We start from the raw sequence: 531,022 nt of genomic DNA on the forward strand, positions 1-531,022 counted from the left end.
CCTCTACTATCACCTCTGGCAGAGCATTCCATGCATCCATCACTCTCTTACCTCTGACATTCCCTCTATACCTTCCTATAATTATGCCCCCTTATATTAGCCATTTCTGCTCTGAGTAAAAATAACTGTCCACTCTATCTATTTCTCCTTTCATCTTGCATACCTCTCCTCTCATCCTCCTTCACTACAAAGAGGAAAGCCCTGGCTCACACAACCTCTCCTCCAAAGACCTGCCCCGTCATCCAAGCAGCATCCTGGTGAGTCTCCTCTGCATCCTCTCGAAAGCGCCCGCATCCTGTCAGCACATCACTCAAGGAAAAGTTTAGAAAGAGGTCAGAGAAGGCGGTAAGTGGCCGTCTCCTATATTAACTGCATTGTCACATAATAACCTGGCTTGTTACGGCTATGTTCAGGGGGCCATCCCTCTATGCTGTAACAGAAGAGATATACTTCATGTGTTTTTATTTTTAATTAGAGATACAGGATGGTAACTGACTCTTTCGGCCCAACAAACACATGCCACTCAGTTACACCCATGTGACAAATAAACCTACCAACCGGTACGTCTTTGAAACGTGAGAGGAAACCAGGGCACCCAGAGGAAACCCACAGGGAGAACCAATCCTACGTAAACCCAGGTCGCTGGCACTGCAGTAGTGTTACGCTAACCGCTCTGCTACCATGCTACTGGTTTACCTGAAATACCAGTGGATTCAAGGCTCTGGGCCAAGATCTGGAAAATAAGATTGACATAGGATCGGCTCTTGATACTCAGCAAAGACGTGATGGGCAAAAGAGTCAGAACAGATCTCTCTGGTCACTTAATATTCTGGCTTATTGTATATTCAGGGAATCATCCCTCTATACCAGGGGTTCCAACCATTTTTTACGTCATGGACACCTACCATTAACTGAGAGGCCCATGGACCCCAGGCTGGGAACTCAACACTAACTGAAGAGATATATTTTAGGTGTCTGGAGTTTGTGCTCTGTAGCTTTCGCAACCACCAATATTGAGTATTCAAAGAGGTTTGGCTATTTAGAATACGAGGCATGTAATTCCCCTACACTCCACAGAATAAGAAGCCAGTGAGGCCAACAGCTCCTTATAATTCAGGCCTTCTAGTCCAGACAGTATTTGTCCTTCCCAGGAGGACATGGGTCTCTTCCGGGTGCTCTGGTTTCCTTCCACAGTCCAAAGGCATACCAGTTGTAGGTTGATTGGTCACTGTAAATTGTTCTGCATTTAGACTAGGATTAAACCAGGGCATTACTGGGTGGCATGGCTCAAATGGCCTATTCCGCACTGTCTATCTTTCAATAAATAAAATAGTTACCCGTCTATAATCAAAATGTTAAAATTAAACAAAGATTAAAGAAAGAGCATCTTTATTTGTCACATGTATGTCAAAACTTTGAAACATACAGTGAAATGTGTCATTTGTGTCAAATCAAACTAGCGAGGATTGTACAGCCTACAAGAGTTGGCATGCCCACAAACTCCTCCTCCTAACCCCTACGTCTCTGGACTGTGGGAGGAAATTGGACATCTGGAGGAAGCACACGTGGTCACAGGGATAACATACAAACTCCTTGCAGATAGCAGCAGGATCAAACCATGACTGGGGATCGCTGACACAGGAAAGTGATCGTGCTAACCTCCATGCTACGGTGCTGTGTTAAGTCAGTGATTACAGCTTTTGAAACTGCAGTTAATCTGCTGTTGTCATCTTTGCATTAAATATTGTGCCAGCTGAGGTGAACTGGATTCTCTCCAGAAGATCTGCTGTTTTGAATAAAGACTGCAATATCTCTGAGTTACAGCTTCTGGATGGCTCAGTTCGACCTGTCACAATGGCAACCATCTTTCTAAGTGTGCAATGCATGGAAATCTCAGGCCTGTGGATACACCAGTGATCAGCCACAGTTTAAACAGGAGACTTCTAGCAATCGCGGTGACGCAGTGTTCGTGGGGAGCACTCCTCGTGATTGAGGTGACCTGCTCTGACTTGCACTTAACATCCATTTTAATCTTTTTATTTATTTAGAGATACAGCACGGTGACAGGCCCTTCCGGCCCAACAAACACGCACCGTCCAGTTACACCCATGTGACCAATTAACCTACTAAGCCATACGTCTTTGGAATGTGGGAGGAAACCGGAGCACACGGGAGGAAACTCACACGGTTCCGGGAAAAATGTACAAACTTCATACAGACAGCGGCAGGAATTGAACCCATGACGCTGGTGTATAATAGAGTTACACTAACCACTATGCTACCATGTTGCCCACAAATTGGGCTCATCCAGGATACTTTAAAATAATATTCAATATACTATATATACACATTTCTTTTTAAGTTATGAAGAATATAGTTGAAAAGAATATTAATTTCACTAGGAACCTACTTCACTCTAAATAATTCCTTCCACTGACTATAAATCTACTCTGTTTTAATGCATTTAAGGAGACAGAGCATGTAAATAGACCACTGTGTCCAAACCGAGCATCAACCCACCCTGTGGAGCCATGTATCTGTTCTCTATCTGCTCCATATTCAATGTTGTGCATTTATTATACTTATTATGGCAACTAGTCACATGGGTGGGGTAAAAACAAAGGGATTAATTTACATATCCTTGCTGATTCGTGGCAGTTTGTAGCTTGGGACCAGCAGAGGTCATATCTTTGCTGACCGCTGAGATAATACTTAATTGGATGCTGGCTAATTGCTAATAAGGGATTGAATAGAGGGTTCGACTTTTGGAGCAATCGTTGGAGCTGTGGGTGTGTCATGCAAGTATAACAGTCGGTATGGCCATAGCAAAGCAGTAATTGTTTTGTTTTGATTTTGGCTTAGTTTTGCCACTACACACCCATTTATAACAACCCTAACCTAACCCATTTAACGTTCCTTCCAAGTCCCAGCAGCTCCCCCCAGATTCTACCACTCCCTGCAGACTAGGGACAATTTATGGCAGTCAATTAACCTGAAACTTGCACATCTTAGGGATTTGGAGCAGCCAGAGGAAATCCAGACCGTTGCAGACTCCACACAGGGAATACCGGAAGTCAGGAATGAACCCAAGTGGCAGGGTCTGGGAGGCAACATCTCTACTAACACAAGAGATTCTGCAGATGCTGGAAATCCTGAGCGACACAAGCAAAATGCCGGAGGAACTCAGCAGGTTGGGCAGCAACTATGGAAAGGAAAGAACAGTTCAAGCTAAGGCTCTTGATCAGGACTACTATGTCTAGCTGTGCCACTGTGCTGTCCCAATTATTGAATGTTAATATCAGATATACTTCCCATTCAGCAGCCTCCCCAGCTGTATGATCCTTTATAAAACACTAAAGTCACCCGTAATGCTCCATCTCCTGTTCTCCATGTTTGAAGTCTAACAACATGAGATGGACATCTGGAGTCTAGGCCTCTGCTCCAAGCTCGATGGCCAGCCACATGGACAGGTAACCATAAGACCATAATGATTATGAGGAGAATTAGGCCATTCATCCCATCAAACCTCTGCCATTCCTTCATGGCTGATTTATTATCCCTCTCAGCCCCATTCTCCTGCCTTCTTCCTGTAACCTTTGACACCTGACTAAGAACCTATCAACGTCTGCTTTAAGTATACTCAATTACTTGGCCTCCACAGCCATCCGTGGTGATGAATTCCACAGATTCACCAACCTCTGGCTAAAGTAGATGGTGGATCTTGGGCAGCCCCAGTCGTGGATGTCGGGCTGTCCCAGGCTGGTGGGTCCCGGGATTGGATTCACCGTGTGAGTGAGGGCTGGTCTGTCAGTGAGGTTTTCCATGATTAGCTACTCGGGGTTATTAATACCAAAGATCAAAGCCCAAAGGTTGATAAGAAGTCTGGAAGTTGAAACTCAATGATCAATGCCTGGAGACAGGAGACTGGGAGGCCTGTCCTGGAGTTGGGTAGGAGGGAGGAATGGGGCTTGTTTTGTTGTTGTTGTTTTGTTCCTTGTTGTGTTCTGTGATGTTCTGCCAAGCATTGTGGGTATGCTGCGTTGGTACCAGAATCTGTGACTACACTTGCGGGCTGCCATAAAGACGTTATTAGGTGCAGTGACGATCCTACAAATGATGTATTTCACTGTATGCTTCCATGTACATGTTCAGATTTTGAATATATTATCGAAGGGTGTATAAGTCACAATATACTACCTTGAGCTTGATTTTCTTGCAGACATTTGCAGGAAAATAAGAAAATACAATAGAATTTATGAAAAACTATACATAAAGCAGCCAGTGAGTGAGTGGGCCAGTGAAGGAGTGCAGATTTGAGGCTTTGACTCGAGAGGCTTCGACGAGAAGAGGCAGAGGACGAGTTTGTTCCCAGTTAGTCTTTACAATGACTCCTGAGATGGTGATTTGCCTCTCCTGTGAGATGTGGCAGTCTTGGGGGAACTCCCCTGTCCTGCAGAGTCACATCTGCCAGAAGAGCATGCGGCTGGGCGATCTGGAAGACCGTGAGAGGGATCTGGAGCAGCAGCTGAATGACCTTCGACTCATATGGGAGAATGAGGCAGTCATAGATGAGAGCTACAGAGAGGTAGTCACACCTAGGCTGCCGCAAGCAGGTCGTTGGGTGACAGTCAGAGGGGGGAAAGCGAAGGAGAGTAGACAGGTAGCGCAGAGCACCCCTGTAGCCATTCCCCTGAATAATAAGTTTACCGTCCTGGATACTGTTGGTGAGGACGACTGACCAGGTGTGAGCCACGGTGGCAGGGCCTCTGGCACTGAGTCTGACCCTGTGGTGTAGAAGGATGGGATGGAGAAGAGGAGAGCTGTCGTCATTGGAGACTCTATAGTCGGGGAGCAGACAGGAGATTTTGTGGACGTGAGAAGGAAATGTACTATGGACATGTGGTCGATGTTTAAGGATCTCTTGCAGGATGTTAGGGATAAATTTGATCCAGTGAGGAAGATAAAGAATGGTAGGGTGAAGGAACCATGGGTGACAAGTGAAGTGGAAAATCTAGTCAGGTGGAAGAAGACAGCATACATGAGGTTTAGGAAGCAAGGATCAGATGGGTCTATTGAGGAATATAGGGTAGCAAGAAAGGAGCTTAAGAAGGGGCTGAGAAGAGCAAGAAGGGGTCATGAGAAGGTCTTGGTGAGTAGGGTAAAGGAAAACTCCAAGGCACTCTTCAATTATGTGAAGGACAAAAGGTTGACAGGAGTAAAGGTAGGACCGATTAGAGATAAAAGTAGGAAGATGTGCCTGAAGGCTGTGGAAGTGAGCGAGGTCCTCAATGAATACTTCTCTTCGGTATTCACCACTGAGAGGGAACTTGATGACGGTGAGGACAATATGAGTGAGGTTGATGTTCTGGAGCATGTTGATATTAAGGGAGAGGAGGTGTTGGAGTTGTTAAAATACATTAGGACGGATAAGTCCCTGGGGCCTGATGGAATATTCCCCAGGCTGCTCCACGAGGCAAGGGAAGAGATTGCTGAACCTCTGGCTAGGATCTTTATGTCCTCGTTGTCCACGGAAATGGTACCGGAGGATTGGAGGGAGGCGAATGTTGTCCCCTTGTTCAAAAAAAGTAGTAGGGATAGTCCAGGTAATTATAGACCAGTGAGCCTTGCGTCTGTGGTGGGAAAGCTGTTGGAAAAGATTCTTAGAGATAGGATCTATGGGCATTTAGGGAATCATGGTCTGATCAGGGACAGTCAGCATGGTTTTGTGAAGGGCAGATCGTGCCTAACAAGCCTGATAGAGTTCTTTGAGGAGGTGACCAGGCATATAGATAAGGGTAGTGCAGTGGATGTGATCTACATAGAATTTAGTAAGGCATTTGACAAGGTTCCACACGGTTGGCTTATTCAGAAAGTCAGAAGGCATGGGATCCAGGGAAGTTTGGCCAGGTGGATTCAGAATTGGCTTGCCTGCAGAAGGCAGAGGGTCATTTTGGAGGGAGTACATTCAGATTGCAGGGTTGTGACTAGTGGTGTCCCACAAGGATCTGTTCTGCGACCTCTACTTTTTGTGATTTTTATTAACAACCTGGATGTGGGGTTAGAAGGGTGGGTTGGCAAGTTTGCAGATGACACAAAGGTTGGTGGTGTTGTAGATAGTGTTGAGGATTGTCGAAGATTGCCGAGAGACATTGATAGGATGCAGAAGTGGGCTGAGAAGTGGCAGATGGAGTTCAACCCGGAGAAGTGTGAGCTGGTACACTTTGGATGGACAAACTCCAAGGCAGAGTATAAAGTAAATGGCAGGATACTTGGTAGTGTGGAGGAGCAGAGGGATCTGGGGGTACACGTCCACAGATCCCTGAAAGTTGCCTCACAGGTAGATAGGGTAGTTAAGAAAGCTTATGGGGTGTTAGCTTTCATAAGTTGAGGGATAGAGTTTAAGAGACGCGATGTAATGATGCAGCTCTATAAAACTCTAGTTAGGCCACATTTGGAGTACTGTGTCCAGTTCTGGTCGCCTCACTATAGGAAGGATGAGGAAGCATTGGAAAGGGTACAGAGGAGATTTACCAGGATGCTGCATGATTTAGAGAGTATGGATTATGATCAGAGATTAAGGGAGCTAGGGCTTTACTCTTTGGAGAGAAGGAGGATGAGAGGAGACTTGATAGAGGTGTACAAGATATTAAGAGGAATAGACAGAGTGGACAGCCAGCGCCTCTTCCCCAGGGCACCACTGCTCAGTACAAGAGGACATGGCTTTAAGGTAAGGGGAGGGAAGTTCAAGGGGGATATTAGAGGAAGGTTTTTCACTCAGAGAGTGGTTGGTGCGTGGAATGCACTGCCTGAGTCAGTGGTGGAGGCAGATACACTAGTGAAGTTTAAGAGACTACTAGACAGGTATATGGAGGAATTTAAGGTAGGGGGTTATATGGGAGGCAGGGTTTGAGGGTCGGCACAACATTGTGGGCTGAAGGGCCTGTACTGTGCTGTACTGTTCTATGTTCTATGTTCTGTGTTCTAAAGAGAGACTGACAAACCTCCAATGTACAACAAGAGGACAAATCTTGCAAATAGTAAAAAAGAAAGAAATAACCCTGGTTAAGTGTGATAAATAAATCTAAACCTCAACTCTGTTATAAACTCACACAAGGTTGTTCCCAACTTGTCATACTCACAGAACCTGAAAAAAGATTGAAGATTTTTAAAATATTATTACAAGTGTAAAGATAAACAAAACAATTGTTAGTTTGGAGCCAATGCAGCACAGAAAGGAAAAAAGTAAGTTAAATAAAACAATCATAATTAAAAACACCATAAATACAAATACTTAAGCTAGCTTATATACATAGATTGTATGTCCATAAATTGGCGCAAGGCACAGGGACATCTGTATGTAAGGTGACTCTGACAAGAAATGGTGGTGGTGGGGGTTGTGAGGGGGTGGGTTCATGGGTGGAGGTGTTGATCAGCCTTACTAATTGGGGAAAGTAACCATTTTTCAGTCTGGTGGTCCTGTCATGGATGCTATACAGCCTCCCGCTGATGGGAGTGGGGAAAACAGTCCATGAGCAGGGTGGGTGGGATCCGCCATGATACTACTGACCTTTTTGTATATACTGGTAGGCTGATGCCAGTGAAGCATGGGACAGTTTAGACCACACGTTGCAGAGTCTTCCTGTCCACACCAGTGCAGTTTATGCACCGTGCAGTAATGCATCTTGTTAGGGTGCTCTCCACTGCACATCTGTAGAAGGGCATGAGTATAGGTAATGTCCAAAGAGACAATTTCATTACAGTAGCCTGATCCAAGAAGAACAGAACCATTGCCAGTCGCCCTCTGTTATCCCAGGCAGTGTATAGATACAAGGGTTCTGCGTAAATAATACCCAGAGTGAAATAACATCCAATGAAGATAGCATGTTAAGAATGGATGCAGAAGGTGTCAGTTGAATGCAGTTCACAGAGAACCTTGGTCCTGCAACAGACAGATAGTGATGTCAGAAGCCGACTACACTCAGTGGCCACTTTATTAGGAACTTCTCAATAAAATTGCCACTGAGCATATGGTTGTGGTCTTCTGCTTCTGTAGCCCATCCACTTCAAGGTTCGATGTGCTGTGCATTCAGAGATGCTCTTCTGCACATCACTGTTGTTACATGTGTTTATTTGAGTTACTGTCGCCTTCCTGTCAGCTTGAACCAGTCTGGCCGTTCTCCTCTGATCTCCCTCATTAATAAGGCATTTTCACCCACAGAACTGCTCTTTACTTTTCACACCATTCTCTTTAGAGACAGTCGTGCGTGAAAATCCCAGGAGATCAGCAGTTTCTGAGATACTCAAACCACCCCATCTGGCACCAACAATCATTCCATGGTCAATGTCACCTAGCTTACATTTATTAAATGCTGATATTCATTTGAAAAATAAGTGAAACTCTTGACCAGGTCAGCGTGCATTGGCCCTTAGCATTGTTACACAGATCATTGACAATCTCTTGGACCCCTACCGTTGGACAGGAGGTTCCACAACATTAGGACAAGGTCTGTTAGGATGGAAAACAGCTTCTTCCCACACTGCCACCCAGGTCTCATCATACATGAAGCACCAGTCGCATTATGCTGTCTACTTTGTAACTTGTGTCATAAACGCCGCTTATTATTTGAGGGACGGGGGGGGTGGTGTGTGTGTGTGAGAGAGAGTGTGAGTGAGTGAGTGAGCGATATGTACCTCATTGTGCATCTTGTTTCATTTGGCAGTATACACGAAAACAGTTGAATGATAATAAACTTGAATTTGAACCTGATTGAGTTGCTGCCACATGATTGGCTGATAAGATATTTCCATTAACGAGCAGTAGAGGTGTACCTAATAAAATGGCCACCAAGAACATTAAAAAAGCAAGGATCCTGTAGCCACCCTGTGTAATAACATGGTAACTATAACATTGATTAATGTAACTTGAGCTACTACACTTTTCATTCCTGAAAGACAATAAAGATTTGTGCAGAAACACCCTGTGTAACGAGACTCCTTGAGTGCTAGCAGGTTCACAAAACTTGGTCTGGTTTTACTTGACTTTATGTACCGAAACCTAGAGGAACATTGCACCAGCAATAAATCTGCCATATCAAACCGTTATTACTGAGATATAAATCACAGGCTATGCTGCTCCCAGTGTCAGCTTGAAGATGAAGGCATTTTATTGCTGAAAATTCCAATGGCGACTCTTTCAGCCCATTAACCAGCAACTGGCCAGGTGGACTACAAATTTTCTCACTTAACACCACCCTTTTGATTGACCCTGTTTTCTGTAACTATAAGCTGAACCCCTTTTGCTTTCAACAGTAAAGAATCACTTACGAATTGCAGTCAGCCTACATGAGTCAAGTGCTTCAGACAAGCTAGTGGAATGATAATAAATGGCCATGTGTACAATCAAATCACTTGACTTTCAAGCACACTTCTTTATAACCTCAAATTCTACACTCAGCGACCACTTTATTAGTTACAGGAGTGGAATCCCATGTTGTCGTCTGCTGCTGTAGCCCATCCACTTGAAGGTTCAATGTGTGGTACGTTCAGAGATGTCCTTCTGCACACCACTGTTGTAACGCACGTTTTTTTTGAATTCTTGTCACCTTCCTGGCAGCTCTAACCAGGTCTGGCCATTCTCCTCTCTCCTCTCTCATTAACAAGGCGTTTTCACCCACAGAACTGCCGCTTACTGGATGTTCTTTTTATTTGTTTTTCACGCCATTCTCTGTAAACTCTAGAGACTGGTGTGCATGAAAATCCCAGGAGATCAGCAGGTTCTGAGATACTCAAACCACGCCATTCCACACTCAAAGTCCATTAGACAATATTTCTTCCCTATTCTTACGTTTGGTCTGAACACAATTGAACCTCATGACCATGTCTGCATGCTTTTATGCATTGAGTTGCTGCCACATTATTAGCCGATTAGTTATTTGCATTAATGAGGAGGTGCACCTAATAAAGTGGCACTGTGTATATGAACCATTGATAGCATAGCCTTAAAATGCCTTAAACAATATGGCGTAATGGTTTACACAAAATAATCAACATTTAAGTAATGCAAGCATGCAATGATATCATTGCCAAGAAAGCTCACCAATACTAATACTTCAAAGTTCAAATTAAATTTATCATCAAAGTATATATAGGTCATCATATACAACTCTGAGATTCATTTTCTTGCATAAGACCTTAGGACATACGAACAGAATTAGGCCATTCAGCCCATCGAGTCTGCTCCGCCATTCCATCATAGCTAATCAATGGATCCCACCCAACACGATACACCTACCTTCTTGCCATATCTTTGGAAGCCCTGGCTGATCAGGAAACTTCCACCTTAAATATACCCACACTCAGAGCATTCCACAGACATACTCAATAAAGCCTTTTGATTGCACTGCTATGGAGAGGGGGGAGCCTGTCACTGTGCCCAAAGAGTGTTGCTTAGGTTTTCTGTGCTTTGGATGTGGACTTGGACTATACACTTTTTTCCAGTCTTATAGTTCTTTTATATTATGTGTTTTCCGCCTGATCTTTCTCATTTTTTTGTGTGGGGAAATGGGATTTGGGGGTTGATGATCGTTTCTTTTCTTTCTCGGTTTCATGGCTACCTGGAGAAAAAGAATTTCGGAGTTGTATGCTTTGATAATAAATTAATGAACCTGAAGTCCATAACAAGTTAATAACCAGAATCAAATCAATGAAAGACTGCACCAACTTGGGCATTCAACCAATGCGGAAATACAAAAAGAATGACATAAGAATAATAAGTAAAACAATAAATATAGAGAACATGAGATGAAAGCAAATTCATAGGTTGTGGGAACATTTCACTGATGGGGCAAATGAAGCTGTGTGAAGTATCCCCATTGGTCAGGAGCCTGATGGTTGTGGGGTAATAACTGTTCCTGAACCTGGTGATGTGAGTCCTGAGCCTCCCGTTCCTTCTTCCTGATGGCAGCAAGGAGAAGAGAGCGTGACCTGCGTGGTGGGGGTCCCAGATGATGGCTGCTGCTTTCCTGTGACGGTGTTTCATGTGGATGTGCTCGCTGGTGGGGAAGGCTTTACTCGCGATAAACTGGGCCACATGCACTACGTTCTGTGAGATTTTCCATAGAAGGGCATTGGTGTTTCCACACCGGGCTGTGATGCAGCCAGTCAATATACTCTCCGCTACATATCTTTAGAAGTTTGTTAAAGTTTTGAAGTAGATGTGCTGCCATGCTTTCTTCATAATTGCACTCACACGCTGGGCCTAGGACGGGACTTCTGAGATGAAAACACCGGTTGCTGACCCTCTCCACCTCTGATCCTCCAATGAGGACTGACTCATGGACCTCTGCTTTCCTTCTCCTGAAGTCAATAATCAGCTCCTTGGTCTTGCTGACAGTGAGAAAGAGGCTGGCACCTCGCAGCCAGATTTTCAATCCCCCTCATTGATGCACCATCAATAACTCTCGGAGACGTGAGGCGAGATATCGGCTTTTATTGGCTGGAAGAAAGAACAAGCAGCAAGTGACCACCACACTACATCCTGGAGAATGAGGGCCGGGGCTGTGTCTCCAATCGCCTTTATACCGGGGTCTGTGGGAGGAGCCATGGTCAGTGGGAGGAGCCGCAGGAGCAGTCAGCGGGGGGGGGGGGCGTGTCCAGACAGGTATATGTAGTTCACCACACTCCTATACACTGATATGTCACCAGCTTTGATCTGGCTTACGACAGGGGTTCCTCAGCAAATTTGAATATGGCATTGGAGCCACACAGTCATAAATGCAAAGCAAGTAGAACAGTGGGCCAATCACACAGCTGTGCACTTCAGAATCACAATCAGGTTTATTATCACTTGCATGTGATGTGTTAACTTAGTTAACTAAATTTGTTAACTTAGCAGCAGCAGTTCAATGCAATACATAATATAGAAGAGGAAAAATAATAAATAAACAAATAAATCAATTATGTATATTGAATAGATTAAAAAAGCGTGCAAAAACAGAAATACTGTGTATTAAAAAAAAGTGAGGTCGTGCCCAAAGCTTCAATGTCCATTTAGGAATCAGATGGCAGAGGGGAAGAAGCTGTTCCTGAATCGCTGAGTGTGTGCCTTCAGGCTTCTGTACCTCCTACCTGATGGTAACAGTGAGAAAAGGGCATGCCCTGAGTGCTGATGGTGTTAATAATGGACGCTGCCTTTCTGAGACACCACTCCCTAAATATGTCCTGGATACTTTGTAGGCTAGTGCCCAAGATGGAGCTGACTAGATTTACAACCCTCTGCAGCTTCTTTCGGTCCTATGCAGTAGCCCCCACCCCCCCAATATCAGACAGTGATGCAGCCTGTTAGAATGCTCTCCACAGTACAACTATAGAAGTTTCTGAGTGTATTTGTTGGCATGCCAAATCTCTTCAAACTCCTAATAAAGTATAGCCACTATCTTGCCTTCTTTATAACTACATCGATGTGTTGGGACCAGGTTAGATCCACAGAGATCTTGACACCTAGGAACTTGAAGCTGCTCACTCTCTCCACTCCTGATCCCTCTATGAGGATAGGTATGTGTTCCTTCCTCTTACCCTTCCTGAAGTCCACAATCAGCTCTTCCGTCTTACTAACGTTGAGTGCCAGGTTGTTGCTAAGCGGTACGAGTGGCATAAATCTAATACTGTGCGTCAGCCGGTGACACCATCCCTACTGTAAAGTATGGTGGTAGTGGCATCATGCTAATGGGTTGCTTTTCAGAATCCAGTCAGGATTGATGGGAAGATGAATGCTGCTAAATAATAGGAGACCCTGGAAAAAGTGCTGCTAACCTCTGGCAGAAAGTTTAAACCGGGCAGGAAGTTCGTCTTCAGTAGGACAACGACCCAAAGCACACTGACAGAGCGACCATGGATCGGCTTCTAATGAAGAAAGTTGATGTTCTTGAGTGGTGTAGTCAGAGTGCTGACCTTAACCCCATCAAATATCTCTGGCAAGACCTCAAGATATCTGTCCATCTGTCCACCACCATTCCCCAGCCTACCAGGAACAGCTTGAACAATTTTGTAAGGAGGAATGGGCAAATCTTACTCCAACACGTTGTGCAATCCTCATCCAAAAAGATTATTGTCTATCATAGCTGTGAGATATGGTTCAACTAAGTACTGAGCAAAGGGAGATGAATACTTTTGAACTGCTGACATTTTAATTTTTGAATTTTTAGGTTTTCATGCTTTACAATTTACAGTTTTCATTCTTCCTGTGGGATAAAAAGGAGCATGTTATTCACAAGTAAGAATTTTCAGTTAAATTGATCAAAATCCATGGTTGTAAAACACGTTTACATGAATAAAGGGTCATGGGCTGAGTACTTTTTCAAGGCACTGGGTGGCCAGGTAGAGATACATTTCTACCAAAGGTGCTCCTTCCCTTCGCTAGCCTGCAGGTCACCCTTGGGCAAGGTGTAGCACCTGCTTAGCCCCCCAGTCAGGCTCACGTGAAGCCATGGGAGAAGGTGGTGGATGGTTGTACGAGCAGCTGGTGCATATCCCAAGTCCTGGTTATGTGACAACGGACACCAGGCAGACAATCTCTGAAGAGCATTGATAATGGCTGGGGTCACCCATCTTGTAAAGACACTGCCCAGAAGAAAGCAAAGGCAAACCACTTTGGTAGAAAAATTTGTCAAGAACAATCATGGTCAAGGAAAGGCTATGATCGCCCACGTCATATGACATGGCACATAATGAAACATATATATATATGCTAATCTGAAAATCCAAATCTAAGCTGCAATAATTCATCTTCCAAACCCTCTTCCTTCTAATACTCATCTTCTTCTCTGAATCTGAATAATTTTAGCAAATAAGAGGTGTTTAACGTAATGGGATCAAAACAGGAAACGAAAAGCACCTTTCCAAGGGGACCCCATAGCCAGCTGGTGGTGCAGAGCCATAAGCACTGGACTTCGAGGTGAATGCAATCCAGCCGGCCTCTCACACGCTTCCCATCCCTGCTGGGTTGAGCGTTGAACTAGCAACTCAGCCTCGAAAAAAACAGACAACTGTTAAGGAGACGGCAAAGGAAAATGCTGCCCGATGTGCCACGGGGCGTGAAAAGGCACAACAACAACAAGGGGACCCAATGCCCGAGCTGCAAAGGGTGTGGGCAGCAACACAAGCAGTTAATAAGGTGCCCTGAGATTCCCTGAAGGTCTGTTATCATTCAGGAATCTTCATCATTTAAATTTGCATTAAGATTAACATATGCATACAGATTTGAGACCAAACTTCATTATGTGCAACTTATTGTACATAAATAACGTGAGGCACATTCAGCAAGATGGTGAGTGATGTATTTCCCAATGTGGCATACCATGGGTCTCCTGTTCCATTCTTTGTCTGGGTCAGGCTGTTTGATCTCAGGATGGAGTGTTTTTTTTAATATATTTTTTATTAAATTTTTAAGAGAATTGCATACAATGAATAAAATAATAGAGTAATGAAAATTAATGTTAGCCCTCCTCCCTCCCCTTAACCCTTCCCCCTTACATCCCTGTCTAAAAGAAAAGAAAAAAGAAAAAAAAAGAAAGAAAGAAAGAAAGAAGGAAGAAAGAAGGATTGCCTGGATATCCGAAGATCCCCACATGCTCCATGGAGTTCAAAATAACTTTAAGATGGAGTGTTAAAAACTCCAATTAGTTTTATTACTGCTGAGTTGGAGAGAGCGAGAATATTAAACTCACGCTGTTTTGTCAAATCACATTCACTGTCCTACGAATTGCTTGCAAATGTCAGGTCTCTTCTTCATCTTCAAGTGACCTGGCAACTCTCAACAGGCAAGTGGTTTGCCAACATTTACTGCCCGTGGGTGACGGGGTGGAGATATATCTCTACCAAAGGAGGTGTAACGTGCTCCTTCCCTCTGCTAGCATGCAGGTCACCCTTGGGCACCTGTTTAGCCCCCCAATCAGGGTCACGTGAAGCCTAATAGATAACACAAGTCCTGATTATGATACCACTGACGCCAGGCAGACAATCCCTGAAAATATTGATAATGGCTGGGGGCACCTATCTTGTAAAGGCACTGCCCAGAAGAAGGCAATGGCAAACCACTTCCATAGAAAATTTTGCCAAAAACAATCATGGTCTTGAGACCGTGATCAGCCATGTCATACAACACAATACATGATGATGATAGTGATGTGTTGCCCAGTAAGAAGTTGATACCTTCAGGGAAGATAAAGTTAAAAAAAAAGGTTAGATTTCCTTGGTTACCTAGATGGAGTGAATTCTCTCCAGAACTGGGGTACCAAGAATCAGAGGGCATAGGTTGAAGATGAGGGGCAACCTTTTACACAAGGGATATTATCCATGTAGATCAGCTGCTGCAGTAAGTGGTTGAAGCAAGTACCATAACAACGTTTGAAAGGTAGTTAGACGGGTATATGCATTGGAAAGGTTTAGAATAGGGGTTCCCTGCACTTTTTGTGATATGGACCCCTACTATTAACCGAGGGGTCCGTGGACCCCAGCTTGGGGACCCCTGGTTTAGAGGGATATGTACAAAATGCTGTCAGATAGGATTATCTTGGGTGGGGAACCTTGGTCGGCATGACCAGTTGGATCAAGCTGCCTGTTTCAGTGCAGGATGATTGTTAGACAATGTGGCGCTATGTTTTTATGATCAATTAAAAGCAAAATATTGCAAATAACAGAAATGCTGGAGACACTGGGCAGATCTGGTAGCAGCTGTGAAGAAAGAGAGAATTGATATTTCGGGTAGTTGATCTTCCAACAGAAAGGTTTCGGGTCATTAAGTTGCTCTATGATTTTGGAGACACAAGAGACAACAGATGCTGGAACCTGGAGCAAACACAATCTGTTGGAGGAACTCAGCGGCTTGAGCAACATCTGGCAGAGGAAAGTAATTGCTGAGACTGAACACGAGTCCTGATACAGGGTTTCAACCTGAAACGTTGACAGTTCCTTTTCCTCCCACAAAGGCTGCTCGAACCGCTGAGTTTCCTGCAGCAGACTGCTTGTTGCTCCGGGTGATCTAGTGTCCCACCTCCATCTTCGAAATTCCTTGCCTTGTTGCCATGTCTCTCTCCATCTGCCAATTAAAATCATACATCAGCCTTTGTAGTACAGCAGTGAGGGATTACTTCAATGGCAGAACAGCTATTCGAGATATTTTGGCCAATTTATACTTAGTCCACAAAGTCAGGTCAGTTTCATCAGATACTCTTCTTGCATCATATGGCTGGTAAAAAAAAATGGGATCTCCAACACTCTCGGTGGCAGCAATAATGTGAAAATTGTTCATTTGTTCATTATGTGCCACGTGGTAAGACAGAGGCAATCAAGGTCTGTCCATGATCAAGATTGTTCTTGGCAAATTTTTCTACACAAGTGGTTTTCCATTACCTTCTTCTGGCAGTGTCTTTACAAGACGGGTGACCCCAGCCATTATCAATACTCTTCAGAGATTGCCTGCCTGGTGTCAGTGGTCGCATAACCAGGACTTGTGATATGCACCGGCTGCTCATACGACCGTCCACCACCTGCTCCCATGGCTTCATGTGACCCTGATCATGGAGCTAAGCAGGTGCTACACCTTGCCCAAGGGTGACCTGCAGGCTAGTGGAGGGAAGGAGCACCTCACACCTCCTTTGGTAGAGATGCATCTTCACCCCAGCACCCCAAGTGAAAATCATATCTTTCAAATTGAGATCTAATCACCTTCTCCCTTTGGTTCAAGTGGAACACTGAAGACCTCATTTCATTAACTCTGAATTGGCAATGTTCTGAACATTTCTACTTCAACCAACAAGTGACATATGAATAGCTTTTGATGTGTCTAAACCTATACTCACTAGAATTCAGAAAAGTGAGGGGAGACCTAATTGAAACCTACCGAATGGGGAAAGGCCTTGATAGAGTGGATGTGGAGAGGATGCTTCCTATGGTGGGAGAGTCTAGGACCAGAGGACACAGCCTCAGATTAGAGAGGCATCCTTTTAGAACGGAGATGAGGAGGAATTTCTGTAGCCAGAGGGTGGTGAATCTGTGGAATTCATTGCTACAGGCAGCTGTGGAGGCCAAATCTTTATTTATGTTTGAAGCTGAGATTAAAAGATTCTTGATTAGTCAGGGCATGAAGGGATACAGGAAAAGGCAAAAGATAGGGGCGAGATGGATAATGAATCAGCCATGATGAATAGTGGAGGAGACTCAATGGGCCAAATGGCCGAATTCTGCTCCTATAAGTTACGGTCTTACAGTGATAGGTTATCTCATTCATATTTCTCAGCTCTGGTTTTGTACTGTTTTGAAGATGACCACCAAAGTGACAAGGGCAGGTTAAGTCCACGAGCAAAGATCTGGAAAAGCAGCATTATGTAGGAATTGTGTGTTTTGTCGCGGGGGACAGAAAGAGAGGTTGCAAAGATGCAGAGGGAGCTGAATGCCCAGGTGAGCGACCGGCAGAATCTTATTGTTTATTGCAGAAGGAGAAGTATCCAAGAGTAAATATTACACTCCAGTTTTACCAAGCACTGATGAGACCATACACTCAGTGGCCACTTTATAAGGTACACCTGTACACCTGCTTGTTAATTCAGCTATCAACTCAATGCATTAAAGCATGTGGACGTGGTCAAGGAGTTCAGTTGTTGTTCAGACCAAACATCAGAATGGGGAAGAAATGTGATGCTAGTGACTTTGACTGTGGAATGATGGTTGGTGCCAGACAGGTTAATTTGAGTATCTCAGAAACTGATGATCTGCTGGGATTTTCATACACAATCTCTGGAATTTACAGAGAATGGTGTGAAAAAGAAAAAAAAATACATAAAATGGGGGGCATTTCAGTGGGTGAAAATACCTTATTAATGAGAGAAGTTAGTGGAGAATGGTCAAACTGGTTCAAACTGGAAGGTGACAGTAACTCAAATAACCGCGTTACAACAGTGGTGTGCAGAAGAGCATCTCTGAATGTACAATATGTCAAACCTTGAAGTGGATCGGATACAACAACAGAAGACTACGTCCACACTCTCAGTTGCCACTTTATTAGGTACAGGGGAAACCAAATAAAGTGGCCACTGCACCTAGATGGAGAGTTCTGTTCAATACAAGAATATTTGGCGAGGGAAGATTTGAATGCATGGGAAGCAGTTGAACAGAGGCTTACTGGGCTGATAATTGGAATGGATGGCTTGTCTTGTAGGAAAAGGTAAGCAGATAAAGATTCCTAATTTTAAAGAAAAGGAACAGTGACAATTAAAAGACTAAAAGATATAAGATCCTTGGAGGTCCTGATGGGATGAACGTGATGTTTCCTCTCAGAGCAGGCATTCCCAACCTTTTTTATGCCATTGACCAATACCATTAAACAAGGGTTCCCCAGATTAGAGCATTACAGCTTAGAAACAAGCCCTTCAGCCCATCTAGTCAATGCTGGATGGGATGTTCTTGTGGGAGAATCTAGAACTAGGAGTTACTATTTAAAATTAAAGAGTCACCCATTATATGCAGACATTAGGTAATTTTTTTTATTAAGGTCATGTATCTTTGTCACTTCGCCTCTGCATGGGACAGAAGCATTTTTACTATTTTTATTTAGAGACACGGCACAGTAACAGGCCCTTCTGGGGCAAGCCCGTACTACCCAGTTACACCCATGTGACCAATTAACCTACTAACCCGCTCGTCTTTGGGATGCGGGACAAACCAGTGCACCCAGAGGAGACCCACGCGGTCACATCGAGAATGGAGGTGGGAATTGAACCGGGGGTCACCAGCGCTGTGCATTTCCACGCTGCCCGAGATATTTTTACGAGGGAGGAAAATAGATTCTTGGGAAGCAAGTGTCGGGTGTGTGTGGCGGGGCGGGGGGGAGTGGAATTTAAAGATTACTGAAATGCAGAACTGATTTTGTACTCAGATTGACCATGATCTTATTGAATACCGGAGCAGGCTTGAGGGGCCGAGGGTAACATCTGCTCCTAATTCGCACGCTCAAATTAACATGGCTGCAGATTTTGCCCAACAAAACAAAAGCTCACACCCAGAACCAGAAATGTACATTCTTTCTAGTCAACAGATCCTCTTTGGAGCCTTATTTCTCCTGTCCATTCTCTTGTGAAATCTATAGCAACAAATTAGGAAGGCTTAAGAAAGTTGTAAAGGCGTGCACAAAGACTATTTTCATAGCGTAAGGGCACTGAGAAAAGGTGCAAATAGAGCAAGGGATGGCAACTGATTTAATGCATTTATTAATGAAAAGAGGGTCAGGCATAATAAATATCCTGCTTTGAGAGAGTTAATAAAGTCGATTAAGTAACCACGTTTACCTCAACTGCAAATTAGGTGACAGATGTCGCAGTCCCATTGCACTGTGCGAGTGCAAGCATCTGTCACCTTTATTAATTACTAGTGTAATCGTACACGTGCTCCCTAAGCTGAGAATACTGCCCTACAACTGGGGAACACTGAATCCTCACCTCCCCCCTTGCTGTTTGATTTAACCCTTTTCTGATTGTTTCTTCATCTTCACCCCAACCCCTCCTGTGTTCTTTTTCTTTCAAACTGCCCATTTCCCTCTATTTAAGCACGAGACAGTGATTCCTTTTCCATTTTCCACGCCTTGGGTAGCAACCTTGGCGTTTCCTTAGCATTTGCCCGTTTTACAAGGCCGAGCACAGATGGAAAGCGTGCAAAGAGCTGACCGGATTTGAACCCGGGACCACTCACCTCAAAGTTCTGTGCCACTACATCACTGGCTGGCAAAGAGGGATTGCAATTGAAATCAGGAATTCCTCATCCTTTACCCAGGGGGCTTGGGGCCAATCATAGTACCACTGTTATGGTATCAACTAGATTCAGCACAAACCAACCTGTCCTTCTCTAAATGAGATGATTTAACCATTTAGATACAGAGAAGCTATACAACAAAATGATAGGCATAAGTCAGTAGAAAGATAGTAAACACCCTCCCCTACCCATAAATGAATATCTTTCTATTTAACAGTAAACAGTAGAACTTTACAATTTTAATATTTAATATAATGCTAATGCTTTATAAGGAACTTTAACAGTACTTGGAGTACTGTGAGCAGTTTTGGGCCCCTTATCTAAAAGATGATGCGCTGGCATTGGAAAGGCTGCAGGGGAGGTTCATGGGAATGATTCTGAGAATGAAAGGGTTAATGTATGAGGAGCATTTGATGACTCTGGAACTTTACTCGCTGGAGTTTAGAAGAATGAAGGGGAGGGGAGGAGGAATCTCATTGAAACCTATTGAATATTGAAATGCCTAGATAGAGTGGATGTGGAGAGGATGTTTCCAATAGTGGGGGATTCTAGGACCAGAGTGGATAGCCTGAGAACAGAGGGATGTCCCCTTAGAACAGAGATGAAGAAGAAATTCTTTAACCAGAGGGTGGCAAATCTGTGGAATTCATTGCTACAGGCAGCTGTGGAGGCTAAGTCTTTGGCTATATTTAAAGCGAATGTTGATTAATTTCTTGATTAGTCAGGGTTACAAGGAGAAGGTTTGTGAGGGATCAGTCATGATGGAATGGTGGAGCAGACTTGATGGGCTGAATGGCCTAATTCTACTTCTATATCTTATGATAGAAATCCTTGCATGAAGGGTCCTCTATACAAATGAAATTGGTGGAAACATACATAATTCACAACCACCAACATTGAGTTCAGGTTCACTTTAAGAGGCCAGTCTGACGTGATGACGTAGGTATGTGAAGTTCTGTTATCTCACTTTTTGTGCTCAGTGGGAGTACAATAAATGAGTTGTTATAGTTTTTCTTAAACATAAAATGCCTTACATTATTTTGTTTGCAAGAGCCTACATCATCAACGAAATCAGTCACAAGCCAGCTGGCCCCTCAATCCTGCCCTACTGGTCAATAAAATCATGGCCAATTGGCCCGAGGCCTCAAACTCCCTTTTGTCAGTTTCCCAGAGCCTTCAGTTCTCCGAGTTTTCAAACAGTGATAAAACAAAAAACCAGGATTATTATTTGGTCTTTAGATCATTAGCTGCATGGGTCCTAGTGCCCTTCCCTTGGACAACATCGGTGGCGTGGAGAGGGGAAGGCCTGCAGCTTGGGCAACTGCTGGTCTCCCATACAACCCTGTCCAGGCCTGCACCCTGGAAACTCCAAGTGCAGATCCATGGTCTCTCAAGACCGACGGATGCCACCACCAGATCATTAGAGAGCTTTAAGAAATGAGTTAGGATATGAGACAAATCAACACAAAGAGGCAATTAGTGAACAGGCAAACGATTCAGGAATCGGTTTTGGATTTACGTACATGAAGAAAATCTTCAGAAGAACATGTGTCACTGAACCATCAAAGTAACAACAGGCAGGTAATGTTGCAAAAGAATTCAGCCTCTTAAACTATTTCTTCTAAGCAAACAGAAATCAGGAACTGGAAATCCATGTTTGACAATAACTTATTTACACCTGTTGACGATTTTGAAACACCCCTTTCGAGGGTCAGTTGAGAGCTTCATGTGCTTAGCCCAGTGTTGAATCATCCAAACTACATCAGCTTGGGCGAGAGGTGGCATTTAAAATTGTTACCTTACTTGTGACCAATTAAGAGCAAGACTGCAACACAACAGCACATAAATGGAAACTGAGCACTGTTGTAAATAAATCCTCACACGCCCATTCATAGTTCCAGGCGCAAAAGAAAAAGTTGTGTACAGAATGCCTTGGTAATTGCTCCCCAATTAATCCTGGGTTATTATCCAGCAAGATCGTCACAATGGGAGTAAAAAGTCTCATGTGAACGTCAGAAGGCACATCTCGGAGGCTAGAATTATCTTGACAATTATAGGAAACAGTAGCTCTTAATTTTCTAATTCATTGACACAGGTGACATAAAAATAGGGATCCAAGAAGCTCTCATTGCATTTCCTATTGAATAGAAACAATGAAAACTGTACGGGATAGACCTTTCAAATTAACTATTTTAATAAAATATATTTAACAACTGCTGCACAGTTGCTCAATGCAAATATTTGTTTAAAAAAGCTATATGAAACTGGGTTTAAAAACAAGCTAGTCTGTGGAATAAAAATGCATATAATCTCGGTGTGATGAGCTTGGGTAGCTTTAATCCTGGTGGGCATTGGGTTACAGAATGAAACTGGTCCTAAATTGTCAGACAGAAAAGCCATTAGATTGATAGTCCAAGGAACTGAAATATGTTTCAGTCGTAGCTGAGTATTCCCAAGTTCAACAGATTGCTTTATTTATTGACTTATTAGTACACAGTTTCTTTCACTGTGAACCAACCAGAAACATTCACCACGTTGTGATCTGCAGTTGTTTGGGAAGCTGACAATGATATTCAGCTCAGAGTGTGGTGGGGGGTGGGGGGGGGGGGTCCCTCGGTGAGTCATTATTTTCGAGGGTTTGCAAATACAGCCGCGGGCAAGTTACTGGAACAGAGACGAGTGAGTCGAGGCGGCAAACCCTTCAGCCCACTGAGTCCATACCGACAATCAAGACCTGTCTGGCTCCTCTCAAATTCCCATCAGCTCCCTCCACCCCCACCACCCCCGAAAGTGCCACATACCTACACGCGGGGCAATTTACAGTGGCTAAATAATCAACAAGCACCATGTCTTTGAGATGCAGGAGGAAACTGGAGCACCTGGTGTTCCTGGAAGGAAGTGAAAACATAACATCATGGGTCACTTGAACCGGGAGACTTGTTCTGCATTTACATAACTCCTTTTAGACGTCCCCAGATAACTTATGGTCAATTTTAAGCACAGTCACTATTGTAATTTAAAAATCACATCAGCTATTTGGTGTACAAAAAGCTCCCCTAATGTGATAACAATATTTATACAGCATATACACTCAGTGGCCACTTTACACCCGCCCGTTAATGCAGGTATCTAATCGGCAAATCATGTGGCAACAACTCAATGCAGTAAAGCATGCAGACATGGTCAAGAGGTTCAGTTGTTGGTCAGAGCAAACATCAGAATGGGGAAGAAATGTGATCTAAGTGACTTTGACCGTGGAATGTTTGCTGGTGCCAGACGGGGTGGTTTGAGTATCTCAGAAACTGCTGATCTCCTGGAATTTTCACAGACAGCAGTCTATGGAGGATGATGTGAGAAACGAAATATCTAGGAAGTGGCAGTTCTGTGGGGAAAAAAAAACATCTTGTAAATGAGAGAGATCAGAGGAGAATTGATGGGTTCAAGCTGACAAGAAGGCGACAGTAATTTAAATAAACACATGTTGCAACAGTGGTGTGCAGAAGAGCATCTTGAACCTTGAAGTGGATGGGCTACAGCAGCAGAAGACCATGAGCATACACTCAGTGTCCACTCTATTAGGTACATACCTAACAAAGTGGTCACTGTGTATGTATATATAGGACTGAAGACAGCCAATTTTCCTCTAAAAATAATAACATAGAAGATGCTTTTTCCTCCACCCTATCTTTGTGGTGTTAGTGTTGAAGAGAATTTGAATAGATTTAATCAATGCAATGCCAGCAAAAGTTTTGAAAGTAAATCAAGTCCAGTTAGACTGTTTAAGTAGTCTCAGTACTGACACTCAGTCTCTACAGCAATGGTTGTTTGCATTCATTTAAGGAGCTGAACCCCTGTTTTAAGTTGTCACTCTCAGTATATTCGCCATTTCTCACTTCAGTGACAATCGACTACGTGTAGAATGTAAATCAATGTTTCAAGGGGTTTTTTTGGGGAACCAAACTGTGTCAGCAAAGCAAGGCTGATCAGTTACAATGAGCCATTTCCTTTGCATTGCACAATACAAGAAATTAAAGTGATCAACTAGAATTTCCGTTGCTTTCGAAAGAAAACTTGAACTAAGTTCTGTGGAATTAGCTCTGGTCTTTGGGTTGAATAACATGATTTTTAAACCACTCCCATTTAGGTAATTATTACAGACACATGGTAAATCTTTCTGACACCAGTTACCTTGGGAGAATTGAGAAGATATGATATACGCTGAAAGGAATTTCTTAAAGCTTAACAGATGCACACTGTCCACTCTTACATTGGAAGACCCACTCTGGAACATACTAGAACAAACTGCGCATTCTGTAGACAGCTAGCCAGCTACATTCTCTATGCTTCGAAAACTGTGAAGATCCCCAATCAATCTAATTTAGTTGATTATTAAGAGGGCAGTAAGTAGGACAGTACAACAGGCGGTGTTTCCCCTGTGAAGGGAAGCCGCTCAGAGCTACAACACTTGCATCATCTATCGACCTCTGTTAGAAAGTTCCACGAAAGGCCATCGCACGACTGCAAAATTTGCCTTTGATACCCTTCACGGACTGATGCTCAATGATATTTAGAATCTTGCCAAAGAGTGGGCGACTCGCCAACGTAGGGGAGGGCAGCTCCATCAAGCAGCTTCAGGAGAAAGCCAACAAAAACTATCAACACATTTCTTCTCTCCAAACATGGCAAAGTGAAATGCTACTGCAGTGCCACACTTCCCATCTAAAAACCCTATAAGCAACTCAAATTTTATTTTTCAATATCAGAACCAATGTAGTTATGTCAGTCTTTAGAAGTAACATGCTTCTTCTGACATCACTCTTAGAACACAGAACAGTACAGCACAGGAACAGGCCATTCGGCCCACAATGTTGTGCTGACCAGCTAAAAAGCAAATCAGAAATTCCCAAACAATAATCCCTCCTACCTATACAATGTCCATATCCCTCCATCTTCCTCACATTCATGTGCCTATCTAAATGTCTGTTAAAAGCCTCTAACATATTTGCCTCCACCACCATACCAGGGAGTGCATTCCAGGCATCCTCCACTCTCTCAGTAAAAAGTTTACCCCCCACATCTCCTTTGAACCTACCCTCTTTCACTTTCAATGCATGGCAATTGATAAAAGATATTTCAACCCTGGGAAACAGATACTCACTGTCCACTCTATCTATGCCTCTCATAATCTTATAAACCTCTATCAGATCTCCCCTCAGTCATTGACACTCCAGAAAAAACAACCCAAGTGTATCCAGCCTCTTGTGATAGCACATGCCCTCTAAACCAGGCAGCATCTTGGTAAACCTCTTCTGCACCCTCTCCAGAGCCTCAATATCCTTCCTATAGTGATGTGAGCAGAAATGTATGCAATACTCCAAAGCATTCAGGAGTCAAGCACTGTTCTAGAGGCTCGAAAACAGAAATCGGGCACAGTCCGATGAAGGAGCACAGCACCATGGATGGTTTGCTTAATGTAATGTTAAATTAAGGTTCTCATAAGGACTGGGCTGCATTTCAAAAGCAAGGTCAAGATCTGGCCCTCATGTTCTATCCAGGAGCTACGTCCTTTTACATTACAAATAATAGATTATTTTGTTAATATCGTGCTGAAATGTAGTGTGCAGTTCATGATATCCAGAAGTTTAAGAGGCTCTAAAAATGCTCCTTAATTGATTTCAATAAGTAGGATCCCTGGAACCCTCAAAATGCACATGCAGGGGAGGCGTAAATAATGCCAGGTGTCATATTGCTAATAACATGGCAAATGCTAGCTGAAGCAGGGTTGGGACATTTATAATATCATTCATTGTCAGTATGACCTTATCAATGCCACTTTAAACCTTAGTATTCTGGTAATGGCTGTTCTTAACTCTTCTCCAGTGGCAAGTACATCTTGAAAATAGCACTGCTCAAAACTATTTCCATCCCAACTACCATTAACCTTACTTTCTTACTGCCCATTACTCCACTGGTGTTGAGGGCAGCAATGAAGATCCTCCGTCTCTGGTGGTGTTCAGGGCTTCCTTCATCGTGTCTTGGTTTTCATTAGTCAGTCATGCAAGTTCCGGACGGAGACTCAGGAATATCGTCACACTCAATGTAGAAGGATTCTTCATTGCTGTTTTCATAACAATGTTGTTTTACCAGTCGAGGTTGTTAGCCCTGAGCTAAACCCCCGAGCCTGGAGGACCGGAGGACCTCTGTTAGTCTGGCCTCTGTTCTTTTGTTATGTTTTGTAACTTCAAACTATTAAACTAATTCAAAGAAGGAGACACGAGTCCAAAATGCAGGTCTAACTTCGAGTTTACTTTAAGCACATAGCATATGGTAGTGTGATGACATGCTATTCATGTATTTATATATGTAACTCATAATAAATTATTTCAACAAACAAGAATGCTTATTCTAAATGTGTGTGTGTGTGATTGCGTGTGTGTGTGAGAGAGAAATGGTTGTAGTGACGCAGTGTGTGGCAGCGTAGTGGGTGGTGCTTGTCGCTCTCACTTTCAGCTTCTACCACTGGCTAGCAGTCTCGTGAAAAGGAGAGTTGAATGCGCAAGTCTCTCCCTGCCATTATAAGCCTCTCCAACAGCAAGCCTCTTCACTGGCGGCACACGGAAACTGAACTCCGTTTGGACTCAGGCTAAACTAGAGGACGGGGAGGAGGTCTGGCCCCTGCACACGTAGCACGCAGGCCCACCGGTGTGTGGACACGCCCTGGTGCTCATGAACCAGATCCCCAGCTACAGGTAAGTAACCCCACTGCCTTGTGGACGGCCGCAGGAGAGAGGAAGGCTACGGAAATAAACCCAGACAGCAAATCTGGAGCGGAGCCCCTAAGGCGGCTGGACTTCACTGAACATCCTTCTGGCAACTCTGCAGCCAAGCAGGAGCCAAACATATTGCTTCGCTTTCCTGAGGCTGAGAGGTGGACCTTGATGCCCAGGCATCCTCGGATCTCCACATCTTCCACCTGGCTTGTGCCCTGGAGAGGCCACTCCAGTGCTGCTATCACTCCATGTCCTTTGAGACAGACGGATACCATGATCATATACAAAATTGCTTAGGTATTACTGGAATATTAAATACACAACACCTTTGACCTGTCCGGCATGGGCGACCCTACCCAGAGCTAAAGTATAAAAGCCCTAGCACCAGCCAACATTGCTCTCCAGGTCATTGAGGCACGTCAAACTCCAATCCATGACAAGGTTGTGTTCCACTTGGAGGCACCATTAACCGGTGCTACTTAAAATGAACAGATTCAGAGTAATGTACTTATCACATGTACATTGAAGCATACAATGAGATGTGTCATTTGCGTTAACAACCAACACCCTAATGCGCGCTGGGGACAGTTCACAAGTGTCATCACAATGCTCAGCAGAACAACACAGAATGCAACAAAACAACTGTTATATAAATGACCTCCCTCCCCCCCCTTACACACCACACACATTGACAGTCCTCCAACTCGGTTTAAATGCAGGCCCCGTTGGACTGAAAAGGCAGAGGGCCAGGACCGGGCCGATTCTGCTTGCTCTTCCGTGACGTTTACTCCTCTCTCTGCAGCACTAATGCTGTGAGACTGCTCCCGCTGTCCCAGGCTTTGTATCTGCGAACATCACAGCGATTTACCCCGCTGTGTGAAGAACTGAGGCTGTGTGCCTGCTCTGGGTTTCATGTCCACAGACTCAGTTTTGTTCTGAATGCTGCTGCTTGCTTTTACCGTTTGCGTGATTTGATACGTTTTTCTCTCTCTCTGCGCATTTGGGTGTTGGTCTTTTTATTTTAAATTAGGTTCTTTCGGGCTTCTTGTTTTGTGGCTCCCTGTAAGCAGATGAATCTCAAGGTTGTATAATTTATCATACCTTGATAATAAATGTACTTTGAATTCCTGTATAGGCCTCCAGCATCCAGGCTTCAGCCATTGTGCTTCAGCTTCCAGACTTGCGACTGGGTTTTGATCTTCAGCATCAAATCCAGGACTAGCTAATGAAGAGACCCCCAAACTCCAGGCTCTGATGCCTACCACTCATATGGACATCCAATTCTGGTGCTTAGAGATCAGCTGTTGACTGCCACCAAAATCTAACAAAGACTTTGATCTTTAAGCATTTCAAAAAGCTTGTTGGCAATCAATTAGCAAGTGCTCTGTTGCCTTCACAGTTTGAGATAAACCAGTTGCTTACGAACATGTAGTTTAGTGGACGCCCTCTTTCCCGTTCAACATGTCTGGGTCGGTGGGTGGAGCAGTGAAAGCTGAAGGACGGAGAGCAGGAGGAAATTGGGGAAATGGGAAGACGTGTAGTGCGCTGTAAGGTTTCACTGCTAATGTAATGGCCTCTCTGTAAGGTTTCACTGCTAATGGTTTCTCCGAACCAGCAATGTTTGGGTTATAACTGGAGAATACAGGGCTTGGAATGTCAGGGTCCTATCATGAGAGACATGTTGTTGTTTCTTGTGTGTCTGGAAGAGAGATTTTTGCAGTCTTTGGTCGGCAAGGGAAGAAGAATGCGTGTTTAGAGAGCTGGTAGACCACTGGATGGAATGGACCGGGGGCAAGGGTCAATGGTTGATGAATGGCTGTATTTGTGAGCTCCAACATGCATTTTTGACTTTTCTCTTAAAATGGGCCCTTTTTCTTTATATTTTCTTTACTAACCCTATGTTCAGATTAAGATTTATAAAGTTCAATCAGTTAATTGCATATGGTGTACTGTCGGATATTTTGCGGTGCAGATTTGTAACCGGGCAACACATCGTGCAGCAGCCACACAAACGAGATTTCTCAGTTTGGCGGGGCCAGAAGTTCTCTTCCCCTAGACGAACACTTGCTGGCCAAGCCCGAGGGTTACACATGGCCACTAAGGTTACTCAGGAAACAATTCTCCAAACTGAAGCTCGGCAAGAAGCAATGGGCAAGAAATCCGTTCATGCAGACATGGGATGTTCCTTTGGTGCACTGTACTCAAAAGGTAATTCAGCCTCTATATCAAAAATGCTGTTGTACTCTGCAACCATGAATCAGAATCAGGTTTAATATCACTGGCATATGTCATGCAATTTCTTGTTTTGAGACATCAGTACATTGCAATATATAATAATAAAGTGTAAATTACAAAAAGTATACAATATAAAGAAGAAAGTTAAATTAAATAAGTAGAGCAAAAATAGAAATAAAAATGTATGATGTAGTGTTCATGGGTTCATTGTCCATTCAGAAATAAGATGGCGGAGGGGAAGCAGCTATTCCTGAAACATTGAGTGTGCGTCTTCAGGCTCCTTTACCTCTTTCTTGATGGTAACAATGAGAAGCGGGCATGTCCTGGGCGATGTGGGTCCTTGGTAATGGATGCCACCTTTTAGCGGCATCGTCTTCTGAAGATGTTCGTGATACTGTGCAGGCTCGTGCCCATGATGGATCTGGCTGAGTTTACAGCTTTCTGCAACTTTTTCTGATCCTGTGCAGTGGCCCCTCCATACCAGACAGCGATGCAACTAGTTAGAATACTCTCCACAGTACATTTGTAGAAATTTAGGAGTGTCTTTGGTGACATATCTTTTCAAACTCCTAATGAAATATAGCAGCTGCCATGCCTCCTTTGTAATTGCATCGATGCATTGGGCCCAGGATAGATCCTCAGAGATGTTGACACCCAGGAACTTAAAACCGCTCACCCTTTCCACTTCTGATCCCTTGATGGGGGCTGATGTGTGTTCCTTCGATTTACCCTTCCTGAAGCCGGCAATCAATTCTTTAGTCCTACTGACCTTGAGTGCAAAGTTGTTGCTGCAACACCTCTCAACCAGCTGGCCCATCTCATTCCTGTACGCCTCCTCATCGTCATCTGAAATTCTGCCAACAGCAGTTATGTCATCGACAAATTTATGGATGCCGGTTGAGCTGGCCTAGCCACACAGTTGTGGTTGTAGAAGGAGTAGAGCAGTGGGCTAAGCGTGGCATCTTTGAGGCGTGCCTCAATCTGTCAGTGAGGAGATGCTCTTTCCAATCTGCACAGCCTGTGGTCTCCCTCTCAGAGGGAGTTACTGTTTCCCAGGTTGTGGAGTTTTTTGATTAGAACTGAGAGCATGATTGTGTTAAACGCTGAGTTATAGTCAATAAACAACAGCCTGACGTAAGCATCACTATTGTCCAGATGATCCAAGACCGAATGGAGAGCCAGTGAGGTTGCATCCACTTATTGTAGCAACAGGCAAATCGCAGCACGTCCAGGACCTTGCCCAGGCAGGACCAACCTCTCAAAGTACATCATCTCAATGGATGCCTGTGGTTCTGGGCAACATTCATTGAGACTGCTCAGCCTGTTCTTCTTGGGCACTGGTATGATTGTCGCCCTTTTGAAGCAGGTGGGAACCTCTGACTGAGGCAATGAGAGATTGAAGATGTCTTTGGACACCCAGCCTGTTGGTTGACACAGGTTTCCAGAGACCTAACAGGTACACCATCAGGGCCTGACACCTTGCAAGAGTCAACTATCTTGGAAGATATTATGACATCGGTCTGCAAGACAGAGATCATGGGGTCACCAAACGCTGCAGATTTTCACGTAGTTGTAGTTTTATTCTCCCTTTCAAAGCATGCTTAAAAGGCATTGAGCTCATCTGGGAGTGAAGTCTCACTACCATTCATGTTGTTAGGTTTTGCTTTGTATGAGGTAATGGCCTGCAAACCCTGCCAGAAGTGACATGCATCAATTCCGTCTCTAACCTCAATCAGAATTGCTTTTTAGCTCTAAAGATAGCACACAATCATCCACACAAGTTTTGATTAGGTCAGTGACAACTGTGACGTATTCATTCAGACTTGAAGATAAATCTCTGAATATTGCCCAGTCTACTGACTCGAGCAGTCCTGTAGGCACACTTCCAGTTCCCTTAACCTTACCTTCTCGGTCCTCATCAATGTGCTGCGGTCTTTAGTCTGTCTATGCACTGGGAGAAGTACAGCCAGGTGATCAGACTTTCCAAAGTGTGGGCAAGCGATGACACGGATAGCATTTTTGATGGTGGTACAACAGTGATCAAGTGTGTTGGCTCCTCTGGCTCCACAGGTGATATGTTAGTGGTAGTTATTCAGACTTCTTCAAGCTGGCCTAGTTGAAATCTCCTACAATGATAGGAAAAGCATCAGGGTGCACAGTTTCGTGCCTACTGATTTTGTTGCTCAACTTCTCCAGAGCCTGCTTGAAATGTCCTTTGCTACCAGGATGATGACGGAAAACTCCCTCGGCAGATAAAATGGACGGTGTTTGACTGCTAGATGTGCAGAACTATGTTTGTGCACAACGATGGATTAATCATAAAGTATATTCCACTCCCTCTGCCTTTAAAAGACTGAGTTGTCCTGTCTTTGCAGAGAATGGTGAAGCCATCAAGCTGCAGCAGTTTCCGAAATAGTGAGGGAAAGCCATGTTCCGATGAAGCAAAGTACACGGCAGTCCCTGGTACGGCAATCTTGATCGGAGGTTTTCAATTTTATTTGCCAGATACTATACAATCACACCTGTAAGAACAGCATGTCGTCCCTGCTTGCTTTCTTAAAGGTGAAACGCACTCATGACCTGAGTCTACCATCTGTCAATTTTAGGTATCAATAGATTTTTTTGATGTCTTACAACATCTGACTGACTGACAACTGCTGACTGAAGTACACATGGCTGTGACCGAGAGTCGTCACTTAATGTTGCCATCTTACCGGAAGATAAAAAGGGTCACTGCCATGTATTCAGTTGGAATGAGTCATTTATTCACAGATAGTTAATGGTGTCTTTCATGTTTCAGTTACCGTACAGCATATTACACAAGAGGTATGCTCACCTTCCTTGGTTCCTTAAACAGCCCATGCTCCAGCTAGTACAGATGAGTCCTAATATGAGGCCCGTCACAAGAGAAAAAGATGATTGGTGTAGAATGCCATCAGGGTGCTCAAAATAGGAGTCTAGTTCCTGCACAGTTCAGCGGATACCCTGCAGTAATCCCCACAGAGAACTGGAAGCATTATAATGGTCTGCTGTACATGTCACAACCTAGAGTTAAATAAAGGCTCTACCGTTGCCTGAAGGAGAAGCACATCAGCAGACAGTGACAAAGGGAGCCTCCCCTGTGATGCACTGCCAGGACAGGGCCCATAGATTCTCCTGAGGTTCCAATCCTTTGGCTCAGGGAGGCAATTACATGCATGCCTTTGGCATTCTGTGACCACAGAACATGGCACATAGACTGCCTCATGGAGAATATCCATTTCAAGCACATTAACAATCTACATTTGTTTTCTTGGGCCTTGACGAATGTCTATGGCAGATGTGGAGGCAGCTTCCAGGAGCTTGGCCATAACAGAAAAACTGTACCGCTCAATTGTTCTTGCAAAGATGGAACAAATCCCTCCATAGCACGTGGTGTATTGATATCCATCATCAGAGACCATGCTCTTTTCTCGTTGCTGCCATCAAGTAGAAGGTACAATAGCCTCAGGACTCGAACCACCAGGTTCAAGAGCAGTTACTACTCCTCGACCATCAGGCTCTTGAGCAATGGGGAAAGCAGTCACTTGCCCATCCATTGATAATGCTCCCACTACCAGTGACCTCACTCTAAGGACTCTTCAGCTCATTATGCCATGTTCTTGTTATTTATTGCTATTTATTTATATTTTCATTTGTATAGTTTGTTGTCTTCTGCACTCTGGTTGATCGCCCATTGATCTGGTTATAGTTACTAATCTAAGGATTACTGAATATCCCCTCATAAAAATGAATCTCTGGGTTGTATATGGTGACATATGCTGTATATACTTTGATAAGAACATTTACTTTCAACTTTGGTCTATTCTTTCCGTTCACCTTCTCATGCAGCCCGAGGAGTTCATCACCTCTATTTTAACCTCCTCTTTTACCACCATCCAAGCACTCCTGTGTAAAGAAGTGAACCACTTGCATTACTTCCAGTTCAGTAATTTAAGTGCTCATAGCCTTTTCTCCAACAAGTTTGTGTAACTGCTTCATAGATTCCCAGCATTCACATGTACCAAGGATAACTTTCAGCTTCCAGTGACCCATCACTACCTCAACACAGACTTGACACTTTATTTATTTACCTGCACTGCACTCTTTCTACAGCGGTAATTTTTTCTATAGCCTGCATTTTTTCCCTATTATACCACTCCAGTGTACTTACATAAGGAATAATCTGCCTGGATAACATGGAAACTAAAGCTTTTCACTATTTATCAGTCGTCGTCATCATTGTGTGTTGTGTCATGACATTGGTGATCATGGTCTCCATGTTCCAAGATTGTTCTTGGCAATTTTTTCTGCAGAAGTGGTTTGCCTTTGCCTTCTTCTGGGCAGTGTCTTTACAAGATGGGTGACCCCCAATCACTATCAATACTCTTTAAAAAATTGTCTGCCTGGCGTCAGCGGTCACATAACCAGGACTTGTGATATGCACCAGCTGCTCATACGACCACCCACCACCTGCTCCCATGGCTTCATGTGACCCTGATCGGAGGCTAAGCTGGTGCTACACCTTGCCCTAGGGTGACCTGCAGGCTAGCGGAGGGAAGGAGCACCTTAGACCTCCTTTGGTAGAGACATAACTCCACCCCACACCCACTTCCCAATACTTCTGACAGTAATAAAACAATTACCAAACTGACCTCTGTATTTAGACTCCAGTATAGATCCATAAACGCACAAATGGAAAATTTGTGGAACAGTTCCATCTCCTTTTTCTGGCATCTCTGTAATCCAGATGTAGTAACATAGTCAACTTTTCATAGCCCTCCAGAATACTCCTAGAACAGTCTTCTGAAGGTATTTCTCTTTTAAAAGGTGCAAGGATAGCATTAATAGGATTGAATGATCTTTTGTTGAATCCTGTGACAAAGCAATGAACAGACGGTATGAAGCTGAGGTGTTCTTGCATTCCTGTCAACGAGTGCGAGCAAGTCACTCGTCTTTCATAGCTATCAGATTATTGGGGCTGTTGAAAAAGGCAGGAAGCAGAACCACGGCTGAGGAATGAGCATTCACTGGCCCTTTCCAAAGCACTTGTTTGATCTTTGGTCCAGGGAACCTTACTGTCAAGCAAGTTCCCCAAGTGACTTATATTCAGAAGAATGTTCCACTTGTAAGAGCCAATGGTGAAGTTGGGTGGAGGATCACATCAACCTGAAACAATCCTTTTATTGTAGCATCTGGATATATTGAGCACATTTCTAAAGTTCGCCAGTACTGTTGTGTGGTCTTCTATGAGGGAGAAGGAACAGGAAACCTGCTGTCAATGATTTCCATTCTTGAGTCATTAAGAGGTCACAAAATGTGGTTTTATTTTCCAAGTTAAAGCTCAGCTGCATTCATCTTTGAAGCATCAGCATCTTGTAGCTCTGTAATGCCATTCTTCTAGTGTACTAATTATAGCACTGGTACGTGAACATTGAGTGAAAACAAGATCTAAGGCGACACATACCTGAGCTTTCAAATGTCTGCAAGTCTTGGAATGCATTTTGTGACACAATATGGCTGGGAGAGACAAAGGCAGTTCAGCAAAACTATTAACAGAAGAGATTTTGGAAATCCAGAGTAACAAAATGCTGGGGGAGCTCAGCAGGTCAGACAGCATCTATGGAGAGGGATAAATATTCGATGATTTGGGCTGAGACCCTTCCATAAATATTGACTGTTTATTCCTCTCCATAGATCTTTAAATTCAATTGTTATCCTATCCTGGGCCCACCATGTATGTGCAATTATGAAGAAAGCACAGCAGTGCCTGTACTTCCTTAGGAGTTTGTGAAGATTCGGCATGACATCTAAAACTTTGACAAACTTCTATCTATAGATGAGTGATGAAGAGTATATTGACAGGCTGCATGACAGTCAGGTTTGGAAAGCCCAATCCGCTTGAATGAATCACACTACAAATGCTGTGGATATGGCTCAATCCATCACTGGCAAAACGCTCCCCGACACTGAGCACATCTACACGAAGTACTGTCGCAGGAAAGCAGCATCCATCTTCAGGGACCCCCACCACCCAGGTCATGCTCTCTTCTCTCTGCTGCCGTCAGGAAGTAGTTACAGGAACCTTAGGATCCTCACCACCAGGTTCCAGAAGGGTTATTACCACTCAACCATCAAGCTCTTGAACAAGGGGGTAACTCCGCTCAACTTATCCCATCATTGAACTGTTCCCACACCAATGGACTCACTTTCAAGGCCTCTTCATCTCATGTTCTCGATATTTATTGCTTATTTACTTATTATTATTTATTTTTGTATTTCCAGTTTGCCGTCTTTCATTGATTCTATTATGGTTATTATCCTATTATGGGTTTCTTGAGTATGCTTGCAAAAAACATGAATCTCAGAGTTGTATATGGTGACATATACAATGAATTCACTTTTAACTTTGTTTATCCCTCTCCAGCCTCTTGTGTTTCTCAAGAAGAACTATTACTCAGATTATTAAACCACTAGACCAGCAGGCCATACCACATGGTGATTAATTTGTATTCTAACATCTGAAATGTTTAAAACATGAAATAACTTTGTAATTCACCTAGCCTGGCCCAAACTTGAAAGCTGCTGCAAATACTTCAAAGACCAAACAATACGCTGATGCTGGAAATTTGAAATAACAGAAAATCCTAGATATAGTATTTCAGGCAGTATCTGTGGAGAAATGATTAGTGACAATTTATTACACTATAAACAAGGCAGAACGTTCTAACTGGAAATGGAAATACAGGTGTCTCCCGCTTTATGCCACTTCGCTTTTACAAAAGACCTACATTAGTAACCTGTTTTCACATTACAAAGAGGATTTTCGCTTTTATGAACATTTTTCCCATGTAAATGAATGGTTTTCGCTTTACGCCATTTCAGCTTAAGAAAGGTTTCATAGGAACGCTCTACCTTTGTAAGGGGGGGGGGGGGAGGAGACACCTGTAGTATTACAGTACTTACACTGGACTACAAAGATCTTCCTGAATACTTTTGAGTGTATCTTATGGATTTTGGGCTAGTTTTCATGAAAATCGCCATGAAATTTCATATCACACACCAATTTTTTGATATCACCAAAATTTGTTGGTTCAATTAATAATTCAAGCAGAATCACTGATACCAAGATGAAGGAAGGTATTTTTGTTGGTCCACAAATCAAATAGGTCATCAATGACAGACAATTTGAAGAACTTCTAGTGGGATCAGAGAAAATCACATGGAAGGTATTCAAGGATGTTGTTGATTTTCTTGGCAACTACAGAGCATCAAACTACGTGCAGCTGGTTGACAACATGCTTCAAGCACACAAACCACTAAGTGCGACATGTGCGACTAAAGATTAATTTTCTGCATTCCCATTTAGACTTCTTCCCTCCAGATCTTGGTGTTGCCAATGACAAGCATGGTGAAAGGTTTCACCAGGACATTGCAGTCATGGAGAAACAGTATCAAAGAAACTGGAATCCATCAGAGCTGGCTGATTACTGTTGGACAATTAAGTGAGAAGCCTCAGACACTAAGTACAAATGGAAATAATCGACAAAACACTTTTAGCTTAGCTGAACTATTGCAAAGCGTCAGTGCTGTTATGCAATTAAACACATTATATTCAATTAAAGTTCATTTCTTGTTTCTCCAAATTCCAACAAGACACAAGTAGTCTAAAATTATACTTGAGTTCAGCTTCAAGCAGCCTATCATAAACAAAAACAATTCTGAGGAAGCAACAAGCAACACTTTTGAAGAAATGTGCTGACCAGTGAATGGTAGTACACAATGCTTTGGAAGCACTGACAATGTTGTGTCTTGGCGCCAAGATCTGGCTCACAACGAAAATATTCTTGATGGTGAAACTCTTACTTAACTCAAATCTATCCCAAGTATAAAGGAAAAGCAAGTGCGTTGCACTATTCTGCTTGATCTTGCTTCTCATAGGTGCAGTGACCTGAAACTGCTGTAAAGGGCTTCAGTTCATATTTCAAGCTGCTTCAGGAGTATCCACAGTGTTGCTCCAGTCCGCACAGGAGTTCTCGTACATCCTGCTGTAACACACCATCCTTTTTATCCTCTGCATTGGTGATCTGCCCTGCCATCCAGCAAACGTTGCTTATACAAAGTCTCCCAATGCTAATGCATTTCTCCACACCTTCCTTATGAAACTGGGTGATGAGCTTGCATCTTTTCTGAACTTCCAGGCTCACAGACAAGTAGAATCCATGGACCATGAGCACATGCACCGCTGTCTTGAAGACCCTGCATTGACAGTTGAAGTATTGACTGTCCAATAAGTGCACTTCTGTTCAATGCCTTTTTATAGGTCATTCAGTGTAGAGGAAATTGGTGGAAGATCACCCACCTGAGACATCATCTGGTTTCTCTCTCCACAGGTACCACCTGGCTAACTACATAATTCAAGCATTTTTCTTAAATGATAATCATGTTTAACCCACCAAAATAAACTTATTAACATAAAAACTGCCTCAGCAAAAATATGCCCCGTTTGCTAAAATAACTGCACTCTGTGCTTTCAAGTGTTTTACTGGAGGAACATTTATGCCGTGGGCTTAAAGGGCGACTGCTGCATCTGTGTGGCAATAAAATCAGAAATTTCAATACAAGTTCATATTTACCCTTGCTCTGAACAGTAGGAGTCCCAGATTTATCTTAAAACTTTCCCCAGGAAACAAGAAATAAAATTGACACTACTTGGATACCCAAGTCAGGTTCAGAATCAGAATATTACACCCTGTGCACTTTGATACTATTGTAATACCAAATACCCAACAAAGTTCTTTTGTTTTTGGAGTTTATGTAAACCAATATTTAACGTATGGCCTGGTATAATGCTGCCATCTTGTGGTAGCAGTTAAAAGTACAGGCATGGTGTGGATGAGAAATACAATTGCATTCACCTGATCTTTCAGTCAAGACACAAGTAGTAACTAATAAATTTAATAATAATTTCTATAATAAATAATACTAATGATAATATTAGCAATAATAAATCCAGTGTAGTTATCAAGACAAGTTGTTACAAGGAATAATGAAAATATACTGGAGAACTAGATAACTATCTGAGAATTAGCAATCAGATACATTGAAGGGTTTACACAGGAATATATGGAGGTTACTTTCAAGGATTCTACATCTTGTGTATTATTATTTGTATTTTTTGCATTTGCAGTTTGTCCTATTTTGCACATTGGTTGTTTGTCAGTTTTTGTTTGAGTGTGTAGTTTTTCATTAACTCTATTATATTTCTTTGTTTTGCTGCAATTGCCTGCAAGAAAATGAATCTCAGAGTAGTATGAAATATGTACATAGTGACATATGCATACTTCAATGACAAATTTACTTTGAACTTTGAACTGGTGGAAGCTTGAGGAGCCTGTTGGGCTGAGTAGCAGTTTCTGTACTGTAGATAGTTCCTTTGTAATTATCATTATCTCGGAGGCATACAAGAGTAATGAGACCACAATCAGTTTTTGATGGTGCGTGCTGAGATTAGAATAATTGCATTCTTCTATGAAAACTACTTTTTAAAAACACTCACCTCAAATTACTCAGTTACAAAGGAATTAGATGAAGAAATGTGCACTCTCTCTCAGCACATTAGGTGCTTGTCAGTCTTTTTGTTTTTAAAAACTGGGTTATTTTGGGTTTCTTGTTCTGTAAGGAGACCTACTTTGAACTTCGAGATTTTGTGTTCAAATTTCAGTGTGGAGATTGAACCTGAAACTCTCTGCCCCAACTCAAGTTTTACCAACCAAGAGAATCTTGTGTTTTTTTTTCTTGTTTCACTGGTCTTGTTAGTCCAATCTTTCCACCTCCAATTATGGATCAGCACCCTGTGAAATACTCAAATTATCTTGTGGGGCCGAAAGAGACTCCTCTGTTTCATGCCACATGAATGATAATGGAGTTACAAATTTGGACCAGCTCAAGAGAGGACCCGAAATCATCCAAGCACCACAGATCTGCAGAACAGATTTGATATGTGTGCAAAAAGCTCATCTCCTCCACACATTAATCAGAAAACTTTAGTGCTATTTCAATACTGTTGTGTAGTAGAACATTGAGGTCAGTAAATTCATCTTTTATGCCTATTTATTTGAATTATCTCAACAACTAATTTTTCTTCAAATGAAAATAAGAGTAAGCAAAAGTGGTTCACATAAAAATACAAATAATATTTTTATCAGCTTCTACAACAAAAGATGCATCTCAAAATTGGTGTACAATAGAGCCAAACAAATAAAATCTTCAAATTTCAATACATAGGTGTCCACCTACCAGTGTTATAATTCAGCAACTTTTATATTTTTTAAATTGGCAAAGAATATGTAAAGAGCTCTTCTAAATATCCTAAGCGGACTTATCACTTCCAGTTGTCTCATTTGGATACATCTTTTTTTAAATTATCATCAGGATATTCCTGTTACACATAATTGTCTCACTATTTCAATTTCTTAAAGAGCCAAAGAATTGCATTTGGATCAAAATAAGTTGGATAATAACATTAGATGGTTAATTCAAATTAACAACTCCCCAAAGGCCTTCATACCCAAAATCAAGGCTTTTCCTTCGGCTATAGAGAACATAGCATATCTGATTTAATTTCTGCTCCTTGTCATTAGCTGATCTCAGTTATTTTAGAGACGCCACTATTAAAGATGACCTCGGTCATAACAAGAGCCAATAGAAAAAAGGACCATGCCCACGGTTTAAAATTCCACTTTAAGTTTGAACAAGTAACGAATTTGTATTTCATTTTTCAACTTAACCTGCCACCACATAAGTTAGCTTCACACATTAAGCAACCAATGGGAAAACTAACGTACATGATCCAGACATGCTTCAAGCACGTAACTCCCATTTATCGCACTGTTCGTGAAGAACTCCAAAAATTTAATTTACATGTTTTAATTTGCCAGCACAATCATAGAATTACATTGCTTAGGCAACTTTAAGATTATTACTTTCCTGCTGGTTAATTGATTTTCACATGGGATGTGGCCAAGTGAAACTGTATTCAGTTGTGGAAGAGCAGTTTAAGGTAACCTGCACCTTCGTGCACAGTTCAGATTTCACCCCTTAAATAGTCACTGTATTTCACACACATATGGTTATTCATACTTCGTAGAAACAGCAATACTGGCTTTAGACATGACATATATATATATATATATCATATATATAAAACTATATTGCTGGGCATTTTTCAAGTATATATGGACACAATATAAACATTTCACATATTTATCATAATGGCCTAGTAAAAGAACTATTTTGTTCAGGTAAACTAAAATAGCTGCACTGTTCTTTAAAATAACTTTAGTCCAATATAATGCTCTTCGGGTGCGGTTCTTCCAACTTAAATACTTTCTCTCTGTTACAGGACAGTGACCTTCGATAGAGTATCCTTATACTTGCCTGAGATGCAGTTTTGCTCGCAACATCTTCTGCACTCGGTAATTTACTTTCTGATTCAATGAGCCCCAATGATCTTCTGCTCAATCGAGCAGTCGCATTTCTTTCCTGCAAGTGTCCAGGACTTTTTACATCTATCCAGGTCAGTCCTTCTTTATTCATGCAGCCAGAAAGTCGGGCACTACGCCTCACCTTCTTCTTTACAGGTTTTGCATTTTGAAGAAAACCATCAGAACATTTTATGCCGGTTTCAAACTGTTTGGCTGCTTCAAAAATATTAGACTTTTTCTGCTCCAAACAAAGGTCAAAACTGAAAAACAGAGGTTCACAATTGGTTGTTTTGTGGGATTCACCTACTCCATCAGTGAACATTTGTTGATTGGGGTAAGCAGATTCAGGAATCATGTTACAAGAATCTCCCTCTACTCTTCCAGAGAGGTTCTGGTCTTTGTCTTCATATTCATCTCCTGCATCAATGACACAATGTCCTTTACCCTCTAGGGCCTGTTCTGATTCCGTCATACATGGCAGATCTGCTGCACTGAATAACTTGCTTCGCCTGTGGCTGGGTCTACTTAGAAATACCTCTTGAGCATCTGGAAGGAAAATACAGAGGTCCTTTTCCTCAAGAACAGTTATACCATTTGCCACTGGTTCACTTATGGTTACTTGAGACTTTTCAGGTGCAGTAGATGTACTGACAGGAGTCAATTCCTGTGTTTCACTTGGGTCAGTTAGCTGGTGAACATTGAAATCTTCAAGAATGTTTGATCCAGATTCCAGTAAAGAACCTACTCCATTGTAATCATCAGCATGAACTTGCTCAGAATATTCTTCAAGTCCAGCTTCCGTTACACCCCGTCCTGCAGATAGATTTTGCGCGCATGCCATTCCCTGCCGACTAGTCTCCGGAGAAGGTTCTTTGGAGAAATATTTGTTTTTAATCTTTATTGAAGATTTCCTTCTTGCATTTGTGGGTTTCCTATCTTTGGTGACATTATCAACCCTTGAAATTTTCAGTTCTTTTACTTCAAACGCAATGTCTTTTTTACCTTCGCACAGAGAGGGTGATGGACCACTGCCACTTTTGAGACTGTAATTAGACTGGTTTGATTTCTTGGGCACAAACTGACAAACTCCAGTGTTCCCTTTCGGAGTTTTACTTTCAGAATCTGACTGATTATTCTGTTCCTCCTCGATGCAGTGCACTGGTCTCTTTCTTGGTCTTCCGCGTCCCCGTGCTCTTTGCCCAACTAACTCGGTAAGAGAAGCAGGAGCACATCTATCAGTAATACACTCAGGTGTGGACATGCACTGACTACCTTTTCTTCCGACATCAATACCTGTTTAGTATGAAACAAAACAGTTAGGAAATGTCTTGGAATCGTCGAATGGTGACAGAAAAAAGTAAAGCTCAATTATTTAGCATTTTTCCAGCTTTTGGCCTCAGCTGATTGAATAGGTGATGCACTAAAAACAGAAAAAAAAAATTCAGGTATTTGAAGTCAGAATCAGAATAAGCTTTGATATCACCAGCATATGCCATGAAATTTGTTTTTTTTCTGCACCAACATAATACAATAAATAATAATTTTAATAACTCTGAATATAGTAACAGGCATCCGTTAGTCTTGTGAGACCATGGATTTGCGCCTTGGAAGGTTTTTCCAGGGCGCAGGCCTGGGCAGGGTTGTATGGGACTGCAAGCTTTTCCCTCTCTACACCACCAATGTTGTCCAAGGGAAGGGCACTAGGACCCATGCAGCTTGGCACCGGTGTTGTCGCAGAGCAATGTGTTGTTAAGTGCCTTACTCAAGGACACAGACACGCTGCCTCAGCTGAGGCTCGAACCAGTGACCTTCAGGTTACTAGTCTGATGCCTGATCCACCAGGCCACGCGCCAACAACTCTGAATAACAGTAAGTATATACTTATATACATATATGTCAGGCAGCATCAGCCTAAAATGTCAACTATTTGTTCTGTTCTACAGATGCTGCCTGACCTGCTGACTTCCTCCAACTTTTGGGGTATATATTAATTAGTTAAATTAAGTAAGTAGTACAAAAAAAGAAGTGAGGTATTGTTCATGGGTTCAATGTCCATTCATATATCGGATAGCAGAGGTGAAGAAGGCACTCCTGAATCACTAAGTGCATGCCTTCAGGCTCCTGTACCTTCTTCCTGGATGGTAGCAATGAGAATAGGAGATAGTGGGACATAGAGATGAACAGGGACAAAGGTACTAGTGTTAGACTATAGTAGAATGCATCTCATTGCCAAAAAATATTGAAAACGGCCAATGGATATATTGATATAATTATTGCAACAAAAAAAAGCTCAATTATAAAGGGTGACACTATCACACAACTCTGCTTTATGCATTCATTTTGGTTTAAGATTATCCATATTTGCAACATTAAGGGTCTCGTTTGTGGTGCTGAGGGTGGAAAGTTGTAAGGAGAGCCAGAGGACAAGGCTATTTTGATTATCAGCTTTTCTAGCTTGTTATTGAGTGACAATGGTTGAAATGGTATTGACTTCAAATTATATCTGACTGAAATAAGACTTCAAGAAATTTAGCATAAACAGTGATAGTTTCTAATACCCATGTATATTTATTTTTCCTACACTGCTTATAGATCATTAAGTCAGCAAGAAATTACATTCAGAGTGCTTTTAATGTTCTAAAGCAACATACTACACTTAAGCCAATAGAGATAAGGCTAAAACAAATTCTGGAATCCTGTTCAAAATCATTAATATTTTCTGAAGTGATATATTTACCACATAACACTTCCTACAAACTTTACTGAAGTGTAGTCATTATCTGAATATACAACCAAACCAATGAACTGCACTTCGGAATGGAATTCCTCTCTTCACCTTGTGGTGCATTGAGTGACAATTTTGCCATTTCTTTAGCATTTTGTCTGGTTTTTTTTTTACGAGGCTGAGTTGCTAGCTGAACGCTCAACCCAGCACAGATGGTAAGTGTGCAAGGAGCCGGCCAGATTCAAACCCAGCACCACTCACCACAGAGTCCAGCCGACCTGAACTTCACGTCAGCACCTCACATATCAACCCAACTGAAATCAACTAGCTCAGTAAATTGAGTATCAAGACATTATGTTGATAGCTTTACAGGCTATACCAACTAAGCAAGTGTAAAAATTTATGTCAGGTAGTATCCTGCATTTTGAGGGACATCCTGTACCATTTAATTAGCAAAGTGTATTCATGCAATGTTAATAAAATATAGATTGCATCATCACATTCTCCTAAACAATTCAAAGCTGTGGGCTGCAAATAGAGAGGAAAAGAAAATATTATGACACTAATTTGCTACTTCCAGCAAAAACACTGAGCTCAAAGTTGGCCAAAATAGCAGACATGCACAAAAGCCACAGGAGAGATGGCAAGTAACAAATGGACTTCAGGTCATGCAATTGTAATTTGACAATAGTTAAGTTCTTCAAGCAGCCAAATTATAAGAGAATTTTTTCTGGCTTATAACAGCATGATGACAATGACAAATTACCTGAAGGTTTTTTTTTCCCCCACCAACCATATTATATTAAAGTGGTAAAGGCAAATAGCTTGAAATAAGGACTTTCAGCCTTATTTCAGGATTTCAAATACAGAAATTGCACCCATTAAAAACAACAGGGATTTAAATAGAAAGTAGTATGGAGTGCTGTTCTGAATTGTCCAGGAATCTATATAGCAATTAACGGTACAAATTTATCACCAGTTGAAAGAGTAGAGAAAATTTATAAGGATTTCGCCGGGTCTGGAGGTTGTGAGTTATAAGGAAAGGTTGAATAGGTTAAGACTTTATTCCTTAGAATGTAGAAGATTGAGAGAAGATTTGATAGAGGTATATGAAATTATGAGTATAGATAGGGTAAATGTAAGCAGGTTTTTTCCACTGAGGTTGGGTGGGACTACAACCAGAGGTCATGGGTCAAGGGTGAAAGGTGCACAGTTTAAGGGGAAACTTCTTCACTCAGAGGGTTGTGACAGCGTGCAACGAGCTGCTAGCACAAGTTATGCATGCGAGCTCGATTTCAAAGTTTAAGAGAAGTTTGGATAGGTCCATGGATGCAGAGTATGGATGGCTATGGTCCCGCTGCAGTTTGATGGGAGTAGTCAGTTTAAATGGGTCAACACAGACTAGATTGGCCAAGTGGCTTATTTCTGTGCTGTACTTTTCTATGACTCTAGAAAGGCCACATAAAAATAAAAAGGTACATTTAATGTCAGAGAAATGTATTCGATATACAAGCTGAATTTCTTTTTCTTCACAAACATCCACGAAAACAGGACTGCCCCAAAGAATGAATGACAGTTAAACATTAGAATCCCAAAGCCCCCCCACAACTCTCCTCTCACCCACCAGCAAAAAAGCATTGGCGCCCAAAAACTGAAATGCAGGGGTCCCATGCCTCTCCCTACTATCCTCTTGGCTAATGTACAGTGTCTGGAAAACAATTTAGATTACAGTACCGTTAGGGACTGTTGTGTACTTTGTTTCATAAAGGCATGGCCCACCCCAGTACTACAGACACATGGCTGGCACATGACTGGACAGCAGCATCGAGTAAAGGCAGAGGTGGCGATTTTTGCTTTAGGATTAACTTATTGTGGAGCAGAGGCCTAGTGCTTCTGTCCCAGTCTTGCTTCCTTGACCTTGAGTATCTGGCGGTCAAGTGTTGTCCATTATATCCGCCAAGGAATTCTCTATCATCCTGATTGCAGTTTACATTCCACCATTAGTAAACATCAAGCTGGCACTGGAGGAGCTGAGCACTGTGATCAACAATCACAAGACAGCTTACCCTGATACCTACCTGATTACTGCTGGGGTCTTCAATCAGACCTGCCTGAAGTCGTCTCTAACAAACTACCACCACCATGTCATGAGTAGAGCCAGAGGAGCTAACACATTTGACCACTGTTACACTACCCTCATGAATGCTTACCATGCCATCCCAGGCCCACACTTCTACTCCCATCGTACAGGCAGAGACTGAGGACCGCAGCACCAGAAGTGAGGACCACAAAGGAACGGTCAAGGGAGGCAGAAGAGTATGTACAGGATTGTCATGAATCAGTGGACTGGACCACATTCAAGGACTCAGCTTTGGATCTGAATGACAGTTGTCACTGATTTCATCAAGACCTACATGGATAAATGTGCATCTCCAAGAACAGACCCAAACCAGAAGCACTAGATGAATCAGGAGATTCACAGTTCTGTGATATTCAAGAATTAGTGATCCAGAACCCTACAAAATGTTGAGGTATGACCTACAGAAGGCCATCGTGAGAGCAAAAAGGCAATTCCATAAGAAGTTAGAGATACAATCAAATGCACGACAGCTGTGGCAGGGTTTGCAAGCCATTACTTCCTATAATTTGAAATCTAACAGTATAAATGGCTGTGATGATTCACTCCCCAGTGAGCTCAATGCCTTTTATGCATGCTTTGAAAGGGAGAATGAAAGTACACCTATGTGAATCCTCGCAGCATCTGGTGACCCTGTGATTACTGCTTCAGAGGCCGATGTCAGAACATCTATCAAGAGGGTGAATCTTCGCAAGGCATCAGGTCCCAATGGTGTAACTAGCAAGGTACTGAAAACCTGTGCCAACCAACTGGCTGGAGTGTTCAAGGACATATTTAGTTTGTCACTGCGGCTGTCAAATGTTCTCACCTGCTTCAAAAGGGCATCAATCATACCAATGCCCAGGAAGAGTATGGTAGGCTTCTTTAGTGACTATCACCTAACAACACTCACATCTATTGTGGTGAAGTCTTTGAGAGATCGGTTATGGCCGGAGTTAACTTCTGCCTGAGTTACAGCATGACCGACAGTTACTTGGCTACTGCCACAACAGGTCTACAGCGGACACTATCTCACTGGCTCTCCACTTGGCCTTGGAGTATCTGGATATCAGCAATACATACATCCAGGCTGCTCTCTATCGATTGCAGCTTGGCGTTCAACACCATCACCCCCTCAGTGCTAATCAACAAGCTTCAAAACCAGGGACACTGTGCCTCCCTCTGCAACTGGATCCCTTGACTTCCTCGTCAGGAGTCAGTGAAGATCAGTAATGATATCTCCTCTTTGCTGACAATCAATAAACACATGTTTAGCCCACAGCTCCATTCCCTCGACATTTATACCCGCACAGCTAAGCCCAACTCAAATGACGTCAATAAATTCACTGATGACATTCACTATTGTTGGCAGAATCCTAGATGGTGAGGACAAAGTGTACAGGAGCAAGAAAGATTAACGATTGAGTGGTGTCACAATCACAGTTCCCTCAATGTCAGTGAGCCCAAGGAACTGATTGTGGAGTTCAGGAAAGGAAAGTTGGGAGATGAAAGTCCTCATTGATGAAAGGGTGAGCAGCTTCAAGCTTCTGGCATCAACGTCTCAGAGGACCTATCCTTGGTCCAAACACATTCATGCAATCACGAAGAAGTCATGGAGTGGCTATACTGCATTAAGAGTTTAAGGAGATTTGACATGTCACCAAAGTCTCTTGCAAATTTCTGCAAATGTACAATGGGGAGCATTCTGCCTGGTTGAATCATGCCCTATAAAGGCTCCAATGCGTAGAGGGTTGTAGACTCAGCCAGCTTGATCACAGGCACAACTCACCCACCATCAAGAACATCTTCAAGTGGCAGTCCCTCAAGAAAACGGCACCCATTATTAAGGATCTTCACCATCTAGAATGTTCCCTCTTCTCATTACTGCCAGTAGGGAGGTAAAGGAACCTGAAGGCTCATATTCAATAGTTTAATTACAGCTTCTTCCCATCTGTCATCAGATTTCTGAATGGTCAATGAATCCATGAGCAATACTTGATTATTCATCTACAGTACTATTTATCTGTAACTTAGTGTTTTTATGTCTTACACTGTACTGCTGCCACAAAACAACAAATTGTATGACATATGCCAGTGATAATAAACCTGATTCTGATGCTGGCCTTTCTGGCAAACACTTTAATAAGTGACCCTTGATTAATTCAGTCGAAAGATAAATCCAATTGGAAATATGGAGAGTCACCACACCAGAGCAAAGAACTTTTAGAAATTATGTATGAGAATAATACTCTAACATATACAACCTCCTACCATTGCACCTTCTCTTTTGACCAATTCTCTTACTTTAGTTTGCTTCTTCTCTTGCAAGTGAGAAAAACCTACATCAGCTTCATAAAATTAGTTTATACCCAGATATAAAAGGTTACTTACCTTCAAGATAAAGCAGACTATTTCTCCTTGAAGGTTCACATGTTGACATTTCATCACTATCAGATAGATCTGCTGATTCGGACCAGATATCCAAAATCTCTGCAATTGGGCTCAGTAAAGGTTTCTTCGAAGCATATTCACGTTTTCCGTATAGGTCCTTCTTGAACTTCTGTCTATATTTCTCTTTAGTCGCCTATAAAACATTTTAGCTGTTATCATTTGTTCCCTTATTTATTGTTTAATACACAATATGATTTAGCATTGTACCAAGTTTTTTTTTTATTAACATTACTAGATTTATTTATATTAACAATGATGCAAGAAAGGGAAAATTACATCTTAACCAATAATGCTTAATGTTAAGCTTGACTCAGAGTACAACCTAGGACCACTTAGCTGCGTGACGGTATGTCTTTTGGATTGCATGTAATAGCACTGAATGAGCAGAACATTAATAGAGGGATCGCTACAGCCTGAAAGGTTTAACTTAGGCTCTTGCCCTTTGCCCAGACCCCTTGCTTAATGGTATTGGCTCATGGCATAAAAGAAAAGGTTGGGATCCCCTGCTCTAGTCCATCCCTCAACCACACCATCATCACTGGCCTCTCTTTTACTTGGCTTTGATAGCTCTGATCACACCCTTTCATTCTTCATTCCCATTTTGGATACTCCAGCAGAAAGTAACAGCCATCTACCCAAACTGGATGAGGACAGTATTGGCTCTGGAGTATACTACTGATTAGCATAGGTTGTGCTGAATTTATTCCTTAAAGCTAATAAGGAAATTAAGCAGTCACTTAGGAGGTAATATTTTGACATAGCTAGAAGGCTAGATAACAGGACACTGTAGATATAAATAGGTGTTTTCTGGTTAGCAAGATCCAACAAATGGTATACCATAGGGATCAGTACTGCAGTCACAACTTTTTACAATTACATAAATGATTTAGATGAAAGCACCAAAGGTACGGTTGTTAAATTTGCTGATAAAACAAAGACAAGTAGAAAAGTAGATTGTGAAGGCAGGTAATTAGGTCATAAGGGATATAGATATAAAGTGTGCAGGCAAAGATCAGCAAACATAATATAAAAGAGGTATTGGAAAATTGCTCCTTTCAGATTCCCAAGATGCAGAGGGATCTGGGTGTCCTACTGCATGATTCACAAAAGGCTAGTGTGACATTATTGCAAGTAATTAGGAAAGGTAAAATAATGTTTATTGTTTATTGCTTGGGAAATGTAAATTCAAAAATGGGGTAAGTTACGCCTCAGTTATATAGGGCAGTGGTGAGTTCACTTACACAGTACCGTGTTCAGTATTGGACTTTTTATTCTGGAAAGATATTAATGCGCTGGAATCAGTTGAGGAGAGGTTTTCGAGGCTAATACTTAGAATATGAGGAAAGTTTGGACAAGTTAGGCTTGTATCTGCTAGGATTTAGAAAAGTAAGAAGGGATCTTTGAACTATACAAGATGTTTCGTCTTGTGGGAGAATCTTGATTTAAAAATAAGAAGTTGCACATTATGGACAAATAAGGTGAAAATATTCTCAGACTCATGAAGCTTTGGAGCTCTTCTTGAAATGAGCAGAAGCGGAGTCTATGAATATTTTTAAGGCAGAGGTAAATACCAAATAAGCAATGAAGTGAAAGGTTACTGCAAGTAGATTGGAATGCAGGTTATAATCAGAGCACCCATTATCTTATTAAACAATAGAGAAGGCTTGAGGGGCCAAGGGACCTACTTTCCAAGAGGAAGCAGACTCAGAATTTATGGGGGGGGGGGGGGGGTTTGGTATCCTAGACAGATCTTGATAACCCAAGTACACTTTGACAGATTTTTGGATACTAGGAGATTCAAGGGATATGGGATTAGTACAGGAAAATGGGGAGAAGTAGAAAATCAGGCATGAGTCAGAATAGGAACAGGTATACTCTTGCTTTAACCTTCATGCTCTTTTTGTTCTTCATTTTCTATTGCTTCTCAAAGGTCAAATGGCTGTAGAGAAGCAGGATGTGGTCTTGAAGTTATGGCCATCATGATGAGAAATCTCAAAATCACACCCTGGAATAGTCTTTTATATTAAAATGGCTTCGAAATCAGTGTTAAGAATTTTTTTTTTTTTTTACTGCTTTTCAGAATTTACACCAATTATAGAGGATACCGTTTTACATTAGATGAATAAAATCCAATTTATCTCCAAGCCAAAACAACATCTAATATCAATGAAACTAAAATTATTTTAAATACAGTGCAATTGATTAAAATATTCCAAGTACAAGTTTTCTTACTCTGGTTGAGCCCTTTGAAATATTATTTGCATTGTTCTTGATCCTAGTAGATCTGCGGGGTTCTTCTTTCTTGGATTCTTGTTCTACTTTTTTAGTTTTTACCTTTTCCTTTGGCTTTATGGTTGGGTTAGAGCTTACATCAGCATCAAGTGCTTCACTGCATACTTTTTTGTCTTCATTTTCAGCTCCCTGTTCAGAAAGACTGAGTATTTTGGGGCATGTCTCTGCTATAGAATTGGTTTGTACATCATTAATGGAGAGATCAGTGTTGTTTTGATCAAGGAATCCATCGCCTAATTTTGATACTTCACTGGGTATATGGTCCATGTCAGATTCAATTTCTGATTCTCTTTCTATTTCAGAAATTTTCAGCTTATTCACTGTTGTAATTTTTTTATCAGGCTCTGGTTTTATTTTCAACAATTTCTTTCTAATACAATCATCTTTCTTTTTGGTAAGATTTCTGCCCTTCGCAGCATTACTCCCTTCCTCAGGGCACCCAGAAGGACTGATTGCAAGTGGCACAATTCCATTCATTTCTTGAATTTTCATTTCCAAAACCTCACAAAGATATTCATCGCTTTTATCACAGCTCTTCAGATTATCTGGTCCAACGTTACATTCTGATCGTGGAGATTCGATTTCAAAATCGATGGCTATTGGGCGGCATCTGTCTTCATCATCATTCTGTGTTCCAGTAGCACTAATTTCTATGTCATCTATTTCAAAAAGTAAAGTAAAATTTTAATTGACATATTTATACATGTTTCCTCTCCTTTAATGTTTTTGCCTTCTTCTTGATGCTTTTTTGGATATTCTTGAAAAAAATTCCCACAACAACTAGTAGAATTTCCAGAAGAACTCAAGTAACCATTGCTAATTCATGAATATAGGTAAGTGTGCTTGTAACCATTTTCAACTTGTGACACATCATAGACCAGCTTTACAATCTCCCCTTAATTCTCTTTATAACAGAGATCACTAGCACAAAGAATTACAAACTCAAATTTGTAGGCAACTCAATGACTGGCCTGGCTGAGAGTCCCAACCTACAATAGCAAAATGGTTTAATCCACCATGCCAACTGATCAACAGAGGAACCAAAGAGTTAATTATTTAAATGCTAAACTGATTACAAATGAATCATAGTATGGTACAATTTCAGTTTCTAACATATTTTCCTTAATGCAGAGTGCTAGAAAATTAAAATTTTACAATTTACTAACCATCCTATGAGATTCTTCTTATAATCACCTCTACTAAAATGGCCTGAATTGATCTACTTAACGTCCCCAGGATTTCTTCAGCACCTTCAACCACCCCATGAAAATTTAATTTTCCTCAGCCAGTCTGGTTTGTACACTGACTACAGAAAGATGCGCAGTATCAGTCTGGACACAATTTTTGATTTTGTCCCACCAACTATGAGAAGTCTCAATATTTAAAATCTGTGTTCAATTGCTCACAGAAATTATTCTTAAAGATTTAGACATGAAAGGCCTAAATAATGGAATAAAAAAAATCAAAGCACAGAAACATCAATTTGGCTAACTGAATCCAAGATATTATTAGCTCCAGATAACCTCATTTTGCTCATCTTGTATACTCATTCATAAAGAAATTTTTTCCTATAGTTACAAACTGAATAAAACAAACACTGCGGATTCCGGTTAATTGGGATACATTGGGACCAGTACATTTTGGCCCAATTAAGCAGCTGCCCCATTTAACCAAAGTTTCATGGAAATAGCTTAAAAAATATAAAATAAATCAAGCTACCGTTTAACTGAGTAACCATTTATGTACTTAAATGAAATATAGAATAAATTAGAACACTGACAATGCATTTGCAGTGCTATAAAACTGTGTATTAGTTCCTGCTAGTTATTGACAGAGGAATTCATCTGGTGTATACTGTCATCTTCCTTTGATTAACTGTAAATGAACAAGATCAGCACAGACACCTAGTACAGATAATGGACAGCCTTCATAAAATGCTTTCAACAATTGTATCCTCCAAATCTTCAGTTTCATTGTAACATTCAAGTTGATTGTCAATACCTTCAAATTCTTTGTAGTTCCTAACTTGCTGAAATAGTTTCATTTTCACTCCCGGTCGTTTCCAGCATCTCCAAGTCTGAATGCTTGAAATCATGATGAGCAAAACAGTTCTGAATTGTCTTACTGTTTATTTTTCACCAACTATCAGTGACAAAAATCACTGCTATTTGAAAATGTACGCACAACTGATCCTATGTAAAAACTGTTTGCTCCAAGTATAGTGTGTCTAACAGCCACACAAATGCACATGATTGACGCTGGTTAGAAACTGTTCGGCAACAACTTCCTGTCCCAGTTAAGTAGCATAGTGCCCCAAATAAACAAAGAGAATCCCAGTTATTTTCTCAATTAGCTTTTGTTCTTTAAGAGTTGTCCCCAATAATTGGCTGTCCTGATTCACCAATGACCCAATTAACTGGAATCCACTGTATACTGGTTTAACAGGAATCACCATCTCCTTACAAATGTTCGCTTAAATGGATAATGCATCAGGCACTATATATCAGATCTATGAAACAGACTTGCTGTAACTTCTCTAAAGTAGCTTTGAGATGCTACTATTATTCTTATGCACAAGGCCTCTGGCAGGTTGTAAAATGAAAACAAAATAGCTCTGGCATTGTCAAAATGCACATAATCTAGTTATGTGCCTGAGCTCCCAACAGAACAATTAGCCATAAAAAAAAGACTTAAAACAATTTTACTCACCTTCCAATTTTGTTTGCAGTTTAATTGATATGCTATCACCATGGTCATTCACAGGGCTGCATCCATTGCAAGCCACATCAGTGGAAGCGCTCTAAATAAAAAAGGTTACATCGACATTTCTTTTTACTGATTCAATATATTGAGAAACATTTCTAGACATTTAGCATTATATAAACTAGAATGTAGAGTAATTTAAAAGTTTCCAAGTCTTTACAACACGCAAGAGTACAACAATACAGAAATATTTGAAAGTGGCACACCCGAAATTACTGTTAAATTAGCTCTATTGCAAATAATATCCTGAACTAAGGTCTTCTATATTTTTACAATGCATTACTTTTGCTCAGTGTGCAGGGGCAACTCTGAGCATTCGTTTGTCTGTCACTTTATTGTCGCATCCCACGCTGACCTGTATGTGGCCTTCTACACTACTCCAATGAAGTCCAGCATTAAGAGGATCAGCCATTCCATCAGGGTAATATCAAATTCGACAATTTCAGGTAACTCTCTCTTTGCATTTGTATCAGAACTATCCAGCTCTGGCAAAAAGATACCTATCTGTAATATTAACTGAGTTTTTCCATTTCACGACTCTGTTTGGTCTGCTGAGCATTCCCCTTTTGCACTCACCTGTATTTTGCAGCGTTTGCATATCCCTTTGCTACCTCTTCTTTTAACTGCCCTCATTAATCAACCAGACATCTCCATAAACAGTTGAATCACCTCCACAACCCCGGCCTCACTCTACCACATTCCCATTGTCTCATCCCTCTGCCTAAAAATGAACTTATTGGTAACCTTGGTTCTGATGAAGGTAGTTAAAATAAAATATTAACTATTTTTCTTTCCACAGCAGCTAACTGTCCTACTGCTTCTGACATTTCACTATTTCTATTTCAGATTTTGTCACAAACAGTCACCATTTGGCTGAGGCGGTGTGGGTTTTTTTTAAAAAAATAGCTCAAGGCCTATCGGGACTTTTTGGCAGGCAGCAATCATAATCTGCAAATAAAAAGAAGCGAGATGCAAGCGGAGCGGCCAGTGTTGGAGTGGACAGTGTTAGAGCAGCCTGGCTTGGGCCAGAACAGGCAGAGGTTCTAAGAATTTTTTATGTTAAGGCTCTTTTCTCTCTTCCTTTGTCTATTAGTACATAACTAGTGTGGTGAGGATAGGTTCAGGGTTAGTGTTATGTTCTTTGTGAGAGATGTGGGAAATCTAGGTGACCTCCAGTCTTCCTGATAACTACATGCATGAATTTATTGAGGTGCTACTCCTTAAAAACAGTGTTAAGGAACAGGAGCTGCAGTGTGAGTATTGTTGGCACATATGGAGAACGAGGAGGTGATAGATAGGAGCTACAGGGAGGTAGACACCCTTAGTTGCAGGAGGCAGGTAGTTGGTGATTGTCAAGAAAGGGAAAGGTAATGGGCAGCCAGTGCAGAGTAGTTCTGTGGCCATTTCCCTTCAATAATTAGTATTCCACTTTGTATACTGTGGGGAAGGGGATTTACCGGGGGGAGCTGCAGTGACTGGGTCTCTGGCCCTGAGTCTGGCCTTGTGGCTCAGAAGGGAAGGGGGAAGAGGAGGAGTGCAGTATTGATAGGATTCCATAGATGGAAGTTCAGATCAGGTCCACAGCACTCTAAAGGGGGAGATTGAGTAGCCTGAAGTTATGGTACACATTGGTAATAATAAAATAGGTAGGAAAAGAGAAGAGGTCCAGAAGAAAGAATATAGGAAGTTGGGTAGAAAACTGAAAAGCAGGACCTCCAAGGTAGTAATCTCTAGACTGTTGCCCGTGTCACAAGCCAGTGAGTGTACTGAGGAATTGATGCAGGGTTTTAGATCTCTGAACCACTGGGATCTCTTCTGGGGAAGGTATGACCTGTACAAAAAAGGACAGGTTACACCTGAAGCTAAGGGGGCAGAGCAATATCCTCACAGACCGGTTTGCCGGAGCTGCTGAGGTGGATTTAAACTACCGTAGATTCCGGATTATAAGCCGCTACTTTTTTCCCACATTTTGAACAGCTTTGAACTCTGCGGCCTTTAATCCAGAGCGGCTAATACATGGTTTTTTTTCATGCCGCCTCGTAAACATTTTGCCTCGTAACAGTAGACCAATAAAATTGATGAGTAGTTCACAGAGGTCCAATGAAATTGTACGATAAATCAAGCGCACTTTCACAATTAAATTATTGTAAATCAGTCATTTGTACTCACCCTCATCAACATGGAAAATACTCGAAGAAAAGCAAGACCCGAGCGCGTCAGACCCGATTAGACCCGATCGCGTTACGCAAGCGCGTCAGACCCGATTAGACCCGATCGCTTTACGCAAGCGCGTCAGACCCGAGCGAAAACGCTGCTTTTAAGTTAAAGTCGATCAATAACTTTTCCTGGTAGGCTGCAGTATATATATTTTTTACCAGTCGTTAGGAGATATTGGAATGTTGTTCGTGCTGTTCAGTAAAAAAGTATATGCAACGTAATTTGTGTTACCGATACGTATGTATATTTAAAAGTAGCGGTGCGGCCTAAAATCCGGTGCGGCCTTTACAATTAAAAAATTGATTTTATTTCTAAAATTAGAGCCAGCGGCTTTTAATCAGGTGCGCTCTGTAGTCCGGAATCTACGGTAATTTGGCAAAGGAACAGGAATCAGAGTGGTAGGACTGAGGACAGTTGATACCCAAGTACATAGATAATGTATGTAGTGAGACTGTGAGGAAGGAGAGGCAAAATTGCAGTGAGTGGGATGAGTTGGGGGCATGGGGGCAAAAATCGATAAAGGGTGATGAATAAAAATCTTAAGGTGTATTCTGAATGCACACAGTATACAGATAAAGGTAGATGATCTTGTAATGCAGTTAGACATTGGCTGGTATGACGTTGTGGGCATCTCTGGGTTGTGGCTAAAAGAAGATCATAATTGGGAGCTTAACATCCAAGAATAGACAGGCAGGCGGGCAAAGGGTAGGGGGAAGCTCTGCTGGTAAGAAAAGAAATCAGATCCTCAGAGAGAGGTGACATAGGATCAGAAGATTTAGAATCCTTGTGGGTAGTTAAGAAACTGCAAGGGAAAAAGACCTGTTGGGAATTATATACAGGCCTCTGAACAGTGGTCAGGATATGGGATACAAATTACAATGCAAGATAGAAAATTTTCTGAAATGCAACAAGGGCGATGTTATGATCATCACGGGGGATTTCAATATGCAGAGATTGGGAAAATCAGGTTCGTGCTGGATCCCAAGGGAGGAAATTTGTGGAATGCCTACGAGATGCCTTTTTGAGCAGCTTGTGGTTGAGCCTACTAGGGCAAAGGCATTTCTGGATGAGGTGTTGTGTCATGAACCAGATTTGATTAGAGCTTAAGGTAAATGAACCCTTTAAAGGTAGTGATCAAAATATGATAGAATTCACCCTTCAGTTTAAGAAGGCGAAGCTAAAATCAGGTATATCAGTATTACAGTAGAGTAAAGGTAATTACAGAGGCATGAGAGAGGAGCTGCTCAAAGTTGACTGGAAGAGGACATTAGCAGGGATGATGGCAGACAGCAGTGGCTGTAAGTTCTGTGTGCAATTCAGAACTTACAACTCAAAGATGATGAAAAATTCCAAAGGGAGGATGGCACAACTGAAGATGACAAGGGGCATCAAAGACAGCATAAAAGCAAAAGAGAGGGCATATAATATAGCAAAAATTAGTGGGAAGTTAGAGGATTTGAAAGCTTTTTAAAAAAAAACAATAGAAGGCAACTAAAAAAAACCATAAGGAGAGAAAAGGTTGAATATAAAGATAAGCTAGCCAAAAACATCAAAGAGGATACCAAAAGTTTTTCCAGATATACAGAGTAAAAGAGAAGCAAGAGTGGATACCAGACCGCTGGAAAATGATGCTGGAGAGATGGGGCACAATGAAGTGGCAGAGGAACTTCAGTATCTTGTGTCAGTCTTCATTATGGAAGACACTAGCAGTATGCCAGAAATTAGAGAGTGTCAGGGGTTAGAAGTGCTATTACTAAGGAGAAGATGAAAGGTCTAAATGTAGGCAAGTCACCCGGATAAAATGGACTATACCCCAGGGTTCTGAAGGTGTTGGTTGGAGAGACTGTGGAGGTATTAATGATCTTTCAAAAATCACTAGATTCTGGAATGGTTGAGGAGGATTGGAAAATTGCAATGTCAGGCTGCTCTTTTAGAAGGGAGGGAAGCAGAAGAAAGGAAATTATAGATTAGTTATCTTGACTTCAGTGGTTGGGAAGATGTTGGAGTCCACTATTAAGGATAAAGTTTCAGGGTACTTGGAGGCACATCGTGAAATAGTAGGACAAGGTCAGCATAGTTTCCTTCAGGGGAAATTTTCCCTGTTGGAATTATCTGAGGAAATAACAAGCAGGATAGACAAAGAAGAGTCAGTGGATGTTGTGTACTTGGAATTTCAGAAGGTCTTTGATAAGGTGCTCATGAGGCTGCTTAGCAAGGTAACAGGTACCTTTCCAGTGTGGATTGAAGTGTAGCTGACCTGCAAGAGGCAAAGAGCGAGAACAAAGGAGGCCTTTTCTGATCGGCTGCCAGTAAGTACTGACGTTCCGCAGGGGTCAGTGTTGGGACCACTTCTTTCCATGTCATATATCAATGACTTGGATGACTGAATTGTTGGCTTTGTAGCCAAGTTGCGGATGATACAGTTAGATGGAGGGGCAGGTAGTATTGAGAAAGCAGGAAGTCTACAAGTAGAGACAGACAGATTGGGCGAATGGGCAAATAGATAGATAGATAGATAGATACTTTATTCATCCCCATGGGGAAATTCAACTTTTTTCCAATGTCCCATACACTTGTTGTAGCAAAACTAATTACATACAATACTTAACTCAGTAAAAAAATATGATATGCATCTAAATCACTATCTCAAAAAGCATTAATAATAGCTTTTAAAAAGGTCTTAAGTCCTGGCGGTAGAATTGTAAAGCCTAATGGCATTGGGGAGTATTGACCTCTTCATCCTGTCTGAGGAGCATTGCATCGATAGTAACCTGTCGCTGAAACTGCTTCTCTGTCTCTGGATGGTGCTATGTAGAGGATGTTCAGAGTTTTCCATAATTGACCGTAGATGGATTGTGTAGGGAAGTGTATGGTCATGCACTTGGCAGAAGGTATAAAAGTATAGACTATTTTCTAAACAAAGATATTTTTGAAAATCAGAGGTGCAAAGGGACTTGGGTATCGTCAAGCAGGATTCCCTAAAGGTTAACTTGAAGGTGGTAAGGAAGGCAAATGCAATGTTAGCATTCATTTCGAGAGGACTAGAATATAACAGCAAGGATGTAGTGCTGAGGCTTTATAAGGCTTTGGTCAGACAACACTTGGACTATTGTGAGCAGTTTTGGTTCCGTTATCTAAGATGTGCTGGCATTGGAGAGGATCCAGAGGAGGTTCACAAAGACGATTTAGAGAATGAATTAACTAACTTGAACACTTTAAAGGGGGACATTAAATCCACTGAGAGACACAAATACGGTTTGAAAGGACAAATTGTAAGAAGTGGGAACTTGGAAAATTATCACTGTGTTTTAGACAGAATACCGTGGCATTAGATTTTTATTTACACTCAGATTTCTGGGCCACTGACTTACAATGAAGGCAAAATGCTTCTATTACTTAAAGATTTTAAAGGTTAAAGATTACCTTTATTTGTCACATGTACACTAAAACATTGAAACAGACAGTGAAATGTGCTGCTTGTGTCAAAATATATCAGCGAGGTTTGGGGTAGCCCTCAAGGGTCACCAACATACTGCCCACAACTCACCAACCCTAGCTTTGCAGTGTGGGAGGAAACCAGAGCACTCAACAAGAAAATGCACATGATCACAGGGAGAACATACAAACTCCTTACAGATGGCAGCAAGGATCAAACCCCAAATGCTGGCTCTGTAAAGTGATTACACTAACCACTACACTATTGTGCCACTCTACTTCTGACGTCGAACTTTAGTTTGAAGGTACCAAACTGCTAGACGGGCTTTTGACCACCCAGGACTTAACCAAACTATGCAATGAATCAATTGGAATAGGTAATGCTTGTTTCAAAAAGACATATAAAGGTTGACCTAGTTATATTGTTACCAATAATTCGGTCTTGTGTGTGGATAATAATGATGGTTATACATAAATAGCTTTGGGTCCAGCTATATAATGATTGTTACATCTCCAGAGTATAGGACTGTAGGATGACTAACGAGAATGAATAAATGGCTTTAATTGATTAGCTCACTTAGAAATATTCAGTAAACAGTACAAATAGATAAAAGTACAGCACAAAAATATGGTCCTGACCAATGCGTGAAAGATTGCGTTGACTGCTGTAAAACTATGAAATATCAAATAAAAGTGGATCGATCACCATTTTGTGCGAGTGATGTGAAATGACTGAAGTAAGCAGTGTTTGACAGCATTGCATTGGACACCACACCTAAGCAGCAACACAGTCAGCAAAGCAAACAGAATGTTGAAACATGTTGTAAACAAATCAAAAACATATCATAATCTGATGTGTTTTGGACATACCATGGTCCAAATATCATAAGTGAAAAATCAAAAACTGCAAATGCAGGAAATTGAAATTTTAAAAAAACACAGAAAATGGTGGGAAGATTCATCAGTTTAGATGAGGGGTCTTCAGTAGCTGTTTGTCTGTCCACAGTTGCTGCCCGAGTTGTGAATGCTTCTGGCAATTTTTGTTTTTATTTCAAGCACTGTATTTAATCTTGCTTACTTAACTGTAAGGCAATATGAAATTGTGGTGGCAGTTCAGATAAAAATCATGAGATTCACATCAGAGTGGGACTATGTTGCAAACTGAACTAACTTCAACTCATTAAATTGACAGGGTTTAAATTTACCAGACTGGCACGTGGCACAGTAGCACAACGCTTTACAGTAGACGACCAGGGTTCAATGCCTGTAATGAGTTTGTACATTCTCCCCGTGACCACGTGGGTTTTCTCCAGGTGCTCCGGTTTCCTCCCACAGTCCAAAGATGTACCAGTTGATAAGTTACTCGATCATTGTAAATTGTCCCGTGATTAGGCTAGGTTAAATCAAGGCATTGCAGGACAATGTAGCTTAAAGGGCCAGAATGGCCTGTTCCGTGAGATAGATAGATAGATAAATAAAATAAATAAGTTGACCTTGCTGGACTTTATTATAAGTACTCGATCCAGTGAGCAGGAAATGCATCAAAGTACTTTAAATTAATCTAAAGCAGTACAACAGAGGGTAAATTGACAAGTAAAATACAGCAGATTTCTGGGTAAAATGGTGGAAGTAAAAACTCTGGAATGAAGTTGGATGCGGTCAGAGACTATCTCTCAACTAGGGCCATCGAGCATTAAAAAAATGAAATTCAAGTTAATCAAAGTTTTCATGACGCTGCTTAAACAATAGCAGATCTATATTAATAATGATACAATGAAAAATGCTTTATCTTCTAAATTTGAATGGCCCAATGGGAAAAAAACATTTGCATCTATAACTCAAATGCATTTATAATTCTAATATTCTACTTTAAAATTTTCTTCATATTTATGGTTATGCAATTAGAAGAAATTAGCTGCTGGGAAATTTTGTCCTTCAAGGAGACAGCTGAAATTCTGGGTACATTCTTCATGACTTTTTTTTTGACTATTCTTTTTTAGGTTTAGAAGATAATGGGCGGCATTTGTCAAAATGTCTTATGTGCTCTCCCAGCAGACAAGAGATCTAATGATGTTCTCTTGCATTAAAAGGAGTACTGTATGTTGTAACCAAGACTACAAGCAACTGGTTTTCAGTTATATTCATACATTAGTGATATGTAGGCCAAGGCTAAAGAGACTCAGGCTCGTCTTCAGAAAATCGACTCACCCAATGCACTCAGTCCTAGAGATTTATTAGACAAAAGTGCTATAGTTGAGATATTTACTCACTTTTAAATTACATACTACTTGTTGTATGATTATTGCAAGATTGTTATATGATGGAAGCAAGATTAGACAAAGGGGCACTGAAAAATGAGCCTTCCTTATTTTAAGTCTTTGATCATAATCACCTCTACAATGGAATCTCAAAAACGTAGCCCACAAATTTTGTGTGTACTGGGCATTATTAGCTTATCATGTTTAGAGCTCAGATTTTGCTGATGTGAAAACAGACATTCAGCATCTTTCAAACCAGGCTCTTTCCAGCATCTGACTAGATCCAGCTCCTGTTTCCTTAGGCCAGTAAGTAAATCAGACAGGTCCTGGTTGTCATTAGAGGCGAAACAGGAGTGTGCTCAGTGACAGACAGATTGATGACATGGAAGGAAGAACTTATCTTCACCTCTGTGGTATATTGCCACCACCAATTCTCCCTCTGCCCTCCTGCTTAACTACAAAGAGGAGCAGTGTGAAGCAGGAAACAAAGTGCATTGCTCAGAAACCTTATGCAACTGAATAGTAGGTCAGGGCTCACAACATGGGGGAACATACAGTACTGTGCAAAAGGCTTAGGCTGCCACAATAAAAAAAACATTACATTTGTGAGTGATGATAAACCTGATTCTGAGATGGGGCTCTATTGTGGACTGAGAGTGGGAAAGATGCAAGGAGAGGGGAATCATGGGTGAGAACAGAGAGAGCAAGAAGCACATAACAGACATTCTGTAATGATCAATAAACCAATTGTTTGGAATCAAATGACCTTGCTTGGTGTCTCAGGGCTGGGTATGTTTGCACCCGTGCCACCCCCTGCCACTAGCACTCCTTCTCTGTCACCTATCCCACACCCCTCCCACGGTGCTCCACCCTCACCGTTCCCAACATCTTTTGCCCCTGCCACATTTATAAACTCACCCTCCGCTCCACAAAGACAAATGCAGTACTGTGCATTCATTTGATTGATTTTGATATTTTTAAATCCTTAATATGTATATTCACATGCTATTAAGAAATCACTGATTTTAATTCATGCAGAACAATAACCCCAGTTAAAATTTTGTCATAACACTTCAGTTATGATGTCAAAGCTGTGTATTGAAGTAGATATAAAATCATAGAACTTCTGCAGGCTGGTCTTAGGGTTACAAAGCAAAAAAAAACTGCACACAACATTTTGACAATGGCTTAACCAATGAACAGAATGTTGCTGAATACCTTTGAGCTTTATATTAAACCAAGTAGGATCCCACTTGCTAAACCAATTGGAACTCCACAACACATTTCAATTTACATGTGATAAGTAAATGAATCTGAACATAAATGACCAGGAAATATAAAAAATAAAATAAATTTTAAAAAGCAGGTAAGTTTACCTTTTCCTCTTCAAAAACAATTTGGGCTTTTGACCTTTGTTTCAGAACAGATGGAGGGCTAGCGCCAAAAGTTAACCTCTGGTGTGCTGGTGATTCCCCTTTACGTAAAGGGGTATTGGATGGTAACCTTTCATCAAACAGCTCAGGACTCAACGCTTCACCAAAGGTCACTTTTTTCTTCTGTTGTGGTTTACTGCAGCTCGTAGACAGAATAGACTTTTGCTCCTTTGAACCTAAAATTACAAAAATTACCTCAACTATTTCTTTCCTTAAACAGACCATACTACTGTAAATAATGATATCAAAAGCACGCAAGACTTGATAAGAAAGAACAATTATTGAACAGATAGCGGAAATTCTGCCATTTGTAGGAATTAAGGTATGAGCATACAGTTAGACTTTTGAGATATTATAAGATCATTTGCTTGTAGGTACATAAGTTGGACACTTGTAACCCAGGAACGGCCTGTAATTTTACATTCTGTCATTTGATTTGGTTTTCAGCATTTTGAGTCACTGGTGATGTAATGCAGCATACACCTAAAAGCAGTGGCATCAGAAAGTGGATAAAATCAAAATTAAAAAGTACAGGTGACCCCCATGTTACTGGAGGTGCGGGAGATATGCATTCTGGAAAACTATCTGTACTGCGATCTTTCCCAAGGCAAAACTGCTTTATCTGCACGTGCACCAAAAAATACAAAAAAAAAATGATTTATATACTCCCCCTGCCCAATTCCGTAAGAGTGAATTTTATTCTGTATCAAAATTTTTACTTCTGATTTGAGTATTCCGTAAATGCAGATGTCTATAATCTGAACATCCCTAATATAGGTCTGGGTGTGAAATATCTGTCATCTTATATTTGCAAAATGGGATTTCAGCATCTGGGTGATTATCTGATACTTAGTCAAAGGATGGAGTTAGGAAGATGTTGGACTGGTGGTGGGAGTAGTGGTGAAGACAGCAAACTTCATTTTTTTTTCCTAAACTAGACCAAGAAAAGCATGCACAGAAGATCATTAACTACATAATCTCTTTTCTCCTGATAGCTCAGGCTGTGGATGCCTTTAGCAATACCAATTTGAATTCAGCACAAATTGGGGATTTAACCCCATAGCAATAAACTGAGAACTTAAGTGATGCAGTGAATGGTACATTTACTAAATAAGTCAACAGTGGTTATCAGAAGGCATTTACTAACCACAGAATATTGGGACACAAATGCCTTTATTTGCATATTAACAATATCTACCCATGAATAGGTACACCTTTTACCTACTTGTTTGGGATAAACCTGGGAGATCTGGGAGCTCTGCTGTTGAAGATTTGTTCGCATCCTGCTCTGCAGCTTGAAATGTGTCCATGAATGCTGTAATCTTACTCTTCAGCACTGAAACTCTCTGAGATTCCTAATAAAAAGGCAATCAATCAATTGGTATCATCTTCTTCCCCCCTCAAGTAAAAAGTCAACTTAAATAGAGGGTTGCGCAGTGCAGATTAATCACTGATTTTTTTATTCCACATTCATCAAGACAACATTGGCAACATTAAAAAATTAAGCATTTACTCGTAATGTTTGTTACTCAGATATACCTGCATCTTTTGTTTGGCAATATAGCAAATAAGACTGTTGGTCTCTGGGGATCCTCGGGCTCCAACAGAAGATGCTCTTCGTGAGAATCTTTTTCTCCCCGCAGAGAACTTTCCTGGAACACATGTTAAGGAAAATATCAAATGCATCATCCATCTTGGACAGCCAAGTGAAGCTGGAATTTCACTTTGATGTATTATTTTGTACACTAAAACACCAAATATAGACTTTCAAATCTAAAGGTAAAAGGCATTGCAGGAGGAGATATTGCCTTCCAACTCACTGATAGTCAGTAATGTGGGTGTGAGTTAAGGAGACAGCCCTTAGCAAGACACTTCAGAGGTTAGAAAAGATCTCCAAATGATAATGCAAAATGCAGGTAGTTTTCCCAGAAGTACTGATAGAAGCAGAGATCAAATAATCACCATTCCCAATTTGTAATCCTCTTAGTTTTTATAATCCTTAAATTTAATAATGGAAATTTGGTGGTGCTGTGGTTGTTGACAACAAACTAAGGGCAATTATCTCTGAGGTATAGTCTGTTATGCCTTACCTCCAAAGAACATTCTGCAGTGGAGGGCTTGCTGATTAAAAACATTTTCACCTGCATTTTCATCTTGATGGATATACAAGTGCATTATTTACAGTTTATATTCTCTTTAAATAATTATGGATTTCCTCCATATCATTTAGGAAAATACAACAATGTTACTAATATGACATTACTTGGATAGTAGGGTGGAGATATGACTCTACCAAAGGAGGTGTAAGGCGCTACTTCCCTCCACTAACCTGCAGGTCACCCTTGGGCAAGATGTAGCACCTTCTTTGCTCCCCACCTTCCTGCTGGGTCAGGTGGTGGATGGTCACATGAGCAGTTGGTGCACATCACAAATCCTAGTTTTGCCACCACTGACGTCGGGCACTCAATTTCTGAAGAGTACTGATAATGGCTGATCACTCGTCTTGTAAAGATACTGCCTAGAAGGTGACAATGGTAAACCATTTCTATAGAAAAATTTGCCAAGATCAATCACGGTCAAGACCATGATCAGCCATGTTATATAACACAGTACATAATGTATGAATGATTAGTGTGAAGATGACAACTTTAGACGACTGCCGGTATTTTAATTTATTAATACCTAGAAACACCATTCTTGGATTCACCTTAGAAGTTATCTAATGTACTCAGACTTCATGGATGGGTGACTGCCTTCTGAAACAAAATGCTCCTGCTGGCATTAAAACCAGCTAAAAAACAACATTAAAATAAAAGAATTTCTCCTTTTGGTGTTTACACAGCTGTCAAACAATAATTGTAAATATTAAGAGTAGAGAACCTTTAGATACAAGTGACTTTAGTAAAGACTATCAAAACTATTTTCCAGTTTTTGTGAGGGCATCAAATTTACTCCTATAGTCACATCATATGACACTGATGGTTTTAACAATTTGATAATTAGCAATAAGATTTCACACTTAATTGTAGAAACACGAACTGTCTGTGTAATCATAGTTTATTTATTTATTTACCTAGAGGTACAGCGCGGTAACAGGCCCTTACAGCCTAACGAGTGTCCGCCACCTAGTTAGACCCAAATGACCAATTAACCTACTAACCCATAGGTCTTTGGACTGTGGGAGGAAACCAGAGCACCCATAGGAAACCCATGCAGTCATGGGGAGAACATGCAAACTCTTGACAGACAATTAACTGCCTTGAAATGTTAGTTAATGAATAGGTAGGTAACCTTCTCCCAATCATAATTATTTATACCTAATTCTTCTTTTATATTTCATGTTTAATTTTAAGAACTCGATTTATCAGTTTCAAGAGTTTGACAAGAAGGGGTTCATTCATCCAGTTACACATGGGCATATAATTAAGGATCTCATGTTCTGACCAGATAGACTCCAACCTAATGGCATAAACATTGATTTCTCTTCCCAGTTTTTGTATTTCCCCTCCTCCTTCCTTCTTCATCTATTCCCCACACTGACTTTCTGCCTCTACTTCTCATCTGCCTCTCACCTCCCTCTAGTGTCCTTCCTTCTTCCATGGTCTACTCTCCTCTCCTATCAGATTCCTTCTTCTCCAGCCCTTTATTTTTCCCACCAACCTGGCTTCACATATCATCTTCCACTTAGTACTCCTTCCACTCCCGCTACCCATTATTTTGGAGTCTTCTTTTCTTTCCAGTTGAAGGGTCTCATCCTGGAACATTGACTGTTTATTCATTTCCATAGACACTGCCCAACCTGCTGAGTTCCTGCAACATTTTGTGCATGAAACTCAGAATTAATCTTTGACTGGATGATATATGACAGTACAGTGGATATGTTACTTATGGACCACAGATGGCTGATAAACTTCAACTACTCTTAAACAAGGAGCATTAGAGATAGGATGCAAGGAACGTTCAAGATTTTTTTATCCTCATTGTTTATCTGTCTGAATAAATAGTCCTGAAGTGATGATATAGTGTACAATGTTCTGTATGGTTGAATAAAAATGCTTCAGGTATGGAATTCATTGACACAGGTGGCTGTAAGGGCCAAATTATTAGGTATATTTAAAGCAGATAGGTTTGATTGGTCAGGGTATCAAAGGGAGAAGGCAGGAAAATGGGATTGCAAGGGATAATAAATCAGCAATGATTTTATAGCAGAGCAGATTCAATGGGCTGAATGGCCTAATTATGCTGTCTTATGGTCTTTGTAAAGTTTACTTCTTAGCACTAACTTATCTCATGTCCCAATCCAGGTGAAATGCAGAACAGGGAACCTTGCACTAGAGACAACCTTACTCCCATCCCAAACCAGCACAGCACATATTCTGTCTCTAGAGGCATGTTCATTTTGTACAAACATCATTTCCTGTTCGTAAGCTTTTTTTTTCCTGTTCGGATTAACTTGGATTTCGACTTGGAGTAAACACGAGAGAAAGACATCCATCTCTGTCCACTCTTTGTTTATCCTTGAAACAGCAATGTCTTTGTTAATACTGGTAAATATTTACTAGATACACTTTCAAGAAAGGATTATGTTTACCTTTCATCACTATTATCATTGCCCCATGAGTAAACTCAAGTCCGCAACATAACCATAGAAAGTTGCATGTATGTATAACCTTGTTTAATGCTGATCGTGAAAATAATTGATAACATTAGTACAGTCGGCCCACCTTATCCACGAGGGATTGGTTCCGGACCCCTCACAGATACCAAAAAACGCAGATGGTCAAGTCCCTTGTTTAACCTGTTTCAGTGCAGTAGACTTTAGGATCCAGCAGAACCCCTGACCTTATTTAACCTGTCTCAGAGCTGTGGTTTTTAGGACCCGGCGGAGCTCTGAATTGCAGTGTTTCTGTTCACAAAAACAATCACGATCACGATTGAAAATAAAGTGGAAATAATAAAGCGATCAGAAAGAGGTGAAACGCCATCAGTCATTGGAAAAGCGTTAGGCTACAGTCGGTCAATAATCCGAACAATTTTAAAGGATAAAGTGAGAAAGGCCCTGCCCCGATGAAAGCTACAATTATTACTAAGCAAAGCAATGGTTTAATTATTGAAATACATATGTTTCTTAAGTGTTTTATATGCATAGAAAGGTAAAATATATACTATTTTCTAAGAAACATTTGACTGACACTAAATAATACTGGATGTAGCTGTTCTGACTTACTTAGTAAGAGAATTTCTGATTTTTTTAATCCCGATCCACGATAACCTATGCACATCCTCCCGTATACTTTAAATCATCTCTACATTACTTATAATACCTAATAGAATGTAAATACTTGTAAATAAATGTTATACTGAATTGTTTAGGGAATAATGCCAAGAAAAAAGTCTGTACATACTCGAACAACGAGTGCTGGAAGAGCACTTCCGGGTTTTCTTGATTCGCGGTTGGTTGAATCCGTGCACGTGGAACTCGCGGATAAGGAGGGCCAACTGTATATTGAGGAATGTAACAATTCTCTATTGAATTTAATGTGTTTTACTTAACTTTCTGCAGTTTCACTGTTTTCTCATTAAAACCCCTGAAGAAAGCTTCCAGCTGGGGTGATATTTGAGGAGCTTAACTCCCTGCCTAGGTTTGTATGCAATGCAATGCAAGGGCAATGGAGCTCACAATGCAAGGACAAGATCTGGTATTTTTCGCACTTTAGTACTATGTTACATTACCTGCTGAATTCAAGTTAAACATTTCTTCTGTCATTTCCCAGTTGCCTCCAGTATTTATTAAGGTATCCAGTGAAGGGGAAGGTGTTTTTGTCACACGGGAGTTGGATTGTTCTTCGTCCATATTCATCAAGTAATCCCAATACCTGTTTGCACAATTTTCTGAATCACTCCTGCTGGTGGTAGCACAACCACTAGGTGTTGTTGGAAAGGAAGGAACAATCGTAGATCCTACAGAAGAAAACAAAATAGTCAGTCATGGAGAATAAAGCGGTGCAGTACACGGACAACTTAAAAACTCTTGCCTGGGTAAAAGCAATCTAACATATTATGAAAGTTATAAAACAAAAGTTGGGGATGATTTTCAAAGGTTTAGTAACAGTTACAATCAAACTACATATGTGCATAATAAAAACTAACTAGGGAGAGAAAAATCCTATTCAGATGTTATGCTGCTAAACACTAGTCTAATTTCTGCAAAAAGTGCATTTTTAGCAAAATTTGGTTTTAAGAGAATAGAAATTTCATCTGTAACAAAATAACCTATTCAATTCCATGCTAGGCATTTTAGCAGTGGCTACTTGGGTAAAGTATAAGACTGATGCCCATGGAAGTGAATTAGCAAGTTGAAGATGTTAGGAAAATTATATAGATAATGCTTGCAGAATTTTCATCACTGTTTAACAACCACCATCTGTCCCACCAGCCTATTGTGGAAATATATCTACAACCCTGAAGTCTTCATGAATTTATTACTTTTGTAAAATGTAATGTGACAAAATGGAACCTGTGAGATCCTAGAGTACTTTGCTGGCTTGGATGGAGGCTTACATGAAGTAAGAGTGTGAGTGAGTGAGTGTGCACGGGCACTTTATAGCAAGGGGTGTGTTTATAAAAGGAAATGTTTTAATTACAGAGAAAAACAGGACACAGCTGTCATGGGGGGGAGGGGCAAGAAGCTTCAAAAGACAAATGGACTGATTAATGAAGACAAGGAAGGAATGCCATTATGGAATGGAATGATTCAAAGACATCAAGTTGATAAATTACTGGACGTTGTAAATGTATAAAAATGGTTTGTTTTGAGTTTAAGATTGAAGCTACCTTCCAACAATTTAACATATGGAGGTAGCCCTTCCCTTGCAAGAATTAAACATACTTATAATTTGATCCGCTCTGAATTTGTTGTGGTTTGTTACTGTATATTAGAAGACCTAGCTGAACAGTACCACACTATCCACCTTTCATGAGGGCATTTTATATTTCAGCTGTCCACTTACAGCTCTTCATCATATTGTCAGGATACATGCAAAATGCACTGAGGCTTATACATTACCTTCACTTTCCCAAGTAACAGGCTTACAAGGAAGTTGATCATTTAACGTTAGGTCTTTAGAGTGCAAGCCCAATTCTAAAGGTGCGGGAATTGGCACATCCACATCTGTTGCTTTAAATGATGCTTCTTGACAAATGGACTCTTGCTGTGATCCAGGCCGAGGGTTAGCTAGATTGTTGAGTTTCAACATTTTCCTTTCATCCAGCGTTTGCACAGTACTGTAACTATTATTTGCAAGTAACAGCTGTCTAGAAGAAAGCTTGTCAGTTGTTTGATCTAGATTTTCAACTGATGGTAATTTTATTTCACATAAAGTTCCAGCTCTTGGTTTCCTTTTCCCTGCCAATCAAAAGGAAAATTGTTTCTAACAAATACAAATAAAAATTAATTGAATAGTTAGTTCAACAACCCTAATGACCTGACAGTGACTAAACCTTAAAGAAATTCTTTGCAAGGCATTGTATAAATACAAGCTTTTATTAATATGTTAAGAATGTTAACAAGTTGGATTTTCTTCACACAACAAGAAAGACTTGCTGAAATAGTACATAGCTTTGTCAAGATGACATTTGGAGAACTACCTGCAGTTCTGGACTTTATCTAGAAAAGGATGTGCTGGTACCCACAGTTCTAACACTCATGGTCCCAGTGAGAAAACATTGAGGTAACTAAAGCCCCACACTCCTCAAGTACCTGCACTTAAAAAGAGATTGTGAACTAAGTGGTACTGTTCTGGGGACCTGGTGCGAACTTTTGCCCTCCACTGTAAACAGCATCACAATAGCATTATCAGCATCACACAGCCTGGCACAGGAGAAAAATCTGAGGAAACTTCCAGTGTTGGTCTGCACAGTTGTTGTGATTGTTCAGCACTGAATACACTCAGCCCCCCCGCCCCTCTCCCTAGCCAGTATATTTCTCTCTGGTAATGAGTACTTCAGATGGTTATAAACATGAGAAGATCTGCAGATGCTGGATATCTCAAGCGATACACACAAAATGTAGAAGGAACTCGACAGGCCAAGCAGCATCTATGGAAATGAATAAGCAGTTGACATTTTGGGCTGAGACCCTTCTTCAGGACTGGAAAGGAAGGCGCAAGACACCAGATGGCCACTGTAGATAGATATCTGGGCTGGGAAGAAATGTATAATTAAATGAAGAGGGTGTTAACCAACTTCCATCACTTCATCAGAAGCTGATGAGAGAAAACATAGAATTTGGTCTTTCCATCAGTGCATGAGGCAGCTACTGTTGTCTCGGCCTGTTAAATTCCAGACCTTGCAGGGAGCTTCTGCAGGAGCCTTCCATGGAATGCTATGGGAGTAACTATCACTGGAATCATGTCATTGCAACGGGAGATTAGAAGGGCCAAGGCTTCAAAAAAAAAAAAGCACCAGCACAGTGTTGTATGGCACCAGAGAGGCAGGGGTTTGCACCAAACTATCAGCACTAGAGTGCTGTCAGAGCTCATTTCTATGATCACTTTGTGCTGATTTCATTAGCTCCATTGTTTCTGAGAACTAAGGGAGAGAGTCTAAGGTTTGAGCCAATTAGGACTAATGAGAAATTTGTTTAGAGGACAAAATATCTTTGGAATTCTATTCCTTAAGGGGGCATTGGATGCCCTTCGATGAATATATTCAATTAACTATAAGAACATTATTTATCAGACATTAATGAAAGAGGATATAGGGACACTGTGGACTTCGGATGCATAATAACCAGGACATTGAAAGACAGTAAGTGCTGAATGGCTTACTCCTAACATAGATTCTTATATCCTTACCTGGTACATTTCTCTTGGCTCTTATTTCCTTCAAATGGAGAGAATCTTGCCGTTCAAAATTCTTCAAAAGTAAAAATAGCAACACGCTTAGAAGTATACTCCAAAACAACCAGCTTCTACAACCTAATAGCTCACGAGGATACAAATATCATCACCATTGCATTTAGCAATAAGCTCATGTTCTCACATGTTTACAAGCATGCAAGAAATAATTCAAAGTGAAGAAACTGAACGTTTAGTGAATATTCACCTACTTATTACAGTGCAGGAGGCCCATTCTAAACAGAAATAAGGTAATTAATACATGCTAGCATTTGCTCTCATATACACTACTAAAAAGATCTGGTATGTAGCACAAAATATTGTACAAGTGTGGCCCTCAGAAATGATTTGTATGATTATCTGGCTTGCAAAGTAAACCCAAACTTGCTCTAATTCAAGCCATTGACGCCTATGTTATTGCAAAAAAAACCTAAGTGTTTAAAAATACAGAAGTGAATAGTGATAGATAGCCGATTTACTGCCCTGATACTCTACAAATCAGAACATCCTGTTTACTGACTGTGCAGAAAGTTTCCGACTCAGCATATATCCAGGGTAAAACTACACACCTTATGACCTGCACCATGGCAGTGATGCTGTTATCCACAGGCTCATTCTTTTTGTAACAGCTCAGCCATCAAAATTCAATTTATTCTTTTAAAAATAAAGAAAAATAACATACCTGTTCCACTACCAATTTGGCAGATCCCAAAGGTAGGTTTTCCAAATTTTCGTCCTCAAACCTACACGAAAAGTTATACTTGTAAAATTAAAATAAAAAACTAGCCTTAAATCTAACACAGAACTTCCAATATTTCTGTTGATCTTGATAATTTTTCACTTCTTCAGGTAGAACCAACAGATTGGTTGTCCTAAATCCTCAGATATCCCAGAAAATTTTCTGATTATTAGCAGCTTCATTGAAAATAACATGGACCAGATAAATACTTTGTGGAGATTTTGAGATATATATGATTATATGATATATATGTACAATGTCTGAAATACATCTTATGGAAATGTTTGTTTGATGAACTTCAATAAAAAAAATAAATTACAAAAAAAAAGAAAATAACATGGGCCTTGACTTTGCATGAAGAAGCAGAATAAAAAACTACTTAATCTACAGGTAATTTGTTTTTAATTATCAAGATCCATAATATATGGATTCGGGTATGTTATGTGGTAACCACTTGTGCTAGGGTATATTCCATGACTGTCGACGTGATATTGCTACGTGGATTACTGGACATTTCTAGTTTGCCATCTTAAGACTTTAAGAACTGTTCCTAAGCTTGACAGTTTGGGAGCCACACACACAAAACAGTTAACTTCTGCCTATTTCATTTAATTTTCTATATTTTTGAGTAGATACTAATAAATAGTGGTTTTAACATTAAAACCTGACTCATTTGTGATCTATTGCTGCTGGTACGTTACAGCAGTATCACTTATACAAAACTTTAACTAGTTATGTGCTTCATTAAACACAATCAAGAACCAAATTCTATTTATAAAAAGAAAAAAAACGCATCTCTACCTGTCAGATTCATTAAACACTCCAACATATCTTTTCATCATGTTAACATCACAAGCAGAATTTTCATTCAATGAAGATATAGCATTTTTTAGATTTTTTGTAATTATCTGGAAAAAAAAATTAAAATATTGTTTGTGAAATAATGAATTCAACATCAATTTCATTATTATTTAACAAACCAATCATTAATTTTTCATAGGCAACACGAGTGAACCTGCAGATGCTGGAAATAGATTAAAACACAAAATGCTGGCAGAACTCAGCAGGCTAGACATACAGCATCTATGGGAGGAGGTAGTGACGACGTTTCGGGCCAAAACGTCATCACTACCTCCTCCCATAGATGCTGTCTGGCCTGCTGAGTTCTGCCAGCATTTTGTGTTTTTATTCATTTTTCATACTGTTGTTTTGCCCAGTGTACCTAAGAAATCAAAGAAAATATTATGCAATAGTACCAGTTTAATTTGTCTGTGCACTCTCGCTCTCTCTCTCTCTCCATACCCCAAAATGGCTCACGTCTAGAAATCTACATGACCATCTTCTTAAAAACATGCAGTGAGTTAGCGTCCATGACCTTCTGTTGTAACAAATTTCACAGGTTCACCATCCTCTCAGTGAGGTCAATCTGGTAATTAAACTGCAGTCTACACCCACTAAAGAATGCATGTTAAATTAAAGTTAACCGGGAGGACTTTACACTGTTTAAATTGTATATGATTACTGAACTCTGCCCACCAGGCACTTCAACATATGTATTACTTGTCTAATTAACCATTTTAAACTTGATTATTTGAATATGTATTTGAATATCATAAAATGATTTGATGAACAAGTTTAACAGAGTTAACTGACTTGTGACATACATCACTCCAAATACAGTGACGGCCAAAAGAACTGCCTATCATTTTATCACAAGACATTGATAGCGCAAAGGCCACAAATACCATTTTCCTATTTTATCATTCAAACTTCAAACAAGGCCAAACCAAACTCACTCTGTCCCATCCCCAAATTTACCATTGCTCCAATACTTAACAGTATTCTCCGTGGATTGTCACCTTGTCGTGGTGGAGAAGCTTGTGTGGTCCTGAGATCCCGGGAGTGATGCCGTCTGGAGCTATGCTCCTGTTAGGGTCACCCATGGCGGTAAGGTCGAGGGTGAGGTCCCTGACAAAGAGCAATCCAACCAAGACCTCAACAGTGGAACAGGTGGACTAAGTTACTTCGAACTCAACGGCTGTGAAGGCGGATGAAGGCTGCAACAAATTCATCAGCTCCAATTGTTGCGGTTTCCATGCCATTGGAATCAGTTGGTTGATTTGTGAAGTATCGTGTGCTTCTTGGAGTGTAACATGAAGTGCACGTTAAACAAATACACGCACAGGCGTCTTTGCTCTGCGGTCACATCTTCAAGTCTTTCGGCGATCGGGGAAGGGCGACAGGAGCAGGCAATGTGCTGGCTGGAAGCTCCTAGTCAAGAACTGGCACGGAAGCGGTGAATACTTGATTCAGTCGCTCAGCTTTTGGATGGAAGCAGTAAAGTTGTTCGGTAGCAGTATTCAGGTCTGAGCAGCCCTATTTAGGATCCACTCTGCTCACCCTCAACTGGGAGGGGGCTAGAAAAGGTGCCCTAAAAATAGTCTGCTTCACCCCATCCTGTCTGGAAAGCCGCACCCAGAGGGATCACCATCACGCGGTCGAAAAACATCGATAAGTGAAACTATGAAATTTGGAACCTGCAATATATGAACTCTGATGGATATTTTGTTAAACTGCCTTTGTTGCCCGGGAACTCCAAAAATTCAACTTTGACATTGTAGCTCTGAGTGAGGCCCGCAGAGCTGGAAAAGGGCAACTAAAGGAAGAGCAAGGTCAATACACGTTTTTCTGGAAAGGACTTGATCCTGAACAACCGTGGATCCACGGAGTAAGTTTTGCCATCCGAAACAGCCTAATTCAGAAGCTGACAGAGCAGCCACTGGGAATCAATGAACATCTCATGACTCTGCGAATCCAGCTCGTCAAGAACCAACACACCACCATCATCAGCGCCTATGCTCCAACTCTGGACACTGAAGATGAAGTAAAGATAAACTTCTATGCCCAACTTGACCATGTCCTTTCCTCTGTTCTCAACAACAACAAGATCATTCTCTTGGGAGACTTCAATGGCAGAGTCAGGAAAGATCATAGGCTCTGGACTGGAATAATAAACAAGGAAAGAGTTGGCAAGATCAATGCCAATGGAAGACTCCTCCTCACCAAATGTGCTGAATACAACCTGGTGATTACAAACACCCTATTTCACCAGAAAAACAGGCACAAAGTCTCCTGGCAGCACCCACGCTCCAAACATTGGCACCTCATCGACTACATCATCGTACGATCTCGGGACCAACAAGATGTACTGATAACAAGAGCTGTTACTGGTGCCAACGAGTGCTGGACAGACCATTGACTCATCTCGTCCACCATGAGAATGAAGATTCAGTCCAAACGGAGACACCAAAATCAGAACACTATTAAGAAATTCAATGTTGACATCCTTCAAGACATCAACCATGTACAGAAGTTCCAGCAAAATCTTCAAGAACAACTGCCTCAACAAATCCCACCATCTGTAGAAGAACACTGGAATCAATTGAAGAACGCTATCATCACCTCCTGCAAAGAAACAATTGGGTTCAGGACAAAAAAACATCAGGATTGGCTCGATAATAATGACAAACTACTCCAACAACTGATCGACGAAAAGAGAAAAGCTTTCATCACCTTACAAAATTACCAACAATCGGCTACCAAAAGGAAACGCTATCAGGAATGCAAGGCTGCAGTCCAGAAGAGCACTTGAAACCTGAAAAACCAATGGTGGAGGAAGAAAACTCAGGAACTCCAACAACTAGCAGACGTCAACGACACTCGAGGCTTTTTCAATGCAGCTGAAGCTATTTTTGGTCCACCCACTCAGTCAAGCCCCTCTCAAAAGCAAAGATGGTTCAACCATCCTGAAGAGCAATGCTGACATGAATTCTAGATGGAGGGAGCACTTTGAAGATCTTCTAAATCAAACCGTCTCATTTGACAGGAATGTGATTAACAACATTCCAAAACAGCCCATTTTCGACTCCCTAAGCAAAATACCAACACTTGAAGTCAAGGAAGCCATCAAAACCTTGAAAAACAACAAGGCCGCTGGACTCAATGGAATACCAGCCGAGGTCTCCAAAATTGGAGGTAACCCGCTTCATTACCAACTGCATCAACTTCTCATCAAGATCTGGATAAACGAAGACATACCAGCAGACTTTAGAGACTCAGCAATCGTTACCATTTACAAAAGGAAAGGTGATCGATCCGAATGTCATGGAAACTATCGTGCAATTTCCCTGTTAGCAATAGCAGGAAAGATCCTCACCTGCATCATGAACAACCTGCTCAAGCTGAGAAGATTCTTCCGGAGACACAAGCCAGTCTTAGACCATCACGTGGAGCAATCCACATGATCTTCACAATGTGACAACTACAAGAAAAATGTTGTGAACAATTTCAACCTTTGTACATGGCATCATCGACTTCACCAAAGGGAAATCCTATGGGATGTCCTATCCACCTATGGATACCCTGGAAAGTACATTCAAATCCTGAGACTCCTCCACGATGGCATGCTTGCCACAGTCATGGTCAGCAATAGTAACTGTGAGCCTTTTCAAGTCAGATCAGGAGTAAAACAGGGATGCGTGATTGCCCCAACTTTGTTCACCATCTTCATTGCGACAATTATCCACATCACCAAGGACGACCTATCCCCAGGAATCAAAATTGTCTACAGAACAGATGGCAGACTTTTCAATCTTGCCTGTCTGAAGTCCAAAAACAAGACATCCACAAGTTCCCTCATCAAGTTCCAATACGCAGATGACAACAGTGTTGCAGCTCTCTCAGAAAACCACCTACAACAGATTCTGACTGCCTTCAACCGTGCATACATGAAACTGGGACTTATTATCAATTCCAAGAAGACTCAGATCATCTACCAACAGTCAATAACTGCGACAAATTGGATAGAAACAACAATTCAACTTGGCGAAACAACCCTGGAAAACTTGGACCACTTTGGTCACCTCTCCTCCAATGTCGACCTTAAGGACAAGAACCAACATTGTCTTAAATGCGCTGGAACAGCTTTTGGATGTCTCCGAACAAGAGTCTTTCATGATCGTGACATCCGAACAGACACCAAAATGTTAGTGTACAAAGCAGTGGTGATCCCAATGTTCCTGTAGGCATCAGAAACCTGGGCAACATACCGTCGACATCTGAAAGCACTTGAAAAGTTCCATCAATGCTGTCTTCGAAACATCTTAAATATCAGCTGGTAAGATAGAAGAACCAACGTCAGCATGCTAAATGAAGCAAAGACAACAAGCATTGAAGCCTACGTCATCATGAACCAACTAAGATGGAGCAGTCATGTTACTCGGATGAAAGTCGAACATCTGCCGAAACTAATCTACTCCCAGCTTAAAGAAGGCAAACATAAAAGAGGCGGACAACAGAATAGATTCAAAGCCAACATGAAGAAATGTAACATCGACATCAACAATTGGGAAACCAATGCCAAGGACAGGAAACTCTGGCAAATCATCATCCAAGATGGAACAGCAACCAAAGCCCAATCTGCCATCTGGAACTACCTGGCCTGAATGCAGAAGAACTTTCAAAGTCAAGATTGGATTCATAAGCCACTTGAGAGCCCATAAATAGATCAACGGAACGAAGACCATCGTCATCAACCTCTTTGCAAATTAACATCAAGATAAACAACAGATTTGCTTATATCTAACTTTCCAATGCAATTGCTGGAAATCAGGTTCAAACAAAGTCCTTTCAATATTGTTTTAGTTGAAAAATGTTATATTGAACGATGATCGTTTGTATTGATTATGTAAATGAATAAGTAGATTTGTAAACATTATGTAAAAGCAGTAGATTGTGAACTGAACCAGTATACTATATAGTGAAACTATATAAGAATCAGCACCAGGGTGATACAAGCATTCTTCCGTTCAATTTAGCATCAATTATCTTATAATCCTTAGTACAAATGTCCCAGTCATTGCAGCAACAACACTTACTTCATTGTTCTTGTACATTTCTAATAGACAATATTCTCTTGCCAGGCCAAGGTCCTTGGAAAATAAATCATATTTTGAGTTCCTAAAAGTTTAAAAAAAAAAGACAGTGAGAATATGCAGTGCAGCATGCAATTCATCAAATGTGCAGAATCAAGGGATCGAGGCCCAGAGGTCAAATTGGAAGCACGGAAGTTGTGACCCATTGGCCAGAACCCCGGATCTGCGAATCTCTGCAAGTTCACTGGGGTAGTCAAAGGCCCACTGCCTGCATGTCTTAGTCCGAATCAGAGGCAACTGGAGGCCAAAGACAACCTGGCGTGTGTTTAGAGGACTGTGTACGTGCATGAGTGGGAGGGAGGAACAGGGCTTGTTTTGTTGAATGTTGTGTCTTGTGTTGTTCTGCTAATGTCGTGAGCATGCTACATTGGTGCCACAATGTATGGCGATGCTTGTGCGCTGCACCCACCACATCCTCAGCTGTGTTGGTTGCTAATGCAAATCATGCATCTTACTGTATTTTTCAATGTACACCTGATAAGATTTCAATTCTGAATCTTCACTAACTTTAATTGATAATTGCAGTGATCAGTGCTGAAACACTGTCTCCCATGGGAGGAAACTAAAAATCAAATGTGGCTGAAGAACAAACCTCTGAAGCGTCAATATAAATGCATTCCTGTACTTTGTTTGCTCAAACACAACAGGTATCAATAACATTGTGTGTTTCCAAACTTAGTCTCCATATATTGCAACGGTGAAACTCTTCCAGATACATTCTGAATCAGAATCGGCTTAATATCACTGGCATATGGCATGAAATTTGTTCCTTTCCAGCAGCAGTATGTTGCAATAATGATAAACAATAAACTGCAATAATAAATATACGTATATACATTAAATTAAGTAAGAAGTGTAAAAAGAGAGCAAAAAAAATTGAGGTGGTATACATAGGTTCATTGTCATTCAGAAATCTGATGACAGAGGGGAAGAAGTGCTTCCAAAGATGTTGAGTGTGTCTTCTGTATCTCCTCCTTGAAGGTAGAAATGAGAAGAGGGCATGTCCTGGGTGATGGGGGGGTCCTTAATGATGATTAAGGCAACGCCTTTTGAAGGTGCCCTGAATGCTGGAGAGACTAGTGCCAATGATGGAGCTGGTTGAATTTATAACTTGCTGCAGCTTATTTTGATCCTGTGCAGTGGCCAGAGTGTGATGTAACCAGTTAGAATGCCTTCCAGGATACGTCTGTAGAAATTTGCAAGCGTCTTAGGTGACAGACTGTTTTCTCAAGCTCCTAATGAAGCACAGTTGCTGTCATGCCTTCTTTGTAAATACATCAATATCTTGGTCCAGGATAGATCTTCAGAGATGTTGACACCTAAGAATATAAAACTTCTCACCTTTTCCACTTCTGAACCATTGATGAGGACCGTTGTCTGCTCTCTCGACTTCCACTTCCTTAAATCTACAATCTATCCTTGGTCTTAGGATGTTGACTGTAAGATTGTTGTTGCAACACCAAAATCAGCAGATCTAACTCACGCTTGAACGCTACCTCGTCACCATCTGAAACTCTGCCAACAATAGTTGTATCATTGGCAAATTCATAGATGGTGTTCGAGTTGTGCCTAGTGAGTGTAGACAGAGTAAACAGTGGGTTAAGCACACATCCTTGAGGTCAATGAGATGTTAGCTTCAATCTTCACTGAATGTGGTCTCCCAATGAGAAAGTCAAGTTTCCAGTTGTAGGGGGAGAAACAGAGGCCCAAGTGTTTGAGTTTGTTGATTTGTACTGAGGTATGACTGCATCTCCTGTAGGTCTATTGTGGTGATAGGCAAATTACAGTGGGCCCAGCACCTTGCTTAGTGGGAATTGATTCTGCCATGACCAACCTTTCAAAGCACTTCATCACAGTAGATGCGAGTACAACTGAGTAACAAGTCATTGAGACAGTTCATCCAGTTGATTCCTCGATGGGTTCTCAGTCAGTTTCCTTAGTAACTCATTCCTTGTGTTGTTCCCTCTCTTTCAATGTATTTAATAACTGGTAGGCTTCTTTAAGTTCCTGCTCTGAAGCATTAACTTGTTCTTGCAAAAAATAACTGTAGGAAGCTCAGCTTTCTCTTAGTTCAGCTGGTAATAGTTCCAGCATTTCCTAAAGGTAGGTGGGGTGTATGTGCGTGCGTGCGTGTGCCCTTAACTCCTGGTGGAGTCATTGGGCATCGTCATCGTACAGCGTGTCTTAGGCATCTGAAACCTGGCAGAGCCCATCCCTCCCCAGGTTTTTTTTACAAGGTCAAGTTGCTAGCTCGACACTCAACCCAGCCGGCATAGTGGCACCAGCTCAGTACCCAATCTTTATAAACTGCCTGATTTAGTTGATTGGAGTGCAAGCATTTCTTAGTTTTCATAGACTTAATATATCAACCTTTCATCCTGTCATTCCTAAAAATGGCTTTCACTTACTTAAATCAAATTCTCAGTCCCAATATTTCCATGTTTTGATTCAGTTTCAGTTCTTTAAACCAAATCTGACTTCCTTCCCACTTTCAACAACATACCACTTCGAGTAGAACACAGCTCCTTCTCTTAGGCAACTCAACCATCAAGCTTTTTAACCAGAGGTGATAACTTCACTCACCCCAACTACAAACTGTTCCCACAACCTATAGACATGATATCAAGGACTCATCATCTTATGTTCTCAATGTTTTGCTTATTTATTTATTCTTTCTGTATTTGCAGTTTGTTGTCTTTCGCACTTTGGTTGGTTCTCCCTCTTTTTATGTAGTTTTCCATTGATTTATTTGTGTTTCAAGACTCGAGATTAATGTCATTTCCTATACGCAAGAGTATGGAGGACAAAATAATTGTTACTGCGGATCCATTGCAGCACAAAAAAATGAACACAAAGAACTCAATAATCAATAATAAACACACAATAAATATTAATACATATTGTGGGGTGTGGGATCTTTCCTGCTGTTACTGGCCCTTTTCCTGCACCTTTCTGTATACATGTTCTTGACGGTGGGTAAGCTGGTGCCAGCGATGCATCGGGCAGTTTTGAATACCCATTGCAGCCTATACGCCATAGTGCAGTTTTCATACTATGCAGTGATGTGGCTTGTTATTTACATAAGTATAGATGTGCCAAGTCCAGCCCTCTTCAGCCTTCTAAGAAAGCAGAAGGCATTGCTGACCTTTCTTGACTGTGTAGGATGTGTTCTGTGGCTAGCTTTCTTCGCATTTACTGTTTCTTTGTATTTACTGTGAATGCCCACAAAAAAATGCTCTCCGATGTCTGCTTGCTGAGGGAATCGGGCCTGCAGTCCTCGGAGTTGCCTGACGCTGGTGGCTGGAGGTGGGGACGTCGTAAGCGGCGTGCGAGGAAGCCGAAGTGAGGCGAGCGGGCAGGAGTCCGTGCCAGGAAGAAAAAGCAAGCCCTAGCTAGCCGGTCGGCTATCCTGTCCATTCTGCTCTCCAATGGACATTAAATTGGACTACATCTGTGGCAACGAAATACTCGGTAGGAGTACAGAAACTGATGGAATCCCAGACACCGCCATTCAGCTGTTTATTTATGTAACAGATTTTCTCCCAAACCATCAGATAGATAGATAGATACTTTATTCATCCCCATGGGGAAATTCAACTTTTTTTCCCAATGTCCCATACACTTGTTGTAGCAAAACTAATTACATACAATACTTAACTCAGTAAAAAATATGATATGCATCTAAATCACTATCTCAAAAAGCATTAATAATAGCTTTTAAAAAGGTCTTAAGTCCTGGCGGTAGAATTGTAAAGCCTAATGGCATTGGGGAGTATTGACCTCTTCATCCTGTCTGAGGAGCATTGCATCGATAGTAACCTGTCGCTGAAACTGCTTCTCTGTCTCTGGATGGTGCTATGTAGAGGATGTTCAGAGTTATCCATAATTGACCGTAGCCTACTCAGCGCCCTTCGCTCAGCTACCGATGTTAAACTCTCCAGTACTTTGCCCACGACAGAGCCCGCCTTCCTTACCAGCTTATTAAGACTATTAAGATTACCAATCTTGTTTATCATTTATTGTAATGCCTGCACTGTTCTGTGTACTTTATGCAGTCCTGGGTAGGTCCGTAGTCTAGTGTAGTTTTTGTGTTGGTTTATGTAGTTCAGTGTAGTTTTTGTATTGTTCATGTAGCACCATGGTCCTGGAAAAACATTGTCTCATTTTTACTGTGTACCGTACCAGCAGTTATGGTCGAAATGACAATAAAATGTGACTTGACTTGAAAATGAATTTCAGGGTAAGTATGTGAGGCAGCACAGTATTGTAGTGGTTAGCACAATGCTTTACAGTACCAGCGACACAGGTTCAATTCCCACCACTGTGTATAAGGAGTTTGTACGTTCTCCCAGTGATGCATGGGTTTCCTCTGGGTTCTCTGGTTTCCACCCAAAGTCCAGAGATGTACCAGATGGTAGGTTAATTGATCATTGTAAATTGACCCATGATAGGCTAGGGTTAAAGAGGGGGATTGCTAGGTGACATCAGGTTATTTATAATAAATCAATAAGGTGACAAATGTACCTCCACAATAAATGTACTTTGAACTTTGCACCAGACTGCAATTGAGCTAACAGTTAAGAACGCTGCCTTTACAAAAGCTACTTTTACATCTCCCATTATGCTTCTAAACTCTTTCAAGAACAGTCTCAGAATCAGCACAAAATCCTCATACGTTAAACTTCTGGCTTGTGGGATTAGTCTTGTGAACCTCCTCTGGACCCTATGGTCCGCACATCTTTCCCGACATACGGTCCCAAAATTGCTGACTATATTCTAAATTCAGGCCGACCAATACCTTATAAACCCTCAGCAGTACATCCTTGCCCTCACACATGTGGCTCATGTCCCTCTGAAGGAGCAGTTCCCAACCTTTTTTACACCGTAGAGCCTTATAGAGGGGTGCATGAATCGCAGGCTGGGAAACCCTGCTCTAAAGCCAAAGTCAAAAGTCGAGTTTATTGTCAAATGCCATCTATAAATTTGCAGATGATACAACCATTATTGGTAGAATCTCAGATGGAGACACAGGGGTGTACAGAAGAAGATATGCCAACTATTGGAGTGGTTTCGCACCAACACCCTTGCACTCAGAAAGAGCTGATGGTGGCCTTCAGAAAGGGCAAGACCAAGGAACAAATACCAATACTCATAGAGGGATAATAAGTGGAGAGAGTGAGCAGTTTTAAGTTCCTGGGCGTCAAGGTCTCTGAGGACCTAACCTGGTCGCAACATATGATGTAGCTATGAAGAAGGCAAGACAGCGACTATACTTCACTAGGAGTTTGAAGAAAATTGGTCTTTCAACAAAAACACTCAAAAGCTTCTAGACTTGCCGTGGAGAGCATTCTGACAGGCTGCATCTCTGTTTGGTATTGGGGCGGAGCGGGGCTACCGCACAGAACCGAAAGAAGATGCAGAGGGTCATAAATTCAGTCAGCTCCATCTTGGATACTAGCCTACAAAATACTGTACCCAGGACATCTTCAAGGAGCGGTGTCTCAGAAAGGCAGCGTCCATTATTAAGGACCCACACCACCCCCCACCCCCAGAGTATTTCCGTTTCTCACTCACCATCAGATAAGTGATACAGAAGCCTGAAGGCACACATTCAGCGATTCAGGAACAGCTTCTTTCCCTCTGCCATCCGATTTCTAAATGGACATTGAACCCGTTAACACTACCTCACTTTTAAAATATATATTATTTCCGTTTTGTACGATTTTTAATCTATTCAATATACGTATAGTGTAATTATTACTTTTTTTCTTCTTCTCTATTATGCATTGCATTGAACTGGCGTTGCATAATTTAAAAAAAATTCAGGCACATGCCAGTAATAATAAACCCTATTCTGATTCTGAAAGACAGATGCAATGAAAAACTTAAAATGAACACAAATTATGCACCATTTTACAAAAGTAGAACACGAAAGTAACAACAAAATTTGAGTGACAAGCATCAAAGTGTAATGATTACGGTGTGCAGGTTTAAAGTAAATGTATCATCAAAGGACAGTACGTAAATGTCACCATACCACCTTGAAATTTGGATTTTTTTTTCCTTGCAGGCATTTACAAGAAAATAAAGATACCATTTACGAATACCCACTAATAGGCATAAAGCAAAGTAAGAACTAAAAACAATGACTGACAAACAACCAATGTGCAAAAGAAAACTAATAATAACAATAAACGAATAATACTGAGTCGTAGAGTCCTTTAGGTGGTGGAATCAGTTCAATGTTGAGGAACGTGGAATTATCCACGCTGGTTCAAGCGCCTTGTGGTTCAAGAACCGGATGTCCCTGAACCTTTCCTAATCGTGTACCTCTATATATGTTGAGTGAATTTTTAGGCGCTCTATATTTTCTATAATAACTCAGTCAAATCGAGCAGCCTTCAGAACAGAAGTCCAAGTTTAGCCTGGGGTCAAGGCAACCATTTGCCGTTGCTTACCTATTAACACCCACCGGCCTGTCATCCATCCATCCTTCACCGCATGCCTTCCTCGATGCAAAATAATAATTTAAAGAAGTAACAAAACACCCCGGAAAGCTGCTGATTACTGTAATGCTATGGGGTTTTTTTAAATTTAGGCAAGAGCCCGCGGCTGGGACAACCATCCAATCATTACGGGGCGTGAAGATCATGTGGGGTAGCCCCGTCCAATCGGAGCAGAGGCGTGGGATGTGACGGTTGGTAGTCGGGGCACGTGATTGAGTTTGAAAGAGGCGGTGCGCCGGCGTAGCTGCCCGGCTCCAGACTCAGTACGCAGGCGCACCGCTGCCGTCATCTGTCCTGCAGAGCCGGTGCGCAAGCGTTGAACTCAGTACGCAGGCGCACTGCTGCCGTCGTTTGTCTCACAGAGCCGGTCAGCTCCGGGTGAGAGGTGCCCAACAGAGGAAGAAGCCGTTCAACCCGACCCAGCAGAGCAATCCCATTACATTAAATCCTGCAACAGGAAATGTTGGAAACAGCATCCTTAGGAGTCTGCGGAGATTCGGCATGACATAAAACTTGAACAAACTTCTACAGATGTGTAGTGTTGAGTATATCGACTGGCTGCATCAGTACGGAGATTGGAGATGGCAGAGGACCAATACAGTATAAAGAGCAGAGATGGAAATTGCAGCCAGCCGCAAATCCATCCCTCCGTCTCCCATACCTGCTTCTATCTGCCGTAATCCTTCACCCCTCCTCAGCGCATCTTATCTGGACTCATTGCTTCCCTTTTTATACTGTCCCTTTTCCCTCTCCACTCTCAGAACCGATGCAAAATTTATGGCCAGAAACATCAACAGTTCCTCAAAGCTCAAAATAAATGTATTTATCATCAGAGTATGTATATATACACACTACCCCAAGATTTTTCTTCCTGGTATTCACAGTAGTTACAAAAATACAATTGGCAAAAGTAATTCATAATTGGATCTATATTTGGTACTTAGTGGCTCAGGTAGCATTTGTGAAGGGAGATAAGCAGTCACTCACAGCAATCACTTGCCTAATGATTCCTTCATTCTACCCCCACCCACCTTTCCCCTTCACCAGCTACTCTACCCATGTAACCATAGGAACTGCTACACCTGCCCTCCACCACCATCCAGGGTCCTCAACAACCCTACCATTTGAATCCCTCAGTGTCATTTACCTCTCCACAAATGCTGAGTTCCACCAGCAGCTTGTTTGTTGCTCCAAGTCCCCGTGGAATCTCTTCCTTCTTTACTAAACATTAAGGTATGATCGAACTGTACATACCTTTGATCAATACCACTAGTTAACAGAAAACCAACAATCCTACATTTTAAATTTTGAAATTTGCCCCTTATCAATTGTCATTTGTTGAAGAGTTTCATATTTCTACTGATCTAACACCTCTGACAGGACTGGTTCTAAGACTCTTCCCTCAGCCTCAAAATTTCTAACCAACAATAATATGCACAGGAAAAAAAATGATGCCCCACACTGACAAAGATCAATCATTTTCATGGGAAAGTTACAAAGTAGGGTCTTTCTACAGATCTTACTAAATACAAGCATTTCACACCACACTTGTAGGTAAAGATGCTACAGGAAGGACCAATAAGCTCATCTTCCCTTCCACCTTTTTGTAAGAAGTATGCAGTCTTTTCCCAGGATTGGTGTAACAAGAGCTAGAGGGCATATATTTAAGGTGAGTGGGAGAGTTTTAACAGGGACACTATTTCAACCAGAAGGTGGTCCATAATTTTTTAAAATGTATTTAAAGACACACATGGTAACAAGCACATAATGCCCAATTACACCCATATGACTAATCTACTAACCCTACATTTTTGGAATATGGGAGGAAACCCACCCTGTCACCGGAAGAACGTACAAACGCCTTACAGACAGCAGCAGGAATTGTACCAGGGTCGCTGTAAACCATTACACTAACTGCTACGCTACCATTCCATGCCTATACAGAATGAGCTGCCAGGGAAAGTGGTTCAAGGCAGGCACATCAACAACATTTAAAAGGCACTTGGGCAGGTACATGGATAGAAAAGCTTTAAAGGGATATGGGTCAAATGCAGGTTATTAAGACTAGCTTAGGTGGGCATCTTGATCAGCATGGATGGTTTGGCAGAAGGACCCTGCCTTTGCAGAATAACTGTGTACTGTAGCAGGACAGACAATATGAACATTTATTGGGGAGGCATCAGTCCCATCTTTGTAAGCTATAAACCATTTCATTTGCTTGGTGGGTTGGATCACAAAGATGTTTCTTTATTGCAGCTGGTCTGCTGACTTAGTTTCAGACTTCTACCAGATCCCACTGAAGCTTGATGCTGACAATACCTAATTCTGGAAATCTCAACCATCTCACTACCCCTGCCCCTCAAAAGGAAAAAGTGGACAGAGGAATTGTTTTGATTAAAGTAGGGAAGGTAAATTTGTCTGTTTCAAACCTGGGAGAATAATGTGCAAAGGGGTCAAATTTCCTCACACATTCTGTTAACAGAACATTTGAAATGTGGAAGAAACCCCACATACATGCAACTCTTTCCTAATTTTTGAGAATAAACCTGTCCAAGCACTATTCCTTTTAATTCTGAAGTTATTTGCTTTGAAGACCCTATTAGAGTTAATAACTTACCCAGGAACTTAACACCAATTTTAAACAGTAGATTAAAAAGGTAAAGGAAGAGAATATATTCATACAGAACACAAAATTCCAAAATGCACTCCGCATCTGAGCTACTTAATCATTTTAATTCCCATCAATGGTGACTTTTGTGCTCACAGTCTTCTGATTTTAGAATCACATCCTGAAAGACCTCAAATTTAACTCTTTATTGTCCACTGGACAATAGAAGCTGCCATATGTCACATCTGAAATGCAGGTGTTTGCATCTAGAATTTTACAAAGTTGAAGTCAGCCAGTTGTTCCCTGTGTATAGAGGCTTTCACTACACCCCTGGTTAAAAAGGGAATGATTTCAGAAGGGGGAATAAAGAATGGAACATGAACAGGCATATGGGATTGATAAAATTCTTAACATGAATCTTGAGCAGCAGAATAATGCGGATGAATAAAGGTCCTCCAAGTTCCACACAGTCTATGACGGCTGCTGGGAAAGTCAGAAGCAACAGGTGGTATGACTGAATCGTCAGACCCTGCTTAGCCTCCCATCTGTTGAGTTCCAGTGTCATTTACCTCCAAGGATGAGCATTCAATGAATACAGCCTGTTCCACATGAATAAATACAGAGCTTTGCCTTCTTAAGATTATTACATAGGAACAGAAAAAGGGCATTCTGCCCCTTGAAATTCTCCTGTCCCTTTATAACATGTTTGAGGGACTGAATAACGTTGACAGTCATTCTGCACCATTACAATACCAATATTTTACTCTGGTGAAATTGATCTGTTATCTTGGAATGGCAAGTTCGTAGATCAAAATCCTGGGGTTTTTTTTCAGAACTGAGGTTGCATGGACATTGTGACTACTTTAGCACGATGAGCTACTTATATTAAAAGTTCTATGTGTATGTTTCAGATAGAATATTGGAACCTTTTGAAGTTATTTTGATATAAAAATGTAAGTGTGTGCACGAGTGTGAGAGTGCATGTGCACATCAGAGAGTATGCATGAGAAATAAGAGAGAGAAATTGATTCTATGATGGTAACAAATAGTGGAGACCAGTGTGATGGGGAGGCTTTAGTTTAATGAGTAGCTTGTGGCCTGAATGAGATTGGACTTTCTCATCTCCTGTAGGCTTCCAGGTTTCCAAGCCTTTGGTTTGCAGCTTAATAACTAAACCAGCAAGATCGAGTTTGGACATGCCGCATATAGGGAATTAAATGAATAATGCACAACACTGCTGCATCAATAGAAAGTATTTCTTAAAGGTGTAAATTAAGGCTAAACAACATAAGAATTCAATACATCTTTGAAGTATCCTCTCCTGTATAAATGGAGAAATGTTTCAGATAGTGCCATTGTCCTGATGTCAAGCACAGAAATGCAGCTCAATACTTTCAGACTCCAAGAGGCAGGCAAGGACCTCGTACTGATGGTAAGGCACAAACATAAAACTGACTGATTTGCATACAGTCAAATCCTCTCTTTCACGGTTCTGCAGGCTTCTCTTTAGTTTTCCTCTTTTTCCTCCTTGTCAATGTAAAGTTCTTTAGTGGATTCTGTTTTTTGTAAACCTGTGAAGAAAAACATTCAGTTTAATAAATCCACCAGTACATCTTCTCTCCGTGCACTCTATAGTTGTTTCACAGTTCAAAGTAAATTCATTACCAAAGTACATATATGCCACCATATACAATCCTGAGATTCCGTTACTTTGAACTTTGAAGCCATTATAGAGGGCACAGGCATACTCAATAAATCCATAACTGACTATTAACTATAATAGTATCAATGAAAAATCACAGCAACTAGCGTGCCTAACACAAGAAACTGTGCAAATAGAAAAAGAAAGGAATAATAATAATAGGCAATAAATACCGAGAACATGTGACGAAGAGTCCATGAAAGGGAGACCATAGATTGTGGGAACATTTCAATGATGAGGCAAGTATAGTTGGGTGAAGTAATTAGGTTTGTGAACCAAAGTGGAGCTTAAACTCTTAACATCACACTTAACTGTAGCCTGCACTGTTCATCAGCAATTGCTTCTAAATGATGTGGACGGCGATGCCAAAAATTATTACCCACTCCATTTTCCTTAAGAATTCAAATTTCAAAGTAAATTTGTTATCAAAGTACGTATTTGTTACCATATTTTATCATGAGATTCATTTTCTCACAGGCATTCACAGTAAAAACAGAGAAACACAGTAAGATCAATGAATAACTACACATAAAGACCGACAATTACTGTACAAAAGACAAACTGCAAAAATAAAAAACTAAAGTAAACAAATAATACTGAGAATATGAGTGGGAGAGTCCATGAAAATAAGCCCATGGGCTGTGGAATCAGTTAAGTGTTGAGGTGAGTGAAGTTATCGACACAGGTTCAGGAGCCTGATGGTTGTACGGCAATAATTATTCTTGAACCTGGTGGTGTAGGACCGAAGGCTCCTGTACCTCCTACCGGACGGCAGCATGATCTAGATGATGGAGGTATTTGATGATAAATGCTGCTTTTTTGTGGCAGCGCTCCCTGTAGATGTGCCCAGTGGTGGGAAGGATATTGCTTGGGATGGACTGGGCTGCGTCCACCAGTAGTGAACCACTTTTTTGAACAGTCGCATGCTTTCTGTTTAAGGTATTCCAGGAACGTCATTGAAGGAGAGTTAATGGATTCAGCTCTTGAAACAAATGATAAGTTTCCAAGTCTGAGCAATGGGTGTTGTTTTGGAGTGAAACAAGTGGCCATGTCCCCATACATCTGCTGCCTTGTCCCAAGTACCTGGAGATTTAGAAGATGCTGTTTCAGGTAGCCCTGCTGAGTTGCTGCAGTATATTTTGAAACTGCTACCTACTGCAGACAGATGCACATCAGTGTTGGGTGTGAATATTGTCAATTAATGTTGAAGGAATTCAGCAGGTCAGGCAGCATCTACGGAGAGGAATAGATAGTCGACATTTTGGGCTGAGACCCTTCATCAGGACTGTGATATATATAAGGAGGAGGGTTGGACATGAGGCTAGCAACCCATCCCATAAAAACCCAGAGCAACAGAAACACCAACAGACCTCATTCCTGGGGGAGGAAGGATCTTCAGCTAGAAGACATATGAAGTCGTGTGGTAAAAGTAGAAACCACAGGACCAAGCAACTTTCTATCAGTCCAGGAGTGAGGACTCTGGCTCTCTATTCCTCTCCATTGATGCCGTCAGCAGCCTATGTCCCAGTAGGGGTGATGGGCTTAAGGAAGCAAGTATAATCACTCGAGTTGAGTATGCTGTTCTCCTAAGGGTTGTCTATTGGTGGGTCCTCAGATGGCTGTGGAGGCTGATGTGGGATCCATATATTCTGATGCAGCGTAGGCAAGAGTAATTGGTGGTTGTGGTTAATGGTTGAGTATTTTGGTTTTTCAGTCCTGCCTTTTGCATCTGCTCCTTATTCTCTGCAGCACAGCAGCAAAAGAGTTAATGTAGATGTTCTGTAATGATATTTATGAATGTCAAATAAGGTTCAAAGGGCCATACTTCCCCCTTGACCTTACCACCATGGGTGACCCTATCAGGAGCTAAGTTCCAGAAGGCATTGCCCTCAGGAGCTCACAATCCTCCCCCATCGCAAGGTGATGATCCTCAGAGAAGCCACGCATTTGTAACATTCTCCAGACAGAAATACGATCCGTGGACAATACTCTGGCATAAGTTCAAACCAAGTTAACCATACCCATTCCCAGCTGAACTACATTCATACCCAGCACACTTCTACATCAAATGGATTATAGTTAGAAAAAAGAATGAGAGGATTGTCAAAAGCTGTTGCTGCAGTGGCAAGTAATAGGAGAGGTCTTTACCTAGCAAGTACAATCCTTGTCGATAAGATTTGTTAACTATTCATTTGGGGGGGGGCTGATTTGAGGGTAAACAACAGAACAAGTTTCTGAGTAATATATCACCATACATGTCTCAAAGATTTGACTGGATCTTCTCACCTTTATTTTTTTCTGCTGGTTATTTTTTGAGAATTTGCTTCTCCATCTCTTCCTCTTACTGATGAAAGGATTAGCGATTCCTCGGAGTGTTTTTGGAACTAGCAGTATGAAAATACAATCATCAATGAAAAGACAATCAATTTCAACATTATAACAAGGTACCAGCAGCTAGAAAGAGTAACCAAATAATGATAGATATTATGACACCCATTACATTCTTCACAAGACAGAAAATCCAGCCTTAATTTTCCAGCGATTGAAAAATGCAATCAAAGCCACTTCAAAGCATTAATGAGGGAGTCCTACATCATGACTGCCTTTCAGATAAGGCATAACACATCAACTGCCCTCTCAGGTGGACATAAAAGATTAACGTTATCAATCTGTTAGGATATTATGCCAGAAGAATGTGGTTAGGAGGGATAATAAATCAGCCATCAATGACTCTATGAGATAATGGACAGGAAAGGAATGGAGGGTTATGGGCTGAGTGCAGGTAGGTGGGACTAAGTGAGAGTAAGGGTTCGGCACGGACTAGAAGGGCCGAGATGGCCTGTTTCTGTGCTGTAATTGTTATATGGTTACGAATGGCCTAACTCTGCTCCTGTGTCTTATGGTCTAACTACAGAGGAATTTCGTGTCCAAGCCAACCTTATTCCTTGAATCGTGAAACACACAAGTTAGGAGTAGACACCTCAGTCCCTCAAATCTACCTGTAAGGAGTTATTTACGTTCTCCCTGCACCCGTGTGATTCCTCCTGGTGCTCTGGTTTCCTCACAAAGTCCAAAGATGTTGCCAGTTGGTAAGTTAATTGATCATTGTAAATTAAGCTAGGATTAAAATCAGGGGACTGTTGGGCAGGATGGCTTAAAAACCAGAAGGGCCTACTCAGCGCTGTGCCTCAATTTAAAAAATCTCCTCTACTGTTTAGTAGCATGGCTGACTTAACTCCATATTCCCCTCCACCCAAGATAGAAATTCATCCCCTTATCATCTGTCAGGTTCTGCTTTAAATGGATCCTACTTCCATAATCATTTGAAGAAGTTCAACTGGAAAACAAGGTGTAACCTAATTAGCTACATTGTCAGCTGCCCTGAGCACAATGGGTTGAACGATCTCCTGTGTCCTAAATCTCCATGACTCTTTCATAGCTGTAATTTGGACAATCATGTTCATGCTGGTCAAATCAGTGTTATCCAGCCTAATCTGACCCGCTAGCAGCAGGCTCATAGTATTGCTAGTATTGTAAAATATATAGAGGGTCACTACCTCTGCTATACCTTTAGGCAGTAAATCCCATTTTTCTTTCCTCACCATTTTCTTTCATCATCTCCCTCTAACTTTTTCACAAATTATTTCACCCTCTTGTGCAATGCCTTCCAAGTCAAATAGTTAATTCTCCATTTTTATTCCCATTACTTGCCTTGAACCACTTATTTCAGAGTAGGCATGCCTCCTTTGTTGTACCGACACAGTGACTGCATGTAATTACAGAATACCACATGAATTCTCTAAATTAACACGCACAAAATGCTGGTGGAATTCAGCAGATCAGGCATCTACGGACAGGAATAAACTGTCAACATTTTGGACCACTAGTTCATCAGGACGTTAATTCCCTAAATAAATGGGATTAGGTGTGGTGCATATAGTGTGCAGCATAGCTAAAATACTCAGGGAAACAAAGGCAGCATACATTCAGTGGCCTCTTTATTAGGTACCTCCTGTACCTAATAAAGTAGCCATTCAGTGCATGCTCATGGTCTTCTGATGCTGTAGCCCATCCACTTCAAGATTCGACATGTTGTGTATTCAGAGATGCTCTTCTGCACATAAGTGTTGTAATGAGTGGTTATTTGAGGTCCTGTCACCTTCCTGTCAGCTTAAACCAGTCCGGCCATTCCCCTCTGACTTCTCTCATTAACAAGGCATTTTCATCCATACAACTGCCACTCACTGGATGTTTATTGATCTTTGCACCATTCTGTTAACTCTAGAGACTTGTGCGTGAAAATCTCAGGAGATCAGAAGTTTCTGAGGTACTCAAAACCACACCAATCTGGCACCAACAATCATTCCATGGTCAAAGTCACTTAGATCACATTTCTTCCCAATTCTGACATTTAGTCTGAACAACAAATGAACCTCTCGACCATGTCTGCTTGCTTTTATGCACTGAGTTATTGCCACATGATTGGCTGATTAGATATATACAAGGTGTACAGGTGTACCTAATAAAGTGACAACGGAATACATGTTCAAAATAAAAAGAGCTGAAACGTTAATTTTGCGTCTCCTTCCACACATACTAACAAATCTGCTGAATATTTTCAGGATTTTCAGTTCTTTCCCCTGAATTCCAACATGTAGATTTTCTAAAAATTTTCAATTACAATTACAGACTCAACATTATATCTTTCAAATAAAATATTCAGCCTGTTTTCCCGATAGCTTTAAGTTGATCTTTCTTTCAAAGCAATTTGGTTCCTTTAAAGAGCTGTGTTACTGGTTAGGAGACTCACTCAGGTAATCTGGTACGTTCTTCAAATGTGGCTTTACAATTGCCGGGTGGAGAGGTCTATCATGTCGCAACAGCTGGAAGTCTCTAGGATTATCTTCAAAGTAGGTCTATAAAAAAATATAGGGTCACTGAAAAGGTATGACTAAGTCATAGTTTAACTTAAAATATTGTACTTTCCTCTGTACTCTACATTGCCCATGGTCATCTTATAAAATCTGATGCCACTTCACTAATGCAAGAGGATGGGGGTCCTTAACTACTGGTTCACTATCACTCTAACAAAAGATTGAGTCTGATAGCTACTATTTCACTATCACTCTAACAGAACATGGGGATCCCATAATTATTGGTTCACTAACACTAACAGAGGATGGGGTCCCGTAATTACTGGTTCACTAACACTAACAGAGGATGGGGTCCCATACTTACTGGTTCACTAACACTAACAGAGGATGGGGTCCCATAATTACTGGTTCACTAACACTAACAGAGGATGGGATCCCATAATTACTGGTTCACTAACACTAACAGAGGATGGGATCCCATAATTACTGGTTCACTAACACTAACAGAGGATGGGGTCCCATAATTACTGGTTCACTAACACTAACAGAGGATGGGATCCCATAATTACTGGTTCACTAACACTCCTACAGAGTATGGGGGGGGGGGGTCCCATAACTATTGGTACACTAACACTCAAAAAGAGAATGGAGAATCTCCTCTGCCTCACCTTCAATTTCTCAGAGTTGAGTAGCTCCTGTTTGATTTCTTTGAGCCGAGCTTCCTTAATTGACTGTTTTGTAACTGAACGCATGGCATCCTGAAAAAAGATAGAAATATTTAAATGTGAAAACTTGCACCTTTGGTCTTTTGCCATTTCAGGGCAGTCAAAGCATTTTCGGGTACGGAAACCTGTGAGGTGTGACCTTGTAGTGCAGCCAAGTACAGTTTACCCTCAACAATTAGCATCGTCTGAATATCTGTGGAATTTGTTCCCGCGTTTGGCTGCGGACACAAAGTCATTGGGTATACTTAATTATTAAAGGAGTCAAATGTTATAAAGAGGCAGGAGTACGGCCATGAAGTATTGATGACAGTTTTTGTGCTTAGGACTCTGGAGTGGGACTTAAGCCTTCTGATTTACAGAGAAAAGTGTTGGCCACAACTTTCAGCCAAACTTCAGGACCCCTGTCAATGGAACTGAACAAATTGAATGGAAATGGTGTTCCACCAACACTACAATGATCTCTGAAGATGCTTTCTGATCATTGATCATCAGGAACACATCCATTTCTCAGAGGCTCAGTACTTTAGTGAACGCCGTACTTTAGGACAGCTTTGTCTTCACAATTTTAAAATATATTTGCATTGAACATGAAAATATTACACAAAGACAGACCCAAGAAAAACAGGTGCAACAGAAACAGGCAGGTTACACTCTGATCATCATACCTTACACCGGTAGCGGAAACCCTCAATCTCCTCGATGTGAAACCGGTAGGGTTTCAAAGCACAGTCCATGTTCTCTGTTGATATAAAAGAATCAGTATTAAATCTATTACTGAACGTTGCATTCTGCTTCTGAGATCTTCTTCCTCAAGAGGACCATAGATGTTTAGGGTAATGGGCAGCAACAGAGACCACCGTTAAAATACTTGAGTTGCAATTTTCTACATCAGGATGTCTTGGGTTTTTGTTGCCATCTAAGTACAGATTTAATCCACTGATAAATAGCAAGAAAATCAAGCCATCAATTAACTTCCAGGCATATCCATTGTACAGCACAGACAAAGTACTTGGGAAACAAACAGTTTATTCAGTTTAATAGTAGGACCTCCCTTAGATCAGAGATGAGGAGGAATTCCTTTAATCAAAGGGTGGTGAAAATGTGGAATTCAATGCCAGATGTCTGTGGAGGCCAAGTCATTGGGTGAATTTCAAGTTGATACATTCTTGATTAGTAAGGGCGCCAGAAGTTACAGGGAGGTGAATGGGTTAAATCAGTCACAATGGAATGGCAGAGCAGACTCGATGGGCTGAGTGGCCTAGTTCTACTCCTACGTCTTACAGCTTTATGTCTTACTTCACATTTACTTTCAAAACCACGTTTTAGTGTTGGGAACAACCAACTGGAATGTGTGCTCAGCTACCATTTAGCATAAATTGGAGAAAAGGGGAAAGCACTTTCAGTTAAGAAATTGGGTACAAATTCTAAACGAGAAAATCTGTAGATGCTGGAAATCCGAGCAACACACACAAAGTGCTAGAGGAACTCAGCAAGCCACGAAGCATCTAGGAAAAGAGTACAGACAACATTTCAGATAGAAACCCTTCGGCAGGATGCCCAAAACATCAACTGGACTCTTTTCCTAACGCTGCCTGGCCTGCTGAGTTCCTCCAGTGTTTTGTGTGTGCTGCAAGGGTATGAATTATAGTTATTTACTTTAATGCATGAATTGACTCACAATGGAAATGTAAACGGGGTTTCAAGCTAAGATGCTAGGAGTTGTTTGATTGCTGTCAGTGCATCTTTCAAGGGAGACAGGTTTCTAATCAAACCTTCCACCCTAATGTCAGAGAATTAAACCTCTGATTTGCCCCAACTACGGGAAAGACCAAACAGGTTAGGACATTTTTCCCTGAAGCACAGGGGTGTACAAAATTATGAGGGGTACAGATAAGGTAAATACAAGCAGGTGTTTTCAGCTAAGGTCACGTGAGACTAGAACTAGACAGAGATCAGAGGTTAAGCATGCAAGGTGAAATACTTAAGGGGAACTTCTTCACTCAGAAGGTGGGGCATGTGTAACCAGCTGCCAGAACAAGTGAGGGATGAGGGTTCCATTGCAACATTTAAGTGTACAAGTACACAGATGGGAAGGGGTATGGAAAGCTATGATCCAGGTGTGGTTGATGGTACTAGGCAGAATAATAGTTCAGCCTAGATAAGGCTGAACTTTCTGTACTGTAGTGCTCTATGACTCTCGACCCAACAGCCAGGTCTAACCTCCAGTTAGTGCTTCTTCCACTTGTTGTAACAGCGGCAATTCCTTGTGCGACACAAAGGTCAGTGCTGTACCCTGGTTATCCACGCGAGCTGTTCTGTGGGAATAAGTGGAATTCAAATCCATTATCAACCTCAGTACGCATTAAAAAAAACTTCTTTAATGTTCAGAAGCATTGGGCAGTTCATTTCAGTGACTGACAACTTGTTTTACTTAAAGGCTAGCAGACAGTCAGAGGTCATTGAGGTATACTGTGTGGAAAAGAGGCCCTTTGGTCCATATCTCCATATGAAACAAATTGGCTAACCAAGCTAGTCCCATTTGCCTGCTTTTGGCCAAAATATCTCTAATCCTTTCCTACCCATATTCCTGTCCAAATATCTTTTAAATGCCGTAATGATACCCTACTCGTTCCTTTTACACATTAGCCTGTATGAACAAGTTGCCCCAGATTCCCTTTAAATCTTTCCCCTCTCACTTTGAACCCATGCCCTCTAGAATTGGACTCCCCATCCATAGAGAAAAGACTATTCACCATATCTATTGCCCCTCACGCTTTTCTAAACTCTAAGCTTGTTAGGGCATATTCTGGAATTAAGGTATATAACAAATATGAAACTCAACAGCAGCCACTCTTCAGATTTGAACATGGATTGCAAGTTGAATTTAAAATGCAGCTCAGAATAATGGGTTTCCTGGAACTGCAGGTTGGGGTCACTCACAAATAAAGAAACACTCCACTTGGACCTGACGCCCACATTTGCATAAATGCAGCCCAGAGCCAGTGGGGATTAACATTCATTTTGGGTGTCTGGGGTGTGGGTGCAAAGGAGGTGTTCAAAAACTACATGTAATTCAAAGGAAGCATTGTAGATACATTATAATTATAGAATTGTCCTGCCGTTACCTTTGATCTTTAGCATTTTAATAATGTCATGTAATGTTGGGCTGAGCAGGTCTCTTCTTCCAAGTGTATTGAATTAGGATGTGTGCTGCTTATTTTTGCTATAAAAACACTTCTATATTCACTAGCTCTCCGGTGACTTTGTTCCCACCCCAAAAAAGGCCACCCTCAGCCTCTATGCTCCAAGAAAAAATGTCCCAGCCTATCCAGTTTCTCCTTATAAACCAAATCGTCTAGTTGCAGTAACAATCTCATACTTTCTGCACGTTTTCCAGCTCAGTGACAGCCAGTCAAACAGGAAGTACATACAACACACACAAAGTGCTGGAGGAACTCAGCAGGTCAGGCAACATCTATGGAAATCAAGAAAGTCGAAGTTTCGGGCTGAGACTCTTCATCAGGACCGGAAAGGGAGAGGGAAGATGCCAGAATAAAAAGATGGGGGGAAGGGAAGGAGGATAGCTAGAAGGTGATAGGTGAAGCCAGGTAAGTAGGAAAGGTAAAGAGCTGGAGAGCAAGGGATCTGATAGGAGAGGAGAGGACCATAGGATAAAGAAAAGCAGGAAGGGACCCGGGGGAGGTGATAGGCAGGTGAGAAGAGGTAAAAGGACAGAGTGGGGAATAGAAGAGGAGGGGAGGGGAAGGGAGGGGAGAGGAGTTTTTTAATGGAAGGACAATTCGATCTTCATGCACCCTCCACCCTGATGTTGGCCTCATCATGGCACAAGAGGCAGCCATGGACTGACATATCATAAGGGGAATCAGAATTAAAATGTTTGGCCACCGGGAAGTTCCATTTTTGGCAGATGGAGCAGAAGTGCTTGATGAAGCAGTCACCCAATTTATGACAGGTCTCACCAATGTACACAGTTCTCCAAATGTGGCCTTAACAAAAAGAACACGAGGAAATCTGCAGATGCTGGAAATTCAAGCAACACACACAAAATGCTGGTGGAACACAGCAGGCCAGGCCCAAAACGTCGAGAGTGCTTCTCCTTATAGATGCTGCCTGGCCTGCTGAGTTCCACCAGCATTTTGTGTGTGTTAACTTAACAAACTGACATTGCCACTCTTATACTCAATGCGTTGACTGACGAAGGCTAGTATGCCAAATGTCTTCCTCATCAACCTGTCCACCATCAGGAAACTACGTACTTGTCAGTCTGTGCTACAACATTTCCCAGGACCCCTCCCCTGATATGCCTTACCAAATTTCAACACTTTGCATTTACCTGAATTAAACTCCATCTGCTATTCCCTGGCCCACTAACCTAGTTGATTTAAATTCCCTATGTAATTTTAGATAACTACAGGCCACAGTTGGGAAGAAAATGAGAAGGGATTTAGGCCTTTCAACATTCAAAAGGTTTCAATGAGATCTCCCTTCATCGTTCTAAATTCCAGCGCCTACAGACCCAGAGCTATCAAACGTTCCTCGTATGATAACCCTTTCATTCCCGGAGGATCACAAGGATGATTCCAGGAATGAAAGGGTTATCATATGAGGAACATTTGATAGCTCTGAGTCTGTACGCACTGGAATTTAGAAGGATGAGGGGGTATTACATTGAAAGCTTTCAAATGCTGAAAGGCCTAGACAGTTGATGTGGAAAGGATGTTTCCCATGGTGAGGGAGTCTAGGACAAGAGGGCACAGCCTCAGGATAGAGCAGCATCATTTAAAACAGAGATGTAGAGAAATTTCTTTAGCCAGAGGGTAGTGAATTTGTGGAATTTATTACCACAGGCAGCTGTAGAGGCCAGGTCGTTGGGTGTTTTTAAGGTAGAGCTTGATAGGTTCGTGATTGGACACGGCAGCAAAAGTTACGGGGAGAAGGCCGGAAAGTGGGGCTGTGCAGGGGGAAAAAGGATCAGACATGATTAAATGGTGGAGCAGACTAGATGGGCCAAATGCCCTAATTCTATCCTATGTCTTATAGTCTAGATGCAATGTACATTATGACTTACCTTCCAACACGATGGATATACGACTCTACTGTGAGTGGGACATCAAAATTGATTACATTTGACAGATTCTGAAAGTCTATCCCTCGGGAGACCCCATATTCATTATCCTTCCCTCTGAAATAGGAAGAAAAATTATCTGTTAATTATGAACACAAGAAAATGTTTTAACCAAAAAAATATATTAAATCAATCACCACCTCAAGTCAGACCAAGTGTACCTTGATACTTGATGGTTGTGGATCATACAATCCAATCCCAATATCCTACTGCTTTTAAGTTCTATATAGAACATCTTGGCATTGTTGCCGGTTAGAGACACACACTGGCCACTTTCTCAGGTACAGAAATGGAACCCGGTGTGTTCTTCTACTGCTGTAGTTCATCCACTTCAAGGTTCAACATGTTCTGCATTCAGATAGGCTCTTCTGCACACCACTGTTGTGGCACGTGGTTATTTGAGTTACTGTCTCCTCAGACCTCTCTCATTAATGAGGCATTTTCACCAACAGAACTGCCGCTCACTGGGTATTTTTTGTTTTACTAACCATTCCCTATAAACTCTAGAGACTGTTGTGTGTGAAAATCCCAGGAGATCAGCAGTTTCTGAGATACTCAATCCATCCCGTCTGGCACCAAAAATTATTCCATGGTCAAAGTCACAGTTCTTCTCATTCAGATGTTTGGTCAGAACAACAACTGAACCTCTTGACTATGCCTGCATGCTTTTATGCATTGAGTTGCTGCCAAATGATTGGTTGATTAGATATTTACATTAACATACAGGTCTACCTAATAAAGTGGTCACTGAGTGTAGAAACAGATAATATACAGAAAACATCATTAATCAAAAGCCCATGCACTTGCTGCACTTATCTGAAGGATTATGTGTTCAATAACATGCAACCCCAGGTGCACAATAACTTTGAGGCTTGAAGGACAAAAAAATCTAGTGACCAACATATTGATTTGGGCCAACAAGAAAATAAAGAAATCTACGGTTTATAAAATCAATTCCAATCACAATGCTGATAAAACAAAAGGGACGCAAGGCAATTACTGTTCCTGTTGTACCCACTCTGAATGGAAAAAAAAGGTATTTAAGCTATTCCAACTTTTAGCCCATCAGATTAGCAGAGATCAAATGTTCATTCCGGACTTTTTAAATGCATCAAGGTTTTCTGCCTCCCCACCCCTTCGTGTTACCATGACCCTTTGGGCAAAAAAGTTTCTCCAACAACATATGGAGGTTAAAAAAAAAAGTTGATTGATCTTTGTTGTTATAATTATCAGGGTCTGTGCTTAGAATTACACACACTCAAAATACACAACACAGGAGAACCCCAGAAGATCAGCAGGCTTGACCTTGAAGAAAAGTCATACATCCATCGGAATAATAATTCATTATTTTAAGCAGAACGATACAAGGGTGTTCGGAATACTGCCCAAAGTAACTGGAATTGGATTCTGCGGACCAACTTTCAGATACTAATTCCCCAGCAGCTCACATGCGCCTTCCAATTTGGTAAGCAGGCCTGTACACAGTACTCACATTGTGGCCTAGTTATTATTTCATATATGATTAGCTGGACCTCCCAATTATCAGTAATGTCAATGAATAAATCTAAGCATCTGGAATGTTCTATAACTTAATTACTGAAGTAACATGCCCTACTCAGAAGTCTGAGAACAAGTATCCTTAATTCTCCTGTACTTTCTATCATACCCACACTATATGCAATTATCTGAGGACATTCACCGTCCTTATCAAATGTCATTTTTTTGTGTCTAAATTGTAAAGTTCAGAGTAATTGTTATTATCAAAGTGCATATACGTCACCATATACAACCATGAGATTTATTTTCCTGTGGGCATACTCAATAAATCTATGGAATAATAACAGGATCAATGAAAGACCGCCCAACTAGGGCATTTAACCAAAGTGCTGAAGACAACAAACTGTGCAAATACACAATGAAAGAAATAATATTAAATAAATATCAAGGACATGAGATGAAGAGTCCTCAAAAGTGAATCTATTGCTTGTGGGAACATTTCAATGAAGGGGCAAGTGAAGTTATCCCCTTCAGTTCAAGAGCCTGATGGGTGACGGGTAGTAACTGCTCCTGATCCTAGTGGTACGAGGTCCCACATTTCCACTCACTCAATCCACGCACTACTTCCACCAGATTCAACCTTCTCAGAATTGCATCACATCTCTAACTATTACACAAACTTGATTTAGTTTAGAATTAGTGTAAATGAGTTGCTTGATGGGCACGATAAACAAACCAGGCCTACGCTGTATGACTTTGACTCCACTGAAAATAATACTTACTTTGCTCTTTTGCCGTGGCTTTTCTTTTTCTTCATCTCATCTGTACTGGAAGCATTAGTCAGGTCATGCTCGTCTGTTGCAATAATATAATCGTAAAAACCCCGACTGAACTGATTGATGATGTGACACCTGATAGAACACAGTGAAAGGTAAAGCACCTCAGCAATGCAGCTATTACCTTCATAACCCTCCCATCTCACACCACAGCCTGTCACCTGTTCTCAACAGTTGTCTTGTAAATCAAAGCGCTTACAGCAGCCTCTCTCAATCAGAATCAGGTTTATATGTCACTGAATTTGTTGTTTTGCAACAGCAGTACAGTGCAGTACATAAAATACAATATATATTACTATAAGAAATATATTTAAAATAAATTAGGGCAAAAAGAGAGCAAAAATAGTGAGGTAGTGTTCATAGGAGGGTTGTGCAATGGAGATACATCTCTACGTAAGGCGGTGTAAGGCACTCTCCCTCTGCTAACCTGCAGGTTACCCTTGGGCAAGGTGGAGCACCTCTTTAGCCCCAGTGATCAGGGTCACGTGAAGCATGGGAGCAGGTGATGAGTGGTCACATGAGTAGCTGGTGCACAAGTCCTGGTTATACGACCACTGACGCCAAGTAGACAATCTCTGAAGAATATTGATAATGGCTAGGGTCACCTATCTTGTAAAGACACTGCATGTGGCAATGGCAAGCCATTTCTGTGGAAAAAATTGCCAATCATGGTCATAGACCATCATTGCCTACATCACAGTATACGGTACATAACGATGATGAGAGATCAAGGGTTTACTGTCCATTCAGAAATCTGATGATGATCAGTGTCTCTCTTCAGTCTCCTGTACCTCCTCTATAATCTTTGAACTGATCTTGGTTCAGACTGAGGTCAGTAAAAGGTAAAATATTCCAATAGAGAAGATCCAAGTCCTGAAATAAAGGTCATCCATTTTGGACTGCAACAAGGAGAGACTTCTTCCCTCAGAAAATGGTGAATCTTTGGAATTCTCTGTAGGGCTATGGAGGTTCATTAATAGTTTTAAAAATAGATCAATATATTTCCTGGTAGTAGAAAAATCCAATGTCATGGTGATAGGTTGGAAAAATGGTGGCAATGGCTGTGAGAATACCCTGACAGGATCGAGAAACCATATGGCCATGATTCTTTACAAGCGTCAGCCCCTGCTCTAACCACAGCACACTGGGAAGGGTCTTGGATTCTCTGATTATTGGATAAAAATCAAATGTGCTGGAGATTCCCAGCAGGTCATGCAGCACCTGGGGAGAATAAAACAGAAATATTTCTGGTCCATGATCAGTCATCAGCAGCACTTGCATTTTTATTTTGGATTTCCAGCATCTGCAGGTTTCTATTGCTTTTCATGCCCTTTTGGGAAGGGAGACTGAAGGGCCAGTCACCACGCCCTCTGGTAGAGGGAAGATAGTGGGGTCAGATGCCCCATGTTCTGCTGATAGGAGATTGTAGAGTCAGAGATTCAACTTTCGAGACTGAAACTGACAGATTCCTAGATATTGGAGCAATCATAAGACTATAAGACGCAGGAGCAGAATTGGGCCAATCAACTCATCAAGTCTGCTCCGCCATTCCGTTATGGCTGATTTATTATCACTCTCAACCTTATTCTCCTGCCTTCTCCCTGTAACCTTTGACAATAAAGGATCTGTTAACCTCTGCTTTAAATATACACGATGACTTGGCATCCACATCCATCGGTGGCAATGGATTCCACAGATTCACCACTCTCTAAAGAAATTTCTCCTCTGTTCTAAAGGGACATCCTTGTGATCTGAGGCAATCAAGGTATACAAGGTTAGGACAAGGAAGCATGTTGAGTTAAATAATCAGTTATGATCTACAGAGTGGCAGAACAACCTTAAGGGGCTGAATGGCTGCTAGTTCTGCATGTTATACTCTTCCCCACATCAAACCATGACACACTGTATCTGACAGTGATGCAACTCAGAACCTAATATGACAGAACAGTGCACGATCTAAGACTTTCAAAGCTAATTTAATTTTTACTCTTCTGTGTACACAAATGACAGCACTCCCTTTCCCCCATCAAAACGTAATCTGGATGCTCTAGTTGGAATCAGGAAAGCAAAGTCAGAAGGGAACAAAAAAGAAATGCGTTGTGAAAAGAATACAAGTGAAGTTGTACCTGGAGTGGATTGGTAGCTCTGAGTTTAGGACACAAGAGGCGATGCTGAACTGCTCCAGGAATAACTTCAGCCGGTAACATTTGTCAATAGAGTTCACAAAGATAATAGTCTTGCCTCGGATAAGGGAAAGTTTGAGTAACGTGTAGATCAACAGGAATTTCTCCTCCTCCTCACAATTTATGCGGTACTGAGTCAGTTGGGAGCTGTCTGGAAGTTGAGACTCCTGAAGCTTCAGAACCACCTAAAGGATATAAGATGACATTACAGCAACACATCACAGCCACAGTCTACCTTTGTCACTTTACAAATGTGATGAATTTAACCAAGAGTAGACAGAGTCAAACTAGTCAAAATAAATTTACTATCGAAGTAAAAATACGCTACTATATACTACTTTGAGATTAATTTTCTTGCAAGCATTTACAGGAAAAGAAATGTAATCTATGGAAAACTATGCAAGACAAAGATTGACAACCAACTAATGTGCAAAAGATAAACTGCAAATAAAATAATACTGAGAACATGAGTTATAAAGAGTTTGTAGGTTATAGAATCAGCTCACTGAAGTTATTCACATCAATTAAGAAGCCTGATAGCCAAAACACCAATGGAGAGAATATAACTTGTTTGCTTATTCATGAATAAATGACTGATTCCTATTGCACAATCTATGTCCAAGAGGAATCATTTACAGGTAGTCCCTGAGTTACGAGCGCCCAACTTACGGACAACTCATACTTACAAACCGAGGAAGGAGAACGCCATCCGCCATTTTAAGTCGGATCGCAACGCCGTCCGCCATTTTAAGTCATTGCCGTTGACATTGTGCTGAGCGTTCAACTTTGTATTTGGTTTAAATTTTTCTTAGTAAGATTCACCCTGACCCCGACCACCCCTCCCCCCCCCCCCATTCCAGTCGGCTGGTGGCGCAGTGAGATCAGCGCTGGGCTGGAGAACGGAGTTTCCCGAGTTCGATCCAGTGACAGACTGTTCCCGTGCCGGGTTGATGTCAATCCAGTGACTCCCGTACCATCCGTGCTCGGTTGATGTCGAGCTCGCAACTCGACCTCGTAAAAAAAAACATTGCCACCTCCAGTTTAAATTCCCACGCGGAATATCGTTGATGATCAAATACCCAAACCCAGCACAGCCCCCACTTGTCCCATTTAGCCTGCCTCAATGCAGTAGTCCTTAGGACCCAGCGGACCTCGGGAGCTGGCAAAGCTCGGAAGCCGCCACCCGCAGTGTTTCTTTTCCATTGACGGGAAGCCATCACGATTGAAAATAAAGTGGAAATAATAAAACGTTTGGAAAAAGGTGAAACGCCATCGCTCATTGGAAAAGTGTTAGGCTACAGTCAGTCAAAAATCGGAACAATTTTAAAGGATAATGGATAAAGTGAGAATAATGGAGCATGTGAAAGGTGCTGCCCCAATGAAAGCTACAATTACTACTAAGCAATGCAGTGGTTTAATTATTGGAATACATACGTTTCTTAAGTGTTTTATATGCACAGAAAGGTAAAATATATACTACATACTAAGACAAACGTTTGACTAACTGACGCTAAATAATACCAGATGTACTTGTTCCGACTTCGGTACAAATCCGGCCTAAAGAGAGACTCAGGAACGGAACTCGTACGTAACCTGGAGACTGCTTGTATATTTGTAAGCATTGTTTAAATTCTCAGGACACCTCACAAAGACTTTCTAACATGTAAAACTCCAAAAATAGGTAGAGATGGTTGCTAAATGGTTCAACATCAAACTGCCTTAAGGCCAAGTGAAACTGTCCTAACTAACACCCAGCCCTTCCCCTTCGTAAGAGACCAATGGGATCTCTACCATTCATCCAAAAAAGCAGACAGCATACACCAGATCTGAGTGTGGAAGTGAACCTCACGTATCTGAAATTCTGGGTCATCCATATTACCACCACTGAAACAAGGCCAACAAGATGGTCAAATAGTTTACAGAATTCTTACCGGGTTATGAAGCACCAGCTCCTTCAGTGCCTGAACGTCTTCATTAAATGTGGCTGACATCAAGAACGCCTGATAAATCTTCGGAAGATGTCTACAAGAAGTGAGAATAAACCAGACAGGTATAAATTCCACAGTTCACACTGCCTGAGGGTTAAATGTCACATCTTCTCTAACAGTAACGACTTGCTGAAAACGTATCAAAGGTCCATGTTGTAGGAGAAAGAATAAAGAGGGCTGATAACTAGTAAATAGGGATGTGGATTATGCTAATACGGTTAGTGGGGAAACAAAGACAAGCCTAGAAATAGAGCCATGGAATGCAGCAGTGACAATACGCAAGTTTCTGGCACGTCATAAATTTTGTTAGTGTTCAAAATAAATTTATTACATCACCATATACAACCCTGAGATACATTTTCTTGTGCGCATACTCCAAAAATCCATAACAGAATAATAACCATTAATAGAATCGATGAAAGACAGCACAAACTGGATGTTCAACTAGTGTGCAAAAGACAACAAACTGTGCAACTACAAATAGAAAGAAATAATAAGTAATTTAGCAATGAATATTGAGAATATGAGATGGAAGTGAGTCCATAGGTCATGCACCTATTGTTGAGGTAGAAATCTGGATATACTGTTAAACCCGAGGATAATAATTTTATTCTGTAATCAGGACCTAGTTTGTTACTTAATTAAGTCTTCCTATAGTCGTCATTCTGTTATCAAAATGCAGTCTTATTGGTAAGCTCATCAACTGAGAATGTAAAAGCCGTACCAAATTCATGTTCAGCTAAATCAGCTTTGACTGGTCGCCTGATGTGCACACCAGTTTTTTATTAATAAATCACTTGTTATTTTGAACACCAAGTCTATGTGATCTTTCAGTTTGCTCCTTCAATCCAGTACCCAGCCAAACACAGCTCATGCACTAACCCTCTCATTCCCAGGATCAATCTCGAACATAAACCTGCCGGTTTATGCAGGTTTAGCATAGTAAACCTGCTATGGACCAACTCCAATGCCAGCATGTCCTTTCTTAGATTATGGGACTCAAATGCCCCGAGACCTTATAAAGCCTCAGCATGGCATCTTTGCTTTTATATTCTAGCCCTCTCGAAATGAATGCTAACATTGTGTTTGCCTTCCTTACTGCGAACTCCAACTGCAAGTTAACCTTTAGGGAATCCTACATGAGGACTCCCAAGTCCTTTGCACCTCCAATTTCTGAATTTTCTCCCCTTTTAGAAAATTATCTGCACCTTTATACCTTCCAAAAAAGTGCATCACCGTGCATTCCCTACACTGTATTCAACCTGCAATGTCTTTGCCCATTCTCCTATTCTGCACGTCCTTCTGCAGGCCCTCTGTTTCCTCAACATTACCTGCCTCTCCATCTATTTTTGTATCATCCACAAACATGGGCACAAAACCATCCATTCCATCATCCAGATCATTAACCTTTATCATGAAAGGAGCAGATCCAACACCAACCCCTGCAGAAACACACTAGTCACCAGCAGCCAAACTGAAAAGGTCCCCACATTCTTTGCCTTCTGCCAGTCAGCCAATCTTCTATCCATGCTGCCACCTTTCCTGAGCTACTATCTTACTTAACAGCCTCATGCACGGCACCTTGTCAAAGATCTTCTGAAAATCCAAGTAAGCAACATTCACTGACACTCCTTTGTCAATCTTGCCTATTATTTCCTCAAAGAATTCCAACAGATTTGTCAGGAAAGGTATTCCTTTCAGAAAACTATGCTGACAAGGAGCACAAAAATTCAGACTTCTACCTCAGGAGGGTGGAACTGATGAGGGCATGGGCTTAGGGAGAAGTTAAGAGAGGCAGTGTTCAGTCAGTCAGTTGGTCATAAAGAATTTGATGACACAGTCCTGAAGTGCACCAGTAGATGGAGCCAGACATCCTTGCAAACATTTATTCTATAGTCATTATTAAAATGAAAGCTTACTTGGTCATTATCACATTACTATTTTGAGAGATGTTTACAAACACCATTGCTCTATTCCCAACACAGGTGACCGCACTCAAAACAAAATGCACAACAGTTGTGAAGTACTTTCAGACATCCTGAAAAGCACATTAAAGGCATTATATTCAAGATTCAAGTTTATTTTTCGAGTTCAAGTTTAATTATCATTCAACCATACATGAAAACCTATGAATACAGCCAAATGCAACAGTGTTCCTCCAGGGCCAAAGTGCAAAACGCAGTACCAACAGTCACACACAGGAAAAACCACATATAGCGCATGTGATAGCAAGCACATATAAGATACCAATAAAATACAGTCACACAAAAAAAAATGGCCCAAGACCCGAGTCCATGGATGTTGCAGAAGTCGGCAGTTGAACACAAATCAACTTGTTTTCTGCTGAGCGAACACTAGGGGGCAGCTTGGGTGCTGTGCCACACCACCTCCGGTGAGGTGTGACTCCGATCCTCTCCCCCCGGGCGGTTGTAAACTGTCAACACCGCCGCTTGAGGCCTAGTCCTCACTACAACTGAGGCCACGCAGCTCCCCTGCCAATCGCCAATAAACCAGTGAGGTAGACTTGCTGAATTCCACACTAATAATGTCCAACAGGGTCTTGTGATCACAAGGAAAGCGACAGATGATCATTGCTGTCAAACTGCACATCTCCTTCGTGCATTGACTCCTCTAACGTTTCTCTGATGCAGGCAGCAGCATGATCTGGACCAAGTCCAACTCCTTCAGTTTCTCTGCCAAAAGCAGTTCTCGCTGATGGACTGCTGTACTTTTAATGTCCAGCAGGGTCTTGTAATCGTAAAAAATCATGTTTGAAAAGGACAGTAACACCTTTGGTCGACCCCGTAGAAGCCGCTGCGTTTGAGCACACTGCCATCTTATTGGAAAATCTTATATGTGCACATCACAGTGACCGTGAAATGCGTCCTTTGTGTTACAACCCCAACACACCTGAGGGTGTGCTGCATGTCACCACACACTCTGGCGTCAACACAGCATGCCCACAATGCTCGGCCAAACCACACACACCAGAACAAAGCAGAACACAAGCTTCGAAATGTCAAAACCAGCCCATTCCTCCCCCCGACCCATGCAGATACACAGTCCTCTAAACCCAAGACGGTCCATCTTCTTCAGCCTCCAGCGGACTCAGAATGCAGACACTAGGCCTTCGACTGCCCCAGCGGGCTCGCAGATCCAGGCTCCAGTCAATGGGCCACGATTTCTGGACTTCAAGTCAAGTTCAGCTCAGGTTTATTGTCATCCAACCATATACATGTATAGTGCCGAACGACACAAGATTCCTCTGGCTGAGGTGCACAACACGGTACATATAATTCACACACAACACAATGTAATATTACCACAAATAATAAAATATATTCCAGAAGATTGACAGTTAAGCACAAGACGCATTTAAGACACAAGTTAAAAAGTAAACAGCATAATGCGGCTGCCATTTCGTAAGTGATGAGATCTGGGTGGTGTCAGGGAGTTCAGATGTCTCACAGCCTGGGGGGAAGAAGCCGTTTCCCATCCTAGCAGTCCTTGTTCTAATGCCATGGTGCCTCCTGCCTGTTTGTAGCGGGTCAAAGAGATTGTGGTAAGGATGGAAGGGATCTTTGACAATACTTAGGTCCCTGCATATGGAGTGATCCCCTCAGGATTCCTTGCAATCCTTTGTAGGGTCTTTTGGTCAGAAGTCCTCCATCTCCTGTACCAGACAGTGATGCAACTGGACAGGACACTCTCAACGGTGCTCCTGTAAAAACTGATTGGAATAGTGGGGGGGGGGGGGGGGGGGGGTGTCATCCCTTGCCTCAATCTCCACAGGCAGTGGAGACACTGCTTGTGCTTTCTTGACTAAAAAGATGCTGTTGAGGCATCCATTATGTGCACTCCCAGGAAGTTGGTGCTCCTAAACTCTCTTTGTAGACAAGCCACTTATGTGCAGTGAGGAGTGGTCAGCCTGCACCCTCCTAAAGTCTAGGATCACCTCTGTAGGCTTGTCTATGTAGAGACACTTGTCGTGCTCGCACCATTCTACAAGTAGCTCTACCACCACTCTGTCCACTGTCTCATTATTGCTGTTGATGAGGCCAACCACTGTTCTGTCGTCAGCGAACTTGATGATTTGACCCGATATGTAAGAGACAGTTGTCATTTATAACTTGTGGACTGCTCCGAAATTATTATGCTAATCGTTCTATCTGTATCAGACCTTTAACCAGAAGATCTTGTGTTACCTTGGTATGTTCTTTCCAAATAGTCCATGTATAGAGCCAGTCATACTGCACAACTGGTCTGGGCTGATCAAGAACCCACTTACACTAATCCTATATAAAATCCCATTCTAAATCAGCTGAATGTTATAAATTTGCTACTGAATATTCCAGGTGGAGGCCATCTGTGGGTGAAACTTTCCCCTACCAGGCTCCACATCGCCTGCCCACAATGTTCAGCAGAGCAACATATACAGCAATAATAACAGAATTAAATAAGTCACTAACAGTAAAATAAGACTACCCCTACTCTCTCACTCTCACAGACAGTGCTCTAACCCCAGGACAGGCTGCCTCCTGGACTCCAGTCTTTGGCCCTGGGCTCTCAAGACTCACAGACTCGACCTTTGGGTCTCCATCTCCATTCATACTGACTTTCTGGCTTTCAACCCCCAGACTTGCTGAACTCTGGACTTCGACTTTCGCCTTTGCCCTCCAGACTTCGCTGATCTCTGGGTCTCGGCCCCAGTACTCGGTCTATTTTGGATTGTGACCTTCGGGCGTTGACCGACATGACCTCCAGGGTGGCTGACTTTGGGCCTTGACTTACAGATTCACACGCAGAATGTATGGTGGCACGTGCAGGCTGTCCCCAGCACATCCTCGGGTGTTTGTTGTTAATGCAAATGATACACTTCACTTTGTGCTTCGATGTACACGTGGGAAGTAAATCTTAATCCAGGACAGCTTCTATTCTCATAAGATAAACTCTTGTTCTTGCAAACTACCTCGCCAAGGCCCCTTGCAGTTTACTTATTCACTTGAAATTTATTTCTTTACCTGCAGCTTCTCCGCAGCTACAACTACAATATATTCTGTATTCCCTTTTCATCTTTATTACTTCAATATACTTATGTACAGCATGATCTTACCGATTTGTGGTGGGGTGGAGATGTGTCTCTACCAAAGGAGGTGTAAGGCATTCCTTCCCTCTGGTCACCCTTGGGCAAGTATAGCACCTGCTTGCCCCCCCCCCCCCCAAAAAATCAGGGTCACGTGAAGCCATGGGAGCACGTAATGGATGGTCGTATGAGCAGTCGGTGCCTATCACCAGGACTTGAAGAGTCGTGATCACCAGGCAGACGATCACTGAAGAGTAAAGCGCGAGTCCTGATGAAGGGTCTCGGGGTGAAACATCAACTGTTTACTCTTTTCCACAGATGCTGCCTGGCCTGCTGAGTTCTTCCAGCATTTTGTGCGTGTTGCTTCAATCTCTGAAGGGTATGGGTGGGGTCACGCATCTTTGTAAAGGCACTGTGCAGAAGAAGGCAATTACACTTCTGTAGAAATATTTGCCAAGAACAATCATGGTCATGGATGGACGATGATCATCTACATCACACTTCCACAACCTGGATCAACACATTGATGTCGTGTGGAGGCTTGCGTGCTTCAAGGATTTCATCAGGCAATAGCAACTCAGGGCCACCCATGTTGGAACAGCTGTGGACTAGATGCCCGATGAAGACTGATCCAACCCTGGCTCCCAAAAGGACAGACTTGTGTCTGCCCCTCTGGGCCACACTTCCTCATTTGACAAAAACCAATTGGATGTGTGCTGAGAAAAACACCTGCCATTCAAAACAACAACAATCTACATCATACGACAAGGCACATAATGAAGATGATGATCTTACTTAATGGCACAGAAACACACATTCATTGTAGGTCAATAGATGTAACAATAATTCGCAGAAGGTGATCTGTAAGGGCAAACTGAAAGATAAATCTATTTTCAGACAAATTATACCAACATAAGTAGAAATACAATCAAGAAAAAAAATCTCAAAGTTAGTTTCTTACCCCAGAAGGTTCTTCAGGTCATTTTCAAACCCAAATGAGAAGAGTAGATCTGCCTCATCGATCACAAGCATTTCCAGGGAGGTACAAAGACTCAGAGTGTGCTGTTCCACGTGCAGCAGAACACGGGAGGGAGTGCCAATGACTATATCAGGCTTCTCCATTAATATGGGCCTGAAAGAGAGAACCGGTATTGAAAAGGGCCACGCGACATGGTTCAAACAGGACGAAAAGCTCACAAACACTCATTTTTCTTCTACCTCTGTGCTGATATATCCGCCTGCCCCGAGACGTCAGCCACTCGAACGTCCCACGTGCAATAGGCTGTCAGTTGCCGGATCATTTGCTGCACTTGCTGACCCAGCTCCTTCGTGGGAACCAACACAAGGGCTCGCACTGCCTGCTCGCAAGTGGACTGAGGAGAGACACAGGGTTTAAGAAAGTCCAGCTCTGTCACAAACATTGCTGATATTCCAGTCAAGTACAAATGGGCTCCAGTCTGACATGTTGACCCATGACCTCCACATGCCAAAATGAGGCCTATTTCAGGACAGAAGAGTAACATCTTATCTTCTACATTCAATACCTCATAATCTATTTTTTGATTCCTGACGGTATGAATATAGAGTTCTCCTTCCAGTAAGCCAACTACACCCCATCTATTACCCACTCTGACCTTTTAACACTTCTCACCTGCCTATTACTTCCCCCAGGTACCCTCCTCCTTTCCTTTCTCTGATGGTCCACTCTTCCTTCCTCTCAGATTCCTTCATCTCCAGCCCTTGACCTTTCCCACCCACTTGGCTTTACCTATCACCTTCCAGCTAGCCTCTAGACCCTCCCCCCACTTTTTAATTCTAGCATTTCCCCCCCCCCCCCCCACTTCCTTCTCAGTCCTGAAGAAGGGTATCAGCCTGAAATGTCAACTGTTTATTTTTTCCACAGATCCTGCCAGCCTTGCTGAGTTCCTCCAGCATTCTGTGTGTGTTGCTTTGGATTTCCAGCATCTGCTGACTTTGTGTTTATATCCTGTCCATCCACACTGTTATTAATCAGCTTCTCTATGGCAGCAAGTGGATTCAGCAGTGCCTCACCAGCAAGCATATTACACAGAGTGAGGAATTCATACATTGTGGTCATGCACAAAATTCAGAATAATCTTAAGTAGTGTTTATTTCTGACATGTACATTAAAACATACAGTGAAATGCATCATTTGTAACAAATCAAATCAGCAAAATTTGTGTTGGGCAGCCCACAAGTGTTACAAACTTCCGGTGCCAACATGGCATGCGCACAACTCACTAGCCTAACCGTCCACCTTTCGAACATGGGAGGAAACTGGAGCAGCCGGAGGTAATGAACATGATCACGTGGAGAATAAGCAGACTCCTTACAGGCAGCGATGGGAATCGAACCCTGATCTTACGGCTGGCTGATGTAAAGCACTGCGCTGCTACGCTACAGAGCCGCAAGCCAAACTTGACATTGAGGAGGATTCGTGCTACTCTGCTCCCCACACAGTTGCTGCGTTAATGCCCAGCAACCTCCAGAATGGGGGAATGCAAATAATAAAACAGCGCAGTGTTGTTTCACTCCCTTTTCTATCCAAAGACAACTTATTGCCTGTCTACTTGTCTGGAATTTGACCCAATGCTTCAAAGGAGCAAGTCTAGGAAGCACACATTAAATTCATCATATTGGGCTGTATTAGGGTGAGTGGGAAAAGAGATTCCCCTTCCTTTTGCTCTAGTGACCTAGGCCAACGAGTGGCTCTATGGCATCTTTCCGTCTCTTTCGCCTTGCCTTCCATGAGCGAGAGAGAGCTGCTATGGCCGGCACGCCCATCCCAGCTCTCTCACGTTCTGTTGTCATGGTGCCGCGCCATTCCCCCCGTTGAGCAGCGTCTGCTGAGTCAGGCTTGCACCCTCACCACTCCGTTGAGGTTGTTGCTTGTGTTGCTCTGATGGCCTTGCTGTGTTGCCACTAGAATATATGGTGACACTTCTAGGCTGATCCCAGCACATCCTTAGGTGTGCTGGTTTTTAAAGGAAACAGCACACTTCTCAGTATGTTTCATTGTACATGCTACTGGTAAATCAAAATCTGAACGCAGACAAATTTGGACCCTTCAACTTGAAAGACAAAGACTATTTAAGAGCAAAAGGGACAGATGTGGGGAGGGTTACCTTTTTAGTGTTGAGAAGATGTTCGATGATGGGAATGGCATAGGCTGCAGTTTTACCAGACCCAGTGCGTGCCCTAGCCAGTAGATCTTTTCCCTCCAGTGCCAGAGGAATGGCCTTTTCCTGAATAAGAGTAGGCTGTGCCCAGTTCAGTTTGGCAATGGCCTAAGTTTTTGTTTTGAGGGTGGGGAAAACAGAAGGTTGCACAACATTTGGTCATAAGTACAATGCTTTCAACTCTCCCCTGCGTTTCCTTGCCTCTTCTCAACACCGCTCCCTTTGCCACCAGCATCATCTCCCTTGATCTTATCACTCCTCTCCAACAACCCCATCTCTGGATATTGCGCCCATAAACGTCCCACCATTAATATATCCCTCCTCTTTCAAACAATTTCTACCTTTTGCTACCATTCTCTCAACAAGCTCCCACCTCCTCAGCCTCTTTCTCCAAACACACTCCCCACCTCTTCCCTTTGCGCCCCTCCAAAGATTCCTTACTGCCCCCCTCCACCAGCCTGACCCCAGGTCTAGCATTCTCCCTGGCCACTGCCCCTGCAGACGAATTGTGTGTGTCCCCAGCACCTATGCTGTGACAGGCAGGGCTGAAAAAAAAACAAAATAGGACAAAAAAAAAGCAATAAATCTCCCAAAAATAAAACCTCTCCCTTGGCCTGTGCTGTCATCCGAATGTAAACTTCGTTTTTCTCCTCCCTTTCTCCCTCTTTCTTCTCCCTTCTCTTCCCTCCCTCCTCTTCTTCCCCCTTCCCTTCTCCTTAAGCCTTCCCTCCTCTCCGTCCCCCCCGACCTGATCCGGTTACCTCGATCAATCTCTCATCGAGTCCCATCTCGTGGAACTCCAGCTTCTCCGCCGCCATCTTCACGATGGATGACGTCACGTGCCCCTTCACCTCTCACCTTCACTCTCACTCTGCATTGCGCACTGCCCCACAGTGGTGGGAAAGTGTAACTGCAGCCTACACCTGACTGCCCTCAGCAACTCCAGGTTAAAGTAATTGTTTAAAGACCACTCGATTTGGTTCTTTCCTCAAGAAAGCATTTAAATTACAGCCTCGGCATCCAAAAATAAAAGTATTTATCAGTAGAGTACTTGTCTGCATGGGGTGCCACAGTGGCGTAGCACTGTGTTCAATCAGAGTTCAATTCCTGCCATTGTCTGCAAGGGGTTTGTGACTATGTGGTTTTCCTCCAGATGCTCTGGTTTCCTCCCACATTCCAGAAGGTGTACTGACTGGGGTTAGAAGGTTGCAGCATGTTATATTGGTGCTGGAAGCCTGGCAACACTTGTGCGCTGCACCCAACACACTGTCTGACTGTGTTGATCGTTGGTATAAAAGAAGAATTTATTGTATGTTTCATTTACATGTGATCATTAAAACTAATTTATTTAAATCTTTACATTCTATCAAAGATTATTGTGGTATCAGTCAATTTAATATTCATTAATTCATTATGTAACATACCATATGACGTGTGAACATGGTCTTTCCATAACCATGATTGTTCTTGGCAAGGTTTTCTACATAAGTGGTTTGCTATTGCCTTCTTCTAGGGAGTGCCTTTACAAGACAGGTGACCCCAGCCATTATCAGTACTCCTCAGAGATAGTCTGCCTGGCGTCAGTGGTCGCATAACCAGGACTTGTGATATGCACCAGCTGCACATACGACCATCTCCCATGGCTTCTCATGACGCTGTCTGGAGGGGTGTGGTGGGAGTGGAGGCTAAGCAGGTGCTACACCTTGCCCAAGAGTGATGTACAAACTAGCGGATGTAAGGAGTGCCTTACACCTCCTTTGGTAGAAACATATCTCCACCCCCCCCCCCACCCCCACTCCAATTTATGGTTGGGAGCTACATAAATGCAGGCAGCATTCTTCTGTTCAAACAAAATTCATCATAAAATATACAGCAATGATGGCCTGGCCTCAGAGTCCTCCAAGATCATCTTCTGATCTTGAGTCTGGTCTTGGGCACAGGGTGAGTTACTCACATTTTTTCTAGAGGGAGAGAGCTCTGTGATCCACATCTTGCAGTAGAGGACAGCTCAGTCACATCCTCACAAATGTGCATATGGAATAATCTTCCATGCCAGTCTGTACAAATCTCGTAGGAATAAGTTTAAGAAGTAATAACATGATTAGCCAATTTGGCCAATTAAATCTGTTCTGCTATTCAATCATGGCTGATTTATTTTTGCTCTTAAACCCATTCTTCTGCCTTCTCCCCATACCTTTGACACCCTTACCAATCAAAAACCTATCAGCCCCTGCTTTAAGTGACTTGCCCTCCGCAACCATTTGTGGCAATGCTTTTCACGGGCTTTAGTCAACAGCAAGCAGGTAAGTCTCGTTGAGCCATTGGCCGCAGAGGAGCTGACAAACTCCCTCTGTGCTTTGAGATGAGTAAGTACCCCAAAAGTGTCAGCCTACACACTGAGCTAGACTGGATGGACCCAGAATTGCTGGAAGTGCAGAATGTTTTCAGCTGATAGAATAATCCAAAGCAGAATCAAGTTTAATATTACTGGCATATGTCATGAAATTTGTTGTCACGTGGCGTAAGTACATTGCAATACATAATAATAAAATCTCTGAATTACAGTACAAAGTGTGTGTGTTTCTGTGTGCATATATGTGTGTGTGTTGTTAAATTAATTAAGTAGTGCAAAAAAGTAGTGAGGTAGTGTTCACGGGTTCATTATCGATTCAGAAATTGGATGGCAGAGGGGAAGAAGCTAGTCCTGAATCACTGAGAGTGTGCTTTCAGGCTCCCGTATCTCCTCCAAGATGGTAGCAATGAGAAGAGAGCACGTCCTGGGTGATGGGGGTCCTTAATGATTGATACCACCTTTCTGAGTCGTCACTCCTTGAAGATGTCCTGGATACTATGGAGGCTAGTGCCCATGATAGAGTTGATTAAGTCTGCAACTCTCTGCAGCTTATTTAAATCCTCTGCAGTGCGCCCCCCCCCCCCCCCCACCGCCCATACCAGATAGTCGTGTTGTCAGTTTGAAAGCTCTCCATGGTATATCTGTAGAAATTCGCAAGTGTTTTTGATGACATACCAAATCTCTTCAAACTCCTAATGAAATATAGTTGCTGTCATGCCTTCTTTGTAACTACATCAACATGTTGGTCCCTTAGGTTTTATTGACATTGAGTGGAAGGTTGTTGCTGTGACACCACTCAACTAGCTGATATATTTAGCTCCCATACGCCCTCTTGTCACTATCTGAATTTATTCCAACAATAAATCTGTCATCAACAAATGTTTAAATTCCATTTGAGCCGAGCCACACAATCGTGGGTGTAGAGGGAGAGGAGCAGTAGGCAAAGCACACACCCCTGAGGTGCGCCAGTGTTGATCATCAGTGAGATAGAGATGTTATTTCCAATCTGCACAGACCGTGGTCTTCTAGTCGTGAAGTCGAGGGTCCAGTTGCAGCGAGAGGTACAGAGGTCCAGGTTTTGGAGTTTTCAAACCTGCAGGAATGAATGTATAGCATGGCCCTCGTCTATGAGCAGATGTAGAGAATCAGAAATCGGTGTCCCACCTCATCATCTACTACTACTACTACATTGACTCAGGCCTCATCATCAGCCAAGGATTACAAGATTCTGTATAAGGCTTTTGCCAATTGATTCAACTTTGCATGGGGTCAGGTAATCGACCTGGGCTGAACCTGGGTAGGAAGACAACTGAGATTCCTGACAGCCTTCAGCTGCTCTGGCATGCCATCCTTTACATGTGGGACAGGGTGGTGGACTCTTCCTTGGTCAACTTGAACCAGGAGAAGGATTTTGACAGAATATGACACCCCTACATGATGGACATGTTCTCTAACATAGACCTTGGAGAGGAAATCTGGAAATTAATTCAACTGCCCCACATTGACATCACTAGTCCAGTCCAAGTTAACCAGTGGGTAACAGGAATCTTCCCTGTCAAATATGCTGTCAGGCAAGGCTGTCTTCTCTTTTCTGTCTTATTTGTATTGAACCATTTACTAAATTTATCTGGATAGAGAGCTGGGGTTTTGTTCAAGCACCTCTGTACACGTCACTGTCTTCTGCTGGTCTACAGAATGATCAGCCTCTGTGAGTAATTCGAACTAGCCCTCAGTCAAGAGTAAGTGCAACAAGAACAAGGCCATGACAACTTGTCAATCCAATCCTCCACTCTTTACAAGATCAGATCTGGTTCCTGTCTGTTGTCGGGGAAAAAACAGTGAGGGCTAATAACTTGTAACTAGGGATATGGATTGTGCTAATGTGGTAACAGGGAACCACAGATAAAGCCTAAAGGTAGAGACGTGCAATGCAGCAGGGATTTGGATTCAGCTTCATTGATCTATCACATGTACATCAAAAAATACAGTGAAGGTGGAGTCAGGATCATAGCAGAGTCAAGACAGACTCATGGCATCCCTGAGAGTGAGGAAAGTCCCGATGTCTTATCGATTTAAGCGCCAAGCCAAATAGGAAAGGTTAAGCATGGGCCAAATCGTGGCGGTGGGGTTCAGGCCCCCAGCGGTCCGAGGAACGGCCCAATCTTTGGATAACTTAACGCTGGGCCTGATTGGAAATGACGGGGTATCGGGACCAGGGGCAAGGTGAGGGCCAGTTCTGCCTGATCTTGCTTGCTGCTTCGTGACTTGTGCCCAGCTCCACGGTGAACTGAAGCTGTGGCCCCCACTCGGGCTGCAGTGATGCCTGGCTTCACATCTGTGGCCTTGCAGCATTTGCTTGGTTTTGTGCTGAACTGAGGCTGCGGCCTGCTCCAGCTGCAACGACACCTGGCTTTGTGTCTTTCATAAAGCTTCAGTTCTGAATGTTTAGTTCAGAGCTTCACTCCTGATGAAGGGTTTCGGCCCGAAACGTCGTCACTACCTCCTCCCATAGATGCTGTCTGGCCTGCTGAGTTCTGCCAGCATTTTGTCCTTTTAGTTCTGAATGTTATTTGCTCACTTTTATTGTTTTCATGATTTGTTTTTTTTTATCTCTTTCTCTGCACATTGGGGTTTGACAGTCTTCGTTTTTTCTGGAAGGTTCTTTTGAGGTTTCTTTGTTTTGTGGCTGCCTGAAGGGAGACGAATCTCAAGGTTCTATAATGTATACATGCTTGGATAATAAATGTATTTTGAACTTTGAACCGAGAAATGCATCAGTTGCATTAAGAAGTAACGCAACCGAAGCATGTGCTGGGGTAGCCGCCAAGTGTCGCCACACATTCCAGCGCCGGAAAGCAAATCCAGCATGCTATGCAGAACAACATCAACACGAAAACAGGAAACCTTTTCCCATCCTCACACTGACCTACCCACTCTCTCTCTCACTCTCTCTCTCACACACACACACACACACACACACACACACACACACACACACACACACACACACACACACACACACACACACACACACACACACACACACACACACACACACACACACACACACACACACACACACACACCTCTAGCCCCAGGACAGGCTGCCTTTAGGCCTCTGACCTCTAGTCCTTGGCCCCGGGTGTGCAGATTCACAGACACCTGGCCTGCAACCTCCAGTCCTTAACCCTGATTGGACTCTCAGACCCCAGAACACGCTGACCCCGGGGGTTTTGAACTTTGGGATCTGGAGCAACACCAAAAATCACACCCAAGTTTCAGGCGCTTCCTTAGTTATAATGTTCAGTCATTGTTTTAATCAAAAACCGGATTTACTGTCAAGTTAAATGGACTTGTGGATAATAATTTTATTACCAAATCTGTTATTTAATTATGTCTTTCTGTAACCAGCATTCTGCTATCAAAGCCTAGTTTTATTTTTAATTAAGGTTCTGTGTAATCTTGTCAGCTGAAGATACTAAAAACCATGCCTGGTGTTCAGGCAGATCGTCTTTGACTGGTCTCCTGGTACACGTCAATTTTTATAAATCGCCCGTTATTTCAAACACCACCTCTACATGGACTTTCAGTTTGCTTCTAGACTGTGGATGCTGGGAATGTGGTTTGGAGAAGCCAAGGTAAGTAGTGTTGGCCATGAAGGAATTAAAGTACGGAAGGAAACATCGAACTCGAATGGGTCAAGGACAGTGGAAGTAGACAAACCATGTCTTTGTTTTGCCATGTGCATGAAGGAATGGAGGCTGCCATTTTGTAAAGTTGCCCTATAACCTCCATCTTATGAACTGTTTGATGAACTGTTTCTTGCTCTAGGATAACAATCAAAACATTTGAACATGAACAAAAGGAATTTCTGCTTTTGATCTGCAAAACCTGATATCATTCTCATCTAAGCTGTGTATTGTGTATAATGGCAGATTTGCAGAAGTGATATCGTTATCTTGGCCCAGTGTCTGAGAACCTTTGATTTAAACCAGAGTTAAATAGAACAGAAGAAGTCACCTAAGACACAAAGTTATGTAGCCCTTGGAGTACCTCCAGTAGATATCTGACACAATTCAAGATTGAGGTGCAACATTTGAACAGATGAGGAAAGACTTATAAGTATGAGGGCTTCAAATGTAAAGTGGTGAGATCTCTGGAGACTATCACAAGGAAGAACCTCATAACAGGGGCTGGTAGAAGGAGGATTCATCATCTGGCCAATGGGAGAATCCGATTTGGTGTTATAAATTGGTGAAGTGGTCTGATTAATTATAGATACAGAGGGAACAGTAGAATTCATGTTCAAAGTTGTTGGCCTGGGGTCAACATAGTTATATCATTGCTTGTGCGGAGACAATAAAGTGTGAGCTTTGATTAATTAAGAGTTGAGTAGTGAATTGCCCAACCTAGACTTGTTGATGAATAATCAACAAGTAGCAAGATGAAGAGCAATGGAGAAACAGTGTTGGGGAATGTAAGAGTATTGATCTTTGATGACAGGCAGGTGAACATGGTCACCAGGTGAAATATACCCTTAGTTGCTCGAAGTGGTGCATAGTGGTCCATGTCCCACTCGAGCACCGTGTCTGTCACCCAAGCCATATTATCAGGCGATCCAAAATGGATCACAGCATTAGGCCATAAAGCTCAAAGTTCAAAACGCAAAGTAAAATTTATTATAAAGGTATATATATGTTAATTCCATCATGGACAGTCCCAAGCCTGGCTATAAAAAGAGAAGGGTTGGGGCTAGCAACACCATCTTGGGAAAACCCAGAGCTACAGAAACACCATCAAAAGCTGCAAAAACCTCATCCCTGGGAGAGAAAGCATCTTCAGTGGGCTACACTCTATCTAAAAGTAGAGCATTCCATGAAACCTTTCGTAAGCTGAAATGGCGTAAAGCGAAGAAGCAATTACCATTAATTTATATGGGAAAATATCTTGAGTGTCCCCAGACCCCAAAAATAACCTGCCAAATAACACATAAAACCTCAAATAACACTAACATATATTAAAAGCAGGAATGATATGATAAATACACAGCCTGTATAAAGTAGAAATGATGTATCTACAGTGTAGATCACGCATTTTTCTATCATACAGTTCGTGGTAAGCACTCAAAAACATCCTGCAACCCTGCCCTAAACCTACGTGCCTTTTCAAAATTAAAGGCATACTTCTCTGTAATCATTGCAGCACTGTCAATCGTAGTGAAAATCTCACGCAGTTCAAAGCTACGGCGGCTTGATGCTGAGTGTTTGTTTTGCTGAGAACAAAACAAACGCTGAACGCTATTTTCGCTTTTCGCCTTTTTTCGTAAAAGCGAAAATCCACTTCTGATTTCTTTCGGTTAACGAAAAACAGATACTAATGTAGGTCTTTTGTAAAAGCGAACTTTCGGAAATCGGGGGACACCTGCATTTCGGAAGTCTGAAAGACTGACCCAGGACATAGGACTCTGACAAGCTGCTGTCGGAGCTGACAGGCAGTAGGAATGATAAGCTTAAGAAGAAGAAGAATGTATATGTTACTATATACTACTTTGAGATGCATTTTCTTGCAGGTATTTACAGGAAAGTAAACAAAAAAGCACCAGCGTTGGTTCATTGCTGTTAACGAGTGTAGTTAATCGTTTAGAATTCCTTGTGTTTTTCTAAGCGGCTCGCTGTTTGCGGTCACTTGGTGCTTTCCATTTAAGCTTGTTCAGTTTATTTCGAAAGGCTCTGAGATTACATGGTTGTCTGTAAGGAGACGGATCTCAAAGTTCAAGTCAAGTTAAGTCACTTTTTATTGTCGTTTCGACCATAACTGCTGGTACGGTACACAGTAAAAATGAGACGTTTTTCAGGACCATGGTGCTACATGAAACAGTACAAAAACTAGACTGAACTACGTAAAAACAACACAGAAAAAAACTACACTAGACTACAGACCTACCCAGGACTGCATAAAGTACACAAAAACAGTACAGGCATTACAATAAATAATAAACAATAGGCACAGTAGAGGGCAGTAAGTTGGTGTCAGTCCAGGCTCTGGGTATTGAGGAGTCTGATGGCTTGGGGGAAGAAACTGTTACATAGTCTGGTCGTGAGAGCCCGAATGCTTCGGTGCAGGAGGGAGAAGAGTTTGAATGAGGGGTGCGTGGGGTCCTTCATAATGCTGTTTGCTTTGCGGATGCAGTGTGTAGTGTAAGTTGAATAACTAATACACACTTTCACCACGAATGTAATGACTAAACACACAGAGAATGAAAACACACTTTACTCTTTACTGCTCTTTACTGTGGCTCTTAAAAGAGCCTTTGCTGGGTTGAGAGGGAGAGAATTTCAAGCACACTGCCTGGAGTTGCAACAGGTTAGCTGCATGTCTTCAGGGCGCTGGCAAATTCGGAATGGCCGAAGCAAAGGTTCAGTATCCTCAAGAGCCCCACCAGCCTCCTGCGGGTCTACAATGACAGAGCTCTGGGAGTGGTGCTGTCCTGAAGACAGTTTGTGGATGTCACTGGTACCAGATCTCCCCAGAGCCACAGTGCCAGGTCGGCACCGCATCCATGGCTGGCGTCGCTCTAGTCACCGGTTGCTTCTCAGCTTAGTGATAAGGAGATAGAGCAGCAGTGTTATAATAGATATGAACAATGAATTTTGCGTGGGTGTGGACCGATTTCTACTTTTGTTCTCACAAGTAGTAGTCATACCGAGTTCTATTCAGCCTGAAGTCCAGATCCTTAAAGATACCGAGATCCCAGCACGCACGCACATCATACCGATTGGTAATAAATGAATACAGGGAGACGAAGAGAACAACAGGACCGTCAGGTAGAATAAATAGGGAAGCGTCTCTTTACAGCGGTTCTTTGTCGGGCCGAGAGTGAGGGAGAGTTCCCTGTCGACCTGCCTTGAATTCCCGAGCGATGTCAGGACGACCAGCGGAGGAACAGCTCAATGGGTTTTTAGTAACGCCGGGCCCAGGTCCTCCTGTTCACGTTAGTCACCGGCTGTTTGAGGGACGGGAGAAACATACCCCCAGGCCCCTGGGCCATTCGCGCCATCTGTCTCAGGCGTCCCCGCCGAACCCGTTGAGGAGCCGGTTCGTGGGGCAGTGGCCAATCGGGGTTCTCTATCCCAGCGAGGGCCCCGCCTTCCCTCACGCCGATTGGCCCGCGCTCCTGCCAATCCGAATCTAATGAGGGAGCCGTCCCTTAGGAAAAGCCCGCCAATTTCAGAGCAAGAACGAGATGGTGACCCCCCTACCCCAACCTCAACCTCAACCCCGACCCCCACACCAACCCCAACCCCAACCTCAACCTCGACCCCCACACCAACCCCAACCCCAACCTCAACCTCAACCTCGACCCCCACACCAACCCCAACCTCAACCTCAACCCCGACCCCCGACCCCCACACCAACCCCAACCCCGACCCCAACCTCAACCTCGATCCCAACCCCAACCTCAACCCCGACCCCCACACCAACCCCAACCTCAACCCCGACCCCCACACCAACCCCAACCTCAACCTCGATCCCAACCCCAACCTCGACCCCAACCCCAACCCCGACCCCAACCCCAACCCCAACCTCAACCCCGACCCCCACACCAACCCCAACCTCAACCCCGACCCCCGACCCCCACACCAACCCCAACCCCGACCCCAACCTCAACCTCAATCCCAACCCCCTCGACCCCAACCCCAACCTCAACCCCGACCCCCACACCAACCTCAACCTCGACCCCGACCCCCACATCAACCCCAACCCCACTCCCAACCTCAACCTCAACCTCAACCCCGACCCCAACCCCAACCTCGACCCCAACCCCAACCTCAACCCCGACCCCCACACCAACCCCAACCTCAACCTCAACCCCGACCCCTGACCCCCACACCAACCCCAACCCCGACCCCAACCTCAACCTCAATCCCAACCCCCTCGACCCCAACCCCAACCTCAACCCCGACCCCCACACCAACCTCAACCTCGACCCCGACCCCCACACCAACCCCAACCCCACTCCCAACCTCAACCTCAACCTCAACCCCGACCCCAACCCCAACCTCAACCCCCACTCCAAACCCAACATCCGCTCCATCCACCATAAGTGGAACACCCCAGAGGCTAAATATTGTAATTCCAATTCCCATTCTCATTCCGGCATTTCCTGAGGGTGGAGGAGCAACACCTTATATTCTGTCTGGGTAGCTTCTAACCTGATAGCATGAACATTGATTTCTTCTTCCTGGAAAAAAGAATTCCTCCCCTTCTCCTCTTTTTCTATTCCGCATTCTGGCCTCGTACCTCTTCGCAGCTGCTTCTCACCTACCTTCTCTTTCCCTTTTTCTGAGGTATGTAGGTGTTTCCATCGAATGGACAGTCGCAAGGCCGCGGGACTGGACGGCATCCCAGGGCGAGTACTCGGGAATGTGCACGGCACAACTGGCAGGTGTGTTTACAGACATTTTCAATCTCTCCCTCTCCCCGTGTAGAGTGCCCTCCTGCTTCGAATTATCCACCATTGTCCCTTCACCAATAAAAGACAAAGGTAACCTGTCTGAACGACTGGCGTCCTGTCGCACGCACCTCAATCATAAGCAAATTCTTTGAGAGGCTGGTCAAGGACTACATCTGCAGCATGATGCCACCCACACTGAACCCCTACAATTCGCTTATTGGCACAACCAATCGACAGACGACGCAATAGCCGCGGCTCTACACACCCTCCATACACATCTGGAGAAGAAGGATGCTTAAGTGAGAATGCTGCTCTTGGACGACAGTTCGGCATTCATCATCATAATTCCACCCAGACTCGACAAGAAGCGCAGAGACCTCGGCCTTGACCCTGCCTTTTGCAGCTGGATCCTGGACCTCCTGTCAGATCACTGGCAGATGATAAGAGTGGGCTCCTTTACCTCCAACCCTCTGACCCTCAATCCAGGTGCCCCTCAGGGCTGCGTACTGAGTCCCCTCCTTTACTCCCTGTATACCCGTAACTGTGTCGCCACCCACAGCTCTAATCTGCTAATTAAACCCAGGGGATTCGAACTTTGGGTCTCTACCTCCGGACTCACCAAATTTGGTCTTCAACCATCAGGCTTCTCCCTCCAGACTCATCGAGCTTTGGACTTCGACCATCACCTTTGGAGTGTCTACACTGACCACCAAGCGTCCATTGACATCAATAGTAACTCTTTTACTCCCTGTATACCCGTAACTGTGTCGCCACCCACAGCTCTAATCTGCTAATTAATTCTGCCAATGACACTACATTGATTGGCCTAATCTCAAACAATAACGAGGTGGCCTACAGGGAAGAAGTCATTTCTCTGACACAGTGGTTTCAAGAAAACAACTTCTCCCTCAATGTCGCAAAAACAACGGAGCTGGTTGTGGATTACAGGAGGAAATGGAGATGGCCTAACCCCTATTGACATCAATGGGTCTGGGGTTGAGAGGGTAAACAGTTTCAAGTTCCTCGGCATCCACATTAACGAAGACCTCACATGGTCTGTACACACAAGTTGTGTGGTGAAAAAGGCACAACAATGGGCCCCCAAATCCTAAGAACTTTCTACAGGGGCACAATTAAGAGCATCCTGACTGGCTGCGTCACTACCTGGTATACCTCTCTTAATCGCAGGATTCTGCAGAGGGTAGTGCGGACAGCCCAGCGCATTTGTAGTTGTGAACTTCCCATGATTCAGGACATTTACAAACTCAGGTGTGAGAAAAGGGCCCGAAGGATCACTGGGGACCTGAGTCACCCCAACCACAATCTATTCCAGCTTCTACCATCCGGGAAATGGTACTGCAGCATAAAAGCCAAGACAGCTTCTTTCAACAGGCCATCAGATTGATTAACTCATGCTGATTTGAGTGTATTCTATGTTACATTGACTGTTCTATTAATTATAAATTACTATGATTGCATGTTGCACATTTAGAGACATAACATAAAGATTTTTACTCCTCATGTATGTGAAGGATGAAAGAAATAAGTCAATTCAATTCAATTCCTGTGGTCCACTCTCCTCTTCTATCAGATTCCTTCCTCTACAGCCATTTACTTTTCCTTCCCACCTGGCTTTACCTGTCACCTTCTAGCCATCTTCCTCTCCTTCCCAATTTTTTTATTCTGGCGTCTTCCCCCTTTCTTTCCAGTCCTGAAGGAGAGTCTCTGCCCTAAACATCACCTATTTATTCCTTTCCATTGATGCTGCCTGACTTGATGAGTTCCTCCAGCATTTCATGTGTGTTGTTTAAGAAACAGAACTGCCAAGATGTTATTTTGCACATGTTAAAGGGTTTGCTGCTGAAAATAATACTGGCTTCTCTCAAGGCATGAAGTTGGTCATCAGGAGTGAGCTATATGTGACAGTCCTGAGACGACACCATGACAGTCACCTTCCCGATGATACGAAGAGAGGGTGGCAATCGCCCACCTCTTTGCAGTGTGAGTATGTGCAAGGAAGTCAGGAGAAGAATCCAAGCGCTTCTTGTGGTTGATCCTGAACGGCAACGTGGCATGCTCTCGGTACTAAGATTGAGCAGGAGGTACAGAAGCCTGAAGCACCACACCACCAGTTTCAAGAACATCCACTTTCCAGCAAACATTTGGTTCTTAAACCAGCTGGCACAACGCTTCAGGTTCAAACTTATTGTCACATGTACACAAGTAAACGAAACAACTTTCCTCAGAGACCAGCAAAACACAGTGGATCACCAATCACTAGACTTTAGCAACACTATGACCATTACACTGACATGGACTCTGATTTCTTGTTGTTCTAATTGTGTTCTTTCCTGTAAAGATTATGCATAATTTATATTTTATTTATGTTTTGTTGTGGATGGTATGTGCCTGTGATGTAGCTGCAACTAAGTTTTTCATTGCACCTGTGCATACATCTTCTTGTGTGTATGACAATAAACAATAAAATAAGTTTAAAAAATATAAAAATAGTAAGAAATATAAGGAAGAAAGTGCAAAAGAAATCATTAACATTTATGGTTGCTACACTCAGTAGTATAAACATTTTAAAAAACAACTAATGACATTGCCACACACTCAGCTTCCCCTTTCATTGTTTGAGGGGTCTCCTTACCCAACTGTGGTCAAAGGTGTTGACTTGGAAGGACTTTTCTACAGAGGACCAGTAGTGCACCAGCATCAAGCTGACTAGGGTGCTGTACAGTCGAAGGGTCAGGTTTAACCTTCCCCACACCAGGGAAAGGTAGAACCTTGGGACATAGTGACACCTGATGCACACAGACTTTTGTTCCACATACCACCTGATACAGCCACATATGAAGGTGGTAATCAGGATGAGGGCAATGTTGGCTCCCATTCTGTGGGGACTTGTGCAATATGACCCAATGGACTTACTCCATCTCGGATAAACTGGAAGACGTCCTGAGTGATTCCTGAGGCAGAGAGGTCGGGGAAACATGCACCAGATAAAGCAGCCTTGGGAGCATATCACACCTGATAGGCAAATTCTTCCCAGATATTGACAAAGATTTCAATTTCCACAGACCCAGTTTTTGCTTAAATCCCAATCTGCTCCAGCCAATTCTTATTACACACCTTAGCCCCCCTCCCTGTCACAACCACGGACTCCACTGCAGGGCCACACAACAGGTTCGGCAATTGTGCTCATGAGTTTGCATGTTTCAGCTAATTACTGTCTCATTACAGTGATATTTAACTCCCTTCCTTTTATTCTAGTCTTGTCAAGACTTGACCAAAGCCACAGCAATGTTTATGGTCCCTGCTTACCCTCATCCCTGTTTGGGAAAGAGGACTACCGTTTCAACTGATGCTGTAAAGGAACGGCATTCATTTAGTATTTAGTTATTTATTGCTTCCGGCCACAGTATTGGAATTAAACTTTCAGTCTGAGTGTTTTAGCTTAAGACCATGCTGGTCTAGTGTTTATTGTTTTTCTACAACAGTTCTCATTGAAGTCAGTGAACTGTTGATCTGCTTCAGTGTCTCTCTGCACTTGGGCTATATCCGAATGTTTTGACAAAAGGGAGAGCAGAGAATGAGCTTTTACTTGAAAATATCTGACAGGAACTCTGGGAGCTGAATGCCCTCTTTCGGAGTGAGTTCAATGATGTAGCAATGTGGACAGAAACTTCTAAAAGATTCTCATTCAGTTTTTCACTTGCTTTTTGCAACAAGAATCAATCTCACTCCCAAGTGATGTAGATGATTAATCTGTAAAACAGAATAGGAGAATTAAGATTGTTCCTTCTGTACAATGTCCTGTGTATGTTACTAAAAAGGGCTTCTTTGGTTTGTTACGAGTAGGAATGCTTCTTTGTCTGTTAAAAGTTTCTCTCGCCGTTGTTTCGCTTTAGAATGGCTGATATGGTAATTGTATTCATTTGTTAATCAATGGGGAATGTTATTGTGTTTTGTGAGGCTGGGAACTTGGGGGAGGGGTTGCGCGGGCTTGGGGGTGTGAGGGGAGTCCGGAGGGAGACGCCGAGGAAGGAGGACGTGCGCTCGGACGACCACCGGGGAGTCCGAAGTGGGAGTTTCGGGAGGACGACCACCGAGGAGTCGAATGTTTCGCTGGATGAGCTCCACTGAGTGCACTAAACTGACTGAACTTTGATAAGTTGGCGCCTTTTGTTTTTTTCTTGTATATATATATATATATATATATATATATATATATATAGTATTGCCTAATACTCTTTTAATCTTAGTAAACTCTTTAAAGTGTATTTCATACCAGTATTTGTTGTGGGTTTGATACTGTTGGCGGGCACGAGGCATAAACTCGATTCTCACAGCACCTGCGTGTACGGGAGGTGGGTTGGTGTGTGGCTGGATCTCCTTTTCCCCTAGACATATAACAGCCTGTTGGGTAAGTGTTACATTTGTGGGGGCTCATCCGGGATTGGATTGTCAGGGGGCTGTGGAATCGCGCAGGTAGTGAGCGGAAATGGAGAGAGATAAAATTGTTCGCTGGTGCAGATTTGAAGGTGTACTGGTACAGTACGCATGCGTAGTGAGCGGAGTGGATTTTCGAGTTTCGGGAGACGCGGTAGTGCGGGGGTTAAGTTTGGTGAAGGGTATGGGGCAGGTAGAATTGGTAGCTAGACGGTGTGGTAAAGAGATGGAGTTTAGCTGGGTGTTGGTTAGTACGAGTGCTGACGTCAGGACGTTGGAACTTCCGGCGATGGTCAGTGTACCGGGGGAGGAGGGGCTGTGGGGGCTCCACACTCTCTCCGAGGATGAGGCTGAGGAGACATCAGAGGAGGAGCTAGAGCTAGAGGAAAACCCCGGAGAGGTGGCAGGCACTAGCAAAGGAAGGAGGGAGGAGGGAGTCGTGACTAGGCCCCGCTCCCCAGGTAGGGTGGAAGCCTCCGAGCTGGCAGCCGCACTTAACTCCCTGGTGGGAGTGGCCGAGAGGCCACGGCTGAAGCTGGGGGTGTTCTCCGGAGCCAAGCCTACTCCGGACGGGGAGATGGACTATGAGACATGGATTGAGCATACGGCCTTGATGTTAGAGGAGTGGCCAGGCTCGGAGGAGGAGAAGCGGCAGCGATTGGTGGGAAGTTTGAGGGGTTTAGCAGCCAAAACAGTTCGGGAGTGGAAAGCTGAAAAGTCTGGGGCCTCAGTGGAGGAATGTATAGAAGTTTGGAGGGAGCGTTTGGGTTGTCAGGGGAACCCTGGTTGCTTTTAGCAGAGTTCCAACGCCTGGAACAATGGAGAGGGGAAAAGCTCTCCGAGTACATATTTAGGATGGAGGGGATGCTCTCGGGGCTGCGGCGCCGGGGGGTAGTGAAGGCGCCTGACGTGGCTAGCGTGAGGATGAGTCAGTTATTCAGTGACTCACTGGAGGAGGACAAGGTGGCGTGGACTATTCGGCAGGCTTATAGGAAAGGCCCCCCTCCATCGTTCGGGCAACTGATTAGAGAGGTGCGGGAGTAAGAGAGAGCGTTGGGGCGGAAAAGGGGCGCGGGCCTACGGGAGCGATCCTCAGCGATACAGGAAGTGGTGGCTGGGTGGAGGAATGACAACCCACCAAGGGGTAGAGAATCCCCTCTGGAGGGGAGGGACAGGGGAGGTCCCCACTCTCAGGGGCGACCAGTGCCGTGGGTTGGGAGTGGGAGTCGTCCTGGGAGAGGAGGGGCAGCAGGCAGCGTGTGCTTTAACTGTGGGAAAGAGAGGCATTTCAGGCGGGACTGTGGGCGGCCGAGGGTGTGCTATAGCTGTGGAGAGGAGGGACACTTTAGGTGGGATTGTGAGAGACAAGGAGTTCCGCGGAGGACAAGCCCCCCTGCGACTAAGAAGGGGGAGGTGTCGGGAAACTTAGGAGAGGCTCAGTGAGGGAACGGACTGGAGCCTCTGGAGGAACACGTTCCCAGAGATCAGCCAGGGGACCACTGGGTGCCCACGCCTCTATTCCAGATGGGCTGGTAGGACCCCGTGCCAGTGTGGGTTTACGGATAGAGGGAGTTTACGCAAAAGCCGTTCTGGATACGGGATCGCAGGTGACCTTATTGTACCGGTCTTTCTACAACCAATATCTAAAGCATTTGCCCGTAACCCCATTTGACGCCCTGCAGATTTGGGGTGTGAGCGAGGGTGACTACCCGTACGATGGGTACCGATCGGTGAGATTGGAGTTCTCGGAGGGCGATGTGGGAGTGTCCGAAGCTATTGAGACGTTGGTGTTGGTGTGTCCTGACCCGGTGGAAACTGGTGGTGCTGCCCTCCTGGTGGGGATTAATTCCCCCATTGTGCGACGGCTCCTGGGAGCTTGTAAGGAGAAAGCGGGGGAAGACTTTCTGGAGACCCTCTCGGTGCATCCAGTGTTTCGAGCAGTGTTCGAAGAACGGGTTGCCTCACTTGGACTGGACCCGGAGTGTAAACGCGGGACGGTATGGTGTACGCAGGCGAGGCCCAAGGTGATCCGACCCGGGGAGGTAGCACTAGTGATGGGGACCCCCAGATTCCCAGGAGTGCCGACGGGCGAAGCCCTGTTAGTAGACGCCCCGGACGATCTTGAAGGGGGAGACACGATTTCCGGCGGGGGCGCTGGTGAGGCCCGAAGTGCAGAGACCAGGGGTGGTACATGCGAGGCGTATAGCTATAAGTGTCAGGAACACCACGGCAAGAGAAATCACCTTTAAGAGGGGAATGCCGCTGGCACATCCGTTCCCGGTGACGGTAATGTCTAGCGCACCAGTGAGGACCCCTAACGGGGAGGGATTGGAGCATCGAAGGGAGCTGACCGCTGAAGTCTTTAACTTCGGGGATTCCCCTGTGTCGCTGGAGTGGAAACACAGGCTAGTGGAGAAGATGCTGAAGATGGAAGCTGTTTTTTCTCGGGGCGAGTTTGATGTTGGCTGCTCCAAAAGCACTCGCCACACCATCCGGGTGACGGAGGACACCCCATTCTGAGAGAGATCCCGGTGGCTGGCTCCGGCAGATGTTGAGGACGTGCGACAGCACTTGTGCAAGTTGAAGGAGGCCGGAATCATAGCTGAGTCCCGAAGTCCTTATGCGTCCCCAATAGTGGTGGCACGGAAGAAGAATGGGCGAGTGCGCATGTGTGTTGACTACAGGACATTGAATCGGCGAACTGTCCCTGATCAATATACTGTCCCAAGAGTCAAGGATGCGCTGGCCTGCCTGAGCGGTGTGAAGTGGTTCAGTGTGCTGGATTTAAGAAGTGGGTATTACCAGATCCCGATGAGTGCGGGCGATAAAGAGAAGACCTCTTTTATCTGCCCGCTGGGGTTCTTTCAGTTCGAACGAATGCCCCAAGGCATATCGGGAGCCCCAGCCACCTTCCAGAGGCTCATGGAGAGAACTGTGGGGGATATGAATCTGTTAGAGGTGCTGGTGTACCTGGACGATTTGATAGTGTTTGGATCGACTTTGGAGGAACATGAGAAGAGGCTGTTGAAGGTGTTGGGCCGGCTTAATGAAGAAGGGTTGAAGCTTTCCCTGGACAAATGCCAGTTCTGCAAGTCGTCAGTTAGCTACGTTGGCCATATCATTTCGCGAGAGGGAGTGGCTACTGATCCAACCAAGATAGAGGCCGTGACCACCTGGCCGAGACCCCAGAAAGTGGGCGCTCTGCGCTCATTTTTGGGGTTCTGTGGGTATTACCGGCGATTTGTGAAAGGATACGCCAAAGTGTGTCACCCGTTGACTCAGCTGTTGTGTGGCTATCCCCCGGTGGGAAAGAAAAGGACGGGGGACCAGAGGCAGGACGCTGGAGGATACTGGAACCCGGCGGAACCTTTTGGCTCGAGATGGGATGATCAATGTGAAGAGGCATTCCGATCTTTGAAAAGGGCACTGACCCAGGCCCCGGTTTTGGCTTTTGCCGATCCCCAGAAGCCATATGTGCTGCACACGGATGCCAGTCGAGAGGGTCTTGGGGCTGTTCTGTACCAGGAGCATGGCAAAGCATTGAGGCCGGTAGCCTTTGTCAGCCGAAGCTTGTCGCCATCGGAGAGAAACTATCCCACTCACAAGTTGGAGTTCCTGGCGCTGAAGTGGGCGGTGGTGGACAAGTTGGGCGATTACCTGTACGGAGCCAGAGTGGGAGGTTACGCCCAGTACAAGGACTCTGCGAGGGCGCAGAGAAAGGGAAGAGACCGCTGCTGAAGAGCGGGGACGGGTCCCTTGCCCGGAAATGGCTACTGATTCGGAAGAGGACAACTCAGATGAGTGGCCCCTGTTCCCATTCGCTGGTGCTCCAGTACCCGGAGAGGAGGCTCCTGGCCCTTCCCATACTGAATTGGATGAGAGGAGGGAAGGTCTTGAGGGTCAGATGGAGAGGCAGCCAACAGTGGTGGGAGAGAGGGTGGAGCCCAAGCGTGAGCCGGAGAGATCTCAGGTGAGGGAGGACCCCCGTGAGGAAGGGGGTGAGGGTCTGTCAGGAAGACCTGGGGTGTCCGAGACAGTGGGTTCGCAGGTGGAGAGGGAGCCCAGTGGGGCAGAAGGGGTATGGAGATCTCAGAGGATTAGGCGCCCCCCCAGAGCGGTTGACATATGTGGTACCAGGAGAACCGAGTGTGATTTCTACTGCTCTGGGTAGTTATGTCACTGCTTTCTGCACCTGGGTTGGGTTTTGGGTGTTGCAAGAAGCTTTGGGGAACTCTAGTAATGCCATGAGGGCATGACATTTGCTGGTGGGGAGAGAATGTACAATGTCCTGTGTATGTTACTAAAAAGGGCTTCTTTGGTTTGTTACAAGTAGGAATGCTTCTTTGTCTGTTAAAAGTTTCTCTCGCCATTGTTTCGCTTTAGAATGGCTGATATGGTAATTGTATTCATTTGTTAATCAATGGGGAATGTTATTGTGTTTTGTGAGGCTGGGAACTTGGGGGAGGGGTTGCGCGGGCTTGGGGGGTGTGAGGAAAGTCCGGAGGGAGACGCCGAGGAAGGAGGACGTGCGCTCGGACGACCACCGGGGAGTCCGAAGTGGGAGTTTCGGAAGGACGACCACCGAGGAGTCGAACGGTTCGCTGGATGAGCTCCACTGAGTGCACTAAACTGACTGAACTTTGATAAGTTGGCGCCTTTTGTTTTTTTCTTGTATATATATATATATATATATATATATTGTATTGCCTAATACTCTTTTAATCTTAGTAAACTCTTTAAAGTGTATTTCATACCAGTATTTGTTGTGGGTTTGATACTGTTGGCGGGCGCGAGGCATAAACGCGATTCTCACAGCACCTGCGTGTACGGGAGGTGGGGTTGGTGTGTGGCTGGATCTCCTTTTCCCCTAGACATATACCAGCCTGTTGGGTAAGTGTTACACCTCTTTGCCTGCACAATAATTTGGAAAGGTAAGATTGCTCCAACATTATGACCACAATCAGATGGGAAAACACTGTGTCAATGTTACAATAGTGTAGTTACAGCTATACATTAGACTTGGCCTTGTGCACTGAAATCTTATCTTAATACAGCTTTAGCCCTTGGGCAAAAGCATCCCATGTGTTCACAAGTTGCATGGCTATCCAATTCAAAACAACAGCATGAAATAGCACAAGCTACAAACTATCTGATAGATAAACACTATTTCGTCCTGCCAGGCCTAGGGAGTTAGTATTCCTGCAAGGAGCAGTTAATATTGAAAGATGTTTTTGGTTTTAGGAGTTTTCAAATGCAGCTTCTTGTAAGATTATTGAAATTTCAGAGGAGTGAAAGGCAAACAGAAGTGCTCAGCAAATTCCATGAGCATCAGGAAATCAATCACCTTCGGGACAGGTAGTGTTGAGGAAGCAGGGAGTGTGCAGTCTTGGGTTAGGAGAATGGACAAAGAATTGGCAGATGGAATACAGTCAGTCACTAACACGAGAAATCCAAAGCAACACACACAAAATGCTGGAGGAAGTCAGCAGGTTGGGCAGCATCTATGGAAGAGAGTAAACAGGACTCACCATTCCTGATGGAGGGGTTTGGCGTGAAATGTCGACTGTTTATTCATTTCCAAAGATGCTGCCTGACCTACTGAGTTCCTCCAGCATCTTGTGTGTGTTGCTGCAGTTTGAATGCAGTGCAGGGAAGGGTATGGTCGTGCACTTTAACAGAAGGAGTAAAGTTGTAGATTACATCCTTTTGTTGGGCTGAATGGCCTAAAATCTGAATCTGCCTTCCAACTCACTGATCAGGATAAAACAATAGAACAAAACTAAAGGTAAATAACAGTTATCAAATGATTGCACAGATGTCCAGAGAAATGAGGCTCCCGCCCACCACCAACAGGCATTTCCCAGTCATTAATGAAATATTGTTCAGCGGCAGATTCATATTGAAGATACTGAGTCCTCAGGTAGGAAGGGCATAATGGACAGGAAGGTAACACTTTCATAGTTCTTAATTATGGGATATTATTTCCTAAATAATTACTTTAGAAAGAGCTTAACAAGTAGTAATGATGATGAGAAACAGCAAAGTGCTGGAAACACTCTGCTGGTCAGACAACATCTGTGGAGAGAGAAACGGAGTTAATGCTTCAAGTTTGAGACTTTTCGTCAGAACTCAGAGCCACAAGCAAATTATAAACTGCTGGACTAACCCACCGGATCAGGCAGCATCTACGAAGGGAAATGGATGCCTTTCCAGGGTCAACCTTTTAGATCAAGGCTCTACGTCTGGGCTGGAAAAGTCCGGATGAAAGGTCCTGATCCAAAATGCTGACAGCGTTTCCTTTCACAGATACTGTCTGACCCACTATGTTCCTACAGCAATTGCTTTTATTTTCCACTCCAGATTCCAGCATCTGTAGTGGCAAGTCTCTTTGACGTTAATAGCAAATTTTAAATGTAAACTTTATTCATAAATATATACAGTAATTACAAGACAAACATATCCTACTTTAGAGACACAAGGAACGCAGATAGTGGAAACTAGAGCAACAGGCAATTGACTGGAGGAACTCTGTATCAGTTTAGCATCACCAGCAAATGTCGTGAAATTTGTGCCTTCAGGCTCTTGTACCTCCTTCCTGATGGCAGCAATGAGAAGAGGGCATGTCCTGGGTTGATGGGGGTCCATAATGATGGATGCTGCCTTTTTGAGGCATCGCTCCTTGAAGATGCCTCGGATGCTGGGAGGCTAGTGCCCATGATGGAGCTGACTGAGTTTACAGCTCTCTGCAGCTTATTTTGATCCTGTCCAGTAGCACCCACCCCCCCCCCCCCCCAACACACACACAGGATAGTGATGCAGCCAGTTAGAATGCTCTCCACTGTAGAAATCTATCAGTGTATTTGGTAATATACCAACGCTGCAGCTGTGGGAAGAAATACAGGGTTTTGACAATTCCTATCCTGCCACAGATGCTGCCTAACCCATTGAATTTCTATTTCATCGTCCAGGTCATCGACCGTCCATTTTCTTCCATAGGTGCACACATAAAATGCTGGAGGAACTCAGCAACTCGGGAAGCATCTGTGGAAATGAATACACAGTTGGAGTTTTGGGCCGGGACCCGTCTTCAGGTCAGGACCATTCTTCCCTCCGTAGATGCTGTCGGATCTTCTGAGTTGCTCCAGCATTTGGCATGTCGCTCTAGATCCCAGCATCTGCAGTCATTGGTGTCCGCTCTAGCAGATTATCAGAATCAGATTTAATATCACCAGCATATGTTGTGAAATGTGTTGTCTTTGCAGCAACACTCAATGCAATACATAATAGAGAAAAACGTGAATTACAGTATATATATATATATATATATATATATATATATATATATATATATATATATATATATATATATATTTGATTAAATAAGTCGTGCTAAAAATTTAAAATAATAACAAGTAGTGAGGTAGTGTTTATGGGTTCAATGTCCATTCAGAAAACGGATGGCAGAGGGAAGAAGTTGTAAATGAATCGTTGAGTGCGTGCCTTTAGGGTCCTGTACCTCCTTCCTGATGCTAGCAATGAGAAGAGGGCATGTCCTGGTTGATGGGGGTCCTTAATGATCGTGCCATCTTTTTGAGGCATCGCTCCTTGAAAATATTCTGGACGTTGAGGAGGCAAGTGCCCAGGACGGAGCTAAGTTTACAAGTCCTTGCAGCTTATTTTGATCCCGTTCAGTAGCCTCCCCACCCCCCGCGCCCCACAATACCAAACGGGGATGCAGCCATTTACAAAGCGCTCCACGGTACATCTATAGAAATTTGCGAGTGTTTTCGGCGACATAGCAAATCTCGTCTTATTTGACATAGTATCCGCAAAGCGCCATTCGCGTGGCCGCTTTTGAACCGCACACCACATCGTTGTTGAGAGCCCGCTACACTGAATCCAGTCCCTTGACGTGGAAAGCGGCGGCGGGAAAGGTTCGATCCCAGCCTCCGCTCGGGCAGGGATCGCATGGATGCAGTGTGCAAACTTGCCATTGGTTCAGTAACGCTTTGCAATGACTTCACCAATCAGAGGGACACGACACGAATTATGTCACCACAGTCCAATCGGAATCATGACATATACTAATCCTTCATTAGCATAGGACGGAGGACGCTACCTATATAAGTGGGGGAACGGCGACGTCGGGCGCTGTGTTTCAGACTGTCTGCAATTAAAATGCCTGAAGAGAAGAAAGTGGTTTCGAAGAAGGGCGCTAAAAAAGCACTCAATAAGGCGCCTGCCAAGGGCACCAAGAAGCGGAGGAAATTGAGGAAGGAGAGTTACTCCATTTACATCTACAAAGTGATGAAGCAGGTCCACCCCGACACCGGCATCTCCTCCAAGGCCATGAGCATCATGAACTCGTTTGTGAACGATATTTTCGAGCGCATCGCCGGCGAGGCTTCGCGTCTGGCCCATTACAACAAGAGGCTGACCATTAGTTCCCGGGAGATCCAGACCGCCGTGCGCCTGCTGCTGCCTGGGGAACTGGCCAAGCACGCCGTGTCGGAGGGGACAAAGGCGGTGACCAAGTACACCAGCTCCAAGTAAAGCTCTACAACGTACTGCAAAAAAAAAGACCTTAACAAACAAAGGCTCTTCTAAGAGCCACCCACGTCTCAAACAGCTATGCCAGCGTTGCTGTACGTATACGTTTTGTATCAAATTAAGGTTCTTGCTGAAACAAATCAGCTCTCAAATGATTCCCGTTTCGCCCTCATGGACGCCACTTTTCCGAAAAGGTGGTTTTATTGATCTGTAGTATTGTCGTGTTGCTATTAGTACCCAATAAAGCAGACCTTGTCTCTAATCACTGCTCACAGTACCAATTAATTATGCGTAAAATATTTTTTAGTTAAGAAGCATGGAAACGTTCGCGCCGACTACCAAGCACCCATTACGCGAATCCTCTTTATTCTCCATTGCTTCTCCCATCGGCTTAACCTCCTCTTTCCCCCTCCCCATTCTCCTACCCACCTACGTTCAGGGGCAACTTACAACAGCTAATGGATGAACCTACCAAGCAGATTATATTTGGGACGTGGAAGGAAACCCCGCGGGTTGAACATGCGAACTCCGCACTTAGCGTTCGATTATTAGCCGAGATGTAGACATCTCGGGCAATGGCAGCCTTGACCGCCCGTCCTAAAGAACCCTTCTCAGGATACCACCGTACCTTCGCAGGGGCGATAGAAGAACCCTTTGTGTTTACCCTGCAGGGGTTGATTTGGAACGTCCCATCGTGTATTATGTTGCCACGTTCTTGGGACAATTCAGCCCGATCTTGCCACGTTAACAAAGAGTGTACACATCGTCCCAACTCTTTATCCAGCCGTCAGGCTTCGCATCGTATGACATGTTCATTATTTGAAAGCTGTGAGAGTATTGCCTCACATCAGTGATAACTGCAACCAGGGGGTTCCCAACCTTTTTTATACCATGGATCCCAGGTTGGGAAGCGCTGGCGGCAACATCCTGATGCGCAGCGAGGACACGGACCCTTTGACCCAATTCACGTGTGCTGACCAAGTTGCCTGAAGTAGCTAGTGCCATCCGTCTCCATCTGGTACATAACCATCATCCAATTCTCCAAATGCCTTTTCATATACGGTAACTATACCCGGCTCTACCACTTCCTCTGGCAGCTCATCACATATGACGCCCTTTTTAAATCCTTCCCCTCCCACTTCAAACCCATGCCTCTAGCTTCGGACTCACCTGTGGGAGAGTGTGGGGGACCAGGGGGCATAGCCTCAGAATTGAAGGAGGTCACTCTAGAACAGAAATGAGGAATAATTTCCCCCTCCACTTTAAACACATTTGCACCCTATTTAAACAGTTCATGATTTAATAAACCTATACGTGGCCACCCCTCAGCCACCAGTGTTCCAGGGCAAAGGGCCGTGGTCTGTCCAGTCTCTCCTTGTAACCCAAGCCCTCCAGTCCTGGAAACATCTTCCGATCTTTTTTAGCACCCTGTCTAGTTGAATGACATCGATCTTGCATCTTCCAGCTTTAACCATCCTCCGAATAAATTCACATATGACGTAGATCACGGTCATACTGCACAGAAACTGGCCTTTGACCCACCATGTCCTTCCTATCATGAGACATAGGCTATTCAGCCCATCAAGTCTGCTCCACCAGCCACTCCATCATGGCTGATTTATTTTCCTTCTCAACCCCATGCTCTGCTTTCTCCCTGTAACCTTCAGAATTAAGTAACTATCAACCTCTGCTTTAAATATACCCAAACGGTTTGCCCCCCCCACAGCTGTCTGTGGCAATACATTCCACAGATTCACCGCCCTCTGGCTGAAGAAATTCTTCCTCATTTCTGTTCTAAAGAGACCTACTTCCATTCAGAGGCTGTGCCCCCTACTTCCACCAGTGGAAACATCTCAATAATCTAACTTGCTTGCACTTGATCCATATTCTTTGCCTTGGTGATTCACATACGCATCCAGACCTCTCAATGGGTCCAAGATGAAAGGAAACAGAATGAAATAACAGGAGGTTTTCTCAGATCTCTTTATTACTTTCAGTGACAGCAACGATCTGGAGTGCAGGCAATACAAAGGGCAAAAATAGTACTGAAGCGAGATAGTTGTATAGCATATAATGTTTCTGGCAAAAAAAAACACTTCATGTAGAATATAATCTTGTAGATTTGATTTTCTTGCTCTGGAATCAGTGGATGTTTTCCTGCTAATTGGTTCCAGAGGTTCCTGATACGTCACACTCCTGATCAGATTTGTAGTTAGTTTGGGCTTAGTCTGAGGCAGTCCTCATTGTCCTGGATTGCCATGGACCCAGTTCTTGCAGTCCTGGAGAACCAAAGCAGAAAAACAAAATAGGGCAAAGCTGCAACAGAGACTCAGGCTGCACCCTTCACCTGAACCACTAATTCTGGTTTCTCCCACTACAGATGATCCCTTCCCTTAGAACAGGGTCCAAGATGAACCCCCTCGGTTAATGGTAGGGGTCCATGGCATTAAAAACAAAAGTTGAGAACACCTGCCTTAGAATGTTCCCAGCACTTTCTGGTTTTGTTTCAGCTTAGAAAGGGTGTAGAGGAGATTTAGATCATAAGAACATAAGACATACCAGCAGAATTAGGCCATTTGGCCCATTGAGTCTGCTCTACCATTCCATCATGGCTGATTTATTATCCCTCTCTATCCTATTCTCCTGCCTTCTCTCCATACCCTTCAACATCCTTTCTAAGGCTTTTACGTTTAGAGCAAAGGAGGATGAGAAATGACATGGTAGAGGTCTACAAGATGAGAGGATAGATCAAGTGGACACCCAGAGATTTTTTCCCATGGCAGAAATGGCTAATACAAGAGGACAAAAATTGAAGATGACTGTTGAAAGTATTGGGGGATGTCAATGGTAAGATTTTACACAGAGAGTGGTGGGTGCGTGGAACACGCAGCCGAGTATGGTGGTAGAGGTAGATACGTTAGAGACATTTAAAAGTCTCTTAGCTAAGCAGATGATTGATAGAAAAATGGAAGGCTATGTAGGAGGGAAGGGTTAGATTGATCTGAGAGAAGATTAAAAGGTTGGCACAACATAATGGGCCTGAACTGTGCTGTAATGTTTTCTGTTCTATTACCAACATCTAAAGTTGTTTTGATTTCCATTCATTTGACTAAGGGTTTCCACTAACGAGGAGAGGTCAGCTAGGCTAGGTGTGGTTTCCCTGAAGTGGGGGAGATTGGGGTGGGATCTAATACGGGTTTACAAAATTGCAGAGTTTTTTGCAATTACAAAGGTTCTAAAAATAGACTGCATATGTTTAGAGGGATCCAAGCAAGGGGACGGTTTGGAGAGGTTGGGGTCAGGTTTAGGTTTAAGACCTTAAGATATAGGAGAATTAGGCCATTTGGCCCATCGAGTCTGCTCCGCCATTTCATCATGGCTGATTCATTTTCCCTCTCAGCCCCAATCTCTTGCCTTCTCTCCATATCCCTTCTTGCCCCAATTAATCAAGAATCTATCAACCTCTGCCTGAAATATGCCAAATGCCTTAGCCTCCACAGCCAACTGAGGCAACGAATTCCAGAGATTCGCCATTCTCTGGCTAAAGAAATTCCTCCTCATCTTCATTCTAAAAGGATGCCCCTTCATTCTGAGGCTCTGGTCTTAGTCCCCCACCATAGAAAACATCCTCTCCACATCCACTCTATCAATGCCTTTCATATAACCATATAACAATTACAGCACAGAAACAGGCCATCTCAGCCCTTCTAGTCCATGCCGAATGCTTATTCTCACCTAGTCCCACCGACCTGCACTCAGTCCATAACCCTCCATTCCTTTCCCGTCCATATACTTATCCAATTTTACTTTAAATGACAGTATCAAACCTGCCTCTACCACTTCTACTGGAAGCTCGTTCCACACAGCTACCACTCTCTGAGTAAATAAGTTCCCCCTCGTGTTACCCCTAAACTTTTGTCCCCTAACTCTCAACTCATGTCCTCTTGTTTGAATCTCCCCTACTCTCAATGGAAAAAGCCTATCCACATCAACTCTATCTATCCCCCTCATAATTTTAAATACCTCTATCAAGTCCCCCCTCAACCTTCTATGCTCCAAAGAATAAAGATTTCGATGAGGTCATCCCTCATTCTTCTGAATTCCAGTGAGTATAAGCCCAGAGCCATTAAATGCTCTTCATATGACAAGTCTTTAATCTTGGAATCATTTTTGTGAACCTCCTTTGAAACCTCTCCAATGTCAGCACATCCTTTCTTGGATAATGGGCTTAAAACTGCTCACAATATTCTAAGTGAGTTCTCACCAGTACTTTATAAAGCCCCAGCATTACATCCTTGCTTTTATATTCTAGTCCTCTCAAAATGAATGCTAACATTGCATTTGCCTTCCTCACCACAGACTCAATCTGCAAATTAACCTTTGGGGAATCCTGCACAAGAACTCCCAAGTCCCCTTGCACCTTAGAATTTTGAATTTTCTCTCCATTTTGAAAATAATCTGCTCTTTCATTTCTTCTACCAAAATGCATGACCATACACTTCCTGACACTGTATTCCATCTGCCACTTCTTTGCCCATTCTCTTAATTTGTCTATCCTTCAGCAACCTGTTAACTTCCTCAAAACTACCTTCCTATCTCCTAAACTTGGCCACAAAGCCATTGATTCTGTCATCCAATTGACATATAACATATAAAGCAGTGGTCCTAACACAGAACCATGAGTCACCAGCAGCCAACCACCCTTCGCCTACTGCCAATCAGCCATGGCTTTATCCATGCTAGTATCTTTCCTGCAATACCATGGGCTCTTAACTTGTTAAGCAGGCCTTCTGAAAATCCAAGAACATAACATCCACAAATTCTCCTTTGTCTAACCTACTTGCTATTCCTTCAAAGAATTCCAACTGCTTTAGACCACAAGACTGTAAGGTATAGGAGCAGAAGTAGGCCATTCAGCCTATTGAGTCTGCTCCACCATTCAGTCATGGGCTGATCCAATTCTTCCAGTCATCCCTACTTCCCTGCCTTCCCCCCATACCCCTTGATGCCCTGGTTAATCAAGAACCTATCTATCTCTGCCTTAAATGCACCCCAATGACTTGGCCTCCACAGACGCTTGTGGCAACAAATTCCACAGATTTAACACCCTCTGACAAAAGTAATTTCTCCGCATCTCTGTTCTAAATGAATGTCCTTCAATCCTGAAGTCGTGCCTTCTTGTCCTAGAATCCCCTACAATGGAAAATAACTCTGCCATAGCTAATCTGTTCAGGCCTTTTAACATGCAGAATGTTTCTATGAGATCCCTCCTCATTCTCCTGAACTCTGGGGAATACAGCCCAAGAGCTCCCAGATGTTCCTCATATGGTAACGCTGGAATCATTCTTGTGAATCTTCTCTGAACCCTCACCAATGTCACTATATCCTTTCTAAAATAAGGAGCCCACAACTCACACAATACTTTAAGTGTGGTCTCACGAGTGTCTCCACATCACATCCCTGCTCTTATAATCGGTACTGTACCTCTAGAAATGAATGCCAACATTGCATTTGCCTTCTTCACCACCTTCTTCACTTTGTCAGGAAAGATTTCCCCTTAACAAAACCACAATGACTACAGCCTATTTTATCATGTGCCTCTTGAAAGATCATTACTAATACCTCCACAATCTTTTCAGCCACCTCTTTCAAAACCCTAGGGTGTATACCATTTGGTCCAGGTGATTTATCTTGAAACCTTTCAGTTTTCCAAGAACCTTCTCCAACTTCACACATTTCTGTCCCGACACTCTCAAACTTCCAGCATACTGCTAGTGTCTCCCATAGTGAAGACTGATGCAAAATACTTATTCAGTTCATCTACCATTTCTTTGTCCCCCATTATTACCTTTCCAGCATTGTTTTCCAGCAGTCTGATATCCACTCTCACCTCTCTTTTACATTTTGTGTATCAGAAGAAACTTCTGGCATCCTCTTTAATATTATTGGCTAGTTTACCTGTGTGTTCCATCGTTTCCTTCTTAATGACTTTTGCTAGTTGGTTTTTAAAGGTTTTCCAATCCTCTAACTTCACACTAATTTTTTCTCTTTTGCTTTTATGTTGGCTTTGACTTCTCTTGTTTGCCATGGTCGTGTCATCTTGACTTTAGAATACTCCTTCCTCCTGTGCTTTCCGAATTACTTCCAGAAATTCCAGCCCATGCAGCTCTGCTATCATTTTTGCTAATGTTCTTTTCCATTCAATTTTGGCCAGCTCGTCTCACGTGCTTTTGTAATTCCCTTTACTTCACTATAATACTGATACATCTGACTTTAGCTTCTCCTTCTCAAATTTCACGGGGAATTTGATCATATTATGATCACTTTCCCCTAAGGGTTCCTTTACCTTAAACTCTTTAATCTATTCTGGTTCTTTGCACAACACCCAATCCAGAATAGCTGATCCTCTAGTGGGCTCTACTATGAGCTGCTTTAAAAAGCAATCCTGAGGACATTCTACATAATCCCCCTCTTTAAATCCAGCAACAACCTGATTTTCACAATCTACCTGCATATTGAAATGCCCCGTGACTATTGTAACATTGCCCTTTTGGCACACATTTGCTATCTTCTGCTGTAATTGGTAGACTACATCCTTACTACTGTTTGGGGGGTCTGTATATATCTCCCATCAGGGTCTTTTGACCCTTGCAGTTTCTTAACTATACCTCCAACGGTTCTACGCTTTCTGATCCTATGTCCCCTCATTCTAACGTTTTGATTTTATTTCTTACCAACATGCGACCCCTTCTGCCTACCTGCCTGTCCTTTCAAAACAATGTGTATCCTTGGACATTAAGGTTCCAGCTATAATCTTCTTTCAGTATCAATTCAGTGATGCCCACAACATCATTCATGTCAACCTGTAACTGTGCTACAAGTTAATCTATCTTATTCGGTATACTGCATGTATTCAGATATAACACCTTCAGTCCTGTATTCACCTTTTTGCAATTTTGTCTGCTTTTACATTGCAACTCATTCTGTTAACTGCAATTTTGCCCTATCATCAGGCTCTCCTAGTTTGGAGTCTCAATACACATTGCCTCTGTTTGTAAACCAACTACTTCATCCTCAGCACTATCACTCTAGTTCCCATCGCCCTGCCAAATTAGTTAAAATGCTCCCAAACAACTCGCAAGGTTATTTGTCCACCACAGGTTCAGTTGTAAGTCCCTTTTGTACAGGTCATATACCTTCCCCAGAAGAGATCCCAATGATCCATAAATCTGAACCCTTGCCGCCTGCACCAGTTCCTCAGCCAGGCATTCACCTGCCAAATAATCCCATTCTTACCCTCACTGGTGCATGGCATGGGCAGCAACCCGGAAATTACTATTCTGGAGGTTCTGTTTTTTCCTTTTCCTGCCTAGCTCACTATATCAGGACCTCCTCACCTTTTTTGCCTCTGTCAACGATGCTAGCATGTACCAAGACTTCTGGCTACTCCCCCTCCCTCTTCAAAATGCAGTAGACCTGATCTGAGACATCCCTGACCCTGGCACCTGGGAGGCAACATCCCATCCGGTTATCTCTGTCGCGCCCACAGAATTTTGTCTCTGATCCTCTGACTCTGGAATCTCCTATCATCACCTCTCTTCACCTCTCTTCTCTTCTGAGCCACAGCACCAGACTCAGGTCACTGTGGCTTCCCCTGGAAAGTCTTCACCCTCAACAGTATCTACTGAATAGTTGTGTACTTATTATTGAAGAGAATGGCCACAGGGGTACTCTGCACTGACTGTGCATTTCTCTTCCTTCTCTTGACAGTTATCCAATTATCTGTCTCCTGCAACCTAGGGATGACTACCTCCCTGTAGCTTGTATTTTATCACTTCCCCATTCTCCCATATGAGCTGAAGGTTATTGAGCTGCAGCTCCAGTTCCTTAACACATTCTCTGAGCAGCTGCAGCTCGGTGCATCTGGAGCTGATGTGTTTATCTGGGAGACTGGAGGAATCCCAGAAGTCCCACAACTCACACACAGTACAAAACAAAGCCACTGGAGCCACTCTCACTGCACTATTATGCCCTAACAGAAGTCAGAGTTTGGCAGGGCAGGTTAAGAAAGTAATACTATTGAAGCATACTAAAATTCCTTTGATTTGGGAGAGGTTTACAAAGCCACTTTGGAAAGAAGTATGAAAAATTATTTAAATGGAGTTAGATTGCAAAATGTTGCTGTACATAGGGTCTGAGTACATGAAATACAATAACGTGTAGGCCTCTATTGCAAGAAGTATAGAGTATAAAAGTTCAAAGTGCATTTACTATCGATGTATACAGTATACTTCCTCCCTCACCTCTGTTCAGGGCCCCAAACGGTCCTTCCAGGTGAGGCACCACTTCACGTGCAAATCTGCTGGGGTTATCTATTGTGTCTAGTGCTCCCGACATGGCCTCCTCTAAGCTGGCGAGACGTGTCATAAACTTCACCGAGCACCTCTGCACTGTCCGTCACAAGTGGGTCTTCCCGGAGGACAAACGTTTTAATTCGTATTCCCATTCCTGTTCAGACGAATCGATCCAGGGCCTCCTCTTGTGCAAGCTGAGGCCACTCACAGGGTGGAGGAGCAACACCGTATATTTCATCTGGGTACCCTCCTACCCCATGGCATGAATATCAATTTCACCCTCCGGTGAATAAATTCCCCCCTTCCTCTATTCCCCACTCTGTCCTTTCAGTTCTTTTCACCTGCCTATTATTTTCCCCTCCTCCTTCCCTATATGCTACTGTCCACTCTTCTCTCCTATCAAATTCTTTCCTCTCCAGTCCTTGATCTTTCCCACACACCTGGCTTCACCTATCACCTTCCAACTATCCTCATCCTCCCCCTCACCCCCACACCTTTTTATCCTGGCATTTTCCCCCTTTCTTCTCAGCCCTGACGAAGGGCTTAGGCCTGGAACGTCGGCTGTTTATATTCCATAGATGCTGCCCACCTGCTGAGTTCGTGTGTGTGTGTGAGTGTGAGTGTGAGTGTGAGTGTGAGTGTGAGAGTGAGAGTGAGAGTGAGAGTGAGAGTGAGAGTGAGAGAGAGAGAGAGAGAGAGAGAGAGAGAGAGAGAGAGAGAGAGAGAGAGAGAGAGAGAGAGAGAGAGAGAGAGAGAGCCTTGAGATTCGTCTTTTTGCAGGCAGCCACAACAAAGAAACACCATATAACTTGTTTCAAGCCCCACACAACATAACCATCAAACGAAGCGCGGAACAACAAATCGCACTAATAGCAAAAAGCGAACAAATCACACAGAACGCTAAATATCGAACCGCTGTCCCCAAAAATGAGTCCACAGCCACGAGCTGCCGAGGCGTCTCGATCAAATGGCTCAAATAGGAAAGCGCGTTCAGCGCTGCGGACATTAAACATCAACCCACAGCCTAAACTGTCCGCCACCATGCGCCGGGGAGGTAATCGGACCTCACAACGTGGGACGAGACTCCTGCATCTTCCGCCGTCGGGCAACTTCGCTGCAACGTTTTATGACCCTGGTAAATATACAGTTGCTCTAAGTGTACTGGAACAGCTTGAGCTAAAACATCGCTAGTTCAGGAACACCGGCCTTCAGTGCGGGAGATGGGAAGTTGTCTAGTCCCGTCGTCTTTGCTGCGGGGTTGCAGTGACACAACAGTTAGTGCTACTGCCACAAAGTTTCAGAGAACTGGGTACAATTCTGTCCTATAGTTCTATGTGGAGTTTGTACCCGGAGGAAACCCACGCGGTCTTGGAGCGAATGTGCAACACAAAGACTTCCCTCAAGAATGTGGTCACTTACACTGAGATGTTAAGCACTTTTCTGCCGTTGCCTTGGGAGGTGGTGTTCGGGTGGAATCACCAACACCTCATTTGATAACTGAACTATTAGATGCCTGCTGTTTATATATTTTAAAAAACAGTAAATACTAATAAAACTCTTAATTGGTGCTCTAACAGAGCAACTTGCAAGTTCAACTCCAACCCTGCTTCCTTCTCAGTAGCCTGGCAAATGTAACCTCTCTGTTTGATCTAGTTCCCTTGAGAAGGCTACCATGGAATCTGCCTCTTTCACGTCTGCACACTGTGCATTCCAGATTCCAACCACACTTTTCTAGAAAAGATTTCCCTCATGTCACTTATAATCCTCTTCCCGTTTTCTTTTAAGTATCCATCTGACTTCCAATCCTTGACCGTTGCGCCAACAGGAACAGCTCCCCAATATTCTTGCGCAAGGCTGGTCTCCTCCATGTCTTGTACAGTTGTAACATGATATCCCAGCTTTTGTTCTCAGAGCCTTCACCAACAAGGCAAGTTTCTGAACAGGCTTCTCTGTCACCTGTTCACCCACGTCACCACTTTTAAGGAAAAATTAATTAGTACCCCCTTGGTTTCTCTGTTCACAACATACTCTCCAAGGCCCCCTACACTTTAGTGTAGTTTTGCTACAACAAGTGTATGGGACATTGGAAAAAAAGTTGAATTTCCCCATGGGGATGAATAAAGTATCTATCTATCTATCTAGTGTGCAAATCCTACTCCAGATTAATTTACCAAAATACACTTTGAAATTGTCTGAGTTACCTCATCAATATATTCTATTAAAATGGCCAAACACAAATTCTCCTTTGCAAATCTAGATAGATAGATAGATACTTTATTCATCCCCATGGGGAAATTCAACATTTTTTCCAATGTCCCATACACTTGTTGTAGCAAAAACTCCTTACATACAATACTTAACTCAGTAATAATATGATATGCATCTAAATCACTAACTCAAAAAGCATTAATAATAGCTTTAAAAAAAAAAAAAAGTTCTTAAGTCCTGGCAGTTGAATTGTAAAGCCTAATGGCATTGGGGAGTATTGACCTCTTCATCCTGTCTGAGGAGCATTGCATCGACAGTAACCTGTGGCTGAAACTGCTTCTCTGTCTCTGGATGGTGCTATGTAGAGGATGTTCAGGGTTTTCCATAATTGACCGTAGCCTACTCAGCGCCCTTCGCTCAGCTACCGATGTTAAACTCTCCAGTACTTTGCCCACGACAGAGCCCGCCTTCCTTATCAGCTTATTAAGACGTGAGGCGTCCTTCTTCTTAATGCTTCCTCCTCTATGCTGTTTTGCCTCAATTAATCCAATTTCTTCTGTCATCTGTTAATCCTCTCCCAGATCAATGTTTCTGAAAGCTCTTCCATCACTGAGGTTAAACCAACTGGCCTATATTTGCCGGGCTTATCTTACTGTTTTTTTTTCTTGAATATAAGGTATACCATTCACCCCTCTGCAGTCCTCACACATGACTTCAGTATCCAAAGAACACTGTAAGATTATGCTCACAATTCTGTGGCGTCCTGCTGTATTCCCCTCAAAATCCTATAAAGCATCCAATCCAGTCCTGCACGACTTCAAGTGCATCCAAGTTATTTAAGAACTCCATACTGTTCGATCTCTAAACTGAAATCTTGGAATTAAGACTGAAAGACAGTCTTAATTCCAAGATTTCAGTTTATTTTAGAGTACAAACATACAAAACTTGAGCTGGGAAACAATGTGACAGTTGAATGGATGCAGAGACAAAGGGATACAGGTGCCTCTGAAAAATCCACCACTTGTATAGATAAGATAAATTCCTTACATAGAGAATAAACTAATTAATAGGAAACATAATTAAAACAATTACATCATGTGGATAATGTACTAATACTTAGCCAATGAAAAATGAGAAACGTGATAAACCGTAGTGTAACTGCTATATCGCTGTCAGTGTGAAAAATACATGAGTTTGTTTAAAAGTACAAATCTTATAAACAGCATTATTTTAAAACATGGTTTTCAAAATCACCATCAATTTTCAAACATACTTAATGTCTCAATCATCTCCTTCACTATTATGTTGAAAGCACCTACTTTTCTGATGAAAACAAATTAAAGGTAATTAAGTTCCTTTTTGTTGTTTATACTCCCTGCTACTGTTTTATTATTTATATGCTGATAGAAGAATTCTGGATTCCCATTTATTTTCTCAGGCTTTGTTTCTCTTCTTTCAGTTTTCATTTCCTCTCCAATTCATTTTTGTAACCAGCCTAGTTCTCGGTGTTTATAAACAACCCAACATTTGTCATGATTTTTTCTCTTTTGGAAGGAAGGAAGCTCTGCATTTTCTGACATTCTTTTGACTCAACTGCTTCCTGAAACATATTCTCCTCAAAGTTGGTCCATTAATAGAGTCTTGATGAGTCAGGGCATGAAGGGTTATGGGGAGAAGGCAGGAGATTGGGGCTGAGAGGGAGATGGATCAGCCAATGATGCATTGGCAGAACGGAACGTTGAAGAAATGAAGCGCATCTGGCCCATGGGCAAAATGAGAGCATATTTTTTAAAGCAGTAGTGTGCAACATTTTGTTTTCAAATAAACCTCTGTGAGATTTATAAATTAAAAGAATGTGTCATGTTTGTAACAATCACTCATGTTTAAGGTGATTGACAACCTTAATAAACTTTCTATACTAATATTTGAAATAAAAAAGTGAATAAATAGAACAAGCCTCTAACCACTTTGTATTGCAACAGGAACCAATTTTACAAATATAGACAAATAATCAACAGTACTGATATTCCATTATTTCTTAATAGCATGACTAACTTCATTACAGTACATATGAAACGCTGTTGCAGGAAAGCAGCATCCATCATCAGGGACCCCCACCACCCAGGCCACGCTCTCTTCTCACTCCTGCCATCAAGAAGAATGTACAGGAGCCTCAGGGCTCACAGCACCTGATTCAGCCATCAATCTCTTGAACCAAAGTGGATAACTTCACGCACCTTCACTTGTTCCCTCAATGAAATGTTGTGGGAAAAATGGACTCACTTTCAAGAACTCTTCATCTCATGTTCTCAATATTTATTGCTTATTTATTATTTATTTTGTAGTTATACAGTTTGTTGTCTTTTGCACACTGGTTGAATGTCCAAGTTGGTGCAGTCTTAAATTGTTTCTGTTATGGCTATTATTCTATAGATTTATTGAGCATGCCTGCAAGAAAATAAATCACAGGGTTGTATATGGTGACATATATATACTTTGATAATAAATTTATTTTGAACTTTAATAGTACAATCAATTATTTTAAAGTTGCATGGCAAACTCTTTTCCCAGGAAAATATTTCCAACTTTGCCAAAACAAAACTATCTTCCGTTTGCTGGTACAGCTTCAGTCTAGGTCAGGGCAGGTGGGGCAGGATGAAAATCTTTTATTTAGTAAGCCAAAAAACTAGGCACAGATTTCCTATAAAGCATGATACTGGAATGCTTTTGCATGCAAATATATTTTAGATTTGATGCATTACCATGCATGAGAATTCAGTGAAGAACAAATCTCAGTCTTGCTCAAATAACTAATATGGCATGATATGAAATCAAGAGACTGCAAAAACTACTTATCAAGTCAAAATTAATTGAATGAAATAACAGTATTAGATTTCTACCTCAATCTCTCTAATAGGTGCCAGAAGGTTACAGAAATTAGACATGCTGGATTACTATGGTACACTTATTGAGTTGGCGAGCTGATGGATTATCCACAAAATGGATACAACAAATAGAAGAGCCTATAATTTCTTAATGTTTTTGTTCACTTCCACTTTCTGTCCAAAAAGGGTTAAACAACCTCCCCCCCCCCCCCACCCCCACCACCCCCCGTCCCAATTTATGACTGTATATGTGGTTTTGGTCAAATGACCCACCTTCTGTTCCACTATTTACAAGCTTCACGTATTGAATGTGATGGGCTGCCTGGACGAGTGCAGCTACAACAGCGGTCAAATTTCAGTCCGGCAGCTTGCCTGGCACTGCACGCATCATATCGAAGATCATTCATTCCTAGCAACATTAGTTCAACATGGCTGCAGTGTACACCATTTGCAAGATGGGCCACAGCAACTCACCAAGGCTTTTAAACACCTCTGACCAAACCCATGACCTCTACCACAACCTACAAAATCAGAATCAGACAATTCATGACAGAGAAGGTTATTCCATCAACTTTGTCTGCGCCAGTTGAAAAGGCTACCTAACTAAATTCCACCTCCAATCGTCGGTCCACAGTTCTACAGGTTCCTGCTCTTTTCACTATACAACCAAAACACCTTTGAAATGCAGTGAGCTTCTCAGTAACTACTACTCTTTCAGGCTCTGAGTACCAGATCCATGTTACCCTTTGGATGAAAAAATACCTCAGTGGGCAATGAGGCACCTCCTGTACCTAATGAAGTGACCACTAAGTGTATGTTGTGATCTTCTGCTTCTGTAGCCCATCCACCTCACAGTTTGATGTGTTGTGCGTTCAGAGAAGCTCTTCTGCACACCACAGGTTATTTCTGTCAACTTCAACCAGTCTGGCCATTCTCCTCTGACCTCACTCAGTAACAGGGTGCTTTCTTCCAAATAACTGTTGCTCACTGTACGATTTTCTTTTGTTTCTCGCGCCACTCTTTGACTGTTGTGCGTGAAAACCCCTGGAGCTCAGCAGTTTCCAAGATACACAAACCACCCCGACTGGCACCAACAATCATTCCACAGTCAAAGTCACTTAGATCACATTTCTTCCCCCTTCTGATGTTTAGTCTGAAGAACAACTTGACTATTTCTGCGTCCTTTTATGCATTGAGTTGTGGTCGCATGGTTGGGCTGATTAGATACTTGCATTAACAAGGTGTACAGGTGCACCTAATAAAGTGGACACTAAGTGAATATTTGTTCTAGTTTATAACAGCATTGATAAACAAATATATCTTATTCCCAGGGTCAAAATATCTAATACTATAGGGCACACATTTGGGGGGAGAGTGGCTAAGATCACAGGAGGTATGCAGGGCAAGTTTTGTTTTTGAAACACAGAGTGGTGGATGGTAGGAATGCACAGCCAGGGTGGTCTTGGAAGCAAACATGATAAAGGCATTTTAGAGGCTTTTAGGTAGGCACATGAATATGCAGAAAATGGTGGGATGCAGATGTAATTTACTTACTAGTTTAGTACACCATTGTGGGCCAAGGGCATTATTCCAGTGCTCTGCTGTACTGTTTTATTTTCTCTAACCCCTTAGTTTTATCTGCCTCATCTGAGTCTCTATTCACATTGAACTCTAGTTCACAGAAACAAAGCTAGCTTATTAATCTTGCTTTATTGAACTGGATTTCTTCTTTCCTGTTCTAATATTGTGCCCCAGCTAATAAAAAGAAAGGTCCCTTATGCATTCTGAACTACCTCACTGACTTGGCCTGCTAATTTTAAGGATCTGTGTCTATACCAAGATATGTGTTACTTCAAACATTCCACTATCCTCTTGTATTTTGTGTATTCCTTTCCCTTGTTATAATTCCCAAAAACAATACCTCACAATACTTTGGATTAAAACTCCTTTTGTCACTTATCTATCCACATGACCTTTTGCTCCTGTATGTTGACTACTTTTTGTCAAGATGTAAACACTAGTGAAAAATCACTCAATATCCAACGAATTATCATCAATAGATTTCAATCCATAAACCTGAAAGAAGAGCAATGTCAATGTAATCACTATCGGTGAAAGTTAATCTCTTTCACAGGTCTTATTTTTAAACCGAGTTCTTGGTTGACTTACAAGTCTGATCCTCTATGTGCTGTTGGCACTGCGACTATGTAAGAATTAAATAGCATCATAAAATTTACCCTTTCTCAGATGAAAGATTATCCCAACATAAATCAAACACAACTCCAATGCTCAGATTAGACAGTTTCTACCTTCAAAGTGTACACTGAAATGAAAGTTTAATTTAGAGTTGAATAATACAGTATTAATCCCAGTAGATACAGTAAATGTAGATCCCTATAGTTGTACAAAGATATAAAACCCATGTTCTTTATCAGGTGAATGACACAATATAATAATCTCCATAAAGAACACTGGTATCACTCAAATATTGACACAACTTGCAAACATTAAGATGGAAATACAGTGGATTCCGGTTAATTAGGACACATAATTTTGTACATTTTGGTCCAATCAAGTGCGTTAATTAGCTGAAGTGTCATGGAAATAGTTAAAAAGGTATAAAAAAGACAAACTACCGTTTAACTGTGTAACTAATTATGTATTTAAATGAAATATGGAACAAATTAGAACACTACCAATACTACTATAAACGTGTACTAGTTCCTAATAGTTATCAATGGGGTATTAACCAGGGTACATTGTCGTACTCTTTTATTAATTGTAAATGAACAAAATCAGCGCGGACACCTAAGTGTGGATAATTCTTTGCCTCTATTGCCTTCCTGCCTGAAGTAGTGTCATGATCCACCAATAAATTTCCTGGCAGAAAACGATCAAAAATCATGACATTTTGAATCGGTGCCTTTAAAAACTGTTTGCTCTCAGCATGGCGTAGTTTCTAATGGCCACACAAGTACACACTAGTTAGAAACTGTTCTGCAACAGTCTCCTGTTCCAATTAAGCAGCACAGTGTCCCAAATAAACAAAGGCAACACCAGCTATTTTCTCCATTTGTTTTTGTTCTTTAATAGTTGTCTCAAATAAGCTGCTGCTCGATTAACCAATGGCCCAAATAACTGGAATCCACTATATATCCCAAGATCACAATGTCTAGAAATTATATAAACATTAATTAAAAATCTTGCATCCCACAGTTTAAGAAATTATAGCATCAACTGCAATAATGATTACAAGACAAAAATTACAGAATTCAGATTTAAAGCTTTCATACATCTTACGTGTTCCCAATGATTGAAATTAATTACCATCTCATAGGAAACATATATTAAACCATTAATTCATGACCCGTACAACACACACAAAATGCTGGAGGAGCTCAGCAGGCCAGACAGCATCTATAGAAAAGAGTACAGTCGATGTTTTGGGCCGAAACCCTTTGGTAGGTCTCAAGAGTCTTGGTCTGAAACGTCGACTGTACTCTTTTCCATAGTTGCTGCCCGGCCTGCGGAGTTCCTCCAGCATTTTGTTTGCTGCTGCTTAGATTTCCAGCATCTGCAGATTTTCTCAGGGTTTATGACTGAATTCATGACCCTCGATGAGTTAAAGATTAAACAGAACAATCTAATTTTGTGGCTATGGATTGTGGAAAATATAGACAGGTTAACAAACCACAAAAATATCAGTTCAAATTACATACAAATTACAAATCAAATTGGAAGGTTTGATAAATTCAAAACAGCATGAGAATATATACCAGTATTATTTTCAACAGCAGATACACAAAGCAAATAGAAGTCAAATATAGTATATTACATTGAAATCTTTTGCCCAATTGGCCTATGGTAGAGAAAGTTCCCTAACTTCTCCACTTCATAGTTCCTCATATCCAATTTAAAACATACACATATACCGTAGATACAATCTAACTTCACAGAACTGTCACGACTTTGGAGGAGAAGCTGGAGTTCAGGCTGAACCTTCTTCACACCAGACATTTTTTTCCTCCCAAATCATCTCCCATTCTAAAAAGCAACACAGCTGGGAGATCCACACTGCAGTGTTCCCATTGATATCAGTTGAGTTGGCCCAGCACATGATATGTAGAGGAGAAAGACATTAACCAAATACAGTGGCTTCGGACAAAAATTTCATAAAGTATTAATAAAATATCCAAAATATCATTAAGACACCTTAAGCACTGATTAATACTGCACTGATAGTTATCCCACTAACACTGTTTTCAAGCTTTATTGTATGGGAAGAACAAACTTCACCAAGTTTTTGATTTGCTTTTCTGCTGGTTTGGCACAACATTGTTTGGCCTGTTCTGTGCTGTACTGTTCTATTTTCTAAGTCACGTTCAGTGCTAGCACTAAAACAATAATTTCATCGGTCAGCTTTTGGAAGTTGTGAAATAATGATTTCTGGGAGATTACATTGCAATAGTTTGACATCAAATGAATTAGTGTGCTTTTAAATAGGTGAAATGCATTGCTAACAACATCCTACACTAGTAATTATTGTGCTGTGCACATTTATTGTGTAAGCTACAGAATCTAATCTATAGACAGGAGTTATCCGTTCCTGCCCAAAACTTCACTGCTATTTTATAGCAGAAAGCCTTCTCTTGCCTTAGACTTGATTCCTACTGCTCGAGTCAAAGCTTTCAATACCCTCAATTAAGTGTTGTTTTGAAGGAAGTGGAGTAAAAACAATCATTCCATCCTGGTTGGAGAAAGAGGTACAGCAGGGTATAAAGGAAATCAAAGTAGAAGCAATTGACAGGGTCATCTAGACATCTCCCCTCTGGCTCCTGTATCACAGTGGTTTAAGGCCAGGGGAGGGGAGTGGGGAGAGAAATATCCGTATCTTGTTGTTTACTTTGAACTTCCTGTGGAACATAATGGAACACACGTTCAGAAGTGTTTCTGAACCTGTCTCGGAATGCAGCAACACCTTCAGTAATCCCAGAGCACAATGAATCATTTGGCCATTCTTTGCATCCTCTAGTATAAATAACACTGCCCTAATTTTAGACTTTAAATACCATTTCTAAACAGTCTGCCAAATTTATCTGCCTAAAATTTGATACATTTCCCTGGAAGGGGTGTGACTGAGTGCATCTAGGGCATCTGAACAGGAAGCATCTCTCGCTCAGTTGATCAGGAATCATAACAATACCTCAAGAAAATCTTGGAACACTTACTGGAAGCTACCATGATACACCCATCTTCCATCCAAAGCCTCTTCCCTCATCAAATCTTCGATGAGAGAGGTTGAATATTTCAAAATCTTATCTTAACTCCCATTTCTTCCAGGCAAGTGGAAAAAAGGTCATCAGTTTCATGTACATCCAATCAGAGGCAAAGTTTACAGGACCCAAATTTAATTATTTTATTTTTATCTGGAGGTACAGCACAGAACAGGCCCTTCTGGCCTAATAAACCACCTTGCCCAGCAACTTACTGACTTCATCCTAGCCTAATCATAGGACAATTCACAATGACCAATTAGCCTACTGACTGGTACATCTTTGGACTGTAGGAAGAAACCCTACAGTGTAGTCACGGGGAGAATGTACAAACTCCTTATAGACAGTAGCAGAATTGAACTCCAAAATCCAACAACCCAAGCTCTAATAGTATCATACTAACCTCTACGCTACTGTGGCAATACCCATTTTATTCAGAAATATCTATGCGATCAGCTGTGGGTTGTGACTACACTAGATTGAATGAAGCACTGTTCCAATGATAACAAACAAGAGATAACCTTGACATTTTGGACAGTTACTTAAAAATGGAAAGGATGTCTAAAGGTTAGAAGAAGAAATTAAAATTATGAGCAAGACATATAGAAAAAAATTGTAAAAACATATATATGTCAAAAGATTAATCCTAGTAAATAGTGTTCCTGAAGGAGGGTCTGGGCCCAAAACGTCGAATGTTTATTCCCCTCTATAGATGCTGCCTGACCTACTGAGTTCTTCCAGCATTTTGTGTGTAATCCCATATACAGTACTATTATGTCAGAGGCAGGAAAATAAAATTAGGAACTTACTGTATTGATATATTAATCTACTGTGTTTTTTAATCCTACCAAGGACCCACATTCAGCAAAATTTGAAAGAATGACAGGTAGTTTCATGTGACACACAATATTTTGAGCAAAAATGCTGAGAAGCTGTGGTATTATTGAGTTGAAATTTAGATGGGACATTGACCAAGGATAAAATCTTAAAGCTAGGGATTGAGATTGAGGAGAGATGAAAAGCAATGTTTTCAACTCTTAAGACTGTGAATTAATAAGTACAACCAGGGTAATTTTTGATAACATCAGACAGAAAAGTGGATAAGATACATAATTATCTAAGATATGACCAAACAAGCTCAACAGAGCCATGTAGTTTACTCCTGTTTCTAATTCTTACATTCCTACAATAAAAAAAAACAGAATGCCACGATAAGATTTCAGAGCATGAGACAAGGGGAGAGAGAGAGTGGAGGGGTGCAGGAGTGAGAAAGACCAATTTTGTCTCAGAGTGTTCTAAGGAAACATAAGATTCCTACAGTGTGCCATTCAAAACTACTTAGTTCAAGGGTAATACAATCAAGATTTTATGGTATAATATAATTATCTTTTATTTTCAAGTTTATTTTTATTTTCCTGTTTGCACTTTTATCCCATTGTAAAGCACTTTGAACTACATCATCTGTATGAAAAGTGCTCTATAAATAAGTTATTAATAATATTTTATGGCATAATAATTTCTAATTCCTAAATATAAAGAACTTCATTGCATTTTTACTTTAAACCTGTCTATATTAAAGTCAACTGCTTGTACATATCACACATACTAACCATAAATATACATATACTGCCTGCTAAGTCTCTTTTAATTATCATGTGTTTTTATCCATAAAATCTGCACAACTTGCCTGAAGGGTTTCGCCTGAAATGTTGACTCTCTTAGATGCTACCTGACCTGCATTTTGTGTGCTTCTCTGGATTTCCAGCACTTGTACAAGCTCTGGTACTTATAACTTGCAGCAATTTATGCTTTTTGGTTATTAAAGTGAATGACTTACTTTAAACAAACGGGCAAAACCGTGAAAAAGTATTTGTCAGTAAAATATTTATAATTTTTAAACACTTCTACTGCTTATAAAACCACCTACCTCCTATCGTCTAGCGAAGGAGACAATAAAGCAAAAACTGGAGTAGAGATGGAACAGCAACAAACTATCCTGAGTGTCAGATCTTCCTGAACAATTAGTATCACAGCTCTTCGTCTGAAGATTTGATCATCAATCTTCTCCACAGCCCAGCCAAATTCCTAGAAAAGGGCTTAAATCTTTTGATATAGAATTCTTAGTGCTTGATCTTAAGGTAATCTCGAGGCAAAAATCACTCAGGACATTAAATCATTTCCCCTGGCCCCAGGAAAAGCAGAATCATACATCAAGGAAAGTCCATTTGGGCCATTGAGCAAACCAATTCCTATATCATAACATGGATAAAAAGAAATGCAATTGAAACCCTGAATTAACAGGGTTTGGGAAGAGTGCTATGTTGGTTTAAGGAACGAGAAGCAAGTGTAGAACAGAGACACTACCAATGAAATCAAAGCAAAATTACAAATTGGCTATTGAGAAATGGATTTAGATTTGAGGATAATCACAGAACATGTTGATAAAGGATAACTAGACCAATATCAGAAAGTGATGCTGCTCCTGGCTGCCTACAAAAGATCATGTCACCTCCAAGAGATGCTAACATATAGAGATAAATGTCAAGGTTGAGGTAGCTATGGTGGGACCATGTGAAGTAGTCTATTTACAGTTGAACTACTCAAGAGTAAAATTCAAAAATAAACTCTTAGGAATTCCTCAGCATCACAAGGCTCAGCTGAACGAACAGACAAAGGAACTCGATTTTCAAAACCAAAGGACCTGATCGTCCTTTTGTTCTTTAGTTGTCCTTGCCAGGTTAGGGCGACAGATTGGGAAATGCTGACGTAGGAAGGGTGTCGTGTACATCAGCCTATGAAAGTAAGCATGTGGTTAAGGTGGCAAATGGTACATTAGCTTTTATTGCACAGGTTTTGAAAACAAAAGTTAGAATGAATTTTACTCACATATGTGAAGGATGTAAGAAATAAAGTCAAGTCAAGTCAAGTCAATTACCCAGGCCATCGGTGATGCCAACCTGGAGCACCTGGTGTGGTTCTGGTTTCCTAACCCAAGGGACATACTTGTCATAGGAGTGCAACAAAGTATCACCAGACTGGTTCAGAGGATGGCACTATCGTCTGAAAGAGGATGTGTTAACAACTCCACTACTAATAGACTTCAGAAAAAATGAGAGCAGATCTCATTGAAACTTACAGAATTCTGACAGGGCTCAACAAACCCAATACACAAGGGATCTTTCCTGTAAGAAGGGTGTGTGCCGGAACAAAAGTTAGAATCTCAGGACAGGGCCAAGTCATTTGGGAGTGGGAGGACAAATTTCTTCAATGTGAAACTCCCCAACACTGGAGACAGAGGAAGCCAAGACAATGGAGATACTTAAGGTGCAGGTATACAGATTTCTAGATATTAAAACTTCAGAGTTATGGGGACAGAGCAGTAAGACTATATACATATGAGCTGATTTAGGCCATTCAGCCCAATGAGTCTGCACTGCCATTCCATCTGATTTTTTATCCTTCTCACCCCATTTTCTTGCCTTCTCCTCATAACCTTTGATGCCCTTACTAATCAAGAATCTAATAGCCTCCAATGTTAATATACCCAATGACTTGGCCTCCACAGCCATCTGTGGCAAAATTCGAAATTCACGGCATTCAAGCTAAAGATATTCCTCCTCATCTTTGTTCTAAAAGGACCTCCTTCTACTGAGGTTGTGCCCTCTGGTCCTAGACTCCCGCACTATTGGAAGCATCCTCTCCACATCCAATTTATTTTGACCTTTCAATATTCAGTGTGTTTTAATGAGATTTATGCCACCCCCCCCCCATCATCTCATTCATCTAAACTCCAGCAAGTACATGCCCATGACCATCAAACGCTCCTCATACATTAACTCTTTCATTCTCAGGATCATACTCGTAAAGCTATGGAGCCTCTCCAATGCCAGTGCATCCTTTTTTAGATATGGGGCCCAAACCGGCACACAGTACTCCAAATGTGGTCTGACCAATGCCTGAGAAAGCCTCAGTACATTCTTGCTTTTACATTTCAGTCCACTTGAAATGAACGGCAATGCTGCATTTGCCTTCCTTTCTACTGACTCAACCTGCAAGCTAACCTTTAGGGAAGGAGGTCCCAATATGGCAAGGGGTCCATGGCATAAAAATTTTTGGGAACTCTTGCTTCAGGGATTGATCATGTTGAATGGTGGAACAGTTTCAAAAGGCCAGAATGACCTATTCCTTTTACTTCTCTTTGTGCCAACTTCTGATAAAAGTATTGCCTGAAAGTTAAACAGATTTATTTTTAAAAAAGCTACTGTGTACCACATTTCCTGGTCTTTCATACCTGAATAGTAGTCTACTCAACTCGTGCCCATGTTCAAGTCTTCAGTCATCCAGCGATACCTCCAACCACTGACTAACACAGATGTCCCCAACAGTTGACATTACAGCAGCATGGTTACAAACCATCAAATATATTAGATTTGCAAACAAAGTAATATTTTATTGCTTATGCGATTAGCAGCAGTCTTCCAGATACCATCTTGTAGTACCTTTATGAAGTCATTGTTTGCTATTCTAGTTGTGAACCCCTCGTGGCTTCAGTTCAGCGAACTGGCAGTTAGTGTAACCCAGTCAGTGTCTGAAGGATGCTCAAGGACGCCTGCCTCGAAGTGCTCGACCTCGAGGGGATCTGACCGCCACCTGCAGATTCAGTGGTGCTTCTGGAGGAGATGGGGCTTCAGGAGATGGTGAGGGATCATATGTGCTGTTACCCCGAGAGAGGCTAGCAAGAGACACTCCAGCTGGCCCACTCACATGGGGCTGTGACTCAATGCCGCCGTTGAGTTGTGGCAGAGCAGACTGCAGAAGGTCTGAGATGTGACCGAACCCCCTATCAATACGCCCACCCAACCTTTCCAAACTAGTGGAAATGGTGCATGCCAGAGCCTGAATAGCACTAGTTTGAGCCTCAATCAATGACGCCAAAGTAGGTGCCACAGGCTCATGGACAGAGGGCTTCATTGCTGCATCGACAGAGTTGGCAACGCGCTCCATGGTAGACTGCAGGGTGGTAATACCTTGTGCCACAACCCCACAAAAAATGGATGCAGACTCTTCTACACTCTCAGACAGCGTGAGGCAGCTCTTTGGCAGTTTGTCCAAAGCTTGGAGCAACTGATGATGCTCGTGGAAAATCTTTCTTCTAAAGGCTGGGCCTGTGAGATCTGCATCTTTGTCCTCTTCAATACAGTTAGGACCAGAGGTTGCCCTGGAGTCATCGGTCTCCTGGACGGTCCTTTCCACTATGTTCAGCTCCTGTTCATTACTACTGAATAATTCATTATGTGAAGATCCATTTAGCTGACCGTCCATTCCACTGGAGATGTTTAGGTCAGTGCTGATGTAGTGGAAAGATGGGGCTGGTGACTGTGCATCTTCTGTGAAATGCTCCTCCTCCATCTCCTGTCCGATAAAGCCTAGGTAATGAGTCAGATCTGAAAAAGAGGGAGACAAGATTGGTGAGTCCTAGGATGGTGAATTAAGAACAGCACATGAACTTCTCTGGAGTGATTACTCAGTCAGTGTGATGACTGAAAAGAGCAGGTAAGAGAAATAGGAATGCACCCTGTGGTACTTGGCCTCCAGCCTTGCCATTCTCAAGGTTTCTCCTGCTGTTGGGCCCAATGATGTCCAGGGCTTCCTGCTCCATCTGGGTGAGATCTAGAATGGATGCTGGCCGTTCCCCGCAACTGGTTCTTTTCCTTGTTTTGTGGGCCAACTTCTCCTGCAGAAATAGTGAGAGTGAGTTACATGCTTCATCGTTAATGCAATGTTACATGCTAACACATCAGAGACGTGCGAACCAGCTGCATGCAGGGGGCGGGGGATGTAGCCAGTTAACAGCCATGTTTATTGGTTTTGTGTAGAAAACGAAGGGCTTCAATTTATTTACTGCCCTTAACATTATTTCTGAAGTAGTCACTGCTGTAATGTAGGAAATGTTGTGGCCAACTTGCATAAAACATATGCCTCCACGAAAATATGAGTGACTATATTACTTTTCTTCCACGTGATATTGACCAGATAGGAGATGTGAAAAGTTTTCAAGATTTTAATCACTGCTCACATCTAATTCTGTGGGCTTTCCTTCAAGCGTCCTCACCTTTAGGCTTACCTGTGTAAATAGATACCTTGCTGACAGTTTATAAATTTGAGATCAACCAAACTACCTTGATCCCTACACCTCCTTCCTCACCACAACTCAAGGTTCCAAACAGTCCTTCCAGGTGAAGGCAACACTTCACCTGTGAATCTGTCAGGGTCGTCTACTGCAGTGCTTCTCAGCTTTTCTGCTCATGGCCCACTTGAGACTATCATTTACCTCTGTGGCCCCCACCCTACAATGTCTCCATTAGTTGCTAAGGCATTTTTTGTCAACTGTACTATTTATTCCAATATACAGTCAATATTTATGTCTTAACAGGTTATCGGTGTTATTATATGTTAAATATAACGTTGGCGGTGTGTATGATAAATAAAACTATTTCAAAGTTCTAAATACGATAGTTTATTTATAATAAATAATGAAACTATAACCAGCAATGAAAAAGCACTTAATATTGTTACTTTGGGTATTTAGTAAGATCCTTGACACAGATGAAAACTAGTGAGTTTATGAATATCTGGCTGGAACTTGGTTAGAGATAATCAAAGATCACTTCCTTTCACAACATCAAGACGGTTACAAGCTTTTGAAAGCAGTTGAAGAGCTTGACTAAAACCACATTCACCTAGATGAGAGGTGGGAAATCCAATTAAAAACTTAGCTTTCTCGCAAAGCTGTGGAAACAGTAGATATTCAAAAATGTTGCTTGCTGTGTTTGAATTTTGCTTGAGCTGTTTTATCACTCTGCAGCTCAATAAGACATTCTTGCAATGTCGTGACAACATCATTCACACACACACACATATATATATATATATATATATATATATATATAGCTAGCCAGAGTGGAGATATGTCTCGACCAGAGGAGGTACAAGTACTCCTTCCCTCCATTAGCCTGCAGGTCACCCTTGGGCAAGGTGTAGCACCTGCTTAGATCCTCGATCAGGATCACGTGAAGCCATGGGAGCAGGTGGTGGATGGTCGTATGAGCAGCTGGTGCATATCACAAGTCCTGGTTATGCGACCACTGACACATAGCAGTAACAACCATGACAGCAAACTAGGTAGAGAGTAGGCTCTATAGAAAATTAGTAAAAGTCAAAGAATTATTATAAGTATAATCCCACGTGAAAAAGTATCAGTATTGAATATACATGTAAAAATAAAACCAGCTTTTTAAGTAATACTTTTTTAAAATAATTTATTTATTGGGCTTTTAAAAAAATTATATTATATATTCAAGTCCTATGTAGCAATAAGGAGCATGCACTAACCAAGAAGAGTGATTTGAACTTCCTTTCAAAATAACAAGTAACAGGGATTTAATAGAAGTTGTAGTGGTCGCTAGTGATGCAGTGGTAGAACGTGTGAAGTCTCACCTCTCTGCAGTTTAACCATTTCTGGCAGATGACCCACTGCAGTAACTGCAGCCTTCATGTCATGTTTTATAAGTAATATAACATGCACAGGTCAGTGGAAGGCAAACAGAACCGGCCTCTTAGTATATACTCACTCACTGGGGCTAAGAGCAGATCTGCAGTTTGTGGATGTGCAACAGGGCTCAGCAGGCCGCCCTGCAGGCTGTTCCTGTGAACTGTGATTTGTGCGTGGTCAAGCAGGAGAGAGATTGATATGCCACCAACCCCCAAACACAACTAAGCTATTTTGCTGCCTCAAGCACATCTTACCATCCATTTCATCCAATTACATATACTCATTTCGTTTTTATGTATATATTTTAGTAATACTTCATTAAAACAGTAAACTTATCATGGCCTATTCAGAAACTTCTGTGGCTCCCAGCTTCTTGTTTTTTTTAAACGTGGCCACAACAAAACCTGGCATAGCCCCCGGGAGACCATATGGCTTACATTGAGCATCACTGGTCTACTGTATCTAGTGTTGCTTCCTCTACGTTGGTGAGACCTGATGATAATTGAAAGACTGTTTTTTGAGCATCTTCTATGTCTACCACAAAAGGAAGGGTCTCCAGGTGGCCACCCATTTCAATATGTCTGTCCATGACCTCCTCGAGTGCCATGATCAGTCCATACTCAGGTTGGTGGCGCATCACCTCAGATTCCATATGGATAGCCTCCAACCTGATGGCATGAAGATTGATTTCTCTAACTTTCAGTAATTTCCACTCCCCTTCTCTCCTTGTCCATTCCCTGTTCTGACTCTCCTCTTTTCTTCACATGCCCTCTGGTGCCCTTTCTCCTTCTCCCATGATCCACCCTTCTCTCCTATCAGATTCATTCTTCAGCCCTTTACCTCTTCCCCCTATCACCATTTTGCTCCTTACTTCAGCCCCCCCCAGATGATCTCACCTAGCACCTGCCAGCTTGTACTCCTTCCCCTCCCCTCCCCTTATTCTGGCCTGTCTCCTTCCTTTCCAGTCCTCATAATGGGTCTCACCCGAAATGGCGACTGTTTGTTCCTCATCAATAGATGCTGCTTGATTTACTGAGTTCCTCCAGCATTTTGTAAGTGTTGCTCTAGATTGCCATCATCTGCAGAATCTCAGGTTTAGATTTGTACCTTTCCCTGTTTCCCATTCCGCAGAAGCTCCGACTTGCCGAGTGTTTCCAGCATTTTCCATACTTCTTTACAACATTGAAACAATTTGGCCCATTACCCTCTGCTGGCTGCCAGTTCAGTGCCATCAACCCCATTCCCCCACATTTCCTTGCAACTCTCTCACACACCCACCAGCTCTCCTCAATAACTCCTAATTAGCCCATACACCTACCTACATTAGGAATAATATAACCAATTAGTAATCCACTGGCCATCTGGAAGCAAACTAGAGCACACAGGAGACCGATCAGAGGAGAACATGGAAGCTCCATACAGACAGCGCTAGAGATTAGGAATGAACCCATTTTGCAACAGATATCAGTCAACGGTTTTACCTGTATAGATGTGCCACCCCTTCCACACCAACTTCTGAAAGGGCACGGCAGTACAGTAGTGCAGCAGTTAGCACATCACCTTGTAGTGCCAGGGACCACTGATTCAATCCTGCTGCTGTCTGTAAGGCATTTGCACATGCTCCCTGTGACCGTGTGCGTTTCTTCTGAGTGGTCTGCTTCCCCCCATATTCCAAACAGGTACGGTTGATAATAGGGTTAATGAGTTGGCACTGGAAGCATGGGGACACTTGTGGGCTGCCCCCAGCTTAATCCTTGGACGATGTTGATTGTTGATGCAAAATGATGCCTTTCACTGTGTTTTGATATGGTGTGACAAAGCTCACCTTATCTTACCCTTAACCCATGCTGCATGAAATCTAGTTACACATTATGCACAGTGATTCACAGTGACTGCTGGGTTAGCAAAATCCCAGTTTAAAAATTCTCATCTTTATTTTCATATGCTTCATGGTTTCACCCCACTCCCCATGCTACAACCTCTACACTATCTGCACTCATCTAATACTGTCCTCTTAAGAGTCACGCAGATGGGAAAGACGTCATTCAGTCCTACTTGTCCATGCTCACCAAGATGCTCACTACTTGAGAATTACTGAATTTAATCACTCCACCACAAGACCATAAGACATAGGAGCAGAATGCGGCTATTTGGTCCATTGATTCTGCTCCACCATTTCATCATTGGCTGATTCATTTTCCCTCTCAGCCCCAATCTCCAGCCTTCTCCCCATAACTCTTCATGCCCTGACTAATCAAGAATTTATCAACCTCTGCCTGAAATATACCCAAAGGCTTGGCCTCCACCGCCACCTTTGGCGATGAATTCCACAGATTCACCCACCACTGTCTGGCTAAAGAAATTCTTCCTCATCTCTACTCTAAAAGGACACCCCTCTACTCTGAAGCTGTGTCCTAGACACTCCCACCATAGGAAACATCTTCTCCACATCTACTCTATTACATTCACATACCAAGGTCAAAATACCATGACTTATGCTTTCAAGCATGTCTAACTTTTTCACTTCTCTCTTAAGAAGCTCTTTGAACCCTATCTATTAGTAAATTGATTTAATTGCTCTTACTGTTCACAGAAAGACTTTGTTTGATATCCTTCCTGGGATGTTTTTCTCCAGCAAAGATGCTGAAAGATTTGAAAAGTCAAAACTTTTTCTTTACAGAAGGCTGACAGAAATGTATAACATGATGAGGGGTTTGCACAGAGTGGATAGCAAGCAGCTGGTCCCACTGGAGAGTGCTGAGGATTAAAGGTGAAACATTAAGGGAAAGAGAATTAAGAGCGACACAAAGAAAACCTTTAAAAAAATCAGCATGTGGCTGCAATCTGAAATGTACTGCCTGCAGATGTGGTGGAAGGAGATTCTGTTCTGGCCTTCAAGGAAGGAAGGAATTAAATAAATATGCTCAGTGCCAACTTTATTGGGTACATCTGCTCATTAATGCAAATATCTAATCAGCAAATCATGTGGCAGCAACTCAATGCATAAAAGCATGCAGACATGGTCAAGAGGTTCAGTTATCTCTATAATATCTGGAAGGAAGTGGGATGGTCAAGGAATGCAGGAGGGAGACGGTGGGATTGAGGTTTGGGCACACAGGGTTAAATAATACATTGTTCTTAATGAAGAAATACAGTAATGAGTATTGTAATCAACAAGATACAGTTGAGCATATTCTGGTGAGGTGCCCAAGATATAGTCAAGGGAGAGGATGGTTGATTTCAAAGTTATCACATTATAAAACACAACTTAACATTAAAAATATTTTGCAGAAAGGATCGCAGGATTATTGCTTTAAATATATATAGCACAGTTCCTTGAGAATACAGTTTTTTTTTTTTTTTTTTACAGAATTTGATAGATATACATACATTTAACATTTAGATATCCTGACCCATATTCCAGTTCAGAAGGTGGTGGTAATGCACCATAAAGCTGTTTGTCAACCGCCATAAAACCGCAGAAGGAGAGGTTCATTTCCTGTTCATGCCAAACATCAGAATGGGGAGTAAATCTGATCCAAGTGACTGATGGTGGAATGATTGTTGGTATCAGACGAAGAGGTTTGAGTATCTAAAACTGTTGATGCCCCCCTGGGATTTTCATGCACGACAGTCTCTAACGTTTACAGAGAATGGTGCAATAAAGAAAAACAAAAATCCAGTGAGCGGCAGTTCTGTGGGTGAAAGCATCTTGTTAACCAGAGGTCAGAGGAGAATAGCCAAATTGGTTTAAAGTGACAGGAAGCAGACTGACTCAAATAACCACAACAGTGGTGTGCAGAAGAGCATCTCTGAATGCACAACATGTCGAACCTTGAAGTGGATGGACTACAGCAACAAAAGACCATAGCGGGTTCTACCCCTGTATCTAATGAAGTGGCCACTGAGGCTACGTCCACTCTAGACTGGATAATTTTGAAAGCGCTGGTTTCACGTGAAAATGATAGGTGTCCACACCAAGCATTTTTGAAAATACCTCTGTCCACATTAAAACGGGTATTTGGGTGAATCTCCTCCTACTGGGCATGTGCAAGACTCATCTACAGAAAACAAGTGACATGTTTGGTGTCGAATCTCACTGTGAAAGTGCACGTTTTTGCAGTTACAGACTAGAAAAACTCAAAAGGAAGTTGCCAAACGATGGACAGCTGTTGGCTCTCGCACAGGAGGACTTAAAACAAAAAAAAGCTGGAGCATATGGAAGCAACCAACAGGGAGTTCACAGACAGTATGACCCGGCTGACGATGAACATTGAAAAACTGACCAACTCTGTTGCATTAACGAAGCACCTTGTTAAATGTATAAAACATGTCTGCATGAGTGTTATCTTGTATTTCCATACAATATTACAGTAGGCTGTTACACATCTATTGTCAGAGAAGTACTTGCATAAATAGGTAAACCACCTTCATACAAGCAAGGACAGAAAACAGGGCAAAGTGAGATTTATTCAGTAAGTTATGGGTCAAAGTATTTGGTGATCACATTTCTAACTTCTCTGGCTTCAGTCTCGTTGCCATCTGTTCTGAAATTGTTTGGTTGTGCGGGGGTTGTGTTCAAGAAAACAACGGAATGCTGTGCTGCCGCCATTATCTGTTCCGGCACGTCATGACAGCGTTTTAAAAACTCTCCGGTTACCCCGTCCACACTGCTTTGCCCAATCGCCATTTTCAAATTTACACACTCTGGAGGGCGTTTTAGAAAAGCTCCGTTTTCGGGGGAGGAAATCACCGTTTCAGTGTGGACGGAGGGTCAAAACGAAGAGAAAAAGCTTTGGTTACGGATTTATCCGGTCTAATGTGGACGTAGCCTGAGTGTATATAGCAATGAAAATTTTGCAAGGCTAGAGAATGGAATCGGTTAGACTGGAACTAATGAAATGCTTGAGTGGAAAACCAGTGCAGAGATGTTTGCCTGAATCACCTCCTAAAGTGCTGTAACTTTGATTCCATCCAAATGCAGATTACATTTAACATGGTGCTTCAGAGCAGACTTACAAGGAAAGCAAAGCCAATGCAAAAATGATGGAGTGGACACAAAATTTAGCCAGAGAATCAAAAACGCAGATCTGAGAAGATTTGACATGTCAACAGACACTTGAAAATTTCTACAGAAAGGGTTAAAGGTGATAATATTAAAACTGATTCTGATAACCATAACAGTGGCTTTTCAGATTGTAAGGAAGGGCCCTTCCTCCAGACGAGTGACATCAGAGACGACCGATGACGATGTCTGGAACAATAAACAACCAACTGGTGGAACTCTGCTTGGTCAAGCAGTCCGTATGAGATAAAGAAACTGTCGACATTCCTGTTTGAAACCCTGCATCCGAACTAGCCCTGCAGCCAGTTTCAGCCCGAAACGTTGGCAATTCCTGCTCCTGATGCAGGCTTTTGACCTGAAGCTTCAACAATTTCTTTTCTCCCACATATGCTGCTCAGCCCGTTGAGTTCCTCCAACAGATTGCTTGTCGTGCCTCCAGGGATCATTTCCACCCCCCCCCCCCCCCAGACATGACCTGGAGGAAGAAGCAAGTTTAGTGGGCTAAGGGCAGGCTAAAATAATGGAGTATGCCTGAACACTTCTGTTGTTGGGGGGGGAGGGGGAAGCATATGGACCACAGCCATTTCTGATGTGAACACATGCCTTCATCATGATACATGAGAAATCAGTTTTATCGTACCCTCTTCTTATTGGTGAGGAGGTACAGAAGTCTGAAGACCATCAATGATTCAAGAACAGCTTCTTCCCCTCTGCTATCTGATTTCTTAAGACCACAAGACACAAGAACAGAATTAGGTTATTCAGCCCATTGAATCTTCTCCACCATGTCTGAGTTGTTATTATCTCTACTCCATTCTCCTGCCTTCTTTCTGTAACCTTTGACACCAAGAACCTCCACTTTAAATATACTCAATGACATGACCTCCACAGCCATCCGGGGTAATGAATTCCACAGATTCACCAGCCTCTGGCTAAAGAAATTCCTTCTCATCTCTGATCCAAAGGGTTGTCCTTGTATTTTGAGCTGTGCCATGTTTTGTTACTAAACATCAGGCAGGAGGTACAGAAGCCTGCCAGACAATGATTCAGGAACAGTTCTTTCCCCTCTGATATCTATGAACCCAAGAACACACCTCATTAGTCTTTCTGTTGCATTATTTTGCAGTGTATAATGATGTTATGACTTTGAACTGCCCTGCAGCCGCAGAACAGACTTCACATCATGAGAGAGACAGTGATAATGAACCTGATTCTGAAACCTGCCAGCACAAGGACTGATGACTGGTTGGAGCAGAGTGGCTGGGGGCGAACTCCTGCTGCCACCATGCTTACCTTCGCAGTCCAGGTCAGGCCATTGAACTTCTTGCGGCACTGCAGCCAAGTCTTTGGCACCTCACTCTTGGCATTAACCCAGTGTGCCACCTCCATCCAGGCCTGGTGCACCTTCTCCCTGGGCACACTCCTGCCCTCGGAGGGGAAAAATATCTCCCTGCGAGCCCTCACCTGCTCCAGCAGAACCTGCACTGCTCTATCGCTGAAGCGCGGGGTCCGAGGCTCCGACATGGCGGCGAGAAACAAAACCCGAACCCGGGGCAGGCTGAGGGGGAAAGATGTTTGGGTGGGGGGGGGGGGGGGGTAATCAGAAGGCTGGAAATTCGTCGTCGGGGGTCGGCCGGAAACACCCACCCTCCGGCCAGCCCGTCCCTCATCGGACATTCACACACACATATATGGCCCCGCCGGCCAATGGAGACCCAGAGTTTCCTGCCCATCATGTGGAGCGCAGCTAATCGGAGAAGCGGACTGACGAGGACCCGCCCACGCCGGCCCGATGTGCGCCCGCACTAAAATTGGCATCGCAAAATGGCGACGGTGAGGGTCTTTGGCCGAGGGATGTACGCTGGTATTGAGCAAATTAAAGGCTTTCACAGTTAGACTCAGGTTTAATATCACCTGCATATATCGTGAAATTGGTTGTTTTTGCGGCAGCAGTACAATGCGATACATAATAACGGGAAAAACTGAATTACAGTAAATGCATCTATCTACAGGAATAGAAATTTTAAAAACGTAGTTAGGTAGTATGCATTGGTTGTAATGTCCATTCAGAAATCAGGTGGCAGAGGGGAAGAAGCTGTTCCTGAATTGTTGAGTGTGTGCCGTCATGATGGCAGCAATGAGAATATCCTGGGTGATGGGGGTTCTTAATGAAGGATGCTGACTTCTTGAGGCATCGCTCTTTGAAGATGTCCATCTCTCAGGTTAAAAAGTGTACATTTTCCGCTGATGGGGTAGCCGCTTGCGAAGGAAACAGAGGGACGAAAGTATCGGGAAAGAAAAGAGTTGTAAAGTGGAGGAAATAACAGGGAGAAGGGGTTAGAGGGGATGGGGACAGTAGAAGGTGGTGGACGGGTAGGTAGGAGAGGAGATTGGAGTAGAACCTTGTGAAAAGATTAGGGGTGGACAGAAAAGAAAGGGGGAATTGAATAGAATAACAGGGTAAAGAAAGGTCATGTTAGTCATATAAGATATTATACCACGTGCTGAATAAGTATTGAAACACTGTTGTAGGAAAGCAGCATACATCATCAGAGATCCACATCACCAAGGCCATGCTCTTTTCTCGCTGCTGCCATCAGGTAGAAGGTACAAGAGCCCCAGGACTCACACCACCTGGTTCAAGAACAGTTACTACCCCTCAATCATTACACTCTTTGAACAAAGGGGTAAACTCTGTGCATTTGCCCATCTATTGAGATGTTCCCACAACCAATGATCTCACTGCAAGGACTCTTTATCTTGTTATTTCATGTTCTCGCTATTTATTTATATTTGCATTTGCGGTTTGCTGCCTTCTGTACTATAGATGATCTTTTCATTGATCCTGTCAGAGTTACCATTCTATCGATTTGCTGAGTATGCCCGCAGGAAAATGAATCCCAAGGTTGTATGTAGTGATGTATTTGTTCCCTGATAATAAAATTTACTTTGTACACAACTAATATAAGCTGATATATTTTAAAAGCACTTAAAACAACTAAATCACTAACAACGTTTAAATTTTACTTTTAAACTGCATGCAAAACAATCACAAAATGTGCACACGATACAAACTGTTGTTCTTATTACTACCTTAAACTCTTAAGCACATAATTTGCATTTATATGTCATCTTTTAACATGAATACTTATCTCAATGCAAGTAACTGACTATAATAGAAATAAGTCCCCTTAAAAAATAACTCAGTGGCATCTGGAAGGACAGACTGGCCCTGGGTTTAACATTGCCTCTTGAAGATGATAACTTTAAACACTTGCTCAGCAGAACACTACGGTGTCAACTAGTATTCTTGTTTTTCGGTGTTTTGGAGTGGAATGAGGCACAGTGCCTTTTTAGCCATACACACCATAATTTGTGGCTGTTTATTGTTGGATACATGACCCCTTTCAGAGTTTTAGTTGATCCGATGCTCCAGTTCTTCAGTTGAATGTGCACTTCGTGCATGTGTAAATATAAAAGCTAACCATCTTCAGCTCTTTTTCCATGGCATGACTCATTGGATCAGAGTTTGGGTGATATTGATGTGTTTATAATGTTCCGGTCCAAATCTCCAAATACAAGCCCCCTACTACGTACAGGTACGGAACTTTTGATGTCCTTGGTCTTTTGAACAGGAAATACTAGCTTTATTTGCCATACGTACATCGAAATATCGATACAATGAATTATGTCATTTGTGTGAACCAACACAGTCCAAGCATGTGCTTGGTGCCGCCCGCAACTGTCACCATGCTTCCAGTGCCAACATAGCAACTTACTAACCTGTACATCTTTGGACTGTGGGAGGAAGCCCACACGGTCATGGGGAGAATGTACAAACTCCTTAAAGACAGTGGCAGAATTGAACCTGCGTCACTGGCACTATAAAGCAGTATTCTAACCGCTACAGTACCATGCTGCCCTTGAGGTAAAGCCTTGGCTCCAACAACATGTTAAGCACTCAGCTCCACATAACACTAGAGCTAGCCAGTCCCTCTAATTACCTGCCACCAACCAAGCATTAGTGGATCCTTTTCAGTGGTATTGGGCCAACTGAGGACATGGAGCACCAGGTTCCTAGTACATCAAACCTCACAGGGTAATTCGATGCAGCTGAGGTGAGGTGAAGAAAGATAGGATGTCTGATCAATTAAGAGCCGAGCCAAATTGGGAAGATTGGGTACTGGCTGACTCAAGGTGGTGGAGCCAGAGCCCGAGGGTGAGGAACAACCTGAGATTTGGACAATTTAAGCACCGGGCCAGATTGAAATTGTCAGAGTGTCAGGGTCGGAGGCGAGAGACGGGCCAGTTCAGCTCATTGCTCGACTGGGTTTGCTCATCTCTGTGCTGGACTGTGGCTGTGACCTGCAACTTATGGGCTTCTGGATCGACTCCAGTGGTGTCTGGTGTTGTGAACTTCAGTTCTGAATGCTGTTTGCTTGCTTTTATTGTTTGCACTATTTGTTTTTCTCCCCTCTCTCTGTACACTGGGTGTTTGACAGTCTCCTTTTGTTTTTTTGTGGGTTCTATTGGGATTCATTGTTTCGTGGCTGCCTGTAAGGAGACAAATCTCAAGCTTGTATAAAATATACATACTTTGGTAGTAAAATGTACTTTGAGCTTTGAGCAAGCAAAAGTGCCATGTCAACATGACAATCTGACATAAATGGTCCTGATCAATGGTAGCAGACCCAGCTGACAGCCTGGAGTTCTGGCTCAACAATATTCTGAAACACAGGTGCAATCTCATCAGGTTACTAAAACATTGGAAATACTCCCCATCCAGTAGAAGACACATAGAGAAGGTAGCAATTCCCATTCATGAAGGTTGGCTTCTCACCACTGGGTTGAAATGGAATGGAAATGAGTTCTCATTTTTATACAGCAACACCAATGTAACTGAAGTTCAAGATATCTCCTAAATACAAGTCCGCAGATACTGGAAATCCGGAAACACACAAGATACAGGAAGAATTCAGCAGGTCAGTTAGCATCTATGGAATGGAATAAACAGTTGATATTTCTGGCTCGGACCATTCATCAGGACTGGAAAGGAAAGGAGAAACCAGAATAAGGGGGGCAGGGGAATGAGTACCATCTAGAAGGAGATAGGTGAGGGGGGAAGGTAGGAGAATGGGGAAGGGGGTATGAAGTGAGAACCTGGGAATTGATAGGTGGAAAAGGTAAAGGGCAGAAGGAATCTGATAGGAGTGGAGATTATGGGAGAAAAGAAAGGAGAAGTGCAGTAGATGGAGCTGATCAGCAGGTGGGTTGACAAGGGTTAAGACAGGAATTAGAACAGGGATGGAAGAAGAGGTGGGGGGGGGGGGAGAAATTGTTGGAAGTTAGAGAAATCGATGTCCCATGCCATTAAGTTGGAGGCCACCCAGATGGAATATGAGGTGTTGCTCCTCCAAACTGAAAGTGGCCTCATTGTGGCAGTAGAGGTAGAGGAGGCCATGGCCCAACATGTCAGAATGGAATTCCTCTCCATATAGTTCTCCTGAATAGTACTTCATCAGGGTGAGGCCCCTTTAATTAGGTGAAATGGACATAGCAGAAAAAGAAGCAGTCATTTGATCCAATTACAAAATGATTCTCTGTAGATTATCAAACTAATCCCTCCCTGAGACAATAACAAACAAATCCAGAATTAGAGCTGAAATTGGACAAAGGCATCAATGACCAAAAGGGGACACATTCGTCACTTTCATTGCAAACATTAGCTTTTGGAAACAGAAGACTATATTCACAGATCCTAGAGCCAGTTTTCTAAGACATTCAGTATCTTCTGTAGGTACGCAATGACATTTTGGAGTATATGATAATGTGGGCTTACATCAAAATGTTTTACATGCCAAAACTTTTTTTTTGAGAAAATGCCCTCCAATACCAATATGCAATAAAGATTCAAGACATTGGAAGACGTGGACTTGCATCTTGTGCCAGAACAACTTTTGATTAATTGAGGAAAAGTGTATTTTATGACCTAAAGCTCAGACTGGACAAAACTCGGTCAACAGGGCAGTAGTGATTCCTGCCCACTTATACCATGGAGAGCATTTTGAATGGCTGCGTCACCGTCTCGTATTGGGGGCGGGTGGAGTGGTGGTGGCTACTGCACAGGATCGAAGTAAGCTGTAGAAAGTTGTAAAATTAGTCAGCTCCATCATAGATACTAGCCTCGGTAGTATCCAAGACATCTTCACGGAGCGGTGCCTCAGGAAGGCGGAGTCCATTATTAAGGACTCCTATCACCCAGGACATGTCCTCTTCTCATTGTTACCATCAGGAAGGAGGTACAGAAACCTAAGGCACACACTCAACGATTCAGGAACAGCTTTTTCTCCTTTGCCATCCGATTTCTATATGGACATTGAACACATGAACACTACCTAAATACTCTAAAAAATTTCTGCTTGTGTATTATTTATTTTAACATAACAATTTAATATACAAATATAATTACTGTAATTCATTTTTTTCCTTATATTTATCATGCATGCATTGTACTGCTGCCGCAAAATTAGCAAATTTCACGACGGATGCAGGTGATATTAAACCTGATTCTGATTTCTGCTTTTTTATTTGTTACTGGTATTCATATTGGTATTAAAGAAATGAAGACTTGGCTGCCTTTCAAAACACCTACCTTGTGTCATGCTTCCGACTGAACAGCAGCAGGCATCCAAGTTTTGGCTCTCCATTTCCCCGGAGTATGGTTAGCAGACGCCGTCCCTTTAAGACGCAGACTGCCAATTATTGCCTGCCGGATCCCTTTATGGAAAGTCTGTACTTAAAGGCTTTGTGCTAGGCACTTAGTTCTCAATCGTAGGAGTTCCGTTTCTCGTACTGCTGTTTGCCTTTAGATTTCATTTGTGTCATCTTGTTTCCTTCAATTCCGAGTTAATTCCAGGCCTTACTTTGCACTTGAGTTCACCACCATCCATAGCTCTCTTGTAAGTGTTAAGCGTCTGTTGGCACACATTCCAAAACTTTACACCCCTCCTGTTTATTGTGCGTCCCCAAACCTTTCTGCGTTACCTCAGAAACATATCACACACCCCTCTAAATTCGATTCCATTTGCCTGTTTCTACACTGTCCATGTCACCCGGTTGCATCACGGCCTGGTATGGGAACACCGATCCCCCCTGAATGGAAAAGCCCACAAAGGGTTGTGGTTACAGCCTAGTAGTTCACCTCGCTCCTGCGATAAGGGAGGAGATACAGGAGTCTCAGGAGCCACACCACCAAGTTCAGGACCACTGTCAAGCATCAGGCTCTTAAATCGAGGGGGTGGGGGATAACTTCACTCACCCCAATACTGAACTGTTCCTACAATCTATGGACTCACTTTCAAGGACTCGTCATCTCATGTTCACGATATTTGCTTATTTATGTATGTATGTATTATTATTTTGTTTATTTTTCTTTCTGTATTTGCAAAATTGGTTGACGTTTGCACATCGGCTGTTTGTCCGTCTTGTGTGTGGGTTTTCGTCGACTTTGTCGCGTTTCTTCCTATTTACTGTGAATGCCCGGAAGAAAATGGATCTCAGTGTTGTATATAGTGACGTATATGCACTGTACGTTGATAATAGAATTTACTTTGAACGTTGCAGTCCGCACGATCGTTGGAATATTTTCAGCAATTACTATTCGCTCAACGTATTTTGTTGGATGCGATTTTCCTTGGCGCGTGCTTTAAGGTTTATTCAGACCTAACCGGAGAGAGGGCTATAGAATGTGACAAAGGGCTATGGTGATCTGTGGGCTAAGGGGTCGGGAGCAGATAACCCCGTTGCCTTCAGTTTTAAAAGCAATAGTACTTAACTAGTCCCTGAGGGGTTCATTCTCCGAGTAACACTGATGGGATAACTGGCAGAGAGCTAGCTGTGAAAGTATAGACTGGAAACACACGGAAAAAGAATCAGCTCCAGAATGGGACGTGTTACCCATCTTGATAAAGTTACCTCCATTTGGCGGGAAGATTTGTGAATATAACAACTATTAGAACTTTGTCAAACCTTTTGCTGTTCCCGGGGAAGACTGAATGAAATTAAAACGAGTACAGTATAAAAAGTTCCGAAACAAGTAGAAGACTTTTTTTTAATGTTTCATTCTACCGTGTTCTTTTCCATGTACACTGAATGGGTTGTCGAAAATTAGCTGTGATATCATTGTGAAACACCTCAGTGGTTGAAAGAGACTCATGTCTACCAATATTTCAGAACACCAACGACAATAAATAGTCTGAATGTCAGCGTTCAACACCATCATCTACTCAGTACTAATCAAGAACCTGGGCCTCTGTACCTCTTCAACTGGATCCTTGACTTCCTTATTGGTGAGACCACAGTCTGCGCGGAAATACCATCTCCTCTTCGTTGGCAATCAACACAGGCGCCACTCAAGGGTGCGTGCTGAGACCACTGGTCTGACTTTCTTTACAAATATGACTGTGGCGAGACACAGCTCAAACGCTATCTATAAATTCGCCGAGGACACAACTATTTGTGGCAGAAGGAAGCCTACAGGAGTGAGAATGTCGTGGTGGATGAGGTTGGTAGGTTTCCTGAGGCAACAAGAAATGTAGACAGATTTCATAGAGGGGAGGCTGGTTTCCGTGATGTGCTGAGCCATATAACCATATAACAATCACAGCACGGAAACAGGCCATTCCGGCCCTCCTAGTCCGTGCCGAACTCTTAATCTCACCTAGTCCCACCTACCCGCACTCAGCCCATAACCCTCCACTCCTTTCCTGTCCATATACCTATCCAATTTTACCTTAAATGACACAACTGAACTGGCCTCTACTACTTCTACAGGAAGCTCATTCCACACAGCTATCACTCTCTGAGTAAAGAAATACCCCCTCGTGTTTCCCTTAAACTTTTGCCCCCTAACTCTCAAATCATGTCCTCTCATTTGAATCTCCCCTACTCTCAATGGAAACAGCCTATTCACGTCAACTCTATCTATCCCTCTCAAAATTTTAAATACCTCAATCAAATCCCCCCTCAACCTTCTACGCTCCAATGAATAGAGACCTAACTTGTTCAACCTTTCTCTGTAACTTAAGTGCTGAAACCCAGGTAACATCCTAGTAAATCGTCTCTGCACTCTCTCTAATTTATTGATATCTTTCCTATAATTCGGTGACCAGAACTGTACACAATATTCCAAATTTGACCTTACCAATGCCTTGTACAATTTTAACATTACATCCCAACTTCTGTACTCAATGCTCTGATTTATAAAGGCCAGCGTTCCAAAAGCCTTCTTCACCACCCTATCTACATGAGACTCCACCTTCAGGGAACTATGCACTGTTATTCCTAGATCTCTCTGTTCCACTGCATTCCTCAATGCCCTACCATTTACCCTGTATGTTCTATTTGGATTATTCTTGCCAAAATGTAGAACCTCACACTTCTCAGCATTAAACTCCATCTGCCAACGTTCAGCCCATTCTTCTAACCGGCATAAATCTCCCTGCAAGCTTTGAAAACCCACCTCATTATCCACAACACCTCCTACCTTAGTATCATCGGCATACTTACTAATCCAATTTACCACCCCATCATCCAGATCATTTATGTATATTACAAACAACATTGGGCCCAAAACAGATCCCTGAGGCACCCCGCTAGTCACCGGCCTCCATCCCGATAAACAATTATCCACCACTACTCTCTGGCATCTCCCATCTAGCCACTGTTGAATCCATTTTATTACTCCAGCATTAATACCTAACGACTGAACCTTCTTAACTAACCTTCCATGTGGAACTTTGTCAAAGGCCTTGCTGAAGTCCATATAGACTACATCCACTGTCTTACCCTCATCAACATTCCTCGTAACTTCTTCAAAAAATTCAATAAGGTTTGTCAAACATGACCTTCCACGCACAAATCCATGCTGGCTACTCCTAATCAGATCCTGTCTATCCAGATAATTATAAATACGATCTCTAAGAATACTTTCCATTAATTTACCCACCACTGATGTCAAACTGACAGGTCTATAATTGCCAGGCTTACTTCTAGAACCCTTTTTAAACAATGGAACCACATGAGCAATACGCCAATCCTCCGGCACAATCCCCGTTTCTAATGACATCTGAAAGATCTCCGTCAGAGCTCCTGCTATCTCTACACAAACTTCCCTCAAGGTCCTAGGGAATATCCTGTCAGGACCCGGAGATTTATCCACTTTTAAATTTCTTAAAAGCGCCAGTACTTCCACCTCTTTAATTGTCATAGGTTCCATAACTTCCTTACTTGTTTCCCACACCTTACACAATTCAATATCCTTCTCCTTAGTGTCTACAACACTTCCAATATCCTTAGAGCCGTGTCTACAACTTTGCAGTCTGCGGCAGAGCAGCTGCCATACATCTGAAACCATGCTTCCACAAATCGATACCAAGAAATCTATAAAAGTGGCAAATCAATGACTTGGCGATTCCTTGTTTCCTGTACAGAGCAGAGAGTTGCGACTATTGTGTAGAGGATATCGCTGTAAGCAGAGAGTGAAAGTTCTCTACAACGGGAGCAGGGGAACGATGTGTTCAGAAAAACTGCTCAGAAGCACCGCGTGTGTGACCTGTAATCAAAAGGGGCGTGACCCAGTACCAAGCGCAGGAATTCGGAGAGGTCTTGGCCCTTTTCTCTGGACGAGATAGGATACCTTTCGCAGGAACTGGCCATCCGGTAGTGTCAGTCAGACCCGAGAGGACGCAGCCATCACCTGTTAGCTGGGCCGCACAGGCCCTCGGTACCTGACTGGGTGCGTTGACCGGCCCTGCAGTTTTGCGTGGGTTCATCCAGGCTAGGGTCCTCCTCACATAAGCTGCGGCCAGGCAGCGTACCTGTGAAGAGAGGGGAGCTTTCCTCGACCCCACTTCATTCAATTGGTCGTACGGTGCATAGAAAGCACTCAGCCTATCAGGAAAGGTGGCGTCGCTGTTGTTGACGCAAAATTATGTGGGGTATAGATGGGGTAAATGCAAGCAGCCTTTTTCCCAGTGAATGGGTGAAACTCGAACCAGAGGTCATAAGTTAAGGGTGAAAGGTGAAATATTTAGGGGGAACTTCTTCACTCGGAGGGTAGTGCAAGTTTGGAGTCAGCTGGCGGATGCAGGTTCGATTGGAATATTTAAGAGACCTTTGTGAAGTATATGGAGGGGAGGGGAATGGAGGGTAGTGGTTCAGGTGTGGGTCGCTGGAACTAGGCAGAATTGACTAGATGGGTTGTAGTCTGTGCTGTAGTGGTCTGAGACTCCGATTATGGTTCTTCGCCACCAGGTCGGTACAAATGCCAACACAAGTAGATGCTGATGTCATTTGTTTCGGTAAGTGATTCGAAGGGTGGGGTATTTCTACCATACTAACACATCCAAGTCTGAAATAGTCATTAAGATTTATATTTTTATAAAGTTCAAACTAAATTTATTATGCTGCTCCGGGATTCATTTTCTTGTAGGCATTCACAGTAAGTGCAAAGAAACACAATAGAATCAATGAGAAACCCACAAACGATGAAGACGGACAAACAACCAATGTGCAAAAGACAACAAATTGCAAACACAAAACATAATAAATAAATAAACAATAAATATCGAGAACATAAATTGTGAGTTCTTAAACGTGAGTCCATACTGTGGAATTAGTTTAGTGTTGGTGTGGTTCAAGAGCCTGATGGTCGATGGGTAATAGCTGTTCCTGAACCTGGTGGTGTGGGACAAATGATTTTATAATAAATTCCATAGACATTGCTTTACGTCGTTTGCATTCTCTAAATACATCAGCTGGGATTTAGTCTTACTGTTAATATTATGGGTTCTTGTTCGTGGCATTGGGAATGCCATTTTCCTGTTAATTTCCAAATGTTGATTTCAGACTGACCAACCCAAGTAGGTACACCACTGCATTCAAAGTCAGTACTTCCAAGGCAGTCTCTGAGGATCTATCACAGATGGGGAAGGGGTGTCCAGTGGGATGAGTAGTGTGTAATTTGTGGGGTTCACAGGTCTACTGTGTGCTCCTGCCACATGACCTCCACATTCTCAGTGCCATCCGAGCGCCGCTCCCCGCAAGCTGTGCAGGAGTGTGGCTGTGTAGTAGCCGAAATGCTCCCACGTACATAGACTTCGTGCCGCGTGGCTAGAAAACGTTTACGGAACATGAAAGATTTTCTTTGTTGTACTGTATTGAATTTTTGATGGATTCTAGATCATGTTCTCTGGGGACTTTGCTATTAGTTGCATAGTGGGTGGTGGGGTTGATGCTTTTGTTGGAGCGACTGGGGAGGGGAGGGATGTTGCATTTGCTGCTGCTTGTGTATGGGAAGGAGTGGTTTTGGGGCTCTAACTTTTTTTTCTGTCATTCTTCCTTTCAAGTTTGTTTCATGGATATCTGTGAAGAATTATAGTTGTATACTGTATATATTCTGATATTGAACCCTTTAATTAATAAATAAAATCAAAAGTATGTGATTTTTCAATTTTCATTTTAAATATTCATAGTGCACATATTACAAAATGAAAACATTTAAAGTGCTGCAGAGTTTTCAGAACATGTAAAAATTTCCTGCTCAGAGCAATGGTTGGTCCACGCAGCTGTAAAAATAAAGTAGGGAGTGTGTTTAGTGCAATAAGTTGAAGTGGATTATAAGAGAAAATATTCTGGGCATTTAATCTGCAGTGCGAATATTTTATTATAAATTGTTTTTTAATCAGCCTTTAATAAAGGATGTATTAATAAAGTAACACTTAGAAGGAAAAACATTTGATTATTCTCTTTAATCAGGGTGGTGGCATTGTGCTACAAAAAGCTTTCAACAGGCATCTACCACATAAAAGGTAAATCAGGTCCAATATCATCAAGCATTGGAGTAAGGAAATAAAAGATTTACCCAGTAAAGGGGGGAAAAATTACACCGTCTTCAAGATTCAGTTATTTGCAAGGTCAAGTGTCTTTTTTATTTCAATCTGTCCATCAGGTCTTTTTGTCTCCCACATGTTGAAGCCTAACCACTAATAGAAAATCTTTTTCCTTAATACTCTTGGATTGTGAAGTGGGATGTAGATGCTCCAGTGATAAAATTCCAATTTATATATACTAGCCTGCAGATCACCCTTGAGCAAGGTGCAGCACTGACTTAGCCCCCTACTACCGATCAGGGTCACATGAAGTCACGGGAGCAGGTGGTGGACAATTGTATGGGCAGCTGATGCATATCACAAGTCCTGGTTGTGCTACCGATGACTCCAGGCAGACAGTCTCTGAAGAGTATTGATAATAGCTGGGGTGTCTTGTCTTGTAAATGACAATCCACTTCTACAGAAAAATCTGCAAACAATCATTGTCATGGAAAGACCATGATTTCTTATGTAACATGACACATAATAAAAGAATGCCTAAGTTCATTACAGGGCCTAGACTCAGGCTACGTCCACACTAGACCGGATAATTTTGAAAACACCGGTTTCGCATAAAAATAGGTGTCCACACTAGGCGTTTTTAAAAATATCTCTGTCCACATTAAAACGGATACTTTGGCAAATCTCCTCCTACTGCACATGCGCAGGACACATCTACTGAAAACAAGTGACATGTTTGGTGTCGAATCTCGCTGTGAAAGACTTGGTACGCGTTTGTTCAGATACAGATTAGAAAAACTTAAGCAACGGACAGCTGTTGGCTCTCGCGCAGGAGGACTTAAAACTAAAAGAAAACAAATACTTGAGCGTATGGAGGCAACCGACAGGGAGTTCACAGACAGTATGACCCGACTGACGACGAACATTGAAAAACTGACGAACTCTGTTGCATTAATAAAGCCCCTTGTTAAATGTATAAAACATGTCTGCATCAGTATTATCTTGTATTTCCATACAATGTTACATTAGGCTGTTACACATCTATTGTCAGAGAAGTACTTGCATAAATACCAACTTCATATGAGCAAGAACAGAAAACAGGGCAAAGTGAGTATACTTATTTATTCAGTACGTTATGGGTCAAAGTATTTGGTGAGTACATTTCTAACTCTTCTGGCTTTAGTCTCATTGCTGTCTGTTCTGAAATTGTTAGGTTGCGTTCAAGAAAACTATGAAATGGTCTAAAACGGCACGTCATGACAGCAATTTTAGATTTCTCCAGTTACCCCATCCACACTGCTCCGGCCAATCCAGCATTTTTTAAATTACACACTCTGGAGAGTCTTTCTGAAAATCTCCATTTTCGGAGGACGAAAACGCCGTTTTAGTGTGGATGGAGGGTAAAAACAAAGAGAAAAAGCTTCGGTTACGGATTTATCCAGTGTAGAGTGGACGTAGCCTCAGGCAATCAATACAAAAAGATTCAACATCCTTTTATTTTAATGTTTCCCTTGTCACTTTAATTCAAAAATGGCACAACAGAAGAAAATGACAATCTCTCTAACAACTGAATTTTTAAATCATCATTGTCCACTTTGTGCCAAGAGTACTTCACACTGTTAATATCTGGAGGGAACTGGCTGTATGTAGTTTCCACCTGGGCGACAGTGACCAGCACATTGAAACAAACACCATCTGTCTTCCCAGTGATTCCACCGCTGTGTTGCAACCCCAAGATGCCATGAGTTTTCACCTTGACCTGCGAATCCCTCAAGCACTCCTTGATCAGTCTGTAGATGGCCACTTCTACGCTGCAGGATAGATCGGCTGAGGAGGAACCACAGACAGTGACGGGGAAATGGGGATGGCTCTGATTGTTAGTCAGCAGCCACAGTTCATTGCTTTTGTTGAGAAAGGCTGATACTACTCGGTGACACACAACTGGGCAGGGCAACTCAGCAGGCATAATCACTGGATGAGAAGCTTTCTCTTTGTGCTTGACAGCAAATGAAATCAAATTTAAGATGTCTCTGGCTCTCAGGGGAAGTGGTGACACTCTGTCCCACCATCTTGCCTGCAAGGATTCCGCATCACTCTCTGATGTAGTCTTCAAGTTCCCTCCTAGAAATAAACATTGCTTAATATCAGCATTGGACTCATCAAATTAAATACCACCCAATACAAAATTTTTGTTGAAGTTACTAGAGGAGTAAATTCAAAATCTAACAGTGATTAATTGCTATGAAACCTCTGTGAATAATACATTTTTAGATAAAATTATCTCGGTAACGCTAATATTGATGTTTCTTTAGAACCATGAACTTAACACACAAAAAAATTACAGGTTGAATACCCCTTATCTGAAATTCCAAAATCTGAAAACTTCTGAAATCAGATTTTTTTTAAAGTGTTGCCATGACATCACAAATTGAAAATTTCACCTGAAAAATGAAGATCTCGATCGTGTATTAGAGGACTGAACATATGCTGCTTAACGGTATGCTGATCACGAAACAAGCATAGACCTATCATAACAAACTGAAAATCAAAGGTAATTGTGAATATTCAGCAGACTGGTTGCAGAAATTTAAGAAAAGGCATGGCATCAAATTTTTAAAGCATCTGCTGATCATGAAAATTTAACACCAGAACAAGTATACGATGCTGTTTGTTTTTATACCTTACATAATGGCATTCATTACATTTTTAAAGTGTAGGTGATGAAAATCTAACACCAGAAGAAATGCTGATTTTTTTTTTACCTTACATAAAACCTTAAAAAAAGGTAAATGCAAATACAGTGTACTGTAACCTTTTAATCAAAACACAGCATCGTAGGTAGAGACCGAAAGCCTGCTGTTGTTCAACAGCTGATTCAGGAATTCTGATCCTACTTTGCTGCTTTCGTTATCCTGTACACTTTATAATTATGCAATGTAATAATTTTTACTGTTAACAACATGTGTGATGAACACTGTAAGATAAAGACTGTTTACTTGAGGCCCATAAATTCAGAGTTGGAAATGATAGCAATTCCAAACTATCTCATTATATATTTCAAAATCTGAAAAAATCCAAAACCCAAAACACTTCCAGCCCCAAGCATTTCAGATAAGGGGGTACTTAACCTGTACAATGAGTTACAGGTGACTTTTACAAATGTTGTCCACTGAATGAACCATTTCATTGCCATTGATTCCTCATTTTTTACTTAGGAAAGTCCACAACACTAAGATCTCAAAAGCCAAATCCATAATACTTCAGTTTTTGAAAGAATAATTCAGATTCTTAATTACACAGTCCATTGACACCAGTTATAACATAAAAACGAATCAGCATATAAACAACATATAGCTTAAAATTATTGTTTGATATGTTACAAAATACCAATTTACAAAAAAAGAAATTCCCATCAAAATATACCCAGTGTATACATTCCAAAGTAAACAATTCAGGACTGTAGTCATTACTTTGTATTCGCTCATCACAGTGCAACGGCCACTTTAATTCCCATCACTCCCACCTTCACCAAAAAGGGAAATATGCACCTGTAATTCTTGCCAGGAAAACAAACCGGATCCATCGTGGACCTCTTTCCTCCACGCTCAGCAGAGTGTAGGGCTCGCACTCCAACCCAGTTTCTTCTTGAACTTCCCTCTTCACGGCCTCAGTGATGGTTTCATTTTGTTCCATCCTCCCTGCTGGCAGGTACCACTTGCCATAACATTCTTGTTTTGCCTCCTGCATCATCACCACTTCTTTCTGCATGTTGGGATAGAAGTTGCAAGGACTGTAAATTTAGTATTTGGGGGAAAGGTGGTCCATATAAATTTTAACAAAAACTACACCTTTGCCATCATTAATGTATGATTGGACTTGCCCAGATCCAACATACAAGAATAGCCACTAAATCTCAAGACTTGAATCACAGGAAAAACTCAGCTCAGCAAGCTTAACAAATCAAAGGGAATATACATATCCACATGCATGCATACAGACTTAAAGAACATTGCTAAATACTAGTGCATTAACCATATTAAAGAAAGATAAAAATCCTTCGCATTATTTGTCACCTATACATTGAAACATCCAATGAAATGCATCATCTGCATCAACGACCAGCAGAGGGCAGAAGATGACCAACAGAAGGGAGAAGGCAGGAGTTTGGGGCCATCAGGGGAATGGATCAGCCATGATGAAATGGTAGAGCAGACTCGATGCTTGGAGAATGTGCTGAAGACAGTTGGCAAGTGTCAGCATGTTTCTGGTACCAATGTATCATGCTCATAACTTACTAACTCTAACCCATATGTATTTGGAATGTGGGAGGAAACCGGAGCATCCAGAGGAAAGCCATGCAGTCATAGGGAAGGCACTGTCCTTCCAGACAGTGGTGGAATTGAACCGGAATGCTGGCATTGTACAGCGTAATTCTAACCATTACACTACCATGCTGCCCACAGGAGAGAAGACATATGCAAGTGGAACCACATTAAAGTTCAAATAGATCACCATGAATTGCTAACTAACTTGCAGATATGTTTATGTCAGTGGAGTAGCAGCACTACATTATATCATTAATTAAGCATCCTGATAACATTCTTGTAATTAAAAGTAACTAGAACTACAACTAAACCAGTTTGTCACATTTATTGGATTCTTAGTAGCTTGGACTGGCTCCTTTATCCAAATGTTGGCCCCACTTTACTCTTAAAATTGCCCATTTATGATGTCTGTTTTGCCTCTGTTGTAGCACTTTGTTTAAATCATGTGGTAATGCACGTGACTAACCAAAGTTGGTCAAGGTTATTGATCTGACATGTTAACTACTTTGTTCTCTACAGATGTTGCTTTACCTGCTGAGTTTTTCTAACGCTTCGAAGTTCAAAGTAAATTCATTATCAAAGTATGTGTATATCACCTGAGATTCATTTTCTTGTTGGCATTCACAGAACCAAGAAATACAATGGAATCACAAAGACTGGCAAACTGTACAATAACATAAACATAATAAAACATAAGTTTAAAAAAAAAAGCAAATAATACTGAGGACACGAGTTGTAGCATCCTTGAAAGTGAAGGGTGATAACTGTTCGTGAACCTGGTGATCTGGGACCTAAAGGCTTCTGTACCTCCTTCTCAATGGCAGCGAGAAGAAAGCTGGGCCTGAATGGTGGGAGTCCTTGATGATGGATGCTGTTTTCTTGTGGCAGTGCTCCTTGTAGGTATGCTTAGTGGTGGGGAGGGCTTTTCCTGTGATGGACTGGGCTATACCCACCACTTTTTGTAAGCTTTTCTGTTCATAGGCACAGGTGTTTCCGTAACAGGCTGTGATACAACCCATTATTATGCTCTCCAAAGAAGTTTGTCAAAGTTGTAGATGACATGCTAAATCTGTGCAAACTTCCCAGAAAGTAAAGGTACTGCCATGCCTTCCTTGTAAAGCCACTTGTGTGCTGGTCCCAGGGCAGATCTCCTGAGATAACACTAAGGAATTTAAAGTTATTGACTCTCTTCACCTCCCATCCCCTAATGAGGTCTTCCCCTAATAAAGAAGTGCAAAACCAAATGTTTTTAAATCATCTTCATTGTTCTTCTATTGCCCATCCCTTTACTAAACTTGCACCTTGAATGTAAAAACAAAATCTCTCAATGACAGGGAGACAGAAGCAGTGTTAAGGAAGTTAGCAGAAAGTCTTGAGAAAGTTTCCAGAAGGATATTGTGTCGAAAGATCTACCAGCAGGAAGAGCAAAGTGGCACTAATCTCCTTATTTCAGGGGTTCCCAAGCTTTTTTATTCCATGCACCCCTATCATTAACCGAGGGGTCTGCGGTTTCCAGGTGGGGCACCCCTGCCTTATATCATCTAATTGCAGAGCAATGGTCATAGCCCTGGACTAGTTTCCTCACTAGCCAATTCCAACACATTTTGGTCCCATGAGTAGATGATGCAGCTGACTTACCTGCTCATTTAGTATTATTGCAGCAACGATGTAACAGACAGTTTTCCGCACAATTACAGGTACCACTTCATCCAGTGGGGAATCATAGTTCTGTACCTCCATGCCTTCTCCTTTCAAAAGGAGTTCCAGCTGATTTTCAATCGGATCCATCTCTTAATAAAAAAATATGTATTTCAAAATAACAAATAAATCAAAGAAAAAAAATTGGCACGTTAAATATATATAGCAGTTACTGCACTGCAATGGGTAGTTGAAACTAAGTAGCCGCCATCAAGTTACATATGTACAGAAAGGTGCAGAAAAAGGCTAGCAATGTTATGAAGAATCCCACCCACCCTGCTCATGGACTGTTTATCCCATTCCCATCAGGGAAGAGGCTACACAACATCCACACCAGAACTACTATTCAAAAACAGTCACTCCGCCCAAGCTGTTGGACTGATCAACCCCTCCAGCCTCATGGAGGAGTTTATGTACACCCACCCCACCATCACTACATACGCATCACCCAGCATCACTTTATGTACGTAAAACAGTCTATGTATAGAACAGTTACTCGTACATTGTGTTTATATTTATATTTATTGTGCTTTTTTCCATCTCTTATGCTGCATCGGATCAGGAGTAACAATCATTTTGTTCTCCTTACACTCATGTACTAACGAATGACAATAAACTATCTTGTTTTAAGAGACAACATTGATTCTTGAAATTAATTGGTAATTGAAGGAAGTTCCTTGAATTACAAAAATATTCCGACAGGATGAGGTTAGGTAACAGAGTTGGAGTCACACAGCACAGTAACAGGCCCTTTGGTTCAACTGGTTCATAGCTAGTCTCATGTTCCAGCGTTTGGTCCATATCCCTCTGACTCCTTCCAATCCATGTACCCAAGTACCTTTTAAACGTTGTTAATATACCTGTCTCAACCATTTCTTTTGGCAGCTTCAACCATTCACTAATTGCTCTCTTGATGAAGAAATTGGTACAGAATCAGTCAGGTTTAATATCACTGGCATATGGCATGAAATTTGTTGTTATGCTGCAGCAGTACATTGCAATACATAATAAACCTGTAAATTAGTTAAGTATTTACATTAGAAAAGTTAAATTAAATTAGTGCAAAAAAGAGAAAAGCAGTGTTCATGGGGTTCTCAAATTCCTCTTCTCTTACCTTAAACCTTGGCCCACTAGTCCTCATGACTTTATGCACCCCTATAACTTCACTTCTCACTCCAAACCCTCCAATGACAAAACATCCAAACCTACTCAACTTCTCTCCAAAACTCAGTCCCTTCAGCCCTGATTAACATCTTTGTAAATCTCCTCTGCTCCATTTTCATTATAATGGCATCTTTCCTATAAAAGGGTGTCCAAAACTGAATAAAATTCTAAGTGCAGCTTACCAACACCCTGTACAACTGCAACATAACATTCCAACTTCAGTACTCAGTGCCCTGACTGAAGGCCAATGTACCAAAAACCTCCTTCACCACCCTGTTTACCAGCAATGCCACTTTCAGGGAACCATAGTACTTGTATACTAGGTAACTCTGTTCTACACCATTCCCCAGGGCCCTACCATTCACTGTGAAAATCTGTCTTTCCAAAATGCAATACCTCAGAATTAAACTCCATTTGCCATTCTTTGGCCCAGTTACCCAAGCTGTTCAAAATCCCTCTGTAAATCCTATAACCACCTTCACTGTCAATGACACCACCCATTTTAGTGATATGCAAACCTACTAATTTTATAGATAGGACTACCAGTAAGATGGTGTTGCGTTTGACCGCAGCAGCCTCTCGGGGGCCAACCAATGGTGCAGTTTTCTTTTTAAAATGTGTTTTTTGATTGTAAGACTCTACTGGACTCTAAGAACAACTGATACAGCAGGTCTACCGCATCATTGATCTGTTCGTTGTTTGGAGCTGCTGGCCAGGGTGTAGAGGGAGCTGGCAGATGGGCCGGTAGAAGGTGAAGCCGGCAGACTGTAACCATGAGAGACTGTTTTGGATGTTTCTCTTGTGATCTCAAGACTTGTTGGACATTGATAATGTGAGATGTTGCAGGCCCATTTCCTTTGTAAGGTGGTGAAAGAGGCGGTTGTAGAAAGGACTAGGCCACAAGTGGGCTTGCCTGCTGCTGGAGTCCAGGTGAGAGAGTGTTGGAGGGGGTGTATCGTGGAGTCCATGCTTGGTAGGGAGCTGGCCTCTCCTGTCTGTGCTGCCCTCTGCTGTTCGTCCAGTGGAACGACAGGTGGATTGCCAGCAGCTGTACCATCAATTTGCATGTCGCTCAAGGACATGGACTATACATGTGTTTTCTTGCATAACGACGTGTTTTTTTGCTCTCTCTCACTATTCTAAATGTATGTTATGCATCTTGGCCCCAGAGGAACGCCATCTCGTTTGACTGCATGCATGTATGGTCTGAATGATAATTAAACTTGATTTGATTAGATAATTCCTTGTAATTCTCATGCAAATTATTGCAAAGGATCTAGCAGCTGAGCCCCAGAGAACATCACCATCACAGGCTTTCAGTCTGAAAAGCAACCTTCTGCCATTACCCTCTGCGTCCTACCGTCAAGCTAATTTTGTATTGTATCTCCCCTTATCCCATGTGATTTAACTTTTCATAGCACCCCATGTATCACGTGGACTCTTATCGCAGACCTCCTGAAGTCCATAGAGACCACACCTACCACCTTACCCTAATCGATCTTCTTGGTTGCCAATCTTTCCAAATGGTTGTACACCTTATCCCTCAGAATCCTCTCTGATATTCTACTTGTCAATAGTCCCCTGGTTTTCTTTGTAGCCCTTCTTAAATAAAGGCACAATGTTAGTTACCCTCCAGTCTTCTGGCCCCTCACTAATGTTGATGTGTACATCCCAGCCAGGGCTCCTGCAATTACTGCTCTAGCTTCCCACAGAGTCCTTGGCTAAACCTGATCCAGCCCTGGGGATTTATCTTCATATGTTTTAAGACATTCATTTCATGCTCATTTTAAAGATGGGTACTCAGCTGGAGCCTGACTTCCTTTTATACCTGCAAATTTTAAAACTCTGCAGGCTCCTCACTTCTGCTGCAAAGAGGCAGGGTCTCAAAAAACAGCAAGCTCTAATCTGTAGAACAAGTCTTAAAGCAAGTTGTGAATTACCTGATCTCAGTTGAACATCAGTTTGGCCCTGTAACTGGACTGAATGTCTTGATTGCAGGGAGGGAAATTTCCTCAGGATTCTAACTCCAGACCATTAGCCGACATGAATCAGAGCCTGTGAAAGAAAACTGGATTAAAATGAAGTTCAAAGTTCAAATTTATTATCAGGGTACATAAACGTGTATATCACCAGAAGAATCAGAATCAGATTTATTATCGCTTGCATGTGACATGAAATTTGTTAACTTCCCAGCAGCAGTTCAATGCAATACATAATCTAGCAGAGAGAAAAAATAAAATAAAACATAATAATAAATAAACAAATAAATCAATTACATATATTGAATAGATTTAAAAGAATATGCAGAAACAGAAATACTGTATATTAAAAAAAAAAGTGAGGTAGTGTCCAAAGCTTCAATGTCCATTTAGGAATTGGATGGCAGAGGGGAAGAAGCTGTTCCTGAATCGCTCAGTGTGTGCCTTGAGGCTTCTGTATCTCCTACCTGATGGTAACAGTGAGAAAAGGGCATGCCCTGGATGCATAATGGACGATGCCTTTCTGAGACACTGCTCCCTAAAGATGTCCTGGGTACTTTGTAGGCTAGTGCCCAAGATGGAGCTGACTAGATTTACAACCTTCTGCAGCTTCTTTCAGTTCTGTGCAGTAGCCCCTCCATACCAGACAGTGATGCAGCCTGTCAGAATGCTCTCCACGATACAACTATAGAAGTCTTTGAGTGTATTTGTTGACACACCAAATCTCTTCAAATTCCTAATAAATTATAGCAGCTGTTTTGCCTTCTTTATAACTACATATGATTCTTGGGGACATTCACAGTAGAACAAAGAAATACAATAGAATCAGTGAAAACTGAACACAAAGACTGACAATCAATGTGATAAAGACAAACTGCAAACACAAGAGAAAAATTTAAACAAGTAAATATATTGAGATCAAGGGTTGTAGAGTTCTTGAAAGTGAGCCCATAGCAATCATACTACCACCGATATGAAGCGACTCAAAACTGCATAGAAAGCATCTCATCCAGTGGCATCATGGCTATTCCAACATTTACTCTTGGCTGATTTATTTTCCCTCTAAACCCCATTCTCCTGCCTGCTCGCCATAACCTTTGATGCCCTCATCAATCTTCGCTTTAAATATACCCAATGACTTGGCCTCCAGAGCCGTCCGTGACAATGAATTCCACAGATTCACCACCATTTGGCTAAAGAAACTTTTCCCCATCCCTGTTTTAAATGGATGTCCTTCTGTTCTGAGGCTGTGCTCTTCAGTCCTAGACTCCCCCATTACATCTCCCATCTCCCCCCCCCCCATCGTCATCACATTCTACAGGGGCTGTATTGAGAGCATCCTGAGCAGCTGCATCACTGCCTGGTTCGGAATTTGCACCGTCTCGGATCGCAAGACCCTGCAGCGGATAGTGAGGTCAGCTGAGAAGATCATCGGGGTCTCTCCTCCCACCATTACAGACATTTACACCACACGCTGCATCTGCAAAGCAAACAGCATTATGAAGGACCCCATGCACCCCTCATACAAACTTTTCTCCCTCCTGCCATCTGGGAAAAGGCACCGAAGCATTCAGGCTCTCACGACCAGACTATGTAACAGTTTCTTCCCCAAGCCATCAGACTCCTCAATACCCAGAGCCTGGACTGACACCAACTTACTGCTCTCTACTGTGCCTATTGTCTTGTTTATTATTTATTGTAATGCCTGCACTATTTTGTGCACTTTATGCAGTCTTGGGTAGGTCTATAGTCTAGTGTCATTTTTTTCTGTGTTGTTTTTATGTAGTTCAGTATGTTTTTGTACTGTTTCATGTAGCACCATGGTCCTGAAAAACATCTCGTTTTTACTGTGTACTGTACCAGCAGTTATGGTCGAAATGACAATAAAAAGTGACTTGACTTACAGAAAACATTCTTTCCATGTCCACACTATCTAGACCTTTCATATACCACAGTACATACAGTCAGGCTCAAAGACTTCTATCCTGCTCTTGGGAGACTTTGAACTGCCTCCATTGTAAGATGAACTCTTGACCTCACAGTCTGCATCATCATGGCTTTGCAATTTATTTCCTGACTGTAACTTCTCTCTAACTACAATACTTTGCTCAGCATTCTGTAACTGTTTTCCACTGCACAACGATTGTAATGAACTGATCTGTATGGAGTGCACACAAAACAAAGTTTTCCACTATGCCCCTGTACTCTTGACAATGTTAAGCATCTTACAGCAGCCTTTTGAGGTATTATAATCCTAATACAGGGTAATAGCTCTCTTATGTATGATTCACTTTATGACTTCTCAAAAACTCTCGCTTATCTCCATGACAGGTGTATGATTTATTTATGTATTTATTGACATACAGCTCTTCTCTCCTCCAACCCCACCCCTTCGCTCTTACACTCCATTCTCCACCCCCACCTTCCTACACCCGCCCTCCACATTCCTCCATCCCCACTCCTTCACCTGATCCTTCACACACCGTTCTCCACCCTCACCCCATCCTCCATCTCCCTCACCCTTTCCCGTCCCATCCTCCACCTTCATCCCTCTTCCCTCCCCATCCCATCATCAACCTTCATCACTCTTCCCTCCCCATCCCATCCTCCACCTTCATCCCTCTTCCCTCCCCCAACCCACTCCACCCCACTCTCTTTCCCTCATTCCTCACCATTTCCCAGCAAAGCTCCGGTACAACCCAGGCCCTGTTGTCAGGGGACACGGGAACAGAAAAAGCCGCTGTCCACTTCCCAGAGCCGCCATAACGTCATGACGTCTTCCGCGTCTGTGACCTAAACGGAGCGCAAGTCGTCACAGGCTAATCCAAATGTCAATCAAAACCAGATTACCGCCTCCTATTGAATTATGCTCTTCAGGTGAGGGCGGTGTGTCCTGGAACCGATTTTGCATAAACGGAGATGTTGAAAATATATGGCCAGTTAGCAACTGAGAACCATTTCTTTGGAAATAAAAAAAAAAGACAAAGTACTGGAAGTGCTCAGCAGGTCAGATAGAAGGAAGCAAAGTGGGAAAAGCTGCCGGGAATCCTTTTCAAAATTATGCAGAGCGGTGGTTTCCAATGGTAGAGCAATGATCCAGTTTGGGAGCCAGAGTGGGGAGTTAAGGGGAAGGAGATGGCAAGGCGATTTGCAGACAGCAAAAATAGGGGGAAAGCAAAGACGAGTAGAAGATAAGTACAGAATTTAAAGGCACTGTATCAAAGTTCATGCGGCATGCATTAGATGAGGGAACTTAAAGCATAAACATTCAAATGTGTTTGATCTTATTGTCTTTGAGTTTTGACGATTTAACATTTAGTGGCTGCCATAAAGACGAGAGGTCTTGTGCACTTCATCAGGGATTATGCAAGTAGGGAACAGAAAAAAATGTCGGGAGGTTGGAAACATAAAAAAACTGCAGATGCCGAAATCTGGCGCAACGAACAAAACTGAAGAACTCAACTGGTCGGGCTGGAGGGAAATTGACCGTTGCCATTTCGAGCTAAGGTATTGGAAGTTGTTTATAAGCCTCTGAAAAAAAATGCATCAGTGTTTCAATTGAATATCAGAATGTATGCCGTATACCCGAAATTCTTACTCGTCGCAGACAGAATAAAACAAAGAATGAATAACAGAAAAACGTTAGAACCCCAAAGGCCCTATGCCCCTCACAAGCAGCAGCGAAAACATCAACCCTTCCCTCTCCTCTCCTCCCCTCCCCCACTTACATCGACCCCCCCCCCCCCCCCCACGCAAGCATTAGTAAAGTCCCCAAAGAGAATATGATCTAGAGTCCATCAAAAACTACAGTCCATAACCAGCACTTCTACTTCTCAGACAGGCTCTGTCTCACGAACGAGGGAGAGAGAGACCACTCCTGTGACGAGAAGGGAGACCAGCTGTCTCAAACTGCCGCATCGCCTCTCCATGCAACCCGACCCGAGGACCCGGTGAGCTTCCTCTCGCCATCAAAAGAGAAAGAGAGGGAATGGAAGAGATGCAGCAAGGGACGTTGGAGTTGTGTATAATCAATAATAAAGTAATCTTCGCGACTTTAAATGACCTGCAGGCACAGCAAATCAAATTAGTGCGTACTAACAAAGTAGAGCGTTAATTGCTGGAATGTCTGAGATGACTTCTTCACCAGGGGAATATGAATTTTAAAAGGTCTGATGTTTGTACATCAGAATCAAGCTTACGGTATTGACGTGTCGTGAAATTCATTTTTGCGGCAGCAGTGCGGTGACAAATTACTCTAATTTACAAGAATAAATCGTGTTATATCTTCCAGCATTGGACGTTTCTACCCTGGGGAATAATAAAGCAACACACTCACAAAATGCTGCAGGCCTGGCAGCATCTATGGAAACGAGTAAACAGTCTACGTTTGGGCAAGACCTTTAATCGGAGCTCCTCCAGCATTTTGTATTTTTTGCTTAGAAACGCCAGCATTGTCAGATTTTCTCGTGTTTGGAATAATACACTTTTTTTTTAAACTTAACGAACAGGACAGAGCAACAATGAGTCGATTAATTGTAGTTAATCTCCACCAATCAGTTACAAGAGACTCGGCTGTGACAAGGAACGGGAGAGGACATTGGAAACGACAGGTCACCCGATTCTCAATTGATCCTAATGCATTATTTACTGAAATAAATACAGCGATTTTGTATTTGCATTTTAGGCAATATAACATCATTTTACCCCTACGACTGTCATTAAACCCATAGTCTACAACGAGGAGAGTAAGTTTTCAACTGCAAGGCGTCAGGACGAGATTTAATCTATTTTAATAAACTAGCCCCTCCTGGTCTCTGACGCCACCGGGCTTCTCTGCGCGCAGCTCCAGTGATGTCTTTATTTCCTGGGGCATCAAATGAGTAGTAGTTATTACAGTGATGTTTTTATCTGTATTTTTTAAAGGGGAAATAATTCAGAAACGGATGATACTGGGGTGAAAAGCACAGTAATGTACTATTGTACTCTTGTTTCAAAGGCTGTTGAATGGCAGACGATGAGCCTTGAAATCCCGGGTTAAATGTTAGCGTTAATACTGAGCGGCGGAGTTCTGCATGTAGCGTTAAATAACTGCGTGCTGCTGCGGCAAGTGACGGACACTCGGACCCGCTCATTTCCTGAGGTAAGCCCGTGTACAAACATATAGAAACACGCAAATTACTGGAGGGAATCAAACAGACGCCAGGCCCGATGAAGAATCGCGGCTCGAAACGTCGACTCTTAAATTTCTTTTCATGGATGCTGCCTGATCTGCTAAGTTCTTCCAACATTTTCTGTGTGTTACACTGGAAGGAATCAGCGGAGCTAAATGGACAGTCATCATTTCGGGTTGAGACCCTCCATCCCGGAACGTCGACTGCCCTTTCCCCTCCCTGACTGACTGAGTCCGGCCAGTGTGTTGCTCCAAATTTCCGTTAAGTCTCCAACTCTCTGCATTGTTTGTTCCTGTGGGCATACTATTTGAACGAACAGGTCTAATTTATCAGTGGAACTGCAACACGGTTGCTATACAGACCCTCAGCAGAGACTTCAATATTAGTGCACAAAGTCCTCCTTGATCTTGTATGCTCCAACCCAACATTCTAGCTTCTGAATCACTAAGACCACCTCATTCCCCATCCTCCACATTACAGAGGCCACCCACATCATGATCATGGAGGGAATACAATAGGGAAACAGGCCCTTCTGCCCATTGAGCCAATGCTGACCATCAACCAACCCTACACTAATCCCATTCATTATTCTATCCACATTCCTATCAACTACCCCACCAGGTTCTATCACTCATAAACACACTAGGGATAATTTCAGGTCTTTGGGTTGTGTGCATCTTTGGCACTATATATTTACATGTGTAACTTTTAGTATTTTTTTATTTCCCACACTGTACTGGTGCTGCAAAACAACAAATTTCCTATATGTGTCTGAACCAGAGCAGTTGGGTACCTGCACATGTGGGTTTATGGGGTATTGAAAGCACTGGATGTAATGTTAAAGCTTTGTAAAGCACTGTTGAGGCCTCACTTGGAGTACTATTTAAGAAAATATGTGCTGAAATTGGAGAAGGTTCAAAGGAGGTTCACAGAAATTATTTTGGCACTGAAAGGCTTGTCATATGAAGAGCGTTTGATGGCTCTGGGCCTCTACTCATTGGAATTCAGGAGAATGAGGGGTGACCCTCATTGAGACTTATCAAATGTTGAAATGCCTCGTAGAGAAGATGTGCAGAGGATGTCTCCTATGATGGGGAAGTCTAAGATCAGAGGACAAAGCCTCAGAATAAAGGGATGCCCTTTTAGAACAGAGATAAGGGATTTTTTTAGCCAGAGAGTGGTCAATCTGTGGAATTTGTTGCCAAAGGCATCTGTGGAGGTCAAGTCATTGGTTATATTTACAAACAGTTGTAAGACAGAGGTTGATTCTTGATTAGTTAGGGCATGAAGGGATATAGGAGAAAGCAGAAGATTGGGGCTGAGTGGGAAAATGGATCAGCCATCACAAAATGGCACAGCAGATTCAATGGGCCAAATGGTCTTCTTCTGCTCCTATATCTTATGGCCTTATGTTATAGCAAAACAGTAACTTACTAAGAATGAGGTAGATATTATAGTCAATATGGAAAAGTATGAAGCCAAAACTTGTGTTAGGTTGGCTGGGGTTGGGAAATGGCAGAAATTATGGGATAGGGAGGTGGCATTACAATTTATTTCCATCAGTCCAGCGGAGGCTCCTTCAGGGAAGTAATAGGAGGGAGGATGTGTGGCTGGTGAGACTAAGGTTTGGACATGTGAGTTTGCACTCCACTGGGCATTTGTTGGTAAGCATGGGAATGGTGGTGTGAGTTTGTAAGGTCCCAGAGATGGTAGAACCTCTGATCAAGGTGTGCCACTGGTATTTGTTGGAACACAGGTAGCTGTTTAGGCAATTATTGAGTAGATAATTAAAGATGAGGACTCTTTAGAGAGGTTGCAGAGGAGGTTTACCTCTGACTGGATTAGAGAGTTTGTTTTATGGAGATGTCTTAAGTGCATTATGGCTTTTCTCTTTGGAGTGAAGAAGGATGAAAGGTGACTTGACAGAGATGTACAAGATGATAAAAGGCATAGATTGAATGGACAGCCAGAGACTTTTCCCAGGGCAGAAATGGCTAATATGAGGGGGCATAATTTTAAGTGATTGGAGGAAAGGCCTTGAGAGAGTACATGCAGAGAGGATGTTTCCTATGGTGAGTGAGTCTAGGACACAGCCTCAGAATAGAGGAACGTCCCTTTAGAATGAAGATGAGGGGGAATTACTTTAGCCAGAGAGTGGTGAATCTGTGGAGGCAAAGTCTTTAAGTATATTTAAGGCAGAGGTTGATAGATTCTTGATTGGTTGGGGTATGAAAGGATGTGGGGAAAAGGCAGATGATTGGGGCTGAGAGGGGAATGGATTAGCCATGATGAAATGGTAGGGAGGAATTGATGGGCCAAATGGCCTAACTCTGCTCCTATATCTTATGGCCTTATGGATGCCAGGGTTATTTGTGGTAGGGCCAGATACATTAAGGATATTTAAGAGACTAAGGGTTAAGCACATGGGTGATAGAAAAATGGAAGGCTATGTGGGAGGGAAGGTTTGGATTGATGTAGGTTAAAAGGTCGGCAAAATATTGTGGGCTGAATAGCCTGAACTGTGTTGTAATGTTCTATGTTCTAGTCATTCAGGGGAAAATCTTGCCTTTTACAGATCCCGTGAGCAGGAGCCACAGGGTGCACTGGAAGTATGTTGGTGACCAGCACTCACTCTCAGGAAATCTCAATATACCAGGAGATTAAAGTAATCTCAGATCAACTGAAGCAACAAATGGATGGTGTGGAGATACATCCCAGTCGGCCATATTCATCAGAGCCGTACCGTCAGCAATATGGTAGGAGTGCTTCTTCCTTTTGCTATTATTTGTTAAAACCTTGCAAAATGTTTAAAGCATTTCACAGAATTGTGCAAAACCCTGTTAAACAGTACCTTATCATTACTGGAATTTACCTCATCAATCCTTATACAAGACATCCTGTGGAATTCAAAAATACATATTTTTGTGGGGAGATATGTTACATACATACAAACGTTTGTAAATATTTATAAACAGCTGCTTGAACTCAGCAGGTCACGTAGCACCCTTGGAAGGAAAAGGATTGTCAGCATTTTGGGTTGAGGTCCTGCGTCAAGACTGAGTGAGATGGCTGTTATAAAGGGATGAGGAGGAGGGGAAAGGCAGGAACTGGCAAGTGATAGGTGGAAAGAGATGTGGGATTGAAGGGCAGATGGAGCCAAGCAGGGAAGGATACATATATCCATTTGAGGCATAAGAAAACAAACCTATCAATCTCCACTTTAAATATACTCAATAACTTGGCCACCACAGCTGTCCACAGCAACGAATTCTGGCTAAAGAAATTCCTCCTCATCTGTTCTAAAGGGATGTCCTTCTATTCTGAAGTTAGGCCCTCTGGTCTTAGACTCGCCAACTATAGGAAACATCTGCTCCATGTAATGTGAAAAAAATTGCTTCCAGTATTGACCCCTTTGGAGCAACACTAGTTACCAACAGCCAACCAGAAAAGACCCCCTTTATCCCTATCTTTGCCTCCTACCAGTCAGCCAATACTCTATCCGTGCTTGTACCTTTCCTGTAATAGCATGTGCTCTTATCTTGTTAAACAGCCTCATGTGCAACACCTTGTCAAAGGCCTTCTGAAAATCCAAATAAACAACATTCACTGGCTCTCCCTTGTCTATACTGCCTGTTATTTCCTCAAAGAATTCTAACAGATATGTCAGGCAAGATTTCCCCTATATGCTGACTCTGGCATTTATCATGCACCTCCCAAAACCTCATCATTAATAATGGATTCCAAAATCTTTCCAACCACTGAAATCAGACTAGCTGGCCTATACTTTCCTTTCTTCTGCCTTCCTCCTTTCTTAAAGTGTGGAGAGACATTTGCAATTTTCTAGTCCTCCAGAATCATCCCAGAATCCAGTGATACTTGAAAGATCATTACCAATGCCTCCACAATCTCTTGAACTACCTATTTCAGAACCCAGGCTGTAGTCCATCTGGTCCAGGTGACTCATCTACCTTCAGATCTTTCAGCTCCCCAAACACCACCACCTCAGTAACAGCAACTACAATCACTTCTGTCCCTGACACTCTTAAATTTCAGGCATACTGTTTCCCACAGTGAAGACTGATGTAAAATATTTATTAAGTTTGCCCACAATTTCTTTCTCCCCCAATACTACCTTTCCAGCATCATTTTCCAGTGATCCAATATTTACTTTTGACTCTCGGTTACTCTTTACATATCTGAAAATATTTTGGTATCCTCTAGATGTTATTGGCAAGTTTACCTTCATATTCCTTTTATTTTAGTTGCCTTCTGTTGGTTTTTAAAAGCTTACAAATCCTCTAACTTCCCACTAATTTTTACTAGACTATGTGCCTTCTCCTTTGCTTTTATGTTGTCTTTGACTTCCCTTGTCAACCAGGGGTTGCCCCAACCTCTTTTTAGAATACTTCATCTTTGAGATGTATCTGTCCTGTGCCTTCCAAATTGCTCTGAGAAAATCCAGACATTGCTATTCTGCCATTATCCCTGCTAGTAGCCCCTTCCAATCAACTTTGGCCAACTCCACTCTTATGCCCCTGTAATTCACTTTACTCCACTGTAATACAGATACATCTGACTTTATCTTCTCCCTTTGAAACCGCAGGGTTAATTCTATCATATTATGATCACTGCCTAAGAGTTTTTTTTTCTCTTAAGCTCCCTAAACAAATCTGGCTTATTAAACACAACCATAAACAATGACTAAAAACATTACTAATAAATTGTAGTAAGTTGTACTACGTGCGACTTGTAGTTGTAAATTGTAGTAACCTATCACTGCAAACAATGTAGAGGTGAGTGAAGGTGAAGTGAATTCAAGAGATCTGTGCTGAAACATAACAGAATCGATGCAGATGGAGTGAGCCTTTCAGAGAGGAGAAGTTGGGGTAGAGGGCCATACAACTGGCTCAGGTGCGAGGTTGAATTTCTGGGTGCTAAGCCAATTTGGAGAAACTGAGAGCGGGAAAATCTAGTCGTGGAGTGAGTCACTAGGTGGTGGGTTCTGGGCCCAGAGGGAGTCACTGGCGGTATGACCGGGTCTAGTGCGAGGTATGATGTGCTGTTTGGACAATTTAAACACTGGCCCAGACATACTGGAAAGACAAGGTGTTGGGATTGGAGGCAAGAGCTGATTTCGCTCGTTCTCTCACAATGTTCACTGCTCTCTCCATGGCGCTGAGGCTAGGAGGACTGTCCTGGCTATTATGCGCCATGTCTGCTAATATGATGGACTGATACCCAGGCTTTGGGCCTACTCTGGGGTTCTGATCTAAGGACTCATTTTGGTTTGAACTGTTGCTGCTTATATCTATTGTTTGCATGATTTGTGTCTTTTTTTTTACCATTCTCTATGCATTGGGTGTTGATCTTTATTTTTTTTAATTGGTTTCTTTCGGGTTTCTTGCTTTGTGGCTGCCTGTAAACAAACAAATCTCAAGTTGTATAATTTATACATTCTTTGATGCTAAGTGTAGAATTGCAGAATTTCGTTCCCCTAGTGGGGTCAACCACATTCTGCTCTTAAAAAGCCATCTCATAGGCATTCTACAAATTCTCTCTCTTGGGATCCAGCACGAGCCCGAGTCTCCCAATCTACCTGCATATTGAAATACTCCATGACTTTGGTAACATTACCCTTTTGGCACGCATTTTCTATCTCCTGTTGTAATACATCCTGGCTTCTGTTTGGGTGCCTGTGTATAACTCCCATCAGGGTCTTTTTACCCTTGCAGTTTCTTAACTGTACCCACAAGGATTCTACAAACTTATGATCCTATGTCATCTCTTTCTAAGGATTTGATTTCATTTGTTTTTAACCAACCCAGCCACCCCACCCCTTCTGCCTATCTGCCTGTCCTTTCAGTACAAGGTGTATCCTTGGATGTTAAGCTCCCAACTATGATCTTTCAGCCACGATCAGTGACGACCTCAGTGTCATACCTTACAATTTCCCCCCCATTCTGATGTTTGGTCTGAATGACAACTGAACCCGTTGATCATGTCTGCATGCTTTCATGCATTGAGTTGCTGCCAGATGATTGGCTGATTGGATATTTGCATTAATGAGCGGGTGTACAGGTGTACCTAGTGAAGTGTGTGTATCTATCTATCCTGGCATCGTTGATTACAACAGAAGGCTAAATGAAAAGAAAAGCAAATTATTTATCTAAAGGGGGAAATAATTATTTAAAAAATCTTGAACAGTTGAAAATTACAAGAAGAATATTATTTCGATGTAATTTAATATTTATTAAAATAAATAATATAATTTAAAAAGCTCGCTTGAAAAGCAGGGATGGATTTTATAATCATTCATTTGAGAGACCTGCATGCCATCAGCGAGGTCAGCAGAATCTGACGATTCCTAGTTGCTCTTGAGGAACTGGTGGTGAGCTGTCTTGAATTGCTGCAGTGCTTCTGGTGAAGGTCCTCTCATAATCTGGCTCGGCAAGGTGTTCTAGGAGCAAGAAGGACATTTCTGGAGGAGCTTAGTGGGCCAGGCAGCATCTGTGGAGAGAAATGTACAGTTTCGGGTCAAGTCTCCATTTTGCTATAGCTAACTTGACTGCCAGTTGAGTGTTTGGCATAATGCTGACTATTGTATTAGGAAACTGAGAAATGATAATTGCATGAAAATGAATCAAAAACAGTGTACTGCATTTCTCAGCGTCTAACAAAGACAAATATTATCCTTTGTAGTATTATTTGAAACATCACCCGGTACTGCATACTGTTCACCAGTCTAAGGACGCTCACTGCCTGAGACACACCCCCCTCTTGTTACTGCCATTGGTTTTGACGTACAGGATCTTGAAGACCCACATTCAATAACTTAACAAGAACCTCTTCCTCTCTGCCTTCAGATTTCTGAATGAAAGTATGAACACTACCTCGTTATTCCTTTTATTTGCACAATTTTTTTTTGTAAGTTATGATTTTATGTCTTTGTATTTTACTGGTGCTGGAAGACAACAAATGTGTCATGTAAGTCAGTGATAATAATCTGAGCCTGTGGCCTCTGCTGCTCTGCACCTCTTCATTAATAATCTGCTTCACTCCCCCCCACTCCCCAGTTCTATGTATCAGTTTTAGCAGAGTCTCAAAGCCCACATGAAAGTGAAAGAAAATATCTGTGTTCACAGTGGATATTTAACAGAGGTCACATGAAGTTGGTGGAGGCATTTTTAACATGAGCCAGATTTTTATTGTGGTGGGACATCCGATGAAATCTAGCATTGGATGGATTCTCCTTTGTAGATTTGTGTTTGAAAAATGTTCATATGGCTCGTTGTTGAGGATGTGGATTAATACTGCTTTTTGTTGCTGACAGCTGCTGAGAAATAAGCAGTTAGCCAATTCAGAACTGTTTTGCTCACTGCAGTTTTGGTGCAAAATGCCAAAGACGGCCGGGAGTGAAAATGAAATATTTTAATTACTTCAACAAGTTAGGAACTATGAAGAATTTGAAGGTGTTGACAATCATCTTGAATGTTACAATGAAAATGAAGATTTGGAGGATGCAATCATCGGAAGGATTGTATGAAGCAGTCTGCACTAGGTGTCTGCGGATTTTGTTCATTTACAGTTAATCAAAAGAACACAGCAGCATACACTGAGTAAATTCCTCTTTCGATAACTATTAAAAACTAATATAGTTTTATAGTATTGTAGTGTTTTTGTTTGTTCTGTATTTAATTTAAATACATAATTTGTTACTCAGTCAAATGATAGTTTGTCTTTTTAATACCTTTTTAATGATTTCCATGAAGCTTTTGGCTGATTGGGCCAGCTGCTTAATTGAGCCAAAATGTACTGGTCCTGATGTGTCCCAATTAACTGGAATCCACTGAATATGTAATCAATGAACTAGAAGGCAGAAAATTTTCACAAGTGTACTGAAAGTGCAGGGTGATCTACAGAGTAACTTGAAACACCAGAGTTCAGTTGCATGTCTGTTGCTTACCTGATCTCAAAGCTCGAAGTAAATTTATTATCAAAGTATGTATATGCTGCCATACAACCCAGAGATTCACTTTCTTGGGGCATTCACAGTAAGACCAAGAAATACAATAGAATCAATGGAAAAATATACACAAAGTCTAATAAACAATCAGTGTGCAAAAAAAGACAAACTGTGCAAATACAAATAAATAGATAAATAATATGGAGAACCTGAGTGGTAAAGTCCTTGAAAGAAGGTTGTGGAATCAGTTCAGTGCTGAGGTGAGTGAATTTATCCATGCTGGTTCAGGAGCCTGATGGTTGAAGGGTAAAAACTGTTCCCAAACCTGGTGGTGTGGGACCTGTGGCTCCTGTACCTCCCTTCCCAATAGCAGCCTTGAAAAGAGAAAATGGCCTGGATGGTGGGCGTCCTTGATGATGGATGCTGCTTTCTTGTGGCATTGCTTCCTGTAGATGTGCTCAGTGGTGGGGAGGGATTTTTCCAGTGTTGGTCTGGTCTGTGTCCATCACTTTTTGTGTGCATCGACTGTATCGCTGTGCATCAAACACCAATAACCATGCCGTTATTACTATGGGATGTATTCTTCATGCCATTGAGCTGTGAGGTGGATAGAGAGGTTCGAGCTAATTATTAAAGGGTTAATTACCAACAAATTCAATGATTTGTGCAGCTTCAACTTTAAGCTAAAGAAAATTCATCATGATTGCAATTAAGAAAAACAAGAAACCTTCAGCATTTACTGGGATGTGTGTACGTAATCAGACATCCATCATCATTGGAAAGATGGAGAGATGTATTACTGATCATCTGGACTAGGGAAAACCTCAGGAGCTTGGAAGTACAGTTGTTGCTTCGGTTATTATCCCATAGTAGAAGGCAAACCACTATATTTCACAGCCTGTGCTCTTCCATTTCAGAAGTTGGTAGTCTTGTAGAGTTATCACCATGATAAAAATTCATTTGATTTCAACTTTACAGTGGGAGGAGGGGATGCTCCACACCATCTTTGAAATAGTGTTGGTTTTATTTTTCAGAGCATCAGCCGCCAAATGAACTGAGCTGGTCAATTCACGCGCCTTCGAGCTTCGATGTCAATTCTACTGGTCTTGATCACAAGTGGGCAATGACTACCTCTGCTCTTTGCTATCCCACCACCCTTCCAAACTCCGTCTGCCTATCAAACAATGCAACACCCACTTCGTATTCAAGACCACCTACGATCACTCACCAAGGACTGGATCTAAACTACGGTTTTCAGCCAATTAATCAGAGCCACAAATCACAGCCAGATAGTGAGTATTTGGTCATCTTAAAATCTGGGCAGTGAATATTAGCAAGACCAAAAACTTAGTCTTTGAGGAACTCACAGAACAAAATCAAGGGTTGGAGGCAACTTTAAATTTGGCCATTTAGATGAATGTTTATGAAGACTTGCAGGCATTATGTGGACACCAAGTCCCTTTAAGTCGACTGCATGTACAAAAATAATAGTTCAGTAGGATAAGTTACAAATTCTGTTGTCTCTAACCCGGATTGCAACTTTACTATTAGTATTTTCCTCAATGTTTTTAGGAATCTGTGTACAGTAAGAATAGAGTGTCTTGGCTCAGTCCTTTCTGGGTCTAAGCATACAACAAATTAGTCATTTCTGTTCAAGTTTGGCATTGATTTCACTGGACAAAGTGTATCTTCTCCTAGATGAGCTGACAAATACTGCTGACTAGTCCCATCAGGTTTTAAGACATCAGTAGTCCCCCCCCCCCCCCCCCAGCCCCTTCTCCTGTCAGTAGAAATGGTCTGCCAGGCTCTGTAGCCAAGCCACACGTGAAGGCCCGGGAGCTGGACTTGGGTTGTCAGAGGCTATTTGAAGCACACACCACTGGGAGCATTTAATAGGTTGAGGGAGCTTGTCCCTATTACCACCCCCGGCTATAACAACATTAAGGAACTACCTCTCTGTATATAAGCTTTCATTAATTTTTACAATTATCAACATGAGCCTTATCTATTTCCATACTCTCAGTGTTTGTAAAGTATTTTCTCAATCCTTTCTCGGTTCAAAATGCAAGATTTCATGATTATTGATGTCCGATGTGTGGTGTTTGCACGTTTTCCCATTGTGCATGACGGGTTCCTCTGTGTGCTTTGCTTTCCTCTCACATTCCTAAGTTGTTCAGGATGCTAAACAACACTCAGTGGCCACTTTAATTAGTACCTCCTGTATCTAATAAAGTGGCCATTGGGTGTATGTCCATGGTCTTCTGCTGCTGTAGCCCATCCACTTCAAGGTTTGACTTGTTGGGCATTCAGAGATGCTCTTCTGCACACCGCTGCTGTAACGTGTGGTTATTTGAGTTACCATCACCTTCCTGTCAGCTTGAACCAGTCTGACTATTCCCTTCTTATTTCTCTCATTAACAAGGCATTTTCATCCACTGGATGCTTTTTTTGTTTGCACCATTCTCTGTAAATTTTAGAGACCGTTGTGTGTGAAAATCCCAGGAGATCAACAGTTTCTGAGATACTCAAACCACCCCATCTGGTGGCAACAACAGTCAATCCACAGTTGAAGTCACTTAGATCACATTTCTTCCCCATTCTGATGTTTGATCTGACCAACAACTGAACCTCTTGACCATGTCTGCATGCTTTTATGCATTGAGTTGCTGCCACATGAATGGCTGATTAAGTATTTGCAGTAATGAGCAAGTGTACCTAATAAAGTGGCCACTGAGTGTAGTTAGTCCACCCTGCTTGTTACTTCCTCGAAGAACTCTGATGGATTTGTCAGGTAAGATTTCCCTTTACAGAAACCATGCAGACTTTGGCTTGTTTTATCATTAGTCTCCAAGTACCCTGAAACCTCGTCCTTAATAATAGACTCTTTTGAACTCTACAAAACAGAGTTTGTCACAAAGTTCACCCTTATCTATGTCTCTGGTAGGTCGTGTTAATGTTATTAAAATGTATATCCTTCCTAAATTTTTATACTTATTTCAATCTATTCCAATTTTTATTTCTAAAACCTTTTTCGATTCCTTAGACTATATTATTTTGTCCTATCTATGGAATGGTAAGCGTTCTAGACTTAATACCTCCAAAAATCTAAAAAAGATGGTGGCATGGCTTTATCTAACTTCTGTCTATATTACTGGGCAGCTAATATTCGCTGTCTTACTTTCTGGTCCTTTTTTCATAGCCAGTCTGATTGTCCTAAATGGGTGGCAATGGAGTTGAACGCCACTAAAGATCTCTCTATTTCTGCATTCTTGGATCTGCACTCCCTAGTCGCTTGCCTGGACTAATTGTTAATCCTCTTGTTAGACATACTTTGAGAATATGGGCCCAGTTTAGAAAATTTAATGGTCTTCATGCTTTCTCCCTTTCTAGTCCTATCTTGCATAATCATCTTTTTTTTTACCTTCTATGCACGATTCAACATTTCATGATTGGTATAGAAAGGGCATTAGGCATTTTGAAGATCTTTTCATCGATAATCGTTTCACAACTTTTCAACAACTTTCTGCTAAGTTCAATCTACTAATGCCCATTTGTTTAGATACCTTCAAATTAGACATTTCATTAATCCTTTATTACCCAATTTTGCTGCGATGCCTGAGAAAAACGTTGTGGACCTGTTTCTTTCTATTAATCCACTGGGTAAAGGCTTAATATCTTTTATTCGTGATAAATTAGTGCCCCTATGGTGTGCCCCCTTTGATAAAATTAGAACGGCTTGGGAGCATGACTTAAATGTTTCTTTATCTGATGCGGTTTGGGACTCAATTCTCAAGTCAGTTAATCCAACCTCTCTTTGTGCTCACCACTGTCTTTTACAGTTTAAGATTGTACATAGGGCTCATATATCCAAATCTAGATTGTCCCGATTTTACTCTAACATTAGTCCTGTTTGTGATAAGTGTAAAAGCGGTGAGGCTTCTCTTATTCATATGTACTGTGCCTGTCCTAGTCTAGAGAAACTTTGGAGGGAAGTTTTCCTAACCTTATCCCATATTCTTAATTGCCACTTAGAACCTAACCCTCTGATTGCTCTTTTTGGTACCTTGGGTGAGGCGGATATACATCTGAGTCCGACTAAACATCAAACATTATCTTTTGCTTCTCTTTTGGCTGGACATTTAATTCTCCTCAGGTGGAGAGATGTTGCCCCACCCACTCATGCTCAATGGCTTAATGATATTATGTCCTGTTTAGATCTTGAAAAAATTCACTACTCACTTCTCAATTCGGACATAAAGTTTCATAACGTGTGGGGACCTTTTCTTAAATATTTTCATAACTCCTCTTTAGATTACAGTCTTTTTTTCAGTCCCTTACTTTCAGCTTTTTTTTTCTTTCTTTGGTAGTTGGCATTATTATCTTTTGTTCTTATTTTCATTTACAGTTTTGGGGGTTTGAATGCTCCGATTTATATTTCCTACATCTTGCAGTGGTTGGTCTGGAGTTTTTTTTCTGCGGGAGGGGGGAGAATACTAACTTTACATGACTTTATTTTGGGTGCTTTTTCATTATTATTTTGAACCATGTTTATCTTGCACTGTATTAATCTTTATTTTGTTGTTGGGTTTTTGTCATAGTAATTGTAGAAATGCATAAAAAATTTATAAAAATATTTAAAAAAATAATAGACTCCAACACTTTCTCAACCATTAAGGTTAAGCTAACTGGCCTAAAATTTCCTTTCTTTTGCTTTCCTCCCTTCTTAAAGATTGAAGTGTCATTTGCAATCTTCTAGTCCTCTGGGACCAGGCATTGTATGGTGACTGGTAGAACCTAGGATCATTTGATGGAAACGTGGAGAATGTAGAATAAGGGTAAATGGGTATTTGATGGTTACTATAGACTTTGTGTCCTTACTGTTTGACTCTAACACCTTGTAACAACACTAAACCCAGGTATCTGATTGTCCAAAAGGGTATTCTGTGGGAGTTTTGATTTGCAGAGTAGGATGATACAGTTTGTGTATGCACTGCACTGTTATCCCATTATGATTTTCCCTTTCTCAGGTTCTCAGCCACCAACTCACAAACTGTACAGCCCTTTCCTTCCTGGAGGAGGACAGGAAGATGTTCATTCACACCCTGCAGCTGTAGTTTTACCAGTAAGTACACAGCTTAGCCGCTCGCTCTGACCATGTTGCTTCTACGTTATCAATCACGTCCAGATGGTGTTCAACTGGTGCGATGACAAGCTGGATTGGTGTGTGTGTGTTCATCCATGGACTGCTGAGAGCTGCTTGTTCTTGCCAACAACACCCATGCTCCATAAGTTTACAGGACATGTCACCCAGGGACTTGGGCTATAATTTTTTTGGTATGTGACTGTTCGTTCACTTGCTATCTTGTAAGTGCTACATGTGCCTTTTGCTGTGTATTAACTGTTGGTAATATGTTCTGCACATTGGTTCTGGAGGAAATGCTATTTTGTCTGGAAAATAGCTTTGATCTTGTGTTCAAAACAAAGCACTTTTATACTTTTTACAGAGAACAGTAATTGGGTTGCTTCATTCCTTAATATTCCTCCATTATCTGTATCTTATCTGGTTCTGACATTAGTTCTTTAGAAGCTCCTATCCTGTATAAAACATCCCCCCCACCATAGAACACATATCCTGTCATTTAAAACACACACACACACATGCATACACACATCTTCTAATCATAACACACACACACACACACACACACACACACACACACACACACACACACACACACACACACACACACACACACACACACACACACACACACACACACACACACACACACACTGCCTTCCATTCAAACCAGCAAAGCACTCTGGGATTTCATAGGTTCCATTTTGTTACATTACATTTTACAAAAAGGTTACAAATTCATAAAGATTTCAGAGTTACAGATATATTTCCACAGTATCCACAGTTAGTCCTGCCGAATTACTAAACTTGTTTATTATTACACATGAGCACAGAATGAGGAAAGTCTGTTTTACATAGTGCATTAGTGCATTTTATTACTACAGTGCATTAAGTTAATATGAGGGAAAACAATAACAGAATGCAGAATTAAAAAGTTACAGAGAAGGTGCAGTGCAAGCAGATAATAAAGTGCAGGGTCATAATGAGATAGTGTGAGGTCAAGAGACCTCAGTAGTCTGATAACAGTGGGAACCAAGCTATCCTTGAGCCTGGTGGTACGTGTTTTCAGGCTTTCGTATCTTGTGCCCAGTGGGAGGGTGATAAACAGGAATGTCTGGGGTAAGTGGGAGCTTTAATTGCATTGCCTGCTTGTGGTGAACTACATATACCTGTCTGGACATGCCCCCCTGCTGACTGCTCCTGTGGCTCCTCCCACAGACCCCGGTATAAAGGCGATTGGGGCCTGAGCCTGGCCCTCAGTCTCCAGGATGTAGTATGGTGGTCAATTGCTGCTTGTTCTTTCTTCCAGTCAATAAAAGCCTATATCTTGCCTCACGTCTCAGAGAGTTATTGATGGTGCATCACTGCTTTACTAAGGTAGTAAGAAGTGTAGGAAGGAAGGATATATGGACTTAAGATTTAGAGCATATTGATGCAGCTACAAAGAAAGCAAGACGGTGGCTGTATTTCATTAGGAGTATGAGAAGATTTGGTTTGTCACCAAAGTCATAAATTTCTACAGATGTACCAAGGAGAGAATTCTAACAGTCTACATCACCATCCGGTATGGGGGGGGGGGAGGTGTGGTTTGGGCTACTGCACAGGATTGAAAGAAGCTGCAGAGAGTTGTAAGCTCAGTGAGCTCCATCATGGGCACCAGCCTCCATAGTATTCAGGACATTTTCATGGAGTGATTCCTCAGAAAGGTGGTATCCATTATTAAGGACCCCATCACCCAGGACATGCCCTCTTCTCATTGCTACCATCAGGAACGAGTTTCAGGAGACGGAAGGTGCACACTCAATGATTCAGGAACAGCTTCTCCCCTCTTCCATCAGATTTCTGAATGGACATTGAACCCGTGAACACTACCTCGCTACTTTTTTTCTTATTAAACCTGATTCTGACTCTGATATTTCCCAAGCATTTTCACAGCAAGTGAAATTATTTTGACTTGGCAGCATTGTGCTACAAAGTGCAGCATCTGAACTTTTGCACCCAAAAACAATGTGAAATCAACCACATCATTTTTAGAACAGAGAACTTTCTTTTCCAATATTTTTATTAAGTTTCATTTACACAAATACAGAATTAATAAGGAAATACTTATACATCAAAATAAGACAGCACAAAATGCATTATATATAAATCACACTGATACAATCATAGTATCCCATATTGATGATCAATCAAATAAAATAAATTGATTGATGAAATACAATAGTGTGGTTAATTATATTATAAAAAATCTACACCCCCTACCAAGACAAAGCTGGTTGGTTAAAAAAAAACAAGAGAAAAAAAGAGTATTTTTACCATATAGTGTTTTATAATTATGGCCCAGATCTATATTTTAATAACAATTCAAAGATTTTTAAAATAGTTCAGAAAGGGTCCCCATAACATTTGAAAATCTTGGTTAGAATCAGAAATCGAACAACGAATCTTCTCTAGATTTAAACATGACATAACATCACATAACCATTGAGCATGTTTGGGGGGGAGGGGGCAACCTCCTTCCGTTTAAGCAAGTTCGCCCTCCTAGCCATAAGAGAAATAAAAGCCAGTACCGGCGAATGAGAAGGCTCCAAAATTGTAACTCAAATAAGGCAGTCAGGGGATTGGGCTTAAAACTAACTTTAAAAAGTACAGAAAAAGTTTGGAATGCATCTTTCCAATATTTTTCAAGGTTCGAACATGACCAAAACATATGAATTAATGAAGCCTCTCCATTATTACATCTGTCACAGTAAGGACAATACAACGAGAGAACTTGTCTTTAGACATATGAGCCCTATGTACTACTATAAATTGTAGGAGGGAATGACAAGCACATAATGATGAAGAATTAACCATTTTGAAAATAATCCTCCAGGTCTCATCAGATAATGATGTCTGTAAATCCTTTTCCCAATCTTTTTAAATTTTATCTAAAGGAGCCACTCTCAATCCCGACAACAGACCATAAATATGAGATATTGAGCCATTTTCAAAAGGTTTCAAATGAAAAATTACATCTATTATGTTCTTATTTGGGCTAGTAGAAAATGTATATAGTTTAGATCTTAAAAAATCTCTAATCTGTAGATATTGAAAAAAGTGGGTATTTGAACAGAGAACTGAGAAACTTACAGCACAGTATAGGCTCTTTGGCCCACAATGTTGTGCTGACCTTTTAACCTACTCTAAGATCAATCTAATCCTTCCCTCCCACATCATACTCCATTTTCCTATCAACCGTGTGCCTATTGAAGGGTTTCTTTAATGTCCCTAATGTATCTGCCTTTACCATGGTCCCTGGCAGCGTGTTCCACTCAACCAGCACTCTCTGTGTAAAAATTTTTTTTAAAAATACTTAACCTCTAACATTCTCCTATACTTTACTCCAATCATAGAGTCATAGAAAAGAACAGCACAATAACATGCCCTTCAGCCCATCTAGTCTAGGTCAAGTCATTTAAATTGCTTATTCCCATCAACCTGCACCGGAACCATAGCCCTCCATCCCCTGACATTCATGCACCTATCCAAACTTTGCTTAAATGTTGAAATCGAGTTTGTATGCACCATTTGCGCTGGCAGCTCATTCCACACTCTCACAACCGTCCGAGTGAAGAAATTTCCCCTCATGTTCACTTCAAATTTTTCACCTTTCACCCTTAACCCATGACTTCTAGTTGTAGTCCCACCACGACCTGAATGGAAAAAGCCTGCTTGCATTTACACTATCTACCCCTCATAATTTTGTTTCCTTCTATTAAATCTCCTCTCAATCTTCTACGTTCCAAGGAATAAAGTCCTAACTTATTCAGTCAGGTCCTCCAGACCTGACAATGTCATTGTAACTTTTCTCTGCACTCTTTCAACCTTATTTACAGGCTAAACTATGCCCCGTTCTCTTACTATCTTTCCTTTTGGTTAGTCCTGACGAAGGGTCTTGGCCCAAAACGTCGACAGCGCTTCTCCCTATAGATGCTGCCTGGCCTGCTGTGTTCTACCAGTATTTTGTGTGTGTTGTTGCTTGAATTTCCAGCATCTGCAGATTTCCTTGTGTTTCCCCGTCATACTATCTGTTTCTGTCCTGGGAAAATTCTCTGGCTATGCACTCAATCTATGTACAGCTCTATCAACTCACCTCCTGGCCTCCTTCACTCTAAAGAGAGAATCTCTAGCTCGCTCAGCTTATCCTTTATTTATGAAAATGCTAATTGAACCATATGCCTTGTCCAAGATGATATGAGGGCAGTTCCCTATCTCTTTGTTAAGGAATATGAATGTAAAAATTAACACCAGGGACTAAATTGCAACCCCTGATTATATGCTCAGAAATCTGAAAGGTTACTTCAATTTCAGTTCAATTCAATTCAAGTTTAATTGTCATTCAGCCATACGTAAATACCCATGAATACAGCCAAATGAAACAGCGTTACTCTGAGGCCAAAGTGCAAACCACAATACCAACAGTCACACACAGCACAAAGTACACATGAGAAACTTAAGATAAATGCATATAAGATAGCCACTCAGTAAAAGAGTCCAAACTCAGGCCATCCAACGCCGCCAAAATCTGCGGACGACAACAACAGAGATTGCCTGCTGATTGAAGAGTGGTGGTGAGGGCAGTAGCACCGACTCCAGCCTGAATGTCACACCACACCACACCCGCTGGAGCACACTGGCTCCACTGTCCCTCTCCTGGCAGCACATATAGGATATCAGTAAAATACAACCATGCAAAAAAATATAGTCAAGACCCTGCATCCATTGCTGAGTGAACACTTGAACAACTGTCTTCTAACTTGGGCAAGACTGAGCAAGGATAACTGTTAAAGTCACAGAGTGGGAAACTGCTGTAGGAACTTAGTGGGTCAGCCAGAACAGTATCTCTGGAGCCCAAGGGGATCAGACTCTGCATCAGGACTGAGGATGTAGAGGGGAGAGCAAGGGGTGAGGCAGGAGTGGTCAAGTGACAGATGTATCCACCCTTCTCAATGTATCAGCATCTGGATCAACTTAAGCATCTATTAATGTGGCAGTTGGCACAGCGAGTGGAAAATCATCTCGTGATCATTTTATAACCATATAACAATTTCAGCCTGGAAACAGGCCATCTCGGCCCTTCTAGTCCATGCCGAACGCTTACTCTCACCTAGTCCCACCAACCTGCACTCAGCCCATAACCCTCCATTCCTTTCCTGTCCATATACCTATCCAATGTTTTTTTTAAATGACAAAATCAAACCTGCCTCTACCACTTCTACTGGAAGCTCGTTCCACACAGCTACCACTCTCTGAGTAAAGAAGTTCCCACTCGTGTTACCCCTAAACTTTTGCCCCTTAACTCTCAACTCATTTTGGACTCCTGATGAAGGGTTTCAGCCCGAAACGTCGTCACTACCTCCTTCCATAGGTGCTGTCTGGCCTGCTGAGTTCTGCCAGCATTTTGTGGTTATTTATTTATTTCCGGCATCTGCAGATTCACTCGTGTTGCCCCTTAACTCTCAACTCATTTTGGATAACCACAGCTTCCTACATTGCTGGAAATGCAGCTGTTTCTGCCCTTCATTACATATCAGGCAGATTTCAATAAAACCAATATGAAGATGTGACTAATTTCAAAGCTCATGGTAAATTTAATATCAAAGTATATGTACTGTATGTCACTAGATTCATTTTCCTGTGGGCTTACTCATTAAATCCAAGAAACATAATAGAATCAATGAAAGACTGCACACAACAGGATGAACATACAACCAATGTGCAAAAGACAACAGAAACACAAAAATACAGAAATACAAAAATACAGCAGAAAAAAAATAAGCAATAAATATAAAGAGCATGAGATCAAGAGTCCTTGAAAGTGAGTCCATAGGTTGTGGAATCAGTTCAATAATTGGGTGTGAAGTTATCCCCTCTGGAGCCTGATGGTTGAGGGTAATAACTGTTCCTGAACCTGGTGATGTGGGCCCAGAGACTACCTTCTTCCGGATGGCAGTGGTGGGGAGAGAGCATGTCCTGGGTGGTGGGGGTCCCTGATGATGGATGCTGCTTTCCTGTGACAGCGTTCTGTGCAGATGTGCACAGTGGTGGGGAGGGCTGGGCCTTATCAACTACAAACGTTTATACTTCTTGTGGGGTTTTCTGTCCAAGGGCATTGGTGTTTTCAGACCCGGCCATGAAGCAACCAGTCAGTGTACTCTCCACCACACATCTGTAGAAGTTTGTCAAAGTTTTCAAAGTTGTCAAAGTAGTGTTCTAATTTTAAAGGCAACAAGTTTGCTGCAACTGACTGGAGAATTTAATCACGCAAGAAGATGAAAAAGTTGATTTCAGAATTTTCTTTCTTTCTTTTTCAATCTTTTTATTAGTATTAATAATATTATGAACAAAATACAATTGATATATTAATAAAGGGATTACAAACATACAAATTCCCATTACACATGAAAGAATACATAAGCAATGATAAATAAGTTTTCCCAAAACATGAACCATACAGTATATGTATGAACAAGGTGATTTCAGAATTTTCTGATGATAAGTTTGGATAGGAAAATCCTCAGAAAAGGGCAAAGTTTCGACTTGTCATCAGCTCAGTGCTATTAAATCTTATGCTCGTCGTCACGGATCCTTACAGTGCAATGATTGTAACTGAATGTTGTCTGTTTACTTGCAAAGGGTTGTAAGCCTGGATCACCCGAGGAGCCAGGAAATGAGATGAATCTGGATCTAATCCCCAACCCAGTAAGTAGGCCATCGTCAGCTGTGAAAATAGAATGGAAGTGTTATTGCTGTCATAAATGCTTCACTGTCAGAAGTATGTAAAACCAACTCTTGCTTCAGTTGTTACTCTTATAGCTAGTATAAAGACAGACGGGTACTGGCCCTGTACTACTGGGTGAGAAATGACTTTGGGCAGAAGTATTTAGAAGCAGCTGTAGATGTCATTGGTGCCTTGTGATTCAGAAGGTACCAGAAAGTTTGCTGTTTGGCTTCCTCCAGTATGAAAGTGGCATTGAAGATGAATCCTAATGCCAACCTGGTAAATGTTTGTGACAACTGGTCCAGTGACTACCAGCCCCATGCAGATTACGGTGTCATTTGTAGAGTCATATGGCACAGAAACAGGTCCTTCAACCCAACCTGTCCATGCTGCCCATCTACTGTATACAAGCCCAATTTACCTCTGATTGAACCAAATCCTTCTAAACCATGGGTTCTTAACCTTTTAGTTGCCATGGACCCCTTTGGCAGTCCGGTGAAGCCTATGGATCCCTTCTCAGGATTATGTATCTAAATTTACAAAATAATTTCTGGGTTTACTTGTTTGGAGGTCAGAAGCCTGATATTTGGAGTTTGGAGGACTGATGTCTGAGAGTCCGGGCCACGGGACATAGGCCAGTTTGAGTGTGTGAGAAGGAAGGTGGGTAGGAGAGTGGGAAAGGACATTGTTTTGCTGCTGTTATTTTGTTCTATTGCCATTTGTGGTGTTCTGCTGAGCATTGTGGGTACTGTGTTGTTCTGCTGAGCATTGTGGGTACTGTGTTGTTCTGCTGAGCATTGTGGGTGTGGCGACATTTGCGGGCTGCCCCCAGCACATGCTTGTGTGTGTTGGTTGATAACACAAATGACACATTTCACTATGTATGTTGTACATGTGATGAAAGAATCTGAATCTAATCGAAAGGTTTGTTTCCCTGCTGTGTAACTGTATGAATCAGTACTCCTTCTGAGAGTAGGTTTGAGGTTGGACACATGCTGATCTGTACTTGTTTATTTTCACTATGGGAGAAAGATAGAATTCAGAAAGAGACTAACGAAATTCCACCAAGGGGGGGGGGGGGTGGATTTCCTTGATGGGCTATTCCATTACATGCAGTGCTCTCTCTGCATGTACTAAACAGGGTGGAAGCCCAATTTTACTGCACAAGAACCAAATATCAGTTTCCCCCTCCCCTTCCCCTTCTATCTTTTTTCCATCCCTCTTTCTGGCTCCCTTCTTCTCTTCACCTACCCATCACCTCCCCCTCCATTTCTTCCATGGTCCACTGCCCTCTCCTATCAGATTCTTTCTGCTTCAGCCCTTTGCCTCTTCCACCTGTCACCTTCCAGCTTCTCACTCATTCCCCCCTCCCCTACCCCACCCACCTTCACCCTCTCCTGGTCTCACCTACCAATTGCCAGCTTGTACTGCTTCCTCCATCTCCTCAACCTTCTTATTCTGGCTTCTTGCCCCTTCCTTTCCTCTCCTGATGAAGGGTCTCAACCTGAAACGTCGACCATTTAGTCATCACCATAGACGCTGCCTGACCTGCTGGGTTCCTCCAGCACTTTGTGAGTGCTGCTCTGAACATGTTTATTGTTTTATAGGTTCAGGTGGTGGAGAATGATAAAGAGTTATGGGAATCCCAAGTATTTTACACCGACACAAGAGGGCAAGTACCTCCACTGAGCACAACACACTTCCGAGTGGAGGACCAAGGTAAGTCGTGACCTTCACTGCAGAGTGGAACTGGGAACTCAGCCCTGGAACAAGCCCTTCAGATCACAAAGTTGTGCTGAACCAAACAAATTAGTAATCAAATGGCCAACTAAACTAATTTGTTATGCCTACACAATGTCCATATCCTTCCGTTTTCCTCAAATTCCCGTGCCTATCTATAATGAGTGTGTGGCACGTGGCCAAGTGGTTAAGGCGTTGGACTAGCGATCCGAAGGTCGTGAGTTCAAGCCCCAGCCGAGGCAGCGCGTTGTGTCCTTGAGCAAGGCACTTAACCACACATTGCTCCAGTCCACCCAGCTGAAAATGGATACCGGCAAAATGCTGGGGGTTAAACTTGCAATAGACTGACGGGGTGGGGGTGGGGGAGTCTTGTATTCTCAGTCACTTCACGCCACAGAAACTGGCATAAGCACCGGCCTGATATGCCTATAAGACTCAGGACAGACTTTAACTTTTAATCTATGATGAGTAAAGTTTAAAAGTGGTGGAAACAAGTAAGCAGAAAGCAAGCTGTTTTAAAGGGTGTGCACAAAGGGAGAAGGTTGGATTTGCCTGTGTGTAAATCTCTGAAGTTGGAAGAACAGTTTAATAAATCAATTACTAAAGTGAATGTGATCCTAGATATTATAACCAGAGTCATGGAACTATGGGTGAGCCAATGTGCATAAAATAGTACAGGCCCTTGGGCCCAATATGTTCTGCCAACATTTTTTTTAGAATCTTTTTATTGGTATGTAATCATCAACAGCTATAAAATGATACAAAACTTTAACAGATTAATATGCATACAATTAATAAAGCTGAAGAGAAGAAAAAACTGATCTTGAAATATAAAAATGGGAAAAAAATTTTATATATAGAAAAAAGAAGGAAAAAAAAGAACCCCATCTAACTAAGAAAAAACCCCCCACTAACTATAAAAAAAACCCATTAGGAATCAACCCTCCAGAGCAATACGTTTGACCATTATCTAAATATATATAAAAAAAGTAATCAACTGTCATTTCATATTTATATAAAAAAAATAAAATTGGAAGGAAACCATATAACTTAATTCAAATTAAATGCTAATATTTGGCAAAAGAACTCCATCTTCTCTCAAAATCAAATCGAGGATCAAAAGTTTTACTTCTAATTTTTTCAAAACTAAGACATAACATCACTTGAGAAAACCATTCAATTAATGTAGGGGAAGAGATATCTTTCCATTTTAATAAAATAGCTCTTCTTGCCAGCAGTGTAACAAATGCAATTACATGTTGATCTGAAGATGAAATACCCTGAATGTGATGCGGAACTATTCCAAATAGAACAGTCAATCTATTAGGTTGTAAATTAATTTTCAAAGCTTTAGAAATTGTAGAAAATAAAGATTTCCAAAAGGATTTTAATGAAGAACATGACCAGAACATATGTGACAAAGTAGCTACTTCAGTTTTACATCTATCACAATAGTTATCTATACTAGGAAATATTTTAGATAGTCTCTCCTTTGTTAAGTAATAACGGTGGACAATTTTAAATTGAATTAAACAGTGGTTGGCACATACAGAAGAAGAATTTACATTTTTCAAAACTTGAAGCCAGTCTTCATTAATAAAAGTCATATTAAGTTCTCTCTCCCAATCTTGTTTAATCTTTAGTGATAGGTTCTCTTTTTGTAACAAAAGTAAACTTTCACTAAGAGATTCAATTTCAAAATGGTATCCAACAAATCAGATTCTTGTAAATATGGAAACTTAGGTAAATATTATTGTAAAAAAATGTCTAACCTGAAAATATTGCAAAAAAATGTGTATGAGTGAGAGAAAATTTATTAATTAACTCCTCAAAAGTCATCAATTGATCATCACAAAATAAATCTGTAAAAGAATGAATTCCTTTATTTTTCCATAAAGAAAAATAGGGCCAGTTGTTGAAGGTTTAAATAAAAAATTTTGATATAAAAAGACTAGATAACTTAAATTGTTTAAGATTAAAAGAATTACGGAACTGAACCCAAATCCATAGGGATTGTTTAATAACCGGATAGAGATTTAAATTTGGAATTTTAGAGAGCTGTAAAGGTAATGGAGCTCCTAAAATTGAAGTTAAATGAAATTGTTTAACAGCTTTTAATTCCAAATCAACCCATAATAGTTTATGGCTCTTATCGAGCCAGTATAACCAAAAACATAATTGTCTAATATTCACAGCCCAATAATACAATCTTAGGTTAGGAAGTGCAAGTCCACCATCTTTTTTAAATTTTTGTAAATGATATTTATTAATTCTAGGTATCTTATTGTTCCAAATAAAAGAAGAAATAAGAGAGTTAATTTGATTGAAAATTTTTTTAGTTAAAAAGATAGGTATATTTTGGAAAATATATAAAAATCTAGGTAAAATCATCATTTTCACAGCATGAATACGACCTATTAAAGAAAAAGTAAGTGGATTCCATCTAGAAAATAATTGTTTCATGGAGTCCATTAAAGGAACTATATTTGCTTTATAGAGATCTTTATATTTTTTAGTGATTATAATACCTAAATGTCTAAATGTATTAACAATTCTAAAAGGAATATCATTATATGTACTAACATGAACATTTAATGGAAACAATTCACTTTTATTCAAGTTAAGTTTATATCCTGAAAATTTACCAAAATCTTTAAGTGTTTCCAAAAGATTAGGAATTGATTCCTCAAGACTTGAAATAAAAACAAAGAATCATCTGCATAAAGAGAAATCTTATGTATAGTTCCATTCTTAGAGATGCCATGGATATTTTTAGCTTCACGTAATGTTATAGCTAAAGGCTCCAATACAAGATTAAATAATAAAGGACTTAATGGACATACCTGTCTAGTGCCACGAGAAAGTGAGAAAAAAGAAGACCGGCAGTTATTAGTAATGACCATGGCGATAGGATTCTTATAAATCATTTGAATCCATCTATTGAAATTATTACCATATTTTTCTAATATTTTAGACAAATATGGCCACTCAACTCAAATGCCTTTTCTGCGTCAAGGGAGATAACATATTGAGGTTGCTTAGATAATGATGAATATATAATATTCATCAATCTCCGAACATTAGAGAAAGAATAACGGCCTTTAATAAAGCCCGTTTGATCCATAGAAATAATTTTAGTTAAAATATTTACAAACCAATATTTTAACCTCTCATTCTAACCCTTTTCTCCACATAGTTCCCCATTGAACTTTTATCCATGTCTGCCTAAGAAGCTCTTAAATATCCCTAATGATTCTGTCTCTAGCACCGTGTTCCATGCACCAACCATTCTTAGTGTTTAAAAAGAACCTGACTCTGACGTCCCACTTACACTTTCCTCCAATTGCCTTAAACTTATACTTCCTCATATCAGGCCTGGGGAAAAAGTGTCTGGCTGTCCACTCAATCTATGCCTCTTATCATCTTGTACACCTCTATCAAGTCACCTCTCATCCTCCTTTGCTCCAGACAGAAAAGCCCCAGCTCACTCAAGCTATCCTATATAAAATATGCCCTTCAATCCAGGCATCACCCTGGTAAATCTCCTTTGCACCTCTAAAGCTCTAAAGCTTCCACATCCTTCCTATAATGAGATGACCAGAGCTAAACACAATATTACAAGTGTAGTCTAACTTAGTAATTTAATTCAGTATTAGGGATTTGTCAATAGTGAAGTGTTCATGGGAACTATTGACTACAAGCTTAACTTGTCTTTTGAAGTTCATTTCGGCTGCTTGTTTCCCTGCTGGCTATGAGAGTCCTCTGGTCTAAAGTACATCATTAATTTAAGCCTCACTTCTCGAGGCTACAAACGTACCCTTTTTCTCCGATCCATTGCTGGGTTTTTGGAGCTCAGTCACCGATGGCATCAACTGGAAGGGTAAAGTTTAGTAAGCAAGGTTCCAGCCCAGCAAAGTTCAACGCTGAAAGTAAATGTATTATCAAAGTATCTATATGTCACCAAATACTACCCTTGCAGGCATTCACAGAGAGAACCAAAGAAGAACAATAGAATCAGTAAAAAATTACATAAAGACCAGAAATTAAAATAAATAATAATGAAAATTAGTAAGTAATTAAATAATACTGAAAACATAAGTTGTAGAGTCTTTGACAAATGAGTCCATGGGTTGTGGTGGTAGTTCAGTGTTGAGATGAGTGAAGTAATCCATGCTGGTTCAGGAGCCTGATGGTTGTAGGGTGATAACTGTTCCTGAACCTGGGGTGTGTGTGTTAAGGCTTCTGTACCGCTTTCCTGATGGTAGCTGCAAGAAGAGAGCATGGATAGTGGGGGGTCATTGATGATAGATACTGCTTTCTTGTGTCAACACTCTTTGCAGATATGCTCAATGATATCAGCATATCAGTTGGACTCTCTGGGGGGAGGGATACTTGGATTCAACCCGGGTTCAATTCCTGCTGTTATGTCTGTAAAGAGTTTGTAGGTTCTCCCCGTGACCATGTGGGTTTCCTCTAGATGCTCTGGTTTCCTCCCACATTCCTCCCGTAGGTTAGCCTATCAATTGGTCACGCATGAAGTTGGGCATCGCAGGTTTGTTGGGCTGGAAGGGCCTGCTACTATAGTACATTTAAAAGAAAATGTCCTACTGTGCCCTTTGTGTGCAGAACTTCACCGTACCCCTAGGGCAGGGGTGTCAAACTCATTTTAGGTCACGGGCCGGATTGAGCAAAATGCAGCTTCATGCGGGCCAGATCAGTCGGACGCGTGCGAACGCAGCTTTCGTTGCCTGCGTTTTTTTCAGCCTGCTCTCATGTGTCTCAGTCTCTGCTATAACTACAAAGTGTTTCACTTTACAAATTCCGTTTCTTATGAAGAAGACTGCCGAGCAAGACTGCCGAATAAACACTAAAAACCCTGAAAACCTGGTACCTGAATAAACTCAGCATTAGCCATATCATACGCCATAGGCGCTTCGATTACTGGGGCCAGCTTTAATAGTAATTAGATATTATCTCGCGGGCCAAAGGTAATTCCACCGCGGGCCGGATTTGGCCCGCGGGCCTTGAGTTTGACATATATGCCCTAGGGTTAGGGTGCCAGTGAGAATTTCTGTGCTTGTATGCTGCTTGGTTTGGAGGCTGTAACTTTGTAAACGCTGTTTGCTCCATTTTCTAGGTCTTGCGAGCCCCAGATTTGTCCGATGTACGACTTATACCTTCCCTTGTACTCCAGAGATAGCCAGGCTCTCCCACCTCCCTCTCGCTGCTGTTGTTAAACCACTCGCTGTGCTGCCAGACGGGGAGGTGAGAAATCATGGACTTCACGTACCCTGGGACTGGCTCTGAAATTTTATTTCTCATATATCAGTACTGCCATGCTGATCTTTTAAAGCAGGGGTTCCCAACCTGGGGTCCGTGGACCCGATTGGTCCACAGCATGAAAAAAGGTTGTGACGCCCTGGTTTGAAGGGTGGAAAGACTATTCTGAGTTTTCGACTGACGGTTTTTTGAGGAAAATATTTCTCATGAATATTTCTCAAAGCTATGATATTTCTGGACAGGTCAGAGGTATGCCTGGACCCTTGTTCAAGGTAAACTGAAGGGCAATTATCCTGTTGCCAAATGGGAATTTGAAGCTATAAATAAGCCACGTCCATGAGGAAAGGAGACAGCACAACACTATTAAATGAGAGTGTGCTTTGTGCAGATAATTTTGTGACACAGCTGCTGATTTTTGTAGCCAGGTTAATTACTCGATGCCAAAAACTTAATTATGAGCAAAATTAGCACCTTTCCAATGAAGTTGATATTTAAATTAGAGACCTTGTCAAGCTGTTGTTGACTTGTTTTGTTCTTGCTGTTGTTATCTCTGTTGTTCTGCTGAACATTATGTGCATGATACGTTGGCAACACCTGTGCTGTCTCCAACATATCCTTAGGTTAACACAAACGACACATTTCACTGTAATTCTCAATGTATCATAGAATAATACAATTTTCAAATGGTATTTCTCTTATACCATAACATATTAATATTTTAATTTACTTATCCTAGCTTATTGACAATAAAGGTCTCCCAGTCTTGCATCTCCTTGCACTTCAGAGTCAGAATCAGGTTTAATATCACTGGCATATCTCCATAAGAGCAGAAGTAGGCCATTTGGCCCGTCGAGTTTGCTCTGCCATTTCATCATGGCTGGTCCGTTTCCCCTCTCAGCCCCAGACTCCTGCCTCCTTCCTGTATCCCTTCATGCCACGACCAACCAAGAATCTATGTAATGAAATTTGTTGCTAAGCAACAACAGTACAATGCAATACATAAGAATATAAACTGTTAATTACAGTAATAAGTATATATATTTAAAAAGTTATATTAAATAAGAAGTGCTAAAAGTTTTTTAAAAATCTCACGCATCTGAACCTTTGCAACATTTCAGATGGAATCTCTTTCCTCCTTACTCATTCTTCCATCTTAGTATTGTCCTCTCTGATCATGGGTCCTTTCACATTCGGACTTCCACCGATCTCCAAAAACCTGTTCATCTCTCCTTCACTTTGGAGATCGGGTATTGAATATCCTTGCCATGATTTTACAGTCATGCCTGGAACTTGGTTATTTCAGGCTCCTGTGCGTGTGGTGGACTGCGGTGAAACTCTTCCTGTCCAGTGTGAGAAATGTGCGGCCTACATGTGCCCAATGATGCAATTCCTGGACAACGGGCGTAGTTTCCTCTGTCCCTTCTGTGACAGAATTTCACGGGGTGAGTGAGTACTATTCTTCTTAATTAAACAAAGGGTATTTTTGAGGGGGGAGCGATAATATCGCTGAAAGAACTGTGAATTAGCATCTGCTTCTACCGCCAACCCTGGCAGCACGTACTGACCACTCTCTGTGTAAAAAAAACTTACCTCTGACATCTCCTCTGTACTATACTTCAATCTTGTTAAAATCATGCTCCCTCATATTAGTCATTTATGTTATGGGAGAAGGTCTCCGGCTACCCACTCAATCAAAGCCTCTTACCATTTTGTACATCTCTTTTAAATCACCTCTCATCATCCTTTTCTTTGGAGAACTTAATTCCTTCACCTCATAAGACATGTTCTCTAATCCAGGTAATTCTCCTCTGCACCCTTTCCAAAGCTTCCACATTCTTACTATAATGAGATTACCAGAGCTGAACACAATATTCCAAGTGACTTTCAAGGTTTTATAGAGCTGTAACAGTACCTTGTGGCTCTTGTTCCCAATCCCCCAACTAATGAAAGACAACACACCATACGCCTCCTTAACAACCCTGTCAACTTTTGAAATGGTTGTCAATGGGAGAAGCACTGCTTGGTGCTTCTGGGCAACTTGGAGCTCTCATGTCTTCAAAAAATGTTGTGGACACAGCCCAGTCCATGACAGGAAAAGCCCTCCCCGTCATTGAGCATGTCTACAAGGAGCGTTGCCACAAGAAGGCAACATTTATCAAGGACCCCCACCATCTAGGCAACGCTTTCCTCGCACTGCTGCGATTAGGAAGGAGGTGCAGGAGCCTCAGGTCCCACACTGCCAGGTTCGACGACAGTTATTACCCCTCAATCATCAGGCTCCTGAACTAGCGTGAATAACTTCACTCACCTCATCTCTGAACTGATTTCACAACTGATGGACTCACTTTCATGGACTCTGCAACTCATGTTATCAGTATTATTTATTTATTATTGCTTCTTTGTACTTGCACAGTATATGTCATATTTGTGTGCAGTTACAAAAAAGACTATTGTATTTATTTGTTCTACTGGGAATGCCTGCAAGAAGATGAATCTCAGGGCAAACAAATTTTGTGACAAATGTGAGTGATGTTAAACCTGATTTTGATATGGTCTTTATTGTGGACTGAGAGTGGGAAGGAGGCGGAGAGAGAGGGGAATCATCGTTTGGAGAAGGGAGAGGGGAGGGAGCGGTAAGCATGAGAGAGATATTCTGTCATGACAAATAAACCACTCACTTGGAATTAAGTGACCTTGCCTGGTGACTCAGGGCTGGGTGTGCCTGCACCCGTGCCACCCCCCGCCCCTGACACTCTTTCTCTACCACCTGTCCCACACCCCTCCCGTGGTGCTCCAACCTTGCCATTCCCGACATCCTTTGCTCCCACTGGATTTACAAACCTGCTCTCCGCTCCACATCCTTTGCTCCCACTGGATTTACAAACCCGCTCTCCGCTCCACATTGACACTTACAGTACATGCATAGGTCTTAGGCACACTAGTTATATATATATATATATGTGTTTAAGGCTTTTGCACAGTACTATATGCGTACTTTGATGATAAAATTACTTAAAAGTTTGAAATAAGGAATTATGTACACACTTTCTCAACTTGCTCTCACTCTGCTGCTATTGCTCGGTTGAAGGAGTAGGGTCTTCCCCATCTGCCTTATTCAGTCATAGACATAGAGAAGTACAGCACAGAAACAGGCTCTTCAGCCCATCTAGTCCATGCTGAGCCATTTAAACCGTCTATTCCCATCAACCTGCACCAGGACCATACCCCTACCATCCATGTATCTATCCAAACTTCTCTTAAACATCGAAATCAAGCTCGCATGCACCACTTGTGCTGGCAGCTCGTTCCACACTCTCTCGATCCTCCGAGTGAAGAAGTTTCCCCTCATGTTCCCTTAAACTTCTCACCTTTCACCCTTAACCCATGAACTCTGGTTGTAGTCCCACACAACCTCAGTGGAAAAAGCCTGCTTGGATTTACTCTATCTATGCCCCTCATAGTATACTATACCTCTATCAAATCTCCTGTCCATCTTCTACGTTCTGAGGAATAAAGACCAAACCTATTCAATCTTTACTTGTAACTCAGGTCCTCCTTGTGAATTTTCTCTGTACTCTTTCAACCTTATTTACATCTTTCCTGTAGGTAGGTGACCAAAACGGCACAAAATACTCCAAATTAGGCCTCACTCCTTCCTGCATCCATGCACAATGGCTGCTGTGAGTACCATCCACAAATACTTCACAGCCGCTTACCTAGGCTACTCCAATAGCACCTCAAAAATCTGTGACCTCTATCACCAAGAAAGACAAAAAAGCAGCATGTTTCCCTCAAAAGTCTCAAGATATCCTGTCTTGGAAGTATATTGCCATTCCCTTGTTGTTGTTGTTGAGTCTAAATATTCAAACTCCCTCCCCAACAGAACTGTAGGAGCATCTTCACCACTCACACTGTTACTGTCCCACCATCTCTGGGACATTTGACATCGGTAACAAAGGTCATGCTCACATATTCTACATGAATACTTGGGAAAATACCTCTATATAGCTTTGATGAAGGGCTTTGACAGAAGTATACAAAATTATGAGGGGTTTAGATAGGGTAAATGTAAGCAGGCTTTTTCTATTGAGGGACTACAACCAGAGGTTATGGGTTAAGGGTGAAAAGTGAAAATTTTAAGGGGAGCATGAGAGGAAACTTCTTCGCGTAGAGGGTCGTGAGAGTGTGGAATGAGCTGCCAGTGCAAATAATGCACACAAGCTTGATTCCAATGTTTAAGAGAAGTTTAGATAGGTGGGCACATGGATGGTAGCGGCATGGAGGGCTATGGTCCCAGTGCAGGTCAACGGGAGTGGGCAGTTTAAATGGTTTGGCCCGGACTAGATGGGCCAAAGAGCCTGTTTTAGTGCTGTACTTGTATGACTTTGAAGGGAATACAGATGTTATTACTCAGCATATACTGACTACATCATAACCATATTAACTAGGCCATATATCACAAGTGTGAATGCTTTACGCTTGCACTGATGCTTTCTGGTGTTCTGGGTTGAAATTAAGTGTTTGATGTTGCTGGCTCTCTTTCTGTTTTTTTTGGACTAGTACCGGACCACTACTTCCACCCCGTTGATTACAGCGGGAAGCGGGCCGATCGCCTTAGTAGGCCTGAGTTATCTCTGGGCTCCTATGAGTTCCTGTTACCAGAACAGCAAAGCAAGGTAAGATATATGGGGTCTGTGGGAATCTGCGGCTGAGCGCCAGCGGTCATCAATCGGCGGTCAATTCCTGCTGCTGCCTGTGAGGAGTTTCTCTGCTCCCCCGTGACGGCGTGGGTTTCCTCAGGGTGCTCTGGTTTCCTCCCACATTCCAAAAGCATGTGAATTGGGGTTAGTATATCGTGGGCATGTTATGTTAGCAGCTGATACACTTGCCGGCTCAGCACATATTCAAGCTGTCGGACATTGACGCAAATAACGTGCTTCACTGTATGTTTCAATGTTTTGAGGTACGTGTGACAAAGGCAGCAAATCTTTATCTTTAGATAATGTCCCAACTCTTGTAAATGATGTTATACAGCGAGATATGTGGTATAGAGGACTTCAGTTAGCAAATCAGGAAGAGGCTCCCATCCCAACAAGAGTTGTGACATAGATTTAAAAATAATATAATGGTCAAGCCATGAATTCTAATTAAATCAGGATGAGAATCAGATTTAATATTACCAGCCTATGTCTTGAGTTTATGTTGGCTTTGCAGCAGCAGTACAATGCAATACATAATAGCAGAGAATAAAAACAGTGAATTACAGTATGAATGAAGATACTAAACAGTTAAAAAAGCAAAAAAAAAGAAATAAAAAGTAGTGAAGTAGTGTTCGTAGGTTCAATATCCATTCAGAAATTGGATTTCAGAGGGGAAGAAGTTGTTCCTGAATCATTGAGTGTGTACCTTCAGGCTCCTGTACCTCTTTCCTGATGGTAGCAATAAGAAGTCTTAGGTGGTGGGGATCCATAATATTGAATGTTGCCTTTCTGAGGCATTGTTCCTTGAAGATATCCTGGATACTACAAAAGCTAGTGTCCATGATGGAGCTGACCAACTAGTGGAGTGGTGTCTCAGCAACAACCTGGCACTCAACGTCAGTAAGACGAAAGAGCTGATTGTGGACTTCATGAAGGATAAGAGGAAGGAACACATACCAATCCTCATAGAGGGATCAGAAGTGGAGTGAGTGAGCAGTTTCAAGTTCCTGGGTGTCAAGATCTCTGAGGATCTAACCTGGTCCCAACATATCGATGCAGTTATAAAAGAGGCAAGACAGTGGCTGTACTTCATTAGGAGTTCGAAGAGATTTGGTATGTCAATAAATACACTTAAAAACTTCTGTAGATGTACTGTGGATAGCATTCTTACAGACTGCATCACTGTCTGATATTGGTGGGAGGGTGCTACTGCACAGGACCGAAAGAAGCTGCAGAGGGTCGTTAATTTAGTCAGCTCCATCTTGGGTACTAGCCTACAAAGTACCCAGGACATCTTCAGGAAGAGGTGTCTCAGAAAGACAGTGTCTATTATTAAGGACCTCCAGCACCCAGGGCATGCCCTTTTCTCACTGTTATCATCAGGTAGGAGATACAGAAACCTGAAGGCACACACTCAAGTGATTTAGGAACAACTGCTTCCCCTCTGCCATCCAATTCCTAAATGGACAATGAACCCTTGAACATCACCTCACTTTTTAAATACAGCATACAGTATTTCTGTTTCTTCCACAGTTTTTAGTCTATTCAATATTTGTATCCTGTGATTTATTTATCTATCTATTTATTTATTTATTTAATTATTTAATTACCTTTTTTTCCCCTATAGTATGTGTTGCATTGAACCGCTGCTGCTAAGTTAACAATTTTCACGTCACATGCCGGTGATAATAAACCTGATTCTGACCAAGTTTACAACTCTCTGCAGCTTATTTCAATCCTGTGCAATATCGCTCCGCGGCCCCCTGCCCCATCATACCAGGCGGTGATGCAGTCAGTTACAATATTCTCCATGGTACACGTGCAGAAATTTGTGAGAAATCTATAGAAATCTATTGAATATTAGTTTAGAAGACATGGTTTCAGGAGTTTGAATGCTGCAGTGTTGGACCTGAGGTTCCACTGACAATATCATGTCTGGACAGCACTCTGCTTCTGAGTCAGCCATCAAGCCCTTAGGAGGCAATGACAGATCTTCAGCCAACATAAAGTAGAGACAATTGATCTCCCATTTTCCGTTTGACTGTACTTTTCAGATCCTTCGCCCACAGTTTCAATGTGTTTCCTAGCTCCCTGCAAACTCACATTTATTTGAATTAGAACTGCTCCTGACAAGCTGCACCTGGAACGGGAGCAGCAGAGCTTCGGACTGGAAGTCCCTACGCAGGACTGTGAGAACGGCCGAGAGGATCACAGGGGCCTCCCTACCATCCATTAGGGACATTTATCAGGGGGGCTGCGTACGCAGGGCCCTTAGTATTATCGAGGATCCCACCCATCCTTCCAGCATCCTCTTTGACTTTCTACCAACGGGCAGGAAGCTCCGATACGTAAAAACAAGAACGGTCAGGATTAGAAACAGTTTTTCCTTCAGCCCATTAGGCTTCTGAACTCACTGCTGCATCGGATTCGAACTGTCACCGGATAATTTGTAACACGAACAACAAACTGGAGGAACTCAGCAGGTCGGGCAGCATCCGTGGAAATGAGCAGTCAACGTTTCGGGCTGAGACTCCCCGTCAGGACTCAGAGCTGGGGGTGTCAGAGCCTGTGGCCTGCAGGGCACCAGAACTGCATTCCCTCTTCAGTCCTGACGGGGGGTCTTGGCCTGAATAGGCCAATATGTTTACTGGATAATTTGTACTGTACCCTACAATATTTAATTTATGCATTTTATTTATCTATATATAATTTATTTGTAGATTTAGTTCTTTCTTTCCTAAGTTATTGTGTTGTTATGTGTACTACTGTGCTTTACACAGAGGTTTGGAGAAATGTTGTCTTGTTTGACAATATAAATGTATATAGTTCAATGACATTAAACTTGACTCAGGCCAGTTTGCAAACTTTGCTGCCATCTGTGAGTGCAAAATCTTAGCTAAAATCTATATTATTGTGTATTTCTTTGTGCTGCTGCTGCTAAGTTATTAAATTTCAAGACATATGCTGATGATATTAAACCTGATTCTGATCTGGTAGGAGCTTAAAAACATTATTTCTAACCACAGTTGACTGCATTTGCTATTGACTTTTTTTTCGTTGAAGTGTCAATCCCCATGAACAGAAGCTGAGTAACTGGTTCCATTCTATGGGATTAATTATTTTAAAAATAATTTTAAAAAATCTCCTCTTTATATTATCTACCCAGAGCGATCGAGGCTCAGATTTAGTGGGATTCATTTTCATGATCGATGTATCATACAAGGCGGTGAGGAGTGGCTTGCTTGCCTTAATCTGCAGTGAGCTGAAGAAGGTGGTACAGCGTTTGCCAAGGTAGGAGCCCAACCGTGTCCATTTGTACTGACTGAACACAGCCTAAGGTGCAGACTCTGCTTGTGTGCGTGTGTGTGTGTGTTATACCGCTGGGGTTTAGTACAGCAATGACGGTCCTCCATCTTTGTCTGTGTAGAAGGATTCTTCATTGCTGTTTTTGTAACAATTGCTTTTTGACTAGCCAAGGTTGTTAGCCCTGAGCTGAACTCCGGAGGACCGGTGGACCACTCTTAGTCTGACCTCAGCTCTTTGACCTGTTTGGTATGGGAGACCCTTCCAAGAGCCAAAGAACAAGGCCCTGACTCCAGCCAACGTAGCTCTCTGGGTCATTGAGGCATGCAAGTCTCCAAAACCTACGTCAGGGTTGTGGTCCTCTTGTGCATGTGATACGTGCATGCCTTGCTAAAGTAAACAAAGTTAGAATCACGTTTTGGACTTCCGTATCATCCTTTGAATTAGTTTAACATTTTGAAATTACAAAACATAACGATGTGAACTGAGCAGAACACGAGGGATGTGTCAAAAAAATCTCATCATTTGTAGAAAACTTAGAAATTGGTATTTGTTTACTCATATCAAAACAAATTGAGATGAAAAAAATCTCTTGAAATTCGATTTCACAATGTTATTTCAGTATTATGCAGTTCAAAAGTTGTGTCTGTTTGCAGAGTGACACCAGTTTCCATGTTATTCTGCATCAGTAAATTCATCTGGGCTGCAGAAGGATCTGGACTTGAAATGTCAACCGTTCATTTCCCAGCATAGATGCTTCCTTACCCACTGAGATCCTCCCTTCTGTACTGCCCATTACACCGCTAGTGTTTAGGGCAGCAGTGAAGTCCCTCTATCTCTGGCAGTGCTCAGGGCTTCCTTCGTCAGGTCAGTAGCTCTGCTTTCACTATTGCCTGTCCTGCAAGTCCCGGGCGGAGGCTCAGGAATACCGTCACACTCAGATGTAGAAAGATTCTTCATTGCTGTCTCTGTAACAGTTTTGTTTTACCAGTCAGGGTTGCTAGCCCTGAGCTTAACCCCGAGCCTGGAGGACTGGTGGGCCACTCTTAGTCTGGCCTCTACCCTTTGACTTGCGTGGCATGGGTGACCCTACCAAGAGCCAAAGCATAAAGCCCTGACTCCAGCCAGCATAGCTCTCTGGGTCATTGAGGCACTCAGGCCTTCAAGCCACGACAAAGTTGTGGTCCTCTTGGAGGACCGAGTTCCTCCAGCTCTTTGTTTTTGCTTGAGATTCTATCATCTGCAGTCTTTGTGTCTCTCTGGGAGCTTTTGAGTACGAGTTGTCATTGCCGCATAACTAGACTCTGACAATTTGCACTCATTCCTCAATCAATTTACTTACTTGTGCAGAAGGAGAACAGAGCTGTAATGAAGTTTGAACAAAGAAATGCCATTTTTGTATCGAAATATACAAGCATTTGTGTACTTCTGAATCTCATCATTGGCATATTGTTTAAAGAAAATGTATTATCAAAGTACATATCTGCCACCAAAAACAACCCTGAGATTCATTTTCCTGTGGGCATACTCAATAAATCAATAGAATAATAACCATAACAGAACCAATGAAAGACCTCACTAACTTGGGTGTTCAATGTGTAAATACAAAAAGAGGCAAATAATAATAAAACAATAAACAAGAAATATTGAGAACATGAGCTGAAGAGTCCTTGAAAGTGAGTCCATTGGCTGTGGGAACATTTCAATGATGGGGCAAGTGAAGTAGACTGAAGTTATCCCCTTTGGTTCAAGAGCCTGATGGTTGAGAGGTAATGCATATTTCAAACGCTAATACCATTAAAAATCTATGTGTTAAAGGCCAATAATACTTGAGAATTAGTAAAGTAACTGTCCAATAGTAAGTGTTGCCCCAGAATCCTTTGCTTGCATCTTTATCTTGTCTTGGTGTACTTTGTGACTTGGGTTTCCAGATTTGAACAAAAAAGACGTACAAGGCTTCCTAGAGCCGTGTTCAGCCTGGGTGACGACACTATGTCTGCACACTGTTTCTGTCAGCTTATCATCTTGACTGTTACCTTTGCTGAACCTCCACACATCGAAAAGGCTGTAAAAGTATCTGCGCTCTGTTCTGTCAGCACCCCACTTTAAACCTTTCCGCAGTTACAAATTCCACACCGCCCATGGAGAGTGTCATGCCAAATGCCCTGGCCTTTGAGTGATATGGACTATCAAAGTCACTTGTTGCATGTAAATATGGGATTTTTTAAAATTAAGTGTAGTGCATGCATTGTAAATATTTTTGTGTGGACTGGAGTAGCACTGCAATCTTGTTGTTTTGAGCAATGATAATAAAGTTCTATTCTTTTCCTTTTGGAGCCTAGCATTGGGACTTGGATCAAGTTACCATGGGAGTGCCTCTTGTTAGGCACACTTGTGACAACCTGTGCTTTCCAGACGTGTGGTGATCTGGGATATCTGTCAAGTCAGCCAACAGCCATCCCACAATGCACTGCACAGTTCCCTCCATCATTTCCCAACAGTCGTGTCACCCCCAGAACCACCAGCCTTTAATCTGTCCACAATTATCCAGCACTCATAGATCCCATTATCCCCACTAACATCATCTATCTCACTGAAGTACTTGCACATGAAGTCTTGGATACAACTGAAGTTGGGTTGCACCAAGGTTTCTATGTTAGAGTTTACAGAGCACGCCTGAGTTTTGAACTATATGTACACTGTGAAACCCTTCAATAGGTTGCAATACTCCATTGAATCAGAATCAGGTTCATTATCACTGGCACGTGCCATGAAACCTGTTAATTTAGAAGCAGCAGTTCAATACAATACATAATTAAGAAGAAGAAAAATAGTAATGATAAATAAGTAAATCAATTACAGTATACGTATATTGAATAGATTAAAAATTGTGCAAAAAAAGCAAATATATTAAAAAAAGTGAGGTAGTGTTCATGGGTTCAATGACCATTTAGGAATCAGATGGCAGAGGGGAAGAAGCTGTTCCTGAATCGCTGAGTGTGTGCCTTCAGGCTTCTGTACCTCCATCCTGATGGTAAAAGTGAGAAAAGGGCATGCCCTGGGTGCTGAAGGTCCTTAATAATGGATGCTGCCTTTCTGAGACACTGTTCCTTGAAGATGTCCTGGGTATTTTGTAGGCTAGTACCCAAGATGGAGCTGACTAAATTTACGACCCTCTGCAGCTTCTTTCAGTCCTGTGCAGTAGCACCCCCCCCCCCCCCCCCATACCAGACAGTGATGCAGCCAGTCAGAATGCTCTCCACGGTACATCTATAGAAGTTTTTGGGTGTATTTGTTGACATGCTAAATCTCTTCAAACTCCAAATGAAATATAGCTGCTGTCTTGCCTTCTTTATAACTACATCGATATGTTGGGACCAGGTTAAGTCCTCAGAGATCTTGACACCCAGGAACTTGAAACTGCTCATCTCTCCACTTTTGATCCCTCTATGAGGATTGGTATGTGTTCCTTCATCTTATCCTTCCTGAAGTCCACAATCAGCTCTTTCATCTTACTGGCATTGAGTGCCAGGTTGTTGCTGCGACACCACTGCACTAGTTGGCATATCTCACTCCTGTACCTTTATTAAGAAGAGATGTTCATTTCACTATGCCTCCGTTCAACTTTACAATGAACTTACTATAGCTTCTTACAAGACTTTACTGGCGATCCCCAGGGCTGTAAGGGCTAGCACGAGAGGGCATAGTTTTAAGGTGCTTGGAAGTAGGTACAAAGGAGATGTCAGGGGTAACTATTTTATGCAGAGAGTGGTGAGTGCATTGAATGGGCTGCTGGCGGCAGTGGTGGAGGTGGATACGATAGGGTCTTTTAAGAGACTCCTGGATAGGAACATGAAGTGTAAAAAAAATAGAGGGCTATGGGTAAAGCCTAGGTAGTTCTAAGGTAGGGACATGTTCGACACAGCTTTGTGGACCAAAGGACCTGTATTGTCCTGTAGGTTTTCCATGTTTCTATGTTTTCTAGATCGACAACCTTTGCAAAGGAATCCAAACTCTCACTATAAAGGTGTAATGTTGACAAGCAAGAATTAAGATGTGTTCCAGGTGCGTTATTTGAGCTAGCTGTTAGGGATTTGATGTGGAAGTCTGGAGGTTTAGCAAGTGGGTATTCCTGTTGTACCTCGTGCAGCTGAAGCTCTTGATACTTGGTGTAGTTTTGCTAAGGAACACTTCCTATTTCATCAGCATTTGGGAGGGAGATTGAAAATCTGGTTGAGTGGTGACATGACAACAACCTCTCACTCAGTGTCGGCAAAACCCGAGGGCTGATTGTACTCTACAGGAGGAAGAAGCCAGGAGTCCATGAGCCAGTCTTCTTGAGGGGAATGGAGGTGGAGAGCGCCAGTAGCTTTAAATTCCTTGGCATTAACATATCAGAGGATCTGTCCTGGGACCAGCACGTAAATGTCCCCACAAAGAAAGCACAACAGTACTTCTACTTTCTTAGAAGTTTGTGTCGAGTTGGAATGTTACCAAAAACTTTGACAGACTTCTAAGTGGTTGCATCACTGTCTGGTATGGAAACACCAGTGTCTAGAATGGAAGAGGGTACAAAAAGTGGTTGAAACAGCACCGTCCATCACAGGCAAAACCACGGGTGAGTATGTGTACAAGGAGTGTTGCCGTGAGAAATCAGCATCCATCAGCAAAGACCTCCCCCCCCCCGCCCCCCCTTCCGGGCCATGTCCTCTTTCCCCCGCTACGACAGGGCAGAAGATACAGACACCTTAGGTCCCACACCACCAGGTTCAGGAACCGTTATTACGCTACGATCATCAGATTCTTCAATTGGCGTGGATACCTCATTCATCACTACTCTGAACTAATTCTCTGGCCTACAGACTCGCTTTCAATGACTCTTCACAACTCATGCTCTCAGTATTATTTTTGTTTGCAGTTTGTCTTCTTTTGAACTTTGGTTGTTTGTCCATCATTGTTTATGTATAGTTCTTTAGTAAAATTCCATTGTATTTCTTTCTTCCTATAAGTGCCTGCAGAACACGAATTTTATGTTAGTATATGATAATAAATGCGTAATTTGATAATTAATTTACTTTGAACTATTGGGTGTAATCAGTTCTATGGGTTTTGCTTCACAGGGAGCCTGGGGCTGAGGAGTCAGCTGTGAGAGTGGGATTCCTAACGTACGATAAGTTTCTACATTTCTACAACGTGAAAAGCTCGCTGGCTCAGCCGCAGATGGTAGTAATAACGGACATCTCCGATGTGACGACGCCAATGTTCGACGGGTTCCTGGTCAATGTGAAGGAATCCGCTGCACTTATCAACAAGTAAGAACTGGGAATTCGTACAAGGAATAGGCAAAATAATGCTGTCAATGCAATGTTGCACCAGTGTCTTGGGTTTCCCTTGTTCTGAATTGGGTGCCTTATCACTGACATATGTCATGAAATTTGTGTGCCTTTAAGCTCCTGTACCACCTCTCTGACGGTAGTAATGAGAAGGTGTCCTGGACGGTGACGGTTGTTAACGATGGACGCTGCCTTTTTGAGGCATTGTTGTTGAAGATGTCCCCGATGATGGGGAGGCTAGTTCCCGTGATGGAGCTGGCTGAGTTTACAATCCTCTGTGGTTTTTTTCCAACCTGATGCGTTGGTATCTCCATACCAGACGGTGGTGCGACCAGTCAGAATGCTCTCTGTGGTACATCTGTACAAATTTGCTAGTCTTTTGTGACGTACCTAATCTCCATAAACTCCAAATGAGGTATTAATTCATGCAGCCATACAGCATGGAGTCGTCCCTTCTGGCCTCTTGAGCCATGCTGCCCCAGCGACCCCTGACAAACCAGAATTAACCTAACCTAATCACGGGACAATATACAATGACCAGTTAACCTACCCGGTACATCGTTGTACTAGGTGAGGAAACCAGGGGAAAATGGACGCATTCCAACTGGAGGACCTACAGACTCATAGAAACATAGAAAACCTACAGCACAATACAGGTCATTCGGTCCACAAAGTTGAGCCGAACATGTCCCTACCATAGAAATTACTAGGCTTACCTATAGCCTCTATTTTACTAAGCTCCATGTACCTATCTAAAAGTCTCTTAAAAGACCCTATCATATCCGCCTCCACCACCGTTGCCAGCAGCCCATTCCATGCACTCACCACCCTCTGAGTAAAAAACTTACCCCTGACATCTCCTCTGTACATACTCCCCAGCACCTTAAACCTGAGTCCTCTTGTGGCAACCATTTCAGCCCTGGGACTTGTAACAGAATGGCGCCGGAATTGAACTCTGAGCACTAGAACGCATTAGTATCGTGCTAATCTAGCCGTTGCCATGCCTTCTTTGTAATTGCATCAATATGTTGAGCCCAGGGTAGATATTAATATCCAGGAACGTAAAGCTGTTTACCCTTTTCACTGCTGATCCCTTGATTCCACAGCCTAACTTTCAAAGACTCCACAAGTCATGTTCTTGGTAGTATTTATTTTTTTTATTGTATTTGCATTTTACCTTTTTTTTGCATATTAGCTGCTTGACAGTCCTTGTGTGTAACCTTTTCATCGATCCCCTCATAAATCTTTATTTTCCTGTAAACGACTGCAAGAAAATGGTGCCACAGTAGCATAGCGGTGATCGCGATGCTATGACAGCTCAGGGTGTTGGAGACCGGAGTTCAATCTGAGCACTGTCTGTAAGGAGTCTCTGCCCGTCCTTCCCGTGGAAAGTGTAGGTCTTCTCCGAGTCCACCGGTTTCTTCCCACAGTCCAAAGACGTACCGGGTAGGTTAATTGGTGATCGTAAATTGTCCCGTGATTAGGTTAGAGTTAAACGGGGACTGTCAGGTCTTGCTAGGGTGGCACTGCTTGGAAGGCCTGAACTGTATACTAAATAAATAACAAATCTCAAGGTAATATCTGGTGACATGTACGTACTTTGATAGTTTACTTTCACTTTAAAACTATGCCCTCTTTTCGGACATTAGGAGAGTATCTCCACCACTTGGGTCCCATTGTATCACTTGGCAGTAGAGATCACCAAGTGACCTGCCAACTTTATTTCTTTCCTCACTTTCTCAATGCAAATGGGATCTTCCTTGCCCTTAAACTGTGTGAAGGGACCACCTGTAACATTCAGGGTGTTTAATGGGTGTTTTCTTTACTCTTTTGGTTCCAGTTTGTTGGATAGGATCCCCTCGCTGTTCGTGGACAGTACCGAGGAGGAGGTTCTCTTTGGCCCGGTCATCCAGGCAGGCCTGGAGGCTCTGAAGGTAATAAGATGGCGGGCTTCAATGTGGACCTTCAACGTCAGGCAAATCAGCATGATAGTTAGCTTTCACCTTTCGGTTGCAAACAACAGTCTGCATCACAAATTTCCCATTGCTCCCATTCTGATCTTACCCAAGTGTCATTTGCACTTCGGTCCCTTTGCATCATTTGACAGTAGAGGTCTCCCAGTGACTTAGCCAATTGTCTCTCCCCACTTCCCCATACCAAACTTTCTCCCCTAAACAAAAGCATCCAAAGCTGTCAGTTCCCATGGTCTCCATGGCAATCTTGGTGTACGCGGGTTATAACGATTTTCTTCAAAAGAACGTTAGCTCTAGGATGGTGGTGAATATTGGTAGCGTGGGTTGAAGCATTTGATGTTGTGGTGTTTGCCGAGCTTGGCCATTAGCTTGCAGACATTTTCATCACCCGTCCAGGTGACATCCTCAGTGTGCAGTTGTTGGTGTTCCGCTCTGGCAGTGCTCGCGTTATATAGGCCTCCGTTCGCTTGCTTTGGTCCTGATTAACTACCCCTTCAGTTGAGCTTTGAGCCAATAGAATTCAAAGGTCAATTGAAGGGGCAAGCCAATCAGGACTAAGGTATGCAAATTCTAGCACTCCCAGTGAGAAACACCCCTCGAATGGTGATGAAATGTCTGCAAGCTAACTGCCAAGCTCGGTGAACACCACAATATCAAACGTAAACTCTACTTTGGTTGACTAAAGATAGGATTAGATTCTATAACTTCAGGAAGAAGCTGTTCCTGAATCGCTGGGTGTGTCTTTTCAGGTTTCTGTGCCTCCTTCTGGATGGTAACAACGAGTAGAGGGCATGACCTGGGTGAGGAGGGTCCTTAATAATGGACACTGCCTTCATGAGGCACTGCATCTAGAAGATGTCTTGGATACTATGGGCAAGCATGGCCTGGACATAGTGAAGGGCACCTCCCTGACCCTCTACCAGATTTTTGTTTTTAAATTTACCTTCGACTAGACTTCCTTAGACTACCCATTAGATTGTAGATAAACTAGGATGAAGGGGAACAAGGTTCAGTAGATGAAACTAGTTGAACCCAAGCAATGATAACGAGTAGAATGTTTAAGGCTTAGAAGAAGAATGAAAGGTTATAGGGTCCTCCATACAGGGCACCAAACATTCCTTCCAGGTGAGGCAACACTTCACCTGTGAACCTGCTGGGGTCGTCTGTTGTGTCCGGTGCTCTTGATGCAGCCTCCTCTACATTGGTGAGACCCATTGTAAATTGGGGGACCGCTTCATCGAGCACCTCTGCACCATCCATCACAAGTGGAACCTCCTGGATGACCAAACATTTTAATTCTAATTCCTGTTCCCATTCCGACATGTACTCCTTGGACTCCTCTTGTGCCAAAATGAGGCCACACTCAGGTTGGAGGACCAACACCTTATATTCTGTCTGGGTAGCCTCCGACCTGATGGCATGAATATCAATTTCACCTTCCAGTAAATAAATCTTCTCACCTGCCTACCACTTCTGTCTGGGGCCCCTCCTCCTTCCCTTTCTCCTATGGTCCAACCTCCACTCCTATCAGATTACTTCCTCTCCAGCTCTTGACCTTTCCCACCCACCTGGCTTCACCTATGACCTAGCTAGCCTCCTTCTCTCCTTTTTATTCTGGCATCTTCCCCTTCCTTTCCAATCCTGATGAAGAGTCTAGGCCCGAAACATCAACTGTTTATTCTTTTCCGTGGATGCTGCCTGACCTGCTGAGTTTCCCCAGCATTTTGTGTGTGTTTCTTTGGACTTCCAGCATCTGCAGACTTTTTCGTGTTTATGATTTGCTATTAATGCCATCCTTCTCTTCACTCCACCAGGCTGCTCATTGTTTTGGCAAACTCTTCATCTTCCACACGTCGCTGCCCACGGTGGCCGTCCCGGGTCCTGTGAGAAACCGCAACCCCAACAAAGAGCAGGTACTGGCAGGGGGAGGGGGTGTGGGAGTACCTCCTTCACAACCACATTTGTTGGTCAGCACCTCAATGGTCACCAGCGTAGACTAGGGTTAATGATCAGGCTAATTCTGGCTATGCACTGGGGAGTCCATGGGATGTATTGTAATGCCCACCGAGAGGAACTTTCTCCAAGATAATTCCTATTAAATGTGTTTCTCCTTTTCTTTTTCTTTTTTTATTAGAGGAAAGAACCCAATAAAGAAGTTGTTTGTACAGTGCAAAACAAAGGTATCGAATGTATAGTTCATAACAGTTTTAAAAAAAGCACCCATGGTAGAGTCATATATAGTTAGTTACCACCCCACCCTCCCATTGCCCGACTCCAAGCCAACCTTACAATATATAGAAAAGTTAAACAGAACTTTAATCACCACAGAGCTGTATCTATAAAAGGAAGGTATATTGCCTACTGCCTGGACTATAATATGTTTACACATCAAAAACCGTAAATCTTAACTGAAAGAAGCTTGGAAGTAAGGGGTTTATATGTAGAAGAAAAAAAAAGGATGGACCTTTAATCTAAGCGGGAATTATGAAAATATACACGAAAAGGTCCCAACACCCATTGGAACTTTATGTCCAAATTATGGAGTGAATAAAGTATCTTTTCAAGGTCTAAACAGGACATAATATCTCTGAGCCATTGAGCATGAGTGGGTGGGGCAGCATCTCTCCACCTAAGAAGGACTGTGTGTCTGGCCAAAAGAGAGGCAAAAGACAGTGCACAATGTTTAGTCGGGCTCAGATGCGTGTCAACCTCTCCCAAGGTGCCGAGAAGAGCAATCAGAGGATTAGGTTCAAAATAGTAATTAAGTAAACGGGATAAAGTTAGAAAGACATCTCTCCAGTATTTCTCCAAGCCAGGGCAAGTCCAATACATATGAATAAGGGAAGCTTCGCCCCCGTTACACGTTTCGCAACAGGGACTAATGTCTGGATAGATACGCGATAATTTAGTTTTAGACGTATGAGCCCTGTGTACGACCTTAAACTGTAACAGGTAATGGCGAGCACATGAAGAAGTTGAATTGACTGACTTGAGAATTGAATCCCATATATCATTGGACAAAGGAAAATTTAAATCTTGCTCCCAGGCAGTTTTAATTTTGTCAAGGGGAGCTGGCATGTTCCTCCTTTTCAACATGGAAGGTTTTAAATCCTATTTAGTGGCACAGCAAAAAATAATGTTCTCACTGTCTTCACCTGTGCAACCTCCTCCAGCCCTGCAGCCTGTAAATTCTCATCCTCAATCCCCTGTAAAGGCAGTGGTTAGCACAATGCTATTGCGGGTTCAATTCTGCTGCTACCTGTAAGAAATGGGTACATTCACCCCATAACCGTGCATGTGAGAAGTTTCCCCTTTGCGCTCTGGTTTTCTCCCAAGGTGTTGGATTAGTGTTTACTCTCTGATCCATAGGGTTCTTCTGGGAAGCAGTCTTAATTCCAAGATTTCAGTTTATTTTAGAGTACAAACGAACATGCAAATACCAAGCAAACTAAATAGAAAGCTGAGAAATGATGCTCAGGGGCGTATGGAGGCAAAGACAAAAGTTATAAAGAAGCCAAGATGGTACTCTGAAAAATCCATCACTTTTATAGATAAGTTAAATCCCTTACATAGAGAATAAAATAGTTAATAGTCTTTATAATGAAAACAAATACATCATGTGGGCAATGAGATAATACTTAGCCAATGAAAAATGAAAAAGGTGGCAAACCGTTAAAGTAGCTGCTATACTGCTTTCTGCCAGTGAGTGGGGATGAACCACCACGTACTGTGAAAAATACATGACTGATGAAAAAGTATTATTTAAAAAAAAAAGTGGTTTCCAACAATTGGTTGCATGGATGTAATTGAGCGGCATGGGCTTGTTGGGCTGAAAGGGTCTGTTATCATGTTGTATCTCTAAATGTAGGTTGGCAGGGTGGAGATACGTCTCTACCAAAGGAGGTGTAAGGCGCCACCTCCCTCACCTGCTAGCTGCAGGTCACCCTTAGTCAAAGTGTAACTCCTGCTTAACCACCCCCCCCCCCCACCCACCTCCTATCACGGTCACGTGAAGCCATGGGAGCAGGTGGTGGATGGTCGTAGGAGCAGCTGGTGCATATCACAAGTCCTGGTTATGTGACCACTGACACCAGGCAGGCAATCTCTGAAGAGTACTGAAAAGGTCTGGACACTGCCCAGAAGAAGGCAATGGCAGACTACTTCTGTAGAAAAATTAGCCAAGAATAGTCATAGTCTTGGAAAGACCATGATCGCCCACATCATATTACAGCACATAAAGAATGAACTACATCCCACGCTTAAGGGCACTTAGCCCTTAAGTGCCAGTGGTGGAATGCCAGTATTTGTGGGAAGGATGTGGGATGGGTGTGAATAAGAGCTAAGAAACTTTCCGCCAACTATGTTTTGAACACTAGAAACATTTTATCTTCTGCATTTTGTAGTGAAAAGCACAGGGTAATTGGGTAAGCAATTTCTATATCAAGTGGCGGATTGTTTATTTCCTTCCACAATCTCCCCAAGTCCTCCATCCTTTCAAGCCAGAAGCAGGCAATGTGCTGCTTCAGAACAGGAGACGAGAGCTGAGCTGAAATGGTGGGGCTGTACTGGACGGAGCAAAAAGTGCCACTCCACACCGCAGTCTCTTCCTGCTGGCTTGGCTGTGGGTAGGGCAGGGTGTTCTATTGTGCAGTGAGGTGTTGTAAGTGAATTAGTTCTGAGATTATATGTATCTGCTGTGTCAGTCCTCATTCCAGCCTCGAAGCAGCTACTACCTGACGCTGGCCAAGCAGTGCGTGCAGCAGGGCTGCAGTGTGGACCTCTTCATCTTCTCCGACCAGTATGTAGACTTGGCCTCCCTGGCTCTGGTGACCTTCAAGACTGGAGGAAGTCTCTACAACTACAGCAATTTTAAGGTTATGTCATTCTCAATCAGGCAACTTTAGTTCACTGCAGGTGTATTCTCAGTAATTAGTTTGCTGACTCAGGTCCAACTCCAGAAAGATATAAAACTTTTAAGTTCCAGTACTGACTCAGGCGAATCTGAAGGATGCTACAGAATTCCCATTCCCGTTCTGACATGTCGGTCCAAGGCCTCCTGTTGTGCCAAGATGAGGCCACCCTTGGTGTGGAGGAGCAACACCTTATATTCTGTCTGGGTAGCCTCCAACCCGATGGTATGAATATCAATTTCTCCTTCTGGTAAATATTTATTCCACCCCCTCACCTCTTCTTCTATTCCCCACTCTGGCCTTTTACCTCTACTCACATGCCTATCACTTCCCTGGGTCCTTTCCTCCTTCCCTTTCTCCTATGGCCCACTCTCCTCTCCTATTAAATTCCTACCTTTCCAGCCCTTTATCTTTCCCTCCACCTGGCTTCACCTGTCACCTTCTAACTATCCTTCTTCCCCTCCCCCCACCTTTTTATTCTGGGGTCTTCCCCCTTCCTTCACAGTCCTGAAGAAGAGTCTCAGCCTAAAATGCTGACTGTTTGCTCTTTCGCACAGATGCTGCCTGACCTGATGAGTTCCTCCAGCACTTTGTGTGTGTTGCCTTGGATTTCCAGCATCTGCAGACTTCCTTGTGTTTATGATGTCTTACAGAATGGGGAGAATCTCCAATGTCCTTGGCCGGTTTTATATCAAATCATGATTCCAATACATTATGTTTACTTTATTTCACTTTCAAAGGTTAACACTACTTCCCATGTTAAGCTGGTCATCGCAATTCAAGAGATATAAAGAAGCTACTTCTGAGATGCCTTAGAAAGAAAGGATTTTTTTTTTTACAAAACTACAAAAGTTTATTCAATCACAAAATGCACACAATAATCAGGGATTTTCAAAACTATTTACAATATCAAATTAAAATATAGTTACCCTCATCTACAAGACACTCAATTCTCTGGGAGGGAGGAGGTGACTTCCGTTTTCAGAACTCTGTGTCATAGTGACCGCACGCTTTCCTCTTGAAGGACACCTGGGCACGATCGTAATCCTGGAAGAGCGGCAAGCAGTCGGCTCAGGCAGAGCCGTTGACTGTCCACTGCCTGGACATCTTGGCCAGGCCCAGGAGCAAGCTCACTAGTAGATCCACCAAGTGACCCCCCCCCCCCATACTACAATGTTTTTACATGATTTTAAAATGTCCTAACATAGAAGTATTATTCTGGTGCATCATTGTTGACGTGAAGAGTTATCATTTTATAGATTATTTCAGTCAGTGAGATGCAGTCATTGCTGAAGTCCAGTCATACACAGAGAGAGAACGCAGAAGCAGATTCTGATTCCAGGTGTCTGTTCCAACATTCTTTAAGGATTTTTTTTTTACCTCAGTACCAATAACTCTGTAAAGATTAAAAATGTAAGTTTTAAGGAAAAATCCCAAATAAGACCTGAAGACATTGGAGCAGGATTAGGCCATTTGGCCCATCAAGTCTGTTCCATCATCCCATCACGGTTGATTTATTATTCCCTCAACCCCATCTTCCTATCTTCTCCCCATGACCTATCAATCTCTGCTTTAAAAATACTCATTGACTTGGCCTCCACAGCCGTCTGTGGCAGTGAATTGCACAGATTCACCACCCTCTGACTGAAGAAATTCCTCCTCCTCTCTCTTCTGAGGCTGTGCACTCTAGTCCTGGACACCACCAGTATTGGAAACATTCTCTCCACTTCTACACTATCTAGGTCTTTCAATATTCACTAGGTTTCAGTGACACTCCCTTTCTTCACTCACCCCCCCCCCAACACTCATTCTTATAAACTCCAGTGAGAACGAGCCCAGAGCTATCAAATGTTCCTTATTCATTCATTAACCCTTTCATTCCCGGGATCATTCTCATGTACTTTCTCTGGACTTTCTCAAATGCCAGCACGTCCGTTCCTAGATAAGGGGTCCGAAACTGCTCACGAGCACAAAAATGGAAGTGTTGACGTGCAGGCAGTGTTGACATGTGGCTGTCGTTCACATCTGAGGTGTGCTTTACTGTGGAGATGAATTCACTGAGGCACAGTCACCACTGTGGAGGTGCAGACACTTTTAAAGTGTCGCCACCGTGTAGCCGGAGCCGCCACTGAAGAGTGTGACGTTGAGGTGGAAACTAAAATTAAATCATTGAATTATTATCTTAGTTAAAATATTGCCACTGTTGAAAGATACTCCCTCCAGCAACTTCGCTGGGTTTGAATAGCGGTGGGGTGGTGACTGGTGGGGCAGTTCCTGTGATGTTGATGTGACTGTTGACTAGCCTTTGTTAAATATGAAGATTGTTAGGGTGTGTCCCCTCCTGCGGTGCAGTCGCTGTGGCCTGTAGTCACAGCCGAAGGATAGAAAGTGGTTTGGAGTTGTGAGAATATGATTCCAGAATGAATCAAGACATCCTGGTGGGTCTGACAAGCTCTCCATCCCACCCGTTTGATCTGATCGGCAGGTTGAGAGAGATGCGGAGCAGTTCCAGGGGGACCTTCAAAGGAACGTGGAGAAGCTTCTGGGATTCAATGCTGTGATGAATGTCCACACAAGGAAAGGTACCTCGTCCGTTCTTGTGGGTATTTATTTTGTGGAGGTAATGCATCCCAAACTACCAGAATATCCTGACTCATTGCTTGAAACACAAAGCTGTGGAACCCATTTTCTTAAGCAAGTAACTCGGCTTAAGATCATAAGACACAAGGAGCAGAATTAGGCCATTCAGCCCATCGAGTCTGCTCTGCCATTCCATCACAGCTGATTTATTATCCCCCTCAACCCCATTCTCCTGCCTTCTCCTCATAAACTTTCTATAACATCTGAGAGTGAAATGGATAGTTGGTGTTTCAAGTCAAGACCCTTCATCCAGATGGATGGTCTCTGTTGTGTATTTAATATTCTAGTTATTTAATTATTTATTAACATAGAGCTTGGAGTAGACCCTTCCAGTCCTTTGAGCTGCACAGTCCAGCAGTCCCCCAATTTAACCCCAGCCTAAGGCATTTGACAAGGTACCACATGGTAGGCTTATTCAAAAAGTCAGAAGGCATGGGATCCAGGGAAGTTTTGCCAGGTGGATTCAGAATTGACTTGCCTGCAGAAAGCAGAGGGTTGTAGTGGAGGGAGTACATTCGGATTGGAGGGTTGTGACTAGTGGTGTTCCACGAGGACCGGTTCTGGGACTTCTACTTTCCGTGATTTTTATTAAAGACCTGGATGTGGGGGTAGAAGGGTGGGTTGGCAAGTTTGCAGACGACACATAGGTTGGTGGTATTGTGGATAGTGTAGAGGATTGTCGAAGATTGCAGAGAGACATTGATAGGATGCAGAAGTGGGCTGAGAAGTGGCAGATGGAGTTCAACCCACAGAAATGTGAGGTGGTACACTTTGGAAGGGCAAACTCCAAGGCAGAGTACAAAGTAAATGACAGGATACTTGGAAGTGTGGAGGAGCAGAGAGATCTGGGGGTACATGTCCACAGATCCCTGAAAGTTGCCTCACAGGTAGATAGGGTAGTTAAGAAAGCTTATGGGTGTTAGCTTTCATAAGAGAATGCATTATGATCAGAGATAAAGGGAGCTAGAGATTTACTCTCTGGAGAGGAGGAGGATGAGAGGAGACATGATAGAGGTATACAAGATATTAAGAGGAATAGATAGAGTGGACAGCCAGCGCCTCTTCCCCAAGGCACCACTGCTCAATACAAGAGGACATGGCTTTAAGGTAAGGGGTGGAAAGTTCAAGGGGGATATTAGAGGAAGGTTTTTTACTCAGAGAGTGGTTGGTGCGTGGAATGCATTGTCTGAGTCAGTGGTGGAGACAGATACACTAGTGAAATTTAAGAGACTGCTAGACAGGTATATGGAGGAACTTAAGGTTGGGGGTTTATATGGGAGGCAGGGTTTAAGGGTGGGCACAATACTATGGGCCGAAGGGCCTGTACTGTGCTGTATTGTTCTATGTTCTAATCATGGGACAATTTATAATAACCAATTAACCTATCAACTGATACATCTTTGGACTGTGGGAGGAAATCCACACGGGGAGAACATACAAACTCCTTACAGGCAGTGGCGGGAATTGAACCCAGGTCACTGGTATTGTAAATCGTTGTGCTAACCACTACACCAACGTCCCCCCCCCACCCAATTTGTGTAATTACCACCCAGCCAGTGAAACACAATCTCATTTACAGATATTTCAATAAAATTTGAGTAATCTTGTGTATATATATTGGTTGATTAAACATTCTTGGTCATTTAAATGATTCATTATGGGTTATATGTTAAAATACACAAACTGCATATGTCATTATTCTCCCACGTGATATGCAAAGTAACCACAAAGTTAGACTTGCATTCCTGGACTGTCATGTCTTCCTTTAAATTAGTTTAATGTTTTGAAGTTACAAAACATAACAGTCTCAACTGAAACATCAACTCAAAGTTCAAAGTAAATTTGTTATCCAAGTATATACAATCTTGAGATTTGTCTCCTGTCCTGTCAACTGCCTATTTTCATCAATAGATACCACCTGATCAGCAGAATTCCTTCAGTAACTCGCATCTTGCTCCAGGTTCCAGCATCTGCTCATGTCTCCTGTGAACCCAGTATTTATTTTTGCTCTTCAATCTTTGTCAAGTTATCATCCCTGATTGGGAATGGCCATAGCTTTAATCACTCTGCACTTGTAACCACCGTTGATGGCTTGCTCTGAGTAACCATTCCTTTTGAATTAAAAACTGTCCATTATTATTAAACCCCTACCCTGACCATACCATTCTTTCTGATGACTTGCTCTTCTCATCCCTTCCCTTCCGTGTAGCGAACCTTGCCATTCGATGCACCAGCTTGTTTAAATCTCTGTCCCATCACAACATCAAACCTCCTCTGTGTCACTGTAGCCACAGTATGTTATCCACCTTTAGTAGCTGAGGATCTTATATTTTTAAAAATGTATTTATTTACAGATTCAGTATGGTAACAAGGCCCTTTGGCCCAGTGAGTATTCACTGCCCATTTTGCACCCATGAGACCAATTAACTTACTAACCACAATGAGGCCACGCTCAGGTTGGAGGAGCAACACCATACATTCCGTCTGGGTAGCCTCCAACCCGATGGTATGAACATTGATTTCTTGAATATCTTGTAATTGCTCCCCCTCTCATTCACCATTTCCCTTTCCTGTTTCCCTCTCTCACCTTATCTCCTTACCTGCCCATCACCTCCCTCTTGTGCTCCTCCTCCTTCCACCGTATTCTGTCCTCTCCTATCAGATTCCCCCTTCTCCAGCCCTTTATTTCTTTCACCAACCAAATTCCCAGCTCTTTACTGCACCCCTCCTCCCTCTCCCAGTTTTAACTATCACCTGCCACCATGTACTTCTTCCTCCCCTTCCCCCACGTTCTTATTCTGGCTTCTTCGCCCTTCCTTTCCAGTCCTGATGAAGGGTCTCAGCCCAAAACCTAGATGGTTTACTCCTTTCCATAGGTGCTGCCTAGCCTATTGAGTTCCTCCAGCATTTTTGTGTGTGCCACTTACCAACCTGCGTGTCTTTAGAACTTGGGAGGAAACCGGAGCACCTGGAGAAAACCCACAGGGTCGCGGGGGGAATGCAAAAACCCCTTCTAGAGAGTGGCGGAACAGAGCCTAGGTGTCTGGCACTGTAATTGCATTTATGCTACTGTGCCACCCCAATCTTCCTTTAGGTACAACCTAAGGACTCTCACTACCAGGTTCAGGAATAGTTATTACCTCTCAACCATCAGGCTCGTGAAACACAAATCCACTCAACTTCACTTGCTCCATCGTTGCAATGTTCCCACAACCAATGGACTCACTTTCAGGGACTCTTCATTTCATGTTCTCCATATTTATTTATTATGATTTCTTTTTTTTTCTGTTTGCACACTTCTTCTACACTCTGGTTGAACGCCCTAGTTGGTGCAGTCATTCATTGATTCTGGATAGTTACTATTCGTACGAGAAAATGAATCTCAGGATTGTATATGGTGACATGTCTGTACTTTGATAATAAACACATTGAACTTTGAACTTTTTGAGAATTTTACAATTTCTGCTCTAGCAAAACAAGAGTGTAACTTTGCTGAATGGATGATTCATTGGTTCGATTTAATATCAGGGAATCTATACACTATACAACCTGAAATTCTTACTCTCGACAGACATTCTCAAAACTGAAGAAAAAAATCCCAAAGAACAAATGACAGAAAATAACATAAGGACCCCAAAGCCCCTCCCCCCATGCACGAGCAGCATCAGCCCTCCCCCACCCCTGCCTATTCTAGCACAAAGCATCAGAATTTCCACCATCCCCCATGCAAGCAACAGCAAAGCCCCTAAGAGAGATCATGGTCTACAGTCCATCAAAAACCAACCGTTCACTCAAACATGTTGATGTCCCTCAGGTTCTCTCTCTCACTGACAAGGGAGAGACAGATATCGCTCCTTCCACAATGACAGGGAGACAAACAGTCATATAATTTGCCAAACTCTGCAGTCTGTCAGAAGCTCTAAACTTTTGGTTAATTATTATTCAGCCATTTTATTTCAGAACATCAGTAGGGTTTATAATGTTGCCGTTTTTTAAAATGAAATGTAGTTTGGTTTCAAAAATAATGCCATGAATGGTACAGTTGGTAGAGCCATTACCACCTCCCACCTCCAATCCATCCACTTACCCCCTCACATGGTCTGACCTGTCACCTGCCACCTTGTAGTCCTTCCCCTCCAGAGTATGTGGTATACACTCTGATGTACTATATCAGAGGGTATAAATTCACTGATATTAGCATTGCTCTCTTCCCTCTTCCTTTCCAGTCCTGATGAAGGACCAGTAACGTCAACTACAAACAAAGGGCAATCTGCTGAGGCTGGAAATCCAAGCAACACACACAAAATGCTGGAGGAACTCAAAAGGCCAGGCAGCATCTACGGAAAAGAGCACAGTCAACATTTTGGGCTGAGACCCTTCGGCAGTCCTGAGTTCTGCCGGCATTTTGCGTGCGTTGCTCTGGATCTCCAGCAACTGCACAATCTCTCCTGTTAGTGAAGCCCCCACCTCAAAAGTGACAAAGACCCTGGTTTGATCCTTGACTTGGCTGACGGCTGTGTGGAGTTTGCACGTTTTCGCAATGGGTTTCTTCCAAGAGCACCAGGTTTCCCCACACATCCCAAAGATGTACAGATTGGTATATTAATTGGCCATTGCAAATTGCCCCTAGTATGTAAATGAGTGGTGGAATCAGGGGAGAAGAGGGAGATTGATGAGAAAATGGTGGGGGGCGGGGTGAGGAGTTTTGGCATCAACTAGATGCGCTGAAGGGTCTGTTTCTGTTCTGTACTTTCCTATGACTAATAAAATAATGGGATTAAGGATGGATAGTGGGATACAGGCAGGTAGGATTGGTGTAACTGGATGTTATAATCGGCGTGGACAGTATGGCGTGATGGGTCCATTTCTATGTATGTATGATTCAATGATTTCTTTTGGAAGGCAGTTTCACGTGGCCCGTAAAGTTGATTTCCAGACCAGGATGCTGAAGATGTCTGCTGAAGTTTCTTAAAATGAGACGGCAGCAGTAGGTGGTATCATCTTTACTGATTAATGTGGCTTATAAGATCCTGTCCAACGTCAGTGGCAATCAAGTCTAGTCAGCATCGGGGCTGGTGATTTGCTCCGATCACTCTTGCGCTGTACCCTTCACTCTGAGCCTTTCGCGGCTAAGGGATACAATGGCTTGGAGACTTGCCAAGTCCTTAGTAACACAATACTGCACAGAGTCTTTCAGTATATTCAAGGTGGAGACTGAGAGATACTTAAACACGGGGGAATGAAGGAATCTGGTTAGAGAGATGAAAGCAGTTCAAAATAGTTATTATCAAAGTACATATATGTATCATATACAACCCTGAGATTCATTCTCTTGTGGACATACTCAATAAATCCATAATACAATAATAACCATAATAGAATCAATGAAAGACTGCACCAACTTAGGCATTTAGCCCATGTGCAAATTACTACAAACTGTGCAAACACGAAGAAAGAAATAATAATAATAATAATAATAATAATAATAAATAAACAATAAGTATCAAGAACATGAGATGAAGAGTCCTTGAAAGTGAGTCCATAGATTGTGGCAACATTTCAATGATGGGTGTGTGTAGTTGTTCTCTTTGGTTCAAGACCCTGATGGTTGAGGGGTAATAACTGTTCCTGAACCTGGTGGTGTGAGTCCTGAGGCTCCTGTACCTTCTTCCTGATGGCCGCAGTGAGAAGAGAGCAGGACCTGGGTGGTGGGAATTGGTGATGATGGATTCTGTTTACCTGCGACAGTGTTTCATGTAGATGTGCTCAGTGGTGGGGAGGGCTTTACCCATGATGGACTGGGCTGTATCCATTACTTTTTGCAGGATTTTCCATTCAAGGGCAGTAGAGTGCAGATTGGATGAGCCTTGATCTGACTGAATGGTGGAGCAGACTTGGGGGCCTACTTTTGTTTCTGTCTTTCATGTTCTTAGCTAGCTGATGGACATACTCTGCTACATATGGACTGGGGAGGGAATCCAGGCTGTATCAGATACAACTGCTCTACATGGGCATCATATGCACAGTCCATCAGTCTGTATTAAAAAGTTGAAAATAGAAAGCTTCTTGAAGTGAGGGTCTCTCTCCTCTTCCCCCACTATCCAGAGGTTGTCCAGACTTGGCCTGAGACAACATCTGAAACAGGCACACCCACCACCAGAGGCTCCACATCTCTGTCCATCTTGGCCTTTGCAGTTTCCTCCATCTCCACCCACTGAAGAAAGCGGCTGACCAATAGCCTAGGCTCCCATTTCCCAGTCAGAGGCCAAACCACAAACAATCTGCTGGAGGAACTCGGTAGGTCAGGCCTCACCCATGGAGGCGAAGGGTTCAGGCCATGACCTTGCCGAAGGCAGTAATCATCTCTAGACGTGAGAACATTATGGGAGTGAGAGACGCTTTGAACATAGTTTTGTTCTGGGCCCAGGTATCAGAGCGACCAACTACTATGGCTCGTTGCTCATGAACTCAGCTGAGGTGGAACTGGCTGCAGTTGACAGTGACAAAGCCCTGCTGGTGGAGTTCAAACACGATGGGAAGCTTCAGGAAAAGGATGGTGTGCCCATACAGGTAAATCCTCATTATATTTCCTCCACACCAGCCATCATTTCGTAGAACATAGAACATCACAGCACAGTCCAGGGAGGGGTAGCACCTCTGGTGAAGGGGCTTGTCATGTCCATTCTGGGGCAGCTCACTCACCTTTGGTCCCCAGCAGACGCTCAGCTCTCACCTGTGGCTCCAAGCAGTTGTCTGCATGCGATAGCGGCCACACCGCTTCGACAGGAGGCTAAACCAAGTGAGGATAGCTGGTGGGACTTGTACCCGGGTGAGATAAGGACATGCCTGTCCTAGCATGCGAAGTTGGCTCTGGCAGACTGGGCAGATGAGACCTACAGTCATGCGCATGCGTTCTCCATTAAGAGAATCCACCCTTTAGGATGGGATTCCCAACCAGGCGTCCTTGGTTAATGGTAGGAGTCCATGACATTAAAAAGGCCGGGAACCCCCGATTTAGGAGAATATCACACTCAATCTGGTGATCACTCTACACTACTACTACTACTGATTTATTATACTCACACGTGCTGAGAGACAGTGAGCAACATTGCTTTTCATGACATATTGTTTTTCCTCCCCGTGTTTGGCATATCAGGCAGCAACCTTGCCATTTCTTTAGAATTTGTCTGTTTTATAAGGCCAAGTTGCTAGTACGGATGGAATTCATGCAAGGAGCCGACCAGATTCAAACCCAGGACCTCCTGCTGTGAAGTCCAGTGCTAATGCCACTACACCACCAGCACAGTAGCAGTAGTTATCCAAAGATGTGCTGTTTGCTTGCTTGTGCAGCCAGGCTAGTCTTCTTGCTCCACTCCCGGAACTGACTGTTCTTGTTCCTTTTGCCCTCAGTTTGTGCTCCTCTACACAACGCTTGGTGGGCAGCGCAGGCTCAGAATTCATAATGTTGCTCTCAACTGCTCCAGCCAGCTGGTTGACACCTTCAGGACATCCCAGGCTGAAACCCTGTTGAACTACTTTGCCAAGACCGGTGAGTAGAGTACAGCAGCTGACTGAGGTGAGCAGGATTGTCCGGGGTTCCAGAAGCTGAGTGTGATTTGGGACACGGGATGTTAGACCTCGTGTCTGGCTTTCATTTTGTGGAAGAACATAGAATAGTACTGCACATTACAGGCCCTTTGGCCCACAATGTTGTGCCGACCCTCAACCACTGCCTTCCATATAACCCCCTACCTCAAGTTTCTCCATATACCTGTCTAGTAGTCTCTTAAACTTCACTGGCATATCTGCCTCCACCACTGACTCAGGCAGTGCATTCCATGCACCAACCACTGAGTGAAAAACCTTCCTCTAATATCCCCCTTGAACTTCCCTCCCCTTACCTTAAAGCCATGTTCTCTTGTACTGAGCAGTGGTGCCCTGGGGAAGAGGCGCTGGCTGTCCACTCTGTCTATTCCTCTTAATATCTTGTACACCTCTATCATGTCTCCTCTCATCCTCCTTCTCTCCAAAGAGTAAAGCCCTAGCTCCCTTAATCTCTAATCATAATCCATACTCTCTAAACCAGGCAGCATCCTGGTAAATCTCCTCTGTACCCTTTCCAATGCTTCCACATCCTTCCTATAGTGAGGCGACCAGAACTGGACACAGTACTCCAAATGTGGCCTAACTAGAGTTTTATAGAGCTGCATCATTACATTGTGTCTCTTAAACTCTATCCCTCGACTTATGAAAGCTAACACCCCATAAGCTTTCTTAACTACCCTATCTACCTGTGAGGCAACTTTCAGGGGTTTGTGGACATGTACCCCCAGATCCCTCAGCTCCTCCACACTCCCAAGTATCCTGCCATTTACTTTGTACTCTGCCCTGGAGTTTGTCCTTCCAAAGTGTACCACCTCACACTTCTCCGGGTTGAACTCCATCTGCCACTTCTCAGCCCACTTCTGCATCCTATCAATGTCTCTCTGCAATCTTCGACAATTCTCTACACTATCTACAACACCACCAACCTTTGCGTCGTCTGCAAACTTGCCAACCCACCCTTGGAAGGTCCCAGGAAAGATGGGGTAGCGCAGGAGAGGGTGCAGAAGAGATTCATCATGATGTTGCTTGGCTTATTGAGTTAGTTACACTTATGAGGAGAAACTGGAAGGGCTGGGTGTAACAGTAAAGTAGTGAATGGTGTAATGCTTTACATTGTCAGCGATCCAGGGTCAATTCCTGCCGCTGTTGGTAAGGACGTTCTCCCTGTGACCATGTGGGTTTCCTCTGGGTGCTCTGGTTTCCTCCCACATTCCAAATATGTGAAGAAATGCTTCTGGGATTGTATGGCTTATCACATGAGCAACGTTTGATAGCTCTGGGTCTGTACTCACTGGAATTTGGAAGAACGAAGGGGGAATCTCATTGAAGCCCATTGAATGTTGAAAGGCCTTGATAGAGTGTATGTTGAGAGGATGTTTCCTGTGGTGGGGGAGTATAAGAGTAGAGGACACAGTCTCAGATTAGAGCGACATCCATTTAGAATGGAGGTGAGGAGGAATTTCTTTAGCCAGAGAGTGTTGAGTCTGTAGAATTAGTTGCCACAGGCGGCTGTGAAGGTCAAGTCATTGAGTATACTTAAGGCAGAGGTTGATGGTCAGGGCATGAAAAGATACAGGGAAAAAGCAGGCTATTAGAGCTGAGAGAGAAGTGATCAGCCATGATGAAACGGTGGAGCAGACTCGATGGGCCAATTGGCTACATTCTGCCCCTCTATCTTATGGTACAGGTTAGTAAGTGTGGGCATGCTATGCTGGTTTTGGAAACGTGACACTTGTGGGCTGCCCTCAGTACATCCTCAGACTGTGTTGATTAATGTAAATAATGTATTTCTCTGTATCGATGTTTCAATGTACATATGACAAATAAAGCTAATCTATCTATCTGAAGAAGTGTCCTGAAAAAAGAGTTCTCAGCCTAGACATTGGCTGTTTATTAGTTTCCATAGATGCTGCCTGACTAGCTGAGTTTTGTGTGTGTTGCTAATCTAGCTACCTTTATCTGTTATCTCTGGAGGAAAGGAGTTTAAGAAGGAAACGTGAATGAGGTCAACAAAATGATGTGGGGTACAGATACAGTAAACTGCAGGAAACTACCTGAAAATTTAGGTCATTGGGTAAGAGATTCAGAGTCTTTCATTTATTTATCAAACGTACATTGAAACATACAGTGAAATGTGTCATTTGCATTAGCATCCAAGACCACCCAAGGCAGCCCGCAAGTGTTGCCACGTGTTCCAGCGCCAGCATGTCATTCCCCCTCCGTTCTGCAGAACAGTGCGGCACGGTCGCGTCGCGGTTAGCACAACGCTTTGCAGTACTGGAGACCCGGGTTCAATTCCCACCACTGACCGCAAAGAGTTGGTACGTTTCTCCCTGTGACCATGTGGGCTTCCTCCCACAGTCCAAAGGCAAGTAAGTTAATTGGTCAATTGTCCTGTGATTAGGCTAAGGTTAAATCTGGGCAGCACGGCTCGAACCCTGGAAGGGCCTATTCTGCGCTGTATTTAAATAAAATAAAACTAAATAACAGAAGCAACAAAACAATAGTTTTCCCCTTTCCTCACACTCAACCACCCACTCACACATACAAACAGTTCTCCAGCCCAGGGCCCCTTTGAGATTTAGAGGAGATCTGAGGGGCTGAGGTGGGCCTTTTTCACCCAGAGAGTGGAGAGGGCCTGGAGTTTACTGCCTTTAAAGAATGGTGGAAGGAGAGTTGTGGACAGCATTTAAAAAGTGTCTAGATGAGGTATAGGGGGAAGTGCTGGGAGAGGGGGATGAATACAGTTGCGTGACGTGGGCTGAATGGCCTGTTTCTGTGCTGTAGAACTGTCTCACTGTGAAGGCTGGCGGAACCTGTTGCCTGTCTGAGCTGCGGCTGTCAACACAGATCCAAGAGCCTGCCTTGATTTCATTGCAGGGAGGGAACATTCAGGCAGCCTGCAGTTTACTGTTAGTCTGTGACCCCTGCAGTAAAGGATGGCTGGGAGGGCAGGGTTATGAGTATCTGGAGAATAAATGCAGTGACTCCCCTGACCCCTGGTCTTCACCAATCAACATCATCATGGGGGGGGGGGGGCGGAAAGGGATTTGGGAAGGAAATGATTGCAGGTGAAGCATAGGGAGCTGATATGATATGATACGATAAGCATGGCTGATATGCCAGTCAGTCTGTAGTCTTTAGAAAGTTACCAATCTAGCAAGGGTAAAAGAGAATAGTGTGAGTGGGTGTAATGAGCAGTGGAGATTTGACACGAGGAAATCTGCAGATGCTGGAAATTCAAGCAACACACACAAAATGCTGGTGGAACGCAGCAGGCCAGGCAGCATCTATAGGGAGAAGCACTGTTGACGTTTCGGGCTGAGACCCTTTGTCAGGACTAACTGAAAGGAAAGATAGTAAGAGATTTGAAAGTAGGAGGGGGAGGGGGAAATGCGAAATGATAAGAGAAGATCGGAGGGGGCGGGATGAAGCTGAGAGCCAGAAAGGTGATTGGCAAAAGGGATACAGAGCTGGAGAAGGGAAAGGATCATGGGACGGGAGGCCTAGGGAGAAAGAAAGGGGGAGGGGAGCACCAGAGGGAGATGGAGAACAGGCAGAGTGATGGGCAGAAAGAGAGAGAGAAAAAAGGAGGGGGGAAAATACTAAATATATCAGGGATGGGGTAAGAAGGGGAGGAGGGGCATTAACAGAAGTTAGAGAAGTTAATGTTCATGCCATCAGGTTGGAGGCTACTCAGCCAGTATATAAGTTGTTGTTCCTCCAACCTGAGTGTGGCTTCATTTTGACAGTAGAGGAGGCCATGGTTAGACATATCAGAATGGGAATGGGACGTGGAATTAAAATGTGTGGCCACTGGGAGATCCTGCTTTCTCTGGCGGACAGAGCGTAGGTGTTCAGTGAAATGGTCTCCCAGTCTGTATCGGGTCTCACCAATATATAAAAAGCCACACTGGGAGCACTGGACGCAGTATACCACACCAGCCGACTGACAGGTGAAGTGTCGCTTCACCTAGGGCTGTCTGGGGCCCTGAATGGTGGTGAGGGAGGAAGTGTAAGGGCAGGTGTAGCACTTGTTCCGCTTACAAGGATAAGTGCCAGGAGGGAGATCGGTGGGAAGGGATGGGGTGGGGGGGGGGGGACAAATGGACAAGGGAGTCGCGTAGGGAGCGATCCCTGCGGAAAGCAGAAAGGTGGGAGGGAAAGATGTGCTTGGTAGTGGGATCCCGTTGGAGGTGGTGGAAGTTACGGAGAATTATACATTGGACCCAGAGGCTGGTGGGGTGGTAGGTGAGGACAAGGGGAACCCTATCCCGAGTGGGGTGGTGGGCGGATGGGGTGAGGGCAGATGTGCGGGAAATGGGAGAGATACGTTTGAGAGCAGTGGAGATTTGAATTAATTTCAATTGACTTACATCCTTCACATACACAAGAAGTAAAAATCTTTATGTTATGTCTTGGTCTAAATGTGCAATGTGCAATTTATAGTAATTTTTAATGTAGTATGTATAACAGGACATTCAATATTGCAAAGAAATACAGTTGTATCAGCATGAATTAATCGGTCTGATGGCTTGGTGGAGGAAGCTGTCTCAGAGCCTATTGGTCCTCGCTTTAATACCGTGATACCATTTCCCATATGGTAGCAGCTACAACAGTTTGTGCTTGGGGTGACTCAGGTCCCTAATGATCCTTCGGGTCCTTTTTACACGCCTGTCTTTGTAAATTTCCTGAATAGTGGGAATTTCACATCTACAGATGTGCTGGGCTGTCCGCACCACTCTCTGCAGAGTTCTGTGATTGAGGGAAGTACAGTTCCCATACCAGGCAGTGATGCAGCCAGTCAGGATGCTCTCAACTGTGCCCCTGTAGAAAGTCCTTAGGATTTGGGGACTCATATCAATCTTCTTCAATTGTCTGATGTTGTGGGCTGAAGGGCCTGTTCAACCCTGAGATATTCTACGCTGGTGCGTCCCTTGTGTATGTGACATCCATTGGGATCAGAGCTTCCCAACCTTACGTATACCATGAACCAACTCAGCTAAGCGAGGGGTCTGTGGGCCCCAGGTTGGGAAGATCTCAGGCACGAAATTCTGCTGATGCTGGAGATCTTGAGCAATGTACACAAATGGTCGGCTAGGATTAAATCGGGGGTCACTGGGCAGCACATGCCGTTCTCCTGCCTAGACCCGAAGGCCTTTGAATCTCCTCTGTGTCTTGAAATTTACAGGTCTCTGTAGTGAATATCGGCAGCTGGGGAGCCAGTTGGAATGAGAAGGGTGGAGAAAATCAGTGCAGAGGAGTCTCGGAGCTCGTCCGCCTAAACTGAGAGTAAGGTTGAATCGATCTAAGTGCTGGGCCAATTTGTAAAGATCAGGCACGGGCTGAAATGAGGCAGCGGGGTCCAGGCCCCGAGTGTATCAGTGAGACAGGGCCCGGGTCTGAGTGTGAGGAACGACTTGATGTTTTTTACAATTTAATTGCCGGGCCAGGTGGACTGAAAAGGCAGGGCGTCAGGACTGGGGGTGGGGCTGGTTGTGCTCGTTGTTCTGCGACACATACTCTGCTATCCGCTTGCTTTTATTGTTCGCAAGATTTGTGTTTGTTTTCCTCTCTCTGTGTTGGTCTTTCTTTAAAAATGGGGTTCTTTTGGATTTCTTGTTTTCTGGCTGCCTGTAAGCAGACAGATCTCAAGATTGTATCATTTATACATACTTTGGTAATAAATATACTTTGAATTGTGGAGCTTTACAATGCACTTGATGAAATGCAATCTTAAGTGTGTTACAATCCTAACAGTGTCACAGAGTGTCTGTATCTGAAGATTAGTCATCCCATGAGTTACAGACAAAACTAAGTGTGTTTATTTTTATTTACTTTATTACTTATCAAAGACTTGTTTGGCCGGACAAACCCACTGGGACTACAGCGGCTGGCATTTCCACCAGCAGATGAAACGCTCACTCAGTGTGATGTCTCTTTTATTGGCAGCTTACCACAGTATGCTTGGTCGTCCCACGAAAACGGTGCGAGACGAGCTGGTGAGCCGCGTCACTCGGATGTTGGCCTGCTACCGAAGGCACTGTGCCCAAACTTCAGCCCATGGAGGCCAGGTGAGACCCAGAACCCCGGCAACTGATACTCGCACTCCGCGTGACCTATCAAAGTTTGCAGTAGGATCCGGACCAACTGGAAAAATGGGCTAATAAATGACAGATGGGAGTTTAATGCAGACAAGTGTGAGGTGTTGCAGGGGACAAATCAGGTAGGTCTACCCAGTGAACAGCCAGACACTGAGGAATGGAGGGATCTGGGAATATAGATCCATAATTTCATATCCTCTGCCCTTGCTGTTGGAAGGGTCAGTTGATCAGTAGTTGGGATCCAAGTGCATTGGTCATTGAGGCTGAAATGGAGTTATTGGCTTGTGTTCTTCACATCAGGAGTCCATAATCTCCTACGTGCATTGCATGGTTCAGTTCTAGTTAGTTCATTATAGGAAGAGTGTAGGAGCATTAGAGACGGTGCTGAGGAGATTTACTGGGATGCTGCTTGGATTAGAGAGCATGTCTCATGAGGGTAGGTTGATTGAGCTGGTGCGAAGGAGGATGACAGGCAACGATAGAGGTTTACAAGATGTTTAGAGGTATTGAACAAGTGGAGAGCTAGAGATTTTTTCCATGCTGGAAATGGCCAACACAAGGGGCATAATTTTAAGATGATTGGAGGAAGTATTTTTGTCACACAGAGATTAGTGATTGTGCGGAATATGCTGCCAGGGGTGGTGGTACAGATAAATTAAGAGGGGCAAAAGGATGAAAAAATGTGGGAGGGAAAGGTTAGATCAGGGATTCCCAACCTGGAGTCCACTGACCCATGTTTAATGGTATTGGTCTATGGCATAAAAAAGTTTGGGAACCCCTGGGTTGGAGTTCGTTAAATACTTGGCACAATTCATGGGCCAAAATGCCTGTACTGTGCTCTACTGGTCTATGTTCTATAAGGTAGAGGCTGTTGTGTGTCTGTTGTTTGGAGATTACACAGAGTTTGGAAATCAAGGTGTGTGTTCTGAACTGGCCTGTCAGTTAAACCTCGATCACCTCTCCCCTACCTCGAGTAAATCCTACTCTGGGTGATCGTTTCTCCACTGAGAGCAGGAGTCCCAGTTAAGGGGGTTTGACTACTTTGAAAGGATTGTCGTTGGGAGGAAGAACATAATCTGTAGCTAAGAGACAGGGAGCCGAAGGCAAGCACAATCTCAACCCAGGTTTACCCTGGACTTAACCCTGTAATGCCTGACGTGAATGCTTGATTTTGGCCTTCCTCCTGGGGGAGAAATGGCTAACCGAAAAGGACATAATCTTTGGAGAAAAGTACAAGGGGAGATATTACAGGTAGTTTTTTTCCCACTCAGAGTGCTGGGTGCATGGAACTCACTGTCAGGGGTGGTGGCAGAGGCAGATATATTAAGGACATTTAAGACACTCAGGCACATGAATGAAAGAAAAAGTGAAGGGTTCTGTGAGAGAGAAGGTTTAGATTGATTTTGGAATGGGTTAAAGGGTTGGCACCGCATTGTGGGCCGAAGGGACTGCACTGTTCTGTGTTCTATGACTCGGATTCTTTGAAGAGGAAAAGTTTAACTGTGTGAGAGTTGAAAAAGAGACCTGGGTACCTCAGCCTAGAGGTCAGGGTAATTGAAAGCAACTGGACTAACGCTGATGCCTTATTCCCAATAGATGGTCATGCCGCAATTTCTAAAAGTCTTGCCTCTGTATTTGAATTGTCTGCGGAAGAGTAAAGTTCTCCTGGCAGGGCCAGATTCCTCCATCGATGAGAGGGTCTACCTCAGGCACATGGTTATGTCTATGGATATCGCAGAAACCAACGCCTTCTTCTACCCTCGTCTTTTTCCAGTAGTAAGTATTCCAGCTGCTGTCATGAACCCTGGCTGCCTTGAACAATGCCTGCCACGGCAAGGCTGGTAATGTTCAAATTTATTTATCACGTGGACATTGAAACATACAGTGAAATGCATCACGAGCATGAGAAAATCTGCAGATTTTGGAAATCCAAAGCAACACACACAAAGTGCTGGAGGAACTCAGCAGGTCAGGCAGCATCTGTCGATAAGTGTAAACAGCTGACATTTTGGGCCGGGACCCTTCATCGGGACTCAGCCTGAAATGTTGAGTGTTTACTCTTTTCCATAGATGCTGCCTGGCCTGCTGAGTCCCTCCAGTATTCGGTATGAAATGCGTCGTTTGCGTTAACATCCAACACACCTAGGGGTGCGCTGGAGGCAGCGTGCAGGAGCCCCCACACAGTTCGCAAGTGTTGTATGTCCGTAGTTCTCAGCAGAACACGTCAAAATAAAACAAGCAACAAAACAGTAGCAGAACAGGCCTCTTTCCCACCCACACAGTCCTCCGTTCTCCAGGCTTCAGTCTTCTGAGATTCACCACCCACTGAATGAAGGTTTTCCTTCTTACCCACAACCATTCCTGAGACACTCTTCCCGCCCCTACCCCAGTTCTATACACCTCCACTGAGGTATCTCCTCCGACTCGAAACTCCGACAAACTCTGTCAGAATGGTGACTGCTTCAGTGGTAGGGTGTGGTGCCCCTGCTCACGACTGTCGTGTCCACTGACTCAGAGCCTTCCCTGCAGCAGAGTTGCAGAAGTTAATCATGTCTGTGGATGTGGGAAAGCAGAGGGAGGCTTCCTACCTGGTTTGCAGTTTGAGAGTGAGGTGGGAGAGGGTATTGATGGGAGAAACGATAGATATGAACAGCAGGGGGGTTATATTAAGTTGGTGGGTTGTCCTTAATACAAATACACATAGATGCACACACTAACTCATGTACAAACACATAATAATAATAATAATAATAATAATAAATACTTTATTGATCCTTAGTGGGAAATTCTTTGGTTACTGCAGTAACATTTAAAAACACACTTGGCAGTGTGCAGACTTAACTAATAATAAAAATGTACCAATGTTCAATAATGTGCAATAATAACACATGAAATAATAAAGCAGAGACTTACTATGATGTGCACATGCATACATACACACATGACATGCACACAGAGGTTCAAGGCATACACATGTGTGTTCTCCCTTCCCCCTCCCCTCTCTCCCTTCCCCTCCCCCTCCCTTCCCCCTCTCCCTTCCCCCTCCCCTCTCTCCCCCCCCCCCCGCCCCATCTTCCCCTCCCTCCCTCTCCCTGGACTGCAGCACGAGCTGGACGGGGGCCAGGCATCCTTGCCGCGGGCTGTGCGATGCTCCAGCAAGTGGCTGTCAGCCAAGGGCGTTTATCTGCTGGAGGACGGACTGAGCCTGCTCCTGTGGATCGGGATGTACGCGCCTACTGAGTGGATCCAGAATGTCTTCGGGGTGCCCTCCTTCAACGCAGTGGACTGTGGTGTGGTCAGTACTGTCCTTTAGACCAAGTAAAGAGAGAGTTTTGCTCCTCCTCCTCCTCCTCTTGTCCCTGAGCTGCCCCCATATGGTGAATAGAAGTACAGGAGAATAAGATAATGATTGATCCAATTTTGCCCTCAACATCTCCTTCATTCACTCTCTCTCCGTACCCTTGACCTTGATGTATTTTAAATGTCTGTCAGTCTCCATCCAGTATTATTTCAAAGATGCCATCTCCACGACACTGAGTAGACAATTCCAGAGGCACAATGCTCAAGGAAAAATGCCCTCTTAAATGGACAATCCCTTGCTTTGAAAACGTGGCTTCTTGCTCTAGACTGGGATTCTCCCGTCTGAGTCTCAATAATGTCACCTCTTGCTCTTCCATACTTCATACCCTTCTTTTTTTTAACCCCTTTATCATGATAATCAAGCTAGCATACTCTTCTTAAATATCAATACAAAAGAGTGCACTATCTCAGGTTCAACTCCAGCCAGCTCCTTGTATACTTTTCTGTATACACCTTGTGCTGCGTTGAACGTTGAGCTGGCAACTTGGCCTTGTTTAAAAAGAAAACAAGCCAGAAACGGCAAACGTTCCACCCAAGGAGCCACAAGGTGTGAAAGGGAGCAACAACTCTCCCAGTAAGACCCAGGAGATGCTGGCTGTGAGTTTTGATTCATGCAGCATTGGTGTCCACGGTTTCTTGCCCTTTTTTCCCCACCTGTCTTCTGTCAACTGTCCTTGGGGATAATTATATTTTATCTTAAATACATTGCCATATATTGGGATTTGTACAGCAGCTAGAACATTCTCTACGTGTGGTATCTTAAAAATATACAAGGCATTGGTGAGGCCAAATTTTGAGTATTGTGTACAGTTCTGGTCACCATATAGGAAAGATGTCAACAAATTAGAGAGAGTACAGAGATTTACTAGAATGTTGCCTGGATTTCAGCATCTAAGTTACGGAGAAAGGTTGAACAAGTTAAGTCTTTATTCTTTGGAGTGCAGAAGGTTGAGGGGGGGCTTGACAGAGGTATTTAAAATTATGAGGGGGATAGATTGAGTTGACGTGGATAGGCTTTTTCCATTGAGAGTAGGGGAGATTCAAACAAGAGGACATGAGTTGAGAGTTAAGGGGCAAAAGTTTAGGGGTAACATGAGGGGGAACTTCTTTACTCAGAGAGTGGTAGCTGTGTGGAATGAGCTTCCAGTAGAAGTGGTAGAGGCGGGTTCGATTTTGTCATTTAAAAAAAAATTGGATAGGTATATGGACAGGAAAGGAATGGAAGGTTATGGGCTGAGTGCAGGTCGGTGGGACTAGGTGAGAGTAAGCGTTCGGCACGGACTAGAAGGGCCGAGATGGCCTGTTTCCGTGCTGTAATTGTTATATGGTTAGTTACTGTAACTACTCTTCATCTTGTGCATCTGACCTTTAGTGGGTCTTTCTAGGGTTCACATTTACTTGATTCTATTTATCTGCTGTTCAGTAACATGGTCTACAGTGTACTGGGGTGAGGTTGGTTGGGTGAGCACATTGAGGAAACTCCATTCTAGTTTGTACCAGAGAACCGTAACCATGGAAATGGGCCCATCAGCCCACTGAGGCTGTGGTGGCCATTAAACACCCATTTACACTAATCAATAGGACATGGGATTGGAATGAGTCTGTCCGGCCCATGGAGTCTGTTCTGCCATTCCACCATTGGTTGTTTTAGTGTTAAATGGAGCCTGAGGCTGTGGGCCTGCGCTAGGCTTTATGTCTGAGGACTCACTTTTATTCTGAATGCTATTTGCTTACTTTCATTTGTGGTTGCCTGTAAGGAGATGAATCTCAAAAAGTTGTATAATGTATACATACTTTGATAATAAATGTACTTTAGATTTTAATTTATCATTCCTCTCAACCCCATTCTCCAGCCTGCTCCCTGTAATCTTTGACATCCTTACTAATCAAGGACCTATCAACTTCCAGTTTGAATATACACAATCACTTGAACTCCACAGCCAACTGTGGCAAAGAATTCCACAGATTCATCACCCTCTGCTAAAGAAATTCCTCCTCTTCTCCCAATAAATCTCTATTTATTCTCTTCCCCCACCAAATTAAGTGCAGCCTTGAATTTTCAGTCATCTTTTACTTCAGTTCATGGAACCACTTCCTCCATTCACCTCCTGAACTTGGAATTGGGTAGTCTGTTTAAATTTGGACATGATCTTCCTCCTCCTCGTGTCTTCCCCTCCCAGTCTTTACCTCTTCAAGATATAGTGTCCCAGATCTCTGAACCTTTTGTGGGCGTGTTGGGGTTTCAGTATAGGTTTTGCCCCTAGGGGAGGGGCTTGGGCAGAGGGGGACAGAAAGAAGCACTGCATCTTCAGGGAAACATTTGGTTCAGTGAAGCCCCTTGCTCTGTTTCAGGGCTCCCTCCCTGTGCTGGATAACGCAGTCTCCCGCCAGATCCGCGATGTCATCGACAGGATTCGCAAGGAGAGGCTGAGATTCTTGAAGGCAAGTTTTGTTTCCTGTTCTAGGATATGGGACCAGAAGTCCGGAGAGGTTACATGGAGGTAGGGGTGGGAGCAGGAAACAGTTTGGAGGGAGTAGGACAGTTCAGTGGTAGGGATAGACGAAGGGAAGGATTCAGGTTGGGCTTTGTGGCGTCTCCTGGCATTAGAAGGTTATGTGAGGCATAGATTGAGTGGACAGAGAGTATCTGTTTTCCAGGGTTGAAATGTTTAATACCAGAGGGCATGTATTGAAGGTGAGAGGGTGTAGGTTCAAAGGGGATGTGAGGGGTAAGTTTTTTTTTACTCAGAGTGGTGGATGCCTGGAATGCACTGCCTGGTATGGTGGCAGAGGCAAATACATTAGAGGCTTTTAAGAGAAGTTTTGGATGGATACATGGATGTAAAGAAAATGGAGGGATGTGGACATTGTGTAGGTAGGGGGATTAGTGTTTGATTTGCTTATTAGCTGGTTTGGCACAACATTGTGGGCTGAATGGCCTGTTCCTGTGCTGTACTCTTCTATCTTGATGAGATGAACAACTATAGACTATTTGGCCCATTGGGTCTGCTCTGTTTTCAATCATGGTTGATTTTTCTCAACCCCATTCTCTTGCCTTCTCTCTCTAACTCTTAACCTCCTTTACCTAGCAATCTCTGCCTTAAATACACCCAAAGACTGGGCATCCATTGGGCTCCATGGCAACAAATTCTGCAGAATCTAATGTTCATTTCTGGAGTTTAACTGAATTCAATTCAAGGAGATTTATCACTCTAATCCTGGTAAATCTCCTCTGCACCCTCTCTAAGTGAGAGTGCGGTGAATCGAAGTGCACGTCTGACACTGGCCATACAGCTGCTGAGATAATTCACTTTGAACTGAACCTAGTTAAGCTCTGTCTCCTCGCTCTGCCATTTAGAGAGACTGCAGAGCAGATTTACCAGGATTAGATTGCATGTCTTATGAGGATAGGCTGAGCAAACTTGGACTTTTCTCTTTGGAGTAAGGAGGATGAGATCTGACTCGATAGAGGTGCACAGGGTGATGAGAGGCACGCATCGAGTGGATAGCCAGAGACTTTTTCCTAGGATGAAAGTAGCCAATAGGTGGGCTACATAATTTTATGACTGGTGGAAAGTATTTTTATGTGTTTATTTATTTAGCAATATCGCACGGAGTAGCCTCTTCGACCCACGTCACCCCGGCAATCCCCACAAAAACTGATTAATCCTAAACAATTTATAATGACCAGTTAACCAACCTGGTATGTCTTTGGACTGTGGGAGGAAACCGGAACATCCAGAGAAAATCCACACATTCCATGGGGAAGACAGAGACTCCTTACAGAACTCTGGAATGCCAAGAGCTGTAATAACATCATGCTTAACTGCTATGCTACCATGGCGCCCATGGCAGTAGTATTGGGGGGGGGGGTGGGATGGCAGAAGTAATTTTTTTTTAACATGGAACACTCTGCTGGGGGTGGTGGTGGAGGCAGATACATTAGGGACATGGTATGTGGATGATGGAAAATTGGAGGGCTATGTGGAAGGGAAAGGTTAAATTCAGCTGAGAGTAGGTTAGAAGGTCAGCACAATATCAGGACGCACAGTGGTTAGCACAATGCTTTGGAGTACCAGTGACCCGGGTTCAATTCCTGTCACTAATTGTAAGGAGTTTGTACGTTCTCCCGATGACCGCGTGGGTTTCCTCCGGGTGCTTCAGTTTCCTCCCACAGTCCAAAGACGTACCGGTTAGAAGGTTAATTGGTCATTGTAAATCACCCCTTGATTAAGCTAAGGTTAAATTGGGGAACTGCTGCTGGATGGTGTGGCTCGAAGGGCTCAATAAATTAAGTTAGCATAGGCTAGATGGGCTGAAAGGTCTTTCTGCACTGTAGCACTGACTTTTTCATTGTTTCCCAAGCTCTTCACGTCCAGCTTGTGTCAGATAGTTTGCATGGAATTATTAGAATTTTTACCGGTGTGCTACAGTACATCTGGTTTATTGTCATTGTTAAAGTTTCCTGTGCAGACCACTGTAATTCTGTGTGGATACCTCGTGGCAATCACCATCACTAATTTTTGTCCCTCTACCCCGGATGCCATCTGAAATCTTGCCCCCTGCACCAAACTCTTCAGTCACATATTTATCTTCTTACCCTCACTGGTGAGTGGGACAGAGATTACTGCCGTTGAAGTCCTGCTTTTTTAGTTTCATTTCTAGCTCCCTGTGTTCTCTCTCTTCAGGACCTCATCCCCTTTCCTAGCATGCTCGTTCATACTAACGTTTACCACATCCTCCGGCTGCTCACCCTTCCCCTTAAAAATGCTGTGGACTCAGAGACATCTTTGACCCTGACACCTGGGAGATGACATACCAGCTGGGTGTCTCTTTCTTGTTCACAGTATCTCCTGTTTGAATCCTTATCACCAAAGCTCTCCTTTTCTACCCCTTTCCCTTCTAGCCACAGAGCCAAACTCGTTGCCAGAGATCTGGTTGCTGCGGATTTCTCCTGGTAGTTGTGCCCCTTAACCGTATTAAAAGCAATATACTGTATTTGTTATTGAGGGGAATGGCCAGAGATGCCCTGCACTGACTGCTTATTCCGTTTCACACTCCTGAAGGTCATCCAGGTACCTCCCTCCCTGTAATCCCATCTATCAACCCCTCAGCATCCCAAACGAACTGGAGTTTATCCAGTTTCAGCTCCAGTTCTCTAAGCAACCTGCAAGGAGCTGCAGCCAGATGCGCCCCTTGCAGGTGTAGTCATCAGGGGCATAGGACGTTGCCCTGACTTCACACATCCTGGAAGAGAGACACCCAATGCCCTGGCTGTCATTCCCACTGCTCTACCTGTGCAGTAAGAATGAGACTTTACCAGAACATCACTTTAGCCTCTGGTCACTTTCTCGGCCTTTTCTCGCCAAAGCCTGTGGAGCCAAGGCCCCACTCCACACACCGACCACTCACACAATGGCTGCTCAACTTGAGCTTCACCTTATTGGCAGCTGCTGCCCAATTAGCCAAACACTAAATACATGAGACCTGCTCTTTTAAAGCCCTCCTGCTAGTCTGTGAAGTGAAATTTCTCAAGAGGTGTGAGATAAACGAGTTTGGTTTTCTACTGTCACCAAGGAAGGGCAGAGCCTCCTCGCACTTGGAAACCCTGCACCTTCCGGATATTAATGAGAAATCCCCAGCCTCACATATTAATGCTCACTCTAACTTGCCTTTCCAGTTACTCATCGTGAAACAGTCGGATATTTCAGAGAGCCAGTTCCAGCAGTTCCTGGTTGAAGACAAGAATCCCAGCGGGGGAGCCTCCTACGCTGACTTCCTCTGTCACATTCACATCTCGATCCAGCGCTCCCTACAGTAACGTCTTCCTCTATCACCTCAGCTTAAATACGCCAACAGGCCTCGCTCATCCTTTCCTGCCTTCTCTTTATTCTCAACCAGCAGGAACATAAATAGAGGAACACACACAAATACTGAGGCTCAAGGCTAGCTGTTCTTTGACCGACTCATTTTCTGGCATTCCAAAGTCTTTCCCCTACAAATCAGGAAGGCGAGGGAATCTTCAACACCTGCCCAGCTGAGGCTGTCCTTCATCGCACTTAGAAGCTCAGCAATGCCCTGCCCTTGTGATCGGCACCTCAGTCTCTATCCTGAATCTCATTCCATTCACCGCTGCGCACCACTGTGACTTATAGAACATAGAATAGTACAGCACAGTACAGGCCCTTAGGCTCACAATGTTGTGCCGACCCTCAAACCCTGCCTCCCATATAACCCCCAACTAAACCAGCAAACTGAACCACCCAGGAGAACACATACCTTGCTGTCGTCCAGCTGCACATCATACTGACTTGAAAACACACTACCCGTACATAATAACGTGGCCACTGAGTGTATGCTCACGGGTTTGCTGATGTAGCCCATCCACTTCAAGGTGTGACGTGTTGTGCACTCGGAGATGTTCTTCTGCACACCACAGTTGTAACGCCTGGCTATCTGAGTTTCCGTTGCACTCCTGGCAGCTTGAACCAGTCTGGCCATTCTCCTCTGACCCATCTCATTGACGAGGTGTTTTCACCCACAGAACCGCCGCTCAGTGCACGTTGTTTTGTTTTTCTGCACCATTCTTTGTAAACTCTAGAGCACGTGTCTCCAACCTGGGGTTCACGGCACAAAAAAGGTCAGAAGCTCTTGCTCGAGATGCAGCCTCACCAGGGTTTGATGAAACTGTAATACAGCTTCGTGACTCTGAAACTCAATGTCTTGACTAATAAAGTCAAGTGTACCATATATGCCTCCTTTGCCACCCAATCAACTTTAAGGGAGCTTAATTCGACACCATTAACCATGTACTGTCCCTTTTCTTTTGATCTCCTAAAGTGCAACCCCTCATAGTTGGCACATCCTCCTTAAAACCTTTCTTCAACCAAATGTTAAGTTCCCATCTTCACTAGCCACCTTTTGGCAGGCTCCATCTATCGCCCACGTGCATTTTCAAACAACTGGAGACTATTATTTATTGACTTAGATTCAGTGCGGAACAGACCCTTCCGGATCCTCGAGCCACGCCACCCAGTAATCGGATTTAATCCTGGCCTAATCACGGAATAATTTACAATGAAATGTTAACCTACCAACTGGTAAGTCTTTGGACTGTGGGAGGAAACCCATGCGGTCAGGGGGAGAATGTACAGACTCCTTACAGGCAGCGATGGGAATTGAACCCGGGTCGTTGCTACTGTAAAGCGTTGTGCTAACCACTATGCTACTGTGCTGCCCCCAGAGACTTGTTAGAAGCTGAAAATCTTGAGCAACAAACACACAAAATGCTGGAGAAACTCAGCAAGCCAGGGAATTAATTTATTTCCCTCCATAGACGCTGCTTGACTTGCTGAGTTCCAGCATATTTTGTGTTTGTGTTTCTTGAATCAACTGTCCTCCATTATTTAGGTGCACATGTCCAAACTAGGGGCAATCCCTTATGAGCCGGCCATCCTGGGCTGAGAAGCATAAGGATTGAGTGAGTGACTTATTGTGGTCTCCAGGAACCTGGCCAATTAGAGACCCGTGAAAGAGAATGACCACATCCATATAAAACATATCTTTAACCTACAAGAGTTGCTCTAAAACTTCCCTGCTGTGGAATGCACTGTCTTGTGTGTTGGTCAGTACACTTACCCAGTTTGACTTTTGAGCCTTTTAATAGTTGCAACATTATGGGAATCCCAAAGAATAATCCACAAAGAAAAGGGCATCCATCAATACAATGTATGTACAGTCAATATATTGTACAATATCAAATTTGCATTGAATGCAATATTTAAAAAAAGAACATTCCTCTGATACACCCACTAGACACTTTGAGAGAGACCTTTACAGTGACATAGCAATACCTCATCCCAACTCAATTATTTTATACAACATAGCTTTGGTACCATTGCTCTTACTGGTGGATTTGATGTCACATGATCTGGAAGAGGCAAGACTGGGTGGTTATCAACAGGACACCTTATGGCCATTCCAATGGCTTGCTAAGCCTCATAGGAAGGTGTAAAGGGCGCAGTTACATTGAGCAGAGAAACTGGACTTCCCCACTTTACAGTAAACAGATCAGTGACCACAACAACTTCTCCAAATCACTGCACTGTGAACCAGAGCCTTTGATGCTGGAATATCAGTAAACACCCCGGAATTTGTGTGTACTCTCATCCTAGTCAATTGAAGACTTGGAAATTACCGGAAGCATGATTTGTCTTGCTGTTGGGTCTGCAAACCAGTCATGGGCCTGGAATTTCTTTTTGCATTAAACCCCAACCCTCAAGGTGTTCACAAGCTTCTGTGGAGGAGATCAACTCACCTTTGACCTGGTTCGTTGTCCCACCTGTGGGCTGAGCTTTTAAGGTCAACCTCCAATGGGTGCTGCAAACCAAAAGGTGCCATCTCCAGGGGCAAGAAGCCAAAGAGCACACGGGCCTGGAGTTTGCAGTGACAAGCACTTTTATCTTAAGTGGGAAAGCTTAAAAATATCCTGGTTCTGAAATCAATGAACTGATTAAATGATGTGGCTAGCTGGCAAGGTGCCGGAGGAACTCAGCAGGTCAGGCAACAGATGCGGGGCTGGGGTGGATAATCGACATTTCAGATCGAGACGGAGTCCAGGTGAAAGGTTGACTGTCCATTTTCTTCCGCAGATGCTGCCAGATACACCGTGTCCCTCCAGCATCTTGTGTATTGCTCCAGACTTCCAAGCATCTGCTGTCTTTTCTGTCTAGCTAACTGGTAGCTAATTACTATTGGGTTGACTATTTTTGAGAACTTTTACTAAGATTTTAGCTGAAAGACTGATGGACATTATTGAAATGAAATTATTTATTGTACTTCGGAAAGGTTTTACTATTGGAAGCCCTGGTTGTAATGAAAACATAGTAATTCTTAAAAATTTGTCATCAGGAGCAAAAGGAACTGTTAAGAACACTGTGGTTGTTTTTATAGATTTGGCTAAAGCTTTTGATTCTGTGGAGATATAGCCATTGGTAGGGTCCTGGATGGAAGCTCTGTGCGTAGAAATGTTGTTATTAGTTTAAAATCTTAACACGGTATTGTGTGAAAGATGTGGGGGAGACTGCTGAGGGCACTCACCTTTGCTGCTATCAGAATTAGTAGCATTCATCAGGTAGTTAAAGAGAAACAGAAATTACCTGATCCTCCAGTTAGATCAACACAGAATCAATGAAATGATTGAAACTTTAATTATTTATCTATTATTCTCACAGTCAACGCTAATCCAGAATAACTAACTGCTCCAATGTTACTCCGGTTATTTACTGCTGAACCACTGACCAATGATTTTTCCTCCTAAAGAAAAACTGGAATGTTGCAAATTTAAAAAAAGATTTTATTTTGAGTTTTGCACCCTAAGTGGTTCTTTTAATACCATGCTTATGTTCTAACATTTATTCCACCTTTTTCTGAACAATTAAATATAATTTTTACCTCCTGGATTGCTGACTGTGGCTTCTTCAAATCTCAGATTATTTTCACGCTGCCAGGAAGTCTGAAAGTATCTTCCGAGTCTCTTTAATGCTGAAGGGAAGTTTTGCTGAAGGATTTGCGGAGAACCAGTCCTTCACTGCTAAGTTGATAGTCCTGGCCAAAACTCTTTTATTTGACATTGATGGAGTTTTAAAAAAACATATCTTAGTGAGTCATTACAGCACGGAGTGTTATCAGTCCTTTTGTCAGGGCTAGGCTCCTGATAGTACTGCCATCTTGTATAAAAGATTGAGAGCTGCGCTACATGGGCTGTGTATGGGTTAGGGCTAAAGAGTAGACCTTGCTAACCTCAGTTACACTGGTTATAAATTGCTTACTGAGGAGACCTCCCCAGGGATCTGTCCCAAAGATAACAACCCTTTATCTTACTGTGATTTAAAACTGCCTCTCTGCATGCATGGTATAGATGTGAGTCAAAGTTCCTCGCTAAAAATTAGAAGCTGGTGAGTGCTAGAATTGTGCTGATCTGCTTTGGATTTTCCCCCGACAAAAATTATATCCAAAGGGATGGAAATGTGGACAATCTGAAATGCGTCAGTTCATTTTTAAAACAAACCCTTTCTCAAGCAGACGCCCCAGTCTAGCCTTGGGCAGCCGTGGACAAATGCTTAACAGCTACCCCTCATGGGCACAACTGCTTCTGAACGGTGACTGTGCAGTCCTGCCCACGAAACCATTCACAATGTACACCGTCAACTTGGAAGCCAAAGTCAAAAAAATTCCCCCAGCATCGTTAAATTTAAATATCTTAACGAAGGGCACTATAAACTAATGGGTATATCCAATTGCTTTGGCTTCTTGAGCAATTTGTTTCAATGTTGAAGTTTTATCTTCTTCCACTGCTTTGATCCTGAAGGAGTCGCTGACATTTAAAAACTGCTAACACATGGCTTAAAACTCTTTCACAGACAAACATATACATCCTGATGTATGCTCCATACAAATGTACAGACCTGTAAACTGGTGCAACACATTGAGCAATTTACACATATCACTTTGGCAGAACAAAAAAAAAATTACTAAGTTTAGAACACAAGACAATTAGTCGTTGTGTTACAAGCCACTCTCCAGCCAGAGGAGGCACAGAGGGGTTGAGAGTCCCTGAGTTGCCAGCAGGGGATGCTGTAACCCTACAACTCATGTTGTCATGAGCTATCATGGTTGCCATGGGGAAATGGGAAGGATCAATTCATCTGCCAGATACCGGGAAATGACTTTGTAGTGACATCCATCCCATTTTCCTGGTTACAATTCTCTTTCTGCACCACCATTGGCCACAGGGCAACTGCCCCAAGGCAACTGCCCCATGGCCACTGGCCTTCCTATGCACTGAGCATTGGTTTCCAACCAGGGTACACGTGCTGAGCCACTGTGGAGTCTCCATTTTTGGCCCTAGAGCAGGGGAACCATGAGTAGGCAGAATTTGTTCCTGGCCTCCCAGTGGTCAAAGGCAAGGAATTGCTGTTGAAGAGCAATCACATAGTAACTTGCCACAGAAAGTGCTGGGACAGAGGAGACACGGAGTGACCATAAGAGCTGGAATCTGGAGAGCAATCTACTTGTTGGAGGAACTCGTCTGGCTGAGCAGCATCTGCTGGAGGGAAAGGAATTGTCAACGTTTGATGCAGGGCTTCGATCTGTAATGTTGACAAATCCTTTTCCTCCTATAGGCGCTGCTCGGCTTGTTGAGTTCCTCTGGCAAATTGCTTGCTACCCTGGCACGGCGGGCCGGAGCTGGGGGAGAGGCCAGAAGCCCGCTGGAGTGACCGGGACGGTGAGCCTGAGAAAGGGCTCAGCAAGAAGGCCCTTCCTGCTTCAATGAAAAGAACCTGCCTTTGAACAGCTAAAATGGGCTTTGGATCCGATCCTTCCCCTCCTTACCCCCACCTAGCAACTGCATGTAACTCACCTCTGCTCCTCCACCGAAAATGATGGGGGCTATGTTCTCCTGGTCCAGTGGAGATCAAGCCCACACACTTAGGAAGGACGTCCCTGACACCCCCACCTTCTATCCGTACCATCTCCATCAGTTCCATCTCATGGACAACAAAACACAGTGACCTGCCTTGGCTCGCAAAGCCAGTGGCAGAAGCCATTCTGAGTATGGCATGATCCCACCTGTATGGTCAAGGGTGGAACGCTGGAAGAAGGGCTTCCCTTTGCCCCAAAGCAAAGGTCCATTAAACGCTGGGAAGAGGGCTTTGAATGGTCCGATTATGGACAGCACCACTAATGTTTAACATTCTAAGTCTCCAACCAATCCAAGTGTTGCCCCATTCTTTGATCTTAGCTGGGCTGCACCCTTTGACCTTGCCAGCTGTGGGAAGTGCCCTGAAGGACAATATTGCTCGGGCAATGATCAAGTCACCTCCTGATAAGTGTGCTATTGGACTATCAGCTCAGAGGCAACTTCTCAGGTGAGTGCCACATCTCGAGGAGTCAACCTCAAGGTTGAGCATTACTCAGGACAGGATATTGCTACTCTCTAGCTGTTGGAGAAGGAAGCATCATTGGTTCATAACATTCACACCACCCAACATCATAGGAAGGCTGCAGCTCAGACATCCCGCCACTAGGTGTCAGTAGATCCGTGACAATCCTCCACACACCACCATTTCTTTTCCGACACATTGGGTTCCGACCTTGCCTTGAGAACCCTGTAATGCTGGAGATAACACTAGTGAATTTCCAGCGTGACAGTCCAAACAGAAATAGGCAAAGAATCCCAGGCGAATAAGCAACCATATAAGTAGATGCTGAAGGAAGCACTTCTGCACCCCTCATCCCAGTGTGTGCTCAGCAGCCTGACGCTGTGTGGCCAGGCCTTGTGGGAAACATGTCTTCTTTGTCCTGCCCTCAGACTACATTTTCTATTTACACAAAGCAGCACTGTTTCGATTCTCACTGTGATACCAACTTTAAAAAATGCCACTAATTTCTTTACATCCAAGTTAAACCTGAGATGACAGCGAGGAGGCAATTTGTCCCAAACTGAGCCTAGTTTTGCGGGTGATGTCAGGCGACTGTGGGGGTCTGGCTGGAGTTGGGTGTGCTGTTGTTCAAGTTCACGTGAGGCGGGAGGCTGGAAGTTGCGTTGGTTGTGTTACTGAAGGTGTAATCGTGCGCCTGAAATAAAAAACAGAAACTCGGTGATAACTCGAGCAAAACAAGACAGATAATCTGAAAGTGAGTGTAGAAATGGTAAAATGGTTTACTTATTGTCATGTGCATCAGAGTACAACAGATCAAACCTGTTTCGCATGCCATCTACACAAATTTCGTCCCTTGTTATGGTAATGGTTGTACTCAAAGCAATTACAGAATGCAGAATCTATCATTAGAGAAAGTGCAGTGCAGGTAGACAATAAGGTTCAAGGCCATGACCAGGGGGATTGTGAAGGCAAGAGTGCGTCTCATTGTACATCTGGGGGGAGCAGGTGACAATGTTGGGAAAATGAAAATTGGGATTAACGTAAATGGGAGGCTGGTGATCAGCACAGGTTCAGTGGGCTGAAAGGCCTCATTCTTTTCTCTCCCTTCTCCTCCCTCCTCACTTTATGATGGAAATCTGAAATAAACTGCTCATGAGGTCAGGCAGCACCTTGGAACGTGAGAGAGTTGCAAAGAGAGGGAGACAGATAGATAAATAGAGGAAGAGGGTGAGAATGAGAGAGACACACACATACAGGGAGGGAGAGAGGGGTAGAGGGAGCGGGGAAGTGAGAGAGGAGGGAGGGAGAGGGAGCGGGGGAGGACAGTGAGTGCGTGGGGGAGAGAGGAGACGGAAGGGGAGGGAAGAAGGGGAGATGAGGAGGGGTGAGGGAGGGGGGAGAGACGGGGAGGGGGAGAGAATGAAGTAACGTCAAGTTAAAGCATTCTTATCAATTTAAATTTTAATCGCAGTACAAATAGGGTAGAATGTAAGTGGTGATTGGTCTGGCCCTGGGAACTATTCAAGATCAGAGGGATTTGGTGTAGATACTCAATGATTCCTAAAGGTGGCAGCACTTGTAGATAAAGTAGCACAGGACACACAGAGACAGCAGCATCAACATTAGGTGGGTGTATAATATATGAACAAGAAAGTGATCGTGCATCCTTATGAAACATCGGTGAGACTACAGATTGGACATTGTGTACTGGTCTGGGTCACCACACAATGACAAGGGTGTGATTGCAATGGTTCATTTGTTCGATATGTGCAATCATGGTCTTTCCAAGACCATGATTGTTCTTGGCAAATTTTTCTACAGAAATTGTTTGCCATTGCCACCTTCTGGGCAGTTTCTTTACAAGACGGGTGACCCCAGCCATTATCAATACTCTTCAGAGATTGTCTGCCTGGTGTCAGTGGTCCCATAACCAGGACTTGTGATGTGCACCAGCTGCTCATACGACCATCCACCAGCTGCTCCCATGGCTTCATGTGACCCTGATCGGTGGGGTGTGGGGGGCTAAGCCGGGACTACACCTTGCTCAAGGGTAACCTGCGGAGGGAAGGGGTTCCATACACTTCCTTCGGTAGAGATGTATCTCCACCCTGCCACCCCAAATGGAGACGATTCACCGGGATGGAGTTATGAGGAGAAAGTGGATAGGCTGGGTTTGTTACCTTTGGTGCAGAGGAGCTGAAGGAGGGCCTGATAAAATTATGAAAGGCTTAGAGAAGGTAGATATCAGGAAACCTTTTCCAGAGGAATGGCACCCAAGTCAGGAGAGCACAGGGTTAGGGTGAAGGGGAAAGGATTACTTATTTATTTATTGCGACAGAGTGCAGAGTAGACCGGTCCAGCCCGTCGAGCTTTGCTGCCCAGCAATCCCCGGATTTAACCCTAGCCTACTCACGGGACAATTTATGATGACCAACTAACCTACTGACCAGTACGTCTTTGGACTATGGGAGGAAACCAGTGCACTCGGAGGAGACCCACTTGGTCACAGGGAGATTAGAGGGAACCTGACAAAGAAGACATTCCCCAAGATGGGCATGACTCAGCACGTCATGGAAACCAGCCTCTGCTCCATGGATTCTGTCTACACTTCTCTCTGCCTCCATAAAGTAGGCAACAGTATCAAAAACTCTACCCATCCTGGACACTCTTATGTCTTCCATCAGGCAGGAGATACAAAAGCCTGAAAGCACATACCACCAGGCTCAAGGACAGCATCTACCCCGCTAAGTCAACTAATGGGATCTCCAGTGCGATAAACTGGACTCTTGACCTCACAATCTACCTCATTGTACCTTATTGTCTACCTGTGCTGCTCCTTTGTCTCTCCCTGTTGCACTTTCTTTTGCATTCTGTTACCGTTTCCTTGGTGAGCTGCTCACTGAAATGATTGGAATGGGTCATTTTTCACTATGCGTGACAACAGTTGAACTCAACTTCCGCAACAGAATCAGCAAGATCATAAGGCACAGGAGCAGAATTAGGCCATTCAGCCCATCAAGTCTGCTCTGCCATTCCATCGTGGCTGATTTATTACCTCTCTTCACCCCCTTCTCCCTGTAACCTTTGACACCCTTACTAATCAGGAACCCGTCAAGCTCTGCTTTAAATATACGCAATGACTTAGCCTCCACAGCTATCTGTGGCAATGATTTCCACAGATACACCACTCTCTCGCCAAAGAAATTCCTCCCCACCTGTTCTACAGGAATGTTCTCCTATTCTGAAGCTGTGCTCCCTGGTCCTATACTCCCCCCACAGCAAATATTCTCTCCACATCTATTCTGTCGAGGCCTTTCAATGTTCAATAGCTTTCAGTAAGATGCCCCTTTATTCTTCTAAACTCCAGCGAGTACAGGCTCAGAACCATCAAATGCAAATCTTACATTCCTGGGATCATTCTCATGAACCTCCTCTGGACTCTCTCCAATGAGAGTTAAAGCTCCACCAGGATGCTGCCTGGTGCAGAGGCTAGATAGACTTGGCTTGTTTTCTCAAGAGTACTGGAGGCTGAGGGGAGATCTGCTAGAGGTTTATAAGATTATGAGAGACATAGATATAGTGGACAGAGAGTATGTATTTCCCAGGGTTGAAATGTCCAAAACCAGAAGGCATGCATTGAAGGAGAGAAGGGGTAGGATCAAGGGGGATGTGAGGGGAAAGTTTTTCTACTCAGAGAGTGGTGGATGCCTGGAATGCACTCCCTGGTATAGAGGTAAGGCAAATACATTAGAGGCTTTTAAGAGATGTTTAGATAGGCACATGAGTGTAAGGAAGATGGAGGGATACGGACATGGTGTAGGTAGGAGGGATTAGTGTTTGGGTGGTTTTGATTTGCTTTTTAGCTGGTTCAGCACAACGTTGTGGGCTGAATGGCCTGTTCCTGAGCTGTACTGCTCTATGTAGCCGATAAGACAAAGAATTAGGTTATTTGGCTCCTCATGTTCAATCGTGGCTGATTTTTTTCAACCCCCATTCTCCTGCCTTCTCACCGAAATTCTTAATCTCGAGCGTCACCTCACACATTGAGTTCTCAGAACAGAGGAATGAAAGGAAACTACAGGCCATGATGTAAGTCAAAACACTGAGACAATATGATAATGTCTTGTTGGAAAGGGGAACTTCCACACTCTGATGTAATTCAATCCTTACTTCAGAACTGGTTCTGTTTAATTTCACTGAAAGACATGGTTACGGTGATACATATGCACTTTGAACTTTGAAGCCTTATGATGTCTTTCCTGTTATACAGTGAATACCAAAACAGTTTCAGAGTTCAACGTAGAACTGGAAACTGCACCATAGGCCTTCAAAATTCAAAGTGCATATATGTCACCGTACACCACCCTGAGATTCATTTTCCTGTGGGCATTCACAGTAGGTACAAAGAACCACAATAGAATCAATGAAAAATTACACACAAAGACGGACAGACGACCACTGTGCAAAAGGCGACAAACCGTGCCAATACAAAAATAACAATAATAAGTAAATAAACAGTACAGAGAACACGAGTTGTAGAGTCCTTGAGAATGAGTCCACAAGTTGTGGAATGCCTTTCTGGAGCTGAAGTGCATTAATGCCCCAGTTCAACCCTGGGTGCCTTCAGGCCAGGAATGTCAGTACTCAGAGGGACTCTGGGTGTATGGGAGAGTGGGAGGATGAATGCGTGCTCGTGGTTCTCCCTGTACAGCATCACAGAAAAGTGGGTCCTTTCAACCCACCAAGTCAACCATGACCATCAAACGTCCATTAACACAAAAACCTAACAGTGGCTTCACAGTGCCGGTGATTGGGGTTCAAAATTCTCCCCGCGCTCCCATCTGCATTGAGTCTACCCCACATCTGCACATGGGACCACTTAACCCAAACCCACATGTCTTTGAGATGTATGACGAAACCTGAGTTGTCACCGTGAGACCGTGCGAACTCTGCACAGACAGCACCTGAGGTCAGGATTGAACTGGGGTCCCTAGCACTGACAGACAGTGACTCTACCAGCTGAGCAACCCTGTGGGGAGGTGTGAGAAGCTATCTGCTCTGTATTGGTAAATACATTATTATTATTATTACATTATTAATACATTACAAATACATTATTATTGTACAGTGAAAAATTTTGTACAGGTCAATTCATCAGTAAAAGACACAAGATACTGGAGGAACGCAGGTCAGTCAGCATCTAGGGAGAGGATAAACAGTCGATTTTTCAGGCTGAGTTCTTTCATTGGGCCTGGAAAAGAAGGGGGCAGTTGCAGGAATAAGAAGGTGGGGGTGAGAAAGGAGCACAAGTTGGCAGGTGATAGGTGAAGACAGCTGAGGGAGAAAGTGGATGGGTGGGGGAAGAGGATGAACGCTGAAGGGTAACAGGTGGAAAAGGTAAAGGGCTGAAGGAGGGATCTTATAGGTGGGGAGAAGAGGAAGGAGAGACACCAAAGGGAGGAGATAGGCAAGTGAGAACGGAAGGGGTAAGAGCACAGCCAGAAGGGAAGGGTAAGAAGGAGGAGATATTATTGGAAGTTAAAAAAATCGATGTTCATTCTACAAAGGCGGAATGTGTGCTGTTGCTCCTCCAACCTGAGTAAGGCCTCATTGATACTCAAGCCATCAGGTTGATGGAGGCTTCCAATGCCAATACAAAGACACAGATCCTAACTGGTACATTTCAAAGGGTTTAGATAAGCCACAATTTACTTCACTCTGAAACACAGGAAGCAGATTCTTACGTGTCGTCGGAAAATCCGATCGAACAGACCCCGTTTAGGTGGCTCTGGGAAGACGTTCCAATCCAGGTCTGGAGATCTAGTCCTGTTTGGTCCAAAGACATTCAGTTCCTTGAAGCATTCCGTCTCGATCATCTGCAGAAAGAGTGGGGGGGGGAATCAGAAGCATTATTTGGCTGCACCTGGTCTCAGCCTCTGCCCCAATTCTGGGCCTTGTAAGAGGAAATGGGCAATAAACCTCTGCCCCATCCTGGAAGAGAAGGCTGAACGAGCGCTGGCCCAAACACAGACCAGCTGTGCCCAAGGCATAAATCCCAGTCCCAAACTCTTGGTGAAAAAGTGATCCAAAAAGTTCTACAGCCAAGTCCCTGAGAAATAGAACTGATATAATTATTTTAAGCACACAATCTTTAACTCAGTAATTTTGTGACTGATAAGGGTAAGTTAATATTACTGAGATAAAACCGTGCAACAAAGCAGAGTCTCATATTACCTCATTCACTTATTTTGAGGTGATGGCTAGGTTACTGTACACCCCTCCCTCGCACAACAGAATTTAGCAGATTAGTGTGGACAACAGATTCACAATAATCCTTGCTCTTGAATAATTGTGAAATGACCAGTTTAAAACTTCATTAAACATTAGCGTGGTGCACCAGCTATATACAGTATTTATTTCAGAATCAGGGCTGTTACCACCGAAATTTGTTAACTATTTGCCGCACGTACAGGAAAGCTTTCAGCAAAATGTGTCGCTTGTGTCAAATCAAATCCGCGAGCATTGCGCTGAGCTGCGGGCTTGTGTCACCACGCTTCTGGCTCCCACGTAGCGTGTTTGGTAACTCAACGACCCTAGCCGTACGTCTTTGGAAAGCTGGGGGAAATCGAAGGACCCGGAGGAAACCCACGCAGTCACAAGGTGAACGTGCAAACTGCTCATGGCCGGTGGTGGAACGTGAACCCTGATCTTACAGCTGGCACTGTAAAGCAGGGCGCTGATTGCTATGCTACCACGCTGCCCCTACCATGCCAATGAACTGTGTGCAGCTCTCATTTTCCTGTGTTCTGAAGTTCCAAGTCATTTGACTTTGTCACCATATACTACCCCGAAATTCATTTTCTTGCAGGCATTCACAGTAGAACAAAGAAATATAATATAAACAATGAAAAACTACACACAAATATTATGCATAAAAAGTTGGGCAATATCTATGGAGGGAAGTAAATCAGTTAAAGTATCGGGCTGAGATCATTCACATTTACTGGAATTTCTTTCTAGATCTCACCGAAAAGAATCCTCTTATATATAAAAGAAGAAATGGCAACACATTCTACAAGGAGAGTTAAGTAGTGGATGATTGGGGCAGTTGGAAGAAGGGCCCTCAAGCTCAGGAGATGGACAGGAGATGTTCAGGTCGCGACAGGCTAACTGTACGGTTATGGTCAGGTGCCTCCTCTCCCTGTGAGCTCCGCACTGCGAGCTCTCTCTCTGTCCAGCACTCAGAGCGGATGGGATCTCCAGCAGCAGGGCCTGAACCGGAGGCAGTGACAGGAAAGCAGCGGAGCCAGGGTGAGGAGAGAGCTGGGAAAAATGACGCAGAGCGGGTGGAGCTGCTGCCTCACAGTTCCGATGATCCGGGTTCGACCCTGCGCTCGGGCGTTGAGTGCGTGGAGTGTACACCTTCATCCCTACGACCAAGTGAGTTTCTGTCAGGCGCCCCGAGGACGTGAGCACTGGCAGGTCAATTAACTGCTGCAGACTGTCCTTCACGTTGGGCAGACGGTTGGCTTGGTAGCGTTGGGGTTAGTGCCATGCTTTACAGTGCCAATGATTGGGGTTCAATTCCTGATGCTGTCTATAAGGAGTTTGCATGTTCTCCCTGTGACTGTGTGGGTTTCCTTTGGGTGCTCTGGTTTCCTCCCACACCAGTGTTACGGGCAGTAAATTGTGGGCATGCTATGTCGCTGGCAGAAGCATGGTGACACTTCTGGGCTGACCCCAAGACATCCTTGGACCGTGTTGTTCTTTGACACAAATGATGCACTCCATTGTATGTTTCGATGCGCGCGTGCCAAATAAAACTAATCTCTGGTCTTTTTAAAAACTGGGATTACTTTCACTGAGATATCCCCCTCCTGAGACCTTTGAGGCCCCTTTACTTCCCCACATCGCAGCAGAATTGCGACACAATGCAAGAGATAGTTTGCAGCTGACCTCGTTTTGCCAAGGGATGGGAACGCTGCCTGTGGCAAATTTCACGTAGAAGTCGTTGTCGGTTTGGTCCAGGTACACCCCCTTCACCGTGGAAAACTGTTCAATGTCCAGCACGTCCTTGCAGTAAACGGCGCGGGGCTGCCGGTGAGAGACAAAGGGACGACACACCGTTAAAGGCACAACTCTGGCAGTGGAGGGACAGCCGCACCCATGAATGAATGGAGGCAAGAATCAAACCGCGTCACATCATCATAATATACTCCCACCAATTTAACCCAGGCTTCCAGCTGATAAATACAGCAAAGGAGAAGATGTTTCTTCTCATGGGGCAGTCTCAGACCAGAGGACACAGCCTCAGAATAGAGTGACATCCTTTCAGAACAGAGATGAGAAGGAATTTCTTTAGCTATAGAGTGGTGAACCTGTGGAATTCATTGCCACATGCAGCTGTGGAGGCAAGTCATTGGGTACATTTAAAACAGAGGTGATAGGTTCTTGATTAGTAAGGGTGTCAAAGATTATGGGGAGAAGGCAGAAGAACGGGGTTGAGAGGGACAGTAAATCGGTCATGATGGAACGGCAGAGCAGAGTTGATGGGCCGAATGGTTAGACTGCTATTAGTGCTGGGTTTTGTAATTGCTTCAGACCGAATGCTTCAAACTGCATTTGCCCTGTGTCTGCCCATTCTAGCAGATGAAGTCTGATACTAAATTGCTTATCATATTACCAAGTTTTGTTTCATTTACCTGGATCAAAACATTTTTCTCTGTCTGTGAGCTCTGGTGATGTGTATTTCACACATAAAGCAATGACCTTTTTAGTGAGCCTTTAGGGACCCCAATGCATTTCTCTCCAGAAATCTGCCGATTCCCACATAAATCTTGTCCCTTTATTCCTACACGCTTCCCTTTGTTTGGAAAACAACACGTACATCATCTACTGCCAGTAAACATTCCTGTAATTCTGCATTTAGTCAGCACCTTCCCAACTCCTCAGGAAGTCACCAAACGCTTTGCAGCTATTTACCAGTGGTGGCTACCGCTGTTCTAATGCAAGAGAATGTGGTACCCAACCCTTTCCCGCCTCCCCCTCTCCCCCGCACACTTACATCTGGTACAAAGGAAGGCTCCAACATGCCAGCCTCCAGACGTTTGAAGTTGATGCTTTTGAAGAATGAGTGCTCCTTCACCTCGCTGGCTCCCTCAGCTTTGCAACCGAGTCGTTGCTTTGGATCTTTGGTTAGCAACTGTGAAGAGGAAGGAGGCGATCAACATTGACACGGTTTTCAGACGGGATTCCCTCGGTCAGGGAAAAAAAGCTTGGGGTCTCCTCAGATGTTCAGTGTTTGAGGCCAGTCCTCCTACCGAGACTGAAAGCATGTCCTCCATGCATTCATCTCAGGTAATGTACTGGTTAGCACAATCACTTTACAGTGCCAGTGAACAGCGACTGGGGTTCAAATCCCACCTCTGCCTGTAAGGAGTTTGCATGTTCTCCCCGTGACCATGTGGGTTTCCTCCTAAACTCCAAAGGTGTGTGGAGTAGGTGCAGTAAATTGTGAGCAGGCTAGGTTAGTGTCGGGGGCATGGCAACTCTTGCACATCCGCGGACTGTGTCAGTCACTGATGCAAACAACACATTTCATAGCATGTTGCAATGTACAAATAAAGCTAGCATCTCACTCAAAGGGCATTTTCAGCTAGGTGGAATAATAAAGCCATTAAAGAGTAGCTAAAAGTCTTTTCGTCTGTGTGATGTGGTGCTTATGTTGAAAAGCTTGGGGTGGCACGGTAGCCTAGTGGTTAGCACAACACTTTACAGTACCAGAGACGTAGGTTCAATTCCCGTCGCTGCCTGTAAGGACTTCGTCTGTTCTCCCCGTGACCGCGTAATGTACAGTTCTTTGTACAGTTGTAGGTTAATTGTCCTGTGATTAGGCTAGTTTTAAATTAGGGGTTGCTGGGTGGCATGGCTCGAAAGGCCGGAAGGACCTATTCTGTGCTGTGTCTTCAAATATATGAATAAATAAATAATATTCTATAACTCAGCAGATTGGGACACTCCCAACAAGACAGATGTACAAATAAAAGGAACAAAATGCACAAATATTCAATCCTGAAACAAACCAAAGGAAAAAGCAAATTAAGTACAATAGATTAACATGTTTCTCTGTTGGATCTCGGAAGGATCCAAACCCAGAAACTTTGGGAGAGGGAAGTACCCCGTTAGAACATAGGAGACTCTGCAGGTGTTGGAAACGTTCAGCAATATGCACAAAATGCTCAACAGGTCAGGCAGTATCTATGGAGTTGACTTTTTGGGCTGAAACCCTTCGTCAGGACTGAGATGTTGACATACAGAGAAACCTTGATTAAAGGTCCATAGCTTTCTGAAAGTGGCTTCACCCGTCGGGATTGGGTGATTGATGTTTATTAGTTTTAAAGGATAAAGCTTTATTAGTTGAGGAGCTGAGTTCAAGGGCCAGCAAGTTATAATGCAGCTTTATAAAACTCTGGTTAGGCTTCATTTGGAGTATTGCATTCCATTCTGGTTGCACATTAATAGATAGATACTTTATTGATCCCAGAGGAAATTACAGTGTCATAGCAACATTACAAGTGCTCAGATATAGTAAGAAAGAATAAAAAATTGGAGGGATGTGGAAGCTTTGGAGAGGATTCAGAAGAGGTTTACCAGGGTGCCACCTGAATTAGAGGGTGTGCTGTAACAAGAGGTGGGACACATTTGTGTAGATTTCCCCGGAACGGTGGGGCTGAAGGGAGACACAATCGAATTTTATAAGATTATGAGAGTGGACAGCTGGATCTTTTCCCCCCAGGGTCAGAATGTCTAAAACTAGGGGACACGCTAGAGGGGGTAAGTTCAAGGGAGATGTACTGGACAAGTTTTTCTTCACACAGGGACCTGGGAATTTTGATTGTGGACACAGATATGATAGGGCACTTAAGAGTGGATCTGGACCAGTCCATCATGGGTCAAGTCTTCCCAACCATTGAGCACATCTCCATAAATGCTGAGCAGCATCCATCGTCATGGATGTCCACCACCCAGGACATGCTCCCTTCTCTCGCTGCTGCCATCAGGACAAAGGTACAAGACCCTCAGGACCCTCACCATCAGGTTCAGGAACAGTTACTGCCCCTCTACCATCAGGATCTTGAACCAGAGTGGACAGCTTCACTTGCCCCATCACTGAACTGTTCCCACAGCCTATGGACTCACTTCCAAGGACTCTTCATCTCATGTTCTCAATATTTATTGCTTGCTCGTTTGTTTGTTTATTTATTTATAATTTCTTCTTTTTGTATTTGCCCACTTTGTTGTCTCCTGCACTCTGGTTGAATGCTCCAGTTGGGCGGTCTTTCATTTAGTCTGTTATGGTTATTATTCTATAGATTTATTGAATATGCCCGCAAAATTAATCTTAGTATTGTATATGGTGACATACACGGCATGTACTATGATAATAAAATTTACTCTAAACTTTGAACTTTAAGAGGTTTCTCGATAGCCACATAAATGGAGAGATACGGACATTGTGTAGGCAGAATTTATTCGTTCAGTGAGACATTTAGTTACTAGTTTAATTAGTTCAGCACAACATTGTGGGTCAAAGGGCCTGTTCATGTGCTGTTCTCTTCTGCGTTCCACTAGTTTTTCTCTCTTCACAGATCCTGTTTGACCTGCTGAGTTTTTCATTCAGGTTTCCTGCATCTGTTGGTTTATTATAATTTTTGGCATTTAAATATTCCTGTCTATCCTTTCACACAGATTTGATTTCTCAGAGAGGATTCAACATTTGACTTTAGTCAAGGAATGCATCTGTAGCCTTCACTGGAAGAATAACCAAACATTTCAATTTGTGGCATTTTGTGGCTTTCACTTGACACTTTAATCCCAGAGTTCACAGCACAGGCTTTGCAAGATGAAAGGCTGTGTTTAGTCTGATACAAACAGCTGGACCCCTTTAGCTGTTGCCTGCTTTCTGGTGGAGATTTGCAAATATTTGCCTGAACGTTAATCAGTTTGAGCTGATCAAAGACCATTTCCTGCTCTTTCGGCAACATAAACAAGGGGTATGAAATAAAGGGTAATTTGTTGTTGTAACCCTAACATAAGACTTTGAGTCTGAATTTCCTCTTCAACACAATATTTACTTCTCTATTAAATCTCTATTATTATCAGTTGTGAATTGGTGGACAAGACATTTGTCATCTATATCAATGATATGGATGATAATGTGGTAAATTGGATCAACAAATTTACTGATGATACAAAGATTGGAGGTGTAGTGGACAGTGAGGAAAGTTTTCAAAGCTTGCAGAGGGATTTGGACCAGCCGGAAAAATGGGCTGACAAATGGCAGATGGAGTTTAATGCAGACAAATCTGAGTAATTGCACTTTGGAAGGACAAACCAAGGTAGAACATACAAGGTAAATGGTAGAACACTGAGGAGTGCAGTAGAACAGAGGGATCTGGGAATACAGATACATAATTCCTTAAAAGTGGCGTCACAGGTAGATAGGATAGTAAAGAGAGCTTTTGGTACATTGGCCTTTATAAATCAAAGTATTGAGTATAAGAGTTGGAATGTTATGGTGAGGTTGTATAAGATACTGGTGAGGCTGAATTTGGAGTATTGTGTGCAGTTTCGGTCACCTAATTACAGGAAGGATATTAATAAGGTTGAAAGAGTGCAGAGAAGATTTACAAGGATGTTGCTGGGACTTGAGAAACTGAGTTACAGAGAAAGGTTGAATATGTTAGGACTTTATTCCCTGGAGCGTAGAAGAATGAGGGGAGATTTGATAGAGGTATATAAAATTATGCAAGCAGGCTTTTTCTACTGAGGCTAGGGGAGAAAAAAAACAGAGGACATGGGTTAAGGGTGAAGGGGGAAAAGTTTAAAGGGAACATTAGGGGAGGCTTCTTCACACAGAGAGTGGTGGGAGTGTGGAATGAGCTGCCAGATGAAGTGGTAAATGCGGGCTCACTTATAACATTTAAGAAAAACTTGGACAGGTACATGGATGAGAGGGGTATGGAGGGATATGGTCCAGGTGCAGGTCAGTGGGGCTAGGCAGGAAAATGGTTCGGCACAGCCAAGAAGGGCCAAGGTGCTGTAATGTTCTATGGTTCTGTGTCACTCGAACCCACGTTTACCATGACACACTCTGGAAGTCAGAATACAGGGTTAATGGCAGGATTCATGGCAGTACTGGGGAACAGGGCAATTTTGCATTCCAGAGCCATAGATGTCCCAGAAATGCAGAGGAAGTTGATAGGGTGGTTAAGGCGTCTCAGTGGTGCGTTGGTCCTCATTGGGTGGGGGGACTGAGATCCAGAGCCGTGAGGTAATGCTGAGGTCCAATAAAACTCTGGCTAGACCACACTTGGAGAACAGTATTCAGCTCTGGCCACCTCATTACAGAAAGGGCATGGATGCTTCAGAAAGATTACGGAGATTTAGCAGGGTGCAGCCCAGATTAGAGAGCCTGCCTCATGAGAAAAGATCAAGTGAGCTAGGGCTCTCCCCTTTGGAGTGAAGGAAGATGACAGGTGACTTGGTAGAGGTGTACAAGATGATAAGAGTCGAGAGCCAGAGACTGTTCTGCAGTGTAGAAATGGCGAGTATGAGAAGGCATAATTTTAAGGTGATTGGAGAATGATTTGGAGGGGGGGGTGTCAGAGTTACTTTTGTTATTACACAGAGAGTGGTGGTTGCCAGTGTGCTGCCAGGGATAGTGGTGGAGGCCAATACATTAGAGACATTAGAGACTCTAATGGATGATAAAAAAAACAGAGAGCTATCCAGTTTGATCGAGTAGGTTAGAAGGTCAGAATCTCATTGTGGGTCAAAGGGCCTGTACTGTGCTGTAGTGTTTTACGTTCACTCAACCTGAGCATGAAAACTTTGGCTGAAACTCCAGTGTAATGCTGAAGGGGTGCAGCATTGCAGCCCCTCCCACTAGCTTCCATTTAGCTGATGACACCAACAGTGCTAGTAGTGTTTAAATCTAGCGCACAGTAACCATTCAGTCTCTTTTTGTCTCACGTTGCCATGGACCAGGTAGACCATAGGTGCCGTGGAAACGGTAGACAGTGGGGTGGTGCTGTAGTAAAGGACTGTGTGCACACTTTAGTTAATATTTGTTTAGTGCCTGTCATCAACTCTCTACGTATAATTCCCTTGATTTTATTTCAGATTTACAGTGTCTGCAGTATTTTATTTTCGCATCACTGCCTAATTTTAATCCCTAATGTTGGTTTGAGAAAGCTGATGGTAGGTACATCGCCCACAAAGATGGGTCCCAACTAAACCACACAAAAATAAAAGTCTATTTTAATCTTCCACGAGGAAATCTGCAGATGCTGGAAATTCAAGCAACACACACAAAATGCTGGTGGAACGCAGCAGGCCAGGCAGCATCTATAAGGAGAAGCACTGTTGACGTTTCGGGCCCAGACCCTTCGTCAGGACTAATTGAAAGGAAAGAATAGTCGACAGTGCTTCTCCTTATAGATGCTGCCTGGCCTGCTGTGTTCCACCAGCATTTTGTATGTGTTGCTTCTATTTTAATCTTTCTTTTTTTGTAGCCAGCAATGTGAGAATGCTAATGTTTCATTTTCAGTTAGCCCAGGAAGACTCTGCAGCTCACCATCCTACAAATGCGCTTAGCGTCCTCCGAGAATTTGTCGGAGTATTCCTCCTCCTGTTGTTGCACCCTCTTCTCCACCTCTTCCCGTTTCACCCTCTCCTTCCGGGCACGGAACGGCGATTGACCGGCTGTCATCTCATAGATGAGACATCCCAGACCCCACCAGTCGGGGCCCACTGTGTACTGCTCGTTGTTGATCACCTCGGGAGCTGGAAATGAGAGGACGAAAGCTTCAAACACTTTCTGTAATTGCACTCATTCTACCTGTGATATTCTCCACTTGGCACACTTTAATCTACACCTGTATTGTACCTAGTCATAAAGTTATTGAAAAGATCAGCACAGCAAGAGGCCCTTCAGCCCATCTAATCTGTGCCAGACTATTTAAACTGCCTACTCCCATCGACCTGCATGGGGACCCTAGCCCTCCATACCCCTACCATCCATGTACCTGTCCAAACTTCTCTTAAACATTGAAATTGAGCTCACATGCACCACTTGCAATGGCAGCTCATTCCACACTCTCACCACCCTCTGATTGAAGAAGCTTCCCTTCGTGCCCCCTTAAACTCTTCACCTTTCACCCTTAACCTATGACCTCTGGTTGTAGTCCCACCCAGCCTCAGTGGAAAATGTACTGTGGGGCAGCACTGTAGTGGAGCGGTTAGCACAATGGCTCACAGCGCCAGAAACCAGAGTTCAATTCCTGCAGCTGTCCGTTAAGGAATTTGTACATTCTTCCTTTGACTGCATGGGTTTCCTCCTGCCGCTCCGGTTTCCAAAGATGCACGGTTCGCCTTACTGAGCTGTGAGCACGCTATGTTGGCGCCAGAAGCGTGGCAACGCTTACGGGCTGCCCCCAGCACATACTTGGACTGCGTTGGCTGTTGACGCATGTTTCGATGAGTACCTTTTCACCGTAAGGCAGAACCAAGGCAAGGCTGAGGTTTGACCAATTTCAGTGCCAGGCCAAACTGGAAAGGTCAGGTATGCACCGAATCAAGGCGCAGGTCCTGGTCCCGAGAGTGAGAGATGATCCGGGGTCTGGCTGATTTAAGTGCCGAGCCAGATTGAAAGCGCCAGGGTGTCAGGGCTGGAGGCGAGGGACGGACCGGAGTGCAGCTCGCTGCTCTGCGAGGTTTACTCATCTTTGCACTGAACTGAGGCTGTCGGCCTGCAACTAATGGGCTCCTGAACTGGCTGCAGTGACGACTGGCTGTGGCAGTGGATCCACTTTCATGAACCTCAGTTCTGAATGATATTTACTTACTTTTACTGTTCGCACAATTTGAATTTTTTTCCCTGCTCATTGGGTGTTTGACAGTGTTTTTATTTTTTAGATGGGTCTACTGGGCCTCTTTGCTTTGTGATTGCCTCTAAGGAAACGAAGCTCAAGGATGTGTATCGTACACATACTTTGATAATAAACGTCCTTTGAACTTTTGATACGACACAGGAACAGAATTAGGCCACTTGACCCCCTGAGTCTGCTCCACCATTTATTCATGGCCAATTGTGTCTTCAAACCCATTGTTCCGCCTTTTCCCCGACACCCTTAACCACCTTACCAGTCAAGAACCCGTTAAAGGGAGGGGAGGGGCTTGTAAGGTTACCAGCTGAATACGGGTAACTGGGAGGATGTCGAGTTTGGCCTGGAGGCCTGAAAGGCCCATTTCCTTTCCCTCAGCTAGAGGGTGGTAAATTTGTGCAATTCATTACCACATGGGGCCGTGGAGACCAAGTCACTGGGTGTATTTAATGCTGAGATTGGGAGGTTAGACGCAAGAGTAAACAGACCCCCTCAGTCCAATTGGTCGATTCCCAGCACAACATCCTCCCTGTTAACACAAAGTTGCCCATGTTCAGCCCATAACCCTCCAAGCCCCTCTCCTCCATGTACCATGTTCCTGACTGGTGAGGGGGTGAGGGGTTAAAGGATTACAGGACAATGTGATTGAAAGAAAATACTCCTTGCACACATCCAATCATTGAAATTAGGTAGGAACACAGCAACCCAACTGCAGAACACCCTCCTACTGAACAACGTCCCTCATTGCAATGGATTCTGTAATAGTGTAGTCACAGCCACACTGGGGGGTGGAGGGGGAGGGAGAGGAACAGTGCAGGATACAAGGTCCAAGCAACCTAAGTCCCAAACTGTGAGACAATTCATTTCCACATCACATCGACCGAGTTGTTTGAAACCTGCCTTGGAGCTGACTCATCTGCTTTAAGGACATAGCTGCTGAATTTAATCTAAATATTTAAACCATCCAGCTCTTGCTTGGGAAAGGGAAGGTTTTGGAAAGCTAAAGTTTCTCATAAACAAATCTCTTTAAAGCTTCAGCACAATGAATAAACACTGTCATGGAACTTTTAATATGGAAATACATAAAATCGTAAAAAAAAATAAATGCTGCCAACTTTAAAAGGCGTTTTGTGCTGGAGCAAGGCTCACGGTTGGAGGTAAGAGTTCACTCACCCATGTATCCGACGGTGCCCACTCGCCCTCGGATCTTCTCTCCTTGTGGTATCGTCACCGCCAGTCCCAGGTCTGACAATCGAATGTGTCCTGTTCCAGGAGGAAAGAAGGCCATCTGACATTACTCAGGAGTGTCAGGATACTGCAAATCAAAGTTTCCATGAACCCTTCACTTCACATCGAGTCATAGAATGACACAGCCTGGAAACAGGCCTTTTGGCCTAACGAGTCCGTACTGACTATCAAGCACCCACGAGATGCTTGAGGAACCCAATGGTCCTACAGAGGAAATAGTTAACTAGAACTGAACATTATACTCCAAGTGTGGTCTAAGCAGGGTTTTATGGAGCTGTAACATTACCTCATGGCTCTTGAATTCAATCCCCAACTAATTAAGGCCAATTAAGACTAAGTAAGCCTTCTTAACCACTTTATCAACTTGCTCGGAAACTTTGAGGGATTTATGGACATGGACCTCAAGTTCCCTCTTTGTCTAAACAAAATGGGAATATCGTGGCTGCTCCCATTCTGAGGGCCTCTGGTGAAGCGTTTCTTCAAATGAGAGAACCTGGACTTTTGGGCCCTGTTTAAACTTAACAGATCACCCAGTTAAGAGGCCAAACAATTTACCTCAGACATTTCGGAATCTTTGCAACCCTCCCATCTGAAAGGACGGGGCAAGCAGAACCTTCTGAAATTCAGGTAGACACTGAATAAAGCAAGATGGTGGGGGAAGGGAAGGGTTAGGAGCAGAAAGGCTGTTGGTGATGGTGGGAAAGGGTGGGGTTGCACCTACAAGGAGATCATCCATGGTCTTATTAAATGGCCAACATGAAGGTCAGCTGACCAACTCCAGCTCTTAATTCCTATATCCATACACGCATGAGCCAATATTGATCCCTTGTTCAACATCATTAAACCATTTTATTTGGTCATAATCTCACTTCTATTTGTGGAAGATTACAGTTTGCAGAACTGCTGCCAGATTTGATAAACCACATTGATAACTACACCTCAAAAGCAAACAAGGACTTCACTGGCTGACAAAGTGCTTCAGGATGAAATGAAAGGCACTTTGTAAATTCAGTTCTCTTTTCCTTTACACAGCGACAGACAGGAGCTCATGGTTCTATTGTTTAGTACTTGTGTTGGTATTTGTAATGGTTTAGATTTTAAGATTGTTTAATGTCATTTCCAGTACATAACTGTAAAGGAGAATAAAATAATCGTTACTCCAGATCCAATGCAGCTCAAAAAAACTACACGATATGAAACATGACAATAAAAAAAACAATATATATAAATACATAAAATAGATTACATGTCCATAAATTGATGTGAGGCACAGGAGAGTCTGTACATAAGGTGACTCTGACAGGAACTGATAAAGCAGTGCTGGAGGCACATGTAGTAGGGTGGGGTAGTGGTTGGAGGAGTTGATCAGCCTCACTGCTTGGGGTAAGTAACTGTTTTTGAGTCTGGTTGTCCTGGATGCCGTGCAGCCTCCTACCTGATGGGAGTGGGACAGACACTCCATGAGCAGGGTGTAGTGATCAGCACAATGCTTTACAGTACAGACGATCTGGGTTCAATTCCCTCCACTGCCTGTAAGGAGTTTGTACGTTCTTTCCTGTGACTGCGTGGGTTTTCTCCGGGTGTTCCTGTTTCCTTCGTCCAAAGACATCCCAGTTGGTAGGGTAGTTGGTCATTGTAAATCAGTATAATTCTCGCTGATTTGACGCAAACAATGCATTCTGTCGTATGTTTCAATATACATGTGACAAATAAAGCCAATCTATATCTTTAACCTCCATCTCCAAAGAGGAGATGGTAGAGCAGGTACTTAGGAACACCACCACCTTGAGATTCCCCTCCAAGTCACTCACATTCCTAGCTTGGAAATATCCTTGATCGAACAGTAAAGCCTCACTAACCCAATGTGGAAATATGCTCTGCAGAAATACGTTTCCTAGAGCAGAAACAGCTAATTCAAGAGGGCAGAATTTGAAGATGATTGGAGGGAAGTATAGGGGGGATGACAGGGGTAGATTTTTGTTTTTAGTTTTTATTTTAGTTTTGTGTTGTTTCATGTAGCACCAGGGTCCTGGAGGAACGTTGTTTCATTTTTACTGTGTACCGTACAAGCAGTTTATGGTCGAAATTGACAATAAAAAGCGACTTGACTTGACTTTAACGTAGAGTGGTAGATTTTTGGAATGCGCTGCCATGGGTGGTGGTGGAGGCAAACACATTAGGGGCATTTAAGAGACTCTTAGATAGGCACATGACTGAAAGAAAATGAAGGGCTATCCGGATTGAATCCAGACAGTGTAAGAGAACATCATTGTGGGCCGAAGGGTTTGTACTGTGCTGTAATGTTTTACGTTCACTCAACTTGAGCACAGAAGCTTTTGGCTGAGACTCCAGTGTGGCACTGAAGGGGAGGAGCACTGCCAGAAAAACGGAGGGCCCTTTAGGAGTAGGTTAAAGAGTTAGCACAACATTGTGGGCTGAAGAGCCTGCAGTGCGCTGTTCTATTCTAGAAGCTTATCAATACCTCCTCAAAGTCAGACCAATAAGCAAAAAATAAATAAAAGACTGCTGGAAATACAAAAAAAAAATCAGAAAACAGATGCACCATTCAACAGGTCAGGCTGCAAATGTGGGGGAAAGAGAAAGAGATTTCAGATCTGTGGCACTCTGTCAGACAACTACAGACCTGAAACGTAACTGCATTTAAGCTTACTATGGATGCTACCTGAGCTGCTGAATGTCTCCAGCATATTTTTTAAGGCTAAAACATTGATTTTGATAGGCGCCACAGATTCTGCAGAAGCTGGAAATCCAGAACAGCACAAGCAAAATGCTGGAGGAACTCAGCAGGTCAGGCAGCATCTATGGAGGGGAATAAACAGTCATTTCAGTCAAGACCTTTCATCAGGACTGTAAAGAAAGGGGGTAGATGCCAGAATAAGAAGGTAGGGCGAGGGGGAGGAGGACAAGCAAGAAGGTGATAGAGGAAGGGGGAGGGGGGATGAAGTAAGAAGCTGGGAGGTGATAGGTGGAAAAGGTAAAGGACTGGAGAAGAAGGAATCTGATAGGAGAGGAGAATGGACCATGGGAGAAAGGGAAACCAGTGGGAGGTGATGGGCAGGTGTGGAGAAGAGGTAAGAGGGGGGCCAGAGTGGGGAATTGGAAAAGAGGGAAGGGGGAGGGGGAAAAGTTACCAGAAATTGGAGATAATAATGTTCATGGATCAGGTTGCACAATAATCGACTGTTCTAATTCTGCTCTTTCTTGTAAAAATGTCTATGCAATTTCAGTTTTTCTTGTGAATGTTGAGTACCTGATGCTACGTGCCTGAGATGTTCCTGCAAAAAGGTGTTTATTACTCCCACGCAGACATGTACCTGGGCTTATGACAATAAACTAACTTGACTTTGAAAAGTAAATTTGGAAAGATTGTAGCATAGCCAACGTTCTTGCAGTTAGAGAAATGGTAATGTTGACGCTGTTGGAGAACATGTTCTGGGCTGACACATAGTGTGGCAGTAAGAAGCCAACTCCAGCCATGGTTACTGAACAGTCACCTAACCGGCAGACCTCACACTTGGTCCTGGAGACCTTGAACTACACCCACCGTTGTCATCGAGCAGGATGTTCTCTGGCTTCAGATCCCTGTGGAGAAAGAGGAAAGAGAAACATGAGATAGAGTCACCCAATCGCCCCACTTGTCACGCAAACCAACCAACCCTCCACTGACTCCATCTGCACTTCCCACTACCTTGGGAAAGTAGCCGTCATAATCAAGGACCCCAGTAATTCTCTCTCCCCTCTTCTCCAGCTGGGCAGGAGAATCAAAAGCTTGAGACCATGTGCTACCAGTTTCAAGGATAGCTTCTATCCCCACTGTTGCCAGACACTGGATGGATCTCTCCGACATTAAAGATGAATTCCTGATCTCCCATTCTACCTCAGGTCGGGAGATCGAGACCCTTGCACTTTGCGTTTACCTGAGCTTTCTCAGAGGCAAAAGTTTACCAACTTTTTTTCTTTTTGACGACCTCAATGTACCAATGTATGGCATGGGCTAACTGGATGGTCACAAACAAAAGCTCTCTCTGTATCTCAGTAGTTGTGACAATAATAAACCAATCTTGAAGTCCAGCTCTGATTGCCATTGGGCCTGCTTAATGCCAATCAAGATCTGAGGGTCGTCATCTTGTCATGGTAGAGAAGTTTGTGAGCTCCTGAGATCCAAAGAGCAATGCTGCCTGGAGTTTAAGCTCACCACCCCTGGTAAGAACAATGCAACCAAGACCTCAGTGGCGGAGCTGGCAGAAAATGGTGACACATCACACGACAGTGAAGGCGGAGGAAAACTGCCACAGTGACGGGTCTCCAGTCGCCTTGATTTCCATTCTACTGGACCCTAACACGATCTGTCAAGGACTGTACGTGCTGTCTGCTAGAGCATCAACCTACCAACTTTAAACAAAGTCACGCACAGGGATTAAGGGAATAACCCCATGGGAGAACATCACACTCAACTTGAGTGATCGCACTACTAATAGTGACAATGCAGGATCTCTGTGGTTGGCTGGTATGGTTTGGGGCACTGAACTTTAGCATGTAGGGCAGCATCTATGGAGGCAAAATGTGGATATTTCAGGGCACGTCTCTGCAAACTGTGAACCTGTTGAGTTCTCTTTTATTTTATTTCAGATTCAAACATCTGCAACCTCTCTTGTCTGTTAGTCCAGTTTGAGGCTTTGATCAACTGCTCACGCTGGAAAGTTTCCTTAAAAATGTCTTAATTAAAAACACACTTTTAGATTAGATTAGCTTATCTCTGTCACATCTACACCGAAACATACAGCGAAATGCATCGTTGGCGTCAAATCAGATCAACAAGGCTTGTGCTCGGCAACCTGCAGACGCCACCATGCTTCCAGCGCCAACAAAGCATGCCCACAACTCATGCCCACGTCTTTGAAGTGTGGGAGGAAACTGGAGCACCCAGGGGAAACTCACCCGGTTACAGGGAGAACGCACAAACTCCTCACAGGTAGCGGTGAGAATTGAACCCCAATCGGTGATCACTGACGCTGTAAAGTGATGCGCGAACCGCTTTGTTCTCATGCCACCATTTTTCATCACAGGAGTGCTGCTAACTGGAGTTACTTTTTCTTAAAAGAACTACCTTGACATGATTTACAGTTTTCAAGTGCTACTTAAGTGGAACTCTGTTAAAATACAAGTACACTTCTTATTCTTCCAATTGTAGCAAAGTAACCTAGCTAAAGTTCAAAGTAATTTTATAATTGAAGTACATACGTGTCACCATATACTACCCTGAGATTCATTTTCTTGCAGCCATTCACGGTAGAACAAAGAAATTGAGTAGAATCTGTGAACAATTACACACAAAGACTGACAACCAATATACAAAAGAAGACAAATTGTGCAAATACCAACAAAAAAAGTAATTCTGAGAACATGAGTTGTAGAGTCCTGGAAAGGGAGTGTATAGGTTGTGGAATCAGTTCAGAGATGAGGTGAGTGAAGTTATTCATGCTGGTTTAGAATGTCTGATGGAGTCCCTCCTGGCACTTATCTCTGCAAGTGGAAGGAGTGCTACACCTGCTCATTCACCTCAATTCAGGAACCCACAAAGTCCTTCCAGGTGAGGCAACATTTCACCTGCAAATCTCTCGGGGCTGTTACTGTATCTGGTGCGCCTGATGTGGCCTTCTGTACATTGGTGAGACCCAACATAGACTGAGAGACCGCACCTTTGCTCCATCTGCAAAAATCAGCACTTCCCGATGGAAATTCCCATTCTGACGTCGGCCCGCGGCCACCTCTACTGCCGAGAAGAAGCCGCTGTCAGGTTGGAAGAGCAACACCTCATATTAGTTAGCTTCCAACCTGATGATGCCATTAAGTGCGACTTTTTGCATGCCACTCCAACGGGAATCATCTAATATCCCCATTTAGCCCTGCGATAGCTGAAGTCCACAGTCACAGCCATGGGCACTTCAGTAAGCAGCATCATTTAAAAAATCTATCAGTACTCAAAATCGATGAACCTCGGATGGCAGACTCCGGTCACGAGTGCAGTTCCCCTTTAAGAAAGTGAAAGCAAAGACACCACGCCAACCTACAGGTACAACTGTAAACCAGCATCTTAGACTTGACTCCTGACTATCCTGGTGGTGAATGTATCTCTGGAAAATAAAACCGAAAACCTCAGAGCAAGATTGAAGAAGTCTCTGAACAACCGACAACATATCAACCGTGGGACCAGAGGAGCCAACACACTCGACCATTATCATACCACCATCAAGAACACTTACCGTGCTACCCCATGCCCACACGTTGGAAAGTCAGATCACCTGGCTGCACGTCTACTCCCAGCGTATAGGCAGAGACTAAAGACGGCAGCACTGGTGGTGAGGACCAGGAAGTATGGTCACGGGAGGCAGAGGAGCACTTACTGGACTGAACAATGCTCAGGGATTCATCTTCAAGTCTGAATGCAGACGCTACAGCTGTCACCAACCTCATCAAGACTTGTGTTGATGAGCGCATGCCTTCAAGAACATTCCGGGCCTACCCAAACTAAAAGCCACGGATGATTGAGGGGATCCGTAGTCTGTTGTGTGCTAGATCAGTGGCATTCCAGACTGGTTTTTCCAGAACTGTACAGAAGTCCATGTATGACCTGCAGAAAGCTATCTCAAGAGCGGAAAAAAAGCCAGTTCTGATTGAGGTTAGAAACCGAATCAGAAGCATGTCAGCTTTGGCAGTATTTATAGGCCTTTACTAGCACTGGCAGGGTTTACTATTACTATTAGGCAGTTGCTTCCTATTACGCAAAACCTTACAGAAACATAGAAAATCTACAGCACAATACAGGCCCTTCCACCCACAAATCTGTGCTGAACATGTCCCTACCTTAGAACTACCTAGGCTTTACCCATAGCCCTCTATTTTTCTAAGCTCCATGTAGCCATCCAGGAGTCTCTTAAAAGACCCTATCTTTTTCGCCTCCACCACCGCCGGTCTATAATGGGTAGTCAAAATTGATCATGAATGGCAGTGATGCTTCACATTCAGGTGAGCTCAATGTCTTTTAGGCACGCTTTAGAATAAAACTACATTGATGCAAATCCCTGCAGAATTCGGTGACCCTGTGACCTCTGTCCTGGAGGCCGATGTCAGAACATCTTTCAAAAGGATGAACCCTTGCAAGGCACCGGGCCCTGATGGAGTACCCGATAAGCCTCTGAAAACCTGTGTCAACCAACTGGCTGGAGTGTTCAAGGGCACCTTCAATGTCTCACTGCTACAGTCAGAGGCTCCCACCTGCTTCAAAAGGGTGACAATCATACCAGTGCCCAAGAAGAGCAGGGAGACCTGTGTCAATGACTACTGCCCAGAGGCACTCACAACTATGAAGTGCTTTGAGAGGTTGGTCATGGCTAAAATCAACTCCTGCCTAAGCAAGGACCTGGACCCACTGCCATTTGCCTATTGCCACAACAGGTTTACAGTGGATGCAATCTTAGATTAGCTTAGATCACCTGGACAACAGTAATACCTACATCTGGCTGCTGTTTATCGTCTGCAGCCAGTGTTCAACACAATCATACCCCCAGTTCTCATCAAAAAGCTCCAAATCCTGGGCCTCTGCAACTGGATCCTTGACTTCCTTATTGGGAGACCACAGTCTGTGCAAATTAAAATAACTTCTCCTCCTCACTGATAATCAACACCTGTACACCTCAAAGATGTGTGCTTAGCCCAGTGCTCTATTCTCTCTACACCTATAACAGCACAAGAACCATCTATAAACCTGCCTATGACACAACTATTGTTGGCAGTATTTCAGGTGGTGATGAGGCATACAGGAGTGAGATAGATCAGCTAGCCGAGTGGTGTCGCAGCAACAACCTTGCATTCAACATCAGTAAGACCAAAGAATTGATCGTGGACTTCGGGAAAGGGGAGTCGAGGGAACACGCATCAGTCCTCACCGAGGGATCAGAACTGCAAAGAGTGAGCAGTTTCAAGTTCCTGAGTGTCAACATCTCTGAGGACCTATCCTGAGCCCAACATATTCGGAAACAATTACAAAGAAGGCACGGAAACAGCTACCTTATATTTCATTAGGAGTTTGAGTGTCACCAATGACACTTGCAAATTTCTACAGATGTACCATGGAGTGCCTTCTAACTGTTTTGCATTACCGTCTGGTACGGTGGGAGCACTGCATGGGATCGGAAAAAGTTGCAGAAAGTTGGAAACTCAGCCAGGTCCGTCATGGGCACTAGGCTCCCCAGCATCTAGGACATCTTCAAAAGATGATGCCTCAAAAAGGCAGCATCCATCATTAAGGACCTCATCACCCAGGACGTGCCCGCTTCTTATTGCTACCAACAAGGAGGTGGTACACTCAATGTTTCAGCAACAGCTTCATCCCCTCCACCATTAGATTTCAGTATGGACATCGAACCCCTGAACACCACCTCAGCATTTTTCCCTTCTCTTTTTGCACCACTCGCTTAACTTTTTTATATATACTTCTTTTTGTGACTTAGTTTTTAAAAATTTCTATCTTTTGCAATGCACTACTGCCGCAAAGCAACAACTTTTATGACCTACAAACCTGATAGTGCGGTACCTAAGGGTGGTGTGTGGCCAAGTGGTTAGGGCATTGGACTAGCGATCTGAAGGTCGTGAGTTCGAGCCCCAGCCAAGGCGGCGCGTTGTGTCCTTGAGCAAGGCACTTAACCACACACTGCTCCAGTCTGTTAACTTTTATTAACTTTAAGAGTGGGACCAATGGCAGCAGCGAGAAGACAGCATGGCCTGGATGGTGGGTGCCCTAAATGATGGGCGCCGCTTTCTTGCGGCAGTGTTCCTTGTAGATGTAATCAGTGGTGGGGAGGGCTTTTCTTCTGACGGACTGGGTTGTATTGTAGGCTTTTCAGTTCTTGGGCGTTAGTGTTTCCATACCAGGCTGTGATGCAGCCGTCAGACTACGCTCCACTGTTCATCAATAGAAGTTTGTCTAAGTTTTAGATATCATGCCAAATCTGTACAAACTTCTAAGAAAGTCGAGGTGTTGCTAGACCTTCTTTGTATTGGTGCTTATATGCTGGTCTGAGGACTGTTCCTTTGATATGATAACACCAACGAATTTAAAGTTACTGACTCACTCCACCTCTGATCCTCCAATAAGAGAGTAGTGGGTGTGTGGAATGCTCTGCCAGCGAAGATGGTGGAAACGGATACAACAGGAACTTTTAAGAGACTCGTAGATGGGTACACGGAGCTTGGAAAAATAGAGGGCTATGCTAGAGGGAAATTCTAGGCAGCTTCTAGAGTAGGTTACATGGTCGGCACAACATTATGGGCCGAAGGGCCTGTAATGCGCTGTAGATTTTCTGTGTTCTAAGGATTGGCTCATGGACTTAGGGGTCTTCCTCCTGTAGCCAATAATCAGCTCTTTGATGCTGAGTGAGAGGTTACTCAGTAAACTTGTTCTGGTAGGAAGCATTTTTATTGCTGACCAAATGCCAATGGCCCCTTTGGAGCTGGTCAACAATAGATTGCACCAATGTCAATCACCTCACCAGAGCAATGCCATTGCTACAGAGAACCATCTGGATGACGCTGGATGCCAGACAACCCAGTGCTACGTCTTGAGCTATTGTGTCCTTTGCAGGGTGGACAACCTAAGTTGTGGGGTCCATATTCTCACGCTAATGGACCCACCAAACTACCTGATAAAGTACAAAACACCAAACACCAGATGGTTCAGCTGTAAAACCTCTTTAAAAAGAATGAGCCGGAGCTTTTTTTAAACCAACAGACCATCAAGTTTTGAAGTTAGTTATCACAGGAAGCCTTTAAAGGCACTGTTGTGGGAAGGGAGAGGAGGGGTTTGTACATTTTGTTTGGCTGCAAACCATATCAGATCAGGGACTGTTTTATAAGTCAGAACCATTTAGCCTTTATTACATGCCATCAGATTAAAGTCTGATGACAATTAGCCAAAATTTCTTCACTTATTCCTTTCATGGAAATGAGCCAAACATCTTATCTGATCGTCAGAGAAGGAAAACGGTGATTTATGTTTCCCCCTTAGTTCATATTCCGTTGGAAAGGTGGACCAGTGATCGCAAAATAGCACTCAAAACGGCTAAAAGCAGTTTATTCCAGCTAAGACGGTAGTGTAGTGGTTAGCACAACTTTCTACAGTGCAGGGTTCAATTCCCGCCACTGCCTGTAAAGAGTTTGCACAAATTCCCTGTGGCCATGTGCGTTTCCTCCCACAGTCCAAAGATATACCGACTGGTAGGTTTTATTGGTTGTCGTAAATTATCCCGTGATTAGGCTAGGATTGAATTGGGAGTTGCTGGGCGGTGGGTCAGAAAGGCCTATTCCATGCTGTATCTCGATAAGTAAGTAGATCAATAAACATGCCGAGTTTTGTTTGAGGCATGGAACTGGAGGCTTTCTGAGCAGACAACCAGCATTAACTTCCATCCATTGGCAAGCGTGTGTGATCATGGTATTGGTTTATTATTGTCACATGCTCTGAGATATAAGGAAACTCTTACGTTTTGCATGAAAATGAGACAGATCACTCCAGACACAAGTACATCAAAGTGATAAATATGAACACTGAATAAAGTGTTACAGTTTGCAGAGAAAGCGCAGGTCGGGCAGACAAATGAAGAGCGAGGGCCATGAATATTGGAAGATCAAGAACTTATCTTTTGGCGCATGAGAGGTTAATTCAAGATCTGATACCAATGGGATAGAAGCTCTCCTGAAGTCATGTTCTCAGGCCTTTTGAGAACATGAGGGGAGAAGAAAGAACAATCGAAATGACTGTGTACAAATTACACGACAGAAACAGACCATTTTGGGTATTCATTCAGGTAATGGTCAGCAGGTCAGGCAGCATCTGTGGAAAGGAATAAAGTCAACGTTTCGAACCAAGACCTTTCATCCTGACTGGAAAGGATGGGGAAAGAAGCCAGAATAAGGTGTGGGGAAGGGGAAGGAGTATAAGCTGGAGGGCGATAGGTGAAGCCAGGTAACCCTGCCTTCCTAATCTGGAATCTTCCCTCTTCCTTTCCAGTCCTGATAAAGGTGTGTTGGTGCGTGGCCAAGTTGTTAAGGCATTCATCTAGTGATCTGAAGTTCGCTAGTTCGAGCCTTGGCTGAGGCTGCGCGTTGTGTCCTTGAGCAAGGCACTTAACCACACATTGCTCTGCGACGACACCGGAGCCAAGCTGTATGGGTCCTAGTGCTCTTCCCTTGGACAACATCGGTGGTGTGGAGAGGGGAGACTTGCAGCTGGGACAACTGCCAGTCTTCCACAAAAAAAAACCTTGCCCAGACTTGCGCCCTGGAAAATTTCCAAGGCGCAAATCCATGGTCTATCGAGACTAACGGAGGCCTGATACTACCTGATAAAGGATGTCCGCCTGTTTATTCCTCTCTATAGATGCTATAGATGCTCTCTATAGTTCCTCCAGCATTTTGTGTGTGTGTGTGTGTGTGTGTGTGTGTGTGTGTGTGTGTGTGTGTGTGTGTGTGTGTGTGTGTGTGTGTGTGTGTGTGTGTTGGATTTCCAGCATCTGCAGAATCTCTTGTTTATATAATAGCCCAAATCTCACATGATTGCCTTATTCCAACTAATCTTTGAAACCTCTGCCCAAAGAAAACTCTCAAAGAATGATGTCCTGTAACAAACAAATCACTTTCTGATCAACTCATACCTTAAAGATTAATGTGCTCCAAAGGCAACAGTTCAAAGCTGGCTTGCGATCCACCCCCCGCCCTCCAAGACTAAAGTGATTTGCAAAAAAAAAAATATTTGTGGGTCAGGAGCAATCAAGGCAATGATTAAGATATGCCATAAATGGAAGCAATCTGTTAAAACTTCAGGAAAAATAGTTTGTTGTTCTCAAAAAAAAAACCGCTCTAAAAATTTGAGCTTCATCTTGTTACCACACATGGTTTTGTAGTTTTGGAATGAGTTCAAGGAGCGGACTTACCGATAGACAATACCTTCCTGATGGAGATGATCCAGGCCACAGCAGATCTCAGCAGCGTAAAATATAACTCTTTCCTCCTCAAAGCCCGGGTTACCCATGCTGTAAATGTGGAACTTCAAGTCTCCTCCATTCATAATGGTTAGAACTAAACACAGTGCATCTTTAGTTTCATAGGCATACGCCAGGCTGACCTGGGAAACAAAGCAGAAAGTCGGAAACCTTTTGAGTTAGCCCCAACAAGGCAAGGACAGTAGCTCGGCATTGGCAAAGTGCATATCCAATTAAATAAAAAGACCAGTATATCACATGCTTTACAGTTCAATTCAACCTGGGTTGAATTCCTGCTGCTGCCTGTAAGGGGTTTGTACGTTCTTCCGCGACCGCGTGGGTTTCCTCCGGGTGTGCTCCGGTTTCCTCCCACAGTCCAAAGACGTAGAGATTGGTAGGTTAATCAGTCATTGGAAATTGTCTTGTGATCGGGCTAGGATTAAATTGGGACGGGGCAGCTCAAAGAGCTGGAAGAGTCTATTCCAGGCTGTATCGCGATCAATTAATAAATAAATAAATGAATAAGGCACTTTCGTCTCAGAATAACTTGTACAGCAGGCAATCAATACACTTCAAACAATGCTACATAATCTCAGCAGCTCCTCTGAGCTTACTCACGAGTCTTTAGTTATCAATTATAATCCAACAACCTCCAAGAGGACTACAACCTTGTCGTGGTTTAGAGGCTTGCGTGCCTCAATGACCCGGAGAGCGATGTTGTCTGGAGTCAGGGGTTTATGCTCTGGCTCTTGGTAGGGTCACCCATGCCAAACAGGTCAAAGGGTAGAGGACAGACTAACCAGTCCTCCAGGTTCAGGGTCTCAGCTCAGGGCTAACAACCCTGACAGCTAAGGCAAAATTGTTATGGAAACAGCAACGAAGAATCCTTCTATGCCTGAGTGCGATATTATTCCTGGGTCTCCCGCTGGGATTTGCTTGACTGACAGCAGTGAAAACCAGGAAGAAATTACTGACATGATGAAGGAAGCCCTGAACACTACCAGAGACAGAGGACCTTCATTGCTGCCCTAAACACCAGCGGCGTAACAGACAGTAAGAGAATCCAATGAGCAGGAGATACTTACTACAAATCTGCTATTTACTTTTTCTAATATTTGCTTTTCATTTAACGCCATCGTCTCTCCTTTCCTTTTTTTGATTCTCTTCTTCTCCATCTTCTTGCAAGCGTACATTTTTCCAGTAGCTCTCACCTGACAGGCACAGACCTGAATGAACAAAGAGTCGAGCTCAGCCAATCGTGAACGTTTCAGGCAGATGTATGGACACAAGACACCAACAAATAGGGCCCGATTTTACCACTCACCAGCAGACAGATGTGGACAAAGATCAGCTGAATTCTTGAGCTGATTCAAAGTCCATAAATTCGTCATGTATGGCTCACAGAAGCTGTTCTGTCATACAAAGCACTTACAGGATCTGTATTGAGGGCATCGTATTACACACTAAGGCAGGGCTGGTGAACCTTTTCAAAGTTCAACATCATTTATCATGTACATATGCATTATGAATTTGCTGTGGAAGTTGGCACCTCATGCAACAAAAAACAACAACATTGAACAGTTATAAAGAAAAAAGATTCATAAGTGGTCGATCTGTGGAATTCATTGCCACAGGTGGTTGTGGAGGCCAAGACATTGAGCATATTTAAGGGAGAGGTTGATAGATTCTTAATTAGTCAAGGCATGAAAGGATATGGGGAGAAGGCACGAGATTTGGGCTGAGAGGGAAAATGGATCTGCTGTGATGAAATGGCGGTGCAGACTCAATGGGCCAATTGGCCTAACTCTACTCCTATGTTTTATGGTCTTATAAAAAAGAAAGAATTATATATTAAACAAAACTGTGCATGTACCCAAAATTGGTGATAACCTTCTGAAAAATTCTCTCACATCTCCTGGTAATTTTGGAGCAGAGATTATTATTGATTAATGAATTAGTTACAATAACTATAGACTTCGTTAAGGAAAAAGGATGAATACTGTTACTTATTTCCATGTAATCATTGTTTTTACTGTTAATAAAAGCAGAGGCAGATTGCAATAAATGAAGCATTAATCTTTTAAAAAGGCAATTGAAAAATAACATTTTTAAATAGTATTGTTATGGTAACTGTTTACTATCTAAATGCTGACGTGCACACCAATTCTGAGAGGATTCCAAAATGTATCATTCAATGTCATATGCTCCCGGAACCATCCAGCCTGTGCCAAGCTGTCGTGAGACATTTCCTCTGAAAACATCTCACTGCTCTTGAGTTGTTAAAAAAATACTGTTTCATTTGGCAGTAAAGATAATGATTATATATCTTCTCATTGTGGCTAGGATTTACAGAATTGAGGGGTGGCACTGCATGCCATGTGCCAGCAAAGTTTCTTGCACGTGCCATTTTGGGCACGCTTGCCATTGGTTCACCACCCTTGAATGAAGGGCAAGTCCTTAGTCATTCAAAGGGATTAAATGCATGGGACAGAAGGTGAAAATGACTGAATTTAGGATTGGTTGCTATCATCACTCACTCATCGACTGCAATGCAGTAAATTCTCAGTGAGTGGCCCAAAAGCAGACATCAGGGAGATAAAGACATCAGTGGGGAAGCTGGTGCAAATCTAAGACTGGATTTTACTTATGCACCAGGAAGAAGGCAAATCAAACTGAGATGCTCCTTGCCGCAGCATAATAAACTCACAGGAACTTTCTTCACAAACTTTCTGCGGCTGTAATTTCTGAACCGACCTATACAGAACTTGTGAAGGAACTTACACTTAGATCACCTTTTCATTTGCAAGCCTCTTGGCCTTTTAGAATTCTGGGAGGGGGAGGAAGGACATTCAAGGATTTGTCTTTGATTCCCCATACCCCTCCTTTCCTTCTTGTGTGCCCATGTTTTTCTTCATCAGCTAAAACACCATGGATTTGGACAGTATGGTGTCACCCCTAGCCCAAGTCCCTTGGTACCAATGAACTGGTATGAGATTTAATGTTGTCCCTTTATGGAAGCCGGTAAACGTAAAATTATTCTGAAAAGAAAATGTGTCACCCTTTACCAGTCCGCTCGACATGCGACTCCAGGCCAATAGCAATGGGGTTGATTAATTGCCTTCTAAAATGACTCATCGGATGGTTGTGTGGAGATGTGTCTTCACCAAAGGAGGTCTGCCTACTTGGGCCCTTAGCTCCTAAGTGGAGCATAAGCCACTGATGACCTTCCATCGCCATTGTCCTCTCAAACTATGATATGGTTGAAGCTCATCAACACTTCTGCAATCCATTGCATCCACTGTACAGGGAATTGGAGATGTAAAGCATTCCATCCCTCCACTAGTCTTCAGGTCACCTTTGGGCAAGGGGTAGCACCTACACATGAAGCAATGGGAGCAGGTGGTGGATGGTCGTATGAGCAACTGATGCATACCACAAGTCCTGCTGTTGCCAGGCAAACTCGGAAGAGGATTGATAATTGGCTGGGGTCACCCATCTTGTAAAGAGACTGCCCAGATGTTAGCAATAGCAAACCACTTCTCTGGAAAAATTGCCAAGAACGATCATGGTCATGAGACCATGATAGCCCATATCATATGACACGGCACATAATGATGATGATATGACTCAAACAGACACTATCCCTTCTCCTCAGGGGTAAGCTAGAGAGGGACAATAAACATAGGCCTTGCAACAATGACCCCACTCCAAGAAAGACCAAAGTACAAACTTCACTGCTTTACTCTGCCTTCTGTTAGAACTTATTCTGGATTTAGGGTGTACAGCAAAACATTAACTTCACCAACCAATCTTCAGATCTGGATATGGACTGCAGATTAAATTTAAAATGCAACTCTGGATAATGAGTTTTTAGAACTGTGAAAACAGCAGTTAATTGTAAAACCTGACATTGTTGATTAACACTGTCTGGAGCATGCGTGCAAGGAAAGAGGTGTGAAAGTTATATGTAATTCACGGCATTGTAGGTACGTTGTAACTATAGAATTGTCCTTTGACCTTGAGCATATAAAATTCATGCAATATTGGGTCAAAGGTGACTCTTCTTCCAAAACGGTCTCAATATGCTGTGACCTTGGCCTTCTATCACCTTTCTTTGTACTAATGCATTGGAGACAATCCACAATCTCCCAGCCTTAATGGGTGATGACACTCACCTCTCCAAATCCTCCTTTTCCCAGAACCCTGTATTGTCTGAAAGTATCTTTGGTGATGGGTTGCCTGAAGAACACAAAAGGAAGAACAAAGTCATTGTTGCAACTCTACGAAGATTTCACTTGCCTGTTGACTGTAATCCAAGTGAAGATAGGCAGTGGATGACTACTGTAGAGTCTTCAACAAGACAAAGAATGAAAATCCCAATGGAATTGTATCCAACACCACACTCATAGGAGTTCTGGGTTTGACTTTAGTGCTGAATTTGCACTGCTGATGAAGGCCACAGAGACCACGGTTGAATGAGAGCAAGACACACAAAATGCTCGAGGAATTCAGCAAGTCAGGCAGCATCTAAGGAGGGGCTAAAAATAATAATTGGGACTGGAAAGGAAGGGGGCAGATGTCAGAATAAGGATATGGGGTGGGGGGTGGAGTACAAGCTTGCAGGTGATGAATGACCCCAGGCGAGGCAAAGGGGGTGATGATATGGGAAGCTGGGAGGTGAAAAGTGGAAGGCGTAAAGGGCTGAAAGTAATCAAAATCTAATAAGGAGGGGACTGCAGACCATGGAAAAAAGGGAAGGAAATGGGCAACCAGAAGGAGGTGATGGGCAGGTCATGAGGGCAAAAACAGAGAAGGGATGAAAGGTCAACAAGAATGGGGAATAGAAAAAGAGAAGTGCAAAACAGAGAGAAATGATTACTTGGAAGTTAGAGAAATCAATGTTCGTGCCATCAGGTTGGAGACTGCCCAAACAAAGTATGAGAGGTTGTTCCTTTAAAACAGAGTTTGGCCTCATCGTGGAAGTAATGGACAGACATGGTGGTAATGGAATGAGAAGTCAAAATGAAATGGATATCCACCGGGAGGTCATGGCTATTACAGCAGACAGAGCAGAGGAGCTCAATGAAATGGTTGAGAATTATTTTAGATTCAGATTGAAGGCAACACCAATTCAGGAGCAAAACGGTTAAATTCAACCCTCCCAAGGCTGCACTTACAGAGCATCGTGCTGAAACTTTGGAGACGCTGCATCACCAGACACACATTCAGCAACATTCGCCACTGACTCTACCCCACTCTCTGCCCTTTCAACCCCCACCCTCAGGTCTGCTCATTGGCCAGAGCTTCTCTGAAAAAGGGGTTCAGGAGACCAATAAATTAACCCCATAAATTAGCCCCATTCACCACCAGAATCACAGTGTTAGAATTCCACACACCAACTGTGTCTGCACCAAGTGTGAATGAATGGGTTTGTTCTTAATCTCATATGTTTCTAATCTCTCAGTAATGTATCTACCTCCATTTAAATACATATAGAGTGGATTGCAACACCTCATTTAGAAGATTTCATTAATTCTTTCTCCCTGAAAAACGGTCAGCTGTTCAGAAAGAGCTAGCTGGTTAAGGACAGACCTAATGTAGTAAAGCTCCATCGTCTCTCAAGATCATCACATAAAGGAGCAGAATTAGGCTTCTCAGCCCATTGAGTCTTGGCCAATTGTTTTTGGCCTCTGTCCTATTCTCCTACCTGCTCTCTATAACCTTCAGCACCTCCCCCTCAACCAATCAAGACATATCAATCACTATCTTAAATACACCCACTGACTTAGTGTCCACGGCCCTACATGGCAATGAATTCCACAGATTTGCCACCCTCTGGCTAAAGCAACTTCTCCTCATCTCAGTTCTGAAGGGATTTCCCTTTTATTCTGAGGCTGCGCCCTCAGATCCAATCTCTCCTACTAATGGAATCAATTGTCTCCACATCACTCTATTCAGGCCTTTCAGTATTCAGTAGGATCCAATGAGTTCATCACCACACTACCCCCACCCCCCCCCCCCATCCTTCTGAACGTCATTGAGTACCAGCCCACAGGCACCAAACACTCCTCATACATTAAAGTCTTTCATTCCTGAAATCACTCGTGATCCTCCTCTGGAACTTCTCCAGAGCCAGCACTTTTTCTTAGATATAGGGCACAAGACTGCTCCTAATATTCCAAAATGTACTCTTTCTATCAACCTTTTAAACCCCACATAGTACATTCTTGCTTTTATATTCTTGTCCTCTCTATTTGAAGAACATTGCATCTGCCTTCCTTACTACCAACTCAACCTGCAAGACGAGACCTCAAGATGTATGACTGAGATCAGTGACCACGCATCTTCTTTTCTTGTCATCTCCCAACGCTCAGGCACAGTGTAAAAACGATGCAAAAGCCTTGGCCTGATTCCAAGGGGGAGATAGATAACAGTAAGTCAAGACAAATCACCATTCTTACCTCTCCAACCATTTCCACTGCAGAAATCGATCAAAGTACATGCTTTCTTGGTAATTCGTGAACGGCTCTCCGCTGAGGTACTGATGAGGGCCCCTAGTCCAAACAAACAAGGCAACATTTAGATTGCTCAGAAAGCTGATCTGCATAAAATAACGAAAGATGGTTTGCTCAGAACCAAAGGGCTAGTGTGCCTTCCCAGACCGTGCACACCAATAATCCTTCACCAAGACAGGTATCGACAAGGAGCCTTCATGTACAGGTCCTGCCTTTTCTCCCTGCGCAGCAGAGCCAAGATCTCATACTCAACACGATTCTTCCATTTCTTACTGAACTATCTCCTCAAGTACAACTACTGGATCCATAAGGTATTAAGAGATGGGAACAAATTAGCTCATTTGGCCCAACGAGTCTGCTCCACCATTCCATCATGGCTGATTTATTATCCCTCCCAACCCCATTCTCCTGCCTTCTCCTCATAATCTTCAAGCAGCCTTATTAATCAAGAACCCATCAACCTCCTCTTTAAATATATCCAATGCCTTGTCCTCCACAGACATCTGCGGCAAGGTGGTGCCCTCTGGTCTGGGGCTTCCCCACTATAGGAAACATCCTCCCCACATCCACTCTATCTAGGCCTTTCAATATTCAATAGAATTCAATGAGACTCCCCCTCAACCCCATTCCTCAGAACTCCAGTGTCTACCGGCCCCAAGCCATCAAATGCTCTTTGCTCACTTGCTTTCCAAAATTTCCCTCCAATTTTGCTCACTTACCTTGACCACAGTAATCCATGATTCAGGAAGCAGGAGAACATTGAGACTACCAAACAACAATGACACAAGAGACTGGAAACCAGATCCCTCATACCTCCATCAGAAAAGTAAATCACCTTTTTTTTCCCCCCATACCATTGGAGAAACTTCCTCTCTGATGGGATTGGGGGCTGTTGGCAAGACCCCCATTTAATGCTCATCATTTCACTGTTCTTGAAAGGATAGTGTTATGCCCTCGGCCCCTTCCTTTGTGAGAATCGCAAGAGCCCTAGTCAAGGGGGGGGGACAACCCTCAGACGCACCCAGGAGACACCAAGGAAGCACGATACCGATTCCCGTGGGAGCGGGAAGGCATTTTGAAGGAAGCCACGTGCGTTAGATTCCAAATTTTGAATCTGTGGCTAGAACCAACGGAAGACTGCTTTTAACTAACAATGGGGAAGCCTGCTCTCCTGATTCCAAGGATTTGCTCTGTAAAGACAACGGGCAAGTGTTTATCCTTTCTCAACCATCTCTCTCTCTCCACAACATGAAACCCCAACGGTTCCCAAAAGGGAAAAGCCTGCAAACTTCTGAGTGACTCTTTATATTTCAATTGGACTCAGTATTACCCCTAGACAACTATAGAGCTTATTTCTGATTGATTATTATTACACTGGTGTTTTAGATTGAGTTTTGACGATGTATATGATCTGAATGTTTTGTGCCCCTTTTTGAATAAAACGTTTGAAAATAGTAGCATTCGACTCAGCTGATCCCGCTATCTTTGCTGGTAAGTTACCTGGTTACGAGGTTACGTAACAAGAGCATTACATTTCCATTTTACCTCAGCCAGATCACCAACTGCATGTCACAGCAACGCACAATCGCAGCTGAGGTATCAGTGCAGAAGGCAACTGTCACCAGTGCTACGTTTAGGATGAAATGCTAAACAAAAGTTCTCAGCTGCCTGTCCAGATGGTCACAACATTGCAAGTAGTTTTTTAAAAAGAAGGTTGTTCTGGAATTTTGTCCACAGTCCCTCCCTTGGACCAAGAACAAACTTAAATTTATAGTCACCTTTTGAGGCTTCCTCCATAAACTGGCTAACAAGTTATTACCATTCAACCAAAATGCTGGAAGAACTCAGCAGGTCAGGCAGCATCTATGGAGAAGAGTAAATATTTGACATTTCGGGCTGAGGCTATTTACTCTTTTCCATAGATGCTGCCTGGCCTTCTGAGCTCCTCCAGCATTTTGTGTGTGTTGCTTTGGATGTCCAGCATCTGCAGATCTTCTCCTGTTTGCATTTGCCCTTCAAGCATCAGGCTCCTGAACCAGCGTGGACATCTTCTGTCACTGAAACACTGAACTGATCATGGAGCACAACCTAAGGACTCTATAGCTCATGTTCTCAGTATTGTTTATTTATTAATTATTATTATTAGTTTATTTTTTGTATTTGTGCATTTTGTCTTCTTTTGCAATTGGTTGCTTGTCGGTCTCTGTGAAAAGTTTTTCATTGACTCCATTGTACTGTGAATGCCTGCAAGAAAGTGAATCTCAGGTAGTATTTGGTAACATATCTGTACTTTGACAATAAACTTACTTTGAAATACTGAACCTTGAAGTCCAAAACAAAAAAAAAAGAATTAGTGGGTGCACCAGGGGGTGAGTCCCTGGGATAATATGAGGGGGTTTTGGGTTCCATTTAAAAGCAGGTTTGGACTGTTTGGTGCCCATTATAAGTGCAAACAAATTGGAAACCCTTCAGAATTCAATGGAACTGGAGCACTTGCTTGGCTGTTGATTTCTGATTCTGGTTTTTGTGAATAGCGCAAAGCAAAATCTGTCCTTGTTTTGAATTGAACCGGTGATATAATACACCACACACGTAGGCACAGTTGCACGCACAGACATGAACTCATGCAGGTCCAATCTGCACACACAGTCAGTGGCCACTTTATTAGGTACACCCGTACACCTGCTCGTTAATACAAACATCTCATCAGCCAATCGTGTGGCAGCAGCTCAATGCATAAAAGCATACAGTCGTGGTCAAGAGGTTCAGTTGCTGTTCAAACCAAACATCAGAACTGGGAAGAAATGTGATCTGGGTGACTTTGACATGGTGCCAGATGGGGTGACTTGAGTATCCTTGAAACTGCTGATCCCTAGGATTTCCATTCACAAGTCTCCAGAGTTTATAGAGAATGGTGCAAAAAAAAAACAAAAGACACCACCTTGTCAATGAGAGGAGAATGGCCAGGCTGGTTCAAGGGGACAGTAACTCTAATAACCACACGTTATAGCAGTGGCGTGCAGAAGAGCATCTCTTAACGTACAACACTTTGAAACTTGAAAGTGGATGGGCTACGGAAGCACAAGACCGAGGACATACAATCAGTGGCCATTTTATTAGGTGCATATTTGTGTGCAGGCAAACCCTCAGATACATACCCCACCACACACGTGTCTGTTCATGCAGACTTGCACTCACATACTTGTTTGAGTACACACACACACGTGTGAGAAATAAGTTAATTAGACATAGTGCTTCACAGATGTCCCTGGACAAAGTCTAGCGATATGTTAGGGTTATGAGCAAGTCTTGTTTCTGAGCAACAGAACAGACAGGTCACAGTGCATCTTTCCCATACATGGTGAAGAATGAGCTCACTAGGCAAACTACAATGAGTTCCCTCATCTCGGAGGCATTGCTTTAAGAATCCAGCTCAAACCTGGAGGACAGAAATATTTTCACTCCAACAGCCAAAGTGTGGGAGTTTCCATCGGCATCTAGAACTGACTTAGAAAAGCCTAGCACTACCTCGGACTATCTCTCTCTCACACACACACGCACAAAACTTTCGTTAAAGTTCAAAAGTTCACAAGTAAATTTATTATCAAAGTGCATATACGTCACCATATGCAACCCTGAGACTAATTTTTCTTGTTGGCATTATCAATAAATTTATAGAATAATGATCATAACAGAATTGATATAGGACTGTCCAACTTAGGTGTGTTCACTTGGCATTTAAATTATATATAAGACCATAAGATATAGGAGCAGAATTAGGCCATTTGGCCCGTTGAGTCTGCTCCGCCATTTCATCATGGCTGATTCCTCAGGCCCAATCTCCTTCCTTCAAGCCCTGATTAATCAAGAATCCATCAACTTCTGCCTTAAATATACCCAATGACTTGGCCTCCACATCCACCTGTGGTAACGAATTTATGTTCGTTTTAATTTATGTTCATTTAAGTTTCTGTTAACTTCTGTTTGTAACAGAGCGCTGCAGCTTCAAAGAGCTAATTTTCATGGCATTTATACTCTAAGACAATAAACTTGAACTTGAATTTGAATCTGCAGTATACTGGTATGAAACCATGATTTGTACTTAAACACCTCAGGGATTGTGACAGAGGATGTGCCTTCATAATGGTATTGGAGAATTCTCTCCAATCCTTTAAAGTTTTGCCATAGATCTTAAATATGCGCTAGTCAGGGCAGGCAACGCCTTGTTCAGAAGACGGCATCACAAACAGCACAGATTTCTGATGAGAATGCTATGGATTATCAGCCTGCACTATGCGCTCAAGAGGATGGACTAAGCCTTGAATTCATAATCAGAATAACTGAGTTATGGCAAACAGGCTTCTGTTCTCAGTCTAACACACAAGGGTTGAACAGCTTCTCGGGCCCACAACTCTGGCACGATGTGGAGTTAGCACATTCAACCTGTTACCGCGTGTGTTTCCTCTGACGTCCCACAGGGTTTGCGGATTAGCGGCTGCTATAAATTCTCCCTAATGCATAGATGTGCGATAGAGTGTGGGAACAGCCATTGTGAATATAGGGAGAATAAAATAAGATTCATGGAAGTGATTCTTCTATGGCAAGGGTTCCCAACCTGGGCTCCATGGATCTCTTGCACAACACTTTACAGTACAAGTGACCCAGGTTCAATTCCCGCCACTGTCCATAACGAGTCCCCTTACGTTCTCCTCGTGACCGTGTGGGTTTCCTCCAAGTGCTCTGGTTTCCTCCCACAGTCCAAAGACATACTGGCTAGTAGGTTCATTGGTCATTGTAGATTGTCCTGTGATCAGGCTAGGGTTAAATCGGGGATTGCTGGGCAGCACAGCTCCCCGGGCTGGAAGGCCCTATCCCATACTGTATCTCAATAAATGAATCAATGCCTGGAATCTGGCTATCTTATTGGCTAATTGTTATCAATGGAATTTCTGTCATCTATAGTCTGGTCTGAGAACACCACTAACTACTTCTGGTCTGCTCATCTCTTTGTTCTTGTAACACTCAAATAAACGGCTGTAAGAAACAAGTTTGACTTCCGAGGAACAATCGGATCACAAAAGCATCAGGTTCCAACTCTCTTGGTGAACAAGCATTCCGGACTGACCAGGGGACCAGCGTTTTAGTGGTAATTCAAGGATGTGTTTGTGATACAGCATCAGCATAGTACGGCAAAACATGAAGTAGAACACAGAACAGTACAGCACAGGAACAGGCCATTCAGCCCACAATGTTGTGATGAACCAGCTGAAAGGCAAATCAAAAACACTCAAACACTAATCCCTCCTACCTAAACAATGTCTACCTCCTTCCATCAATTTTATATCCATGTGCCCATCCAAATGCCTCTTAAAAACCTCTAATGTACATGCCTCTATACCAGCATACCAGGCATCCACCACTCTGAGTAAAAAACTTACCCCTCACATCCCCTTTGAACCTACCCCTAGATGCCATCTCAGAAAGGTCCAGGGGAGCATGCTTTGAAACATTCGAATGCTTGCAGAAGCTCTGTTATAAGTTCCATAAAGCTTGCTCCATTGCAGATATTGATAAGAAAGTACTGTCTAGAAAGTACTTACATTAAACATTCACTGAAGATCTCTTTACATGGGCCCTTCTCGAGGCTTTCGATGCACTGCTGGATGCAGGACTTGCTAATTTCGGGCATGTATTCCGGAGACTGGGAGGAATGAAAAAGATAAGTGGTTTAAGAGCAAAATCACCTGTGTCGACACAGGACAAGGTATCCTACACAAGGTATCCAGCTAGACCAAGTAAAACTCCTCAACATTGTCTGAATGTAAATCCAGCAGCCATTGGAGATGGAAAATGCTGGTTTGGATTCATAGAGGGGATTTTTCACCTCCTGTACATCAAAGATCAACTTTATTTACTATATACTCAGTGACTACAGTATTAGATACACCTGAATACCTGCTTGTAAATGCAAAATATCTAATCAGCCAATCACGTGGCAGCAACTCCATGCACGAAAGCACACAGGCATGGTCAAGAGGTTCAGATGTTGCTCAGACCAAACATCAGAATGGGGAAGGAATGCGATCTAAATGACTAATAAAATGGCCACTGAGGGTCTGACGAATAAAGTTGACCTTTGACGCGCAGAAGGTGAAAAACTCCCCCTCTGAATCCAAACCAGAATTGCCCATTTCCGGTGGCTGGTGGATTTACAATGGGACAACGTTGAGGAGTTTTACTTGGTCTAGCAGAGTGAGTAAAATGTATTAGGAGTTTACTGTGGAATGCTGACATCACATGCAACAAAAAGTGACAACATTCAACAATTACTTGGAATAAAAAATTAGATAAAAATAAAGTTATAAATCCAGATATGGAATAAAATGTGCATTAATGCATAAATATGCATGTATTTACAATGTAAATAGCATTATAAAAAGATGAGCAACCGGCTAACAAGAAAGTTATTTCCCAGAATGTTAAACAATTATCTTGTTTAATTTTTCCTTTCCAGAGATATGAATGTTTACATAACATCACTCAGGATCTACCAAAGTGTTTCAAGGTCATGCTCTTTGACTAATACTACCTTAGACAGCCAATTTACAGTGAGTTCCTAGAAGCAGCAATGAGATAAATGCCGGGTAAATCTGTAACGTGTGATCTTGACTTTGGAAAGAACAGACCGTGATAAGGAAGGATTGTCTCTTCCTCTCAGAGAATGAGATGGAATATCTTACATCCTTCTGAGTGGGCAGATATCTATGTCTCAGGTCATTAAAGGGACAGGCACCTTCACCACATATTAACATACAAAAATTATCAGCAGCATAGATAGAGTAGAGGGCAATAAATTCTTCTTCAAGGATCGAGGCATGTTTATTATTACACTGTGCAGTGTACAACTCCGAGATTCGTCTTCTCCAGACAGCCACGAAACAAAGAAAACGATGGAAGTGGAAAGAAAAGCATCACCCCCTCCCCCACGCACAAAAAAATCATGCAGATGGCACCAAGAATGTTCAACTCCAACACCCTGTCACGCAAATGACAAGAACATTAAACGCCAACACCCCATCACGCAAATGACAAGAACATCAAACTCCAACACCCCCTCACGCAAATGACAACAAGAACATCAAACTCCAACACCCCCTCATGCAAACGACAAGAACATCAAACTCCAATACCCCCGCACGTAAATAACAACAAGAACATCAAATGCCAACACCCCATCACGTAAATGACAAGAACATCAAACTCCAACACCCCCTCACGTAAATGACAAGAACATCAAACTCCAACACCCCCGCACGTAAATAACAACAAGAACATCAAATGCCAACACCCCATCACGTAAATGACAAGAACATCAAACTCCAACACCCCCTCACGTAAATGACAAGAACATCAAACTCCAACACCCCCGCACGTAAACGACAAGAACATCAAACTCCAACACCCCCGCACGTAAATAACAACAAGAACATCAAATGCCAACACCCCATCACGTAAATGACAAGAACATCAAACTCCAACACCCTCTCACGTAAATGGCAACAAGAACGTCAAACCCCTAAGAGTAGGTGGCATAGGTTTGAGTTGAGGAGTAAGAGGTGTAAAGGGGAACTGAGGAGGAATATTGCCACCCAGAGGGTTGTTCAAAAGGTGTTGCTACAGAAGGTGGTGAGACCAGGTGCACTCGTAACACTGAGCAGCACTCGAATTGCCAAAGCGAGTGGGCTGGTAAATAGAATCTGTAATAAACAGGTAGAATCGGAATCAGATTTAATGTCATTGGCACATGTCGTATGCCAAGCAAATGAATTGAAAGTGAAAAAGGATTTAAAGACTAACTTTGTTAGATGTACAGTGGAACTTCGAAACACACAGTTAAGTGTATTGTTTGGGTCAGCAACCAATGCCGTCCGAGGATGTACTGGGGGCAGCCCGCAAAAACGTCGCCAAGTTTCTGGCGCCATCATTGCACCGTGACTAATCCCAACCTGCACGTTTTGTGAAAGGAAACCTGCGCTGTCATGGGGAGAACGTACAAACTCCTTACAGAGAGCGGCAAGAACCAAACCTCGATCGCTGATTGCTGGTGCTGTGAAGCGTTACGCTAACTGCTACCCTACGCTGAGTTGTTGAAGGTGAAGCCATCCAGGCAACTGGAGAATATTCTGACCCTCATGACATGCTGGTAGGTGATGGATTAGTTAAGGGGTAAAGAGGTGATCCTCACTGCGATACGCGGAGTCTCTGAACTACCCTAGTACCTGGTTCAGAGGAGCTTTTGAATAAATCACACAAATGTCAAAGTTAAATGGTTCGAACCTTCTTGCTGGAGATGGCCATTGCCTGGTACCTTTGTGTCACTTGCTACATACCCCGTGGGTATCTTGTGACTGTCTTATGACCATGATGTAAATGAGTATCTGGTGAGCATGATGTAAAAGTCTTGTGGTGGTGGGGTGATGTAATTTCCCGCCAGTGTGAGGTCACATGATGTAATTTTCCCGGCAGTGAGAGGTCATGTGATGGCCTGTTCCAACAGGTATAAAACGGGAAAGCCTTGCTGTGACGCAGGTTAGTTTGTTGTTTAATTCGTCAGTTACTCCGTTTTATTAAGTCTCATGACAGTTTTGTTTTAAAGTGGAGTTTTAATTTCTATCTTAAGTCTCAAAGGTTATTGCCAGCAGTTTCACCACAACACTGCTGGTTTTAGTCCAGTCGGAGAGTGAAGAATTTATTGAAGTACAAAGACCCGAAGGATCGAGTAAAGTTGGTGTCGTCAGCGGTAATACAGGATCGACCTTATTGAATCCTCGTTCAGAAGGTAGTGACCTGCATCTGAGATAATCCCTGCTTTGCGAGAGCAGAAAGGGTTTGCAGTGTTCATTCACCAAGGAAAAGGTCAGTTCTTTTAAGCCGTTTTTATTTCCTTTGTTGTAAATCCTTCGGGCAAGGCATATTTCGGCTGGGATCAGCGGTAACATCACGTCATTGAGAAATTCGTTACTTCAGGAAAGTCTCTCCTAATTGACTGTATAAATCACTTGGACTTTTGCATTTATCGCTTTAAGAACTGTTCGAATTGCCTTATAGCAGTTAACTTCCGGTTAAGTTAGTTGTTTGTTTACTTTTCATTTTTTATTGAGCAGTGCTTAATAAATGTTTTATTTGTTTATAAAAAGAAAACCTGTCTCAATTCTATATTCCTTGTTGCCGCATCGTAACGCACTAATGTTAACTACCGCTTATCAACATGCCTGAATGCTGTCAAGGTGCAGTGTTTAATCTCTGCCCTTCCACACTCCCCAACCAGTGGAAGTAGTTTCTCTGAGGAAGACGGCCAGCAGATAGACAAGGTAATTTAAACGCTGGGCCAGATGGACTGAAAAGGCAGGGTGCCGGGACCGGAAGCGAAGGTTGAGCCGGTTCTTCTCCGCGACATTTTACTCCGCTCTCCTCAGTGCTGAGGCTGTGTCGTACCCTGGCTGCTCGGGGCTTAGTGTCTGCAAGGTTCACAGCAATTTGCCTCTACGTGAGGGACTGAGACTATGGGCCAACTCTGGTTGCTCCTGGCTTTGGGTTTATGCACTCAATTTTGTTCTGAATGCTGATGCTTGCTTTATTGTTTGCATAACTTGTTTTGATCTACTTTTTGTCTGTGCATTGGGTGCTGGACTTTTTAAAAAAAATTATGTTATTTTGGGTCTCACGTTTTGTGGCTGCCTGTAAGCAAACAAATCTCAATGTTGTACAATTTATACATTCTTGGATAATAAAATGTACCTTTGAACTTATTTAAAACTTCCTGATGAACTGTCAGGCAACTAAGAAGTCCACTCAATTTCTCTATCTATTCATATTTTCCTTTGCATTTCTGGATTCCACGTTTACATGAGGTAAACCATTCAGGCCATGCTCTCTTCTTGCTGTTGACACTGAGAAGGAGTTACAAAAGCCTTCAGTCCAACTCCACCAGGATCAGGAACAGTTATTACCCTTCAGCCGATCAGGCTCCTGAACCAGTGTGAATAACTTCACTCACCTCAACTCTGAATTAATTCCACAACCCATGCACTCACTTTCAAGGATTCTACAGCTCCTGTTCTCAGTGTTATTCACTTATTATTGTTGTTATTATTTGCTTGTCTTCTTTTGCACATTGGCTGTTTGAGAGTTTTGGTTTGAGTGTAGGCTTTAACTGATTCTATTATATTTCTTTGTCCTACTGTGAATGCCTGCAAGAAAATGAATCTCAGAACGGTATATGGTGACATATACGTACTTTGATGGTAAGTGTACTTTGAGGTTTAGAGGGCGGGGCTTGCATAGACACAGGGAATTGGGACTAACTAGGTGGACGACTTGGTTGCCCTGGTCTGATTAGGCCTTAGGGCCTGACTCTGTGCTGTATTGTTTTTAGAGTCTAACTGATGCTATCTGACAGCACAGTAGCATGGACCTTAGCTTAGCTCTACTGTATTACAGGGCCAGCGACCTGGGTTCAGTTCCGCTGTTGTAAAGAGTCTGTACCTCCGCCCCATGATCACGTGGGTTTCCTCCAGGTGCTCTGGTTTCCTTCCACATTCCAAAGATGTACAAGTTAGTAGGCTAATTGATCATTTGGGTGTAATTGGGCAGCACAGGCATGTTGGGCCACTAGGGCCTGTTGCCTTGCTGGATAATGGCATCCATTAGTCTCGCGAGACCATGGATCTGCGCCTGGAAAGACTTGCGAGTTTTTTTCCTCAGGGCGCAGGCCTGGGCAAAGTTATATGGAAGACCAGCAGTTGCCCATGCAGCAAGTCTCCCCTCTCCACGCCACCGATGTTGTCCAAGGGAAGGGCAAGGGCTGATACAGCTTGGCACCAGTGTCGTGGCAGGAGTTGCCAGAACGAGGTTATAGGCAACGTCGGACTGCCTTAGGGACTCCAGCTCCAGATTTGTCCTCAGGGTCTATTCCCGAAGCCTTTCCCATGAGTGGGTATGGCCGCACAGCAGCAGAGGTTTGAAATCAGAGTTTTCCCTCTCTTAGATGGACTGCCTTCCCAGGCTGACGAGCTCCATCTACCCGATCTCCATCTCCATTTGCCTTGCTATATTTCTAAATAAACAATAAAATAACTAAACTTCACCCAGAAACCTCAGCGAGGGGTGTTGGGAACAAATGAATATTTGCAGCTATAACCATGCTGAATGAGCTCTACAATGTGCTGGAATACCCCTCATTAACAATGTTGGGAGAGCCTGAGGCTAATTCCAACCTAGGCCTGTACTTCACAAAAACAAAACAATGTCCCTTTAATGACCGGAGGAAATCAGTTAATACAAGTCAACAGCATTTAATATTTCAGGAGGGATCAGCAATTCACTGCCTCTCAGGAAGGAAAATGTCACAGGTCTTCATTTCCCTCAGCATTTATTTTCGTTGACTCAGCCTTGGACGATGAACCCGGAACACAGGTCAAGGCATCAGGGACCCGCGGGGAGTTCAGAATGGTTGGAGGCAGAATGTAAAGAAACTTTGAGGAAAAGGACACAAGAAGTACTGCAGATGCTGGAAATCTAAGGAATACTGATGACCAGAGAGACTTTCAGATCCAGGTCAATGGTAGCCTCAAAAGGGGCAACACAATTTGACAGTGCGGTTAAGAAAATAGATGGCATGGCCTGTCTTCAAAGACTGGGGCACACAGAATAAGAGTTGGGGCATTATGTCGCAAATTTACAAAACACTGGTTAGGATGTACCTGGAGTATTGTGTGCAATCCTGGCTGCCAGAAGGAAAATTATGATGGCACTGGAGAGAAAGCATTCTAACCGGTTGCGTCACTGTCTGGTATGGAGGGGCCTCTGCACAGGATCTCGAAAAGCTGCAGAGGACTTCGCCTTCCCAGCAGAGGACAGCATCAAACAGCGTGCCTCAAAAAGGCGCATCCATCATTGAGGACCCCCATCTCCCACGACGTGCTCCCTTCGCATTACTACCATCAGATTTCTGAACAGCCAATTAACCCATGAACCCCCCCCCTCACTATTTTTGCTCTCTTCTTGCACTACTTATTTTTCTATAATTTATTGTATATTTTATGTATTGCACTGTACTGCTGCGTCAAAACAATAAATTTCACAATGCACGTCAATGACAACTGATTCAGATTCAGGAGATTCACCAGGACGCTGCCTGAATTGGAGGACTTCAGAAATGGGGAGGAATTGCAGAAGTTTGGTTTATTTTCCCTGGAGCAGGGGAGGCTGAACGGTGACATGATAAAGGTAAATAAGTATGAGAAGTAAAGATAGAGTTATAGGCATCTGTTACTCTCGAGAGACCATGGATTTGCGCCTTAGAAAGTTTCCAGGGCAGGGTTGTATGGGAGACCGGCAGTTGCCCATGCTGCAAGTCTCCCCTCTCCATGCCACTGATGTTGTCCAAGGGAAGGGCAAGGGCCGATACAGCTTGGCACCAGTGACGTGGCAGAGCAATGTGTGGTTAAGTGCCTTGCTCAGGGACACAACACGCTGTCTTAGCGGAGGCTCGAACCAGCGACCTTCAGATTACTAGACCAACGCCTTAACCACTTGGCCACGTGCCAACACAAAGATAGAGCAGATCATTAATATTTCCTTCCCCTCCCCCGTGGCCATCATCATCATTATGTGTTATATCGTATGCTGTGGGTGATCATGGTCTTTGGAATGTGGGAGGAAACCCACATAGTCACGGGGAGGATGTACAAACTCCTTACAGACAGCGGCAGGATTTGAACCCCCACTGGTGATCGCTGGTGCTGTGGCTGATGGGGTGGAGATACCCCATCTGGCCAGCTCCCTGCACACTTTCCATCCGTGCTGGGTTAAGCGTCAAGCTAGCAACTCGGCCTCGTTAAACGACAGACAGCCGCTGAGGAAGTGGCAAAAAAAATGCTGCCCGGTGTGCCACAAGGCGCGAAAAAGAACAACACAGGGTCAGGTGAAGCCATGGGAACGTGTTGTGTGAGCAGCTGGTGCACATCACAAGTCCTGGTTATGTGACCACTAACGCCAGGCAGATAATCTCGGAAGAGCATTGATAATGGCTGGGGTCACCCGTCTTGTAAAGACACTGCCCAGAAGAAGGAGACGTCAAACCACTTCTGTAGAAAAATTTGCCAAGAACTACGTCAAGGTCAAGACTACGATCGCCCATGTCATACGAGGCGGCACATAATGAAGATGATGATGTTACTTCTAGAAGTAGCGCACAGAAGGAATTAAACAACTGCAGGATCTCTCCTTGAAAGCAAACAGCCCAAAAAATAAACCCCTGCACAATACCTTTACAGTGAAGGCTTAAAGTCAAGTGCAAGATTTAGAGCCAAGTCCTCTTAATGGCACAGAATCACATCTCACTTTCTTGATGACAACTCACTGTGGCTGTTACTAATTACTAGGCAACCTGACAAATTAATGTCTAACATAACACACACAAAATGCTGGAGGGATTCAGCATGCCAGGCAGCATCTACGGAAATGAACAAACAGTCGACATTTCAGGCCGAGACCCTTCTTCAGGACTGAGAAGGAAGGGGGAAGATGCCGGAATAAAATGGTTGTTGGAGGGGGAGGAGGCTAGCTGGAAGGTGATCGGTGAAGCCAGGTGGGTGGGAAAGGTCAAGGGTTGGAGAAGAGAGAATCTGATGTGGGAGGACAGAGGACAACAGGAGAAAGGGAACAAGGAGGGGACATGGGGGAGATAATAGGCAGGTGAGAAGTAGAAAAAGATTTCATGACATATGGCAGTGATATTGTGATATTATGCCAGGGGAGTTTGGAGGAGTGGGGAATGGTGGCGGGAGGGGTAGGGAATTTGTTTACTGGAAGAAGAAATCATGCCGTCAGGTTGGAGGTTACCTAGACAGAATATAAGGCGTTGCTGTTGCTCCTCCGCCCTGAGGATGGCCTCGTCTTGGCACGAGGGGGCCATGGACCAACACGTAGGAATGGGAACAGGCATTGTGATTAAAATGTGTGGTCACCAGGAAGTCCAGCTTACAGCGGGTGGTGCAGACGTGCTCGATGAAGCATTCCTCAATTTACAATGTGTTTTAAACTTAGATTTAATCAAGATGGTTGACTGTTTCAATCCCCGTCTGTAAAGCGGCCAAACAAAAGCTCCAAGTTATCAGCAGCAAACACTTGGACAGCATTTTACTTATTACTGGTGGAAACCTTCTGCAAATAAAGGTAAGATGATTGACAGCACAATAAAGAAATGGCCGCCCTCAGCTACCCCGTGTACAACAGACTTCCCGACCCCTTGTTCCGTGGGCGTGGTGCATGAGGGAAAAATCAGAATTCAGGTTTAATATCACTGCCATATGTCGTGAAATGTGTTAACTTTGCGACAGCATTATAATGCAATACATAGTAATAGAGGAAAAAAACGGAATTACTCAAAGTATATAATAGTTAAATAAGTAGTGCAAAAAAAGACAAAGAAGTAGTGAGGTAGTGTTTGTGGATTCAATGTCCATTCAGAAATCCGATGGCAGAGGGGAAGAAGTTGTTCCTGAATCATTGTGCCTTCAGGCTCCTTTACCTCCTACCTGATGGTAGCACTGAGATCAAGGCATGACCTGGGTGTTGGGGGTCCTTAATGATGGATGCCCCCTTTTTTGAGGCATCGTTCCTTGAAGATATACTGGATACCTTGGAGGATCGTGCCCATGATGGAGCAAACTAATTAATGAGGGAAAATTCATTGGGGCTATTTTGTTTTAGAATGAAATTCTACCAGTTCTAGATGCCAGGGGAGTTTGGTGGGGGGGGGGGGGGGTAGTGCAACAGAGAGTTGTACTGGATATGCTGCAATCTGTAACATCGGAACAGTGAACTGTTGGCCTCCTCTCCCGCTGTGGCAGGAGCAATGTCTCTCTCTCCCTCGTTAGCGAGAGTGAGAACCTGTCCGAGATGTCGAAGTGTTGCGATGGACAGTAGTTTTTGATGGAGTGGTTTTTTGTGGTCTCTGGAGGCTAGCTGTTGTGGGAAGGTGGGTGGGGGGGGGGGGGTTTGATGATTTTGCTGGAGCAAGTGGGGGGGTTTGATGATTTTGCTGGAGCAAGTGGGGGGGGGTTTGATGATTTTGCTGGAGCAAGTGGGGGGGTTTGATGATTTTGCTGGAGCAAGTGGGGGGGTTTGATGATTTTGCTGGAGCAAGTGGGGGGGTTTGATGATTTTGCTGCGGCAAGTGGGGGGGGGTTTGATGATTTTGCTGGAGCAAGTGGGGGGGGGTTTGATGATTTTGCTGGAGCAAGTGGGGGGGTTTGATGATTTTGCTGGAGCAAGTGGGGGGGTTTGATGATTTTGCTGGAGCAAGTGGGGGGGTTTGATGATTTTGCTGCGGCAAGTGGGGGGGGGTTTGATGATTTTGCTGGAGCAAGTGGGGGGGGGTTTGATGATTTTGCTGGAGCAAGCGAAGGGGGGTTGATGACTTTGCTGGAGCAGGAGGGGGTTGATGATTTTGCTGGAGCAAGTGGGGGGGTTTGATGACTTTGCTGGAGCAAGTGGGGGGGTTTGATGATTTTGCTGGAGCAAGTGGGGGGGGGTTTGATGATTTTGCTGGAGCAAGCGAAGGGGGGTTGATGACTTTGCTGGAGCAGGAGGGGGTTGATGATTTTGCTGGAGCAAGTGGGGGGGTTTGATGACTTTGCTGGAGCAAGTGGGGGGGTTCGATGACTTTGCTGGAGCAAGTGGGGGGGTTCGATGATTTTGCTGGAGCAAGCGAAGGGGGGTTGATGATTTTGCTGGAGCAAGTGGGGGGGTTTGATGACTTTGCTGGAGCAAGTGGGGGGGTTTGATGACTTTGCTGGAGCAAGTGGGGGGGTTCGATGATTTTGCTGGAGCAAGCGAAGGGGGGTTGATGATTTTGCTGGAGCAAGTGGGGGGGGGTTGATGATTTTGCTGGAGCAAGTGGTGGGGTTTGATGATTTTGCTGGAGCAAGTGAAGGGGGTTGATGATTTTGCTGGAGCAAGTGGAGGGGGTTGATGATTTTGCTGGAGCAAGTGGTGGGGTTTGATGATTTTGCTGGAGCAAGTGAAGGGGGGTTGATGATTTTGCTGGAGCAAGTGGGGGGAGTTGATGATTTTGCTGGAGCAAGTGGGGGGGTTCGATGATTTTGCTGGAGCAAGTGGGGGGGGTTTGATGATTTTGCTGGAGCAAGTGGGGGGTTTAATGATTTTGCTGGAGCAAGTGGGGGGGGGTTCGATGACTTTGCTGGAGCAAGTGGGGGGTTGATGACTTTGCTGGAGCAAGTGGGGGGGTTTGATGATTTTGCTGGAGCAAGTGGGGGGGGTTGATGACTTTGCTGGAGCAAGTGGGGGTGGTTGATGATTTTTCTGGAGCAAGTGGGGGGGTTGATGACTTTGCTGGAGCAAGTGGGGGTGGTTGATGATTTTGCTGGAGCAAGTGGGGGGGGTTGATGATTTTGCTGGAGCAAGTGGGGGTGTTTGATGATTTTGCTGGAGCAAGTGGGGGGGGTTTGATGATTTTGCTGGAGCAAGTGGGGGGTTGATGATTTTGCTGGAGCAAGTGGGGGGGTTGATGATTTTGCTGGAGCAAGTGGGGGGGTTGATGATTTTGCTGGAGCAAGTGGGGGGGGTTTGATGATTTTGCTGGAGCAAGTGGGGGGTTTGATGACTTTGCTGGAGCAAGTGGGGGGGGTTTGATGATTTTGCTGGAGCAAGTGGGGGGGGTTGATGACTTTGCTGGAGCAAGTGGGGGGGGTTTGATGATTTTGCTGGAGCAAGTGGGGGTGGTTGATGATTTTGCTGGAGCAAGTGGGGGGGGGTTGATGATTTTGCTGGAGCAAGTGGGGGGGGTTTGATGATTTTGCTGGAGCAAGTGGGGGGGGTTGATGATTTTGCTGGAGCAAGTGGGGGGGTTTGATGACTTTGCTGGAGCAAGTGGGGGGGTTTGATGATTTTGCTGGAGCAAGTGGGGGGGGGTTGATGATTTTGCTGGAGCAAGTGGGGGGGGTTTGATGACTTTGCTGGAGCAAGTGGGGGGGGGGTTGATGATTTTGCTGCTGCTTGCGTGTGGGAGGGGGAGGGGAACTAGAGGGCTCTAACATTGTTCTGTCATTCATTCTTAGGGTTTAATTTTTCTGTTTCATGGATGTCTGTGAAGAGTAAGGATTTCAGCTTGTACACTGTATACATTCTCTGATATTAAATTGAACCATTGAATACTGAAACTTGCTCAGATTTCTGTGTGGGACACTTGTGGATGAATGAGGCTCGGATGGAATTACCCTCCATACAATCCTTACCTCCTCAGTAAGAAATCTCCGAATGACCTCATTGGCCTTCTCCTTCCTCTTTTCATCCGGTGTCACTTCATAATCTGCCTGGAGACAAAAGAGTGTTGAGCAGTTACAGCCTGAGGATTGACAGCTCACATTCAACCATTAAACCACGGCTCAATCCTTTAACCCCATAACCCTTAACCCTTCTTAGCAATCAAGATCTCACCACTGCCTTAAATACAAGGATTCGGCCTTCATCGACCTCTATGACAATGAATTCCTCAGACTGGATGCCATCGGGCTGAAGAAATTCCTTCTCATCTCAGTTTAAAAGTGATATTCCTTTACTTTGAGGCTGTGGCCTCAGATCGAAGACTCTCCTACTTGAGGGTGGCATAGCACTTCGCTTTATAGTGCCGGTGACCCAGTAAAGTGTCCTGTGATTAGGCTAGGGTTGAATCGGGGAATCGCTGGACGGCATGGCTCAAAAGCCCAGAGAGGCCTATTCCACGCTGTATGTCAAAAAATAAATAACGCAAACATATTCTCTATGTCCACCTTGTCCAGATCTTTCAGCATCCAGTAATTCTCAATACAATTCCCCTCCCCACTCATCCTTCTGAATTCCAATGAGAACATGCACAGCGATATTAAACATCCCTCATATGTTAAGTCTTTCATTCCCAGGAATCTCCTCTGAACCCTCTCAAGGGCCAGCACATCGTTCCTTTGATATGGATCCCAAAATTGCACACAAAATTCCAAATGTAGTCTGACCAAAGCCTTATAATTCTTGCTTTTATACTCTATTCATGTTGAAATGAGTTCTGACATTGCATTTGCTCAGGGGTGCAGTGTTAGTCGGAGCGCACCCAGCACGTCTTTAAGAAAAAAGCCGAACTAAACAAGCTAATTAATTAGGTGCCACCCAGGGTGGTTTGAGGATCTCAGAAACTGCTGATCTCCCAGGATTTTTACGCACAACAGACTCTGGAGTTTACAAAGAATGGTGCCAAAAGCAAAAAAAGCATCCAGCGAGTAGACTTAACAAGATGTTTTCGCTCACAGAACAGCCACTTGCTGGATGGTTTTTGGTTTTGGCACCATTCTTTGTAAACTCCGGAGTCTGTTGTGCGTAAAAATCCCAGGAGTTCAGCAGTTTCTGAGTTACTCAAGTCACCCTGGGCGTCACCTAATTAATTAGCTTGTTTAGTTCGGCTTTTTTCTTAAAGATGTGCTGGGTGCGCTCCGGCTAATACTGCACCCCTGCATTGGCTTCCTTTACCACAGGTTCCACCTGCGTGCTAACCTTGCAGGAATCCTGAACAAGGACTCCCTAGTCCCTTCGCAACTCTGATTTCTGAATTCTCCCCCTTTTACTGTAGGAAGTAGGCTATTTTTTAAATCTTCCTACTGAGATACATAACTGAAGAGTTCCTTACGCTGTACTCAATATGCCACTTCTTAATATGGTGGAATTCTTCAGTAAGATGGAGAGTGACATAGTTAATGCAGAAACAAAGGTTCTGAACTTAAAGGGTAACTTTGAAGGTATGAGATGTGAATTAGCTAAAATAGACTGGCAAATAATACTTAAAGGGTCGACGGTGGATATGCAATGGCAAGCATTTAAAGATCGCATGGATGAACTACAACAACTGTTCATCCCAGTTTGGCAAAAGAATAAACCAGGGAAGGTAGTGCACCCGTGGCTGACAAGGGAAATTAGGGATAGTATCAAGTCCAAAGAAGAAACATATAAATTAGCAAAAAAAAAGCGGCACACCTGAGGACTGGGAGAAATTCAGAGACCAGCAGAGGAGGACAAAGGCTTAATTAGGAAAGGGAAAAAATATCATGAGAGAAAGCTGGCAGGGAACATAAAAACTGACTGTAAAAGCTTTTATAGATACGTGGAAAAGAAAAAGATTGGTCCCTTACAGTCAGAAACAGGTGAATTGATCATAGGGAACAAGGACATGGCAGACCGATTGAATAACTACTTTGGTTCTGTCTTCACTAAGGAGGACATAAATAATCTTCCGGAAATAGTAGGGGACCAAGAGTCTAATGAGATGGAGGAACTGAGGGAAGTACATGTTAGTAGGGAAATGGTGTTAGGTAAATTGAAGGGATTAAAGGCAGATAAATCCCCAGGGCCAGATGGTCTGCATCCCAGAGTGCTTAAGGAAGTAGCCCAAGAAATAGTGGATGCATTAGTGATAATTTTTCAAAACTCCTTAGATTCTGGATTAGTTCCTGAGGATTGGAGGGTGGCTAATGTAACCCCACTTTTTAAAAAGGAGGGAGAGAAAATCCGGGGAATTATAGACCGGTTAGTTTGACATCGGTGGTGGGGGAAATGCTAGAGTCGGTTAAATAAGATGTGATAACAGCACATTTGGAAAGAAGTGAAATCATCGGACAAAGTCAGCATGGATTTGTGAAAGGAAAATCATGTCTGATGAATCTTATAGAATTTTTTGAAGATGTAACTAGTAGAGTGGATAGGGGAGAGCCAGTGGATGTGGTATATTTAGATTTTCAAAAGGCTTTTGACAAGGTCCCACAAAGGAGATTAGTGTGAAAACTTAAAGCACACTGTATTGGGGGTATGGTATTGATGTGGATAGAGAATTGGTTGGCAGACAGGAAGCAAAGAGTGGGAGTAAACGGGACCTTTTCAGAATGGCAGGCAGTGACTAGTGGGGTACCGCAAGGCTCAGTGCTGGGACCCCAGTTGTTTACAATATATATTAATGATTTAGACGAGGGAATTAAATGCAGCATCTCCAAGTTTGCGGATGACACAAAGCTGGGCGGCGGTGTTAGCTGTGAGGAGGATGCTAAGAGGATGCAGGGTGACTTGGATAGGTTAGGAGAGTGGGCAAATTCATGGCAGATGCAATTTAATGTGGATAAATGTGAGGTTATCCACTTTGGTTGCAAGAACAGGAAAACAGATTATTATCTGAACGGTGGCCAATTAGGAAAAGGGGAGGTGCAATGAGACCTGGGTGTCATTGTACACCAGTCATTGAAGGTGGGCATGCAGGTACAGCAGGCGGTGAAAAAGGCAAATGGTATGTTGGCATTCATAGCAAAAGGATTTGAGTACAGGAGCAGGGAGGTTCTACTGCAGTTGTACAAGGCCTTGGTGAGACCGCACCTAGAATATTATGTGCAGTTTTGGTCCCCTAATCTGAGGAAAGACATTCTTGCCATAGAGGGAGTACAAAGAAGGTTCACCAGACTGATTCCTGGGATGGCAGGACTTTCATATGAAGAAAGACTGGATCGACTAGGCTTATACTCACTGGAATTTAGAAGATTGAGGGGAGATCTTATTGAAACGTATAAAATTCTAAAGGGATTGGACAGGCTAGATGCAGGAAGATTGTTTCCGATGTTGGGGAAGTCCAGAACGAGGAGTCACAGTTTAAGGATAAAGGGGAAGCCTTTTAGGACCGAGATGGGGAAAAACTTCTTCACACAGAGAGTGGTGAATCTGTGGAATTCTCTGCCACAGGAAACAGTTGAGGCCGGTTCATTGGCTATATTTAAGAGGAAGTTAGATTTGGTCCTTGTGGCTAAAGGGATCAGGGGGTATGGAGAGAAAGCTGGTACGGGGTTCTGAGTTGGATGATCAGCCATTGATCATACTGAATGGCGGTGCAGGCTCGAAGGGCCGAATGGCCTACTCCTGCACCTATTTTCAATGTTTCTATGTTTCTTTGTCTACCCCCTAAAATGTCCAAGGCAGTCTCACTACCTTCGCAACACTGCCTGTCACTCCACCTATCTACAATTGTGGCCACAGTGTCTCCATCCAGATTATGAATGCATTATCTGAAATGCTACTGTCCTGACACTGCCTTCCATGGAACTCCACCAGTCATCAACAGCTGTTCTGAGAAGGACCCCTTTACCTCCACTCTTTGACCTCTGCTACTCTTCTGCCTTGCTAGTGCATTGCCTCGAACATAGAGTCATACAGATATTCTGTACAGGAACAGGCCCTTCAGCCCATCTGGTCCAATGCCGACCAAGATGCCTATCCAAGCCAGACACACAAAGTGTTGGAGGAACTCAGCAGGTCAGGCAGCATCTAGGGAAGAGAATAAATCCTCAACGTTTCTGGCCGAGACTCTTCTTCAGGGTGGAGGGGGAAGGGCGAAGATGTCTCAATTAAAAGGTGAGGGCGCAGGGGAAAGAGGTTAGCTGGAAAGTGACAGGTGGGTGGGAAAAGTCAAGGGCTGGAGAAGAAAAAATCTGATAGGAGAGGACAATAGACTGTAAGAAAAATGGAAGGAGTGGGGCTTGGTGGGGAGTAATAGGCAGGTGAGAAGAAGCAAAAGATCAGAGTGGGGAACAAAAGAAATGGGGGGGGCAGAATTTGCTAATCAGAAGGAGAATTCAATATTCATGCCATCAGGTTGGAGGCTACCCAGATGGAATATGCTCCTCCACCCCGAGGGTGGCCTCGTCTTTGTACAAGAGGAGGTCATGGATCGACACGTCGGAATGGGAATGGGAATTGGAGTTAAAATGGTTGGCCACCGGCAAATCCCACTTGTGGCAGATGATGTGCAGGTGCTCAATGAAGCGGTCCCCCAATTTACTACGGGTCTCACCAATGTAGATGAGACAGCATCAAAGCTAATCCCAACTGTCTGCACCTGGCCCATATCTGTTGGAACCTTTCTAATCCATGCAGTTGTCCAAGTCTCTTTGAAATGCTTTTACTGTACCCACCTTAACCACACCCCTGGCAGCCTGTACCACACACCCATCACCCTCAGGGTGAAGAAGATGCCCCCTCAGGTTTCTACCAATTCTCTCTCCTCCCACCCCAAACCCATGCCTCCAGTTGCTGGTTCTTCAAACACTGTGCATCCATCTTACCAAGATGTTATAAACACAAGAGATGCTGGAAATGTTGAACTACACAAAACATCCTGGGCTCACGCCTCATTTAACAGCCTTGTGCGCAGCACCTTATCAAAAGGTAAAAAAGGAAGGGCAAAAATCCTCCCTGCCTTGCCTGGCAATCTTGCCATTTCTTTAGTGCCTACCTGCTTTTCACAAGTTTGAGTTGCTCAACCCAGCGCAGATGGCAAGCACGCATGGAGCCGGCTGGATTCGAACCTGGGAGTCCAGTGCAGATACCACTGCACCACCAGCACAGACCACTTCACCAAAGGCTTTCTCAAGACCTTTCATTACGACTGACAAGTCAGGGTCTCAGCCCGAAGTGTCGATTGTTTATTCTTCTCCAATAGATGCTGCCTGACCTGCTGAGTTCCTCCAGCATTTTGTGTGTGTTGCTCTAGACCAGGGGGTTCCCAACTTGTTTTATGCTATGGACCTATACCATTAAGCACGAGGTCTGTGAACCACTGCTTGGCAAGCCCCCTGCTGTAGATTCTCAGCATCTGCAGAACCTCCTGTGCTTATGAGAGGATGCTGTCCTGTTAAAGGTGTCGTCTTTTATAAAGACAGCAGTTTCACTGTTTAGTGTTGTCAATAGTGTATATTTCTGCTTTTGATTAGGAAGCCCATCTATTCAGTGCAGGCTTGTACTGGAGTGAGTCACTGTTGTTTCTCCTGAAGAAGGGCAGATTCAGCCCCAATTATCTCCACTGGCCATCTACGTCTCAACCAATTGGGAACCCTGCACATTAAGTGCTGTGTTTTGGTACGGCTGTGCAGCAGTTAGTGTAATTGACACACAACTCCAGTGACCCAGATTCCACGCTGACCTCAGGGTCTGTCTGGGCTGAGTTTGTACACTCATTCCTCCCCCATCCCAGAGACACGCCAGCTAGTTAACGGGCTGCTGTACGTTACCCCCATTAGCGGCAGGTAGCAGTTGACTATGGATATGGTCAAGTTGATGGGCCTGCAAGAGAAATTGGGTTGCAGGGAAGTAGGGAGGTATGGGAATGTTCTGAGGCCCAACAATAATTATGTAGTGGCCAAATGGCCTCCTCCTATGACATAAGGTAAAGTAAGAATATGAGAGATATCTCAAAAGCAAGATATTTTGCATATATTGGTACTCCAGAGCTACACAAACCCAAACACACACACACAAAGCCATTGGTCAGATCGCACTTGGAATATGGTGAACAGTTTTGGATGTGCTGCCATTGGAAAGGGTCCAGAGGAGGTTCATGAGACTGATCCTAGGTATGAATGGGTTAATGTACGAGAAGCATTTGATGGTCTGGGCTTGTACTCATTGGAGTTTAGAAGGATGGGTGGGGGGGGGGAGGTGAAATTATATAACTGAAACCTATCAAATATTGAGAGGCCTAGATAGAGTGGATGTGGAGAGGAGTGAGGGAGCCTAGAACCAGAGGGCATTCCTTTTGACCAAAGATTAGGAGGAATTGCTTTAGCCAAAGGGTGGTGAATCTGTGGAACTCATTGCCATGGATGGCTGTGGAGGCCAAGTCATTGAGGGTATTTAAAGCAGAGGTTGATAAAGTGCTTGATGTTTAAGGGTATCAAAGGTTATGGGGAGAAGGTAGGAGAATAGAATTCAGAAGGATAATAAATCAGCCATGATGGAGTGGTGGAGTAGACTCGATGGGCCAAATGGCCCAATTCTGCTCCCATGTCTTATGGTCTAAAATGTTGGAAGAACTTAGCAAGTCAGGCAGCATCTATAGAAATGAAGGAACAGTCAACATTTTGGGCCAAGACCCTTCATCATGACTGAAAAGGAAGGAGGAAGAAACCAGATTAAGAAGGTGATCGGGGTGGGGAGGGGCAGAGGGAAAGGAGTACAAGTTGGGTGGTAGAGAAAAATGTACTGTGGCAGTCAGCTCTGGGTTTTGAAAAGCAAAGCTGGAGGAACTTCAAAGTAAGCACTTCAATGACAGCAACATAGGAAATATTGGAACAGAAATCTGGCTGAGCGGAGGTATATCACTCAAGTCCACAAGTATCGTCTTACAATACAGCCCAAGGCAAACGCAGGAGACAAATCTTGAGCAATAAGTGCCTCCTACACTGCGAGGGAGAGACAGGACCTTGCGGAGGGAAGCCCTGTTCCAAATCCCAGCTTTAGTGGTAATACTCCCATCGCCTGCCATCAACTCCGCTTCGGGTGGCAGGGAGGAGATTGCCTGCCACCCTGCCGTCCAAGTGCAGCGATTGATCGGTGCGTGCACAAGCATTCTCGCAGAAATTCACCGGCAGCCCTCTCACCAAGTCAAGGACAGCAGACTGTGTGCCAGTGTATCCAGCAGCTTTGAGTAGACATGTGAACTGTTGTCAACTACTTTAGATAATCAGCCATTCTAGTCTTGTGCCTCGCTTTTACCGGAGTCAGTTTCCCTCTCTGCCGTCCGGCCAACTTCAGATTTCATTCCCCTCCACCTTTTACCAGTCTGCCCCACCCTGCACCGCCACCCATTCTATCACTACATTCCCCACCTCTCTGCCTCCATCCTGGCACGGGCTTCCCTTTCTGTCCTCTCCACTGCTCCCCTCTCGGCCTGCAACTTTACACCTTTATACTTCTTTCCAGTTCTCTGGAGAAGTTGTCAGCCTGGAGCGACAGCCCTATTTCTCCCTCCATGAATGCTGCCTGGCCTGCTGAGCACCTCCAGCATTTTGAGATTTTATCCTGGATTTTGGGTGTCTGCAGGGTTTTGATTCCAGCTGACGGTCTACCAGGTATGCGAGGCACAACCATTGCATGGAGTGGCACACAGGCACTGCAGCCAACGATGGGTAGTGTAGCACCTCGGCGTTAAGAGGAAGTTTGTTCACGGGTTTGGCAAGTGAGACAGAAGACCCTATTTACAAATAAGCACATCTGCCATTTATTTACAGACAAACGGTAATAAAACATTCAAGCAGACATCTAAGTCATCCAAACTTAGAAAAACTATGACAGTAAACATTCAGTAACACTTCAAACTCAACAGGTACTTCATTAAGTCTCCCTAAGTTATGCAACTACTTGGAAAACTAAACATTCAACAGGTATTCAGCCAAGTGTGAACACGGTTCTTCGACACAGATCAAGGGAGCCCCTGGAGACAAAGGAAAGCTTGCAAGTCTCTCGCACGTGCTATTCTTATGCCCCTGAGGCTTCTGAAACCAGACACCAGTACCGTGGCGAGCCAGGCAACCAATGGGAAAGAGCTGTTGCATTCCTCGAAAGGGCCAATCAACAACCGGCAAGGCAAAAGCGGCTTTCAACCGACAAGTAAACCTACCCTTCACGTTAAACATGGCGCCTGTAATGGGGACGTGATATTGCAGAATCTGCAACAAAGGTACCATTGGTAAAGAGGTGTCACCTTCCCCCCCCCCCATTCTAGTGCTGCCCCCAGCCCTGCTTTTCTCTGCAATCTTGAAGGTTAAAGATTAGTTTTATTTGTCTCGGTACATCGAAACATACAGTAAAATGTGTCGACTGCGTCAGTGACCAATACAGTCCAAGCATGTGCTGGCGGCAGCCTCTTAATGTCACCTTGCTTCTGGTGCCAACAGAGCATGCCTATAACTTACAAACCCTGATGTCTTTGGAATGTGGGAGGAAAACCAGAGTATTCCTTGGCCAAACGTTTTAATTTCAATTCCCAATCCCATTCTGACATTCCTGTCCATGGCCTCCTCTTGTGCCAAAATGAGGCTACCCTCAGTGTGGAGGAGCAACACCTTATATTCCGTCTAGGTAGCCTCCAAACTGCTGGCTTGATTGTTCATTTCTCTTCTGATTAAAAAAATTTCACTTTCTCTCCTCTCTTCTTCTATTCCTCAATCTGGCCTCTTACCACTTCTCACCTGCCTATCATCTCCTTCAGGTCCACTCTCCTCTCGTATCAGATTCCTTCCTCTCCAGCCCTTTACCTTTCCACTCACCTGGCTTCACCTATTACTTTCTAGCTTGTCCTCCTTCCTCTCCCCCCACCCCACCCATTTTTATTCTGGCACTTTCCCCCTTCCTTTCCAGTCCTGATGAAGGGTCTCAGCCTGGAACGTCGACGGTTTATCCGTTTCTATAGACGCTGCCTGACCTGCTGAGTTCCTCCAGCATTTTGTGTGTGTTAGCCAGTGGAAAGCCATGCAGTCACAGTGAGAACATACAAACTCCTTACAAACAGTGGTGGGAATTGAACCCTTAATCACCGTCACTGTGAAGCGTTATGCTAATTGCTATGCTACCCTGCTCACACAGTGATCTTCTGATCAACCTCAGGATCTTCCTTTCGGAAAACTAATTTGGGAAAACTGCTTAGACCAACACAGCGTGGACATATGCCCTTTGACCCAGCTTGCCCATGCTGACCTTAATGTACATCTAAGCCAAACCTATTTGCTTATGTTTAGAGTCAAAGACATAGAGTCTTACAACACAAAAACAGACCCATCACTCCCACTCATCCATGTTGATCGAGATCCCCAACCAAGCTGGTCTCACTTGTCTACATTTGGTCCATATCTCTCTCTGTTAGGATTCATATCAAGAGGACTAGATCATAAAAGGAAGAATGTAATGTTCAAACACGAGGAAATCTGCAGATGCTGGAAATTCAAACAACAACACACACAAAATTCTGGTAGAACACAGTCTGGAAAATGTAATGTTGAGGCTTTATAAAGCACTGGGGTATTGAGAGCAGTTTTGGGCCTCTTATCTCAGAAAGTATGTGCTGACATTGGAGAGGGTTCACGAAAATTATTCCGGGATAGAAAAGTTTGTCCTATGACGAGTGTTTGATGGCTCTGAGCCTGCATTCACTAGAATTCAGAAGCATGAGGGTGACCTCACTGAAACCTATCGAATCTAGAAAGACCTTAATAGAGTTGGATGTGGAGAGGTTGTTTTCAACGTTGGGGAGTCCAACACCAGAGGGGACACGGTCTCGGAACAGAGGGTTGTCCTTCTAGAATGGAAATGAGGAGCAAGTTCTTTAGCTAGAGAGTGGTGAATCTGTGGAATTCACTGTCACAGGCAGCTGTGGAGGTCAAGTCATTGAGTATATTTAACGCTGAGGTTGACAGATTCTTGACTAGTCAGGGCATGAAGGGATATGGGGAGGAGACAGGAGATTAGGGCTGAGAGGAAAATAGATCAGCCACAATGACATAGCAGAGCAGACTTGATGGACCAAATGGCCTAATTCTGGTTCTACGTCTTATGGTCTAAACGTTTTCCAATCCATGTGCCTGTCCAAATATCTTTCAGACGCTGTAATTGTACCCACATCAACTACTTTCTCTGGCAGCTCACTCCACATATGCACGGCCCACTGCAAGAAGAAGTTAACCCTCAGGTCTCTTCTAGATCTTTCTGGTTCACCTTAAATCTACAGCTGCTCAGAGATGTGGATTACACAGGATCCACCGGTCAAAATCTACCTCCGCGTACTCTACAATACAGAAGTACATGCCGAAGTTCACACTGATGCCTGGTGCAGCCAATGCAAAGGCTCTGGGGGAAAGCATTGTAATCTGGGCTCCTTCCACTGCCTCACAAAAAGGGGCCGAGTCAGGCAGGGAATGGTGCGTTATTATCCCCATGGGTCATCTAAACAGCAATGGTGCTATTGTTTTAAAAATAGGTTAACATTAATGGATGCAATGATGAGTGAAAAATACTTTGCACTGTTTCTTTTTTGGTATATATTATTATGAAGAAAGTTTATTTTAGAAAGCAGATAAAAAAAAATTGTCTTTAACTCAAGAGCCAACTTGGGCAGAAGATCACTCAATATGCCAGATCCTCCCTGTGTGAGAATCGTTTCCTCGGAACAGAGGGAGAGGTTCAGAACTTCTTTTCGACAGGACCGCGGCCCCCCCAACATGATTGACCACGGACCCCCCCCCCCCCCCCCCATACACGACTGACCGTGGACAACCCCCTGGCTTTTGTAGTTCTAAAGAAAGGGTGTTTAAACTGATCAAACAAGCCTGTGAGCAGGAACCACAAAAGCAATGAAGTAAACCAGCTGCCTTCGAGAAATAGATAATGGGGCTTGGCACAGACAGGGAATGACGGGGAGTACTGCTCTGCGGTAGAGAAATCTGAATGCAGTAGCGAAGTATAATGTATAAATACTGGGAAATAACAGCAAAGATGAGGATTCTCAAAGCACTTTGCCGCTCATTAATTACCTGTAATGAAACGGAAGTGAAGTCCCACCAGCACTGGTTGAGTAATAGCTAGCAAATCCATACAGGGTGAGAAGTAAAATCATTAGCCATGGGATTTTTCCTGCTTCTTCCGTCAACGTCATGCATCTTTTACATTTCTCTTAAGGATGATAGAGCCTTGATTAAGTGTGACATTATTCTCTGACACTGTCTGGGGAGCTAGGGTACGGGTTGAACACAGAACATAGCAGAGTACAGCACAGTACAGGCCTTTCGGTCCATGGTGTTGTGCCACCATCCAAGGTCAATCTAACCCTTCCCGCCCGCAGATTTTTGCAAAATTGAAAGAAATTCTCAATTAAGAATCTCTTAACTGTCCCCATTGTATCTGCCTCTACCAGAATCAGAACCAGATTTAACCTCACTGGCATATGTTAATGCAGCAGTACAATGAAATACTTAATAATAGGGGAAACCCCCATGAAATACAGTAAGCATATTAAATAGTTTAACTAAGTAGGGCAAAAATAGCAATAAAAAAAGTAGTAAGGTGGTGTTCATGGGTTCATTTCCCATGCAGAAATTGGATGATTTAGGGGGAAGAAACTGCTTCTGAATCGTTGAGTGTGTGCCTTGAGGCTTCTGTACCTCCTTCCTGATGGTGACAATGAGAACAAGGAATGACCTGGCTGATGGAGGCCCTCAATGATGGGCGCCACCTTTTTGAGGCATCGCTCCTCGAAGATGTCTTGGAGAAGCTCGGAGAAGCTGTGCCGGAGGGGATGGTCGGAGGTTCGATGAACTCGGAATCCGCTGCAGTCAGGTCGCTTTCACTGTGCGCTGCGTCTGCGAGGCTGGGTCCGACGGAGCTTTCACTGTGTGCTGCGTCTGCGAGGTTGAGTCGGGCGGCGCCATGGAAGTCCATAACGGGGGTATTCCCTTCTGCCGCCGGCGTGGGATGACGAGTCAATCGGGACCCTGAGGACTTGTGGAAACTGTGTGGTGCTTTCTTTCGAACTTATAGTCTTTTAACATCTTTGGACTATTTTTACCGTGCCCATGGTCTGTTTTTTTTATCAATTATTCTATTGTTTGCACTGTTGTAACTATATGTTGTAACTATGAGGTTTTGTGCAGGTCTTGTAGCTTTAGTTTTTGGTCTTGTTTTGTCTGGTGGATTTGGAGCTCCTTTCCGGGGAACGCGCTAAGATGGTAGCGCGATATTAATACGCAGCAGCCTCTCCGGACTCTGGATTGGGGATTGCCAAACGTTACGTGGATTTTCTGGTGTAGTCTGTTTTGTCATATGCCTTTCTGATATCATTCTGGAGGAACGCTGTCTCATTTTTTAACTGCATTGCATTTGTGGTTTCTAAATGACAATAAGCTGAATCTGAATCTGAATCTGATATCACGGAGGCTGGTGCCCATGATGGAGCTGACTGAGTTTACAACTCTCTGCAGCTTACTTTGATCCTGTGCAGTAGCCCCCCCCCTCCCTTACCAGACGGTGATGCAGCCAGCCAGGATACTCTCCACAGTAGGCCTGTAGAAAGTTACGAGCATCACCGTTGGCAGTGTTTCCCATGCACCCACCACCCTCTTTGCAAAAAAACCTACCTCCGCATGCCACCTATACTTCCCGCCAATCACTATAAAATTATGACCGCCCCCATGTATTAGCCATTTCCCCCCCCTAGGAAAATTGGCGCTGGCTGTCCCCTCTATGCCTCTTGTCCCTCTCGTCATCCAAAACATCGCGCTGAATCGTGCCTGCAACCTCTTCAGTGCAATCACATCTTTCTGATAGCGGCAACCAGAATCATACATAGTAATCTAGACAATGCTTTACCAAGTTGCACTATATTCTCTGCCCCGGACAATGAAGGCAAGCTTCCTGTGTGGCTGCTTCACCAGCTTACCGGCACACGGCAAAGCGGTTAGCGCAACTGGTTCACAGCGCCAGGCGATCACCGATAAGGGTTTGATTCCTGCTGATCTGGAACACAGAGCTATTCCCCATCTCTCTACCTCCTAAAGGTCCAGACTGGTCCAACCTTGGAGACCAAAAGGAGGACATTTGAACAAATTACCATCCATCAGAGTGGATCTACCTCCAAGTGGGCCACAACCTTGTCATAGGGTTTGGAGGTTTGCGTGACTCAATGAACTGGAGAACTATGCTGGCTGGAGTTAGCGCTTTATGCTTTGGCGCCCACGCCAAACAGGTCAAAGGGTTGAGGTCAGATTAGGAGAGGTGCACCGGTCCTCCAGGTTCAGGGGTTCTGGGGTTCAGCTCTGGGCTAACAACCCAGACTGGTAAAACAAAACTGTTACAGAAACAGCAATGAAGAATCCTTCTACATCTGAGTGCGATAGTATTCCTGAGTCTTCTCCCAGGACTTACATGACCGACAATAGTGGAAACCAAGAGGAAGCTACTGACACAATGAAGGAAGCCCTGAACACCACCAGAGATGGAGTTTCTTCATTGCTGCTCTAAGCTCAATGGTAGAATGGGCAGTAAGTAAGGAGTGGACGAGTTAAAGAACCTGGGAGGAGGAGGTACTTGGCAAAACAACTAGTCGCAGCCTTTCCCGCAATTATTCTCCACAATGGCACCCCACAAGGTCGCATCCTCAGCTCCCTGCTCCACTCCACAAACAGTACACTCCTGGCTGTGGCCAGATTCTGCTCGAAAACCGTCTGCAAGTTTGACGATGCTATGATCGCAGTGGGCCGTATCTCAAACAATAAGCGGGAGTGCAGGAATGAGATAGAGTGCCTAGTGGCGCGGTGTCACCTCAACAATCTTTCCCTCAGTGTCACCAAAATAAAAGAGCTCGTCACTGAATCAATGGGGTTTTTCCCTTGGTCCTCTGGTTTCCTCCCACAGTCCAAAGACATAACACTGGTCATTAAGGGTTTGGGTTAGTTGAATTTGTCTGGGGTTGTTGGGGCTGCATGGCTTGAAGGGCTGGAAGGCCCACTCTGCGCTGTATCGCAAAATAAAATATGATGTACCCAGCAGGTCAGGCTGCATCTGTGGACTCACTTTAAGGGCCTCGACAACTCATGTTCTTAGTATTTATTTGTTTGTTTATATTTACACAGTTTGGTTTTGTTTGCGCATTGGTTGTTTGTCAGTCTTCATGTGCATTTTTTAAGCAATTTTATTGTAATTCTTTGTTCTACAGAGAAAATGAATCTGTAAGAAAATGAATCTCAAGGTAGAGTATGTTGACATATTTGTACTTTGATAATAAATTTACTTTGAACTCAATTTTGGAGACATTGATTATGGACCCAATTACAAGCCATTGATACATATTAAAAATCAGTGGTCCTAAAACACACTCCAGAAAGAATCACACAGTTTGCAGGCTGATTGAGTGATCTGGTTCTTTGCTGTCTCCTTGGCTGTTCCATGAGGCGTGTGGCCTCAAGGCCTAGAAGCCTGGAGATGGGGCGCGAGCCCACGATCAACTCCATTTCTCGCCCAAGTAAGGTGCTTAAGAAGATTGAAATCATTGAGGCCAGTTAGGAAGGCGATGGGGTTTTCAGCACTGTCTACCAGCCTCTCGCTTACTACTGCCGAAGATGTCTGCATGTGGTGGTCTCTCCTTCTCTCTCCTGCTCACTGTTCCCGGTGGAAATCCGCTGCGTTTGCATGGTCATTCTCTCTCTTGATACCATCCCAGGACGATGCTGGAGTTCTGGGTCTTGGGCAAGGTTTAATCGATGCAGCTTGCGGGTTGAACTCTGTAGCTCATGCTATGACGTGTTTCTGGTTTCTGGTCATTCCTTTTTTTTGTGGCTATTTTGGACAATTTTGAATTGGGGCAGCCTACAGATAATGAACAGTGAGCTGAACCGAACAGCTTGGACTCTTGATTTGGTGTTTTATGTTCTACGTCTTTTGTTTTCCTTTCAGTTGCCGTTCGTGTGACTTTTTTTTGTGCATTGGGGGAGGGTCGGTGTTCTGTGAACAGGTTCCATGGTTTTCTTTGTTTCGTAGCTGCCTGTGGTGAGGATGAATCGCAGGGTTGTACACGGAACACAGACTTTGAATCTGCAGACTGTTTCTCAGCTAGCTTTGCATCCATACTGGCAATGTCCCACTAATATCACAGACTTTCAACCAGGAGGGTAAAAAGTTTCTCAGTCTGCTGCTAAATCATCGTACTGAACATTGCAAAATGCCACTGAGGGAAACAAAGGGAAACATTCATCTGGCAAACTTTCAGTGTACACAAACACTGAATATAGCTCAGACAAAAAAAAACATAATTACACCAGGAAGACTGCTGCAGAATTGTAGGTCCTTAAGAAAATTTTCTGGGTGGAAAGACCTATCTGAAAGAGTACAAAATAGCCTGCAAGTGAATGATTTTGTAACTTCTGGATAGATATCTTGTGTTAGGTCAAGTTATCAATAAATTGAAGGAGATGGCGCCAGTGAACAACACAACCAAAGGCAACGTACTCCAGATAATTCATGAAAATACTACTACTTCTTCCATTAAGTATGATTCTGCTACCATTGGAACCTGTGATTTACATTTTGATGCATGTTTTCAGGCCGATTGAGTGATCTGGTGGTTTGCTGTTGCCGAGGGAGTTCAGTGAGGTCTTGGCCAGTGTGTGAGGCCTGGAGACGGGCGCGAGTCCATGATCAACTTCACTTCTTGCCGATCTCACTGACTACAGCATGGAGCAAGATGGAAATCAATGGGGACGAGAGCAGAGGGCGAGGGATATTCAGTGTCGTCTGCCTGGTTTGACCAGTCTCCCTTTCCTTCTCACTCGCTGATGCTGAAGGAAGGTGCTTGTGTTTGACCAGACTCTCAATAGTGCCAGGGTCTTTGGTCTTGGGCAAGGTTTAATCTACATGGTTTGTCGATTTGACCTCTGTCGTTCATGTTATAATGCGTTTCTGGTTTCTTGTTACTCCGTTTATTATTGTTGTTTTGTGAGATTTTGAACAGGGCAGACTGGCTCTGCGGCCTGCAGTCAGCAAATGACAGCACTAAACTGAACTAGGCTGTTTCAATAACTTTGTGATTTGATGCTTCACATTGTGTGTTTTTGTTTGTTTTTTTTGCAGTTTGCACATTTTGTTCTTTCTCTTGTGCGCTGGGTGTTTGATATTTCCTTTGGACAGGTTCCACAGTGTTTCTTTGTTTCGTGGTTGTCCGTGGGAAGACAAATCTCAGGGTTGTGTACTGCACAAATATTTTGACAATAAATGTACTTTGAATTTGACTAAGAGCTGCGGTATCATTCCACAAGCAGACTACAGGAATGGGGAGGGGGGCCTCATGAAGTTGTTTTGACACAGTGAGACCTAGTCATCAGATTCAGTCCTCTGTTAAACAAGCCTGCAATACTCCAGGTGGGTCCACTTGTCCTACCTGTGGGCTGAAGGACATACAGACGTAATTGTCGCACTACCTTTCCAAGGGTAATATAGAGTGGCTACCAGGCGCGGGCTTTGTTGACTACTCGGAGTGGCGACCTCATTAGGTACACCTTGCAACCCAGGGTGGCCCTCTGCTGCCGTCGTAGCCCATCCACTTCACGGTTCCATGTGTCGTGTGTTGACAGACACTCTTCTGCACGTCACTGTTGTACCGTGTGGATATTTGAGTTACTGTTGCTTTCCTGGTTACTGGTTACTGGTTCAGCTTGAACCAGCCCGGCCATTCTCCTCTGATGTCTCTCATTAACAAGGTGTTTTCACCCACAGAACTGCCACTCTTTCGATGTTTTTTTTCCTTTCTTTTTTGCACCATTCTCTGTAAACTCTAGAGCTGGTTCTGCTAGAAAATCCCAGGAGATAAGAAGTTTCTGAGATACGCAAACCACCCTGTCTGGCACCAACAATCATTCCATGGTCAAAGTCATTTAGATCACATTTTTTCTCCATTCTGATGTTTGGTCTGAACAACAACTGAACCTCTTGACCATGTCTGCATGCTTTTATGCATTGAGTTGCTGCCACATAATTGAGTGATTAGATATTTGCATTGCCAAACAGGTGTGTAGGTATACGTAATAAAGTGGTCACTGAGTGTATATCCAACAAGTAAAACAGGAGGTGCGTTGTGACAATCTCCCATGGTCTTCAGCACCAAACAATCCCCTGCGTGTATGTTGCTCCATATTCCAGCATCTGCAGGCTCTTTGTGCCTCAAATGGCCTTCAGATCGCATCTGGAGCCTGAGCAACTTATTAAGTTCTGTATTCACGAGAAACCAGAAGAATGAGGAATGATCTCATTGAAATGTAGCAAATGGCGAACGGCCTTGATAGAACAGATGTGCAGACGATGTTTCCTGTGGTGGAAGAGTCCAAAACCACAGGACACAGCCTCCAAATAACCACATAACAATTACAGCACAGAAACAGGCCATCTCGGCCCTTCTAGTCCGTGCCGAACACTTACTCTCACCTAGTCCCACCGACCTGCACTCAGCCCATAACCCTCCATTCCTTTCCTGTCCATATACCTATCCAATTTTTCTTTTAAATGACAATATCGAACCTGCCTCTACCACTTCTACTGGAAACTCATTCCACAGAGCTACCACTCTCTGAGTAAAGAAGTTTCCCCTCCTGTTACCCCTAAACTTTTGTCTCTTAACTCTCAACTCTGGTTGGGGGCTGTCCTTTTAGAACAGAGATGAGGAGGAATTTCTTTAGCCAGTGAGTGGTGAATCTGAGGAATTCTTTGCCTCAGGTAGCTGTGGAGCCCAAGTCTAAGGTAGATTCTTGATTGGTCAGGGCATGAAGGAATACAGGGGAAGGCAGGAGCCGAGACAAAAATGGGATCAGCCATGGAATGGCGGAGCAGACTTGATGGACCAAATGGCCTGAATCTGCTCCTATATCTTATGGTCTTAAAAGCACCACATCTCAGTGGAGTTTGCCATGCATTCTGGGCGTTCTGATTCCACTGCGAACCAGAGCCTTTTGGATAAACAGATTCCAACTCAATCAGCACATCAGTTTCTTCCCTCATGCTGTTAACGCCAATACAGTGAAAAGCTTACACTCTGCACTAAGATGCAATCCGGACCCTTCCCCACCAACTAAACATAATACGGTGTCCATTTTGACGTTAACTAAAATGGGGGCACTGGAGAAGTTTTTTCCCTACTGCGGCCACTTTGCTGAACAGTTAACTGCCGGTTAACTGTCGGCTAACTATTACTTGGATTGCACTACCTGTATGTATAATCTATATTTTCATTTATATTTATCATTATTATTGTTATGAGCAGAGAGACAACATCTGCCGGAAGTAAATTCCTTGTATGTGCATAGGTACTTGGCGATTAAAGTCTGATTCTGATTCTGATTCTGACCTCTTAACAGAGTATTGAGCTCAGTCATCTCGATGACAATGTAGAATTCTACATGTATGTCTGTTACAAAGTCCACAAGCTGAGCATCAGCCCCCACTTAGCCAAAGGCTTCACAAAAATCCTGTGGCCAACAGAGCCAAAGGCTTTAGCTAAATCAATAAGAACAATGGCTAGACAAATTCATGGGGCCGCACAGTAATGTTGTGTTTAGCGCAACCAGGGGAATCAGCAATCGGGGTTAAATTCCCATCGCTACCTCTAATCAATTTGTACGTCTCCCCATGACTGAATGTGCTTCCTCCGGGTGTTCTGGTCTCCTCCCACGTTCCAAAGACGTACAGGTTCGGGTTATTAAATTGCGAGCATACTACGCTGGCAACGTGGCATGTGGATTACCCCCAACACCTATTCAGACTATGTTGGTTGTTGATGCAATGGCATCTCACTGTATGCTTCTACGTTCAAGGATATTTATTGGATACTGCAGGGCACAACTGGAGTAGATGCAGAGAGCATTGTCTTCATTAATGGAGAAGCTTGGGATGTGGGGGCACAGCCTCAGGATAAAAGGACATTCCTTTCGAATTGAGACATGGAGGAAAGGTTTCAGCCCGAGGGTGTTGAATTTGTGGGGTTAATTTCCATAGAGAGCTGTGGAGGTCGGTTCTTTGGGTGTATTTAAGTCAGAGATTGATAGATTTGTGACTGTTAAAGGGTTACAGAGAGAAGGCAGGAGAACAGGATTTTAAAAAAGACAAATACGCTTCAATGGTGCAACAGACTCGATGGGCTGAATGGCCAAACTCTGCTCCTACACCTGATGTGGAAACAGACGTTGGATTCCTCAGGACTACAAACGGACTTGACTCAGGAACTTTGACACACGCTCAGTCCCAATTTGACAACAGAGCTCGGCGTCTTACCACAGTGTCGAGGAACCTGATGCACCTCCTCAGCTTCAGCTTCGTCTCACAGAACTGACGGAAAAGTTCGCGCCCGATCGGCTGCTTGTTACACAAGCTGTCGTAGTCTCGCTCTGGAAGACAATGGAAAAAGAAATCACTTATTTGGTACTTCTTGATCGGGAGCCGACGCTGTACAACGCGCCCTGGCCTGCATTTTGGAGGAACCATGAACTTATGCAATCTACTTAACCAGAAAATTGCTGCTGCACCAAAGCTTTCGCGCTTCTCAGCAGCAGGTAGTCCGCCCCTCTATTGGTCCGCTCAGAGGCTCTTTATTAGCTACACCTGCTAGTTAACGCAACTATCTAATCAGCCAATCACGTGGCACCAACTCAATGTAGAAAAGCATGCAGACATGGTCAAGAGGTTCAGTTGTTGTTCAGATATTCCGAACGGGGAAGAAATGAGATCAGAATGATTTTGACCGCGGATTGATCGTTGGTACCAGAGGTGACGGTTTGAGTATCTCAGAATCTGCTGACCTCCTGGGGTTTTCACGCACAGCAGTCTCTAGAGTTTACAGAGATTGGTGCAGAAAGGAAAAAAAATCAAACATCCAGTGAGCAGCAGTTCTGTGGGTGAAAACACCTTGTTAATGAGAGAGGTCAGAGGAGAACGGCCAGACTGGTTCAAGCTGACAGGAAGGCAACAGTAACTCAAATATCCACACAGTACAACAGTGACGTGCAGAAGAGTGTCTCTCAACACACAACAGATGCTAGAATATGGAGCAACTTACACGCAGGGGATTGTTTGGTGCTGAAGACCATGGGAGATTGTCACAACGCACCTCCTGTTTTACTTGTTGGATATACACTCAGTGACCACTTTATTAGGTATACCTACACACCTGTTTGGCAATCACTCAATTATGATGTGGCAGCAACTCAATGCATAAAAGCATGCAGACATGGTCAAGAGGTTCAGTTGTTGTTCAGACCAAACATCAGAATGGAGAAAAAATGTGATCTAAATGACTTTGACCATGGAATAATTGTTGGTGCCAGACAGGGTGGTTTGCGTATCTCAGAAACTGCTGATCTCCTGGGATTTTCCAGCAGAACCAGCTCCAGAGTTTACAGAGAATGGTGCAAAAAGGAAAAAAAAAATAACATCGAAAGAGTGGCAGTTCTGTGGGTGAAAACACCTTGTTAATGAGAGAGGTCGGAGGAGAATGGCCGGGCTGGTTCAAGCTGAACCAGTAACCAGTAACCAGGAAAGCAACAGTAACTCAAATATCCACACAGTACAACAGTGACGTGCAGAAGAGTGTCTGTCAACACACGACACATGGAACCGTGAAGTGGATGGGCTACGACGGCAGCAGAGGGCCACCCTGGGTTGCAAGGTGTACCTAATGAGGTCGCTACTCCGAGTAGTCAACAAAGCCCGCGCCTGGTAGCCATTCTGTATTACCCTTGGAAAGGTAGTGTGACAATTACGTCTGTATGTCCTTCAGCCCACAGGTAGGACAAGTGGACCCACCTGGAGTGTTGCAAGCTTGTTTAACAGAGGACTGGATCTGATGACTAGGTCTCACTGTGTCAAAACAACTTCATGAGCCCAGACTGGTTCAAGCTGACAGGAAGGCAGCAGTAACTCAAATTGCCACGTGTTACAACAGTGGTGGGCAGGAGAGCATCTCTGAAACCACGTGTCAAACCTTGAAGTGGCTACGGCAGTGGAAGACCACACTGGTTCCACTGCCCTACAAAATAAATAAACCACATATACTGAGTGTATATGTAGTTGTTAAGTACATTTTCTAGTAATTGTACTATAGCTGATAATGTGTTTTTCTAAAAGCTTCTGGGTTATTCTGCAGCAGGTGTCATACCACTTGAATCCGGCTGTTTCATAGATTATATTTTATCAATGTAGTCTGAGTATGTGACGGACACGAGTTCTCTTTATTTGCCTTCCTTTGTTTGTTCTTTGTTCTTGTAACACTTAATAAAATGAATGTAATCATCAAGTTTTATGCCTCATTCTTGACTTCTGAAGAACCTCTGGATCAATATCGCCAGATTGAATGGCATCCATTCCGCACAGACTACCTCACCCCTGTCCCATCGCAGGTTGATGAAATCTGAACACTAGACAAATACTGCAAAGGACAAAATCGGCAAATTGGCTTATTATTGTCACATGCATGAAGGAACCTGGAAACATTGTGTCTTGTACGCCATCCCTACAGATTAAGATTCAAATAATTCTTATCATCAAAGTATGTATGCAGTTTACAACCCTGAGATTCATCTTCCTCACAGACAGCCACGAAACAAAGAAAACCATGTTCAAAGAAAAGCATCAACCCCCACCATGTGCAAAAAAAAACACAAATTGCGCAAATGGAAACCAAAAAACCCCCACAGAATATAAAACACAAACTCGAAAGAGTATCTGGTTTTGCTCAGTGCTCATTATCTGCAGGTCGCCCCGATTCAAAATCACCCAAAGTAGCCACATAAAAGGGAGCGGTTCAGAAACACATCATAGCGTGAACTACAGTCCAATCCACAAACCCCAGACCCAGAACTTTGACACCATCCTCCGAAAGCACTGAGAGAGAGACCATTCGAATGCTGAGACCTTCCTTCAGTAGCCGTGGGCCGGAGGGGGAGAGAGAGACCGTCAAACGCAGCCACCTTCGTTCGGCAGCAGCGATCGAAAGGCTGATGGATGGTGCTGAACAACCGCTCACCTTCCACTCACTCCTTCAGGATTTCAATCTTCCTCGGCACTTTAATCGGCGAGATCGGTGAGAAACGGAATCTACCGTGGGCTCGCCCGCTTAGCTCGAGGCCTCACAGAAACCTCCGCTCCAACAGCAGCAGAACCCCATTTGAAAGAAGAAGACGTAAGAGAAGTGAAAGCGGTTGTTTCGCGAACCGTCTGAAGGACGTCACGCTTGGTCACATTGTCGCTGGTGCCATCTTCTCCCAGAAGATTAGAATCAGGTTTAAATATCACTGGCGTATGTCGGGAAATTTGTTGCTTTGTGGCAGCAGTACAGCGCAGGTAGTGCTCTGCCTCTCTCCGTCCATCTATCTCGGTCTCACTCTGCGTTTCTGTCTCCGTGCCCTGAACCAGTGGGATCTGTACTGACTGCACAACCTCTCATGGCCCCGTTTTCCTAAAGGGAATCAAATGTCATTGTGAAGCACACTGAGCATCATCCTCCCCTCCTGTTACATGCTTTTTTAAAAAAAAAAATTGTCTTTCTGCCATTTACGGGTATTTTTTTAAACAAATAAACACTTTGAAGCTGCACAGAGCCAGCCTGCGTCAGCCTGAGAACATCCATCTTTGTAGGAATGACAGAAGCTCTCCCTCTTGCCACGAGTACTAAGCTACCTGCCAGAGCAGGTAACTTCTGGTGAGATCGCGGAGTAGGAAGAGACTGTAGGGGAGTCAACGGCAGGATAAGGTCACAAGGAGGTGGAGTGGCAACAATTTTTGCAGGATTATCGCAGACTCTGTTCTTCAGACAGCCAAATGCAAGGGCCTCTGACAGTCCGGCTGTCCAAAAATGGAGCGCAGACAGATAACGTAGTGGGCTGAAGGGGTTGTACGGTGCTGTACTTTTCTACGTTCTTAACTCCAGAACCAATGGCTGCTCAGCCACGCAGATGTGAGCTTCGTACCTGCTTAAAGTGCATGATGTCATCGGGGGCAAAGGCGTCCTGCAATTAGTGAGTGCGACCGAAAGGCTCTCTCCCCAAAAGGGAATGTTGTGCCTCATTAAGAGAGTTAATTGTCAGCGATTAGACTGAGAATTCCGTGCATGAATCAGCTGGGACAGCAATTCCAAAACAGAGCACTGAACAGGGGGAGCTGAGGGAACAAACAGGTCTCACCAAGGAAGCTGTGCAGGGCTTCCATGTGTAGCCACGTTACCTGCAGGATCCCAGTGGGAATACAAGGAGGTGCAAATACAGCCAAGCAGAGGTGAAGGCACACGCGGAAAATCCCTGGACGCTCGTTTGGTCTGAACTTCAATTAAAAGATTATTAAACCACACCTCTTGACTAGCTTTTGCTTTTTCCTTTGTACTTGTGCTGTAAAATAATCTCTAGCGATGGCATGCAAAACAAAGTTGTCAGTGTACTCGGGACATGGGACAATTATAAGCCACCAGCTTACAAGATTCAAGATTGTTTAATGTGATTTCCTGTACATAAATACAAGAAGAATGAAATAATTGTTACTCCGGATCTGATGCAGCTCAAACCCACACCCACCCCTGACAAAGGACACAACAGGATAGCTTATAAGCACAGATTGTCTATAAAGTGGTGCTAGACCGTAGATAAGGTGACTGATAGGAGTAATAAAGTAGTGGGGGGGGGGGGGGAGGTTAGTGGATGGAGGTCTTCATCAGTCTTACTGCTTGCAGAAACTAATTGTTTTGGAGTCTGGTGGCCCTAGTTCTCGGCCTCTTCCAAAAATTCAAAAACTAGAAAAGGGTGCAGATAATGGAAACCGGAAATTAAACAGAGAATGCTTGATAGGTTTAGCAGTTCAGGCAGCTTCTGGAGTGGGAGAACCAGTTAACTTTTTACTTTTGGAACTGAAGGGGGCCAAAGATCTGGAATGCTGTAGAAGCACTGTGTCACACAAGTAGAGCTCAAGCTAGCTCTTGGATGAGAGGCCTAGAGTTTAGAAAACTGAGGGGAGCCAACGAATTGTGCAGCACAGAATTGAGCCCTTCGGCCCATCTTGCTAATGCTGACCATTATGCACATTTATACAAATCTCATTTGCCTGCATTATGTCCATATCTTCCCAGGTCCAGATTCCAGTCTAAATGTTTCTTAGACATAGTGATTGTATCTAGTTCCACCAAAAGCTTTGGCAACATTCCAGGAAGCAACCATTTGCTGTGCAAGCAAACTTTCCTCTCAAATCTGCCATAAAACTCCTTCCTCTCATAAATGTCTGCTCTCTTACTTTTGATACCCCCATCACACTAACTCAGTCTCTTATATCAGTGGTCCCCAACCACCGGGCCGAGAGGAAACAATATGATTTGGCGGTATGAAGCGATATGAGTCAGCTGCAGTGCCCATGCTTTGCGGCCCGGTGGTTGGGGACCACCACCGTCTTATACTCTTCTGCACACAGTGGCCACTTTATTAGGTGCACCAGCTCGCTAGTGCCAATATCTAATCAGCCAATCACGTGGCAGCAACTCAATCCATACATGCATGCGGAAATGGTCAAAAGGTTCAGTTGGTGTTCAGACCAAACATCAGAACGGGGGTGAAATGTGATCTAAGTGACTTTGACCATGGAATGATTGTTATGCTAGATGGAGTGGTTTGAGTATTTCAGAAACTGCTGATCTCCTGGGATTTTCATGCACAACAGACCCTAGAGCAGTGGTTTCCCAACCTGGGGTCCATGGACCTCTCGGTTAATGGCAAAGGCCCATGACATAAAAAAGGTTGGGACACTCAGCCCTGGAGTTTACAGAGAATGGATCAGAAAAACATCCAGTGGATGTCAGATCTGTGGGCGAAACACGCTGTTAATGAGGGAAGTCAGGGGAGATTGGCCAGATGGGTTCAAGCTGACAGGAAGGCGACAGCAACTCAAATAACCAGCTGTTACAACAGTAATGTCCAGAAAAGCATCGCTGAACACAAAACATGTCAAGTCTTGAAGTGGATGTGCTACAGAAAACCATGAACATACAGTCAATGGCCATTTCATTAGGTACAGAAGGTATGTAGATAGATAGATAGATAGATAGATAGATAGATACTTTATTCATCCCCATGGGGAAATTCAACTTTTTTCCAATGTCCCATACACTTGTTGTAGCAAAACTAATTACATACAATACTTAACTCAGTAAAAAAATATGATATGCATCTAAATCACTATCTCAAAAAGCATTAATAATAGCTTTTAAAAAGTTCTTAAGTCCTGGCGGTAGAATTGTAAAGCCTAATGGCATTGGGGAGTATTGACCTCTTCATCCTGTCTGAGGAGCATTGCATCGATAGTAACCTGTCGCTGAAACTGCTTCTCTGTCTCTGGATGGTGCTATGTAGAGGATGTTCAGAGTTTTCCATAATTGACCGTAGCCTACTCAGCGCCCTTCGCTCAGCTACCGATGTTAAACTCTCCAGTACTTTGCCCACGACAGAGCCCACCTTCCTTACCAGCTTATTAAGACGTGAGGCGTCCCTCTTCTTAATGCTTCCTCCCCAACACGCCACCACAAAGAAGAGGGCGCTCTCCACAACTGACCTATAGAACATCTTCAGCATCTCACTACAGACAGTGGCCACTGAGTGCACAGTATGTCTTCACTGGGCCACCTCTCTGCATCCTTCTCAAGAGAAAATAAGCCCCGTGTAACACGACTCTCCCCATAACTAAAGCCGTTCAGCCTAGGTAACGTCCCGGTGAATCCCCGATCCAGCATTACCCCATCCTCCCTGTAGCACAGTGATTAGAACTCACACAAAACTCAAAGCGCAGTCTAGTCTAGTGTTTGGTATAGTCACATCGTAACGTCCCAACTTTTATATTCTGTACTTCAACTACTGAGGCCAACGTAATTCCGACGCAGCAGATGCCGATGGGAAGATTCTTTTGTCTCTGGGTTCCGGAAGCTGGCTTTGCCATCTCAGAAGAAGGGATTGTTTGTTTAGAACTGAGATAGCGAGACATTCCCTCACTTGGAGGGCAGCGAATCTTTGTAATTCTCCGTCTCGGAGAGCTGTGGAAGCTCAGTCACTGAATCCATTCAAAGTAAAGAACTTTCTGTACATCACAACAATCAAGGGCTAGGATGATCGAAATACAAAGCACAGAAACAGGGTTTTCAGCCCTTTGAGCCAAAGTTCCCATTGAAGCTCGTCCAATATGGCCCCTGAACCCTTCCTATCTGTGTACCTATCTGAGTACCTTTTAATATACCTGCCTCAATCACTTCCTACGGCAAATGATTCTACATACCGACAACTCTGTTGGTGAAAGCGTTATCCCTCAGGTTCCTATTTTTTTATCACTAATTTTAATTGCAACAACAACAAATTACATTCATTACAACCAGTGGCCGACTACATTGTGACTGTTTAACCTAGCCACCCTCCCCAACCCTCATCCCCACCCCCTCTCCACCCCAACCAACTGAATAATAGTGCATACACAGACAGAGCATTCCTATTTTAACAGAAGATCTTTTAAGTTAGGTATCAAATTTGTCCACATTAAGATGGTGTTTGGTCGTGCATCATTTACTCTTGCTGATGATAATTCCAGGTAAGAAATGTCTAAAAAGCTCCTAGATGTCCAAATATAGGTTCCTATTTAAATCTCTCCCTGTCATGATGAGGGGTGTTGACATGAAACGTCGACTGTTTCAAGTTCAGGTTTAATTGTCACTTGACTATACAGGGATATCCACGAATACAGCCAAACGAATCCGCGATACTCCCAGGCAAAGTCAGTCACGCACAGCATAAGGTACATATAACATATACAAGATAGCAAGTACGTGTAAGGTATCAGGAAAATACACTCACACAAAAAAAAATATATATTAGTCCAAGTCCCTGAGTCCATGAAAGTTGCAGCTGTCTGCAATCAAATACAATATGACTTGTCTTCTCCTCAGTAAACACTGCGGGGGGGGGGGGGCAGCATCAACTCCAGTATGGATGCAGTGCCTCACCACCTACGGCACTCCAGTGGAGCTCACGGACTCCGACACCTCCTGCTCTCCTGAGCAGCTGTAAGCAGGCAACACCGCGGCTTGAGGCCTAGTCATCGCTATGACCGAGGCCCTGCAGCCCCCCCCCACTGCCCGCCAATGAAGCAGTGAATTAAGTCTTGCAGCGTTCCACGCTAACAACATCCAACAGGGCCTTGCAATCACGAGGAAAGTGAATAAGATGATCGCTGGCTGTTGGACCGCACACCTCCCTCGCGCACCGCCACCTCTCTGACGCAGATAGCAGTGTGATCCACACCAAGTCTAGTCCCCCAGTTTCGCCGCCAATGAGCAACTCTCTGATGGGGTGGGCCTACAGTACTTAATGCCCAGCAGAGTCTTGCTATTGTAAATAATATGCTTAAAAAAGAAACACCACCTTCGGTTGGCCCCATAAAAGCCACTGCATCCTAGTGTGCTACCATCTTACTTCTTGCTGAGACCCCTTATTTCCCTCAATAGATGTTGGCTGACCTGCTGATTTTTTTTCCAGCATTTTCTGTGTTTTGCTCCAGATTTCAGGCATCGCATGTCTCCAGTGGCTCTTGATTCCCCAGCCTTGAGAATGAGATTGAGTGCATTCACCTTAACTACACCCCTCATGATTTTAAACTCCTCTGTAAAGTCACCCCTTCACGGTCTCAACCCAAGACGCTGACTGCCTATTTTCCTCTATAGGGATCCATTGATTTCTCCAGCAGCCTGTGTGTTAGTCCGAATGTGAGCCCCGATCGGCACACTCTTCAACTCTTATGCTGCAGTGAAAACGTGTGATCATGGTAGGGAAATGGCACTGAGGTTTAAAGTCATGATCTTGACCAAAGGCAGAGCAGGCCTGGGTGGTCCACTACACCCCCCTCCCCCCCCAGACAATGACTGCTCAGTCCCCTCCAAAGATGTGGCCAGTCCTGCTGAGCTCCTCCAGCTTATTGCGTGTACACGAGCTGCTCAAGATTTCCAGAACCTGCAGAACTTTGTGAATTTAGATGGTCTACTTCTGTTCTGACCACTTATATCTTCTTGGGCACATTTGCACACTTTTATAAACAAAATAAACTTTATTAATACTAAAAATTATTTACAAGAATAAATCGCTTCATCTTCCATCCATAGTCAATGCTTTTCATACTGTTCTGGTACTTTCCTACATGTCAATAGCACTGTCGGCACTCTTATTACTTTAATTGAGGGACTTCCTCATTCAATCCCACCATCCCTCTCCATCCGCAGAAGAATACTACATTTGGGTGTTTCCCCACAGGGCCCTTGCAGTTGTTTGTGTTTAATATTTGAAGAATCTTGTATATATATTGGTTCCCTAAGTATTCTTGTTCATTTAAATCATTACTTACACTGGACAACAATTTTTTTTGAAAGCATTACTTCTTTTTTACTTTTGTTTATAATAGACGACTTGAAGCTGAACACAAATATAACTTCAGACGACTTGTATCGTGTAGGAATTTGGAGAAACAGGAAATTAACTTTTATTGCATATAATGCACTTCATTGCATAACAGTGCTGATGCTTTGCAATAGTTCAACTGAGCTAAAAATGTTTTGTTGATGATTTTCATTTGTACTCAGTGTCTGAGGCTTCTCGCTTAAGCGTCCAATAATAATCAGCCGGCACTGATGGATTCCAGTTGCCCTGATACCGTTTCTCCATGACTGCGATGTCCTGGTGAAACCTTTCACCATGCTCATCACTGACAGCACAAAGATTTGCAGGGAAGAAGTCTAAATGCGAATGCAGAAAGCGAATTTTCAGTGACACCTTGCCCTATTGTCCTGTTTATTATTTATTGTAACGCCTACACTATTTTTGTGCACTTTACGCAGTCCTGGGTAGGTCTGTAGTCTAGTGTAGTTGTGTGTTTTTTTTCTCTGTTTTTTTTTACGGAGTTCAGTCTAGTTTTTGTACTGTGTCATGTAACACCATGGTCCTGAAAAACGCTGTCTCATTTTTACTGTGTACTGTACCAGCAGTTATGGTCGAAATGACAATAAAAGTGACCTGACTTGACTTGATGTTGCATTTCATGGTTTTCTATGCTTGAAGCATGTTGTCAACCAACTGCACGTAGTTCGGTGCTCTGCAGTTGCAGGAAATTTTTCAGCAACATCCGTGAATGCCTTCCATGTGATTTTCTTCGGTTCCACAAGAAATTCTTCGAATTGCCTGCCATTGACGGCCCGTTTGATTGGTGGACTGACAAAAATGCCTTCCTTAATCTTGGTATTAGTTATTTTGACTTGAATTGTGAATAGAAGTAACAAATATATGTAATTTTTAAAAAATGGTGCAAGATAGGAAAAGTTCATGATTGGGAGACCAAAATCAAGATACAACCAAAAGCATTCAGGAAGCAAAATCTTTGTTGTCCAGTGTTACAGGTTATATGTATAAATATGTAAATTGAATTCATAGTGCCTGGCTTAGACTTGAAGTTAGACCCACATTTTCGTACTCGTGTCTTCCTTTGAATTAGTTTAATATTTTGAGGTTACGAAACATAACAGCGATGGCTGCACCGACATTCAGTGCCAGCCCTCAGCACGTACTCCTGAAGCCTGGAATGTACCAGACAGCAGCATTCCTCCACGGACCGCTCGGCGAACTGCCAGACCGAGGGGTGTCTTTGCGTGCACTTCAACACCTCTCCAACACCGGGAAGCCCCTCACTTTCTGCTGCGCTGCAGAAAGCAGAACTGAAACTTTATATCAAGACCCCACCCGCAACGCAAACCCGTCCGTCACAAGTAGCAGTGCACGATAAGACACACTACACTTTGGCTCTAGGTTCTGGGCGGTCACTGCACTAATCCTTTCCGCAGCTTTCATAACACCTCACTTGCAGTGCCAGACTCAACAGAAGGCTAATGAAAATCGTCACTGGTTCACTTTGCACATTTGTGGATTGTAATTACGCAACCAAATACACAGTAATAAGTTTTCCAGCACCATGTGGTGAAATAAAATTCCTCGTTATGCGTCTGACTCAGGGGTTGTGAATGTAATTTCTTTCCTTGCATTTGTTATTTGTTTAACAATGGTTCCTTTTAATGTCAAAGAATGAATCCAGTACAAAATACATCCTACAATTCTTACTCTCTGCAGAATTCCACAAAACTGAAGAAAGTCCCCAATGACAAGCAAGACATAAGAACTACAGAGACCTCCCCTCCCCCTCCCATGAATACGCAGCAGCAAAAGCAACAACCCTCCCCCACCCTCCTCAGCAAAAGCATCAGCCCCTCACCAGCCGGCATGTGAAAAAGGAGGCCATCCTGCTCCTTGGGTTTGTTGTGCTGTCCTCGAGGTTGACAGCTGATTCCCTGCCTCAATTACACCTCTCAATTACCCTGCAAACCCGCAATCGGCATGTGCCCGGTGAGTGAATGAACAGCCGCTATGTCAGGACAGCGGTAAGCAGCCTCTTCCCCTCTGATTGGGGCAGCACGTTAGCGCTGTGGTTAGCGCAGTACAGGCGACCCGGGTTCCACTCCCAGTGCTGTCTACAAGGAGTTTGCACGCTCTCCCCAAGACCACACGGGTTTCCTCCAGCAGGTCTGGTTTTCTTCCAAAGATGTACCAGTTGGTAGGTGAATTAGTCATTGTAAATTGTCCTGTGATTAGGATAGGATTAAATCGGAGGATTGCTGGGCATGGCAGCTCAAAGGACCTACTCCAACCTACATCTAAATAAATAGATGGACAGATAAATAAATAGATTTCTGAGCAGGCCACAAAAATTGCCTTGGTATCCCTCTTCAGCACGATGTAGCAATTTTTATAAATTCCACGCACTGCTGCCACGAAACAACAAATTTCACAATGTAAGTCCGTGCTAATTAACCTGATTCTGATTGTGGAGTGTTTGAGTATTTCTTACGCAGGGCCCAGTAGTGACAGCACACTGTGGAGTTTTTCAGTGCATCTCTCAGCACGGTCTCTTGTGCCTTGGAGCAAGCCAGCCAGCAGCATTCACTAGCGGATGTCCCCTGGCGCTGGAAGACCAACGTGTTTTTGGCGGACCACGAAGGTTGATGAGTACTTCAGGGTTTTTCTTTCACGGCGTTGTGCATTAATTGAGACACCACAGCTATTGACCCGTAATTTGGATTGCCTTTCAGGCAGGGAGGGTAAATTTAGAATCCAACCCTCCTTGGCCCATCCAGACAACGTTGTTCCTCTTTGCACGGATAGAAAGCCTGCGAGGAGCCGACTGGATTTGAACCCGGGACCACTCACCTCAAATGTCCGGTGCTGATGCCACTACGCCACCGGCCAGCGATCCGAACAATGCAGGTCAATTAACTCAACAGGCAGTGAATTTAGCAACTGATGACTTAACTAAATAATACTAAAGGTTCAAAAAAATAAAGATTGGAGATTCTGGAAGTGAAAACCAACACACACAAAAAGCTGGAGGATTCAGCAGGTCAGGGAGCATCTTTGGAGGGGAATAAACAGTTGACATTTCGGACCTAGATCTTCATGAGTTCTGATGAAGGGTCTCAGCCTGAAACGTCGACTGTTTATTCCACTAAGACTGAGACCCTTCTTGAGTTCTGGTGAAGGGTTTCAGCCTGAAACACAACTGTTTATTCTTTTTTTTTTCTCCAGTCCTGCCGAAGGGTATCGCCCCGAAATGTCAACTATACCGTTTCCTACAGAAGCTGACCGACTTGCTGAGTTCCGCCAGCACCTTGCGTGCGCTGCTCAAGTTTCCAGCATCCGCAGGTTCTCTCTCGTTTGTTTATTCCTGTCGGGCCGAGACCCTGCATGAGCCCCGATGCTGCCTGACCTACTCCGTTCCTCCAGCATTTTGTGTGTCACGAAAGAATCAAAAATAGATTAGGAGAGCAGCGTACCCTGAGGCAAGTAGATCTTCAAGGTCAAATTACACGAGGGGTGAACTTAACCGGCTGAATCTTGTTTTTAAAGATTCCTTTCTCCGATGCACTCCCTTGGGACCATGCTTATTTAAGATTGACCATTGAATCCATTCTGAAACAGCCAGCAAAAATAATAAACTAATTAGCTCAATTAATTATGCCTCAATTCACCTTCCTGCACTGAAGATCCCCACCATCTGGGTCATGCTGTTTTCACACAGCTACCACCGGCAGGAGGTAAAGAAGTCTAAAGGTTAAAGATAAGCAGCTTTTCCCTTGTACCACTCGCTTTTTAAACCAACCTGACAACCCTACTCACTGCTCCGGTACAGCAGGACTTTGTACTTTGCACTGCGATGGACTTTCACAGTGTAGCAGTTAGCGAAATCGCTTCACAGTGGCCACAATCGGGTTCCGATTCTTGTCGCCGTAAGTAAGCGGTTTGTACGTTCTTCCCACAGAAGGATCTTGGTGACTGTAGTGATGACTTACAGCAGATGGCAAAGCTTGAGCATGTAGATATTAAGAAAGAGGACGTGCTGGAGCTTTTGGAAAGCACCAAGTTGGATAAGTCACCGGGACCAGATGAGATGTACCCCAGGATACTGTGGGAGGCGAGGGAGGAAATTGCTGAGCCTCTGGCAATGATCTTTGCATCATTAATGGGGACGGGAGAGGTTCCAGAGGATTGGAGTGTTGCGGATGTTGTTCCTTTATTCAAGAAAGGGAGTAGAGATAACCCAGGAAATTATAGACCAGTGAGTCTTACCTCAGTGGTTGGTAAGTTGATGGAGAAGATCCTGAGAGGCAGGATTTATGAACATTTGGAGAGGTATAATATGATTCGGAGTAGTCAGCACGGCTTTGTCAAAGGCAGGTTGTGCCTTACGAGCCTGATTGAATTTTTTGAGGATGTGACTAAACACAATGATGAAGGAAGAGCAGTAGATGTAGTGTATATGGATTTCAGCAAGGCATTTGATAAGGTACCCCATGCAAGGGTTATTGAGAAAGTAAGGAGGCATGGGATCCAAGGGGACATTGCTTTGTGGATCCAGAACTGGCTTGCCCACAGAAGGCAACGAGTGGTTGTAGACGGGTCATATTCCCCGTGGAGGTCGGTGACCAGTGGTGTGCCTCAGTGGTTCTGGGACCCCTTCTCTTTGTGATTTTTATAAATGACCTGGATAAGGAAGTGGAGGGATGGGTTAGTAAGTTTGCTGATGACACAAAGGTTGGAGGTGTTGTAGGTAGTGTGGAGGACTGTCAGAGGTTACAGAGGGCCAGGCTTAAGAAGCTCGGAGGTAACAGGTAGAAAGGGTAAAGGACAGAGAAAGGAATTTGTTAGGAGAGGAGAGTCGACCAAGGGAGAAAGGGAAGGAGAAAGGGCACCAGGAAGGGAGTTGATGGGTAGGTGAGGAGAGGAGAAGGGATAAGAGTGGGGCCGGAATAGTGAGTGGAAAAAAGATTGGAGTAGGAGGGGGGAAGATAGAATTACATTAAAGAAATAAAGTGTGAGGTTACAGTACAGGCATGAAATAAAATATGCTTAAATGCATAAATATCAGCATCTCATACAATACAAACAGCATAATAAAAAGAGGTTTAAAGTGTTTACAGTGCAGTGCAGACTTAATAGCACACGTCAGCATTTTCTGCAACTGGTTTTGGTAGTTCCACGCTTTCTTTCCTAAACAGGAACTATTCAGAGTTAATTTTAAATCTGCTTGCAAGCAGCATTGAAAGCTTTGTTCGCCAGGAACTTCAAAGTAGGTGGTGAGACTGTTTTACATACTCACTGCAACAGAGCAGGGGGAGGGTTTAAGTTATGATTTTATATTTATATAGAATTATATAATTGTCGAATGTTGCTGGTTTTTGTGCAATTTCCTAACATATGCATTCAGTGTACGGTAGCATAGCGGTGCTATTGTAGCTTCGGGCATCAGAATTTGCAATTTGATTCTTGCTGCTGTCTGTAAGGAGTTTCTACGTTCTCTCCGTGACCACGTGGGTTTGCTCCAGGTGCTCCAGTTTCCTCCCACAGCCCAAAGACGTGCCAGTTAGTAGGTTAACTTGTCAGTGTAAATTGCCCTGTGATTAGACCAGTGTTAAACAGGTGGGTCGTCGGACTGGAAGAGCTCGTCTGTGCTGTATCTCTAAATTAAATAAAATAAGACACGGGACGTTGAACCCGTGAACACTACCTCACTTTTTAAAATATATATTATTTCTGTTTTTTGCACAATATTTAATCTGTTCAATATACGTAGACTGTAATTGCTTTACTTATTTAATTATTATTATTTTTTTCTTCTTCTATATTATGTATTGCGTTGAACTGCTGCTGCTAAGTTAACAAATTTCACAACACATGCCGGTGATAATAAACCTGATTCTGATTCTGAAGAATGTGGCTGATAAAGTTGATCCTGATTATCCGACTGAACCACTTGAATGGAGGCCCAAACCTTCTTTGTGCTCGAAGGCAGAAAGACCAAGTTAGGCAGCACCTGGCACATAGCTTTCCTTGACATACGGAGGGTTGGAAGCCAACTGAAAGACAACAGTGTTGGAGGGGCAACCCCTTAGCCTTTCAGGACACGGACTGCGATCTCCCATTCTTTTTAACTTCAAGTTCTCATTATTATAGCTAACGAACCACACATCCATGCTGTTGGTCAAAAGGCTTTGCGAGGTCTTCTGGAGAACTGCTTCTCAGCCCGATGCCAGAAATAACAGGGTGTGGTGAGGTTTTAATAACACACTTGCTTAGATAGTGTACACCAAAAAGTACATTAACACATGTTTGTAATTGGCCCTGGGACCGCGCAGACTCTCTGGGATTTTCTTGTTCAGCCCCCACCCCTTAAAAGGAGTAGTTCTGACACTTTGTGGGGAGAGAAGGGTGGGAAAGTGGTAGAGGAGTTGGAAATGCATTTCAGAATCAAAAACAGATTTATTATTATTTGTTGTTTTGTGGCAGCAGTACATTAAATACATCTTATAAATACATCATGTATAAGTTATAAGTTACAATATTAAAAAAAATAATACAAAAGCAGAATAGCAAGGTAGTGTTCATGGACTGTTCAAAAATCTGATGGTGGAGGGGAAGAGGCTGTTCCTAAAAGATTGAGTACAAGTCTTCAGACTCCTGTAGTGGCAACCATTTATTCCTCTCCATGGATGCTGACTGACCTGCTGGGTTCCCCCAGCACGCCGTGTGTGATGCTCTGGATTTCCAGCATCTGCAGAATCGCGAGTTCATGCATCACGGCGGAAGAGCACAAATGGAAGCATCAAGGTGGTCAGGAATTGAAAATAAGCCTCTCTACCCAAGAGGGATGAGAATGTGGAGCTCGCACCTACAGTTATAGATGCACTTATGCGGATAATGATTAAATTTACAAGGGAGAGTAGAAGTTATAATAAATACTGAGCGCAAAACAGAATTAATGGGCTAGTATTCATGGGTTGATGTATCGTTTAGAAAACTGATGGTAGAGGGGAAGAAGCTGCTCCAAAAAGATTCAGGCCTCCTGTACCTCCTCCCTGATGGTGGTAGTGATAAGAGGGCATATTCCAGGTAATGTGGATGCCACCTTTATAAGGAATTATCTATTGAAGATGTGATCAATCTTGTGGGGGTTTGTACTTATGATGGTTTTGACCAAAGTGTGAACACGTGGGGCTTTCACCGAAAGTGACTGAGGATCCCAGCGCTGATTCTAATCTCACCAGGGCAGCTGAGGAGGAAGAAGTGGTTTCTCACCCACCAACGCCATCAATCCATCTCTGCAAGGAGCAGCTTGCCAAGAAGCAAGGCTGCATCGCTCATATCCTGCAGTCTGCCAGCTCTCTGCTGCACGTTGTCAAGCATGCAACGTGGGAGGCTGCAGTCAAGACGCTGGAGGAACTCAGCTGGTCAGGCAACGTCTTTGAAGAGGAATAAGCAATCAACATTTTGAGCCGAGACTGCACCAGGGTAGGAATGAGGGCTGTTTTTTTCCCCTCTCTCTGGATGTTTGCTTGCCCTGATGAGTTTCTGCAGCATTTTGTGACTGCTACCCTGTATTTCCAGCCTCCACACAATCTCTTGCGTTTAGCCACCTTCCTGAAATGGCAAGTAGAATGCGAGAGACCTGAACTTCTCGTTCAAAAAGTGCTTACTGTGGAAATTCTCCCTGGAGCCTGCCAGAGCTGACACGATGGAAAGAAATGTGAGGCCGTGTTTTGTACATTACTGAGCTAATGAGTATGTGCAAAGGAAACCCCAAGAGGCCACTGGACAAGCATGAAAGAAGTGCTGGCGTCATTCTTGCTCTAATTAATGAGGCTTATTCCAAGACTGCTCCCCTGTGATTGCCGCTTCCTTTTTCAGTAGACAGCACTTGGATCTTGCAAAGCAGACCAGATGTGCGAATCACACCGGTCCATTGACGCCACTGTGTTGTTACTGTGTGTGGCAGCAGAAAGGCAAGAATGGGCAAACATCTACAGCCAGGCTGGTCAGAAAGAGATCACGCCCAACCAATGGCACTGACGTGAGCAATGTTGACTCACTGCAAGAGATTGTTGGACTGATGATACCAGTTCAAAAGCTGGACTGACTGCACTGCAGAACCTCTGGTGTTTAAAACATTCCTTTAGATCCAGTCAGCAAGATGTGCCTCAGTTTAACTTTGTTCCACTTACAAACCACCCCAGATCTGCAATTACGTCCCAACCTATAGTTCAGGCCTAGGTCCAATATCCGACTTCGAGTTGTCATCCAAAACTACTGAAGGTCCCGCCTCCTATGAGGCAAATTCCGCCTCCCCTCTCTCTTTCCCTTCTCCCTTTCGTCTCTCGTTGAGTTGTTTTGATCACCGAGGCCCACCAGATTGTGGACTTCAGAAAGGGAAAGATGAGGAAACACACACCAGTCCTCGTAGAGGGATCAGAAGTGGAAAGGTGTCAATATCTCCGAGGATCTATCCTGGGCCCAAGATATCGATGCAGCTATAAAGAAGGCAAGACAGTGGCTATTGTTTCATTAGGAATGTGAGGAGATTTGGTAGTCACCAAAGACACTCACAAATTTCTAAAGATGTACCGTGGAGAGTGTTGGAGCATGGCCAGGTGGTTAAGGCGTTCATCTAGTGATCTGAAGGTCGCTAGTTCGAGCCTTGGCTGAGGCTGCGCGTGTGTCCTTGAGCAAGGCACTTAACCACATATTGCTCTGCGACGACACCAGTGCCAAGCTGGATGGGTCCTAATGCCCTTCCCTTGGACAACATCGGTGGCGTGGAGAGGGGAGACTTGCAGCTTGGGCAACTGCTGGTCTTCCATTAAAAAAACCTTGCCCAGGCTTGTGCCCTGGAAACTTTCCAAGGCACAAATCCATGGTCTATCGAGACTAACGGAGGCCTACACGCACCGTGGGGAGCATTCTAACTGGTTGCATCACTGTCTGTTATGGGGGGGGGGGGGTGGGGAGAGAGGGGTGCTACTGCACAGGGTTGAAATGAGCTGCAGAGAGTTGCAAACACAGTCAGCTCCACCATAGGCACTAACTTCCTTAGTATCCAGAACACCTTCAAAAAGCCAAGCCTCAAAAAGGCAGCATGCATCATTAAGGACCCCCATCACCCTGTTCCCATTGCTAGCATCAGGAGGGAGGTACAGAAGCTGGAAGGCACACACTCAACGATTCAGGAATTCACAGTTTTTTCTCTATGATTATGTATTGCATTGTACTGCTGCCGCAAAGACAACACATTTCAAAACCTATGCTGGTGATATCAACTCATTCTGTTTCTAATTCTCTTGCTCCCTCAATCTATTTACACAAAACCCATCAACCCTCGGTCCATCAACTCTCTTAACAGCTGTCGTGTCTTAGATCAGCGCTAGTGCCCAGCTTCTTTCAGAGCTGGCGTGAGTTCATCGATGTGGAGACTACACCAGTTTCTTTTACTGCAGGTTCTACTTGAGCACCGCTCGTGCTTCCTGTTTTAATTTTAACTGCTCGCCCTCACTTTCAACTCCCTCTGCAGCCTCTCTCTTCCTCACCTCTGCAACTTCCTCTAGCCCATTCCAGGTTAATGTAAACGGGCCCTTCAGCCCATCAGTCCATGTCAACCCCAAGCATCCATTTGTGCTGATCCTATTTCCCAGTCCCCACATTGCTGTCACCCTCTAAAATGGGCAGGTCTCCAATCCTGGACCCTTACACAACCTCAACTCCAATCTGCTCACTACATTCTGCTCTACTTTCAGTCTTTCAGACCCCAAACTGGAATCCCTTCCCTGTCTCTCTATCGTCTCCTTTAAAACGTCTCTCCTTTACAAAGCCTTGAGTCCTACTTAACTCCTTACGTGCCTCAGTGCCTTTCTTTTTTAATCTTTAAAGCATCTCAACAATGCTGAGGAATTTGAAAAGCAGGGACACAAGTTTGCTAGGTCCGGAGGCCAAATTTTTATTGGGATCGTAACTGTCCTCCCACAATAATTCCACTTTCTTTTCATTTCCTGGATTGCTTTCACGGTTAAAAGATTTGAGTCTGGATTACATTCAGTAACTGAGCAGTCACAGGGTTCAGGGGAAGGAATTCCAAGGATTCACAAACTTCAGAGATGAAAATTCCTAATCTTAATATAAAAAGTGGCTCCTTAAGGTTGTTATGACCTGGGGTGACAGTGAGATAAGCTCCTACTACCTGTAAAGTGCTCCCAATAGCATTCGACTCAAATAGCCTCTGACAATCAAGTCCAGCTCCTGGTCTTCATGTGTGGCTTAGCTACTAAGCACAGTGGTACATTTTCCTCTGATAGGAGAAGGGGCAAAGGTGGGTTACAGAGTTTTCGCTTAAAACTAGTTACTTTGGACAGGTGGGGCTGATCAGCCGTGGTCGGCAGCTCATCCAGGAGGAGGAAAGCGCTGATCTCAAACCTCCGCTACCTTGCGGCTGTACCTATTCATGGGGAAGTCTTCAGGAGTAAATCCTGAGGGAAAAATCCGAAGCTGGAGTCCCTGATATAGTCCTATGTAGAGTTCTATGCTGACCGGCACCTCCTGCAATGTTGCTGGTGCCAAACTCTGCTGTTACTTTGGATTCATCTTTTGCATAGGGGTGGGGGAGCTTGCTACATGGGCAACAGCTTGCTCCCCACATTGTACTGTCCTGACTTGCATACCACGCAGACAGCTGGGACACAACAGCCGTGGTCGACCCCAGTTAATGGAAAAATGGGCTCAGCCTGCCAATTACCCTGCAGAATTAGACTCATTAAGTCCGGTAGCGCAGAAACAGGTCCTTTGAACCGCACGATCTCCATTGATCATTAATCACCCATTGATAAACTGAAACAGTGAGCTGCTGATCTCGTTTGGAGCTGGAACAATACACTCCTGTATCCTGTGAGAGAGAAAGAGCCTGTCTGAGCTGGACTAAGCTTTTTGATGGACTCTAGTTCACGGTCTCTGGGGTCTTTGCTATTACTTGCATGGTGGGGGCGGGGGGCTTTTTCTGGAGTAAGTTTGGGAGGGTTGATGCTTTGCTGCTGCTTGTGTATGGGAGGGGAAGGGGGGCTTTGGGATTCTAACATGTTCTGTCTTTCATTCTTTGGGGTCTTTTCCTGTTTCGTGGATGTCTGTGAAGAGCAAGAATTTCACGTTGTATATTGTATACATTCTCCGATATTAATTGAACCATTGAACACCAGTCTAACATTAATCCCAATTCTATTCTTCTGACATTTTCCTCCACTTCCCCCAGATTCAACCACTCACCAAATTTAAATGGTCAGTTAACACGGTCACAGGAAGGATGTGCAAACTCCACACAGACAGCACGTGAGATCGAGACGGAATCCAGGGCTCTGGCGCTGCTTGGCAGCACTTCCAGTAGATGTTCCCCAGTGCTGCTCAAATGTTACAATGGCATTACTTTCCACCGCAGCTGGATTGCTTTCATTTGCAACTGATCCAGAGCGAGATGTGGAACTGCTGCGCGCCTGTTCTTGCGGAAACTTGGCTCCAGGCCAATATCCCATACACCATCAGTCTTCATGCTGTGCTACTCAGGGACTAATGTTAATATTATTTTGTGACAGTATGTGCTATGTGTGACTGCCGGTACTGCGCCTTGCCCCTTGACCCCAGAGGACTACCGTTTCATTTAGCTGTATACACGTGTGTGGTTGAATGACAATAAACTTGCACTTGAACTCAAAACTCCACAGGCCCATTCCACTCACTTTCTTACAGTCGAACTCTTTTATCTCATGACTTAACCAAGTAAAATCTTACTGAATGTTTAAAAAAAATTATTCTAAAGATAAAGGTTCGATTTATTTGTCGCATGTACACTGAAACGTACAGTGAAATGCGTCGATGACCACCACAGTCTGAGGATTGAGCTGGGACGGCCCGCAGGTGCTGCCGTGCTTCCGACACCAACGTAGCTTGCCCACAACTTGTTACCCCTAACCTGTGCCTCTATTGGAATGGGGCAGGAAATTGGAGGTCCCAGGGGAAACCCAAGTGGACACGGGGAGAATGTACAAACTCCTTACGGGCAGTGGTCAAATCCCAAGTGGTGACGCTGTAAAACGATTGTGCTAACCGCAATGATACTGTGCCGCTACTTTCCTTCCCGGGCTGAGATTCCAAAAGTGCAGACAATCGCCCAGCTATGGTCTCACCAAAAATAATCGAACAGTCACAGCAGAACTTCCCACCTGGCCTCTTCCTGACACTTGCAATGAAGTTTCCAAGTTACTTTTTGTGCTCGCATGCATAGCTATTTTTAAACTATTAAAGATGCTTTAAAATTAATGTGAATCTTGCAATAAACACCCAATCTCAGTTATTTATATTTACATTTGATAGGATTGCAACTTTTGTTGGGGTTGGGGGACAGCTTCCTGATTCTCCCAACCTAGTGTATGAAGAAGCTCTTGTCACTACCACACTCTCATACCCTCTTTATTTATCAGATCAAACAGCCACTCAATTATCTTCGCAACCTGAATGGACTGCCACTGAAAATAAAAAAAACTGAAGACACTGGAATTCTGAAAGGAAGGCAGAGAGTGGAGGTGAGGGCACCTGTGGAATGAGACACAGTTAATGCCTCTGAGAAGACGAGAATTTTTCTCTTTCCGCAGATGCTGCCTGATCTGCTGAGAGCTTTTGGCATTTTCTGGCGTCATCAAAGAGGGTGTCATGGTAGTACAGCATAGCACAATCGCTTTACAGCACCAGCGATACTTAGAATCAGAATCGGTTTTAATTTCATCGTCATGTGTCGCAAAATCTGTTAACTTGACAGCAGTTCAATGCAAGACATGATAATATAGAAAGATAAAGTATATATATATTGAATAAATTAAAAATAATGCAAAAACAGAAATAATGTATATTTAAATAAAATGAGGTAGTGTTTATGGGTTCAACATCCATTTAGGCATCATATAGCAGAGGGAAAGAAGCTGTTCCTGAATCACTGAGTGTGTGTCTTCAGGCTTCTGTACATCCTTCCTGACGGTAGCAAAGAGAAAAGGGTTTCCCTGGGTGATGGATGTCTTGGGTCCTACACAGGTTCATACCCAAGATGGAACTGACTAATTTTATGACTTTCTGTAGCTTCTTTTGGTCCTGTACAGTAGCCTCCTCCCTACCAGACAGTGATGCAGCCTGTCAGAATGCTCTCCACTGTACATCTATAGAAGTTCTCAAGTGTTTTAGTTGACAAATCAAATCTCTTCAAACTCCCAATGAAATAAAGCTGCTGTCTTGCATTTTTTATAGCTGCATCGACGTGTTGGGACAAGATTAGATTCTCAGAGATCTTGACACCCAGGAACTTCAAAATGATCACTCTCTCCACTTCTGATCCATCTACAAGGATTGGTCCGTGTTCCTTTGTCTCACCCTTCCTGAAGTCCACAATCAGCTCCTTCGTTTTACTGACATTGAGTGTGCAAGGCTGTAGCTGCGACACCACTCCACTAGTTGCTATATCTCACTCCTGTACGCCCTCTTCATCTGAGATTCTACCAACAATGGTTCTGTCATCAGCAAATTTATAGATGGTATTTGAGTCATACCTAGCCACACAGTCATGGGTATAGAGAGAGTAGAGCAGTGGGCTAAGCACACAACCAAGATGTGCCAGTGAGGAGGAGATATTATCGCCAAGCCATACAGGCTGTGGTCTTCTGGCTAGAAAGTCAGGGATCCAATTGCAGAGGGAGGTACAGAGGCCCGGGTTCTGTAACTTCTTAATCAGGATTGTGGGAATGATGGTGTCAAATGTTGAGCTATAATCAATGAACTGCATCCTGACATAGGTGTTTGTATTGTCCAGGTGATCTAAGGCCACATGGAGCCAGTGAAATTGTGTCTGCCGTAGACCTATTGTGGTGATAGAGAAATTGCAATGGGTCCAGGTCCTTGCTGAGGCAGGAGTTCATCTAGCCATGACCAACCTCTCAGAGCACTTCATCACCGTTGCTGTGAGTGCTACTGGGTGAGTGATTATGGCAGCTCACATTACTCTTCTTAGGCACTGGTTTAAGTGTTGCCTTTTTGAAGTTGGCAGGAAATTCTGACCATAGCGCAGAGGTTGAAAATGTCCTTGAATACTTCTGCCAGTTGGTTGACAGAAGTTTTCAGAGCCTTACCAGGTAACTCCATCGGGGCCTGCCTCTTTGTGAGGGTTCACCCTCCTGCCTCAAAGATAGAGGTTACAGGGTGCGGCAGGGATCTTCACAGCTGTAGTTATTTTCTCCCTTTCAAAGTAGGAATTGATGGTTTTGAGCTTATCTTCTAGTGAAGCATCGCTGACATTCATGCTATTGGGTCCTTTTTTCCAGTCCTGAAGGGTCTCGGTCCAAAACGTCAACTGTTCACTCATCCAGAGATGCTGCCTGGCCAGCTGAGTTCCTCCGGGCAGGGTAGGGTAGGGCTAGGGCTCGGGCTAGGAGTGTGAGTGTGTGTCTCTCTCTTTCTCTTTAGATTTCCAGCATCTACTGATTTTCTCGTCTGCTATGTTGGCATACACATGCAGACTTCCGTCACACATCCTTGGGCTGTATGTTTCGACGCACGTTTAATAGATAGGACTAATCCTTACTCTGATTATTTGGGACAATGCAGCCCAGCCCCACAGTTTTAGCCCCCAAGGTCTGAAGTGTGAATCTCTGCTGCCTCCTCAAAGTCAAGTTTATCGGCATGTGCAGCAGCTTGGTGAGGAAAAGATGGAATATTACAAAATATACTGTATCCTTTCTTCACCAAATGTTTTCTGACGAATGGTCTTGGCCCAGAACATCAAAGGTTTATTTCTCTCCACAGATGCTGCCTGGCCTGCTGAGTTCCTCCAGCATTTTGTGAGAGATGCTTTGGATTTCCAGCATCTGTAGAATCTCGTGATAAGTTTAAAAGAAAAGTTGCTTGCAGCTGTATCACAAGCATATAGGTACAGGCACCTGACAGAATACAAGTTACACAGAATTATATCATACTGTGAAAAAGACTACAAAAGCAAGAGCATAGTGCAAATAAAACTAAAGACAATCGAAGGCAAACCAATGGAGGAGCAAGAGTTGAAGATCAACGTCAAGGTTTTTGTCAGAAGTTCAAATGCATGCACAGGTGCAATGAAAAACTTACTTGCAGTAACATCACAGGCACAGAGAATCAGATATTCAACATTCTCAAGAAAGACAAATTAGACACAATTTTACATGGAAGAACACAATTAGACTAAAGATGTCAATTTTAGTGCAAAGTGGTCATACTGTAGTGGTTCGGGTTTTGCCAGCTGGTTTAAGAACCGAATGGTTGAAGGAAACTAGCTGTTCCTGAATGTGGTGGTGTGGAGAATAGGACCGACCAAGTGTGATAATGGAAAAGTGTGTATGAAACTGGAGGAGGTAGTGAAGGTACTTACTGAATACTTTGCTTCCGTATTCACTACAGAAAAGGACCTTGGCAGTTGTAGTGATGATTTACAGTGGACTGAAAAGCTTGATGATATAGACTTTAAGAAAGAGGATGTGCTGGAGCTTTTGGAAAGCATCAAGTTGGATAAGTCACCGGGACATGACGAAATGTACCCCCGGCTACTGTGGGAAGCGAGGGAGGAGATTGCTGAGCCTCTGGCAATGATCCTTGCATCATCAATTGGGACGGGAGAGGTTCTGGAGGATTGGAAGGTTGCAGATGTTGTACCCTTATTCAAGGAAGAGTAGAGATAACCCAGGAAATTACAGACCAGTAAGCCTTACTTCAGTGGTTGGTAAGTTGATGGAGAAGATCCTGAGAGGCAAGATTTATGAACATTTGGAGAGGCATAATATGATTAGGAATAGTCAGCATTGCTTAGTCAAAGGCAGGTCATGCCTTACAAGCCTGAGTGACAGGTACAGCAGTAGATGTTGTGTATATGGATTTCAGCAAGGCATTTGACAAGGTACCCCATGCAAGGGTTATTGAGAAAGTAAGGAGGCATGGGATCCAAGGGGGCATTGCTTTGTGGATCCAGAACTGGCTTGCTCACAGAAGGCAAAGAGTGGTTGTAGACAGGTCATATTCTGCATGGAGGTGGAGTGCCTCAGGGATCTGTTCTGTGACCCTTACTGTTCGTGATTTTTAGAAATGACCTGGATGAGGAAGTGGAGGGATGGGTTAGTAAATCTGCTGATGACACAAAGGTTGGCGGTGTTGTGGTTAGTGTGGAAGGCTGTCAGAGGTTATAGCGGGACATCGATAAGATGCAAAACTGGGCTGAGAAGTGGCAGATGGAGTTCAACCCAGGTAAGTGTGAGGAGTTCATTCTGGTAGGTCAAATATGATGGCAGAATATAGTATTAATGGTAAGACTCTTGGCAGTGTGGAGGATCAGAGGGATCTTGGGGTCTGAGTCCATAGGACTCTCAAAGCTGCTGCCCCGGTTTGACTCTGTGGTTAAGGAGGCTTACAGTGTATTGGCCTTCATCAATCGTGGGATTGAGTTCAAGAGCCAGGAGGTAATGTTACAGCTATATAGAACAGTGGTCAGACCCCACTTGGAGTGCTATGCTCAATTCTGGTCACCTCATAACAGGAAGGATGTGGAAACCATAGAAAGGGTGCAGAAGAGACTTACAAGGATGTTGCCTGGATTGGGGAGCATGCCTTATGAGAATAGGTTGAGTGAACTCGGCCTTTTCTCCTCGGAGCAATGGAGGATGAGAGGTGACCTGATAGAGGTGTATAAGATGATGAGAGGCATTGATCTTGTGGATAGTCAGAGGCTTTTTCCCAGGGCTGAAATGGGTAACACAAGAGGGCACAGTTTTAAGGTACTTCAAAGTATGTACAGAGGAGATGTCAGGGATCAGTTTTTAAAAAAAAAATGCAGAGAGTGGTGAGTGCGTGGAATGGACTACTGGTGACGGTGGTGGAGGCGGATACAATAGGGTCTGGATAGGTGCATGGAGCTTAGAAAAATAGAAGGCTATGGGTAATCCAAGGTAATTTCTAATGTTCAGCACAGCATTGTGGGCTGAAGGGCCTGTATTGTGCTGTAGGTTTTGTACGTTTCTATATACAGACCTGTGCGAAAAAGTCTGAAGGCACCCCAGCTACATACACATGACTAAGACCCTTGCAACATACTGAACATCTGTAAGAGTTTGTTGAGAGCATTTGGTGAGAAGGCAAACCTCCTCAACTTTCCCAGAAAGTAAAGATATCCTTGGTGCTGCTATTGATCGAGAGGGCTGGGCTCGCGATGGACCAGGCTGTGTTTCGGGAGCTGGTGGGAACAGACAGGCACTAGCCCTGTGATCACTGATGTAACTTGGCACTTCCCCCAGTGGAATGTTATTGAGGGGCTGCGAATGGAGTTCAGCGCACCAGCTTATCAGCACTTGCAATCACATCATGACCCTGCGTCAGATGGAGCAGACCACGCCCCACAGCTGCGCTGCTCCTTGGGCAGGAAATAGATGATGTCAATTAAAAAGACTCAAGAATGTTTTCCTGGCAGCTGCTGGCTGCTGAACCGCACACTGCTGGGAGACTTAACTGCAGCTTATGAGCAGGGCAATCAGCGTGTCTGCCCCTTGCAGGCCCTCCTGTTCTCTGCGCACGTTAAATATGAAAAGGAGGAACAAAAAATTAGATATTAACAAAATTTACCCTGTGGGCACATTTGTTTCCCCGCTCTATCACAAGGGTATTGGGCTACAATGATGCTGTTATACTGCCTCCTTCACCTCGTAGAGCTTCAGAGAAAGCGTTGGCAACAGCACCCGACTTAAAGCCACAGAGGGAGCTTACAGGGAGGGTTGAACATTTTGTGAAAGGCGGTGCATCTCCCCCTCCCCCGCCCCTGTGTACTCTTTCAGTCTGGTCATGAAACGTCAACTATTCATCCCTACTACAGGACCTGTTGAGTATAACTGGGGTGCACAGTGGCGTAGTGGTTAGCACAACGCTTTACAGTACAGGTGACCCAGGTTCAACTCCCACCACTGCCAGTGAGAAGTTTGTGCCTTTTTCCCCCGTGACCGTGCGGGTTTCCTCCGGGTGCTCCGGTTTCCTCCCACATCCCAAAGACGTACAGGTTGGTAGGGTAATTGGACATTGTAAATTGTCCCACGATTAGGCTCGGATTAGATCAGAGGATTGCCGGGTTGTGAGGCTCAAAGGGCCAGAGAGGCCAGTTTTGTGCTGTATAAATAAATATGAGCAACACGCTCAGCAAGCCAGACATCATCTCGGAAAAGAGAACAGTCGATGTTTCAGGCCAAGACCCTTTGGCAGGAAGGCCTGGCCTGCTGAGTACCTCCGGGGGGGGGGGGGGGGTGAGGAGGGTGTTTTGCTTTGATTTCCAGCATCTGCAGATTTTCTCTTGCAAACAATATATGATATTATTTTGAGTTTGGACAGGCTCTCCAGGAGAACGCCTGATGTGGTGAATAAAGGCCTTTACATCCACCAACTTCTGTATCGCTCCAGTGAATCTGTTTCCCAGAATCAGAGTCAGGTTTAATATCATCGGCATAATGTTGGGAAATTTGTTGTCTTTGAGGCAGCAGTGCATTGTAATGCATGATAGAAACGTAAAAAACCTACAGCACAATACAGGCCCTTTGGCCCACAAAGCTGTGCCAAACATGTCCTTACCTTAGAAATTACCTAGGCTTACCCATAGCCCTCTATTTTTCTAAGCTCCATGCACCTATCCAGGAGTCTCTTAAAAGACCCTATCGTATCTGCCTCCACCACCGTCGCCAGCAGCCCATTACACACACTCACCAATCTGTGCAAAAAACTTACCTTGATATCTCCTCTGTAACTACTTCCAAGCACCTTAAAACTATGCCTTCTCATACTAACCATTTCAGCCCTGGGAAAAAGCCTCTGATTACCCACACGATCAATACCTCTCATCATCTTATACACCTCTATCAGGTCACCTTTCATCCTCCGTCACTCCAAGGAGAAAAGGCTGAGTTCACTCAGCCTATTCTCATAAGGCATGCTCCCCAATTCAGGCAACATCCTTGTAAATCTCCTCTGCACCCTTTCTATGTTTTCCACATCCTTCCTGTAGTGAGGTGACCAGAATCGAGCACAGTACTCCAAGTTGGGTTTGACCAGGGTCCAATATAGCTGCAACATTACCTCTCGGCTCTTAAACTCAGTCCCATGATTGAAGGCCAATGCACCGTATGCATCCTTAGCCACAGAGTCAACCTGCACAGCTGCTTTCAGCGTCCTATGGACTCGGACCCCAAGATTCCTCTGATCCTCCACACTGCCAAGAGTCTTACCATCAATATTATAATCTGCCATCATATTTGACCTACCAAAATGAACCACCTCACACTTATCTGGGTTGAATTCCATCTGTCACTTCTCAGCCCAGTTTTGGATCCTGTCAATGTCCCACTGTAACCTCTGACAGCCCTTCACACTATCCACAACACCCCCAACCTGTGTGTCATCAGCAAATTTACTAGCCCATCCTTCCACTTCCTCATCCAGGTCATTGACAAAAATCACTAAGAGTAGGGGTCCCAGAACAGATCCCCTGAGGCATGATGATAGGAAAAATGTGAATTATAGTGCATGTGTATGTGTATTTTATATACATATATATATATATAATACAGCTAAATAAGTACTGCAAAAGTAAAATTATTGTTGACAGTGCACTGTCATAAGACTTCTAAAGAAGCAACATTAGATCATAACTGGTATTTCCTCCCCTCTCCCACAAGAAGACCACAACCTTGTTTTAGGGTTTGAAGGCTTGTGTGCCTCAATGACCCAGTCAGGGCTTTATGCTTTCGCCCTTGGTAGGGTCACCCACGCCAAACAGGTCAAAGGGTAGAGGCCAGACTAAGAGTGGTCAACTGGTCCTCCAGGTTCGGGGGGGGGGTGAGGGGGTTCAGCTCATGGTTAACAAGCCTGACTGGTAAAACAAAATTGTTACAGAACCAGCAATGAAGAATCTTTCTACATCTGAGTGCAATGGTATTCCTCAGTCTCCACTCAGGACTTGCATGACTGACAACCGAGAGGAAGCTACTGACATGATGAAGGAACACCACCAGAGATGGAGGACCCTCACTGCTGTCCTACATGTCAGTGGCATAATAGGCAGTAAGTATTTCTCCTAAACCAATAAACATTGAGGTCTCACTTACACCTATTGAGTTATATTGGGCAAGCCACATCATTTGCATGTCTGATACATGTACTGTTCCTTCTGAGCATTGCTGCTTGGTAGGAAGAGATTACCATATGGACAAAAACATTCAAGATAGGGATCAAGTCTTCCTTGAAGAAATGCCGCATCTCCACCTACTCTTGGACAGCAGCGTTTGGGACTGTTTCGAGAAGCTCAAGGCCAAGCACATTGAATCCCTACATCAACAGTGAAAGGAGCGCATCACCGCAGACAAGCCAGGAGAGTCCGCAGTTCCCACACTGGCCTTATCAATCACAAGACCAGTGAAAAAACAAGTTATCGTCAATCCCACAGAATTGATGATGATGGGGAATGTCAACTACCAGATTTTGGGAATAGAGATGTTGAGGAAATTGGTAAATTGGTCTAATGTTGTCACATTCACTGAGGTCCAGTGAAAAACATTGTTTTGAATGTAGATCATTGTATCCCATCAGTTCATCAAGGTCATACAAGGGAAAAGAAAAATACTGAACTATAGTTACAGGGCAAAGCCAAGACAAGGTCGGTTTGTGAGGTCAAGAGTGTTGGAGCAAATTTTGGTGATGCAATATAACAAGTATTAACCTTCCACAACCTTTACATTCTGGTGTCTTCCCACTTGCTTTGCAGTCCTGAAGAAGAGCTTTGGCCCAAAACATCTACTGTTTATTGATTTCCATAGATGCTGCCTGACCTTCTGCGTTCTTCCAGAATTTTGTCTGTGTTGCTTAAGATTTTGTAGAGTCGCAGAAAAGTCAGTGGGTGTGCAGACACTTAACTTTGGATGCTGTTAAATTTCCACATTCCCAGAATTGAAACAATATAAATGTCAGGGAGCACTGCACAAAGGTTCTTTTGAAGCAAACGGTTTAAAAGAAGTCTAGAAAAATATTCAGCGGGATGGGGAGAAACTGATTGAGGAACGGAACAAACGTGTGACTGCAATTGGAGACTCGGTAAAACACACCGGCAGTGAACCAACGTTTCATTTCACAACAGTCCACGGAAAAATATTGCTTTCTAGCTTCTCACTGCCAAGTAATGGAGACTTGACCCCAAGCAGCAGGATATGATCTTGGACAGTTACTAAATAAATATTTCCCTCCTCCAAAACCAATCTTTGCAAAATCAAGATTTAGAACAAAGGAAATTGGACCAATATCACCAAAGACGTTTACATTCTGAGTTCATGGTGCAGAGCCAGCTCAAAGGAAACAATGCTCAAATTCATTCGCAGTCTTCAATAGAACTTCTCACACATTGACAAAATCCCATACACTGCTGTGTGAACACAGATCACGTACACATAATATATGCACAATGGGTCTAAACCTGTATTGCAATGCAAAGTAAATTCTCAGTAGCTTAAATCCCAACCAGAATTACAGTCTTGTACACACACCCGTGGGCTGTGCTTACACAAGAGGAAACTCATGAAAATAATCCTGGGAATGAAAGGGTTAACACGTGAGGTGCGTTTGGTGGCTCCGGGGCTGTACTCCTTGGAGTGGGTGGAGAAATCTCATTGAAACCTATCGAACATTGAAAGGCCTAGAGTGCATGTGGAGAGGATGCTTTCAACAGTGGGAGAGCCTAGGACCAGAGGACATGGCCTCAGGGTCAGAACAGAAGGACACCCCTTTAGAACGGAGATGAGGAGGAATTTCTTCAGCCAGAGGGTAGTGAATCCGTGGAAGTCATTGCCACAGACGGCTATGCAGGCCAAGTCATTGGGTATATTTAAAGCGCTTGTTGATAGGTTCCTGATTAGTAAGAGTGTCAAAGATTACAGGGAGGAGGCAGAAGATGGGGTTGAGAGAGATGATAAATCAGCCACGATCGAATGACGGAGCAGACTCAATGGGCTGAATGGCCTAATTCTGCTCCCATCCCTTATGGTCTATCCAGTTCATGTTTTTTTTTATAAATTTTTTTCTCTTTTATTTTGCTGTTGTTATCCAAATACTTTCCTGACAAATACCTGTCCGACCATTCAGACAATGGAGGGAACTGAGCCAGGTGCAGAACGAAGACGTTAGGGATTACTAACTTTAACTTTTAAACATTCACCGATCACCTTCGCTCCATCCACCACAAAAGATGGGCTTTCCCAGTGGCTACTCATTTTAATTCCACTTCCCATTCCGACATGTTGGTCCATGGCAATTTCTACTGCAACAATGGGGTCAATTACAAGTTTGAACAATGACACCTCAATTCTGTCTCAGTAGCATCTAAGCCGATGGCATGAACAGGAATTTCTCTATCTTCCAGTAAGTTCTCCTGCAATCTCCTTTCTTCTTTTTCCATTCCCCATTCTGGCTCCCCCTTATCCCTTTCTCTTCTCGCCACTTGCCTATCACCTCCCTCTGATGGCCCTTTCTCCGATGGTCCACTGTCCTCTCCTATTAGATTCCTTCTTCTTTAGTTCTTTAGTTCTTTAACTCTTCCACCTATCACCTCCTGGCTTCTTACTTTGTCCTACCTAGATAACCCCTCACCTGGTTTCACATACCACCTGCCAGCATATACTCTTTCCCCTCCCCCACACCCCCTTATTCTGCCACCTTCCTTTCCATCCTGATTGACATTGACAAATTATTCCTCTCTGTAGATGATGCCCGACCTGCTGGGTTCCTCCAGCATTTTGTGTTTGTTACATTTGAACTGAAGTACCATCAGCGTTGACATGTGGTGACCATCACGGCCGACTCATTTTTCACACCGCCAGTGAATTGAATAAGGTCTAAACTTGATCTCAAATCTCCTTTTTTTGGTAAATTAGCTTATTATTGTCACATGTACCAAAATGAATCTCACGGCAGTATATGATGACACACATGTACTTTGATAATAAATTTACACGTTCAAGGAGGAATGCCTCAAAAAGGCGGCATCCAGCATTATGAAACCCCCATCGCTCATGATGTGTCCTCTTCTCGTTGTTGCCATCAGCAAGGAGGTACAGAAGCCTGAAGGCACACTCAACAATTCAGGAATGGCTTCTTCTCCTCTGCCATCCAGTTACTGAATGAACACTGAATCCAGGAACCTCACTACTTTTTTATTTCTCTCTTTTTGCGCTACTAATTTAACTTTTTAAATATATATATATCTACAATTTCTGTCATCATCTATGGCAATATACTGCAGCCGCAGAGCAAATTTCACAACATATGCCAGTTCAAAGTCAGAATCACAACCTGATTCTTCTAGATGCAGTTCATCGAAATTAGTTCATTACAACAGTGCACTGACCTACTCAGAAAATTTCACAAAGGAAACCAGCTGATTTCTGTCACTCCTATTGTGCATTGCCAACAGTGTTAGCACTTACCAGCCATCTGAAAATTGACCCAAAAAAAGGCCCCTCATTAAGATGTAAATGTCACTTCCACCTGAACTGGCCTGCTCGCGTCAATGAGAAGTCAACCAAAAAATGGTGGACACAGTCCAGTCCATCACAGGCAAAGCCTACCTTATCATTGAGCATGTTTCCATGGAGCACGGCCACAAGAAAGTAGCATCAAGGACACCCACCAGCCAGGCTATGCTCTCATCTCGCTGAAGGAGGTACAGAAGTCTTAGGTCCCACACCACCAGGTTCAGGAACAGTTATTACCCCTCAACTATCAGGTCCCACACCACCAGGTTCAGGAACAGTTATTACCCCTCAACTATCAGGTCCCACACCACCAGGTTCAGGAACAGTTATTACCCCTCAACCATCAGGTCACACACCACCAGGTTCAGGAACAGTTATTACCCCTCAACTATCAGGTCACACACCACCAGGCTCAGGAACGGTTATTACCCCTCAACTATCAGGTCACACACCACCAGGTTCAGGAACAGTTATTACCCCTCAACCATCAGGTCCCACACCACCAGGTTCAGGAACAGTTATTACCCCTCAACCATCAGGTCACACACCACCAGGTTCAGGAACAGTTATTACCCCTCAACTATCAGGTCACACACCACCAGGTTCAGGAACAGTTATTACCCCTCAACTATCAGGTCCCACACCACCAGGTTCAGGAACAGTTATTACCCCTCAACCGTCAGGTCACACACCACCAGGTTCAGGAACAGTTATTACCCCTCAACCGTCAGGTCACACAGGATCACGATTCATGTCCACTGCCTCTGTACTTTTGAAAACATGGTTATTTCTTCCAAATAAAAGATGATAAATGTGTTGTCTTGTAACTTCAAAACATTAAATTAATTCTAAGGAAGTCACAGGAGTCTGGGAATGCAGGTCTAACTTTGCGTTTATTTTAAGCCTGCATCACGTATTTATACATATAAGCTGTAATGGATTATTTAACTGAATAAGAATTCTTAACCAATCTATATACAAGATGACTCAAATATAACTGAAATATTAAATACGCAATAAAATTTATTTATTTATTGAGATACAGTGTGAAATAGGCGCTCCCGGCACTTCGAGCCACATGGCTCAGCAAACTGCCAATTTAACCCTAGCCTAATCATGGGAGAATTTGCAATGACCAATTAACCGGTACATCTTTGGACTGTGGGAGGTAACCGGAGCGCCCGGGAGGAAACACACACACTGATGGGGAGAGCGTACAAGCTCCTTAAAGGCAGCAGCAGAAATTGACCCCGGGTCTCCAGTACTGTAGAGCGTTACGCTCACCACTGCTGCCCTATTCTGAAGGCAGAAGGCAGAATCCACTTCTCTGCTAGATTTCAGGCTGTGAAGAAAGTGTTTGGCGACAAGGTGAGAGAGGTGGTGTGGTGAACTACATATACTTGTCTGGACACACCCCACCCCGCTGACTGCTCCTGTGGCTCCTCCCACAGACCCCGGTATAAAGGCGATTGGAGCCTGAGCCCTGCCCTCAGTCTCCAGGATGTAGTATGGTGGTCAATTGCTGCTTGTTCTTTCTTCCAGCCAATAAAAGCCTATATCTCGCCTCACGTCTCGGAGAGTTATTGATGGTGCATCAGGTGGCTTTCATCACACCTTTTGTTTTCAAATCAAAATAAACTATTCATAGTATAAATTATTTACAGGGATAAACTATGAAATACCTTTTCATTTGTTACGTTCATAGTTAATGCTGTCTGTATTGTTAAATTACATTCCTACAAATTAATATCTCTGCTGCCACTCTTGGGGCTCTCTGAGATGGATTACTGGTGCAATATTTTTATTATAAGGCCCTTCCAGTCCTGCCACCCAGCAACCCCCAATTTAACCTTCGTTTTTTTGCGGGACAATTTACAATGACCAATTAACCTACCAACCGGTAGGTGTTTGGACTGTGGAAGGAAACCCACACGGTCACGGAGAGAACGTACAAACTCCTTACAAGCAGCGACGGGATAATTGAGAGGCTTCCTCACCCAACCTGGCCTCTCCCTCTCCAGTAGCAAAAGAACCCCTGCACTGTAGTCCTTCCTCACCGGGCCCTTCATCGCACCAAGCTCAAAAGCACATCAGCGAGCTTCCGCACTGCTGGCTGCCCACACAGCTACAAACCAGATCCTACGAGCGCTTTTCCCCTTTAAATTCCTAACAATTATCTCCTCTCCCCCCACCCCGCCGCAGAAACAAACACAGGACTGTGTTAAATGCCATTTCTCTTAATTAAACAGCAGCACACCTTAAAAAGTTTGCAGTCAGCTTCATTTTTAAATGGGCCTTGCAAAGTTTTAAGTGAATTGACTGCAGTGTTGCAACTGCAAAACTCAAAGTTTAAAATTCAAAGTAAATATATTATCAAAGTAGGTACATATCACCATATTAGGAGGATATAGGAGCTGGTGGTGGACCTGAGGAGGGCTAAGGCACTGGTGACCCCTGTTTCCATCCGAGGGGTCAGTGTGGACATAGCGGAGGATTACAAATACCTGGGGATACGAATGGACAATAAACTGGACTGGTCAAAGAACACTGAGGCTGTCTACAAGAAGGGTCAGAGCCGTCTCTACTTCCTGAAGAGAGTGAGGTCTTTTAACATCTGCCGGACAATGCTGAGGATGTTCTACGAGTCTGTGGTGGCCAGTGCTATCGTGTTTGCTGTTGTGTGCTGGGGCAGCAGGCTGAGGGTAGCAGACACCAACAGGATCAACAAACTCATTCGTAAGGCCAGTGGTGTTGTGGGGGTGGAACTGGACTCTCTGACGGTGGTGTCTGAAAAGAGAATGCTGTCCCAGTTGCATGCCATCTTGGACAATGTCTCCCATCCACTCATAATGTACTGGTTAGGCACAGGAGTACATTCAGCCAGAGACTCATTCCACTGAGATGTAACACTGAGCATCATAGGAAGTCATTCCTGCCTGTAGCCATCAAACTTTACAACTCCTCCCTCGGAGTGTCAGACACCCTGTGCCAGTAGGCTGGACCTGGACTTATTTCCACTTGGCATGATTAACTTATTATTATTTAATTATTTATGGTTTTATATTGCTATATTTCTTCACTATTCTTGGTTGGTGCGGCTGTAATGAAACCCAGTTTCCCTCGGGATCAATAAAGTATGTCTGTCCGTCTGTATACAACCTTGAGATTCACTTTCTTGCAGGTATTCACAGTAGAACAAAGAGATAGAATAGAATCAATGAAAAACTACACAGACCAATGTGCAAAAACTGTATAAATATAAAAGAAATTAAGTATATAATACTAAGAACACGAATTGTAGAGTCCTCAAAAGTGATAGGTTAGATTATGAAATCAGTTCAGTGTTGAGGTGACTGAAATTATCTACACTGGTTCAGGAGCCTAATGGGTGTAGAGCATTATGGCAGGATAGTGGTTAGCATGATGCTTTGCAGTACAAGCAATCCGGGTTCAATTCCCACAGCTGCCTGAAAGGAGTTTGTATGCTCTCCCTGTGACTTGGTGGATTTCTTCCGGGTGCTCCGAACACTCATCCAACCATTGAAACAAAACACCATCAACAAAAATAACCTCGATGCTAAGACAGCTGGAGAGGAAACACACAGCCATGGTGATGTACAGCACAGAAACAGGCCCTTCACCACCACCTCTTTATCCAGACACTCAAACACATTAGGTCCGCATACTCTCGCTTGTAGATGGGATTTGTGTGGTTACCTTTATGGGAATTTAAATTTGACTTCTCCCTTCAGCTCATTACATTGGCCACATCCCCTCCATCTTCCAATCCAGAGGAAGGGTCTCAACCTGAGGTATTGACTATCCATTCTCTCAACCTCTCATCCACCTCCCCCCAGACCTGCTGAGTTCCTCCAGCATCTTCAGTCACTTGTGCCTCAATTTTTCCACTTTGTGTGGAACGAGCTGCCAGCGGAAGTGCTGGGTGCAGGCTCGATTTCAACATTTACCAGAAATTTGGGTAAGTACAGTACTGTGCAAGTTTTGTGTGTATTTCCATCTACACATATCTATATCTAACTAGGGTGCCTAAGACTTTTGCACAGTACCGCAATTGTCAACGTGAAGAAGAGAGCGAGTTTGTAAATCTGGTGGGAGCAAAGGATGTCAGGAATGGTAAGGGCGGAATGCTGCGGGAGGGGTGTGAGACAGGTGGTAGTGAAGGAGTGCCGGGGGTGGGGGGGTGGTGCGGGTGCAGACACACCCAGCCCTGAGACACCAGGCAAAGTCATTTGATTCCAAGCAGTTGGTTTATTGATCATTACAGAATGTCTCTCCAGTGCTTCCCACTCCCTCCCCTTTCCCCCCAACGTGATATCCCTCTCCCTGTCCCTTTCCCACTCTCAGTCCGCATTAGAGGCCCATATCGGAATCAGGTCTATCATCACTCACGTGTCATGAAATTTGTTATTTCTTTAAAAACAGCAGCAGTACAGTGCAATACATAAAATTACTATTCCACTGTGCAAAAATCATCTTCCATCTGGCTTCTTAACCAACTGTCTTCATTCTGTCTCCAGTTAACAGTTGCCACTGGATGTCGTTTCCCTTTATCTCGTTTTGCTTGAGCATTTTCTGCTTTGTCATCCCTTGATTAGGATTTGAAGACAGCATCCATCTTCCATTAGTGGGGTCCAGTGCCTTTGCATACCAATGACGACACATGAAAAAATGGTACCTCAGCAATCTCCCCACTCTTTCCCACCCCACAACAACCATTACACACAGGAAAGGTTTATACGTATGTAAAGGTCAAAATCCGGTTTATTGTCATAGGCACTCAATGGCTCCTTTTTAGGTATCTTCTGTACAACAGCTGAATGATTTGATCATGTCTGCATGCTTTTGTGCGTTGAGTTGGTCACATGATTGGCTGATTAGATACTTGCATTAACGAGCAGGCATACCTAATAAAGTGGCCACTGAGTACATGCTCACGGCCTTCTCCTGCTCCAGCGTTTGCACTTCAAGGTTTGATGTGTTGAGCGTTCAGAGATGCTCTTCTGCACCCCACTGTTGTCAGGTGTGGTTATTTGAGGTACTGCCACCTTCCTGTCACAGTGAACCAGTTCGGCCATTCTCCTCTGACCTCTCTCATTAAAAGAAAGCATTTTTCACTCACAGGTCATTTTTTTGTTTTTCCACATCATTCTCAGTAAACCTTAGAGATCGTTATCCGTGAAAATCCCAGGAGATAAGCAGATTCTTAAAAACTCAAACCACCCTGTCCGGCACCAAAATCATTCCATGGTCGAGGTCACTAAATCACATTTCTTCCCCATTCTAATGTTTGGTCTGGACAACAACTGAACCTCTTGACCATGTCTGCATGCTTTTATACATTGAATTGCTGCCACCATTGGCTGATTAACGAGGTGTACAGGTGTACTTAATAAAGTGGCCAATAAGTGTATGGTAACCTGGAATGAACTACCTTTAAATGACTGTGTAATTACCTCAAGGGAATTGGATCAAATCTTGAAGAGCACAAATTGCAGGACTGTGCGGAAAGACCAGAAGAGTAGAACTAATTGAAAAGGTCTGTGAAGCAGCCAGCACTAACATGACACCCCTCCAGGGTTGTAACATGCTATGAATCACTTTCGCCTACAGGGACATATAAATGTCACTTTTTCAATCTGTGCTGAACGAAGAACTTATTCAGCACCCCCCCTCCCCTCTTCACCACGACATGGGTGCGTGTGATAGCTCTGCCGACACCCAAGACAACAATTTTGTGGCGTAGCTCCATTTATCTTTCTTCATTTCATGTGTCAGTGCTGGGCTAGCTCCAGCTGAATTCGTTGAGATGGACGGGCAGATGTTGTGTTTACACAATTCAGCGCAAGGCTAGTCACAGACTGCAAAGTTACGGGATACTCCTGGGCGAGCTCAGACCAACCCGGTGCAAGCTCTGTTCTGGAGGACAGTCGGCAGAAAGGAGCCAGCTGCTTCTGTGTGATAGACAGGAGAGATTCTGCAGAGACTGGAAATCCAGAGCAACACACACACACGAAACGCTGGAGGAACCCGGCAGGCCAGGCAGCGTCTATGGAGAGGAACAAACAATATATCCTTCCTTACAGGAGGGGCCCAAAATGAGGGGCAGTTTTGAGCCCCTCATCTTAGAAAGGATGGGCCGACTGGAGAGGGTTCAAAGGAGGTTCATGAAAATGATTCCGGGATTGAACAGCTTGTCACATGAAGGGTTTTTGATGGCTCTGGGCCTGTATTCACTAGAATTCAAAAGAATGAGGGGTGTACGTCACTGAAACCTATTGAGTGGTGAAAGGTCTCCATGGACCGAATGTGGAGAGGTTGTTTCCTATGCTGGGAGAGTCTAAGACCAGAGGACACAGACTCAGAATAGAGGGACGCCCTTTCAGAACGGAGATGAGGAGGAATTTCTTTAGCCAGAGGATGGTGAATCTGTGGAATTCATTGTCACAGGCAGCTGTGGAGGCCAAGTCATTGGGTATACTTAAGGCAAAGTCTAATATATTCTTTTTCTATTAATTTTTTAATGCATTTCTACAAAACAACTACAAACAAAAAACCCAATTACAAAATGAAGATTAATACAGTGCAAAATAGCGTATCAAATGTATAATTCATAACAATAAAGAAACAGCACCCTAAATAAAATCATATAAAGTTAGTATCCTCCCCACCCTCCCACTACAGAACTCCAGGCCAACCATTACAATATGTAAAAAAAAATTAATGGGAGTGTTCGACCCCACAGAGCTGTAAATATATATAAAAATTATAATGCCTACTACCAAAACTATAATGTAATTCCCATCAAAAAGAAACCATAAAACTTAGAGAATAAAAAGCTGAAAGTAAGGGATTAAAAGGAATAAACTTAATCTAAAGGGGAGTTATGAAAGTATTCGAGAATAGGTTCCCACACCTTTTGAAACTTTATGTCCGAATTGAGAAGTGAATAATGAATTCTTTTCCAGGTCTAAACAGGACATAATATCATTAAGCATGAGTGGGTGGGGCAACATCTCTCCACCTGAGGAGAATTAAGCGTCTGGCCAAAAGAGAGGCAAAAGATAACGTTTGACGTTTAGTCAGACTCAAATGTATATCTGCCTCACTCGAGGTACCAAAAAGGGCAATCAGAGGATTAGGTTCTAAGTGGCAATTAAGAATATGGGATAAAGATAAAAAGACTTCTCTCCAGAATTTCTCCAGACTAGGACAAGCCCAATACATATGAATAAGAGAAACCTCGCCCCCTTTACACTTGTCACAGACAGGACTAATGTCAGGATAAAACCGCGACAATTTAGTTTTAGACATGTGAGCCCGATGTACAACCCTAAACTGTAAAAGACAGTGGCGAGCACATAAAGAGGTTGAATTAACTGATTTAAGAATTGAATCACAGACCACATCAGATAAAGAAATATTTAAATCACACTCCCAAGCAGGTCTAATTTTATCAAAGGGGGCACGCCTCAAGGTCACTAACTTATCACGAATAAAAGATATTAAGCCTTTACCCAATGGATTAATACAAAGAAACAGGTCCACAATGTTTTTCTCGGGCGTCTCAAAAAAATTAGATAATAAAGTGAAGTAAAATGTCTAATTTGAAGGTATCTAAAGAAATGGGCATTAGGTAGATTAAACTTTACAGACAGATGTTGAAAAGTTGCAAAACGATTATCTATGAAAAGATCTTCAAAGTGCCTAATGCCCAGATATATTCTTGATTAGTCGGGGCATGAAGGGATACAAAGAGAAGGCAAGAGATTGGGACCAAGAGGGAAATGGATCAGTCATGATGAAATGGTGGAGCAGACTCGATGGGCCAAATGGCCCAGTTCTGCTCCTGTATCTTACGGTAATGCCAGAGCTTATTCATATTTTGCCCATTTTCCTCTGGACATACTGACACAATTCTACACTGCCGCCATAACGAGCACCCTCATGGCAGTCACTGCCGTCTGGCCTGGTGTCGAATCCCCTCACAATACACAGAAACTATAGCCAACTATCAGGACCGCAGATCAGGTCACTGGCTGCAGCCTACCACCACTGGAGAACCTGCACGTGTCCAGAATAAAGAAGTGGGCATGAAAGTTCATTACAGACACTACCCAACCCCTACTGTCTTCTCTGAAAGCTCCCTTCCAGAAAGCAGCACAGGACTATTAAAACAAATACTCCAAACCATCTGATCAGCCATTCCAGTTAGCACCCCGTTCCATTACCCCGGTCACTGCCCTGCAAACCTTTTAAACTACTTTTTATAATGCTGTTTACATTGCAAATACATGCCAGTATTTATGCACATTTTATTCCATATCTGTACTTTGACCTCAAACTTTATTTTTATATAATTCTTTATAATTGTTGAGTCTTGTTTCTCGTTGCATGTCACATCAACACACCACAGCAAATTCCTAATACGTGCGAATGTATATGACGAATAAAGTTAATCCTTAAAAGTTGTTATTTTCCAAAAAAGATTCATTATTTCCATTCTGCGTTTACCAGCTAAGTCTGCATTCATTCTTTAAGAAACCACGTCATGTTTGCTTCTGGCTGATGGCAATAGGAAAACCGAACTGAACAAGGAAGCCAAGCCTGAATTGAGCATCCGAACAATCTGCCTGCTACAGAAACGGCACTGCGGTGGATAGGAAGGTACTCAAAACTGCCGGCCAATCACAGCCACCAGTCTACCCATCATCAAAGACACTATATTCAGAACAGTGCTGAAAGAAAGCCAGCAATATCAGTTACTTATTGAGATACAGTGCACAACCTGCCCTTGTGGCCCTTCAGTCGCTCTACCCAGCAATCCCTCCGATTTAATCCTAGCCCAATCACAGGTCAATATACAATGCCCAATTAAACTACCAACCAGTATGTCTTTGGACTGAGAGAGGAAACTGGAGTGCCCGGAGGAAATCCCCACGGTCACGAGGAGAATGTGCAAACTCCTTAGCGGCAGGAATTGAACCTGAGGGGTCAGTACTGTAAACTATTGTGTTATCCACTACGCTACTGTGCTGTCTCACAAAGGATTCACCTACTTACTGACTGTTTGTCCCACTGCCACCAAGGAGGAGGCTACGTAGCATCCACGCCAGGACCACCAGTCTCAAAAACAGTTACTTTCCCCAAGCAGTAAGGCTGATCAACACCTCCACCCACTAACCCTTTATCATTTCCTGTCAGAGTCAATTTATGTACAAACACTTCTGTGCCTACCAACACGTTATGTACATATGATTAATTTATGTATACAAGCTATCTAATATATTTATACTTATTTTGTTTATTTTTTATTATTGTGCTCTTTATCTTACCATTTTTTTGGTGCTGCATCAGATCTGGAGTAACAATTTATCTCATTCTCCTTTACACTTGTGTATTGAAAGTGACGTTAAACAAACTTGAATATCTCTCTCCCAATATATCATTCTCTCTATATATATATATCTATATACAGCTGTTGTGCAAAGGCATCGTGAGATGGAATCTGGCCTGTAGTGTGAGGTCAGTGGGTGACATCGGTCACAACAAAGGCCACAGACCCACATTAAAACTAATGGAACACAATGTGATAATCTGCAGCTAATCACCAGGGAGTTTGGGTCAGCATGTGTTCGAAATATTAACAAGATAACTATGAAGTTACTGGGTAGCATCTTTCACTTGAATGCCTCTGCCTTTCCCAGCTCGGTCTCGGTGACTTGCCCTGTTAAACTGATTGGAGGGGCTCCAAAACAACAGCTCCATCCCACCACTGATACCATGGGAGCGACCTCGAGAAATAACATCCGGCCAAAAATAGCCTACCCCTGCTGAGTTGAGAAGTTCAAAGTGTTTTTTTTTTAAAAAAACTGGTGTTGCCTCTTCCCTCGGTTCAGCGTGTAGTACACCGCTGGCTGTCTGGGCTGAGCAGACCGCAGCATCAAGATAAACACAATGACTACGACGTAACACCTTGAAAACAACAAACTCTCCCTTAAAGGGTTCTAGTCTGAGCATTCATACCCATTACTCATCGACTCCCTGATGAGTCGAAATTTGACTTCAATTGTTCTGCTTCAGTCGGAGGTGATAACTTGCTGGATGATATTTTCTACACCATTAATCATTCCATAATTATGAAATGGTTAACAGCTTGCCACTGCCTGTAAAGAGTTTGCACGTTCTCGCTGCGATGGCATGGGATTCCTCTGGGTGCTCTGGTTTTCTCCCACAGCCCAAAGGCCTACCGGCTGGTTGGTGAATTGGTCACTGAAAATCGTCCTGTGATTAGGCTAGGGTTAAATCGGAGGACTGCTGGGTGGCGTAGCTAGAAGGGATGGAACGGCCTTCTCTATGTTGCGTCTCAATAAAAAAAATATGAGCTAATGATCTACTGGAGGAGTGGAGCAGTGGTAAAATTACCTAATTAGGAGCCTGTTCTCTACCCCCACCACAGAATTGTCTGTGTTAAATTCATTATTAAATCAATTTGTAAATTAACAAGGAGATGGTCTCAGTAACATTCATTACAAGACTATTGAATAGCTAGAAAATAAACATCCAAATTACTTTCTTTTAAACCTTTCTTCCATGGTCCACTCTCCTCTTCTGTCAGATTATTTCCTCTTTACCCGTTTGCTTTTTCCATCTATCACCTCAGTTTCTCACGTCATCCTCCAGCTTGCACTCCTTCCCCCTCTCCCCAGTCTTCTTATTCTGGCTTCTTCCCCCTTCCCTTCCAGTCCTGATGCAGGGCCTCAGCCTGAAGCATCGACTGTTTATTCCTCTCCACAGATGTTGCCTGATCTGCCAGATTCCTCCAGCATTTCTTGTGTGCTACTCTGGATTTCCAGAATCTCTTGTGCTTGTGACATCTGACTTGCTGATGTTCTACCATCCTTCCCTAGTTCGGCCTAAAGAAATTTGCTTTATTGAGAGACAAAGCATGGTAACAGGCCCTCCCAACTGAACAAGCCCATACCACCCGCTTACACCCAAGTGACCAATTAACCTACAAACCCGAACATTTTTTGGAGGAAACTGGAACACCCGAAGGAGTCCCGCCATGATCGTGGGGAGAATGTCCAAATTCCTTACGGACAGTGGCAGGAATTGAATACAGATCACTGGCACTGTAAAGCACACTACACTAAAGTTGACTCCAGACCAAGCAATGTAGTTGATCTTTTAACTATGAGTCAACTGATCAGCCTTGGAGCACAGAGAAATCTTGGTGGTCCAAGTCCAAAATTCTCTGAAAGTGGCCACAGGGGTAGATAGGGTGGTGAAGAAGGCATATGGCATGTTTGCTGTTATTAGTGTAGGGTAGCTGAGTCCAAGGATGAGGAAGTTATGCTGCAGATTTATAAAGTTCTGGTGAGGCCACATCTTGAGTACTTTATTTATTTATTTATTGGGGTACAGAGTGGAGTAGGCCTTTCCGGCCCTTCGAGTTGTGCAGCCCAGCAATCCCCAGTTTAACACTAGTCTAATCACAGGACAATTTACAATGACCAATTAACCCACCAACTGGTACGTCTTTGGACCGTGGGAGGAAACCGGAGCACCCGGAGGAAATCCATGCGGTCACAGGGAGAACGTACAAACTCCCTACAGACAGTGGCAGGAATTGAGCCCAGGTCTCTGGTATTGTAAAGCGTTGCACTAACCACTACGCTACCGTGCTGCCTATTCAATTCCGGTTGTCCCATTGCAGGGAGAACACGGAGGCTTTCGAGAGGGCGCTGAAGATGTCTACCGCAATAATCCCAGATTTGATGGTATGTGCTAGAAGTCAGGGTTGGACAAACCTGGATTTCTTTCTCTGGAATTAGGAGAGACTGAGGAAAGACCGGAGAAGAGATTATAAGTCTGAGAGACATAAATAGATAGCCGGTACCTTTTCCCTCAGGGTAGTATATCCAATCTTGGAGGTCCTGCACTTAGAGTGAGAAGAGAGAAGTCAAAGGAGATGCACCAGGCAGTTTTTTTTTTAAAAGAGAGAGAGAGATGGTTTCCCAGGATGCACTGCCAGCTGAGGCAGTGATGGCAAACATTACTGAAGCACTGAAAGAGGGATTTTGGTAGGTACATGAAAATGCACAGAAAGAATGGTAGGCTGAAGGGATTAGTTTAGTTAGGCATTTGGGCGCCACAGTAGCGTAGCAGTAAGCACGTTGCTATTAAAGGTCAGGGCCTTCCGGAGTTAAATTCTGACATCTTCTGTAAGGAGCCTCTGTACATCCTCCCCATGGAATGCATGGGGTTTCCCCCAGGAGCTCTGCTTTCCTCCTGCAAACCAAAGATGTACCAGGCAGGTTCATTGGTCATTGTAAATTGTCCTGTGATTAGGTTAAAGTTGATGAGATTTTTCAGGGTGGGGGAGGGTGCTGGTGCCCCTTATACCCTGTATTGCTAATGAATAAATTACTAGTTAAAATAGTTCAGCACAACATTTTGGGCAGAAGGGCCTGTTCCTAAACTGGCCTATTTTCTCAATTTCTATTACCTAGTTTGGCCTAAAGGTGACTCCAGACCAGCTGACTCTTTACTACGTCCAGAGTACAGGGGCAATTGGAAATGAGGTGATGCTGACGAGAAGAGCAGGATGAATCAAAGGAATAAGATGATGAAACTTTGAAATTATGTTGAGTCAGATCAGTCATGGTCTTGTTGAATTGTAGGGCGGACTCAAGGGGGCAAAGAGAGCTTCATCCATCAAGGACCCCCATCATCCAGGCCAATGCTCTCCTCTTGTAATTGCTGTGAGATCAGGGACTCCCAACCTGAGGTCCACGGACCCTTTGCTTAATGGTATTGGTCCATGGCATAAAAAAGGGGTGTGATCCCCTGCATGAGATACAGGTAGCCCAAGGTCCGTCACCACCAGGTTCAGGAGCAGCTATTACCCTTCAACCATCAGGCTCCTGAACCAGGGTGAATAACTTCACTCACCCCATTACTGAAATGATTCCACAACCTATGGACTCACTTTCAAGGACTCTATAACTTATGTTCTCAATATAATTTATTATTATTTGTACTTTTTTAAAAATATTTGCACAGCTTGTCTTATTTTGGACATTGGTTGTTTGTCCATTTTTGTGTATAGTTGTTCATCAATTCCATTATACTTCCTTGCATCTACTGTGAATGCCCACAAGAAAATGAATTAGGGTAGTATATGGTGACATATACATACTTTGATAATAAAATAGAACTTAGAGCTTTGAAGTTTGAATGGCCTTCTCTCCCATTTCTCCTGTGCTATGAATCATTCTCTCAGGAAGGTGCAGCCCTGCATCGATCAATTTTACTCGAACCCCATCATTATGACACTGACTCTGTCAGAGTTTACTGAGCATATCTAGGCTGCTCTGTTCCTCACTCTGCTACAGTGGTTACATTTTGAAAACATGCCATAACATCCTTTGGGACGACCAGAGACTCAAAATTCTGGCGGCTGGATGAAGTTCAATAAGGCCTCCACCTTCTCAGGAGATCTATAGATAAGAGCATGAGAAATACGAGTGGAAGCTGCTCATTCAGCCCCACTAGGCCTGTCCCACAGTTCAGAATCACCATCGGGTTTACGGTCACTGACGCAAGTCCGTGAAATTAGTTGTTTTCAATAAAAAGTATGAGAACAAAATTAACAAGATTGTTCCTCAACTTTGAAAAAATTATATTTAATTATTTAGTTACTTATTTATTGATTGTTTGACATACCTTCAATGCTACCAATACTCACTTTGCCTCTGTCACATTATCGTGCCATTTACCTTCTTTGCTACTGTTACCTCTTTCATGTGTTTCGACTTGTACCCCAGGTTTAACAACCTGCCATTCACCATCCTGACCCAGTTTAACTTCCCAAAATGCACCACCTAACACTTGTCCAGCTAAAAAGCAAATCAAAAATGCCCAAACACTAATCCCTGCTACATACACGATGTCCATATCCCTTCATATTTCTTACATACATGTTTATTAATTATTGTACTACCCTGCACTATTTTGTGCACTGTAGCCCTGTGCATGTCTGTAGTCTAGAGCAGCTTTTATGTTGTTTTATGTAGTCTAGTGTAGCCTTGGGCTGTCTCACATAGTCTAGTGTAGTTTTGTGTTGTTTCATGTAGCACCAGGGTCCTGGAGGAACGTTGTTTCGTTTTTACTGTGTACTGTACCAGCAGTTTATGGTCGAAATGACAATAAAAGCAACTTGAAGTTGAACTATCGAAACATTAAAAGCCCCTAATGTATTTGCCTCTACAACCACACCAGGCATTCACGACTCTGAGTTAAAAAAAAACTTACCCCTTACATTCCCTCTGAACCTACCTCCTCTCACCTTCAATGCATGCCTTTTCGTATTGGACATTTCTACCCTGGGAAACAAATACTCCCTGTCTACTCTATCTATGCCTCTCATAACCTTATAAATCTCTATCAGATCTCCCCTCAGCCTCTGCTGCTCGATAGATTTAGTGCACCCAATGGCACATCTCTCCTTAGGTTGTGCTGGATGACACATTTTGCGGTAAATTTCGATGGAAATGTGATAAATGAATGAATCTGAATCAACTCCACCCAGATGCCACCCCTTACATACCCAGCAGGGGCAATTTACAGTGGTCCTACCAATCTGCATGTCTTTGTGATGTGGGAGGGGAACCGGTTCACCCAGGGGAAATCCACACGGTCACAGGGAGAAGGGGTAAACTGCCGAGAGAGAGCGCCGGAGGTCAGCGTTGTACCTGGGTTTGCTGAATCCGAGTGGCTGCATCAACATGGCAGCCGACTTGCCCACTCCACTGCTTCACGATTCGGGCAGAGTGAAAAGATAAAACCCAAGTGCACTCGGGTGCAAATGGAAAGCAATGACCCAGGCCACCGAGGAACTCCATGATGCAATGTTAAAGCTTCTCATCATTGATTGGTCGGTTGTCCATCATTTCTGACTACGACAGATTTGCGCAGTTCCGTGGTGTGTTTGTCGCTGAGTCCAAGATGTGAGTGGCATAGACATCCACAATAAAGACATGAAACCTGTACTGGATCTGGAATTAGAGCTGCTGCCTTTGCTTTCCCTCTGTCATAATTACTGTAACTGCATTTATCCAGACGCCCGAGAAGACATCTGGCTGAACTTCAAGTTCATCAGGCATAAACACGGGGATAATTTCAGTTTCAGATTTGGTCAAAATGCCATCGATTCCACATCACCAACGGATAGACAGAAAATTTTGTCTATGTAAATGACAAATTTTGGAGTCTTCCCAATGCAGCCCAACTTCATCTCTACATAACAGCCAGCATCTGCATTAACCAGCGAACTGCCAAATACCTGACCTGTATCTTCCGTGTATCTCTGAATTCAACATTCCACCAGCTGCCAGTGTTAAGTTTTGTAACTTAAAAACATTAAATTAATTCAAAGGAATATAGGGGAGTTCAAAGTGCAGGTGCATCTTTAAGGGAGGTGTACACATATCATGTGATAGCAATTAACTTACTTTTTATAACACCTGTAGTTAATTAGTTAAACAAATAAGAATGCTAAATCTATATATTTGTATCTATATAGATATACGAGGGGTGATTGATAAGTTCGAGGCCTAAGGTAGAAGGAGACCAGTTATACAGCTCTCGTTACATGTACATGCAGTTCAACTCTGAGTGATTATACAGAAAGTTTGAAGTTTATAACTCATCTCCTTCTACTTTAGGTCACAAACTTATCAATCACCCCTGCTATGGACACTTTCTGGAGGCCCAAGATCCGTATGCTCCACGACCGCTGGACTAAGTGTGTAAATGTAAGAGGGGACTATATTGAAAAATAAATGTGCTAGGTTTTCTAAAATTGACTCCTTCTACCTTAGGCCACAAACTTATCTTTGCAAACTCAGAGCTGCTCAAAATTCCACTGGACTCCATCACTGGGGCACCAGGTCTATCCTTCTTACCAGTACCTGTCCCATCGTCTACTCACCAATCAAAATGCATATCCTCAACCTTTCTCTTCAACTCATTCCAAGATAACATACTTGTTATCAACCCTCTCACCCCCACTCTCTTTGTCTGATTTATTCTCCCTCTCAACCCCATTCTCCTGCCTTTTCCCCCCTAACCTATGACACCCTGACTAATCAAGAACCTATCAGCTTCCGTTTTAAATATACCTAATGACTTGGCCTCCACAGCCATCCATGGCAATTAATTCCACCGATTCACTACCCTCGGGTTAAAGAAATTCCTCCTCATCTCTCTTCTAAATAGATGTCCTTCTATACTGAGGCTGTGTCTCTGGTCTTAGACTCCCCCAGTATAGGAAACATCTTCACATCCACTCTATCTAGGCCTTTCAATATCTGATAGAATTCAATGAGATCCCCCACCCCATTCATCTAAACCTTAATGAGCATGACACACAGCCATCAAACCCTTCTCATACATTAATTCTGGGATCATTCCTGTGAACCTCCTCTGGAGCCTCCCCAATGGCAGCACATTCTTTCTTACATAAAGGGCTCAGTACTGCTCGTGCCAGTCTGACTAATGCCTTATCAAGCCTCAGCACTACATCCTCGATTCTTCAAATCAATGCCAATATTGCACTTGCCCTCCCTTACGGCGGCTAAAATGCAGCAGTCCTTGATCGCGAGCCCCTGCCACAGCGCTGGTTCCACTCACCCAAAGTTTTTCGGAGATCCTCACATTGATTGATTTGAGGAAATCGAAGGATTTCTTTCCATTTCTTGCTTCTTCCTTTCCGTTTCCCTCCCCCACCTGCAAATTTAGAAGGAAAATGAGTTAGGACTAAGATCAGTGACATCGTTTTGCATAAGTGCGATCAACCTGTTCAGGAGATGGGTCCGTGGCGCTGAAGGGGGGAGTAAAGTGGTCACTTGCAGCTTGATCTTCCAGATATAAATGCTTGGAGCCAGTTATGCCTGGTGGTGTCAGGAGCCTTTGGTCTTCCTCAGTGCCAAAGACACACTGTCGACCTCGCACCAAACGTGGGAAGATGATGACTGAAGCCTACCACAGAATAGAAAGACGTACGTTTAGAAGAGAGGGACGAGGAGTTTCTTTAGCGAGAGGGTGATGAATCCGTGAAATTCATCGCTGCAGACCACTGTGGAGGTCAAGTCAATAGGTATACTCAATAGGTAGAGGGTCTTGATTAGTAAGGGCATCAAAGGTTACAATGGGAAGGCAGTAGAAGGGGTTGAGAGGATTAATAAATTGACCGTGATAGAATAGCAGTGCACACTTGATGGGGTCGAATTGCCTAATTTTGCTCCCATGTCTTATGGCTTCAGTCTTCCTCGGTGCCAAAGACACACCACAGACTTCACGCCAAAGATGGGAAAGAGGTCAAAGTGTTGCAGAAACAGAAGTCAGGACAGAGTACTCAAACATGTGGTGAGCAGACTGAAAACCGGTGATTGTGTGTCAAAAACCTCTTTAGATCAACTCAGGTTTCTCATAGCAGTTATCTGAAAATGCATTCCAAACCTACTCTTTATCCTGATAACATTCCCCCTCAGAGAAGATAATGGAGAGAACTGTTTATTAAATTCTACTTTACCACAAGCCCTGCTGCTCTCCAAAAGGCTTGAGCTCCAAACGGAAGACATTGTCTTCTCATTTCCTAATGATCCATCAGAGATCTTTCAAATCAATAAATACCTCCACATGTCAGAGTATCTGTCCTGGGACCAGCACGCAAGTGCCATTACAAAGAAGCGCCTCTACTTTCTTAGAAGCTTTCACAGATTCGGTAAGTCATCTAAACCTTTGACAAACGTTACTAGCTACACAGTGGAGAGTATCCGGACTGGTTGCATCACGGCCTGGCATGGAAACACCAATGCCCTGGAAGGGAAAAGTCTACAGAAAGTGGTGGATACAGGCCTCTCCACTAATGAGCATATCTACAAGGAGTGCTGCCACAAGAAAGCAGCATCCACCTTCGAGGACCCTCACCATCCAGGTCGTGCTCTCTTCACACATCAGGGAGGTGGTGCAGGAGCCTTAGATCACACAGTACCGGGTTCAGGGACAGTAATTACCCTCCAACTGTCAGGCTCTTGAACCATTCGACTCAACACTGAACTGACGCCGATACCTATGGATTCACTTTCAAGGACTCTATAACTCATGTTCTCAGTATTATTTATTTCTACAATTTACAGTTTGTCATCTTTTGAACATTGTTTGCCCATCTATGCGTGTAGTTTTTCATTGGTTCTATTGTATTTCTTTGTTCTGCTATGAATACCCACAAGAAAATGAATCTCAAGGTAGTATATGGTGACATGGACACACTTTGATACAAATTTACTTTGAATATACACTCAATGGTCACTAGAGTAGGTATAGGAGGTACGTGTTTTTCTGCTATTGTAGCCCATGTACTTCAAAGTTCGACGTGATGTGTGTTCAGAGATGCTCTTCTGCACACCACTGTTGTAACACACTTACCTGAGTTTTTGCTGCCTTCCTGTCAGCTTGAACCAGTCTGGCCATTCTCCTCTGACCTCTCTCTCAATAACGAGGCGATTTCACCCACACTATTGCCACTCACTGGATCTTTTGCTCACCCCCACCCCCCAGCGTGGTGCATGAAATTTCCAGGAGATCAGCAGCTTGGGATACTCAAGCCACCCCATCTGGCACCAACGATCAATCCACAAAGTCATTTAGATCACATTTCTTCCTCAGTCTGAAGTTTGATCTGAACAGCAACTGAACCTCTTGTCCATGCCTGCATGCTTTTATGCATTGAGTTGCTGCCACGTGATTGGCTGAGTAGCTATTTGCATTAATAAGCAGGTGTACTGGTGGACCTAACTAAGTGGGTCCTGAGTGTAGCTGGTTTTTAAGAGATGCTTCCAAAATGTGTAGATGTGATGGTCATGTTCAAGACACAGGAAAACATGTTGAAATCATTCCAGAGGTTTTAGTTTTATTAATTATACCAAAATGAACCAAGTATCTTATGGAAACCAGTGACACTAACTTCAGTTCACTCAGCCCCACCTAGAACTGCATCATTATCGCTGAGGCTTTTTCCTTCACCCTAGCAATGACCTAGCTCATTATTGGACACACCAAGCTAGTCCCAAGGAAGTGGTCGGTGTAAGCAATTAGCACCGTGCATGTCAGTAACGTCCAGCTATCAATAGCTAGGATTACCACCTAGATTCAGAACTGCCATTCAGCTTCCTACAACAGGACTGCGGCACACTTCAAAGCTCAAAGTAAATTTATTATCAAAGTGTGTACATGTCACCACATACTACCCCGAGCTTTTCACTGACTCTATTTGGTTTCTTTGCTCTACTGCAAATGCCTGCAAGAAAATGAACCTCAGGGTAGTTCTTCTTTGGCCGTCCATCGATGACGACTGAGGCCTGGGCAAGGTTGTATGGAAGTTGCAGTTGCCCATGCTGCAAGTCTCCCCTCTCCACGACACCAATGTTGTCCAAGGGAAGGGCATTAGGCCCCATACAGCTTGGCTCCGCTGTTGTCGCAGAGCAATGTGTGGTTAAGTGCCTTGCTCAAGGACACAACACGCTGCCTCAGCTGAGGCTCGAACTAGCGACCTTCAGATCACTAAACCAACGCCTTAACCACTTAGCCACGCGCCACACTTCTCAGGGTAGTATGTGGTGACAGAAACGCACTTTGATTATAAAATTACTTTGTTTTATAGACAGTAATAATCATTTTAATTTGAATTTATTTACTGTCTTGTAAAAATTTGATGTTTGCATTGTGTGCATTTTTGTTTCAACAAACTTCTGTAGTTTTGTTAAACAAAAGGAGCCTGTTGGTTGAAGGGTAATAACTGTTCCTGAACCTGGTGATGTGGGACCCAAGGTTTCTGCACCTCCTTCATGAGGAGAGAGTTTGGCCTGGATTGGGGAGGGGGGGGGGTGGGTCCTTCATGATGGATGCTGCTTCCTTCTGGCAGGGCTCCTTGGAGATGTGTTCAATGGTGGGAGGGCTTTTCCTGTGATGCACTTGTGTGAAGGAGGAAAGCTCCCTTTCGAAATATGTTCCTCAACATTGCTGCTTCAAGGACAAATCTACCAGCTCCTAAGTAAGATTGAGGCACAGAAGATGGCTGATGCTGGAATCTGGGACAAGATCCGAAATTTTGAAGGAAACCAGTGCGTTCAGCATCATCCATGGGGCAGGAGGAATTGTCTGCACTTCTGGTGGTGACCACACATCAGGAGTGAGACTAAAGAGGAGAGATAGCCAGCCAACCAGCACCTGCCTGTCTCACCCAACCCCTCTCTGTTATACCAGCCACTTTGTCTCCACTCAGTCCTGATGCATGACCCCAACCTGAAACATCAGCAATTCCTGCCCCCCCACCCACTGCGCACACGCACACACACGGATGCTGCCCAACCCTTTGAGTTCCTCCAGTGGTAGGTCTGTCATTCCATTTCTTGAGTAAGATGGCATAACAACACAGCCCAAGGGAAAGCTTTGTGCCAGCCCAGTCACCAGACTTCAAGTTTGAGTCAAATAATCTGACAACCCGGTACAAAGCCCAACTCCATTCATTGCGTTGAATCTTCTGTCCTTATTTAACATCTCCGAATTTTCACTGACAACTTCCTCCCACCCGTATTCCCCAGAAGGTGGGGATGCAAGTCCAGTTACTTTCACCAACAGTCATCACTCTTGGGTGTGCCTAGACAATGCCGGCCAAGGTTTGACCAATTCAACTGCAGGGCCATACTGCCAAGTGTAATTCTGCCTGGATAATTACCGTTGAGTGCATTTCCTTTCAGTCGAGCACAGGCAATCAGACATCATTGCTGGGACCAGTTTCATATTACATTTATTGAGAAACATTATTTTATTGAGACATCATGGAATAGGCCCTTTCAACCTTTTGAGGCGCGCCCAACAACACTAGCCTAATCAGGGGACAATTTACAACGACCATTTAACCTACCAACCCGTACGTCTTTGAACTGTGGGAGGAAACCGAAGCACCCAGAGGAGACCCACATGGTCACAGGATGAACATACTAACTCCTTACAGGCAACATCAGGAATTGAGCCCCTGTTGATGGTACTGCAAAGGATTGTGCTAACCACTACGGTATCATCGTGCCCCTGTGCACTGACTATGGCGTTGGCCGACAACAGGCGAGTCAGGATAGTTGGGGGCATGAAATGGAATTCTACCCTGGAAAGGTGCAAGGGCTTCATCCTATGGTACCCCTCATGAGCTATGATGCAAGCGGGAGCCCACCAACCTCTGGACCAAAAAGCTGCAGGTTCAATTCCCACTTTGACCATCAAACACAAACAAAAAACAAGGTTACGCACCGAGCACAGTACTGAGAGCGCCCTGAACTGTTCGATTTCCAGCATCTGCAGAATCTCTTATACTGCCATGGGCCAATCTTAATCCATCTCAAAGAATTGCCCTCTCTTGTCCGAGGATTCAAATCACTGAATCTACACTGTACTAACTGCAAGGGAAGCACATCCTTCAGTATGTCATGAGGTCAAAAGAGGCACGTGAATCTGCAAGTCTGTCTTATATTTCCTGATGGCTTCAGAGACACGTCAGAGTCAATATAAAACATCAATCAGAGAGGGATTTCTCATGAACGGGCTTGTACAATCCAGCTCATTTAAACCAGGAAACCACACCATTTAGCAGTTAATAACAGGCAGCCACTTACTTTACAACCTTTTTCCTTTACTTACATCATCTCAATCACTTCCTGCAGATTTCTACATGAAAGCTGCGATGGCTGTCATGATATAACCAGTCAAGACAAGGGACTGCTGAACAAACATTTCACTGCAAACTGCTCTGCGGATGACTGGCCGTTCCACACTCAGGTTCGAGGCAAAATGCGTTCTCAATGCAAACCACCTGTCACAAGTAATTTAAAAAATAGGATCCCTATTCTTTGCGGCTCAGCAGAACAAGGGTTGGCACAAAATCCTACAATGGCTTGATATGATAGAAAATGAATAGCACACACAAAACACTGGAGGGACTGAGCAGGTTGGGCAGCATCTATGGAGAGGAATAAATAGTCGGCATTTCGGGCTGACACTGTTCATCAGGTCTCAGCCCAAAACATCAACTGTTTATTCCCTTCCGTAGATGCTGCCTGACCTGCTGAGCTCCTCCCGCATCTTGTGTGTGTTGCTCAAGGTTTCCAGCATCTGCAGAACATCTTGGATAGGCGATGATGTATAGTTAACGATCAGCTTTATTTGTCACATGTAATTCAAAAACATTGGACCATCCAGTGCATTGTGTCACATCAACTCAGCAAGGATTGTGCTGGGCAAGTGTCGCCACGCATCCAGCGTCAATACCGCAAGCCCACAACTCACTAACCCCAACCATGCATCTTCGGAATTTGAGAGGAAACCAGAGCACTTGGAGGAAACCCACACGGTCACAGGGAGAACAGGCAAAACCCCGAATGGCGATCGCTACTGCTGTAAATCGATGCAGCAACTGCTGCATTACCATGGCATCCAACTGCCCATCTAATCTTCAAAGCTGACATAAAGGCTTTCAGGCAGCAATTGAAAGAAGAGCATAGAGGCTACCTCAGAATGACATCTATCGCAGATCGGATTTATACGAGATTAAAAACGAGCTAATTTATCTTTAGACATATGAGCCCTATGCACCACTTTAAGTTGAATCAATGTATGTTTAGCACAAATAGAAAAGTTAACTAATTGAAGAATTTTCTCCCATTTCTCTATAGGTAAAGAAAGTTGAAGTTCCTTCTCCCATTCATTTTTAATTTTATCGGCTATATCTGACTGTATTTTCATAATCATATCATAAATGATTGCTATTAAACCCTTTTGATAAGGGTTTAAGCCTAAAATTTTTCCTTTTTTTTGTTTTTACTCTCATATAAATCTGATCTGCAATAGATGTCATTCTGAGGTAGCCTCTGATTCATGTTTTGTTCTTGCCCTCTTTTGGAAAAATATTGGAAAGATATTTTTGATACATTCTCTATAGTTTTGCACATTGATTTACAACCTCACCCTATCACTGCAATTTTTGGTTTACTAATGATTGATCTGCTCTCTTCAGCTCCGCAGATGATTGCATTTGCTACTTTAATGGCTGGAAGATCTAGTTCATTGAATTGGAAAGAGATGAATCCTCCAACTACATCTCAATGGTTATCCCAAACCTTATCCTGTTTAAACTTAGAAAAAAATTAGAAGTGGTACCATTGATCCTTAGGTTAAATTTAAAGAAATTTGGAGGCCGTTTATCCAATACTTTCATAGAATGTATTTTGACCTTTTCTGATTCCTTAATATTATATACTAATTTGAGTAGAGGAGCAGAGTTGGCGACATTAATGATTTTATCCAATATAATAGAATAGCCCAGCTTTGTTTAGTTTTAGTTCTGTTTAGTTTACTTTGTTTTTGATTTTTCAATTTGGGGTTTTCTTTCCATCTTTTTATTTCCTTGTATCTTGTCTATATTAAGAGTTTGTGAGGTCAATTATATTGGTGTTACCTATAGTTTCTACACACATGTGTTAATTGCCAACAGTGCAACCCCACTCCCTTTGTACTATTATGACCATTATGTATTTGTCTTAGAAAAATTCAATAAAAAGATTGAAAAAGAAAGAAAGAAAGAATAAAAAGATTGAAAAAGAAAGAAAGAAAGAGTATAAAAGTCATCTCCCATACTGTCTCTACCATTAATTCCTCAATGTTGGATCAATAGGACAGAACTTCTTACATTAGTCATCCTCTATATTGTGTATACTATTAATTCTTCAATGTTGATTGTCTAAATTTCAATTTTTTCATTGGAGATTCAATTCTTTGGGGACTGTGGGTGAAAAGTGCAATGCAAATATAATCTTTATGAGGATGAAGGCAGAGAACGTTGACAGAGGGGGCTTTGGTCTTTGGAATTTGCACGGCCTCACATAAAAATGTGCAGCATTTTATGTGTGCGGTACTGTAGGATAGCGATTAATGTAATGCTATAACAGCACCAGCGACCCAGGCTCAATTTCCACTGCGGTCTGTAAAGAGTTTGTGACCCACTTTTGTTGACTGCGTGCGTTTCCCGTGAAGGGTGCTGTTTCCTCCCATGTTCCAAACACGAAAGGATTAGGAGCTTAACGAGCTTAATTGACAGTGCAGGCACACTATAGAATAAAATATAGATATATTTTAGATAAACATCATATCGGAGTTCCCAACCTGGAGTCTACAGACCCCTCGGTTAGATGGTGGACGTTAGGTGACAGATAGATAGGAAGATTCAACATTAGCTTTCTAATGTTGTCAGAGCAGCGACAGATGGTGCAGCTTGGCAGTTCATCTACTAATCTAAGCTTTGAAACCCAGCACTCTTCAGTGTCACGAATAGCAAGACCGCAGGCATGCTCAGTTTCCACATAGCAGATCACTTCACACGCCGTAAACGAAGTAAATATTGCCTTCATCCTGATCCAGAATCTGCAAGAACGTTGCCAGGGAATCTCTGCAAGTCAGAGATCAAGGGCAGGGAAGTGAACGTTTCCTCGGCTTTCAATCTCAGAGTCAGATTCAGGTTTAATACCACTGACACACAAGCATGTTGTGAGATCTGCTGTTTTGCAGCAGAACAGTGAAATACATAAAAAACTATCAATTACAAATATGCATATACACACACATAGACATACACACACATACATATACACACACACACCTATTTGAACTGCCTATCTGGGTTCTCTCTTTCTTCCCTTTCTCCTGTGCTCCACTGTCCTCTATCAGATTCCTTCTTCTCCAACCTTTGACCTTTCCCACCCACCTGACTTCACCTATCACCTTCCAGTTAGCCTCCTTTCCTCCTCTCCCCACTCCCTCCACTTCTTTTTTATTCTGGCGTTGTCCTCCTTCCTTCTCAGTCCTGAAGGAGGATCTCGGCCCAAAAGGTCAACTGTTTGTACATTTCCATTGATGCTGCCTGATCTGCTGAGTTCCTCCAGCATCGTGTGTGAATCATGTTGGATTTCCAGCATCTGTGGACTTCCTCGTGTTTTTGGATTCATTGTCCGTTCAGAAATCTGATGGTGAAGAAGAAGCTGGTCCGAAAACAGCTTTTTAAAACACCTGTGTGTCTTCAGGCTCCTGTGATGGCAGTATTATGAAGAAAGCCTTGGGTGTAACAGTCCTTAATATAGAAACATAGAAAATAGGTGCAGGAGTAGGCCATTCGGCCCTTCGAGCCTGCACCACCATTCAGTATGATCAATAGCTGATCATCCAACTCAGAACCCTGTACCTGCTTTCTCTCCATACCCCCTGATCCCATTAGCCTGAAGGGCCATATCTAACTTCCTCTTAAATATAGCCAATGAACGGGCCTCAACTGTTTCTTGTGGCAGAGAATTCCACAGATTCACCACTCTCTGTGTGAAGAAGTTTTTCCTCATCTCGGTCCTAAAAGGCTTCCCCTTTATCCTTAAACTGTGACCCCTTGTTCTGGACTTCCCCAACATCGGAAACAATCTTCCTGCATCTAGCCTGTCCAATCCCTTCAGAATTTTATACGTTTCAATAAGATCCCCCCTCAATCTTCTAAATTCCAGTGAGTATAAGCCTAGTCGATCCAGTCTTTTTTCATATGAAAGTCCTGCCATCCCAGGAATCAATCTGGTGAACCTTCTCTGTACTCCCTCTATGGCAAGAATGATGGGCGCTATATTGTTAAAGGTATTACCTTTTGATAGGCCTGCTGATACACATTAGTGTAGTCGTTGTTAATAGCCATGAATCAGAAATGAATTTCACAATTGGGTACAATTTCCTACAATTTGGAATGCCGTTCCAGGTGTACAAAATGTATGGAAAGACAGCCAGTTTTGGGTTGACAGAGCAGGAACTCTGGAGGCAGACCAAAGACCCGTCCCACCTTTTGATCAAAATTGTGCCTCAATTTTCCCCTTTCTTAGTTTAGAAAGAAACTGGTCTCCATAGTGACCAGGAAAACAACAAATTGTGGTAAAAGCCCAGATGATTCACCAGGGTCTTCAGAAAAGGAAGGTCAACTTTCTGAACAGATATGGTCCACATGGAAATTGGTGATATGGTTGATTCTTAATTGACCTCTGAAATGGTGCAGCCTGCTGAAACATGCAGAATGGAAACAAAGCCAGACGTACCAGCATCTTGCTGCTCCATGGTATCGCTCCACTGCAAAAGTTTTTCACGGTATGCAGACTTTGAGGTTTTCCTCTCTCTGGCTGTTGGGAGTTGTATGAGTCACTTTGTGACTGCTTCCGTTGTATGGTTTCTTGACTCCCAAAGCAGGGACTTGACCTGAAATGGCTGACAGCTCCCTTCCTCCCACAGGAGCTGCTCTACCCGGAGCGAACCTCCAGTAGGACGTTTGTTGCTCCAGATTCCAGCATCTGCAGTCTCCTGTATCTCCAGAGACAGCAACACAACAGATTACTGTACCAGGACAGAGTCGTCAGCGTAGACTCCGGAGACCATGACGTCTCATGCCAGGGAAATGCATCACCACTTATTGTCCACCCTCATCTCTTGTGTCTGTGCTCCTCCATGTCGACCAACTCTTGGAGGAAACACAGAATGTACCCAGCTACCACTGGCAAAAGTGGATTGGTAGAATTGTTACTGACTGAAATGACCAAGTTCTGACTGGGTCTGTGGAAGGTGAGGAGTGAATTAATGAAGGGTAAACCTATATCACCTTCTCCTCCCCAATCGACTTGTTGCAGATGAGTCTATCCACAAAAGTAGCAGGAGAAGTGCCGAGGAGGCAATGACAGCCCTTGACATCGAGGCAAAATTGCCCAAGCTTGACATCGCGAAGCTCCGGTAAAAGTGAAATCAACAGGCACTGAGGGAGAAAACATCATAATATCTGGAGCTGTACAAGAGAACAGGTTCTTCTGGTCACAATCCCAGGATTAGAGCATGACCATTTAGAATCAAGGTAAAGCGAATGGTCTTCACATTAAAGAAAATGAGAATGGTTGAAATGCTCGAGAGGTATCTCAATGGTTTATTCGAGACACTGATGACAAGTTCCTCCAAGAGGAGCACAATCTTAACGTGGCTTAGAGACCAGCGTGCCTCAATGACCCAGAGGGCTTTTTTGGCTGGAGTCGGGGCCTTGTGCTTTGGATCTTGGTACGACCACCCATGCCATATGAAGGGTCAAAGGGCAGCGGCCAGACCAACAGTGGTCCACTGGTCCTCCAGGCTCAGAGGTTTAGTTCAAGGGTAAAACAAAATTGTTACAGAAACAGCAATGAAGGATCTTTCTACATCTGAGTGTGACAGTATTCCTGAGTCTCCACCCAAGACTTACATGACTGACAGTAGTTAAAACCAAGGGGAGGCTACTGGGATGATAAAGGAAGCTCCAAACTCTACCAGAAATGGAGGATAGATAGATAGATAGATACTTTATTCATCCCCATGGGGAAATTCAACTTTTTTCCAATGTCCCATACACTTGTTGTAGCAAAACTAATTACATACAATACTTAACTCAGTAAAAAATATGATATGCATCTAAATCACTATCTCAAAAAGCATTAATAATAGCTTTTAAAAAGTTCTTAAGTCCTGGCAGTTGAATTGTAAAGCCTAATGGCATTGGGGAGTATTGACCTCTTCATCCTGTCTGAGGAGCATTGCATCGATAGTAACCTGTCGCTGAAACTGCTTCTGTCTCTGGATGGTGCTATGTAGAGGATGTTCAGAGTTATCCATAATTGACCGTAGCCTACTCAGCGCCCTTCGCTCAGCTACCGATGTTAAACTCTCCAGTACTTTGCCCACGACAGAGCCCGCCTTCCTTACCAGCTTATTAAGACGTGAGGCGTCCCTCTTCTTAATGCTTCCTCCCCAACACGCCACCACAAAGAAGAGGGCGCTCTCCACAACTGACCTATAGAACATCTTCAGCATCTCACTACAGACATTGAATGACGCCAACCTTCTTAGGAAGTACAGTCGACTCTGTGCCTTCCTGCACAAGGCATCTGTGTTGGCAGTCCAGTCTAGCTTCTCGTCTAACTGTACTCCCAGATACTTGTAGGTCTTAACCTGCTCCACACATTCTCCATTAATGATCACTGGCTCCATATGAGGCCTAGGTCTCCTAAAGTCCACCACCATCTCCTTGGTCTTGGTGATATTGAGACGCAGGTAGTTTGAGTTGCACCATATCACAAAAATCCTCACTGCTGCCCTAAACACCAGTGGCATAATGGGTAATAGGTAGCTAATGGCAAGAAATTAACACATAAGGCTTCCAAGACAAGGTAAAAGTTATTGAAGAAATGGTGGATGGTGGGTTGGTTTTAAGTGTAGAATAGACTATTCACCCTGTTCCTTATATTCTGTTGCTCTAAGCTTCACCACTTGGAGAGATGTCTCTCTCCAGGCCTCTTATTCACTTTAACCATCCAAGAACACCTCAGCTGGCTCATCCATTAACCTCATGAAGTCAAAGGGAGATATGACTGGTCTACACAGAGTGCCTTCATAGTACAATCCTTTCAGATTCAGTTAAAATATCTTTGGGGTTTGATGATTTTAGGATCACAATGAGCTATTTAAGTGGACAAATGAAACCAGAACTCTTGTTAAAACTAGTTTAACTGAGGAAGCATCCAACAATCTCAGATGGCCTCAAGATGTCCAAGGAGTTTCTTTGACGCCTTGAGGTAGTTACAGTCACCTCAAAGGGAGGAGGCATCATTTTCCAGGTGGCAATTATTATGCGTTTTGGACACACGTTAATGCTGTTGGAGAAGCCGCAAACTCACAGACTGATGCACAAGTATTGGGCTGGGGAATTCAACTAGCCAAGTGGCCTATTCTGTTCTCATACCAGGAGACAGGAACAGAATTAGACCATTCGGCCCATCAAGTCTGCTTCACCATTCCAGCATGGCTGATTTATTATCCCTCTCAACCCCATTCTCCTGCCTTCTCCCCGTTACCTTTGATGCCCTTAATAGTCAATAACCTATCAACCTCCGCTTTAAATAAACCCAATCACTTGGCCTCCACAGCTGTCAGTGGTAAAGAATTCCACAAATTCACCATCTTCTGGCTAGAGCAATTCCGCTTCATCTCTTTTCTAAAGGGACACCTTTTTATTCTGAGGCTGTGTCCTCTGGCCCTAGATACTCCCCACTCTAGGAAACATCCTGTCCATGTCCAATCTGTCTAGGCCAGGGGGCGGTCCCAGCCTTTTTTATACCATGGACCAATACCAAGCAGTCTGTGGACCCCTGGCCTTTCAATATTCAATAGGTTTCATTGAGACCCCCCTCCCCTCATTATCCTAAACTGCAGGTCCAGAGCTATCACGCATGCTGCATGTTAACCCTTTCACTCCCAAGATCATTCTCGTGAAGCCCCTCTCCAATATCAGCACGTCCTTTCCAAGATAAGCAGCCCAAAACAGCTCTCAATACTCCAAAAGCAGTCTGAACAATTCCTTATAAAGCCCCAGCTATTGATGCTCTAGGAGCAACCACAAGCATGTAGAATGATGCAGATACATTGGGGTGGGGGAATTCAAATAGCCAAGTGTTCTCAGTGCATCTTCTATAGCAAGAGGCCTTTGAGAATGCCATCTTCACAAGAGCAGAGTAAACGAGTTTGGCAACCAATAAACAAGTTAAAAATATACTGAGAGAAAGGAAAATTTGTCATACTTTTGGCACCAGGTTGCCAAAATGCCATTTTCTCGAAGAGAATACAGGCCAAAGTACTGACAGGATTATTAGTCTCGTTTTGACTCACATCCAGGTTGGTGAATGGAAATATCTTTTTAAGCCCACATTAAATGTTTTATAAAAACACAAGGTTTTTTTTCCAAGCTTTTTTTAAACCGTCACTTCATTCCTCTCCCTGCTGTTCCAATGCCCCTAAAAAGCACTGGAACTAAAACACATAAGTGACTATATCTGACTGACAATGAGGTATCTGGTAGTACAAACACACACACACACACACGTCAACAGCCCTCTCCCCCTCTTTCAATCACATGTCGATACACCTCATGCAGTGAAAATTCCACTGCGTCTCATTAACAAGCTACAAAAGCCTTGCTGGGTATTGATGTGAGGCATCAAAACAAGTTCAACTTTGCCAAACAAGTCGTGAGAGTCAAGGGAACTTTAAGTGCCGCGTTTGTTGAGTGGTCTGCAGGGAATTTCAATTAGCTGCATTATGAACGGAGTACAATTCCTTCCGCACGGTTGAGCAGTGTCAGCCAGCCAGCTTCAGACTGACAGTGCCACAAAGCTTTTCAGCATAGAGACCGGCCCTTTGGCCTACCTCGCCCATGCCGACCAAGGCGTCTCTCTGAACGAATCCCATTTCCTTGCGTTTGGCCCGGACCCATCAGAATGAGGTTTGCTGCCCCTACATAGGTCTGTGATTGGCCCCGAGAGGACGTGCTTTGGGGACACTTATCAGCAGCGCTGCATACGCAGGGCCCTTAGTATTATCGAGGATCCCACCCACCCATCCAGCATCCTCTTTGACTTTCTAACATCAGACAGGAGACTGATGCACAAATGCAGGGATGGTCAAGATCGGAAACAGCTTCTTCCCTCAGGCCATTAGGTTTCTGGACTCACTGCTGCCTCGCATTCGCAGTGTCACCAGACTATTTGCACAGTACCCTACAAGGTCTAATGTACGTACTTTACGTTGCTTATCCACACACAATTCATTTGTAGCTTTAATTCTTATTGTGTTATAACTGTATGTGTGTTAAGTGTACTATTGTGCTTTACACACTGGTCCGGAGAAACATTGTCTCGTTTGATGCTCTACATGACCTTATATAGTTAAATGATAATAAACTTGAGCTGACATGTCATGAATTTTATCTTGTGGCAGCAGTACAGTGCAATATATTAAAAATTACTTTAAACTACAATAAATATACTTTTAAAAAAGTGCAAGAGAGCAAAATAGAGTCCTGATGAAGGGTCTCAGCCTGAAACGTCAACTGTACTTCTTCCTATAGATGCTGCCTGGCCTGCTGCGTCCCACCAGCATTTTGTGTGTGTTGCTTGAATTTCCAGCATCTGCAGAGCAAAATAGTGAGGGTGAATTCTTGGAGCTGATGGCAGAGGGGAAGAGCTGTTCCTAAAATATTGAGTGTGGGTGTTCAGGCTCCTGGATCTCCTCCCTGACGGTAGTAATGAGAAAGAGGGTATGTCCTGAAGGCTGGGAGTCCTCAGTGATGGATAGCAGGGTGGAGATACATTCCCTCCAAAGGAGATGTTAGGCGCTCTTTGCCTCCATTAGCCTGCAGATCACCCTTTGGCAAAGTGTAGCATCTGCTTAGCCCACTGATCAGGGTCACGTGGAGCAGGTGGTGGATGGTCGTATGAGCAGCTGGTACACATCACAAGTCCTAATTGTGCAACCACTGACACCAGACAGACAATCTCTGAGGAGTATTGTTAATGGCTGAGGTCACCCGTCTTGTAAAGACACTGCCCAGAAGGTGGCAATGGCAAACCACTTCTGTAGAAAAAACTTTCCAGGAACAATCGTGTCATGGAAAGACTATGATCACCCACGTCATATGACACAGCACTTAGTGATGACGAGCGATGGATGCTGCCTTCCTGAGGCCCACCATTTGAAAATGTCTTCGATGGCGAGGAGGCTACAGCCCATGATGGGGCTGGCTGAGCTTACAGCCATCTGAAACTCTTTATGATTCTGCGCAGTGGCCCCTCCACACCAGGCAGTGATGCTACCAGTCAGAATACTCTCCACAGTACATCTGTAGAAATCTGCGAGTGTATTTTAATACATACCCTCAGAACCTTTGATAAGTATCTGTCCAAGTGCCTTTTAAATGCTGCAATCGTCTCCGCTCTCTTCCACTGGCAATATTCCATATTCCCACTATCCTCTGCGTGGAAAAAGATACCCCTCAGATCCTTTTTAAATGCTTCCCTTCTCACTTTAAATCTATACCCCTATCCAGGTAAAAACATCGCAACTATTCAGCCTACCTGTTCCCTACACAATTTTATACACCTCTTTAAAGGTCACCCCTCGGCTTCTAAGATTAACAGGGTAAAAAAGTTATTTAAATACACCTGAGACATGCAAGGACTTTGTACATTTATGTAACATGTTTGAGATGAACTATAGGATCCAAAGTGCTTTGGGAACTAATGTAAGGAGGAAAAGAAATACTTGGTAAAACATCTGAGGTAAAACGTTAGTGTCGCGGTTAGCGTAACGCTATTACACTGAGAGCAACACAGGTTCCAAGCCCATCGCTTTCTTCTTCTCAATGTGTGGGTTTCCTCCGGGTGCTCCAGTTTCCTCCCACATTGCCAAGACATACTGGTTAGCAAGTTAATTGATCAAATGGGAAACACGAGGAAATCTGCAGATGCTGGAAATTCAAACAACACACACAAAATGCTGGTAGAACACAGCAGGCTAGGCAGCATCTATATCAAGATAGTATATCTCTCCTTTCGGTTAGTCCTGACGAAAGGTCTCGGCCCGAAACGTCGACAGCGCTTCTCCATATAGATGCTGCCTGGTCTGCTGTGTTCTACCAGCATTTTGTGTGTGTTGTTGATCAAATGGGAGATCACTTTATATATAAAATTGTCCTCTGCAGACACCCGTGGAAACAAATTCCATTATTTACCACTCTCTGGCTAAAGAAATTTCTCATCTCCATTCTAAAAGGATGCTCCTCTATGGTGAGGCTGTGTCCTCTGGTCTTAGACTCTCCTACCATAAGAAACATCATCTCTAGATAAAAATCTACAAATAATTAAATAAATGAAATTCTAAGCTGCTGCCCAAGCCCGCAACCAACCTTTCAAGCAAGTTTCTGAAAAGCAGGAAGTTGAATCGATGTGGAGCTCTGCAAAGTAGGTCTGAAGCAGGCTACACCGTGACTGCGCAGGGTTTGTGGGCAGAAGCCGTACACGAGACAAATCAGGAATGGGGCAACATAATGAATCATACAAAAAAAAAGTCAAAGAACTGCAGCTGCTGGAAATTGAAAATAAAAACAGAAATGATCAGAAATGATCAGGCCGCATCTATGGGAAGAGAAACAGAATGTTTCTGTTTTTCTTTGCTTTGTTACAGTCACGAGTACCAAGGCACAGTAAAACACTTGACGTGAATACTGCTTATGCAGATCAAATCTTTACACAGTGTATTGAGGCAGAACAAGGTAATACAATAACAATGCAGAATAAAGTGCAAACACTACAGAGAAAGTGCAGATCAGGGAAACGATGAAGTGGAAGATCATAACCAAGTAAATTGTGGGGTCAAGAGTCCATCCTATTGTACAAGAGTTCTGTTTTAGAGTCTGGTAATAGTGGGAGAGAGGCAGGTGGGACATGCTTTCAGGCTTTTGAATGTTCTGCTCGGAGGAAAGAGAATGACCCAGGTGGGTGGGGTCTTCGGTTATGCTGGCTGCTTTACTAAGGCAGCGAGATGTACAGACAGGCCACAGAGTGGACCCTGGCTTCCGTGATATGCTGAGCTCGGTCTACAACTCCCTGCGGTTTCTTGTGGTCATGTGCCGAGCCGTTGCCCTACCAAGCCGTTATGTATCCGGAGAGGATGTTTTATCTACGGTGCTTCGATACTAATTGGTATGGGATGGCGTGGTCATGCCAAATTTCTTTAACCTGAGGAAGCTGAGGTGTTGGTGCATTCTTTTTGGCCATGACAGGAATATGTTCGGACCAGGGCAAGTTACCGATGTTCATACCCAGAAACTTGACACACTCAACCTCAGCAGCCCCCCTCCTCCCTTCTCCCTGAGGCCAACAACCAGCTCTTACATTCCATTCCAGGACACAGCACCTTTGAGCTGAAAAGTTAAGTCCGTTACACTTTCCACATATGGGACAGTGTGAGGAGATCGTCCTGATGTCCCGGGGTGTGGTCCAGGAGATGATTGCTTCATTGCCGATAAAACTAACCGGACAGGGTATACCACATTTCCTGCAGTTACTCAGGGAACACTGCAGTGGCAGAGTGGGGAAGTAAGTCCTTTCTCCACTGAAACTCTTCTGCAGATTACCAAATTGGAAGGATCAGTCAAAACAACAATTTAAGCTCAATATTAAATAGATTTTCAATACAAACATTATTCCTCAATGATGGGGTTTCCTCACCACTAAGAACATCATCAAAAAGCAATGCCTCAAGAAAGCAGCATCCATAGTTAAGGACCTTCTTATAAGACATGCCTTCTTATCATTACTACAGTTATAAAGGAGGTACTGGAGCCTGAAGACCCATACTCAATGTTTTAGCTAGATTTTTCCCCTCTACCAAATTTCTGAACAGTCCACAAACACTACCTCTTTTGCACATAAGAAATAGGAGCAGGAGTAGACCATCTGGCCCATTGAGCCTGGTCCGCCATTCAATAAGATCATGGCTGATCTGGCCACAGACTCATCTCTACCTACCTGCCTTCTCCCCATAACCTTTAACTCCCCTCCCATGCACTGTTTGTTTATTTGAAGTGCAAAGTAAATCTATTATCAAAGTACATATATGTCACCATATACACCCCTAAGAGTCATTTTCCTGTGGGCATATCATAGAATAACAATCACAATAGAATTAATGAAAGACTGCACCAACTTGGGCGTTCAACCAGCGTGCAAAAGACAACAAATTATGCAAAGACAAAAGGAATGTAATAATAAGAAATAAGCAAGCATCAAATATCGAGAGCATGCAACAAAGAGCCCTTGGAAGCGAGTCTCCATCGGCTGTGGGAACATTTCAATGATGGGGTGAGTGAAGCTGCGTGAAGTTATCACCTTTGCTTCAAGAGCCTGATGGTTGTGGGGTAACAACTGGTCTTGAACCTGCTGGTGTGAGTCCTGAGGCTCCTGTACCTCCTTCCTAATGGCAGCAGTGGAAAAAAAAGCAAGTCCTGGGTAGTGGAGGTCCCTAATGATGGATACCGCTTTGCTGTGAGTGTTTCATATAGATGTACACAATGGTAGTGAGGGTTTTACCTCTGCTATTAAGACTCGAGTAATTTTTTTTAATGTAGGATGTTGATAGGTTCTTGATTAGCCAGGGCATCAAAGGTTAGAGGGAGAAGGCAGGAGAACTGGGTTGAGAGGGCTGATGGATCAGCCATGTTGAAATGGTGGACCATTCTCAATGGGCTGAATGGCTGGATTCTGCTCCCATGTCATATGGTCTTATGCCATGCACTGCGACAAATTTCACAACATGCCAGTGATAAGAAACCCGTTTGTTAGAAGTGCAGTTGGATAATCCAGCTGAGGGGTTAAGCAGGGTAGAAATGTCAAACACAAGGAGACATGCTTTTAAGGTGAAAGGGCAAAGTTTAAAGGAGATGTGCGGGGCAAGTATTCCTGGGATGCACTGCCAGAGTAGTGGTGGAAGCAGATCCAATAGTGGCACTTAAAGAAGATTTTACGGAGGTGCAGGGAATGAGGGCATGAAGGCATCTGGAACATATGCTGGGATCATGCTTCCACAGGCATCGTGGGCTGAAGGTCCTGTTCCTGGGCTAGACTCTTCTATGATCAATGAAAATGTAATTTCCATAGCAACAAGGCATAATCAATGATAATTTCATCACCGGATGAAGGTTTTTTTTCCAAATAAGTGAAAGAGACTTGAAATAAAGACAGGAGTCTGAAAGGAAAGAGGAGATTGGTGGCTCGGGTTGGCTACTTGCTTGCCGAGCTGGAGGCTTGGTCACAAACCTTTCGTCAACAGCGGAGGTGACATCATCAGCGTGCAACTCAACACAGCGTGCTCGCGTTTATATTGGTCTGACTCGTCCTGGTTGGCTGGCTGTTATGCTGGCCGCAACGACCTGTAACCAGGGATACGGGCCAGTGCAGGTCATTCAGCTATTCGTTTGGCCAGGGCCCAGCGGGGACTAGTGGCCAGCACAACAGCCAACCAATCAGAATGAGCCAGACCAATATAAACACCAGCACTCGGCAGAAACAACACTCAACTGCACACTATTGATGCCACCTTCGCTGGTGATGGAATATTTGCGACTTAATCTCCAGGTTGGTGAACAACCTGCCAAGCAAAAAGTCAGAAGTACGAGAGTTCTATTGAGGCACAAGAGGTACGTATAGCCAAAAGCTTTCCAAACACATACACTAGTGAACTCACACCCAAAAACTGATTACTGGAGACCCACAAACAATTAATGGGCATTCCCGATGGTGATTAATTGGTGATTCCCAGTGGTGATTAATGAGTACAGGGCCTGGTTGAGGGAAGCGCTTATTTCTGGCACAAGTTTAAACCTCTTGGGAAATCAGAAAACTACCATCTCCTGGGCTTTCGCAGACCCTCAGCGGACTGCTCATAAACAAAAACTCACTAGTAAGTGGTCAACATCTTTAAACCACAAGAGATTCTGCAGGCACCGGAAATCTTGAGCAACACAATTAAAATGCCAGAGGAACTCAGCAGGCCAGGTAACTACAGAGGAAAATGAGGAGTCAACATCTTATTCCCAGTCCTGATGAAGGATCTCAGCCTGAAACGTTGACTGTTTACATCCCTCCACAGATTCCGTTGAGTTCCCCCAGCATTTTGCATGTGTTGGTGTATCAGGACACAGCAGGAACAAATCTTCTGCCTTGACCTTTGGAATGACAAAGTTTCTGGATGGTACAGTTGAATTGCTTGTCTTGAGTTTGGGAATGAGATGTGGAGAAATGGGGCAGTGGGAAGGTGCTTAGCATTCGATGGGATGAAATGAATGAAGATGGGCAGAAGGACACAGCATCTGGAACTCTAACTGCAGAGCAACAGAGAGCCAATAAAAGAGCTCAGTCAAAGTTCAAAGCTCAAAGTAAACTTATTATCGAAGTACGCGCAAGTCACCTTGTACTACGGTGAAATTCATTTTCTTGCGGGCATTTGCAACAGAGCAAAGGAATACAATAGAATCAAAGAGTGACAAGCAACCAAAGGGCAAAAGACAAACTGTGAAAATAAAAAATAATTATTAAATAATATCGAGAACGTGAGCTGTAGCGTGTTTGAAAGTGCGCCCATAGGCTGCAAAGTCAGTTCAGTGGTGAAGTGGGTGGTTTTATCCACGCTGGTTTAGGAGCCTGATGGCTGAAGAGTAATAAATGGCCCTGAACCTGGTGGAGTTTGATCCAAGGCTCCTTGACCTCTGCCACGAAGGGAGCAGTGGGAAGAGAGAATGGCCTGGATGGTGGGGTCTTCTTTGAGCGATGCCTCTAAAAGGTGTCATCCATCATTATGGACCCCCATCACCCAGGAAATGCCCTCTTTTCATTGCTACCATCAGGGAGGTGGTACAGGAGCTTGAAGACGTGCACGCGCGCACAAACACACACACACACACACACACACACAAAAATTCAGGAACAGCCATCAGATTCCTGAACAGACAATAAACCCTTGAACACTACCTCTTTACTTTTTTTCCCCTCTTGTTGCACTACTTATTTAAATAAGTGTTCCCCTTCCCCAGGCTCATGGCAACAAACTCCAAGGATTTAGCACCCTCATCTCGGTTCTAAAAGGATGTCCTTCAATCCTGAAGTTATGCCCCCTTGTCCTAGAATCCCCTACCTTGGGAAATAACTTTGCATGCCACACTGCCCTCCTGTCTGACTGCGGATCTGCTGACAGCGTGGGTGCTCGGTAAAGAACCGATCAAGCAGGAGCAAGAGTTGGCTGCCTGTCCCATCTAATACCTGGAATCTGCAGGTGAATCTGTCCTGCACTGTCTTCTATACAAGCACATCCTTCCTTAAACATGGAGACCAAAACTGAACACAATAGGAACAAGTGAGTTCTCAGCATTAGTTCTGATGAAGAGACACTGACCTGAAGCCTTTATTTCTCTCTGCACTTCCATTCTACATTTCAGGCTCTTGATTCCACTGTCAACATCACACCTTCGATTATCCACACCTCTCATTATTTATAACAGACCTCAAGACATCAACCTCCTCTTTAAATACAGCCAAAGACTTGGCCATCATAGCCATCTGTGGCAATGAATTCCACAGACTCACCACCCTCTGGCTAAAGAAGTTCCTCCTTATCTCTTTTCTCAATAAATCTATAAAATAATAACCATAACAGAATCAATGAAAGACCACGCCAACTTGGATGTTCAGCTGGAGTTCAGAAGACAACAAACTGTGCAAATACAAAAATAAGATAATAATAATAATAATAATAATAATAAAAAAGCAATAAATATCAAGAACACTAGATGAAGAGTCCTTGAAACTGATTCCATTGGTTGTGGGAACATTTCAATGATGAAGCAAGTTAAGTGAACTTATCACCTTTGGTTCAAGAGCCTGCTGATTGGGGAGAAGTAACTGTTCCCAAACATGGCGGTGTGAGCCCTGTACCTTCTTCCTGATGGCAGCAGCAAAAAGAGAGCATGCCCTGGGTGGTGGGGGCCGCTGATGATGGATGCTGCTTTCCTGCGACAGCATTTCATGTAGATGTGCTCAATGGTGGGGAGGGCTTTACCCATGATGGACTGGGCAACATCCACTACTTTTCGTAGGGTTTTTCCATTCAAGGGCATTGGTGCATCCATACTAGGCTATGATGCTGCCAGTCAATATACTCTCCACTCACATCTAAAGAAGTTTGTCAAAGTTGTAGTTGTCATGCTGAATCTCTGCAAACTCGTATCGAAATAGAGGAACTGTCGTGCTTTTTCCTGGAATTGCACTTGCATGCTGGGCCAGGTCAGGTCTTGTGAAATAATAGCTCAGAGAAATTTGAAAGTCCTAGACTCTCTGATTATTGGAAACATCCTCTTGCCCTATAAATCCCTTTGCAACCTCATCTATTCTAGGGACAGAAACTCTGGCTTCTCCAGTCCATACACCAAACTGAAGTTTCTTCACCCTAGGACCATTGCAGAATGAGCCAGGGACTAGAAAAAGGGCTCGCTCAATTGAACCACTGCTGAGATGTTTAAACAATAAGACGTGGTGCAGAAGGTTAAAACGCCACATCCTATTGCTCTAACAGCCCTGCAGCAAGTGAGAACCTCAGCTCAGTCTCGTGGTGACAATGCGCAGTTGCGACCACAACTTCAGTGGTCAAAGTCAACGTGGATTGTCATATGTCCAGGAGCATATATGCATAGGGGGCTGTGGTGAACTACATATACCAGTGTGGTTTGCTCCCAACAGACCCCTGCTGACTGCTCCTGTGGCTCCTCCCACAAACCCCTGTATAAAGGCGAATGAGGCCTGACGCCGGCCCTCATTCTCCAGGATGTTGTGTTGTTCATTCTTCCAGTCAATAAAAGCCGATATCTCACTTCTTACGTCTCAGAGTGAGTTATTGATGGTGCATCAGGGGCGATGAAAAATCTTACTTGCAGCTGCATCACAGGCAAGAAGCCCTAGATAAGCAAAGTTCACAAGAAAATAAACATGAAATGTATACAATTTCTATGAGTTGTAAAGATAGCAGATTGATACAAAAGAAACCAATTGACACAACAATCTTCCAGCTTTGCTGCCAATAACTGTTCCTGGGCCTGGTGGTGTGGGACCTTGGGCTCCTGCAGCTCCTTCTCAATGGTGGTGGCAACAGAGTATGGCCCAGATGATTAGATTGTTGACTTTTGTTGTGTCTCTACTACCTTGGGTCACCAGTCTTGAGTTTACCTTTCTTATTTTAAGTATCAAGAGGAAATCCTTCTTGCGCTGAGGTCAAGGGACTGATTTCAATTCCCACTACCAGAGGCGAACACAGAATCCCAGGCCGCCGTTTTAGTGGAGGACTCGAGCCTCTGACTGACCCAAAGAGGAAAAAAAGGGACCTCAAAATAAAAGGAAATTTATTATCAAAATATTCTGGCATCTTCCCCCTTCCTCGGTCCAAGATGTTGATTGTTGATTTATTTCCGTAGATGCTGCCTGACCGGCTGAGTTCCTCCAGCATTTTGTGCGCATGTTGCTTTGGATTTCCAGCGTCTGCAGATGTTCTCCTGTTTATGAGAAGAGAGCATGGCCTGGATTGTGGGGTCTCCTCGATGCAGCTTTCTTGTGGCAACACTCCTTGCACATGTGCTCAAAGCTGGGGAGGGTTTTTCTTGTGATGGCTTGGTACGTGGAAGCAGGTTCACGGGTTTGGTGAGTCAGACAGAAGACACCGATTATGAACAAGCACATTAGCCATTCATTCACAGACAAACAGTAAACCGTTCGACCAGACATCCCAGCCTCCCCAAGTTACAAAAACTGAGTTTACCAAATAATCAGTAACACTTCAAACTCAACAGGTACCTGATTAAGTCTCCCCAAGTTACGCAACTACAAAACTAATCGTTCAACAAACATATTTAGCTAAGTGACGCGTGGGCCCTCCTATATCTGCAGTACTTCCCCGGTGGTTCTTCAGCAATAGTCGTTACCTCAGCGTTACCCGAGGCATCCAAAACTGGACACTGGTGCCGTGACACACAAGGCAACCAATGGGAAAGAGCTGCTGCATCCCTCGAAGCAGCCAATCGACAACCAGCACGGCGGAAGCAGCTTTGACGGGCAAGTTAACTCACCCTTCCATTACACGGCCAGGGCTGTATCTACCACTTTACTGCATCACATTAGGGAAGAGGGCACCACATAGCGCAGCAGTTAGCTATTACAGCTCAGAGTTTGGAGTTCAATTCCGGCATCCTCTGAGTGTACGTCCTCCCCGTGGAGTGCGTGGGTTCCCTCTGGGTTCTGATGAGAATCACCCCTTGTAACATGGATCAGAGAAGCCCAGAGAGATCGGTATTTACCAACAAGTACCTTTATTGTCTAAACTAACAGGTACATGAATTCATCCATTAAATATCTTGCGTGCAAACCCGCCAAGTTTCCCAGACTTCCTGAATAGTCAAAGAATAGCAAAGGAGTCTACACTGGCCAGGTAACCTTCAGTCCTGATTCACTCGCCACGTGCTCAACACCTATACTTGCAATGGTTATTCTCCAAAGTTACTGCTGCCAGCCCACACACGAAGCATTCACTTTTTCATCCATCACTTATCAATTCTAATATTGTAATCCATTGTCATCAGCCACAGGTCATGGGTCAGACCTTTAACACCTTGTTACTGGCTCTGCTCCAAGCCAGCATCCATTTATTGCCCTTTTCGCAGTAAGTGATAATCGATAATTTAGGGCTCCTTGTTCTCAATCAGCAACCAGCTTAAATCACTCCAGGCAGGCACTAACCCCAACATTCACAAACCTGCATGTTCTATCCAACCAAAGTACGTGTCACAAATAACTTCTTATTTGGAAATGATTTCTAGTCCAGCAAGTTGCCTGGACCATCACTGTGTCTTCGTTGAACACCGATCACGCCAAACAATTCAAGGTCACAAAATGGAGAACAGAGTGCCTTCACAAAATGGCAGCCTCCATCCCCAAGCACACGGCAAGAACAAAGACAATTAGTCTGTCTGAAAGCTCTGCCCTCGATTCATTCGAATTCACTGATTTGAACCTGTCGCGCTTCCTGGCCAACAGGGTGCTCCAGTCTCCTCACGTAGTCCAAAGTTGTAACCGGCAAGGGTTAATCTGGGGTTGCTGGCGGTGCAGTTCAAAGAGCCAGAAGGGCCTATTCCATGCTGTATCTCTAAATAAAATAAATAAGAGCTGTAGAAGCATTCTGCTTTTCACTGTGCTAGATGATTGGCTCATTAACAATTCAACACCATATAAACAATCTACCAGAAACAGGCGAGTGATCAGAGGAAATGGAAAACCATGGGAACTGTAATCGAAAACCTCCAGGAGGCCATGACACTGGAAAGGGGCAGCTATTTGTAAACTGCATGCAACACTCAAAACAAAATTAATCCTGAAGCTATAAACACAAGAGTTTTGCAGATGCTGGGAAGTCAAGAGTAGCTACTGGAGAAAGTCAGTAGGCAGCGTCTATAGCTGGGGATCCCAACCAGGTGGTCCATGGACCCCTCTGTTAATGAGGTCCACAGTATAAACAAGGTTGGGAGCCCCTGATCTACAAACAATCGAAGTTTCAGCTATCACATTCTAGCTTGTACTCCTTCCCTTCCCCCCCCCCCCCCCCAACCCAACCACCTTCTCATTCTGGCCTCTGCCCCCTTTTTCCCCCCCAGTTCTGATGAAGGGTCTCGGCCCAAGATGTTGACTCCTTATCCCCTCCCCCCTATTGAAGCTGGCTGAGCAGCTGAGTTCCTCCAGCATTTTCTGTGTGTCACTACAAAAGTTAAGAATATTTCAAAGTTCAAAGTACATTATCAAAGCATCTTTATTTATTGAGAAACAGTGTGGAATAGGCCATGCCACCCAGTAATCCCTTGAATTTAATACAAGCCTAATTGCGGGACAATTTACAATGACCAATTAACCTACCAACTGGTGTATCTTTATACTCTGGGAGGAAACTGGAGCACCTGGAGAGAACACGGTCACAGGGGGAAGGTATAAACTCCTTACAGGCAATACTCTCCATAAGGTGAGCGACTACACAGCCATCTTTTGCTACCAGCGCACAAAGTCCTATTGTTCTGTTTATTATTCATTGTAATGCCTGTACTGTTTTGTGCACTTTATGCAGTCCTGGGTAGGTCTGTAGTCTAGTGTAGTTTTTTTCTGTGTTGTTTTTTTACGTAGTTCAGTCTAGTTTCTGTACTGTGTCATGTAACACCATGGTCCTGAAAAAACGTTGTCTCATTGTTACTATGTACTGTACCAACAGTTATGGTCGAAATGACAATAAAAAGTGACTTGACTTGAATATAAACTACACACACAAGAGGTTGTCATCCTCTACCTCGTCGGCATGTTAAGCACATTTCATGATCGTACACAATCACATTTCCTTTTCCGGTTTCTGACGCAGATGGTATTGACAACGTGGAGTTTGTGATGATTTGGCTGCTGATTTTAGAACTGGCTTATTTATCCAGTTTTTACTGAAGAAATTATGTTGTCATCACCGGGCAAAAAACTGCACAGCATAAGATTTTTGCATACACTGGTCAGTGTGAGGTGCTACATTTTGGTAGGATTAATTAAAATAGGACATACATGGTAAATGGTAGGGCATTGAGGAATGCAGTAGAACAGAGTGATCTAGGAATAATGGTGCATAGTTCCCTGAAGGTGGAATCTCATGTGGATAGGGTGGTGAAGAAAGCTTTTGGTATACCAGCCTTTATAAATCAGAGCATTGAGTATAGGAGTTGGGATGTCATGTTAAAATTGTACAAGGCATTGGTGAGGCCAAATTTGAAGTATTGTGTACAGTTCTGGTCACTGAATTATAGGAAAGATGTCAACAAAATAGAGTACAGAGGAGATTTACTAGAATGTTACCTGGGTTTCAGCACCTAAGTTACAGAGAAAGGTTGAACAAGTTAGGTCTTTACTCTTTGGAGTGTAGAAGGTTGAGGGGGGACTTGATAGAGGTATTTAAAATTATGAGGGGGATAGATACAGTAGACGTGGATAGGCTTTTTCCATTGAGAGTAGGAGAGATTCAAATAAGAGGACATGAAGGGGGGGCAGAAATAAGAGGGGGCAGAAGTTTAGTGGTAACATGAGGGGGAACTTCTTTACTCAGAGAGTGGTAGCTGTGTGGAACGAGCTTCCAGTAGAAGTGGTAGAGGCAGGTTCAATTTTGTCATTGAAAAAAAAATTGGATAGCTATATGGACAGGAAAGGGATGGAGGGTTATGGGCTGAGTGCAGGTAGGTGGGACTAGGTGAGAGTAAGTGTTCGGCACGGATTAGAAAGGCTGAGATGGCCTGCTTCCGTGCTGTAACTGTTATATGGTTATATGTTATATTACAAATTAGAGGGAACCTTGCTTACAGGCAGTGGTGGGAATTGAACCTAGGACACCTGCACTGTTATGCATTGTGCTAACCACTGCACTACCACGCTCTGCGTGCATATGTCACCAAATACTACCTTGAGGTTTGACTTCTTTCAGGCATTCACCGTGCAATACATGATAGATATAGTAAGTATATAATGACTTTCCCATGGACAATTGCGCAAACCCAACTGCGAAAAGAGGGGTGGGCACGGGGCTAGTAACCTCATCCCGTAAAAACCCAGTGCTACAGAAACACAAACAGAAGCTCCAAAGAGCTCATCCCTGGGAAAGGAGGATAGACCAAAAAGATGGGCTATGCCTGGAGACAACGTGGAAAACTAGGCCCAAGACAGAGTACTAGGCCTGTACCCTATTAGGGGTGGTGGAATCCATACAAGTAATAATACTAATAGTAAATAAATACTGAGAAGACGCGCCCTTGAATGTGAGCCCACATTGCAATCAATTATCAGTTCAGAGTTGAGGTGAGTGACGTTATCCATGCCGGTTTGGGAGCCTGATGGTTGAATTACTGCTCATAAACTGCTGGCTGTTATTTTTCCAAGAACAGCAAATAAGTCATGACAAAAGCTGCTGCTTGGTCTTTTGCAATACAGGGCTCGCTTCTTTCAAGCCTTGTGCTGAGAGGAGCAGTCAGCAGCGTCGGGCTGAAGCTCACATCGTCACAGGGCTTGCAGAGTGGCTGATACAATGCAGAAGTGTGGGAGCAGCCAGAGAGTGTCACGGGAGAGAGTGGCCAATCTGACTGCCGGCATCTGGTAAAATTTTTTACTCTCACGGCTTCTTGACCTTGGATCTGTATTCATCACCACGAGGCCAGGAGCCTTAAAGAGGTTTTGGATCCACTGAACCGTATGCTGGGTGGAAATAGTTTATAGCAACGCTCAGTGCCGTGGAGGAGCTCTGCTTGCGTGCTGCAGTTATAGAAAGGCCTTGTTAAAATGCCAGTCAGGGAAATTAACAACCTTACAACAAAAGATCTGGATTTCTTTCCTAATAGGTTGAAGTCTAGCCTCTAGTGGCTTTATTCTAAACACTGAAACTGGAGAGAGTGAGCTTCAGCTCCTCAATGCAGGACGAAGACTTCGTAGAGGGGTCCAGAGGGGGATCTGAGAATGAAAGGGTTAATGTATGAGGAGCATTTGATGGCTCTGGGCCTGTACTCGCTAGAGTACAGAAGAATAGGGGGCGGGGGGTGTGGGGGAGAATCTCAATGAAACCTATCAAATACTTATAGTGGATATGGAGAGGATATTTCCTATAGTGGGGTAGTCTAGGGCCAAGGGGCACAGCCTCAGACTACAAGGACATGTCTTTAGAACAGAGATGAAGAGGGATTTGTTCAGCCAGAGAAGTGGTGAATCTGTGGAATTCATTGCCTCAGATGGCTGCTGAGGCCGCATCATTGGATGCATCTAAAGTATGGGTTGATGGCTCCTTGATTCGTGAGAGCATCAAAGGTTACAGGAGGAAGGCAGGAGAACGAGGTTGAGGGGGATAATAAATCAGCCATGATGGAATGGCAGAGCAGACTCGATGGGCTGAATGGGCTAATTCTGCTCCCATGTCTTATGGCCCTGAAAGATGGGGGAAGAACAGTAATGGCGTAATATGGAGACACAGCATGGAATCAGGCTCTTCGGCCCATTAAGTCTGCACAGACCATTAACATCCCATTTCCTCTGAACTTGCATCAATTGCATTTAAAAAAAAAATTCTCCCCACATTCTCATCCACCTCCTCCAGATTCAAATCACTCACCTGCACACCACAGGCAATTTTCAGTGACTAATTAATTTACCAAACCACATGTCAGAATCAGGTTTATAATCACTGACATGTGTTGTGAAATTTGTTATTTTGTGGCAGCAGTGCTGTGGAAGACAAAAATATTACTATAATTTACAATATAATAAATAGTGCAAAATGGAGGTTGTGTTCATGGACTATTCAGAGATCTGATGGCGCAGGGGAAGAAGCTGTTCCTGAAACGTTCAGCGTGCACCTTAAGTCTACTCTATATCTCAGTGAAGAGGCCATGTCATGGATGGTGAAGGCCCTTAATGAGGGATGGCGCCCACAACCTTCTGCAGCTTTTTTCGATCCTGTGCAGTGGACCTTCCATAATCAGCCTGTGGCACAACTAGTCAGAACGCTCTCCGTAGAACATCTAGAAAACCTTGCTAGAGTCTTTGGTGGCAAGCCAAATCTCCTCATACTGCTAGTACAGCTACTGGCATGCCCTCATCGCGATTGTATCAATATGTCGGGCCCAGGATAGATCCTCTGAGATGCTGCCACCCAGGAAATTGAAGCTTCTCACCCCACTGCTGACCTTTCAAAGAGGACTGATTTCCCCTCCCTGAAGTCCAACAATCAATTCCTTGATGTTGAGTGCAAGCTTGTTGTGGGGACACCACTCAACCCAAGGATTCAAGAATTAAAAGACTCAAAGTAAATTTATTATCAAGGAATGTATAAATTATACAACCTTGAGGTTCATCTGCTTATAGGCAGCCGCGAAGCAAGAAACCCGACAGAAACCAGCTTAAGAAATAAAAAGACCAACACCCAACATAAGTGGTAAAAAAAAAGAGAATTGTGTAAGCAACAACATTCTGAACCAAATCAAGGCCATAGACTCAGCCAATCTATCTCACCACCTTCTGAGATTCTGCCCAAGAACAGTCACCCGAGGGAAACTCAAGAAGAACTTGTAAACTCCGCACTGACAGCACCCATGGTCAGGGTGGAGCACCACTGGCACCATGAGGGAGCAGCTCTCCCACTGTATTGCCCATTGTCTCTAATGGCAGAAATACAGGAAACAGCATGGAACAAAGGCACCAGAGGCATGATGGGAAGATTAAGATAAAAGTCTCAAGGGCAGTTAGGGATGGACAATAAAAAGTGGTCAGGGAAAAATAAATTGAAAAAACATGCATCCTGAGATTTTAACCGAGATGCTGAAAAGGTAAGTAAGAAACTTTAAGCAACGTACATGAAATGCTGGAGGAACTCAGCAGGCCAGGCAGCATCTATGGAAAAGAGTGAGCAGTTGACGCTTCAGACCGAGACCCTTCATCAGGACTGGAAAGAAAGGGGAGAAGACAGAGTATTAAAGTTTGGGGGGGGGGGGGGAAGGAAGTAGTACAAGGTGATAGGTGAAACCGGGACAGGGGGAGGGGGCTGAAATAAAGAGCTGGGAAGTTGATTGGTGAAAGGATAAAGGGCTGGAGGGGGGGGGGGGAGGAATCTGACAGGAGAGGGTAGAAGACCAGAGAAGAAAAGGAAGGGGGTAGGAGCACCAGAGGGAGGTGATGGGCAGGTAAGGAGATAAGGTGAGGGAGGGAAATAGGAATGGTGAAGGAGAGAGGGAGGGTTCAAAGGTTCGTTAATCAAAGTATGCATGTAATATACAACTCTGAGATCCTTCTTCTCCAGATAGCCATGAAGCAAAGGAAACCATATGGAAGTCAATGCAAAGAGAAACAGTGCACCGGATTACCAGAGGTTTGAGAAAAACGGACATTCAGGCCACCCAGACGGAATACAAAGTGCCGCTCCCTCATGAGTACAGCCTCACCCCGGCAGCAGAGGAGGTCACAGACTGATGCGTTGGAATGGGAAAGGGAAAGAGAATTGAAATCAGCGGCCAAAAAGGAGATTTGAAAAATTTTAATGCTATCTTTCAGAAAGTGATTGTATATAAACATGGCAAATTATAGTTAAGCAGAGATATGAGGAAAGAACGGGGGAGGGGGTGAAGTCAGACTAATTGAATAAAAGAAGGCTCAGTCTTGTTCTGCACTGTATACTGACTGCTTGGACATTTGCCAAAACCCGGGCAAAAGGGAGTATAAATCTCTAAGTTGGCTGGCCTGTATGTTTAAAGATAGCAGTTTCTAGCATGTGGTACTGTATGCGCTAAATTAGCAGCTAATTGTGCTGTTATCAAAGTGATAACCCAGAGTTATTTACACTACCAATACTGCAGGAACCAACAGCTTGATTGATGGAGGTTCAATTGCAAAGGCTAGCCTGAGGTCAACGGCTCCCTGTTAAGGGCCCTGCCTTTTACACGATGGCTGAATCTATCTGCACGTTTCACAGGATTGCCAAACCTTGGGAGAGAACTTTCAAGGCGAACAACCATCTTGCACTCATAATAAAACATTAACTCTGTCGCCAGGCAGTCTCTTATCATCCATAATGCATTTGAGGAAGTTAAAAGTCTTGATTCTCCCAAGAACAACAATTTAACCAATATAATTTGTAAATTATGTACCCGGCAGGGCATCCTGCACTTCAAAGACGCACTTAAATCTAAGTTCCTGGTCAAGTCAATCATCAAACAATACCGAGATAGTTCAGCGTCCCCATATTTTGTAGAGGGGAGATTGAAGAGTCCACCACAGTACGCCAGCAAATTTGGGACTTCCATGCACCATCCTGACCATCTTTTTGCAGCAACCATTTGGTTCCTTAAGGCTGTTATCACCAGAGATGGTAGTGGGGATACACTCCCACTACCTATTAAATGCTCCCAATGGCGTTCACCACAAATAGCCTCTGATAACCAAGTCCAGCTAGCATGTAGCTTAGCTACTAAGCCCGGCAGAACCACAGGAGAAGAGGCAAAGGCAGGTTACTGGCACCTTAAAACCAGTCGCTTCAGGCAGATGGGGCTCGCCAGGCACAGTTGGCAGCTCATCTAGGAGAAGGAAAACTCTGATCTCAAACCTGTGCTGCCTTGCGGCTATACCCACTCACGGGGAAGGGCCTTGGGAGTAGACCCAGAGGGAAAAATCCAGAGCTGGAGTCCCTAAGGCAGCCCTACGTTGAGTTCAACGCTGACCGGCAACTCCTACAGCTGTCGTCTCTGTAATTCCTTTGGGCTCGTCAGATGCATGGAGAGGGGAGCTTGCTACATGGGCAACAGCTTGTTCTCCATATCGTACTGGCCTGGCTTGTGTATCTAGACAGCTAGGATGCAACATCCATGGTCAACACTGACCAGCGAAGGCCACATTGGGCAGGATGAAGGAAGTATGAAGTCCCACACCACCAGGTTCAAGAACAGCCACTTCTCTTCGATCATTCAGTTCTTAAACAAATGAGCACACAAACCGAATCACCACAGTTGACCACTTTTTGTTCTAATTGTGTACAAATGATTTTTAATTTTTGTTTTGCTCATGAATACTGCTTATGTAATCCCTTGTCCCGGTGATGCTGCTACAATCAAGTCGTCCATTGCACCTGTGCATGCAACAATAAGCTCAAATTTGTCTTTGCAAATGTCCCCTGGGCCAATACTCAACATTCCTCCTTTTGACACTGAAGGGTAGTTAAGATTCCCCTTTCAGCAGGCAGGTACTAATTAGACAACATAGCCAGCGGGAAGCCTGGAAGAAGAGGGCTTAAACCTGGCACCTGTTTGAAAGGTTATGGCTATGGTTGCTCACAAAGAAATGAAGGCCATGTCAGAACAGGCCCATTGGACCACAGTGTCTGCGCCAAACACGATGCCGAATTCAACTAAATTTGGTTCAAAGAGTCAAAGTACATTTATTATCAAAGCATGTAGGCAGTATACAACCCTGAGGCTTGTCTTCCCACAGTCACGAAACAAAGAAAACCATGGACCCGTTCAAAGAAAAACATCAACACTTCCCCAAGATCTCAAAAAAACCCAAATGGTTCAAATGGCAGAAAATAAACGAAAAACACAGAACATCAAACATCACGCCATTGAAATAGTCTAGGAAGGTTCATAAAGTTTATTTCAATGTACTGTGTGTCACTTGTTGACTGGAGGCCGCAGAGGCCAGCCCACCCAAATAAAATCCACACAAAATAGCAATAATAAAAATAGGAACAACCAGAAACACATCATAATATGAACTAGAGAGTGCAAACCACAGAACAGGGAGGGGATTAAACTAAGATCTTCCTCCAGGAGAAGCGAACAAGAGTGCGAGAGAGAAAGAGAGACAGACAGAGACAGACACCTTCCTCTGGCAGCAGCGAATGAGAGTGAGACAGGGAGAGAGATGCAGGCAGACGCTGAACATCCACTCACCTTCCACTCTCGTCCCTCATCGATCTCAACCTTGCACTCCGCTGCAATCGGCGAGAAATGGAGGCGATCGGGCTTCTTGGTCTCCAAGCCGCACACTCCACCCAAACCTCAAACTCCCTCGGAGGCAGCAAAGCGCCAGACTGCTCAATCGGCCCAAAAACACACCATCAAAATGGAAATCTCAAGTTCCAATAGTAGCAGAATCATACTTCAAAGAAGTAGTAAAAGCAGTTTTGTGAACTGCCTGAAGGACATCACCCTTTGGTCACATTGTTTACTGGCACCATCTTCTTCCAAACACACATGACCCACATCCCTTAATTCCCTGCAGATTCATGTGTCTATTCTAATATCCCTTAAACACCACAAACGCATTTGCTTCCATAACTCCAGCTTGCAGTCCATTCCAAGCACCCACCACTCTGTAAATAATAAAATTGCCCCTCACAACTCTTTCAAACTTTCCCCCCTCGCATCTTAAATGCAAGTCGTCTGGTACTTGACGTTTCTACCCTAGCAAAAATGATTCTGGCTCTGTTTCAAAAATCTCTAATTCCTGATATACTGTCAAACTCACTGACATCTTCAACATCTCCCTGAGCAGCGCCACCATTCCAACGTGCTTCAAGGCCGCCACCATCGTCCCCGTGCCGAAGAAGTCTTCAGTGTCCTGCCTAAATGACTACCGTCCCGTTGCACTTACATCCATCATCATGAAGTGTTTTGAGAGGATCGTCATGAGGCATATCAAGACCCTGCTGCCCCCCTCAATGGACCCCCTGCAGTTTGCGAACCATCCCAAGCCGCTCAACAGATGACGCCATTGCCACCACCCTCCACCTGGCCCTAATCCATCTGGACAAAAAAGACACGTACGTTCGAATGCTGTTCATAGACTTTAGTTCAGCATTCAACACAATCATTCCTCAGAAACTGATTGGAAAGCTGAGCTTATTGGGCCTGAACACCTCCCTCTGCAACTGGATCCTAGACTTCCTGATCTCAGTCAGTCCAGATCGGGAGCAGCATCTCCAACACCGTCACACTGAGCACGGGGGCTCCCCAGGATTGTGTGCTCAGTCCACTGCTGTTCACTCTGCTGACCCACGACTGTGCTGCAACACACAGTTCAAACCATATCATCAAGTTCGCCGATGACACGACCATGGTGGGTCTCATCAGCAAGAACGACGAGTCAACATACTGAGAGGAGGTGCAGTGGCTAATGGACTGGTGCAGAGCCAACAACCTGTCTCTTAATGTGAACAAAAGAGATGGTTGTTGACTTCAGGAGGGCATGGAGCGACCACTCCCCGCTGAACATCGATGGCTCCTCGGTAGAGATCGCAAAGAGCACCAAATTTCTTGGTGTTCACCTGACGGAGAATCTCACCTGGTCCCTCAACACCAGCTCCATAGCAAAGAAAGCCCAGCAGCGTCTCTACTTTTTGCGAAGGCTGAGTGAAGTCCATCTCCCACCCCCCCATCCTCATCACATTCTAAAGGGGTTGTATTGAGAGCATCCTGAGTGGCTGCATCACTGCCTGGTTCGGAAATTGCACCATCTCAGATCACAAGACCCTGCAGCGGATAGTGAGGTCAGCTGAGGAGATCATCGGGGTCTCTCTTCCCGCTATTACAGACACTTACACTACACGCTGCATCCGCAAAGGAAACAGCATTATGAAGGACTCCACACACCCCTCATACAATCTCTTCTCCCTCCTGCTGTCTGGGAAAAGGCTCCGAAGCATTCGTGCTCTCACAACCAGACTATATAACAGTTTCTTCCCCCAAGCTATCAGACTCCTCAATACCCGAAGCCTGGACTGACACCTTGCCCTACTGTCCTGTTTATTATTTATCGTAATGCCTACACTGTTTTAGTGCACTTTATGCAGTCCTGTGTAGGTCTGTAGTCTAGTGTAGCTTTCTCTTTTTTTTATTACGTAGTTCAATCTAGTTTTTTGTACTGTGTCATGTAAACCATGGTCCTGAAGAACGTTGTCTCATTTTTACTATGCACTGTACCAGCAGTTATGGTCAAAATGACAATAAAAGTTGACTTGACTTGAAACAATCTTAGCTGGTTAGTTTTGCCATTCAATGACAGGGACTTTCAATTAGGTAACAACTCGGACAGAATCAGGCTTAATACCACCGGCACGTTTTGAAATTTGCTATCTTTGTGGCAGCAGTACAATGTTATAGATAATAATAGAAAAGTGCATAAATTATAATTATATATGTTAAATAGTTAAATTAAACAAGTTTGTGCAAAAATAAAAAAAGTAGTGAGGTAGTCTTCATGAGTTCAATGGAAAGACTATGATCGCCCATGTCATACGACATAATGATGACTGTCACAAATAAACGAGGGAATCCCAGCTATTTTCTCAATTAGTTTCTTTTTCTTTAAGAGTTGTTCCAAATAAGTGGCTGCCCTGATTGGGCACATAATGATGGTGATGATAGGTTTAAAGTGAGTGGAGAAAGGTTTAAAATGGGCCCCCAAGGGGCAACTTCCTCATGCAGAGGATGGTGAATATACCTGAACAAACTGCCTGAGGAAGCAGGTACAGAAACGGCATTCAAAAGACAGGTACATGGATAGGAAAGGATTAGCACAGGGGTTCCCAACCATCATTATGCCATGAACCCCTACCATTAACCTGATGGAGTTCAGGTTGGGAACTCCGGGTAGAGAGGGATATGGGCCATATTCAGGTAAGTGGAATTAGCTTAGATAAGCATCATGGTTGGCAAGTATGAGTTGAGCTGCCAGCCCTGTTTTCGTGGTGTATCACTATTAAAAAGGAGGACAAGAAGAATTTACATATCAAGCTTGAAGAATTTACATGTCAAATTTTATCAGTGAGATCATCATGTGAGATCACCAACAGGAGAAAGTCTGCAGATGCTGGAAATCAACACACAACATGCTGGAGGAACTCGACAGGCCAGGCAGCATCTGTAGAAATGAATAAACAGTCAATGTTTTGGGCCAAGACCCTTCTTCAGGACTAAGAGAGGGTGAAGATGCCTGAATAAAAAGGTGGGGGGTGGGGTAGGGGAAAGATGCTAGCTGGATGGTGATAGGTGAAGTCAGGTGGGTGGGAAAGGTCAAGGGCTGGAGAAGAAAGAACCTGATAGGGGAGGAGAGGGGACAATAGAAGAGAGAGAAAGAGTAGGGACCCCAGGGAGAACCAAACGGCAAGTGAGAAGAAGTGAAAAGTCAGAGTGGGGTCTGTGGGGGGGGGGGGGGGGGCGGGGGGTAGGAGAGAGAGAATTTGTTTACCAGAAGGAGAAATCGATATTCATATTATCAGATTGGAGGGTATCCAGACAGAATATAAGGTGTTGCTCCTCCACCCTGAGGTTGATCCCATCTTGGCATAAGAGTAGGTTATGGATCAACATGTCGGAACAGGAGTGGAAATGGAAATTAAAGTGTTTGGTCGCCGGGAAGTGTCGCTTGTTGCAGATGGTGCACAGGTGCTCGACAAAGCAGTCCCTCAATTGATATTGTAGATAGTGGGCAAGAGAGCTTTGGAAAAGTACAGACATACACATGGATGAAGGATTCAACTAACTATGTGTACACTAATAGGACACCATTGCATGGAAGCATCTACAACAGGTGTTCCCAACCCTTTTTATGCCTTGAACCCCTACATTGAACCGAGGGGTCCACAGAGCACAGGTTGGGAACCCCTGATCTCTACAAGGAGTATCCTAGGTCCATTACTGGATCAGAATTTCTTCTAAGGGTCCCTTCTGCCAAATATGACACAAAAAAATCTTCTACCCCAATAATGGCGTATATAGACTGGCTGCTCAGGTGAAACCTCGAGATTCATTTTCTTGCAGGCATTTACAGGAAATAAAGAAATACAATGGAATTTGTGAAAAAATATTCATTATCGAAGACTGACAAGCAACCAATTTGCCAAACAAAACAGACCAAATGTGCAAATATAAAATTAAATAAAACTGAGAAAAGGAGTTGTACGGTTCCTGAAAGTGAGTCTGCAGGTCGTGGAATCAGTTCAGAGTTGAGGTGAGTGAAGTTATCCAGGCTGAGTTAGGGAGCCTGATGGTTGAAGGTTAATAACTGCTCCGGATCCTGGTGGCGTGGGATCTGAGGCTACCCAATGGCAAAAGTGAGAAGAGAGCGCGGCCTGGATAGTGGGATCTTTGATGATGGGTGCTGCTTGCTTGTGGCAGTGCGCCATGAAATGCGCCCAGTAATGGGGAGGGATTTGCCTGCGATGGACTGGGCTGCGGTCTTTTCTGTCCCTGGGCATTGGCGTTTCCAAACCACGCCTTCAGACAACCAGTTAGGACACTCTCCACTGTGCACCTGATACAGGATAACGCAAATGCTGGAATCTGGACTGAAGATGCTTCAGTTTTATCCAAAGACGCTGCTCAGCTCACAGACTTCCTCCAACAGCGCCTACGCAACGCTGTGCTTTAATCTGCTTTTATTCTGCAGGGCTTTGAAATTGATCTCGTCTTTGGGTTACCAAAACTCTCAGCTGACCGCCGACCTCTGTGGCTTTCTGGGGAACTGTCAAGGGCAGCATCCTGCACAGTTGTGGTACGTTCCACCATGTATCGCAATGTGCAAGATCTTCTCCCTTGCTCTGGATCGTGCACTAGAGTTTTAATCACTTTATCAGCTTCTTCAATCACTCAGCGTGGTTCCACGTTCCAGACAACGCTATCCTCATGATTTTCGGACCCGGTGCACGAGATCTGGTCACAAAACCATCGATGAGAGGGAGTTGCATCTCAAGCAGTTGGTGCCTATAGCTGACTAAAGAGGCGGTTGGGGATATGGTAGCACAGTGGTCAAGATACTGGTCTAGCAGCCACAACTCTAGACCACTGAATCAGAGACACAAGTTTGAATCCCACCATGCCACAGAGAACAGTCCCAAACCAGAATTGAAGATTTCGTCCCAGTGGTCCTGATAATATTTGATTCTCAATAGACATGACTAAAAGTTACTCATAATTAAAAGAAAATGTACGTACTGGAAATCTGAAATAAAAACATCAAAAATGTCAGTAATATTCTCAGGTCAGGCAGCATCGGTGGAAAGAGAAAGACTCAGGTCAGGCAGCATCGGTGGAAAGAGAAAGAGTTCCAGAAATAGACTGATGCCACTTGAGTATTCATGGCAGTTTATGGTTCTTATTATAAGGTACAGGAACAAAATTAGCCAAGTCAGCCCAACGAGTCTGCTCCACCTGAGAATCATGGCTGGTCTCCTTCTCTCAACTACATTCTCCCGTCTTTGCCCTTACCAATCAAAAACCTGCCAATCTCTGTCTTAAATATGCCCAATCTCTGGTTTTCTGAAATCCTCAGTGGTAATAATTCCACAGATTCATTATCCTGTGGCTGAGAAATTTCACCCTCAACTCAAGTTTTAAAGGGGACATCCCTTTATTCTGAGACAGTGCCCGCAGATCCTAGACACCCCTGCTACTACACTGAAGAACTGACTGTCTTAATTACAGTGGTGCTGTTGCTGGGAATGTACTTCGGACAAATTTGTATATCGTTTCCAACATCAGTTCCTGCACATCACTGGATGGAAAGTGTTTTCAAGCCTTTTAAAAGGGAGGGGGAAGGCACTATCTAAATTTTGCATTCCCCCCCTCCCTTTTATTCTTGCTCCTCCTAACGGAGCGTTGACAGAATGGGATTCTAAACTGTTGGCTTCGCCTGGTCTCCTCCTCGTGCTCTGGTGAGAAGCTGCACACAAAAAGGCCAGCATTCCACAACAACCTCAAACTGGATTCTTTGCTAGACACAGCATGCTGCAACTTGATTAAAGTAACTCAAAGAACAAAGTTTACCGAAAAATGAAAAAATGCTGCAGATCCAGCAAGGGTTGCTGTGTGCACAAGCAAATCAACATGATTTACAAAACACATTGACGTCATGGAACAAAAAGGACACCGAGCCAAACTGAACCAAGCCAGCGTTAACACTAACACACACACACACACCCACCCACTCACTCCTCTTCCAGCCTTCATCCAACCTAAACTGTGGAATGCACTCCCGCTCCATAATACAGCCTTGCTGCTGGATATGTCCCACAGCCCCATTAGAAGCAAAACATCACATGAACTAATTATTATTGATTCTAAAGTTCACATTAATTCAGTTGGTCCTGCCTTATCGGAGATATTCCCTTTGTTCTACCCATCCCTGCCCACATCTTCTCGGCAGCTGAAAACCGACTTGTTTTTCACTTCTTCCACAGTTCTGGCGAAGCATCTTGCACCGAAAAAGAAAACTCTAGTTTCTCCTTCCGCCGTTGTGGCCTTACCCGAGTGAACATGAGAAAATAGCAGCAGCTGAAGGCCAGTTACCCTTCCACCCACCCGTTATGATCTGCAACAGGCTTCATCTTTTCTCTGCCAATTCCCCCTAGCCCTCAATTCGCTAAGCATATCCCTTCTCCGATAATTCATCCTCCATGGATAGAGGATTCAGAATCACGTTTAATACCACTGGCACATGTCGTGAAATTTGTTGTATTTGCAGCAGCAGTACAATGCAATACATAATAATAAAAAACAGAATTGCACTAAATATATCAAATAAATAATTAGTGCAAAAAAAGTAGCGAGGTCGTGCTCAAGGGTTCAATTCAGGCATCAGATGGCAGAGGGGAAGAAGCTGTTCCTGAATCACTGAGTGTGTGTCTTCAAGGCTTCTGTACCTCCTGCCTGATGGTTGCAATGAGAAGGGGGTGTGTCCCTGGGTAATGAGGATCCTTAATGATGGATGCAACCTTTTTGAGGCACCACTCCTTGAAAATGTCCTGGATGCTGGGGAGGCGAGTGCCCATGATGGAGCTGACTGAGTTTACAAGTTTCTGAAGCTGATTTCAATCCTGTGCAGTGCCCCCCCCCCCAAAACAAGATGGTGATGCAGCCAGTTAGAATGCTCTCCACGGTACATCCATAGAAATTTGAGAGTGTCTTTGGTGACATGCCAAATCCCCCCCCCCCCCAAACTGCTGATGAAATATAGCTGCTGTCAAGCCTTCTTTGCAACTGCATCATTACGATGGGCCCAGGTGAGATCCTCTGAGATGCTGACATCCAGGATCTAGAAACTTCTCACTTTCCACCTCTGAGGACAGGTGAGTGTGTGTGTGTGAGTGTGTGAGTGTGTGAGTGTGTGAGTGTGTGAGTGGTGTGTGTGTGTGTGTGTGTGTGTGTGTGTGTGTGTGTGTGTGTGTGTGTGTGTGTGTGTGTGTGTGTGTGTGTGTGTGTGTGTGTGTGTGTGTGTGTGTGTTCTCTCATCTTTCTGAAGTCCACAATCAATTCTTTCACCTTCTAAGAGTGCTTCCTGCATTTATTTCAGATTTCCAGAGCACCTGCAGCTTTATTTTGTGTGGGGGCAATGCGGTAGCATAGCAGTTAGTGTAGCTCTTTACAGTGGAAGCGATTCGAAGATCAGGGTTCAATTCCCGCCAGTGTCCACAAAGAGCTAGTGCACTCTACCTGGTGATTGCGGGGGTTTCCTCTGGCTGTTCCAGTTCCCTCTCGCGTTCTAAAATTATATGGGTTAGTAAGTTGTGGGCAGGCTATGTTGGCACCAGAAGCATGCCAGGCTACCCGCAGAACTTCCTTTGACCGTGCTGGTTGCTGATGCATTTCACTGTAGGTTTCGACACTTCGAAGTACAGCTAACAAATAAAGCTAACCTGTAATCTTTTTTGTGGCGTGTGTACCCCAGGAGCGAGGATCGAGGGAGACGATCATCCAGTCTATCGGCATTTTGGGGTTAAATTACAAAGCTCAGCAGGGCAGAGAATTTCATGAACAGTTATTAACGCTGGACTAACTATGAGATTAAGAAAATAATTCGGAAGCTTTGATCTAAGAGAGTTTGGCTGCAGTCAGTTGTAACGATAAACTCATTACTGGGCAGGCTGTGCCATTTTAGAAAATTCAAAAGAAGAAAATATGCACAAAGTAAGCCTTTTAAATCCGACTCGCTATCCAGGACTGCCAGAGAAGGCTAATCAAAACAGATTTGTTATAACTCACGTGCCAATGAGGCTAATTACACATTAATTAACCACAGGATTAACGGAAGGGTTTCAGCTCTCAAAGCCCTTTGAAATGAAATTGAATCAGCTCCATCATGGGCACTACCCGCCCCACCATCTTCAAAAGGCAGTACCTCAAGAAGGGCATCCATTTTGAGGAAAGCTCGCCATCCAGAACGTGTCCTCTTCTCATGGCCACCAACAAGGTGGTGGTACAGGAGCCCGAAGACACAAACTCAATACTTTAAGAACAACTTCGTCCCCTCTGCCATCAGAATTCTAAACGGTCCATGAATCCATGAGCACTACCTCACTATTTTGCTCTCTTCTTGTATGCCAGACAGACTGACATGACAACCAATGTGCAAGAGACAACCTGTGCAAATTTTAAAAAAGCACCATTTCACCACTTATTTATTGTAATTTAGAAACACATGAGACTCTGCAGATGCTGGAAATCCGAAGCAACACATACAAAATGTTGGAAGAACTCAGCAAGTCAGGCAGTGTCTATGGAAATGAATAAACAGTCAACGATTTGGGCCGAGATCCATCTTCATGGTTGGAAAGGAAGGGGGAAACATGCCAGAATAAAAAGGTGGGGGGCGGGGAAGGAAGATAGCTACGTGATAGGTGAAGACAAGAAGGTGGAAAAGGTAAAGGACGGGAGAGGAGAGGAAGGAGAGGAGAGCAAAACATGGGAGAACGGGAAGGGGGGCAATTAATAGGGAGGTGATAGGCAGATGAGAGAGTTAAAGGGCTGTATTGCACTGTGCTGCTGCCAGAAAACAACAAATTTAATGACATACTTCACCGATAATAAACCTGATTCTGAGCTGACAGCATAGGAAGAGGCCATTTGGCCCTAGCATCCCCTGCTGGCATTTGCACCTCGGCCAAACCTCTTCATATCTTTCCACATGAGCAAGAATAGCACAGCTGTAGAGCGGCTGCTTCACACCTCCCATGATCCAGGTAAAGTACTGATTTCTGGCGCTGTCCACATGGAATTTACACGTCCTCCCTGTGGCCGCGTGGCTTCCCCCATAATGATCTGCATTCCTCCCAAATTGTCAAGGTACATGTACTGTTCGATAAATTACCCATTGTAAACTGTCCATAGCGTATCGGGGAGTTCAAAGGTAATTTATTATCAAAGTATGTATAGGTTACACAGCCTTGAGATTTGTCTCCTTACAGGTAGCCACAAAACACAGACACCCAAAAGAACCCATTTTAAAAGAGGCCAGCAAACAGCCGGTGTGCAGACAGGAGAAAGCACAAACAGTGCAAACAATAAAAGCAAGCAACAGCATTCAGAACAAAAGCGAACAGCGGGAGAGTTCTTGATGGGAATTAATCCAGAATCTGGGGAAAACGCTTGCTGTATGGCCAGTGTGGACTCATCACAATCTATCAGATTTATTATCACTGTCATATTGTGAACTTTGCTTCTTACTGCAGCAGTACAGTGCAAGGCAAAAAATTATAATAAATTCTAATACATACCAGCAGTACAAAAGATGGGTGGTGGGGTGGAGATATGTCTCTACCAAATGAGTAGAGACTCTATGAGGTGCTCCTTCCCTCCACTAGCCTGCAGGTCACCCCTGGGCAAGGTGTAGCACCTGCTCAGCCCATGATCAGGGTGTTGTGAAGCCATGGAAGCAGGTGGTGGATGGTCGTATGAGCAGCTGGTGCAGATCACAAGTCCTGGTTGTGCGATCACTGACAGCAAGCAATCTCTGAAGAGAATTGAAAATAGCCGGGGTCACCCCGTCCTGTAGAGACTCTGCCCAGAAGGCGGCAATGGCAAACCACTTCTGTGGATGAATTTGCCAAGAACAATCATGGTCCTGGACCATGATCGCCCATGTCATACGACACGGCACATAATGACGATGATGAGCACAGAAGAGGAATGGCGAGGCAGTGTTCATGGGTGCTCGAGGCAAAGGAACTGTTTCCACAACCACTTCATACAACTGATATTTTCAGCTGAACCCTCATTCTCAATCACTTTCTCACGTGTTCCAGACCTCAGTGCCCTCCGTGTGGGGAAGTGCTTCCTGATTTCATCTTACATGGCGAACTTTGGAGCTCTCTTTGTGGTTTCTCATAGGAAACTACTTCCTCGAATTTACTGTGTCAAATCCCTAATCATCTTTAACACCCTAATTACACCCTTCTCCTCCAATTTAATCACCTACATTGAAGGAAATAAAGCCTTGTCTGTGAAGTTCCTTTTTCTACAGGAGGACAGGTCGAGTAGACTAGGCCTGTACTCTCTAGAGTGTAGAAGGTGGAGACTGGAATATTCTGGAAGCACCCTGGGCACTGCTCACTGAAAGCCTTCACAAATTCCCGACTGGAGAACTTGTACTTCTGTGGGGAACATCTCAGCACCTGCAGCCAAGAGAATTATTTGACTGGTAAAGGTTGAGGCCACTAAGAGCCACCATTGAGGGAGGCCCCAGAGCCTTTTCCCCACTTGCAATTACTAACGTTGCTACTACATTCAGGTAGGAGGTACCAAACAAAGCCTTAGGTCCCACACCACCAGATCCTGCAGCCATCAGGCTCCTGAACTGCCGTGGACAACTTCTACCACCACTACTCTGAACGGATTCTCTTTCAAGGACTCTACGACTCCGGTTCTCGGTATTATTGTTATTTACACGATTTGTCCTGTTTTGCTCATCAGTTGTCACCTTTTGTCTGATTACGTATAGATAAAGCTATTGCATGGTGTTTTTTTACCCTGTAAATGTCTGCAAGAAGCTATATCTCCAGGTAATATAGGGTATTTTTTAAATTTTATTTTTAATCTAGCGATGTAGTGACAAATAGGCCCTTCTGGCCTTTCGAGCCATGCCACCCAGCAATCTCCTGATTTTAATCTGAGCTTAATTCCGGGTCAGTTTATCATAACCAATCAACCTAGCAACTGGTACGCCTTTAGATCATGGGAGGAAACCGGAGCATCCGGAGGAAACCCACATGGACAGGAGAAGGTGGTAACAACTCCTTATGGGCAGTGATGGGCTTTGAACCCAGGTCACCTGTACTGTAATGCGTTGTGTTAACCACTACGCTTTCGGTATCATATACATAGGAGATTCAGCAGATGCTGGAAATCCAAACAAACACTAAACAGAAGGAACTCAGCAGGCCTGGCAGCATCTATGGAAAGGAATAAACAGTCAACGTTTTGGGCCAAGACCCTTCATCAGGACTGATGGTACATGTATGGTAACATAATATATATACACTTTGATTATAAATATACTTTGAACATGACACAAGTCAGGGCTGTGTGTGTTGACTACGGCTCCTGTGAAGCTTCTTGCTAATATTTTCTGGCTTGAAAGAGCAGGTGCAAGCCGTAGTTTCAAAGTTCAAAGTAAATTTATTATCAAAGTACATATATGACACCAAATACAACCTTGAAACCCATTTTCTTTTGGGCATGCTCAGCAAATCTGTAGAATAGTAACTATGACAAGATCAAAGTGCAGAAGACAACAAGCTGTGTAATGCAAATATAAATAAATAGCAATAAATAATGAGAACGTTAGATAACGAGATATAAAGAGTCCTCAAGTGAGATCATTGGCTGTGGGAACATCTCAATCATGGGGCAAGTGAGTGTAGTTACCCCTTTTTGCTCAAGAGCCTGCTGATCGAGGGGTAGTAACTGTTCTTGAACCTGGTTGTGCGAGCTCTGAGGCTCTTGTACCTTTATCTGCTGGCAGCAGCGAGAAGAGAGCACGATCTGGGTGGCGGGGATCTCCGGTGAGGAGAGTGCTTTCCTGCATCGCGGTTTCACGTAGACATGCTCAATGGCTGGGAGGGCTTTATCTGTGGGGTACAGGGCCGAAGTGGATAAACTTGGAGCACCTTCCGCGGACTGTGCACTCTTCAGCCACGGAGCACTGGCGGAGACAGTGAGCGGATGCGATGGTTGAAGTGGGCTGATTTACCCTGTTGCAGTTCTACTCGTCGAACTAGCTCTCTGATTCTCGTGTTGTGTGGATGGCAGATTTGGGGCTTCCAACCTGGATTGCTGCTAGTGGCCACGATCTTTACCAACTACATCACTCGCTCTGTGCTGTTGGCGTTTAGCCATCGCAAGAAAGCACAGTTAAATATCTACCTCCCTCAGGACAGAGATTTAATCTTCCCAAAGTCATGAGAGTTACTGTAAAAGAATGAATTAAGTCCCCTCTCTAATGTTAATTTAATATGAAGTGCATTATCCTCGCAAATCTACCCGCACATGCCTAACAAAATCATTCCCAGAAACTGCATTAGAAAGAAACTGTGAATTCAACTTTAATAAATATAATGGACACCAATAAAGGCAGAGGAAGAACAGGCTAAGTGGGTGATCTTTCGATTGATGATGCATTTGACAACCAGGATGTAATTGACAGGGCAACCATTTAAAGCAGCAGTTCCGACCAACGGGCCATTGTCACCTTAAGCACTTTCAAGTAGTTCTAAAATAAAACAATATTTATTTAACCAATGGGAAATAACGAGAGCTCGAGTGACAAAATGGCCGAGCAGGTGACATTTCAGGCGCTCATTACCAATGACTTACTGCCCGTTATGCCACTGCCACTCAGGGCAGCAATGAAGGTCCGTCAATCTCCGTCTGTCCTCGGCCACGCAGACGTAGAAGGATTCTCCGTTGCTGTTTCCGTAACAATTTTGTTTTACCAGTCTGCGCTCCCTTCTTATGGTTAAGGAGACCAAGATTTTCACACAATATTCCAGGTTTGCTTTGGTAAGTGTCCACATAACTTCAGGTGTGGTCTTACAAGTTCCCATAGAGTGGCGCAGTAGCATAGTGGTTAGCATACCGCTATTACAGCGCAAGCGATCGGAGGATTGGGGTTCAATTCCCACTGCTGTAAGGAGTTTGTACGCCCTCCCTGTGACTGCGTGGTTACCACCGGGTCCTCCCCACGTTTCAAAATAAAGATGTGCAGGCTAGGGCTAGTAAGTTGTGGGCAGGCTATGTTTGTGCTGGAAGCATGGCGACATTTGCAAGCTGCCCCTAGCACATCAGAATGGCGCAAATGATCCGTTTTACTTACGCTTTGATGTACATGTGACAAATAAAGTTACTCCAAATCCAGTACAAGATATCCCTACACTCAAGTCATCTCATCAAAGTCATCAAGCCATCAGTCAAGTCATCAAGACCAGCACACCAACTACCTTCCTAATTACCTACAGCAAACTCGTAACTCTTTAGTAATTAATGTACAATGACAACCAATTCTCTTCAAATATTAAGATTTCCTAAAAAGTATCCAGCATTTGTTTTATTCCTTGAATGAAGTGGATATTCTCACATTCCCCCCTCCCCCATAGTTACCCACGTGCCATATCCTTGCCCACTCACCCGCTGGATCTACATCCTCTGTCATCTTGCCACGGCTCACGTTCCCGCTAAGTTTTATAACCCACGGAACACCAGTTCTTCAGCCCATGATGCTGTGCTAACCTTTTAACCTACTCCAAGATCATTCCAACCCTTCCCTCCCACATAGCCCTCCAGTTTCCTTTCATCCAAGACTTCAGAAAGAGGACGACGAGGGAACACACACCAGTCCTCAGAGGGATCAGAAGTGGAAAGGGTGAGCAATTTCAAGTTCCCGGGTCACAATATCTCTGAGGATTTTATATCGATGCAGCTACAAAGAAGGCACGGCAGCAGCTACGTTCCTTTAGGAGTCTGAGGAGATGTATGTCACCAAAGAGACTCACAAATTTCTAGAAGAACCGTGGAGAGCATTCTAACTGGCTGCATCACCGTCTATTGGACGGGGGCGGGGGGGGGGGGTGAAGCTACTGCACAGGATTGAAGCAAGTTACAGAGAGCTGTAAACGTAGTCAGCTCCATCATGGGCACTAGCCTCCATAGCATCCAGGACCTCTTCAAGGAGTGATGCCTCAGAAAGGTGACATCCTTCATTAAGGACCCCCTATCACCCAGGGCATGTCCCCTTCTCAATGCTACCACCAAGGAGGAGGTACAGGAGCCTGAAGGCACAGACTCAATGATTCTGGAACAGTTTCTTCCCCTCTGCCATCCAATTTCTAAATGGGCACTGAACCCATGAACACTACCTCACCACTTTTTCTTTATTTTCATACTACTTAATTTACCTATTATATCTACTGTAATTTGCGGCCTTTCCCTATTATTCTGTATTACATTGTACTGCTGCCACAAAAGCAACAAATTTCACAACATGCTCTAGGATATTCAACCTGACTCTGATTCCAAGAGTCTCTTAAATGTCTTAAGATTGTAAATATTGTACCCAAGATAGATTTGGTTAAAAAAGAATGAGAATCCAAAGTACAAGTGCATAGTAGCTACCAACTTCATTCCCTCTCCATGGCAACTGCCAGAGCCCTGACTGAATGTACTGTAAATTGTATTCTTCACAGTCCTCTTTTCCATAGATGCTGCCTGGCCTGCTGAGTTCCTCCGGCATTCTGTGCATGTTGCTTGGAATTACAGCACCTGCAGATTCCCTCTTGTTTGCACTTCACTATGAGCTGCTTTGCATATACAGAACCTGTATTTTTACCTTTTTAACATTTTTCATCCATAGAATATTGCAGCACAGTACAGGTCTTGCAACCCTGTCCAAACAAGAGAGGATCTGCAGATGTTGTGCCAATCTGTTAAGCCTACTCTAAGATTAATCTAACCCTCCCTCCCACATAGCCGAGTTTTCTATCATCCGTATGCCTAAGAGATTCTTACATGTCGCTAACGTACGGGATTGTCCTCTAACACCAACCCTGGCAGGGTATTCCATCGGGAGCAAACCTGGACAGGTCAACTTCAGGCTCCCCTCAGCCAATAATTTGTAAATACAGGTTTCCCAACCTTAAGAATGCCCGGTTTAATTACAGCTACTACACACCAGTGCGCGTTTGGGAGACAGGTGAGATGCTGCCTGCAGGAAACCGTTCCCGACACAACCTGGATTGTTGCAACATCCAATCTGAGAATAATATATATCTGTTAATACACTGATGCCCATTTTGTGAATCCTAAAGAGAGACACACCTTCCAAACCACAAACTGCACCCTCTTTAAAACCGCCCATTGTATTTAACACCCCATCTATAAAATAAACCTTATTTAAATGATTATCAGCCAGAGATGAGCTCAGGCAAAATCTGCTTTATTATTAAAGGCAAAACAAGATTTAAATTGTTTCTCTCTCTGTTCCAACTGGGCAGCCCACCTCTGCAAGCATCTTCTAGCACGTGTGAACTCGGTTCACGGCTGCATTTCTGATTCGCGAGCTGTTTGGGTCATGAAACTCTGCCGTACCTTCAGGCAGCTTTGTAGCCAGGATCCTACAACACCCCCCTGGATGAACCAAGTAAGAGCAACCCATTTATTACGACTGTTTTCTTGCTGTTAATCAACCTCTCACTCCTGTTACAGGAGGCCTTAAGGTTTCACACCACCAGGTTCAGGAAGAGCTATTACCCTTCAACCATCAGGATCCTGAACCAGAGTGGATAACTTCACTCACCTCAACTCTAAAATGATTCCACAATTACTTTTGCGGACTCTACAACTCATGTTCTCAATATTTAGTACTATGTTTTATTTTCCTATCGTACTTGCATGACTTGTTGTCTTTTGCATGTTGGATGCTTGACCATCTTTGTTTGCGTGCAGCTTTTCATTGATAATATTTTGGGTTTTTTTGTACATACCATGATTGCCCAACAGAATTTGAGCCACAGGATTGTAATAGGGTGACATAAATGTACTTTGATAGTAAACTTACTTTGAACCAGGTCAGCGTGTGGGGCAACATGGTAGCGTAGTGGTTAGCACAATGCTTTACAGCATCCAACAACCCAGGTTCAATTCCATGACTGTGTGGGTTTCCAGTTTCCCACCACAGTCCAAAGATGCAGTGGTTGTTAGGTTAATTGGTCATTGTAAATTGTCCCATGATTAGGCTAGGGGTAAATCGGAGGATTGCTGGCATGGCTTGAAGGGCTGGAAGGGGCTATTCTCAGTGTCTCAATAAATAAATAATTTCACTTCCATGTGCTCCACTCTCACAGAGTCAAAGAGAAAAACAACACAGAAACAGGCCCTTCAGCCCATCTAGTCCATGCCAAAAACCATTTAAGCAGCCTACACCCAACGACCTGCACTGGGACCACAGCCCTCCATATCCCTACTATCCATGTACCTATACAAACTTCTCTTAAACCTTGAACTCAAGCTCGCATGGATGACTTGAATGAGCTAGCAGCACGTTCTAGACTCTCACGACCCTCTCAATGAAGAAGTTTCCCCTCATGTTCCCCTTCAACTTGTCCCTTTCACCCTTAACCCATGACCTCTGGTTGTCGTCCCACCCAAACTTCACCAGAACATCCTAGCTCTATACTCAATGCATCACTGTGACAAGTGGGGCAGACTCATGTTGGTACTAAGTTGCGACTCCTTTGTGTTCAATTACGAAAACAGCATAATTCTACCTTTGATGTCTCTCCTTTTCCTTCTCAGGGTGGATGAGGTTCTGTTGAACACCCTGACCAGGAGTTACACTCTGACTCCAGTTCTTTACGGTGGTGGGAACTGCTTGCGAGGGCTCACGGCTGACCACTTTTTGATATCCCAAGGACACAGCCTAGAAGATGACAGCACCGTCAGGGTTCCAAGGTTTTGCAGCCCTGTGGACGGGCTGACTCTCGGCCAATGCCGCCGACTGATACGTCACGGGAGAGAACGGAACATCGGGAACAGCTGTCGGAGGCTCTGTACTTGGCGAATCAATCTCTCTCTCACTCATCAGGCCCTGGGGATTTATCCATCCTGAATTGCCTCAGGGGAGCAAACACCTCCTCCCCTGTCATCTGTACAGGACCCATGAAGTTGATGCCACTTTGCCTCACTTCTGTACACTCTGTATCCGTCTCCCACGTAAATACACATGCAGAGAGTACATTTAAGATCTCCCCCATCTGTTTTGGCTCCACACATGGATGATCATTCTGGTCTTCTAGAGGATAATTTTGTCCCTCACAATCCTTTTGCTCTTAATATACCTATAGAATCCCTTAGGATTCTCCTTCACCTTGTCTGCTAGGCAACTTCATGCCTTCTTTTAGCCCTCCTGATTTCTTTCTTAAGTGTTCTCTTGTACTCCGTAAGCACCTCATTTAATCCTACTTGCCATGCACCACCTCCTTTCTCTCAAACAGGGCCTCAATATCTCTCGAAAACCCTACACTTGTTATCTTTACCTTTTATTCTGACAGGCACATACTAACTGTAAACACAAAGTACACTGTAGATGCTGTGGTCAAATCAAGACGTACAAACAAGCTGGATGAACTCAGCAGGTCGGGCAACATCCGTTGAAATGAGCAGTCAACGTTTCGGGCCGAGACCCGACGAGTCCTGACGAACGGTCTCTGCCCGAAACGTTGACTGCTCATTTCAACGGATGCTGCCTGACCTGCTGAGTTCATCCGGCTTGTTTGTACATACAAACTTTGTACTCTCAAAACGCTGAGTTTGAAGGTCTCCCACTTTCCAAGTACTCCTTTGCCAGAAAACAGCCTGTCCCAATCCACACTTGCCAGATCATTTCTGCTACCGTCAAAATTGGCCTTTCTCCAATTTAGAATGTCAACCCGTGGACCAGACCCATCTTTTTGCATATTTACTTTGAAATTAAGGCACTGTAGTCATTAGAAACAAAGTGTTCTCCTACACAAATTTCTGTCGCCTGCTCCATCTCATACCCTAATAGCAGATACAATATCACATGCTCTCTCGCTTGGACTTCTACGTACTGATGGAGGAAACTTTCCTGAACACATTTGACAAACTCCATCCTGTCTAGTGCTTATAGAGTACAGGGTTCCCAGACTGTATGTGGAAATTTAAAATCACCTACTACAACAATCTTATGTTTCTTGCAACAGTCTGCGATACCTTCACAAATTTGTTCCTCTAAATCCCTCAGACAGATGGGTGGTCTGTAATATAGACCCATCAACGTGGTCATACCTTTCTAATTTCTCAGTTCCACTCATAACACCTCAGTAGTTGTGTTCTCCAGTCTATCCTGACAGAGCACTGACTTGACATTTTCCTCTGACTAGTAAAGCCTTTAATCCCTCCCGCTCTGTCACGTCTAAAGCAACGGAACCCTGTTATATTGAGCTGCTAGTCCAACCCTCCAGCAACCAACTCACTAATGGCTACAACATCATAATTCCAGGTTTTGATCCGTGCTCTGAGCTTATCCATCTTTCCTACAATACTTCTTGCATTGAAATAAACAGAGTTCAGGACACCAGTCACACCATGCTCAACCTTTTGGTTCCTGACTTTGTTGAGGTCTTACTAACATCTGACTCCACAACCTGTCCACTAACTGGCCTGGAAATCTGATTCCCATCACCCTGCAACTCCAGTTTAAACCCCACTGTGCAGCATCACCAAGCCTTTCTGCTACGATATTAGTTCTCCCCACCTCCAATTCAGGTCCAAACGCTCCCTTCTGTACAGGTCCCACCTTCCCCGGAAGTTAGTCCAGTGATCCAAAAGTCTTATGCCCTCTCTCCTACTCCAACCTCTTAGCCACATATTAAATTGTCTCATTGAACAAATTCCTGTTGAGAAGTTAAGAGCTCAAGCATTCAGTAAGATCATGGCTGAACAATTCTCCACAAGTCCACATTTCTCTGCCCTTTTCTCATAATCTTCAATTCCCTCATTAATCAGACATCAACCACCAACGGCATTAAATGTACTCTAGGATTTGTCTGAGCAATTCTCTCTGACAAGGAGTTCCAAACCCTTGGAGATCTTCTGAAAACCAAATACCCATTAACTAATTATTTTTGTTATCTTTTCTACTAGATACATTTCCTGAGAAACCCAGTAGACTTTTAAACATCAATTCCCTTCTGAAGATCCGTGTTGTCTCTCCCTAATCATATTATTATTTCCTAATTATCCCAGTATCAAATCCTACATTAACAGTCTCCAGGACTTTCCCAAAAACTGGTCTCAGACTACAGCCATTACAGAAACACAGCTTCATGGTGACCAAATCTGTGAACTAAATAAATATTCCAGGGTATTTAGCATTTAATGCACACACAATGTTGAACACCTTTGCTCCGTTCGCAACAAGCAGGATATCCCGATGGCCAACATTTAATTCCACACCCCATTCAGATTCTGAAATGTTGGTCCATGACCTCCTCTGCTGTAGTGAGACCAAACTCAGACTGGAGGAGCAACACCTCATATTCTACCTGGGTAGCCTCCACACTGATAACATGAACGTTGCTTTCTCTAACTTATGGTAATTTCTCTCCCCCCACCCCCCCACTTCTCTCTTTTATCCATTTCCCATTCAGACTCCCACTCATACCTCTTCTCACTTGCCTATCACTTCCCTTTGGTGCCCATGCTCCTTCCTCCACTCTCCTATCAGATTCCTCCTTCTTCAGCCTTTTATGCTTTTCCACCTATCACCACCCAGCTTCTCACTTCACTACCCATCATTCTTTCCCATCACCTGGCTTCACTTATCACCTACCAGCTTGTTCTCATTTCCCACCCCACCTCCCCACATTCTTATTCTGGCCTTTTCTCCCCTTCCTTTCCAGTCCTGATGAAGGGTCCTGGCCTGACATGTTGACTGTTTATACCTCTCCATAGATGCTGGCTGACCGCCCGAGGTCCTCCAGAATTGTGTGTGTATTGCTCCAGCATCTGCAGAGTCTCGTGTTCAACATTTAGGAGGGACAAACACGAAGGAATAGGACTGCAGTAGTGCTGGTAGTTTGAGATGAAGCCTGCACTTTTGTTAAGGATCTTGGCTCGGAGGATTGTGCAGTAGAATTGGAATTCAGCTTGGGTAGAGCCAAGCAGGAGCAAAGTTGTTTATCTGCCTTTGACCTTTCAAAAATGCTCGTTTTCCATTAACTGCTCACAATAGTTTAGGTCTCACTTATTAATGGCAAGTCACAGCAACGTTTCAAATGAGTGCCAATGAACACATTGTGGTACCAGGTGGCCCGAAGTGCATTAAGACAGATGATCTGAAGTGGCATCAAAGAGCAAGGGCTGGAAAATATCATGGAGGATTTGGGGTAATTAAAGGTCCGGCTGGTCCAAGTCTGCATTCTGCATTCAGGGACCAGCAACACCGACTGGGACATCTGTGGTTGGATGTCAAATGTCGGACTGGCAGAAAGGGGACCAGGGCCCCCAAAAGGTCAGCCAGTTGTGGCCAGGTTTCAAAGCAAGAGTTCCATGTGGGCAGGAGGAACAAGATGCAATGAACCCCTGGGCTTGCAAATTAGTGAAACCGCAGTTTGAGGCCTAGTGTTCAGACTCCGGAGTTCAAAGCCTAGTGGTCGGTAATCGGCATGTCCTGGGATCAACACGCATAACTGAGGCCAAGGGAGAATCAAAAATCCGGAACACATTCCCCTGTTGACCAGAGCCAAATCTGGGAATCTGTGCGTTGAAACCCAGGGTCTACAGGTCCGAGTCTGTGTCTGTCCTGAAATTAAAGGACCATGTACGAGCATGGGGAGGGAGGAACGAGGCTTACAGTTGCTTGTCAAGTTCTATGTTCTGCCGGGATTGTGGCCGATCAATGTTTGCCCCGGAGGTGTGTTGGTTGTCAACACAAATGACGCATTTCACTGTTTCAATACAAACATGGACAAATAAACTTGAATCTTAAGAGGTGGTAAGGTTCAAGGCACAGGCAGCTGAAGGTAAAGTCAAGGTCCTTTGACAGCACATGCATGTGGCTGACTCACTGAGTTCATGGCAGAATTCAAGGCCCATTGTCCACAAATGTTGCAAGGCCTCAACCAGTGAAGTAACTAGATTCTGAATCAGAACCAGATTTATTATCACTGACATATATTGTGATATTTGTTGAGATAATATATAAAATACATATTAAAGAAGTTGCACAAAGAGGACAAAAATAGTGAGACAATGCTCATGGGTTGGTTCATCGTCCATTCAGGAAAAAGATGATTATATAGGGGAAGAAGCTGTTCTTAAAACTTAGAGTGTGCATCTTCAAGTTCCTGGACCTCCTCTCTGATGGTAGTAACATCCTGGGTAATGGATGTCCTTAATGATGGATGCTGCCCTTTAGAGGCAATTCTTTTAGAAGATGCACTCGATGTTGGGGGGGGGGGTTGAGGTTAGTCCCTCGATGGGGACTGGCTGAGATTGCAACCCTTCTGCAACTTTTTCCCAATCCTATGCTGTGAGCCTTCAGGCCATCAGGGCTGTTCATGTGCCAGAATTGTAGGAGGCAGATATTGGAGTGGAAAAAATTGTTCCTAAAACTTTGAGTGTGTGTCTTCAGGCTCCTGTACCTCCGCTCTAACGGTAGTAATGAAAAGAGGGCACAACAAAGTTCAAAGTAAATCCATTATCAAAGTACAATGTATATCACCAAATACAGCCCTGAGGTTCATTTTCTAGCAGGCATACTCAAATCCATAATAGAACCAACAAAAGACCACACTAACTTGGGTGTTCAACCACTGTGCAAAAGCCAATAATCTGTTTAAATATAAAAAGCAAAAAAAATAAATAAATAAGCAATAAATATCGAGTGCTCTTGAAAGTGAGTCTTTAAGGCTGTGGCAATATTTAAAAATGGTGGGGCAAGTGAAGTTGAGCGAAGTTAACCCTTTTGGTTCAGGGGCCTGATGGTTGAGGGTTAGTAACTGTTCCTGTGCCTGGTGGTTGTACGGAGGCAAAAAGGAAGAGTCTTGCTATGGGCAATGAAACAATCATATCTTTGCACGTTTTAAAGACCAAAGGGTCACAGTAGTAGAGCGATCACTGGAATCCAGCACGTTCTGCAGGAAGCTATCGAAGCTATCTGAGGCATAGGCAGACAGAGCGGGGTCCGGACTCAGTGGCATGAAATGCATATGTCTCAGGACTCTTCACCGCTGCAGCCTTCCACGGTCTTCACTGCCACTGTGATGTGTCATCACCTTACACCAGCTCCACCATTAAGGTCTTGGATGCAGGACCACGGTGCAGTACTAAGCCTGCAGACTCTGCATCTGGTCTCCGTCATCAGGCACCGAAGTTCCTGAGAATGACCCCAGGTCAAAGGCAATTAGATCCTCAGCCATTACCTCCTCAAGCAGGCCAAGCACAAAACACAAACAGCAATTGGAAAAATAACAGAAAGTTGGGATCTTTTATTTTAAAACAACAGTTTAACTGTCTCTCTTATAATACAAGAGAGCTTTCAAACCACTCCAACTCGGGCCTTATTGAAAACACTGACACAATGCCTGAACTATCCAGTTCTTGAACCATTGAATGTGCAACACTATAGACACCAGGAAAGAATATGCATTCAAACAGCTGCCAAAACAACCAAGTGTCCAAATGCCAAATGGCAAAGGAATTCACACCAAGGTCCAAAGAAAATAACTGTGGAGAGCTTCAGCAACAAACTCCAGCGAGCGACAAAGAGAAAACATCTAGTGGAAAAAACAATTCACCACTCGCACGTGTCAAACTCATTGCTAGAAAGCTAAACATAATTTCTGAGAGTTAAAGGGACTTTTGAATTGAACAATGGAAATTAAGGGTCCAATTCACATCACGTTTTCCTTGCAGTTGGTCATACAGCACATGGGTTTAAATCACGCTCTACCCCGAGGTATGGAGAAAAGTACATTGGCTTTTGGCTCTGTGAACCCGCTCTCACAATGACCTTGTCTTGGCTCAGCCAGGTTCCTTTGTCCTCTCTCTCAAATTGCCTTATATTCAGGAATCCATCACCCTCTGGGATGATTGGGTGGAGATACGTTTCTACCAAAGGGTGTGTGAGGCACTCCTTCCCTCCACTAGCTCACAGGTCACCATTAGGCACCTGTTTAGTACCCCAATCAGGGTCACATGAAGCCATGAGAGCAGCTGGTGGACGGTCGTACGAGTAGCTGGTGCATATCACAAATCCTAGTTATGTGACCACTGACACCAGGCAGACAATCTCTGACCAGTATTGATAATGGCTGGGGTTACCCGTCTTGTAAAGACACTGCCCGGAACATAATGGCAAACCACTTCTGTAGAAAAATTTGCCAAGAACAATCATGGTCATAGATAAGACCTTGATCGCCCACATAACAAACGAATGAATCACCCTCTGATTTGATAGAACTCACTCCCCTTCTAGATCGATAATTTCAACAACTCACTAGCCTTTCTGAACGGAAATTTCTCATTTAAGCCCCAATATTTTTTTAAAATCAAAATAAACTTTATTCATGGCCCAGCAAATACATACACTGACTGAATACCTTGCCAGCCTCTCTCCCCACCACTCCCCAACGCACACAGTCTCGTTCTGCACCGGTCACCAGTCATCTTTTAGTGCTTCTGTTTCAAATATTAATATGATTGCAATTTTTTTAGTATAATGTCATAAACATGCACCTCACACGTCATGGCAACCTGTCAATCTTCAGGCCATGTCACTCAGGGATGTGTGCTAACATTATTTTGTGACTGTCTGTGTTGGATTGTAACTATATGTGCTGTGTGTGACTACGTGCACCGTGTTTTCAGAATCAGAATTAAAAATCACCCCCCATATGTCATGAAATTTGTTCTCTTTGCAGCAGCAGTACAATGCAATATGTAAAGAGAGAGAAAACTGAATTACATTAAATATATATTTTTTAAATAGTTAAATTAAACAGATAGTGCAAAAATAAAAATAAAAAAGTGAGGTGGTGTTCATGGGTTCAATGTCCATTCAGAAATCAGATGACATGAAGTTGATCATATCCTTTCTCCAATAATTTATCCTCCAGAACCCTCAAGGATAGGGAAATTCAGAATCAGATTTAATATCACTGACATGTGCAATAAAATTTCTTGTAGTGTGGCAGCAATACATAATAAAAACTGAATTACAGTAAATATATTAAAAAAATTTAAATAAGTAATGCAAAAAAAAGTGGTGAGGGAGTGCTCATGAGTTCAATGTCCATCTGATGGCTGAGGCGAAGAAGCTGTTCCTGAATTGTTGAGTGTGTGCCTTCAGGCTCCTGTACCTCCTTCCTGATGGTCGCAATGAGAACCAGCCATGACCTGGGTGATGGGGGTCCTTAATGATGGACGCTGCCTTTTTGAGGCATCGTTCCTTGAAGATTCCTAAATATTACTGAGGCTAGTGTCCATAATGGAGTTTCCAACCGTCTGCAGCTCATTTTGATCCTATGCAATAGCGCTCCCCTCCCCACCCCACCATACCAGATGGTGATGAAGCCAGTTTGAACACTTTCCTTGATACAGCTGTAGGAATTTGTACCTTGGCCCCCAAAGGAATGGTATTCCATGTGTATGGTTGAATGACAATAATCTTAAACTTGAATAATATAAAAATATTTACAAGAATAAACTCTGCAATTTTCATTCTTACACTCATAGTACTGTTTGGGTTGAGTGCTCTCCAATCTTGGCAACTTGCATGGAGACATTGTCAGTGACCAATGGAGATTGCAGAGCTTATCATCAGTTATAATCAATACTTGCACCCGGCTGGAAGCCCTTGAAGAGTTTATACATTAAACTATACACTTTTTTCTCCAAAAAAGGAATACAATTAGAAAAATTTTTAAAAAACTAAGTCTATCAGTGCAGAGTCATCATAGAGTTGTTTTGCTGAGGTAGAGATCAAGTTTGTGTAGCCTGGTTCATGAAATGAATGGCGGAAGGGAGGTAGTTGTGTTTGAACGTGATGGTGTGGGACTTGCTGCACAATGGAAACTGTGGTAAGACCGTAAGAACTTAAGACATAGGGCCAGAACTCAGTCATTCGATCATGGCTGATTTATTTTCCCTCTTAACCCTATTGTCTTCTCTTTAATCTTTGACGCCTTATTAAACAAGAGCTATCAATCTCCTCTTTAAATGTACCCATTAACCTGGCCTTCACAGCAGCAATCAATTCTACAGATTCACCATTCTCTAGCTAAAGAAATCCCTTCTCTCTGTTCTAAAAAGGCGTCCTTCTACTCTGAGGCTATGCCCTCTCGCCTTAGGTTCTTACACTATTGGAAACATCAATTATTCCATTTAATGTCAGAGAATGTATAGTGTACACAATCTGAAATCCTTACTCTTCACAGACAAGCAGAGAGAGAAAAAAACAAAGAATGAATGACAGGAAACTATAGAACCTCAAAACCCCCCTCCCACACACAAGCAGCAGCAAAGCATCAAGTCGTCAGGTTTATTGTCATTTCGACCATAGACTGCTGGTACAGTACACAGTAAAAATGAAACAACGTTCCTCCAGGACCCTGGTGCTACAGGAAACAACACAAAACTACACTAGACTATGTGAGACAGCACAAGGCTACACTAGACTACATAAAACAACATAAAAACTGCACTAGGCTACAGACCTGCACAGGACTACACAAAGTTCACAAAACAGTGCAGGGCAGTACAAAGAATTAATAAACAAGACAATAGGCACAGTAGAGGACAAATTACAATATAATAATAAATGATGTAGATGTCAGTCTAAACTCTGGGTATTGAGGAGTCTGATGGCTTGGGGGAAGAAACCCTCCCACTTCCCATCCCACTTGTTCCAGCAAACAGCATCAGCACCCACCTCCCCCCACCACCCACCATGCAAGCAATAGCAAGCCCTCAACAATTATGAACTATAGTCCATCAAAAACTATTGTTCCTCTCAGCACCTTGACATCTCTTCATGTCCACACTATCTAGGGCTTTCAATATTCAACAGATTTCAAAGAAGTCCCTCTTCATTCTTCTGAACCCCAGAAAGTGCAGGACCAGAGTAATCATACACTGTACACTGATCTTTCATTCCCAGGTTCTGGACCCTTTCCAATGCCAGCACATCAGGGGACAAATACAGTCTGACCAATACCTTATAAAGCCTCAGCATCACATTCTTGTTTTTGTATTCTAATCTTCTCAAAACAAATTCAGCTCAGCTTTGGAGGCAGGTTGCTGTGTAGAACTTGACTGCTGGCTTTCAGTTGGATCCAATGGATTGCAAAGTGCTTTGGAAGTCCACTTGCCTGGTTGACATTAGCTCTTACCATCAGGTTCTCTCCACCCAGGCTGGAGCAGCTCACTTGATGATACCCCCACCCATCACCTCCATGTCACATCACAGAAACAAGATTCAAGATTATTCGTTGTTTGAATAAACAGTAATGCGTCGTTTGCGTTATTAAAATCAACACACCCGAGGGTGTGCTGGGGGCAGCCCGCAAGTGCTGTGACACATCCCAGTGCCGACATACTATGCTCACAATGCTTGGTGGAGCAACACACAGAACACAAGCGACAAAACGACAGTAGCAAAATCAGCCACAAGATAGTGAGATATGGAAACAGAATTAGGTCATTTGGCCCACCGAGCTTGCTCCAGCATTTCACCACTTTCCCTCTCAGCCCAGTCTCCCACCTTCTCCCCGTATCCCTTCATGCCCTGACTACTCAAGAATCTATCAACCCCTGCCTTAAATATTTCCAATGATTTGGTCCACACAGCTGCCTGTTGCAATGAATTCCAGAGATTTATCATTCTCTGGCTATAGAAATTCCTCCTCATCTCTGTTCTAAAAGAACGTCCCCTATTCTGAGGCTGTGTCTTCTGGTCTTAGACTCTCCCACCATAGGAAACTGCCCTGGTCCTAACACACACAGTAGTCTCTAACCCTAATGCTGGCTTCCCTGGCCTCCAACAGACTCAGATACACGACACTGGGTTTTCACTCTGACCAATAGGCCTCAACTTCCAATTCAACCCTTGGCATCAATCCAAAAATTATGTTTCATTGACAAATCCACCATCTCTGCGACCTACAGGTTCTTTACGGTGCTAAAACTTGGAAGTACAATACCATTCCTTCTTTGTCGTGATCTATTATCCAAAAACACCCTACTGAATAGCATTGTGGGGAAAAAGTCCTACTACAATCACCACAGCATTTCAAGGCCGCTGATCACCACCTCAAGTGCAAATACTGGTGGGAATAAATTCTAGCCTTGCACCTCGCTAACAATAAAAATTTCAAGTTCAAAGTTCAAATAATTTTTTTTTTAAATCAATATATCACCAAATACTGCTCTGAGATTCATTTTCCTGGCAGGCATTCACAGTAGAACAAAGAAGTACTACAGAATCAATAAAAAAAACCACAAGGACTGACAAACTGTGCAAATACAAAATGAAACGATTAATAATAATAAATAACGAGCTGCCAGTGCAAGTGGTGCATGCGAGTTTGACTTCAATGTTTAAGAGAAGTTTGGATAAGTACATGGTTGGTAAGGATGCAGACGGCTACGGTCCCAGTTCAGGCTAATGGGAGTATTAGCCTAAGGTGTTAATGGGAGTAGGCAGTTTAAAAGGCTCAGCACTGACTAGATGGGCCAAAGGGCCTGTTTCTGTGCTGCACTTTTCTATGACTCTATAAATAAACAAACAAATAATAACAAGAACATAAGTTGAAAATGAGTCCATAGGTTATGGAAGCAATTCAGTGTTGAGGTGAGTGAAGTTATCAGAATCAGGTTTAAAATCACCAGCATATGTCATGAAATTTGTGAGCCTTACAGCAACAGTACAATGCAATACATGATAAACAGTTACAGGAAGTCTATGAAATAGTTAAGTTAAAATAAGCAGTGCAAAATAACAAATAAGTAGTGAGGTAGTGTTCATGGGATCAATATCCATTCAGAAATCAGATGGAAGAGCGGAAGAAGCTGTTCCTGAATCGCTGAGTGTGTGCCTTCAGGCTTCTGTACCTCCTTCTCGACAGTAACAGCGTGAAGAGGGGATGTTCTTCATGTAGGTATCCTTAACAATGGACAGCACCTTCCTAAGGCACTGCTCCTTCAAGATGTCTCTGATACCACGGAGGCTAGTACCCATGATGGAGCTGACTAACTTTACAAGTTTCTGCAACTTTACTTCGATCATGTGCAGTAACCCCACCCCTGCCATACCCAATGGTGATGTAGTGAGTCAGAATGCTCTCCATGAAGAAATTTCAGAGCGTTTCAGTTGACAAACCAAATCTCCTCAAAATCCTAAGGAAATACAGCTTGACTTCTTTATAGCTGCATCAATACGTCGGGACCAGGTTAGGTCCTCAGAGATATTGACACCCAAGAACTTGAAATCGCTCACTCTCTCCACTTCTGATCCCTCTATGAGGATTGGTTTGTGTTCCCTCATCTTACTCTTCCTGAAGTCCACAATCAGCTCTTTGGGGCTTGCTGATCACTCTGGTTCAGGAGCCTGATGGTTGAAGGGTAACAACCATATAACAATTACAGCACGGAAACAGGCCATCTCGGTCCTTCTAGTCCGTGCCGAATGCTTACTCTAACCTGCACTCAGCCCATAACCCTCCATTCCTTTCCTGTCCATATACCAATCCAATTTTACTTTAAATGACAATACCGTACCTGCCTCTACCACTTCTACTGGAAGCTCATTCCACACAGCTACCAGTCTCTGAGTAAAGAAATTCCCCCTTGTGTTACCCTTTAGCTTTTTCCCCCTAACTCTCAACTCATGTCCTCTTGTTTGAATCTCCCCTACTCTCAATGGAAAAAGCCTATCCACGTCAACTGTATCTATCCCCCTCATAATTTTAAATATCTCTATCAAGTCCCCCCTCAACCTTCTACGCTCCAAAGAATAAAGACCTAACTTGTTCAACCTTTCTCTGTAACTTAGGTGCTGAAACCCAGGTAACATTCTAGAAAATCTTCTCTGTATTCTCTATTTTGTTGACATCTTTCCTATAATTTGGTGACCAGAACTGTACACAATACTCCAATTTGGCCTCACCAATGCCTTGTACAATTTTAACATGACATCCCAACTCCTATACTCAATGCTCTGATTTATAAAGGCCAGCACACCAAAAGCTTTCTTCACCACCCTATCCACATGAGATTCCACCTTCAGGGAACTATGCACCATTATTCCTAGATCACTCTGTTCTACTGCATTCCTCAATGCCCTACCATTTACCATGTATGACCTATTTTGATTATTCCTACCAAAATGTAGCACCTCACACTTATCAGCATTAAACTCCATCTGCCATCTTTCAGCCCACTCTTCTAACTGGCCTAAATCTCTCCGCAAGCTTTGAAAACATATTTCATTATCCACAACACCACCTATCTTAGTATCATCTGCATACTTACTAGTCCAATTTACCACCCCAGCATCCAGATCATTAATGTATTAATTAACTGAATTTGCCCAACCCAAGCAAGAGGCCACTTAGTAACAAGTCCACACCAGTAGTAATGTTCCACATGAGCGTCAGCACACACTGCTTCATCTCACCCTTCGAACAGAACATCCCAGATCCCACGAAGTGCACAAGCAGAGAACATACAAGGCCTGCAGCTAATTACCGGCCAGCACACTCCCACACCCAGTGCAATGGGACAACTGAAACGTGCATTGAGAGCAGCTATAAATACAGCTCGCAACTCCACACCCACAACACTGCTGTGTTCACAGATAGCAGCCAATGAAACGTTCAAAACCTCAAAGCCCACACGCTTATGACAGGAATTAAAGGTGATCATTCTTAGTCCATTCAGTAATTTCGCCTTTGAGTGACAGAAGTTCAAATGTCACATGTATTTTGAGATAGACAGTGAAACGCGCTACTTGCGTCAACAACCAACACAGTCCGAGGATGCTCTGTGGCAATAATAAGCCTATTTATTTTGGGGGCATTCTGTTGCAAGAGACTGCACAATTAAGGCTGCCACGGTAGAGTAGCGGCTAGCGCAGCACTATTACAGCGCGGGACAGTTAGCAGTCTACAGAAGTGTCACCGCACTTCCTGCGCTAACATAGCGTGCCCCCGACATACTAACCGTAACGTGCACATTGTTGGAATGTGGGAGAAGACCAGAGCACCCGGAGGAAACTCGCGCGGTCTTGGGGAGAACATACAGACAGCCGCAGGTAATGAACCCGGATCGGGGATACCGCAAAGCGTTATGCTAAACTCTATACCACCGCATCCCCTGGTCTGCAGCCCCAAAGAGCGCGTCCCTGGTCTGATGGTGTGGATCTCTTCAACCACGTCAAAGCAAGCTCAGTTGTTCCATTATTTCACACCGCTGCGCCACCAAGGTGACACAGAACATTGTCTCGTTGGCAGACTGTCCTCAACATTCATACCGCCACCGATGGTGAATTTGCATTTGTTGCTCAGTGACCAATTTTGAATATTTATTCGTTTTATTTATTTAGAGAACCAGAGGCGAACGAGCCGCGCTGCCCAGCGACCCAACTATCTAACCCTAGCACGGTCAGAGGACAATTTACAACGACCCAGTAACCTCCTAACGTGTACGTCTTCGGAAAGTGAGAGGAAAACAGAGCACCCAGAGGAAGCCCACGCAATCACGGGGAGAGCGTACAAAATCCCCTCAGCAGCCATCTCCGAGGTGTACCGGTGTTTCGCTGACAGCCGTGGTACCACAACACTCTTCTGCCAGAGCTCATGCAAATTGTGCCGCACCTTGCAACAGCGTGCCCCTGAAATCAGCCGGCAAATTGGCTTATGCTTACCACCGAGGTACACAGAGACACTTTTGAGTTTTGCATACCAGATGTACAGATCATTCCATTACCACATCGCAGTGAGGTAGCGCGAGGGAAAACAATAGCAGAATTCAGAACAAAGAGTTACAGTTAAACAGAAGTACCATGCAGGCAGACAAGGTGTAAAGCTATAACACAGCGGATCATCAAGTCAAGTTTCCACCTTCTCATACTAGGGGACTTTCAATAGTTTTATAACATCAGGGTAACACACTCCTCTTCAACTAGACAGTCTATGTGGTGAAATAATACCCCTTTCCCTCCAGTCACTTCCTTCTTCCCTTTCGCAGGTGCAGCACTCATTCCATGGCTAGAAAGGTCCTGGGAACGAAAGGGTTAATGTACGAGGAGTACTCATTGCCTCCAGGTCTGTACTTGCTGGAGTTTAGAAGTACGAGGGGTGGGGTGCAGGATCTCAATTAAACCTATTGATCATTGAAAGGTCTAAATAGAGTGGATGGGGAGAGGCACCATCACAAAAACAGGAAATGCTATAAAAACTCTGGTCAGCTAGTACCTGTGGAAAGAAGAATAGTCAACGTTTCATGTTTGCGAATCTTTCCTCTGACTAGCTGAGATCTTTAGGCATTTGATTTTTGGGTTATTTGGTTATTCTGATAGGGAGAGTTGATGTTGTTTATGCATGGGAGCGGGACAAGGGGCTTTGGGGTTCTTATGCTTTTCAGCTATTCGTTCTTGGGTATTTTTCTTCTGTTTCGAGGGTGCCTGCAGAGAGTAAGCATTTCAGGTTGTATATTGTATATACAGAATGGAACCATTGCACTTTTTCCCCAGAAAAGTTTATGTAATGTGCCAGTGTGCAAATAATAAATAACACTGAGAACATGAGTTGTAGAGCCCATGAAAGTGAGCTCGTAGGTTGCGAAGTCAGTTCAGAGTTGAGGTTATTTAAGTTATCCATGCTGGTTCAAGAGCCTGATGGTTGTACTGCTCCTGAACCTGGTGGTATGGGACCTAAGGCTCCTATCTGGTGGCAGTAACCAGAAGAGAGTGGCCTGGATGACAGATGAGGCAACGCTCCTTGTAGATGTGCTCAATGATGGGGAGAGCTTCCCCAATGGACAGGGATGCTGCCGCGACTTTCTGCAGATATTTCAGTTCATTGGCATTGGTGCTTCCATACCAGATCATGATGCAACTAGTTTAAAATACGCTCTGCCGTGAATCTATAGAAGTTCAAAGTTTTAGGTGACCTGACAAATCGTCGCACGTCACCTAAAACTATGCATGCAAAGGGTCCAACTCTCACTGCTGCCCAACCACAAACTCATGGCTAGCAAAGTATTGCAAACACTATCAAATTCTGGCTGTCTACCTGCAGCATTCTTTCTACTGTGGTCTCACCAACGACACTAACCATCTGGGGAACTTGCGTAATCTGAATCCCTATGCCGTGTAACAGTAAATTTCAATTTTATTTAAAAATAGCTGACTTGACCAAATTGGTCTAGCCAAATTCTTAAGAAAGCCTCCGTTACCTGTCACTCACACACCAAGCTTCCTCCAGTTCCACCGCTGATACCAATGGTCTACCCTCAGGACATGGAGTGGGATTTCCGGGATAGACCACATTCCGCCCAGTTCAGTCCACCCCGACACCTACTTCCCTTCAACCTCTTCGGTTGCAACAGCAAATAATTTACTTTAGAACAGGGGTTCCAGACCTTTTTAATGCCATGAACACTTATTGACAGAGGGGTCCGTGGACCTCAGGCTGGGAATCTTTGCGTTAGAATGTTAGATCAGAAGAGCACAGTGACAAGCCTTTCAGTCCATCCAGTGTATGCCGACCACAAAAGCAAACTAAACTTAATGCCATTTGCCCACACAAGGTCTATATCCCCTCCATTCCCTGTCTGTTGACGGGCCTGTCTAAATGCCTCTGAAACATTACTATTGTATTTGCTTCTACCACTTTCCCAGCAGCACATTCCAGGGACTTGCTACTGTTCTGTTGTTATGTGCCACGTCATAGGACGTGGGTGAGTATGGTCTTCCCATGACCGTGATTGGTCTTGGCAAATTTTTTCTGCAGAAGTTGTCGGCCATTGCCTTCTTCTGGGCAGTGTCTTTACAGGACGGGTGAGTGAGCGTGATTAATACTCTTCCGAGATTGTCTGCCTGGCATCGGTGGTCACATAACCAGGATTTGTGTTGTGCACCAGATGCTCATACGACCATCCACCACCTGATTCCATGGCTTCAAGTGACCCTGATTAAAGGGGGGCTAAGCAGGTACTGCACTGAGCCCAAGAGTAACCTGCAGGCTAACTAAGGGAAGCACTGCCTCTCATCTCCTTTGGTAGAGACGTTTCTCCTCCTGGTAAAATAGATGTCTTTATTCAGTACAACGAGCAAGCTTCATTCCAGCGGCATTCTCGGTGGAGGCTCACAAACACATTTTTTTTAATATCCTTAAGACCAACGGTAACAGTAGACGACTGAATAGTTTCAATGACTCGGTTTACTTCAATACTTTGGATTGACAATGCTTCCCTTGAATTGCATATCTACAGAGGGAGACCTCTGGATGTTCAAATACCTTTGCTAATGGCAAGCTTCCCTGAACTCCCCAGTCCTGATGAAGGGCCTCAGCCCGAAATGTTGACTGTTTACTCTCTTCCATAGACGCTGCCTGACCTGCTGAGCTCCTCCAGCATTTTGTGTGCTCCCTGAAATTATTTAAAATGTTGCAAATTACTGAAACCCATAGTTGCCTGGATTGCTGCAGGGCAGTTAACACAACCCTATTATCTTAATCAACACACACACACACACACGAAATGCTGCAGGAACTCAGCAGGTCAGGCAGAAATGAATTAACAGATGGCCTTTCAGGCCGAGACCCTTCTTCAGGGCTCATGCCATTACCCTAACACTTGGCTCATGCAGCTCTGGTGATCCCGGTTCCACCCTGATCTGTGCCCCTTGCATTCTCTCTGTGGCTGTTTGGGGTCCCTTCCAAACCCCCCAAAAAATGTGCAAGTCGGTTGGGTAACTGGCCACTGTAAACTGTCCCTGGGTTGCAGGTGAATGGTAGAATCTGAGGGAGGATTCAAGTTTATTGTCATTTCGTCCTTAAACTGCTGGTATAGTAGACAGTAAAAACGAAACAACGTTCCTCCAGGATCCTGGTGCTACCTGAAACACAAAATTACACTAGACAGCACTAGGCTACATAAAACAACATAAAAACTGCACTGGACTACAGGCCTGCACAGGACTACATAAAGTGCACAATTGATGGGAGAATAAAAGTCTGCAGATGCTGGGAATCCAAAACAACGCACACAAAAATGCTGGAGGAACTTAACAAGTCAGGCAGCATCAATGGAAAAGAGTAAACATTTCAACATTTCAGGCCAAGACCCTTCTTCAGAACTCAAAATGTGTTATGGGGGAAATAGCATAAATAAAAGATTGATGCTTATTGGTCATATGGACTTGAAGGATAAAGTCTGTTCCTATGCTGTATCAGTCTATGACTGTTTCTGAAAACTGTACCAGCCAGGGACAGTGAGGCACAGGAAGGCTGGTGAAAGGGAAAGACATATTGCATTCAAGGCAGAACGGTGAAACAGCACACTTTGTAGAAAAAACAAGGTGCAGCAGATGAACAAAATGGGTGTTGCCAAGAAGAGAAAGACGTAGGATTCTTTAGCCAGAGGGTGGCAGATCTGCGGAATATTTCCACAGACAGCTTTGGAGGCCGGGTCACTGGGTATATTTAAAGTAGAGATTGACAGATTCTTGATTAGCAAGGGCATCGAAGGTTACAGGGAGAAGCCAGGAGAATGGGGTTGAGAGGGAAAAATAAGCCAGCTATTATTGAATGGCAGAGCATACTTGATGAGCTGAACACCTTGTCCACATGCTTGAGCCCAAATCTGAGGCTGGTGACCAAAGACGACGGGATGTCTCGTGGTTAGAGCACTGTGTGTGTGCGTGTGTGAATGGGGTGGTAGAATAGAGTTTGTTTAGCTGTTGTGACGATGCTTGCTTTGTCTTGTGATGCTCTGCCAAGCATTATGGACGTACTATGTTGGCGTTGGAATATGCGGTGACACTTGCGGGCTGTTTCGATGTACACATGATAAATAAAACTTAAGTCTTGAATTTTTATGTTTGTGTCCTTACACATGGAGAAATCTTTGAAAATTGCAAGACTAATTGAATAAGACCCAAAGAAAAGCACAAGATTTATGAACAGAAGACGAGTGTAAGGAAGTTGAAAACTAAGCTCTCATAAATCACAAGTTGGGTCTCAATAGTATATTCCAAACATGAGAAAATTTGTAGATTCTGGAAATCCAAAGCAACACACTCAAAATGCTGCAGGAACTCAGCAGACCAGGCAGCAATGGAAAAGAGTAAACAGTCAACTTTTCGGGCTGAGTCCCTTCATCAGGACTGGAACGGAAGGGGAGAAGTCAAGAGTAAGAAGGCGGAGGTGGAGGAGGAAGTAGTACAAGGTGATAGGTGAGATTGGGAGAGGGTGAAGTAAAGAGTTGGGACGTTGATTGGTGAAAGAGATAAAGGGATGGAGAAAGAGGAATCTGGTAGGAGAGGACAGAAGACCATAGAAGAAAGGGAATGGGGAAGAACACCAGAGGGAGGTGACGGGCAGTTAAGGAGATAATGTGAATGAGGGAAACAGGAATGGAGAATGGTGGTGGAGAGGCTAGAGAAAGTGAGATCTCCTGGTGGCCACCCATTTCAATGTTACTTCCCATTTTGATGTGCCCATCCATGGCCTCCTCTACCTCTGCGATGAAGCCACATTCAGGTTGGAGAAGTAACACCATCTGGGTAGCCTCCAGCTTGATAGCATGAACACTGATTTCTTGAACGTCCGTTAATTGCCACCCTTAACCTCACGGGCACAAAGTGACAGGTGACTTGAGTTTGCAAAGCTATACACGGATGTGGATTAAAAGAGTTCGATGGTGTGGGGAAATAAGCGAGCCAGCATCATGCCTCATACAGCAGGGACTCTGCAGAGGTGACCACCAGGAGTGTCACTATGGCAGGTGGCGAGAAATCATCTCCACCCGGAGGAGGCTGGACAAGATGACAGCTCAGATCACAGGGTATTTAAAAAGGACCCGAGATGAAGCAAAAACCCATGCAAGGAATTGTGAAGATTTGTCTGTGCTTCCTGAGAGAATGGTGGTAAAAAAGATTCTGTGACTTTTATATTGGAATTGGTTTATTATTGCCACACGTAACAAGGTGCACTGAAAGCTCGTCTTGAATACCGTTCATACAGATCAATTCATTAAACAATGCATTGAGGCAGTACAAGCTAAAAGAATACAGAGTGTATTATAAAGTGTAACAGCGACAGAGAAAGTACAGACCAGGTGGGGGACAATACAATCTTAAGGTAGACTGAGGTCAATGGTCCATCCTTTTGTACTATGGGACCATTCAATACTTATAACAGCAAAACAGAAGCTGTCCTTAAGCCTGGTGGTAGGTGGTTACAGACTTATGCTTCATGGAGGATGGGGGCGGGGGGGGGGGGGGAAAGAAAGTAGAATGTCCAGGGTGGGTTGAACCTTTGATTAAGTTGGCTGTTTTACCAAGGCAGTGATAGTCCAGAGGTTCCCAACCTAGGGTCCATTGACCCCTCGGGTTAATGGTAGGGAACCCCTGGTATGGACATTTGAAATGGAAATATTGCCATTGTTACAGGGGAAAAGGAACACAGTGGAATGATTTGGAAAAACTAGAGCTAGCAGCGCAAAATGGGCCAATCAGCATTCTTCAGCTTCTTCCACCAAATTATTCTAGCTCTTCCCCCCACCCCTCCAGTGCTGATTGAAGGATCTTGGCTCGAAACATCAACTCCTTGTTCCTCTCCACAGATGCCACCTACCTTGCTGAATATTTTGTGTGTTGCTCTGGACTGCATGGATTTACATCTCTACCAAAGCAGGTGCAATGCACTCCTTGCCTCTGCTAGCCCTTGGGCCAGGTGTAGCACCTGCTTAGATCCCTGCCCCTCCCCCCCAAAATCAAGGTCACGTGAACCCATGGGAGCAGGTGGTGGATGGTCGTACGAGCAGCTGGTGCACATCACAAGTCCTGGTTATGGCAGTCAATCTCTGGAGAGTATTAATAATGGCTGGGGTCACCCGTCTTGTAAAGACACTGCCCAGACAAAAGTAACGGCAAACCACTTCTGTAGAAAAATTTGCCAAGAACATTCATGGTCATGGAAAGATCACGATCGCCCACGTCACACAACAAGGCACATAACGAACGAACAAGCTCTGGATTTCTGGCATCTGCAGAATCCCTTGTGCTTATGCAGCTTCTTCACCGTTGCATCGCTGTGAGAATGCAGGTTCTCTGCAGCAACCAGAAGCATCCGTTCTCAGTTGTCAGTTCTCTCCAACCACACTGTTATTAAGGTGCAAAGTGGTTAAAAAAAAGTTACTCCACTCAGAAAAACAGCCATGTTAGTGTCGTTGAGGGCAGAACCTTTCTCATACCGAGACAGAGCTAAAAAAGAGTGGTTCATCTTCAAAGGAAATGAGTATTAACACACAGAAAGAAACTGACATGCTCCAATATGGCACCTTGTGCTACAACGGACCCTCTCAGAGCATCCTACAGGGAATGAGCATTTTTATAACCTGGCTCACTTCATCACGTTGGAAATGCAGTACTGCATTTGCATCTAGCATGATTCTCAAACACCAGAGACCATATTGCACACAGTACATGCTGGAAGAACTCAACAGGTGAGATGGCATCTGTGGAGGGGAATAAACAGTTCAGGGCGAGACCACTTATTGGGCCATCCATCAGGAACAACCAAATCTATTTTGCGTCAGTTTCTTCCTCTGTAGTAACAGAGGAAGTTTAGTCCCTTTCCTAAAAAAAAATCAACAGGCAATTATTTTTATCGGAGTAAATTCCAATAATTGGCACCACTCGTCACCTCCAGCATTTTGTGTGTATTGCTTGGATTTCCAGCATCTACAGGTTCTCTCCCTGTCATTTACCTCCAGCTCCATCTGCAGACCTCCAAGAGGACCACAACCTTGTCCTGGTTTGGAGGCTTGTGTGCCTCAGTGACCTGGAGAGCTGTGTTGGCTGGGGTCAGGGGCTTCAGGTTTTGGCTCTTGGTAGGGTCACCCATGCCAAAGAGGTCAAAGGGTAGAGGCCAGACTGGTTAGGGAGTTCAGTTCAGGGCTAACGACCCTGACTGGCAAAACAAAACTGACTAAAACAGCAATGAACAATCCTTCTACATCTGAGTGTGACGGTGTTCCCGACAGTGGTGAAAACTGGGCTACTGACACAATGAAGGAAGCCAGAGATGGAGGACCTTCATAGCTGCTGTCAATGCCTGGGGTAACGGTACCGCAGAGGATACCATCTACAAAATGCGCTGCTCTTATCTGCCCAACATCTCCTCTCAAACCAAGATCCTCCACCCACCCAGAGTGGGAAGGGAAGAAGGCTTATAGAAGTTTCTCTCCAAGTTGTGCGACTATCCTAACCTAAAGATAGATTACCTCCCTCCCTCCTCGCCGGGTCCACAGATTCTGCAGCTGCAGGAAATCTAGCATTTTGTGTATGAGATGTCCAGCAATGGTGAGACTCTTGTATTATAAGTGACAACCCTATATCAGACGAAGTTTTCTCTTTGACGCCTCATTGAACGCTTGCTATGAACCGCTTTATGGTTTCTGCTGTTAAAATATACAAACAAACGTTGGAACTATCCCGGCGGCAGACGCACCAGGCAACAGCAAACTCCTGTCCCGCGGAACACAGCTCTCACGGAGTGACTTGAAAGTTGAAGTGAACTTAATAAATTATGGATTAGAAATATCGCCGGGAAGAATCGAATCGATCCATAGCCTCGAAGCAAATGTGCAGTAATTTGCAAGATATTACACCCAACACAGCCTGAATTTTAAGTCATCAATACCTTCCAAGTCCTGTCAATATCTACCCATCGCACTGCTTTTTTTTGGGGGGTGGGATTCTGCACGCTGCCTTTCCTGACTGAAACTCACACCTGGAGTTTAATGCGGACAGGTGTCCTCCCACACCGTCCAATAACAGTGACCGCTTAGTTGTAACTCCTCTCTCGAGTAGAAACACATACGCCACAGGTTCTTCGTGTGACCTGTTTGGGATCGCACCGACAACACAGGGGTGTTTTCTCCCCACCTCTCTCTCTCTCGGCTACGGTGGGAAGACGGGCTGAATGACAACATTGGAAATACATTCACGCTTCCCTCCACAAAATTACAAAAGCGACGTACAAACAGGAAGGAGGCCAAGTTGCACATTCAGAGACCTGTCACCCTCCACCAAACCGCAGTAGCTCCTTCCCACGCAGGCAGCGCTGTATTTCCGGGGTCCACGCATACCACTCTTAACCTGCGGGACAGTCTGCCTCGTCTGCTCGTTCTCACCCTTACCCCCCGTGATACCAATACACAGAGAACTCCGGACAGCGGGGGGTGGGGGTATCAAACCAGCCTTATGCTAAAGAAAGTTTAAGGCGCCCATTGGAAAAGGGGAAACTCTCGTTCGTTGCTTACCTTCTCTTGCTTTTAGTAACACCGTGTTGGCTACGATGTTCTCCAACTCCATGGAGGTGGGAGCTTAGCGGCGGCTTCCGCTCGGGTCACGGACTTGCGGGGGAGAAGGTGGGGGCGTGGAGTGTTGCTGTGGTGAGGGGGTATCTGAAAACCGTTGCCCGAATGCCCCCGGGTTCTGGGAGGAGGGGTGGCTTGCCCTGCAGACGAACGCAGCCTCGTCCCTCGCTGGCTGCCCTGTGCTCCGGGGATTCCCTTCTCCGGATACAATGTATCCGCCGCTGACAGCGCCGCGTTCCAATTGGAATTCCCCCCTTTCAGCTCTCGATACACCGCGTTCCAAAGGCGCCAGCGCGCTCCACAGCGGAGGCGGGGCCCGAGCCCATGGCGGGGCGGGGTCTCTTCTGACGTCATTATGTGCGTCATTCACATTCACACACACACACACTCACACTCACTCACTCACTCACTCACACTCACTCACTCACTCACACTCTCTCTCTACCAATGTAGCAGAGGCCGCTGGAAATTCTAGTCTGTCTCTACCCTGTCTTGTACTGAAATGCAGTGAGTTGAAGAACCAAAATCGGCTTTATTGTCATATGCATAAGTACATAAATGCTTACGTGCAAGAGAAAAGCAGCAAGAAGAGCATATAATAACTTCAAATTATACACCTTTTACAATAAAAACGCAAAGAAATGTCATTTTTATGCAAAAGCACAGCTCAAACACCTCCTATAAATTTGCTGACGATACACAACAACCATTGTTGGCAGAATCTTAGTGACAAGAGGGTGTACAGGAGTGAGATTTACCAGCGAGTTGAGTGGTGCCACAGCAACTCTATGTCATGAAGTCTGAAGAACTAATTGTGGAGTTGAGAAAGGGTAAGACGAGGGAATGCACGATAGTATTCACAGAGGGATCAGAAGTGGACAGAGTTAGTAATTTCAAGTTCCTGGGCGTTAATATCTCTGAGGACCTAGCCTGGACCCAACTTATCAGGCATAACAGCAATTATATTTCATTAGGAGTTTGAGGGGATTTAGTATGTCACCAAAAAGTCTCACGAATTTCTACAGATTACAGTGGACAGCATTCCTACTGGGTGCACCACTGTCTAGTATGGGTGGCTATTGCACAGGATCAAAGGAAGCTGCAGGGAGTTGCAAACTTAGCTCCATCATAGACACTAGCCTCCGTGGTATCCAGGCCATCTTCAAGGAGCGGTGCCTCAGGAAGGCAGCGTCCACCATTAAGGACTTCCACCACCCAGGACATGCTCTCTTCTCATTGCTACCATCAGGAAGAAGATACAGAAGCCTGAAAATGCACACGCAATAAATTCAGGAACAGCTTCTTCCCCTCTGCCATCAGCTTTCTGAATGGACATTGAACCCATGAACATTACCTCACTACTTTTTTTATTTTTGATTCTTTGCACTACTTATTTAACCTATATATATAGTAATTCAGTTTTCTTTCACTCTGTATTATCGTGCACTGTACTGCTGCCACAAAGTTAACAAATTTCACGACATATGCCAGTGATATCAAACCTGATTGTGATTCTGAATGATCACAGTGTCAGTAAAAAGTGGTGATTAGGATTGTGTCGGTTGGTTCAAGAACCCTGTGGTTGAAGGGAAGTAGCTGCTCTTGAATGTGGAGATCTGAGGCTTCAAGCTTCTTCCGTACCTCATGCCAAACCTGCTCCAAACAGATGGCATCGAGCCATAGAGCAGTGTGGCATGGGTATAGGCCCTTTGGCACACTCAGCTAGTCCCAGTTGTCTGTGTTCGGCCCATATACTTCTTAAATCTCATTACTGTACCTAATTGTAGACATGATTCTGATAGGAAATCATTCAATTAAAAAAGAATGTTAAAAGAATCAAGAATCCAAAGTACAAACCACCAATTCTGCTCCTCCCTTTGGCAACTGCCAGAGACTGTTTGCAAATAATGTTGACTAGGATGATGGGGATCTTTATTGTTGGCTTCCTGAGGCCCTGCCTCCTGTAGATATGGCCAATGGTGGGGAGGGATGTATTAGGCAGAATAAAGTATTCTCTACAGCACCTTCAAATTGCTGTACCAGACCATCACACAGACCAGTCAGGATACCTTCAACAGTACATTTGTAGAAGTTTCTTAGAGCATAACCTCCAGAAGAATAATTGGATGAATGTTTAAAGGGGAAAAATAATTGTAGATGAGGGCTAGTGCAAAAAAAGGCTAGCACAGTTCCAAAGGCTGAATGGCTGCATTAGGTAATAGAAGTAGATGTGAAAAGCATACACTTGGCTGAGAATACTGTAATGTTTTGTAACTTCAAAACATTAAACAGATTCAAAGGAAGACGCAGAGAGTACGAAATGCTGGAGTAGCTTCGTCTTTAAGTGAGGCATACACATATCACATGGTAGCGTGATGATGTAGCATTTGATGTATTTTTACATTTAACCAATAATTATTTCAATGAACAAAAATGCTTAATCAAACAATATAAATACAAGATTACTTGAATATTATTGAAATATTAAATACATAACAAATACACAGCTAACACGAGGGAATCTGCAGATGCTGGAAATAAATAAAAACACAAAATGCTGGCAGAACTCAGCAGGCCAGACAGCATCTATGGGAGGAGGTAGTGACGACATTTCGGGCCGAAACCCTTTTGTGTTTTTAAATACACAGCTAAAATGTTTTATAGGAGGTCCAACATCAAAAACCAAACATTTCATGAGAGGACCAAAATATTGGTGTGACTGTGTTCCAATCCAGACTGAGCGATACAGCTCAGAAACTGGTCATTCAGCCCACAATTCCATGCCACCCATTATACCAATCTGCACTGTTCCCATTTACCCTCATTAGGTCTGTAGCCGTCTACACCTTGACGAAGCAAGTACTTGTCTACATGCTTCGTAAACGTTACAAGTTTTCAGCAATGCTCCAAAAAAGCAGTATCCCTCATTAAGGCCCCCCCCCATCACCCCCAGGACATGCCTTGTTCTCATTGCTACCATCAGGAAGGAGGTACAGAAGCCTGAAGACACACACTCAATGGCTCAGCTTCTTCCCCTCTGCCATCCCATTTCTGAATGGACATTGAATCAATGCACACTACACTATTTGTTTATTTCTATTTTTTCACTACTTATGTATTTAATTATGTATATATTTACTGTAATTCATGTTTTTTTCTATTATTATGTTTTGCTTTGGACTGCTGCCGCAAAGTTAACAAATGTCACAACATGTACTGGTGATATTAAAGCTGATTCAGATTATTTCACCATGGTCTTGGGAAGCACATTCCGAGCTCCAAGTACCTTCTGGAATCCCCCTTAGATTCCTTACAAAATGTCCCTCCTTAAACCTATCCCTTTTGTCTTAGAGACTTCAACCACTGGAAAAGTTTTCATTAATTAGGGGGGACATGGTAACATGGCAGTTAGTGCAAATGCTTCAGAGCACCAACGAGTACCAGTGGAGAGGAGGGTTCAATTCCTGCCATTGTTTGTCCATTCTCTCCATGACGGTGTGATCCTGGTTCCTCCCAGGTATCAAAGATATGCATTAATAGGGTTAGGGTTAGTGAGTTGAAGGAGTGGGGACACTTGTGGGTTGTCCCCAGCAAAATCCTCGGACTGTGTTGGCCACTGACACAAACGATGCATTTCACTGTATGTTTCAATATCCATGTGACAAATAACACTAATCTTTTTTTTCTTTAGTCTTATGAACTCTCTCTTTCTCTGTTTAGATAGATAGATAGATAGATAGATAGATAGATAGATAGATACTTTATTCATCCCCATGGGGAAATTCAACATTTTTTCCAATGTCCCATACACTTGTTGTAGCAAAAACTCATTACATACAATACTTAACTCAGTAATAATATGATATGCATCTAAATCACTAACTCAAAAAGCATTAATAATAGCTTTAAAAAAAAAGTTCTTAAGTCCTGGCAGTTGAATTGTAAAGCCTAATGGCATTGGGGAGTATTGACCTCTTCATCCTGTCTGAGGAGCATTGCATCGACAGTAACCTGTCGCTGAAACTGCTTCTCTGTCTCTGGATGGTGCTATGTAGAGGATGTTCAGAGTTTTCCATAATTGACCGTAGCCTACTCAGCGCCCTTCGCTCAGCTACCGATGTTAAACTCTCCAGTACTTTGCCCACGACAGAGCCCGCCTTCCTTATCAGCTTATTAAGACGTGAGGCGTCCTTCTTCCTCTGCCATCCATCTGCCTCTCCTGCTCCGTTGAGAACAAACACAAGCTATCTCAAATCCAAGCAACACTAAATGAAGCTTCCCCGCACTCTCTCCAGCACGATCACATCCTTCTTACAGTGTGGGCACACAACACTCCAGGTAAATAATTATGACAAGAGCAATATAAAAATAGTAAAGCACACTGAGAAGCAAGCGGATTAGGGGTGAAGTTGCTACCAAAAATGAGGAAGAATTGTGTTCCTCTGTTCCTCTTGCTACATGATGGGTTCACGGACAAGACGAGGAAAGTTTATTATAGGGTAAATAATGATAAGATTGTTTCCATTTCTTTGAAATGTCACAACAGGACACAAATTTATGAGTATAAATTCCTTTAAACTTTCGTTCAGTTTTTAAATTTTCTACGATCACAAATACATTCTTGGAACATAATACAGATATTGTTTTGTCAGGAAATTATTCAGTTGATGAAGAATGCTGAAAGAATGAAGAATCCAAAGTACAAGAGGAAAGTAGCCACCAACCCTGTCGCTCTCCATGGCAACTGTCGGAGACTGTTGCAAATGTCATTGTGACCCCAAGATGAATTACTCAAGCATATAGCATAACACAACCATTTTTTCCCACTTCCTGGTATTGCCCATATCTGCCCATCTCAGACCATCAGCTGCTGATGTCCTCACTGATGTCTTTATTTACCTCTGGTCTGCTCCAATATGCTATTGTCCAGACTTCCATATTCCAATCTTGAAACATGACCTCATCCAAAACACTGCTGACCCTACTGCATCAAGTCCCATTCACATATATTCAAGTTCAAGTTTATTGTTATTCAACCATACATACAACACAGTGCAAAAGTATTAGGCGCATATATAAGACCAGTAGACACAGGAGCAGAACTAGGCCATTTGGTCTATCGAGTCTGCCCCACCATTCAATCATGACTGATCCTTTTTCTCCCCCCTCCTCAGCCCCACTCTCCAGCCCTCTCCCCATAACCTTTGATGCCATGTCCAATCAAGAACCTATCAAGCTCTGCCTGAAATACACCCAATGACCTGGCCTCCACAGCTGCCTGTGGTAACAAATTCCACAAATTCATCATCCTCTGGTGAAAGAAAATTCTCCACACCTCTGTTTTAAGTGGACTCCCCTCTATCCTGAGGTTGTGCCCTCTTGTCCTAGACTCCCCCACCATGGGAAACACCCTTTCCACATCTACTCCATCTAGGCCTTTCAACATTTGAATGGTGTCAATGAAATCTCCCCTCATCATTCTAAATTCCAGTGAATATAGACCCAGAGCCATCAAACATTTGTTCGTATGATAACCCTTTCATTCCTGGAATCATCGTTGTGAACCTCCTCTGCCAGCACATCTTTCCTTAGACGAGGAGCCCAAAACTGTTCACAATACTCAAGGTGAGACCTCACCAGTGCCTTATAAATCCTCAGCATCACCCTTTGCTCTTGTATTCTAGACCTCTTGAAATGACTACTAATCTTGCATTTGCATTCCTCACCACTGACTCAACCTGCAAGTTAACCTTTAGAGTGTTCTGCACAAAGACTCCCAAGTCCCTCTGCATCTCAGATTTTTGGATTTTCTCCCCATTTAGAAATAGTCCGTACATTTATTTCTTCTACTAAAGTGCATGACCAAGCATTTTCCAACATTGTATTTCATTTGTCACTTTCCTGCCCATTCTCCTAATCTGTCTAAGTCCTTCTGCAGCCTACCTGTTTCCTCAACACTACCTGCCCCTCCACCAATCTTCATATCATCTGCAAACTTGGCAACAAATCGATCTATTTCATCCTCTAAATCATTTATATACAGCATAAAAAGAAGCAGTCCCAACACCAACCCCTGCGTAACACCACTAGTCACTGGCAGCCAACCAGAAAAGGATCCTTTTATTCCAACTCCCTGCCTCCTACCAATCAGCCAAACCTCTAACCATGCAAGTAACTTTCCTGTAATACCATGGGCTCTTAACTTGGTAAGCAGCCTCATGTGTGGCACCTTGTCAAAGGCCTTCTGAAAGTCCAAATATATAACATCCACTGCATTCCTTTTATCTATCCTACTTGTAATCTCCTCAAGGAATTCCAACTGGTTCATCAGGCAAGATTTTCCCTTAAGGAAACTATGCTGACTTTGTCCTATCTTGTCCACCATCACCAAGTACTCCATCACCTCATCCGTAACAATTGACTCCAACATCTTCCCAACCACTGAGGTCAGACTAACTGGTCTATGATTTCCTTTCTGCTGTCTTCATCCTCTCTTAAAAAGTTGAGTGACATTTGCTATTTTCCAGTCCTCTGGCACACCCGAGTCCAATGATTTTTGAAAAGGTGATTACTAATGCCTCCACAATCTCTCCTGCAACCTCTTTCAGAACCCTAAGGTGCAGTTCATCTGGTCCGGGTGACTTACGTATCTTTAGGTCTTTCAGCTTTTTGAGCACCTTCTCCCATCTAACAGTAACTGCACTCACTTCTCTTCCCTCACACCCTTCAACATCTGGCACATTGCTAGTGTCTTCCACAGTGAAGACTGATGCAAAATACTCATTTAGTTCATCTGCCATCGCCTTGTCCCTTGTAGTTATTTCTCCGGCCTCATTTTTAGTGGTCCTATATCCACACTCAAGTCTCTTTTATTTTTTACATACTTTAAAGTTTTTACTATCCACTTTGATATTGTTTGCTAACTTGCTTTCATATTTCATCTTTTCCCTCCTAATGATTCTTTTAGTTGCTTTCTGTATGTTTTCAAAAACTTCCCAATCCTCTATTTTCCTGCTAATTTTTGCTTTGTTATATGCTCTCTCTTTTGCTTTTTATATATATATATAGGGTGCCTAAGACTTTTGCACAGAACTGTATTTGTTAACATGGAGTGGAGAGCGAGCTTGTGAATCTGATGGGAGCAAAGGATGTTGGAAATGGCAAGGGTGGAACGCCACGGGAGGGCTATGGGACAGATGGCGGAGAAGGAGTGTCAGGGATTTCTAAATCAATATAGAGGTACCAACTAGAGAGGATACAATATTAGATCTCCCATTAGGAAATGAGTTAGGACAGGTGACGGAAGTGTGTGTAGGGGAACACTTTGGTTCCAGTGATCGTAACACCATTAGTTTCAACTTGATCATGGATAAAGATAGATCTTGTCCTCGGGTTGAGGTTCTAAACTGGAAAAAGGCCAAATTTGAAGAAATGAGAAAGGATCTAAAAAGCATGGATTGGGACAGGTTGTTCTCTGGCAAGGATGTGATTGATAGGTGGGAGGCCTTCAAAGGAGAAATTTTGAGAGTGCAGAGTTTGTATGTTCCTGTCAGGTTTAAAGCCAAAGTGAATAAGAATAAGGAACCTTGGTTCTCTAGGGATACTAGAACTCTGATAAAGAAGAAGAGAGAGATGTATGACATATATAGGAATCAAATAAGGAGCTTCAGGAGTATAAAAAGTGCAAAATAATAACTCAAGAAAGAAATCAGGAGGGCTAAAAGAAGACGTGAGGATGCTTTGGCACTCAAGGTGAAGGATAATCCAAAGAGCTTCTACAGATATATTAAGAGCAAAAGGATAGTAAGGGATTAAATTGGTCCTCTTGAAGATCAGAGTGGTTGGCTATGTATAGAACCAAAAGAAATGGGGGAGATCTTAAAATGGTTTTTTTTGCGTCTGTATTTATTAAGGAAACTGACATGGAGTCAATGGAAATAAGGCAAATAAGTAGTGAGGTCATGGAACCTATACAGATTGAAGAGGACAAGGTGCTTGCTATCTTGAGGCAAATCAGAGTAGATAAATCCCCAGGACCTCACAGGGCATTCCCTTGGACCTTGCAGGGGCCCTGGCAGGTATATTTAAAATGTCGGTATCTACGGGTGAGGTGCCGGAGGATTGGAGGATAGCTCATATTGTTCCATTGTTTAAAAAAAGGCTCTAAAAGTAATCCGGGAAATTATAGGCCAGTAAATTTGACGTTGGTAGTAGGTAAATTATTGGAAGGAGTACTAAGAGATAGGATCTACAAGTATTTGGATAGACAGGGACTTATTAGGGAGAGTCAACACGGCTTTGTGCGTGGTAGGTCACGTTTAACAAATCTATTAGAGTTTTTCGAGGAGGTTACCAGGAAAGTGGATGAAGGGAAGGCAGTGGATGTTGTCTACATGGACTTCAGTAAGGCCTTTGACAATGTCCCACATGGGAGGTTAATTAAGAAGATTCAGTCGCTAGGTATACTGGTGAGGTAGTGAATAGGATTAGACATTGGCTCAATGGGAGAAGTCGGAGAGTGGTAGTGGAGGATTGCTTCTCTAAGCGGAGGCTTGTGACTAGTGGTGTGCCACAGGGATCAGTGCTGGGTCCATTGTTATTTGTCATCTATATCATGATCTGGATGATAATGTGGTAAATTGGATCAGCAAATTTGCTGATGATACAAAGATTGGAGGTGCAGTGGACAGTGAGGAAGGTTTTCAAAGCTTGCAAGGGGTTTGGACCAGCTGGAAAAATGGGCTGATAAATGGCAGATGGAGTTTAATACAGACAAGTATTGCACTTTGGGAGGACAAACCAAGGTAGAACATACAAAGTAAATGGTAGGGCACTGAGAAGTGTAATAGAACAGAGGGATCTGGGAATGCAGATACAAAATTCCATAAAAGTGGCATCACAGGTAGATAGGGTCATAAAGAGAGCTTTTGGTACATTGGCCTTTATAAATCAAAGTATTGAGTATAAGAGTTGGAATGTTATGGTGAAGTTGTATAAGGCATTAGTGAGGCCGAATTTGGAATATTGTGTGCAGTTTTGGTCACCGAATTACAGGAAGAATATTAATAAGGTTGAAAGAGTGCACAGAAGGTTTACAAGGATGTTGCCGGGACTTGAGAAACTGAGTTACAGAGAAAGGTTGAATATGTTAGGACTTTATTCCCTGGAGCGTAGAAGAATGAGGAGAGATTTGATAGAGGGATATAAAATTATGATGGGTATAGATAGAGTGAATGCAAGCAGGCTTTTCCCACTGAGGCTAAGGGAGAAAAAAAAAACAGAGGACATGGGTTAAGGGTGAAGGGGGAAGAGTTTAAAGGGAACATTAGCAGGGGGTTTCTTCACACAGAGAGTGGTGGGAGTATGGAATGAGCTACCAGATGAAGTGGTAAATGCGGGCTTACTTTTAACATTTAAGAAAAACTTGGACAGGTACATGGATGAGAGGGGTATGGAGGGATATGGGCCAGGTGCAGGTCAGTGGGACTAGGCAGAAAAATGGTTTGGCACAGCCAAGAAGGGCCAAAAGGCCTGTTTCTGTGCTGTAATGTTCTATGGTTCTATGATTCTCTCTGCTCCCTTCCCACTCTCAGTCCACAGCAGAGACACATATCAGAATCGTCACTCAGATATGTCATGAAATTTGTTTTTTTTTGTCGCAGCAGTACAGTGCAATACATAAAATTACTACAGTACAGTGCAAAAGCCTTAGGCACTCTAGTTGTACATATGTGCCTAATACTTTTGCAGTGTACCTACTGTACGTATACAGCTAAATGAACTATCTGGAGCCAAGGTGTAAGACACAATACATTCCATCACGCACTGCACATACAGTTATGATCAAGCACAGAGTGTCACAAAATTATATTAGCACGTCCATGAGTGTCAAGGTCTGAAGATAGGTTGTCGTGATGTGAGGGGTGCATGTTTATGTAAGAGAGTACAATATTACTGAGACTATTATAATTAAACAAGCAGTTGTATAAATGTGTGAAACAGCAGCAATAAAAGATGAAAAGCGACCGGTGCAGAATGAGTGTGTCCGTCATTTGGGGAGTGAGGTGGAGGGGCATTCAGATGGGGTGTACGTGTCTGCTGGGTGGCAAGAGTGTGTTAAGAAATCTAACAGGCTGAGGTCAGAAGCTGTTATCCAGTCTGACAGTTCTGGTTCTAATTACGGTTAACAATCCTACCTCAGCAATAGAACCTTATAGACCATCTCTTACACTGCACTGTCAACAGTTGTTTTGGCACTAAGATCTAGATTTTGCATTCAGTATTATCTCCTCTCTATGGTATGGTATAAATTTATATATAATTTACATGCTTATGTTGTCTGTGCCTATTTGCCTGAAATGCTGGAGCAGGCCAGCTTTTTCCACTGTACATGTACCTAACCTACTCGTGCTCATGACAATGAACCTGACCTGGCTCCTAGTTAAGCAAATGGTTGCTTTAAAAATTTGCAACCTTCCCTCTTCCTCGCCTCCCTATAATTGCAAACAACTGCTGGGACATCTTCGTGCCACCGGTTCTGAAACGTGAAATACAAATACCTCATTATTGGTGCCCATCCGTTCAACTGAAGGCTCAACATTCTGGGAATGTTTTTTACTGAACTTATTTATCTCCTCCCTCCCCCAAGAGGAAGTCCATAACACATTGTTGGCCAATCTTCACATCATCTGCCCTAATGTCCTCTTGTATAACTTGGGGTCAAGTTTTGTTTGAAAATGGGGACATTTTAGAACATGGAACAGTACAGGATGGGCCCTTGGCTCAACAATGTTGTGCCAACCTCTACAAGCCTTCTCCAATCAATATAACCCTTCCCTCCTACACAGTCCATAACCCTACATTTTTCTTACATCTATATGCCTATCTCAGAAATGTCACGATTGTATTGGCCTCTACAGTGTATTTGAAGCACTTATTAATCTCTCTGTATAAAAACCCTACCTCTGACATTTTCCCTAAACTTTCCTCCACTCATCTTAAACTGATGTCTCCTGCAACGTTCCTCTAATATTAAACTGAATCCTCAGCAACGTTCCCTCTAATTTTTCCTTCTTACAGCTGCATGGTCTAACCATCGCTCTGAGCAGGAAATTACTACGCAGCCTGGAAAACTGCGCGGCGCTTTAAATTTTTTTTTGTAATATGCATACCGTGAATATTTAGAATGAAAATTGAAAAAAGTCACGTACTTTTGATTTATTTATTAACTGAAGGGGTGTAATGAAGTACAGTGCAATGAAGAAAATCTTTCATGTTTTGTAAACTTTTTCTAGCGGCATCCTATTCCAGCCGCGCGGCCACGAAGACTGCGTGCGCGGCAGCATTTCAGTTACTGCGTGGCTGTGCACTCGCACAACTTAGAGGGGACAGTGGCCCTCTAGTATTAACCATTATTTGTCTTGAGAAAAAGGCGCTGGCTCTCCACTCTATCTGTGCCTCTCAAGCTTATACACCTCTGTTGAGTTGCCTCTCACTGTCCTTGGCACCAAAGAGAAAAGCACGAGCTCTGCTGCATCACCGTCAGCGTTACGCGCCGCGTCGTCTGATATGGCCGACCGTGATCTTCCATCTGTGTGAACGTGATTGCGCCTGGCAAATTTTTCTGCAGAGCTGGTTTGCCTTCTTCTGGGCAGTGCCTTCACAAGATGGGCGACCCCAGCCATTATCAATGCTCATCAGAGATTGGCCGCCTGGCGTCAGTGGTCACATAACCAGGTCTTGTGATCTGCACCAGCTGCTCATACGACCATCCACCACCTGCTCCCGTGGCTTCACGTGGCCCTGAACGGGTGGGGTGCGGGTGAAGCTCAGTAGATCCTACACCTTGCCCAAGGGTGACCTGCAGGCTAGCGGAGGGAAGGAGCACCTTACACCTCCTTTGGTAGAGATGCATCTTCACACTGCCACCCACCACACCCTGCTGGCCCCTTTGCTACCGTAACCCTAAATACACAGTTGGCTGCAACAGGGATTCTTACATCAATTAGTGATTACATTGGAGGGAAAGGATGCTGCAGAGGTTCAGAACCAGGGTTTAAAGGACAGAACAAACATTATGGAAAACACCTCCAAGAGCTTAAGGGAAGAACAGGGTGAGGAGCAATCTACTTCTTCTTTTGAGGGCCTGGAAGGGACGAGATGAAGGAGAGTGATATTTGTTTCCACATAGCATGTTTCACAGAGGAAGAAGTGAAATTATGTGGAATTGCAACTTTTCTTTAAAAAAAAGCAAAAGTTCAACTTGTAGAGTAAATCATGGATAATCCGATGTGCTTGGAACTTCTGTCAGCCCAGAATGAGAGATTTTATTTTATTTAGAGATACAGCATGGTAACAGATCCAACAGGCCCACGCCACCCAATTACACCTGTGGATCAACTAACCTACTAACTGTACTTCTTTGGAATGTCGGAGGAAATCAGAGCACCTGGGGGAAAATCACGTGGTCAAAGGAAGAACGTACAAGCTCCCTACAGACAGCAGTAGGAATTGAGCCCGGGTTGCTGGTGCTAACTGCTGCTGTCCCTGGTGTAACCCTTTTTTAAAATTGTAATAAATTTTGCAGTGGAATAGAAAGTTTAGAGCAGGGATTCCCAGCCTGGTGTCCACAGACCCCTCAATTAATGGAAGGGATGCATGGTATAAAAAAAGGTTGGGAACCCCTGGTTTAAAGGAAGTGGTGGAATTGAGGCCCCAGTCAATGGGAAGGAAACCTAGCAGACATCTTCTGGTCAGCCAGATGCCGAACCATAGGGAATTCCAAGTAGACAGCAGATGGTGGAAGTATTACTGTATTTACACGTATGTGGCCCCTACCCTCAGCAAACCCCAAAGCCCTACACACCCTATCAAATATCTTGTCGATCGTGGCTGCAAAAGGATTTGTGCACATGACAAGATCAGAAGACAGTGAGGCTTGGAGATGAAACCATTTTTTTTTTCTGGCGTACAGCTCAAGGGCTGAAGGTGGGACAGATGGGCAAGCTGTAACAAAGAGTCGTTCAATTTTTCAGAGAAAAGAACATATAAGAAGATCTGTGAGCAATGAGGGGGATTTGGGCATAGAGCAAGGTTCTTTCAGGTTACCAGGCCCTTTCAGCCTGACTTGTCCATGGTGAGCAACATGCCCTCCTGAGCTGGAATGTATTCAAGTGAAGAACCAGAAGACGAACAAAATAGCAGAGGAATCTGCATTAGCACATATAAAACTGAAACAAATTTCTTCTCTCACTTCTTCACTCAGAGGCTGGTGCGAACATGGAAAGAGCTGCCAGAGGAAGTGGTAGTTGCAGATTTATTTGTAACATTTAGAGAAGTTTGGATAAGAACCTGGATGGGAGGGGTGTAGAGGGATATTACCTGGATGTGGGTAGTTGGTACTAGACAGAAGATGAGATCCGCATGGACTATCTCATAGAACAATAAAGCACAGTGCAGGCCCTTCGGCCCACAAAGTTGTGTCGACCCTTAAACCCTGCCTCCCATATAACCCTCCACCTTAAATTCCTCCATATACTTGTCTACTAGTCTCTTAGATTTCACCCCACCACTGACTCAGGCAGTGCATTCCACACACCAACCACTCGCTGAGTAAAAAACCTTCCTCTAATATCCCCCTTGAACTTTCCTCCCCTTACCTTAAAGCCATGTCCTCTTGTATTGAGCAGTGGTGCCCTGGGGAAGAGGCGCTGGCTGTCCACTCTGTCTATTCCTCTTAATATCTTGTATACCTCTATCATGTCTCCTCTCATCCTCCTTCTCTCCAGAGAGTAAAGCCCTAGCTCCCTTAATCTCTGATCATAATGCATACTCTCTAAACCAGGCAGCATCCTGGTAAATCTCCTCTGTACCCTTTCCAATGCTTCCACATCCTTCCTATAGTGAAGGGACCAGAACTGGACACAGTACTCCAAGTGTGGCCTAACCAAAGTTTTATAGAGCTGCATCATTACCCCATGACTCAAACTCTGTCCCTCGACTTATGAAAGCTAACACTCCATAAGCTTTCTTAACTACCCTATCTACCTGTGAGACAACTTTCAGGGATCTGTGGACATGTTCCCCCAGATCCCTCTGCTCCTCCACACTACCAAGTATCCTGCCATTTACTTTGTACTCTGCCTTGGAGTTTGTCCTGTTTCTATGTTGTAGCACCCTACGATTCAAAGTCCTTGACATGCTTCCACGGTGATTCTGCTACTCTGGTTTGACTGATCCGGTCAGTGTGGGATCTGCTGATTTTGCCACTTGTGGGATGGGGACAACAGATAGAACACAGGTAGTTTCGCAGGTAGCACACCTCTTCTGCAGATTGCATTAGGCTCTCAAATGCGCCAGTGAATGGACTTGAGGTTCTCAACGAGGATTAACATATGAGGAGCATTTGATGGCTGTGGGACCTGTACTCACTGGAGTTTAGAAGAATGAAGGGGGAAACTCACTAAAACGTACCAAATATTGAAAGGCCTAGATAGAGAGGATGTGCAGAGGACAAGGGCTAGACGACAAGCCTCAGAATAGAGAGACATCCCTTTAGAAGAGAGGTGCGGAGGAATTTCTTTATCCAGAGGGCCCTGAAGCTGTGGAATTCACTGCTACAGATGTCTTTGGAGGCCAACTCACTGGATATATTTAAAGCAGAGGTTGATTGGTTCGTGATTAGTAAGGGCATCAAAGGTTACGGGGAGAATGCAGGAGAATGGAATTGAGAGGGAAAATAAATCAGCCATGGTTGAATGATGGCGCAGACTTGATAGGCTGAATGGCCTAATTCTGCACCTATGCGTTATGGTCAATAGCGTTTAGAATGCTCCTGCCCCACTTTGAGCAGTCCCATGAGTCAGTGAGAATGCCTCACTTCTTCAGACAGGATTTTCAACCCTAGTTTTCCTCTCCCCCAGCACTCTCCTCATGTGAGGCTCAGGATAGAAGGTCCTTTTCTGGAGTTCGGTATGAAGCGTGCGAACACCGTGGCCTGCCCAGTGAAACTGACTGAGAGCCTCGTCACTGAAGATCTTGGCTCGGAGAGGATGCTATGACGTGGATTCCTGAGAGGAGATTTGGAAAATTCTGCAAACACCACCTATTTCCTCTCCAGTGCTACTCTGTGCACTTGAGCAAACAGAAGGACAATGATCACCACTGCACTCTGCGTCTCTACGTCAGTGTTGAGTTAGCACCTTCTCATGGATTTCCTCCCACATCTCAAAGACATGTAGGTTGGTACATTAATTAATCACCATGAGCCTCATGTCAGGTTCGAAACAATGATGTTCAAACATCTTCAGAGGACCAAAGATTACACTGCTACAATGAGGTGATGGTAATTTCATTACTGGTATCTGCCTTAGCCAAGATACATCTCCTGTGATACCTTCACATATCCCAGAGTCTCTTTAACGTTGGAGCCTGGAGTAGTGTAGAAATTTGTGAATGAACTCTTTGTTTTGTGAAGAGTGCAAGGCCCAATCTCTCATAAGCTCCAGTGAATGAGTCAGTGTTGACTTAGTTCGCTAAATATGCACACATACCTAGTGCATCTTGACCAATGAGGTTGAGAGGAGTGGAGGCGATGTTTGCCATTATCCTTGCATATTAATTCCATCTTGCATGGAGCCTGTTGTTTGTCGGGTCAGTATTGAAGCAAGGAGTAGAAGAAGTGTCAGGCCAATGAGGAAACATCACTTGATGTCCAATAGCTCTCAGATCTGATATCACCTGTGCAGAGCCTGCACCTCCTGCACGGGTTTCCACACACATCTCGAAGACTTGCATGTTGGCAGGTTAATTGGCTGCCACGTAAACTGCCCACGTAGGTGCGTGCTAGAATCCTGGGGGCATTGAAGATAATTTAAAGAGAACAAAAATGGATTAGACCATAAGACACGGGAGCAGGATTAGGCCGTTCAGCCCATTGAGTCTTCTCTGCTATTCTATCGTGGCTGATTTATTTCCCCCCTCAACCCCATTCTCCTGCCTTCTCCCTGTAGCCTTTGACACCTTTATTAATCAAGAACCATCAACCTCTACTTTAAATATACCTAATGACTTGGGCTCCACAGCCGCCCGTGGCAATGAATTCCACAGGTTCACCACCCACTAGCTGAAGAAATTCCTCCTCCCCTGTGTTCTAAAGGGAAGCAATTGTATTCTGAGGCTGTGCCCTTTGACCCTGACTCACCTAGTGTTTTCTGTCTGCGCCACCCAAATTGAATACAAGGAGTCAACAAGGCACAGGCCAGCAGATTAATCTGATGACTCCTCATGGTTAAAAACTCTACTGTGAAGGCATTTCCCAGATGCCATGTTTCAGCACTTCGACATGACACACTGCTGAGTTTCTATTACGCAGTAGCCTTAAGGACTCTAATGGACAGGTTGGTGACCCAGACTGAAGGGAACTGGAGAGCGAGCCAGCAGTACAATCTGAGTGTCAAACAGCGTCGGGCCGGACAATTGAAACGGTCCTCCCTGCAAAAAAAAATGTATGAGCAGGATAGGAAAAGGAAGCTGGGAAACCCAAGATTACAGAGCCAGAGAGTGATTCACCCACGGCAACGGTTGGCCCTTTCAGGGGAAATGAGCTCACGCCCAGCGCAGTTTGGCAACTCGGTCAGGAAGCAGAGGATGACAAATCCCATGAAGCATTCATCTGACGCACAGTCAGAGGTGAAAACCGTCAGATGAAATACAAGTAAAACAGCCAAGCCAGAAACCGTGAGGTATTGATTTTTAAGGGTAAGGCTGTGCTGCATCCAACAAGTCACGGGATCTTCATTGCCTGAGCACCTGGTGCCTTTTCTGACACATATTTAATGGTGGAGGGGGAAATGACAGATGATGCAATGGGAGATGGGTCTTCTTAGGTCCATGAAGGTGTACTGGCGAGGGGAGAACGCGATGATTACTGAGTACGTTGATTTTCCAGAATCAGAATCAGGTTTAATATCTCCAGCACATGCCGTGAAATGTGTTAACTTTGTGGCAGCAGTAAATGCAATGCATGATAATAGAGAGAGAAAGAAAATTCAATTACAGCAGGAAATAAAAAAAGTAGTGAGATACTGTTCATGGGTTCAATGTCCCATTCAGAATTGGACGGCAGAGGCGAAGAAGCTGTTCCTGAATCGCTGAGTGTGTGCCTTCAGGCTTCTGTACCTCCTTCCTGATGGTAGCAATGAGAAGAGGGCATGCTGCTCCTTGAAGATGTCCTGGATACTACAGAAGCTAGTGTCCATGATGGAGCTGGCTAATTTTAGAACTCTCTGCAGCTTACCTCGATCTTGTGCTCTAGCACCTCTGCTCCCCTCTACTCCGCATATCAGCCAGTTAGAATACTCTCCATAGCCCCATGACTTCCATTTGCCTCAGGATTTTATCACTATCGCTCTAGACCAGGGGTTTCTAAACAGTTTTATACCATAGACCAACATAATTAAGCAAGGAGTCCATCGACACCAGCTTGGGAACCTCTGCTCTGGGCAGAAAGTCCATCCCTTGGCTGATAACCAAATGAGTTCCAGGCTTCGGTCTTAAAGTTTGGCCTTTAGAGTTTGATTCCATACCTCCCAAGTTCAAAACCTTCAGTATCTCTTATTCTCAAGCCAACAAAGCTACATTTATCCAATGTTTCTGTCAAGGAAATCCTAATTAATGCCAGGGGTCAAAGGTTGAGACAATGAAAACAATAGTATAGGCTTAAGATGCAGATTGCCAAAGACTCTGGCAAATTTCTACAGATGTACCGCGGAGAGTATTCAGACTGGTTTCATGGCCGTCTGGTATGGAGGCGCCACTTCACAGGATTGGAAAACGCTGCGGAGAGTTCTAAACCCCGCCGTCTCCATCATGGGCACTAGCCTCCCCTCCATCGAGGACACCTTCAAAATGCGATGCCTCAAGAAGGCAGCATCCCATCACTGAGGCGCCTCAGCGTTCAGGCACGCCCTCTTCTCATTGTTACCATCAGGGAGGAGGTACCGGAGCCTGAAGACGTACACTCAACTTTTTAGGTACAACTTCTTCCCCTCCACCATCAGATTTCTGAATGGTCCATGAATGCAACCTCACTACTTTGCACTACTTGTTTATTTTATAACGCTGTTGTAACATAGTAATTTTTTAATACATTGTACTATACTGCTGCTGCTAAACAACAAATTTCACAACATACAGTTCTGTGTAAAAGTCTTTGGCACATATAAATAGCTAGGGTGTCTAAGACTTTTGCACATTACTGTAGTAATTTTACTGCTGTTGCAAAAAACCCCCCACAAATTTCATGACATATGTGAGTGATGATAAACCTGATTCCGATATGGGTCTCTATTGTTAACTGAGAGTGGGAAGGGGATAGGGACAGGGGAATCATGGTTGGGAAAAGGGGAAGGGAAAGTGGGGGGGGGGGGGGGAAGCAGGAAGCACCAGAGAGACATTCTGTAATGATCAATAAACCAATTGTCTGGATTCAAATGATCTTGCCCGGTGTCTCAGGACCAGGCGTGTCTGCATCTGCCACTGACCCTTGCCCCCGCTCCTCCTCACCCCCCCGTCCCTGGCTTTCATACTCTGCCTCCAGTCCCACACCTTCCCCACAGCATTCCACTCGGATTTAAAAACTCAATCTCCATTCCACATTGATAAATATATTACTCTGTGAAAGTCTTAGGCATCCTAGCTATATGTAATAATGTGCCTAAGACTTTTGCACAGTACTGTTTGTCAGAGATGATAAAGCTGACTCTGGTTCTGACTGGAATATGAAACAAACATCCCAGTTGCTATAATAGAATTACTATATCTTTTCCAATATGCCTTACATTATATCAATGCAAACCAGCAATAAGCCTGGCTACTGACAGCAATAACTGTAAGTCTCTTATGTGACTCAATGGAAACATTTAGATTTATAAAGATGCATTATAGAAAGCACCCCATGCAGATGCATCACAGCCTGGAATGGCAACTGCTCTGCCCAAGTCCACAAGGAACTGCGAAGTGTAAGACACAGCTCAACTCAGCCTCCTCCTCCATGGATTCTCTTCACATGTCTCACTACCTCAAAGAAGCAGCCAACATAACGGAAGATTCCTCTCACTTCAGATGTCCTCTCTCCTCCCTCACTCCATCAGGCCGAAGCTTCAAAATCCTGAAAGCGTGTGCCACAAGTGTCAGGGCCAGTTTCTATCCTGCTGTTACAGACCTTCTGTATGAGATGTTCTCCTTACCTCAACCTACCTGGCTACGTTCTTGATTTTTATCATCTGCCTGCACTGCACTGTAATGCCACAATCATGAGAAAGCCTGCCGATACTGGAACTCCACAGCAATACACACAAAATGTTGGAAGAACTCAGCAGATCAGGCAGCATCTATGCAAAACAGAAAACAGCCAACGTTTCGGGCCGAAACTCTTCTTCAGGAGGGGGAGGATGCCAGAATAAGAAGGTGCTGGAAAGGGAACGAGGCTAGCTGGGAAGTCATAGGCAAAACCGTGTGGGTTGGAAATGTCAAGGGATGGAGAAGAAGGAATCTGATGGGGAGGAGAGTGGGCCATAGGATAAATGGAAGAAGGAGGGGTCCCAGAGGGAAGTGAGAACAGGTAAAAAGTCAGAGTGGCAAATAGAGGAAGGTGGGGTGGAGTTTTTTTACTGGAAGTAGAAATCGATATTAATGCCATCAGGTTGGAGGCTACCCAAACAGAATATAAGGTGTTGCTCCTCTACCCTGGGGGTGGCTTCAACTTGGCCATGGTCCATCAGGTCAGAATGGAAATGGGAATTGGAATTAAAATGTTTGACCACTGGGAAGTTCTGCTTGTGGCGGATGGAGCAGAGGTTCTCGACGAAGCAGTTCCCCAATTTACGACGGGTCTCACCAATGTAGAGGAGGCCGCATTGGGAGCACTGGACACAATAAATGATCTTGGCAGATTCACAGGTGAAGTGTTGCCTCACCTGGAAGGACTGTTTGGGGCCCTGAATGGAGTTGTGGTCCGTGGTGAAGGGGCAGGGTAGCGATGCTATTCCCCTTTCTCAGTTCCTTCACCTCCGTCACATCTGTTCCCAGGACACGGTTTTCCATTCCAGGGCATCAGAGGTGTCCTCCCTCTTCAAAGAATGGTGTTGCCCTCCCTCCACTATCGCTATCCTCACCCACATCTCCTCCATTTCCTGAACATCTGCACTCACCCAACTTCCTGTCTCCTTAACAGTGATAGAGTTCCTCTTGTCCTTACCTATCACCCCATCAGCCTCTCCGTCCAACACATCGTTCTCTGCAACTTCCGCCATCTCCAAATGGATCCTACCACTCAACATATTTTTATCTTTCCACTTCCTGTAGGAATTCCCTCTTCCATTCATCCCTCCCCACTAACCTCCTTCCTGGCACTTATTCCTGCAAGTGGCCTCAGTGCTACACCTGCCCCCATCACCCAAGACATTCCCTCTTCCCATTGCTACCATCAAGGAAGTGAGCCTGAAGATTCCCACTCAGTGTTTCAGGATAAGCTTCTTCTCCTCTGTCAGCAGATTCCTGAATGGTCATTGAACCCATGGACAATTTCTCAGTACTTCCCCCTCCTTTTTGCACTATTTATTTAATGATTTTTAATATATGCTTCTTATTGTAATTTATACTTTTTATGACTGTGCGTTTCAAAGTACCGCTGCTACAGAACCACAAATTTCACAACATATGCAGAAGTTGTTAGATTTGATTCCGATTCTGACTTTTGCCATTTTCGGGGATAAGCGCCAAGAGGGAGATCAGTGGGGGAAAGGGAGTCATGGAGAGGGCAATCCCTCGTGGAAGGTGAAGAATGGCGGGAGGATGGGGAAGGTAAAAATGCATTTGTGGGGAAGATGAGTTTGGGTTTCTTAGTTTGTCAAGGAGAAACCCAAATCCACTCTGACTAACGCCAATCAATGACTCACTGCCTCCTGTACACGTGGCATCAGCACCTGGACTTTCACGTTGAATGCTACTGTCCGGAACATTCTGAGGTGCAGGGGAACTTGCCAAGGAACACACTGAGGCTCGGTGGAGCTACCGCAAATGTTTTGTGGTCTAGTGTTCTGCTGCCATGCAAATGTTTTATGGGCTTGTTGTTTGATAAGAAAATATGGCTGGTGTTGACACACTCAAGAGTTGATGGTAAGACATTGAATTGATAGTACAATGAATGTACAAAAAGTAGTGTATCAATATTGAAAAATAATGTATATCCTCAGTCCTGTTCAACCACTCAAATGGATGCATGATCTGAGACTGAGGTCCATCCACCCTTCTTTCACAGCCCTCCAGAGACATATGTCACTATTGGCCAAGTATCACAAGGCCATAAGACATAGGAGCAGACTTTGGCTATTTGGCCCATCAAGTGTATTCCACCAATCATGGCTGATTTATTATCCCTCTCAATCTCATTCTCCTGCCTTCTCCCTGTAACCTTTGACATCCTTACTGATCTAGAATCTATCAACCCTGCTTTAAGCGTTCCCAATGACTTGGCCTCCACAGCCGTCTGTGGCAATGAATTCCACAGATTCACCACCCTCTAGCTAAAGAAATTCCTTCTCATCTCAGTTCCCAAGGGTTACCTTTCTATTCCGACGCTCTGCCCTCTGGTGCCAGACTCTCTCAGCATTGAAACATCCTCTCTACATCCACTCTATCCAGGCCTTTTAATTTTTAATAGGTTTCAATGAGATCCCTCCTCATTCTTCTAAACTCCAGTGACTACAGACCTTAAGCCATCAAACACTCCCGTTAGGTTAACCTTTTTATTCCAGGGATCTTTGGCACCTTTAGAAGAGAGTTCCAAACATTTGTATCCTCTGTTCATAGGAGCGTTTCCTAGCTTTACAGCTAGAAGACTTCACTCACTGGAGTTTAAAAGAATGGGAGGTTGTGGGGGGGGTGATGTCTCACTGAAACCAGTCGAAAATTAAAAGGCCTAGATACAGTGATTGTGAAGGGGATGTTTCCAATAGTGGGAGAGCCTTGGACTACGGCAGAGCCTCAGAATAGAAAGATGTCCTTTTGGAAAAGAGATGCAGAATTTCTTTAGCCAGGCGGTGGTGAATCTGTGTGAATACAATGCCCCTAAACTAGACAACTGTCAGAAAGAATTTGTCACAATCCACACAGTTTCCTTTAATGCCTTGAATTTCATTCAGGTTAACCTCTCAGATCCAGCACTGGATATGGTCAGAAAATTCAAATGAACTTCTATGACTTGATGGTAATTTTCATGAAATATAAATAATTAGCTTCACGAATGCTAGTCTAGTCACTCATCCCAAATTAAGCTTTGAATACAGGCTAGCAGTCTGTGAAGGAACACCAGCCAGTGTCTGCAACAAAAAGTTAAGCAAAAGTCCTGCCAAAAAGCACAACTCGAGAAAGTTAATTCAGGAGGGGAAATGGCAACAAGATAAACCCATGAAGGATACAGAAAACATGACTGTGGGACTTTGATAACAGGCAGCCTTATCAGCAATTTTAATAACAGAACTATGAAGGGAGACACAGTAGGGCGACATGGCTTCCTACGTCAGCTTAGCTGCTGAATTCCAAGTCTTTCAAAACACAGCTGACATTTCTTTTACCAAACATGGGGTGATGTGGGAATTGGGGTTAGTCTGAGCAAAATAACCCAAATGGCACAAGAGTGAAGTCAGCGGTTGCTGCTGTAGCTCAAATTATCCCTCTACAGACAATGCAAAAATTAAGGCACATATATATAGCTAGGAGGCCTAAGACTTTTGCACAGTACTGTACTAACTTTATGTATTGCACTGTACTGCTGTTGCAAAACAAAAACACATTGCATGACATATGTGAGTGACAATAAACCTAATTCTGATATGGGTCTCTATTGTGGACTGAGAGTGGGAAGGGGGCAGGGAGAGAGGGGAATTATGGTTGGGAAAAGGGGGAGGGAGAGGGGAGGGAATGGGGAGCACCAAAGAGATATTCTGTAATGATAAATAAACCAATTGTTTGGAATCAAATTACCTTGTCTGATGTATTAGGGCTGGGTGTGCCACTCCTGTCCTTGGCACTCTTTCTTCGCCACCTGTCTCACACCCTTTCCACCTTCACCATTCCCAACATCTTTCGCTCCCGCCAGATTTACAAACTCACTCTCTGCTCCAAGTTGACAAATACAGTATTGTGCAAAAGTCTTAGGCACCTAGCTATATATATGTGACTAAGACTTTTGCATAGCACTGGACATTAGGGAACTTACAGGAAGCTGTCAAAGCCATTCTACTTTACTTTATGTTTAAATGTTAGTCAGAGTGCCCTACCCTAAGTTGCAATATCAGGTATGATCTATCATGGAGATAATTTATCATCACTAAAACCAGCACCAATATTTTATCAATTTCTTTATTAGCAATTGATAGCATTATCTCTGTATATGCAAACAGAGATAAAAAGCAATGAATTTCAATATGGATTTGTAATCCATCTTCAAATTGGACCAAGTTTTGAGTCAGTGATGAGGAAGGCAAAGCCAACGTTAGCATTCATTTCAAGAGTGCTAGAATATAAAAGCAGGGAGGAAATGTTGAGGCTAAATAAGGCATTGTTCAGATGGCACTTGGAGCATTGTGAGCAGTTTTGGGCCTCATATCTGAGAAAGGATGTGATGGTATTAGAGAGTCCAGAGGAGCTACACAACACTATCCTGGGAATGAAGGGGTTAACTACGAGTGTTTGATGGCCACAGTCCTGTACTCGCAGGAGTTTAGAAGAATGAGGGGGGTGATCTCATTGAAAACTACTGAATATTGAAAAGCCTAGAGAGAGTGGACGAGGAGAGGATGTAGGAGATTCTAGGACCTGAGGGTGCAGCCTCAGAATGGAAGGGCTTCCTTTAAGAACAGACAACTTTACACCACTGGCGGGCAGCAATGAAGTTCCTCTACCTTTGGCGGTGTTCAAAACTTCCCTCATCAGGTCAGCAGCTCAGTTCTCACTACGATCAGCCATGCAAGTCCCTGGTGGAGACTCAGGAATACCGTCACACTCTGATGTAGAAGGATTCTTCATTGCTATTTCCGTAACAGTTTTGTTTTACTGTCAGGGTTGTTAGCCCTGAGCCAAAACCCCGAACCTGGAGGACTGGTGGACCACTCTCTAGCCTCTATTCTTTGACCTGTTTGGCATGGGTGACCCTACCAACAGCCAAAGCATAAAGCCCTGACACCAGCCAACATAGATCTCCAGGTCATTGAGGCACGCAAGCCTCCAAACCACAGCAATGTTGTGGTCCTCTTGGAGGTAAGAACAGTGATGAGGAGGAATTGCTTTAGGCAGAGGCTCGTGAACCTCTGGAACTCATTGCCACAGGTGGCTGTTGAGACCAAGTCATTGGGTACATTTAAAGTGGAGTTTATTAGGTTCTTGATTAGTAAGAATGGCAAAGATTATGGGGAGATGGCAAGAGAATGAAGTTGAGAGGGAAATTAAGTCAGCCATGATCAAACGGTGGAGCAGACCCAATGGGATGAATAGCTTAATTCTGCTCCCATGTCTTCTGGTCTTGCTGAGTTTAAGATCTTGCCCGACCTGGGAAACAAAACATTTAGCTCATGGTCCATCACACTAATTTTCTATACAAAAGATTTCTGACAAGATATTTGAATGGAACCAAGAGGTCCTTAATTGAAGGCAGACAGTCAAGAGAGAATGCAAAAGATCCTGCAGTTACGTAACTCTCTCCCCCCCCCCCCCACCCACTGCCATGCACACGTTCAGTTTAAAGTACTCTACAGCCGACCTGATACTGCAAATTTACACAGCCTGTGCGCACACAGGAAGCACCTACAGATACCCAGTGTTTGATAATGAACCATTTAATTGAAGTTGTAACATCATTCAGGAGGTAAACATCAGGCCGAAGAATTCCCCTTGGCCTATGTTAAAATTACTATGGGCTTTTCTCCTCCCTGTATATTCATGGGTCTATACAAAAGCCAGGTTGTTATAGCTGGGGGTGGTAGTGGGGATAAGCTCCACTACCTATTAAATGCTCCCAATGGCGTGCGTCTCAAATAGCCCCTGGCAACCAAGTATAGCTCCTGGCCTTCACACGTGGCTTAGCTACTAAGCCCGGTGGAACCAATTCTACTGGCAGAAGGGGCAAAGGCAGGTTACTGGGACCTTAAAACCAATCGCTTCGGGCAGATGGGGCTTGTCAGCCGTGGTTGGCAGCTCACCTAGGACAGGAAAAATGCTGAACTCAAACCTCCGCTGCCTGGTGGCAACACCCACTCCTGGGGCAGGGCTCTGGGACTAAACCCAGAGGAAAAATCCAGAGCTGGAGTCCCGAAGGCGGTCCTGGGTTGAGTTCAACGCTGACTCGCGACTCATGTGAAGCTGCTGGTGTCGAACTGTATCGGTTGCTGCCCCTCCCTTTGGGTGCATCAGCTGTGTGGAGAGAGTGAGCCTGCTGCATGGGCAACAGCTTGCTCTCCGTATCGTACTGCCCTGACAGTAAAATACAGTCACACACACAAAAATACATCCAGTCCAAGACCCTGAGTTCACGCATGTTGCAGCAGTCTACGGTTGAACACAATATTGCTTGTCTTCTGCTGAGCAACCACTGGGGGCAGCACCGATTCCAACTTGGACGTCACGTCACACAGCCTCACTGATTATTAATTGCCTATTTTACTCTAATCCTATATATTAACCATATAACAATTACAGCACGGAAACAGGCCATCTCGGCCCTTCTAGTCCGTGCCGAATGCTTACTCTCACCTAGTCCCACCGAACTGCACTCAGCCCATAATTCCTTTCCTGTTCATATACCTATCTTATTTTACTTTAAATGACAATACCGAACCTGCCTCTACCACTTCTACTGGAAGCTCGTTCCACACAGCTACCACTCTCTGAGTAAAGAAATTCCCCCTCGTGTTACCCTGAAACTTTTGCCCCCTAACTCTCAACTCATGTCCTCTTGTTTGAATCTCCCCTACTCTCAATGGAAAAAGCCTATCCACGTCAACTCGATCTATCCCCCTCATTATTTTAAATACCTCTATCAAGTCCCCCCTCAACCTTCTACGCTCCAAAGAACAAAGACCTAACTTGTTCAGCCTTTCCCTGTAACTTAGGTGCTGAAACCAGCCCATATTTAATATTTATATATTAATCCAGCCCATCACAGGCAAAGCCCCATCACAGAGCACACTTACAAGGAACACTGCCTAAAGAAAGCAAGGATCATCAAGGACCCCGATCATCTGTCACAGGGGTTCCCAGCCACTTTTATGCCATGGACCGATATGTTAAACAAAGGGTCCGTTGGCCCCGGTTTGAGAACTGCTGATCTAGGCCATGCCCTCTTCTCTCTACTACCATCGAACAGGAGCCTTTGGTCCCACACAAAAACAGATTCAGGTCCAATTATTACCCCACACCCATCAGGCTCCTGAACCAGGATAACTTCACTCAACTCAACTCTGAACTGATTCCACAACCGAAAGACTCACTTGCAAGGCCTCTACAACTCATGTTCTCAGTATTATTTATTTTTTAAAAGCTTTGTCTTTTGTACATTGGTTGTTTATCAAAGTGTAGCTTTTATAAATTCTATTGTGTTTGTTTATTTTCCTGTAAATGCCTGCAGCAAAATGAATCTCGTAGAGTACGGTGACATATATGTACTTTGATAATAAATTACCTTTCACTTTGTATTTTCCTTCTCATTCACTCCTTTCTAATTTTACCACTCTCCTGTTCCCTAGGGCCAAATAGCCTCCCAAAGCACATATCTTGGGTGATCGGTAAAGACCCAGAATACACAGATGAAACACAGGGCGTTACAAAGATACTAACACCCAAGGCAAGGATCGAACCCAAGTCCCGAGCTACTTGCTGCGCTACAGCGCCACCTCGAGGAGCTATTTGTCCACATCCAAACTCCTGAAATGAACCGTTCTCTTTAAATCAGCGGCTGTCACTTTGCAGATACCGGGTACAAAAACTCAAAGCACTTTGAGTTCAGAGGGATTGGCTCGTTCTAAGTCACTGCAGAACTGCTGTCATTTTTGAGAAGTTCGAAGGAAGGAGGCAAAGGCAAATTATCCCTATCACTGCTAATGACGGGGTAAAATAGATATTCCTGGAGATAAATCCAAGAAACTAAATGGGAAAATGATTACTGGCTTATTTCACCTCCAAGTAACGGAAACATGTTGGTGTTGTTTCAAGGTAATACCATGTCACACCAATGTGTTTGTTGAGGTGACACTTCAATCAAGTACACATGACAATGATGGGAGAGAAATAGCCCGGATATCCATGGACTAGTACGAAGGCAAACATACAGTACGCTTTCCTCACCACCGTCTGTCTGCCTGCGTTGCCACTTTCAGGGAACTCTGTATGGCGCAGAGACCGAGGCAGACAAGGACAATCTTATAGAAGTGTGACGGAGTGCACTCAGTAAGCACACCCCTTCCAGACACACATTTGCACGCGTACAAACTTTGCCTGGTCATTCTGCTGGCCGCTGGGCTGAGTGTACACACTTCAACGTTTCCCCCGCTATCTTCTCAAATTGGGTTCTAAACGGAGCCGGTGCACTCACGTTGGCTTTATGGTATCTTTTCCACTATACACAGTATATTCCATTTCTTTCATAATGGGGATGTGTATATGTTGTTTGTATACTGTATTTAAGGAAGATACTTCTGATTATTTTGTAATATGATTTTAACTACATCATGGGGTACGTCATATTCTAATTCATGTGTAGTCTTAAGTTAACTTTATTGGTAATTAAAGGTGGTATGTCCTGGTGCCTTCAGTGGGAGAGACAGATCAGGGCCACCAGGAGTTCACACAGGACAAGTATGAGTATGGAACTATTGTTGTGTTTTTTAGTGGAAATCTTCTTGTAAATATTGACAGTTTTCGCTATTTTTTGCTAGACTATCAATCCTTCAGTGTACAATGCTTCTTCGGTCGACATCCTCCAGATAGCAAACAAAGACAGCTTTTTTTACTTCTTTTGCATCTGCTTTTCACTTCAAATGTGTTTCTGGGACTGTTAGAGCCTGCGATTTACAGTTTGGAGATCATTTGAGTGATACAGCACTTGACTGGTTCCGAGAGGATCCCAGGAAGCGAGCTCATGTTCGGATGGCCTCCACGTAAAGAAACTCTGAGCTGACATTCAACCCCATTCCACCATTTAAAGCGTTCACTGATCTCCGATTAAACTGCTGAGGAAGGCGGAGACATCAAGGCGAAAAGCAGATGCAAAAGAAGTAAAAAAAGCTCTCTTTGTTTGCTATCTGGAGGATGTCAACCGAGGAAGCATTGTGAGAGGCCTGTCACTGTGTGACTCGCTGTGGCAGGCAGGTAGGCCTCTCTGCCTCGTGCGGTGTCCCTCTCTCTTAATGAATGTCAGTGATATCATAAGATGGTACCGTGGTTCTGTTCTTATGGTTTGGATTATTGCATTCATGGACTGTAATCTTTTTCCAGACTTGAAAGTTTTTCCGTTGTGCTTTTTTAATCGCCCGCTCCTTTTCCATTTTGTTGTGCGAGGGGATGGTGCATGGGGATCGACATTCTGTTGGTGTTCTGTTAGTTTTTTGTGTGGGGAGGGTTTGTGTTTTGGGGGTTGGTGTTCCTTTACTGTTTTGTGTGAGGGAGGAGGGTTTTTTTTTTTGGAGGGGGGATGATGATTGGGATGGCCATTCGTTTTTGTATGTGGGGGGGGTTGGGTTTGATGTTTCTCACCGAAAGACTTCTGTGTTATTTCTTTGTTTTGCGACTATCTGGAGAATTCAAATTTCAGAGTTGTATAATAGATACATGTTTTGATAATAAATTAAGCTTTGAACCTATGCTTGTTCGTGTATTTCTATAATCACCTGTATACGTGGTTCCTTAAGGTTGTAATGGCCGAGGCTGATAACGGGGATTAGTTTCCATTATCTGTTAAATGCTCCCGATGGTGCACGACTCAAACAGCCTTTGACAATAAAGTCCAGCTCCTGGCCTTCACATGTGCTTTAGCTACTAAGCCCGGCAGAACCCTCTCTACCGACTAAAAGGTGTGTTACTGGGGCCTTAAAACCAATCGCTTTGGGCAGATGGGGCTCATCAGCCGTGGCTGGCAGCTCATCTGGAAGGAAAACTCTGATTTCGAACCTCTGCTGCCTCGCGGCTGTACTCACTCATGCGGAAGGCTTTGGGAGTAAATCCGGAGGAGGAAAGTAATTCGGATTCCCTGAGGCCCGTTAAGTTCGACGCTGACTGGCATCTCCTGCAACCCCGCTGGTGCCAAACTGTATCGGTCTCTGCCGTTCATCAGATGCATTGATGAGGGAGAGCTTGCGACCTGGGTAACAGTTTGCTTTCCATATAGTACTGCCCAGGCCTGCGTATCTAGACAGTTGATGCAACACCCATGGTTGACTCTGAATGACAGAGGCCTCAGATCTATATAGATGTAATTGTCAGAGACTTTTCTAGTGGTCCACAGTCGCCTCTGTAGTTTTCGGGAAGTTTCTTGGATTCAGTGGCAGATGTTGCATTACTTGAATCTGGCTATTTAGTTGGTTAACTGTTATCTGTTGGAATTTCAGCGGAATTGAACGGAATTCCAACTATTGAGCATATCTATATGAAACGCTGTCATAAGAAAGCAGCATCCATCATCAAAGATCCTCACCACCCAGGCCGCGCTCTTTCCTCGCTGCTGCCATCAGGTAGAATGTACATGAGCCTCAGGACTCACACCACCAGGTTCAAGATCAGTTACTACCCACCAATCATCTGGCTTTTGAGCAAAAGGGGATATCTACACTCATCTTTTCAGATGTTCCCACGATCAATAATCTTACTTTAAGGACTCTTTATCTTGTTACTTCACATTTTTGTTATTTACTGCTATTTATTTATATTTGCAGAGTCTTCTTCAACACTCTTGCTCTTTCATTGATCCTGTTTACAATTACTATTCTACAGATTTGCTGAGTATGCCCGCAGGGAAAAGAATCTCAGGGTTGTACATACTCTGATAATAAATTTCACTTTGAACTTTGTACTTTGATTTACGGTTATCAATAGCCTGGTATAAGACAACCAGATCACCTTTGTCTTTCCCCTCCTCTTTTCTACAGGCTCTCTTCCCCTACTCTTTCCCTGCCTCTTTTAACCCTTTGTCTTCTCTTTTCCTCTCTCTCTGTTTTTCTTCCCTTCTGCTCTTGTTGCAGTTAATAAAACAATCATGGCCAATAAGTTTTATGCATCATTTTTAACTTTCAAAGAACCTTTAGATTGCGAAAGCCTCGGGATCCAACAGTTGCAATGGCTTCAATCCCATTAATTTCCAGGTGTTGCCTTATGTAATGTCGAGCTGTTAGTCTCCCCTCTCAGTCACAGGAATGATACCTCTCTCTTTCTCTCTCCCCCCATTAATGAGGGAGCAAGGCGGTATGCTAACAGTTGGGATGGACTCGATATCATGGTCTCTTTGGGGACTCCGCTATTGCCTGCAGGGCAGGTGGTGTGGGAGGGCTGATGCTTTTGCTAAGGCAGGTTGGGGAGGGGGGCTTTGGGGTTCTACTGTTTTCCTGTCATTCATTCTTTGGGGCTTTTCTTCTGTTTCACGGATGCCCGCAGAGAGTAAGTATTTCAGGTTGTATACTGTATGCTATTTCTGATATTAAATGGAATTAAATTGCACCATGCATCCTCCTCATTGCCTCCTTGATTCAGAGGAACAGTCTTTCCCTCGGATGTTCTTGAGGGAACAGTGACAGACCACAAGCAATGCTGCTGAGGATAAACACTTTATTTGTGACTCACCGTCAAAGGGAGATAACATCAAATTTCTCATGACAGCAAAATCAAGCCCTTGATTCCATCGAAATCGAAATTAAAAATCATGAGTAGATCTGCAGTCTGCTGGAACCTCTCTAAACAAAGTGAGAATCGTTACTGCCTTCCATCCTGCGGACCAGAAAACAAAACTTGGACCTGTCAACCCAACAAATGCAGGTACCCAGTCTTTCCAACTGCACTGTTTCTCTTGACAAAGACCAGAAGACTTTGCCGAGTGCAATGGTAGGAGCACAAAAACCCTCAAGACTGGGACACCTCAGGAAGACTCACCCCTGCCTTCCATGGGAATCGACATTGCTTTGACATCAATTGACCTAACTGGTCCTTTCTAGGGAAGGGGGTGGGGGAGTGTTGAGAAGCTACAATGCCGGCCAACCAGTCTCGACATGTAGAATGCTCCAGTATCTGGACAACACCAAATTCAAACTTAATTTCAACCCAACTTTAAACTGGTCGATTAAGGTATCCATGATATGACGTGTAAACACATTCTCGTATTGGACTTGCTTAAAAAAGAACCAGTTGCTCTAATCCACTGTCACAGTCACATTCTGGCCTTTGTGCTGTCACGACTGACAACAGTTGTGGTTGTATTTCTGTGAGAAATCAAATAAACGTGGGAAAACCACTTTAACTTCAGAGACAACTGGCTGAACCACGTGGTAACAACTGATATTATCACTACAGTAGAACGGTCCTGCTTCGGTGTTGAAATCCTGGAGCTCCCTTTTTTACAATACAGTGAGAATCTCTCAGCCACAGATTATAACAATTTAAGATGGTGATCTACCCAATCTTCTTGGACTTCTTTGGAGACATTATAACTGGGCACAGCCATCCAGACAATGGAGAGCGATTACAAGTGGCCACAGCCATCCAATCAACAGCAGGGAGAGATTACAAGAGGGCACAATCGTCCAATCAACAGTGGGGATAGATAATTAAACTCAACAATTTATGATGTCCAATTAACCCAAATTTTGTCTTTTTTTTAGGAGGGCCTGTAGGAGGTCCTAGATCAAGTTCTAAATTGAATTATTGTCTCCTCACTCTGTAAAGTGGCCAATGATGAGATTACCCAGTGTAATGCAGAGGTTTAAAGTTTGAGATGTGTATCAGTGAGGATTTTATCTTTCCATTCATTCCCCCTACATTCACCCAACACAGCCAACATGGAGTAATGTTGTAAACGGAAAGTCAAAAAGGCAAAATCCCCAAGATTCAATCTTAACAGGTCCGAGGAACAGGGAGAATCACAGAGCAATATACTCAGTGTTTGAAGTTTCAGATTCCGTGCTCATTTCCAAAGCATCTTCTCTAATATTCGTCCAGAGTGTCAGGGTAGGGAAGCATCAGGCCACGCTCCTTGAAAACCTGAATCTTCAGCTTCTCTGCCCTGCTCTTCACCTCCTGCTCCTCCCGCAGATCCGCCAGGATTCTCTCTACGCTCACCTGCTGCAGGGGGGACTCTCGCTCCTTCTTCAGATCCTGAAAGAGACAGCGCCAGTTACTGCCGCTTCTCACGAGGTAGTCCCCAAGCGTTAACGCCCAGCGTCTCTAAGGCATAAGGTGAGAGGGTAAAGGTTTACAGGTGACCCAAGAGGCAATCTAGTGGTGCGCTGGTCCCACACCACCATTTTTGATTGGATAGCTATGGTCACTCGTTTTGCCCAGAACTCAATGGCAAATCACCTCTGTAGAAAAATTTGCCAAGAGCAATCAATCATGGAAAGACCATAATCACCAATGTTATAGGACATGTCACATAATGACAGCAATGATAATGTAATCCCTTCTGCCTACATAATATCCATATTCCTCCCAAGACATGTCCTCTTCACAAAACTACCATCAGGGAGGACGTACAAGAGCCTGAAAACCCTTACTCAACGTTTTAGGAACAGTTTCGTCCCCTTCGGAGTTCTGACGGTCTGTCAACCCATAAACACTACTCATGACCTTACTCGCCACTAATTCTTACTTGTTACTGTCACACACAACCTGGTTGAGGAAGAGTTATCAACCATCAGGCACCTGAACCAACATGGATAACTTCACTCACCACAACCCTGAACTGATCCCACATCCTATAGGCTCACTTTCAAGGACTCTACAACTCATACTCTCGGTATTAACTAGTTTTTATTTAGCAGAATTTGCCTCCTTTAGACCATTGGTTACCTGTCAGCCTTTATGTATAATTTTTCATACATTCTATTGTATTTCTTTATAAATGCCTGCTAGATAATGAACCTCAAGGTAGTATATGGTGACATACCATACAGTATACGCACTTTGATAATACATTGCCTTTCTCGACACAGGCCTGCAATTGGAATGAGCTGCCTGCAGAAGCGGTTGAAGCAGGCACATAGAAGAGAACGGTAGAGCCCAGGAACTGGTTCTTCAGCTCATGACGAAGTGCCCAATTAAACCAACAATATAATAGGTGGCGGGGTGGCGATACACCTCCACCAAAGGAGGTGGAAGGCACTCCTTCCCGCCACTCGCCACTCTTGGGCAAGGGGTAGCACCTGCTTAGCCCCTCGATCAGGGTCGCGTGAGCCAGGGAGGCTGGTGGTGGATGGTCATACGAGCAGCTGGTACATATCACATGTCCTGGTTACGTGACCACTGATACCAGGCGGGCATTCTCCAAAGGGTATTGATAATGGCAAACTACCTCTGCAGAAAAAATTTCCCAAGAAATCATGGTCATGGCAAGACCGTGATCACCCATGTCATAACACACTGCACAGAACGATGACACCGATATTGCAAAGTGGACTAATCCCTTCTGTCTACATCCCCTCCAGAACATGCCCTTGTCTCATTAGTACCATCAGGGGGGTATAAGAGCCTGAAGGCTGTCACTCAATGTTTAGGAACAGCTTCTTCCCCTTGGCCATCGGATTTCCGAACGGTCCATCAATCCATAAACACTTCTCACTAGCCACACGGACACTACCTCTAATTTTTATTGTACCTTGCAGCAGGTTATTATGTCAACAAAACAGCAAGTTTCATGACATATTGTATTATTTATTTATTTTTTAATTTATAGACAATAGGTGCAGGAGTAGGCCATTCGGCCCTTCAAGCCAGCACCGCCATTCAATGTTCAATGTGATCATGGCTGATCATCCACAATCAGTACCCCGTTCCTGCCTTCTCCCCATATCCCTTGACTCCGCTATCTTTAAGAGCTCTATCTAACTCTTTCTTGAAAGCATCCAGAGAACTGGCCTCCACTGCCTTCTGAGGCAGAACATTCCACATATCCACCACTCTCTGGGTGAAAGTTTTTCCTGAACTCCATTCTAAATGGCCTACCCTTTATTCTCAAACTTAAACTAAAATAAAATTTATTGAGATACGGCACAGAGTAGGCCCTTCCGATCCTTCAAGCCGCACTGCTCAGCAATCCCCCCATTTAACCCTAGTTAACCCTAGGACCAAGAACCAATTAACCTATGAATCAACACATTTTTGGACTGTGGGTGGAATCCTACACGGTCACAGGGAGAACGTACAAACTCCTTACAGGCAGCAGCGGGAATTGAACCCACGTCGCTGGTGTACATCAGTGATAAATTGGATTCTGACATTCATGACATTCTAAGAATTTACCAAGCATACTGGGATATAGGAGGAAACTACAGTAATACGTAGTCACAGAGAGATCCTGCAAACTCCACATAAACAGCACAAAGTCAGTTTTGAACCTGGGTCACCAGGGCTATGTGGCATTGGCTCTACCAGCTACACCACTGATCACCGAGGCCAAAATACCAGCCCACGTGGTGTGCTCACACCCCACGGGTAAACGCAGTTGACAAGAAAATAAATGCAGGGGAGATTTACCAAGAAGCTGCCTCGATTAGAGAGCATGTCTTATGAGGATAGGTTAAGCGAGCTAGGGGTTTTCTCTTTGGAGCGGAGGATGAGAGGTAACTTGATAGAAGTGCATATGATGTGAGGCATTGATAGAGTGCACAGTAAGAGACCTTTCCTGGGACAGAAATGGCCAATACCAGGGGGCATCATTTTAAGGTGATTGAAGGAAAGTAGGTGATGTCAGAGGTAATTTTTTTTATTACTAAGATAGTGGTGAGAGGATGAAACATAATGCCAGAGGTGGTGCTAGAGGCAGATACATTTAAGAAATTCTTAGATTGACACACGGATGATAGAAAAATTGAGGGTTATGTAGGAAGGAAGGGTTTGGTTGATCTTGGGTTAAAATGTCGATTCCTGATTGTGGGCTGAAAGGTATGTACAACCTTTGTGCACTGAAAGGTTGTAGTGTTCTACATTCTACATTCTTCATGTTGGAGGAAATTACACATAAAAGGGATCCTTGAACTTCCAACACAGTTGTTCCTAGCCTCTAGAAAGAGAATTTCTAGTCACAGGCCAGAGAGGAAAGGCACCTTCTCTATAGAACAGAGGGGGAAGTGCCATTTCCCACACCACTTCTCCCCCAAGACCAATGTGGACAAAACAGTGCAGACTTACGATCTCTCCCAGCAGGACAACATTCTCTCCTCTCACGATGAAGATTCCACGAGGGATGTCTCCGTACTTTTTGCCCACGTGAATCCGTTCCAGTGTCTGGTGGAGCACCAAATTAGCTGCAGGGTTCCAATAAATGAGGTGGTTAGGACCCACATGGTGAACAGTCACTGAAACATCACACTGTCTGGGGGCAGCTATACCCTGACACCAAAAGTCTCCAGCACTGAGTATCCATTGCATTCATCAGAGACTGCAGACGCTGAAAACTGGTCCACTCTCCTCTCCTGATAGATTCCTTCTTTACCTCTTCCACCTATCCATTCCCAGCTTCTCACTTCACCCCCAAACCCCACCCAATCACTTCCCCCTTACCCGGTCATAATAAATATGGAGAATATGAAAGGAAGAGTCCTTGAAAGAGTCCATCTGATGTGGGAGCATTTCAATGATGGGGCAAGTGAAGTTGTCCCCTCTGGTTCAAGAGCCTGATAGCTGATATGTAATAACTGTTTCTGACCCTCCTGTGAGTCCTGAGGCTCCAGTACCTTCTTCTAGTCAAGTCAAGTCAACTTTTATTGTCATTTCGACCATAACTGCTGGTACAGTACATAGTAAAAATGAGACAAAGTTTTTTCAGGACCATGGTGTTACATGACACAGTACAAAAACTAGACTGAACTATGTAAAAAAAAAAGACAGAGAAAGCTATACTAGACTACAGACCTACACTGGACTGCATAAAGTGCACAAAACCAGTACCGGCATTACAATAAATAATAAACAGGACAGTAGGGCAAGGTGGGAGAGCGAGAAGAGAGCATGAATGGGTTGGGGGGGGGGGGGGGGGGTTGGTCCTGGATGACGGATACTGCTGCCCTGTGACAATGCTCGATGTAGTTGAGCTCAATGGCATGTAGACGCATTCAGAACTGCACATCACTGGATGCTTTTCTTGCACCATTTTCTGTCAACTCAAGACACCGGTGCGCGTGAAAACCCCAGGAGATCAGCACTTTCTGAGATACCCAAACCTCCCTGTCTGGCACCAACAATCGTTCCACGGTCAAAGTCACTTAGATAGCATTTCTTCCCCATTCTGATGTTTGGTCTGAGTAACAACTGATCTCTTGACCATGTCTGCATGCTTTTATGCGCTGAGTTGCCATATGTTTGACTCATTAGACATTTGCATTAATAAGCAGGTATTCAGGTGTGCCTAATAAAATGGCCAGTGAGTATCGGAAAGCAAGTTGCCTTTCAAGTTCCCATTAAATCTCTCCTTTCTCCCCTTAAACCTAGTTCCTCCAGGACTTGATTCTACAGCCCTGGGAAGAAGACTGCATTCATTCACCCTGTCTATAGCTCTAGTGGTTGTATAGATCTCTATAAGATTTCTTCTAAGTCTCCTAGCCTGCTCAGTCTCTCCAGTGCTGGTAACGTGGAAGCACGTCCCGCAGCCCCCCAATGATCCTGTGATTTCAGTCCGAGGCTGACGTGAGAGCATCCTTCAGGAGGGTGAACCCCACGGAAAGCATCCGGCCCAAACCGGATAGCTGGCCAAGTACTGAAGACATGTGCTGGATCAGCTGACTGGAGGGTTCGTCGATATCTCTAACCTCTCACGTTGGCAGCCTGCCTCAATAACCATCTTCCAGAGGCACTTACATCCACAGCGATGAAGTGCTTTGAGAGGATGGTGATGGAACATATCCACTCCTGCCCAAGAAGCAACTTGGATCTACTCCAATTTACCTACATCACAGCACGTCCACAGCAGATGCCATTTCATTCGCTCTTCACTCAACCCTGAAACTTCTGGACAGTGAAGGTCCATACATCAGGATGATCTTCATTGGTTTCCGTTTGGGTTTCAATGCCATCGTTCCCTCAAAACTAATTAATAAGCTTCAAGACCTTGGCCTCAATATCTCCAGTTACAACTGGATCCTCAATTTCTTCACTTGCAGTTAGTTTGGATTGGCGATAACACCTCCTCCACAATCTCCCTCATTGTTCTACTCGCTTTATACTCATGACTGTGAAGCTAAGCACAGCTCCAATGCCATGTTTAAATTTGCTGATGACAATACTGTTGTTGGCCAAATCAAAGGCGGTGAGGCATCAGCATATTGGAGGGAGATTGAAAATCTGGCTGAGCGGTACCACGACAACAACCTCTCACTCAGCGTCAGCAAGACCAAGGAGCTGATTATTGACTTCAGGAGAAGGAGACCAGAGGTCCGCAAGCCAGTCCTCATTGGAGGAACGGAGGTAGAGAGGGTCAGCCACTTTAAATTTCTCAGAGTTATCATTTCAGAGGACCTGTCCTTGGTCCTGCACGAAAATGCCATAGAAGCAGCACTTCTATTTTCTATGAAGTTTGTGAAGATTCAGCATATCATCTAAAATATTGACAAACTTCTATAGATGAGTCGTAGAGAGTATAGTGACTGGCTGCATCACAGTTTGGTATGGAAACACCAATGCCTTTGAACGGAAAAGCCTACAAAGAGTAGTGGATACAGCCCAGTCCACTGTAAGTAAAGGCCTCCTCCACAGTCCTCATCTATACGGAGCATTGTCGCAGGGAAGCAGCATCCATGATGAAGAACCCCCACCATCCAGGCCGTGCTCCCGTCTTGTTGCTGCCACCAGGAAGGTGGTACAGGAGCCTCATGACCCACAACACCAGGTTCAGGAACAATTATTACCTCTCAACTATCAGGCTCTTGACCCTAAGGGGTTAGCCTCACTCACCCCATCACTGAACTGCTTCCACAACCTATGGAGTTGTTATTTATTGCTTATGTATTTATTATACATTTTTCCTTTTTGAACTTGCAGAGTTTGCTGTCTTTTGCACACCGGTTGTTTATCTATTACGTTAGGTGTGGCCTTTCATTGATTCGACTGTATTTACTGTGAATGCCTGCAAGAAAACAAATCTCAGGGTTGTATATAGTGACATATACGTACTTTGATAAAACTTCTGAACATCCGGTAAATCTTTTCTGCAGTCTTTCCAGTTAAAGAACACCTTTCTTATACCAGTATGACCAAAATTGAACCAAGTGGGGCACCACAGTCTCCTCTCTCTTACTGCCCATTACACCGTTGGCATTTAGGGCAGCAACGAAGGTCTTACATTTCTGTCTGTCCTTGGCCGAAACCAGTTTTGGTCTTGGTCTTGCCGCTGTTCAGGGCTTCCTTCTTCAATGCCACTGAGCTTCCTTCCAGTTTTCACTACTGTCAGTCAGGCAAGTCTCTGGTGGAGACTCAGGAACACCGCCACACACAGATGTAGAAAGATGCTTCACTGCTGTTTCCATAACTGTTTTGGTTGACTAGTCAGGATCGTTAACCCTGAGCTGACCGCCCCCCCCCTCCCCAAAACCTGGAGGACCAATTGACCACATTGAATCTGGCCTCTACCCTTTGACCTGTTTAGCATGGCTGACCCTAACACGAGCCAAAGCATAAAGGTCTGACTCCAGCCAACATAGATCTTCAGGTCATTGAGATCAGAATGTGGGGGAGCACAATGGTCAGAAACAGAGTCAGGTTTAATATCATCGGCATATGCCATGAAATTTGTTAAACATTGGAATACATGATAGGTAAATATAGAGAAAAAAACTGAGTTACATTAAGTATATACAGTATGTCTATTAAAATAAAGTTCAGTTAAAATAAGTAGAGCAAAATAACAGAAATAAAAAAGTAGTGAGGTAGTGTTCATGGGTTCAACGTCCATTCAGAGATCGGATGGCAGAGGGGAAGAAGCTGTTCCTGAATCACTGAGTGTGTGTCTTCAGGCTTCTGTACCTCCTTCCCAACAGTAACAATGTGAAGAGGGCATGTCCTGGATGGCGGAAGTCCTTAATGATGGACGTCGCCTTCCTAAGGTACCACTCCTTGAAGATGTCTTGGATACTACCTATTATAGAGCTGACTAATTTTGCAAGTTTCTGTAGCTACTTTTGATCCTGTGCACCCCCAACTCCATACGACACAGTGATGCAGTCTGTCAAAATGCTCTCCGCAGTACAATCGTAGAAGTTTTCAACTGTTATAGTTGACAAACCAAATCTCCTCTAACTCTTAACGAAATATAGCCGCTGTCTTGCCTTCTTTGTAGCTGCATCAATAGGTTGTGTTCAGGTTAGGTCCTCAGGGATATTGACACCTAGGAACATGAAATCGCTCACTCTCTCCACTTCTAATCCCTCTGAGAATTGGTTGGTGTTCCCTCGTCCTACCCTTCCTGAAGTCCACAATCAGCTCTTTGGTCTTGTTGATGTTGAGTGCAAGGTTGTTGCTGTGACACCACTCAACTAACTGGCATATCTCACTCCTGTACACCCTCTAGTCACCATCTGAGATTCTCCCAATAGTTGTATCATCAACAAATGTATAGATGCCGTCTGAGCTATGCCTATCCACACAGTCATGAGTGTAGAGAAAGTAGAGCAGTGGGTGAGGAATACATCCTTGTGGGGCGCCAGTGTTAATTGCCAGCAAAGTGGGGATGTTACTTCCAATCCACATAGATTGTGGTCTTCGGTTAGGAAGCTGAGGATCCATTTGCAGAGGGAGGTACAGAGGCCCAGGTTCTGATCAGGACTGGGTAGGAATGACGGTGTCAATTGCTGAGCTGCAGTCAATTAATAGCGTCCTGACATAGGTATTTGTATTTTGCTGATGATCCAAGGCCGTGTAAAGACCATGTCTGCTGAAGACCTATTGTGGCGATAGGCAAGTTGCAGTGAGTCCAAGTCCTTCCTGAGATGGGTGTTGATTCTAGCCGAGACCAATCTCCCCAAAGCATTTCATCACTGGAGTATGAGAGTAGAGAACTGAGGTAAAAATATGCCTCAGTTTTGTTCTTTATCATCACATGTACAGAGGTCCGGAGAAAGACCTTCGTATGCTGTCCACACAGATCATTCCAAGCACCAGTGCATTGACATAGTAGAATGGAAAACAAGAAGAGAATGCAGAATGTGGTGAGGGAGGGTCTCTATGACCTCCTCTACTGTCAGGATGAGGCCACACTCAGGTTGGAGGAGCAACACCGTATAGTCCATCCGGGTAGCCTCCAACTTGATGGGATAAACATCGATTTCTGGAACTTCCGGTAATTGACTCTCCCACCCCCCACCCACCACCTTCTTACTCCAATTTCCTCCCTTCATTCCCAGTCCTGACAAAGGGTCGCAGCCCAAAACGTCAACTGTTTCCTATTTTCCATAGATGCAGCCTGGCCTGCTGAGTTCTTCCAGCTTTTTTTTTTTGCGTGTTGCAGAATATAGTGCAATGATGACTGAGAAAATGCAATAGTTCTCTTCTTGTAGTAGAGAACCATTCAATAGTCTTACAACAGTGGGATGGAAGCTGTTTTTGAACCTGGTGGTATGTGCTTTCAGGCTGTTGTATTGACAGACCAAAGGGAGAGGGGAAGAACAAGAGAATGTTCCGGTTGGGAGAGATCAAAGTTCAAAGGGCATATATATTAACATATACCACCCTGAGACTCATTGTTCTTTTCTGCAGGCACTTAAAGAAAATAAAGAAATGCAATAATATTTACAAAAAACTATAAAGAATAGTTGACAAACAACTTACGTGCAAAAGATGGCAATCGTACCAATAATAAAAAATAAATACAGAGAACTGAAGTTATCAGCATTTGATTATGTTGGGTGTTTTGCTGATACAGCGAACGCTTTGCAACTCACTGCCAGGAGGTGAGGCGAGGACAGGAAACCGCCCATTCCCAGCGCCAAGGAGGGGACATCTGCAGCTCTGTCGGTGTTACTCACCAAACTGATCAACGCTCCTCAGGAATCCGACCAGGGTTCGCCCATCGCGCAGTAGGACCAGGTGCTTCTCTGCAGGGTGGGAGAGAAACAGCAGATTCATAGTTCTCTTCTCCACCATATCACATCGCCCTCCCTTTCAGTGTTCACAGGGAGGCTGGCCTGCGCCTGACCTTGGACGAGCAACTAGTCCACCAACGGAGACTATTTGCCTTTGGGCCTCCAAACCCAGCTGCTTCCCGGCAGGAACTTTCAGGATCTCCAGTGATTTTGGTCCCACCAACACCCTCCTTCACACCACCCCATGCCATGCCCGAGCTCATCCCTGGACCTAACACACTCCTCCCCCAGCACAGTCACAACACCAATCATCTTCTAGATCTTCAGGTGCCCTGCACTCCCAATCCAGCTCTCTCCCCGTCCACCCCCGGTCCCACCAACACCCCCCAGGCTCCAGCCCTGTCCAGGAAGGAGTGCAGAAGAGGTTCATCCTTTCCTGCAACCCTACCCCTACCCCCACAGTTGTACCTCATCAGGTTACTCAGGAATGGAAAATGTGAGATAAAGTCACAGGAGCAGAATTAGGCCATTCTGCCCATTGAGTCTGTTCCATCATTCAATCATGGCTGATTTATTTCCCTTCCCACTCCATTCTCCTGCCTTCTCCCTATAATCTTTGATGTCCTTTACTAATCCAGTAGGGCAAGAGGGCACAGCCTTAGGACAGGGGGGCGTCCATTTAATACAGAGAAGCGGAGAAATTTCTTTAGCCAGAGGGTGGTGAATTTGTGGAATTTATTACCACAGGCAGTTGTGGAGGCCAGATCGTTGGGTGTATTTAAGGCAGAGCTTGATAGATTCTTGATTAGACACAGCATCAAAGGTTACAGGGAAAAGGCTGAGGATTGGGGATCAGCCATGATTGAATGGCGGTGCAGACTCAATGTACCAAGTGGCCTAATTCTGCTCCTATGTCTTGTGGTCTTAAAGGCATGTCCTGGTATTCTGAAGCTAGGCCCTTTGGTTTTACATACTCTTAATTGGAATCATCCTCTCCACATGCCCTCAATCGAGGTTTCAATATTCAGTAAAGTTCAATGAGATTCCCCTCTCATTTTTCTGAACTCCAGTGTGTATAGGCCCAGAGCCATCAACTGCTCCTCGTATGCTAACCCTTTCATTCTCATGAACTCCTCTGAACCTCAGATTCAGATTTAGTTTATTGTCATTTAGAAACCACAAATGCAATGCAGTTAAAAAATGAGACAATATTCCTCCAGAATGATATCACAAAAGCACATGACAAAACAGACTACACCAGAAAATCCACATAATCCCAATCCAGAGTCCGGAGAGGCTGCTGCGTATTAATATCGTGCTACCATCTTAGCGCGTTCCCTGGAAAGAAGCTCCAATCCCACCAGACAAAACAAGACCAAAAAGTAAAGCTACAAGACCTGCACAAAACCACATAGTTACAACCTATAGTTACAACAGTGCAAACAATAGCATGATTGATAAAAAACAGACCATGGGCACAGTAAAAATAGTCCAAAGATGTTAAAGGACTATAATCATATATAACAATCACAGCACGGAAACAGGCCATCTTGGCCCTCCTAGTCCATGCCGAACTCTTAATCTCACCTAGTCCCACCTACCCGCACTCAGCCCATAACCCTCCACTCCTTTCCTGTCCATATACCTATCCAATTTTACCTTAAATGACACAACTGAACTGGCCTCTACTACTTCTACAGGAAGCTCATTCCACACAGCTATCACTCTCTGAGTAAAGAAATACCCCCTTGTGTTTCCCTTAAACTTTTGCACCCTAACTCTCAAATCATGTTCTCTCGTTTGAATTAACGTTTTGAATTAAGTTCAAAAGAAACCACCACACAGTTTCCACAAGTCCTCAGGGTCCCGTTAGACTTGTCATCTCACGCTGGCGGCAGAAGGGAATACCCCCGCTATGGACTTCCACGGCACCGCCCGACTCAGCCTCGCAGACGCAGCACACAATGAAAGCTCCATCGAACCCAGCCTCACAGACACAGTACACAGTGAAAGCGACCTGACCGCAGCGGACTCCGAGTCCGTCAAACCTCCGAGCCTCCGATCATCCCCTCCGGCACAGCTTCTCCAAGCACCATCCTCTGCCGAGCGTATTAAGACGCCCCCACCAACGCGACCCCGAGGACTGGGGGCCTGTTCTTTCCAGCAGAGACCCAGACATCACAGCAGCAATGAAGAAGGTCTTCCTGGAGATTTCCAAATGTCCCTCCGTGCTTCCACATCCATTTTTCATCCGACTATGATTGTGCACGGCACCCCACTTCACAAATAACAGGTAATCAGCTCTGGAGTGGCCGCTGCAAGCTGCGTCGCGCCGCCATCTTGGATGGTGGAACCTTCCCCAATTCCAGCACTTTGTTTCACAGCAAGGAACCAACACAGGAGCTATGGGCCAAATGGCCTCCTCCAGGCCCAACTCTGTCTAATTGCATAAATTACTTCAAGCATCTCACGAATTTCTGTCCAGTCTGAACACTGCTCTCAGTGCAGAGTTCTGTGGCCATTCAAACAGGCACAGCCCACTGTCATTGGCAGCCACTGCTCCCAGGCAGTGGAATTTAACCACAGCCCTATATACACTCTTTCACCACCCCCACCTCAACCATCTCCCTGCCCCACCACTCCCCTATATTCTTCCTCCCCAAACCCCATCGCCCCACATCTGTCCTTGTCATGTTTTTTAGTATTTTATATTAACTGAATGAATCCTAGTTACTGCTCCGCAAAGGATTTTTGACAGACCAGACTTCAAGATGTGCAAATAGTTGTTACTGCATAGTTCTACTGGACAACATAGATGGTGTAAGTGTCTGGGCACCAACGGAGAACCAGTGGCAGTACCAACCTCTACCCCTATGTGGCGACAAAGGACACTCTACAGAGAATGGAGCACGAGTGCCCCCTAGTGCCGAGTGTAAAGAATGCAGAAGCACAAGAGGGTCCTGATGAAGGGTCTCTCTCTGCCTGCAAGGTCAACAGTTTATTTTCTTTCATGGATGCTGAGTTCCTCCAGCACAGCATTTTGCGTAGGATGCTCTGGATTTCCTGGACCTGTGTTGTGTTCTCTTGCATTCTTAATTTTATTTACAGGATATGGATGTCACTGGCAACTCCAGTATACATTGCTGTCTGTGTGGAGCTCTTTCTAAATTCCAAAGCATTAATAGGATGATAGGAAAACTTACAGCTACTCACTTGGGTAAGTGGCAAAGAATTATGGCAGAGTTGATGAGCATGTATGTACGAAAGCAGAAGTTGTAGAGGCACGGGAAAATAAAGGGAATGGGATAAGTGAGATTGCCCTGGTGAGGGCCAGTATAGACTCAATGGGCCAAATGGTCACAGTGCTGTAATGAGTAATTGTGAGATAGTGGCCGCAGCCAGGTGGGTGGGATAAACATAGGCACGCTGTTGAATGACCTTGAATTCAAAAGTCAAGCCATGGTCAAGGTAAACACGTTATCAAAGTAAAATCACAATATACTAGCTTGAGATTACTCTTCTTGAAGGCACTTACAGGAAAGTAAAGAAATACAAGAGAATTATGAACTATTATACATAAATACAAACAGCCAATATTCAGAAGACAAATACTGAAACAAATTATAATATATAATAAACACCTTTCACAATTTGTAGTCTTTGTCATATTGGTTGTTTGTATAAATGTTTTTACATGTATATGTGTATACACACACACACACACACACACACACAAATATATATATATATATATATATATATAAACACCACACAAAAATTGTACATAAAAATCACACACTGTAGTAAAAGTCATATGGTATGAGATACTGAGAATACGAGTTGTAGAGTCTGAAAGTGAGTGTAGGTTATTCAGTCATACTTATGAAGCGTGAAGTTATCTAGTGACAAAGGACATGTTATTGGAGGAGCAGGTCAAACAGCAGGTGTAGGCAAAGGAATGGCCTTTGTTTTGTTCCAGACCTTGCCTCAGAACTTGAAGAGCTTAACAGCGAAGGAAGTAGGAGCTGGCAAGCAATAGCTGGATCCAGGTGAGGGTTGACTGGCAAATGGAATGCGCTGGAGGGGTGGAGATAGCAAGAGAGGCTGGGAGGTGATAGGTGAAGAAAGCAAAGGGCTGTAGATAATAGATCTAGACCTCACCTGAGCTTTTGTACCCAGACGGAAACCTTACCCGAAGTTCAACTCCAGACTTGCAGCACACTGCACCAGAGATGAAATCTTTTCCAAAAGTAGATTTTCAATACAATATGGTGTTCCTTAAACATGGGAGACACTGAGGTCCATGTTGGAATCACAGAGCACTAGAAACAGGCCTTTTGGCCCATATAGTCCATGCGACCTATTATGCTGATGCTATATGACCTGCTGAGTTCCTCCAGCATTATGCAGGTGTTGCTTTGGATTTCCAGCATCTGGAGAATCTCTTGTTCATGACCTATTATCCTGTCTAGACCCATTATTGACCAGTTAGCCTGACCTCAGTGGTTGGGAAGATGTTAAGAGTCAATTGTTAAGGATGAGGTGTTGGAGTACTTGGGTGACACAGGACAAGGTAGGACAAAGTCAGCATGGTTTCCTTCAGGGAAAATCCTGCCTGACAAACCTGTTGAAATTCTTTATGGAGATCACAAATAGGATAGATAAAGGGGATGCAGTAGATGTTGTATATTTGGACTTTCAGAAGGCCATTGACAAAGTGCCACACATGAGGCTGCTTACCAAGTTAAGAGTCTATGGTATTACAAGAAAGTTACCGGCATGGTTAGAGCATTGGCTGATTGGTAGGAGGCAGCAAATTGGAATAAAATGATCCACGAGTGAATCTGCAGATGCTGGAAATAAATAAAAACACAAAATGCTGGCAGAACTCAGCAGGCCAGACAGCATCTATGGGAGGAGGTAGTGACGACGTTTTGGGCTGAACCCTTCATCAGGATGTGTGTTTTTATTTAGGCATTTTGTGTTTTTATGGAATAAAAGGATCCTTTTCTGGTTGGCTGCCAGTGACTAGTGGTGTTCCACAGGGGTCAGTGTTGGGACCACTTCTTTTTATGCCATATATAAATGGTTTAGATGATGGAATAGTTGGCTTTGTTGCCAAGTTTGCAGATGATATGAAGATTGGTGGAGGGGCAGGTAGTGTTGAGGAAACAGGTAGGCTGCAGAAGGACTTAGACAGATTAGAAGAATGGACAAGAAGGTGGCAAATGAAGTATAATGTTGGAAAATGTATGGTCATGCACTTTGGTAGTAGAAATAAATGTGCAGACAATTTTTCTAAATGGGGAGAAAATCCAAAAATCTGAGATGCAAAAGGACTTGGGGAGTCCTTGTGTAGAACACCCTAAAGGTCAACTTGTAGGTCGAGTCAGTGATGAGGAAGGCAAATGCCATGTTAGCATTCATTTCAAGAGGTCTAGAATATAAGAGCAGGGTTGTGATGCTGAGGTTTTATAAGGCACTGGTGAGGCTTCACCTTGAGCATTGTGAACAGTTTTGGGCTCCTCGTCTAAGAGATGTGCTGGCAATGGAGAGGGTCCAGAGGAGGTTCACAAGGATGATTCCGGGAATGAAAGGATTATCATATGAGGAAAATTTGATGGCTCTGGGTCTGTACTCATTGGAATTCAGAAGGATGGGGGGGGGGGGGTATCTCATTGAAACCTTTCTAATGTTGAAAGGCCTAGTCAGAGTAGAGGTGGAAAGGATGTTTCCCATGGTGGGAGAGTCAAGGACAAGAGAGCACAGCCTCTGGGTAGAGGGGCATCCATTCAAAACAGAGAATCAGAGAAACTTCTTTCGACAGAGGATGGTGAATTTGTGGAATTTGTTGCCACGTGCAGCTGTGGTGGTCAGGTCTTTGGGTGTATTTAAGGCAGAGATTGATAGGTTCTTGATTGGACATGGCATCAAAGGTTACGGGAAGAATGGGGTTGAGAGGAGAAAAAAAGGATCAGTCATGATTGAATGGTGGAGCAGACTCGATGGGCCAAGTGGCCTAATTCTGCTCCTGTGTCTTATGATCCAGCTCGGGATGTGTGCCTGTGGGGGTGTAGCATCCATTACTCTGAGTTCTCCCCCACCCCATCGGTCGTATGCAAACTAAACTAATGTTGAGAGCTTCCAATCAGATTTCAAATACAGTGCTGCCGATAACCCCTCCCTCTTCCTCACTGTGGCTGATATAACGATATTGAGACTTCGATCATGAACTGAGCCAGACAGCCCAGAGGGCCACCGTTTCCACAACTGTAGGACACCGCACTGCGTTCGCAACTCGCCCAGCTGCTCCACAACCGGTAGAGGGCAGCAGAGGTGGCCGTACAGAATCAAGGTAGAACCGCGATTGAACACCGGCTTCTCTCGGCCCAACAGCCGGAGACTCAACGGGAGGAGGACAGGGGCGAGGGGCGGGTGAGAAGGGGTGGGTAGAGATGGTGGGGTGAGAAGGGGTGGGTAGGACGGGTGAGGTAGGTAGGGAAAGTGGGGAGAGGGTGGGTAGGGGACAGGGGGGAGTGAGAGTGGGTAGGGGAAGGGTGTGTCGAGTAAAGGGTGGGTAGGGGAAAGGGTGGGTAGGGGAAATGGTGGGTAGGGGAAATGGTGGGTAGGGGAAAGGGTGGGTGGGGAAAGGGTGGTGTGAGATGGGGTGGGTATGAGGACGGGTGAGGTGGGTAGGGGGAAGTGGGGAGAGGACAGAGAGAATGGGAGAAGGAGAGGAGGAAGGGAAGTGGGGAGAGGGCAGAGAGAATGGGAGAAGGAGAGGAGGAAGGGAAGTGGGGAGAGGGCAGAGAGAATGGGAGAAGGAGAGGAGGAAGGGAAGTGGGGAGAGGGCAGAGAGAATGGGAGAAGGAGAGGAGGAAGGTGGGAGGGCAGAGGGAGGGATGGGAGAGAGTGAGATGGGGTTGGGGAGAGAGGGAAAGGGAAATGTGAGTGAGAGAGGTGGAGCAGTCCTGGACAAGACCCACTCACTGTCGATATCCTCGATCAAACTGGCTGTTCCCGGCATGTAATTCATGTTGACTCCCCACACACACTGCGAAAAGGGTTGGGCCCCTGCTTCCTCTGCCCCTATATGAACCTTTTTCAACCTGAGGACCCCTCCCCTTAAAGGCACAGCGTCCCTGCCTTTGCCCAAGCCATTCGGGCCATCGTACCTATCCCCGCCCATAAACCAGTTCCACCTCCATCCTTTATATCTTGCAGGTTTCTCCGAATCCCGTGAAAAGTTCCTCAGGAATTCTGTTCCCTCCATTCTCCGGCGCAGACGCAGAGAGTTCACTGTCTAAACAAAAATCTCCTCTCCCTCCTGTTCTCCGATCCACTTCCCCGTGCCTTCCCCACCCAGTGCCCCCAAGAGTAGTAGCCCTTCACTATCAAATCCTCCCCCTCCTGAGTCCGCACCCCTTCCCTATTCCCAAATCCCATATTAATGGGATCCCTAATTTCCACTATTCCCAGCAAATGGCATGGCGCAAACCGCAGTGTAGCTCTTACCTGCCTGCTAATTCTCCCAAAGGGACCACCCCCCCATCACCCCCACCCACCAAAAACGCTTCTTTCCCAATACAAGCATAAAACTGATAGTGTATATATTCCAGACAGGATTTTTTTTAATATAAAGAATGTACAAACGGCCAACAAATATAAAGGCGGGTACGAAATAAATATTAGAACGTTATTTTTTTTTTTAGCCGCGGTGATAATGCTATTTTAGAAGAACAAAAATGCTAATAAAACACTTGGAGATTGCAAGTGTTAAGTCATTGGTTGAATCAGACAGTCCTTGCCGAGTGACGCAAAGAAGGTATCCCATTCCCTCTCGTACTCGAAGGGTGTTGGGTATGTCCACCAGCCCGTCCTCGCCTCGCTAAATCCCACTTCGCTCTGTGTACCGAAATAAAACAGCCCCCGTTACCCCTCCAGCGGGGGGAAATGTGGTCGGAATTACAGGCGACATTGAAACACGAAACTGGGGATAATCTCAGCAAGTCAGTCTGTAGAAGGAGAATCAATCGGTCCACATCGCAGGTCGACGATTCTCTCTCTGTAGTTGCTGCCTGACCTTTTTTCCAGCATTTTTTCCTTCTCCTTATCCTAGTTATTACTCTAACTATTTTGCATAATGAAGTGTCGAGGACGGTCTGAGTGACGGCTCTAGGCTCAACAGGAAGGCAGTCATTGTGCGTTATTCGCACCCATTTGCGAATTTGATCGATCCCATTCCGCTGAAGTCCCGATTAACTCGGAAAGCCAGGAGCCCCGCTCCCCGCCGGCGTTGACTCATGTGGCGGGCGTTACCGCCGCTGCCCTAGGTGGGCGAGTGGGAGCGGAGACGCCCAGGGAGAACCGGCTCCTGCGAAGGCTGGCACCTCTGGGCCGGGCTCACCCTGAGTGCCCGCAGGGTGTCGGGGGCCTTCCAGCGGCCTGGATCCCTCCCGCCCGGGCACGGAGAGGAGGGCGGGTTGTTGTTGCGAAGGCTGCCCAAGCCCCTCAACGAGGAAAGCCTGGGCCGACTCACCGATCCGGTGGGCGGAAGGGACCCGGCGCCAGGTCGTCTCCCGCAGTTGGTAAACGTCAGGCGAGTTGCAAGTTTGGCTTAATTCGTCCTCACTGGAATCTTGATCGGAGGAAAACGAGGAGGTGGTCCATAAGGTGGAAGCAGAGGACGTACTTTTTAATGAAATTAATTCGTAATTTCCCTCTGTCAGCCACGACGAACCTGATGGACTTTCAGTGTCCGAAGTGTCTGTGTCATGAGAAACCTGCAAGGTTGCCGTGCTGTCTTTGGGTAGGTGTATGGAGATGACCCGCTCATGGCCGACCTCCTGGTCAGGCGGGTGGAGAGCGTCGAGTTCCTGCGGTTCAATGCTGCACGGAATGTCTCCGCGCAGCTCGGGCGTCTCCCTGATCGCAGATTCCGGGGCACTGGACGATTCTTCCACCAGGTCGCCGGCGGACGTGTCGACCTTCCTGGGAAGGAGACGGTGGTCACGAGTGTGCGGGTAACCTCGGCGGCCTTCACAACTGACCTTCCACCTCAGGGTGTATAATTCATATTTGTGTTTTTTTTTTCTTGTGAATGTTGTGTCTCCGATTCTCTGCACTTGTGCGTATACCGTAGGTGACAATAAACTCGACTTTGACTTTGAGGGGGGGGGTTCCCGCTGAGGCCTAGAGCAAGAATCAGATCTATATCGTTACTGACAGTCAAAGGCAGCATGTCCTGTGAGAACTTCAGGACCAAGAGTAAGGTTTGAGTTGGTCCGTGCATTCTGAAGAGCAATTTTCCAAGCCGATCGTTACCATCAGGCCTTTCAGCAGAGAGATGGATGGTTCTATGGATGGTTCCTTATGCAGTAAACAATCTCTGGACTTGCCTTCTGGAGGCTGGAAACCTCTGTTCTCATATCCAGATTGGATGTTAACACAGTCCACAGTTTATGTGAGCATTTCCTGTAATTTGTTTGTTTTACAGCAGTAGTAAGAACTAACTACTGTAAGTTCCATCAAACAATTAATTATTGGATAGATAGAAAATGAATGGCAAGATAGATTGATGGATAGATAGATCAATAGCTGTACAGATGGATGGGTAGATAGATACTGTAGATTAATAGATGGATTGGTAAACACAAAATACACTGCAGATGCTGTGGTCAAATCAACACGTACAAACAAGCTGGATGAACTCAGCAGGTCGGGCAACATCCGTTGAAATGAGCAGTCAACATTTCGGGCCGAGACCCTTCGTCAGGACTGAAGAAGGAGGGGGCAGGGGCCCTATGGGGGGAGGGTGGAAGGTGCCAGGTGAAAAACCAATCAGAGGAAAGATCAAGGGGCAGGGGGAGGGGAAGCAGGGAGGGGATAGGCAGGAGAGGTGAAGAAGGAATGAAAGGGGAAAGCACTATGGGTAGTAGAAGAAGGCAGAATCATGAGAGAGGTGATAGGCAGCTAGAAGAGGAGGCAGAGTGAAAGTGGGATGGTGGAAGGGAGAGGGAGGGAATTACCTGAAGTTGGAGAATTCGATGTTCATACCAAGGGGCTGGAGGCTACCCAGACGGTATATGAGGTGTTGGAGGAGCAACACCTCATATACCGTCTGCCCGACCTGCTGAGTTCATCTAGATGGAGAGGTAGATACTGTAAATTAATAAATGGAGAGGTAGATAGATACTGTAGATTAATAGATGGAGAGGTTGATAGATACTGTAGATTAATAGAGGGAGAGATAGATAAATACTGTAGATTAATAGATGGATAGTTAGATACTGTAGATTAATAGATGGAGAGGTAGATAGATACTGTAGATTAATAGATGGATAGTTAGATACTGTAGATTAATAGATGGAGAGGTAGATAGATACTGTAGATTAATAGAGGGAGAGATAGATAGATACTGTAGATTAATAGATGGATAGTTAGATACTGTAGATTAATAGATGGATAGTTAGTACAAAGAAGGAATTGTGAGGTAGTGTTCATGAGTTCATGGGGACCATTCAGAAATCTGATAGTGCAGGGGAGGGGCTTTCCCTAAAATGTTCAGTGTTGGTCTTCCTGTACCTCTCCATGATGGTAGTAATGAGAAGACGGCATGTCCTACATGTTGGGGGGGTCCTTCTCGATGGATGCCCCCCTTTTTTTTTGAAGATGGTAGGGAGGCTTGTGCCTGAGTTGGAGCTGGCTGAGTCTGCGACGCTCTGTGGTTTCTCGCCATTCTGTGCGCTGGAGCCTCCACACGAGGTTGACCAAGGGGAGAAGGTGGGAGCAAGCACAATCCATGGAACCAAGTGGGCTTGGACCATCACAAGAAGAGTAAGGGGTAAGGGGGTCACCAAACTTCTTCTGATGTCCTTTGTGAACCCCTCAAAACAGGGTGGGCCAAAGAGTGACCCAGACAGGATCCCAATTTTCACCGTGTCAATTCTCATTCAAAATTAAAGTTGAGTTTATTGTCATCTGCATACATACCTTTATGCACAGATGCAATGAAAAACTTGCTTGCTGCAGCGTCACATAGTTTCATACAAGTGGCATTCACAAGAAAAAAACATAAATTAAAAATTTAGAATTTTAAACATTAATCTTTAAGACCATGAGATATAGAAGCAGAATTAGGCCATTTGACCCATTGAGTCTGCTCCTCGATTTCATCATGGCTGATCCATTTCCCTCTCAGCCCCAATTTCCTGCCTTCTCCCTGTATCCCTTCATGCCCTGACTAATCTATAAACCTCTGTCTTAAATATACCCAATGACTTGACCTTCACAGCCAACTATGGCAACAAATTCCAGATTCACCACCCTCTGGACAAAGAAATTCCTCCTCATCTCTGTTCTAAATGGACGTCCATTTGTGGCAACATGGAAAGTGGACAGTGTGTGGAACACTCAGTGACAGGAGCATATCGATCACGGTGCCTGTGTCCCCAACACTGCTGCTTGCTCCCCCGCCATCCTTTCACCAATCCCACCGTGTGTAAATCTGCCAACAAACCTTACAAAGGTCTAATGAAATCAAGAAATCAGTCTTTTGCCAAGGGAATGGGGTTCAAAAACTAGAGTGTATAGGTTTAAGTGGTGAGGGGAAACATTTAAAAGGGACCTGACAGACTACTTCTTCATGCTGAGGGTCAACGAACTTCCAGAGAAAGTGGTTGAGGCAGGTACAATAGCAACATTTAAAGGACATTTGGACGGGTACATGGATAGGAAAGGTTTTGAGGGATATGGGACAAAGCTGGACTAGGTTATATAGGCATCTTGGATATGAGCAAATGAGAATGGCTTAGATAGACAGTTAGGTTGGCATGGATGAGATGGGGCGAATGGCTGTATGTTCCCATGACTCTGGAACACACTTGATTCTTCCCATCTCACCTCAGGTCAATAAGTGGGCAAATGCATCCTTGCTGCAGTTCTGCCTCATTCACTGACATATTTTAGGCTTGGTGAGTCCTGGTCGAGATCAGTGCAGGTGCCATCCCCAATCTCGAGGTGCTAAGGCCAAGATGCCTCTCCCACATCTCTTCTAGATACCCTCCATCTCAGCCACAAACTGGGGAAAGAGGGTGTTGCTTGGATATACCCACAGCAAGAAGAGTGATTTCATCTCAAGTGACACCGAGCCAATGCGAGGGCAGCACTGTGGCTCGGCTGGTACGGTCTCTAACTCAAAGCTCCAGCGAGCTGGGGTTCAATCCTGATCACTGCTGCCGTCTGCGTGGAGTTTGCATGCTCTCCCTGCGACCGTCTGGGGTTTCCCCCAGGTGCTCTGGTTTCCACCTACATCCTAAACATCATGAGGATTGGTGGGTTAATAATTCACTGTAATTTACCCCAAGTGTGCAGTTGAGTGGTAGATTCTAGGGGTAGTTCATGGCAGTAGGCGAGAATAGAATAGGATAGGACTGGCATGACAAATGGAAGCTTCGTGGTCAGCATGGTTCAATGGGTCAAAGCAACAGACACAAAATATTGGAGGAACTCAGCAGGTCAGGCAGCATCTATGGAAATGAATAAACAGTTGATGATCCAGGCTGAGACCCTTCTTCAGGACTGGAAAGGAAGCTGGGGGGGGGGGGGGGGGGGAAAGATGCCAGAATAAAAAGGTGGGAAGCAGGGGAAGGAGGCTAGCTGGAAGGTGATAGGTTTAGCCAGGTGAGTTGGAAAGGAAGGAATCTGATAGGAGAGGAGAGTGGATCATCGGAGAAAGGGAAGGAAGAGGGGAGTCGGGGAGGTGACAGGCAGGGGAGAAGAGGTAAGAGGCCAGAGTGGAGGAATAGAAGAAGAGGAGAGGGGGAGGGAATTTTCTTTTAAACTAAAAGGAGAAATCTACAGTATATTCATACCATCAGGTTGGAGGCTACCCAGATGGAATATAAGATATCGCTCCTCCGGTATGAGGGTGGCCTCATCTTGGCACAAAGGGCCGAAGGGCCTGTCTCTCTGTGACAATCCTCCATCCTTCCTTTTGTGGTGTTCTACAACCGGAAGAGCATCTATTTTCTGGTTGTTGCCCCAACCCATCCCTGGCTCCCCACACGCTCATTATTGCCATGTGCATTGGACCTACGGAGTGAGACACGCTACTGAAGGAGCTGATACCTGCTTCGCAGTCGGCATATCTTGATGGTGGTCACGAGCAACTTCAGGAAAAGTCGCAGCAGGTTCCACATGCCTGTCATGAAACGATTACTGCAGGGCAGCAAGACATCAGCACTGTGTTATTCACCAGACATAGCTCCGTCTATCCGAACATTTCCTGGCAGAGTTTCTCCTGAAATCCCTCAGCCTGGGAGAAGACCATCAATGCCCTCCCACCATTTGCAGGGATATGGTCAGGACTCGAGGGATTGAGTTATGGGGAGAGGTTGGACAGGGGTCATTCCCTGCAGCATAGAAAATGGAGGGGTGACCTTATAGAGGTGAATAAAATCATCAGAGGCACAGACACAAGGTGAATGCACACTATCTTATCCCCAGGGTTGGGAATCAAAAACTAGAGGGCATAGATTTAAGGAGAGAGAGGGGACAGGAGGAGCAATGTCTTCAGGCAGAGAAAGGTGGGTATATGGAAGCAGCTGCCTAGGAAAGCAGTTGAGGCAGGTAACAATAACAACAATAATTAAAAATAAAACATTTTCACAGATACGTGGGGAGGAAGGGATATGGGCAAATGGGCTTCTTAGTTGGGCATCTTGGTTAGGATATATGAGTTGGGCCGAAGGGCCTGTTTCTCTGCTTTATTACTCCATGATTGGTGCCAGGTTCCTTGCTTTGTCTCAGCTGGACAATCTCACTGAGTGGGAGAACATCAGGCCATGGACCCACACCCATGGGCAAGAGCCAGAGTCTTCACGCAGTTCACTGACTTGGGACTATTCAAAAAAAAATCGCAACGAGCTAGGAATAATTTGGCATTCTGGCCAACCACAGCCCCCAAAAACCATCTCGATACTGAGGTTTTCTCATCCCGCTCAACCCTAAGAAAGCGCGGCAGTCTTTAAGGAGTGGTTGGGGCCCCCTCAGCTCGGGCAGCGAGGGAAAGGCGGCAAATGCCAGCAACACAGGCAGCTTGTAAAGGAATGAGAAGTATGAAGAAATCAAGGATGGGTGAGGGAGGGTTGGGACCACAGTGGATCAGACACACCCCACTCGTTAACTTACCACTGCCTCTTCTCAGCATGGATTGGTAAGTTTTCCCCCGTGGCCTCTTGTTTGGCGTTTCGAACTGTATCTGCTATAGCCTGGAGGCATTCTGAAAAACACTAAACATTACCGATGTGCTCATCCCATTGGTAACCGTGCCGGGGGGGGGGGGTGGGGGTCAATCCCTAACAGTGCTGATGATTAGTGTTCCATTAGTGTCTAAAACTAGAGGGAACAGGTTTAGGGTAAAGGGTCAGAGGTGATCTGAGGAGGACATTTTTTTTCCATCCGGAGGGCAATTGCAAACTGAAATGAGGGGGTGGTGGAAACAGGTACTTTCAACATCTGAGAGGCATCAGAATGACCAAAGCAAGGACGGCTATGATCCAAATGCGGTGAATGGAACTGGCATTGATAGTTGATGGTTGGCATGGACTAGGTTGGACAAGAGCCCGTTTCTATGCTGTATGACTCTAAAGCTGTGGTCACCAACCTGGGGTCAGTGGACCACTCGGTCAACAGTAGGTGTCCATGGCATAAAAAAATGGTTGGGAATCCCTGCTCTGAAATAAAACTTCAGTGTTTATCCAACAGAGAACCCGGGGATATTTACTTAATGTAACAGGGTTGATATTCTACTCCTACTGTTTGAATATAAGACCAATGGATTTCATGTGCCTGCCCATTTTTGCTCTGTTAGCTTTCGTAAGGTCATAAAATATAGGTGCAGAATCGGGCTATTTGGTCCATCGAATCTGCTCCACAGTTCAATCAAAAATTTTACCCCTAAGTGGAGCATAAAATATAAATAACACTGCTGTTTTTAAAAAAAAATTAGAATAGTATATTTTGGGAACAGACTATCCTAGACTAGGTATTATGTATTGAGAAAGGAATAATGAGCTATCTCGTTGCATGAGGTCCCTTGGGAAAGAGTGATCATAACATGATATAATTCTTCAAGATGGAGAGCAAGATAGTGGAATTGGAAATTTGAGTTCTGAACCCGGAAGTATGAGACTGCAAGAATATTTGTCCACTGTAAAACTATTTAGAATTGTTTAGCAATTAAAGAAAGTATACATGAAATGAAATTATTCATTTCTCTATATCATATAAAGCAAGTTAGAGATAGTACGAGATACAAAGAGGAACCAAATCAAATTACCTAGCAAAAATAGTGGAACCTGAAGATTGGTGGCAATTTAGAACTAGGCAAAGGGAAACAGCACAGGTATATTCCGGTAAGAAGGAGGGACAAGGATGGTATGATAAGGGGAGCTTCGATGTTGAGATAGGAGACTTCTGAACAGAGTTCTTGTACAATAGAGAAGAATTGTTCACCTCACCACCTACGTTGTCATGGTCCTTGCTCTATATTGTCTACCTGCAGTTGACAGGTAGGGGACCACAACTTTCATGCCTCATTGGCCTAGGGCCTATGTCAGGGCTTTATGTTTTGGCTGTTGGTAGGGTCACCCATGCCAAACAGGTCAAAGGGTAGAAGCCCAGCTTAGGTCTTCCAGGTTCAGATCAGGGCTAAGTGGTAAAACAAAACTGTTACGATAAGAGCAGTGAAGAATCCTTCTACAACTGTGCGCGACAGTACTCTTGAGTCTGCACCTGGGATATACATGACCGACAGCAGTGAAAACCAAGCTACTGACATGATGAAGGAAGCCTCGAACGCCACCAGAAATGGAGGACCTTCATCGCTGCCCTAAGCACCAGCAGTATAACGGGCAGGTGGTAGGGCACTGCACCTCGTAACTGTAACACTAAGCTGCATATTCATTCCGATACTGCTTTTAGTTTGTATTACCTCAAAGTACTTGTGTTTGAAAATGATCTGTGTGGATGGAAAATTAAAATTGTCACTGTATCTCGGTACATGTGACCATATTAAACCTATACCAATACTAGAGAGTTGGACCAAGTGGGTAATTGACCAGTAGGTCAGTTGCCTATCACTGGGAAAAATGCTTAGTCCCCAGCATACGTGAGGAAACCATATGAAGCATATCCAAGATTGCAGGACAGAAGTTGTGAGCATGCAGATGTGATTTAGATAAGTTGCCTGAGTGAATAGTAAGAGACTTTTACCCAGGGTAGAAATGGCTAATTCTGGAACGGGGGGGGGAGGTTGGTGTAATTTTAAGGTGATCGTAGGAGAGTATAAGGGGGATATCAGAGGTACAGTACTGTGCAAATGTCTTAGGCACCCTAGGTTTTTTATATAGTTTCAGATGGTATGGTCTCCACAGAGCCCTGATATCAACATCACCAAGGACTAGCTGGAGAGAAATAAGCAAGTGAGACAGCCAAGTCTGCAGAAGAACTGTGGCAAGTTCTCCAAGATGCTTGAAACAACCTACCAGCCAACTTTCTTACAAAACTGCACGATGGTGTACCAAAGAGAACTGATGCAGTTTTAAAGGCAATGGGTGGTCACACCAAACATTGTTTTGATTTATTTTTTCCACAGTTTACTGCTCTTTTTAGTATTTTTTTGATATTTATAAACTTTTCATCATTTTTAAAGCATCTTTGCTTTACAGAATTTTTTTACACGTGCCTAACACTTTTGCAAAGTACTGTAAGTTTTTTTACAGAGAGTGGTGAGTACATGGGTCGCACTGCCAGAGGAAGGTAGAGAAAGATACATTAGGGCATTTATGAAACACTTCAATAGGCATGTGGATGATAAGAAAAGGAGGGCTATGTGGGAGGGGAGAGTTAGACTGATCTCAGAGCAGGTTAAAAGTTTGACAGAGCATCATGGAGCGACAGGTCTGTATGGTGCTGCAATGTTCAATGTTCTATTTATAGCAAATGTATAACAAATGCATTTTAGCATGGTTAGATGCATGATTTATATTTAAGTTCTAATTTGGAGAGACTAATTATTCTTGGAACAGTGATGGATTGATGAAGGGACTGATATAGTGGGTCTTTTTGCGCTTATCCTGATTTGGGTCGAAGAAACTTGCTGCTGAGACTATGACCAGGTTGGGTAAGGCTTCTACTTCTACCTCTGCTGCTCTCTGGTGAGCACTGAAGAGCTAGACTTAGTAGGTACTGATTGTTCCTCCTTCCTGAGCAGCTGTAATGTAGCTTCATACACATTTCCTTAGACTTTTCCTTCGAGACAGGTTGAAGACCTACAAAAGGGAAAATGTTGTTAGACATTCCCCAAAGAGTACAGAGAATATTTACGAGGATGTTCTCGGAACCTGAGGGCCTGAAGTGTTAAATAGGTTGGGACTTTATTCTCTGGAGTGTAGGAGAATGAAGGGAGATTTGATAGAGGAATACAAAACTAAGAGGGTTATAGATAGAACAAAATAGATGGACTTTGTGGATGGAAAGCATGTGGAGGGCTATGATCTAGATGCAGGTCAATGGGATTAGGCAAAGTTAAAGCTCTGCATGGAACAGATGGGCTGAAGCAACACACACAAAACGCTGGAGGAACTCAGTAGGCCAGGCAGCATCTACGGAAAAAAGTATAGTTGACATTTCGGGCCGCAACGTTGACTGTACTACTTTCCATAGATGCTGCTTGGCTTGCTGAGCTCCCCTAGCATTTTGTGTGTGTTACTCGGATTTCCAGCATCTGCAGATTTTCTCTTGTTTAAGATGGACTGAAGGGCTCGTTTCTGTGCTTCTAACTGTGCACTGTGCTTCTAATAGAATAACTCTGTGATTCTATTATTCAGGCAGTTCAGACAGATTTTGGTTAGTTACAGACCTTTCACTTTTAGCGAGTTCCAGAAGCTTCGATACTCCTGAATAGCTACAGCAGCGCATTAATCTGCGCTATCTCAAATTGGCCTGCAGACTTCCAACACAACAGACTTCCCAGCAGGCACATTCTGAATTCTGAAATGTTTAATTAATGGAAAAACATGGGGTTTCACTGATCCCCTTCTCCATTCTTTACTGGCATTCTCCCCTCTCAACTCTCAATCCTGATACAGGGTTCTGACCTGAGTTCCTGCAGAAGCTGCTTGGCCCACTGAGCTCAGAGAGAGAGAGAGAGAGAGTCATTTGTAAAGGCGCTGACGTGCCAGTGCCAGGACAGATGCTCTGGTATGTTAACAACAAGGAAGCGCCACTCTTACCGATTTCTATTCTGTTCACCTCCGAAAGAGCAATCCGTCTTGAGTGTGAGACTTCCGATTCTTTGTTGATGCTGCGGAGAAGGCAAGTGAGGTGTGAGCAAGATGGCACCAGTGACCAACACAATGCCCTGCAAACAATTCATGGAACTACTTGTGACTTTGACCTTGAAGACATCAGGTGAACTCAAGCCCTTCATACATTCATCTGTTTCACCAGTTTTTGGCCACAGCTGGAATCCATGAATGCTGGCCCGCTATACTCATGCCAACTCTTTAAAACCAGCGGAGGAGGCGCTGGAAACAGTTTGAGAGAGCACACTGGAATCCATGCTAGATTAAAAGGCTAGCTCCTGCAGACTTACTCTCCCATCAATACTGCTCTCCGGTGTTTGCTCCCTGGGAAGCCAATTGGATTACCTTCATCTGCAACTAACCCAGAGCGAGATAAGGAACTACTGCATGCTTGTTCTCACAGGAACATGGCTCCAGGACAACATGCCATGGACCACCTATCTTTAGGGCCATGCCACTCAGGGACTTGAGCTAATATTATTTTGTGACTCTGTTGTGCTTTATTGTAAGTATATGAGCTATATCATAGCTATATGTACCGTCTTGTAACTATATTGTACTGTATCATAAGTATATGCGCTGTGTGTGACCATATGTACTGTGTTTTGCACCTTGGTCCCAGAGAAACGATGTTTCATTTAGCTGTATACATGTTCATGGTTGAATGACAATAAACTTGAACTTGAAAGAGCTTTTCAATTGTTCCCACTTTTCATTAAAAATAATCCCTTCCAGAATATTTCCACCACTCTTCTGGCAATGCTCCTGCACAAATGAAATGTTTCAATAATGTTTTACAGTAATTAATTAATAAGCATTTAATTAATGTTTTCACAGTACTCACTGTGCAAAATAACAAGCTTCACTGGAAACTAGAAGCACCATGTCCAAATTCTGTTCAGCCGAACCCTTCAACCTGAGTCAAGAAATAAACAACAGGACAACAAAGCAGTGAAGAGATTGATAAAAAAAACTGCAGATGCTACAAATTTGAAATTAAAAAAGCAGAAAAAACTTGATGCTAAAAATCTGAAATAAAAAATAGCAGTAAAGATTGCAGCTGCTGAACAACTGAAATAAAAAATGCAGAAAAAATTGCAGATGCTAAAAATCTGAAATAAAAAAGTGCTGGTAATATTCAGTAGATCAGGCAGCAGCTCTGGACAAAAACAAAAAAGAGTTAATACTCTTTTATCAGAACCAAGGAAATGTTAATTGCAGAGAAGCGAGAGGGAGTGAGCAGAGCAATGGGATTATGATAGAGTGGCAGCCAAGAGTGAAAATCGATGTCCCAGAGAAGGTGGTGAAGGCAGATAATTTGTCTGAGGGAAGTGTATGAGGATTG

General features: G+C 43.8%; 8 protein-coding genes across 11 annotated transcripts; 2 read left to right on the forward strand and 6 right to left on the reverse strand.

The window, feature by feature from the left end:
- Positions 1–38,915: 38,915 nt before the first annotated feature.
- On the reverse strand, positions 38,916–84,205 carry cdca2 (cell division cycle associated 2). 3 transcript variants are annotated; one of them, XM_073059689.1, is made up of 15 exons: positions 84,084–84,199; positions 83,200–83,279; positions 77,569–77,650; positions 72,434–72,540; positions 71,576–71,636; positions 70,852–70,912; positions 69,063–69,401; positions 67,730–67,957; positions 63,536–63,648; positions 63,222–63,351; positions 61,940–62,172; positions 52,600–52,690; positions 49,831–50,549; positions 47,539–47,731; positions 38,916–41,599 (listed from the first exon to the last, which is right to left on the reverse strand). In XM_073059689.1, the coding sequence occupies exons 3-15, from the start codon at positions 77,584–77,586 to the stop codon at positions 40,161–40,163; spliced, it is 3,732 nt and encodes a 1,243-aa protein (XP_072915790.1). In that variant the 5' UTR covers positions 77,587–77,650; positions 83,200–83,279; positions 84,084–84,199; the 3' UTR covers positions 38,916–40,160. The 3 variants fall into 3 exon arrangements, with proteins under 3 accessions (XP_072915790.1, XP_072915783.1, XP_072915800.1); XM_073059682.1 differs by lacking the exon at positions 83,200–83,279 and having other exon boundaries at positions 84,084–84,205; XM_073059699.1 differs by lacking the exon at positions 77,569–77,650.
- A 3,595-nt stretch (positions 84,206–87,800) lies between these two features.
- Positions 87,801–114,824, reverse strand: ddx56 (DEAD (Asp-Glu-Ala-Asp) box helicase 56). The gene is made up of 14 exons (XM_073059714.1): positions 114,735–114,824; positions 113,920–114,081; positions 111,992–112,146; positions 111,735–111,905; positions 105,634–105,724; positions 103,646–103,887; positions 101,466–101,594; positions 99,130–99,243; positions 96,261–96,355; positions 94,706–94,779; positions 93,984–94,073; positions 93,252–93,357; positions 90,728–90,825; positions 87,801–88,310 (listed from the first exon to the last, which is right to left on the reverse strand). The coding sequence occupies exons 1-14, from the start codon at positions 114,789–114,791 to the stop codon at positions 88,224–88,226; spliced, it is 1,671 nt and encodes a 556-aa protein (XP_072915815.1). The 5' UTR covers positions 114,792–114,824; the 3' UTR covers positions 87,801–88,223.
- A 22,529-nt stretch (positions 114,825–137,353) lies between these two features.
- LOC140739683 (histone H2B 1/2-like) lies at positions 137,354–138,048 on the forward strand. Its single transcript, XM_073068100.1, has one exon. The coding sequence runs from the start codon at positions 137,415–137,417 to the stop codon at positions 137,787–137,789; it is 375 nt and encodes a 124-aa protein (XP_072924201.1). The 5' UTR covers positions 137,354–137,414; the 3' UTR covers positions 137,790–138,048.
- A 15,474-nt stretch (positions 138,049–153,522) lies between these two features.
- LOC140734968 (uncharacterized) lies at positions 153,523–170,695 on the reverse strand. 2 transcript variants are annotated; one of them, XM_073059734.1, is made up of 3 exons: positions 170,588–170,695; positions 162,081–162,240; positions 153,523–161,950 (listed from the first exon to the last, which is right to left on the reverse strand). In XM_073059734.1, the coding sequence occupies exons 1-3, from the start codon at positions 170,645–170,647 to the stop codon at positions 161,106–161,108; spliced, it is 1,065 nt and encodes a 354-aa protein (XP_072915835.1). In that variant the 5' UTR covers positions 170,648–170,695; the 3' UTR covers positions 153,523–161,105. The 2 variants fall into 2 exon arrangements, with proteins under 2 accessions (XP_072915835.1, XP_072915827.1); XM_073059726.1 differs by having other exon boundaries at positions 170,417–170,694.
- Positions 170,696–181,913: 11,218 nt separating this feature from the next.
- nudt18 (nudix (nucleoside diphosphate linked moiety X)-type motif 18) lies at positions 181,914–193,979 on the reverse strand. The gene is made up of 5 exons (XM_073059748.1): positions 193,852–193,979; positions 191,141–191,255; positions 187,977–188,128; positions 185,562–185,775; positions 181,914–184,134 (listed from the first exon to the last, which is right to left on the reverse strand). Exons 3-5 carry the CDS (start codon positions 188,124–188,126, stop codon positions 183,533–183,535), a joined length of 966 nt encoding a protein of 321 aa, XP_072915849.1. The 5' UTR covers positions 188,127–188,128; positions 191,141–191,255; positions 193,852–193,979; the 3' UTR covers positions 181,914–183,532.
- Positions 193,980–196,021: 2,042 nt separating this feature from the next.
- Positions 196,022–270,743, forward strand: LOC140734985 (protein transport protein Sec24C-like). Its single transcript, XM_073059774.1, has 22 exons — positions 196,022–196,319; positions 198,926–199,106; positions 205,348–205,605; positions 209,341–209,435; positions 216,132–216,197; positions 217,824–217,935; positions 223,094–223,221; positions 224,540–224,678; positions 227,797–227,912; positions 231,103–231,227; positions 236,360–236,551; positions 238,413–238,506; positions 240,360–240,458; positions 243,249–243,419; positions 245,941–246,037; positions 252,523–252,665; positions 253,506–253,644; positions 259,653–259,774; positions 261,401–261,580; positions 262,908–263,099; positions 265,517–265,606; positions 268,845–270,743. The coding sequence occupies exons 2-22, from the start codon at positions 198,962–198,964 to the stop codon at positions 268,983–268,985; spliced, it is 2,844 nt and encodes a 947-aa protein (XP_072915875.1). The 5' UTR covers positions 196,022–196,319; positions 198,926–198,961; the 3' UTR covers positions 268,986–270,743.
- Positions 270,744–270,806: 63 nt separating this feature from the next.
- LOC140734981 (G protein-coupled receptor kinase 5-like) lies at positions 270,807–470,312 on the reverse strand. The gene is made up of 16 exons (XM_073059759.1): positions 469,941–470,312; positions 397,088–397,183; positions 347,587–347,699; positions 328,197–328,274; positions 316,476–316,576; positions 310,822–310,914; positions 308,536–308,599; positions 305,446–305,586; positions 304,313–304,503; positions 295,870–295,907; positions 292,230–292,319; positions 289,748–289,956; positions 284,174–284,311; positions 283,066–283,203; positions 280,854–280,985; positions 270,807–275,803 (listed from the first exon to the last, which is right to left on the reverse strand). Exons 1-16 carry the CDS (start codon positions 469,990–469,992, stop codon positions 275,693–275,695), a joined length of 1,785 nt encoding a protein of 594 aa, XP_072915860.1. The 5' UTR covers positions 469,993–470,312; the 3' UTR covers positions 270,807–275,692.
- Positions 470,313–500,851: 30,539 nt separating this feature from the next.
- On the reverse strand, positions 500,852–518,367 carry LOC140735000 (U6 snRNA-associated Sm-like protein LSm1). Its single transcript, XM_073059799.1, has 4 exons — positions 518,300–518,367; positions 511,253–511,321; positions 505,431–505,546; positions 500,852–502,400 (listed from the first exon to the last, which is right to left on the reverse strand). The coding sequence occupies exons 1-4, from the start codon at positions 518,343–518,345 to the stop codon at positions 502,230–502,232; spliced, it is 402 nt and encodes a 133-aa protein (XP_072915900.1). The 5' UTR covers positions 518,346–518,367; the 3' UTR covers positions 500,852–502,229.
- Positions 518,368–531,022: the final 12,655 nt, after the last annotated feature.

This window comes from Hemitrygon akajei, chromosome 1 (genome assembly GCF_048418815.1).
Source record: "Hemitrygon akajei chromosome 1, sHemAka1.3, whole genome shotgun sequence".
NCBI classification, from domain to species: domain Eukaryota; kingdom Metazoa; phylum Chordata; class Chondrichthyes; order Myliobatiformes; family Dasyatidae; genus Hemitrygon; species Hemitrygon akajei.

What these genes read in the sequence shown, in the direction of transcription:
- LOC140735000 (XM_073059799.1), bottom strand. Translation starts at nt 518,345, where the DNA reads ATGAATTACATGCCGGGAACAGCCAGTTTGATCGAGGATATCGACA. An exon ending in TTTGATCGAGGATATCGACA is followed by an intron (nt 511,322 to 518,299) that starts GTGAGTGGGTCT and finishes CCCACCCTGCAG; the next exon opens with AGAAGCACCTGGTCCTACTG. An exon ending in GAGGAGCGTTGATCAGTTTG is followed by an intron (nt 505,547 to 511,252) that starts GTGAGTAACACC and finishes GGAACCCTGCAG; the next exon opens with CTAATTTGGTGCTCCACCAG.
- ddx56 (XM_073059714.1), bottom strand. Translation starts at nt 114,791, where the DNA reads ATGGCGGCGGAGAAGCTGGAGTTCCACGAGATGGGACTCGATGAGAGA. An exon ending in TATATCCATCGTGTTGGAAG is followed by an intron (nt 96,356 to 99,129) that starts GTAAGTCATAAT and finishes TTATTCCCACAG; the next exon opens with AACAGCTCGCGTGGATAACC. An exon ending in GTTTCCGCTACCGGTGTAAG is followed by an intron (nt 94,074 to 94,705) that starts GTATGATGATCA and finishes ATCTTTTTTCAG; the next exon opens with GATGCCATGCGTTCAGTTAC.
- LOC140734985 (XM_073059774.1), top strand. Translation starts at nt 198,962, where the DNA reads ATGTTGGTGACCAGCACTCACTCTCAGGAAATCTCAATATACCAGGAG. An exon ending in CTGTGACAGAATTTCACGGG is followed by an intron (nt 224,679 to 227,796) that starts GTGAGTGAGTAC and finishes TTTTTGGACTAG; the next exon opens with TACCGGACCACTACTTCCAC. An exon ending in GAATGTCCACACAAGGAAAG is followed by an intron (nt 246,038 to 252,522) that starts GTACCTCGTCCG and finishes TTCTGGGCCCAG; the next exon opens with GTATCAGAGCGACCAACTAC.
- LOC140739683 (XM_073068100.1), top strand. Translation starts at nt 137,415, where the DNA reads ATGCCTGAAGAGAAGAAAGTGGTTTCGAAGAAGGGCGCTAAAAAAGCA.
- LOC140734968 (XM_073059726.1), bottom strand. Translation starts at nt 170,647, where the DNA reads ATGTCGGAGCCTCGGACCCCGCGCTTCAGCGATAGAGCAGTGCAGGTT. An exon ending in GCCTGACCTGGACTGCGAAG is followed by an intron (nt 162,241 to 170,416) that starts GTAAGCATGGTG and finishes CTATTTCTGCAG; the next exon opens with GAGAAGTTGGCCCACAAAAC. An exon ending in TGGAGGCCAAGTACCACAGG is followed by an intron (nt 161,951 to 162,080) that starts GTGCATTCCTAT and finishes CCTCTTTTTCAG; the next exon opens with ATCTGACTCATTACCTAGGC.
- nudt18 (XM_073059748.1), bottom strand. Translation starts at nt 188,126, where the DNA reads ATGGATCCGATTGAAAATCAGCTGGAACTCCTTTTGAAAGGAGAAGGC. An exon ending in CAATAATACTAAATGAGCAG is followed by an intron (nt 185,776 to 187,976) that starts GTAAGTCAGCTG and finishes CCCAACATGCAG; the next exon opens with AAAGAAGTGGTGATGATGCA. An exon ending in TTTCCTGGCAAGAATTACAG is followed by an intron (nt 184,135 to 185,561) that starts GTGCATATTTCC and finishes GTTTATTTCTAG; the next exon opens with GAGGGAACTTGAAGACTACA.
- LOC140734981 (XM_073059759.1), bottom strand. Translation starts at nt 469,992, where the DNA reads ATGGAGTTGGAGAACATCGTAGCCAACACGGTGTTACTAAAAGCAAGA. An exon ending in GGATCTCCGAAAAACTTTGG is followed by an intron (nt 347,700 to 397,087) that starts GTGAGTGGAACC and finishes ATTGTCTTCCAG; the next exon opens with AGCGAGACTACGACAGCTTG. An exon ending in GGGCACCGTCGGATACATGG is followed by an intron (nt 289,957 to 292,229) that starts GTGAGTGAACTC and finishes TCTCATTTCCAG; the next exon opens with CTCCCGAGGTGATCAACAAC.
- cdca2 (XM_073059682.1), bottom strand. Translation starts at nt 84,112, where the DNA reads ATGGATGACAGGCCGGTGGGTGTTAATAG. An exon ending in AGGCCGGTGGGTGTTAATAG is followed by an intron (nt 77,651 to 84,083) that starts GTAAGCAACGGC and finishes TTAAACTTTTAG; the next exon opens with GAACTCAAAATATGATTTAT. An exon ending in GTGTTTAATGAATCTGACAG is followed by an intron (nt 71,637 to 72,433) that starts GTAGAGATGCGT and finishes CTTTTCGTGTAG; the next exon opens with GTTTGAGGACGAAAATTTGG.